Raw genomic sequence first — 576,716 nt, 5'->3', positions numbered from 1 at the left:
ATATGTATTTTGGTCCTTTGGATGAATCTGGGAGGGTCACGTACAATCCTGCGTGCAATTTAAAAGAATTAATTCAAAATTGGCGGCCGAACTAGTAGCTACATTTATAGCCTTGATAAAAATTTCACAGAAGATATTCATTCATCAGTTGGCCACACCGCGTATTTAGTTTCAGCCACCATCATTACCAAGGTTAAACAAAATGCATGGTACAGATCTGATACGTAGCTGATATTAACTATATACAAGTAATGCTAGTGATTGATGAAATCAATACATTAAAACTGGTTATTATTACTCAAACAATATTATATGGCCAAGTAGTTAAGACGATCAACTGTAATCCGAGGGTTGCGGGATCGAAACCCCTCACACCAGACATGCTTGTCCTTTTAGCCGCGTGTTCTTTCTAGACACACATATTATGAGTTCAGTTTGTATCATATATGTTAAATAGATGTTTTTTACTTACTAGTCGTCTTATATACTTAGCATTGCTAGATCAAATTTAGATATTTAAAGTTCTCCCCAAAAATGGTATTGTTCTAGAGCAGGGGTGTGCAACATTTTTCGTCGGTGGGCCATATAACCAACTTCATCAATCAAGCGGGGCCACTTAAAAAACAAGCTTATTCGTGTACATGCACAATAAATTAAAAAAAAATCTCAAAATGCAAGCAATAATATTTTATATTTTTGCATGAGTGATCATTTTAGTGCGACACTTGAAATTTAGAGTCCTTGCAGAGCTTGTCAATATCAGCTTTGACAGAAGTGGTTGCCACTCTTAACTGACTGGTCAAATGTTCATCAGTCAGCTGACTTCTACATTTGGTTTTGATGAGCTTCATTTTGGAGAAAAATTGCTCACAGCAGTAGGTGCTACTAAAAAAGGGAGGCAATTCTTTGTGCATGACGGGACAAATTGGGAAACTTTTCACGTACACAGAGTTTGTAAAAGTCTAGCAAACTGTTTTCAGAGAATTTCCTTTTAGTGTCCATGTCAGCCTGCAGTTCAATGAGTTCCATTTGGCAATCATCAGGACTGTCTTCCACTGCCAAATCAAAAGGTTGAGCGAACAATTTCAATCTAATTTCAGTTTGTCTGAAATCTGGAAATCTGTGTGCAAACTCATCACGCAGCTTTTGTACACTGGTTCCATATTTGGTGCAATCCAGATTAGGAAATTCCAGTTTCCTGGTTGCAAGACATGTAAAATGGGTCAATATGGCTCTTCTCAACTGAACCTGGAAAAGTTCCAATTTCTTCTCAAAAGCACAAATATGCTCAAACAACTTATTCACAAGTTGACTTTTCCCTTGTAGTTTTAAGTTTAAATCAGACAGATGCTGTGTAATGTCTGTGAGGAATGCTAAGTCATTCAGCCAGTTCTCATTGCTCAAGAAGTCCACATTCTGACGTTTGCTCTCCATGAAGAACTTAATCTCCTCTCGCAGATTCCAGAATCTCTTCAAAGTAGCAGCTCTACTAAGCCAACGTACAGCAGAGAAGTACAAAACATCTGAATACTCACTGTCCAGCTCATCTAAAAAGTTTTAAATTGTCGATGATTTAATCCTCGTGTTCGAATATAATTTACGCATTGGACGACATTTTCATGACTTCTGCAAAATCCAGAACTTTGGTGCACAAGCTCTCTTGGTGAATAATGCAATGGCTTACAACTACGTCTTGTGCTCCAATTGCAGTTAGAAATTTCTTGGTGAATCCATTTGTCCTACCTGTCATGGAAGGAGCACCATCTGTTGTAACACCACATAATTTATAAGGATTCAGTTCAAACTTTTCTACAACCTTAAGCACTTGTTCACAAATATCCTGTCCTGTGGTTGTGGAGGAAAGGCTTGCCATATCTAAAAACTCTTCGAAAACATCAAAGCCTGCAGTAACAGCTCTGATGAAAATGACAAGTTGGGATGTGTCATTGATATCAGTGCTTTCATCCAAAGCCAGACTGAAAGCTTCACACGAATTCAATCTCTCTTTCAAAGTTTCTTTGATGTCCTCTGAAAGATCTTTTGTCCTGCGTGAGACAGTAAAGCGGGAAAGGCTAGTTTGCTCCAACAAATATTTTTTCTCTAGACATGCATATTCTGTGAATATTGTTAAACAAATTTTAATAAATTCTCCATCACTGAAAGGCTTTCCCTTTTCTGCCATACATTCACAAAGCTTAAAACTCAGTTTTGTCACCAGTTCTGAATTTTTCTTGAAAGTGGTAAAACACCTTGTTGCTTTTCAATGGATGTTTTTAAATGTTCAATTTTGTCCTTTCGTGCCTGACCAACAATTTCATCAAACTGGGAGGAATGCTTAGTTGCGTAATGTCGCTTAATATTGTACTCTTTCATGACTGCAATTGTAGTTTGACAGACGAGGCAGACAACACCTTGATTATGTGGGACAACAAGATATTTTGTGCACCATTCACTGTTGAATAACCTTCCCTCATCATCAATTTTTCGTTTCTTAACTGCTGACATTTTACTAGCCCTGAAATCAAAACAAAAATTATTCTCACGAAAATAGCAAAGTAGAAAAAACATAGAATTTATTTACACATGGAACCTCTTATGGACAGAAACACATGTTTCTAAATTGGCATCCCGATCATAGCCTTCCGGTACTTAAATTAATTGAGAATAGCAAAATACAGTGTGACCTACATTCGCGACCTCGCATATTCGCGGGTTATGCGCGAACTGCGTTTTGTAGGTCACAGAGACTGAAAGGGCTTTTCGAGGAGATTTCTGTTGTATTTACTCAATCAAGCCGTTTTATCAATTGTCGTCTTCACCAAACAAGATTGGACTGCTATTGGCTGACTGCCTCAGCTTCCCCAACAACGCAAACGGCAAAGCACAGCCCGGTAACGCACGGTACAATTTAGTGAAATACATAACAGTATGCAATATTGCTACATTATTACTGCATCAATGAGTATAAGTATTATTAGTGTTTGGGAAGCATTTCATATAGTATATAATCGCATACATATACGTTTTAAAACTGCGTCCAATATTCGCGGTTTTTTGCTATTCGCGGGAGGGTAAAGAACGTAACCCCGCGAATAACGAGGTCACACTGCACATAGAATCAGATGCATCTGAAAGCAAAAATTTTAATAAATTCAGTAAAGTCACAACAATATGCTAAATAATAATCAATTTACCTTCAATCTCTTGTAGTAACTGTAAAAGGTAATAAAATTTTCACCAATAATGAATGACGGACAGCAGAGGTTAGGGAAAATTGTCGCCAGCGGGCGAAGGCGAGGTTCAGGACATGACGTTGAGTCGTAGACAACAGTGCTAGTGCACGTCACCTATTCATGCCCTAAGGAGGCCGACCAATCGAATTCGGCCTGCTCCTCTCTAGCAAAGATAATTTTAGAAGTTTGTCGAGTCGAAGCCTGGGAATCCCGTAGGATCGATGCTTTTAAAAATATTCCATTTGCGTTGGATTACAGATCAGGCCACATGGTTAGATTACAACAACTAGGGCCACACTAAATGGCTTGGCGGGCCGGCTGTTGCACACCCCTGTTCTAGAGGAACATAATTTTACCAGAACCACATTGAGAAATTATTCAAGAAAAATGTACACGCTTAGTTAAATAACTCCTCTAGGAAATGGATATTCCTTTTCTTTTTTAAAGTTAGTGTCATGAATTTACTTGTAAATAACAGAAAGTATACTGTCAATGTTTTTAAAGTAATAGAACTTGGAATTTTCAATAAGAGTTTCTCCTAGATAAAGTAATTTTTAATTCTAATCATTTTCAATATCAGTTTCTTTCTTATTATCCTGTCCATAAAACATTTATTGAATGATATTCTAAAGTTATATATCTCTCTCTAAGAAGGCCTGGCATGGCCAAGCGCGTAAGGCGTGCGACTCGTAATCTGCGGGTTCGCGCCCGCGTCGCGCTAAATAAGCTCGCCCTCCCAGCCGTGAGGGTGTATAATATGACGGTCAATCCCACTATTCGTTGGTAAAAGAGTTGGCGTTGGTGGTGATGACTAGCTGCCTTCCCTCTAGTCTTACACTGCAAAATTAGGGACGGCTAGCACAGATAGCCCTCCAGTAGCTTTGTGCGAAATTCCAAAACAACAACTCTCTAAGAAAAGATATAAATTTGTTTAATACTAATATTTTATCATGCTGAGTATTAAGGTGTTAATTTTGGCTTTAGATAAACGTGAGTTATTTACCTTCTCTTTAAATGTTTATTTGTGGGTCGTTATTGTTTTTCAATTTTGCGCAAAAATACACGAATTATAATAAAGTCTGTTCACATTAAAATATACAGTAAAATGTTTGATTGATTTGTTTTGAATTTCACGCAAAGCTACACGAAGGCTACTTATGATAGCCGTCATTAATTTAGCAGTGTAAGACTAGAGGGAAGGCAGCTAGTCATCATCACCCACCGCCATCTTGTGGGCTATTCTGTTACCAACCAATAGTGGGATTGGCCGTAACATTATAACACCCTCCAGAGCTGAAAGGGCGAACATGTGTAGTGTGACGTAGATTCGAATCCACAACCTTCAGATTACGAGTCGAGTGCTCTAACCATCTGGCCATACCAGAGTTTGACCAAGTATATGTAAAACCACCGATATAACGAATATTGTGCTTATTTGCAGGGTGGTGTACAGAGGATGCGTAGTTAAATAAGTGAATAAAAAATAAACAAACAACGAAAAAAATAAAAATATTTCAGAGGATTTATTTTGTTCAGTGAAATAAACTCTAAAAGTATTAATTGAAAATTTTAAGTGCGTATTTGTGTATATATGTATTTTTTTTACACAAGTAAGCATTAAGATTTATCTATCTTAAAAGATAGTAAAAAAGTATCTAAAGAAGTGGATATAATCTTAAAATAGGCAAGGTTCTATCTACTATATGTTCAGACGTTTTCGCCCGGCATGGCTCGATGGATAAGGCACTCCACTCGCAATCCAAGAGTTGCGGGTTTGAATCCCCGTCGCACCAATCGTGCTAGCCCTTTGAGCCCTGGGTGTTATAATGTTCGGTCAATCCCACTATTCGTTTTTTAAAAGAGTAGCCCACGAGCTGGCGGTGGGTGATGATGACTAGCTGCCTGTTTATTCCAACTCAATAGGTTCAATCAATTCAATGTTCAAATTCCTCTACCTTAGCTTCGACAACAAATTGACTTCTTGAAGGTTCTTCAGTTATTTTAACTAGTCTTACAGGTACTCTTTCTTTCAAACACTCCTGTTGGGATGGTCTGTTGATTATGCTAGGCATAAGCGTAGAGTCGTCTAAGGGGTTTGAATTATTATCTCCATGTTTACTGGGTTTATTCTCTTCCTTATCACTAACTTTACTCTTAAACTTTTCATTGTTCTTATTACTGTCGTTACTACTAGGCTTAGTATTTGTAAACCATCTTTATTTTCTGGATTTCTGTGAATACTTTTTGTTCTTACTTCTCCGACTTTGTCGTGTATCGTTACGCTTCTGGGAATCAGTGCTTTTGTGTAGACGGTTGATCCTTAGCCAGGCTAACATTAGCGCTAGGCGTCTGACTCTTTGCTTTAGTCAGCGGAAAGGTATCGTGCAAACAGATCTATTTGCTTACAGATGTAAAACGAGTGTTGTAACTCTAAATCTCCTATTCTTATTTGAACACTACCAAGTGCTTTAAGAAGATGTCCTGTTATGAACGTCAAAATGTTTTTAGAAACTTCCTTCCAAGCGTTATTCAATATTGTCGGATATTCTTGCACAAACTGTGCGTTTAGTAAAGGAAGGTCGAGCGCCTGTGCCAACCAATAACCGACATGCTATACCTTCTATTTCTACTTCAACTACTGGTGACCTTTCCTTAACATTATGGACACTAAGTCTTTCATTTTATATTGTCAGAACAACTACTTTCACTCCGTAATCCCCATAGGGATCACGTTTTTTTATCCCACTGTCAAAATCTTATCCTTTTTAGGGAACTTTTAAATTTCCCAGCCTTTGGGGCTTCTCTGTATTCCGCTTGTTTGGGACATCGACAGTTTCAAGTTAAGTGGCTTTTAATACCACAGTTTAAACAAGCTACAGGCTCCATTTTAACTTGTTTCGTGAAACAGTTTTTCGTTAAATGGCCAACCTTACCACATTTGAAACATTGCGATCCAACACGCTTATCTTGTCCATTTCTCCAGTTTATTTTGCCATATTCACTCTTATTTATTACTCCTGTTACCGCCTAGTGATGCCTGTATAACTATTGTTTTCTTATCTCCTCTCTAGTTGCTACCTCAATTAAATCCAATGATGTAGCTTGAGGGCTGTTAGCTTCACTATCTTTACTGTGAGCTTTATCACTGATCAAACCTCGTTCATTCTCAGATTTTAGGGTATCATGAATCATCATTTCACTTGGGTGTGCATAAGCTCCGTGTAATCTATTACCTCGCTCTTGTAACTTATGCCTGAACACTCAAACAGATTCGCCTTCTTGTTGATTCATATTTCTTAATTGTGCCATATCTTGGCTCGGCATTTCTCGTTTACTATATTCCTCTGTTAACCTACGTGTTAAAAACTGGAAGTCTACGGTTTCTCGCAATACATCATACGCCCTAATGAAAAGTTTTTATTCTCCAGCTGTTCTTAGTCTCAGAATATCTGACTTTTGTGTATCAGTCTACCCTGATATCCTAGCAGCTTCATTTAATGCGTCCATAAAATTATCGACATCTTCCTCGAGTTTACCGTGAAACAGTGGTATCGCACCTATTAAACGTATCGCGTCTCGTGGGCGTATTTGAGTAGCTGTGGCTTCAGCATTATCCTCAACCCTTCTAGTAGTAGTGTCTACACCAGCAGTAGCTATAGTTACTTATTTAATCTTATTTTTTTTTTACTTACACTACTTATAGTTCCTAAAACTAACTTATCTACTTTAACTTCTTCTTTTGTTTTGACCAACCTGTTGTTAGTTACTCCAAACATCCTGTCAACTGTGCCATTGTTTACGTGACGGGGTCATGAGATGACCTGCAGGCAAACCGAGTGAGTTGAATCGGTTTAGCCTTTGAAGCTTCGATCAATACTGCCCGTTGTTACGTGCAAAATTTATTTTTAAGTGTGGATGTCGTAGTGAATGGAGCTCATAGGCACCAATTCAAGGCTTTACAGTTCAAACAAAAGAGATTCGAACCCGAGACGTCCAATAAAAAACTTTATTTATATTTTCAAACATTTAACACTACAAACATATATACAGCCTAACTTGCTAAGGTTTGTTTTAGATATTTAGTTACTTCTATTACCATGGTGACTGATGTTAAGAAGTAATGGCATCAATAATACTTACAAAGAGCTCAGGTATAAAGACATCTTCCTGTTCTTCCGTTGAGATTCTGAGTGTGATACTGAGCCGTCTGAATTACTTAGCTGGATAACTAACTGGGCTTATTTTCCAAGCTCTTTTATATTAGTAGAAGAGTGATTATCGGCCTACTCAGAGAAACGGCTGTTTTCCTGTTTACTATTGCTCTGAGTTTGTTTCGTGAAGAAACTCTTACCGACACACCATTAAACTGTCAAACTTTGTTTATGAACTCCTACATTCTCCAGTTAATTACTAATGCTCTTTTCAACGCAGGCTTGGTTTATTTAACTAACTGTATGACCTATAACATACAGTGTATTTTGGTGTATTTTTCTGAAGTAATGTCCTAAGTGATGCTTCTGTATTTATTTGATCTTTGGTAGCATCAGTTATTCATCAACAGGTTAATTGTGGTGTGACACGTTTCTCAGCGTTCGTTTAAAATATCGATATTCTGTCTTTAAACATTATTGCTTTAAAAAAATAAGTTCACTTAGACTGCACTTTCAGGTTACTCACAGGGCAATATGTTTTTCGATATGTTTCCTACAAATGTTGTTATTTTCTAAACATCGTTACTTTGTTTACTTCTACGGCATCTTTCTCTGTTTATTGCTACAATTGATCATGCATAGCATCTACAAACTTAGCGATGCCTCGATACCCATTGAGGTTACTTCCCATTCTATTTTGAATTTGTCACAAGGAGTAATTGTTGAGATGGATTTGAAGAACATCCCCCAGTCAGAAATTCTCGCTGGTTTCTCCACCCAAGGAGTTTCTGCAGTGAGGCATAATTCCACTCACAATGGTGAAATTATGATGCCAACCAATGTCCTAATTTTGACATTTACATCACAACATCCACCTGCTACCATCAAGGCAGGTTATTTTAATTACAAGGTACGGCCATATATTCCAAACCCTTTCAGATGTTTCCAATGTCAGCAGTTTGGTCACTGTGAAACATCATGTTGTGGTTTCTTGACGTGTTCTCGCTGTGGTGGCAAGAACCACGATGCCTATTAGTGTCAAATAGACCTTCATTGTGTTAATTGTAGTGATTCTCATCCATCTTACTCTCGTTCATACTCTAGGTGGGTGAAAGACAAAGAGGTATAGTATTTGAAAACGATTCACAATATTTTTTTACCTCGAGTTTCAAAAGTTACTGTTCACTAATCCATCTCGGACGTATGTGGCTGCACTTTATTCCCATGCTACAGTGAGAGAGCAGATGGATCTCTCCACGCCTTCGAAAGAATCGTTCTCAAACCATATGAAAAGTCTTTTGACCTCCATGGTTAAGAAAGTTGATGAACCAATGTCAACACTCATCTCTGTCCTTACCACTCTTTCCAGCAGATCCATGGTTCCACTTCCTTTGGTTCTGGGTACGGGTGCTTGCTGGGGTCCATCTTTTCCAGCCTTGAGTTGCAGAACAACCATTCGTTCACACCCTCCATCGCTGAAATCATCTTCTAACGACAGAGACCAGCCTAATCGACCCAGCCCAGGATCCATGGAGGTGAATAGACCGCCCTCGAATAAAGGAAATAAATAAGAAAGACGTGGTCAAAAACAGAAAGGCTCTCCACTCAATTCGCCTACACATAAGTAAAAATGGCCAATTTAATACAGCGGAACTGTCGAGGTTTACTTTCTACTCTGGACGACATCAAAGCACTGATTGATTCTTGCCATCCTGTATGTCTTTCCTAGTCTTTCAAGCACCTAGTCAGTCTTTTACTGCTATTGACCTCTCATTCTGCTCCCTTTTACTGTTCTCCCACTTTTCATAGAGGGTTGACAGTAACCGATAGGGCAGCGATCATTTTCTTATCATTTTGAGAGAGAGACTGGTCGTTGGCGATGCTACCCGACCCGCGTGCCCCGATAGAAACTGGAACTTGATCCTGCAATCGTCTGTAAGCCATTGATAGACAAATGCATGCGTGGTCTAATCCTGCCTACCACATCACATGAAAGGATCAATAATGAGCCTGGGATACTTTATGTATGTACCCGACACTTTCGAACTGCATCCCTTTTCAGTAGGCCTGAGCACATTCGTTGCAGGTAAGACCCCAAAGTCAAAAGGAATCTTGGATTAAATTCACAACCAGCACCTCTTCTACCACTAATTCCAAATCATATGGGATAATATTCGAAAGGTCAGTGGCCAGTATAATTCTCTACCACATTTGATCTTGCTTTCTGATGGCCAGGAAGTTGCTGATACCCAAAGCATCACCGATACTCTTGGAGAAAGCTTTTGCAGGGTATCCAGCACTTCTGCTTCACTCTCCACCTTCTTAGCCATCAAAACTCGGACAGAGCGTTAACCAAATCTGGCAGGAGAATGTTTTTCCTGATTGATGGTACCAGGTTATCATCCTACCTTTCTCTGAGCGTGATTCCTTTTAACTACATGCCCAGTTGCTTTGATGAGCTGTCTCTGTAAGACCTTAGGGAGGATGGTTAATGCTCGTCTTGTTTGGTTCCTCAACTCATACAACCTCCTCCCGCTCACCCAGTGTGGGTTCCGACGATAGTGCTTTACCATTGAATACCTCATATGACTTGAAACGTCGATCAGAGAAGCTTTTCTCAAGTTAAAATATCTTGTGTCAGTATTCTCTGACCTGGAGAAGGCTTGTGATACTACATGGAGGTATGACATTTTGCAAGACTTCCACTTATGTGGGTTACATGACCATTTGCCAATTTTTATCAAACATTTTTAATGGGCAGGCGATTTTAAGATCTCTTGGTTTGACACTTTCCCTTCTTTCCTACAGGAACTTTGAGTCCCTCAGGGCTATGTCTTAAGTATCACACTTTTCAGAAAAAAATTAATGCCATCACTGGACAACTCTCTCTTATAATTGCAAACAGGCTGTATGTCAACGACTTCCACATCTCGGGGCAGTCGTCGAGTGTGAGGTTTATTGAGTGGTAGCTACAGACTGCCCTCAATCGTTTACTGAAGTGGACCGCAACAAACAGTGTCACCATCGCCAATGACACTGTCCACCCTACAAATGTTTTTAGTTTTTTAAGGGCCATTGGCCTTTTTAACACTATTTAAGATTATAATTAAACAATTAGACTTTATTTTAACATGGTTCCTTTTTATAAATTTTAACAATTTTACTTTACTTTTTCTACTGGTTGTTTGGCTTTGCGCCATAAAATACCATCCAACCAACCAACTAATCTCATAAAGGGGCTTATAATGCTAGTAGTATAGGATACAAAAAATAAAGTTATTGGTCAGATAAAAAAACAGATAAGATGGAATACACTATAAAAACAACTTAAAATAGTACAGGAAATTTAGTGTTTAAAATATTAGTATTAAACGAAGTTCCTAAGAAATTTAAGAATGTCAGATTTATTGAATGATATGTTCTAGAAAACTATCACTTCGATTCACATTGTGTGTGGGTGAACCTAATATTATAATGTGTGCGTTTTATGATTACAAAGCCACACTGGGCTTTTTACTGAGTCCACGTAGGGGAATCGAACCATTGATTTCAGTGTTGTAAATCTATAAACTTACCGCTGTGCCAGTGGGGGACTGCTATGTGCGAATACAGTTAAATCTTAGATTTACTTTACTTAGATATAAATAGTGTGTCAGAAAACTTTTATCTTTCATTGCACAAACCAACTGGTATTGTATGACAGGCCTATTGGGAAGTGGCTTGTGGGAGAATAAAGACAGATCTGGGATACTGTTTTACGAAATATCTTCTCTTTGTATGATTTTAATCACAATTTTTAAACTAACCTGTATTCTTTTCTTGAGAAGAAGTTATATTAAAGGAAATGTTTTGAAAGTTCTAAGAACATTATTCTGAATACACATCATGTGCAATAAAGTTTTGTTGCTTTACAACATGTAAAACGTGAGTTAAAAAAATCTGCATATTTAATAACTTTTTGTTGTGATGTTCAGTATCACTGTGTTTTCGTGCTTTATTCTATGTCAGCTGTTTCCAAGTGATTTATTAACACTCCTACGAAAAGTGGGATCTAATAGGCCCCAGAGCAACTTGAAAGGTTATTAATATTAGGCTAATAAATTTGTATTTATTAGGCCTATTAGGCCCCACTTTTCGTAGGAGTGTTAACAGTTTGATTTAACACGCTGGTTATAGTTTGTTGTTATTTTGCTTCATTAATTAATCTTATGATAGTTTTCCTCTTCTAATAACTGCTACTTGCAATGTGCACACCACGAGTATCGAAATCACATTTTAGCATCATAAGTCCAAACACTTGTTATCCTTCGGGTGAACAGAAATGGGTCTGCTGACTTACAATGCTAAAATCCGAGGTTTGATCCCTTGTAGTGGACGCAGCAGATGGCCAAATGTCGTTTTATGCTTAAAACAAACTAATAAAAAAAATACCACCGAACCGGTGTGAGACGAACTATGTGAGTCACGTGCTTAAGAAATAATTAGGTGGAATTAAATGGCTCTCAGTTTATTATTTCCTTTAAATTTCGCGCAAAGCTACTCGAAGGCTATCTTTGTTACCTGTCCCTAATTTATCAGTGAAAGATTATATGAAAGGCAGCTGGTCATCACCATCCACCGCCAACTCTTGGGCTACTCTTTTAACAACGAATAGTGGGATTGACCGTCACGTTATAACGCCCCCACGGCTGAAAGGGCGAGCATTTTTTGAACGACCGGGATTCGAACCCGCGACCCTCAAATTACGAGTCGAACACCTTAACCCATCTGGCCATGCCGGGCCTCGACTGGCTCTAAGAAGGGCAATTTAAAATATATACAAATTATTTTATAGACCCCAATTTAGAGGCCAGGCGAGGTTTGGACAGTAAACAAGTTTTGGTTTCGTGATGATGAGAAATCCAATTCAAGTGAAAATTTATACCAAGACGGTTCGTAAGGGTATTAAACTCTTATTAAAATAAAATACAGAACATGACGGACAGTTGCAAACTATTTTTCTGAACCTAAAGACGACGAAGGAAGGTTGAAACGTTGTTCAATGTTAATACCCAAACCAGCCGTTCTGAGATATATTTTTATTTCAAGTGGGTTTCTCGTCATCAAGAAGATCTACTTTATTTTAATAAGAGTTGTCAGTTTTTATTCCCATGTGAGGGCAAACTGTAAATCAAACCAGTGTCAATGATCAAAGCATTTTCATTGATAGTATCCAGAAATCAAGGTAACGGTAACAGTCAAGTTGTGGTATGTGATTAAACAACGGATTTTTATCGTTTTGTGATGTTATAATACTTAACTACCACAACAGGTTTTGAATATATAGTGGTTTCATATAACACGTGGTTGAGCAAAATATTTGATCCCAATAGTAAGTAAGGTTTTAATTTATTTACACCTTCTCTAGAACTCCAAGTAAATTTTATTTATACTCGTAATTTCGAGGCAATCCGATTTGGCGGCGTGCAATTTTCTTGTACAAAAATGCGCGTTTGATATATACATAAATTATTTTATGGACTTCAGTTTACGAGTCTCAAAAAGGCTTAGAATAGAAGTCAACAACCACAGATTTAAATCGCACTTTTTATGACACACACGTCGTGGTGTAAGTTACATAAAATCTTTGTAATTTATGAATATCAGTATCGTAATATTTTTTTAACAATAATAACTCGAAGTTGAGCATTTATGACCGTTATGAGAAAAGCTTGCTTTCTGAAGAACTTAAGAATTTGGGAATATTCAGCTAATGACTAAGTGCATTGTAATCACCAATCTTATAACTGCCACTCGCTGTCACCAAAACTTAAGTTCTGTAGACATGTATGGAATGCAATTATATTACTATAGTAACTAAAGTAACTTGTTCAACTTTTGATTATACCACACACTCAAAATGTAGGATGGCTATGCCATTTACAACCAATAAAATTTGGCTATTTAATGCAACAAGTAAAAGTTTTAAGTAAAATTTCTTCAGATTTTAATTATATTTGGTATATACCATGTGGAAGCAAATGCATATCTGAATACTTCAGTTATCAGAAATTTAAATTGATTGTATTATTCTCTTTCTCTTTTTTTGTGTGTATAACCAATTATGTATCATACGGTGTAACTCAGTTTATACTTTATATAAAAATCCAGCATGTACTTGTTCACTGACCTGAGGAAAGTCTTTAAAAAATTACAGTTGGCAGTATATCAACGAGAAATCTCGAGGTCTCTGTTGGTTTTCTTCAAAGTAATGCAAGTGATATAAACTTGTTTTTTATATTCCTGTCATTTAATTATAAACTAAATATATGAAAGAATGTCCATTTCAATTTATTAAACAAATCATCTGTACAAAGCTTCAAACAATATGAAATCAATTTACACTAAAACATTTGAGACACTAATCAAACCCTTTGAATAAATACATGCTATACACATATCAATACATAATGTTTCAGATGTGAAAGAACTAATTTTAGAAAAGCATAAACAGTTTATTTTGATCTTCAAGTAGTAAGGAAATTAAATTATAATATTTTATCTATATTGATATTATTATTTGGGTGGAAAATATTAAACAACAAAATACTTATGATTCCATTTTATTTTACTCCTGATAATTTTGATTATTTTTCAAATAATATTTATTTTTGGTATTATGAATTTTAAAATTCTGGATAATTGACTAAAATATTAATATAGATTTGTGAAATACTTTCAGTTTTTCAGAGAATAGATATTGTTTTAATCTGTTAGTCACTTATTTTTACCTATTTGAATGTAAGTCAGCTTGTACCTTACATGATATAAAAATCCATCATGTACTTGTTCACTAACCTTAAGAGAGTCTTTAAAAAATTACAGATGGCAGCATATGAAGGAGAAATATTGAGGTCGCCGTTGATTTTCTTGAAAGTAACGTGAGTGTTATTAAATTTTTTATCCAAATATTCCTGTAGTTTGGTTATAAACTGAATATATGAATGATTGTCCATCTGCAAGTTGTGACACTCTTGTGCAGAATTTCTAATATTTGACAGATATATTTCTCTTGTATCTTGCATTATTGTTTTAGAATATTTTCACAAAAAAACCCAGTTATGTTATTAGTGTAAAATTAATGGTCATAATTTCAGACAGATGAAACTTTTATGCTCTAAGTTTGTTAACAGACATGTTAGTTCTGTATAACCTTTCACACATTTGAAAAACATTGTGTATTATCTGTGTTTCTGAGTCGTATATATCATTTCACAGTTTCATTTAATACGAAAATAAATTCAGTTTCTCTTTATAAAATTCTGTAGTCTGTGGCAGAGATTGTTTTCTGACATTGAAAGAAAGACCGAGATATTTTGGACAAATGGATATAAATGTAAATTGTTTGGTTTCAACTGATATTTAGAAGTTAACTGAAGATTTAATGAGAGAATTAGAAAAAGTACCTTTCTCTCAGAAACAAGCATGTAGGAGGCTGCGATAAATTTCACTCCAGTGTCTGTGAATGTTCTTAGCCTGCTTAACATCTAGAATTATTGATTCGTGTAACTACTAAAATGTGTTACGTCATATTGCTATACTACTTGTAAATGAATAAATTATTTAAAGTTTAACATATGAAAAAGCTCATGACTTGAACTACAGTTCTGTAGAATGCTTTGGTTATTTGAGAATTAAAGAGTGCTCAGCAAATGGACAAGCTGACACAAAGTTCAGACCTAAACTCCATAGAAGAACTCAACTGTAACAATTAATTGAGTACATTTTAAATGGCAAGTGTACCCCACTTATTAAATAAATCATCTGTACACAACTTCAAAAATATGAAATCAGATTACACTAAAACATTTGAGACACTAATCAAACCCTTTGAAGAAATACATGCAATACACATTTCAATACAGAAAGTTTGAGATGTGAAAGAACTAATCTTAGAAAAGCATGAATAGTTTATTTTCATCTTAAAGTAGTTATGGAATTAAGTTATAATATTTTATCTATATTAATATTATTATTTGGGTGGAAAATATTAAACAACAAAGTCCTTATGATTCCATTTTATTTTACTCGTAGCTGAACTTACCTTGGCTGTTTACAATGCATGCCACCGCCATGTGTTGTATGATTGATTACGGCTATGTTTTATAGCGGTATCAATCATCCATGTTAGTTGTAGAATTATACAGCCAAACATAAATGATCAGGTTCATAGTCTGGTTGGTGAAATAATTTAACTTTCCAGTCTCCAAACATTGAAACATTATTTCGAGACACTTTACAAACGGCTTTGTACTATCAACCAGGTTATTTATTTTTAGCTTGTATTACTCATAATCCCCATTGTTGTAGAGATGATGTTTTGAATATGTTTCTTTTCCAAACAAGTATATAAATTCACAAATGGAAAAGAGCAGTCATGAATTTCCTGCACTTCATACATGTTTGTTTCTCTTCGCGTTTCAATGTCGTGAGGTTTTAATTTTGTTTGAATATTATTTCCTTTTAAAACCATGTAATTTTATGCGTATGACATTACTAGTGAAGTAACATGATAATTTTGTTTATTGTTCAAATAATATTTATTTTTGGTATTATGAATTTTAAAATTCTGGATAATTGACTAAAATATTAATATAGATTTGTGAAATACTTTCAGTTTTTCAGAGAATAGATATTGTTTTAATCTGTTAGTCACTTATTTTTACCTATTTGAATGTAAGTCAGCTTGTACCTTACATGATATAAAAATCCATCATGTACTTGTTCACTAACCTTAAGAGAGTCTTTAAAAAATTACAGATGGCAGCATATGAAGGAGAAATATTGAGGTCGCCGTTGATTTTCTTGAAAGTAACGTGAGTGTTATTAAATTTTTTATCCAAATAATCCTGTAGTTTGGTTATAAACTGAATATATGAATGATTGTCCATCTGCAAGTTGTGACACTCTTGTGCAGAATTTCTAATATTTGACAGATATATTTCTCTTGTATCTTGCATTATTGTTTTAGAATATTTTCACAAAAAACCCAGTTATGTTATTAGTGTAAAATTAATGGTCATAATTTCAGACAGATGAAACTTTTATGCTCTAAGTTTGTTAACAGACATGTTAGTTCTGTATAACCTTTCACACATTTGAAAAACATTGTGTATTATCTGTGTTTCTGAGTCGTATATATCATTTCACAGTTTCATTTAATACTGAAAATAAATTCAGTTTCTCTTCTTAAAATTCTGTAGTCTGTGGCAGAGATTGTTTTCTGACATTGAAAGAAAGACCGAGATATTTTGGACAAATGGATATAAATGTAAATTGTTTGGTTTCAACTGATATTTAGAAGTTAACTGAAGATTTAATGAGAGAATTAGAAAAAGTACCTTTCTCTCAGAATGAAGCACGTAGGAGGCTCTGATAAATTTCTCTCCAGTGTCTCTGAATGTTCTAAGCCTGCTTAACATCTAGAATTATTGATTCGTGTAACTACTAAAATGTGTTACGTCATATTGCTATACTACTTGTAAATGAATAAATTATTTAAAGTTTAACATATGAAAAAGCTCATGACTTGAACTACAGTTCTGTAGAATGCTTTGGTTATTTGAGAATTAAAGAGTGCTCAGCAAATGGACAAGCTGACACAAAGTTCAGACCTAAACTCCATAGAAGAACTCAACTGTAACAATTAATTGAGTACATTTTAAATGGCAAGTGTACCCCACTTATTAAATAAATCATCTGTACACAACTTCAAAAATATGAAATCAGATTACACTAAAACATTTGAGACACTAATCAAACCCTTTGAAGAAATACATGCAATACACATTTCAATACAGAAAGTTTGAGATGTGAAAGAACTAATCTTAGAAAAGCATGAATAGTTTATTTTCATCTTAAAGTAGTTATGGAATTAAGTTATAATATTTTATCTATATTAATATTATTATTTGGGTGGAAAATATTAAACAACAAAGTCCTTATGATTCCATTTTATTTTACTCGTAGCTGAACTTACCTTGGCTGTTTACAATGCATGCCACCGCCACGGTGTGTTGTATGATTGATTACGGCTATGTTTTATAGCGGTATCAATCATCCATGTTAGTTGTAGAATTATACAGCCAAACATAAATGATCAGGTTCATAGTCTGGTTGGTGAAATAATTTAACTTTCCAGTCTCCAAACATTGAAACATTATTTCGAGACACTTTACAAACTGCTTTGTACTATCAACCAGGTTATTTATTTTTAGCTTGTATTACTCATAATCCCCATTGTTGTAGAGATGATCTTTTGAATATGTTTCTTTTCCAAACAAGTATATAAATTCACAAATGGAAAAGAGCAGTCATGAATTTCCTGCACTTCATACATGTTTGTTTCTCTTCGCGTTTCAATGTCGTGAGGTTTTAATTTTGTTTGAATATTATTTCCTTTTAAAACCATGTAATTTTATGCGTATGACATTACTAGTGAAGTAACATGATAATTTTGTTTATTGTTCAAATAATATTTATTTTTGGTATTATGAATTTTAAAATTCTGGATAATTGACTAAAATATTAATATAGATTTGTGAAATACTTTCAGTTTTTCAGAGAATAGATATTGTTTTAATCTGTTAGTCACTTATTTTACCTATTTGAATGTAAGTCAGCTTGTACCTTACATGATATAAAAATCCATCATGTACTTGTTCACTAACCTTAAGAGAGTCTTTAAAAAATTACAGATGGCAGCATATGAAGGAGAAATATTGAGGTCGCCGTTGATTTTCTTGAAAGTAACGTGAGTGTTATTAAATTTTTTATCCAAACATTCCTGTAATTTGGTTATAAACTGAATATATGAATGATTGTCCATCTGCAAGTTGTGACACTCTTGTGCAGAATTTCTAATATTTGACAGATATATTTCTCTTGTATCTTGCATTATTGTTTTAGAATATTTTCACAAAAAACCCAGTTATGTTATTAGTGTAAAATTAATGGTCAAAATTTCAGACAGATGAAACTTTTATGCTCTAAGTTTGTTAACAGACATGTTAGTTCTGTATAACCTTTCACACATTTGAAAAACATTGTGTATTATCTGTGTTTCTGAGTCGTATATATCATTTCACAGTTTCATTTAATACGAAAATAAATTCAGTTTCTCTTCTTAAAATTCTGTAATCTGTGGCAGAGATTGTTTTCTGACATTGAAAGAAAGACCGAGATATTTTGGACAAATGAATATAAATGTAAATTGTTTGGTTTCAACTGATATTTAGAAGTTAACTGAAGATTTAATGAGAGAATTAGAAAAAGTACCTTTCTCTCAGAATGAAGCACGTAGGAGGCTCTGATAAATTTCTCTCCAGTGTCTCTGAATGTTCTAAGCCTGCTTAACATCTAGAATTATTGATTCGTGTAACTACTAAAATGTGTTACGTCATATTGCTATACTACTTGTAAATGAATAAATTATTTAAAGTTTAACATATGAAAAAGCTCATGACTTGAACTACAGTTCTGTGGAATGCTTTGGTTATTTGAGAATTAAAGAGTGCTCAGCAAATGGACAAGCTGACACAAAGTTCAGACCTAAACTCCATAGAAGAACTCAACTGTAACAATTAATTGAGTACATTTTAAATGGCAAGTGTACCCCACTTATTAAATAAATCATCTGTACACAACTTCAAAAATATGAAATCAGATTACACTAAAACATTTGAGACACTAATCAAACCCTTTGAAGAAATACATGCAATACACATTTCAATACAGAAAGTTTGAGATGTGAAAGAACTAATCTTAGAAAAGCATGAATAGTTTATTTTGATCTTGAAGTAGTTATGGAATTAAGTTATAATATTTTATCTATATTGATATTATTATTTGGGTGGAAAATATTAAACAACAAAGTCCTTATGATTCCATTTTATTTTACTCGTAGCTGAACTTATCTTGGCTGTTTACAATGCATGCCACCACCACGGTGTGTTGTATGATTGATTACGGCTATGTTTTATAGAGGTATCAATCATCCATGTTAGTTGTAGAATTATACAGCCAAACATAAATGATCAAGTTCATAGTCTGGTTGGTGAAATAATTTAACTTTCCAGTCTCCAAACATTGAAACATTATTTCGAGTCACTTTACAAACTGCTTTGTACTATCAACCAGGTTATTTATTTTAGCTTGTATTACTCATAATCCCCATTGTTGTAGAGATGATGTTTTGAATATGTTTCTTTTCCAAACAAGTATATAAATTCACAAATGGAAAAGAGCAGTCATGAATTTCCTGCACTTCATACATGTTTGTTTCTGTTCGCGTTTCAATGTCGTGAGGTTTTAATTTTGTTTGAATATTATTTCCTTTTAAAACCATGTAATTTTATGCATATGACATTACTAGGGAAGTAACATGATAATTTTGTTTATTGTTCAAATAATATTTATTTTTGGTATTATGAATTTTAAAATTCTGGATAATTGACTAAAATATTAATATAGATTTGTGAAATACTTTCAGTTTTTCAGAGAATAGATATTGTTTTAATCTGTTAGTCACTTATTTTTACCTATTTGAATGTAAGTCAGCTTGTACCTTACATGATATAAAAATCCATCATGTACTTGTTCACTAACCTTAAGAGAGTCTTTAAAAAATTACAGATGGCAGCATATGAAGGAGAAATATTGAGGTCGCCGTTGATTTTCTTGAAAGTAACGTGAGTGTTATTAAATTTTTTATCCAAATATTCCTGTAATTTGGTTATAAACTGAATATATCAATGATTGTCCATCTGCAAGTTGTGACACTCCTGTGCAGAATTTCTAATATTTGACAGATATATTTCTCTTGTATCTTGCATTATTGTTTTAGAATATTTTCACAAAAAACCCAGTTATGTTATTAGTGTAAAATTAATGGTCAAAATTTCAGACAGATGAAACTTTTATGCTCTAAGTTTGTTAACAGACATGTTAGTTCTGTATAACCTTTCACACATTTGAAAAACATTGTGTATTATCTGTGTTTCTGAGTCGTATATATCATTTCACAGTTTCATTTAATACGAAAATAAATTCAGTTTCTCTTCATCAAATTCTGTAGTCTGTGGCAGAGATTGTTTTCTGACATTGAAAGAAAGACCGAGATATTTTGGACAAATGGATATAAATGTAAATTGTTTGGTTTCAACTGATATTTAGAAGTTAACTGAAGATTTAATGAGAGAATTAGAAAAAGTACCTTTCTCTCAGAAACAAGCATGTAGGAGGCTGTGATAAATTTCTCTCCACTGTCTGTGAATGTTCTAAGCCTGCTTAACATCTAGAATTATTGATTCGTGTAACTACTAAAATGTGTTACGTCATATTGCTATACTACTTGTAAATGAATAAATTATTTAAAGTTTAACATATGAAAAAGCTCATGACTTGAACTACAGTTCTGTAGAATGCTTTGGTTATTTGAGAATTAAAGAGTGCTCAGCAAATGGACAAGCTGACACAAAGTTCAGACCTAAACTCCATAGAAGAACTCAACTGTAACAATTAATTGAGTACATTTTAAATGGCAAGTGTACCCCACTTATTAAATAAATCATCTGTACACAACTTCAAAAATATGAAATCAGATTACACTAAAACATTTGAGACACTAATCAAACCCTTTGAAGAAATACATGCAATACACATTTCAATACAGAAAGTTTGAGATGTCAAAGAACTAATCTTAGAAAAGCATGAATAGTTTATTTTGATCTTGAAGTAGTTATGGAATTAAGTTATAATATTTTATCTATATTGATATTATTATTTGGGTGGAAAATATTAAACAACAAAGTCCTTATGATTCCATTTTATTTTACTCGTAGCTGAACTTATCTTGGCTGTTTACAATGCATGCCACCGCCACGGTGTGTTGTATGATTGATTACGGCTATGTTTTATAGCGGTATCAATCATCCATGTTAGTTGTAGAATTATACAGCCAAACATAAATGATCAATTTCATAGTCTGGTTGGTGAAATAATTTAACTTTCCAGTCTCCAAACATTGAAACATTATTTCGAGTCACTTTACAAACTGCTTTGTACTATCAACCAGGTTATTTAATTTTAGCTTGTATTACTCATAATCCCCATTGTTGTAGAGATGATGTTTTGAATATGTTTCTTTTCCAAACAAGTATATAAATTCACAAATGGAAAAGAGCAGTCATTAATTTCCTGCACTTCATACATGTTTGTTTCTGTTCGCGTTTCAATGTCGTGAGGTTTTAATTTTGTTTGAATATTATTTCCTTTTAAAACCATGTAATTTTATGCATATGACATTACTAGGGAAGTAACATGATAATTTTGTTTATTGTTCAAATAATATTTATTTTTGGTATTATGAATTTTAAAATTCTGGATAATTGACTAAAATATTAATATAGATTTGTGAAATACTTTCAGTTTTTCAGAGAATAGATATTGTTTTAATCTGTTAGTCACTTATTTTTACCTATTTGAATGTAAGTCAGCTTGTACCTTACATGATATAAAAATCCATCATGTACTTGTTCACTAACCTTAAGAGAGTCTTTAAAAAATTACAGATGGCAGCATATGAAGGAGAAATATTGAGGTCGCCGTTGATTTTCTTGAAAGTAACGTGAGTGTTATTAAATTTTTTATCCAAATATTCCTGTAATTTGGTTATAAACTGAATATATCAATGATTGTCCATCTGCAAGTTGTGACACTCCTGTGCAGAATTTCTAATATTTGACAGATATATTTCTCTTGTATCTTGCATTATTGTTTTAGAATATTTTCACAAAAAACCCAGTTATGTTATTAGTGTAAAATTAATGGTCATAATTTCAGACAGATGAAACTTTTATGCTCTAAGTTTGTTAACAGACATGTTAGTTCTGTATAACCTTTCACACATTTGAAAAACATTGTGTATTATCTGTGTTTCTGAGTCGTATATATCATTTCACAGTTTCATTTAATACGAAAATAAATTCAGTTTCTCTTCTTAAAATTCTGTAGTCTGTGGCAGAGATTGTTTTCTGACATTGAAAGAAAGACCGAGATATTTTGGACAAATGGATATAAATGTAAATTGTTTGGTTTCAACTGATATTTAGAAGTTAACTGAAGATTTAATGAGAGAATTAGAAAAGTACCTTTCTCTCAGAAACAAGCATGTAGGAGGCTGTGATAAATTTCTCTCCACTGTCTGTGAATGTTCTAAGCCTGCTTAACATCTAGAATTATTGATTCGTGTAACTACTAAAATGTGTTACGTCATATTGCTATACTACTTGTAAATGAATAAATTGTTTAAAGTTTAACATATGAAAAAGCTCATGACTTGAACTACAGTTCTGTGGAATGCTTTGGTTATTTGAGAATTAAAGAGTGCTCAGCAAATGGACAAGCTGACACAAAGTTCAGACCTAAACTCCATAGAAGAACTCAACTGTAACAATTAATTGAGTACATTTTAAATGGCAAGTGTACCCCACTTATTAAATAAATCATCTGTACACAACTTCAAAAATATGAAACCAGATTACACTAAAACATTTGAGACACTAATCAAACCCTTTGAAGAAATACATGCAATACACATTTCAATACAGAAAGTTTGAGATGTGAAAGAACTAATCTTAGAAAAGCATGAATAGTTTATTTTGATCTTGAAGTAGTTATGGAATTAAGTTATAATATTTTATCTATATTGATATTATTATTTGGGTGGAAAATATTAAACAACAAAGTCCTTATGATTCCATTTTATTTTACTCGTAGCTGAACTTATCTTGGCTGTTTACAATGCATGCCACCGCCACGGTGTGTTGTATGATTGATTACGGCTATGTTTTATAGAGGTATCAATCATCCATGTTAGTTGTAGAATTATACAGCCAAACATAAATGATCAAGTTCATAGTCTGGTTGGTGAAATAATTTAACTTTCCAGTCTCCAAACATTGAAACATTATTTCGAGTCACTTTACAAACTGCTTTGTACTATCAACCAGGTTATTTCATTTTAGCTTGTATTACTCATAATCCCCATTGTTGTAGAGATGATGTTTTGAATATGTTTCTTTTCCAAACAAGTATATAAATTCACAAATGGAAAAGAGCAGTCATGAATTTCCTGCACTTCATACATGTTTGTTTCTGTTCGCGTTTCAATGTCGTGAGGTTTTAATTTTGTTTGAATATTATTTCCTTTTAAAACCATGTAATTTTATGCATATGACATTACTAGGAAGTAACATGATAATTTTGTTTATTGTTCAAATAATATTTATTTTTGGTATTATGAATTTTAAAATTCTGGATAATTGACTAAAATATTAATATAGATTTGTGAAATACTTTCAGTTTTTCAGAGAATAGATATTGTTTTAATCTGTTAGTCACTTATTTTTACCTATTTGAATGTAAGTCAGCTTGTACCTTACATGATATAAAATCCATCATGTACTTGTTCACTAACCTTAAGAGAGTCTTTAAAAAATTACAGATGACAGCATATGAAGGAGAAATATTGAGGTCGCCGTTGATTTTCTTGAAAGTAACGTGAGTGTTATTAAATTTTTTATCCAAATATTCCTGTAATTTGGTTATAAACTGAATATATCAATGATTGTCCACCTGCGAGTTGTGACACTCTTGTGCAGAATTTCTAATATTTGACAGATATATTTCTCTTGTATCTTGCATTATTGTTTTAGAATATTTTCACAAAAAACCCAGTTATGTTATTAGTGTAAAATTAATGGTCAAAATTTCAGACAGATGAAACTTTTATGCTCTAAGTTTGTTAACAGACATGTTAGTTCTGTATAACCTTTCACACATTTGAAAAACATTGTGTATTATCTGTGTTTCTGAGTCGTATATATCATTTCACAGTTTCATTTAATACGAAAATAAATTCAGTTTCTCTTCTTAAAATTCTGTCGTCTGTGGCACAGTTTGTTTTCTGACATTGAAAGAAAGACCGAGATATTTTGGACAAATGGATATAAATGTAAATTGTTTGGTTTCAACTGATATTTAGAAGTTAACTGAAGATTTAATGAGAGAATTAGAAAAAGTACCTTTCTCTCAGAAACAAGCATGTAGGAGGCTGTGATAAATTTCTCTCCACTGTCTGTGAATGTTCTAAGCCTGCTTAACATCTAGAATTATTGATTCGTGTAACTATTAAAATGTGTTACCTCATATTGCTATACTACTTGTAAATGAATAAATTATTTAAAGTTTAACACATGAAAAAGCTTATGACTTCAACTACAGTTCTGTAGAATGCTTTGGTTATTTCAGAATGCAAGAATGCTCAGCAAATGGACAGGCTGACACAAAGTTCAGACCTAAACTCCATAGAAGAACTCAACTGTAACAATTAATTGAGTACATTTTAAATGGCAAGTGTACCCCACTTATTAAATAAATCATCTGTACACAACTTCAAAAATATGAAACCAGATTACACTAAAACATTTGAGACACTAATCAAACCCTTTGAAGAAATACATGCAATACACATTTCAATACAGAAAGTTTGAGATGTGAAAGAACTAATCTTAGAAAAGCATGAATAGTTTATTTTGATCTTGAAGTAGTTATGGAATTAAGTTATAATATTTTATCTATATTGATATTATTATTTGGGTGGAAAATATTAAACAACAAAGTCCTTATGATTCCATTTTATTTTACTCGTAGCTGAACTTATCTTGGCTGTTTACAATGCATGCCACCGCCACGGTGTGTTGTATGATTGATTACGGCTATGTTTTATAGCGGTATCAATCATCCATGTTAGTTGTAGAATTATACAGCCAAACATAAATGATCAAGTTCATAGTCTGGTTGGTGAAATAATTTAACTTTCCAGTCTCCAAACATTGAAACATTATTTCGAGACACTTTACAAACTGCTTTGTACTATCAACCAGGTTATTTATTTTTAGCTTGTATTACTCATAATCCCCATTGTTGTAGAGATGATGTTTTGAATGTTTCTTTTCCAAACAAGTATATAAATTCACAAATGGAAAATAGCAGTCATGAATTTCCTGCACTTCATACATGTTTGTTTCTGTTCGCGTTTCAATGTCGTGAGGTTTTAATTTTGTTTGAATATTATTTCCTTTTAAAACCATGTAATTTTATGCATATGACATTACTAGGGAAGTAACATGATAATTTTGTTTATTGTTCAAATAATATTTATTTTTGGTATTATGAATTTTAAAATTCTGGATAATTGACTAAAATATTAATATAGATTTGTGAAATACTTTCAGTTTTTCAGAGAATAGATATTGTTTTAATCTGTTAGTCACTTATTTTTACCTATTTGAATGTAAGTCAGCTTGTACCTTACATGATATAAAATCCATCATGTACTTGTTCACTAACCTTAAGAGAGTCTTTAAAAAATTACAGATGGCAGCATATGAAGGAGAAATATTGAGGTTGCCGTTGATTTTCTTGAAAGTAACGTGAGTGTTATTAAATTTTTTATCCAAATATTCCTGTAATTTGGTTATAAACTGAATATATCAATGATTGTCCACCTGCAAGTTGTGACACTCTTGTGCAGAATTTCTAATATTTGACAGATATATTTCTCTTGTATCTTGCATTATTGTTTTAGAATATTTTCACAAAAAACCCAGTTATGTTATTAGTGTAAAATTAATGGTCATAATTTCAGACAGATGAAACTTTTATGCTCTAAGTTTGTTAACAGACATGTTAGTTCTGTATAACCTTTCACACATTTGAAAAACATTGTGTATTATCTGTGTTTCTGAGTCGTATATATCATTTCACAGTTTCATTTAATACGAAAATAAATTCAGTTTCTCTTCTTAAAATTCTGTCGTCTGTGGCACAGTTTGTTTTCTGACATTGAAAGAAAGACCGAGATATTTTGGACAAATGGATATAAATGTAAATTGTTTGGTTTCAACTGATATTTAGAAGTTAACTGAAGATTTAATGAGAGAATTAGAAAAAGTACCTTTCTCTCAGAAACAAGCATGTAGGAGGCTGTGATAAATTTCTCTCCACTGTCTGTGAATGTTCTAAGCCTGCTTAACATCTAGAATTATTGATTCGTGTAACTATTAAAATGTGTTACCTCATATTGCTATACTACTTGTAAATGAATAAATTATTTAAAGTTTAACACATGAAAAAGCTTATGACTTCAACTACAGTTCTGTAGAATGCTTTGGTTATTTCAGAATGCAAGAATGCTCAGCAAATGGACAGGCTGACACAAAGTTCAGACCTAAACTCCATAGAAGAACTCAACTGTAACAATTAATTGAGTACATTTTAAATGGCAAGTGTACCCCACTTATTAAATAAATCATCTGTACACAACTTCAAAAATATGAAACCAGATTACACTAAAACATTTGAGACACTAATCAAACCCTTTGAAGAAATACATGCAATACACATTTCAATACAGAAAGTTTGAGATGTGAAAGAACTAATCTTAGAAAAGCATGAATAGTTTATTTTGATCTTGAAGTAGTTATGGAATTAAGTTATAATATTTTATCTATATTGATATTATTATTTGGGTGGAAAATATTAAACAACAAAGTCCTTATGATTCCATTTTATTTTACTCGTAGCTGAACTTATCTTGGCTGTTTACAATGCATGCCACCGCCACGGTGTGTTGTATGATTGATTACGGCTATGTTTTATAGCGGTATCAATCATCCATGTTAGTTGTAGAATTATACAGCCAAACATAAATGATCAAGTTCATAGTCTGGTTGGTGAAATAATTTAACTTTCCAGTCTCCAAACATTGAAACATTATTTCGAGACACTTTACAAACTGCTTTGTACTATCAACCAGGTTATTTATTTTTAGCTTGTATTACTCATAATCCCCATTGTTGTAGAGATGATGTTTTGAATGTTTCTTTTCCAAACAAGTATATAAATTCACAAATGGAAAAGAGCAGTCATGAATTTCCTGCACTTCATACATGTTTGTTTCTGTTCGCGTTTCAATGTCGTGAGGTTTTAATTTTGTTTGAATATTATTTCCTTTTAAAACCATGTAATTTTATGCATATGACATTACTAGGGAAGTAACATGATAATTTTGTTTATTGTTCAAATAATATTTATTTTTGGTATTATGAATTTTAAAATTCTGGATAATTGACTAAAATATTAATATAGATTTGTGAAATACTTTCAGTTTTTCAGAGAATAGATATTGTTTTAATCTGTTAGTCACTTATTTTTACCTATTTGAATGTAAGTCAGCTTGTACCTTACATGATATAAAAAATCCATCATGTACTTGTTCACTAACCTTAAGAGAGTCTTTAAAAAATTACAGATGGCAGCATATGAAGGAGAAATATTGAGGTTGCCGTTGATTTTCTTGAAAGTAACGTGAGTGTTATTAAATTTTTTATCCAAATATTCCTGTAATTTGGTTATAAACTGAATATATCAATGATTGTCCACCTGCGAGTTGTGACACTCTTGTGCAGAATTTCTAATATTTGACAGATATATTTCTCTTGTATCTTGCATTATTGTTTTAGAATATTTTCACAAAAAACCCAGTTATGTTATTAGTGTAAAATTAATGGTCATAATTTCAGACAGATGAAACTTTTATGCTCTAAGTTTGTTAACAGACATGTTAGTTCTGTATAACCTTTCACACATTTGAAAAACATTGTGTATTATCTGTGTTTCTGAGTCGTATATATCATTTCACAGTTTCATTTAATACGAAAATAAATTCAGTTTCTCTTCTTAAAATTCTGTCGTCTGTGGCAGAGTTTGTTTTCTGACATTGAAAGAAAGACCGAGATATTTTGGACAAATGGATATAAATGTAAATTGTTTGGTTTCAACTGATATTTAGAAGTTAACTGAAGATTTAATGAGAGAATTAGAAAAAGTACCTTTCTCTCAGAAACAAGCATGTAGGAGGCTGTGATAAATTTCTCTCCACTGTCTGTGAATGTTCTAAGCCTGCTTAACATCTAGAATTATTGATTCGTGTAACTATTAAAATGTGTTACCTCATATTGCTATACTACTTGTAAATGAATAAATTATTTAAAGTTTAACACATGAAAAAGCTTATGACTTCAACTACAGTTCTGTAGAATGCTTTGGTTATTTCAGAATGCAAGAATGCTCAGCAAATGGACAGGCTGACACAAAGTTCAGACCTAAACTCCATAGAAGAACTCAACTGTAACAATTAATTGAGTACATTTTAAATGGCAAGTGTACCCCACTTATTAAATAAATCATCTGTACACAACTTCAAAAATATGAAACCAGATTACACTAAAACATTTGAGACACTAATCAAACCCTTTGAAGAAATACATGCAATACACATTTCAATACAGAAAGTTTGAGATGTAAAAGAACTAATCTTAGAAAAGCATGAATAGTTTATTTTGATCTTGAAGTAGTTATGGAATTAAGTTATAATATTTTATCTATATTGATATTATTATTTGGGTGGAAAATATTAAACAACAAAGTCCTTATGATTCCATTTTATTTTACTCAGTAGCTGAACTTATCTTGGCTGTTTACAATGCATGCCACCGCCACGGTGTGTTGTATGATTGATTACGGCTATGTTTTATAGCGGTATCAATCATCCATGTTAGTTGTAGAATTATACAGCCAAACATAAATGATCAAGTTCATAGTCTGGTTGGTGAAATAATTTAACTTTCCAGTCTCCAAACATTGAAACATTATTTCGAGACACTTTACAAACTGCTTTGTACTATCAACCAGGTTATTTATTTTTAGCTTGTATTACTCATAATCCCCATTGTTGTAGAGATGATGTTTTGAATGTTTCTTTTCCAAACAAGTATATAAATTCACAAATGGAAAAGAGCAGTCATGAATTTCCTGCACTTCATACATGTTTGTTTCTGTTCGCGTTTCAATGTCGTGAGGTTTTAATTTTGTTTGAATATTATTTCCTTTTAAAACCATGTAATTTTATGCATATGACATTACTAGGGAAGTAACATGATAATTTTGTTTATTGTTCAAATAATATTTATTTTTGGTATTATGAATTTTAAAATTCTGGATAATTGACTAAAATATTAATATAGATTTGTGAAATACTTTCAGTTTTTCAGAGAATAGATATTGTTTTAATCTGTTAGTCACTTATTTTTACCTATTTGAATGTAAGTCAGCTTGTACCTTACATGATATAAAAATCCATCATGTACTTGTTCACTAACCTTAAGAGAGTCTTTAAAAAATTACAGATGGCAGCATATGAAGGAGAAATATTGAGGTTGCCGTTGATTTTCTTGAAAGTAACGTGAGTGTTATTAAATTTTTTATCCAAATATTCCTGTAGTTTGGTTATAAACTGAATATATCAATGATTGTCCACCTGCGAGTTGTGACACTCTTGTGCAGAATTTCTAATATTTGACAGATATATTTCTCTTGTATCTTGCATTATTGTTTTAGAATATTTTCACAAAAAACCCAGTTATGTTATTAGTGTAAAATTAATGGTCATAATTTCAGACAGATGAAACTTTTATGCTCTAAGTTTGTTAACAGACATGTTAGTTCTGTATAACCTTTCACACATTTGAAAAACATTGTGTATTATCTGTGTTTCTGAGTCGTATATATCATTTCACAGTTTCATTTAATACGAAAATAAATTCAGTTTCTCTTCTTAAAATTCTGTCGTCTGTGGCACAGTTTGTTTTCTGACATTGAAAGAAAAACCGAGATATTTTGGACAAATGGATATAAATGTAAATTGTTTGGTTTCAACTGATATTTAGAAGTTAACTGAAGATTTAATGAGAGAATTAGAAAATGTACCTTTCTCTCAGAAACAAGCATGTAGGAGGCTGTGATAAATTTCTCTCCACTGTCTGTGAATGTTCTAAGCCTGCTTAACATCTAGAATTATTGATTCGTGTAACTATTAAAATGTGTTACCTCATATTGCTATACTACTTGTAAATGAATAAATTATTTAAAGTTTAACACATGAAAAAGCTTATGACTTCAACTACAGTTCTGTAGAATGCTTTGGTTATTTCAGAATGCAAGAATGCTCAGCAAATGGACAGGCTGACACAAAGTTCAGACCTAAACTCCATAGAAGAACTCAACTGTAACAATTAATTGAGTACATTTTAAATGGCAAGTGTACCCCACTTATTAAATAAATCATCTGTACACAACTTCAAAAATATGAAACCAGATTACACTAAAACATTTGAGACACTAATCAAACCCTTTGAAGAAATACATGCAATACACATTTCAATACAGAAAGTTTGAGATGTGAAAGAACTAATCTTAGAAAAGCATGAATAGTTTATTTTGATCTTGAAGTAGTTATGGAATTAAGTTATAATATTTTATCTATATTGATATTATTATTTGGGTGGAAAATATTAAACAACAAAGTCCTTATGATTCCATTTTATTTTACTCAGTAGCTGAACTTATCTTGGCTGTTTACAATGCATGCCACCGCCACGGTGTGTTGTATGATTGATTACGGCTATGTTTTATAGCGGTATCAATCATCCATGTTAGTTGTAGAATTATACAGCCAAACATAAATGATCAATTTCATAGTCTGGTTGGTGAAATAATTTAACTTTCCAGTCTCCAAACATTGAAACATTATTTCGAGACACTTTACCAACGGCTTTGTACTATCAACCAGGTTATTTATTTTTAGCTTGTATTACTCATAATCCCCATTGTTGTAGAGATGATGTTTTGAATGTTTCTTTTCCAAACAAGTATATAAATTCACAAATGGAAAAGAGCAGTCATGAATTTCCTGCACTTCATACATGTTTGTTTCTGTTCGCGTTTCAATGTCGTGAGGTTTTAATTTTGTTTGAATATTATTTCCTTTTAAAACCATGTAATTTTATGCATATGACATTACTAGGGAAGTAACATGATAATTTTGTTTATTGTTCAAATAATATTTATTTTTGGTATTATGAATTTTAAAATTCTGATTAATTGACTAAAATATTAATATAGATTTGTGAAATACTTTCAGTTTTTCAGAGAATAGATATTGTTTTAATCTGTTAGTCACTTATTTTTACCTATTTGAATGTAAGTCAGCTTGTACCTTACATGATATAAAAATCCATCATGTACTTGTTCACTAACCTTAAGAGAGTCTTTAAAAAATTACAGATGGCAGCATATGAAGGAGAAATATTGAGGTTGCCGTTGATTTTCTTGAAAGTAACGTGAGTGTTATTAAATTTTTTATCCAAATATTCCTGTAGTTTGGTTATAAACTGAATATATCAATGATTGTCCACCTGCGAGTTGTGACACTCTTGTGCAGAATTTCTAATATTTGACAGATATATTTCTCTTCTATCTTGCATTATTGTTTTAGAATATTTTCACAAAAAACCCAGTTATGTTATTAGTGTAAAATTAATGGTCATAATTTCAGACAGATGAAACTTTTATGCTCTAAGTTTGTTAACAGACATGTTAGTTCTGTATAACCTTTCACACATTTGAAAAACATTGTGTATTATCTGTGTTTCTGAGTCGTATATATCATTTCACAGTTTCATTTAATACGAAAATAAATTCAGTTTCTCTTCTTAAAATTCTGTCGTCTGTGGCACAGTTTGTTTTCTGACATTGAAAGAAAGACCGAGATATTTTGGACAAATGGATATAAATGTAAATTGTTTGGTTTCAACTGATATTTAGAAGTTAACTGAAGATTTAATGAGAGAATTAGAAAAGTACCTTTCTCTCAGAAACAAGCATGTAGGAGGCTGTGATAAATTTCTCTCCACTGTCTGTGAATGTTCTAAGCCTGCTTAACATCTAGAATTATTGATTCGTGTAACTATTAAAATGTGTTACCTCATATTGCTATACTACTTGTAAATGAATAAATTATTTAAAGTTTAACACATGAAAAAGCTTATGACTTCAACTACAGTTCTGTAGAATGCTTTGGTTATTTCAGAATGCAAGAATGCTCAGCAAATGGACAGGCTGACACAAAGTTCAGACCTAAACTCCATAGAAGAACTCAACTGTAACAATTAATTGAGTACATTTTAAATGGCAAGTGTACCCCACTTATTAAATAAATCATCTGTACACAACTTCAAAAATATGAAACCAGATTACACTAAAACATTTGAGACACTAATCAAACCCTTTGAAGAAATACATGCAATACACATTTCAATACAGAAAGTTTGAGATGTAAAAGAACTAATCTTAGAAAAGCATGAATAGTTTATTTTGATCTTGAAGTAGTTATGGAATTAAGTTATAATATTTTATCTATATTGATATTATTATTTGGGTGGAAAATATTAAACAACAAAGTCCTTATGATTCCATTTTATTTTACTCGTAGCTGAACTTATCTTGGCTGTTTACAATGCATGCCACCACCACGGTGTGTTGTATGATTGATTACGGCTATGTTTTATAGAGGTATCAATCATCCATGTTAGTTGTAGAATTATACAGCCAAACATAAATGATCAATTTCATAGTCTGGTTGGTGAAATAATTTAACTTTCCAGTCTCCAAACATTGAAACATTATTTCGAGACACTTTACAAACTGCTTTGTACTATCAACCAGGTTATTTATTTTTAGCTTGTATTACTCATAATCCCCATTGTTGTAGAGATGATGTTTTGAATGTTTCTTTTCCAAACAAGTATATAAATTCACAAATGGAAAATAGCAGTCATGAATTTCCTGCACTTCATACATGTTTGTTTCTGTTCGCGTTTCAATGTCGTGAGGTTTTAATTTTGTTTGAATATTATTTCCTTTTAAAACCATGTAATTTTATGCATATGACATTACTAGGGAAGTAACATGATAATTTTGTTTATTGTTCAAATAATATTTATTTTTGGTATTATGAATTTTAAAATTCTGATTAATTGACTAAAATATTAATATAGATTTGTGAAATACTTTCAGTTTTTCAGAGAATAGATATTGTTTTAATCTGTTAGTCACTTATTTTTACCTATTTGAATGTAAGTCAGCTTGTACCTTACATGATATAAAAATCCATCATGTACTTGTTCACTAACCTTAAGAGAGTCTTTAAAAAATTACAGATGGCAGCATATGAAGGAGAAATATTGAGGTTGCCGTTGATTTTCTTGAAAGTAACGTGAGTGTTATTAAATTTTTATCCAAATATTCCTGTAGTTTGGTTATAAACTGAATATATCAATGATTGTCCACCTGCGAGTTGTGACACTCTTGTGCAGAATTTCTAATATTTGACAGATATATTTCTCTTGTATCTTGCATTATTGTTTTAGAATATTTTCACAAAAAACCCAGTTATGTTATTAGTGTAAAATTAATGGTCATAATTTCAGACAGATGAAACTTTTATGCTCTAAGTTTGTTAACAGACATGTTAGTTCTGTATAACCTTTCACACATTTGAAAAACATTGTGTATTATCTGTGTTTCTGAGTCGTATATATCATTTCACAGTTTCATTTAATACGAAAATAAATTCAGTTTCTCTTCTTAAAATTCTGTCGTCTGTGGCACAGTTTGTTTTCTGACATTGAAAGAAAGACCGAGATATTTTGGACAAATGGATATAAATGTAAATTGTTTGGTTTCAACTGATATTTAGAAGTTAACTGAAGATTTAATGAGAGAATTAGAAAATGTACCTTTCTCTCAGAAACAAGCATGTAGGAGGCTGTGATAAATTTCTCTCCACTGTCTGTGAATGTTCTAAGCCTGCTTAACATCTAGAATTATTGATTCGTGTAACTATTAAAATGTGTTACCTCATATTGCTATACTACTTGTAAATGAATAAATTATTTAAAGTTTAACACATGAAAAAGCTTATGACTTCAACTACAGTTCTGTAGAATGCTTTGGTTATTTCAGAATGCAAGAATGCTCAGCAAATGGACAGGCTGACACAAAGTTCAGACCTAAACTCCATAGAAGAACTCAACTGTAACAATTAATTGAGTACATTTTAAATGGCAAGTGTACCCCACTTATTAAATAAATCATCTGTACACAACTTCAAAAATATGAAACCAGATTACACTAAAACATTTGAGACACTAATCAAACCCTTTGAAGAAATACATGCAATACACATTTCAATACAGAAAGTTTGAGATGTGAAAGAACTAATCTTAGAAAAGCATGAATAGTTTATTTTGATCTTGAAGTAGTTATGGAATTAAGTTATAATATTTTATCTATATTGATATTATTATTTGGGTGGAAAATATTAAACAACAAAGTCCTTATGATTCCATTTTATTTTACTCGTAGCCGAACTTACCTTGGCTGTTTACAATGCATGCCACCGCCACGGTGTGTTGTATGATTGATTACGGCTATGTTTTGTAGCGGTATCAATCATCCATGTTAGTTGTAGAATTATACAGCCAAACATAAATGATCAAGTTCATAGTCTGGTTGGTGAAATAATTTAACTTTCCAGTCTCCAAACATTGAAACATTATTTCGAGACACTTTACAAACTGCTTTGTACTATCAACCAGGTTATTTATTTTTAGCTTGTATTACTCATAATCCCCATTGTTGTAGAGATGATGTTTTGAATGTTTCTTTTCCAAACAAGTATATAAATTCACAAATGGAAAAGAGCAGTCATGAATTTCCTGCACTTCATACATGTTTGTTTCTGTTCGCTTTCAATGTCGTGAGGTTTTAATTTTGTTTGAATATTATTTCCTTTTAAAACCATGTAATTTTATGCATATGACATTACTAGGGAAGTAACATGATAATTTTGTTTATTGTTCAAATAATATTTATTTTTGGTATTATGAATTTTAAAATTCTGATTAATTGACTAAAATATTAATATAGATTTGTGAAATACTTTCAGTTTTTCAGAGAATAGATATTGTTTTAATCTGTTAGTCACTTATTTTTACCTATTTGAATGTAAGTCAGCTTGTACCTTACATGATATAAAAATCCATCATGTACTTGTTCACTAACCTTAAGAGAGTCTTTAAAAAATTACAGATGGCAGCATATGAAGGAGAAATATTGAGGTTGCCGTTGATTTTCTTGAAAGTAACGTGAGTGTTATTAAATTTTTATCCAAATATTCCTGTAGTTTGGTTATAAACTGAATATATCAATGATTGTCCACCTGCGAGTTGTGACACTCTTGTGCAGAATTTCTAATATTTGACAGATATATTTCTCTTGTATCTTGCATTATTGTTTTAGAATATTTTCACAAAAAACCCAGTTATGTTATTAGTGTAAAATTAATGGTCATAATTTCAGACAGATGAAACTTTTATGCTCTAAGTTTGTTAACAGACATGTTAGTTCTGTATAACCTTTCACACATTTGAAAAACATTGTGTATTATCTGTGTTTCTGAGTCGTATATATCATTTCACAGTTTCATTTAATACGAAAATAAATTCAGTTTCTCTTCTTAAAATTCTGTCGTCTGTGGCACAGTTTGTTTTCTGACATTGAAAAAAAACCGAGATATTTTGGACAAATGGATATAAATGTAAATTGTTTGGTTTCAACTGATATTTAGAAGTTAACTGAAGATTTAATGAGAGAATTAGAAAATGTACCTTTCTCTCAGAAACAAGCATGTAGGAGGCTGTGATAAATTTCTCTCCACTGTCTGTGAATGTTCTAAGCCTGCTTAACATCTAGAATTATTGATTCGTGTAACTATTAAAATGTGTTACCTCATATTGCTATACTACTTGTAAATGAATAAATTATTTAAAGTTTAACACATGAAAAAGCTTATGACTTCAACTACAGTTCTGTAGAATGCTTTGGTTATTTCAGAATGCAAGAATGCTCAGCAAATGGACAGGCTGACACAAAGTTCAGACCTAAACTCCATAGAAGAACTCAACTGTAACAATTAATTGAGTACATTTTAAATGGCAAGTGTACCCCACTTATTAAATAAATCATCTGTACACAACTTCAAAAATATGAAACCAGATTACACTAAAACATTTGAGACACTAATCAAACCCTTTGAAGAAATACATGCAATACACATTTCAATACAGAAAGTTTGAGATGTGAAAGAACTAATCTTAGAAAAGCATGAATAGTTTATTTTGATCTTGAAGTAGTTATGGAATTAAGTTATAATATTTTATCTATATTGATATTATTATTTGGGTGGAAAATATTAAACAACAAAGTCCTTATGATTCCATTTTATTTTACTCGTAGCCGAACTTACCTTGGCTGTTTACAATGCATGCCACCGCCACGGTGTGTTGTATGATTGATTACGGCTATGTTTTGTAGCGGTATCAATCATCCATGTTAGTTGTAGAATTATACAGCCAAACATAAATGATCAAGTTCATAGTCTGGTTGGTGAAATAATTTAACTTTCCAGTCTCCAAACATTGAAACATTATTTCGAGACACTTTACCAACGGCTTTGTACTATCAACCAGGTTATTTATTTTTAGCTTGTATTACTCATAATCCCCATTGTTGTAGAGATGATGTTTTGAATGTTTCTTTTCCAAACAAGTATATAAATTCACAAATGGAAAATAGCAGTCATGAATTTCCTGCACTTCATACATGTTTGTTTCTGTTCGCGTTTCAATGTCGTGAGGTTTTAATTTTGTTTGAATATTATTTCCTTTTAAAACCATGTAATTTTATGCATATGACATTACTAGGGAAGTAACATGATAATTTTGTTTATTGTTCAATTAATAGTTATTTTTGGTATTATGAATTTTAAAATTCTGGATAATTGACTAAAATATTAATATAGATTTGTGAAATACTTTCAGTTTTTCAGAGAATAGATATTGTTTTAATCTGTTAGTCACTTATTTTTACCTATTTGAATGTAAGTCAGCTTGTACCTTACATGATATAAAAATCCATCATGTACTTGTTCACTAACCTTAAGAGAGTCTTTAAAAAATTACAGATGGCAGCATATGAAGGAGAAATATTGAGGTTGCCGTTGATTTTCTTGAAAGTAACGTGAGTGTTATTAAATTTTTTATCCAAATATTCCTGTAGTTTGGTTATAAACTGAATATATCAATGATTGTCCATCTGCAAGTTGTGACACTCTTGTGCAGAATTTCTAATATTTGACAGATATATTTCTCTTGTATCTTGCATTATTGTTTTAGAATATTTTCACAAAAAACCCAGTTATGTTATTAGTGTAAAATTAATGGTCATAATTTCAGACAGATGAAACTTTTATGCTCTAAGTTTGTTAACAGACATGTTAGTTCTGTATAACCTTTCACACATTTGAAAAACATTGTGTATTATCTGTGTTTCTGAGTCGTATATATCATTTCACAGTTTCATTTAATACGAAAATAAATTCAGTTTCTCTTCATAAAATTCTGTAGTCTGTGGCAGAGATTGTTCTCTGACATTGAAAGAAAGACCGAGATATTTTGGACAAATGGATATAAATGTAAATTGTTTGGTTTCAACTGATATTTAGAAGTTAACTGAAGATTTAATGAGAGAATTAGAAAAAGTACCTTTCTCTCAGAATCAAGCATGTAGGAGGCTGTGATAAATTTCTCTCCACTGTCTGTGAATGTTCTAAGCCTGCTTAACATCTAGAATTATTGATTCGTGTAACTACTAAAATGTGTTACGTCATATTGCTATACTACTTGTAAATGAATAAATTATTTAAAGTTTAACACATGAAAAAGCTCATGACTTGAACTACAGTTCTGTAGAATGCTTTGGTTATTTCAGAATGCAAGAATGATCAGCAAATGGACAGGCTGACACAAAGTTCAGACCTAAACTCCATAGAAGAACTCAACTGTAACAATTAATTGAGTATGTTTTAAATGGCAAGTGTACCCCACTTATTAAATAAATCATCTGTACACAACTTCAAAAATATGAAATCAGATTACACTAAAACATTTGAGACACTAATCAAACCCTTTGAAGAAATACATGCAATACACATTTCAATACAGAAAGTTTGAGATGTGAAAGAACTAATATTAGAAAAGCATGAATAGTTTATTTTGATCTTGAAGTAGTTATGGAATTAAGTTATAATATTTTATCTATATTGATATTATTATTTGGGTGGAAAATATTAAACAACAAAGTCCTTATGATTCCATTTTATTTTACTCGTAGCTGAACTTATCTTGGCTGTTTACAATGCATGCCACCGCCACGGTGTGTTGTATGATTGATTACGGCTATGTTTTATAGCGGTATCAATCATCCATGTTAGTTGTAGAATTATACAGCCAAACATAAATGATCAAGTTCATAGTCTGGTTGGTGAAATAATTTAACTTTCCAGTCTCCAAACATTGAAACATTATTTCGAGACACTTTACAAACTGCTTTGTACTATCAACCAGGTTATTTATTTTTAGCTTGTATTACTCATAATCCCCATTGTTGTAGAGATGATGTTTTGAATGTTTCTTTTCCAAACAAGTATATAAATTCACAAATGGAAAAGAGCAGTCATGAATTTCCTGCACTTCATACATGTTTGTTTCTGTTCGCGTTTCAATGTCGTGAGGTTTTAATTTTGTTTGAATATTATTTCCTTTTAAAACCATGTAATTTTATGCATATGACATTACTAGGGAAGTAACATGATAATTTTGTTTATTGTTCAAATAATATTTATTTTTGGTATTATGAATTTTAAAATTCTGATTAATTGACTAAAATATTAATATAGATTTGTGAAATACTTTCAGTTTTTCAGAGAATAGATATTGTTTTAATCTGTTAGTCACTTATTTTTACCTATTTGAATGTAAGTCAGCTTGTACCTTACATGATATAAAATCCATCATGTACTTGTTCACTAACCTTAAGAGAGTCTTTAAAAAATTACAGATGGCAGCATATGAAGGAGAAATATTGAGGTTGCCATTGATTTTCTTGAAAGTAACGTGAGTGTTATTAAATTTTTTATCCAAATATTCCTGTAGTTTGGTTATAAACTGAATATATCAATGATTGTCCACCTGCGAGTTGTGACACTCTTGTGCAGAATTTCTAATATTTGACAGATATATTTCTCTTGTATCTTGCATTATTGTTTTAGAATATTTTCACAAAAAACCCAGTTATGTTATTAGTGTAAAATTAATGGTCATAATTTCAGACAGATGAAACTTTTATGCTCTAAGTTTGTTAACAGACATGTTAGTTCTGTATAACCTTTCACACATTTGAAAAACATTGTGTATTATCTGTGTTTCTGAGTCGTATATATCATTTCACAGTTTCATTTAATACGAAAATAAATTCAGTTTCTCTTCATAAAATTCTGTAGTCTGTGGCAAAGATTGTTTTCTGACATTGAAAGAAAGACCGAGATATTTTGGACAAATGGATCTGAATGTAAACTGTTTGGTATCGCCATCACATCCTACACTATCATCTGTTGAGGATAAAACATGAAGCCCTTAAAAGTTTGTGACTTAAAACTTATTTGACTCATTGTGATTTTTTTAAGTAAAGCGAAATGAATCACAACTGTTCAAAAGCCACAGCTAAGTGTATGGGGTGTTTGGAATGTGTTCAACAGACTGAGGAAGACGTTCAAATCTGTATGGTTAAGAATCTTTGTCAGCCAAAAACATTTCAAGTGAAAGATGCCTGTTACGACTCTTCTTCACTGGTCATTTTTATAGAAGAAAAAAAGCTATTTTTTGCTGGTTTATTGTATGAACACTTGCATGAAACTGAACATTAATTGAAAGTTATGTTTAAGGCATAAAACTGAACATTAGATGAAAGTTGTGTTTAAGGTATAGAAATTAACATTAGGTGAAAGCTGTGATTAAGATATAATCAGAACTAAACAACGTACTCCGATGTTACATTTTGTTTCATTCTTTATTGCTAAAAACATCTCTTTCTTTGTTAGATTCCTACTTGAATAATACAGATCTGAACACTTTTTGGTTGATAAATGTAGCAACATAGGATATCTTTGATTTCATTCAGTAAAAAGCTATTACTGGGCTGGTTTTAATAACATTGTCATTTAATGGTATAATTATATGTTTTCATCACATCAGCTTCTTTTGTATATATATATCATCTCAATATATTATTCCATCTAAAGCTCCTTCAGTTTATCATAGATTACTTGAGGCTACGTTTTTAGATCACTTTTGTTTGATTGTAATTAAGCACAAGCCTACACAACAGACTGTCTGCGCTCTACATACCACGGTTATTAAAACTTTTTGGAGCTCTAACGTGAAGGAATTTACCATACAATTTTATTTCACTTAGTAACTTGCTTTGATAAACTCTTCTTAATACATAAACTAGTACATAAATTATACATTGAGTTTCAAAAAAAAAGTTAGAAACTGGATTCTAACATTTTGCTAACTATTATTTCAAACTATATATTCAACAAATATGATTTTATTTTGTTAAGTCCAATGAAAAAATAAATGATTTATACCGATTTTTTTTTAGAGTCGAGAAAATATATTTCAATGTTGTATAATGGATGCTTTTTTCCTTTGTGTATTTCTAGCTGTGCAGAAATATATGCAATGTGTTATACAGATATTTGAGATGTTCCAACACACAAGGTACCTGTATTATTTTTTACTTTATCATATATATGTAATCCACTTCAGAAGCGTCGCTAGGCACTGATAAACAAGGTCCGTGCCCCAATTCTATTAGACTGCTGCAAATACAAGTTCCAACACAGATTATGCAAACACGTTACTAACAAATGAAATATCCTTTCAAGAACTACTCGAAGCAATAAAAAACACAAAAAAACAAAGCTCCAGGTGAAGATGAAATACAAGCTATTCTTCTAAAAAAGGGCACTCCGAAATTGTTTGACCACCTAAATTCACTTTTTAACCTATCTCTATCCTCAGGACATATCCCAGTTTCTTGAAAGCTTACAAATATATTAATCCGTAAGGAAGGAAAGCCAGCAAATAAACCTAATAGCTTCTGACCAATCAGCCTGACCAGCTGTGTAAGCAAAATTCTTGAAAGAATAATCAGTAATAGACTCTCCACATTCTTGGAGATAACATCAAAATTACCAAAAGAACAAAATGGATTCAGGAAATTTAGACAAACGACAGACCACCTAATCAGATTAACCGAAACCATAATAGATAGCTTCAATAAAAACGAATGTACTGTCGCTTGCTTCCTTGATTTCGAGAAAGCATTCAACACTGTATGGCACGATGGTCTAAAGTTCCAAATGAATGAAATGGAACTACCGCGAGGAATTATTCGCTGGTTATCTAACTTTTTCGAAAACAGAAAATGTAGAGTAAATGTTGAAGGAACATTTTCTGAATACTTTACTCCACAAGCTGGTGTCTCTCAGGGAGGGGTGGTTAGCCCTATACTCTTCATCATGTATGTAAACAGCATGCCACTGAGGGATCCAAATCATGGATTCTCTTCACAGTTCGCAGATGATGTGGCAATCTGGAAAAGTGCTGCAACACTCACGATAGCAGCCACTAACATACAACCGCAATTAAATAAAGTGAATACTGTCAAAAATATAGAATAAAAATAAACACAGCAAAAACACAACTCATTGTCTTTACGAAATTGACAAAACACAAAAAACAACAGCCAGAATTATATATGAATGGCACACTACTCCAGATTGCCCCATCGGCAAAATTTTTATGTCTGACCTATGATTCAAAACTAACGTGGATCAATCATGTGAACGAAATTAAAAATAAAGTCTGGCGAAGAACTAACTATGCTTGGAGTCTAACTGGTAAAAACAGTGGAGCATCTACAGTTAACATACTAAAAATCTATAAAACATATATTGGACCTGTAATAGATTATGCAGCTCCAGCATGGATAACTGTAAGCAATAGAATAATTAAAACTAAACTACAAACAATCCAAAACACACTCCTTACAACTGCATACAGAGTTCCAAGAATTATATCATCTCAGTTCATTCACAAATACTCAAACATACCAACCATACCAGATAGACTCCTACATAGTAGAATCATGTACTTAAATAACAATTAGATGAAAAACGAATTACTATGCAAACTAGACAGGTACCTCATACATGATGAAGCTAGTCCTAGTTAATTTATATTTTAAATATAAAAATAAATAAATAAAAATATATATTAAATAATAATAAAAAAATGACACCACAAACTTGACATTCTGCTGATAGAATAAAATAATCATTATATATGAGCCACAATACATGGACATTGCCCTGAAAAGGATCAAAATAATATTCAGTTCTACAGTTACAAATAACTGTACCAATCCGTCAAGAACATAAGTATGGGGAGGAAGAGGTCATAGAGAACCTGACCCTCCAGGGTATGAACTTTTCTGACCCAAACACCGACAGACATTCAAACATTTAAAAAAGTACAACTACTCAATCCTAATTCTAACATAACTCTTTCGTTATTATATATATAAACAAAATTATAAATCTTTCTGTATTAACTTGTTAATAAAGCAAGTTTTATTCATTATTAGTTTTAAGTTGCAATGTATCGGGACTTAGTTTGCAACGTCATCTACTTTGAAGAAATTAAATTTGAAATGTATTACATACCAAGGAATTACTAAACTTTATTGTGAAAATAACTGTCTTGATTTCAAAATATGCATTTTATTTTACATGAATTTGTAACCTTCTTGTACTTGTATTAAAAGCACATATCTTTGTGAAATTCCATGTTGAACAGCTTGTTTAAGTTTAAGGATTGAGCTATACCTTATAATTAGGTTTGTAGCCGAATTTCTAGCATCATGTCTTCATGGGCCATATTGGGAAAACTTTTTACTACCAGTTATAGAATTTTGTACCTTTATATTTATCCTGAAGTATAATTGGAAGTTAACAAGAGTAACACAGCTCCATCAGTATACCTAAAAGTAATTTAGTACAAACTTTCAGAAGAACTGTGGGTAATAACTCAAATGAATCATTTTGAAATATACTTGTGATTATATTATCCTCATGACTTAATTATGTATCTATTGTGTTCTTTCAAATTTTTTGTTGTTGTTTCTTGTTAACTTTGGTATGGTGGAATTTATCTCTGTATTAAATCATTTAGTAGAAAAACGTTTTAGGCAAAAAATAAAAACAAATACAGCAATTTTGCAGACATTTTTTTCAGAGCTACATCTGTACACTGTACATTTTTTTACATGAAACATTTCACTTTTAACACTTATTTGTTATATCATTTCTTCATATTGTTATGGCTGATTTCATCTAGAATCAAACGAAACTTATGAACAGAGACTGTATGAACAAAAGTAAAATACATATTTATGTTTAAAAAATTATAGCTTTCTAAAGAGTTGGGACAATTGCAGTGATTGTTTTTTGCTATTAAGCTCTTTATTATTTGACTTAAATTGTAGTGACAGATATTTTATTTGTATGTATGTGTTAAACATTTCTTTTTTTTCACCAGAAGTGAAATTGAAAAAAACAGTTGTGATATACAGGTCAGTGCATTCTTTAATAGGCCATATCCTCTACTGTAATAGAGCAGTTTTGCTTGTTCCACAAAATAGATATTTTATTGGTTGATTCAAAAGGTTCTTAAAGTCACTGTATACAGTATATAACTTGCTACCATATAATATTCATATATATCTTTATTTTAAATATTAACAGTTTCCTCCTTACTTTTTTCTTCCAAGTTTTTCATTTATATAGTGATAACAACATCAAAATAAAATGCAAAACCAATGAAGTTTGAAATGAATACGAGATAAAGCAGTGTTTCTAAACTGAAAATAATGTTAAAGATAAATTTATGGTAATCTTATCACTGTATTTTTTATATAAATAATAAGGGGTTACTTTTTTATGATAATTTTGTCAGTTAATACTTTTTAACATTAAGGAATATCTTCTTTTACATTTTATTTTGATATTCTGTGTTTTTTTCTTAGTTTTACTTTTGGACACTTATGACAGTAAAGTCTAGGATAATTCAGATGGTCAAACAAAGGTAATAACACAAATTAAATAGTCAGTCCACGTTTTTCTGGATTAAGTTTAATATTAAGGTGCTACATTTTATCATTGTATTTGTAAGTATAACAATTAATTTTTTATTAAGTATCAAGAGTTTAATTCTTTATAACTTTAATATCTCAAATTTCATTTGGACACAGAATGGCAGCAAATTTTACCTAAAGTCTAATAAAAAACCAACAAATGCAATAAATACAAAGTAAATAAAGTTAAAAAAAAAGCCATTTCTGAAGATTGGAAAAAAGTTAAATCATCTTATGCTTGTCCAAACTTGTTTCGTTTATTTAACTTACCTTTGCTTTTACACATTAAATTATAATTAGGATAAGTAAGAGAATGGTAGAAAAAAATGCATACAATGTTAAGATTTTAATTTTATGAATATCTTTTGATAGTTTTGCTATTCGTGAATTTCAACTTAAAACCCCTCGGTCTTGATTCCTGTACGTGATGAGTGGACCTCCCAGGGAAGGTTCTGTTCTTATAGTTTACCTCCTCTGAGATCTGAACATTCATCCATGTGTTTGCTGTCCATGGCAACCCGTGAAGGGGAGGAGAGGATCCTGGTGGTTGAGGGGTCCAACCCTAACGCACCATTTTTGGCATTGAATTCCTGTAGACGGGCGGCCTTGAGGTGGCCCCCCTTCCTTTGGTCCTTTGGCTGGTCCACTCAGGCTAGGGCCAGCCAAGTTCCAGTTTTGAATGTTCTCAACAGGTGTTGTGGACATTTTATCTCAAGCTGATGTTTGTGTATAGTGCTCACAAAACACTGGCATTGTTGCAGTGTCCTTGTTTGACATTGTAGTGCATCCCCTTGTAGGGCTCCATGGTGGGTGGGGTCAGTGGGCACAGAAATTTCCCTATCTTTATTATGGATACTCCAATTAAATATTATAATGAAAACAGTCTATAAGTAAATGAACCATGTTTTGAATATTCTGAGCAGCAATCTTCAACATCTGTAGCACCTGTTGTACCTCATTTTCTTATACTGCATTCTTTTTTCAAACAAACCTTTAAGGGAGATGTTTCCCTTTTTAGTTCAGAAGAGACTAGAGGGACTTGCTGTCTCTCAAAAGTCAGTAAAGAAGCTTCGATCTGGTGACATATTGATGGAAACATTCACATATCATCAACACAGTGAACTCCTTTGGTGATTGGGGATATACCTATTTAGGTAACATGTTATACTACTTTGAATTTATCACAAGGAGTTATTGTTGAGAGGGATTTGAATAACATTCCCCCATCAGAGATTCTCATTGGTTTCTCCACTCAAGGAGCTACTGCAGTGAGACGTATCTCCACTCACAAACATGGAATTACAATGCCGACTAATATCCTCATTCTGACATTTACATCACCACATCCACCTGCCACCAACAAGGCAGGTTATCTTAATTGCAGGGTATGGCCATAAATTCCAAACTCTCTCCAATGTTTCCAGTGTCAGCGACTCAGTCACTCAAAGACATCATGTCATGGTTCCTTGACGTGTGCTCGTTGCAGTATCAAGGACCATGATGCTTACGAGTGTGAAACGGATCCTCATTGTGACAGTTGCAATGGATCTCACCCATTCTACTTTTGTTTTTACCCTAAATGGTTGGAAGAAAAAGAGGTGAATGGTTTCAAACCATTTATAACATTACTTATCCTGAGGCTCAAAGGTTGCTGTCCACCACCTCATCTCAGACATGTGCTGCTGCACTTTTTCTCGCTACTACTGTGGGAGTGCAGATGGATCTCTCTGTGCTTTAAAAAGAATCATTCTCAAAACAAGTGAAGTCTTTTGACTTCCATGGATAAAATAGTTGGTGAATCAACTTCGACACCCATCTCTGTCCCTTGCATACATTCCAACAAATCCCAAGATCCACTTTCTTTGGTTCCAGGTACAGGTATTTCCTGGGATACATATTCTTCTCCCACCCCAAGATGCAAAACGATCATTTGTTCACATCCTCAATCACTGGAATCCTCTTCCAACAGCAAAGACCTGCCCATTCGATCCAGAGCAGGATCCATGGAGGTCGATAGATCTCCCGTGAATAAAGACAGTAAAGAAAAAAGACATGGTCATAAGCATAAGGGCTCTCCACCCAATTCACCTACGAGTAAATAAAAATGGCCACCTTGATACCATGGAACTTTGAGGTTTATGTTCTAATTTGGATGGCATCAAAACACTGATTGCTTCCTACCATCCTGTATGTCTTTCTTTACAGGAAACATTTCTGAAATCTGCTGATACAGTCATCTTTTGGCAGTTTTCTTTGTACAGAAATGACAGGCTGTGTGATGGATGAGAGCATGGAGGGGTGGCACTGTTGGTTGATCAGCATGTGCTCACCCTATCTTTGCCACTCGACACATCCTTGGAGGCCGTAGCCATCCATGTTTCCTTGGGTCATACAATCACTGTTTGTTTTCTTTACTTGTTGCCTGGAGAGACATATGATCAATCAGACCTTGATGCTCCCATTGAACAGTTGCTGTCTCCATTTCTAATCCTGGGGGACTTTAATTGACATTATCCCCTCTGGGGAAGTGCTGTTATTGATAGGAGGGGTCACTTTGTAGAGCGTATGCTCTTTGATCACAACCTTTCTCTTTTCAATGCTAGTTCTTCTACTTATTTTCATGCACCTAGTCAGTCCTTTACTGCTATTGATCTCTTGGTTTGCTCCCCTTCATTATTTTCCCATTTTACATGGATGGTTGACAATAATCCAGAAAGCAGTGATCATTTTTCTATAATTTTGAGAGAAAATGGCCATGATCGATACCATACAACCCACATGCCACGGTGGAATCTGGATTCCACAAACTGGCCTTCTTTCACTGCTTTCGCAGATCTTGATCCTGTCATCATCTGTAAGCCATCAAAAGATAACTGTGTAGCAACAGTAACTGACTGTATTATACAGGCAAATGCCTAATGAATTCCTAAAACCTTGACACATCCACCACGATATTCTCGTCCGTGGTGGAATCCTTCCTGCCACATAGCACAGAAAGCTCAAAATCAGGTTTGAGATACTTTCTGTAGATATCTCACATCCTTCAACTGCATCGCTTTCCAGTAGGCCTGTGCATATGATCGGTGGGTAAGATGTCAAAGCCAGAAAGAATCTTGGATTAAGTTCACAACCAGCAAATCGTTTACTACCAGTTCCAAAGTCATATGGGACAAGATTCAAAAGGTCAGGGACAATATAATTCTGTCTCCCTCTTGATCATGCTCTCTAATTCCCAGGAAGTAGTTGATACCCATAGCATTGCCAGTACTCTAGATGAAAGCTTTTGCCTGGTATCTAGCACTTCTACTTCTTTCTCCACCTTCTTAGCCATCAAGACTCGGGTAGAGCAATCACCTCTTTCCTTCCGAGCTGATTGTCTCTATGACTATAATCTTCCCTTTACACTGGTGGAACTCAAACTGTCCCTTCATCAGTCTGGCAGTGTACTGGTCAGACCAGATGATGTACACTATGAAATTTCTTGCCAACTATCTCTTGCTTCTCCTGCTATTATTCTGATTGCTTTTAACTGAATATGGCAGGATAATATTTTTCCTAATGCCTGGCACCAGGCATTATGTGTATATATTGCAGAGCCTAAAGCTGATATAACAGCCGTTTGGATATTATTTTACTTCCATAAAAGATAAGGTAATTAATTCGCCTTTCTCTAAGTAATAAAGTGCCCCACAGTAGTTCAGGTGACGATGTGTGGAACTGGTGTTTTGTGGTATTCATTCTATTATCGCTCAAACTAGTTGTACTTAATACATTGTAGACGTGTTTAGCAAGAGATGGAATAGGGTGACGATGTGTGGAATTGGTGTTTTGTGGTATTCATTCTGTTATAGCTCAAACTAGTTGCACTATATACGTTGGAGACGTGTTTGGCAAGAGATGGAATAGGGTGGGCGATGTGGGCTATCTTCCTCCACTCTAGTCTGTCTCTTCAGATGTGGCGCAGATAGCACTGACGTGGCTTTTTGAGAAATCCAACGAGTAAACGACAAGCAAGGTGGCATATTTTAAATGTGTTAATTACTTGAGTTTAGGTGAACAGAGTGTACCTCAACCACTTCTGACAACTTTCTTTTCATATATTTTGTTACATTTGATTGTTTTTGACTATCAGAATTAGGTTCAGAAAGGCTAGAAAAGGACCGTGTTAGTTTTTTGTGTGTTTTAGGGGAATTATACATTTTTGCTCCATATAATAAAAAAAAAGTTCTAGGTTTTGTTTATTTGTAGTTAAGCACAAAGCTTAATAGGCTAATAATATAATAGTATAATAGGCTATCCGTGCTCTGCCCAACACTTGTATCTATACCCGGTTTCTGGCGTTGAAAATTCGCAGCCATATCTTTGTGCCACGAGGAGGCAAGAGAACTTTCAAGAGACACTATGGTTTTAATAGAAAATCCATACCTCGCACCAGAAACACATAACTGCTTGACTTTTTTTCTCTAAATATTATTTTGTTTCTTTGTTTGGAAATTCTCATAAAGTTACAAAAGGGATATCGGTACATAGTTGCCATTAATGTCGAACCTATAGACTCTAGGCTTACTTGTTTCTTTTGTTACTCTTTTAATACATCGATGACCCCCGAAGCATTTTTGTAACAATCTTATTTAGCAAATGCACATTTTCGTTCTAAGTACCCTGAAGATATTTTTTCTTAAACCATAGCACAAATAAAACATTTTTATGTTAAAGTTAAACATAAATGCACGTTTCTTACAGATTAAACCCATTAATAAACCAATGTGTGATTTACTTATGATTTACAGGAATAACAGATAAAGTATTGTTATAAGTGTAAAATTTAGAATTTTGGCTTATTGTTGGACTTCTTGGTGCTAAACAATAGTCTGCCTGTGCTCTGTTACTTTATAAAAGTGACAATTAATTCCATTATTCGGATAAAGGCTCAAACAAATATTTGGTAACAACGGAAAATTCTGGCTAGCTGCTCTCTCTCTGGTCAATAGTCTAAAATTAGAAGCAAACCTTAGTTAAGTCTTGGATGGCCATTGACGAGAATATTTAACTATATGTAAAGAAGTGTCCTTTTTATTTTAAGGGGAATTTCTTTCTCAGATATATTTTCTCAATATCCATCACATATTTTTAAACTTAACTAATCCATTATTTATTGAAATTTCAATCTTAAATATATTAAAATACTTTTTATTTTTGCTATATACTTTCATCCAAACTGCTACGTTAGCGCCAACTCTTGCACCAAAGTTAATATAAGCATATCTTAATCTTGAAAAAAATTTCCTTTTCATTAAAATCTGAAGTTAAAACCAACAATATTTGGTTGAAGAAGGCACGCGTGAACAGTGTCAAAATTTCTACAAACGCGTGTGCTTCTTATAAAAAGCCGAGAGACGAAAAACAGAAGATTGTCGGTGAGATACAATCAATATTCTATAGGCCTAAGAAGCTATAACGTCTTTCTTGATGACGAGAAACCCACTTGAAATAAAAATGTATCTCAAAACAGCTGGTATTAGTATTAACACTTTTATTGATAAGCAGAGAATAATTTCTATTAATCGGTTTGTTTTGTTTGTTTGTTTTTGGAATTTCGCACAAAGCTACTCGAGGGCTATCTGTACCAGCCGTCCCTAATTTTGCAGTGTAAGACTAGAGGGTAGGCAGCTAGTCATCACCACCCACCGCCAACTCTTGGGCTACTCTTTTACCAACGAATAGTGGGATTGACCGTTCATATTATACGCCCCCACGGCTGGGAGGGCGAGCATGTTTAGCGCGACGCGGGCGCGAACCCGCGACCCTCGGATTACGAGTCGCACGCCTTACGCGCTTGGCCATGCCAGGCCGTTATTAATCGGAAAACTACAGAATAGGATTAGGAACCTTAATTGCTTTCGAGCGTACCAACCGTTCAACTTCAGACGTCATTATTTCTACAGGGATATTAAATATCTTCGCCGAAAGTAATTATTAAGGGTATGAGACCAGTTAAAAAAGACGGCGTAAGATTAATCGAGGTTAAACAGTATCAACCCAGAATAAACGTTTTCGGCGTGGACTTGGATCGTCGATAAAATATTCTATTTTAAACTAGATATACGACTCAGTATTGTCTGTAAGTTTGTAATACTGTCGTATATATATCATCATTTGTAATAACTGTTAGTAATAACCGTAATTATAAATTGTATAATTTTGGTGTTTGTATATAAAAATATATTTACATAAAGAAAAGAAAAATGAAAATTGTGTGTATTAATCTTGTTGGCAAATAACAAAGTTAATACATATTAACTACTAATTCCAAATCGAACTTCCTGTTATTTGAGATAGTAATATGAAACGTACATAATATAATAAATCGGAGAGGTAGGCTGATTGATTTGGCGTTTTAAGGCGCAAAGCAGCTAGGCTATCTGCGACAAACAACCTGTAAAAAAACTGAAAATAAAATTGTTAAAATTCGTAAAACGGAATCATATTAAACAAAACAAAGTCTAATTTTTGAATTAAAAACTTAAATCGTATTAAATCCAATTTTTAAATCTAGTTTACAGCAGTAAGAACTTGGAGAGAACATCGCATTACAGATACGCCAGAAAGCTAGAAGCTTCCTATGGTATTCTCTGGCACTGGATGAGTCTACTGATCTCTCGAGTATGTCACAACTTCTCATGTTCATTCGTGGAGTTAATTTGGATTTTCAGATCACGAAAGAGTTGGTATCAGTTTGCAGCATGCACGGAAGAACAACTGGAGAAGACATTTTCATGGAAGCATAAAACTTTGTAAGTCTATAACCTTTAGTGGAATCAGTTTAGAGGTGTAACAGTTGATGGAGGAAAAAACATGGCTGGAGTAAAGAAGGGTCTGGTGGACTGATCAGGAAACAGATGGAAGATCTTAAACTCCCAAGAGCTCTGTTCATACACTGCATTATACATCAGCAAGCACTCTGTGGAAAAGACCGAGATATTTCTTGCGAACTGAAACCAGTCATTTCTGCAGTGAACTTCATTCGGGGTCATACATTTAATTATTGCCGGTTCAAGGCGTTTCTTGAAGAATTGATTCAGATTTCTGTGACTTGCGGTGAGGTGGCTCAGCTGCGGTAAAGTCTTGTCTCAGTTTTATCAGCTGAGAAGAGAAATAGATATATTTCTTATCGAGAAATATAGAGCCGATCCACTTCTGTCGGATCCAACCTGGTTGTCAAAGTTGTCATTTTTGGTTGATATCACATCCCACATGAATAAATTGAACTTGAAACTTCAGGGGAAGAATAACCTTGTCTGTGATCTCTATAGAATCATTAAAGGATTTCGGCGAAAGCTGTCATTGTTTGAAGCAGATTTGGAAGGAGGAAACCTCTCTCATTTTCAGTGTTTCAATAAGTTTCATGCTGGAATCACAGAAGATGTCAACTTGGAGTTTCAGAAAAAAGATTATTGGTGATTTAAATAAGAAATTTTAGGGAGATTTTCGGATCTCGACAGAATCGAAAGTGACATTCTCCTTTTCAGAATCCTTTTGATTGTGTCATTGATGACGTGCCAGTGGAACTTCAGCTGGAGATCATCGATTTGTTGAAAGCAAAACTCAGAGAGAGACAACTTATTGAATTTTTGCAGCTGCATACCTGAAGATGATTTTCCAAAGCTGAAGAATTTCGCATCTGGTATGGCATCAGTGTTCGGAACAACTTACGTCTGTGAACAAGCATTTTCAACAATGAAGTCTATGAAGTCGGTACATCGATCAAGGTTGACTGATGAACATTTGAAAGCAATTTTGATGATTGGATGCAGCAATTCAAAACCGAACATTGAAGATATTTTAAATGCCAATTTCATACATTTCACTAACTTTTTTGTGGCTTTGTGAAATTCAGATATGTACTCACTATGTGCGATGTGACAATTTTTTTTGCTAATGTCACCTTCTTTGATAACCTTTTGGTAAATATAAATGTTGGTTGTATTTCTGCTTGTTTTTTTACTATATGTGTGTATTGCATGCTACTCCCACATGGCTAATGACTTAGTATTAAGTCTTTTACAGAGAGCTTTCGTTCTAGCTTCTGAGTATTGAACATAATGATCATGCGGCCCGCGCTTTTCAATCCCCAAGCAATGTGGCCCCCTGTGAAAAAAGTTTGGTGACCCTGCTCCAAGTAATAGGCGTACTTAGGATCACGCTGAGCGTATTTCGACAAGTAATTGTTCTCTCTACGTAACCTTGAATTTGGTCGTACAAGCTTGTACTTGCGGTTTTGAACTTCTTGTTTTGCATATTTACTGGTAACAAGATAAATATCTCTAAATAACTGATCGTACCAAGCGGTTAAATCATTTTTATAAGTTTTTTCTGCGTTCACTTCTTCCAATCAGTAATTCAATATTTCTAGTATAGTTCACATTCTCTAGTAATTTATTATTAAACAACCACACACCAGGCCCTCGCGGAGTACAAGAAAAATTAACTGTACATTCAACAATATAATGATCCCTGTAAGGAAATGAAACATGGCCTATTTTCGTAAAACGGGATAGACTTTGTTGACACACCAGTATTTTATCTATACGAGACCGACACAAATTACCACAGATTATTCTAGACCAAGTGATTTCGCGGTTAGTTGAAAAACTATAACGGTAAAGATAAATTATATCAAATGAATTTAAAACTTCATGTAATACTGTTCGGGATCTGTCATTAATGTGATGAAATGAGTTTTTATCTAACCTTTCGTTTAAAAACACAATTAAAATCACCCATTATAATGAAAAAATCAGAAGGTATATCAAATTTTAAGTTATTGAAAAATGAACAGCGTTCTGCAGAAGAATTTGGTGCATAAATATTAACAACTGTAAAATGTTTAGCACTATAAGTAAATGATAAAACTATCTTACGACCTACTTCACTAATATGATAATTAATATCACTAATATCTAAACCTCTGCGAATAAAAATCGCAACACCTTTTCTATGTTATTCAATATGGTCAAAGATAATATCCCCTCCCCATTGTAACTTAACTTTATCAACAAAAGTATCATACCAAAATGTTTCCTGTAAACAAATAATATCATATCTTCTCTTTTTAAGTAAGGTTAAAACTTTTTCTAGCTCAAAATTATCAGATAATCCGTTAACATTAACAGTGCACAATTTTAACTGGAAAATTACATTGTGTTAGTTATATCTTTCTGATTATGTTTCCTGCTATTCTTCTTGAGGCGAAGCTGTTTTACTTTTGTATTTCTTTGTGGTTTATTTTCATCAATCGATAGTCTTTTTCTACTTACATTCGCGGTCCGGCATGGCCAAGCGTGTTAATGCGTGCGACTCGTAATCTGAGGGTCGCGGGTTTGCATCCCCATCGCGCCAAACATGCTCGCCCTTTCAGTGGGGGCGTTATAATGTGACTCTCAAATCCCACCATTCGTTGGTAAAAGAGTAGCCCAAGAGTTGGCGGTGGGTGGTGATGACTAGCTGCCTTTCCTCTAGTCTTACACTGCTAAATTAGGAACGGCTAGCACAGATAGCCCTCGAGTAGCTTTGTGCAAAATTCAAATCAATTAATTGTTGTATTCGCATAGTCCATAACATTATCTTCTTTCCCACTTTCGGTAGAAATTACAACTTCTGATTCTGTAACAGTGGCGGGAACACTCTCCAACGGTTTTTCTTGTCTCGCGTTCTCAACAAACTAGTGTACGTTAGTAACTTGAGTGATTAAAACAGGTGATTCCACTTCTACTTCGGACGCGATGGGGTGTCGGTGAATTCAGGAGGCTTTTCTTTTTCGATATTAGTAAGTTGATTATTATCGTTATTGCAATCTCGCGCAAAATGTCTGATCTCTCTACGTTCCTGATATTTACGTTTAGGACAGCTGCTGTACAAATGATCATCGACCATACATCTATTACACACTTTTACCTGATCATTGTGTTTTATCTGATAGAATGCAGCCTTTCCAACTGGATCTATAAGGCGTATAGCATACGATAGGGATGACACACGTGTTGGTAAATGAACACGTACATACCTGTATAGATACCATTAATACGTTTCCACACAATCGGGCCTTTTAGTGTGCAACCTAGTTCGATTAATTTGTCCTTAATATGATTGTCCGTTATGTATTCTTGTACTTGAAAGAATGAAACAGTTACTATGTTAGCGACACCAAGTACTTCTCAAACCTGACCGTTAATAACAACACCATCATCATCAGTGCAAACTCTGGCATTGGTTAATTCTTGTTGCTCTGTCTACGTTACATTATGTTTTGGTATATATATTATTGTTTCGTTTCAAAACGTTCCTCAGAGGTTTCTCGCTAACTAATAAGGCTTGTTTCTGTCTTGAAAAAGAAAGGTTACTCGGACCGTCGCCATGACTGAAAAAATAATAAAAAAATGTAATTGTATATAAGAGGATTCACATATCAATGAAAAAGTAATTAAAAAATTAAGGTTATTTTAAAATTAACACAAAATCTGAACTATTGGTTAATAAATAACTAGTTCAACAACCACCGCACGTGCAATAACTGATAGTCCAAGAACAATTGTTAAGCGTTACTGTATCATAGCAACATAACGGAAATTCGAAAAAGAACACAATTATTCGAATAGTGAGAAATGTTTAAACCTCAAAACTGTAAGCACAAGAAGTTATCGATATTAAATTAAGTGGAAGTAAACACAAAACAAACAAATCTTATTAATACTTCTTAATAAAGAAGGTAAAAACAAAATGATTTGTATTTTACAAAATTCTCTAAATTAATTAATTCTCAAAATTCTCGTTTACAGTTTTTTCCATTAAATAGAAATTAATTATTATTTAAAGAATGCACACGTGTATATATATAAAAGACCATGCAACGTTTCGACTTTATACTTAGGTCGTCATGATCCTTTCAGTCTTATCTTTGGTGAAATTGGAAGAAAAATCTTTAACATTTTTGAACGTTGTTCTTTTGACATCATGATATTATTATTATTACGTTTGCTCAAAGTCTTAATTACTTTGAGGCGAAAGGTACTGGCAGTTTAAGCAACAATGTAAGTATAGTTATTGACATATGCGTATCACACCTGTTTCTGTAAAATTTTTCGTGTACACTTATACGTACCTCTACATTCCTTTATCAATAATATTAGCATGATATCCACAGAAGCAGTTAAACTTCAAAACTATTACAAACACGAATCATGAAATTATCAAGTTACCAGAGAAATCAACATTTATTAATTTAATTATTGTGGTGATATCTCATAATTCATGTATATATATATAAATGTAAATCTCACAAATGTTTCCCTAACTTACATAGGATTATAGAACAACAAAAACACTGGGCATGAGAAGTCCCACTTCTTAATATTATGGACAAAAAACATTAGATGTATAAAAACTGTTTATGTATATCTAAAGAGACGAAGAGGAGTCACTAAGCGTTAATTTCTCCCCTATCGTTAAAGTTGTAAATAATCTTTGGATTGTGATAAGGAGAATTTACTACTTAAATTATTTAAATATTTCTACAAGACCCTGGTGTGTCTATTAGACATACTTGTGTGGTTTATTGAATTCTATAAAAACTATTAAATAAAATAATTATGTTGTAAATAATTACTTTCTGCAAGATATTTGACTTAAGCAAACCTTCTATCTTAATTTTATACCAACACATATATATGATATTAACATGAATTCTCAGCTATGAAATTTTCAAAACATTTCACTGTAATGATTTTAAGACACAGTTAAATATGCTTGTCTTTGTTGTAGATTTAAAATTCTGATTTTATTTATTCCTAAATCGTTTTAAAACGTTCCGATTATTGTATATTTTTAAAACTGCAAATTTTGTCATTGTTTTGATTCGAGAAACGAAGTGCACAGTTTGCCTCTGCACTGTGCCATTTGGGACATACAGGGTTTTAAGAAAGGAAAGGCCTTGATGGCATAATGAAACTTCGTTTCTTCGAAAGTGAAATGACTTATCTAACCATACATTATCTTGTTCCATAAAATAATATGTATTCTCTTATCATAATTCAGCCTCGTAATTCAAATAACATACAAAATGATAAATCATTATTTTCAACCTATAGTTCTATAGTTGCTGCAGAAATTATTCACAAATATCTTTTCTTGTAATATCGTATCATCAGTTGAGCTTGTACTTCTCAGTTTGGTGCATGTACCTAAAATCATATCCTTACTGAAATAAATCCCTCTATGATTTAAACAGTTAGAAAGAATGGAAAACTTACATGACGCGTTTTCATCAGTAAACTGTGGCATTTGGAAGGTAAGTAGTGGGAAAGGTATACATCACGGTAACCGAGATTGGGAAACAGCGATCAGCTAAAATCAATAAAAACTCTTTTTTTACTCAAGTTAAAAGAGCAAATTCTTTCCATTTTATTTTAAACTATTGTGCTTTTCCAGCTTTGTGGCTAAGGGTGCCATATAACACTCATATAAATAAATGAATTCACAACCATTACTAGTTGCATTGGAACTGTAACTTAAAACTAAAATAAAAATTCGTGACTTTCATTTAGATGTACAAAATGGAATAAATTGAAAAGATGTTGATAGATATTAATATGAAGTTTTTAATGTTTGGAAATACAAATGAAAGTTTATTTTCTACGTTATTTTAATTCAGTGGTACAATTTTTCCCTCGAGGCTGTTTTTAGTTGTTAGGGCGTGAAATAAATATATATTCATTTCTTATATGAGCATAAACATAATACACAATCTATGGTAACTACACAAGGATGAATGTCTAGATACTGATTCTTCTTTAACTACTGGTGGTGTCATTCATAAGTCGCTGTTTCTATGCAGCGCACTTTCTAATACACAAAGTTATGCCTTTTCCACTGTATCTTTCTTTCAATGTTTATCAAACATCTACAGATAACGACTTTCGAGAGTTCATTTTAACAGTTCATTAATACAGAAGTTCAGGGGGAGATGTCTGCAAATTAATTTATGTTTGTGAATACATGTTATAAAGGACCTGTCGTGTTCATTTAAATGTGGGTTGAATGTTTTATCTTGGTGAAATACATACGCACGTATGTAACAAAATGAGCACCTACGCACATATATAACAAAATCAGCATCTGCGCGTGCATTTACTAATTTATGGACATGCGCGCGCATCTATCAAAATGTTAATGCATTGCCGATGATAATTATGAGTGCTGGAAAGCTACACAAGACAAAGAAAAATATAAAACCTTTGCCTCATAAATGGGGTATGTAGATAGTGGCCAACAAATTAAAACGTGTAATTTAAGTCATTTAATACGTGTGGCCTTTATGCACCGTGACGTAGAATCTACCATTATTTGAAATTATTCATTGGGAATGTGGCACTATGCTTTCAAGATTGTTTGTTTGTTTTTCGAATTCGCACAAAGCTACTCGAGGGCTATCTGTGCTAGCCGTCTCTAATTTAGCAGTGCAAGATTAGAGGGAAGGCAGCAAGTCATCACCGCCAACTCTTGGGCTACTCTTTTACCAACGAATAGTGGGATTGACTATCATATTATAACGCCCCCATGGCTGAAAGGGCGAGCATGTTTGGCGCGATGGGGATACGAACTCGCGACCCTCAGATTACAAGTCGCACGCCTTAACACGCTTGGCCATGCCAGGCCTATATTTCATAATATTTGTAAAACTCGTCGATTAAATTTCCCCACTCTTTCAAATGCCTTTTCAATTCAAAATACAAAAATTTATTACTTTGGAACGAGAACGTTATTGGTTTGTTTCGAATTTTGTGCCAAGATACTCGATGGCTATATGCGCTACGTTACACTTTTGATATAATTACATTTCAATTTTAGCCATTTCCGATGCATGTTGTTACACATCAGTGTTTTTCCTTTTTTTCACTATTAACTGTTTCTGTTGTATTAGAAATGAATTTGAGAGAAATTAAATATGAAAGGAAATAAAACTCAAAAAATATTTTGTTAATAGTTACCTTCAAAAGACAACTGGTAAAATTCTCCGGTAGGACAACTGTAATGCTTTGGACGTACAATGCGAAAATCAGAGTTCGGCTGCCGTCGGTAAACAGAGTACTTAACCTGATGTGGCTTTACTATAGGAAAACATATATGTGGTAAAGGCACTAATAATGTGTGTTTATGTGTGAAGTTATTTTCCTGACGAAAACATACATTTCATTATCAGTAAAGAAAATATATAACCAAGCAATATGTGTTACTACTCATAGAAATATACTCTTCAAAAAAAGAAACGCAAAGGGGAAAATTTGAGACAAATTGTTAACAAGTTTATTCCGGGTAGTTCTGTATGACATGTGTGAAACTTTGCACAATCACTGCTGAGCATCCAAAGTCTGCAAAGGCGAAGTCCACGCTAACTATAGTTGAAGTTTAACGTTACTCAACGTCAATAACGAGTATGCTCTCCGTGAGCATCTATAACTGCTTGGCATCTCCTGCCCATGGAAGCGATGAGATGACAAATCACATCCTGTGGAATGGCTGTCCATTCAGCCTGCAAAGCTGCTGCAAGCTGAGGTAGAGTCTGCGGTTGAGGTTGTCGCCGTCGCAGACGTTGGTCCAACTCGTCCCAAAGATGTTCGATGGGGTTTAAATCTGGTGATCTGGAGGACCATGGAAGAACATTGATGTTGTGGTGTCTCAAGAATACAGTGGTGAGTCGGGCTGTGTGAGGACAGGCGATGTCATGTTGAAAAACGTCGTTGACGTTCACCATGATGGGTTGCACATGGGGCCTAAGAATCTCGTCGACGGTTGCTTACGGTCTGATCGGAAATCCTACACAGCCCTGGTATGGTTGAGGCAGTAGACGTCGCAGTGGTGGTCCTGTCCCGAAGGTGACGTAACCGGATGTAGCGATCTTGTGCGGGCGTGGTCACACGAGGTCTGCCAGATCGTGGACGGTCACAAGTTGATCCCTGTTGTTGGTGACGATTCCATAGCCTTGTGATGGTGCTTGGGTGGACATTCACAGCTCTGGCAACATCTGATCGAGATTCGCCTGCTTCCAAGCAACCAATGGAGTTGTTGCATTGTGCTTCAGTCAGTCTTGGCGTAACTGTATTGCGTGTCGGTGGCTTAACACTGAGCTATGGAAACCGAGAACCCGTCACTTTTATAGGGATTTTGCACATGTTGCACTTGCAGAACATGCAGATCTCTCAAACAAATTTATTGGACACGAATGCGTTTTGGCGAAAAATCCGATGTTTTCCTCCGTTTTCAAAGTGCACAACTTTTATTGTCATTTTGGTCTGACAATCAGTGCCTTAACACGTGTAACATCACATCATCTGAGCTTGTAACGTTATTACATGTATTTCTCTTTAAAATAAAAAAAAATATTCCTTTTGCGTTTCTTTTTTTGAAGAGTATATTTAGTTGTGTTTTGTTATACCAAAGACACATCGGCTTATCTGCTGTATCCACCAAGGTGAATAGAACCCCTTGACAATAACGTTGTAAATCAGAAGACTTTCTGGTATCCCACCAGGGAACACTCAAATACGTCTTTGGTAAGTGATGAATCTACGTAGGCCCGGCATAGCCAAGCGCGTTGCGTGCGACTCGTAATCCGAGGGTCGCGGGTTCGAGCCCGCGTCGCGCCAAACATGCTCGCTCTCCCAGCCGTGGGGGCGTTATAATGTGACGGTCAATCCCACTATTCGTTGGTGAAAGAGTAGACCAAGAGTTAGCGGTGACTAGCTGACTTCCTGCTAGTCTTACACTGCTAAATTAGGGACGGCTAGCGCAGATAACCCTCGACTAGCTCTGCGCGAAATTAAAAAAAACAAAAATATTATTTTGATAACACACGTTTTTTTGTTGGCGAGAGTGAGAAAGATACAGACGTGTTCTCTCAACGCAAAAAAGGAAAGTTTGAATAGATAGGCTTCCCCAACTAATACAGCTGAAAAAATATATAACACATTACCAGTGCGATTGACTACAAAGACTACTACTACAGCGGCGGCCACCTGAAGAAATCACTGACAGCAGAGCGGGAAACCACGTTCAAGATCTCACCTGGAGACAAAAATCAGACCAGGACAAACTGTGGCAGACGAAAGAAGTACCGATGCCGATCAGGATATACAGAAAACAAGTAATTCAAGTCTTGTTGGTGGCAAATCGAAAAGTAATTTAACTAATTCACCATTATTACAGCTAAAATGGAAGTTAGTACAGCAGAAAAAACAAACGAAAATAACGTAAGAAAAAGAAGAAAAGTCAAAAGAAAAATCATTAAACTAACTAATTCTACGGAAAATTCCGAAAATGAAGAAGAAGCAGTTGTTGTTACTAATACCGAGGTAGAGGTAGCTTCCCCTGCAAATAAAATAACTAACAATGTAAAAGAAATAGAAGTAAAAACAAACGCCGTGGATGTTGATAGATCTACCGAAAACACTCAAAATTATATTGTGAAAAATACCACAGACAGTGAGCCAGACACCGAAGATCAAGAAGGCTTTATTACAGTCACATCAAAAGGAAAAAAAACATTACAGAAAGAACAAAAAATAAGGAACAATATGGCACAAAAAACAAAACCACCACAATTCTCAATCATTATAGAAGGTATTCCAGGCCAGTACAACCAATCTCGACTTGCGACAGAGGTTAAACGTTGCAAGCCGCTCGTAATTATTGTTAATATCAAGCGTCTGCCCAGAGGCGGTGTCCTTGTTCAAGGACAAGATGCTGCTGAACTAGACAGATTAGTAAAGGAGTGGCCAGCAGATGCTTTCAAACCAGGAAAATTAAAATCCACCTGCCAGGAAGTAAGCCGCAGCCTAAAGCCATTGTAGTAAGAGGGGTTCACCAGACCATTAACCTTGAATCAATTACACAAGCTTTAGACGAACAAGGCATTCCACATACTAATATACAGCGAAGAAAACACAGGCACCCACTAATCTTATACGTATAGACATAGACGATAGTTACAACATACTAAAACTATTAAATAATGGAATAACGGTTTGGTATCAAAAATACCAAGTAGAACAGCTAAAAACTCCGGCAATTGTAGTAACACAATGTTACAATTGCCAAAGATATGGACATGTTTCTGCAGCCTGCTAAGCAACACCGAGATGCTGCGACTGTGGAGAGGAACACCATATCAAGCAGTGTAAAAAAGATAAAGAAACACCCAAATGTTGTAACTGTGGTCAAACTCACACAGCCAATTATAAAGGATGTGATAAATACAAACAAATAAAACAACGTATTTATCAGATAAGAACACCATCATCAGAACAGAATCAACCAAATACAAACAGACAACCAAAAACAGACATGTCAACAGAATTTAATAAAACAACTAAAACCACATGTGCAGAAATATTAAAAGGAAAAGAACCCCACAAACAGCAAGAACAGAACATTATTACTGAGGATGAAAGCACCTCAACATAAACACAAAAGCCACAAGAAAACAGCACCACCATCCAAGAAAGAATACTAGCACACCAGATAAAACAAGCCTTTTCACAACCATAATCAAAAATATATTTACAGAATTTGTAACAGAATACACAAAACTAAACCAAACGACTAACTGCTTCGAATTATTGATTAATATCTCCAAAATACACATCACTCCACACATACCCTACATAATATCAACACTTACTGGATACATGCTCACAGCTTAATGTTCACAGTAGTATATATCAACATCCAAGGTGCAATAGCTTCCAAGAAACATGAGATCGAAGACCTAATACAAGAAACTAACCCCCATATTATAATAGTAAGCGAAACTCTGATATACAATAACAATAGATTTAAAATACCAAATTATTCAACAATAAGGAAAGACAGAATAAATAAGAATGATGAAAACAGAGGCATTATGCTACTCTACAAAATGGAGCTTTCAGTAATAGAAATTAAATTGAGCAGTAACAATGAACATGTTACTGTCGATATCCTGCAAAGGAATAAAACAAAAGTAACCGTAGCAGGAATTTATTGACCTCATAAATAACTAGATATAGCATTACTCAATAACATCTTTTCCCACAATCATAACTCCATAGTTATGGGTGACTTAAATAGTAAAATTGTTACCTTTGGATGCCGGAACTCAAACTACAATGGTAGAAGTCTATTACAATTCATAGATGATAACAATATTGTTTTATTAATTGATACCACCCCGTATGCCACTAACTGCAGTGACATACTAGACCTGTGTATGTGTACACATAATCTGAGCCAGAAACTAATACAATTTCAAGTGGGAAAAGATGTTGACAGTGATCACCTTCAAATATATTGTGTCTTCGATCTCGCCCCCCATAAAAATATAACATTTAGGAAAGAAAAATTTAATTATAGAAAAGCAGATTGGCAAAATTACAAACAGGAATTAGACAACCTATTACCTAATAAAGTTATAAAAGAAGTTAAAACCCATATTGAAATGGATAACTACTGTCAAACAATTACGAAGTGCCTTCAGAAAGCAGCCAAGTTAACAACACCATAAAACAACAAACAGCACATGGAAACGCACCACAGAAATAATCAATCTAATCAAAAAACGAAGACAATTAAGAAGACAGTACATGATAACAAGAGACAGAGAAACCAAAACGCAAATAAACAACATTAGATATCACATTAGAACACAAATAAAACAACAAAAACAATATAAATGGGACAATTACTGCTCAAAACTAAATGATAAAACTGACCAGAAAAAATTCTGGTCACATCTTAAAAGGCTCACCAATGAAAATACAAACACAAAGAAATATCCTCCACTTGAACATAATAAAACTATAGCACACACAAATAAAGAAATAGCCGAAGCTTTCAAAGATCAACTTCAAAATACTTTTAAAACTCACACTGACCCAGATATGGATACATATTTCTACAACAAAGTCACTAATCACATATTAAACAATAAACATCAATTTGAACCAATTTTTCCAATAAACATAACTGATACAAATACAAGTTCCGACACAGATTATGCAAGCACGTTACTCACAAATGAAATATCCCTTCAAGAACTACTCGAAGCAATAAAAAAAAAAAAAAAAAAATCACCAGGTGAAGATGAAATACAAGCTATCCTTCTAAAAAAGGGCACTCCGAAATTGTTTGACCACCTAAATTCACTTTTTAACCTATCACTATCCTCAGGATACATCCCAGTTTCTTGAAAGCTTGCAAATTTATTAATGTTCCATAAGGAAGGAAAGCCAGCAAATAAACCTAATAGCTACCGACCAATCAGCCTGACCAGCTGTGTAGGCAAAATTCATGAAAGAATAATCAGTAATAGACTCTCCACATTCTTGGAGATAACATCAGAATTACCAAAAGAACAAAATGGATTTAGGAAATTTAGACAAACGACAGACCACCTAATCAGATTAACCGAAACCATAATAGATAGCTTCAATAAAAAAGAATGTACTGTCGCTTGCTTCCTTGATATTGAGAAAGCATTCGACACTGTATGGCACGATGGTCTAAGGTTCCGAATGAATGAAATGGAACTACCGCGAGGAATTATTCGCTGGTTATCTAACTTTTTGGAAAATAGAAAATGTAGAGTAAATGTTGAAGGAACATTTTCTGAATACTTTACTCCACAAGCTGGTGTCTCTCAGGGAGGGGTGGTTAGCCCTATACTCTTCATCATGTATTTAAACAATATGCCACTGAGGGATCCAAATCATGGATTTTCTTCACAGTTCGCAGATGATGTGGGAGTCTGGAAAAGTGTCGCAACACCCACGATAGCAGCCACTAACATACAACCGCAATTAAATAGAATAAGTGAATACTGTTAAAAATATAGAATAAAAATAAACACAGTAAAAACACAACTCGTAGTCTTTACGAAATTGACAAAATACAAAAAACAACAGCCAGAATTATATATGAATGGCACACTACTCTGGATTGCCCCATCGGCAAAATTTTAAGTCTGACCTATAATTCAAAACTAACTTGGATCAATCATGTGAACGAAATCAAAAATAAAGTCTGGCGAAGAACTAACTATGCTAGGAGTCTAACTGGTAAAAACAGTGGAGCATCTACAGATAACATACTAAAAATCTATAAAACATATATTAGACCTGCAATAGATTATGCAGCTCCAGCATGGATAACTGTAAGCAATAGAATAATTAAAACCAAACTACAAACAATCCAAAACACACTCCTCACAACTGCATACAGAGTTCCAAGAACAATACCATCTCAATTCATTCACAAATACTCAAACATACCAACCATACCAGATAAACTCCTACATATTACAATAATGTACTTTAATAAGAATTGGATGAAAAACGAATTACTATGCGAACTAGACAGGCACCTCATACATGATGAAGCTAATTCTAAATATCTCTCCCCAGTTAACTTATATTTTAAATATAAGAATAAATAATAATAATAATAAAAAATAATAAAAATTAAAAAATTAATAATAATAATAAATGTATATATATATATGTGTGTATATATATATATTTATGTATTAAACAATTAAAAAAAATGCCATTACATGGACATTGCCCTGAAAAGGATCAAAATAATATTCAGTTCTACAATTATGAATACCAATCCGTCAGGGATATAGATACGGGGAGGAGGAAGAGGTCATAGAGAACCTGACCCTCCAGTGTATGAACTTTTCTTACCCAAACACCGACAGAGATTCGAGGTTTGATAACACAATATTTGTCATATCCACTGTCGACGAAGTGTTCAGGCTATAAAAACTGTTGTTGTAAAAGTAGCTTATATAAATACTTTACCGATCATCACTGTGTCTTGTAGTTGTAGCACAAATTTTCAACTTTCTAATTCTTGAAAATTCCTAAGGTACTTCATAAAAAATGCAGCATTATAACTAATATCAGAAGTGAGATTATTTTGATTAAGATAAATATACCTTTGACTAATTTCAAGATGACAACTACATCGCGAAGCAACATCCAACCTTTACTAGAAATGATTAAACAATGAAAAGAAAGCCAAGAAGAACGAGACAGAAAATTAAAAGAAGACTGAAAAGAACATGTTGGAAATTGAAAGAAAAAAAGTTAAAGAACGGAATTTAAGAGTCTAAAATGAGACATAATATTTAAAATAATAATAAAAATAAAACTTATTGAATACAAGTTCGATAAATTAATTGATGGTCAATGGAGGATTTAAAAAATAAGATTGAAAAAGTATAGAAAGACAGCAAATTATGACAAAGCTGTAATGACAAAATCAAACATGTGGAAGAAACATCAAGTTCAGAGTAAGTGACTTAAAATATGAATAAGTATTGACAAAGATCAAATCAGCCACACCTCTTTCTATATCTAACCAATAATTCCTATCTGTAATTGTCACTTACTATAAAATAAGGAACTGGAGAAATTATTTGGTCCAAATTTCTTACCACTACTAATTTACTATTTGTGACTGCAGGTATTCTTGGACTACTTCAGCTATGTCACCACCAAATCCAGTTACAAAATTTAGCTGACCAATTCAAAAACATTGCTCATTTGAAAAACCAACAGACTATGATGGAAAGGTACAATGGGACACACATAAGGCTCAATTTGAAATAATTTCTTGGCTTAACAGGCGGAATAGTAAACAACAAGATATTCCTTATGTTGCTTATCTCGTCCAGTTTGAAAAATTCCAGAATGCTCAGAGCATTGCCAATACTTTCGGTCAATGTTTCTCTCATGTATTTAGTTCTTCAAACTCATCCCCTTCCTTCTTAGTTATTAAAACACAAGTTGAACATCTGCCTCTTGCCTATCCGACTGATCATTCCTGTGACTACAATCGCCCTCTTACACTTGTGGAACTCAAACTTGCACTTCATCGGTCTGGCAATACATCAGTTGGACTTCATGATATACATTATGAGATGCTACGCCACCTTTCTCCTGCCTCTCTTACTATTCTCCTGGCTGTCTTTAACCAGGACAGGAGAATGTCTTTCCTGATGCTTGGCACCAAGCTATTGTACTCCCTATTCTTAAACCTGGGAAGGATCCAAAGATTCCTTAGAATTACCGTCCAATTGCTTTGACGAGTTGTCTCAGTAAGACCTTAGAGAGGATGATTAAGGCTCGTCTTCTTTGATTCCTTGAATCAAACAACCTTCTCTCACCCACTCAGTGTGGGTTCCAAAGACAACGCTCCACGATAGACTACTTAATTCGCCTTGAAACATCAGTCAGAGAAACCTTTTTGAAGCTACAACATCTTGTTTCTATTTCTTTTGCTTAGAGAAAGTTTATGATATAACATTGAAATATGGCATTTTGCGAGGCCTTCACTCACACGGATTGCGTGGCAATTTGCCACTTTTTATTAGGCATTTTTTAATAAGCCGCCCATTCCAGGACCGTGTGGGCTCAACACCTTCCCGTTTTTTTTTCCCAAAAGAACTTGAAGTCTCTTATGGCTGTGTTCTGAGTGTCACACTTTTCATTATAAAGATTAATGCCATCAGTGAACAGCTACCCCCTACAGTTGCAAATGGTCATTGTTTTGATGACTTCTCCATCTCATGTCAGTCATCAAACATGAGGTTTATTGAGCGGCAGCTACAACCTGCAACTATTATCTACTTAAGTGAACCACAGCAAGTGGATTTCAACTTTCACTCCCTAAAACTGTTTGTGTACATTTCTGCCACCAACTTGGTATTCATCCAGATACAGAACTTCCTATTGATGATGTTGTACTTCCTGTCGTCCCTGAGGCAAAGTTCTTAGGTCCTATATTTGACTATAAATTAAACTTTATTTCCCATATGAAGCAACTTCGTGTCAAATGTGTACGAGCACTGAACATCCTCCATATCCTCTCTTTCACCTCTTGGGAATGAGCTAGCTGACAGAGCGGCAAAGTCCATCTGCTCTGGCTCTATCACCACTGTACCTGTTCCATACATGGACTGTGGTCCAGTTATCAAAACCCGACTGTACACCAGTTGGCAGTTGACCTGGAGTGAATAACGAAATAATAAGCTTTTTCAAAGCAAGCCTTTTTTGGCTCTTTGGCCATCTTATTTCTGTAAAGATCAAAGGGAGGAAGTTGTTTTGGCTTGGCTACGTATTGGTCACAGTTTTTTAACTCAACACTTTCTTTTATCTGCTACTGATGCACCAATGTGTGGTCTGTGTGGCACTCAAATCACAGTTATACATATTTTATTATCATGTCGTCGTTACAACTAAGCACGACGACGCCATTTTAAACATTTTTAAGGTGGGTTTGCCCTTGACATTAGACAATGTCATAGGTGATACTAAAATCAAAAAGTGTGCTTATTTAAAAAAATAAGTACACCAATTCTTGTTTAACAAACTTTAGACATACAGTTAGTACCACCTCTAAACAACAATTACTGTTGAACAAAAATGACACATATTAAACTGCTGTTGGCAAGGCTAATGAGTAGGCTAATTGGAATAAAAAGATCTAAGAAACTACAGCAGGTGCTAGAAAAGGAATTTAAATGTGAAAATAGGGATATTTTCAGGTTATTTAAGATTAAATTAGGTAAAATAAATAGTAATAATAATATAATAAAAATGTTTCACAATGTAAGAATGCGAATACTTTGTAGTAGCTCAATAGCATGATGTAAGCTGCAAGTGCAATGAGTGATACAACTTATAATAGCACAAATGGAAGTTAGATACAGGTCCTAGAGTCATTAAAAGGGCAGAAGTTTAAAATTTAATTGTAAGTAAATGTATACTATAATGAGCTTAAAGCTACCTATGATATACAAGTTTAATTTCATGTTACAATTTGAAATAATTATAGAAAGAAAAAGTAATTTAGATTTATTTTTAATTTTTGGTATTTATAAGATTGGTGAAATTGATCATTTTGAAGTAGGGTAGGAAAAATTATAGATAAAATAGATAGCAGATAGCCAGATGTGGCTTTGCTATGAGAAAAACACACACACACACATAACATGAAAATTACTTTACACACAGACTATTTAAAACAAATATTCAATATATTCAAAGACAGATCTTTATTTTAGTTTATTAAAAATACTTCACAAAAAACACAACTTTTTGAATGTGAAAGATTTATGTTTTCTAAAAGTCTACCATGCTCTTTTGCATGTCTTTTTCACTCAATGTGTATTTGGACTTATCATTACATGACCAGCTGGCTGATGCTCACCTCTTTCTGTGCCAAGTCAGTTACTCACATTCACTTACTTCTCAAATAAACTGCTTGATTGGGTTTTGTTCATACACTTAGACAAGTTCTTTCCTACTTCTATGCAGTTTGTTTTTCACCTGGGGATTCTCTTTAATTCCCATCTCGGTCAGGTCCAGTCTTTTCCACTTGGGCTCCATGATGTGAAGTGGGGAGTCAATAAAGCTCTACATTCTTCTGTCTCTGCATGAGAGGTTCTATGTAGGGAAGTAGTAAAGTATTTTTCGTCACAACTGATGGTGTACCTAGCATGATTGGTAAATAAGCAAGTTTTGTAAAATCTACATGCAAAATATGTTGGACATCCACTAGTAGGCTTTCATTGTATTATACATGAGTAGACGTTATGTGCAAAAGCTGGCTTTAAGGATCTTGAAAAAGTGATGGAAATTGTAACCAATGAAGTTAATTTTATTTCTGCACATGCTTTGAAAAGAAGACAATTTCAGAATTTCCTTAGAGAGGTAAATTCGGTGTACACAGAACTACTTATGTACAACAATGTTTGTTGACTAAGCAGAGGGCCTGTCCTTAAAAGATTTATTAAGTATTTGGATGAAATTCTTCTGTTTTTGAAAAATGAAAAATTTTCCTGTATAGAATTTTCTGATCTTGTGTGGATTTGTAGATTGATGTTTTTTTACAGATTTCTTCTTACATGACTTCAACACCAAATTAAACATTTGATGTTTAATAACAAAAAAGCTTTTGAAATGAAACTAAAAAAATTTAAATGTGATGTGTACAATAGCACTTTTAAATACTTTCCAAATTTAAAAAACGCATGACAGATCTTGAAATTCATGAGAAAATACACATTTGGAGCTTGCAAATGCAGTTTTCAAGCATCATTAGTTCAACTTTTGTACAATTTTCTTTAACAGTTAATAAGTTCAGGTTATTTGAAAAAACTGAAAAATTCATAAAGTATGCAGAAAGTGTAACGTTAAAAAACTGAAATTGGAAATGCTGGACTGACTTGGATAATCTTGAGATGCAATTGACTGATTTATGAAGCAGCTCAATTTTGAAGCAAAAATTTGTCAACTAAAGAGCTGAACTAGAAAATATTGAAAGAAATTAGTTAGTGACTGGAATAATGCATAAAATTGCAAAAAATGATGTTCTGAAACTCTGAAGTTTTTTTTAGAAGATTGTCCCCAATTTGGGCACACACTCTCAAAAAGTTTCATCATTCCTGATGTAGGTAATTGTACCTTTGGCTAATTTTGTGAGTGTGTTGATTCATTATTTTTGTTTCTTTTCTCATTCTTAGTCTTATATGTTCACAGGTGCTTCCATGGTAGATTGAGAGGTTTTTTTCAATTTCCAAGAAATTTTGGAGTTATTGGTCAGTTAAGGAGGCTACTTTTCATATCAACATCCTGGAATCTTAGGCTGTTCATCAGGCTTTGTATCATTTCCTTGCTCCTCACACTTTGGGGTTGAATGCCTTCAGCTGAGATTGGAGGGGTCTTTACTTATATGCCTACTCTCCAATCAGACTCTCCTACAGAGTCATTAACTTTATCCACATAAATTCTTTTCATGATCTGCTGGTTGCTCCATATTGGATGGCTCAGATATGATTCCCTTTGCTTTGGCCCTTATTGGAACAACAACCCCTGCTATTCCCTTTTCATGACTGTTCCTCCAACAACCTTGATAGAATGTATTCCATTGAGTCCCTTATCTAAGCTCAGGGACCCATCTCTCATGTAGCATCTTTTGTTGTCTATACCACTTTTCTTCCCTTTTGTCTAAGTACCAGAAACATTGGTTTTAGTTCAGACTTTGGTCTATTCACTATGGTTTTTTTACCATCCCATTCTAGTTTTATAACTGATTTGATCATGTTTTGTCTATTTCAAATGTTGCTCATTATAGGGCTGCCCTGTTGAAAACCTTCCACTTTTCCATTTTCAGAAAGCCTTCTCTTTCCCATATTTCCCACCTTTTACATTCCTTTTATGTGGTCCATCCACCATGTCCTTTTGGTCTGTTGGATTGGAATCTCAATGTTGTTTTTTATGCTGTACCCACTTCTTCTGTTGAACCCATTCCAGTGTGTTCCTTGTGCTGTCTTTACCTTAAGATCTATATCTTCCCCCTTCTAGCATGTGGTCATTGTCATTCCGTACTAATATCATTAATGTTTCCCACATCTTGTACCATTTGTCATATGTTATCCTATATCTAGATCAAGTCTTCTTTTGTTGGACATAGGCCAACTCCCATACAGGTCTGTTTAAAAAATTTTGTTTGATTTGTTTCCTTCTATGTTGTATGACTCGTACTGCCTCTTTTCATTGTTATCATTCCTGTTTATTCCATGGAATTTCTCTGATTCTCATAATCTTTCACCTATTACACTAACTGGTTGAGCTTGTAAACTCATACAACTGGCATAATGTTATGTGAGCATGGACAGTGTCTCTCTACGTAAGGTTTCTTTGTATCACCTTTGTCATTTGGAAGAGATCACTTAGGCTGGTTTGTGGACAAATTCCAATAAATTTGTCACACGTTATCTGCACAACCTAGCTGTGTTTTTTTTGTGTGGTCATCGTCTTCCTGCTGTGATGTTTCAACACACACCTGTTCACTATTATGCTTTTCAAAATAGAGAATTGCAGACACCCATAACACTGTTTCCAATATTTCATTTGACCAGGCTGCCTAGTGTATCCCTCTTTTCTTCTCATGGGAGATGGTAATCTTTGCCACTCTTAGTTTGCCATTATTTGGATTTAAGAGAAACAGTAAATATGTAAAAACTGCAAAAGGATATGACCAATAGAAGGCAATATTCAATAACGCTGTAAGTTGGGAAATAACATTTTAAACAAATACTTTAGTAAGGAAGCATATATGTTAATATAACAACTAGTAGGCAAACTGTTATTTCAAACAAATGTTATAGAAGTGAGAAAGTTTGTTATGAAGTGTGTGAATATTGGAAGTGCATATTTTATACTCTGGAAAAATGCTAACTACAGATTTGTGAGTACATCATAGACATTCTCTTTTTACTTTATAAATGAAACTAGTAATAAACTGTCAGTGGAATATACAAGTTTTTATTTTTCTTATACAAACTGACAAGGAATCATTTAGTGGTACAAGTGAGACAGTGGAAAATTTACTCAGTAAGATGCAACCAATTGGCAAGGCATTTTTGTTTTTGTCCTTGGAAAGTTTAGTGACTTGCAGAATTAAAACAATGAAGTATCATACTACTTGGAAGCTCATGTTTAGAGCAAAATATTAGTTCTTTTTGGGCTTTCTAAGCTGAAAGTAGAGGCTGTCTCAATGTTTGAAGTTCTCTCAACAGAATTTTCTCCAAGTTAAAGATGCTGAAGTTATCTAAAATAAGTTAAATTGCTATATCTGTCAATCAACTAATGTAGTTAAGGAATTAAAGTATGTTGCATAAAAGAAACTATTAACTGTAATATGGCCTGAAATGTCATATTTATCATTTCAGATGACATAATTGTACGTGGTAAAACAACTGATTGTTTACAAAGGGTTATGGAAATTTCTGGTTGAATTGAGAAAAGAGAACTTTAAACTGGATCCCAAGAGGTGAAAATTGTAAACAGTATAAAGGTGGATTTCCTTGGATTCACATTACCAACAGTTAGAATTCACTGACCCATCTAAGAATGACTCTGTTCATTATTGGTCAACCAAACAAAGAATAACAACAACCACATAGTTGTTTTTATATATGAAGTTTACAAATAAAAGTGACCTCTCCAATAAATGTAAGACTGTAAAAGAATATGTAAACATCACATGGGCACTCAAATGTATATTATCATGATTAGATAAAAATTAACATTGAAATATCTTTTTGTCATTGATTTACCAACTCAGTTTTTCCTGTCATTGTAAAAATAAACAGTTACTGGAACATTTCATTGAAAAAAATGTAAATTAATGAACTAAAAAGTCCTGTTAAAACTAAGAATCAAATGTATTAATTGTCATTACTATAAAACCTTTATGCATGATTAATCAATCACTTTTTTTCCATTGGTAAAAAATGAATTTTTATTGATGGCTACATCATACAAAACTATATTTGCAGAAAAATATTTAAATGTCTAAATTTAAGGAACTTATTAAAATATTTAAAATACTCGAAAAATAAATGTTTTTTTTTTTTTGTAATTAAACACAAAGTTACACATTGGGTTATTTGTGCTCTGTTTATCATGGGTATTGAAACCTAGTTTACAGTGTTATAAGTCTATGGACAAACTACTGTGCCAATGGGGGGGCTGGTAAATGTTATTTAATACACAGTTAAAATCATCATTAGAAACTATTTTATAATGTGCAACCATATAAATATAAAAAGCCAGTGGGCATGTAACTATTTAGTTTCCATAATAAAAAAAGACAATGTCATGTATATACCATATTATTTTCCAACCCTTCCTCTTTACTTAAGATATAAATATTTTAACGTGTTTCATATTGAGCGAAGAATGGAAATAGGGCTGAATGACTGGAAAATAATGCACCTGATGACAAGGGTGGACTTGGATTTAGGTTAAGTAACCACTTCCAAGCACTTGGCAGTGATTAGGGGGAAGCACAAAGAATGATAGTGTAAAAAATGGAGAAGTTATATATGTAAGTGACTGTAGTTAGGCATGCAGACACAGTGGTATGTGGAGAAATAGGAATAAAATAATAGGTGAGTTGAGGTATAGGATAAAACTGATATAACCAGAGAGATAGTTGAAGATACTAGTATCAATGCACATTTTGTGGTACATGTCGAGGCTAATTGTGTAGGTAAAGATGGATATGAAGAGCTTACTGATAAGTATAAAATATTAACAAAGACACATATTAAGGAACGTGGCCATAGCTTGATTTTGTCAGGGATACTGCCAAGAATATATTGTGGGGTAGAGATACCAAGTTGGTCACTAGGATTGAATGCCAATTTTAAATCAGTATCTAGGGACGAGCAAATAGGTTGGTTGAATTTGTAGGATAATTTTAATGGGAAGGTTATACATTTTGGAGTGGATGTCTTGTAGTTAATGCAGGGCTAGCATGTTAAGCAATGACAGTTAATTCGATAATATTCACGGATTTAAACTAGGACTAAACAGAGGTGAGGGCTATGAAGTTAGTAAAATTGGAAATTGATAGGAAAACATGTACAACAGGCATAAAATATGAATTTGTTTTGAAATATATGACTGATTGTTACTGTCATTATGCTAGAAGTATTAGAAGTAAAACTGATGAGTTCAGAGCAGTTCTGGAAACTGTGGATTTTGATATCAGGTGTATCACTGAGACTTGGTTGGATATTAACAGTTGTGGTGAGAAGAATCTTTTTTGATCTACCAAGCTACAGATTATTTACTACAGGTAGAGTACTGAAATCAAAATGGGAAGGAGTAGCTTTATATGCATCAGCCCTTTTATTGATAACGAGAGAACATCGTTTCGACCTTAATAGGTCATCTTCATGTTAAGAAAGAGAGAGTTTGAAAGTGACCGTTGTTGCACACGTCTTTGGGACGAGAGTATAAACGAAAAATATATATGTAAAAACGGCTCGTTTGGGTTGAGAAATTTTTTTACGCAGTGGAGCGAACAACGTTTCTACCTTCTTCGGTCATCGTCAGATTCACAAAGAAAGAGGTAACTGACCGGAAGCTGACCATATGTTTGAAAGGGGTTGTGTACAAACGACAATGGGATCGTAGGGGATTTGCAGGTGGATGTTAGGTTATTAATTGGTATAGGTATAAATGTATTTCATTATGGTTTTAGTTGCTGTATAAGTAAACTTCTTTGATTTTGCGATTTCTATATTTGTTTCCCTACTTAATATCTGGGTGTTTTTTATGGTTATGTTGTGTTTATTTGATTTGCAGTGTTCAAAAACGTGTGAAGGTGTTTTTTCTTTGTGTTCTAAAGAGTTGACGATGGGCACTAATGACTAGCTGGCTTACCTCTACTCTGCTGAATCAGGGATCGCTCGCGCAGATAGCCCTCGTGTAGCTTTGCGAGAAATTTAAACATAAAGAAGAGAAAGAGTATTTTTCAGTATTTTACAATCAGTTAATCATATCTAAAATCTCTATCTTATATAGGGGTGGAGAGGAGATAGTCACTTGTTTTAAGCTTCGTATTTATCCTTGCTTACTTGATTCAGAATATGTTGGTAGATGCGCACCCAGGTACTCATTTTGTTATACGCGTTGGCAGGTGCAAAATTTTGTACACGCGCATGTGGATAAATTGTTAGATGCACGCGAAGATGCTTATTTTAGTACATGCATGCGCAATTGCTCATTTTGTTACATGCGCGAGCAGGTGTTATTTTCGTACATGTGCGCGCAGATAATATTTTGGTTGATACGCTCGCAGGTGTTGAATTTCTTAGATGCGTGCAAAAGTGCGCAAGTTCCAAAGACATAGTGCTGTACTAGCGGGGATATTATTATTAATATTATTAACAATAACACTGATAATACTTATGACTATAATACTCTATTGCTCACAAAAAAAATCACACTAACTGAACTCAAACAAGCAATCAAGAATTCCAAAAACAAATCACCAGGAAATTATAGCATACAAACAACTGTCCTCAAAAATGGCACTCCAAAATTATTTGAACATCTATTAGCTATCTTTAATTTATCTTTCTTCCCTGGATACGTCCCAGTTTCTTGGAAGCAAGCTAATATACTAATGTTCCACAAAGAAAGAAAACCAGCTAATAAGCCAAATAGTTATCGACTAATCAATCAGCCAGACCAGCTGTGTAGGCAAAATTCTTGAACGAATAATAAGTAATAGACTCTCCACATTTTTTGGAGATTACTTCAAAATTACCTGAGGAACAAAATAGATTTAGAAAATTTAGACGAACGACAGTTCATTTAATTAGGTTAACTGAAACTATAATAAATAGCTTCAATAAAAAGAATGCGCTGTCGCTTGCTTCCTTGATATCGAGAAAGCATTCGACGCTGTATGGCACAATGGTCTTCGGTCCCGTATGAATGAAATGGGACTACCGCGTGGAATTATTCACTGGTTATCTAACTTTTTGGAAAACAGAAAATGCAGAGTGAGCGTAGAGGGAACTTTCTCGGAGTTCTTCACTCCAGAAGCTGGCGTCCCTCAAGGAGGGGTGGTTAGTCCTATTCTTTTCATTATGTATGTGAATAATATTCCAATAAAAGACCCAAATCATGGATACTCGTCACAGTTAGCTGATGATGTAGCAATATGGAAAAGTGCCCCTACACCAGAAATAGCAGCCATTAACCTACAACCACAATCAAACAGATTAAGTGAATACTGCCAAAAATATAGAATCAAAATAAACACAGCAAAGACACAATTAGTGATATTTTCAAAATCAACGAAACATCAAAAAGTACAACCACAGATTTACATGAACGGAAAGCTTCTCCAGACTGCTACATCTGCAAAATTTTAGGACTAACATATTATTCTAAACTTACCTGGACAAAACATGTAAATAACATAAAAACCAAAATTCGGCAAAGAATAAACTATGCTAGAAGTCTAACTGGTAAAAAATTATGGAACAACACCTGAAAACATTCTTAAAATATACGAAACTTATATAAGACCGGTAGTACAATATGCAGCTCCTGCGTGGATTAACGTATGTAAAAAATAACTGCAAACCAAACTACATTAATTACAACAGCATATAGAGTACCCATAACCACTTCCTCAAAGGTCATGCACAAATATCCTACTACAAACAATACCAGATAGACTTCTACATAGTACAATAAAATATTTCGATAAAAATTGGAAAAAAAATGAACTGTTATGCGAACTAGACAGGTACTGCATTTCTGATGAAGAGAGTCCTAAACACCTCTCACCGATAAATTTATACATTAGATCATTAAACTAAAATTAAATATTAAATAAAAACAATAGAAAAACAATAAAAATAATAAATAATATTAAGAAAGCAATAAAATAGATAAAAATAAATAAATAAATATATATATATACTACTGCTAAAATAAAACAGGGCACCTATGTTATCATCATCATCTGCCACTCAATTCCTTAAGGAACACAGGGCCGCAATCACTGCGGTTTCAGTAACAGGTTTTTTAAGTGAGTAGGTTGGTAGCCCGCTGCACCGAGCCGTCCCTAATTTAGTAGTGTACGACTAGAGGGAAGGCAGCTAGTCATCACCACCCGCCGCCAACTCTTGGGCTACTATTTTATCAACAAATAGTGGGATTGACTGTCACATTATAACGCCCCCACGGCTGGGAGGGCGAGCATGTTTGGCGCGACGCGGATGCGAACCCGCGACCCTCAGATTACGAGTCGCATGCCTTAACGCGCTCGGCCATGCCGGGCCCCACCTACGTTATAGACTTAGAAAATCTGAAAGTACAATATACATGGACTTTGCCCTGAAAAGGGCCTGAGTTATGTTCATCACCATGGCCCTCATGTATTTACTTTAAATATACTAAAAAAGTCCACTCTAACAATGAAAAGGAAGGAAGAAAAGGTCTAGTGTACCTGACCCTCCCGGGTGTACGAATTTATGTACCCAAACACCTACAGAGAGAGAGAGTGCCTAACTTCATACAATGGTGTTTACTTACTTCAGCAAATAACATGGATTCATAGTTTTAGCTTTCATCAAAATTACTATAAACTTCTAATTATTTCTTCATAAGTACTGGCTGGCGAATATCTTAATCCAACAACAGATTTCGTCATCTTTTTCCCAAATAACAACCATGTTATGCGCAGAATCCAAAAGGATTGAGATAACAGAAATTGGTGGCTAAGGAGATGTCAAAAGTTTCTTCAAATCTTGGTCCAGTATGGCCAAGCGTGTTAAGACGTGCGACTCGTAATCTGAGGGTCGCGGTTCACATCCCCGTCGCGCCAAACATGCTCGCCTATTCAGCCGTGGGGGCGTTATACTGTGATGGTCAATCCCACTATTCGTTGGTAAAAGAGTAGCCCAAGAGTTGGCGGTGGGTGGTGATAACTAGCTGCCTTCCCTCTAGTCTTACATTGCTAAATTAGGAACGGCTAGCACAGATAGCCCTCGAGTAGCTTTGTGCAAAATTCCAAAAACAAACAAACAATCTTCAAATCTCAGGCATGACGTATGGAAGTACTGTCTTGGAAGTAGCTGTCCTCACCCCTAGTTACAGTTAATCACAAATCATGTTGAGATATTCATTCTGAAGGGACAAAATGTCCAGCATATATCAGGAAAAGATGTCTCAAATCATGAATGTACATAGGCTTGAATACTTAGGACAACATAAGAGAGGCGAGTTATTCTTGTGGATCTTTCTTAATCTGTCTTCTTCTACTCGTGTTATACGAGTAAGGTCAAATTTCATTCTTTAGTCAAACAATAGTAAACCATAATTGGCAGTGGATGCTGTTGAGTGACTGCTGTCATTTTAGTTTATCCGTTTACAATTAAGGAATTCATAGAGCAAATAGCTCTTGAATCGTTTTGTGGGACTATTCATAAAAAAGGAAATCAACAATAAATCAAATTACGTCAACATGTTTCCTTGGGTATTTGGATGGCTTACTTTTCACTTGATCTCATGAAAACATTACAAAGATATTAAATGAAGTATTAAGAATTTGGTTCAGCTGTCCGAATGTTTTTTAGAACAATACTATTGTAGCCGTATTCCTGACAAGAGTTATATTTCGTGTAATTTCCTGAGAATTTGTATGCCAGAAGATTCGTATACACATGCACTATGAAAGAATATTATTTGTAGTTTGTTTATAGTTAGAAAACAACAAACCAAATTATGGTATCAGAGGACGGGCAATATTATAATGATGTTGAAATATGTGATGAAAAATCATGCTTTTACATTACAGCAACAAGATAATTTTATTATATCAATCACATTCTAAATACTATTATTTCGAAAATTTTGTCTATAAAGTAAAATGATGTTAACCCAAGTTACAACATAACTCACGTGTTCCTTTTTTTTCATATTGTATCAGAACCTTTATATAAAACAATACATCGGAAACAGAAATAATCCGACGCTCTAGAGAATTACATACCACACCAACAAAAGCGGATTGAAAAATAAAGTTCATATTAACCTGTTACTTTGTTATATAAAAAGTGAACAGAATCATATGTATAAAACTATTTCACATTGTTTGTTGATATACTGGAGACAATACATTATTATTTGTTTTCTTAAATTCGGATATACATTAATGTATGTTAAGTAGCAGGAGAAAAACTCCATGTACAAACAAACAAAGAGTCAAAATATCTTGTTGCAAAATCAGCAGTTACTAAAACACACGTCAAATTAATCCTGGTATATCTATATGTGTTGACTGAAAGAAGAAATCACTGTCTGTACTCCAACCATCGATTAGTTAGTTGGTTGATTTAGTTTTTTATGGCGAAAAGTTAAAATTAAAGTAAATTTAGTAAAATTCATAAAAGAAAAAAGGTAAAACAAAACAAAGTTTAAAAAAACACATAAATAGCATAAAACCAATGTTCACATCTAGTCTATAACGTTAAGAGAAAACTACAGTAATTCAAGTTGTAAAGGTCTTTCTGTAGCATATCTGTAATTATCATAACTCACCAGAAAGACTCATAAGTAAGTTCAAAAACCACCGTCAGTCTACTGAAGTTGGCCTTTCCAGTCTTGGTTTCGAGTTATTTTATGTTATGGCCAGTTTCTAATTTCAAATCGAACTAGATGGACTGTGATTCTTAAAAGGGAACCACATTAAAAAAGGTTTAATGTACAAATTATAAAACTTATACAGCATTAAAAAGATGAATGGTCTTTAAAAAACTAAAAACATTATCAAGGTGGACAGTGTCACCATCACCAATAACACTGTCTAACGTTATGGACAAACCTTGGGACAGAACATGTTTAAAATGGTGCCGTCGTTGTGAATCGTATCGATGACAAAAAAGTAAAATGCTGCTTATTGTGATCTGAATGTCACACAAACTACACACTGGTGCATCAGTCCCAGATAAAAGAAAACGATGAGTTAAAAAACTGTGACTAATGTGTAGTCTAGTTAGAACAACTTTTTCTTTCTGATCCTTACGGATGCAAGACGACCAAAATCCAATATAGGGTTTTATTTGGAAAAGCTTGATTTCTTGTTGCTCACTCCATGCCGAGCCCTTGGAAAGTGTTTTCATTGTTAAACGGTTCGGCGTTGCCAGGTGGTTAAGGCACTCGACTCGTAATTTGAGGGTCGCGGGTTCGAGTCCCTATCGCACTAAACATGCTCAACCTTTCAGCCGTGGGGGCGTTATAATTTTGCAGTCAATCCTGCTATTCTTTGGTAAAAGAGTAGCCTAAGAATTGGTGGTGGGTGGTCATGAGTAACTGCCTTCCCTCTGGTCTTACACTGCTAAATTAGGGATGGCTAACGCCCACAAAAGGGCGAACATATATATCGACATTGAATATAAAAGTCCCCAATGTTTATAGATATATTACCGATACTGGTCATGAAGTATACAGCAACTGTTTAATGGTATGAATATTACTAAGGTAGAGTAGTGTCTAATAATTTTTGATAATGATAATTTATCGAGCTTTTAGTATAAATGTAAATAGTTTCAGTCAGCAAGAAACAAGATCAAGTCAAAGATTTCTGAAAATATCTGCAGAAAGACAAGGATATTCTTTTTGTTTTATTTTATACAATATTAATGATTAAACATAACTATTTCTTTAGATAGTTTCTTTAAACTTTAGTGTAACAAATCAACTTATAAAGCTAAACATAAGATTTAAAAATCGTTACCGATTAATATATTATTTGTTTTTGGTATGGTCTTAAACTTTTGACCAGCTAGTATTTAGGTTAATTTCATACTGTCACATTTTCCCTGTTAAATGCTAAAAACGTTTTTAATTTTTATTTTCCCTTTTCTTATGTTCATCTTTCGAACCTCTACTCAAATAACTGGTTGAGTCTAGCAAAGTAAAATGCATATTTTTTCTTTATGTTTATTGGCCTTAAGATTTTGGCCAGCAGTGTGTGTATATATATATAATCTTATAATGGTTAATGCATCATACTATGCTTATCATGAGCTAGTTAATAGTTTTTTATATCCACTATTAGTTCTATCATGTATTTCTTTCAAACTATAATAATTATTAATGCACGTTCTTTTTGGTTGTCGTCGTTCTTTCATGATATTTATTATTTATACATTCTTTTGCATATATTGCAAATTATATATTGATTATGCTTTTGTGTAGGCTGGTCTGCAGCTTTAGTGAAACAGAAGTTATTTGAAAATATTCATATATAACTGATGGCCTTTCTGTGTTCTATTTCTTACTGATTCCGAATATTTGCACTTTGTTTCCAATCATCTTTTTAAAAAATAAATTTTACTTTTACTTTGTGTATATTCTAATGGAGGTTCGTGATCGAAGACACACCAGATAGGTAGATAATCACTGTCTAAACCGAAGCCTGCATTAAAATGTAAGCGTTTAGTACTAATTTCAGATTAACATATACATAAATGTGTAATATCACCAGCACCGTGCTGAGAACATATTTGTGTCAATTTTAAATCATTTAACACCACACAGTTACAATGTTCTACAAATTCGTATGGTTTTCTTATCTTAGTCGTTGTGCTATTATATCCAAATTTCTTACTTTTAGTATTTAGATCTCCTAGTATAATCAGTCTTTGGTCATGTTATTTTAATTTATTTAATAGCTTTACATCTCTAGTCTTAGAGGACGAGCAGTGAATTCTTGCTTCTGTGATACATTCATTATTTGTTGGGTTTATATCTATTGCAGTACATTCACGTGTTGTTTCAGTCACTATTTGTGACCGTAAATATTGATTTATATGATAATACTATTCTTATGTTGAGGTCTTTTTCGTTTAATCGGTCTTTTATTATCGATATTAATATATTGAGCTGTGTGTTTTAAGTTATGAGTTATTGGATTATATATGGAACGATTGATGCAAAACGTTTACTTGTGATGGTAACGAATAATGTTATACAATCTTGCTGGTTGTATGGGTTTAAGTTTTTTGAACACCCCCAAAAAGTTTTATTTTTACTGCTTCAATTTCTTGGTTATTTTCAGTGCTAATATTAGTATTGTTTGATGTTTTCAATATCTCAGGTTGTGGTATATTTTGTGGTTGTTTATGTGCTTGTTCTGTGTTTTTATTTGGTTTTGCTTCTATGTTTGTCTTTACTAGAGGTTGACATTGTTTGTTACCTGCTGTGGACATCAGTTGTGTTTTAATTGATCTTTGTCTTTTGTTTCTGTCTCTAATTTCTGCTGTCGTTTGTGTAATGTTGTAATTTACTGTATACTTTGTAGCTTACCGTATGTATTTACTTAAAATTACAACAGTACATATCTTCATGTTCCCTTGGATATTATGTATTATGATGGTTTTTACCACAACCTACACAGCGTGGGAGAGATTTACAGGTTGCGGTGATGTGTCCGTAGTGCTGTCAATTAAGTTACAATCTGGAAGTGGTACAATTTGGACGTTTTCCTCTTTCCTATACTGTATTTTAAACTGAAAAACGCTAGAGAAAAATAGTGTTATCTGGCTTGAAGGCATCACAGCCTTTAGCAAGACGTTTGATTCCCGCAATTTTTCACTTGATTTACGTCTACGGATTTCTATTGCTAATTGCGATTCTCCGTATATTTCTGTTATACCTTCAATAATGTTTGTGTGCTTTGATGATTGTGTTTGTATTGTTTTACTTTTTAATGTTGTATTTCTATTTTATTTCTCTGTGTTCTGTGACGCTAACAGTCATTACTGTAAAGCCATCTATTGTTGTAAGTGTTTCCTATGTTTTGAATGTGTGTTTTAGTATCTATACTTTTCCGATGTATTTGTGTGTTTTTAGTGGCTGTATTTCCACAATTTCAATTTATTTCTCAGTATTCATATTGAACTAGTACCTTCTTCACATTTTTCTTGTTTGGGGAATTTTATTTTTATCTATTTATTTTTAGTTTCCAAAAACGTGTATAACCTTTGTTGGTAAGTAAAACTAAAGAGTTTTGTTGTGGACATATCCTTAGCCGATCTTTGAATTCAGCAATACTATACTTACCTGGGTGTTTTAAGGAAGCGATCTTGGGTGTATACTTAAAGCTCTTCTGCATGTCGGCCCGGCATGGCCAGATGGTTAGGACGCTCGGCTCATAATTATAATCTGAGGGTCGAGTCAGACTAAACATGCAGATTGCAAGTCGAGCGCTCTGAACACCAAGAATGTCTTTCAAAATCGTTACAAGTACTTTTACTATTAAATTCTATATAACAATGATTATTAGTATATGTAAATAAATCCATATGACTAAAATGAGTATACAACATGCTCTCCTTTCAAATAATACTCACAACTTATAGGCAGGATTGTATCTGAAACCTGAAAAATAACAATAAGTAGGTATAATTGTATCTCGAGACTAATTTTGATTAAACCTATTTGGCCGTAATTCTATTTCCATCATTCTTTATTATATCATAATGACATATTAATTGTTTATTAATTGAAAATTGACTGTTATTTTAGAACTATGGACATTAGTATGAAAATTCTTCAAACAAATGATATAATAAAACAAAGGTGCGCTGACGTTCACTAAATCTATATCATAAAATTTATTGTATATAAAAATGTATGTCATAACGAAAGATGTAATTCACAATAAATATTTCACATAGCAAAGTTTACTAACTTTATTCACATTTGTGTAGGGACGGGGGGATCTGTCTCTCAAAATCCAGGTCGTTTGGGCAAATGGTTTCCTCAATTCGGGCAAAGTAGAAAAAAAAAAAGAGTAATTTCATTTTCAGAGGTTAAGAATACTGCATCCCACCGAAATTAATGCTTCAAATTCCATGATGTACAAAATCTATTTTAGTGACCATATTAGATATTAGTAACTAATTTTATGCTTTATGTTTCCATGATCCTAATTAATTAAACATCAACCATGTTCATTTTTCAACACAAAACTGATGTGCTGTACTCAGAGATGCACCGATTTTTACATTATTGTAAGCTTTGATAGTGGTACTATCAACAAATTTTGGTGCAAGTGATTCCAATTATCACACATATATTAGTATTAAAATTAAACACTATTTTTCAAAAAAATATATATATTTTTTACAGTGCTTGTGGTGTATGAATTTATGTCACATAAAATGAACTAATTCGGGTACATCACTTACCTTCTTACACAAGTAAGCTATTCTCATTCAGTGCTGGCCTGTAAGTGTGTACATTTTTCTTTAGGCATTCCATAAACCATAATTTCTTCCCTATTGGAATTGGAAGATTTCAATATCCATCTCTCATGCACATCATCTATTAATCAATAGTGACAGAGTATGAACACGTGATTCATATGGCTTCCTATACACTCCTCTATTAAACTATCACTTCTCAATTGACAGCATTTGTTTTAATAAACTCTTTTGTGTGTCTAGTGCTTCTAGTGTTACAATATTTTTTCATGAAGTGGTTACTTTATGACATTAGTTCATTCATTCCAATAATTCATACGTCGATATTTATCAGTTCATTCTCGTCGCTATAATTCTGCATTTTAATTTCATGAACCTTGTTTTGTGCATTGAATTCCTAATTCACATTACCATTTCATAGATCATACCACTGACATGCATTTTTCCCTCAGGCCTCAAGAGCAAGCAACCAAACAATGGCTCTATCGACTTTAGTGCTTTAAGTGATTGGTTTGGTTTGTTTTGAATTTCGCGCAAAGCAACACGAGGGCTATTTGCGCTAGCCCTTTCTAATTTAACAATGTAAGACTAGAGGGAAGGCAGCTAGTCATCACTACCCACCGCCAACTTTGGGCTACTCTTTTACCAACGAATAGTGGGATTGGCCGTAACATTATAAAGACCCCACGGCTCAAAGGGCGAGCATGTCTGTTGCGACGGTGATTCGAACCCGTGACCCTCAGATTACGAGTCGAATGTCTTAACCACCTTTGAGTGATTGATTGTTACGTGAGTAAAACCTAATCCAGAAAAATTGCCCAGGCAACTCGAGAGTGAATCTGTTGGCTTTATCTGTTGGGAGATTGAAAGTTACGAGTCATCCTTTGTCCCCAGACATTTCTAACGCTCCTCCTGAGTTCGTTGAATCTGTGCTGCATGACAATGACTTTGTCCGTCTTTTCTCTCACCTCCAGAGTTTTCCATTCCCTGCCATTCACAGTCTGGGGAATAACCTAAGACTAATTTAGGCTGTATGTATCTTGTGATGTTTTATGCTTTTCCACTACCTCTTATTCACATTCACCAAATATTCGGATACATTTTGATCAATTTGTCTCATAGTTAAATGAGATCAGTATGCCATATCTCTGAGGACTTCTGATTAATTTGCCCTTTCTGAATATCAGGTATACTATTCCTTTTTAGATCAATAGTTGTTAGGTTTCTTGTTACTTATTTGGAGGGCACTTTGTATCAAATGTTCATCTTACTCATGCTCTGCATTTTCGCTTAGGTCTTACCCTAACAACCCTTTTACAGTTACTTTTTCATACATCCTGAAGAGGTTTCTGCAGATATTTATCCTCCTTTCTTCCACTTTAGCCTGCATTTAATCTTTGGCTCTGGTATTATATACGTAGTTTCTTTGTTATTAGGACCTCTCAGATAAAGATGTAGTTCTGCCTCGGGTTAATTTCCTTTCAACGTTTCTTGGAGATATACGTGTGGCCAGTGGTGGGATTCAAAAACTTTAAGAAGGGGTTCTCTCAAGGAGATGTTTCCACGACATCAACAATTCGACGGTATAATTGAAGCCATCAACGGGTTCGCTAAGCTCAAAAATTTTTAAGAACGGGTTCGCGCGAACCCCTGCGAACCCCCTGAATCCCACCACTGCGTGTGGCGCCTTTTCTGATATATTAAATATTTGGCACAGTCTCTGAAACTATGGAGTCTTAACTATTTGTAATGATCGTAATTATATATTGTACTTTTTGTATATTAAATAAGAAAAAAGTTGGATGTATCAATGTTTTGACTAATATCATAAGTTAATACTTATTAGTATTTGATTAATTTCTCAACTAAAATTAAAATTTCCGGCTATTTTAAATCCTAATACGTAACATATAGTTACGACAGAAAGTGTTCGTACCCCTGCATCCCGAGTGGTTTTCTTGCTCATAACTTAAAAGGTATCACGATTAGGCTAATAGAAGTAAAATATGTTATAAATATTATACTAACAAACATCTACATAGATTTTTATGTAAATTAAACGACAAATAAACAGTTTATAAACAAATAACCAAAAATAGGAGAAGCAGAAAGTGTTCGTGATTTCAGAACGTGTGAAAAACTGATATTCCCGAAAAATTTTGTTTAGTTTGGCGAATAAACTACATTATACCATTCCAGAACTAGACACTGGGTTGATAATTATTGGAATTTAGTCAGTAAAAAAATGTACTTCAGGCAATTTAGCGCCATCTCCAATATTATCTGCTTAAAAAAAACCGAATTATTGTAAAATGCAAGTTTTCGTGTGTCTCTTTCCGGTATTGGTACACAACTTAATGTGCCAAAATCTACTGTTCAAAGCATAATTGTCAAGTTTAAGCTTACAGGGTCAACTGCTAACCTCCCTCGTTCCGGACGCCCCACGAAACATCGAGAGAGACCCAAGAGGAAAGTAACTGGAAAGGGAAACTGGGGTTAAAGTAAGCAAAGCACCGTTACAGTTACGAAGCATGCTGTTCTCGAAGAACTCCATATTTAAAGCCTATTCATTTAGAAGCACCATTCAGGTATGCAAGAAAGCATATAAACCCTTTACCTATTGGAAGAGTATTTATTCTTTGGTCAGACGAGACTAAAATCGAGCTTTTTGGCCACAATGATGTTCGCTATATTTTCCGTAAGGGGGAACGAAATCTTCCAAAGAACACCGTCCCTACAGTTAAACACAGTTGACTCGATCATGCTATGGGGTTCCTTCAGCTCTTCTGGTGTAGGCAGCCTTCACCGCGTCAACGGAATCATGAAAAAAGAAGAGTACGTTGATATATTAGGCACTTATATCAAGAGTGATGCTCGGAACTTGCGGCTTGGGCGTCGTTGGATCTTCCAGCATGACAATGTCCCTAAGCACACATCGAAATATGTGCAATCCTGGTTGCAGAGGAACCACATAAGCGTTCTGGAGTGGCCATCACAGTCACCCGATCTCAACCCAATTGAAAACGTTTGGCATGAGTTGAAGACCAGGGTTCATCAGCGTCATCCGAAAAACTTGCAAGAGTTGGAGGCCTTCTGTAAAAAAGAATGGAAGAAAATACCAGTCGAGCACTGACAAACGATCATGGAGGGCTATGAGGAAAGATTGCACTAAGTTATTCACCTGAAAGGCTACACAACTAACCATTAAAGTAGACGCACGAACACTTTATACTCCTCCTATGTTTGGTTATTTGTTTATAAACAGATTATTTGTCGTTCAATTTACATAAAAGTGTATGTAGATGTGTATTAGTATAGTATTTACAATATGCTACACTTTCATTACCCTAATCATGATACTTTTTTAAGTTACGAGGAAAACACTACTCACGATGCAGAGGTACGAACACTTTCTGTCGTAACTATAATACTTTAGGGCTTGGCTGCGATAAATTGTAATATGTAATAATTCTAAAACCCTGCCCCCTTTAAAATTGACAAAAACTGTTTATTGCGGTATTGATTTGGGCACCTTCTGCAGAGCAAACATCGCCCACCTAAAGCAATTCAGACTAATGCTGTTTAACGTGTCAGCTGACTTTTTGTTTCTTTTTCTAGTTTTCTATTACACATTTATTTTATTCATTTTAAAAATTGCATAATGAATTAGTTAAAAACCATATTAAATATCTGAAAACATTTTATTCATAGATAATATGTGATTCTTTTCGTTTCTGTTTTTGTCTGTTAATGAGAGTAGTTGCTTCTTTTGCATAAAACATTGTAAAATTACTCTGTTCCTTAGTAGATCCTTATAATATCAGTACAATCTAGTAATGTTTATCCAAATCGCTTATTATTAAACATTTCTAAGTACTGTTTGTAGGAATATTTTCGAAACACCTTTGTAATTTATATGCCGTAGTAAGAAGTATTAAATTGATATTTCTAAGGTTTATACGCCATAGTGATATATGTTAAGTTGGTGTATATTGTATACTTCATGGTAACACCTATTCAATTGGTATTTTTATGACATCTATATTGTACTAATGTTTTTTTATTGGTGTCTTTATAGTTTATATGCCGATTTAATAGAGACACGCAAAATGTGTCGTAGAGAAAGGCTCCAGATAATTTGGAGAGGGGAGCTTATATGAAGCCAGCCTACCAACCTTTATACACACAATATTTCTTGAAATGATGCTCTTGTTTGTTAGAAGTTTTTCTGATTCAGTTTAGATGTCCTGGTATATAATGGACTCAAAGTAACATTAAGAGATCCCAAACTGTTAACAAAAGACATGAAGTTTGTAGCTTACTCTACTGAGATATTAATATACGTGTTTATGTTGACTGGATAAAGTCCAAAAAGAAGGTCAAAGGATATCACCGGAAATTTCGGCTTACGAAAGACAAAAATTCTTAAACTATGCTTGAACTTCAAACATTCCATTAAAGCTTTAACCAATGATTGTATCATATAGACTTTCACGTGTTGTCTTCGTTCCGTTATTCACTGTGCAGCTATAAAATGTGAAAATGATCACCTAAATGGTATATCCCTACACCTTGTGTTTCAGAGGATAAGTAACTCGTCTCTATCCGACATGTGTTTAATAAGCATGCAATATATCAACATTATGAGTGAATGAAGTCACTTCATGTCTGACATATAGTATACCTACTTCTGTATTGTGATAAAATACACATTAATACCTTTATTAAATCTTTTGTTTTTAAGCGCGATGTATCATCTAAGAACATATGTATATAATCCAAAGAAATTTGTCATCTGTGATAATAATTTGATTACATATTAAACTTGCCCTAACAGTAAATTCATATAACAGTTTCCCGATCATTATTTACTTGATTCGCTTTACGTTTTCTTTCTTGCTTCGTATTGCTTTTTTTCCATATGCTTTGTCACTTTATTTGTTGACGTCTTCAAGAAAAGTTTCTTTAAGAGAAATATTTTCTGTGTTGCTGCAGTCGGAACTCAATCTCGAGTCTTCTGGTAAAATAGTTTTATGTTTTATCCGGTATTCCAGTGCTTTACCCATTATGGCTTAAAGCAACAAAGTGTATGCATGTTTTAAAGAAGGGTGTCTAGACTCCGGTGATTTTTATGCTAGGTTGAATGAGTGGTAGGCTTCTGTTTCTTTTTTTAGTTATTTCTCACATCCTATTGTTTTAATATTTTTACAGTTTTCTGCTAATGCAATATTTGTATCAGCATGTTTTTCTTTCTCTTTTAATATCTAATGTTTTACAAATCTTATTCATTCTAGAGATTAGGTAGTCTATAATGTTGATGTTTACACATTTAAGTTGATCTGCCATATCTATGGGTATAACTTTCAGACTACATTTAACAACATTTTGACAGGATCTCAAGTTGTTTTCATGTAAAACAGGTTTAAGTATTCACACATCACCTTCTATATTGTATTGTATAACTTGTGTAATATTCTTTTTTATTATACGGGTAAAATACATATAATCTTTACGAGATATATCATTATAAGACAAATTCAGATACCTATTCATGTATAATGACTGAATGTTGGAAGTACATTATGCTTACTCACAGAGTTATTATTGAACTTTTTTTAAATCAGGGCCTCAAGTTAATGTTGTACTAAAAATAAAGAGTAAATATTGGTTATTAAAGTCAATAATAAAGCAGATAGAGTTTTACTTGTAACGTTTAAAATATTTAATGTACTTACAATATTTAATTTTAATTGAAAGTGTTGGTTTACTTATGGTTCAGTGAGAGAAAGTTAAATGTTTGGATAAATACTTGTTTAGTGACTGAAGATAAAGAACTGTGCCCAGTGTTTATGTCTTCTTGTTCTTAATTTATAAGTAGGCTGCTTGAAGGTTTGGATTTATGTTTGTTATTTTTTAATTACTTGCTTTTTTAAATATTATATTTCTTATTGTTAAGAAGTACAAACAGCTAAGTAATGAACGTTAATGCGAGTTCAATATCAAATGTTCTTTCTTTTGTTAATACCAAACGTAGCTACCGTTATTTTATTGCAATAGCATTGTGACTGTAAAAACAATAACAATCACCTGCCATTTTTAATTTTCAGGTAAGACTGAAACTAAAGTTTCAATTAACGTCTAAAATGTGTTTCGTACACGAGTTTCTGCTTTCTTTAACTGAAAAGTTAGTGTTACAATCCCTTATTATACCACAATAAAAACACAAAATGACAACTCTGAATTTCTTTCTCTGTTTGTTATTAAATACAAAATGTTATCTGTGTTCTGCCTACCATAGGTCTCTAAACAAGGTTTTTAGCGGTATTCATCCCCAGACATACCAAAATATTGCAGCACTTCAGGTGCTAATTCATCATCGGCGATTTTCATGCAGATGTACATGGTGGTGCTCATATCTTTTCCAAGTAACCGTCCTTAATTTAACAATGAAAGTCCAGGAGGAAGACAACTAGTCAAAAGCATACATCACCAAGTCCTAGAATACTCTTTTACTAAGAAACAATGGGGTTGGCTATCACATTAAAAATCCCACACAGCTGTTTGTAAGTCAGTCACCCTAACACCTGGTTATGCTAAACCTGTATAAGTATATATTCTAAGTGTGAGTTCACCAAGAGAAAGCAAACCGTTTTAAAAGTGACTTTTACAAATATTACAGAGCATTTAAATACAGAATTGTTTTCTTTCTTTATGATTTTGCTCCTCCATTACAGTCCAACAGTATGATTGACGGATTAGAACACTAAAACCTAGAGTTCAGTCTCTGTGGTGTAGGTGTGAGAACAGGACAGATAGGCTGTTGAAGCTTTGTATTTAACAGTTATATTATTTTGGGTTGTATTTTAAGGTTTTATTGTTTTTATTGCTGTTCGTGTGATATATAATGGTTTTATACATGCGTGTTCAAATATATTCATTGCTATAAATTACGTAATAAAGAGGGCTGAGTAAGTTATATTAAAACGATTTGAATATGCAAATCAGCAAGTCACTTGACAATCACAATTGATACAAGTGGAGCAGAGAGTATCCAAACTGCACTTTTAACGTTATTTGGCATGTTACGTAGTGTAATATCACCGAAAATTAATCGCGTTTGTGAATATTATTTAAAGAAAACCTCTTTTAAATGCAAACTATCAATACATTCAGATCATAAAGATAGTTGTTACACTTAAGGGCATTGGAAAATAAAGGAAATAATATTAATCAATTTGAGGTACTAAGACCATCCAGAAAGAGGCATGTAGAAAGTCGTATACCCCACCTATTGTTAGCAAAGTATGGAGTATTGCCACAGGTGAAACTTACGAACAAAATTCCTGTTAACATGTCCCAAGTGAAACTTTTCTCTAATCTGTAACAACTTGGTAAATAATTTTTGTCTCTCAGCAAATTTTATTAATATGTGTTATATTCTGTAAAGTAGTGCCCATACAGATGTGTAAAGTGGAAGACTTGTAGTTAGCTCTTTGCACAGGCCAAATTTGTTGTAGATTAAATTTGTTTGACACCTGACATAACATCTGATTGAACACAAGATGGCAGTTCTGAATAGTAGCATCCAAATCAAATGTGCTACTCTGACAATGATGAAATACGGCTCAGCTGTTGAAAGGAACTAACCTTTCAACATACAGTAGCTCAAAATACAAAACGTAGTTGGTGACAGATGGTGTTATTTTAATTAATTAACAGATTTTAATCAGTTTTATTTCAGCTTATTATACACTCATTCTTACATTTCTCTGAATTACGTTTGAATGTGTGTTGCGTTTGAAAATAATGAATTATGGACGAAGGAATTCGAAGCACTACTGTTACCAGGGTATAAAGATTTCTTCATCTGACGGTCAGTATCGAATATCTGATAATACTTAGATTCTTTAAACACTGGTGCAGTGTGCATAATTTGATATTTGAGAACGACCCGGGTTGTATAAATATTGAAAGATATATTCAGTCAACTTGTTATGTGAAAGCGTCGTTTCTTCTTGTTCTTCTTCTGAGACCACAAAAATCAATCGAAAATACACTTTGGTCATATAGAGCACCCAGCCAGAATCTCTGTTTATCTTGCAACTCGGGATTATCACTTTATTGACAGGTTGACAAGATGAACTTAAGTCTAAAATTTCATTATTATTTTGATCGAGATAAAGGGAAGTATGCAAAGAAGAAATCCTCACGGTACGTAAATTGGTTTCACTTTTTAAAGTTGTACAACTTTGCTTTTAAATAAAAAGGCCATGGAAAGCCCTTGAACTTTTTCAGGTGTATACATGTTTATACATTTTAATTGTAACTAGACTCCGAAACTCTTATGTGTGCTACTGTTAGACGGTTCGTGAAGATTCTATCATTTCCGACCAATAATCTATTATTTATTGCAGTCCTACCTGGATATCTTTTCTTGAACAAATTTGAATCGACAGTATCAGGCATTCCGCTAGACGTATAAAGGAATATCCAGATCCAGAACTTAAGACTACAGTTTACTGAGCGTATATGAAAGCGAAGAGCTTTCAGCGATGAAAGTGAATATTGTGTTGAGTAAGGTGAAGATGTTTTATCAAATCTGACAAAAGGTAAAGGTAAGTCATTATGCGTTGAATAATGTTCAACCAAAGGCATGGATCTGTAACGAAAAAAAATTCCCAAGAGATTTTGTGAATAAAAAATAAACTTTTATTCGAATTTAGAAAGACTATATAATTTACTTTATAACATCAAATTTATTCAAAAACCAGGTACAAAACTAAACTCCATACTATGTAAAAACTACACTGACAAACACAACACAAACATAATATATAAAATACAATACAACAACTGCCACGACTTCTATATTGGAGAAACAAGCAGAAAAAATAGAAACTAGATCCAAAGAACGTAAAAACATCACACGTTTTTGAACACTGCAAATCAAATAAACACAACATAACCATAGAAAACACCCAGATATAAAGTAGGGAAATAAACATAAACAAACGCAAAATCAAAGAAGCCTTACTTATACAGCAACTAACCAAAATTAAACCATTATAAAGGAACACCTTTATACCTATACTGATAAATAACCTAACAGTCACCTACCTGCAACGACTCCTACAGTCCCGTACCCATTTATACTCTCGTCCCTAAGATATGTGTCCAGCAAGGGTCACATTCAAACTCTCTCCTTCTTAATCTGAAGATGACCTAGGAAGATCGAAACGTTGTTTTCGCTTTATCAATAAATGTGTTAATACCCATACCAACCGTTCTGAGATACATTTTTATTTCATGTGAGTTTCTCGTCATCAAGAAACCATGTATCTGTCAAAATGGTTCAGTCGAAAATCTGAAGGCTTATAACACTAATAGCCTGTTTATTAAACAGGTGGTGAGCAAAACACAGACAGCCCATTCTATAGTTTTGTGCTCATAAAAACAAGACTAATCACGTGACCTTTGAGTTTACCGTTAGAGGCGCATAAAAGCACAAACGTATTGATATCAGTGAGCGTGTTACTAGATACCCCTTCATCAGATACACCGTACAGAAAGTTCGTGTATGCTGCACATATTTCAACATACGAGTTAAAAATGAATTATACGTGTGATCCTTGTCATTTATTTAGTGTCATAGCTGTACTACGTTTACGTATATAGTGTGTATTTCTAAGCCTGTAGCGACTAAGTTACAACATTCAGTTTCCTGAATTCTGTTTCTTACACAAACTTTCAAAAATATTTTCCGATGTATTCCAGGCCACTACAATCAAAGTATCTGAGCCTTTTCAAATTGATTATAATTTCTCCTGAACTCGTAAGAACAACACTGTACATTTTAAGCATACAACAGTTCTGCTCAATAAGAGAACCATCGGCACATAATAACAAGAACAGCGTGGACTGGCTGGTAAACCAAATTCCTTTTTCCTTTCTTTCTTTGTTTTATGGTTGTACATAAACTCATATTATTAGACTACAGAACATTGACGAAAAAGGACTTGAGGTATTATGTGTGTGTAGGTGGCAAGGTGTTATAACGTGGATTTTCTCAGAATGTTGACTTTAATATAGTCTGCTTAATTAGAAAGCACATCCCTTTTCTCCTGCTGACAGTCGCAATTCGGTAATCACCATCGCTACCTAATAAATATACTCCCGTTATGTTTCCAAAATATTAAATCCATCATACAAGTTCGAATGAATAACTTTGAATTGTTTCTATCAAATTTTAACAAAAAGCTTAACTTGGTATAAAAGATAATCAGACTCGGCATGGCCAGGTGGGTTAAGGCCATAATCTGAAGGTCGCGGGTTCGCATCCAAATATGCTCGCTTTTTCAGCCGTGGGGGCGTTATAATGTGACGGTCAATCCCACTATTCGTTGGTAAAAGAGTAGCCCAAGAGTTGGGAGTGGGTGGTGATGACTAGTTGCCTTCCCTCTAGTCTTACTTTGCTAAATTAGGGACGGCTAGCGCAGATAGCCCTCGAGTCGCTTTGCGCAAAATTCATAAACAAACAATAAAAGTTAATCCACAGTGAAATTTACAATAAAAATATAACAAAGTTAAAATTGTATTAATCTGAATGTGAATGGTGGTTTTACGTGTGATGACAGTTCATCTTTTTGTTGATTATAAACATCAAACGCAAATCACGAATGAATTAATTTATGGATCAAACTTGCGAAACGTGATTATAATTAATGTACTTACCGTCAGATATAAATGATGGACCTATTACATTTACAATACTATATTCTATATCTAGAACAATGTATAATAATAGTATTGAAATCACATTAATTTCGACAAATCTATTGTATAAGACGCGTTTCACTCATCAATAAAGTGCATTATTAAAAGATATATCAGGTCATCCCTTATGTATTGTCTGATTTTAGGTTCAGAAAAAGAGAAAAGATTTAAAACACCTTTAACGTCATTTAATCAATAATGTATGTTCCATTATTATTATTAATTACTTCCTGCCAACGATTCATAAGCTTCTGAATGCTACTTCTATAAAATTCCTGTGGTTTGGAGGAAGAGAATATAGAGATGTTAGTTTTGACATCTTCATGTGTTCCAAGATCTTTTCCATCAAGATAGTTCTACACATTTCGGAATAGATGATAATCATATGGGACAAGGTCTGGATAATAAGAAGGATGCGGAAGTTTTCCCCAGTCTAATTCTTCAGTCTTTGCAGATGTGATCTTTGCTGTATGGAGCTACGTATGCATTATTCTGGTGTAACACAACACCTTTACGAATGATCAAAGCAGGCCTCTTTTCCTTCAGTGCAACATTCAAACGCTCTAAATGTTGACAATAGAAGTCTGATGTAATTGTTACATTGAGTGGCAGCAACTCAAAGCGGATTACACCAACAATATCCCACCAAACGCTTAACAAGACTTACCTAGAGGGGAGGTCCATTTTGTACTGTTTACTTGCACTGAGCCATCGACTGCGGAGCTTAATATTTTTGTTAGAAGATGTTTGATATAGACGAGTTACACGGATTGTATACAAAGTTATAACTGCCAAAGAAAATACACCTACTTTACCTTATTTAGTGTACCATAGTGTACAGTTAACGACCGCTTCGGGCCGCTCGGATCCAGACGAGCCCTACATCACCCCCCTCTGTTCTCTTTAGTCTGAACCTCGATTTTACAATAGGGTTCATTAGACCTGTGTTTGTGGCCTTCATTAATCTTTGAAATTTCAGATTATCACCGCCCTCTAATAAAGTGCTGGTGCTTTATGGTAAAAGAACAACATGTTCTTTTATTATCGATTGTAAAGATATTGTATTTTCTTGTATTGTTAGAACACAAAAGGAGTGATTTCAACGGCTTGAAGTCTCTACTCGAATTGTATTGCTAGTTTCTGTTTAGGTGTTTTTATTTAATCGACGTGCTTATAGACATTATATCACAACGTGTTTGCCTTTTGATGAGCTGTAACAGGAATATAATACATATGTGATTGTTTAAGTATTTTTCGAGAAACTTGCAATTACTTGTGTTGTAACTTGCACACATTATTGTCCCAACGATGCCCAGGAGGTCAGTCGGCTCGGTTAGTCATTGTGAGGTTTGTGCGTTCGACTTAAATACATTGTACAGTTCAGCCTCACTTCCATTTTGTTCTATCTTCGTTCGTTGTACGTTAGAGTTTTTCAATAAAGACTGTATTTTAGCCTGTTGAGTCATCTGGGAAACAGATTCTAATTATGACAAGCAAGCGTCTGAAACTTTCCGATATTAGACAGTTCTGCAAGCCAGTTACTAGTACTACAAGTGACAATGCAGATGCAGGTAATCCAACAACCTCAAGGAAATGAATAGAAACTTGCAATACAGAGGAAATTCCATGTTCATCAGAGGACGAGTCTGAAAATGTTTGTGCAACTATTGCACATCATGAACCACCGAATAGTTGTGAAACAAGTTTGTACAGTCCACAAAAATCTGACACTCCACAGATACAATGTGGAAAGCCATATCATCCATACGCACAACTAATACCACGACAGAAAGCAAAATCGCAAAATATCAATTTCCAGAGCAAGTGGTTTGATGAGTTCCCATGGCTGCACTTCGACAATCAGACTCAAAAAGTCATATGCTTTATTTTGCCAAGGCGGAAAATAGAGGCCTTTGTACAGGGAAATTGGAGAGGCCAGTGGAGCATACCTTTATTTCCACCGGTTTTTGCAACTGGAAAAAGACAAAACAGAAATTCAACGAACACCAATCCTCCTCTCAGTACAGATTCGCTATATCTCCAGAAGGTTCACTTAATGTAACTCTAGTGACTGTCCAGCGACATGATGGAAAAAGGAAGCAGCAGGAAAAATGCAAAAGAAGTCTAGCATTACGTGGACAAATTGATATGGAGGGGAACTTCCTGCAGTTAATGAAGATCCTGAGTTGACAGCCTACTTGTTAAAGAAAACCACATTCACATCACCCCAGGCTCAAAATGAAATAATGGAGATGTTCAGCCATCAAATACTGAGAAACATAGCACACGAAGTGCAGCAAAGTATAATCTTTGCATTAATGGTTGATGGCACTCAATATGTTACAGGTGCCGAACAGGAAGCAATATGTGTACGATACGTAGATGAGAACCTTGACATCCATGAGACATTTCTTGGTTTGTACAGTGTTTCCAATACAACTGGTGAAACAATCTCCTCGACAATACTTGATGTACTGACTAGACTCAATTTATCACTGTCAGGATTAAGAGCACACACTTATGATGGAGTCGTTAACATGAATGGTGCGTACAGTGGATGCCAGGCAAAAATAAAAGAGAAGCAACCGTCAGCTTTGTTTTTTCACTGCGGAGCACACAAGGCTAATTTAATAATGCAACATGCAGTTGAAGCTTGTGAATGTGTTCGATATTCTATCCAGTGGGTACATGAACTTGGTGTCTTGCTTCACAGGTCAGGCAAATACAAGACAATCTTTGAAAATATTGTATCGTCACACAGCCATAACGGTCCAGTTAAATACAACCGCTCACTATGCCCAATACGCTGGTTGTGCCGCCTATCTACAATTACATGTGCTAATTATCACTACAGTGACATTGTTGATTCTTTGTCTGAATTAGCAAATGAAAAATCAGATGTAGCAGTGAAAGCACGAGGTATGCTGGACAGATTTGACAAAGGAAAGACAGTTTTAGGATTGTTGATGGCTCAGCATCCATTAGCTGCATTAGAGGAATTAAACAGTGCATTCCAAGCAAAATCAGCGACAGTATCTGGCATGATTGAAGCATCTGCAATGACAGTTGAGGAATTGCGGGTATTGCAAAAGAGAAAAATTACAACAAGATATTTGATGAAGCTGAGAAAAAGATAACTTTTCTAGATCTGGTGACTATTGAACTACCACGCATTCGCATACTCCCCCTCCCAGAAGGATCACAGGTGATGGCTCAGCTCACCATTCTGCAACAGCTAGAGATTACTACAGTAGTCAATATTTTGAATTTGTGGACACAGTCACAGAACATCTGACCACTAGATTCAATGCAGACAACAATGACTTGAGGCAATATCTGGCACTTGAGAACATGATCACATCTGGCAAGATTTACAACTCGGTTATAAACTTCTATCCAGAAATCTCTGCACAACGGCTCGGGTTTCAGTTGCCCATGTTCAAAGGAACAACAAAAGCAGTATCTCTAAAAGGTGCGAAGGATGCTTACTGTAAAATGCATGAAACAAGCCAACAGATGTTTAGTGAAGTGTTTCTTCTCATGAAAATTTTGCTTGTATGTCCAGTATCCAGCTGCGAATGTGTACACAGCTTGTCCGCATTAAGAGGGTTGAAGACCTGGTTAAGGTTAACTATGTCTTAGTGCCGCCTCAACCATGTGGTAGTTTGTTACACTCACAAAGATGAGGTCGACAAGATAAATATAGAAGAGCTTATGAAATAAGTCATAAACAGATCATAACAAAGAAGGTTTACGTGTGAAAACATGTAGACTAGAGGACTAAATGAATCTTACTTCAATGAAAAGTATGAACAATTATGTGCTACATTGTATTGATGTGTAATTTTCAAGAGTTCGCAAAGACATTTTAATTATTTTTATCAAACAACATGAACAGCTTTTCAGTAGATATAAACTTATCAAGGGTAATTACTAATTTCATTAATATTTGAAAACGTAATTGATACAACGAAAGTTATTGGTAACCTTGTCAAGTATAATGGCCATCTTTTATACTGTGTAGTGTGCAGGAATAAATTCATGTGGCAGTTAATTTGTGACACATTTGTCTTTATTTTATTAATATTTTGAAAACTGTTCACAACACCTCACTTATACAAACCTAGATGGAAACCTTGAAGTATCGTGGCAACAAGATTACTCTGTGACTGCATGTTTACAGCTTTCAGGTTCACGTAATCAGAGATTACCAATTTGCAAATTGAACAGTCCACATAAGTGGTTGCAAAAATCATCCCCCCATCGGGTGTAAAAAATCTACGCCCCTGATCTAAAAAGACTAAAAAATGCAGATACAACATCAAGAAAATACCCGCCTTTAGTGCACAATAACACCACAGCATATACAAATAAAGAAAAAGGCGAAATGTTCAAACAATAACTTGAAAATACGTTCAAAACAAGTAACGACCCAGACATGAACACATACTATAATAATAAAGTAAATAACTTTATAACAAACAACAGTGAACTATTCAACCCACTCTTTCCAGTAGACTTAAACAATTATCAAACCAACAACACAAACACAATGCTTACAAACACAATTTCAGCACAAAAACTAATAGAAGCAATTACAAACACTAAAAATAAATCACCAGGAGAAGATGGTATAAAAGCATTCTTCTAAAGAAAGGCACTCCGAAATTATTTGAACACCTTACAGCAATTTTTAATCTATCAATATATTATGGTTATATTTCTGTTTCTTGGAAGCATGCAAATGTATTAATGTTTATAAGGGGTAAAGCACTTATAGAGCAGAGTATTAGAAGGAATTGCTGTCTAAACTGAAGTTCTTCTTTCTCCATAGATAATCGAGACTTTGATTTAACCTCTTTCTCAAACTCTTACTTCAGGTGTAGATTTTCACATTTTAACTGTCTGCAAGTTGAAATATTAAAGTCAAACTTGTCAGACCACAGTTACTATCTAACGATTTTCTTGAACAAAACGAAACAGATCTAGTTTGTTCTTTGTACAAGTTAATCTTATTTTATTCTTATTTTCATGACATATATTGTCAGAAACAACATCTGACAACTGATGGATTATAAACCAGGTACAAATTATTTTAGTATAGAACTACTTGTGGTATGTTAGACAGCTTAAAATACCCAGTTTTGAGCCAATGCTTAAACTAAGGGATTTTCAGTGATGAAAAAATATCGTATCTTAATGTATAATATACAGTTTCAGAGCAAAACTTGTTTTATATTGGTGACTGTGTTAAAATCGTTTCATGTTTCTGTAGATATAGTTTTATTAAAAACAAGTAACCTCCACATGCATGCATTACATTATTTTATCCTTAAAGATGTGATGTTTACATAGTCTGTAAAACAAACAGTCTAGGTAGTTGTTTGATTCTAATAATGAGCTGTCATGTTTACATAGTTCATAGTAACAAGTTCATAATCAAAGTCATTGGTGGAATAAGTGTCCTATTTCTATACACACTTTTACAAAACACGTTTTGAACTGTGTTATGCTCGATTAAATTATGATTAGTTCTTTTATCAGATTAGACAGTCGTTGACTAGATTAGATGAAATATAGTAATTTGAGTTTATACTATTAACAACTAATCAAGTTTACACATGAACAACTCAAGTGATTAAATCATAAATATCGTTAACAGTAATTTTAGAGAAGTCACGAGAGTAATCATTGAAATGGGACTGTCTGTTGTATCATTAAAATGTTACTGTCTGTTGTAATCATTAAAATGTCTCTAACTGCTGAGCTGTCGTAATAATTGATCTTCGAACCTGTCTACAGTAAAAGTTGCTGTTGTTTTATTTTAGAATTAATTTGTGATTCTATGTTTAATAAATATTATAGTTTTAAGGTTTCTATAATTCACTCTCAGTATTGTCAAATTATAGAAGACTGAATTGAGTCGGAACATGGTTAAACTGTGGTCTAAGAGAGATACTGAAAAAAGTAAATTAAAATTATCGAATTATTTGATTGAAACTAAAAGTAATTCATATATTACTAAAGACAATTAGCTGACTAGAAACACTTATTGTTATAAAAAACAAAAGTTAAACCCATAATGGACTGAATCACTTCTAATGACACTCTGATGAGATATGTTAAGCCTCATTATGACATTATGTTGGATAAAATAAATCATATTAAAGTTAACACCACTGTTTCCCCTGATTATATTAAACAATTACATAGAAAAAAGTAACTTAATCTACACTGGATATATTTTTAATGGATTATAACTGAAACAAATACACATAGTTATGGTTTGTAAAGTAATTCACTTGGTCAAGGAAAATGTAATTCACTACACAGTTACACTAAATGAATAACAACAGTTGGCACCAGCTTTTTGTGTCAAGAAGAAAGCAATAAAACATAATATCAAATTAAAATCTTAAAAGGTTCTTATAAATCATCGTTGTTTTAATTTAATCTTTAACAATAACTGTACAAGCAATAACGATATCAATGCAAATAAACTTGGAATTAAATCAGGAGAATGAGAAGACACTCCTTAATTATTATTGTGTTGTTTGCTGTTTGGTCATACTTTTACTGTTAAACTGTAAACTGGTAATCGTATTTGATCACAACTTCAAATGATTTAGTTCACTTTGGACTTAGCAGTCATCTATTTGCTGGAACTCCAATTACCTCTCAATTTGAACTTTCTCATCCACCATAGCTTGTAAATCTTCATTTCTTGCCTTCAGCTTCTGAATCTCTTGTCTTGCAGATGGTAACTTCTCCAACTAGTGATTTAATAAAATAAAATAAACTTTAATTTGAAATATAAACAAATAAATTTGTTTACATATTCTATAATAATGTAACAATTCTAAAAGATGGCTCTTTGATCCAGCAATGTGATAGTGTGTTTAACAACATGTATATAGTCTTGAATAATGTAATAAGCCTATACGGCTCACTGATCCTAACAGTATGTTGTTTCTATTTGATTATACTTACATAGGTAATAAATCTACATAGCCATTTGATTGTAATGAATAACTATGTTGTTTAACTATGTTTACAAAGTTTATAACATTATAATAATAAGTCTAGATCACTATTTGATCTTAACAATGTGAAACTGTGTTACTTAACACAATGCAATAGTGTAGCATAGCTGTCTATATTTGTTTTGAGATACTTGAACCCTAAATAAATATTGCAACAAAAAACAATAAAAAAGTAAAAATAACCTCTTTCTGCATTTCCAGGTTTTCTTTATGAAGACGACGTATGTCTGCAACCTTGAACTCGAGCAGTTTTAAGGCTTTCTACTTCTTTCTCAAGATAACATTTCTGATCAAGAACCCTCTACAAAGAAAATGTATTGCTTTTATTTCAACAGGAAAAACCAATAGTATAGTTGATGATGTAGTTTTTCTCTCACATATGTGTTTTTATTTTGGACGAGTTAGTAGTGAGTGGCTAAATGGTTCATTATTGTGAATTCAAAAGTCTATAGTTTGCAGCCAGTTGCTGCAAGATCTCGTTTTTTGTGCCATTGGTGCATTATAAGTTTGATAATTATATGCTTATATTATATTAGAGTAGCCAAGTAGTTGACTATAGATTGTTGTTGACTGTCTTTTATACTTCTAGTTTATCAGTTCAAAGTTAGGGACCACTAGAGCAATTAGCCCTTTTGTAGCTTAGTGCAAATATTTATAAAAAAACAGACAAACAAACATTGTAACCTTTTTTTTTTTTATACCTTTGTATGTAAGTAATAATATGATCATCCATGATTTAGTATGTTATTTATGTTACCATTCATTATAGTGTTTTTATTTTTTGTTTAAAACACAATAAAACTCACTAATGATATTAACATATCACACCATATTTAAGTGTTTTCTGTAGATAAATCCACTTACTTTCTTTGAGTGTGTGTTGTTTGTTTGTTTGTTGTTGTTTTGTTGTTGTTTTTTTTGGGGGGTTATAAAATCATTAATATACACGGGTATTAAAAATATTTCATTATTTAGTGTAGAAAAAAAATGAATATTTTAGCAAACATTAGCTTGTCACATCAGCAAATTTCTGGAAATGTATCTCTTTCATAAAATTACTCCACTAGAGGGCATTAAAATGATGAAATAAAAAAATAATATCATTACTGGGTTGGTGCTTGACCAAGTTAAGCGACAATGAGTCTCATCTAACAGGCTCTGTTGTTAAGACTCAATAGCGATGAAGTTTACCTATTTCTAAAGTCCTGGTTTTGGGTATAAACAATTTCAGTTTATAGAGACAAATACTACATACTGGAGAATGAAATGGAAGTCATTCTTAAAAACAAAACAAAAAACACCAGTAATATACAAGTTGATTTTTGAAAATTATATATTTTATTTATGGCATGTTGCTCATAAGACTTTTTTAAGAAAACAAGTCTAAAATAGAAAAGTTAATAATATGGAATATCTTTTATTTTAAGAAAATAGAAAATTAAACCATAGAAATGTTTTTGACATACTTATTTCAAAGTAAGAAAGTTGAAATAATTTTAATATTGTTTCCACAAAATTGGTAATCAGTTGAAAAAAACAAATCCAGACAAAATATTGTAAATGATTTTTCTAATTTTATGAAATAAAGTTGTATATTATCATTATGATTACTGGTTTAAAACTGTAGTTATTTAAAGATGTTCTTCTAAGTGCCTATCTCATTTCTCAACCTATATTTGTTATTCTACACAATGAGCTTGTTGCGAGCTGCCCACCCCAGGTGATGACTCCCAATTTTTAGTGTTATAAGCCTGCAAAATTATCATTGAACCACTGATGGCCCTATTCTAGTAGTCGGATACCAGTAACAGATCATATCTGTTGTTTGGTGTTGGTGTCTCCCTGCAGATTGCTTTCCATCTGCTTCTGTAGGTCTTGTAGCTGCTGCTTTAAGATCTCTAGAGCTTTCTCATGGCTCTCTGAAGCCTGTTGCATCTGCTTTGCAAAGCCTTTCTCTAATTCTATTAAAAAGAAACACAAAGATATTGCAGAACCACTCAACAAACACAGCCATGACAAAAGCCATCTCGATATCAATTTTTGTCTTTTTGCATTGGCCTTTAAACCTCGTACCTAAGCATTAACATTATTTGATGATTGCTAATTTTTAGTTGATGTTTCATAAATCTAACCATGCTGTAACAGACAAACAAAATCTTTTCCTTTCCAGTGATATAATGAGGATTCTATGCTATACAAATGTAAAACTCAGTGCTACTAAGACTTTCATACAAAAGTATGTATTTTAGCTGACACATCTAACAGAAATTAATCATTATTCAGGCCTAACTTCAGATTTTCTGTGGATCTGGAAAGAATGAGTTATGATGTGACTGGTGCTGACTAAACGAACAGTTACTGACAACACATGTGACTGACATTCACTGAAGGAATGGTTACTGACAACAAGCATAACTGATTTCAACTGAAGGAATGGTTACTGACAACAAATATGACCAATGTTAACTGAAAAAAAGGTTACTGACAACAAATATGACTGATGTTAACTGAGAGAATGGCTACTTACAACAAATATGACTGTTTTCAACTGAAGGAATGGTTACTGACAACATATATCACTGATATTCGTTGAAAGAATGGTTACTGACAACATATATCACTGATATTCGTTGAAAGAATGGTTACTGACAACAAGCATAACTGATTTCAATTGAAGGAATGGTTTCTGACAACAAAAATATGTCTGATTTCAACTGAAAGAATGGCTTCTGACAGCACATATGACTGATGTTAACTGAAGGAACATTTACTGACAACAAATATGATTGATATCAGCTGAAGGAATGGTTACTAACAACTAGTAGCTCATCCTTTTAAAATACTCCTCATAATTTTGAAATTTAAGAATAGACTTTCAACATTTTTACCAACAGTCAAACGTGTCATTAACAATACAAATAATTAATCCCAATATCCAACTTGCCATTATGAGTCATAAATAAAAATTTCTGTGAGTTGTAACTGAAAGATTAGGAAGAGAAAGCAAGAAGAAAATGAAAGCCCTAAGAAGTCCACTGAGAAAAACTTGTAATTATATCTGTGTTAATGAGGAACAATTAATGTACAAATGAAGACAAAAAATACAAAACTTTTAAACAGATGCTAAAGTAAATAATGATAAGTTATGTAAATAATATAAATAATAATAAATAATGATAAATAACGTAAATAATGATCCTTTGAAAAACCATTAGAAAAATTTGCACACACCACGAAAATTAACCAAGAAAAACAAGAAATAAAAACTAAAACTGAATCAGCCTAAGTGGATATTTGAAAACAAAGGACAATTATTTAGTTTTGGATATAAATGTTATATTTCATAGTGTAAAAAATTTTTGTACATATGTTTGTCTTATTTTGAAGAGATTATTATTTTCAAAAAAGCTGGTAGTTGTTTAGAAACAGGAGTCTGTCAAAGGTTACAATGAGAAAGTTTCCCTTAAGAAAATAAAGTTAAATGCACTATATTATGGGGGAAACCTAGAGACAACAAGTGTAAAACACCTATATTTGACCAAATTATTTGAAACATACCAGCTAGTAGAAACTCAGATACCAGACCGAAAGAAGATTGATGAACCATTGGTGGTCACCACTAGTGGTTAAGAAAAGAAAAGCAAGAAAGAGATCAAGACCTTACAAATGTCAAAAAGGGACATTCCAAATGTAGGTTTGTAGGAACTGAAGGAATCATAAAAGAATGTCCCTCCACTGCAGAAACTTTGGGACAATGCCTGGGAGAAAATTTAACAGAAGACAAAGGAGATCTATGTCAGACGTATCAAAGACTATATGTATGAAAAAAAATATATATATACAAACGAAGAAGCGTTGGCAGTCACCAACAGAACTCAAGAAAAGAAGAGCAAACATATCACGAAGCTCTTACAAAGGTCAAAAGGTGATATCACGAATGTAGGTTTGCAGGAATTGAAGGAAGCGTAAAAGAAATACTCTTCACTGCAGAATCTTTGTGACAATATATGGGAGAAAATCGAGCAGCAGACAAAGGGGTAAAGCACTTATAGAGCAGAGTATTAGAAGGAATTGCTGTCCCAAATCAAACAGAGAAATTATACTGGGGAAGTGTAGCAAATCATAACAACAGAATACAGGACTCAACTGATGAAACTAATTCACGAGTTGACTCTGCAAGGACACCTAAGAACAAAGAAGATAGCAGATAGATCCACCAGTAATCTCCATTGGTCAGAAATCATTAGAGATGTGGGCAGATTTTGCTGGCCATGTACAATCTGTCAAAGAACAATACCAGGAGAAAGGGTGTTTGAGGTGTTACTGGGGAAGATTTATTAATTAAAGATTAATTAATAATGTGATTAATATATGGTGAAGTGCAAATTCTTAATCAATATCTAAGTAATACTTTATTTAATTAAATATTAATAAATTAATTAGGTGATGAACATATACGTGATATGCAAAATTAAATTAATTAATATATAAGTTTGAATAATAACCAAATTTAATATGAAATTTTTCTAAAATACTTAATATGAAAGCCCATGTTTTTCCAAAAACGAGGATGTTATCAGACAGCATAATATGATCATGTCACTAATGCCAGAGTGCGTGCTGCTAGAAGTAATGCCATCACCACAAGACGAAGTGTTGACATTGCTCTTTTCATATTATAACACTAGATTTATATTTTTCGCTTTTTGAGAGCCTCCCCAGCTAGTACAGCGGTATGTCTACAGATTTACAACGCTACACTTAGAGGTTCGATTCCTCTCGGTGAGCTCAGCAGATAGACCGAAGTGGCTTTGCTAGAAGAAAACACACACTTGCTTTCGAGTCATTTTAAAGGGCTCTTCTAACTGAAAATAACAACACATTATGATTTTAGTAAGTGTAGTTTTACTGTATTGTAAAATAAGAGTTTAGATATATGGCATATTTTACATTTTTAAATAGATTATTTTTTTACTTATATAAAACTTCACTATGTTTCATGCAGGTATATATTAATATATGTTACTTACACAATGACTCAATGAGACTGAAACAATTAGTAACAACTTACGTCTTACAAAGTTGGATGGTGTTTCTAAAGGACAACAGCGTTGTTATATACTTCCATACGGTTACATAGAGATGTTAACCTTTTTTAATTTCGACTGATAAATTTAATTACATTATATTTGTTTTATAAAGAGGGATAGGTGTACCTATATGCAGATTGCGTTACTAATTTAATATGTAATATGATATGATTATGGCTTTCACTTCTATATTTCTGTTGACTTATAATGCTAGAAAATAAGTTTAGATAGGCGTGATGGGCAGCCACAGATAGCCCATTGTGTATTTGTGTAGTTAACTTTAAACAAAAATAAACAAACAGTTCTATATTTAATTTACATGGCATAGTTTTGCATTTATAACGTTTTATAGGTATAGCACTTATTGATAACACACTAGTTTACATTTCTATAATTAATATACTGTATAACATATGTTTGTAATAAACACAAAAATAAATCTGAACAAAAATCAAAGACCCTGCACCAATTCAAGGTATCCCCAGGATATAGGCTATAATGTGGTATATAAAGTGTACTCTAGATTTTGAAGGTGGAAACACTGACTGTCAGTCCTAACCTCCACTCGCCAGTCTCACATGAAGAAAATTAAGAACAATAAAATAATCAAAATTAATTGAAATTAGGAAAGCGAGATGAGGGTGTTCGAGCCCATGACGTCCCACATCTATATCACTCTTTACTACCAGCAAAGAATTGTGGGAAAGTGACTGCTCTCCAAAGTAAATAAAAAGAAATCAAAATAATAACGTATCACCACATATCACAATATATTTTTATTCATAACTACTTTGAGTTAGTAATTGACTATTGTTGAGAAACTTTGTTTGTAGTTAAGCACAAAACTACACAACGTGCTATGACCATTACATGTATCGAAACCTGCTTTATAGCGTTGTAAATTCTGCAGACATACCACTATGCTACTAGGGAATATGTGTCGAAAAACATGTAATTTTTTTCTAGATGCATACAGTAAAAATATTAATCATTTTCCCCATATTTGTTGATATTTAAAGTATATGATAACTTTTCGATGTTCAATGTAAAAAATTATTACGGATTCAATGTTGATGATACAATAGAACTACAGTTCTTTTCAAATCAGACCGTTGATTCCTTGCGCCATTCGTTACATTAATTAAACGAGTTAAACTGTATTAAGTTTGGGAACTCGCAACAATCAAATCAATTAATGAATCGGCGCGTTGACGTAGCAAGGTAGCTATAGAAATAATTAAGATAAAGGAGACACTTGACTGGTGCGTTAAGGTCTTTGTGAATCATGACAGGATCTTAGAGTTCCATGGCGAGAGTGAATATTTTATACTAGTTATAAAAACACACAAAAATGAAATATTTATTTTTGCTAGTAAAGGTCTTCGTATTATTTGCACCAATAGCAACACATTAATGACATTTAGTTAAAGGTTTAAATTGCTCATACTCGGTGATGAAGTGAGTAATTATCTAGTCTCGTGGAATCCAGTCTCTCATGTGAGGTTCTAAAAGTAGTAAATGCTTAGAACTAAATAATGTAATAATGCCAACTGGTTTTGTTGCTCTTGGTTAAACAAGGTACAAGAATGACCTTTTAGAATAACGTGGCTGCTGCACGTAACACAATCATATTCCTGTTTCACCCTTGTGCAAATTAATTGAAACAAATGGTCATTTTACAATAATTTCAGCATGGCGGCCGGTGTAGGCTCACTGGACCCGCTGATTTCCTTTAATAGTCATTTTTTTTTCACACAGACGGCGTAATTAGCCGTGTTTTGAAGTACGGTCGATCTATTTTTGAGATATATGACGAAATTTTGAAGAATATTACGTCATTCAAAAATGAGGCTATTTGTTTTACTGCTAATCAGTCGTCTTTCAACCGTCATACACAATGGACGTGACTCCTAGAAAGCGTACAAAGATTGTGACACTGCACGAGCACACCGACATGACTTATAGGGAAATCGCGGACGTTGTTGGTGTTAGCCTATCGATCGTCAGCGGTGTAATTAAGGCCAAGGTGAGTACCGGATCTATCAGTCCGAAACGTAAAGGAAGATGTGGCCGAAAAAGGAAAACAATGCCAAGAGACGACGCGTACGTGGTTAGGGAGAGTTTGAAAGATCCACGGAAAAGAAGTGACACCATAAAAAAGAGATTTGGAGGTCAAAGGAATAAAAGTCAGCTCTTCAACGGTTCGTCGTAAGCTTCTTGATGTCGGTCGAAGGGCAAGGAGACCAGTCAAAAAACAACTTCTTATCAATTAAATGAAGAAAAAACGGTATCAATAGGGTCTGAAATACAAGAACTGGACGCAAGAACAGTGGAGGAAAGTGTTATTCAGTGACGAGACTCATTTCTTCGTACATGGTCAAAGAAGTCTGCATGTTCGCAAATCTCTAGGTGAGAAACTTCGAGAATCTCACATCAATCACTTCATAAAACATCCCTTGAAGAAGATGTTTTGGGACGTTTTCAGCTACTATGGCGTCGGAGGTTTACATATCGTAGAAGGTTTTATGCGAGGGCCACAGTACATCGACGTTTTACAGAGAAGAGTCGTTCCAGAATTGAAAAAGAAATTTCCAGATGGATCTGGCATTTTTCAGCAAGATCTGGCTCCGTGCCACACATCGAAACTTATGAAGAATTTTATGATTACAACGCGAATAAAGGTGCTGGACTGGCCTGAAAACTCTCCGGACTTAAATCCTATTGAAAATCTTTGGGTGATTTGTAAAGAAAGACTTCGCGGAAAAGACTGTACTACGAAAGACAAGCTAATTGAAGCCATAATTGAGGTGTGGTACCGCGATCCAAAAATTAGTAAAAATTGTAGTCGACTCGTGGACTCGATACCAAAGTGGATTAATGATCTTCTGAAAAATAAAGGCGGTCATATCATGTATTAATTTGTAATAATTTTTGGATTCTCATAAATAAAACGCAAAAAAATTGAAAAAATCGTAATTTTCCGTCTTGTTTCAATTAATTTGCACAAGGGTGTACATATGTGCAATGTGCAGTCAAGTCCTGGCCTTCTAGTTGACCGAAAACCCATACAAAAGGCTGTCGGACGGTCATTGTAACTGACATAGTTACAAACATACACGAATGTAATACAAGTATTTTCTTTCGGAGAATGAAATTGTCATGAATTTTTGGTTATCTAATATCTCTACTGAGAGGAATTTATCCCCTTATTTTAGGAATTTAAACCTAAAGATATACTGCTGTGTCATCGGAGGACATCATGAATGTTAATACTAGAACCACAAGAGATTCGAGAACAGGAATAATTTTTGATACAGATCAACCAATCCTACGTAAAACAATAGCCCACAGTTATTTTTACATATATTTAGGCTAGTACTGAAATATAGCATTAATATATAAACTTTTGTTAATTTGTGAACTTGAAATTTAATAACCGTGTTTGTCCTTATGTTTTACCATTTTACTGTAAATCAAGATCAGTAGTTAACTGACATGAAAATAAGCTTTTGTTGTAAACTGTGAGTGTTGCCTCATTTTAACACATTAATTACATATTTATCATCAACACATTATATTTCCGAAACTGTAAGTATATGTAGCAGCCTGTAGGTGGTGCTTGTTTTATGAAAAATGTGATTATTTGGCCAGAATCATGCATTAAAATATATTTACTGGTATATGATCTATAAAATATAAATGTAAATGTATCGTAAGGTTACAATTCAAGCGTTGCCCCGTTAAACAATTAGATCTAGATTCTAGGCCTAATGGCCCGACATAACATGATAGTTAGAGCGTTCAATTCGTAATATGAGAGAAATGGATTCGAATCCCCATCACATCAAACATGTTCGTCCTTTCAACTGTGGTGACGTTATAATGTGACGATTAATCCCAATATTCTTTGGTAAAAGACTAGCCCAAGAGTTGGCGATGGGTGGTGAAACCCAGCTGTCTTCTCTCTAGTCTTAAACTATTAAATTAGAGACGGCTAGCGTGGATAGCTCTCGTGTAGCTTTGGACGAAATTTCCCCAAACAAACAATAACACTAATATATCTGGTAAACGTTACTAAACAATTTAACAAATAAATAGTTTCTCTTTAAGTATAGAACAATATCTACCCACATTAAATGTTTCTAACCAGGTAAAGATGGTTATATAGAACTCATGTGTGTCCAGTTTAACAGTTTTTGTACCAGTTCTTTAACTTCGACTGGATTATGAAAACTAATGCGTCTGACTACGTGCACCCAGCCTATTACAAGGCATCTAAACTTTGTGTGCTTTCAAAATTAAACACTGAAAATTAGGTAACTGAAAATATCTGGGTGTTATGTGTCGGGTATATTCATAACTGTTTCTATGTAAAAAAGACTCATGAAACAGCAGCTAAATCTGTGGACAGAGCTGACATTTATCCTGAGTTTATTTAAATCCTCAGTGAAGGCAGTGAACAAAATGTTTTCCTGCACACAAGAAACGTTACAGAATTCCATTTGCTCAAAAAAATAGAAAGTAACTTTCTGGGGTTTAAACCAATCATTACATCTGCCATTGAAGATGATGAAGGTTATGTTTTTATCCCAGTGTGTTTATTTATGTGTGTATGTGTGTTTGTCAGCAGGATTTGTCATGATCGGCTGAATGGATATGGACGAAAATTGGTATACTTTTGGAATATGATTTAACTTCGAAGTGATTGGATTTTGGAGGGTGAAGGTTACAGCCATATCCGTTAACATGGGGATAAATTTTTTGTACTATTTTTGCTTTATAACTCAGTACAAGGTGATCAAATTCTGACGAAACATGGAGGACATATGTAGAATATTATTCCTCATTGTTTTGCAACACTGATTTGAGTCTATTGATAACCACGGACACACGAAGATATTTTCGTATTTTATGAGGGTCGAATTTGATCAATGTGGCAAACTATCTTTCCTAAACTCTCTACAGCTGTCGCCACCTGTAACTGTCAAAATTCAAGAGCTATGAAGCTTTTAAAATACGAAAATCTGCTAAATCGACTGCTGTTGGCTGGTAGGTTTGAAAGGTGTACCTTAGTCATCGAAAACTATCTGAAAATCCAAAAGAGTTGATTACAAGTCAAATTACAAAGTTTGGATAACGAAGTGAAGAGGTTGGTGAGTAAGCACCTTACAACTGATCACACACCTCCTGAAAAACATTCAAACACAATGACATTTAGAAAACCCTTAAAAAACACGGTTATTCATTAAAACTTCGTAACATTATCAAACCACATGTAAGATAGAGTCATGATTATATAATTTTATATCGCTATCAATTTACCTGTGTAACATTTGAGTTAGTTTAGCTACTTTAAAAGTAATTATTTAAGGCTGGTAATTTTAGCATGAGTAAACCATTTTTAGTACGTATGCGTAAGCTATTATGCATTTAACCACTTCTAAACAATATGGCGCTTTACGTATTTACTTTATAATTGGCTCACATAACTCTTCTTAGCCTCCGTCATACACCAGTATTGTTCATAATAATATGGAATGTTTACTTTCCAGTAGTCTTTCTTCAAATTTACAAAGAATGGCTAACTAACTTCATTCTAACTTTGTGTGTATTAGAAAATCCTATATGTTATGTAAAAATGCAAAATTTTTTACGATATGGGGCTTACACTGGCCTACTGTTTGTTCGGAATCGAATTGTAAAAATGCAGCAAAGAACACACGACAACCTAGTTACAGAAAGACAAAAAAGAAGTCACAACGGCAACTTCGTATTTACAAAATGATTCAATTGGCTGATCGGTCGGTTGTTTAGCGTGCAACTGATAATCGATATTGAAATTCGATTTTTAGCATTGTTAGTCTGCTAACTTCTTGTTGAGCCACTGGGGTAGAGGTGATGGCAAAACAAAAGGATTCGAACACCACTTGTAATGATGGCCCGTTTGATGTTTATTTTAGATATTTTGTTGCAACAAACACGCTAAGTTAGCATTGGATCAAAGAACTCTATCCTATTAAAGGTCTAAATCCACAATTAATCATCAATCAAATAGTTATACAGTCCGCTTTCTCTACGAATCCAAGTTATAGGCGTAGGAATATGTTTATAAATTGAAAACTTAGTAATAGTATATTTATACTGGTTGTTGTTTGTTGTTGTTTTGAATTAAGCACAAAGCTACACCACAGGTATCGAAACCCGGTTTCTAGCGTTGTAAGTCCGCAGACATACCGCTTAGCCACTGGGGGGCATTTAGATTGGAAGAAGATAATAATGTTTGTTCTGTAAAACAAAATAAAATTCCTACTGAGGCTGGAAAAAAAATAATATTGTTAGAACTGTGATATAGAACTGAGAGAAAATATTGCCACTGAGGTCGTAAAGGGATAATGTTGGAATTGTAATGTAGAACTGCTACACAGAAAATTTTTACTGAAAATGGAAAAATACAATATTGTTAAAACTGTAATGTGGAACTGTTTGGTTCGTTGTGAAATTCGTGCAAAGTAACAAGTGGGCTATCTTTGCTAGCTGTCCCTAATGTAGCAGTGGAAGACTAGAGAGAAGGAAGCTAGTTATCACCCTCCACCGTCAACTCTTGGGCTACTCTTTTAACAGTGAATAGTGGAATTGACCATCACATTATATCACCTCAACGACTGAAAGGGTGAGCATGTTCGGTAAACGGGGATTTGAACCCGCAACCTTCAAATTGCAAGTCAAACGCCATAACATGCCGAGCCATGTGTTGAACCAAAATACAAGAATGGTACTGAGATTGGAAGCATTGTGGTGAAGCACATGAGATGAAAAATAACACACACACATATATATATATATATATATATTGTTTGTAATATGAGAATTCTTACGTACAACCAAAGTAAAAAGACACTTCATAAATAGATCTTAAAGTGACAACAGCTTAGGGATGGAATCAAAAAACATCTCATTACCCAGCCTGCAGAGGAGCCATTAAATCAGACAAGTAAATGTTCAACAATTATTTTTAGGATATGCAGGAAGGACTTGAGGGTGTATGAAGAAACTAACAATAGTTGCTTGACAGAAATAGATAATATAATTAAAGCAAAAATCTTTGGGTTCATTGAGTTCAACTGCTTTCTATAAGTAACCAGACCTGCTGATGCAGTGCTGGAAAACAATATTGTTATTGTGACTAAATGAGGTTAATTATGTGAGGACTGGACTACTGGAGGGTCACGAATTGTTGCAAAAGCCGTGCAAGATCGTTATGTTTGTTAACTCGTGCCGCTAGAGCTGTTAGAGATGTGCACCGTTGAAATCAATCAATTTTTGGCCCATGTTGCGTTGTTACGGTTGCGCAGCCTTTTATAATTAAATGTTTTAAATATTTCAGATTATGAAAGAACTACGTGCTTGATGAAGAAAACTTCTTGTGTTGTAACAGAATTCTTCTGCGGCGTTTACGATCTGCCATAGAACCAGTTTCAAACGAAAAACAAATCTTAGCAATCAAAGGCCTTATAGCATACCCACATCACGCTATATGCTGTGTCCGCTGATTTTAGCATTATCAATATGAAGACTTATTCTGTTTCACTGGGAGGCAGTCAATCCGAGAAAAATATATCTTATTAAAAATGTTTCGTTTTTGTTATGTATGAGCATCGGTTATGTATGAATATTTTCAAATAACTTCTGTCTTACTAGATCTGCAGACTAAAGTAAAACACAAGCAATATATAACTCGCAATATATGGCAAAACAATGGATAAATAATAAATATTATGAAAGAACGACGAGAACCGAAAGGAATGTACGTGATTAACTGTTATAGTTTAAAAGAGATACATGATAGACCTAATAGTGGATAGAAAATACTATTAACTAGCTCATGATAAGTATAGCATGATGTATTTGCTATAATAAGGTATATATATATATTGTGACACAAAACCTACACAATATATCTAGTTAAATGACGTAAAACAAATATTCTTTGAACAATATACATAACTATTTTATTGCATTTTACACAATTTAACCACCCCTTTCATAAGCTAAAACATTAAAAATGTTGAGTTTATTTCACTAAAGACAAAGCAACAATTCATTTCATAGATTTTCAATACACACTTTATGTAACTTGATCTTTGTATCTCAGAACGGCTGGTATAGGTATTAACACTATTTGATAAGCAGAGAGAAACGTTTCGACCTTCCTAGGACATCTTCAGGTTAACAAAGAGAGTTTGCAACTGATTGTTGCTGGACACAGTCTCAGGGACGAGAGTATAAACGGGTACAGGATTGTAGGAGGCGTTGCAGTTGGATGTTAGATTATCAATTAGTATAGGTATAAAGGTGTTCCCATATATTGGTTTAATTTTGGTTTTAGTTGCTGTATAAGTAGGACTTCTTTGATTTTGCATTTGTTTACTTTTGTTTCCTTACTTATTATCTGGGAGTTTTTTGTGGTTATGATGTGTTTATTTGATTTTCATTGTTCAAAGACATGTGAAGGTGTTTTCCTGTGTTTTTTGAATCTAGTTTCCTTTTCTTTTCTTTGTTTGTTTCTCCAGTATAGAAGTCATGGCAGTTGTTGCACTGTATTTTATAAATTATGTTGGTTTTGTGTTTGTCATAGTAGTTTTTACATAATACAGACTTTAATTTTGTACTTGGTTTTTGAATAAATTTGGTGTTCACTGAAATGTTGTGTTTTATTATACGTTTTTTCCAAATGTTGGTTACTCTTTCGCTGGTGTCAGGAACATATGGTACGCAGCAGTCTAAGGTTTTGTAGTTTGTTGCATCTTGGGGCTTAATATTGTTTATTTGTTGTTGATCTAGGTATGTGCGTATAAGTTTTTCTACGGATTTTTGAGGAAATTTGTTGATGTTAGTGAAATGCTGTTTTATTTGATTTGATTTCAACGTCAGTTTTATCTGGTGGGCATAAATTTGTGGCTGTGTTTATTTGGTTTCTTAATATGTTGAGTTTTTTTTGTTTCATGTGCTGAGTCTCAGGGAAAGTATAATCCAGTATGGGTGATGTTTCTCGTCATCAAGAACACGTTGACCTTTGCATATTGTTAGCATATGTGCAACCACATGTCCCTCCTCTGGCCCTACCTATCAGGCATATGTTTTATTCAACTTAAACACATTCTTACATTTGCGAAGTATTCCTCAGCTGTTGATATGGTACCAGCAAATCTAATATATTTCCATAATGCTAAACTAAAGGGCATCAAATGGCTTTGAATTGTAGGTACTTGAATTTCATCTTAACATAACCATTTTCCAGTTTGCTGAAATGCACCGATTTTATATTTGTGACAATACTCACTTTTAGGCTCGGCATGGCCAGGTGGATTAAGGCGTTCGACTCGTAATCTTTAAACAAATGATGTAACAAAAGAATAGTGCGTTGAGGTTCACTAAATCCATGTTATGAAACTTATTGTATGTAATTGACAATAACTATTTGATATAGTAAAATTCACTAACTTTATTCACATGTATGTAGGGGCAGGGGAGTCATTTGGGCAAATTGTTTCCTCGATTCGGGCAAAATAGGAGATAGAGTAATTTTATTTTCAGAGGTTAAGAAGACTGCATGCCACCGAAATTAATGCTTCACATTCCATCTACAAATTCTATTTTAGTGTGGCCCACTATGGCCAAGTGTTAAGGCACTCAACTCGTAATCTGAAGGTCTCGGGTTCGAACCCCCATCAAACCAAACATGCTCATCCTTTCAGAAGTGAGGGCGTTTTAAGGTGACAGTCTATTCGTTTGTAAAAGAGTATCCCAAGAGTTGGTGGTAGCTGGTGATGACTAGCTGCCTTCCCTCTAGTTATACACTGGAAAATTAGGGAAGGCTTGCGCAGATAGCCCTCGTGCCGCTTTGAGGGAATTTAAAACACAAACAAACAATTATAAATGTAATAGTTTTAGAATTTATATCTGACAGCAAGTACATTAATTATGTTCCCGTTTCGTTAGCTTTATCCGTAAATTAATTGATTTTATGATTGACGTTTATAGTCAACAAGAATATAATTAAACTGTCATCACACCTAAAACCATCACTTACACTTTTTATTATTTTCTGTAAATTTTTACTGCAGATTATCTTTTATACCAAGCAATGCTTTCTGTTAAAATTTTATAGAGGACAACACAAAAGTGCTCATTTGATCTTGTATGATGGATTTAATATTTTGTAAACATTACAAGATGATGATTCCATAATTGTGGCTGTTAGCGGGAGAAAAGGTATTTGTGTTATAATTATCTGACTATATTAAAGACAATATCCGGAAAAAATCAACGTTATACCACCTTCACACACTCACACATTATACCTCAAGTCCTTCTTAGTCAATTTTCTGTGGTCTATAATTTGAGTTTATGTAAACATACAGATTAAAGAAAGAAAGAAACAAAAAGTAATGTAGAGATACTAATCAACCAGTACTTGCTATTCCTGTTATTATGTGCTCATGTTTCTCTTATTGGGCAGAAGTGTACAGCTTAAATGTACGGTTTTGATGTTAAGAGTTAAGGAGAAACTGTAATCAGTTCGTTATAACGAGAAACCCACTTGAAGTAAAAATGTATCTCAGGACGGCTGGTATTAATTAGTATTAACACTTTCACTGAGGTCATCTACAGGTTAACAAAACCTAAAAAGGTCGAAACGTAGTTCTCTGCTTTATTAGTAAAAGTGTTAATACCCATATCAACTGTCCTGAGATACACTTTTGTAATCAATTCGAAAAAGGCTCAGGTATTTTGATTCTATTGGCCTGGAATACACCAGAAAGTCGCGAAAGTTTGTGTTAAAAACAGAATTCAGGAAACTGAATGTTGTGTCTTAGTCGCCACACGATTAGAGACACATTTTATAATTGTAAACGCAGTATAGCTATAACATTAAATAAATGACAAAAATCACACGTATAATTTATTTTTAATTCGTACGTTGCAATGTATGCTTTCTATACGATGTACCTGATGGATGGATATCCACTGACACACTTTTCGGTATCAGTACGTCTGTGCATTTATACGCTTCTAACGGTAAACTAGCAGGTCACATGATTAGTCTTGTGTTTTTTATAAAGACAAAACTTTTGAATAGTCTGTCTATGCTTTGCCCACCATCTGCTTTGAAACAGGCTTTTAGTGTTATCAGCCTTCAGATTTTCGACTTAACCATTTCGACTGATACATGGTTTGTCAATTTTTTGCACACAAATAATGAAGTACTCTACAAATGTGTATGAATAAATAAACACTGTAACACTTACACTCGTGTTTATATATATATATATATGAAAATCATTATTTTGGGGTTTACATACTAAGTTTGAAATTATGCCTATTTTATTTCGAGACAGTTTTGTTTGAAATTGAAATTTATTTTTTTTAGGGTTACATGTCTATTTATTCTTGAAATTCAAACAAACATAAAGTTGCTGTTTGTGTAAATAATAAAAAAATGTAGAATAGCTCTTTTTGTGTATATATTCCATTTGTGTATTTTATACATTATTATTCATTATTTTCAAATTTAATTTCAGGATGAGAATACTAAGCGGAGATCTTTAACAGTGTTTGCTTTTTGATGTTCCTCTTTACTTGCTTTTCTTCATATCTAGTGAACGTTCATGAGGATGTTTTTTGTTATGACGTTCTGTCGAAAGTCGTGTTACTTTTCAATTGAAGTCATAAGTAAATTATATTTTTTTTTCTAAATTCGAATAAAAACTTATTTCTCTTTAGAATAAGATACTTTTTTCTTTACAGACCCATGCCTTTAGATGAACATTATTCAACGTATAATGATTTACCTTAACCTTTGTCCGATTTGATAAAAACCTTCAGCTTACTTAACACAATATTCACCTATACTGCCGAAAGCTCGGAAAACTTGATCTGGATATTTCCTTTATACATATAGCAGAATGCCTGATGTTGTTGATTCAAATTTGTTCGAGAAAATGTATCTATCATTTGTTGCAGTCCTGAAATTTTTGCTTTTAGTAATGTATCAGAGCAGTTCTTTAAAATATTTGTAGTCGTAATAACAAAATGACAAATCTGGTATATTCTTATTATCTAGTATTCACACTCGACTTTTTTTTACTTTCTAACCCCGAAACTGAAGAAAGTCTTAATTTTTCCTCCTTTAATATTACAATTCAAGATCAAGGATAAACCCTCTAATTGTATAACATGGCTTTCCATTGTCACGCAGGTACCCGTAGATGTTTCGGACCACCATTTATCAACGATACAGTGTTTGTTTAATGCCTTGGCGGACGAATTAGGAGCAAGCGGTTTTACCGACTTATTATCTATCAACACGTAATGTAATAACAAGACATTGTGAGAAGTATTATCTAAGTCTGACTAGCAGTACATAAAAATTGAATAATAGATATAGCTTCCAACAAAAATTATAATAAGGGTCAACAATGACAGTTATTTTTCTAATCTTTACGTTTCTTCCTCTCGTTTCAATTTGTGTCACTCCAGAAACTTTTATTCCACAAGAGTTGTCTTATTGTCAGGATAACAAAATCTGGGATCCGTTGTATGTCCTCGATACTATAGAATGGATTTTTTGTTGAAATGATGTGGGAAATAATATTTTTGTGGTTCCTCTAAACCAAACGATTTTGGAAACTAACAGGAGTGTGACATCCTCCTAGCACAGTTGACTCCCTTTGAATTCAACCATCATTTTGAGATGAGGCAGAAAAAGATGCAATAAAGGAAGGGTGAAAAACGTGACAGGTGAGTATCTATCAGAAATACATTTTCAGTCTAAAATACACAAATCACGTTTCTTTGCGCGAAATTTACAACAAACAAACGAGCCTTATAAAGGTGAAAGAAAACTTTAAGTAACAAAATACTACAGGGAGAACATCTAGAGTACACTTTGGACTCTGACTGGTGTGAAAAGACTGACAATAACAGAATATTGCAGATACTTGTAATACGTAAATAGAAAACTAAAGTAATGAAAATGGATCATGACATATCATTTTCAGCACACTTAGCTTTAAAATAAGTAAAAGATTATTTCGGTTGAATACCAGAAGAAATATTTAAGATTATTATGAACCATGCATAGAATGTAAGAAGAGAAAACTAGGCTCTACTTTAGAATAATTGCCCGGCATGGCCAGATGGCTAAGACGCTCTCTCCTAATCCGAGGTTCGTGGATTCGAATACCTATCACACCAAACATGCTCGCCCTTTCAGCCGTGGGGGCGTTATGACTGACGGTAAATCCAACTCTTCGTTGATAAAAGAGTATTCCAAGAGTTGGTAGTGGGTGGTGATAACTGATTGCCTTCCCTCTAGTCTTACACTGTTAAAGTATGGACGCCTAGAGTAAGTAACCCTCGTGTAGCTTTGCGCGAAATTCAAAAACAAAGAAGGAAAACATAATTACAATAACTTAAGGAGAATGTCAAGTTTAGCTCTGCCTTTTTAATTAATGCATGTTATGCATTCCCAAAGTTAAAACAGGAAAACTATAAAGCTGACGAAATTGTGGAAAGAACCATATAGAATCATAAAACAAACAAGCCCAGTTAGGTTAAAGATGATAAAATGTTATCAACTGCATCAGTATGAATGTTTAACTGATGAAGGATAAACTGACAAACAGGAGGAGGATATACAAAATGAACTTTTACACTCTCCAGTGGCACAGCAGGATATCTACTGATGTACAACGCTATTCGAGTGTATTGGATTTAGTAATATATTAAGTGATATATCTTGTGATATACGATTATGATAAAGAAGTAACTGTTTGATGACAGTATTATTGCTTTGAGAAACATTCATCATGTTCGAATTATGTAGTATATTATATTGACGGCATCTAATTTTAAATACGGTTAGTAATGTAAATGAATATTATTATCTGACTGATTTAATGAGTTGTGGTAATGAATAAAATATAATATAATATTACGGTGAAATAACTAATCGTGAAACTATTATTCGGTCAATATTAAGGTTGGGCTATAGTATGAATCAAATCACTAAATATTTTAGATGGATTAATACAACCGTTGTTCAGTGCAACAAGAAAAGTAAGACACATGGAAGTTTAGAGGTAAATTTTCTATCGATGATAAACATTTCTTTAAGAAAGAAGAACTGATGCATTTTACACTATTTTCAAATTTCTCAAGAGAAGAAAATCAAAATTTTATAAACTTTCATCTAGGACTTACACACAAGTAATATGACTGTTTTTTTTGGTTTATGAATTTCGCCCAAAGCTACTCGAGGGCTATCTGTGCTAGCCGTCCCTAATTTAGCAGTGTAAGACTATAGGAAAGGCAGCTAGTCATCACCACCCACCGCCAACTCTTGAGCTACTCTTTTACCAATGAATAATGGGATTGACCTTCACATTATAACACCACCATGACTGAAAGGGGATGCATGTTTGGTGTGACGGGGATTCGAACATGAGACTCTCAAATAACAAGTCGAATGCCTTAAACACCTGGCTATGCCGGGCCACACACCTCAATAAAACTCACTACATCTGTATTGGCACCTGCAACAGAAGTCTTAGAACTTTTTGATCACATCTCGTATTTATTACCTACGTAAAGGTTCTACATTCGTCAATATTTGTTACTTATGTTTTGAGCCCTTATGTGTGCTTCCGGAAGAGTCAGTGGCAAGTTTAGGGGCTTTCAACACAAAATCAAGGATTTTATTTCCCTCACGTAGAAGATAGCCTATTTTTTGTTTGCTTTTTATTAAGAACAACAACACTAATTACTATTCTACAAAAGTTTCAACTTATTAATTACTTTAACCCTAAGTGAACTGTTTATTATAAACTATCAAAAGTAATTTTAACTTATATCTTCCTTTATTCAAGTATATTAAATATTGATTTCTGAATTTTGTTAACAGGAATGTAATTTAATATAATAGTTTATTTAACTCAACTATAAAGATATAAAATATATGAAACAAATATTCCTATCTTTTAACAAGAGTTATTGTCCCCGGTAGGTCAGCTAAAATCAGTGGTTCGATTTCTTATGGTGTTCAGAAAGCAGACAGTCAACTCGTCAGCTCTGTTCCAAGAATTATAAATTGTATATATTTATAGCTTCATATAATTATGAAATAGTGGTGTAATTATGGTGAAAGTGGATCTTTTGAAGTCGATATATGTTTCAAAATATCTGTCCAGGAAAGTTAGCATCTTCTGTTTGTGTCTGTTGTATCTAATTAGACAAGCTCTACATACTCAAAATTTAAAATTTGTTTTGAATTGTTAAATATCGTGTCAAAAACTTTATTGAAAAATAGTAGAAAGTGCGACATTTGGAAGGTTTTCCGAATTACTAAAACCTATCAGTTTGGTGTGTATTCCTATGACTACATCTTTGTGTTTTTACTAAATATAACGGAAAAAACCTGAATTATGTTTCGATTGACTGTTAGACTTTATAATTTTGATTATGAAAATAAAAAGTAATTGACGTGAACATAATAACTGATGCTTATATTCTTTGGTAAACACTTCTCGACTTTTTTTTTCTCTTTATTTTAGTTTATAGGAATGAGAGATCTGAGAAATATACACTGACAGTAAGAAAAAATAGCTTGGTATCGTAGTCTGTAGGCTTAAAGCGTTCCTTAGATAGTAGCACGTCACCATAACAAGTCTGGGGACAACACTATAGCAAACGAAAAGGAAAAGGATATTGCTTCTCGTTCATAAAGCTAGTTGCTGTAATGTGCCTTTTCTAACACTATAATCCAATGTTATGCTGTCAGGAAAGATTCAGTATTGTTGTTCTGGCACTGTTTTATGGAAGAGAAAACTGGTCCAGTGATAAAAACACTTCTTTGCAGTTGGTTGCCACATTACTGACCTTCGTTGTAACATATATTTTAGTGTTGTTAGGATATTATTGTTGTTGTTGTTACGAAAATCTTGTATGATCGTGGTGAAAGTTAATACTATGAGGGAATACTATCTTATTAGTCATTACTATTACTAATATATTTTGGGGCTCTTAGGGTTTTTATTCTTTCCTTTTGTTTATAACACATGAATAGTGAAAATACTTTTTTATGTGTCTAAAGACTTAATACCTAAATTTACTTCAGTTTAATATGAGAAATATTCATAAATAATAGATGATTTCGATAACTAGCCCTTTAGTTCTTTATCTGTTTGTCGCATTTTCTTTTATTTACAAATTTAAAGCTTCTCGTTGTATTTGTACTTGGCAGTACTTTTCTAATTGATTTTGTTTGTTTGGGAATTTCGCACAAAGCTACACGAGGGCTATCTGCGCTAGCCGTCCCTAATTTAGCAGTGTAAGACCAGAGGGAAGGCAGCTAGTCATCACCACCCACCGCCAACTCTTGGGCTACTCTTTTACCAACGAATAGTGGGATTGATCGTAACATTATACACCCCCACGGCTAGGAGGGCGAGCATGTTTAGCGCGACGCGGGCGCGAACCCCGACCCTCGGATTACGAGTCGCACGCCTTACGCGCTTGGCCATGCCAGGCCCATTCTAATTGATAAAGACAATAAGTAGCTCCAGCAAAGGAAACCTAAAATGTAAGAATTATATCAATAGGTAAATTACATAACTTTATACTGGAGAAATAAATTTGGTAAAAAAGGCTTATATACAGAAGATATTTGAAGGACGTCAACTTATTACAAGCTTAAACAATCAACTGCTTAATAAACCAAGTCGAATCTTTACTGCTACTTAATAAACTACCTCAATGCTGGTCCACTTAAGAGAACGGTTATAATATTCTTCAAACAATCTTGAGAAGAAAATGTTCTTAAGAAAAAACACAAATACGTTCTTATCTTACGAGGAAGAATACAATTTAACACTTGAAAAACTGGCTGTAATAACAATGTTTGCAGTACCCCTGATTACCCTTACTCGTATCTACTGTTTTGCTCTCATGCTGGGTTGACGAGAGTTATTATTATTTTATAGGAAACTTGGAATTTGACTGATAAGATACAGTAGATATTAAAGTATCAACTTAAAACTACCATGTCTCTCAAGTTAAAGCTAGAAATTGTATTAATAATTAAAAAATCTTTAGTTTGAAATATCTTATATATTAACAAATATTTAAATTTGTGGAAGAAAAACGTTCATATATGTATGTGTGTGTGAAAGATCCATAAATGTTTGACCAAATAAGGAAAATGGCCTCCATCTTCTTGTGCGTGTGTCCACATTCACAAGTATATCACGTTACAACTTCCCTACTTTAACGAACAAGTTCAAGTAGACAGAATCTTTCTAGAACCTCAGGGGAGCTTGGTAATGTTTAGAGAACTTAGATACCATAAAAGCTTCAGGCATTTCAGCGCTTATGGGTAGTTTACTGAGATATTTCATTACGTCACAAGTCATATTTTGTAGGAAATGTGTTTGCCAATAAATATTATTATTATTGACCGTAACGATTTTCAGCTATACTTGTTTTCTTTAACTTGACCGCTCGAACTTATAATGATGATCTATTAGTATGACTATCATGAACAGGGTAGGTTCCCACACTGTGTCTTCCGTTGTGGTTATTGTATGATAAGCATTAACATTGTAGTTAATAGTATAATTGTGAACATAGGTCTGTGATTGTTATTAATGATATAATAGTGAAAAATAATATGTCTGTTTGTTGGAAACTTCATCCAAAACTATCCAATGGCACAAAATAGGATTCACAATCTGAACACACTAACCATGGAGATACGACTAATTAATAATATAATAATTATGAATAACGGTCTTCAACTGTGATTTATGCTATAATAATCCTGGACAGGAATTCTCTGATGTCATTAATCGTATAATAATCGTAAACAGAAGTATTTTACTTTAACTAATGGTATAATAATAATGAACTGGAATCGTCAGCTATGGTTAATAGTGTAATAATGGTGAAAGGGAGTATCCCATGTTATGGTTAAAAAGTATAATGATCATAAATAGCGGTCATTTAATATGATGAATATTATAATAATCGTGAATTTGAGTACTCTGCTGTGATTAATAGTCTAATAAATGTGAATAGGAGTTGTCAACTGTAACTAATAGTATAATAATCGTGAATAGAAATCCTTTACTATGATTAATAGTATAATAATTGCGAATATGAACCTTCCATTACGGTCAAGAGTACAAGATATTGGTTAATTATTACAGCTGTTTTTAGAAAGAATAAGAACTATGATATAAGGGTTAACTCTTGCACCATTATATATTTAAAGATATACTTTTACAGAGTACAGTATAAGTTATCAGTATATTTGTTCTACTAATGAGATATCTTTTAGGATTACTTACAAAAGTAAATATGAAAGAACAAACTTATTACATTTTTCACGTTTTTCGTTAGCTGCAATGAAAATAACTAAAACAATTAAAATACATTATAAACTTGTTTTACAATTATAGAGAAGTAAATACTATTTTAAACATATAACGTTCCGAGAAATTATGTAGTTTAATCGCTGTATTCTAAAAGTAACAATTTGGAGATTCACTTCTGAGCTGAATTCAACAGATTAAGTGTTTCTTGTAACAACTGCCCCAGTGAATCAGTTTACTCACTCGCTAAGCTAAAATTCGGGTTCCTTTCTCTACGATGTACAGTTTTACCTTAAACAACGTTATCACAATATTATACATATCATTTTTCAATAATTCGGTATTCAAACTATAACTCAGAGATTCTTATATTCGTATATAACTACAGAAACGTCTGTCTCATTGTTAGCTCAACTGGAGAGTTCTCTTATTGACCAAAACGTTTCTGGAAAGTGTTCTGTAACAGACAATAGACGGATCTCAAATGATACTTGTATACACCTTTAGTTTGAAATCGGAAATAAACAAATTAAACTAAATTATTTTATAGTTGAATAACTATTTTATTAGCAGTTTATGTTCTTCACATTTGGCTTAGCGAAACTTTAATAGCACAGAACACATGTTTACTGGTGTTGATGTCTTGTAATATATAGCACTGATGATTAAGAACAACATATTAACGATAATTCATTACCTAAAGAGAATATTGCATTCAGAATTATTCTTCAGTAAATACTGAAATATTTCAGATTGGTGGTTTCCAAAATGTTATGTCGAGGGAAGTTTCTAGGGTTGTCCTGCAAATCAAGATGGGTATGTTAGGGTGTTGTCAGTGAAAAGATATTGGTTTGTTTTTAATTTTTCTAAAAAGCTACACGTGGACTATGTGTAACAGCCGTACTTAATTTAGCAGTGATACACTAGATGGAAGATAGCCAGTCAACACCACCCACCGCCAACTCTTGAGACACTCTCTCTCTCTTACCAACAAAATGTGTGATTAAGATTCATATTAGAACTCTCCCGTAACTGAAAAGGCGTGACGATGATTCAAACCTGCGAATCGCATGCTGCGAGTTAAGCGTCCTAACCATCAGGCCATACCAGGTCTCGAAAAAGAAAAGTTTGAAAACCACAAGTTTAGAAACTGGAATGTTTGTGTTTCTTTTTTTTACTAGCGTAAAAGCCCGTCACAAGTGACAGGAAACCACTAAAAACCAAACTGTGCCTTATAAAACTGAAAAGACGTAAAAGAAATATAAGACTTTGTTTTCCAGTTCGGTTCCACTCGGTGGGCTGAGCAGATAGCCCGATGTGGTTTTGCTATAAGAAAACACACAAACACACTCGTTTTCCAGGAACATCCTACATATTGCCTCTGAATTCATTATATATAACTAAGCAAACATGTCATATATTGGTCTCTTTGGATAAAATATTAATACATCCAATGACCAAGTGATTGCATGCACACCTGAATGTCCTTTTCTCTACAGATAATTGCTACCTTCAGTCTGTTTTAACAAAGGGTTTTCACAAGATTTCTTAAGCATAAACTTGCACTAATTTTTTACTTCTTTTTCACAAGAGATTTTCCCGCCTTCTTATTCGGATCCTACCTTGTTGAACTCACACACGTAACGCCCTGCTTGATCTGGTCCTGGATAATCCCTACTTGATAATCTTTTATATAACAGAAAAAGTGCTGAAATTTAGAGACTATTTATGTCTACGTTACTGATTAGATTTAATTAAAATGGAACGGACAATCAAAGGAGAAAGTAATACAGGAGAAAAGGTGGAATTGGACTAATGTAGCTCACGAAATTTGGTAAAATCAAGCATAACTAACCGAGTCGTGACTTTTATAAATATTAATTTTTTATAGATTATTTTATTTTTAAATTTGTGTTTGCATTTATAATTCTGAGTTCTACTCTCATGAATTCTCTTAGAGTTTTTTTTTTTTTGCTTTCTTCAGAAGTATAATGTTCTAAGTTAGGTGATTTTATGTATTATTTTCTTACAGGTTAAACAGACATAGGTAGAACGCATTTCTTTCAAACACACTCATATTAAATGATTTGGAGTCTCACCAAGTAGTTATAGTCCATATCACAAAAGCCACTGTTGATAAACTGCCATGTCCAGAGTACACCAATCCTTCATTGTTCTTGCAAATTTTATTTACTATATGAAAACGACAGCTTTCATTTCAACAGTCTGATAGCCCAGAAATCAAAATAAGTTACCCCAGAAGACTTTGCTTATATGTTTTTGTATGTTATAGCATAAACAATCGTTTTGTTTTCCAGCTGCTCGAAATATATAATGGTTGAATGAATATTCGTAGAAGAAATTTATGCACATGTGACTCGTGTCCCTTTTCAGACAGAGATTCTTCTTGATTTTGTTGCATACTGTAACCTAGGGGCTGCAAAGGGATTTTGTCACGGACTTTTATGTTCAAAGATTTCCTCTTTTGCAGAATACCGCACTTTGCTTTCTGCAACTGGATTAAGACTTGTTGCAGGTCTCTTTATTAATGGTTCTATAACCTTAAGATATTCCATTTTCCTTTGTTTATACCATTAAGTTCAGGGGATATTCCCGTCTTGAAAATTCTAAGTCCCCGATCTGAACACAGTGTTATGTTTTCAGTGTATAACTATTTTGCGTTGCAAAATACTGTTATATATTATTTCCAAAATCGAAGAGTTTTCGGTAACATTACACTACCTACATAAACCAAACTGTATATTTCTGGCACACACAATACCACTACGACTTAATAGCAGCTGTTGTTGTCACGTTACGTCATTATTATACATATATAATAGTTTTAATGTAATTCTCAATCATTACGACGCAAAACTTTCGACATAGCTAAATACACTCTGTATTTTATGGTGGTGTATATATACTTTCAAATGAGACTTTGTTCATGATTTTCTTTCTGGATTATTTCATTTTATTAATGTAATATTATTGTAATACGTGATGACGAGAAAACCCACTTGTATAGAAAAACATATATGTAAAATGGCTGGTATGTGTAGAGAAAACTCTTTGTATAGGAGCGAACAATGTTTCGACCTTCTTAGGTCATCTTCAGATTAACAAAGAGAGAGTTTGCAACTGGCCGTTGCTGGGCACGTCTTAGGGACGAGAGTGTAAACCGATACCGTTCTTTTAATGACCAACACAATCAGCGGGTCTTGACCTAACTATGTTTGTTTGGGATTACCTTGAATATTGTATTTACTACCACAGTTTTCTGTCTACATATCTGAATCAACTACAGAAAGTACGAACGACGAATTGGTTACTATCAAACAAAACACCACCCAACATATTGTAAACATTTTGCTGTGCTTTATCCATAAAAGTATCTTAACTGTCCAGTTTGGTGTTAGGTGGACATCTATGTAAATTAGCCAGTCACTGTAGAAGTTGTTAATTTGTACTTCCACACTTCAAGATTGCAAAACTTGGATGTATTGAATCACTGTATGTATGGATTCTGAAGTGACAAGATACTTCGACCATCTTTCATAAAATAACTCATACATGTATCTTTATGAACAAAATCGCCACCATAGTAATGCTCTCGCTAATAATATATAATTACCTACATGTAGTATCATTATTCTGAATGAAGTGAGAAATAAGAACAGTTACAAAGTAAAAAGATGGTCATCAGCTTATCTTTGTATCGTTTATGTTAACTGTTGCTTCACACAGTTAACGAAGTTACAGTTCTCAGCTTATCTTGATTATTAAGGGTTTTTTTATGATTATGTTGTTAATTTTATTGCCTGACTTAAGATAATTTGTTTGTTTGGAGCTAAGCACAAAATTATACAATGAGCTGTCTGTGTTGTGCCCACCATGGGTATTGAAACAGTCGTACTGTTGTGCCACTGAAGGGCAACACTTAAATAGGAACATCTACGCGTTGGACCAACACATTATGGCCGTCTAGATCAGTAACTAACAGAGTCAACCAAATGACCTCATCTGAGTAAGATGAAACTTTTTGACAGACACTTTCGTTCTCCTACATCTTAACTGTTAAAACAGTTTTACAGTTAGAGTTTAAACAGTTAGTGAACCGTTGAATAGTTTCACACGTTATGAAGGATTAATGTTTATAAATGTCTACATATTTTACTGCCATTTATGTAAAGAATCAATTCCACTTTCAGTTATTTTTTAGAGAATTTTAATCCTTATCAAAGTGTTTCACATTCTCGACATGCACAAAAAATATAAAACGAAGCTCTATATGACCATGCATGGTCTTTGTGAATTCTTTACAGATTGGGGAAAATGCAGGAGACGAAATCTAAGCCTAAAAAAACGTTGTTGTTACTAAATGTAAAGCAGTTTGCAGAAGATAAGGAATGCATAAATAAGAGATAATTCATATCCTGGTCTTGAGACTTTTTTCGAAATTGTATGTGTTTGTACTGATAACGTCCAATTTTACTTTCAAGAACTCACAAAATTCTTCTCAAATCCAAAATTATCACTAATCTGGATCTTTTTGTGTGTTGATGAGGAATCTTGACCTTAATGTGCTCATGAAATTTGGTACAAATCGGATCACACTCTGCAGAATTATTAAACCAAAACCATGGAAATGTCTTACTTCCTCATTATAACAAAAACAAAAGTTTCAAAGTGATTCATGATCAAGACCCGGCTTTGATTTCAAACCAAATTTAGGGAAGGCAGCAGCCCCGTACCAGCTTATCATCATGTGTAAAACATTTATGTACATCGGTGTGTTAGTTTTTGAGATGCACACGGAAACACAAACAGACACATACATGGACTCCATTGGAATACCCTCGTTCCACCTCTTCCAGAAGGATGGCAAAGTTATTAAGGTACAATGAATAAAGATTCAACGCAGTGGTGTAATACATAAAAATGTAAGTTTACCTTTTGTAACGTGGACTCAACTCCTTTCGCTATCAGGTGTGAATTATTTTCTACTACAGTGGAAACAACGAAGTGAAAGTCACAGTAATTTTGATAAATGAAAAAATTACATTTCAATAACAACATTTACTTTAAAAAATCGAAATTATAGTGAAAACTCAATATTGAATGAAACATTATGTTACAAGTAAGAATAAAAAAACGAACTCAGTGTCCTCTACGTCCTTTCATATTTTTCAAACGCCATGGTTAAGTCAGTATTTGGATTAAACACATAAATTTAACTTACTGAAAGATGATTTCTGTCCGAACAAGCTTTTTCCTTCTTTAGCTGTAAATTATAAGTGTAATGATATTTTCACTAATAATTTATTGTAAATACGTGCTGTTTCTTACAAATAGTGTTGATTTCAAGAAATAATGGTCCATTGCGGAAGTTTTCAATTGAACGACAACTTAGGTCGTCGGTTGATCGAAAGAAATATTTTGAGGATAAAACTATGATACGGAAAAAATGCATAAAGATAGGATCTATTTAAATATGTAGTTGTTGTTGTTCGGTTGATCGAAAGAAATATTTTGAGGATAAAACTATGATACGGAAAAAATGCATAAAGATAGGATCGTATATAAATATATAGTTGTTGTTGTTCGGTTTATACATGTTTTTTGTCGTTATTATACACGTGAATGATGCTGTTACTTCATGTCGAATAAACTGATTTGAATTTAATTGAATGTATCCTCTGTGACACTTCGTATAAAAATCACAATTATGAAAAAGTGCTCACTTCGCTAGCGGTTTATTATTGCACTTAGTAAAATGATAAGGAACAATAGTATCCAGCAGGAAATATCCCTGTGGCTACTTAGCAAACCTGATCGCTTTGTTCTATCGGATACACCCATTTCATCAAAACCCAAACATTTTTGCCAACAATGCATTGTAATCAGTCTTTCGCTGTCTATCTACATATACTATGTAAAAATGTCAAGTTGATAAGAATAATGCCCTGTAAGGGCCATTTTAATTCAAAATACTTTTTTTTTGTCATTGGCTAATTAAAGAGGTTGGCCCTCAGGCGGTAAAATATGAACTATCTCTCTTCACCCATCTAAGATATAGCTTTCTCTTAAGCCTCTTATACGTGCTGTTTATGATTTTATTTAAAGGTTGTTTCATGCTTAAAGTAACTCGAGTGAATTTTTAGTTAAAAAAAAAACACTTCATCGTTCAATATCGCTTGATAAAAAGTCCAAAGCTACTGATTTACAAAACAGGAACAGAGCAGACGTTTGAATAAAATGTAATAAAAATAAATGAACACGTCTGAATAAAAATGTGTTTAGTTTTATTTTGTCAATGTTTTTGGCAGACGCCCGTCGTCAGGTAGTAAAATCCGTGTTAAAATTGTGAAATAATTTAAGGAAGATTCGTTGAATGATTAATTTCTAATATCACACTTTCTATTATGAACACGTTAACTAAAATGTTGTTTGAGGGAAAAAACTTTATTTTTTCTTAAATGGTACTGAAATTGAACGGAAAATAACTACACAAGGCATAGGAAATTGAATTTCGGAAAAATAAAAATATAAAGACACAAACCAGGTTTCGATACACTACTAGTGGGCAAAGCACAGATAGCCTATTGTGCAGCTTTACGCTTAACTACAAACAAACAGTATTTGCAGTAAGGATCAAATAAAATCCACTTTACAGAAGGAGTGAATGTTGTTCTTTACCATTTTGTGGTTACAGTGAAATTTTCATAAATAGATTTTACTGCTATATAGATCTTAGAAAGTAAGATCAATTCAAAGAAAAAAAAATATAATTTGATATGTGTCTGAGAACTGTTTCTTTAAATAATGATATCAATGATATTCAAAGCAGTTGTTATAAAATAAATCTTATCAAAGATTTTTTGTAAAATATGTTTCGGTTGTTAATTAATGAAAGTGTTTTCTCTTCCTACATCTAGCAGTTTATTTTATTGTTTTCATGTGTTTTAAATTCATAAACAATTGTAATTTTTAATTTGTTGCAATAAACATGTAACATTTGTATAAGAATGGAAAACTATCTTCCATTTTTCTTCTGTTTTTCCAGCCAACGTGAGCTAACAATTTAGTCTGCCCGATCGTATATGTAATTATATTGTGAACACTACTAACAAAACTTTGAATTTAATCACCATCTCCTGTAATATGTTAATTTTAAACCCTTATAGTTTTTATTTAACATAAGCTGCTGTCTATAAACTATTGTATTCAAAAGAATTAAGCCAGATAATGAATAATAATAATAGTAGAAGAGTGTAAAGTTTCCATTTTTACATATTAATATTCAAATTATCAGAGTACGTTTTAATTCTGTGATGTTATTTTTAGAATATTAAATAATAAAATATTTTTTCTCTGCAGTATTAATAGCTGAAACTAAGGTTAAACAGAATGAACAGCTTCATAATAAAATTGATGATTATCTTTGTTTAACTGTCTCTGGAAGAATGGTTAAGAAAGTAGTAAATGTAAACACCTACACATCACTTATAAAAATACTTCAAAATAAGATTTATCTTATTGTTATCGATAGATGGATGATACAGTCGCAGAATTGTTATTCATCGAAATAATTCATTATGTAGAATTATACATCGTAAAAGTAAGCTATCATCCTCCAAGTGAAAAAGTACTGTTATTTTTGGAAATTTATGAAAAATGTTCAAATAATTTGAACAAAAAACCATCAAAATTATCTCTTTATACGTATGTGTGATTTTGAATTTATGACAGACGTTAATGATAAAATTACTTCATGATTCTCAGCTATTCTTCTAGAATGATGTCATTAATTATAAGCCAACAAAAATTATTGAAAAAAATACAACCTTACAGATTTGTTCTAAGAAAATTGTTTCTATAAGCTTATTTAAAATTGTCTTAAATCGTTCACCAATAATTTTATTACTGATAACGTCAGTAAACGGTAAATATTAACGGTAAATTTGAAAACTTATAACACTAAAAACTCGGTTTTGACACCTGTTGTGGGTACAGCACAGATAGACTATTGTGTAGCTTTGCGCTAAACAACAACAAACAAAATTACTGATAATATCTTAATAAAGTTCAACTCGGTTAATAAGCTTTACTTTAGAAGAAACTTTAATGATATTAAAATTTAACAATTTAAGAGCTAATTAGCATATTGGTAACTTGTTAACAGACGTGAAATAGTTAATTAATTATATTGTCAAAAAATCTGAGTATTATTATTTTTCCATTAGCTGAAAACAAAATAATTATAGCAATAAAAATGAAAGTAATCCTTCGTATATCAAGGGGAATCGAATTTGTTAGTTTTATTAACTTAGAAATGACACGTATAAATTTGTATGTGTGTTTCATGATAGACAGTTTGAAAGATGTAATATTTTAAACATTAGAAACCACTAACTTTTGTTATTGTTGACGATTGTTGGTTATGTATGATCTGTGAAACATTAATGTCCTACAGAATACTGAAAGAAGTTATGTATTCTATACTTTCACGAGTTCTGTGTGTATTGACCAGCGATAAATGGATGAACTAAGTCAACCATTTATTATTTTACTACAGTTAATGAATTTTAACATAACTAAACTTAGACACTGATGACTTGTAGTGTCACATTTATATTTGTTAAAATCCTATGGTAATAATAGTAAGTGAATATATGTGAAAGTCGACATTTGTAAAACAAGTATAAATTATTTTGTCACAAATTACTAAAAGTGTTATTGCATAATAAACGTTTTATTGGCAAAGTAAACTGCTCTGTAAAGTAAAAGTTTTAAGTATTTAATAGCATTGCTCTTTTTAGGGCGATTTATACCTATAGACATGTATTGTATGCATGGTAAAACGTATATAATTGTGATCATGTTACGTTTTGGATATTTTATTATATTACTGAAAATCTTTAAGCACTTCATTGACAGTTAAAGGAGTACGCTTCAATAAAGATATAGTTATTTTATAACATATGAAAGGTAAGGAAGTTCATTGCCCTTTTTCAGGACTCCACTTTTATAAAACATGAGATAAAGTAATATGTGTAAATTATTTTGTCATAAATTAGTAAAAGTGTTGTTGCATAATTAACGTTTTATTGACAATGTAAATTTTTCTGTAAAGTATAATTTTTAATTATAATTATTGCATAATAATGCCATTTTAGGGCGACTTAAACATATATTTATATATTGTATACATCATATTGAGTAAGATATACTTAATGACAAGAAATCCGCTTGCAATAAAAATGTATCTCAAAATGGCTGGTATGGGTATTAACACTTTTATTAATAAAGCAGAGAATAACGTTTCGACTTTTCTAGGTCATCTTTTCCATAGTAAGTATTTCAGCTACATCTATTTTATCTTCATCACTGTCGTCTTCATCACTGTCGTCTTCATCACTTTCATTGTTTTTATCAGGATCCAGAACAATGTCCATAATTTCAGAGTCAGTATAGAGATGAACAACAGGTGTTTCTTTGTCAACATTCATCCAGACTTTCTTTATTAAGCTTACTTGCTACACCCTTGATAGCACGTCCCGTAAAACTTTTTGGATACTCTAGCAACTTATGAACAACTTCTTTCTCCTTTGATACATTAAAACTTGTAAAGTCGATAAACAGTCTGTCCTAAAAGAGCGCGCGAGCCATATGCAAAGCCATCTTTGGCTGTCCAGTAAACTAGTTTTGCGGTCGCAGGGATTTCAAGTGCGCTGTCGTAATTTTGTCCAAATTAAAGAAGGTGCCAGACCATCAGTTGCCGGAAAATCGGTGGTGCACCTGTAAATAATCAAATTAATAAAAGTATAAATTTTGATTATTGTGTTATATTGTCCTTTTTTAAAAGATATTTAAACCTATAGTCTTTTTGTTTGTTTTGCGAATTTCGAGCAAAGTTACGTGAGGGCTATCTGCGCTAGCCATCCCTAATTTTGCAGTGTAAGATTAGAGGAAAGGCAGCTAGTCATCACCACCCACCGCCAACTCTTGAGCTACTCAACAAGGGCGAACAAGTTTGGTGTGACAGGGATCCGAACCCGCGACCCTCGGATTACGACTTGAGTGCCTTATCTGCTTGGCCATGCTGGTCTTGTATGCATCAAATTGAGTAAGATAGTACGTTTAGTATTTTTATGATAATTTAATTAAGAGACATGTATGATTCATGGCTGCCTAGAAACTTGTTCTCTGCTTCATGGTAAGATTATTTAATTGTTAATTAACTAATGAATCAGCGTTCACTGTCCTTTTTCAGGGTGACTGGTTATAAATGGTTTATTAAAATAGAGTTAAGCGCCCTTTTTATGACGATTTTATTAATATCGACATGATGAGACATGTGTTGTATGAGTCACGGTCGTCTCTCATGGCAACCTAAAAATAGTTCTCAACATTTTAACGTAATCATCCATCATGGTCGCTTGTTATGGCCGCCCACCATGACGCCCTTGACGACACTCTGATGACAACTTTTAGAAGTATGTCCTCGTCACCTTTGATGACACCACCCCTCTACACAATCCACTGAGGCAGCCAATCAGCTAAAGTTGGCATCATTTTACAGCGACACTCCCTCTCTTGCTACTAACCACATTAAAATGGTTATTTATATTACACAATCCACTGAGGCAGCCAATCAGCTAAAGTTGGCATCATTTTACCGCGGCACTCCCCTTCTTGCTACTAACCACATAAAAATGGTTATTTGTATTACAAATAGAAATCACAGACAAACGGACATATGCGCGAATCTTTTTATGGGAGCAAATTGGGGAGAAACCGTATAGAAAATGAGTGGTTCCTCATATAACAACTTTTATAGAGAAACGCTAGAGCGTTTTGGTAATAATGTGTTCCAACGATGGCTTTTATATAATGTTGTTTAGGAACAAAAGTATATAGATTGTACTTTTATGCTAAAACGAGTTAAAAATACACATATTGACATGGTCATCTGGAATATATCAACTCGATCGAGTGTGTGTTTACTTATAACAAAGCCACATCATGCTGTCTGCTAAGTATACTGAGGGGAATCGAATCCCTGATTTTAGCGTTGTATATCCATAGACTTACCGCTGTACCAGCGGGGCACAACTCGATCGAAGCTGGGTACTTTGGCTAATATAAAAATAATGATAATATATACTGTAACAATTTAGATCTTTTGAAATGTAATACACAAATATTTAGTTTACTTGAACTCTCTTTCCTCAACTTTACGGACATATGAGCGTAGACTGGTTGATCAGATTTTAGAATCCGTAAAGTCTCAAATAATACAAACATTTTCTTACAGAAGTAAGTAACACTTCACTGTAGATTAATGATTTTGTTCGTTATCTTTCAGATACATGTCAGTCAAGTATGATTTATTTATTACGGTTTTCGTTGTCAGTAAAATTATTTACATCATTTTCTGATAAATGTTTATTTTTTATGGTTTTATTTCATGATTATATTGAAAATATATACTTCTTTTTCTTTTACATTGAAATTTGTTGCTACAAAACTCGTAGTTGTTTTGTTGGTTTTTTTTAACAAATCCCCTGAGATGATAAGATAGTCATGACGTGCTTTTTACATTGAATTAGTATATTCAAGTACTGTAGTTTTAAGTGAACTAGGTTTATTAAAATGTAATCAATCAATTAGTTTTCCTTTTTTTAAAGTAAATTATTTAACTTGACCTCATGTAATATATTATTTGAATATTCAAGTTATAGATGTGTATAAAACTTCTATATAAGGTCTAAGTAGAATAATTTGTTTTTAAAAAGAAATATATATTCAATCATAATCCATTAAAGTTGAGTCACAATATTTTATTATTATTAAATATTATTATTAAATATCAGCTTTTATGTTTTAAAACATAGAATATAAGTATAGCTTTTCGTTGTTTTTGCTGTTGTCGTTCTTGATTACGAATATGATTGTCTTAAAGATTATAATTTTTGTGAGTAATATTTGAATTTAACATTTTTTCACTTTTCAGGAACGTAGTATATCAAAACGAAATAAATGTAAGATGCAATTTACAGAAAGAAAAAACAAAAATCAATGTTGTTGATTGTATCAGTAAATAAGTATTTTAAAGCAGAAGTGGGTAACATAAAAATAACAAACATTAATAATAGTGAAATAGATGATACAAAGCAGAAATGTGTGTCGATAGCAACAACATTAGTCAAACCAACAAAAATATCCCTTGTCACACCAAACATGCTCGCCCTTTCAACCGTGGGGACGTTATAATGTTCGGTCAATCTTACTATTCGTTGGTAAAAGAGTAGTCCAGGAATTGGTGATGACCAGCTGCCTTCCCTCTACTCTTACACTGCTAAATTTGGGACGGCTAGCGCAGATAGTCCTCGAGCAGTTTTGCACGAAATTCAAAACAAATCAGATATTACTCAATAATTCTTGACTGGATACTAGATGTTTGTCGATCTGAGCATTTATTCGTTTTGCTCGGGTATCAATTAAAGTGAAAGTTAACATTCAAAAATGAGTTCTTTGACTTCTTTCGATTTCCTCATCTAATCAGTAAAATGCCAAAAAAAATGTTAAATTCCGATTTATAATAGGAGGAAAAAAAGAGTACGATAGTGTGTCCAACATGAAAAGGATACATTTAGTCGTTCAGAAGAGAATTCTTGATTTGAATATCCAAAGACATTCTTCCTTTCATGCAGTTCTCATTTTTTAAATTTGGTAGGGAACTATACTGCTATTTCACACTTTCCCGACAGGTCACGTAGAGAAGTAGTGCAGCAGTGAGAACCAGTCTAACGTCTGATGACCATATGACAGGCAAGATACACCTGTGTGTGCTAATTGATGGAATAGTGAGAAAAATTCTCATAGCAAAAATAAAGGTAGATACTCCACATTATGTAAGAGACCTTGAAGCAATGTGTATCAAGGCACCAATACACGACTAGATGATTGGAAACGTACCAGGTAGTAAAAAATTGGAAGACCTAAACAGAAATAAGACTGATGTGGCATCTGCAATCACCACTAGATCTCAAGGGAAGAAAACAAAGAAAGAAATCCAGCTCTTGCAAGTATTAGAGAGTAACTTTCAGAATGTAGTCTATGGGAGTGAAATAAAGTGCAGAAAAAAGGCTCGTCACTGTAGAAACTTTGGACAGTGCCTGAGGGAAAGCGAGGCAAAAGACAAAATGGAGAGATACTTATAAAACAGAGGACCAGGAAGGAATATTCAACCAGATCTACCAAAGCATTTCTATTGGGGAAACCATGGCCGTTAAAGGCAGCAAGACGAACTTCTGTAACAAGAAAGCCAAGGATCAACAAATTTACCCGGCAATGGAAAGAGCCTTTTGCAGTACACGAAGTGGTTAACATAATGCACTATAAGGTAAAAGTTGAAGGAACAGTCAAAGCTACCACGCTAATTTGTTGAAAATTCTCGAGAGAGAAAATCTTATGGATGCAGCTACTGAGATACAGATGGGCATGGTAGGAGTGGCTGTTATAGAAGTAGAATCTGAAGACAGTGGCTTTGTTGCAGAAGATAAAAAGACCTACTAAACCTAACCTCACTGGGCAGAGATAAAACGTACAAGAACGTCAACAGAAGTAAAGAACTGATTGGCAAGAAGAAGAAAGAAGTACAATTACTATACATATATATTAGGAAAAACAAACCTAAAACAACACAAGATCAGATGAAGACAAGAGATCCTCTTAAGGTGAAGCCTACCGGAGCACCTAAGCGAGAAGAGACCAACAAAAAAACTGTAAATGTTAGTTATACTATAGAAGATTTAATGCACGAACCAAATAGTCTTTTTATGCAGTGTAAAAATATTTCTGTTGAAGAGGGGCTTATTGTTGGATATACAGAGCTGTGTAGTGCACGAGATATTATTTAGTTTATTTGGTGATTTAATATTTACTAATTATTTTGTTTTCATAACAAGAGTGTTACTAGTTAATAATTTTAAAAATAATTGCAATGGCGTGTGTGTGTATTTACTTATAGCAAAGCCACATGGGGCTATCTGCTAAGCCCATCGCAATCGCCCCCCTCCGCCGCTAGTACTGCGGTAAGTCTACGGATTTACAACGCTACAATAAGGGGTGCGATTCCCCTCCGTGGGGAATTTCACGTTTTCTTTAAAATTAGCCCCGGCGTGTGAATGATTAGCTTTAATAGTTGTTTTCTAGTGTGTTTCACAGCAGTATTATAACAACACAGATAGAATTTTTTTTTTTTTTTGGGTTCAAAAGTCACTGAAACAGCCTATGCAGACTTTTCACGAGGAAAAAGAAGCAATTATTTAAAGATCTGGATACAATTGTGGTAACCAACAAAAGAAGTTAGTTAAATTAGAAGTAAATTAAGTCAGAAAAAAATTAAGTTAGTTGAAGTGAAGTGAGAAGTATGACTGCGGGGTTGTCAGTTTATCTATTTTATTCATAACAGGCGATATTTTAAAGTGAGTTTGACAGTGCTACAAAGATAATGGAAATCATTTGTCATATCAAAGGGTGTATAAAGTCCGTGTCGACTTTAATGAAAAAGAGACTATTTTTTCTTATAGCAAAGCCACATCGGACTATCTGCTAAGCCCATCGAGGGGAATCAAACCGCTAATTTTAGCGTTGTAAATTCATAGACTTGCCGCTGTACTAGCGAGGGGCAAAGAAAAAAATAAATTTCGAGACACAACTTTGGTAACTTGCGTGGTAAACTTATGGTCTCTGTACATTTATTATTATTATTATTTATTCAATAGTTTGCAGCTTTTCTGTCACATTGGCATTCTATTATTTTTAATGTGCCTGCGATAATACATTACGTTATCATTGTTAAGGCAATTTTTAATTGTTGTTAGTGTTGTTTTTTCTATTATTAGTTTGTACTTATCTGTGACGTTGTAACCCTTGAGAAAGGCGTAAGTCACAACGTCGGATTTGAATAAAATCGTTTTTCTGAAGTGTAATCAGTCGTGTTCTGTTGTTGTTGATGATGGTTTTCTTATAAAAAAATTCTTTCTCGAAAAAGAATGTGATCTAGAATACTAATATTTCTTTGAAGATCAAAGTTCTAATTTTGCTCATGATTATTATAATATTTTTAGATATCAAGCAATATTTAACTCTTAAAATGTTGGATTTAAGCAAAATATCTTGCAGAGGGCATCTCAAACTAGTGAATGTAATATTCGAGGTAGGAATGAAGCTGATTTTAGAATAAGTTGTTTATTCTTAAGAGTTTAGTGAAGTATGATGACACTTGAAAGTCAAATTTTAAAATCTTGAGTTGATCTAGTATACAGTCATCATTAGTGAAGTAGTCTGGTTGTGAGTAGAAAAATTAAAATTATTTACAATTACATTCCAATTTGAGTGATTTTTCTTCATTTTTAACTTTTAGGGTTACTTTTAACTTAACTCGTTTATAGAAACAGCAGTGTTTATTTCCTGTATAGGAATTTTCGGGGAAGAGGTAATTTTTACATAGTTGTAGTTTTCGCTACGTAGTTATAAAAACTAAAAACAGTATAGTGACGGAGTATTTTCTTTTGTGACGATATATTCACCTTTTATCAAGTTTTAGTAACATTCAAAAATTGATTGCTTGATAGTTTTAGGCCCGGCATGGCCAAGCGTGTTAAGGCGTGCGACTCGTAATCTGAGGGTCGCGGGTTCGAATCCCCGTCGCACGAAACATGCTAGACCTTTCAGCCGTGGGGGCGTTATAAATATACAGTCAATTCCACTATTCGTTGGTAAAAGAGTAGCCAAAGAGTTGGCGGTGGGTGGTGATGACGAGTTGCCTTCCCTCTAGTCTTACACTGCAAATGGGATGGCTATTATAGACAGTGTAAGGCCTACTGGTACTGCTTTCAGTTATGTAATCTATTTATAATTGTTTTGATTATTATTTATTAAGCTCAAAACGTTTTATATGGTAAATCTTAGTGTTTGTCCAGCATTCATTCCTTTGTTTTTATGGGATGATTCACTAAGAGAGAAGAATTCCTTGTATTGTTGTAATTTGTAAGACTAAAAGTGAAAGCATAGATGATTTGTTGGGGGAGCATTTAAACAGCACAGTTGCTGAAGAAAACCAACATTAGGTAGCATACAGTGAAAAAGGTTATCAAATGAGTCTTTTTTTTTTTTTCTGTTCTTAAAATACAATAAAGCATTTACTCAATTTATTTTATAGGGTGTGCAAAATGTTTGGGCACCCCTCTCAAATAAAGAATGTGAATATGAAAGAAAGAAGATTTCCTACTAACATTTACATGTCTCATATGTTTGATTAATAATTGAAAATATGTCTGTTGGCCATTATTTTCATACATAGGATGATATATCTCCAAGTGTGATGTGACAGTAACATCCTCCTCAGTATATTATTGGTGACTTGAACACAACTTTCAACAATTTTTTTTTAAATTTTGGCTGTTTCATAGAATTTCTTTTCCACAATATTTACTAAAATGCAAAAAAAACACTACATTATTAACATGAGCGTTGAATAAGGCAGGTGCCTAGACGTTTTGCCCATCCTGTATAAAGATAAAAATTTGATATTTGGTAGACTCATCTATTACTTTGCTGCTATACCTTGATGAATAATCTTGTGAATAAAACTAAATTTAGATACTTATTTGACTCAATTTTCAAGTGTATTAAAAATTTGCCTTTTTGATCCTTCATCCTTACTTAAAATATTAAAATTATTTTTGTACATCCTTGGTTGAACAGCAGTAAACAGCTACAAAATGAAGACTGTAAATGCTTGGAAAAATCCCAGGATTTATCCCACACCTTTTAAAAAATAGCACATTATTCTCTTAAAATATGCTGTAGTCATGTGATGTAACTTACACATGTAACCACTAAAAATCTTGGGTATTTCTATGGGGCATTCCTATGACATCCATAACTGACAATAAAACATATGTATGGATAAATCAAAAGAAATATATGCCATAGTTTCTATAAGAGAATGCACACACAAAAACAGATACTGTGTCCTAGCCCTCACTGCATAATTTTACAAAATAGTTAATTTTGAGAATTTTAAGTCTGGTGTAAGTACAACTTATTTGAGAAACATACTACTACTAGTTCTCTGCCTATACCATAAGTGTTAATATTTAGTTTTAGAGAGTTATGGCTGTTAAAGTTTTAGTTCAACTTAACCATAAATGTTCATGTTAAACATATTAATTTTGAATTTTCTAAAATCTCATTAAATTTCAAATTTCTACCTCCAAGCTGCATAAGACTAAAATTCTGTTATACCAAGCAAGTCATGCATTTGTAGATTTAGAGTAGTGTAGGTGTTAAGGGCTCACAGTTGTGGGGTGCAATGAGTGAGTTCTGTATGAGAGTCTGGTACTGATATGCACTTTGTAGGATGCTAGTAATGAAGATGTGCAATTTGGTTAAAGAAGTTGGAGGTGAAGGAGAAATTGGAGGCTTTCCTGAAGAAAGTAACAATTAATAAATAGAAATGTAAACTGTGAGAGATGGCTGTAAATTTTGAAGAGTAACTGCAAGGGATATAGTAGATAATAATGACTTTCAAGAAGTTAGAAATGATACTATTGCAGTTATAATCTGTGGATTAAATTGTATTGAGCATGTTTTAGAAAGTAACATTTCAGTTTTTAGCTTGTACAGATGAACAGAAAACAAAAGGGATGCTTTTTGAAGTTAAGGAGGCTACAGTTAAAAATGGTACTCGGATATGGCTTATGCATACGAAAAACTGAATTGAGTAAAGAATTAGATTGTGTGATCCAGTGACAAGAGTGGAGAATATACATGATAGAATAACTGGTATAGTAAAGGATGCTAGTAATTATAGTCTTTGTTTCCCATAGAGAACAAATGATGTAAAGAATTGGAGGTTAGAGAAGCTAATTGATGAGTTAGAGATGTGATAAAGGCATTTAAAGGAAAAGACAATAACTGTGTCAGAGTTACTGCTAAGACTGAATTGTGGAGATGAAACTATGGTTAGAGTAATGTGTAAGGATGAAAAAATTGGCTGTCTGGACTTAGAAGATCAGTTTAATTGGAAAAGGGCAGTTATTTTCCATTTCCTCCCTATGAACAAGCTTTTGAGGAAGAATTTATTTATGAAAATTTGCTGTTTTCACTCAGTGATGTCAAGAAAACCCACTTGTAGAGAAAAATATGTAAAAACGGCTCATTTTGGTTGAGAAAATTTTTTTACGTAGAAGAGTGAAGGTAAGTTCTGTTTATGTAATGGTCCCTTCATCCTCGCATATATCAGTGGGTGTTTTCTTGCTAAGGAACACTGCATAAGGACGTATTTGCTACTCATTGGAATGCCAAACTATCTTCCTTTTGGTTTCCTCTTCAATATCCTTCAACTGTGAGGGCAAATACATTCCATAAGGATTGGAGGAGCCTTCATCTATATTCCTATCCTCCTCATAATCTAATCTCCAGGGTCATTTCCATTGTCCAGACTAGCCCTTGTCATGTTTTGCTAGTTATTCCATATTGATTGGCTCAGGTATGGTTTCCTCTCCTCTGGCCCTAACTGGAGAAACAGCCACTGCACTTATATCTGTCCAGATCACTCCTCCAAAAAGTGTGATCAGACATATCCAGATGTTACCAAATGCATGACTTTTGTCCAGTCCCTCATTTCAGCCTGGGTACTCACTCCTCATGTAGCATTCAACCTACCTTATTTTCCATGTACCAGAAATTTTGGGCTACATGTATATAGTGATGGTCATTTTGCTGTGGCTTTTAGCAATACCAATTCATTGTCTGGTTGTTTGATCAGGTCTACACTGTGTCAGAGGCTGCTAGCTATTGGGCTGCTCTATCAAACATATTCTATTTGTCCTGATTCTTTTAAGCTTTTGTCTCACCAGTTATTTTCCTCCTTTTCCATTCCTTTTGTCTTATTCAGCCTCCACATCCTTTTGTTCTTCAAGATTAGAATCTCGATGTAGTTCTTCATATCCTGGTTCTCCTTTTGAAACCATTGCAGTGTGTTCCTTGTACCATCTTTTCCGTATGACCTATTTGCTTTTCCTCCTGGCATATGATCATCATCTTTCTGATGTTTATGCATTTAATGTTTCTCATATCCTTCACCCAATTTTTTTCAGTCTGTGTCCTTCTGATTTATAAAATGTGAAAATCACAGACAGCCATTGCGTAGTCTGTAGTGTGAGCCCCTTTTTTTTTCTTCCAGTGGAGCAAGGGGAGTCTAAGTTCTCAGTTGCTGGAGTGGTGGGCCATGAATATTTCCTCCTGAATGAGGTTGTACAATAAGTCAGACTCATAACTTATAAAGTATCCATGCATTGTGAAGAGGGTTGTTGGCATTATGATTACAGAATAGACAATAAAACTTGTGCAAATACAAGGTTCTTTCCCTGGATGTTTTGCCCATGATGACCATGCTTGATTATACTGTACCTGCTTATGCAAGGCAGTTCACATCATAGTTATATGGCATTGCTCTAAAGCAAAATGTTGTACATCATTTTCTTGAATATATGGTATGTGCCACATGCATTTCTCCCTAAATATGTTACTGTTTTTACTGGGTGAAGAGCATACCTGTTCCAGAAGCAGTGCTATATCCCACAGGTATGTTTTTCTTCTGGCACACCTGTTTTTTTTTTCAGAAGGTTATTTACCTATTTGAATACTGATGTGTTCACTGGCTCCTCCACCTTTTCAGTGTGGCATTTCAAATCTGGGTGAGAGAAGGTAGTACTATTTCAAAAATTAACATTTTCATAGACTAGAAATGTATTGTGTTATGCTCTTACCTCAGCTCACCTGCTTCTCATCCTTCCTCACCATTCATATGTTGGTGTTATAGTTTGTAACTGCCAAATCTGAAAAGTAAGAATTGTGCTAGAATAATAGAATACTACCTGTCCTAGTATAGATAATGGAGAGAAGTCACATGCACCTGTTCTAAAGTGATACAAAGATAAAGGGATAAATAGACTGATGCACTATTAGTGAAATGATTTTTAGCAATGCTTTGAGGGCAAATTGAGGTTGAAATAGCTTTAGTCTAGAGGAGGTAAATACTTATCAGAAATACATTTTCAGTGAATGAAAATTTTAACCTAAGTTCCTCTGGGTTACTGAAATCCAAAATTTCTGGGTTTTTTTTCCACTTACATTTTTTAACTTAAGTTTTTTAGTTTTTACATTTTAGCAATTTTTGCTAAATATATGTGTGTGTGTATGTATCAATAAATTAAAAGTATAAAAAAAAGAAATTTAACATTTCAGGATTGAGGCATTCTGCTCTCAGAAGCTAACTCCCATTTTAAAACAAACTAACTTTTGATGTTGCATTCGTGTTCATAAATAGTTTTGCAAAAATTTGGCATTAGTGTGATGAAACATAAGATGCATACTTTGTGAAAAATTATAACTATAAGACTTGAATGGGGTAATCAGATGAAGTTGACCACCAAAATGTCTAATTTTTATACATATTGAAGAAGTTTTTTTTTTACCAACTTTTAATTGTGGGAAATTGTTGTAACTTTTTTACATGAATGAGTTGTTTTAATTTTCATTTTGTGTTCAGACCTTTTATATATATATATAAAGTATGTCTTATGTATTTTCCAGTAATTGTTTGAAAATGTTTAGTCTTATATTTGTATGAAAACTATATTTGACAATTACTTTTATTGTAATAGAACCATTTCTTTCTAATGAGATGCCAATTTTATGCAACAGTGTGCAATTTCCCATCTTGAAAAACACAAGCTATAATTACCAAAACAAACACTCTTTGAAGTAATTTTTTCTGACATAATTAAATTCTTATTTTAAAACATACAAACTTTCTAGGTGTCTTAAAAAAAGTAACAAGAAATAAATAAAAAAGGTAGACAATATAAAATTCGCTTGGGAAATAGTTTTTTATTGAAATAAATGACTGTATAGCCCATCAGAAATAATATGGCAAGTACTACCACCCTCATCCCATAGTATAATCTAACCTCATGTTTCATAACTAACAGAAAATAAATGTTGTAAAATTAAACTTGACCAACAATGTGGCAGAAGAGTGCAGTCAAGGGAGTCAAATATCAATAACTTCCTTTGTGAACCAATTAAAATTGTTCATGAAATGAATTTGTTGCATATTTGTGAATTAATTAATGGTAAAAATCAATAAGATTTTCAGCTTCTAATATATAAAAAAGCTAGTGCATTTTATTAACAGGACCCTTCAACAATGTCCTTTGTGTCATGTTACTTAGCAACAAAAATTTAGTCTAATATTGTTAGTCTATGTACTGAAAGTATAAAATGAAAGGTTTAACAAATTTATTAATGTTTCAGTAAAGAGAGAAAGTAAGAGGTTATTTTTGATTTTTTTGTGATTGGTGGACATTCTGAAACCCATATAAAGAAAGATAACCTAAAACACAGAATTCAGAGCAAAGTACAGAAAAGCAAAAAATAATAATTTATTTCTTTATTTTAATCCTAAATTTAAACCTTTATTAAAGTTTAAATTATAAACTGCATTTTGATGCTAAGTCTATTGACACATGTTGATTACAAAGTTATTTGAATGAATTTTGGATATAACTGTAAAAGATTTTGACATGCGTTTTTCTTTATACCTCTTCATACAGGGTTATCCATCCAAGAAGTGGGTTGTTTCTAATGATAAGGTATTAAGTTGAATATATAGGAATATTGAATACAAGCAAGTTATAATTTTACTGTACAGTTTAGGCTGCATTTGAAGCATTATGTTCAGTTTTAGACTTCTTACCTTAGAAATGACTGAATTGTAAGAAAAGGTTCAAAAAGGGGCTACCTGGAACAGAATGGTTGTAATATGAGACAGGTTAGTATCTTTGAAATTGTTTTCTATTGAAAAAGGAAGAGTTGGAAAGGAGTTGGATTAAGGTTCTTACATTTGTTAAGGGAATTGATACTGTCAGTGCATTATCTTTTCTCATACTTAATGAAGGGTGTGATGGGACTACGGGACACAAATTACATATTGGCAGGATAGGAATCATCTTCAACTGAAAGTTTCATTTGTTTAAGAGAATGATTGGCCTTTGAAATAGGTTTCCTTTAAATGTAATGGATGTAGCAGATTTCAAGGTGTTGAAAGGAAAGCTTGATAAATAATTGGTTGATAAGGGCTGGCTTTGAGTTTGTTGTTTAAATCATGGTAACTTTTTGTTGGGATAGCATAGACTTTTATGTTGAAACTATCTATGAAAGTTGAAACAGGAAGATGTTAAGATTACAAAAATAGTGTCCTGTGCTTGTTTGTTGGAAGAAAGGAAATATTTCTTTGTAGAGTAGCATAATACAAATGTTTGTCAGAAACCTACTTTTTAAGTAGTAGTGTATAGTAAGTTAAATATATATAGATATATGTTGGTCTAAGAATTTGTCTCCAGTGGATATCTATTATTTGTTGTTGATAAATTTGATGATAAATGAACAATATGCACTCCACATCTTTTAAAATAATATATTCAAAATGTACAAAAATTATTTACTTTGTGTATATCATAGTTGTGTCCTAAATGCTGCACAGTTCACTTGTCAAAAGTCAACCTAGGCCACTACATTTATTTTAGAATTCAGTTGACAAGCCAGACTGTTTTTCTCTGAAACACTATCAGTGTATAATATAATTTATTTTTTCTCTCTCATTTCCTTTTTTTTTCTTTATCAAAACAGTATCTGTGTATAATTTACTTATGCTGTTGTTTGTAACCACAGTTGTATCCTGAACTTCTTATATTAGTCTGCTTTTTCATATTTATGTCCACTTTCAAAAATGTCTACTTCCAAGTAATTGCTTTGTCAAAATCCATACAGGCAGGTTCAGTTGTCTTAGAACACTCCTTGATTGGATAGATTATTCTCTTGAAATGTCAGAAAACTGTTAATCTCATTTTAACATATCAGCTATTAGGCTATTCACTCTTAGGATAGTTAACTTACCTTTTCTAACCATTCTTTCACTCAGCATCACCTTTGGATCTCTTACCACTCTGGTTGCTAGTTTTTTTATATTTCTTACTGAGACATTCTAGAAATCTCCATAGCTTTGATGTCAGTAACTTACAAACACAACTTCCAAATATCATCATCTTTTAACTCTCTTATTATAAAAAATTAAATTATTAAATATTAACCAACAAAATAATTAATGCTACCGATACTAAACAGTCTTATGTCTGAAAATCTTGCTTATTAAGTTTTAACCTTTTTAGTTGAATATGGCATGAAACTAAATTGAACAATTTTTTTGTTAAAAATGTAGCTTAAAATACACCCTTTATTTATTGGTTATCATTTAAACCAATGGCAGAGTTACTTTAGAGAACAAAATCTGTCACAAGGGTGTATTTTTTACATTAAAAAAAAGAGAGTAGTTAATTAAGAAAAAAATTAGGAAAGTACATCAGTTGTGTTTTGTTCAAATTGTAACATTAGTTTATGTTCATTAAAATAAATTTTAGCAAATATAATGATTAGATAATTGATTTATAAAGAAACATTTTAGTAGAATTGTATTACAAAGTCATTTTACAGCATCAGTTAAAAATACTGTTGGGAACTTTTCTATATGAAAAAGGAAACTGAAACTAAACACTATTCAGACATGTGGACAACAACATGGATAAAAAGGGACCAGTTGGTCCTTTGAAGTTGTCCTCATTCTCTTACCCTTGCAAAAAGTGAAAATTTAGCCCATCCTTTATGTTTGAAGAAATGATCAGTTACTCTTTTTAACTCCTTTACATTGCCGTTCTACATTATTTCCCACAGAAACGTCTATAAATCAATCATCCTATTAGAAATATAATATTGTCTACACAAACTACCCTGCCTTCTGTCCTCTCATATTCATAATATAGCAAAGAGAAATCAGAAGTTTTTATTCTTTTGATTACCTCCTTTTATTAAATATTTATATAAATGTATCAGATTTTATCAACAGTGCAATTAGTTTTCTCTTTTTGCTTTTATGGCAAAAAAAAATGTTTGTTCATTACTATATTTTATTTTATACCTCTAAGCTAATTTTCTAACAACATTTTGCAAATTACATATGTATGCAACGTATCTCTTATTTAGCTCTTATCCAAAGATCTTCATAAATCAATATACAAACCATCACCAAATGTGTTCTCTTTCACAGAACTGTGAACCTTGGTTAAGATAATCATGTTAGTTGGACAAGAGAACTGTTTTTTAAAACCATATATAGAATCATTAAATTATATGCCAACATTTTAACTGCTTTTTTAAAAACTTAGAACAATAGGTTTCAGTATTTTGCCAATAAACAAAGTTAATATTCGTGGCTTGATAATCTGGATCTGCTTTAAATTCTTCAAAAAAGAAAATTGTAAAAGTTAGCAGTCTTCCAATCATAAACATTCAATATTCATTAATTTATTGTAAAACTACTTTGATGTCTTATGATAACTCTTATTAGATTAGTGTTTTCTGCTGTAAACATTTTCCAGAATTTTTTAGGGTTGTTTCTTTAATATAAATATAATTTTAAGAAAGTATTCTCACCTTTAGTAAAATTAACAGATTAGAAATCATCTATCATCTTATTCAGTAAAAAGGTTTGTTTTTTTTAACTTCAGCTATTTTCTTTTTTCCTCAAGATTTTAAGTAAAGTTTCTTAAAGGGTAAACTGTTTTTTTTATTCTTATTTTTACAGTTAATTTGAACATAAATACCCTTAATCTCAAATTTTATATTTTTAATTAAGGTACTTTTGTAAACCTCTTGGCCTAAACAACACTTTTTTTTGACAAACATCACTTTATTTTACCTATTTCTTATTCAGTTAATGTATTGAAACTTTAATTCCCAGTCTGTCTAAATTATGACACATTATTTTGAAACTGGAAAATTTCTAACTAACCTGAATTATTCATCTTTAAATCAACTTTGTACAAATGCTTAAAACTAACATGTTAAAAACTATCAAGTGTCATGTTTTTAGAAACATAAGTTTCAAGTTATTATAGATAAAAAATGTATTTTTACTAATTCTGAAATGTTTTTGCAAAAAAATATATGGAAATAATATACTGTTAATTTTTCAACATTACCTGAGAATCTCACAGTTTGATGAATATTTTTTGCATAGAGGACTACAAGACATAGAATATGCCATCTTGGTACTATGAGAAAGAAGATCTCCGTAAAACTCCCTCTGTTTTAGATGGAATTAATTTGGAAACAGAGCAACGATACAGGAGAGAAGGAGCTCGTTTTATCATCAATGTTGGAACTAAAATGGGACTGTATCTTTATTTTATTAGTGTATAGAAACAATCAAGTTTTAAATTTCTCTATTGTTAAGTGAGAGTTTGTAAAGTTAGATTAGTTACTGACATAACAATTACTAGCCTTATAGAAAGAGTTTTGTTAAAAGTTGTTTGTTTCCAGTAACTGTGAATAACATTAAATTCACATGACAAAAATTTATGGACAAAAATTTTCATCTTCTCTAATCGTTTTCTAAAAGTCACAAATTCTGTAATTTTGAAACATAATTAAGATTGATTCAGAATTGAGAAACACAATATTTGTACAGTTTTGTATTTTCTTTTTTGTTATAACTAATGACATAGCTTAGATTAATTTATTTGTGTTTTTCCTAAATAACTACTTAGACGATATGATACTATGGCAACTGGAGTGGTATATTTCCATCGTTTTTACATGTTTCACTCATTCAAGACTTTTCCAAGATATGTAAGTTAGGTTACTTTATTATTTAAAATGTGTTGCTTCTAATTATGTAGGTTTTAAAATTCATTTTTTGATTATTGAATTGTCAAAAATTGTTTTAGAAACCATCAAATTGAAATGCATGAAGTTAGAGATTAGGAATATTGATTTTTTCTTTATATGTATTTTCATATTAAGATTTTATATTCATGGAGTGTAGAGAGCTTGCATTAAAATCAATAGTTCCAAACCATACTTACCTCTGCTAACATTTTAGCTACTTCTTGATCTCCAGTGTTTTCACTCTTTGTACATCTAAGCATTGAGAATGCTTGCTTCAGTCTTTTATAACCCACTCAAATGCTGTAGGCAAATTTTAATTTACAAATTTCCCTATCAGTTTCAGTGTTCTGTCTATCTAGGTACTGTACATAAGTACCTCATTCCAGTAATGTAATCACTTTTCTTGACAAAGCATTCGGCACATGTTTCTATCAATAGGAGTGTTATGTTATTTAAGTTACAAATTTGAATACAGTTTTCATATCTACAGTTATCTTTTCATTTATATTTATAAAGTACTCAACCAAACAACAACAACAAAAAGAAAACTTACCAATGGTAATGAATTTCTGAGTTAATGTTTCTACTCTAGAGATCAAGCAGACTTTTCTTCCACCTCTGCTAGCTGGTATTTGTCAACATCCTTGGGAGTGGTCACACTCGCTCAAAGCTATCTTTGATATAATCTGTTGTGACAGGGAGGTGTGTATGTAGACAAAGGGTGTTTCTCTGATGGGTCCTGAGACTGGTTTTACAGATGACCCAGGAACATCTAATGGGAATTTACACTTGCTTTTTCCAACTCCTTCTTTTACTAGGCCAACCTCACCAGAGAATCATTTTGATCAGCAGCCTCCAGTCCCATTTCTTCAATTGGTTACTCAGGTTTGTGAGCTTTCAGGGATCCTCTCATATTGCATTTAACTCTACTACTTCCTTGTTAACATAAAGGATGGCAAGTGACTACTTGGTTTTTTCTTACTGTTCATGCTGCAAGGTTTGTGCTTAGTTACATGATGGAATGCCTATTCCTTGTCTTCTACATTTATAAGATTGGCATCACTTCAAACAAATCAATTTTACTAGATTTGTTTTACTCTCATGACTGCCCTAAGGTATTTATCTTTAATCCAACTTTTGTCTGAAATTTATCCATGTTTTCCTCAGCAATTTGAGGAAGAGTTGGATATTTTTCTGTTTCTACTTCAGTCACATTGTCTTCTTCCATGCTTTTTTGGTTTCCTGACTGGTCTTTTATTGGAATTTATCGGGTAGAGATTCTTTGTTAGAAAGGGTTTGTTTACCATTTTCTGCCTCAGAGAGTTATATGAAACTCTGTTTCTCCATCTCAAATTGATACTGCTCTTTTACATTATTCTTTATCTTCCTTGGCTTGTAGTCTTTCTGGCTCTAATTTAGGAACATCAGCCCACAGTGCTTCCTGACACCCTCCTTTTGTTCCCATATTAGGATCCATCTGTATTTTCAAGGATCTTCTTATTGGGTGTATTGATGATAACAGCATCAGTGACTATCACTGGAATAAAAGAGCAGTGGGAGGATGATTAAATTGCTTCCTGGACACCTGGAATTCACCAGGGATCCATGGGTACTACAGGCTCTGGATTGAGGATTGGTCATTCAATTTAAATGACCTCCACCATTACCTATTCAGCGTATTGTCTTTTCACATTCAAAAAATCCACAGTGAATGGAGCTTCATTCCCAGGCCATAAGATAGTTGTTAGTAAAAGAGACAGTATAGAGGATTGATCCCATTCTTCCAGGATTTTAGTCCATTTTTCATGGTATCAATCTATCTATCTTAACTCAACCACTCTTTACATCTTCCTAGCTTCACAATGAAATATTTCCTCAGTCTATGATGTCACTTTTCACCAGGGCTCTGGATGATCAAGTTAGATGTTATTAATGCTTTTCTTCATATTCATGGAGCAGAATCTTTGTGGAGGTTTCTCAAGTTTGTTCAGAAAGGTCAGGTGCTACAGTTCCAGGCTCTTCCTTTTGTTTTTCCATCAGCATTTCATGTAATCTGCAGAGTTGTTTAAGGTTTTCTTGGTACCTGCATTCCTTGCACTTGAGCACATGTTATTATATGGATGGCTAACTCCTTCTGGCTCTATCCCATCAATTAGCAGTACAACACTCTCAGATTATCCTTTCAGAATCCATAAAAGCAGGTTTCATTATCTGATTGGAGAAATATATTTTGTCACTGACATGTTATCTTGTCCATTTGGGTGTGTTTTTCAATATTCATTTAAGTTATACTCAACAAACCCTTCTCATGGTTCAGGCCATGGAGAAAGTTATCAGGCTTTTACTTCTGTTTCCTCATACTGTGTGGGTGATTTTCTCTCTCATTTGGAAATGTGAGTGGGCATCCATTATACCTCTCATCTCTTTGGGACAAGCATATAAGGTCTTTTCAGTCATCACACACAACCAATAAATCATGCATTCTGATATTTTGGATCATCCCATCTCATTATCCAAAGCAACATCATTGATTGGTAGTGGTGATTGGATCGGAGCAAAACTACTATTGGAGTACCTGTTGTACCATCTTGTCCCAAGATTCCTCTTTTCACAAATGCATGTCTTTAGGATTGCGAGGCTTATCTTTGAGGTAGTTTGGACAGAAAGCAAGTCTACTCTCTATATCAATGTTCTCAAACTTCTTGCAGTACATTGGGTGATGGTTCAATGTTTGTCTCTCTTGAATGGAAAAACTGTCATGATACATTCCCACAATTCTGTGGTTGTATCTCAGATTTCTTGTCAAAGAGGCACATATTCTTAATGTTTTTGTTTTCATACTTTGGATCTTCTATAATTGGCTCATTTTCATCATATTGGTCTTTTAGCACATCATATTCTAGGAATAATGAATTTAATTAGCAATCACTTTGGTCAACCCATTCAGATTCGTTCTGTGGAATGGATGCCTCATTGCATGGTTTTTCAGTGGATTTGTTCTCATTTTATATCTCCAACTATTGATGCTTTTGTAACTCACTGGAAGTGTCAGCTGAAGTTGTTTTGGTCCCCAATATCTCATTCACAAATGTTTGCAATAAATGTATTCTGTCAGAAGTGGATAAGTTTACATCTGTATTCCTGATTTGGCTATTGTCTTGGGATGTGATTATGATTCTTTCCACTACCTGTCAAGTTCTATTGGTTGTACCTTATTGGCCAGCTTAAGCATGTTTTCCACTTCTTCAGTATCTGCAGAAATATCCACCTCTCATTATCCCTCATGGAAATCTCTGTTGAGTGAACCTCGATCACACATTCTCCACTCACAAGATTGGAATCTCAGTATTCATGTTTGGAAGTTATGCAGTATTTTGCCTGACTTAAGGTATCTCTTTACTTGACTAAATCTCTGTCAGTCAACCACAATAATTTATCAGTGGAATTGGAATATTTAATGTCAATTGTGTATTAAAAGGAATTTAAACCTTCCTCATATAAAAGTATTTATCATATCCCTTTTTTTTAACTTTAGTATGTGACAAGGATCTTGCTTCTTGTTTTGTTTAAGGTAGCTTTATATAAGGCATCTTTATACACTACTCTCAGGTATTCTAAGTATTGGAAGGTTTTTGAATCCATAGTTCTATCAGGTCTACTAAAATCGTTTCATACTCTGACTGAAATGACCTTTTCAATTACTGAATTGGGATTTTACAGAAATTTTACATGCATTGTCATGTCCTTTCGCTTTGTGTTCTTTGTTTCACTTAAATTGTATTTTCTTTTGTTATTGTTGGCCTGTAGACATTGTCAGTCTAAGTTCTTTGCAATCCATGTTCATAGGACTCTTTATCATTCCACATTTGTCCTGCTTTACCCCAATAGTTTTTCTTCCTAAGACTGGCAGCTAAAGAAGGCAGAATGATCCTTCTTACCAACCTATCTTCCAGCCATTTCACACCTTTTAAGACCATTTCCATCCTTATTATTTGTTATTTACTGTCAGGGCTCTTAAGTGTTATATGGCTCATTTCAAATAGTAGGAACTGATTGTTCATTTGTTGGGATCTTTCTATTTCACATGACTCATTCCTATTACCCTTTCAAGGTGGCTTTTCAGGTTAATTCAGATGGCCTTATTGTTACAAGAGAGGAAGCTTTTACTTGTCACATCTTATCAGAATAATCATATCTCTATTAACCACCAAGTTGAATTGCCTTCTGGAAGACATTGTGCAGGCTGCTATGTGGACTACTTCTAATACTTTCCTATCTCTTCACTTGCATGATCTGGAAGTTTCATGCAAGTGAGGGTTTTAGACTACCCTTATAGCTATTTGACCATATCAGTCAGACTTGAACCAGAGGTGAGTATTTTCCTTAATCATATACTCTTTTATTTCCAGGGTCCCTTTATTTTCCACTGGGTCCAGCTCTGTAGTGAATGTTGTCCAGACAAGTATGCTTTCACTTTGCAATTGTGCACTAGCAACCACATTCTCTGTAATTACTACAGGTTACAACAGGCTCTGTTAAAATGAGGGGCTCCATAAACTATCTAAGTGTCTACTGGATGGTATTACCTTATTATAGATTGTCATTCATGTACTGTCATGTGTATAGTTAAATATGATCCTGCCTGTCCCTACCAATTTTCAGGTTGAATAGACTGGGATCGGTTTGTTTTGAAAAATGTTCACCTATTTCACCATTTCTCGAACACTGTTCCTCAGAACTCCCTAAATTGTTTTATCACCTCAGACTCTAGTAAGGAAACTCTGGAGTCCTTACCATCCTCAACTTCTAGTCATTGGGGTGGCAGACAGATGCTTTTCCTACAGAGTGTTCAAGTGTGTTCCTCTACTTTTGGAAAAGAAGATGAAGTTGGGTATTCTTCTCAGATGTCAGTAGGAGTGGCACCAGCCTCCATAGGAGCCTACTCACAGTTCTGGTTCAGATTTGACATGAAGCTATTCAGTTGTGGAGTGCATGGCCCTACTTTTTGATCAACATTGGTTTTTTTATATTACTTGTGAAACATGGTCCACTATTTCCTCATAATTTAGAATACAAAATGCTCCTATTCTAGGTTCTTTATTGAGGGCAGATTTTACTTCACCTTCATAATTCCAGGGACAAACAGAATACTCTTTGTCTACTTGGTTTGTGAGTGGAATGAATGTTCATAATTCCAGACTATATGAATTCTGTTTCTTTGGTTGAGTATGGCATAGGCAATCACATCATTCAAAACCTGAGGTGTTGCCTTTTTGGACTTTTCTTGGTGGAGGAGAAAGAATGTCCTCTTAGGTGTTGCTTACTTTCTTGTCGTGATAATGGTGGTGTGAAATGCATCAATCTGTGGCCACAGGTTGGGATCCAATCGAAGTGTGTGTGTCTAACATTGAAGTCCAATAGCCCTGGCCACCAACACAGGATATTATCACCTCTTGATTCCAACCCCATGTTGAAGAATCTTTGCTATCTGATTGGGGCTGGCCTGTACTGATAATTATTCACATTCTATTTCACCTTTGATGTAGGAATTATGAATAGCATACCTCTTCTGGATGTGGTGCAGTTCCCATACTTTTTTACTAGTTTTTCTTTTGGTACACACCTTGGATCATGCCTACATCTGTTCATTCACTTTCTGAATATGGGATTCTATTTGTAGTGTCAGTAGGTGATAAGTATGTTTTGGAATTTAACATTTTCCTAAACTGAAAATATATTTCCAATAAAACTTACCTCCATTGACACTGTACCTTCCCATTAAAAGCTGGGTTATGTATTGAATAAAGTGATTACATCATTGGGATGAGAGCTTATATACACTATCTAGATAGAAGGTGCTTTGAAAAGACATTTGAGTGGAATATAAAAGACTGGAGCAAGCATTCTCAATGCCAAGATAAGCAGAGAGTGGAAATCCTAGAGATTGAGGAATAAATGTAGTGTCAATGGAAGTGTTTATTATTCAGAATACATTTTCAGTTTAGAAAAATCTTAACTTGTCAAAATATACAAACAATGTTTCAATACTTAAGAATATAAATAAATGTTAACAGACACTGTATATAAAAAATATAATTTTCAGTGAGTGACAGAAAAATAATACTCATTGCTAAAAAAAACAAGTAGGTTTAGGTTTTGTACACTTTGATTGTAAGATGGTGACATGCTGTGAAGTATTCATCATATACTGAAGATTGCTAAGCTATTCAGTGAATGATTTACATGAGATGTATGCCAGAAATTTAAGATGCCAGTACCCATGAGAATATGCCAATATCTTGATGTTCCTGATGTTTTTGGAAGATATTTTCAATGATAGTGACTCAGAGACAGAAATTTTTAAAAACAGATGATAATTCTGATAGTGCTGAATCAAACTGAAATGAGAATGGAATGATTATCAATGATGAAAAAGAACAAGTTAGTGAAGAAGCCAGTAGAAATGATGCTGATCCCCCACCTGATGTACTGGCTTCTGATGGAGAACAGAACTGACCATGGTAGAGAATATGGCTGTGGAAGGGGTAAAAGTAGGAATTTTAATAGAGATTGAGGTGATCTTGAACAGGGCTGGAGTGAAAATATTGTACAGCCAAATATCCCTGCATTCACAGGCACCCCTGGCCTACTTGTCCAACTTCTTGATAATGCTGACCCTATTGACTATTTGTCTTATTCTAACAGATGATTTTATAGATCTGCATTTTCGAGAAACTGACTTCTGTGCTTCACAATTTCTTACACACATCACTGAAGGCGAAATCTCACGCTCATTTCTGAAAATATGTCATCTAAGAAATGTGGAAATTTCTTGGACTTGTTTTCCTTACTTTTGTAATAAAAATCCTTAGCTAAATATGTATTAAACTATAAATGCTGTGTTAGCCACACTATATTTCAATAGTGTCATATCATGAAACAGATTCCTTATGATTGCTAAGTTTCTACATTTTAACAATAATGATTCACAACCCAACTCGTGTAATGAAAGTCTGTACAAAGTGTTCTGTTTATAATCATATCATAGAGAAGTTCCACACACTATAAGTGACTAAAAAGCACTTGTTATTAGATGAGGGGATATTGAAATGGAGGGGGGGGCTCACATTTAGAGTCTTTTACCTTCAGAAACCAGACAAGTATAGTATGAAGTGTTACACACTTTATGAATCAGGTTCAGAGTACGTTTGTAACTGTAATCTTTACTGTGGTATGGAATGGTCCATCATTCAAATTTGTGATGATGACCTTAGACCTTTGTATGGTCAGAATTACAATGTATAAATGGAAAACTTTTACAATGGAGTACCAGTATCTAGTCATTTGTTTGCAAACCAGAAACAAACTTGTGGAACTGTGCAAGTCAACCATGTATTCCCACCATCTTTGAAACTGGAAGACATCGCTCCGATAAGGGTGGGGTTGTATGTTAACAGAAGGACAATATACTACTCCTTGCATGGATGAATAAAAGTTTAGTAAAGATATCTACAATGCATAATTTCTCACTTGCTGTTTGTAGAAAGAAAGATAGACCAAGATTGTAAATCACATAGGGGAGCACTGTATATCTGTACTGGATAATCTAGATACACAATTTTTAATTGACACAATACGTGTAGTTTATGTACAGTAGTTTCCCTGAAATTTTATAATAATTGCATTGTCAAAAGATGCAAATTTTATCAAGACAGCTCACAATCTTTTAAAAAAAAAACAGCAGTCCTACAATTTGGAGAGGGTTCTGGTCCTAACATTTAATATATCTGAAAACAAAAGAGTGTGTTATAATTTTGTTAGTTATAAATTCACTTGAATATTGACTTGATGTTAATTCTTTCTTAAGATTGGTGTACCTGTTACATTGTTCCATAAAGATCTTCATAATACAAGACACAAGAATAATTTAGATTGGGAAATGAAAGTTGAAACACCACATTTTGAAGATTTAAACTTAGATATCTTTAATATATATACTGATAGTAAATAAAATAAAATTGAGTGAGGCATTTACTTTGTAAATTCAAATACCTTAAAAGCTAGCATTAAAATTATTTTGTCATGGGTTTATGCCTGTATACAAGTCAGATTATCACTTGTTACCTTATACATAAAAGTGAAATATAAATACACATATAAGCAAAATGCATCACGTAATTGTGTAATTTATTTTTTGTGTTTTTGTATTATCAGGTTACTGCGTGCTGCTGCTTATTTCTTGCTGGTAAAGTCGAAGAAACTCCTAAGAAATGTAAGGACATTATCAAAACAGCTCGAAGCCTTTTAACAGAACAGCAATTCCTACAGTTTGGAGAAGACCCAAAGGTATTGTAACTAACAATATTACTTACATTGCTGATGAGTAATTATTTATTTTTGTTTAAATTAACAATGTGAAAAAATAGTTCACTTTCATAGGACATTATGAACTGATCACCTTATTTTAAAAGATAGAGATATATATGTAAAAAACCCTTTATAGTGTTTTTGACTTTCACGTAAAAATATAAAAAGATATTGACCTGCAGAGTTGATTTGTATATTACAACAATCAGAACAAAATTGAAGATGTCGGTATTATTTCAAAATCATATTGTTTTGGTTTCAAGGAAATAAGCACATTTAGCAAACCAGTAGACAAGTTAATTTGTTTTTCTCAAATAAATATCCAACAAAATTACTTGTTTGTAGGAAGAAGTAATGACATTGGAAAGGATTCTTCTTCAGACTATCAAGTTTGATCTACAAGTAGACCATCCTTATGGACATCTTTTGAAATATGCAAAATCATTAAAAGGTAAATTTTTTTATATTATAAGTTGTATCATGACACTTCAGTTTTCTCTACAAATTACCTCAATAATATGAAAATAAGTAATTCTTATTGTATAAGTAATGAAATTGAAATATGTTAAAACCCTTAATCATAACTCATAACACATTAAAATGTAAAGAATGTAACCAAAATATGTTACTATCTTATAGCTATATAGATTTATAGTTAATTTTGAATTACTTTTGTGAAACTAGCATATGTAACAATGTGAAGTTGATATTCTAGCCTTACCATGTTGTTTACAGTCACAAGTTTGTCAACTTTTAAAGCACACCACTCCTTCTTGCTAGTATTCCATAATACACCTAGTGTATAAGAATGATAGTTTTCCAGAACCTGTTGTGACAATCTTGTCACAGAAGTCTTTAGGCATTGCATCCAATAACTCAACCCTTGTATCTTAAATATGGAATAGCATACATATCCATTTCATTCTCCGGATGCTTAAGATATGTAATGGTTAAAACATTATTTCATGGAAAAAAATTTGTCTACACACGATGTATCTTGCTTTTTTAGACAGATCTTTTATGATCACTTTGCTTGCTGTAATTTAAGGCGTATAAATGGCTGTTGTCTTTGACGTTTTTGTTTGTGAAAGCTCGCCTGCTAAAAATGTCACACTTTGATTACCATAGCTGGATTACAGATTGTTGCGGGATTCTCTCTTAATGACCCTAGACTTCCAAGTTGATCTGTAATTCAACTGTTGTCCAAAACCATGAAGTACAAGGAATATACCCATCATGTAATCTCTAATCTCCATATCTAAACACATCTTTCATGGTCTAAGTGTATTAATATTTTGTGTCAGAAAGGGCTATAACATACCTTTCCTACAAAAGTACCAAGCTATCAGAATTTAGTTTTGATATATGCTGTCCTGACAGCTTTATATCAGCTGTGGCTGTCATGTGACTTACTGATTTGCATATTAAAAATCATTTTAATAATATAGTGTACTCAACCATGTGTGTGTTTAATTTTTTTAGTTTTAGGAATTATTTTATTTGTAGATGCATAAATTGTTGTATTTAAAAACCTGATGTATTTATATTAGTTTTTTTTTATCTGAAATATATACAAAAATAGTTTATATTAAACATTGTGTTCAAACAAACTTATATTTAAATTTAGTTAAGTGTATTTAGAAAACTTTGAAATATTAAGTTTTGGGAGAATTTGTTCCAGGTGATAAACAAAAACTACAGAAAATGGTTCAGATGGCTTGGACATTCATCAATGATAGGTATGTTTTAATGCATTCCTTTTAAATATCAAAAAAATATTTTACCCCTAAGGAAAGACTGGTATCACTGATAAATAATCTATTGAAAGGTAAAGAAGTTGACATTAATAAAAAATCATAAACTTTTTTTGATGATTTGAACTGTTCAACTTCATGTCATTCATGCTGAAACAATTGTCATTTAAGCGTTTGATTACACTATGTGACACATATTTTGTTCCTGGATAGTATGTGTTTTTTTTCTTAATTGCTTATGTTGTAAAAGTATAGAAAATGGCCATTATTCCCTTTAAACTTTGCTTTTGTGACCTGGATAACGAAATTTAGAAATTAATGTATTTTCTATGTAAAAATGGGCATATTTGCACGTTTTCATTTACATAAGATCTGAATAAAACAACATATGAATCGAGATTTACATGTATTTATACTAAAGTTATACAAAAATGTTTAGAAGTGAGTAGTTTTTTAAGATGTGTGACTGCAATGTAAATCACTTTCACGTATCAGCCCCCAAATATAGTCTCCCATCATGTTTTGCACAGGCTGGCACCATTGTGGCAGAAGCAGAGCTCATCTTGATGAGTGAAGAAGCTTGAAAAATGTTGGTGATGCTTCCTCTGATTTGTGACTTGTACACTTTCATCTAACAAATCCCACTCCTTGAGCCTAGATGTCAAAAGCTTGGCATTCGACTTTGTTAGACCAAGATCTCTGATCAAGTCATTGAGGTCTCTTTGGTTGGAGTAGTAATGGGTTTCTTTCACCAACTGCACCTCTGAAATTGTAATTTGGATCTTTAATGTCTACCTCCTCTTCTGATTTGCTGCTCTCTTCTGAGGATGGCTGCTTTCTCTCTAGCATAGTGGGTACAGGGAGCTCAGGGCAGTGTGTCACTGGGGTGATGGATGATGGTAGGTCCAGATACATGATAGCAGATGCATTCTTGCCAGCCGAACATTTGGAAGGGTCCACCATGCAGAAGTGGCAGTTGCTTTGAGTGGTCAGTGATTCATGCCAAATTCTTAGAATAGCAAACTTCATGACTCTTTTCCCCTCTGTACCATCCTGCAAAAGAGCAAAATAAAATTATGAAAAATAAATTTATTTCATCTGCAACTAATGTGTAAGAGGCTCATGCAAAATATTTTATATGTAATATTTTTCCTATACTATTGGAAATTTAAAAAAAAAGATATTTAAATTTTAAAAGGTCTAAACTTTGTATAATATAAAATCTTACTATTCAAGCAAGCAAATATTGTCCATCTTACCTTCTAGAGTTTTTTTTGCAGTGCTTGCAGGTAAAATGAGGTGCCCATGGTTTGCCTTGATTCCCGACAGGCATGCCGAAATTTGCCTTGTAGGCTTCACACATTTTAGTAGATGCTGTCACAAAGTACTTTTTTGCTCTTGTCTTGATAAATTAGCCACATACACAGCAGAATGCATCTGGAGAATGCTCGTAGCTTTTTGATGCCATCTCTGATAAAATCAGATAGGTCTATGTGCTTACTTAGGCAGCTAGAACTAAACTGAAGTGGTAAGTGGTGAGCTCCTGTATATATATTACCATGGAAAGCTCTTGAAAATTCTAAAAGGTTCTAGAAAATTCTCGTAAGTTCTACAACATTCTAGAAAGTTCTTGAAAATTCTTAAGTTTAAGAAAATTCTCTATCAGCTACTCAGCACTGAATCTACCTGGAATGTTCTGGAAAATGGGTAAATTTGAAAATTTCATTACCCAGGTCACAAAAGCAAAGTTGGGAGAGAAAAATAGCTCTTTTCCACTTATTTTGGACATAAGCAATTGGAAAATAACACTTTCTGCACAGGAGCAAGAAAAAACTATCATATTGAGCAACATTGCCATATCAGTACTGGATGTAGCAGATATGGTGTAACTGAAACATTACTACATTCATTTTTATATGTGCTCCTAAGTTCATAAAATCTCTTAGGCTGCTAAAAAAAAGGAGTTTAAAAAGACAGTTGTTTTACAAGCTTAATTACTTTGTTTTAGGATTATTTATAGAGAACTGATATTTTATGTAAAAATTGTATATTTAGTATGTGTTGTAGATAGATTTTTTTTTATATCTTTTATTTGGTAAGAAGTAACTTGAACTTGTAAACTACCCCATATTATGTAAACACTTTTTTTAATGCATCCGTCAATACTGATGCTTTGAGCTATATTGATATGTGTATCTCCAGGGCTTGAAATTGAGGTGTAGTAATCCAAAGTTACTTGTAGTTTTGAATCACACTCTTTATCTGGAATGTGCTGAAGCTACTTGTAATTACTTGGAAAACTAATGTATGAAACTATGATGTGAAATCTCAGTGAAGTAAATACAACTAAAATTGAGCAAGCTGTTGTGAAATGTTTTATGTAATAATAAACTCTGTAAATAGTAAAGATGTTTTTTAAAAAACGAACAAACCAAAATACAACATAAATTAACCAAAAAGTACAATATCGAATTCGGTCTTTTCTTTCCAGACAAGTGACAACTGCACTGTTTGTAATTCATCACAGTACTGAGACAGAATGCAATATTAAAATACTTGTGTATGAATGGCTTTGCAATCAGAATTCAAAATTATTTGTTCTTTCTGTTATCCTCTGATGATACAATGTCAATGTGTGTAAATGCATTTTTCATTGCGGTCTTTATTCAGACTCACTTTGAAGTTAAAGTAGCATCAGAAACCAGATTAAAACACCAACCATTTAACACAATTACTCATCTATTTCAGTTAAAAGTGCCAGAGCCTCAGTTATTGTCACTCAGACTATATATATTACTACTAATAAATGCAGCTGTATTGATACATTAGCTTTACTGACAAACATGTTTATGGAAAAAAATCTAGTTTAAGTTAATACATTTCGTAAGCATGATTTACATATAACTATACTGATAAATACATATTTGATATTGAAAATAGTGAGGAAAGGATACAAAAGATAATTACTACAGAAATCAACGATCTGTGGTGGGAACACTAATTACACTGGTTGTAATCCATCAAGTCAAGTATAAAGTTTATAAAACTAGAAAAGCCATACTATGCCCAGTAATAGTAATATAAATCTAGTCATTCTGCTCAGGACTGAAATATGTATCACAAGTTGGTCAAAATCAAATTTTGATTATTCGACGATATTCAAATGTTGTACTTACCTTCTGTAAGTTTGGTATAAATTGTAGATTATAATTCAAATGTTATTTATATATATGAGTTAAATTCTTAGTTTAAAACTAAATATTAAAATAATTACTAAGTCTTTTGTTTCATATGAATTACAAACTCAAGTTATCAATATTGACAAGCTGTAATATAAAAAAACACATCTTTTTATTTTGCTAAGATATGGCTTGTATACTGAATCAAACACAGTGGTTCCTCTTTCCATTTTCTAAATGGTCCCTTATGTACTATTACTTCAATATATAACATCAATAACTAGTTGACAGCTTAGAATGTCCCTGTCATGGTTTTATCAGAATAGTCCCTTCATTTTTTATTTTAACTGCATTCCATCTTTCTTTCTTATTCATTTTCATGCCTGTCTACTGTCCAGTCTCTGGTGGCATAGTCTGGTTCTCAGGTCAGGCATCACTTGCTTTTTCTCATTTCTTTAGTTATTTGTTATTAAAAACATCTTTCCTTTCCCTGTTGTTATCCTTTATTTCTTTTTTTTTTGTTGTTGTTGCACAGGCCACCTCCATATTTCAGTGCTTCAGGATTGGACGTTCATGTGTTGTACTCCATTCCATTACCTCTGGTTTGCTCATCTTGCCTAGTGTTCCTTATTTCCCCTTTCCCTCATAGAGCATTCTCCCCTTTACTTGCAAATGGTATTGATGTTACATATTTTCTATGCTGTCCCTTGCTCATTGTACCACAGTCCATGTCCTCTCCAGTCTCCAGTTCATTCCTTACTTTCTTGTCTTCATCTTCTTGTGATCTTAACTCATTTTCTCATAATTTTCTTTTTCCTTTTTTAACCTTATCAAATTCCATATGGACTTTTATTCTGGTACGTACAATTTGTTGTTGTCATTCCAGGCTATTTCTTCTGATTAACCCTCTTCCTCCCTGGATCTTTTTCCCTTTATCATTCTCAATTGGGCTTCATGGTTTATCCATGGCTTGTTCCTCATGTTGCCTTCTCGTTTGCCTAATCGCTTTTTTTCCTCTACATCAATCCTGAAGAATATTCTACCTTCAGGCATGTTGTTTACCACACAAGCATTCATCACTCATTATCTCTATCACGTCACAGTTTTTGTATTTTTGGAGTAATCCTTATTACCTGTGACTATACTTCACACTTCAGTGCAGCATGGACACTGGATAAGTCTTTCTTAATGCTTTCTTTTCTTACAAGAGGCCCTTGCTTTGCTCTTGGATCCTGTTCTGTAGCAAGTAGTGCCTAACAAAGTATTCTTTAACTATTAACCTGCAGTGTATGCCATGTTGACTGCCTGCTCTAATCCATGGCTTTGCACAGTCAGGGTAGAGAGGGGGTGTTCCACAAGATTTCCTGTAGATGAATAACCTTATGATACTTGCTTCACAAATATGTTTGTTCTGGACTGTACCACTCATGTTCAACATGGGTGAAGCAGATAAGGATACCTACTCTTCCCTATCAAGCATTAAATGAAGAATTCGGTATGATCTGCTTTTCAAAATAAGGTTTCATGATAACCCATTGCACTGTCTCTAGTGATGACTGCCCTTTAGACTGCACAACACCCAAGTTCTTTCCACTTTCAATTTGTTGGGGTGGTGAACCATGGAGGCCACCTCCTGGATAGATTCCATGTCAATGACTATAATTATTTGGGGGGGGAAGGTAGAGTGACAATGTGTTACTGGTATAAAACAATACAAGATGGTGGTTCCCTATCGAGATTTTTTATAAGAGTGAATTAATAAACCAAACAAAATTATACTCTCACTAACATGAAGTTGAGCCCTCACATGCAGTTCACTCCTTAGATTGGATGTCCTTCTCATACCCTTGTGAAATTTCAGTTCCCTACAGAGGAGGTTTTGGATTACAGTGCATCAATCCACCTAAGTCCTTACACGCATATGTATCTCAAAATGGATGCTGATTATAATCCTTAATTCTTTGGCAGGAGGGGAAGAAGGCATGATCTACATCCTATCCTCATGGGATGTCAATTCCCTGTAGAAGAGGTATTGGAAGCTGTGCACCTGCCACATATGGTCCACAGCACCCTAGCCACATTACACCTTGCATTTTCCATCCTTGTGTTTTTCACATTATACACAAAGGAGAAGAATATACCTGGTTTGTACATTTTGTGGTTCCATTTTTCTTTGATGTTCAGAGGTATCCATTTGATGCTTTTGGGGATATTTGTATCTCCTTCCCATTTCAATGAGAAATTCTTGCTAATCTTGTAAGAAAGGGTAGAACCATATCAGAACTTATAATTATTCTACCTTGAAAATGTATTTGTGGTAGGTACTTACATCTGCTCACACCTCCCATTCTTCCTCCCCACTACTGCTGGTGCTCACTCCTTCTGCCAAACTTTGAAGAGGGTTAGATAGGGCATCGTAGAGGAAGCTGCAAGTGTCACCTGAGCATGTCATACTTCTATTGGTTAACAAGTGAAACATGATGATTTACATGAGAGATGTATTTGAATCATCAAATTTCAGCATGGGGGAGGTCTATGGCATGAGTTAGTAAAAATGTTTGCAGTTAGGGGGCATCACTAAACAAGAATAGCTAAGCTTATGAGAGGGGGTATGTACCTCTTGGAAATACCTTTTTGGCTGAAGAAAAAATGTAATTTATTTGCAAATAATTACACAATCTTCATGCAAGTCTCCAAGAGGATAGGTACATGATACTCACTGTTGGTAATAGAAGTGTTGAAAGTAGAAAAGTAATGTAATCAAAATTTTTTTTAGATAATTAGTAATTGCTCCTGAACTGCTGTTAAGAAGGGATAGATAATCTAAAAGTTGAATAGGTATTAGACCATAAATAATGGATTAAATAAAACTGGAGACACTTTTTATAGATGAATCCAATTTTTAATTGTTTGGCAACAATTTAATATATTTTTATGGTACCTCTCAAACTTCAGGCTCCTCACTTTTGGCTGAAGAGGTCTTGGTTTTAGTACTTCATGAATTGGAGTCCATTATGTGGCTTATGCTGCCACCTGATCCCAGACCAAATATTTCCTTTTCATGCTAAAAAGAGTGTTGAATAGCCTCTATCCTTTGCTATGCCCACTGACCATTTTCAGCCTTCTTTTATATGGTGTCACAGATATATTACCTTTAGACTGTCTTATGACTCCTTTTCTTCCCTCTGCTATTCTGCTCCTTCCTCTGATTTTCTGTTTTTCCCTTCCTCTCCAAATATCAAGGTCCATGCTAACTAGTTTGTTGCACATTACATTCTGAGGTCAGCATGCCTTATCCCCCTCATATATCAGATAATTATGCTTTGACATACCATCATTTGGATTTTCTGTTTCTCAATTCTCAAACCTTAGCCTTTGACATAGGTGCAGTGTTGTAACTCTGTCACCTCTGTGAGATTTTCCCACCTCCATTTGTACCTCTCCATTCTCCTTCACTAGTTTTCCTCCAACCATCTTCTATGTGAAGGTATTCATCATTCCCTGTAAGGTTTCTAGAGGATACTTACTCACTTATGTAGTACACATTTGTGTGCTTGTCTTCTCAACTTTTTTCTCTAAACTTGGCTTGTGTGTTTCTGGAATATCCTGGGTAGGGATGCAGTGTTATTTAACATGCATCTACCCGTAGCTTAAATAATGGAATCTCTTTATGACTCCATATTTGAGTGTGTAAGATTCTCTTGCTTTTGGAGACTTTGACTTCCATGTGAACCCTCATTCTCTTCTGTTGAGCTCTCATACACACCTTGCATCAGGTGTTGCATGATCAGTGGAATCATGAATGGGATTCACTGGATGACTCTGTTTTCTTTCTCCCTCCACCACTACATATTGATTTTTGCCTGGTGGCTTAGCAGAGGCAACACCACAATAGGTGTTCCTCTCCTTTCTCTTTATCCACAGTTACATCTTTTTACAGGTGTTTTTCTTGTGGGTTGGGTAGCAATTATAAATATCTAGGAAGTTGTTGATCTTTGTTTGTTGGGCTCTGGATCATTTCCTGCCTTTAATGCAAGGCAAAATGGTTATGATATAATCCGACAAGGCAACTGTTGTCTCGTATATCAGTTGACAAGGAGACACCCAATTCCATTTCCTTTGTTTCTGAAACTTAGAACTTCTATTCTGAACCCACTCAAATTGCATACATTTACAGACATTGACTGTCCCATCCCAGCAAAATTCTTCTCATTAAGTGGTCTCTTGATCCTTGGGTATTTTAATTTGTGTGTAACCAGTGGGGTACTCCTCTTCTGGATGCATTTCCACCTATCTCACTTCCAAGCTACTCTTTTTTTTTAGTCCTTGATTCAACATCCTTTGGTTTTGGCAGTGGATGCTTTCAGTCAGGATTGGTCCAGTCTTTACCATTGTGCCTGTACTGTTTGTCTCCTTCCCACTGTTTTATCCATTATCAAATCCATTCTGTATTGAATCATTTTTATTGCACCTTTCTGGCTTGCTTATTCTTTGTTTTTAGTTCTTATCCTTTTTCAGTTCACAGCTGACTATTGCTTCCATTTCTCCTCCTTACTTTGACAACCTCAGTTACCAGTGTATCATTCCTCTGTCACCACAGTCTTGCTTCACACATAACACTTGTCCCAGTCTCTTGCAAGATGGTCTGTACTCTCCATGTTCATTGTTTCTCTTCTTTTCCATTCAGTCTGCTGTTCCTCTTTAATATCAGAGAAAATGGCATGGTTTTATCAGTGGTATTTGCACCTTGGATACCTCCCTTGTTCTAGTGTGATATTTGTCTCCTAATTTTCTTATTCAGCTGTTCCACATTGCTTCTTGTGTATCTATTGCTAGTTATAGGGCAGTCTTATCCATTACCTTCTGTTTCTCCTATTCCTATTGAGTGTGCTCTTCTCCCTTTTGTTTCATTTGTTTTGTTTCCTTTTTCTTTTTTATACTCTGCTCCTTCCAGATTGAAACCTCCATTTTGTTCTCCAAACCCCTCCCCAACTTCCTCTTGAAGCTTTTGCTACCTGTGCCCTATACTATTTGTCCCTGTAGCTCTATTTCTTGCTCCTTTTTGCCTTTGGTTGCTGTTGATTGGGTGTCACTCTAAATGTTATCTTGGATGGAGGCAAAGGCAGCAACTGAGAGAATGGCCAGGTCCCTTCACAAAAGGAAGAAGTCAAGCAAATATGAACATAAATTCAATTCAAATCAAACGACCCGACTCAGGGTCTGGCAATAAAGTTGCCTGGGATGGGATCTAAACATCCAATGCCTAAGTTTTTGCTGTGGGGGAAACGGAAGTGCCCCGAGAAAACCCACTTTCACAGGACAGGCGCCGAAAGTTTTGCCTATCGTGTGCCTGATATCTGAAAAAAAGGAATACATATTATTGACATGAATTTATTTCTTTAGATACTTTGTTGTGTAATTTGTGATTCTTGAAATATGTTGTAAGGTGAAATGTATTTTGTTGGTGCACTAGTTAATTTGTATAGTGATGCCGTTAGTTTGTTTCTATTTTCTGCTTTTAGATAATATTTGTGTGATATTTCCGTTAGTCTATCTCTTAGTGTTGGTAAATTGCTAATTTGATGTATATAATTTACTGGCGTGAATGATGGTAGACTGAATGCAGATCTTAGTATTCTGTTCTGTTGAACTTGAATTTTCTGGAGTGTGTTATTTGACATATTGTATGTTACTTGACATCCGTACTCTATTAGTGGACGGATGTAAGCTTTGTATGTTTGGATAATGGTGTTTGGTGAACATTTCGATTGTCTACTGGTTAGAGTCATTAGGTGTGAAATCCTTTTTCTAATTGATGAGTGTATATTGTTTACATGTTTTTTCCATGTTAGTTTTGTGTTGAAAGTGATGCCAAGGAATGTGATGTTTTTGCTCATGTTAATGGTTGTATTTCCGAGAGATAATTTTATTTTTTCTAGATTTTTTCTTTGCTTTTTTAATTTCCTGTAGAAGGTAATTGCTTGTGTTTTGGTTGGATTTAATACAACTCTCCACTTGTTGCTCCATGTTGAGACGTTGTTTAGTGATTCTTGTACGCGAGACGTGGCCATCACTGGGTTTCTGGAGGTGCTCCAGATAGCGATGTCGTCTGCGTATTGTGAATTATGGCGTGTATGTTAGATTTGGGAAAGGTATGTCACTGACGAAAATTATGTATAGAGGTGGAGAGAGGGCTGATCCTTGGGGCACTCCTGCGGTTATATTAAATGATTTGGATATAGTTTTATTGACTTTTACTTGTGCTGTTCTATCTGTTAAGAAATTTGAAATCCATTTAACTATCGTGGGATTTATTTGCAGGTGTTTTAGTTTGTATTTGATAGCATTGTGCGATACGCTGTCGAATGCTTTTTTGAAATCTAGGAATACCCCGATGGTTACCTGATTGTTGTTGAAAGCTTTATAGATTGATTCAGTGAGTCGTGTGAGGTGATCTGTTGTTTGCCTATTTTACCTGGAGGCATTTTGGGATTCTGGTAGGATGTTATTCGATTCGCAAAAATGGAGGAGACGGTTGGAGATAATTCTCTCCATCAGTTTGCTAAGGCAGCTTAGCAGACTGATGGGGCGGAAATTATCTGGATTAGTTCTGTTGGTTTGTTTCTTTGGGATCGTGGTTATGATGGCTTTTTTCCAAGTGTCAGGGTAATATCCAGTCGCTAGTGAAATGTTCATGATGTTTGTGAGGTGTTGTAACAGGAGAGTAGAGCTATTTTTCAGAATAATGTTTGGTATTTGGTCATGTCCGGGGGAAGTATTCTTCAAGTTCTTGATATTAATTTTTTAGTTCGGTTATGGTTATTTTTCTATTGATTGAACTTGAGTATGCTTCTAGTGTCTCGCCAGGGAATCGTGGTGAGAATGAAGCTTGGTTTGTATTTATGAACTTGTTGACATGATGTTGGTGTTGTGTGTCAAAGTCTTCTGAGTTTAGGTCGGCTTTCTCTACGTTCGTCCTTGCGATTTTATTGTTGTGTGTGATATGTTGTAGCATGTGATTTGTGTTTTTGTCTGAAGCAATACTCTTGAATTTTTTCCAAAATTCTTTTGGATTGTTCTTGGTTTTTTCTAAGTTTTTACAGAAGTTTTGCCAATTAGTTTCTTTTGCTTTTTTAATTTCTTGTTTAATTTTTGTATTTGTTCTATTTATTTCTGTTTTAATGTGTGGATCACGTGTAACATAGTGTGTTCATCTTAATTGTCTGCGTTTTATTATTAGTGCGTGAATTTCTGGTGTTAGAGTCCATTGAATAAGTTATTGCTTTCTTCTTGTTTTAGGAATTGTGTTTCTTATGGCTTCTGTAACATGATTTACATAATTGTCTAGTTCTGTTTTGTTGTTAGCATGTTCAATTGGGTGGGGTAGGTATGAATCCAGTGTAGCATTAAAAGTGAGCCAGTCTGTTTTGGTGTAGGTGTATGCGGAGGGAGTCACGTGCCACGGCAGGGTGGCGCGGGTGAATCATACATGACATGGGGAAGTGGTCACTAGTGATTTCATCATGTACTTTAAAGTTAGAGATTCTGTTTACCATGTCCTTGGGTACGATGATGAAATCGAGTACATCGTATGAGCCGTTGGCAGCTGAAAAGTGTGTAGGTGTATTGTAATTAATTAGGTGCATTGTATTACTAAAAAGAAAATTTTTTATGCACAATCCTCTGCATGTGTTTCTGTTTCCCCTTAGTTCTGTATGTGGAGAATTAAAATCCCCAATGATAATTGGTTTGGGTTTGCGATTAACACATTTTTGAAGGAAGTTAATGTCGATATCTTTAGTTGGTGAGCAATATATGGCTAGAATCGGAACAGTTAGCCGGTTGTTAAAGTGTATATTACAAAAAATGGTTTCATTGGTGTTAGATCTAAAGGAATCTTCTATTGAGATTAAATGCGATATTTCTGTACTAAAGTAGGCTATTATACCTCTGTTGTTTTCTGAGTGAGGTATGCTGTGTGTGATGAATCCGGGGATTGTGGTGTTTTGTTTCTCTGTGCAAAGTGTTTCTGATACGATGATCATGTTGGCATTTATATGTTTGTTTATGTTGTATATTTCTATCCTTTTGTCTTTGAGATTTCCTTGGCAGTTGATGTGTAAAATTTTAATGTGTTGTATCATTGTGTTGTTTTATTTCCCTTGCATGAATTTTGAGTGAAAGATGGTGTGGTTTGAGGTGGGGAAGGTGAAAGTAATAACTTGCAAGGCTACACACAGCCTTGAGTGACTCCTGCCTTGATTCAAATGTGGGGAGATCACTCAATTCTATTAGCATTGCTAATAAATTTGTGGTGAATTCTGTGGGGTTGAATGCTTGTGTTGTTTTTTAGCGTGTGACGTCTGCATAAGTACGTGTTGGTTGAGAGTTTTTTATTTGTGTGTCTGTTGGAGTTTGTAGTAATGGTTGTTTGGTGATAAGGGTGTCGTGGGTTTGATTGTTATTGTTCGTGGTTTTGAAAATAAATTTGTTTCGTATCTGAGTGTATTTGGGGCAGCCTTTGGAATATTCTGTAGGAATATTTTCTCTTACCCTTATATTTCCCCAACCACCCTTATGGGTTGGATTTGCCAGCTTATTAGATTGGCTTGCTCTTCCTTATCTTCTAATTCTCAACTTTTTTCTATGTCCTCTCATCATATTCAGCACCTTATTCTTTTCCTGGCTGCCCATTTTCATTATCCATTGGAGGAAATCATATAGGCTGGCATGTGGATCACATTGAACACCTTCATGATTTGGCAATCTTTTCTTTTTGATACCAAATACTGTTTCTTTCCGTATTCTACATCTCAGTTTAGCTGTTAGCAGATAAATTTTTATATTTCTTTACTTTCATTCCAGGGTCACTCTGTGATGTGTGGTGCCTTCCAGCTATGGTAATCCATAAATCTGCACTATACAACCTTTATGGTCTATAACAATTATTTATGAAATGGAATGTTCCACAAGACTACTTTTAGGTTGATCCCTACTGTGTTATATGTCATAACTGTATCCATCCAAGAGACAAACTCATGGAATATTACAAGTAAAGCAGTATGGGGATAACTGCCTATCCCTCCAATCCTGGTTGAATAAATTAGGACTAGCCTGCTTTTAAAAATGGGTTGATGGTCAGTAATTGCACTTTCTCTAATGTTACCTTTTTCTGGACTACCCCCTCCTTTGAATGTATTATAGGAGTCCTTGTCACTTACCACCTCCTAAGCACTATAATGGTGGACCGTGAACACATCCTCCTGAGTATGCTCAAACCCCCTAATTTCACTGTAGGGGTGGTAGTGTTCTGACGGTGTATATGGTGTAAACCCTCTTCCTGCTGCTTGTGTATGGACTGGAAGATATTCCACCAAAATGCAGTTGACCCCTTCCAGCTGGGACCCAGTTTAATATTTTAATTGCAAAAGGTAGTATTCATTTAGCAGGTTCTTGAGGTTATGCATATGAAATATAAAACTGTTAGATGAAAAATAAGTTTTATTCTTAACATGAAAACACCTTCTACTTTTACTGACTCACAAAGATGTAAATTCACAGACTAATCTTTAGTAGAAATACTTTATTACAAAGTTTTGATTACTTCTTCATACAAAGTACTTATACTGATGACTAACAATTTGCTATATTTTGTTAAGATACTTTTAGCAAATTCAGAGTTATAATGAATATAATTTAACACTTTAGAATTAGGTTGGTAGATATTTGTTTTTCATATTATGAGTAATATTTTTATACCTCAGCTTCAGAATGCTTCTTTAATATTTTAAGTAATATAATTAATTAACTTGAAATAATAATAGGTTAATTTTATGGCTCTCCAGTGGCTCAGAATGCGGACTTATAACTCTGAAAATCAGGTTTCAACACCCGTGGTGAGCAAAACTGATAGCCCATTGTGTAGCTTCATACTTAATTCAAAACAACAACATTGTTTATGAATTTCATTATTATTCTGTTTCTGATTAAAATAGCTTTAAACAAGTTTAATAATGTTTATTGATAATACTCTGAAAACTATATTTTTCTGAATCTTATAGAACATAGCTTTAGGCCTAATAGTTCATATAATAATCCTACTGAAGTTTCCCAGCCTTTTAATAAATGTACAAACTAAACCAAATACGTAAACAATTTTTTTGAAATAAATACCCTTTCACATACACAAAATACAGTAGCATGACAGTCAATAAAAATACACAAATTTGGGAACAAAATAGAGATGCAAGTCACTGTAATTACAAGTTAGTTTTTTTCCTACCTTTCCAGCATCACTAACAATTTTCATCCTTTTTAATACATTTTTGTATGAAATTTTAAAGCTTAAAGACATTTCATTGAGCCAGTAGGTTTTGTTGAAATTCACAGATGTTTTTTAAAACCCTTGTAAACCTGAAACAAAATTTCATAAGTTTCAAGGAAATGTAAAAAACCGGGGAAAGGTATTCATTTTCATGACTATATTGCCTGATGGCCCACAATATAAACTGATGCTGCATGTATTATTGTCTATATTTCAAAGTTCATTTTGTAAATTCTTTTCTAAAATACCATTCTGATTTTTGAAACTAGATCTCCTAAATATTCTTCTTCCAAATAGCAACAAGTTTTCACTCTTTCTACTAATTCTGTTGTGTTTAAAATAAACATAAGACATTTGCCTGCAGTATCATTCTATTTCAGACTCTTTTATGTCATAAATAGACTGGTCTGTAAACTTCATTCATAAACTCGTAAAAATATTAACATTTCTGAATTGTGAAAGTAATAGCATGGTTTAAAAAAAATATTTTCTTATTTTATTCAAAAACTTGGGTTGTGTATGAATTGAAAAATTTATTAACTGAAGGTAGATCGGATAACTGGAAACAAAAGTATTTTCCCCTGTCCTAAACACTGTTATTTCTTAAAGGTTTGTGATAATCAAGTTTGTTTTTGTGTAAGTGCAACCACACCAGTTGCTATTTGAAAATTACATTTCAGAAACATTTTCTATGTTTTGTACAGTTTATGTACAACTTTATGCTTACAATGGGAACCAGAAATAACAGCCATTGCTTTGATGTATTTGGCTGGAAAGCTCTCTAAATTTGAAATATGTGACTGGTCCGGAAGAACATCGAAACATCAACGATGGTGGGATGTTTTTGTAGAAGGAATGACAGTAGATTTGTTAGAAGGTAAGTTGTCATTTAAATTTTCACTAGTATTTATTATAAAATAAAATTCTGTTTTAACCTATTAGAAGTACATTTATTGTAGGTCTCGATGCTGCAAAAGACATAGATGTAAATATGAATTATAAATGTAATTCAGACCACAGTGTCATAAAGCCTACAGCCAGTACAATGTTATTTTTTTCTTTACTTAAATTCATAAGCAGGTTGCCTGTCACTGGTGAAATGTTTTAATATGTTAAGCAGCCAAAGTTGTTTTAAATCTTCCAACACATGCTGTTAACTTTATTAATATTTCAGTACAATTTCTTATCAAGTTCAATTAGTTCAGTGGTATATTACTTGGTTTACAAAAGAGGAGAGAATGTATAAATGTAAGTGCCCAACTAATGCAAGCTGAGTTACTTACATAAAATTATAAATTCCCATTATTGCAGTTATTAACTCTTCCCACCCCCTCCCATATATAAAAGAAACTGGGTTACCTACTGTTCTGCATGATGGAGTAGATATATATGAACATGTTCTGGATGTGTGGACTTCATTCACTCTAAACAATGAGCAAGAAGAAAGACTTGAGCTTCTTCACAACAAGCATGAAAATAGCTGCCCATTTAGTGGAGATTGTCTCTAAACACGTTGAAATGAATAATGGTGCCCGAGAAAATTATATTGTGAATATGAGGATTGACTCTGGATGAATAGAAGAGAATCACATGGTCCAAAAATCACATTTTACTCTGTTCAGGCCTCTCATTGGCGTAATGGTATGTCTGTAAACTTACAGCACGAGAGTCCAGGTTTTGATACTTGTGTTTGGCAGAGCACAGATAGTTCATTGTGTAGTTTTGGGCTCCATTACAAACAAAGTTATTTTGTTTAAAATGGAAAAATTCTGTTATAGTGGAATCCTGATGAAGCATTCTGCCAAATATGTAGATGGCTGAAAGTGGAAAATAATATGGAAAACATTAAACTCATTTAATTTAGAAGTTTAATCTGCAAAAAAAGTACTTATAGATTGTAGCTGACTAGGTGCACACTCTCAATTAGCTCCTCTCACATAAGCAACTATTCTCTTTCAATGCTGTGTTATATGTGCAAAACATTTTTTAACCTGCCACAAACTTTGAAGTTCCAACCCATCTTTGAATTGATTGATTCAAATACATCTCACAAGCAAATCATCATGTGATAACTCTTCACCAGTAAGAGTGTGGCACACTGGTTGGTTATTCATTTGAATTATGAATTCTACAGAGGTTATATATTCTATCAATACATTTACACAGGCTTCATGTGGCAGCACTCCATGAGGAATCCATCAACTTTGCCTTGTTTGGAGATTAATTGTCCAGTGAACTAACCTTTGTTGGTCCTCATCTCTAATTTGGGTGACACACATTTGGGAAAGATAAGATAATTTACTCTTATGAATTTTTAATAATTTTATTGTTAACATTATTATTTGTTGTTATTTGGGTTCCATTACATTAGTTTCATTAGGTTGGTCAATACTCATAGTCAAGTTCAGGTTAGGAATTATTTTAGTTATTTCTTCTCCTGTATCATTTGCTTAAGCTTACCCTAATTTTTGTTATTTTAGGATAACCTATAACTCATCTTACTGGTATGTCAATAATTAGTTTAACTGTATTGTTTTCCTTCCATAGATCAAACCTTTACATATGTTATTGTTACTACACATTTATTTAATGTTTTACAGTCACGTCTGTTTCATTTTCATTATTATTTATCCTCCTTCCTATTCACTTGGTTTGTGTGGAACCCTTGAGGCAGGGTACATACAAACTTTTCCCAATATCATGCACATGTATTATTAGGCTAATATTTTTAATTTAGTGCTTAGCACTGTCCCTTGTTCTTTGCTGTTTGCTTATACTTAACAAGTGTCTGTTATTGGTTTACCCATGGTTCTAATCATAGGTTAATTGATAATCAGGTTAATATCATTTCTTTAATGATAACATCACATCCATATGTTTATTTCATTACACAGTTTCTTAACACTTCCACTACATCACTTATTTTATTTTCATTTTCCTTTATAGTTTATACTTCTTACCATTGATTTCATACCTACTCCTAATATCTCCCATTCTTCTTGTAATGGTTGAATCTATTTTCAGATGGCCTAGATTTTGCTTCTTCCCCCCCTCCTTAGACATATTTCACAATATATTCCCTTTCTCATGACATTATTTAATGATGATTATTTTGTCTCTCTTTTGAGAGTGGGTACTCGCAGCCTCGCTCTTTACAGGCATTAATTCTTTTTGTTTCAGCTTACTACCAGGCAGATTTTCTTCCTGATTCTATGTCATCCACTTTTGTGCTAATCATGTCTGTTTATCCCCTATCTAGTGTTTTAGCTTTGTTTTACACTATAAGCTTTCCTACAGTTAACATTTATCTTAAATTTTCTTTCTTTAGTTTTCCACTTTTATTTAGGGATTTTTCATGGGATATCTTTCTTCCTTCCATATTGGGAAGTACATATAATGTACTTCCGTACATTTTGTGCTACCTGTGATGCTACATTCAGTTTTTTTAGTTCTTTTGTTTTATTCCAAGATATTATCATCTTTATTCCTTTTACGTGTTTGGCATCTTCCTGTCCTTTGCCTATCTTACCAAGAGTTTTTTCATCATTCATCATGGATTCCTGATGCTGATTGGGGTTCTGGTTTGATCAGTCCCACCTCAAATAACCTCTTGTTTTAATGTGGTATCTTTGATCACATTTGGGTAGGCTGTTCCTGCACAACTGAGAATGCCCACAGTAGATGTTCTTTGGTTATTTTTCACTATGTGATTGGGTATCTTTGAACTTGTTTCATTCCATACATTTTTTGTGGGGTTGGCTGCATTTTGGGGGATTTTACCTGCACCATTCATTGGATATCTAGCTTTGATTAGCTCCTTCCAAACTTTAGTAGTCTTAGCATACTCATCTACTCCTTCAACAGTCAGCTCAGGTAATTGGATTTTCCAGTTGGATAGGTTTTTCTTGTAACATACCTCAAATTTTAAGACTCATTGAGGTGTGTATTTTTAGCCACTTTCTCATCGGGACCATCCATTCTCTTCCTGGAATTCATTCTACTCTGCTGGTATAGATGGTGAGACATCCTCCACTATGTACCATTGGAATGAGCCATCAAATTGCAGTTTTCACCCCTTTGATTTGGATCTCTCATCTTACCCCCACATGTATGTCAGTTCCCAGTGGTTGGGTTTTGGATTTAGAGCTGAACCAATCAACATAAGTCTTCACACATGTATTAGAGATGTCTTTATCTCTCACTCTTATTACTCCATGCATTTTGTTGGTCACAGTGGATCTGCTTGAAGATTACTATGGTTCTTCATTCTTTTCCTTGGCCCTGAACACATCATGTTAAATAGCTTAAGTCTCATAATGTTATATAATTATTATTTTTATTATATTGGCCTTTTATTCGTGCCTGGCTAGCATTACTGAACTTGTACTGATGAGACAGAAGTATGTTTGTGTAAAAATGACCCTGTCTGGGCTTTGCTTGAGTAGATGAGTATTTATAATATAGTCACATTTCAAATAGTACATGTTATATATGTATATAAATTATTACTGTTTAGAAATAAGTTAATAAACTTGTTTTTATTACAGTATAGAACAATAATAAAGAAGTAAAGCAAAGAATTAACTTTTCTTGCTCTGAACTTTGTACTTAGTTACTACTTGACATAGGTTGCTAGGCCTTTTAAAAATTTCGTACATGCGGAATATGAAACAAAATATTTTCTTTTAGGTTTCATATATGCAGTTGAATAACCAAAAAATCATAAATTACTGTATCAATGCCATAGAATTTCACTATAACTTATCAAACTTAGTTACTAAGCTGTACTTAGATCTGAAAAAAATATGAAACTTCTAGCAGACTAAAGACATAGCCTAATTCCTTGAAATCTTGATTTGAAAGGACATGCTTTTTTAACATGTTAAAATGGCTGAGAAAACCACTTCAATGTATGATGTAAATAAACAACCAAGAGCACAGAAGGGCTGATTTCTAAAAATGGAAAGAGGTGGAAAGGCCACTGTGTTTGATTCAGTGCATAAGCCATATTTCAACAAAATAAAAAGATATGAGGCTCTTATTTTATATTCTAGCTTGTCAGTATTGGTGGTTTGAGTTCCTGATTAGTACAAAACAATAGACTTGATATTTTGACATCACAAACATTTAATTTGAACCAGTGCTGCTCTCAACATATGTGACTTACACAAATAGATATTTAGATGTATTTGTTTAATATCTACTTTTCAATTAAAAAATTAACTAAAGTATAATACTAGAATTTGATACCAGGCTTAATGAAATAAATTCATAAAATATTACTTCAGTAAAATTTTGAATGTAAGTCAACAGAAGCGAGGACATGGCCTTTGATTCATGACCCATTATGATAATGACAGAGTTAAAGAAATTAATTTTGTTCTTTTTTCTTCAGACTATGTTCTCACTACTTCATCTGATGTCTATTACTTATATAAGTAAATAATTTTCTCTCACAGATTATATATTAGTTATGACTGGAGGCAGATTGATTGAGAATAATGTGATGACCATTTTGCAGATGGTGGTAGGTTTTCTTACGCACCCAGAACATTCAGCTCTAGTCCCTTGTTTAGGCATTTCTTAACCTTGTTTTGAAGGTACAATGAAGAGAGTAAATTCAACTGTTTCCTACTCCTGATTATACTATGGGAAATTCTTTCTTTGTTGAAGAAAACCCTCAAACCTTCTCACAATATTATGACAGGTATATACCATTCTTTCTCTTTCTGCTATGTCATGTAGTTCTTCTCGTTTCCTACTTCTAAACCTAATTAATTTTCGTTCTACCTATCATTAATTAAATAACTACTTTCCTACAACTTCAGGCCTCATCCTTCTCATCTATCTGATTCTTTTATTCTCGATTATAGTCATTCTTAATTCCCTTTTTCGATTTCCAAATTTGTAATCTCTCTTGCATATTTTTGGGGATGAGGAGAACTATTTGGCTTTGATTTCACCTTCCAGTGCCCATTTCTGTCTTTGCCTGATCCTTATTATCATACTTTGTCATTTTCTCTACATCTAAATTCTGAAGCACTATACCATGCCCCAGAAAATTTTTGCACATTGTTCTCATTCATCCACTATAGCCCATTCCACTTCTACCATTTTTCTCCTTACCAGTCTCTTTGTTGCTGGGAATTGTTGAGTGGAGAGACACTCCCCTTTCGTAGGTTTATATTCTTTATTCTCATATATATATATATATATATGAGATATTTGTCTAGACCCCTTACCCTGCCCTGAAGATTTTTCTGGTGATCCTGATTTGACTGGATCACAGACTGAAGCTGCCCATCATCAGTACTCACTATTGTCCTTGTTTTCCACACTCCCAAACTCAACCTTCCACCACTGTACCTTTACTTAGTCCCAGTTTCCTCTCTTTCATTCATTTTTCCCAACTTTCCTTTTCTACCTGATATCACACTGTCTAGCTTGTTGTTGATTACTAAGTTAAGTCATGGCCTGTAGGTACCCATCTGTTGAGGTTTGAGCACTTGTCAACATATTTTTCCATCCATATAAGGCTTACTCTACCTTTTAACCACAAACTTTTCCTGCTTTCCTCTCAGCCCTTATCCCATTTTCTTTCCACTTTCATCAGATATCATCTTCTCATATTGTATTGAGGAGACAGTGTTTGTCAACTCTTTCATTATTTTTTACATTTCCACTCAATGCCTGATTCACCTTAGAGTATTTTTCAACTCCTTTCTTAATTGTGCTAAGACTCCTTCATCTGCCTGCAAGCTATGAAACTACTAGTTACTAGTTATTTATACTGTATGAGAAGTTTTTCAATTTTAGGGAACATGGATTCCTGGAACTGTTTATCCTTTTGGGTCCCACATATGTGTTTTCTCCATTGGTCCTTGTGCAATCAGTGGAACCATAGATGTAAACTTTTGACCTCAGTGGTTCACTTATTCGAGAATATGTAATGGTGGCTGAATTAAACCAGTATTACCACTGGTGTTCCATTACTTTCACCTATTCACCAATGCTTACCTCTCTGATTGGAAAGCATCTCGTAATGACAATATCACATCGGGAATGTGAATGAAAGTTGCACTTAGCGATTACTCCTATTCATCATTTAATGGCATACACATCTTTTTAAAAGATGTTTCCTTGTAATGTTATTACTGATGTTTTCACAATGAGTCAAAATAAGAATGGTTAGAACAATACTATAGAAAGATGTTATATGACAAGATTTCTATGTTATGATGAAACCAGTCTTTCAATTCCCTAAACAGTGTAATCTTGTTTCTTATTGGTCAGGTGAGAAAGTTCTTGAAAGTACTCGTGTTTGAGCATGCACTGGAGACAAATGTTGCTAATGCCCGTCTCATCATTGACACACATCAATAAACTAAATTCCAGATCCAATTTGGTAAATTACTTAATTTGGGATGGTCGTAATGTTTGTAAGACAATTTGAAGCACAGTAAATGAAGGAGTAAAATTTTCATGCTTACTAGGTTTAATGCCTAATTCATTCTGTACATCTCGTATACTGTTCACAATTCCTTTCAGATAGGTTTGAAAATGTATGATTCAATGGCTGAGGAACTTGCAGTTGTCTTATTCTGTATTTTCAGGATTTACAAAATGAACTTAGATTTGATGAACTGTTTTGTTAGAGGTGCAATGTAGGTGGTTGATGCTTTTCTACCACCACAATGCATTATTAAGAACTAGAACCAGTATAACAGTATTTCTTAATAGGTCTACCAAAGAGAACTGAAACAAACTACTGAAAAAGATGAAAGGTACTTTCATATCTGTGGATGTGACAACTCGATCAATATTGAAAGATAGTCACTTTTTTCTAAGTCTAAAAAGTATATATGATTGATTTCTGAAGTTCTTTCAGTTAAAAGGTCTGTTAGTCCATGTTATACCTTCAGAAACATCTATTTTTAAACAGCAGTGTTATCACAGAATGAAAGGAAACTTTACATATTGATGCTATTATTAAGATAATCAGTTAAAAAGCATACAAATTGATAAGTCAACCAGATTAATACTACAGAAGAAACCTCATGTGTGAAAGCTCTATCAAGAACATGAAAAAAATGCTTGCAAACTGTGATGAAATATCCAGAAATGACTTCCTTTAAACAGTGGCATGCTCAGAGATATGTATTTATCCAATGATGTTGATAAAAAAAAGAATGAAGCCAAAAAGTTCAGAAACATTGCACTGATATTGCATTGTTGACAGGTAGCTACAAGACGTATTGGCTAGAAAATGTTTCTAAATTTTGGAAGAAAGGTAAGAAAAGCAAAAACATTTGAGTTAATCATTGTTAGCAGAGTGTTGTGTAATGTAAATTGTCTAATGGAAGTTACAAATTCAACATTATGACCAAACTGGCCATATCAAGCTTTTGTCTTGCACAAGGGAATGCAGAGGTTGAAAGGAGCTTATCTGAAACCAAGAGAGTTGTGACATGAAAGGAGACTTCTGTCAATGAGCTCTTAACAAAGAAAACTATAGTTAAAGTTGGTGGTGGGAAAGTTCTAAAAATGTCTGAAACAAAGATATTTAGAAGCAAGTAAATATGCTTACAGTGTTCACAAGAAGAAAAAAATTGAAGATAAACAAAAAATAATAATTAAAAATGTAAAAGAAAAATCAAGTAAAGAAAATAAAATGTTAAAATAGATCATGAAGAAGATAGCATACAATTTGAAGAATAAAAAAAACTCGGTCGTAAATAAAACTCAGTGGCAGAAGAAAGAGAATTGAGAACTAAGTTAGCAGAAGAGTTATGAGACTTCTATAAGGCTTAAAAAGATAAGAATTTACATAAGACAGGCATATTCTAAGTACACTGAAATATCTGAAAAAAAATGAATGAAATAAGATATCAAACTGAAAAAAGTAGGAAAGAAAGGGCTAATCTTGATTCTCAAACCAGAAAAATGATAAGATAACCCCAGTCATTACCTTCAACAAATTACATTTAGTTTAATGTTTGTACTACTTACTTGATCACATATTTTAAGGTGGGTGTTTTTGTAGAAAGGGATGAAATTTTCTTTCCACTAATGTTGTTATTAAAAAAAATGTATTTATATTTAGATATAAACTAAACTTAGGAATTTTTTTGGTTTATAATTGATAATATATGAATTTTAATGAAAAATTATATTCATAACTATCATAAATAATAATTTAATTACGGTATAAGTTCTTATGTTTATAATATTTTGTTATTTGTTGAATGAAAGAATATAAGACATTTTGTAATAAGAAATATGTTATTCATGCACATCTTTCTTATTTAATATTACTAATAACTGAAGAAATATGAAATCTCTGAAAAGAGAGAAGTGGAAGCTGTAAACATGCTGGTGCTTCTTGAAAATCTTACATTATCATGATTTTAAAATGTGTTGTTGGTATACAATGCTTAGCAATTTTTAGTTTAATAATCTTGACTCATAACTAAACTGTTCATTTCATGTATTTGTGGAAGTAGTATGAACTAGTAAAAAATTAGGGTTGATTTCCAAATATTTCAGGATAAATTTTAAAATGTTAAGGAAACTCACTCAAAGTTTAGGGTATAATTACAAAGGAAACTTACATCTAAAAATGTAAAATAAGTCATGTTGCAAGTTAAAAAGTTATTTTCAATTTTTTTAGATGCAAGTTTCCTATGTAATTATTTGTAAATATGCCCTAAACTTTGAATAAATTTCCTTAAAACTTTTAAATTTATGCTGAAATATTTGGAAATCAACCCTAATTTTTTATTTATTTAATTTGATCCATAAAAATAGAGAGTCTCGGCTCAGAGTTTTTCTTTATTTCAGCAACTGACAACAGTAACTTTCAATGTTTTTGTTATTCTGAGTGTATTTGCAAACTGTTGTTACCTTTTTTTGATAAAAAAAAAAATGTATATAAAAGTTGTTTTGCTTTATTACAGCCTTAAGAGTTCCAAATACTGATGTTGGAAGAAGTAGTGATGACAAAAAGTGGACTGTAAATGATTCATCTTAATTTATAGGCCATTTTTCTTTTTCAGATTTTAACACAAGCTATATGTTAACATGTACTGGTTTTTAAATGTTTAACGATACCATGATACAAAGAATGTGTATCTGAATGATGTAAAATGTATATGATGGAGTTTATTAGTGAGCTGTGATTAATTTGTAAATTTTTTATACTTTTGATATTGTATAGTAACAGTGACAAGTTCACAAATAAATGTGTTAGTACTGGAATTTATGCTTTTGATCATGGAAAAAGTATGGAATTTAGTTTTGTCTGAGGGTTTGTTTTTTGCTTTTGAATGTTGCACAAAGCTACACGAGAACTATCTGAGCTAGCTATCCCTAATTTAGCAATGTAAAACAGCTAGTCATCATCACCCACTGCTAACTCTTGGGCTACTTTTTTACCAATGGAAAGTGGAATTGACTGTAACATTATAATGCCCCCACAGTTGAAAGGGTGAGCATGTTTGGTGTGGCAGGGATTCGAACCCACAACCCTCAAATTACGAGTTGAGTGCCTTAACCACCTGGCCATTTCAGGCCTTTGTCAGAAGGGTACAGACCCTGTAATATCATCTTGTGGAATTCATACCACATCATGTTACCACTTTTATGTGGTCTGTCACATTATCAAGATCAATTTGTAATTTTCTGAGCAGAATGTATTGAACAATAACCACTTTCTTGTGGTACAGTCTGTAATCACTTTGTGTTAAATATTTCAGTAACATAAGTTGAGTAGAAATGATGATCTGAGTTGTTGTTTTTATTTAATGAAATTAACAATATTGTGAATAGTTCTAATGCTCTCAGTTTAACTGATAAATGTATTAATTTAGCCAAAGGGAAATACTGTTATTTGAAATAAGTGAGTATATGCATTTAAAATTCTGACATTTAATTTAGATATTTGCCACCAAGTTTTGGATTTGTACTCTACTCCTGTCTCAACAACACCACAAGACTCGCCTCCTGCTACACCACCACCAAAATCTGCTAAACGATCTCATCCTGTAAGTTAATATTTTTTTCTCATAAGTCAAAATAGAGAAAAATTTATATTATACTTCATTGTATGACTTGTTGCAAGCTTCTTTCTAGATAGTCCTCTTCCTACAGATTTTCAATATCATGAAGTGCAAGAGATATCTCCATATTGGAAATTGGAAATTTTTGATCTGAGTGTACTGAAAAATATTTTAGTTCAGAAAGGACTGTTATATTCAATTTTTGGTGGTATCCATAGCATAAGTGGATCACTGGGGAAGGGGAACTCCTTCACTTTTTCTTATTGTTGTCCCATGGTGCTTAACTGCTAATAATTAGAATTACTGTTTTGTGTATATAAAATCGTTCCTAATTGCAATTTGTGTTAAAAACTATATAGTAATAATAATGGTAATTAATAGTGAACACATATTAATGATCACTAATGTAAAACTTAAAAATAAACTTCTTTCAAACAATATGTGCAAGGTTTAGTAGAAACATCTTCTTAAAATCCATACAAAACATTTTATTTAACCAGGAGAGCCCACTTTGTGTTCCATAGCAAGTATTCAAAGAAAGACTAAAATTTTAGTTAATTAGAATTGAAAAAAGAATCTGAATTCTTTATGGTTTTTATTACTGTTTTATCTTAACTAGTGGCAAAACTGTGGTATATGTGTTCCTTGAAAACCGGGATATGTAAATATTAAGTCATGGTGATGCTTCAACATGTACACTACTATAGAAATGAGCATAAACATACATCAGCCTTTGACTTGTTAAAATTGTCCTCATCTGTTCCAAACAGTGTTACCTAATAAATGTACAAAAACAAACATAACAAAAACTAACTGAAAAAATGCAAGCCAAATTAAATATTTGCAGACATCTGGAAAACTCAAACTGTCTGCAATTTGCAGGGTTATTCAGTCATTAACCTTCTCTTCATGGGCATCTTTTTCTATGCACATCAGAATGTTTTAATGAGTTATATTTAAAATTTAATTAAACTATTTTTTTTGCATGGTATACAATATGTACATCATAAAAATGTAGTTAGTAATTCATAGTTTAATGATATATAAGTTGTAAGTTCTTAATTTTATAAGGAGTATTAAAAAAGTCATGAATTTTCCCTAGTGTGAGAATTGTGACATTTTCTTTCTGGGTATCTCCTTTTTTTCTAATTTATTTAACATCTGTCCAAAAAGTATAAAATTTAACATAAATTACTCTATATAATATTGTTTTGCTCAGACAGTGTAATTTTTGTTATAACTTTCAATCTTATTTTGTTACAGGGCCATGAAATAAATGGTCAGACTTTTTTTTACCATACCCACCTTTCATCTTCTCTTTCAGAAATTGTCTGTAGTTCTCTCTGATATTCAATACTATGTTATTTATTTATTACCAATAGAAAGCAAAGGTTTAACTGTGTCAAGTGACATTATGTTAAATGGTTTCTTGACAGAGAAATGCTAACTTTTCTTTCAGCTTAAGCTTGATTCCAAGGAATCAAGAAACTTGAATGAATTTTTCATGGTTATTGTCAAATGGTTAAAAAGCCAGAACAATTGTCATAGTATGGAACCTAGTTTTTTAAAATGCTATTATTCCAGGGTTTTTTGGTGCATTACTTAATTAAATAGAAAAGATATTTATGCATTACTCTCATTAGCATAAAAAAGTAGGGTTATGTGTCCTTGACAGTCAACAACAAACAAAGACACAGCTAACTACTTTATTTCTTGTTTTTTATGTGTAATTTATTTATTATTTATAATAAAAGTTATTAAAATGTATGAATAGGGAACATTAGGGTAATTAAGGTTAGATTAGGTTAAATAAATAATGATAAAAAAATAAAATTTTCAAGAGGTACACTTACAAGTAGCTCACACATGAGGTAATTCTATAGCACAAAGTGAGTTGTACATCTACCAAGTGATTTACATATATAATGGCTGAATAATAGTTAAGTTCAAAGAACAATAAAATAAATGTAAACTGTTACAAATTTAAAGCTATAAAGGATAAAGTTGTTTTCAAATTAAAGATATATACAAGACATTTGGGGTTGAAAATAGACTGTTTTGTAAGGAATGCATTTAAATCTAATTTAATTTGATTGTATTCAACTTAAAGGAGACATACTTACATATTTTTTACTGGTATATGTAAATTCCTACTTTATGTGTAACAGGTTATTCATTAGATTATGTGTTTTTGTTTTCTTCAGTCAACACCATCACCACAAGCTTCCCTGACTCCTCCCCGACAATCTAAATCCAAGGAACCACCAGTAGGCCAACCAATCCCAAAAATTGAGAAGATTGAGGCCAAGGATGTCAGCACAACTACTGTTGCAACTCCAACTCCTACAACATCAGTAGCTGCTGCTGTCAAAACATCTACATCCCATGTTTCTCTTACCAAAATAGAACCTATTGTTTCAATTGTGACCACAGGTATTAGCGGAAATGTGCCGAGCCAACAACCTGAACCATCATCAGGAACTGAAACAGTAGGACCCAGATCTACTAACCAGTATCCTAGTAGTGGAAGTTCAACTGAGACTATTCCCTATAGTCAGCAACAGACATATCAGTCTGTTCCACCAACTCGTACACCTTACCCAAATTCCACATCTCACCTTGCCCCATACAACCCTTTGCCTCCACCCACACATCAATACTATCATCCTCCAGAACCACAACCTCATCCACCATCACAACATTTTCCTCACCCCACTCTCCCATCTAACCAAGCACCATACAAAATTTCACATCCTCCTCCTCCTACACACCCTGCTGTGCAGACTCAGCCCTTACTTCAAACCCATAACCCACCTCCACAATATACTGATCAATATTCTAACCATCCCCAACATGCCACTTCAGCACAGTACAGTGTTCCTCCACTTCCAGTGGTACCTCCTCAATACCCTCCACCTCCATCTAATCCACACCAAGCCTTGCTGCCTCACCCACCACCCCCTGCCTCAGGAGCAGCTCCGCCCCCACCTGCTCCTCCAGCAAATTTTGGAGCTTATCCACCACCTATTGTTACCAATCTTCAGCAGCCACCTCCACCACCACAGGCAACTTCAACAGGAATTCCTCAAGTGAGAATTACAGGAAGGTTTTAGATAGCCAACTTGGAACATTTTACATTGTAATTTTACAACATTTTAATTTGCAAGCTGTAGTTTTAACTTTTTTTAGAATTATGTTATCATTAAATGTAATTACTTTTTTACTCAAGATGTTGTCAGACACTTAAGCTAAGAAGTTCAGTATTCAAGATGCTGTTGTTGATTTTTGTGTTATTGTTGTATGCTAAGATGGTGTTGTATGCTAAGATGTTAGTGTTATTCCCATGTATGCTATCATTAGACTCAGCATTCCATATGATATCATGAAATTTATAAAAAAAGTTTACATTGTATCAGTTATAATTTTTATTAATAGTGTGTACATTATTAATGCTAATTATTTTAAACAATACAGAATAAATACTTTTAAAAAAGCAGAAAAGTTATTTGTAATTAAGTACAAATGACCAGTAATTTCAATTGAAGCTAGAATTAATGAGAACAATTTGAATTTTTAGTCGCTTTTATTATTATTGATTAACAGCATTGAATGTTATAAATTCAGTACATTTTATTTGATAGAATATTTATTAAGATTTAATGTGTTGTGAAAACTAAACCATTTATGATATACATAAAATTCACAGTAACTAAATTGCCTTGGTTTAATGCTTATGTATCTTGCTGCTAAACAGCACTTTTTTCACTGTAGTACAAGAAACATCTTATAGTGTTTGGCTGGTTTTGAAAAATAATGCTAAACTTGGATCTGCCTAGCAAGTCACCTTTGAAAATCATTTGTTGAGTATTTGTGGATCATCAGATTATTAGAAATGTTTAAATATACACAAATAATTAACTTTTAATAAATTAGCATAATTAATTTCAAAATTGATACTATTTGTATTGCAAACAATTTGAGTCATAACAGTTTCAGACTAAAATCTTCTGCCATGTATGTGAACATAATAGACTCAGTTGGTTTTGTGAAACAATTTTGAAATTTTTGCCATTTAATCAGTTAATAATTTATGTATTTTAGAATTTGTTTAGTGGTCTTAAATTTGAATAACTGAATTTGACCTATTATGAATAAGAAAATTAGTTTTTAACCCACCCATAATTAAAACTGGTTATTGTGTCACATGTTAGTCATCTACTGAACTGTTTTTTCATAACTATTCTATTTTTTATGTGAAACTGCCAATTGTTTAGGCCTAAAACCAAGCAGCCTTTAAAAAATTAAATATGAATAGGTCTTTGGATTCATCATAAATCATCCCAAAGATACACTATAAAAGGATTAGACAGTAGTAACAAAGAAAACAAATTACCCAATTTAAGCAACTGGTTGATCAATAACTTGCCAATTTTAATAATGGTACATTCAATGCATATTTTAAGATATTGTATTGTTTGTTAAATATAAGTTAATCTTTAACTGCTTTTCTCTCCCTCTTCATGTGTAATGCCAGAAAAATTATTCTGTTTGTAAATTACATGAATGGAAACAAACAAGCTAAAACTACAGCCTTGTACTACTGTGTTAACTAAGATTAATTATATGTTTTTGTTTGTAATTAGAAATTAAAAGTATGGGTTAGAAAAGAATTATACTAGTGGCTGATGTTTATCAAATTTTTCCATGGTGTATGCATTTGAACATTGTTTCGTTAAGGACACAGTTAAAAAATGTAGAACATCAAACTTTAAAAACTTTCTTCAGTAAATAATTGTTAGTGACATGCCAGTATGAATTGATCTAATAAGAGGTATAGAATTATATGACAAATTGTCATGAATAAATTATTGTATGGAAGTACCAATGATAAGCTGAATTATTTAGATTTTTTTCTCTTTCCCTGAACTTCAATAAAAATAGGAAGAAATGTAAATGTTTTTATTGAATATGTGTTCTAAGTTACATTAAAAATACAACTGTGCCAGCATCTTACATTTGAACTTACAGGTTCTCTTTTAGAATTGACATCATTGATTGTAAAGATGTGTGGTGGCTGTGATCACAGAGTATGAATTTCTGGGTTAACAGAGCTTTATAGAAATGCAATACGTCTCATTATTATAACATGCTGTTCTAGAAATAGTATTAATTATTTCTATATTATTCTGTGAACAGCAAGGTGTGAACTGCTATTTTCTAAGTTATAGCATTGAAATTGCCTATTTAGCAGCAAAGTTTTTGTTTTCACTCTTCCATGTATTGTTCTAATGTTAAATAAAAAAATGTAGAAATTCCCAAATTAAAATATAAAGTATTGAGTATCTGTTTTTTATACTAGTTCTTACATTGAACCATATTACTGTTAATTAAATCTGTATTCAACCTGTAAAATTATCTTGGAAGCTGTGTTTTCCTTATAGACAAAGGGTGTTTGTTTTTATTCTCAGAAATACTAGCCAATTACTCTTGGTGCTAATGTATTATATCTGTGTGTGACATATTAATGACATCATATCTGTATCCTATGTGTTTGTGAACAAATAACACTGCTTTGAAAACATTTTTGCAAATTTTTCTCACTTTCTGACCACAAATGACAGTTTTTCACTTGAAAAATTGACAATACAGAACTGTTTCTAATGCAAAATGTAAAAAAGGCTGGTATGGGTAGAGAAAACACTATATTACAGTAGCAAACAACATTTTGACCTTCTTCAGTCATCGTCAGGTTGTTCATTGCTTTGTAACTCTCTAAATGTCAAATCTGCATGAACTTTTTCACCTTCGTTTTGCTCCAATACACACAGCAAACTCAGCTGCCCAGTCTCTTTCCATGATGGGAAACAGAGGTGAAACATGAACATTGTGATCCCATTGCAAATCTATATGCACACAGAACAAAACTTTCGCAAAGTTGGGAGTTCACTTTATGTAATAAAAACTTATTTCCAGTATCATACATATAAGTAAGAGTTCTATTATTGTATGATGATGATGTCAGTTAAGTTACGAACACAAAAGATTAGACAAGGTTTAAATATTCTCTAGCAGTACCAAATCAGTTATCATATTCCCTTTGAAGTAGTTTCTGTTGATGTTAAAGGAATGCTGTAGTTGGTTTTAAAAAGAAAGGTACACTAACTTCTTTTAATGGTTGAGATCCAAGCTGGGCAGTGGCAACTGAAAAATAGATAAACACCTGAAAACCAGATGAGAATTGAGTAAATGTAGTTTTCTCTTGAATACATCACTAATCACAAAGACTTGTATATTCCTGCACTGAAACAAAGACTTAAAGTGTCAAAAAACAGTTGTTGTTTTTTTTGCAATATTAAGTTTACATATGTTTGTCAGATACTTTCAAGTAATGAGTATACAGTTCAAAAAGCTTTATGGTAGAAATGTATATGAACATGGTAAAAAGAATCTCAATTTTGTGTGGAACAGGAAGTTATTCATGCTAAAGAAGAACAGTAGGAAGAAGTAAACCAACACCATGAATTCCTTTTGGTTACAGGTAGCATTAGTTGAGTGAAAAAAAGATTTGCAAAATGCATATACAGTAAAGTATGATAGGAAGTATTTCATGCAAAAGAATATGTCATAATCCATTTATCTCAGAAGAGCAAGTATAATGGAACTTTATTTTCTTGGGCTGACTGTAGCCCAGTGATTAGTGTGCAATATGCAATATAGTTGTTCCAAAATAATCTTACATTCAGGGATATGGAACAGTCAGTCTCAATGACCCTACCTTCTTTTCTCACCACATAAGGGGTTCTCTTTCTTTTAGGGATTTGGCCTTTATTGGAAGCTCTCACTTGGGTTGAGACCCCATGCATTCCCTTCGGTGGACACTTCTCACCAATTGAACTTCTCTTGTGATTCCTTGGATCATATCATATTCTTCCATTTGAGATTTGGATTGACTTTGCTTAATGGCTTTAGAGGGAACTGGCCATGGAGGAGATTTCCATTTCTCCACCTTGTCAGTCTCATCTGTTTATAAATGCTTCCTTGGTGGGTTGAGGGGCTTTCCTTGATCCCCAAGAGATTTCTGATGAATGGTCCAAATGGAGAGTAGCCACCTTATTTAAAAACCCTGGAATTTTTTACAGTTTGTCGAGCCCTGTATTATTTACTCACACTCCTAAAGGGTCGGGTATGGTTCATTCAGACCATTCTACTTTTGTCAGCATTATCACCAAACAAAGAAGAACCAAATATAAATCTTTGTGTTTTTAGACTCTGAATCTTCTTTACTAGGCCCTCAACCACTACATGGTGATTTTGATGTGCTGTGTTTCCACCATGAAATATCTAATAGTCAATTGCTTATCTCGACCCAACCAGGTTTTCCCAGTGAAGTGGTTCCTTCTTCCAGAGGTATTGTGGTGAATGTGTTCTCAACTGAGAACACTACATAAAAATGTGTTTATCACACACTAAAATCCCAAAATTCCTTCCTTTTTGTCTCTTTGACTCTGGAAGTAAATGCATTCAGTCACGTTTGGGGAAGTCTTCATTTACGTGCCTATCCTCCAATCAGACTCCTGTCTTTTTCCTTATCCAGACTACTTTTCAGGTTCTGTGCATTGCTCCATATTAACTTGCTCAGACGTGGTTCCCTCTGCTCTGGCCTTTTCTGAAGTAATATTTCTTTGCCCTTACTCTGTACTAGTCTCTCTTCCAACAGCTATGATAAGGCATAATTAATTCAATGTCACCAAAACTATCTACATATTTGGCCTTTATCTGTTTTCTTGCCTCAGCCTTAAGGACTTGCACCTCATGTAGTGTATTTCCTTGCCCATACCATTACACCTTCCTCCTTGTCCCTCTTGGTGTGGATTCCTATACATGGTGAGGGGATCTCCCAGTGAAGGTTCTGTTCTTTCAGGTTACCTCCTCTGGGATCTAAACATCCACCCATGTGTTTGCTGTGCATGGCAACCCGTGAAGGAGAGGAGAGGATCATGGTGGTTGAGGGGTCCAACCTTAACACACCACTTTGGCCTTGAATTCCTGTAGATGGATGGCCTTTGGGTGGCCCACATCAGGTCAATTGGCTGGTTTACTTGAGCTAGGGTCAACCAAGTACCAGTGTTGGAAGTTTTCAACAGGTGTTGTGGACATTGTATCTGTGTTTGGGTATAGTACTTATGAAACCCCGCTGTTGCTGCAGTGCCCTTGCTTGGCACTGTAGTGCATCCCCTTATAGGGCTCCATGGTGAGTGGGACCATTGGGCACCAAAATTTTCTTTTTTTCCTATGGATCCTCCAAATACAAATTTAAACAAAATAGTGAAAAAACAGTCAATAGGTAAACAACCATGTCTTGAAGACTGATCAGCAATCTTCAACACCTGTTGTACCTCATTTTCTTCTTCTACATTCTCTTTCAGAGAAACCTTTAGGGCAAATATTCCCCTTTTTTATTCAGAAGGGACTGGAATAACTTGCTGGCTCTCCAAAGTCGGTAAAGAAGCTTCGTTCTGGAGACATATTGGTTGAAACATCCACATCCCAACACAGTGAACTCCTCTTGAATTCAAATGTAATTGGGGATGTACCTATTGAAGTTACCCCTCATGCTACCTTGAATTCATCATGAGGAGTTATTGTTGAGAGGGATTTGAAGAACATCCCCGAGTCAGAGATTCTCGCTGGTTTCTTCACTCAAGGAGTTTCTGCAGTGAGGTGCATCTCCACTTGCAAAGATGGAGTTACACTGCCGACAGATATTCTCATTTTGACATTTACATCATCACGTCCACCTGCCACCATCAAGGCAGGTTATCTAAATTGCAGGGTATCGCCGTACATTCCAAACCCTCTCCGATGTTTCCAATGTCAGAGGTTCGGCCACTCAAAGACGCCATGTCATGGTTCCTTGACATGTGCTTGTTGTAGTGGCAAGGACCACAATGCCTGTGAGTGTGAAATGGACCTACATTGTGTCAATTGCAATGGTTCTCACCCTACCTACTTTCGTTCTTGCCCTAAATGGCTGGAGGAAAAAGAGGTGCAGCATTTGAAAACAACTCATAACATTACTTATCCTTGGGCTCAAAAATTGCTTTCCACCACTTCATCTTAGACATGTGATGCTGCACTTCATTCCACAACTATAGTGGGAGTGCAGACAGATCTCTCTGTGCCTCCAAGAGAATTGTTCTCAAAACAAATGAAAAGTCTTTTGACTTCCATGGTTAAAAAAGTTGATGAATCAACTTCTACACCCATCTCTGTACCTCCCATACATTCCAACAAACCCCAAGATCTACATCCTTTGTTTCCAGGTACAGGCATTTCTTTGAATGCATCTCTTTCTCTCACCCTAAGATGCAAAACAGTCGTTCGTTCACATCCTCAGTCACTGCAATCCCCTTCCAACAACAAAGACCTGCCCAATCAAAGCTGATATTGAGAGGAGGGGTCACTCTGTAGAGTGTATGCTCTCTGATCACAACCTTTCTTTTTTCAATACTGGTTGTTCCACTTATTTTCATGCACCTAGTCAGTCCTTTACTGCTGTTGATCTCAATTTGCTCCCCTTATTCTTCTCCTGTTTTTCGTGGATGGGTGACAATAATCCACGAGGCAGTGACCATTTTCCTATACTTTTGAGAGACTCTGACCGTGGTCGATGCCGCTCAACCCACATGCCCCAGTGGAAGCTGGATCAGGCAGACTGGTCCACTTTCACTGCTCTCGCAGAACTTGATCCTGTCAGCCATCAGTAGATGACTGTGTGGCAGTAGTAACTGACTGTATTATACAAGGAGCTGCTCAGTGTATTTCTAAAACCTCAACATTTTTTCCACTATATCCTCGTTCGTAGTGGAATCCTGCCTGCCACATGGCACAGAAGGCTCAAAAACAGGCCTGGGATACTTTCCGTAGATATCTCACACTTTCAAACAGCATCACTTTCCAGTGGGCTTGTGCACATGCTAGTTGGGTAAGATGTCAAAGCCAGAAGGAATCTTGGATTACGTTCACAACTGGCATATCCTCTACCACTGGTTCCAAAGTCATATGAGACAGGGTTTGAAAGGTCAGTGGGCACTACAATTCTGTCTTCCTCTCCATCTTACTCTCTGATGGCCAAGAGGTAGCTGATGTCAGGAACATTGCCAATACTCTAGGTGAAAGCTTTTGCCGAGTATCTAGCACTTCTGCTTGTTCCTCCACCATCTTGGCCATCAAGACTCTGGCACAGCGATCACCTCTTTCCTTTCAAACTGATTGTCTTTATGACTATAATCATCCCTTTACCCTGGTGGAACTGAAACTGGCCCTTCATCGGTCTAGCAGAACATCTTTTGGACCAGATGATGTACACTATGACATGCTGCACCATCTATCTCCTGCTTCTCTTGATATTCCTCTAATTGTTTTTAATCAGATCTAGTAGGAGAATGTTTTTCCTAATGCCTGGTGCCAGGCTATTATCTTACCTTTCTCTAAGCCTGGGAAAGATTCCTTCCAGCTACTGCCCAATTTCTTTGACAAGCTGTCTCTGTAAGACCTTAGAGAGGAAGGTTAATGCTCATTTTGTTTGGTTCCTCGAATTAAACAACCTCCTCTCACCCACCCAATGTAGGTTCCGACTATAACACTCCACCATAGACCACCTTATTCAACTTGAAACATCAATCAGAGAAGCCTTTCTCAAACGACAACATATTGTATCCATATTCTTTGACATTGAGAAGGCTTATGACACAACATGGAGGTATGGCATTTTGCGAGACCTCCATATATATGGGTTACATGGCCATTTACCCATTTTTATTGAATTTTTTTAATGGACAGGAGATTCCAAGTTTGTGTGGGTTCAACACTTTCCCGTTCTTTTCTACAGGAACTTGGAATCCCTCAGGGCTGTGTTTCGAGTGTCACACTTTTCGGTATAAAGATTAATGTCATCACTGAACAACTCCCTCTCGCTGTTGCAAATGGGCTCTATGTTGACAACTTTCACACCTTGTATCAGTTGTCGAACATGAGATATATTGAGTGGCAACTAAAACTGCCCTCTATCGTGTACTGAAGTGGACCACGTCAAACGGCTTTAATTTCTCTCTTTCTAAAACCATTTGCATGAACTTTTGCTGCCAATGGTGTATTCACCGTGATCCTAAACTCCATATTGGTGAAGTTTTGCTGCCTGTGGTTCCCGAGACCAAGTTCTTGGGGCTTATCTTTGACTGTAAGTTGACCTTTATACCACACATTAAGCAGTTACAGGTCAAATGTATAAGAGCACTGAACATCCTCCGTGTCCTCTCTTATTCGATCGAAACTCGACTATGGATCATTGGTCTATAGCTCTGCCAGACCCTCAGCCTTTAGGATGCTGGACCCCATTCATCATCAAGGACTTTGGCTCTGCATTGGGGCTTTCTGCACTTCCCCAGTTCAGAGCTTATGCATAGTCTCATTAACCTTCTTTGCACCTTCTCCATTTGCAACTGTCTTTACTGTATTCTTCGAAACTTCGTTCCTTGCCAAAGCATCCCACCTGGGGTTGTGTTTTCCTTCCTCGGTGAGCCATACATTTTCAGAACAGATGATCTGCCATTGCTCCTTTTGGCCTTTGTATCCAGGAGCAGTTGGATGAATTGGGTCTATCCTTGGATAACAATTCAGTATCCACTGGTCAGCCCATACCACCATTGGCTTATTACAGTCTCCAAATGTGACCTTTCTGAGAATAGCACATACTCTCGATTGGAAGTACCCTCTTTTATTTACTGAACATTTTTTGAACAATCTTTCCATTCCAATTTATATGGATGGTTCCAAATCAGGTGATTCTGTGGGCTCTACCATGGTTTGTTGCAGTTTGGTGGTTGTGTGCAGAATCCCCTCTTCAGCTTCTGTGTTCACTGCTGAACTGTATGCCATTTCTCTTGCCCTGGATCATATTGAAGCTAAGCAGTACTCCAACTGCACTATTTACACTGACTCACTTAGTTCTCTTCTGGCTTTGGAATTGCTTCACATTGGTTCACAACCTGTTCTTGCTAATATTCGAAACTGACTGGCCCATTTCTCTTTAACATCTACTTCTATCCAGTTTTCCTGGATACCAGGCCATGTTGGTATTTGCGGAAATGAGCTTGCAGACACGGCAGCTAAATCTATCTCCTCTGGCACTATCACTGCAGTACCTATTCCATACATGGACTATGGTACTATATTGAAGGCTCAGCTCCGTTCCAGCTGGCAGTGAACTTGGAGTGGGCAACGCAAAAGCAAGCTTTTCCAAATAAAACTCTATGTTGGACTTTGGCCATCTTGCTTCCATAAGGATTGGAAGGAGTTGTTCTAACTAAATTACACATTGGTCACAGTTTTTTAACTCATCATTTTTTTTTTATCTGGAATTGATGCAGACAGTGTTATTTGTGACGGTGACACTGTCCACCTTAATAAAATTTTTAGTTTTTTAAAGGCCATTAATCTTTTTAATGTTATTTAAGTGTTTTATATTTATTCATTAAACCTTTTTTTATTGTGGTTCCCTTTTAAGAATCACACTCTCTCTAGTTCGATTTGAAATTAGAAAATGGCCGTAACATTAAATAACTCGACATCAGGACTGGAAAGGCCAACTTCAGGTGACTAATGCTGCTGTTTGAACTATCCATTTGAACTACCCATTAGTAATCCTGGTGAGTTATTATTGCAATTTTACTGCATGTCTTTTAAAACTTTTATTACTTTACTTTTTGATAATGGCCGTAATGATACATAATCTGGAACCAGGACTGGAAAGGCGAACTTCAGGTGACTGTCGGTGGTTCTTGTACTTACCTGTTAGTCTTCCTGTCAGGTTATGATAATTACCCTTATGCTACAGAAAGTCTTTTACAACTTCTCTTGCTGTGGTTTCTCTCTTGACATTGTAGACTAGATGTCAACATTGGTTTTATGCTATTTACGTTTTTAAATGCTGTTTTGTTTAACTTCATCTCCTTTTATAAATTTTATGGCATTTACTTCAGTTTTACCTTTTAACCGGACGTTTGGCGCAGATAACCTAGCTGCTTTGTGCCATAAAACACTAAATCAACCAACCAACAAAATTCTCCTTGTTTGTGTACCAGAGACATTGGTCTTCTTTCATACTTCTTTACATTTCCATGACTTCCATCCATTTATTACTCACCTGATCAGAGTTTGTCCATGTCAACTGCTGCAAGTTATAGGGCTGCTGTGTCCAAACATCTTTCATTTTTCCCACTTATAAAAACCTTGTTCTTCCTAGTTATTTCCCTACTTTGCTATTTGTTCATTTGTTCCTTTTACCATATCTCTTTTCTGCTTTATTGGGATCTTGTTGTCATTCATGCCTTGTCTGGTTCTCATTTTCAACCCACTACATTTTTCTTGTACAGTCATTCCCTTCAGACCTGCTCAGCAGTGGAACAGTGTATGTCTGCAGACTTGTACTGCTAAAAACTGGTTTTTGATACCTATGGTGAGCAGAGCACAGATAGCCCTTTGTATAGCTGTGTGCTTAATTCCAAACAAACAAACCCTTAAGACCTATTTCATCCTCCTCCTGTCATGCATTTATTGTCTTCCAATATTTATGTGATTAATACTTCCTGCATCCTTTACCATTTCTTGTTTGTCTTTCTTTATCCAGATTGGGTCTTTCTTTCTAAGATATCTTATATATTGGAAGATTATTAGCTCTTTTCCAATTTCCTTAATTTCTGCTTCTCATCTGTACACCCTTTTAGGTCTGGATCGTTTTCTTTAACCGCTTCATTCCTTGCAGTGTTAAGTGGCATATACTGCTTCCTATTATGATTTTCATTCCTATCTCTTTGTTCCATGGATTTCCTCTGTTTCCAATGAGCTGTCATCTGTTTCATTAACTGGTTTGATTTGTCAACTCATGTGACTGGCTTTTCTGACTTGTTCATAAAGGGTCACTTTTTGCACTCTTTCTTCACACCACATTCATCATCAAACTATGTCTTTAGCATTTTGAAATCATCAATCTTTGAAGATCATTCAGACTAGTATGTGGACAATTCCTAGTACATTTGTTGCACATTTTCTGCATGACCAAGATGTGTCTTCCTCATACAAATATCTTCCTGCTATGGCAATTCTAAACATGCCTATTTGCCTTTAACTGTGATAAGTTGACTCACAAACTTCATGAGTAAAGCAGACACATGATTTCTATAATCAGGGTCCTTCTACTTTTCAAAATAGGGAATTGCATATTCCCCACCACTTTTTCTTCTAGTGAATCACAGAAGTCTTTACCACTTCAAGTTCTAAGTGGCTGTAGTAGTGAATCAGAAAACTTCCTCGTAAGTAGGCCTTGTACAACAAACAAAATTGAACTTTACTGGTCATGTGTAACCACTTGGTGAGAAAAAAGAGAGCTGTCATCATTGTATTCATTGCAGTACTGAACAATGATTATACAATAACCAAGTATTCAAAATTCAAGACAATTCTCCCAGGTGTTCTTATCCAGACAGACCACACTTGGCATAATCCATCGTAGCCCGAGGTGCTTCCCTGGGTTCTTTTGCCTGGGCAAACTGCACTTGATCTAATTTGTGTATCCAAGGGGCTTTCACAAAATACTTTTTACCCAGATGGACTGCACTTGGCATAATCTGAATTATTCTAAGGTGCTTTATTGAATGTTTTTTTCCAATGAACTACACTTGGGATAATCTGACGTATCCCAAGACATTTTTCCTGGATATTTTTTTTGCCCAGGTGGACCACCCATAACTTATCCACATGCAGTTCATGTCTCTTTATTCCTAGCTACATTTAATTATTTTGTTTTTCTCTGGCACCAAACAATGGCTCACTATCACTATGTTCAGTACTAGAACTTGTTGCATATGTCGCCATGAATGTTGACAACATGCTGGTTATGAAAAACCTTACCATCACACTCCTGTCTGTAATTTTTTCATAATCCTATTCATCCAAAGGGCTTATCCTGGATTCTTTTATTTCTTAAGATAAGAAAGCTTTACCATATTTTAGGCAACATGAGATACAAGACATGAAGCTCAACAATAAACACTTTAAATCTGTTGATCACTGAGACTGATTTTACAATGTCACCAACTGATAATTCTAATCTGTGATTAGCACTGTTCCACACAATTACAGAAGGAAATTTCTCTTTCATCAGTTTCTTAACTCCAACATCATGGTTGCACCATCAGACACCACACGAAGTAAATAATCTTTTCAGGTAGTCTTCATTCATTCCAATGTGAATGTATTTCAGATTCAAAATTATTAAATGATTTGTTTTCTTTTGCTACCGTATACTAAGCAAATGATTCTTTCGGTAGTCTCTTTTTTCACAATGTAATGCTTTCAAATGCATTTTTAATTGTTTTTTTTTCCAAGCTTCAGCCAATAGTTTAACACAGCTTTATGTCCTGTGGTTTCAGTTGTAATCAAAAGGTTTTTTCTGCAAAGACAGATACTGCTGCTATCGACTTTTACCACAATAAGTTAATTCATTGTGGGTGAATCGTTTAGAAATGTTCATTCTTGCTTCTGTTTCCATCCTAAAATTTCCAATTTTATGGCAAGATGTACAGCCAAGTTTCTTATTTCTAAAAAGCAGTGTACTCTCCCAGTCACAATAAAATCAAACCACATAGGAGACAAACATGCACCCACCTAAATTGACATCACCACCTCAACTGAGCATGTCAGACCAAAAATTACTTATAGCTGAGACTCGCACTCATGCACATAATTTTATCTTGGCTGAGAACGTGCAGTGTGATGAATGACATCATTTTTTTTAGTCCACTTTGTGACTTATCTTATTTGAACAGATATACAGTTCAGGCTTGTGGTCAGCTGTTTTTCAGTCCCAAGTGGTCTCTTTGAACTCAGTATTGCATCCATCTAGGCCTGTTCTCTTCTGCTGCTGTTCAGTTGAAACTTTTCAGTCAAAGTGAGATCACTACAGTACATCAATTGATAACAGTCACGTCATGTGAGTGTTTAAACCAGATGATCATTTATGTTTGCTATTAACAGCACATTAATCCACAGGTAGATGCTTCACATTTCATGCTGCACTAATAACCTACATATATGCAAAGAAACAAACATTATGTTTTCATACTCCTTTAAACTTTGTCATTTGTACACTTTTAGTTCAGTGTCTCTTTGGTTTTCTTATGAACAAAAGATTTGTTCAAATGGGAAAATTCACAGGTTTACTTACATTACTCTTGTCAAGTTTTGTCACCTATCCCTCCATTTTGCAATATGAAATATTATGCTGGTATGCCATACCAATGTGTACCATCTTGATAAAAAAACTCTGCCTGGAAGTAAGAATATGTAACTACTGAATTAAGGTGTTGTTAATGTATTGAAAAACAAAGATATATTTCTTACATGTACATTACAGCATGCAACAGATGGCTAAAATGGAATTTCAGCATCCATTTAACTGCATGTACACAGGGTTGACCAAATGGATCAACCCTGAACTGGGGAAGGAGCATTAACTACAGTACTGTGATATGTGGAAAACTTTTAGTCAAATGTAAAAACCTGCTGTATGCAAAAAATTAGATGTGTTATAAATGTATTTGTAATCAAAGTATGTCTGTGAACTGTCAATGTCACTCAGACTCTAACAGGTCAAATTGCAAAATGATATTTGTATGAAGAAAAAAGTACTTTTGTTCATCCTACAGTTTCCCTGTTGAATTTCCATTATCACTAAAACTTCCAAACTGTGCATCTACAGTTTTCTCAATATCTCTGTTTACTGTGTTTGGTATTTCCCTACCTCAAATGTTGCTAAATCAGCAATGTAAGGTAAAATGAATGGTTAATAACTATTGCATCAAATACTTTCACCATGGTGAAAGACACTCTATAAAAGGTTACACATGCACACTTTGACATCCACTTTTGCATATAGGATTAAAATACATGGAAACATTGTATAACCAATCATATTCTGATGAGATGAATTATTGTACAAAAGCTATCAAAACCTTTATTAGTTTTATTATTTGTAATTATCTCTATATCTAATTGAGATATGATTGGCAATTATGTAAATTTACTAGTCTATCAGGTAGTAATAGATAGGCTGTATCAATCTGCTTATCTATCACTTAGTGAACTGTGTTATTCTCCTGATCTGTCAGAAATATGATTGGTAGGAAGTTATTCTGCATGTGTGTTGGATGTGATTGATAAAGTGTACTATTTTAACAGTCTGTAAGAGATATGATCAGTGAATTGTATTATCTTCCTGATCTGTCAAAGATATGATTAGTGAACTGTGTTATCTGCTGTTCTCTCATTGATGTGACTGATGTACTGTTCTTCATATAATGAGAAAGCTAGACGATCATTGGATTAACATAGGCTATTTATTTGTTGGAAACCAGGTACTAGTCAAGGAACATTTGATTACATAAAAATATTAATAACTGTTGAAGACTGTGTGTGTGTTTTCTTATATCAAAACCACATCAGACTATCTGCTGTGTCCACCAAAGGGAATCGAACACCTGATTTTAGCATTGTAAATCTGTAGACTTACCTCTATCCCAATGGGGGACTGAAGACAACAAAAGTGAAAAAAGTAGTTTATGAAAGAGAACATCAAATAATTTTTTTTGGCCAATCAGCAAACTGTGGACAATGTCTACCCAGGCATCATTTAGTAACATATCAATAGCCACAGATATATTTATACAAATTTCCATGCAGTTTTTGCATACAATTAGTGATTTACTTCTTAAATGGATAATGCAAAGTTGCAAATATGTACAAATCTTTTTGCTCAGGTAAATTTGTATAAGCCAAAATGTATTAATTCATATCACTTTGGGTCTGTTCATCAAATCCCTAGGGTGAACCTATCTCAAGGGATGTCCAATATTTGTACAAATTGATAAAATTGGAGAATTTCATTCCTGTAATGTTTGCAACAGATTGTGTTGCATACAGCATTGGATTTTGGTGTAGTGCACTTTTAATGTCTTATATAAATTTTAACACTGAACTAGAATTTACTTTCCCTTTGTCTGATGTGGAAGTTTTAAAGAAAGACGTTTTTCAACCCCAATATCAAGCTAAGATACAACTGTTTTTGAGATCAGCCAGTAGTTAAATACATTTTATGATAAAGTGTTTGCTGTGGCTAAAGATTTTGTTTATTTGCACACTGTTATTTCTTTCCATTGCTGTCATATGTTATTTATTCTCTGGTCAACTATTTTGAATCTGTGCTATGTAATTATAGAGGTGAGGTAAATCAGCCAATTTTTAACCCACATGAACATTTTCAAAAAACAATTTAAGCAAGTTCTTGTTTAAAAAAGTTGGACTGAAAGACAGAAGAGCTAGCACAAGGATGTCACAGTTGTGAGATAGTGTGTGCCTTTGGACTTTCAATCCTCTTTGCACCACCATATAATTATAAAGGCATGGTAAAATAAATACACCTGCCATTGTTTAAACAGATGATAAAATAGGATTGTCCCCTTTCATCAAATGTTTCAAGCACGTTGTTGCTTGGAGTGGATGGACATGGAAATAGGCAATGCAATATCTGACACTGAATCATAAAAGCCCTAGATTCAATGCTTAGAACATTTGGACAAGAATAGCTTGATGGTTGGGACACAGTTGCCAAAGATTTACACAACAAATTTGATTCTCTCTTAAATTAGACAATCTTTAAAGCTCAAAGACCAGGACTGAAATAAAATTTGGCTGTTTATAGGAATAATTTATAGAATGTGCATGGAAAAGCATTCCTCAGCATATTTCTAACAGATCATGATAAAATACTCATTGATAAGTGCATAAACGAGTGTTCAGTGAACCTGTGTTACATCACATCAGTATGAAAGGTATCTCATATTTCACAGAAGCTTGGATATGTGTGAAGTAGCCATATTGAACTATGCACTGGAGCAGAGAAAGCCACTTTGACACTCAGATCTGGAACAATTTCTACAGTCATAAAAGGCTCTAAAAGCACTGAAGACATTTCTACCTGACATTCTATCATCTCCACTGCAGAAACTGCCACCATTCAGCATGATGCAACAACAACAGATTGCAGGGTTCCCTGGTCCAGGTACACTCTACAATATCACAGTAATCAAAAGTATCACGAATATGAGAGAAGGAACGTATTATAACAGTGTCATGCCTAATTATTGACAGTACAAATAGTTGTAAATCTTATTACAATGGATGGATCATGTTTGTTGGATCTATGTACATAACCAAAACTCTTGCATCATCTATTGAAAGGATAAATCCATAAAACATTACACACTTTGGATATTCAAGATTCAGACAGTCAGAAAAATAACTACAGTATATTCAACAGCCAGTTCTTTATCTCAGAACATAATTTTATGTAAAAGTACTCTCTTCACAAGAAGAACACGATTTTTGTTAGAATTGTACACGATGGTTTGATTATATCTTTTGATGTACTGAAAAACTGGAGTTTTTAAAAACTTATTTTTTTCATAAAGGGTAGAACTTTTAATATACAAAAGCATTACAGTTTATATCAGTAAAATGTATGAACATTTTGTACACAGTAAATGGAATCATTTTGATGCAATGACTAACATGTGACCAAAGTGCATAACCTAAACACTTTTTCCATGCAGTACTTTCCAGAAAAGTATTCTGCTAGAAATTGTTCAGTTTTTCTAAATTTTTCAATGAGATGTGAATACTGTGAGTAGTAATTACTAGTATAAATAGATGCTCTTAAGGTGTCATTTCTGCTAGAAGGACCATTAGATGCAAATGACTTTCTTTCAGGCAAACATCACAATAGATTTAACAGGGACAGTGATGTTCAATGCTACTACAGTACCTACGTGTTCAAATAAACAGTGCCTAAGTTGTGACTGGCCACTAACTTGGTCATGTGCAATAGTCAGTTTACACCCAATATAATTGTAGCTGGTTCAAACAACTATAAACTGGCATCAATTTTTTTTTTTTTGCCAACGAAAAATGTGGGTATGGAGTTAAGGTTTTTGATGGGTAGTGGTGCTGCCAGAACCTTAGTCAATCTTGCTGTGAAATTTATATGCAAAAACGGCTCGTTTGGGTTGAGAAAATATTTTACATAGAAGAGCGAACAACGTTTCGACCTTCTTCGGTCATCGTCAGGTTCACAAAGAAAGAGATAACTGACCGGAAGCTGACCACATGTTTGAAAGGTCGAAACGTTGTTCGCTCTTCTATGTAAAATATTTTCTCAACCCAAACGAGCCGTTTTTGCATATAAATTTCTCAACAAGTGGGTTTCTCGACATCACTGATTATTATTTCAATCTTGCTGTATATCAGACAATCTATGGAAAATCATGTTTGGGCCAGCTAGCAGTAGAAACCAATAAAGAGGCACATCTCTAACTTTATCTTCATAATGTAGCACACTAAATGAAGTTAGTTGTCTCCAATCTTGGTTCAGACATGTTTTGTATGTGCAATAGATAGGCTCTAATTCTGCAATTAAATCAGACCGGAATAAGCAGATGACATTGTAGAAGCAATATGTTATGATGTACTGAGAAGCAGACTAGTGCACTGTCACCATCTACTATGATTATAGAGCCACCACATGAAACTATTTTCTGTCTGGAAAGCAAGCTGCATGTATTGTATAGTGACATATCCAAGAGCAGATGTGCTGATGCTCGTCTGTAACCAGAGAAATTTATCTAATTATCCTGATACTGAAAATATCATTGGTATGTAACAGAGGCAGAAGTGACACAAACCATCTGAGTAGTTAGTGTTGCAGCCACTATATTTCATTTGAGAATGAATGAGCAACTCCTAGACTATGTGGAGTAGTTTGAATTGTCCAAATGACATGAAATTGACACACAGATGTTAATGTAGTGTGTTTCTCAGGAAGTTTGTTGATGTCTTCAATGGGTCTGGTAATCTCTTAGACAACAGTCATACGTCATCTAATCCAAAGATGATGCTCCTCCAATAAAACCACTATGCACAATCCGTTGGAGTATCAGAAATATAACCATTGTTGGAATAAAGATAATGTTAAGAATGGAACGATACAGACTCAGGAGAGTATGTAGTTATTTCTGTTTGTGATTGTCAAATTGAAATAAGCAGTAGCAGTGTTCTATGCAAACTTCAGACTGGTGAACAAGGTAAAGGGTCATTGTTTTTCTCCTTTACCACACACAGAATGAATTGGAAAATGCCCATTAATTTAGTACATTATATCTGGTTTTGGAACATTGGCAAATTAAACTAAGCAATGAAAGCAGACCTAAAATTGTTTTTAACACTGAAGAAGAATTGTAAGAAATTTGCATCATGCCATTCACTGTGTATAAAACACTTACTACTTTTGAAAAGCTAAAAAAATTGTAATGGAATAGAGATGCCTAATCTATGTAGTTGATACACGTCTTTTGTCACATGTTTTAAGCTGCAGCTGAAGATCTGAGAGTGGTATTTCAGTGATATCAAAGATGAAGGTTTCAAACTAAAGTGTACACGTGTGCATGAAGTAGTGCAATTTCTCAGTCACAAAATTCATAGAGATGGAGTGTCTACTGATCCTGCAGATATTGCATCAGTTAAGGGCTAGGAACTGTCTTTTACAAGTAAAAATTTTGCAACTTTTTACATCATATTATTAATAGTTTGTGCCCATTGTTTCTAAATCAGCTCTAGTGCTGTATATTCTGACTAAATATGATGAGTGATTTGTATATATGGGAATTTGAAGATGCATTTCTCTCCTTACAGCATATCTTGGTAGAAGCGACAGTGTTAGCTTATCCTTGTCAAGACCATTCTTTCGTTTCAGACATAGATAGTAGTAGATCTGGTACAGTTCTGCCACAAGTACAGAATGATATGGAGTATGTGGTCACACGTGTGAATTGAGTGTCCTGAGCTCCAATACAATATGCCAAAGAAAGAACTGGTTGTGTTAAACATTATTACCTATACATATGTAGTACAGAATTGACCTTTCAAGGGTACCACATATCACTAAAGCAACCAATGAATTTTAAAATATCTGATGATATGACTGAATGTTGTATAATGACTCTGTGCGGGTACAACACTTACCAGGTCAGCAACATATAAACGCTGATGGATTATCTTGCCAACCTCTGAGAGATTGTACATTCATTGATTGTTCAGACCCCGAACACTATGCACTTGTATAGTCGTATATTTAAACCGGTCTGTGTTTGTTGAATCATGTACATAAACGTGGCATACACAAGAGTACAATTTGTCAGGCTAATGAAATATAATGGTTTCAAATATTGAGATGTCGTAGATTTAATGGAAAACTTCTGTAGTTAGTTTAGACTGCCCGGAGACAGTACCGCATATTGTGTGCTTTTTATTGCTGGTAAAGACTATTTACAGTTTGATCCCCAATTGGATTATTCGTAAACATATTATTTCTCAAAAAAAGACATGGAGTTCCTATACAAATACATCACAAGCACGAAAGTAATGAAGATGGTGGATCTATTGTTTTCACTGATCTTGGTGAATGAATATATTTCAGTTTTGGGGATATAAGCCCGATCAGTTTGGTAACAGAGATGTTCATAGATTACGTGATTCGCTTTTTATAAAATTAAATCAAGACGCGATATTTTTTAAATTCGAAATAAAAGGGAACGTAATGTAGCTATTATTTTCTAGTAGCTTTGGTTCAGAAATATATTTAATTCGTACAGCTGGGCAATTTTCGAACTTCAGTAGATGTTACTGAATGTTTTGGCCCGGCATGGCCAAGTGTGTTAAGGCGTTCAACTCGTAATCGGAGTGTTGTGAGTTCGAATCCCAGTCGCACCAAACATGCTCGCCCTTTCAGCCGTGGGGACATTATAATTTTGCGGTCAGTCCAACTGTTTATTGGTAAAAGAGTAGCCCAAGAGTTGGCGGTGGGTGGTGATGACTAGCTGCCTTCCCTCTAGTCTTACACTGCTAAATTAGGGACGGCTAGCGCAGATAGCCATCGAGTAGCTTTGCGCGAAATTCAAAACAAATAAACAAAAAAAAAATAAACTGAATGTTTCACTTCGATTTTATTTCTAAACGAGATCTCGTAATCGACTTAGTTTTAACTACATTCGGTTGTAATATTGCAGCATAAGTTTAGTGTGAACTGCTGAATATAATTCTGAATTTATTTTTAAATTCAAGAGTGATTTATTTGTCTCTTAATATTATGGATCAAAAAGGTCGGGGTTCTGATTGAAGAGACTATGAAACCTTCAAGTTTAAAAGCCTTGGTTACTGTTTGTTACCTATTTAGCTTAATTTTGGTTGCCAGTTTATGGTATCTTTTTAACGTTTTAACCATTTTTCCTGTCGCTTTCTCATTGAACCTAAGTGTCTGTTTCTAAGTTCGTTTGAAGTTAAGCGCAAAGCTATACAACGGGCTATCTGTGCTTTCCCCATCACGGGTATCGAAATCCGGATACTAGCACTGTAAGTCCCCAGACATACCGCTGTACCACTTAGGGGGAGAGGGGCCTACGACAACCAGACAATGTTCGAATAACTTTTGTGTATGTGAGATGATTGAAACTACTGGCCAGTGGCTATTGTCAAAAGCCGGTTAAGATAGCCGCGCGTGCATTGTTTCTTGCGAATACACGTAAATTTCACGTTCACTAATGCTTGAAATAAACACGAGACATGGTATGTGTGATACATCCGTATCTAGACGGTCTTCATCAAGAAAAACTCGGGTTGTTATGTGTATGGCTGTGTCGTTTAACCTTACATTAGCTAGATGAGCTTGTGGGGTTAACCAAAGAAGTGTTGTTATAGTGTCTGCTTCATCGACTTCTGACAAGAAGTGAAGCATAGAACATGGTCAGCACTGGTGACAACAAGCCAAAGTTTTACCCCGGGATAGTGCCGTAGTGAAAGTGTCTGGAGCCCCGTGGCAAAACATAATTTGGTGTCCCCCCAGTAGCTCCACCTGCCCTTCACACTTTTACTTTTTGGCTGATAACCTTACATGGTAGCCCCGTCTACCATGGTACTATATCTCACCATAATGTTCGTCCCCCTTCACTACACAACTGCCCTAGCAATTAGTGCCCTTAACGACAACCACCACGTCCTGTTGTATATATTCTGTAATTTGTTGTTAACTTTTTATATTTAAAAAATTTTGTATTTTAAGTTTATGTGTCTTTTCTTATGTTCATAATTTAGAGACCTCTCTGCTTATTTCTTAAGCTTTCGATCCACTCTTTTTATTCTGCCTCATTTTGAGTTGTATTACATTTTTAATTTTATATTTGAGTTATATCTTATTATGTATCATACTTTGTTTTTAACTGGTTGATGGAATTTGTGTGTTTAATCATGGTAGTTTTCGTACGGGTATCGTGCCATTTTGCGTGTAATGTGAGTGAAACGATTATATCTTTTTGCGACCGACATTTAATTCTTTGATTCGTCGTTAATGTTTAATTATAAAGTTTGAGGTGAAAAGCTCCTGAGGAATGAGATAAACGTGGCATGAAGTAGATAGAGACTTTTCCCTTCCATATTAAACGTAAAACATATCTTTATTCAAGGCATATTTTAAAAATTTCCCTACAGTTTCTCAAAGGGACTATCAGATACTTGTGCAAATTGATATAAAATAGACGTTTATAATACTCTATGGTGCACGCAACATTGGATTCTGGTATACAAAACCTTTAACGTTTGGTCTGAATTTCGACAGTAAACTATGATTTGTTTTGTCTTAGGCCGGTGCAGATGTTTTAAAGAAGACAGTTAAAGGACAGCAGAATTACAAGCAGGCAAGTAAATAGATTATGTATTACGACACTTCATTCACTTTGAATAAAGATTTTGTTTATTTATGTTTCTTTTCTTTGTTGTCAAAGTTTAATTTATTCTTTTATTAACTGTACAAAATGTGTTTCGCGTATACTTTGAGATATAGGCGGTTCGTACGTAGGAACCCGTCATCCATGGAAAATACACAAATACAGGCTTAATAAGCTTTTCACATGCTAGTTATCCCTCCTTCCTCCAGGGATAAGGAAACTCTACCTCTATGCATTGAAACTTTTCTATTGGACATCACTGGATTTGAATACCACACTTGTTCATTAACAGTAGCAGACAAAAGATATAATATTTTCCAAATTACAAAATGAAGCACATTAATTAAGTTAACTTATAAGTTCTATTAAGTGATTACTTCACTCGATAATTCAAGTTTTATACTGGAAAACTAAAGTAAATGAAATGTTCAGTTTATTTTTATAGTTGGAATAAAAATATATTGATAACCTTGGAGTGGTTATCAGTTATAAAAGAAATTTAAGCGAGAAATTTTTTCATGAATCCATGAAAAAGTAATATTTAATATGTATTTCCAGTGTGCTTTGGAACATGCCACTGCCGGACCTCTCAATAGACTCCAGGGCAGCTGCCCCTCCCCGCTCATCAGCCTTGATCCGAGAATATCAGCGATAATATTATATATCATCTTCTAACATTAAACTCATGGTTTGGTTCCCCCTTGTTGACAGACCTCAGAGCCTATTCTGTAACTCTACATTCAAACAAACAAAGAAGCAAACAAATTAGGAGGTTATCTAAGAATGTACTGAACACATTCACAAATATACTGCAAAAATACATGTTTTTAATTTTTTGGAAATTGGTTGTAGTGTTATCAATAGTTTTTAGAAAATATTAATACAGGAAAACTATCCAAGTTAATGGAAAAAGAGAAATGCACTTAATTTGGCCAATCTTAACAAATGTTAACATATTAATAACAATATTAACCCATAGATGACACTAGTATATGAGTGATACGTTAGCGCTCATCACGTGATTGCCACCTTCACTTTGATTGGTTTTACTTTTCGGCTCGTGGTATTGGAGATTGTTTAGAAAGACGGGGTATGCAAGTGTTGCAGCTTTGGATATTTAAAGGAGTGGATGGTTGATGAACGATCTTACCTTGTTTGTTATTATTTAAATATACTTTTATCAACTGCACTCGAAGGAAGTCGATATTTTGCTTTAATAGTGTTTCTTGTTGAAGTTACCGAAAAGAACTGTTACGGTATGAGTATCACTGCTAAAACAACGGTTAAGGTAAATTGAAAATAGGACACAGAAAAACATCTTTCAAAGCAGAGAATCTGATGTCTGGTAAACCGTGCGTACCCTTTCCATTTTCTGATCTGACTTTCCTCTCTTTCTCTATTTTTATATCTTTTTATTTTTTACTTAACTAAGCGATGATAAGCATGCGACTAAACCAACTTGTAAATTCTCTTGTTTATGATAAGAAAACAACTCCATGTGCGGCTGCTAATATTTGACAAAAGCAATGGCGGTCTGTTATTGTAGTTCATCACTTGGGTCATACTTAGTACCATAATCATTTGATCGTATAATGTGGAAAAGCAAGATTATGAATATGATATTTGATGTTGTGATTCTTTTTTTATTGTTTGAAGCAAAGAATGAATAAAGAGTGGCGTCATGAATAAAGAAGTTACTGTTTAATTATGATCAAATCAAGTGGGTTTTTTTAGAAAAATCAAACAGAAATAGCACAAGCTAATGAAACGCATTATTTTTTTCACTTTCAGTCCTTTTTTTTTAATCAAGTCAGTGAAAACCAGGTGTTTGGAAGAGTGAACAATAAATAAAAATATGTTCATTTTAACTATCATTTTTACTGGAAAGAGAAAGACAATGAAAGTGAGTGAAATATAACTTCCGTTTTTTTCCAATACGTTGTGGAGCACTCTGTTATCCACTACTCATCAAAACGTTTACTCAACTAAAACGTACAAAAGACCGGCACCGAAGATGGCCTACAGGCGGAAAACTGGTTGCCGTAACGGACGAGCAACGAGTACTGAAGATGGGCCTCATCTTATCGTCTACAAAAAGGTATATATAAATATATACACAAGAAAATTTAAGTTCTTTGTAACGTTGATCACTATATGTATAAGAAAAGTGTTAATTATTCAAGGAAAAACAGAATTGATGTTTTATACATGTTTGCTGTTAGTATAACAAATCTCATGTAATGTAGCTTATTAGAAAGTAGCGAAAACTTAAAGACGAGTTAGATGTAAGAATGAAGTATACAAATCCATTACCTGCACATACATTATGTAAGACCATGTTTGTCCTTAACACTAACAGTGAGTTTAGTTGACTTCCTGGCATGGTTTTAGGTCCTTTAGCGTTAACGTAAAAACGTACATCATCCAGCTAAAACTGAACATATCTTTAGTGACATGTTTAGATGTGTGCACTTAAGCGAGCTTGTTTAAATATAATCTAGAACAAGTTATATGATTCTAGAAACAACAAAAAACTGTCTTTAAGTTGCCATTCTCTTTTTTTTTTTTCTATCCTTTTCTTCTCATTCATCTGCTTATCTTACCTGTGTTTAAGAAAAATTTCTGATTTGCAGATCTTAAACGTACATTTTATTGATGTACGAGAAATGATTTTATTTAATTCTATTAATAATGTGATTTATGAAACAAGTATATAAATACAAGTTGATATGTACAAAGATTGCAGTCCCAAACCATTTAATTGGTTATATATCAGACACTCTTTATCAAAGATAGGTCTGATATGAGACAACACATATGCAAATGGCCGTTGTATTAGCATCTAATCTCATCCACACTGAGATGTCTTTTGAGCTTCCACAATCCTGGTGGACCATTAATAAACACCTCTGGGGATGATGCTCCTTGAGATCACCCACTCTTTGGCCTGGAAATAAAAATCTCCAGTTGGTATATAACAACACATTCACAGTGAGACAGTGGAGAGGTTACAGCTGGAAAGGAAAGGCTTGTATACACTGTTCCCTTCACTTTGCATCCACCACTTTATCAGTCTCCTGGCCATACATAGCCTTAGGTGGAGACTTTTACTCATTGGGGCTGCATTCTAGCAACCTTATTGTTAAGGTGATTTTTTTCAGTAGCTTTAGAAAGGAGATCCACTTGGGGAACTTGAACTATTTCTTAAATCCTACTGCTCTTATGTGACACAAATATTATGGACCGAGAAATTCTCTTCTCAGACAAACTAAAGTGGCAAAAAGGAACACGTTCAGGTACAAGCACAATGAATGGTAAGGCTTTGAGATCTTGAACCCTCTCCTTAGTAAAAAAAATGTTTAAATTCCAGAAAAAATATATAGATATTAGAAAGGTGTGTATAGATAGGTGAATACTTAAATCTAATGCAAACTACTTTAAAATAATAATAAATGCACTTTTTTATTCACTATCTAACTGTTATATTGTACAACAAAAATATTCACAAACCAGAATATATCATTAAAAAACTAGTGGATGGAAAGTAAATTCTCTCCATAAAATATCCTGGTTGCTCTCCTGAGTCATGAAATGCATCATTCAAGAAAAAAGATGTTCTTATCATGTTGAGACTAAGGAAGTGTGTGTGGAAAATTTCATGCAAAACCTCTCAAGGGTTATCAGCTCTAGCTGTCCGTAATTTGAAAGTGATATACTGGAGGGAAGGTAGCTAGTTAACACACTCACTTTGCTACTCTTTACAAACAAATTGTTGGACCAATTGTCACAATAATGCTCAGTGGCTGAAAGGATGAACATGTTCGGCAAAACAAAACCAGTAATCCACAACACAATAGAAACTGATATTAATTGCTGAGTAAGTTATCTTTGTAATCAAAGGACAACAAAGACTATCAATTGTGCAAGCAGTTGACATGAGTGTTCTCACCCCTCCAAACTCAGGAGAGGTGCCTCTAATAGCAGTTTCTGTAAAATATTTTCAGTCAAGATGAATTAATACATATATACAAATTAGAATATAGCATAGAGCACTCAGATTAACTGAGGCCTGCACAACCCCCGTTCCAGCATTTTGTGAAGTGACAGTTCAGCAGACTGCTATTATTATGATAATATATGCTTAGTGAATGTTTCATCAGAACCTTTATTTTCAGCATGTCTCAGAATATATTGAACAAAATGATAAAGTCGGCAAACTGTTTCTAAACTTTTTTTTCAAATGTTATCTTTGTTTGCATAAACATTTAATACTGTGAATTACAAAGTGTTTGAAACATTAAACATTTTAAATGCAAAAATTGAAAGAAAAACCTACAAAATAATTTTAAGAATTTTTAAATTATCAGATGATACTATTCATAAGAACCAGTTTAATCAATTAATCTAGTTGTACATTCAATAATGGTTTTTTTCTGGTGTTATTTGATAAGAACAATTTACTAAAAATATTTTATATCAGTAAAAGTTGTTTATGATAATTGGCAAAATTATTGGGATTGTGATAAATTACTTTAAAGTCTTTGTTATTAGAGTGTGAACATAACAAATAGTTACTTTTACTGGCTTATACTGATTAATTGATCTGTTTTAGCTCTTTAATGAAAATGTTATGGTCTTTAATAATTTCTGATTATGGTTCTCATAATGTTGATATTGGTAGTAAAATGGATACAGAAAAATATAAATATTGCTGAAAGGTCTTTCTTATTAAACCTTATTTTACTCTTGAATACTTTTATTACTGTATTTAATGTTTTAAATGAAAATCATATTTGAGACACTGCTGTTTAATTAACTAATGGTCGAATGTGTAAAATATTGCAATTTGTGAAGTATTAGTTAATTGTTTGGGATTTTACTTAATGGTACACAGCAGCTCTGCAGTGAAAATATTTATACAGGGATGTATGTATTTCTTCAGTTTTCTTTCATTTTGTTTTCACAGCTTGCTTCTAAGATTTGATAGATGATACTTTCTTTTTTGTCAATTTTTATATTTTGCAAAAAGTCATTTTTAAAAAATTAGTAATGGTCATATGCATGCAAATCATTTTTGCCAAAATTGCACGGCATACAACTACAAAGGAGTATGTTTCCCCACTCATTTTTGTCGTGAAAAGGTAGAGGTTTGTGCAGCTTTCAACTTATATTCTTGTTTGTTCTCTTACTATTGATACTAGAAACTCTTTCCAACTTCATTCCAATGGCATTTCAGACTGGATAGTTTGCTTCAGTAATTTTTTACTCCATGGACTTTTTTTTTTTGTAAATTAAGGATCGTTGCTTTCCTAAATATGACACAAAAAAAGCTGTCTTGAACATTTTTACTTTGCCAGTTCTCATCTCCCCCACCACACTTCAACAAGAATATTGAAGGCTACCTACTTCATTATGTTGTATTATTTGACTCTTAAGTGTAATCTCACTCTGAACATTCTCTTTTAAAAATGTTTGTTAATGCTGCATCCAAAAAAATATGAAGGCCATATTGCAAAGTTGAACTGGTATAAATGTGTCATAAACCAAATATTTGCTAAATGTATTGTTAATGGTGCCACTTTTCACTGAATTACTTTTTAAAAATTGTTTAAATATAATGCCATTATTTAGGCATGCAGTGGCCCCCCATTGGAACAGCAGTATGTCTATAGACTTATACAGTGCAAGAAGCCAGGTTTCAATGACCATAGTGAGCAGAGCATAAATAGACCATTGTGTTGCTTTGTGCTTAAGGTAAAAAAAAAGAAAAGTAAGTGGTGACATCCTGATGACTTATTCTTGTTGTTCAAGTAGCTTGCAATTAACTTGTAAAACAAAAACTGTCTTTGCTACAGCAAGTACTCTTTGTAACAATTAAGAATATAAAACCATTTTGTTGGTGAATATACCTTTGTATATTGTCTGTTTTTCTGCAGGTAAATCAGTTATTAATAAAAACAGATCATAAACAATAGACAATAGCTTGTATTGTTGCACTATTAGGATACATTATATTTATTAACAAAATTGTTGACACCTTTGGCACATGTTAGGAACCTGAGAGGAAGATTTGTGTTCCTGTTATGGGTTATACTCAATGTCCTCCATTATTGTATTTTTAGTGGTATTTAAATCACTATATTTCTATCTACATTTTTTGTCAAATCTTTTAAAGGGAATGAGTGTACAAATTAGTGTTAAGAAAACTAGTATGAGCATATATATTTTAATCTTAGTGTAACTTAACTCTTAATTTGAAGTAATTTTGTTTAGCATTCAGTTTACCTGATATTTTTAAATCTTCAATTGTTCTTTGAATGCAATGAGCAGTTTTGTTATGTTTAAGATTTTTGTTAATACTAAAAGGCTGTAGTAAGTGACAAGAAAAAGATGGCTTAAGGCCAACAAATTTGTAACATTGCTGTATAACACAGCTTGTCACTCCTCAGTTGTGCTTAAGGAGCAGTGAGTTACTTTAATTTTTTGTAGCTTTAGATTAAAGTTATTGAAGTTTTAAATAAAAACTGATATCATGTAAGTGCAAAAAATATTTAAATAAAATTGAATTGTTAAAATTTAGAGCATGATTAAGACCCTTATCTTTAAAAGATAAGGAAGTACAGAAGCTGTAGCTATGGCAACTACATCATGTTGAAAACAGCTGTTGTCGTGGAACACGAAGAATGTACTTTGACTAATAGGGTTACAGTAACAGAGTATTGCACTGTGTAAACACTTTTCATTAGCATAATCATTAAAGATCAGTAAATGGTACATTGGTAGTTCTGAAAAGTTGCTCATGTGAAACAAGTAAAGTAATTCAGATATTTTATTTCTGTTATATAAAACTTAACTACAACTGCTCCCAAATTTAATTAAAAATTATGTCAATAATTTTTAGTTTAGCAAACACTTAAAAACAGTAACAACACATTCATATATTTATAATGAAATTGAGAGTTAAACCTGGCTAGCAGATGGTTAAATACTTAGATATATTTTGAAGTTAAATAAATAGTCATACACACACAAACAGATGAGTGAGTGTATAAATTAATAAATAAAAGTAAAACATTTTGAAAACAGAAATACACTTAGTAGATCTGTACAGTTGGAACCACCCTAGCCTGTAAATTTGAAACATTCTTACGAGATAACAAAAAAATCAATATGTGAGGAATAAAACAAATGGTACACACACACACATGTATATAGCTTGAAACAGGAGGATAGATATGGCCCAGTGATCAGGCTAGCATGTTGCACTGTGAATCTGAGTGTCATGGTTTACACCTAATTGTGATATGGTTGTTCCCTGCACCTTTGTTATGTGATAGGATAGGAGTAATAATTAAACCCAACTATAAGATCAGACAGAAGTTGCCAGAGATATGCATGTGCTGTTCACTATTGTCATACTCCTAATGTATCAGTTCAAATTTATGGAAAGATAGCCATTATATATCTTTGCATGAATATCCAAAACAACCAAATAGTAGGGGGGGACTCACCTACCAATCTTATTGAGTTGCCATTTCATAAATAATAAACATAGATTATACCAACAAATGTTTATTATTACTGTTTTAAATCTACACACCCTTGGTGGACAGTGTCCATTCGTCTAGGTGGTAGCATACTTGAATAGAATAATATTCAGGGTGGATGGTTAAGTTTATTGCTGTTTTGGTGTTTGGAGAGAAAATTCATTTGTATTTGATTAGTTGTAGTGTTGTTTGTAAGTAACTTCCTTTTCATTACATCGTTATATGTGCAGTGTACCAACACAGTGTTTGTTTTTTATTTTCCTTCTTATATTAATATATTATTATTTGAATTTTATCAGTTATTCCAGGGTATATGAAGTTTTGCATAACACGTACTTAAGGAAGTCGTTACATCCACATTATTCTAGCTGCCTTTATTCCTTTGGACATAATTCCTATTCTGTTTACAGGTAGCTGTTATAATACATGTTGGTGCAAGGATGTCAACATGAGTATTCTCCAGTAGTAGGTTAGATGACATATGGAAGCTGCTACCTCTCTTATGTTTTAAAGAGATTGACAAACAAAGACATAGGTGATGCACACATCCTGATAAGATAGTGTTATAGAATTTGGTGTATATAATATTATGCTCTCTTAGTTCGCTTTTTCTATCTGTAAAGCCCTCATTATATGTGAAATTAAGTCTTTTCTTTGTAATTAGTAATGTTCTTCTGAAAATTAACCTGTAATGTTACCTACTCCTCAGTGTTTTTATAGATTGTTAGGAGAGTTTATAGAAATAATTATATAGTAAAGCCATTGTCCTTTGTCTTAAATACAAACTATTTTATATGTAAATTTGAATAGACTGTTTCACTGTGTTTTTGTACAATTGTGTTAAATAGTCTTTCTTGCTCAAATCTCAGCTAAAGCTAAAGAACTCAGAATAGCTTGTTGAATCTCCTGCTGTTATTGGAACCAATCCCATTGTTATAAGCTTTAACCAGTTTTATTTGCAGATACCACACACAAGCATGCAACCATTATGAGAACCAGAATCTCAACCTTAGAATATAATTTTTATTTATGATCTTCAGTGGTTCTGTTGTAGCGATTTGTTTAATTTCATTTTAACACTTCTGTGTCATCGAATGCAAGTAACTTCCAACAATTTATTGCAGATGACAAATGGTAGTTTTAAATGTGGAACAGTATGAGCTTGAAAGCACCAGTATTAGTTTTTCTAATTTCATTTTTTCTCTGCACAAGTCTTGCAGTTAGAAGCTAAATCTTATAGACAGTTTATTCATACTGCTGTGTGGGTCCTACTCATGTCAAAATTTATCTTTATTAATATACATTTTACCTTTCCTTTATTGCAGTTTGTACCCTCTTTATTTACCTGGCTGTTGTGTATGATGTAGTTTTACTTTCTTTTCTGAAAAAAGGTTGTGTCTGAATATGTGTGTAATTAAACTAAAAAAAAAGCCTTTTGTGTATACTTTTAACACAGATCTGTGTACATTTGATACTACAACATTTTAACATTTAACCACACTTAATCCAATTTTGGGAATTTTGTTCTGTAGTGTCTGTAAAGTTCATGGTACATTTAACATCAGGAAAGGGACGATTAGCACAGATAGCCATGTTTAGCATTGCTCGAAATTCAAAACAAACAAACAAACTATTAACATAAACTATGCCTTAACTTCAAATATGATTCACTAAAAACTGTGAGTTGTATGTCTATATTAAGTAGGTTTGGTAAATATCCAAACAAGTATCTTAACAAGTAGCTGGAAAGCAGTCTGGATGCAAAAATTTTCTTTACTAACACTGAATCACCCACTAATTATTCAATGGATACTTCAGTGACTGGCAATGAACTAAAATTTATATTGTGTCTATGTTTTTATGTGTTTGCCCCTCCCTTAGTGACACAGCAGTATGTCTGTAAACTCACACTGCTAGAAACCAGGTTTCAGTACCTGTGGCAGGCAGAGCAGAGATAGCCCATTGTTTAGCTTTGTGCTTAATTCCAAACAAACAAACAGTCTATGTGTTACACAAACCTTCTTGAATCTAAATTTTCCAAATCCTAATATCATGATAATCATAAGCCCTCTCTAGAAAAACACTGATAATATAACTTAACAACAGTGGTCAGATTCAACTTCAAGAACATGCATTGTGTTAATAGGTTTGCTGTAGTTTTATCACCATGAATATGCTTGTCTTATTATTCTACAACAGGAGATGATTCAAAACTTGAACATTCAGTATTGTATAATGATTATTTGGAGAAAATTCAACATGAATAAATAGTACAAATACAACTTTGGTTTAGCAAACATGTTTATTTGAGTTCTGCCTGTTTTGCCTACATGATTGAACTTCACTGCTTGGCTAACTGTTGTATATGAGTAAGCAACATGTAACATATAATTTAATGTGCTTATTTTGTGTGTTACAAATTTTAAGAAATGAGCAGTATTATATGTCATGGAGAAGATTGAACTTTATGCCATTATCAACTATTTTGTTAAAAATAAAATAAAACTGCAAGAAATATGCCAGTATATGAAAGCAATATTAGGAGATACTTCTTTGGTATATTTGACAGTGCAAATGTGGTGTGCTAAATTTAGGCATGTGATGATGCTTCAAGGCCAGCTCAATCTTCCACATCAATCACAATAGACATAAAGTTCTTAATATTTGGCTATATATCATGAAATGATTACCATTAGGAAATTATCAGAGGAAGTGGGTAAGGGTAAAAATGCTATAGCAGGCATTTTGAGTGACAATTTTGGCATGAGTGCCAGATAGGTTGTCAGAAACAGATTCAAGTTGTTGAAAGCCAACACTTACTCCAAAAGTTTCCACAAATTTGTAACTACACAGAAAATGTGGGTTCATCACTTTGACTAAGTGACAAACTTGCAAAGTTTGCAATGTAAATACCCAAGTTTATCCACCCTAAAGAAGTTCAGGCTACACTCTTCTGCTGAGAAATTTGTGGCTTCAGTTTTTGGGGTGTCAAGGGCATTGTACTAGTTAATCATTTAAAATGGGTCAGATTGTCAAAGGAAATTACTATGTACCATTAATTAACAAGTTACATCAAGAAAACAAAGAAAAGAGAAGAGGATTGCTGAAAAAGGTGTGTTCTTCCATAATGGCAGTGTCCCCGCTCATGATGCTGGCTTCAACTTATTCAGTGCATTTAGTTCCAAATGATGTTTTTTGTGCCCCCTATCTTAAAATCTGTTCAAAACATTTCAGTGTGGTGATGATCTTATACATACCATTTAGCTGTGGATTAAGGAGAAAAATGAAAAGTTCTCCTAGAAGGGTATAAAGGCCTTATAGCACAACTGGTGCAAGTGTATAGACCCAGAAGGAGATTATGTTGAAAAATATATCATAGTTAAACTAGTGTATCTTTTTTTTTTATATAGAACTAGCAACCAATTTTTATGACACCCTTTGTAAATTGTCTAGTTTAATTTTTAAATTTTTTAAAGTACTTGCTCCAAGTGACTTTTAATAGTAGAAATAATAAAAAAGTCATCTTAAATTTAGCAACTTTTTGCTTACTATAAATTAATACCATTTTGAGCAATTAAAATAATTTTTATCATATCTTTGTATTGCTTCTCATTAGCACAGTGATGTTTGTGGACTTGCAATGCTAGAAATCAAGGTTTCAATACCACTGGCAGAGTGCAGATAGCCCTTTGTGTAGCTTTGTACTTAACTACAAACAAACAAGTCTCTGAGTAATATTATTGTTTGTTGAAATATTTTTTCTTATAGTTATCCATATTGTAAATGATTTTGATTAGAGGTTACTGTACTCACTCATTGTTTAGTACAAATATAAACTATGTGATAAAAAGAAATCTGATGTAAACTGTATGCTTTACCATTGGTTTGTGAAACATTAGGTATTTAGTTTTGAAATTAGTTTTCATTATGAACTAGATATATAGCACATGAAGTTTTTATGAGTTTTATGTTTCTTCAGTCAATTAATCAAGAATCTGATAAAACTTAATTAAAAAAGAACAACTTGATTGTGTAGCATAAAATCTTCATAATTTGGCCAAAGTCTGGTATTGCTTAGGAAAGTAAAATATTTTGTACAGATAACGAACAAACCAATAACGCAGATTAATACACAAGCTGTTTGTCATTAATTTAATTGGACCAGTGTGACAATTTATATCTTAAATGGGATTTCCCAAAGTCATTGTTTTCAGTTTTAAGAAAGGATAGACTATATGAATTATTTCAACAAGAGAAAGCACCAAACATGCAGGCTAGTAAAATGTAAACTGTGGGAGTTGAAAAGGAAGAGTGATGAAGGTTTTATGCATAACATCTAGTTTTGTACACATATCTGCCAGCATGGTTGAATCAGTTAATGCTTCAAGAGACTGTACTAACAAACCTACAAACGTAGCATGTCAGAGAAAAGCATGATAAAATATTATAGTGACAAATCAACAAATTTAGGGGTTGCCAATGCAACATCCAAATCAGTAAAGAAGTGAATTTAACTTAGAGCTAGAAGAGATGTTTGATCAACAGGTCCTAATTACAAACCAACAAATGCAACAGGCTAATGAGAAAATAGGCCAAAGGCAACTATAACAAATTAGCAAGTAAAAGAGTTTACTCAGCATGCACTTTATTTCTCTCTCTCTCTCTCACGATATCATACCTAAACAGGATGTTGGTGATTATGGTCTTCCATAGATTTCTTCCCCAAGAGGCATAAAACATTTTCAGTGTTGATAACACTCATCCATGTAAATAAATGTATATCAACCTTTGTATTCCTCATAGTTCCTTCTTTCAATTTCTCCATTCACAACCAGATTTTCAATTTCATTTTCCTCTTAATGTGTGTGAGAAACATTTTGTTACCCATTAGAGATTTTACTGTTTGTCAGTATAATTTTCAGAAATGAATTTGCCACCTCTATTCTTCACTTTATTTCATGATCACATTTACCATCTGATTTTATTCAGTTTCCCAAATAGTTGAATTTATTGACCTGCCTTATCTGTTCATTGTCTACTTTGAAACTGTATACAGGAATGATCTTCTTTGTAATTACCATACAATCCTTTTTCCCAACAGTTAATTCTTAAACCTTTTTTCTCATTTTGACTAACAGCTTCATCAGATTTTTTACAGCTTCTCTACTGAATCATCTATTTATTAAAATTGTGTCATTAGCATAACTCAGGTTGTTCAAATTCTTTCTGCCAGTGATCAATCCCAGAAAATTCCCAATCTTTATTAGGATTTTATCTCTGTATAAATAAAATAAGTAAGGTTGAAAGATGCAGTCTTATCTCACACCTCTTGGATGAAATCATTAATTTATTTTTGATCTTTATTACTTCAGTTTAGTCTGTCTAATAAAAGTTTTTGAAAATTAAGTCTTTACTGTTATTGTTCAGTTCTTCCAGCATTTTCATTAACTCTCATGTTTGGCTTTGTCAAAAGCTTTGGTATTATCAGTAAAACACAAGAAAAGGTCATTCTTCATTTCTATTACCCTTTTTAAAAGCATTTCTTGATCCGAGACTTTCAATAAAATGACACTGAACATTTCTAATCTCTGGTCTTATTTTACTTCTAGTTGTCATCATCATCACCTTCAATAGGATCTTTGTCACATGGCTCATTACACTGATGGTCTTCATGTTCAGTGGTTCCAGGTCTTTTGGGTGGCACAACAGAAATCAATTTACTGATATTCTCAGGTGTTTCACCTCTTTAATAAATCTAATTTATAATAGTTAATTTTTCTATACCATACTGTTCCATTGTAACTTCATCTGGATGTATAGTTTTATTGATTTTCATTCTGTTGATAACTATTTGTAGTTCTGACTTAAGAATTTTCAATCTATCCATGTTCTTTGTAATAAATAGCTTTTCATCACAACTGTCATAGAATAAAACTTCATTATACTCTGTGAGTCAATTCAACACTTGTTCTTGTTCCATTATTACATCACCATTCTTAGGTTTTGTATATCCACTAGCTTTGCATTTTCTTTTACCTGTGATGTATTTGATATTTTTATAAATTGATGTATCATTTTTATCCTTTTGTTTTTTATTTCTATAAATTTTTTATTGAGCTAGTTTTCCTTTCCTTCATTGTACATTGATTAAATTGTTGTTTCAAGTTCCTTTTGCTTATCCAGACAATTGGTTTTTAAATCTTTCATCTATCTTTCATGAGTTCAGCAATCTCTTTCACCATTCACTGCTGTTTTTTTTGCCTTAATCTTAATGCAATAACCTTTTTGGTTTTTTTCAACTTATGCTTCTTTAAAATTTGTCGTTTCAACATGCTTCCTCCATCTTGAAGTTCTTGAAAATGGTTATCTGCATCTGTGTACCTTCCTTTAATCAGATCCTTTTCCATTAGAATTGTATAACTGATCTTCTTTGTCACTTTTTGTTTCTTGAGTTTTCTCAGTCATATCTTGATGGTGCAAACTACAGGGACAAGATTGCTCCCACATAGATTCAACATAAGGTTGCAGTTTTTGTACTGTATTCTTGAATATTCTGTTTATGCTGATTTAATCAGTTTGGTCTCTAACATTATCTCTTGTGTACCTTTTTCCTGAGTGCTGCCCAAGTCATATGTTTGACTTGACTTGATAATTTCTAATATACCGAACTATCTATTTCACTTCTGTTTTATTTTCCTTTCCAAGTTCAATATTTTCTACTCATTTACAACCAATTTTTGCATCTAGATCTGTTACAACTATGATTACTTCTTGATGTTTGCATTATTTTTTGCTTTATCCTTACTTTCAATTGTCAGTGCATATACCTACAGTATTACTATGTTTAAAGGTTTATCTTTTATTTTCTCTGTATCAGATATTGTCTGAAATATGTGCTAACACTATGAAATTTCATCATCTAAAATCAAACCAACTCTTATATCTTGACCTGACCTCCTGAATAAATAATCTTTGTTCCTTTTGAAACAAGAGTTTCAGCATATTTTTGATGTTTCAGATAGACCTAGAATATTGTTCTTTAATATTTTGAGTTCGTGCTTGGCATGAAACATTTACAAAAATACTTTTTTTTTTCCAAAGTCTAGATCTATAACTGCTATCGAGTCATTGACTTCTAAAATATCATGCCCAGAAGCTACATTTGGAATGGAGCATAGCATTCCACCAGCATATGTGCTGACCACAGCTCATTGGGTTCATAGGAAAACATTGGTGTGAATAGCCATTTGTTTCATACTGGTTATAATTATGGTTAAAATTGACCATGATTGATTGAAACAATCTTGAAGTGCCTGAACATGGCCTATTTGATTCATGAGAAAAAAGCTGGTGTGAAATAACCATTGTTTTATGTTGTTTATGATAATGGTTAAAAGTTGACCATGATTGATTGAAACAATCTTGTTATCTATCAGCGTTATTAATGAAACTTTACTTCCATAATGGCATTCTCTGCTTCTAAGGCCTTTTTACCCTAGTGTTCCTTCAGTGCTTCTAATAACCATATGCTGCAATGAATTAACTTGTCTGCATAAACTATAGTAATACCTCTTTTTTTTCTGTAAGGCTTTTAAAGTGATTAACAAGGAGGAAAGCTAGAAAAATGGGCCACAATTATTTTGCTGGAAAATAAGCATTTCTTGTTTGTTGTGTAAGTATGGTTAAACATGACATTCATAAGCTCTTACACACTTTTATCACTAAATCCTCAGAGGTAACTAACTTTCAAATACCTAACATACATTGGATCAGACTTTGTATACAGCCATATCATAAATATTTTTCTAACTTTTATTTTTAACTGTGAGTTCAAAGCTAGGAAAAATCTGGTGTTAAAGGTGGTGATTTATTACTTTATTTTTGAAAGGTTTCTACTTCAGACACTAATAATAAAATAAGCATTGGAAATAGGTGTGAAAAGGTTGGAAGTAGAAATTCTCGAGATATTTACTTTGAAAGTTTGTGGTCCATACTGAAAAGTCTCAACAATACTATTCATTTTGTTTTGTCAAGTTTCCAAGTTGGTTGCCAACAACATAATAACTACAAAAAGTGAGTGTGAAGAGCAGAGAGTAAAGATCATAAGTTGTTTGGAACTTTGTGATCAGTACTGACAGAACTACACATTTTGTTAGATTAAACTGTGATATTCTATAGTATAAAGCATTTTTGTATATATGTTTGACTTGATTTGAATATATTATTTTGAAACAAGTGGATTGTATGCTGTCTGTCTGTTGTTCAAATGTATTGCCAACAAGCCAAAGATACCTACTGTAGAAGAATCCCAGCCCACTCATATTTAGAACCCTGATGCTTGTCCTAATTTATGCTGAATTTTTTCATAACTGTATAGTCATACAATTGGCTGTTACCTGACATGATGACAGCTGATTCAACTACATGTGTTCTTTGATGGGCAATATGTGGTAGTATCATAGAACTATTATAAAGTATACACTACTTGTTTGTCTAGTTATAACAATGATATTAAAACTTTGTTTCATTACATGGAGGTTAAAACTTGATAAGCATCAAAGTTTACCTGTGTTTGCCATCTGTGTGCTATCTTTGTTGAAAATACTGGATGATAAAAGACATGCTTATGTTTCTGGATACTTTTTTTATTATAAGTAAAATATATCTGCTACAAAAGTTAAAACATTTTATGTTTAAACCATAACTATCAACATAATGAAAAAGCTTTATGTATGACCAAAGAAAGGTATCATAGGCATCTGTCTGTCTTAAGGTAAACCAGGTTGTATATGATATTATAGATTCACTCTTGAGAAGGGTTGTGGATATATGATTGTGTAAAAACTGTAAAAACTATAATTTTTTATAATATCAACCCAATTCAAGTAGACATTTCTAAGATTCTAAAAATAACAAAATGATGTAAGACATTTATTTTTATTCACCAGATGGAAGACATAATTGAGAAGATGCAAGATGAACAGACTGGAGTTCCTGTTAGAACTGTGAAAAGCTTCATGACCAAGATCCCAAGTGTTTTTGCTGGTATGGATATTTTTTAAAGGATGTATAATCTCAATAATATTGAGGAAACAAACTGTGCTACGGAAAAATAAAGATATTAATACTGTAGGTGGATACACATAGTTTACCCCTTGGTGTGGATTCCTGTACATGGTGAGGGGACCTCCCAGGGAAAGTTCTGTTTTTTTCAGTTCACCTCCTCTGGAATCTAAACATCCACCCACATGTTTGCCATGCATGGTGATCTGTGAAGGAGAGGAGAGGATCCTGGTGGTTGAGGGATCCAACTCTAACACACCACTTTGGCCTTGAATTCCTGTAGACAGGCAGCCTTGGAGTGGCTCCCCTTGGGTCAGTCAGCTGGTCCACTTGGGCTAGGGTCAATCAAGTACCAGTGTTGGATTTTCTCAGTTGGTGTGGACATTGAATCTGATGCTGGTGTTTGGGTATAGTGTTATCATCATCAGCCACTGTAAAAAAAATTTGAGTAGTGGTAAATTTACTTTCAATGTTGTTTTTGTCCCAGTAGAACTGGCCGGATGACACTGTTTCGCAAACTTAGAGATCCATTTGAACTATCTGTTAGTCATCCTGGCAAGTTATAATTAAAAGTTTGCTACAATTCTTTTAAAACTTGTGTTACTTTACTTTCTGAAAATGGCCATAATGTCAAATAACTTGAAACCAGGACTGGAAAGGCCAACTTCAGGTGACTGATGGTGGCTTTTGAACTTACCTGTTAGTCTTCCTGGCGAGTTAAGATAATTACAATTATGCTACAGAAAGTCCTTTACAACTTGTATTACTGTAGTTTTTCTCTTACCACTGTAGTCTAGATGTAAACATTGCTTCTAATGCTATTGTTTGTTTTTTAAACTTTTTTGTTTTACCTTAATTTCCTTTTATGAAATTTACTAAATTTACTTTAATTTTAACTTTTTACTGGATGTTTGGTGCAGATAGCCTAGCTGCTTTGTGCCATAAAACATGAAACCAACCAACCACCCACATGGTTTAATCAGCAGTTTTATCACCACTGTCAACTCTCTTAGCTCATTTTATTTGTTTAACAATGTTTCAGGCACTGCAAGAGACCCATTGGTGATTCAAGGTTGTCCTATCCAATTTATAAAAAAACAGTCATTAAAATGTCAATTCCTGATCTTTTAAATACATATCAAGATTTAATTAAATCTGCTGCATCCACCATATATCAAGGCAATCCATTCCAAAGGCTAACCACCCTGTTATAAAAATGAAGCTAAAAGTACTCCAACCTTACCAACATTTATATTTGTGTACCTTGACCTGGCATTCTCACCTCTGAATAAAAAAAAAGATGACATATCAGTACTATCAATTACCTTAATATTATTAAACATATCTATTATACCTACCTGATATTTATTTCTTAAGAGAGGAAAATATTTATATACTAACCTCTCCTTCAGTGAAAACATTTTCATCTCATGTATCATTGTAGTAGTCTTTCTTTAAACCCTTTTCAGTGAGTCACTGCCATTCTTACTTCCAATAAGATCTAATCAGTAACCTGTATACAATAAAATGATAACCTATTCACACTTGTGTATAGTATTTTCAAAAATATACTTTAAAATTCTGTTTATCTTGCTGTTAGCAACTCCTCACTGTGTGGATGGCTTTTAGATTGATCAGCCAGAGAATCTTTTCTTCCATGGAACTTTTAGTGTTGAGGTGATTTTTAGTTTGTTAAAAGTTTGTTTTATCTTAACTTTTATAAAAAATGTGTAAATCCCTTCAGTATATGCTACAAATTTTGAAAGATGATTCCCATCAAAATTACACTTACAATTTAAATTATGACAACTACATGCGTATCTATGCATAACTGTTTACACTAGCCAATTAATATTTTAAAATGTTGTGAAGGGAAATTGAAATGTTTCAAATATATGTATTTTTTAAAATATACCTTAAGTTTGGTGATTTAGAGATATCAGAATTTCAAGTTATTTATTAAACAAGATTGATATAATATGTAGGAATTAAAAAAATAATTAAAAGTAATTGAAAAGATTAAAAAAATTATACTCTGAAATTTTCAAACAAGCCTTGTTCAATATGGATATTAACCATGATTTTCAAAATGTATACTACACAGATTCAATTTATAAACTTTGCATATATGTATAATTGTAGTTTTCTTCCTGTCTAAAAAGTTGTATACTTTTTGTTGTTTTAATTTAGGAAACATAATCATAATCAACAATGAATACTTAATTATTACAACAATTTAGGGAGAGGGGAATTACACAAGTGCCCTGAGGAAGTGTATTTTCTTCAATATTAATGTTGGTTTCACATCTGTGTTAAGGTTTCCTTTCCCTTCAACGTTAAATTTTCTTCTTTGTTCAGCTACAGTTCTAATTTCTGTTTTCTTTGATATGTTTTACTGAAACAAGCTAAAATTATTATCAGTTTGTTTTTTTGGTTTTTTTATCATCATTGTGAGTTCCTTTAGTTCATATTTTTTATCTTTTGTTTTTATCCTCAGGTTGTGTCCCCTTTTCTTCTAGTTGGGTATGGCTCAGTGGTTAGCATGATTCGACTGTGAATTAGAGGGTTAATGATTCATGGCCTGTTAACAAAAAAGTTTGCTCCACTCTTTTTGGTCATGGGTGTCTGGGTAAGCTATAAGAGGGATAGTCAAATTTCTCTATACACTGATAAAAAGAGTAGCCCAAGAGTTGGCATTTGGATTTTACCATCTGCCTTCTGTACAGTCTATCATTTAAAGGCTATAGTTAATTTACTATTTGTGGATAGATATTATGTAGCTTTATGTAAAAGTTTTAAACAAAACTACTGTCAATTGTTGTTTGTTTTTTATACTTGCATGAGGGTTTCATATTCTGAAGTTGTAGCTTTTTATCACAGTATTATCCATTTGGTTTACCTGCTTCTCCATTATCAAATGGGTTCCCAAAAGCTACATCTTTATATGTCTCTTTTCATTAAATTCAGATGAGATCCATTCTATTATCAGTATGTATCTTTATAAGTTTTATATTCATTTCATATTTTATTTTATATTTAAGATGTGTTCTTTTTCCTTCCATCCTTTCCTTGTTTTTATTCTCACATTAGGTTTCTTTATCTTCCGTCTCCCAGTTATATTTCCTTTTTCTTCTGTTTTCAAGTATGGGCTTAATTATTTTCTGTTTGCATACTGTGTTTCATTCTTCTTGATGATGAGAAACCCACTTGAACTAAAAATGTATCTCAGAATGGCAGGTATGGGTTTTAACACTTATTGATAAGGAGAGAATGTTTCGACCTTACTAGGTCATCTTCAGGTTAAGAAAGAGAGAATTTTAATGTAACTGTTAACGGACACATATCTTAGGGACGAGAGTATAAATGGGTACAGGATTGTTGGGGGCATTGCAAGTGGATGTTAGGTTATTAGTTAGTATAGATATAAAGGTGTTACTTTATATTGGTTTAATTTTGGTTTTAGTTGTTGTATAAGAAGCCCTACTAACTCTGAGTAGAGTTGAAACAGCAGACAATTGAGACACCTTGTAAGTGGCAAATGTTGGATTAAGGATAAGTTACTCAATATTCAGCTTCTAAATATCATCGTGAGAATTCCAACATTTATTTCCTGACAACCTAATAATAAATCTTCCTTCATGCATTCTTGTCCTTAAGAACTTGAACTAACATTGTAACTAGTATGAGGGCCAGGCTTTCATTAAGTATCCATTTTTAACTGGAAAATGTTGAAAAAATTTATTTCATAAGTATGATTTATACAGTTCATGAAAATATGACTACTGAAAAAAACCATATGTCAAACATCTAGCTCATGGGCTACATTCTGTGATATTTTTTTCACCTTGTTGAAGATGACTACTGATTTCTGCATATGTTATCCTTTACCAGATTATACTGTACCTAGGATAAAAAGGCAAAAACAAATTGTAAGAATTTTTTCCCCTTCTGCTGCCTTTTTTTGGGATAATATTTCAGCTGCCAATTTTGTTTACCATTCATTCTAATAATACAAATGTGAAACATCACTAAAATGCATACCACCTCTGTATATTAACAAAAACAGGTGTAGATAGTAATATGTTCTCCTTTACATTTCTTCATTAAATATAGCTGTAGCAGGCTAGTAAGAATAGTTATTTTGCATTAGACTACTTTTGCAGATCATAAGCTTTTATTATAATGTGGCATTATACTAAAAAGTGCAAAGCATAATATATAAAGAATTTTCATATCAAATGAATTTTAACTATACTATTAAAATGAAAATCATTCTTTTGTGTGTTTATTCAATAATCCCCCCCACACACATACATACGTACATACAGAAAGAGAGAGAAAAAAGCATTAATCACAAAATAACTCATTGAGCTATTGCTTGATAAATTAAAATGTTAACAAGGATTCTGAATAGATGCATATCATTAGCCCATATGGCTGCCTACACATTCTTAATAGGTAATCAGACATAAATAAATATTCCTTCTGCATATTGACCATGTAAAAGGAGACATAAGTATCACTGTTAAAATAATATGACTTTTTACTTCCTAGTTCCTCTGTTAATATTATTCTAGGTTGCTAGACTTAACTTACTATCATTTAAGGTTGTTGTTATATTACTAATGCTAGCTAGATTATAGATATTACAGTGATCAAATATTAGATTTGAACATATTTGCTCAAATATATTGCAGACTTTTTAATAGTTTGTTGAGGTGATAGATTACTCTCAGCCATTTTGAGTATTCATTCCCTAAAACTGAGTGATCAGTAAAAGTTGCTAATCAGTTAATCATTGAGGACATAACTGATTACATTCAATTACTCCATTATTATCACATGATACTTGAACAGTTGGAAAAGATGAAACATGAATTTTGATTAGTTCTGTGAGTTATGACACTCAATTTATTAAATTGAACAGTTGGATTCATTGTGAATAATAATGGGAAATCTTAACAATGGTATTTTGATTATTTGGTTAGTTTGAATGATAAGAAATACCGATTTCAGTTCAGTGAGTAATTTCATGGCATAAAGTGATTTAACTATACTTTCAGTTAATCAGTTATTTTACAAGGCACATTTCCAGGAATGGGCCAGCATAGTTTGTATGCAAACACTAACAGGGTTTGCTCAGCTACATCCAGGGATGTATAGGTGCTGGTATCTTTTGAACCTTTTGACATCCAAAACAATCTTTTTTCATTCTATGCCATGGTCAATCTTTGGCCTGCTATACATGGCTTATGGCTGAAGCTTAAACTTTAGCCACTTCCAATGTGTCCTTGTAGTAGTTACTGTAAGACTGGTGATTGTAATCTCTCTGAAATCATTACTTCTAAACTTTAAATTTGTTTATTGAAGTGCCAGTTCATTCCTACACATGCACTAAATGAGTCCTTCCATCTTTCCAAAAAGTATGACCTTTAGAGAGAAGTGGATCATTTAGTATTTTATTCTTCACTTGAGGTCAGGATGTAGGTAACATTTCCACTTGGTGTATGTAAAACGTTTTTGCAAAGTCAGTATTATATATGATTTGGATAATTCTAAGTGAGAGATGTGAAAACGATCTGCATTTGCACACTTCTCTTTATTTCTGCATTTCATTTGCTTGCTCAGTCCAGACAAAAATTGTGCATATTACTTTAATCTAGCTGCTGTCATTGTTGGTATTCCCTTAGACAGACAAAATATGAACAACAGTAGCTTGTCATCAGTGATCAAAGTGAAACGATGTCCATACAAATATGGATAGAAGTTCTTCAGGTCCTAGAGTGATACTAATACCTTTTTATCATTTTCAGCATAAATTAACTTTATCAATATTATCAAATATGGAAATTCTGTAGATCTGTTTGTTCCATTCTGCATAGTGTGTGTGACAGAATTGCTACAAGCTTGCATAAGGATGCATCACATTCTGGTTTAATTGGTAACCTTGGGTCAAAATTGGTCAACACTTGATCTGAGCTAATCAACTTATATCTTCCATAAATTCGTTGTCACATTGTTTGGTTCATTTCCATGTCTTATTCTCCTCCAACAGCTGTTTGAGGGACCACACACAAGTTGCCCAATTTGATAAGAAATGGCAATAGTAGTTTACAAGATCTAGAAATGGCCATGCGTGAGGCATGTTCTCAGGTACTGGCAACTTAACAACAATTTTCACTTTCTCAGTTGTCTTCTGAAAATATTTTTACCTATCACATGGCTTCAGTATATATGTGACATCTTAGAAAAATCTCTCATTAGGAAAGACTAATACACAGAAGACATTGCAAAACTCATCAGAAATTCTCTACATGTTCTTTATCATCCTTGCTAGTGATGATTATATCATACAATTAAACTCTTTCATTAAACTCCTTTTTTTTTTCCAGGTTTCAGAATTGAATCCTTTCTCACATACCAGGTGATTGTAAGGTACTTTCTGACATAGTTTCATCTCCAGGTTTTAGATAGTCTTGGTGCAGATTTAGCTTTGAGAACTTTTGCTTAATAGCTAGTATTGCAAAAATATTTTCAGTCCATATAATGGTAGTACTAGGGTGATGGTATCTTTATACTCTCTACAAGTACATAATTATTTAACTGATTTTACTTTTGGAATAATTGGTATAGCCATTCATTTCATTAGAACACCTTCTTTCTACAGTTTATGCAACTCAGCTAGAGCCTTAGTTTTTAAGGTATAGGGCTATTGCTTTCAAAACTTAATTGAATGTTTAGAACCTCTGTTATTTCTATTCTGTGCCAAAACACTTCAGAAAAGTCGAAACATAACTGGTTCAACTATTACTTTATATTTGTTGAAGAATGTGACACAGTCATTGATTTTAAGGACATCTTCCACAGCATTTGTGATTGAATAAATCTAGACTACCAATTGTTGATAACATATACTGATAACTGCTCTTTCTGTCCATTTTATTCTGCTTTTGCTTCCTAAAAATCTACTGGAGATATTTCATTTCCAGAATATGTTTTTAAAACAACCGTAGCCATCTCCAGGAGCATTCCTGAAAATACTTTATAAAATTCTTCTTTGGAAATGAGTAACAAAGCTAAACTGGTGTAGCTTTATCTTTAATAGTTTCCCATTAATGGTCATTATGTTATAAATACTTCTTGAGTTACTTGATTGTTGGTGTCATATCAATAACACACACAAAAAAAAATTTTTGTTGTATGATTCCCACCTTATTTTTAGATTAACATATTGATAGAATATGTCCCTTCTTTTTATTTTGGCAACACACCAGTCCTTTAAACTTGCATTCAACTGACCTGTGGTAAGGTTTTATAAAACTAAGTCTTGTTTTAAGGTTTGTTTAATTTGATTTCCACTATTTTTGAATCTTGTTTACCCTTGGATTTCACATGTTATTTCAGTATTATTTGTTTTCATATTCAACAGTGCCCTTAACTAATTTTCCATAAAAGTTTTAGTTTTGACAGCTTTTTCCTATAAGAGTCCTACCTGTTTATTTCAATCACACACAAGCCTTTCCCTCAATGAGTCATTCAGTGTCTTATCAACATCACAATATTCTGAAGCTGTGCTTTGTAATCATTGATACTTTCAACTTTTCTTTGATCTCTTTTTATGGAACCTAAATCATTATGCAATTACTAGTGCCTTGGGCAACAAATAATTTGTTAATATTGTATTATTAGCAGGCATACCTTGTGCTTCCTACTTTTTTTTTTATTAATATAGGAATTTTCAGAGTTTTTCATCTGGTCTGTTTCTCTTCAGTTTTTGCACAAGCAAATAGTCCTGAAAAGCATTTAATTGTATTCATTTTAATTACCTATGTTGTTTCCCAGGAGATAGTATCTACTTTATCCAAAATAAAATTGATGCAATTTTGTGTATTGTGTTAGAACAGATGTATGACAGCAAAGTATTTTTCACTGGCTGAGTAAGTGAAGTCTAGATGCTAGTGTTAACTTTGTTGTAAGGGAACGAGTCATGAGTACCTTGCATTATTCTGGATAAATCAGAAATTTTCTGTTAGTGTGAAACATTCACATCAGTTATACTTGGTCGTCAAGATAGTGAATAAATTAAAGATATCTTGAGAAAAGAAAGATTTCAGCTAATTTACCAATCCTGTAGAAAGTAACTAGATATTTTCATATAAAGCAGATTAATCAAAATGGACCACAGATCCATTCTGTGTGGATTCCTGCACATGGTGAGGGGACCTCCCAGGGAAAGTTCTGTTTTTTCAGTTTACCTCCCCTGGGATCTAAACATTCACCCACGTGTTTGTCGTGTATGGCAACCCGTGAAAGGGAAGAGAGGATCCTGGTGGTTGAGAGGTCCAACACTAACACACCACTTTGGCCCTTAATTAGGCAGCCTTGGGGTGACCCCCTTGGGTCAGTCAGCTGGTCCATTTGGACTAAGGTCAACCAAGTACTAGTGTTGGATGTTCTCAACAGGTGTTGTGGACATTGTATCTGATGCTGGTGTTTGGGTATAGTTCTCTTGAAACCCTGGCATTGCTGCAGTATCCTTGTTTGGCATTGTAGTGCATCCCCTCGTAGGGTTCCATAGTGGGCATGGTCAGTGGGCACTGAAATATTCCTTTTTTATTATGGATCCTTCAAATAAAAACTTAAATAAAATAGTGAAAAAAAACAGTCCATAGGTAAACGACCACATCTTGAATATTCTGAGCAGCAATCTTCAACATCAGTAACACCTGTTGTACCTCATTTTCTTATACTACATTCTCTTTCAGAAAACCTTTAGGGCAAGTGTTTCAATTTTTCATTCAGAAGGGATGAGAGGGATTTGCTGGCTCTTCAAAATCAGTAAATAAGCTTCGATCTGGTGATATATTGGTAGAAACATCCACATCTCAACACAGTGAACTCTTTTTGCATTCAAAGGCAATTGGGGATATACCTGTTGAGATTACACCTCATTCCAAAGTTGGAGATTCTTGCTGTTTTCTCCACCCAAGAAGTTTCTGTAGTGAGGCGTGTCTTCACTTGCAAAGATGGAATTACAATGTTGACCAATGTCCTCATTCTGACATTCACATCACCACATCCACCTGCTATCAAGGCAGGTTATCCTAATTGCATGGTACAGCCATACATTCCAAACCCTCTCAGATGTTTCCAGCATCAGTGGTTTGGTCACTCAAAGACATCATGTCATGGTTCCTTTATGTGTGCTCGTTGCAGTGGAAAGGACTACGATGCCTATGAGTGTGAAACAGACCCTCGTTGTGTCAGTTGCAATGGCTTTCACCCATCCTACTTTCGTTTTCACCCAAAATGGTTGGAAGAAAAAGAGGTGCATCATTTGAAAACAATTCATAACATTACTTATCTTGAGGCTCAAAAGTTGCTGTCCACCACTTCATCTTGGACGTATGCTGCTGCACTTCTTTCCACTACTACAGTGGTAGTGCAGACAGATCTCTCAGTGCTTTCAAAAGAATCATTCTAAACCAAAGGAATGGTCTTTTGATCTCCATGGTTAAAAAGTTGATGAATCAACTTCAACAACCAATTTCTGTCCCTAACATACATTCCAGCAAATCTCAAGATCCACTTCCTTTGGTTCCAGGTACAGGCATTTCCTCGGGAACATCATTTCCCACCCTAAGATGCAAAACGATCAATCGTTCATGTCCTCTTTTGCTGGAGTCCTCTTCTAACAGTAGAGACCTGCCCAATCAACCCAGGGCAGGATCCATGCAGGTTGATAGACCTCCCTCAAATAAAGACAGTAAAGAAAAAAAGACATGTTCAGAAACAGAAGGGTTCTCCACACAAACCGCCTACACATAAATAGAAATGGCCACCTTTATATAATGGAACTGTTGAGGTTTATGTTATAATCTGGATGACATCAAAACACTGATTGCTTTCTACCATCCTGTATGTTTTTTGTTTCAGGAAACATTTCTGAAACCTGCCAATATAGTCACCTTTCATCAGTTTTCTTTGTACAGAAATGACAGTCTGTGTGATGGAGAGTGCATGGAGGAGTAGCACTATTGGTTTGTGCCCACCCTGTCTTTGCCACTTGACACACCCTTGGAGGCCACAGCCATTCATGTTTCCTTGGGTTGTACCATCACTGTTTGTTCTCTCTACCTGTCACCTGGAGAGACATATGATCAATTAGACCTTGATGCTCTCATTGAACAGTTGCTATCTCCCTTTTTAATCCTGGGGGAGTTTAATGGACATCATCCCTTCTGGGGAAGTGCTGATATTGATAGGAGGGGGTGCTCTGTAGGGTGTATACTCTCTGTTCACAACCCTTTTCTTTTCAATACTGGTTCATCTACTTATTTTCATGCACCTAGTAAATCCTTTACTGCTATTCATCTCTCAGTTTGCTCCCCTTCACTATTCTCCCATTTTTCATGGAGGGTTGACAATAATCCACGAGGCAGTGATCATTTTTCTATAATTTTGAGAGAAACTGGCTGTGGTTGATGCCACCTAACCCTCATGCCCCTGTGGAAGCTGGATCAAGCAAATTGGCCCTCTTTCACTGCTCTCGATCCTGCCATCGTCTGTAAACCGTTAGTAGACGACTGTGTGGCAGCATAAACTGATTGTATTGTACAAGCAGCTTATCAATGTATTCCTAAAACCTCGACACATTTTCCGTAATATCCTCGATCGTAGTGAAATCCTGCATGCCACATGGCACAGAAGACTCAAAAAAGGGCTTAGGATACTTTTCGTAGGTATTCTACACTTTCGCACTGCTTCTTTTTCCAGTAGGCTTATGCACATATATGGTGGGTAAGACATTAAAGTCAGAAGGAATCTTGGATTAAGTTTACAACCAGAGTATCTTCTACCACCAGTTCCAAAGTCACGTGGGACAAGATTCAAAAGGTCAGTGGGCAATATAATTCTGTCCCCCTCTCGATCCTACTCTCTGATGGCCAGGAAGTAGCTGATACTCGGAGCATTGCTGATACTTTAGGTGAAGCTTTTGACAGATATCTAGCACTTCTGCTTGTTCCTTCACCTTCTCAGCCATCAAGACTCGGGCAGAGTGATCACCTCTTTCCTTTCGAGCTGATTGTCTCCATATCTATGATCATCCATTTACACTGGTGGAACTCAAGCTGGCCCTTCATTGGTCTGGCAGTACATTGGTTGGACCTGATGATATACACTATGAAATGCTGTGCCATCTATCTCCTGCTTCTCTTGGTATTCTTCTGATTGTTTTTAACCAGATCTGGCAGGAGAATGTTTATCCTGATGTCTGTGTGTCAGTCTATTCTCCTACCTCTTTAAGTCTGGGAAGAATCTGAAGATTCCTTCAAATTACTGTCCAATTTTTTTGACAAGCTATCTCTGTAAGAACTTATAGAGGATGGTTATTGCTCGTCTTATTTGGTTCTTTGAATCAAACAACCCAGTGTGGGTTATAAGGACAGCACTCCACTATGGACCACCTGATTCGACTTAAAACGTCAATAAGATGTCAAGCCTTTCTCAAATGGCATCTTGTATCAATATTCTTTGACACTGAAAAGGCTTATGTTATAACATGGAGGTATGGCATTTTGCGATACCTCCATGTATATGGGTTACATGGCTATTTGCCCATTTTTGTTAAAAGGTTTTTAATGGACAGGAGATTCCAAGTTAATGTGGGTTTGACATTTTCCCATTCTTTTCTACAGGAACTTGAAGTCCCTCATGGCTGTGTTTTGAGTGTCACAGTTTTCAGTATAAAGATTAATGCCATCACTGAACAACTCCCTCTTACTTTTGGAAACAGGCTCTATGTCGATGACTTTCACACCTTGTGTCAGTTGTCAAACGTGAGATACATTGAGTGGCAACTTCAGACTGCCCTCAATCATTTACTGAAGTGGACCACAGCAAAGAGCTTTAACTTCTCTCTCTCTCTAAAACCATTTGCATGCTCTTTTTTTGCCAATGGGGTATTCAGTCTGATCCTAAATGCTGTATCAGTGAAATTGTTCTGCCTGTGGTCCCTGAGACAAATTTATTGGTGTTTATCATTGTCCATAAGCTTACCTCTATACCACACATCAAGCAACTATGGGTCAAATGTACAAGAGCACTGAACATCCTCTGTGTCCTCTCTTCTACCACTTGGGAAGCTGATCAGTGTTCTATGCTAAAGATCTATCGAGCTCTTATTTGATCAAAACTCAACTATGGTTCACTGGTCTGTGGCTCTGCGAGGACCTTGGCCTTAAAGATGCTGGACCCCATTCTTCGTTGAGGACTTCAGCTCTGCATTGGGGCTTTTCGCACTTCCCCCATTCAGAGCTTATACATAGTCTTATAAACCTTTGCACCTCTGCCGTTTACAACTGTCTTTACTATATGCTTCAAAACTTTGTTCCTTACCAAAGCATCCCAGCTGGGGTTGTGTTTTTCTTCTTCTGTTGGCCATACTTTTTCAGAACAGATGATCTGCCATTGCTTCTTTTGGCCTTCATATCCAGGCACAGTTGGATGAATTGGATCTCTCCTTGGATAACATTGCTGTATCCACTGGTCAGCCCATCCCACCATGGCTTCTCACAGTCCCCAAATGTGACCTACCTTTAAGTCATTTGAGAAAAGCAGACACTCCCAATTGGAAATACTGTCTGTTATTTTCTGAACAATTTTCAAACCATCCTTCCATTCCTATTTGTACAGATGGTTTGAAATCAGGTGACTGTGTGGGCTCTGCCATGGTTTGTTGGGGTTTGGTGGTTGTGCCCAGAATCCCCTCTACAGCTTCTGTGTTCACTGCTGAACTGTATACCATTTTTCTTGCCCTGGATCATGTAGAAGCTAAGCAGTTCTCAAACTGCACAATTTATATTGACTCACTTAGTTCTCTACTGGCCCTGGAATGGCTTCACATTAGTTTACGCTCTGTTATTACCAAGATTCAAAACTGACTGGCCCATTTTTCTTTAATATCTACTTCTATTCAGTTTTCCTGGATACCAAGCCATGTTGGTATTTGCAGGAACAAGCTCACTGACACCACAGCCAAATCTATCTGCTCTGGCACTATCACTATGCCTGTTCCATACATGGACTATGGTTTTGTATTCAAGGCTCTCTGCCAGTTGGCAGTCGGCTAGGATTGAGCAACATGAAAACAAGCTTTTTCAAATAAAACCCTATATTGGACTTTGGCTGTCTTTCTTACATAAGGATAGGAAGAGAAAGTTGTTCTAACTAGTCTACGCATTGGTCACAGTTTTTTAACTCATTGTTTTCTTTTATCTGGGACTAGTGCACCAATGTGTTGTCTGTTTAACACCCAGATCACAATAAGCCACATTTTACTGTCTCGCCATCATTATGACTCTCAACAATGGCACCATTTTAAACATGTTCTTTCCCATGGTTTATCCATAATGTTAGACAGTGTTACTGGTGATAGTGACACTGTCCACCTTGGTAATGTTTTTAGCTTTTTATAGGCCATTAATCTTTTTAAGGCTATTTACATGTTTAAATTTATACATTATACCTTTTTTTAATATGATTCCCTTTTAAGAATCAAAGTCCATCTAGTTCAATTTGAAATTAGAAAATGGCCGTAACTTCAAATAATTTGAAACCAGGACTAGAAAGGCCAACTTCAGGTGACTGACAGTGGCTTTTGAACTTATCTGTTAGTCTTCCTGGTGAGTTATGATAACTACAATTATGCTACAAAAGTCCTTTACCACTTGTATTACTGTAGTTTTTCTCTTACTGCTGTAGACTAGATGTAAATGTTGGTTTTAATGCTATTTATGTTTTATTTAAATGTTTTGTTTTACCTTATGTTCATTTTATAAATTTTACTTATTTTACTTTAATTTTACCATTTTACCGGATGTTTGGCACAGATACCCAAGCTGCTTTGTGTCATAAAGCACCAAACCAACCAACCATAGACCACAGATCCCCTACTGTATTCTTCTTACATCAGATGATTGGCTTAATATGTATCTTGATTTTAAACCATCCATATTGTACTGTAGGTAATTGTGGAAAAATAAATACAAAATGTATGAAATGTTTCTAGCCAGATAGAATTACTTCAAGTTAATTCTGTTGCAGTCATGAGATCCTATGCCATTCCATCTTCATCAATAGTGCTGCTTATCTTGCTTTTCTTTTTTGTGATTACACATTAATCACAATGTACCAAGCAACACAGCTGACACCATAATATCTTTCATTACACCTGTTCTAGCATTCTTCTGCAAAATTCACACCCTTATCTTGTAAAGAATATTGTTTTATTGGAGAAGTTCAAAGAAGGATACAAGGCTGTTTATGGAGATGGAAAAGTTACCTCATTGGGATAAGATAAGACCTCTTATTTTCTCTTGAGAAAAGAAGGATAAGAACTAATCTTATGGAAAAATTACATAGTTCTCCAGAAGATTGATATGTAAAGGTCTCTGATTTCTTTGTGCTCTATTTTGAAGATAACAGAAGGTAACAACATAAGTTTGTAATTTGAGAAAGACAAGCAAAGCAAAAATGTGTGTTTCTAAGAAGGTGACACCTTTACCAGTTTAGGATGAGATTCAGTGATTTCCTGTAAAACAAAGGATGGATTTTAATTTTTACTTTTTTTCAAGGGTAGACATTCATAAATATCCTTGAAAGACCAAATGCTTTTTGTCTCTGTTATTTTTCTTTGTCATTTTCCTTGGATTGTGTCACTAATAACATCTTGGGTAGATAGATTAATTTAGTGATTGTGCAAATGTATCATCTCATTTAAAAATCATAAAATAAATTTCAGTTGTCAATAAATATGTTTTTATGTTACTGGGAAAAATGATTTTTGGAAATATTTTGCTGAAATAATATGGATATGTGTTTGTTGTATTTGTTCAATTAACTTATGACTGTGATCACATAGTTTGATAAAACTGTGTGATACATTCATGTTGCAGTAATAAAGAAAAATAGCAGTCACAAACAATATCATATATAGAAAATAATTATGTCCATAAACACGTGTAAAACAGTGTTTAATGAAACAATAATATATGATATTATATTCTTAGTTTTTGAATGATAATAACATCTCCTGTTTCAATGGTAATATTCTTTACAAATGTATTACTATTTGTACAAGAACAGTGGATCGGACCAGTTAGGCCTAAATCCTTTATCATAGTAATCTGACAGAATAGTGTTAATTTTCATCAAACTGCTATATCTCAAATATTTTGTCATAATTAATTTTTTTATGTTATGATAAATATAATTCCCTGTATGTCTATCATAAGCCACAATAATACAGATTAAAATTATCATTTTGTTTTTCAGGTGCTGACATGGTAACCTGGATGATGAAAAACTTGGATGTAGAAGACCAAGGTACAAGTAAACTGTGGTTTGTATTGTAATCAAACAGAAAAATATTTTTATTAAGAATCAATCAAAAGTAGTAGTTTTACATTCTGCTAGGTACTTTTATGTTACTAATTATTTGTGATAATTAACAAAGCAGTTCACTTTGTTGTGTTGAATATATTAAAACTCTGAATTTACTTAGTTTACCTTCATATCTAACAAGCTTGTACCAAACATTAAAAATCTGCTGTGCACAAAAGAAAAATCATTTTTAATAGTGTTTTTACTAAATATTCATCTGTGAATTTCTGTAGTCTTTAATGAGTTAGTCTGAGTGATAGACTACTTTCATGTTAAGTAAATTTATTTTCATCTTACATTTTAATCAATTATTACATACTTTTCACAAACCTCTGAATAAATATTAAATGCCTTATTGAAAATTTTATCTTATTTCTCATTCTCTTTATGCTAACACTAATTGTATAGAAACCATTAATTTATAGTTAAAAGTTAGAAATATGGAATGTTAGATATACATGACTGTTCATTTTAAATTTAACACTATAGTATTATTTAGTTTACATAGTTCCAACTTTAAAGTATGTTATTTTTAGAAATGATAGTTATATCTTTGTTTTACCCTGTCATTTTTGTTGTGGTACATATACTCGGTCCATTTCCTGTTGGGGTCTTTCACTGGATTCCTGAGGAGTTTTATATGAACATCCTCTCTTGCCTCACTTTCACATTGGGCCCTTCTGTTGTCTTTCTTTCTGGCTTTGCAAACATGTTTTATTTGTTGTCAGGCTCTTTTGGGTTATGATGCTTTAATTTCATGGACAAATCTTCTTGGCTCTTTATCTTCAGATCCTTCATACGGCCCTCCTTTTTGGGACTTTCATGTAACACAATTCTGGAGTATTTGGCCTCAAAGATTGTTTCCATCCCACAACACTGCTCCAACCTTTTTCTTCTGGTAGCTCATTTATCATTGTTAGAGCAGATTGGGACACTATTGCCTCTCTCCAAAACCTCCTCTACTCTGTCCTTGCCTGGTTCCAGTGACTACTTGGTGGGTTCAGGTCCAGTGGGAGCTCATTTGATGGACTCTGTTCATTGATGGAGCCCATTTATATTAGGTGTTTAGGTTCATGAGCTATTGTCTGTTGTCATCATCCTTTTTCTTCTTATTCGTTATTCAGCATGCATGCTTCCTTCGTTCTCCTTGGAATCCCTGGTCATGGATAGCATGGATGAAGTAGAAGGGGGTAGCTACCAGTCCCTACTATGCCTTGAGTGAGTAACTTGGTACAGTCTTCTTTTCAAAATAGAGCTTTGTAGTTACCTATCATACTGTCTCTTGTGACAATGGTCCTCCAGGGTTTCCAAAGTACAATTCATTCCTTCCTCAAGTGGAGTGTGGGAATCTTTGCCACCTTTCAATATCATGCCACTGGGGTTGAACTGTTGAGGGTTCTTATTGAATGATTGCCTATAACTGTTCAGTCGTGAGAAGAGCAGTGGTATTCTGATGGTGTAGAAGCTATTATTGATCCATCCTATCAAAGATGGATGTGGTCTCGTGATATCACCTGTACTTTCACTGAAGTTCATCTGTCTAGTAACTAAATGGTGTGACCTCTCTTTGCTTACACGTGTTATTACATTTCATAATGCCTGGAGTTTAGTTGTCATACATACAGTTTGTCTCTTTGATTGGGTGTCCTTATCCTAGCCTCACAGGATGTTAGTTTGTCATAGAGGAGATTTTGGATTAGAATGAACCATTTAGTTTAAGTCCTTACACAAGTTGAATCCATCCTTGCAATGCCAGATGTCAAATCTTGAATTGCTGTGGGGTGTCAGTCCTTGTGTGGTACTGAGGTGTTGGTGCAGATCTTATTTGGAAGTTATAATTTTTCTACAACGTAAATGTATTTCTGATAGGTACTGATGTCTTTTTACATTTCCCACCCTTCCTCCCCACTTCTTCTGGTGCTTGAGTTTTCTATCAAACTTCGAAGTGAAAGTTCAGTAGATGAGTGTAAAGGAAAACTCATACATAACTTAAGCATGCCATGTTCCTATTGGTTAATTATTGATGCATGATGATTTGCATGAGATACATGTTTCAATTCTAACATAAGGGGCATATGGAAGGTTTGTGGCATGCATAAAGAAAAGTTTTGCATATGCACCTGAACAAGAATAGTTAATATTGTTAAACAAATTCTTAACCATTCAGAGTATCAGTGTGACCATAGCAAGCCAAGAAATTCCTACTTACTGAATACTTTCCCTCACCAAAACTGATCCTATCATAGTAAGCATCTTGTAGAAAATAATCTTTTATTTCTGCTGATTATTAAAACTAGTAGAAATGCAGTCCAGAGGTGGTTATTTGTGCAAGTAATCTTTTCAATGTAACACTGTAAAGGGCATGACATGCAGGAAAGTTAATGATGATTTGTTTTATAATATTAGCTTTTCATTTAGTAGTAAATACTACTTAATGAGTAGTTATTATTCTTATTACTTCAAATAGATATGCAGTTCATTATATTGACAGTTCACACTTAATTTTAATAATGAAAGTACATACTGGACAAAATATTAAGACTAAACTTGAAAATAGTACTAATCTTAAATATTTACTTTTAATTGATTTTGTTGTGTGATGAGACTGTTGAACTGCCTGTTTGAACTATCAGTTATAATTGGTATCATCATTTAATGAATTTATAGTATGATAATTGCCAGTGATGTTTTGTGTTCTCCTGGATATTTTCAAGCAAATCAAGAATAGAAGTATGTTGCTTATGTATGAAGGATAAAGTTTTAAGCATTTAAGGTTTACTATAACCTGTTTATACAGTATCTTTGCGATTTCAAAGTTTCCACTCACAGTATGAGTTGAAAAAATATTTATACAATAAAATATAGAAACTGATGTAGGATAATATACAGTATTGTTTCTACTACATGATTTTATGATTATTCTTTATAATTTATTAAAAGTTTGACAAGTGTAATTTTTTGATTGAGATTAAATATTAAAGTATCCCATGCTCAATGAATTGTTTTGTAATCATAGTGCAAAAGTAACTTCAAATATTACTAGTCTTAAGCTATATAAATGAATTAATAACAGAGTTTGAATTCAAAGTAATTAATGATATATAGTAATGATCCAATAATTTGGTTGCTGTCTTATAAGTTTGTAGAATTATCATCTTGTGATTTTATATTGCTGTTAGTAAAATAATGTATTGGCTAAGACTTTCAAAGAGTAGTTAGATCTGTAGTCATTTTGAAATAACACTGATGTTAATACTCAGTCGCATAAGACTTTAACATACTGTTCTGCTAGAATTTGAAAATTTGATATTTCAACAACCAAAATTTTATATTTCCTGTAAATTTGTGAATTTATTATTTATTCAAAAAATATAAATCATATTTTGATTAGTATTGATAAAAGACGTTATTTCAATTTTTGTGTCTGATACAAAACTTAAAAAAAAGAATATTTGATTCTTAGTTCAAAATAAAAAAATTATTTAAATGCTTTTATAAGTTATAAAATGGATGTGTTCTTTTGTATCATTGATTATAGTTGATACTGTCCATATTAATTTAAATTTTACACTAATGATTAAATTTATAAAGGCTTTTAATGTTTTATTTTGCTGAATTATACTTCAAGCCAAATAGGACTACTCACCACAGTCTTACTTAACTTGAATGAGTAACTTTTAACTGTGATTGTGACAAATCTAGACCCCAGACTGTACATTACTTTAGTATTTGATAAAGTATAATATAAACAATACAGTGTGCATCAAAGTGTCTGACATTGTAGTCATCAATGGTAAGTCTACTTCACTGTAAACCTTTTAAACAGTTGAGGACATTTCTAGTCTTTTATACACATATAACTTCATTAAAAACTTTGTACCCTCAATCTATTCATATAACAGTACACTTTATTTTGCTATTCTACTAAATACTGTTTAAATACATTTTACAAAAGTTTAAAGTTTTTCTATTTATGTCTTAATACAAAGGTTAATTACACTTCATAGACATAGAAATTAAGTAGCTACTGAAAATCACTATTTTTAGTTACTAAAAGTTATTCATACAAAATCATTTTGTATGGATTGATATCTGAAATATATTTGTGTAAATAAGAAGAAAAAGAAAGTTGAAAATAAGGAAATCAATTAAAATCTGATTTGGAATCTTAACTGTCTTTAGAAAAACATTATTTAACAATAGTGTTTATTTTATTAGTAATGTTAAAAAGTTAATCATTCAAATATGGTGTATAGTTACTGTATTTAAACAGTAAACATTATTGATCATAATTATTGATTAGTATATTTAAAAATGAAGTAATATGTTTGAGTAGCATTTAAAAATTCGTTTTTGATGAAACTGTTGAATTAGTATGCTCAGAATTATCGACCAGTAGTGATGAATAATATTGAATCAATTTATTTAGAAAAACTGGTCATTATTGAATGGTGGTGTTTCCCTAAAAATGCATAAACAACTTATTATAGAACAGTATTATATACTTACTAATATAAAAGTATTCATTAGTGAATAGTAGTATTTTTTTAATGTTTAAAAATCAATTACTGAGCATTATTGTTGGTATACGTTGTAGAAGTATAAAATGTTTTAAAATTTATAGTTGAGGAAAAATAGAATTACTTTGTATGTATATTGAATATTTACTCTTGCTGCATAATTAATTTTCAGGCTAATTCCAAAAAGGCTTAATTATCAACCAAAAACATAAAAATGTGAATTTGACCTTTAGTGTTACTTTTTCAATATTTAAAATATCTGTATTTTCTGTATCTGAAAGTAATATTCCTAGAAAACTGTAATTGATAGTGAAAAAAAAAGCAAAATTAGAAGAAAAGTATTTTTCAGTAATTGGTATAAATATGAGCAAAACTAAGTCAATAAAGGCCAAAATCATTATAAGATATAAAACAAATTATGTAGATAATTTCAAAGATATAAGGAAGCTATTTTTATATAGATTCTATATGTGTCCCTGCAGAGTTGGCAGTTTTTTAGTAAGGAATATAAACATCCAGGTTTCACTGCACAGGATGCAGATAGCAGCATCTACACAGGTTTAGCAATTGTTTCTAGTACAGGGGTACTTTCCTGCATGTTGCAGAAGAGAGAAACTGACTTTGGTAGCTATAGGGTAAATCCAGATTTTGCTGTCAGTTGTTTTAAATGTTCAGATATATCAGAACTATGAAACAAAAGGGTTAATGACTGATTGTACTACATTATCTAGAACAATTACTCATTGATATTCAAGCATAGAACCTACTATAAATCTGTGAAATTAATTTAAAACATTTATTAAAAATTTATTCAATGATTTATTACTTTGTCCATTTAAAATATTACTATTGAGAAGTAGTATTACCTTATATATTGAAAAAATTAAGCATTATTGAACACTACTGTTCAAATTACTAATAAAAACTTTTACTACTAGTTATCTGCAGTATTGACACAGTATGTTTGGTATGAACACTGATTACTGACTTCTTGATAAATTCTACAGGCATTAATATTCAGCAATGTTGACTTAAGTTATTATTTATATGTAGCTTGTAGTTTTGATTAAAACTAGGTGATTAGTAGAATTTGCTAATCAATTAATATGCCACACCCTACAAGTTATGATCTGTTGCAAGCAAAACAAAAAAAAACAACAAAAAAAAACAGGTGCAAGTTTGCCATCTTAAATGTTTTAGATATTGCTTTGTTCTAACATGGTATTAATTTTCCTGTTTATCTTTGCATTAAATAATATTTTAATTATTCCTAATTTCATACGATTGACCGAAAGTGGCCAGTTGCATATTTGCAAAATAATAGTAATAATTATTTTTCACAAGTTTTATTGGCACTTTCCTCTTAGCAGATGAATTGCTAATATCGACTGAATACTACCATAGGCATAAATCATGCATTTGCCATTACAACTTCGGAGCAAGGCTTTCACTGCTATTAGCAGCACTAGTGCAAACAACATGACCCATTACTTGGTGCCAAATTGCAGCAGCAACTGCCATTATGTGTTGAATGATGCAAAACTTATTTTCTGAAACAGTCTTATAAAGTTATCTATATCCTTGTTGTCCTTGTAACCATTGATTTTTTTAACCATCAGGATGTCATTTTTTATACCACATCAGTTTTGTGCAATTTCCAAACATGTGCATATCATTTGACTACTCTCCACCAATAGTATTACACCATCTGTACTGATGAAGCTAGCCCTCTGCTGTTTCCTCTTAGTCATCATTTTTCTTGATTAGTGTGACTTAGTTTAGGTATGTGCTTAAACTTTCCAAGTGTGACTAAGATTTTTACATGGAATTTGTTGCTGCTTATTACAAAATTTATTAACTAGTGTACTAATTTTAGTGTATGAATTTCAGTTGTTTACATAATTTAGCATTCAAATTATTTCTTGTATCTGAATTCTATGCTTTGTTAGTATGAATTTGAGGTTTGATGTAGCAAACAATGAAATTCCTGTAACAGGAGATGGTATACACAGCATGACTTTCAGTGATGTGGAATCAAAATTATCTACTGAGAAAATACAAACCCTTGGTACACAGGAAGTTAGAGTCTTACATTCAACCAGTAGATTCTTCTTCTTTCCAACCTGAACCTGTTTTTAAGGAGGACTGTAACCCAGAGGAAAAAAATTTGGACAATATTTTTCCATCACCTGTCTTTTTTTGATCCACAACATTCTAAACTCAGGAGGTTTTGCATACATTCATTCCTTTCTTACAACTAGTTTATCAGGTATGTCGTATTTTGAGTATTTTCAAACTATCATATTTTCCTCTTTCACCTGATATAAGCACTTTTTCTCAGAGATTTTTCTGCCCAGCTACAGTCAAGTGTAGGCATATCCCATTCTCATTGTTTGTTGGGCCAAAATGCCTTGGCTTACCATGATCTGATGGGGGGCCAGATTGCTCCACTATTCGGCAGTGTGGTAGCACATTATGATACATTGCTGGATTCTGGTTACATTTTCATTCTCCACCCCTTTCCCTTTCACCAATTCTATTTTCTTCTCCTTGAAATCATGCCTCTCTCAATCCTCTTTCTGAAGCTGTGCAAGACCCCCTGCACTAAGAAGCTATTGAATGGATGTTGCACACTCAACCAGGGTTTTATTACTATCTCTTTGTTGTCATCTGCTATGGACAGAGTACAGATAGCCACTTGTGTAGCTTTATGCTTAACTTTAAACAAACTCTTTGTTGTCTCCAAGAAGATGAGCAGTTGGAGACCAATCATAGATCTGTCCTGGTTGAATTCTTGTCTGGACCTCTTTGTTTCACCATCGAGTCTTCTCACGTTGGTAGGTGTTTTCCCTGTGATTCTGGATGACCAGATTTAACATGACAAATGCCTATCTTCAAATTCTGATTACTCCAGATTCTCATCATTTTTTTCATTTCTTCCACAAGGGTCATATATTACAGTTCAGGCACTGCCCTTTGGTCTTTCTTCAGCTCCTTATGTGTTTTGTTGAGTAGTTTGCAGACTTGCTTGTCTCTTTTACGTGTTGATCTTTGAACTCGTGATTATATGGATGACTGACTCATGCTTGCCTTTTCCCATACTCAGACGATCACACACATTTACTTCTTTAGAAAACAGCACAGTATGGTCTTTTGATCAAATTAGAGAAGTATGTTCTTACCCCTACACAATACCTAGTTTATTTTGGGGTTTTCTTCAATTCATACCTCAGTTGGACCAAGCTTTCTCCTCCTTTTGTGTCAGGAATATGGAGTGAGTAGTTATGAAGGCCCTTACCTCTCATTCTTTCATGGAATGAGAGATTCTCTCTTGGGGGATGTGGGCTTCTATTGAGAAAGCTCACATTCATTTACTTCAGTGGACACTTCTTAATCAGTAACAATTCTCCCTCTATCTCTTGACCATCCTGTTACAATTCACTGTGTGATCAGGGCCTATCTTTCTTAACCAGACCAGACCACAGTGGGGGCTTCCATTCCTGTACCTTGCCTGGAGTTGCATCTGTTCTTTTGATGCATATTTTGTGGGGTGGGAGTTTTCCTTAGTAAGAAATTTCTGGTCTTTTATCAGTTAAAGATTTTATGCTCCATGTGAACATTCTCAAACTCGTAGCAGTTCATCAAGCTTAAACCCACAATCTTCCACTTCTGAGGGGGAGAGTGGCCATTTCAAGGAGTAAGGTGGAATCAAACCTTTGTCAAAGTCCTTATATGTCCTACTTTGGTTGCTGATTGTTTATTTCATACAAACCAAATTTTTTCCACAGATCTTTTGACAGATGTGTTCTCAACTGGGAACACCTCATATTAATGCCTTTGCCATTCACTGAACAACAAACTTCTTTCCTTTTGGTCTTTCTGCACCCATCAGCTCTGAAAGTAGATGTATTCAGTCAAGAATGGGGGATCTTCATATTTATTCTTATTATGCTTACCTTCCAATCCAACTTTTATCTTAGAGTTATATCCCTCATTCAGACCACTCCTCTTCTAGTACTGCTTGTTGCTTTGTATTTGCCTGCTCAGTTATGGTTTCCTCTGGTTTAGCCTTTACTTATGCAACATTTCCTGCCCTTACCTTTGTTTTGGTCATTTTTCTGTCACACTCATTTGGACATTGCTCATTCCAACATCACCAAACTCTATTTTCACTCTTGGATTTTGTCATGTTCATTTTTTCTTCTAGTACAGTAGGAAAGCCCTTACTACTCCCAGTTGCTGGGGTGGTACAAGTTGGATGCTTCTTTTTGAGTGGGTTTCAATATTTACCTTGCAATACTCATGTTTATCCATTCAGTGTTAAGAGGGCTAAACTACTTCTAGACAAATTACTTTATTCATTTGATCTTGTATTTTCCCTAGATATCTTTACCAGGATGAACTGCATTAGACAAAATCACTTAATCAGTCATACAAGGCACTTCCTCTGAATGTTTTTGCCTGGGCAGATTGCACTTTACACAATAACGTAATCAGTTTATGATGCATTTCACTTGAATGTATCTGCCTGAGTCTGCACTAGACAGAATACCTTAATAAAATTTAAGACATTTTCCTTGGATGTTTTTGCCCAGGCTTACCACACTAAATGATAAAACTTCATCAGTGTGTCTCAACATCTAAACTGAGTTTGAGTTTCCCTGAATGTTTTGCCCACATGACCTCACTCAACAAAATAACTTCATCAGTTGACAAAACAAATAAATCTTCTGGAATTTCTCTTGGATCTTTTTGTCCATGTAGACATCAATAGACCAATTATATTATTTGGTTGATATCATCAAAAAATCTACTTGCATTCTCCTGGATATTGTTGACTTGACGGGCCATTCTGGCCAATTTCCTTAATCAATTTATGTTATTCCTGTACACCTCCTCATGCCCTTGTCACGTGTTGTTGTTCCATTTTCACATTAGTAAAATATCAGGAACAATTCTGTGAAAAGTAGTAAATATTTTTTTCAGTATATCCAGCACTACCTTAACTTATCCAGTGCTATAATTATTATTACTGTATTCAGTTATGCTTGTTTTTTGCATTATACTCATTTTGTGTTACTTTTCTGTTTCCTGGGGGAAGAGCATGCATATTCCAGAAATAGTGTGGCACCCCTTTGGCTTACCTTATTTTCACCTCTATCACACCTGTTCATTCTCAGGAGTTGTTGTTCACTTGCTTTGATATCTGTTTGTCTAAACTGGTCCCTCCATCTTGGCAGTATGGGATTCCAGCTTTATGTGAAAGGAGGTAAGACTGTTTCAGAAGTTAACATTTTATGCACTGAAAATGTATTTCCTGAAGGTAATTATCTCCTGTCACAGACTTCCCACTCTTCCTACCCACTGCTGATTTTTAGTTTGTATTTAGGTTTGGTTGAAAATATTCATTAAGGTGCATGCATAATGGACTTTTATTACTGCCAACTTAGGCTTATCTCAGTAGTGTTAATGTCAGTTGACTAGATCCAGCTATATATAAACCTCAAAATCTCTGTTTGTTTGCTTGTCCTCTGTGTTTGCTGTACAGGTTGCACTTCCCTCACATAAATGTGCACAAAACAACAAATTTTTGTTGGTATATGCATGTATCATAGCCAGTTAAACAGTAACTTACGTACATCGTTTGAACAAGATAAATATAAAAACAATACTCAATAGACTTCAGTCATCATAATATTTTGCTGTTGCCTGCCACACTCAATAAACAGTAAACTTATCTTATTTCATGAGAATTTTTTTTTAATTTAAAAATGTGCTTACAAATACTGCAACTATACAAACGTAATGTACTTATTAAAATATCATAATTTTACATATATGATACAGAATTAAACATCCATAAGAGACCTTTTTTAAGCCTGAAGCAAATCCCCATTCATGGGATTTTTTTTATTTGTTCTAAACATAAATTCCTGTATCTTGGTATATTACTTTAATGTGATGATGACAAAACCATCTCCAAACATTATACATTTGTTACTGTATTAAAAATTTTCATTACCATTCATCCAACCCCTCTCTAAACTGTACGAGGGCTGTTCAAAAAATACGCGAACTGACATCATAAAACAAAATGTACTTTATTTAGAAGTTACAGGCCTGGGACCCCTTCAAAGTACTCTCCTCCCCAATGCACACACTTATCCCAACGGTGTTTCCACTTGTTGAAACAGTCCTGGTACGCTTCTTTTGTAATGGTCTCCAGCTCCTTCGTCGCATTTGCCTTAATCTCGGGAGTCGTATCAAATCTTCTTCCTTTCAAGGGTCTTTTGAGTTTGGGGAACAAGAAAAAATCACAAGGAGCAAAGTCAGGTGAGTAGGGGGGATGGGGAAGAACAGTGATCGAGTGTTTGGCCTAAAACGCACGAGTTCTGAGGCACAAATTTTGCAGCAACGCGGTGCATCTTCAATTTTTCGGTCAAAATCTCGTAACAAGATCCAACTGATATCCCACAGTCTTCCGCAAGCTCTCTGACAGTCAGACGTTGATTTGCCCGCACCAGGGTGTTGATTTTGTCGACGTCCAGGACGCTCATCATCTTCAATGGACTGTCGACCATCCTTAAAACGTTCATGCCACTTGAAACATGCCGTACGCTTCATAGCAACATCACCGTAAGCCGTGTTAAGCATAGCAAAAGTTTCAGTCGCAGATTTTCCAAGTTTAACACAAAATTTCACAGCAAGTCGTTGCTCCTTCAGGTCATTCATTCTGAAATCCGCCAAACGAAAAAATCGCACTTCACTTAAAACCGCATAGCTAATACACAAATAAAGATATCTGCAATTGGGAAATGGCGTCGTAATCAGCTGATCTGTGCGAACCTAGCGACACCAGGATTCCCCTGGAACCAACTGGAGCCGCGCAATTCAAACAGTCCGCGTATTTTTTTAACAGACCTCGTATATGCTAACATATCTTATCTCAAGTTAACCTGGTTTCTCTCACTAAAAACAAATTTTATAGCTTTTAAACAGATATAATTTAACACAAATACTTTCAGAAAAATCACAACTTGCAAGCTCTTTGCAACTGTGCAAAAATTTCAATATTAACTTTTGACTTAATTAATTTCACTAATAAGTGTTATGTTGTGATAAAATATTGATTATAAAATATTTTTGAGTTAAAATTGCTTAAATACTTAGGGTTCACATATAAAATTGCCTTCAAAATTTGAAGCAAAAATATATAAAAAGCTAGAAGAAAACCTTTCTTCAAGTACAAAAATGTAGGAGTTATTTTGTTCCTAAACCATTGTACATGAAAATATACCAGGCATGGAAAGTAGTATACACTAAACCTGTCATTTTCATTTTATGTTCCTGTAGTATCTTGAAGCATTGAGAGGAGACATAGTGAATGATTTCTTTTCTCCTTTACTTGCCTTCTGTATTGTTATGTTCCATGAGGCTTAAGGACATCTTCAGTCCACTGTCTGTGTGGTAGTCCTTTTGCTTTTTATCCATTTATCTTTGTATTGAATCCTATGTGTGGCAGAGAACTTGGATGTTGTCTGAGTATCTAAACCACTTGTTATTTCTTGATGTATGAAAAAGCTGGGTCAGTTTTCAGCTTCCTTGTTATGTCATCTTTATGAATTTTGTTTCTGATGATAATACCAATAAGTAGTAGAGTTAGTTTCATATGATCAGTAGTGTTGACTCAATATATTTAGAGTCAATAAATCATTTTGAATGAGTGATTTAGTGTGTAGGCAATCAGTAATCACTGATTTTCAATTTAATTTTTTTATTTAACGTAAGTCCTCATTAATCTGAATCATTGACTCAAAGTGTAGTGAGAAGTCATTGTTATTGAATACTATGACTAAACAAAAGCATTTTATTTTAGTGGAAGCCCTCCATCTGGGTCACTTAATGGCAGCTCATGGTTATTTCTTCTCTATTGATGATCATATTTTGACTCTCAAAGCTGATGGAACCTACTACAGGTTTCAGGTAGTATGTTAATTTTTCATTATTTTTATTTTTTTCAATTGAGAACCAATCAAAATGATTCAAAGTCGAACATATCAGCCAATTAAAGCCTATATGTATACATCTTATCACAAAGTGCTTTCAAAATTTCTCATCATATAATCTCAATTATACAAATATTTATCTGCTCTTATGATTAATTTAGTAATATCCAAGCTTCCAAGATGATGTCTCACCTTTTAGCACAGAAGAGCTTGATTCCTTACTCATCTGCATATGAGATTTGCATGCCACTAACTTTGAGTAAACATCATTGATTCCCAGTAATTGGAATCCCTTTTACTTACTTGAGAGGGGTGGGGTAGACCTCTAAACTTCTGTTTCACTTTCTAGAACCAAATGTTTGTGCATTCATCTTTTTTTCCCAGTGGCACAATGGTGTATTTGCTTACCTATACTGCTAAAAACCTGGTTTTAATACCTGAGGGAGGCAGAGCACAGATGACCCTTTGTGTAACTTTGTGCTTAAATAAAAACAAAAAAAAACAAGCCTTCATCTCTTTCATACCACCCTCTTATCTTACTTCATGTCACTTCACCTTATTTCTGAGGCACCTTATTATGCTTTTGAAGAGTTTTCTGGAGAGGGTCATTCCTTTCTTTTCATCACTTTGGCCCAAACTACTACTTCTGCTCTATTCCTCCTTCCCTGGTCCATCTATTGTTGGTATTTTTTTTATCAGAATGCTCTCTTAACTAATATTGCTATCTTCATTACTTATCCCTGTGATCATCATTAAGCTGATGAAGCAGTCTGGCATCAGTCCTTGTTTTCTTTTTTGGTTTCTCATCTTTCACTATTCCACCTTTCTTCTCCTGTTTTTAGGCCCGTGACTATTTTGTTGGATCTGGACCAATGAGTACTTGTCTTTCTTACTTTTCCAGTTTTGGTTCTCCATTTTCAGCTGATAAATGGCCATGACTGCAGTAGTGCAGTAGGCATCTCCTTGGTGCCCCATACCAGCTTTCAGTCTCTTCACAGATACTTCTCTGTTAGGCTGGGGTGAGTCCATGGACAACAACATGACTTTAGGTGTGTGAGCTTTTAAGGAGCATTCAGTCAACAGTGACATACTCAAAACTTCTTGCATTTCACTTCTTGTTACCATTTCTCTTTCTTTTTTTGGAATTATTGATCATGATTCATTATGACAATTTCATAGTCATTTTTTATATTAACCTTCAGGAGGCATTCATCAATGACTTTGTTTCTGCACATTGGACCTGATATTTTGGGCTCATCATATTTTGGGATGTCAAACATGGTTGAGGATCACCTCTCTTGGCAAGACTGATTTATTTTCATCCTTAAGTTTTTCATTAGGTTTGCCTTTAATTGGACAAGCTTTGATCACTCTTCTCAGTATCAAACTTTCACTTTTCTGGTATATGGTTCTTCATTCTTTAACTTCCACATGTGAGTATCATTCCATTTTCTTCAAATATGGGAATTGTCTGGTCCAATGGCCATAGAACTGGCCTCTCTGATTTTATAGCCTTTTTATTATCCTATATTTGTTGTTCTACTACTTTGTCTTTCAATCAGTAAAAAAAAGGTGGGTTTTTCAGTGCTTTCAGCCAATACTGATCTGACCTATTTCTGTATACCTATCCTCCTTTTCCTTTGATATATATGACACTCCTTGTTGGGTTCTTTTGAAAGTGTCTCTCTGACCTGCACAACTCTGGTTTTTCCTGCATCATCAATTGTTGTTCAGGCTCTCTTCCTCTATCCCATGCTTTTTCTCTCTCACTCCAATCTCACATGTCTTTTATTTTTTACCTGGGAAGTCCCTTCATCATCACATGTAGAATTTGACTGGTCCACCACCCACTGTCTGATTGTGTAACTTCCTTCTTATCCCATTTCTGTCTTCCTTGACTTTGTTTGTCTACCATTGGAAGTGGCAAGTTTTCAACATTGGTCCATTCACCACCATCCTCCAGGCCATTCTGTTGTTGTTTACCTTTAAGCTCTTTTCTTTTTCATATGGTTGTTCAATCATGAATTGTCAGTTTTCACTATAGCTGGTTTGTGTTGGCTTTTTCAACTACTTTTTGCCATTATCATAATGATTCTTTCTTTGACTGCCCTCTCCACTTTGTTCCACTCCTTTCTTCTTTGCCAACCCCTTATACAACTTTCATACCTGGCCTTAAACGTGGTTTTACGTGCTCTCACAATTGCTCAATTCAAGCTGTTAGCTTTATGTTCTTGATACTGTCTTTCTCTGAATAACATACTTCTTTCTCCTTCTTGCTTGTAGTCACCATTATTTAAATGTATATTTCATCAATGATTCCCAATTCTTTCATCATTCTTATTCATTTTGTATCTCAAGTTTGCTGACTCTTCGATGAGACACTTCAGTCTGGCACTTGGATAAATTCACACACATTCATATCTCACTATCTTCATCATCTTGCTGTTTAAACTCCATCCAGTCACCATATTTTAATCTACACATCATTTTGAGAAAGATTATTAAATTTTCTTTTTCATTGCCCATATTCCTCTTATAGGATCCTGCCAGGTGGCTGCTATTATCTCTCAGGGTATGCTTATTTCTCAAAACCTGCTTCAGGCCATAGGTAATCAAAAGTGCTCAACCCACCTCTCTTGGTTCTAGCAGTGCTACTACTGTTTTGTTACGATGTTTCACAGAAACACTGGAGATGTCCTTGTGGTACTGAAATTACTCATTTGCCCAATCCAGACTGTATTATTCCATGGAATATTATGGAAAATGCTGGCACCAAAGAAGTGACTGTCCACTTCTTTGGCTATATATTTGCCAGGTTTTGAATGTAGGGTTTCTCAGTCATTCAGTATACTCTTTCCAATAAAAAAACCTTTTGAGTAGGTTTCCATTGAGGATTTAAGCACGTTTCTGAGTTTTTCCCTTTCTTTAAGTGGAGCACAAGAGACCTATATCTGTTTCTAGCTGTTGATTACTTTACTTCAGGGAATAGAGCAATAGTTGCACTGTCTGTGTGGTGCATATCCCCCTTAAACAGTTAGTGTGCCCTCCTTTTGCAGCAAAATGGGTTTTTCAACTCTGTGTTCAATTAAGTCAAAGATAAATGTATATTGCATGGTTTGATTAAGCCCTAACCATACTGGACTTCTTAGCTCACAGACCATTTGTGTGCAAGTACTTGATTGGTTATGCAAAGATTCTACCCATCTTTGTGACACTTGGTATTTTTGCCTTTTCCTGCCTTTCTTTCTGGGCAAATATTATACCATGATAAAGAGGAGATGCAGTGTGACCCTGTGGAGTCCCCTATTTGGTGTCACATGTCATGAGCATTCACTTAGGTGGTCTGTGAATTAAACTCATATGGGTTTAATGTTTTTACTGGCCCCTCCACAATTTCAATGCAAAATTTTAACTGTTCTGTGTAAGAAGGTGATGCATCATTTCAGAAGTTAATGTTTTCCTTACCTGAAACTATATTTTCTTTAAATACTCACCTTTCCACCTTCTTACTTTGTCTAAGAATAAAGTTACTACAAACACAAGTGCTTAGGAATAGTTGCTTTGTAAGGAGGTTGTGTTTTCCCTCTTTAATGGAGATATGTTTTTGCAAGTTGTCATCATACATTAGCACAATTTGCATTAAACCCATGGTTTTAGGTGGGAGTTAGCTCAAGGATAGTGGCATGCAAATCTCATAGACAGATGTGAGAGGAATCAATTACTTCTTATGAAGAGATGAGTGTCTATCAAAAATATTATTTCCAGGTAAGCAAAATGCTAATTTTCATAGAGTTCAGTTGAATATGAAACCAGATATATCTATAAAATCTAATAAATTGTTTTTAAATTACATTTACCCATTAGTTACTTTTAATCAACTCCATAAAACTTTGTAACTGAAATAGTCATATTTCCAAGATTTTAAATTCACCTATTGTAGATTATTATCAGAATATGTTTACAAAGTTTGATAGATTAAGAGTATTTTCCTGTTTTTTATAGTTAAAACACAAACTTTTTTTAAAATTGTCAAGTTACTGGAGCTTTATTTTTCTTTTACTTTTTCAATTTAACACTTGTTTTTCATTTCATTTTTTTTATATCTAATCAGTGTTATTATAAATATGTATTTCCTTAATGTTTATGTTTCAACAGACCCCTTATTTTTGGCCCTCAAACTGTTGGGAACCTGAGAACACAGATTACGGTAAGAATCTTTCATTCTTGGAAGCCATTCATTGCAATTCCCTGAAGAGAACAACCTTATGTATAGAAATAGCATTCCCAGTAATAGTAATATAAACCATTTTCAAAAACGTTATAACTTGATTTCAGAAGTTAATGTTTTCCTTACCTGAAACTATATTTCCTTTAAATACTCACCTTCTTACTTTGTCTAGAATGGTATAGAAATAGCATTCCCAGTAATATAAACCATTTCCAAAAACGTTATAACATGATTTGAAATAATAATGCATTTTTTGTCTTTTTAATTAGTTTTTCAGAAATCATAGACAAATTATTTTTTATGATATGTGGATGGATAACACTATACACCGACATGTGTTTCAATACAGTTTTTATCCTCTAAATTCTTTCTTTTGAAGCCTCCTGCCAGTGAAATTAACTGACTTAAGTTTGCAACATGGTCAGTTTTGTTCTTAAGGAGAAAATAGTTCTCAATATGCTTTGTTTCAAACACTCAATTAAGTTGTATCTGTGAGTGATTTCTTAAGGAGAAAACTGCCTTAATGTATACCATCTGGGGTAATCCTAGCTAAAGTTATTAAGAGTAAGTTTTAAGTGGCAAAATTATTACTAAAAGTACATTCACAGGAATCAAAGTTTTAATGTAAAAGAGTTTTATGTTTATGTTTGAAAGGGGTTTGTTTTACATCACATATTATGTTTTGACTTAGCTGTCTACTTGTGTAAGAGAACCATGCAAAATAAGACAAGACTGGAGCTGGCAGACTATGAGGCTGAAAATTTAGCACGTCTCCAGAAAATGTTCTCCAGAAAGTGGGAATTTATTTTTATGCAAGCTGAAGCACAAGCTAAGTAAGTGGTTATTAATCAGCATGATGGAAGTATACACTCTACCGAGTGTCCCTCTAGTTGTCTGTATTTTTATTATATATAGGCATTATGTTTGTTTGAGGATGTGTGATATGTAGATGAAAGTCAATCAGAGAATAATTTTCAACATGTAACTTTATTTTGGTGTACTTTATTTTCCTATGGCCAAAGGGGAGCAAACTCACATTGCATTTAATTCATTGCTTCCAGTACTGTAGCTTAATAGTAACATGCATAACAGTGTTGACTTTAGATAATGAGATAACAAAAGGCAGCTGAAAATTGTGAAATTTACTACAGATTTTATTACTAAGTTAAAATCTAATATTTGTATACTATATATTATACAATATGGTATATTATGTATTGTATACATGAACTCCATCTAGTAAATTACACAAATGTGTAAGTTAAATATTTCCATATGCAGATCTCAGCCTGTCCTTATTAAATTATAAACTTGTGTCCTCTCATCCTATTGTCTTCAGAATACAGTACAGAAAATGAAAATGAGAGGCTTTTAATCCTACACATCCCTACACATAACTTTGTAAATATTAGTTTAATATTGTGAGTAATCCTTAAAATAGTCCAATGAAGAAGCTGAGTTCCACCATTTAAGTCATAGTGTGAAAGTTTTGATATTGGTAATAGTAATTTACTTACTGGGCTATGACAGTTACGATAAAGAAAGTGTAAAATCAGAGTAATTTTATAGAAAACTGTTGCTTATTATTAAAGTGGGTAACAAGTTTAGACTGGGAGATGTAAACTTATGGTGCAAACACTCAATAACATTACACTATACATTTAAACAAAAATTACTGACTTTAAAATACAAGATATTTCTTATCATGCTACATTAATAATAAATAATAAAACACACACACACACAATTTCAAGTGTCATAAAGTATGTATTACTTGTCAACGTTTTTATTTCTTATTTGATAATTTCATTTGATGGAAATTCGTGTTATGGAAACATGCAGAGTATTCTACTTAGGAACAGCACTAAGATTAATTTTTATTTAATTTTAGCAAAAACTACAAATAAAAAGAGCCCATCTTATAAATCTACATTAAATATAAAACCAGGATTAAAAATTTTAGTAAATGTTTGATAGCAGATTTCATTATTGGATGTATTTGTTTCTATTAATGTGTGTGTAAACAATTATTTATTTGAAATTGATCAGCAGAAGTGAAGTAGTATTTTATACTTAGAGTGGATAAGAAGCGAGACAAGCTTGAAAGAAAGGTGCTGGATAGTCAAGAAAGAGCTTTCTGGGATGTTCATCGGCCAGTGGTACGTGTAGTTGGTAAAGAAAGTAAAATATTAAAAAAGTTGACTGTGATGGTCAGTAGTCAGTTGTATGTGCAGTCTAGTGATAAAGAAGGTAAAGTTTATTAAGCACTTAACAGTTTCAGATTGGAAAAAAAATATAATCATTTGATAAATTCAACTGGACTGAGCTGAAAATAAATAGTAAAGAGTATGACAAAAGAAAATTTTTTTCTTGTTTTTATTAATTACTGATAAATGTTTCTACAATTTTTGTGTACCAGATTTTACCATATCAGCCTTGATTTTAATATCAAGCATGTTATACTGTATATGTTATATATAATTACTACCTTATTCACATCTTGTTAAATATATAGTGCAGCTCATTGTACCTTTCATAGTTTGTTTTTAAAGTAAAAATTAAATATTTTCATACTTCACAAACAACAGAATTTTTAGTGAACTTTTTAAGATGCATATCAATATTCTGAAGTAATTTAAATGTCTTTTAGTCTCAGTTGTTGTCACCCCCTGCTAGTACAGCAGTATGTCTCCAGATTTACAACACTAAAATCAGGGGTTTGATTCCCCTCGGTGGGCTGAGCAGATAGCCCGATATGGCTTTGCTATAAGAAAAACACACACACACAAATACTCAGTTGTTGTCTAATACTTTTGACAAGAGCAATAATTTGTCATACTAGGTAGAGCTCACTGACCAAAAGGAAATTAAAACATTAAAATCAAAGTAGATATTCTGAATCTTTGGAACAACTATTTAAGTAATTATCATAATACAATACAAATGTAGCTATTTTATGATTTAAAAATAGAAAAATTGACTAAACTACTATAAATGTTCTTACTTCAGCCAGGGTGTGTCAATACCACAGAACTCGATATCAAAAAGGCTTGCCGTATGAACAAGCCAATGAGAGGTGCCAAAGTAAGTATTTAGAAACTGTAATTATATGCTCAGTTTTTTTCCTCTTTAATGCATTCTCATAATATTTGGAATCTTAATTGTCTTGAAGTATGATGATTTTTATCTTCATTATAAATATTTAATGATTGAAAATCAATTCTTTTGTTTTATTAACATGCCTGCATCTTTAATACCTTGAAACAACAACAAATTACTGGCTTGATCATTTTTTTTTCTGTTCAAATGGAATATTACTTATGTTATTAAATGGCTGTTAATGATAAATTTCTACATAAAATTTTAGCAATTTGTTAATTATTAAATCCAATACCCTATAGGTACATAGGCAGAGAATAGAAAATCTTTCCAATATATAATAATTGAAGATAGTACTGTAAATTTTGTCTGATTTATTCTTAAACATCATGGTTAAAGATTGAAGTAAAAAGTGATATATATTTTTCTGTTTACTAATACAGTGATATTGTATATCTTAGTGTCTGTTTGTACTTTTTCTTATGTATACATAAAAGAAATCAGTAGTAAATAATGTAATCCACTTTGACTTTGTTTTCACACACGTAGACTTCTGGAGGCAAAGTCAGCCCCATGACAGAAGCTGACATAGCCCAGTCTACAGAAGCCTTACAGAAAGAGGTTTGAAAATTCTATTATTGCAAATTAAATAAATTTAGTTAAGTATTAAGTGGTTGCTGTTGGAATATTTTGAGATGGCTTCAATAAGAAAACTTTAATTTCTTGTAAATGTAAAGTTTGTTTGTGATTTGTTTTAATACTGGTTTTTATTAAATCTCATAAATTGTATTGCTTTCTTATGTATTCTGTTTTATATATTTTCTTTTTAACATGTTGCAAAAAAAAATTTATGAACAATAATTGTAAATTAGATTCTATCATTTTCCAGATCACAACCCTAAAAAGTAGGTTAGACCGAAGGAATGTCAAAATATCAAAAGTGGCTGAATCGTAAGTAGTATTTGCTTGTAGGTTTGATACTTTTTTGTAGAAAATAGGCCAGATATTCATTTGATATTTGATAGTACTTTCATAAAACCATGTTTATTAATTTTATTTACAACATTTTCAGAAGCTAAAAGTTAGCTGGCAGTGATACCTAGATGGGTTAATGACAACTGAAATAAGAACTCTAAACTACATCAGTTATTTTCTTTTCATGAAAGTAGTTTTATATTTAGTGTGAGCTTAGGATGTTTCTTGTTTAGTTTATCAAACTGAAAGATTAAAAAGTGACTGCTGGAGCTAGTTAAAAAGCTGGACAGTCTCCATTATACGTTTGCAGTAATAGGCAAGTTGATCGATGCATAAATCTTGTTCATGCTTTCTCTTATCCTGTATATCTTAATATAAAAAACATTTTTTTTTTAGAAACATTTAAACATATATCAACTACAACAAATCTTTATTTGTTTTTAAATGAAATTAGCAATTTCACTCATTTGAAAAGAAATACTAAGAAAAACAATGTTTTATTCTTCATCTCATTTTACTGATTTATTTATCTCTATGGGTATGATAGATAGATATAAAACTTGCATTAAATGATTTCCCATGGTAAGAATTTCATAGTAAGCTCTCCTTTGTTCTCTTATGAAATACTCATGATTTTGAACAGTAATATGTATTTGTGTTGTTTTTTTTTCTTAAGGTATGTTAGTTATTTTGAACAGTACCAAGAATATGATCCTTTTCTAATGCCTCCTGAGCCATCAAATCCATGGGTATCTGACAGTCCAGATTTCTGGGAGCTAGAGAAACAAGCGTAAGTATTAGTTTGTCACACAGTAACAGTTCTTTGCCATATAGTGAATGGTTTCTTGTGAAACATTTTACAACAATGTATTTTTTTATAACATAATTATATGTGGTAAATTTTATACCTATATCTGGTTGATGCAAGTAACATTCATTTATGGAAAGCTCAAGTCTTCATTTATAATTAGCTTTTAAAATTAGCATTCCTCAGATTTTTTCCTAGGCATCCACATAAGGGATAAAAATCAAAGATATACTCTTTTTTTTTTTTTTGACATAACTTTTGAGTTAATACCATTAAGCCTCCTACTGGCACAGTGGTATGTCTATGAACTCACACTACTGGGTTTCAATATTCGTGGTGGACAGGACAGAGATAACCATTGTGTAGCTTTGTGCTTAATTTCAAATAATCAGTCAGTCAGCCAAAATACCATTAAATAAGTCACAACTGCAATAACAAAATCCTCATGTAATTTTTGCTTTAGATATACAAAATAATATGTGCATGTAATTGTAACAACAATATTTGTGTATTATGTTAAGTAAAAACTAAAGTAGGTGGTTAAAATATTACTGAATGTGCTGCTTACTGCATGTGATGTCTCATTACAACCTACGACATAAGTTAGGCTGTATGAATATACATGAATATAGCTTTTATATTGAAATATGTGAAGATGAATGACCAGAAGGACATGACTGTAGAAAGAGGTGTAATGCTGAGTGTTTCAAGTAACTTATTGTCATGATTGTTGGCTTTGTGAGAGAGATAAGAAAGAGAAATAAGTATAGTGTGGTTGGAATACTTTTATTATAAATTCTTGAAAATCTGGTAGGGACTAAAGACTGTAATATTTAGAAGACTTAATAATGATGTATTATGACAAGTATCCTTAATTATAATCATGGTTTTCTGGTTTGTATAAGCTGTTTACACTCCAACAGGTAAGAGAATTGCTATAGAAAAGAATGTGACAGGCAAGCTAACATATGGGAAAAGAAAGACATTAGAAGGAAGCTAAAGGTTAAGGTAATGAAAACATTAACACTATGGATATGGCAGGATCAAAGTGCACATTATGACATATTTACACAGAAACATTAAATATTTAATTAGATTACTTTACTATCTGTGCATCTCAATATGCTTGGCATCAAAATTTAGTTTACAATTCAAATTTTTAAGTTATACAAGTTTTAATTTCTTAAAAATGTAAAACTGAAATAAATTCTCATTCCTTGCTTCTCTGATGTCATGTGATAAATTTGTTATGAATTATCCATTTTAGTTTTTCTTACTACCCAATATGGGTCTCAAAATATCTGAAATGCATATTATAAATACTTACTAGCCAGAATATAAAATATAAACATTCAATCTTTTTGCTTTATTGAAATATCAAGACATTTGTCATGCCTACATGACACATCCTTCCATTTTCCTGTCTTTCAGGACATGTCTATGACAATTTTCACTGAATATTGGATATGTTTATAACAATGGAAAAAGTAGATATATTTTACATTATTATTTCCTTTCAGACAGCAAAGTAGACAGTTTCCTGTGATAGTTGTTGTATTCAGCTATGAGCAGCTAAAATAATTTTATTAACCTATTTATAATTCTGCTAGAAAACCAGATAATAGTAACTTGGGTATGTTATTTTCTAGTGTCTGATGTTGTATGTTTTTTTGTAAAATGCATATTTGAAAGCAGCATGATATATTGTGTGGGCAACCAACATAATGTAAAAAAGTAATCTTATAAAAACATGATCTTAAGTACAAGTAGGCCCTACATCTGAGATAAGTGATAAATTTCTTATTTTTACAGATATTTCTTGTTTATTATTACATTTTTTACCAAAATTAACTGTTAAAATTAGAAACTTATTAGGTTACATAGCAACATTTAAATGAAAAATAAGTTAGATAAAATAAATTCTTATGATATTTTACGCTAACTGTGTGTACATTAAGTGGCCTAATTTTGACTTGATCATTTTTCTACATTAATCTGTCCTGCTGTGAAAATTGAATTTCACCTAGTGTGAGTCATCATAGTCATACTGTAAAGTAACAAAATTAAAATAAAGCAGATGTAAAAAAGTTAGAAGTCCAGACTGTTGAGATACATAATTGAAATTATCTGTTAAATTTATTTCATATTTTCACCTTTTCATTTCATGACACATTGATTTCACAAAATTTAGTGTTAGGGTACAGGAAATAACAAAATATAAAGTTTTAACAAACACAAACTTTTGATATTTATTTAAGAGGTTCTGAAAGTTATTCAAATAAAATATGAAAACGTAAAGACAAAAATAATTATTTTTATTCTCAGCATGAAAATTGCCTTTTCTGAGACTGACAAATAAAAGCTTTATAAATACAGACAGATTTATGGGAAATACACTTAATTAATAGTCTGATTTTTTTGTGCATAACAGACTTACAAATTTGACTAAAAGCTTGCAAAGTTTCATAAAGGTTTACTTAGTACATTCGGCTTTATAACGTATAGTTTCATGGTTACATGGTGGTTACAAGGTCAGTCCAACTGGCTCAGTCTGTACATATAGTTAATTTGTAGTATAGTTTGTAATGTATGTGAAAACTGGACTCTGAAACAATAAAGTATAGTTTCATGGTTACATGGTGGTTACAAGGTCAGTCCAACTGGCTCAGTCTGTACATATAGTTAATTTGTAGTATAGTTTGTAATGTATGTGAAAACTGGACTCTGAAACAATAACAATATGTAAGATGTGATAATTTTAGTGGGATTTTCAAGTAATCTGGAGATATAAAAGGGTCAATGAATGAGTGAGAGAGATGGTGAAATTCCAGAAAGAGAAAGATTAGTAAGCTGAAGTGTAGAAAAAGAAAATGGCAAAATATGGTCATTCTAAGAGAAGAAGCATAAACTGTGTCCTAACCACATCTGAAGAGATTATGAGTGACAAAAACAAGGAAAGAGAAGAACAATATGAATTAATAACAGCAAGAAGTGGATTGGCAGGAATCTGGAAGAGATGGTACAAAGAGTTGTAGCAGGAGGAGGACTCCTGTAAAGAAACCATATGCTTTCTTAGGGCTATGATATAAGTGAATTCATTAGCATATAAATATGTTGCTTTCAGATATCTTAAAAATCATTAAATGATATACTTCGGTTTTCTTGTTTCTCAGCAAAGAAATACCCCCCAGAAGAGTTCGAAGGTGGGCATTTTCTCTCCAGGAGTTACTCAAGGATCCTGCTGGCAGAGAGCAATTCATAAAGTTTTTAGAAAAGGAGTTCAGTGCTGAAAATCTCATGTGAGTACAAAACAAATAACTTAATGTAATTATAAAGAATTTTGTTTTCATACACATTGAATTTTTATGTCATTTTTTCTAACTACCTCAGCTTTTTTGTTTCTAATTACATGTATTTTCATCAGAAAATAAATCCACTTTTACTTATTGAACAAATTTATATACCAGATTTTGACTGGGTTGTCTGTCCATCTTCCTCTATTCATCTACTTATATACACTGCTGGCCAAAATTTTAAGGCTAATTAACATAAAGAAGAAATATACATTTTGCATTGTTAGACTCAACCACTTATTTGAGCTTCAAAAGGTGAAAAATAAGAAAAGAGAAATTCAAAATAAAAAAGTTTTTTAGTATTTAATAGGGAAAATATGAACACTATGAAATTAGCCTAAATACTAGCTGGTCAAAAGTTTAAAACCATACCAAAAAGAAGTCCTAAACAGGATAGGAAATGTCCAACAAGAGGTCTTAGTAGTAAGTTGCATGGCCGTCACTGCGAATAACTGCAAACATTCACTTTGGCATGGTCGATATAAGCATTTGCAGAAGGCTGGCTGGAATGTTATTCCAAGTGGTGAAGATGGCTTCATGAAGATCATGCACTGATTGGAATTGACGTCCATTTTTATAGACTTGTTATCCACCCTCAAACATTTTCAATGGGGGTTCAGTTCAGGCGAACATGCTGGATGGTCCAAAAGAACCACGTTATTCGCCATGAAAAAGTCCTTTGTCCTGTGGGCATTGTGGATTGCAGCATTGTCCTGCTGAAAGATCCAGTCATTTCCACACAAGCGAGGGCCTTCAGTCAATAAGGATGCTCTCTCCAACATGCTAATATAGTCAGCTGCTGTTTGATGCCCATGTATAACCTGAAGCTCCATTGTTCCATGGAAGGAGAAAGCACCCCAGATAATGATGGAATTTCCTCCACTGTGTCGTGTAGAAAATGTCTCTGGTGGGATATCCTTATTGTGCCAGTAACGTTGGAAGCCATTTGGACCATCCAGGTTAAATTTTTTCTCATCAGAGAACAAAACGTTTGTCCACTTTTCTACGTCCCATGTTTGGTGCTTCTCAGCAAAGTTTAACTGAGCTGTTTTGTGGTGTGGATAGAGACGTGGCCTTTGAAGATGTTCATGGTTTTTAAAGCCTTTCTCTCGTAGATGCCATCTTATTGTTCTTGAGTTGCATTCTGCATCTGTAAGGGCCTTAATATGTTTCAACGATCAGCTGGTGTCTTGCTGAACAACCCATCAAATCCTCCTGCTCAACATGCTTGCCCTTTCAGCCATGGGTGCATTATAATGTAATGGTCAATCCCACTGCTTATTGGTAAAAGAGTTCCCCAAGAGTTGGTGGTGGATGGTGATGACTAGCTGCCTTCTCTCTAGTCTTACACTGCAAAATTAGGGATGACTAGCCCAGATAGCCCTTGTGTAGCTTTGCACAAAATTTAAAACTAACATACAAACCATTATATGCATTATATCTGTTATAGTTTTAATTTTATGTACTAAAAGTTATCCACAACTATCTCATATAGCTAATATTTGTGATAAAACCACTTACACTACAAATGTTTTTTTCAACATACTCCATAATTTTGCATGTTGTACTGAAACTAGATTCCAGTTTTCAGAGCTTAAACCATAACCTTGAAATTCTTTTCCTGTACATACGTAGTATTTTAGGCATACTTCTGCTTTCGTCATCCATCCTAGCTGATTTGTCCTGATACTGAATGAAATGCTTTTTCAGCAGTAATTTGTAGCAGACTAAAGTTACTTCAAGTTGAAATGTAATTTTTGCATACTTGTGGCTTGAATTCTGTAAATTTTATCACAATTATTAGATCCAGTGTAACTTTCTGCTTCACCAGCTTTTGTTATTTAAACTGTATCTTATACAACTATTTTTAATTTCTTTGCAAATTTCTATTCCTAATTTATCTTGTGTATCTGGTTTTAAATTTTATTCCTTAAATAATAATAATGATACTATAAAGTCTAAATACTGATTTCAGTTATTATTATTTTATAGTTCTGTCAACTGAATATAATTTTGACAAGATATTTGTCTTTGACTTCTGAAATATATATTTTTCTTTTTTTTAAGGTTCTGGGATGCTGTGCAAGATTTGAAACAAGTACATTCCAAAGATGTTCCTGTTAAAGTTCAGGAAATATGGAAGTAATTAATAATTCATACTATTTTTAGCACTATTGCATATTAACAGGCAGGTCTAAAATGTTTTATAATATATTAGTGTTTGCACAACTAACATTACATCAGAATATTTTTAAAAGCATTGTGTTTCAAATTGCTTTTGTTTTACTTTTAGGTCTTAGAAAACAGGTAATGGCACTGCTTAAAACATAACTTAAAACAACAGTTAAAACTGCAGAAACTGTTCATTTTAATAATAAATGTATTATTGATAATGCATAAAATACACAGTCACTGAATTTTGTTATAAAGAATACTTTTGGTATTATAGATAAAAAATTTAAAATACAATATCTATTGGTTTTGAAGACAGAGAAAAGTGTGATATGTTTCTTTAAAAAAATTTTAATATTTAAATTATTAACTGATGATTTTCTGTTTAGGGTATTATATGGTTCTCAAAAATTCCATGCAAATTTAAAGCAGCTGTTATTAAACATGTTTCTCAGTATTTACAAACTTCTATAATGAAAGAGGTTAGTCAGTGCTTTTATACCAAAGTTATAGCTCCTATATATTTTACTCATTCAACAAAACTAATGTAATGAAAATAAATAAGCAGAACAACATGATATTCAATTATACATTTATAAAATTAAGAAATTAGCTTAGATGATGAAAGCAGTTTTTCATAAAAATGATGAAATACTGAACAGTTTCACTTTTAAAAAATTTGAATTTATTAGTTGTAAGAAATATTTTTATCTTTCAATTATTTAAACTGAGAAGTCAACCATCTTTGATTATAAACACAAATACTATAGAGTATTAGTAATTTAGAAACAAACAAATGTAATAATGCTATATTATTGGATGAGTATTTTTTTAATTACTAAAATAATACAAGTTTCAGTCCACTTAATAAAAAAAATGAAGTTGATTTATTCAATGGAAAGTTCTACAGCTTTCTTGTCCTCTAATATAACTAGGCCTGGTGTGGCAAGGTGATTCAAGTGCTTGACTCATAATCTGAGGGTTGTAGGTTCAAATCTCCACGCACCAAACATGCTTGTCCTTTCAACCGTGGGGTGTTATAATGTGACGGTCAATTCCACTATTCATTGGTAAAAGAGTAGCCCAAGGGTTGGAAGTAGATGGTGATGACTAGCTACCTTCCCTCTAGTCTTAAACTGCTAAAGTAGGGATGGCTAGTGCAGATAACCCTCGTGTATCTTTGCGCAGAATTCAAAATATCAATATAATGTAACTACTAATCACCAAATGATAAGCCTAACTTTATAAATATATAATACTAATTAAAATTTATAGCATGAAACTAACTAACTCAGACTCAACAATCGGCCAACAACTTAACACTGTGTTACTTTAGCTACCATTTTTATACAGTTCCTTTGATTTCTCATATCCTTAAGATACTTATCGGCATCATAGTAAATTACACAAATGTCTAAATTAAATGAGTATACAATAATATTAAATAGAAAACAAATTTTGAGTTACATGAAATTTCAAAAGAGAATACCAGAACCCATGTTTATGATACACATTTCAATATATTCAGGTTTTACTGAATAAAGATTAGATGTCAATGCATGTTCTGGGATAATTGATTTAAGTAAGATGAAGAAAATGATAGGTATGAGAACAATAAAGATGTTAAGTTTTTCATCAAGTGATATTGTTTTATTTAAGCTCAAAATTTTAAAGAGAATGAGCTTCAATATGATATGAAATGTTTGCTTCATCCATCAGTGAATATCTGGGCCCTGATGCTAACTCTCCAATTAACATTGATTCCAAAAGCTACGAACTTACTAAAAAGAACATTGAAAAACCAAGCAGGTGGACATTTGATGAAGCAGCTGTAAGTCAAATAATAAAGATCTTTTTACTTTGTAATAAATTAAATTAATTTAGTGAATATCTAATAGATAATATTAAATCATGGGGAATATTACATTGCCTTTTGAGTATGTAAGAAAGTTTGCCACTTTGAGTTGTCTGGACCATTTTTTTCTGTTAGGCTTTTAAATTGTATGTAATCTCCATTATTTCTTTTATGCAAGCTTCATTTTCATTGTTGTTGTTTTTACTTCTTGTAGTCACATCTCTATCACCTTATGAAGAATGATAGCTATCAAAGATACTTAAGATCTGAGATGTACAAGGAATACCTCAGTGGAACAAAAAAAAAAGTAAGTTAACCCTTATATTACAGATTTATTTTTATACTATTTATTACAAATGAGTCCCATATATTGCAATATATTGATCAGTTTTATATTTTTGCCTGGTATAACATTCATTTAAAAGACCAACCAAAAATTGGATTAATAAAATGCATTGGCATACCCCAGAAATAATTTGTAAGAATAATTGTAATACATTTTTTGTGTGACTGTTATATCTTTACAGGGGCCCTATAACCAATGAAGTTATAGATCCATAAACAATTTGGTTTGTGAATAGTTGAGAAAAGATGCTATAGGTATTATTAATAACTCTAGATTTTGTCAGCATCTTAATTACTTTAAAAGTATTTTTCTAGTGTACTCTTACAATTGTTATATTGTAACCTTACTTTTTAATCATTAAATTATTGTTATTCTGAATAGGGATGGTAAGAATTTTTTTCTCTTTTATTCTTAATTTTTAAATTTATTTTTTTAAATAAGACATGAGAGCTTGAGGAAGTGCAATGGTGTAACAGTCTTCTTTTATTATGCTTAATTCGATAAACTATTTAACACAGTATGTTTAAACATAGATTTATAGTATCAGCTTTATTCATATTAAATTTTATACTAGATAGTTGTTCAGCTAGAACTCAAACAACAAGCTAGAATATAAAATAAGATCCTCACATCTTTTTTATTTTGTTGATATATAGCTTATGTACTGAATCAAACACAGTGACCCTGTTCACCTCTTTTCATTTTTGGGAACAGTCATGTGTATACACTTACTTCAATATGTGACATGTTAGTAACCAGTTGATACATAACAAATGTTTCATTAGTGGATTTTCAGCCATTTTATTATGCAAAAAGGTTACCACATTCTTTTCAACCAAGATTTCAAGGAGGTAGATTCTGTCTTTAAACTGCTCAAAGTTTCATATATTTTATAAACCTAAGTACAGCTTAGTTATTAAGCTTGATAAATTATAGTGGAATTCTCTAAATTGTAAAAGGCTTATCAACTGAGTTCAGAGGTGATAACTAAAAGATATAATTATTTGCTTTGCTTCTTTATTTACTGTTCTATAATTTAAAAAAAAAGTTTAATAAATTATTTCTGAATACTAATAATTTATATATGTATATAATCTTTATAAAATGAAATGTGATTGTATATTACAAAATATTACTCGTCCACTAAAACGGACAAGACAAGGTCACTTTGTAAAGTCTTAAGGTCAGTTTTATGCTATTGCATATAGTAACACAAGTGCATGTGCACCGTGTCAATGCAAATTATGTAATGTCAGCAAGACACGACTGGAAAGTCATTATATAAATATACAGTGTTATGAGACGTAAGCTTCTTAGAATAAGCCTTTGTATTTTCATGTTATAATATGGTGTTATTCTGGTATGAAATAAAACACAACTTTATTTATTTTCTAAATTGTTATAATGGTTACGAGATTTGTTAATTGACAGACCTCACTTAGAGTATAGAAAATAACATAAAATATAAAGTCATGATGTAAACGAACATTTGAATTGTATTTAGGAGGTTTTAGAGATTACACAAATAATATTTGAGAACTTTTGGGATGAAGAATAACATGAAATCACTTTGCACTGACATTAATAATGAAACAGGCTATTTTTTTCAAAAACAAATCTGTAGTAAAAATATTTAATTGAAGAATTTGATTTTTCATATACAAAAAATGTGTAATTTTTATTAAATGTTTACCAAATTTTGTGAAGATGCATATACTTTATCAAAAGTTATAGTGCAAATACTTAGCATGTGCAAATGTGTACATGAACTCATATTATACCAAGCCCATTGCAAAAGGGTTAATTTTATAATTAAATGCTCTCTGTATATAGAATAGGTAACTCAACTGGATTTTTATAAAATTTTGTTTTGATTTAATTACACATAATACAATGCCAGAACATTATACATTTCTTTGGCCATAAGTTTAGGCAGATTCTGCATACATACATACAGGGACCAGAACCAAATACTGTCGCTGAAAAGTATGTCCTAATGATATCTAGACAACTTGAAGGACTTGTTTGCATCACTGAAAGTGCCTTAGACATGTTTTCATTATATACTTAATGGAACAATGAATGGCAAGAATATTTATTACAAAATAATATTTCATTTTAAATTTTAATATGTGTTGTGTTTTTTTTTTGCCCCTGCAGACTTCTATAAAGGGTATACGTTCAGTTATCTTCCCAGGTAGGAAGGACCAGAACTCGACATAAAATGTTTTCACACAAGCATGTGCACAGGTAGGATAAACAAAGAAAAGTTTTGCATAAGACATAAGGACTAGGACGTATTTGGAAAGTTAGATATTTTCATTTTGTACTGCATCAGTTTGTTTTTTAATGATTAATGTTGAATCAAATCTTTCAGTTATCTTTCTGTCTTCAAGTATTCTAATTTGCAGAATTGAAAGAAATGGAAATTATAAATATTTAATTTAAAAATATCTAGATTTGATAAATATTCTATGGTGATAAACTTCTGCATATCATGTGTGTGAAAGAATTGATGTTCATTAATTATATAGTATAGTAAATTGTGAATGTAGATTTGAATATGTTCTAATTAATTATATGTGTCATTTTCTCTAGATATGTTTCAATTCAGATTATTTATTTTTTGGATTACAGAAAACTCATACATTTCATTCTATTTGTTTATGTATTTCACACATCATTCTCAAATTATTTTTTTATTTCAGAGAATATCTAAAAATTCTTCTGTTTTTTTGTTAGAACATGATACAAAAATCTTCCATGCTTACTCTTCATTCCCAATCACTGTTGAAATCCAAATGTTAATGAGGAAAATTAAAGTTAAACTCGTGTTTTATATTTTCAAAAGTATTTCCAGCAGTGAGAAGTTTAAGTTTTAACTTCTTAACATACAAAGTTTCCTTAATTCTAAGTTCTCATTTTTTGATGAACATGCTATACTAAATTTTTATTCACTGTCTAGGTGCATGAAGAACTATGTAGACATGTACACTTTTTTTCCACTTGTACATCAAAGGTGTTTCTACTTTAGCTGTTAAGAAAAATAATGAATGCTTAATCTTTTTTAGTAAAGATGTTTTACTGAAGGCACATGATTTAATACTTGTTCTGCAAATCACTATGAAATAAACTATTGAAAATGCATATTTAGAATGAGCACTAATAGAAACTTCATTTTATTCTACTAGTTCTTAATGAGAGACAGTTGTTTTAATCGTCTCTACTTTCTTAACCTAACATCCTTTAGAACTTGAAGTTATATTGCCTGTATCTTCTACAAAGGAAAAAAACTTACCAAATTTTGCAAAGCTGGAAATTTTGACTCCAGTTTTTGACTCAGAAGAGGAATTGTCAGTGAATCAAGGTATTTTCATCGACTGAAACACGCTCTTCATCTTACTATGTGAGAGAAGGAGCTTAAAACTAAAGCATTCGTATAGCAGTAGGACAAGATTTACATCATCTGTTTTGTTAGATGTCTCTTGCTTGTCAGTGGATCACCTTAGCTAATACTTTGTCTTGGTGTTATTTTAGTCTTTATTACTTTGTCCTACATTCACAAGATTGGATATTTATTTTAACATTGTTGAGTATTAGACTGTGGGTTTTAAAATCTAAGATTTTGTAAACCATGCAAGAACTAAAATGGACATTTTTTTTATAATTTCACACTAGATTGTGTGCCTCCTGTAAGAGGATATTTTTATGTTAGAAATACATATATAACAATTTTTACTTAGTCTTATTTCCACTTAGCATTGCTATTTAATGCTAAATATTATACATAGAAGTGAATAAAAGAACAAAAATAATCTTAAGAATTTTATGCTAGAGAATTTTAACTTTAAAATATCAGTCTTTAGTTTGAACTATTAAAGACTTGAGTAAAATATAAAGCCCAAGTTGAACAGCAGGAAAGGATAATAACTAAATGAAATTTTAAATAAGAAATTGACAAGAACTTTAAAAAAATAAATATCCTCCTGTGATTTAATATATTCTTTAAATTATACAAAGTGAGGTTAAGATAATATAAAGTGAAATTACCTCTAGTGTCAGTACGTATATGTTTCTTCCTGTCTTCTAATGGTTAGAATAAGGAGAGATGTACCACTTTTTTCCTCCAGTTTTATTGCCAGTATAAAAATGTTTTCTTAATGTCAGATTGATGTAAAAATCTACAGTCATAATTAATGTATGCATGTAACTGGAATAAAATCTGAAAAAATGTTAAGAATTTCAAGGAGAATCAATAGAAGTTACTCAAATTTTGCATCCGTATATCAAACTTTGCAAATGAGTGTTAAATAATACTTAAAATCATCAGTACTTGTCAAAACTCCATAATTACATCAGTGATAAAAAACAAGAAATTGTGCATTTCACAAATACGTTATTATCTCATGGCCATGGTTTTGCCAGAAAAGGCATCATCACATTGTTTTGTTTTCCCTAATTCTGTAGTTTGTTCAGTATATAACTTGTATCTGTATTTAATATCAGTGATCCAGAAATGTTGAAATAATCCATAATAGGTATAAAAGAGGTTTTGTATAACCATTAATGTCAAAATATTACCATGCACAAAATGTCATATATTGATTATCATCTGAAGGTAAGTAAATAGTAGGTAATCAGTTGGAAAGAATCTTAATACAGTCCAGTGAATAAGTTTGAAATTCTTCAACTTGTAAAGAAAGCATGAAACTGGCATACATAAGATTTTCATATGGAGCTGCATATAAAAATAAAACCTGTTGCAAATCTTACCCCAGTCAGTATTCATCTGTGAATGTAATATGGTCACCATATAAAACCAACATTACTCAACTATATGTAGATAAGTGTTATCTAAGTATATAAAACTTAGCATACTTATGGAAGTTCTTGTATAAGCAAGGTCCAAACAGCTGACATATTGAATTCCAATAAGACCATGGAAATGTTACTTTAATATCCACAACCATATTTTCCTTGTTAGAGTTTAATTATAGCATTTAATTTAGTGTATTAAATTATCAAGTTTCAATATGGTTAGCTAATGTCTGAAATTTTACTCTTTATAGTAGAAACAATATAATGAGTCCAACTAACAGATTGTATCACATGGCAGTAAAATCATTGCTACCTTTTTTATTTATATTAAAGCATATTTTAGTAGCCATATACAAAAGTCTTGAAACAAACAGTTATATCAGTTGTATAGCATATGAATTAAAATGCACTCCTGTCAAATGTGTACCACAATGTGAAACATCATACATCATTAGTGTAAACTGTACTTAAACACAAAAATAGCAATCACACTTAAAGTGCTAAGTGTTTAAATTTTATTGTAATTTATGCTATAACAGTTATGTGATTCATCCAAATATGTGTATAATTTACACCAAAATAAACAAAAGCAATGTAAAGTATATCCTAACTGTCATAGACTTTCAAAACATTAATCTTCGTGGGAATTTTCAACACAGAAACATAGTGCAGTCAAGAGCAAGCTAGCCTTGCAGTATTTAAAGAAACCCCTGCATGAGTTCTTGCAGGGGCATGGATGAGCTCATAACAGAATTTAGCAGCCTCTGGTAGGGTTTTTCACAGGAATGTCTGTCCTTGATCCCAACCCTTTTTGCCTAGAGTCAGTACTTCCTGTTCAGGCACTAGTGATTGCCACATATGTGACCGGCACAGTAAGTAATACGTGCTGCTCAAGAACATCCTGCATTTGAAAGATGTTTTCCTTGGGCATTTACACAGTGAATTATTTTATCTGTTCATGATCTTCCTGCATAATTTCTTGTGACGTTTTTGAAAGGTTTGTGAAGGGATATGCCTTTCATGTCTCAAATGTGCTTTTTTTTCCTTATCCAGAGAAGGCTGACACAATACTGCAGCCTGTAAATGCATGACAAAAAAAGGCTTTGCATGTACATGGAATAAGATTATTGACACAATGCTGTGTACAGGGATGCATGAAAAATTCAACTTCAAAGGCAATCCATAATTCCTGTATGTGCAACTAGTGCACATAGGTTGTTGTTAGAATTACATCATCATTGTCCATTGCTCTAATCATTTAGTGTATCATTTAGTTTGCTGCATACAAGATGTAACTGGTATCTGCCTCCTCTTGACTACACTAATTATCAAAATAATTGAACTGTCAATTTCATCACTATAGGTTCTGACCAATTCAACCCCCTATAGTTTAATAAGAGCTAAATGCTATGGTTACAGTTTTGTAGTTGTGTACTTCTTTTTTGAATACAGTAGCAAATTGGCAATGGTTAGCAGTTTGTTTTAATACTATAATGACTTGTATATTTATTTAAGTGTTAAAACCAAAATCACTGTCCAAGCCAAAATGTGTTTAGACATTTAGATGACACTTTTATGGAAATTAGAAGCATTTAGTTATGCTTGTTTTTGTGTAGTGGCTATGTTGATATTCTATACAGCAGTTGTTTGGGACAAAATCTAGAGTGGATCTTACTTTGATGTGAACTTCAATATGAAAATGTATATGTAAGCTAAATTTTAGCCATATTAGAATCCAAAACTGTAGCTGATTAAAGCAAGATCTGTAATGGGTTATGTTTTTATATGAATCCTCATATAATAATCTAGGTATTATAAATTGTCATGCTTTTCTCACAATCTGAACAGTTTCTGATGCTTATTTGTTGGACATGTATAATAAAATACAGTGGAACCCTTCTAAAGCGGCCACCTTCGAGACTGAGACAAACTGGCCTTATTAGAGGGGTTCCACTGTAAAAGGTTTGTTTTTTTTTTCATTTCAAATTACAAAGAAAATTATGATGAATAAATTCTTTTAAAAGAAGAAACATTTGACTGCTTGTTCTTGTTTGAAAATGTTTACATTAATTATTTTTCTGTACTCCTAACTAGTTTCAATGAAATATCAAACTGTAAGCCATGAATGCAATTAATATTTAATATAATACTGAAATTATTCCCTGTAATGCTTTAACATTTACCCATCCGCAAATAAGAACATAAATAAAGATATAAAACAATTTCATAGCTCTTTTTCTTTTTTTTCTGCTTACTAATATATGATATCAAAAATTATAAATTATTCTGGCAAACCCTTTTGTTTTCCATTTATGAACTTAAAATAACTTATTCTTGAATATTTACTCACAAATGAAAAATAATCTTTTATGCCTCCTGTGGATAACTCCATTTTTTACCATTATTTTGATATTTGAAAATTATATATTTTTCCTTCATATATGTGACATAGGTAGCATACAATTTTAAAACAAATTTTAATTTCATTCTCCAAAAGCCAAAAGTAAACATCCTGATGTTTAACAATGTCTGAATGTCTCAGGCAAATCTGAAATATCCTGATGATTAGTGTTTCTTGAAGTAAACAAGATATTTTACTAAAAGAATAAAATGGTTTGTACACCTAAAACTAATCTATCTTTTCTTTGAAGTTAAGTGTTCTCATGCAATATTTTTGTGCAAAGAAACTTTAAGTTTTTATCCAAAGACTGTCTCTATATTTTCTTTAACTTTATTAAAATCTTCACATTCAAAACAACAAACAATTTTTAGACAATTAGCTTAAAAAAATACCATTTTATCCAAACATTTTAGAACATACTAAATGAGGCCATGGATATTCTATTGTTTTATTTTGATCTTTGTTGTCAACATTGTTTGTATCTCTATTTTGTAATTAAATTGATATTTCTTCTTATTTTTTAAATGCTATACACACTTAACATTTCTTGTAAATCATCTTTACTGTTTTGTTAAACTGCAAAAAAAATATAAGACAAACTAGATTAATAAAGTAATAATAACAGTTACATGTCATGGATTATGTTGTATTTAGTGTGAGGTGGATACCCACTGAACTGATTGAACAATGTAAGAGGTTCTTCAACACCACATGTTCTTTGGTACTAGATGTTTAACAAATGTGATGGTCAATAATACCATAAAGATACATAAAACAGCAAAAGATCTTGGAACATTTCCCATAATGATCAAATGAACACTATTTTTTCTCACTTTTGCACCATTCCCTTTAAACCCTGTAAGTTATCTCTTACATCATCTGATACTTTAAATAAGAACTGACTGTCAAACAACATAATGCAATAATCAGTAGTTTCATAAATTAGGGCACATTATGTGTAACAGGTAAGAGTTTCTAACTCAAATTAAAAAAGTTTTCAATATTAAAAGGTTATTCAATAACCTATACAATTTTGTAATGTTGTATTTTATCATTTTAATTCCTCAGGATATAATATTTGTCATTAGTAGCCATACACTTTGTAATACAGAGATGGTGTTTAGGTGGTATAGTCCCAGGTTGAAAGAGGTTAAGAAAAACATAATACTCAAAACCAGTTCAGTAAGATTTTTCATTACTTTTCTTTCCATTTATCAGTGATGCATGAATGTACTTTTATTCCAACTAGAAGTACCATATTATGAGGACCAAAATAATAAGTAGAACAGAATCATATCCTACTACTTTATTTTATAAAATAATTTCCCATAATTTGATTTTCATCAGATTTCTTAATATTGTCCCATTTTTCTGATTTAAAAGAAGTCTAGAAAATAAACTATTTCTCCAACCATAATAAATTTTTCTATTAGTTTGCTATGTTGTTTTATATATAGGTAAAAATATAAACAGCAGCTGTAATTTTATTATGGTGATTGTGGTAAATGCCAACAGTTCTAGAAAAATTAAGAGAATAAAAGTTATTCTGTTGTTTCTCTAGTGTGTTTTATTGGTCTAAAACAGTTCTTTAATTATGTTTCAGTATATTAGATTGTTTGTTATCTGAATTATAAGATAATTATTTGTCAATGGTATCTACATCTTTCATATAGGAGAGGTGTAAATTTTGTGATATTGCATTTATGTTTGTTAAGTTAGTAGAGGTAATATCAGCCATTGCATACAAAGCAATGAAGAGAAATAAGCACTCTTAATCTGTGTATCAGTTTATAGATGATCAGCTTAAGAATTTAGGTTTTGGTGTACACAGATATGAAATAGTCAAAGCATATACATATTGTTATCACAACCAAGCAGTGGTGTCAAGACATTATTAAATACAATACAATACTGAAAGATTCAAAATTAGGCATTTCTGAATGCTGGATCAGAAAATTTTACACAAGTGAAACAAAATATACAAAAGATCCCCTTTAACTGTTGATAAACTTGAGATGCATATCATGCATTAGTGATTATAAAGTAAGTCCAACTTCTAGATAACAAATACATAAGTTGTCATAAAATTAAGTTTAGCAGAAGAATTCTAACAAAATTGCAAAATAATTTTCAGCTGAACTTAACTAAGTTTTTTTCATAAGTGTTTTAATAAACACAAAATGATATCCATTAAAAACCTTATTACACATAGCTTTTAGAATTGAAATGTCACATCTGTAAAGAAAAAATCTAATTCTAAATATAGATGTTGTTAGGAGAAACAGTGTGTTAAACTTGAAATTGAGTTTTTTGCCTATGAATTATGTTTCCATAAAGATGCATCTCCAGAATTCTATACATTTACTTAAATGTAAGATGTGTCCAACATTTAGCATTGAGTCCCATAAATTCTATAAATTCAGTTCTCCATCTAGACTTTGTTTAGTATCAGATTTACCACCCACACCATGAAGAAGAGTCCCATTAACTAGCTGAATATCAATTCCATTACGATAGAAGTCACTCTAATTGAAGAAGACAACAAGTGACAAACATGATGTAGTTTTCCAGTTCATCTGAAAGGGACACTATCTTCAAGACTGACTACCTATTGACATTATATTTATCCAAGTATTTTATAATCTTAATGATTCCTTAGGTTATAAAATAGGAAAATATATGAAGTCTTCTGTTCATGTGATGAATTTTGAACAAATAAGGCATGGTAAACTCTGAGAGAATAGATTTCCAACATACTCAGTCATGGTAAAGGATATGTTTGCAAAAGGAATTAAGTTTATAAGCTAAAATAACTGGAATTTTTATCGTGATTTAAAATTATGAATAGAAACCTATTTTTATGTGTTTGTGCTCTGAAGATATTTGAAATAACAGGCTTTTCAAACAATTAAAAACATTATCTACACTTTGTTTTTAATGTGGACAGTTTCTGAATATGATGAAATAAAAAAAAATCTGTGTTATTTACATTTTTTATTATTGATTTAAAAGATAATCTCATGGATAACATTTTATATCACAAGAGTAAAGGCAAAAATTAATGACAACAAAACAGCTTAGATTGATCTTAGAAATGAGTAAAAGTTCTGCTTAAAGCACAGATCAACATTTCTAAATAAACAGCATCTACACTTGTATTAAATACAATAAATAACTACATTTACTATTTCTATAGAGCAGGTCCTACAGCCTGTGGCATTTGTTTCATAATATTAGCAAAACCTATTTTGAAAGAACTTGTGTAGTCTATATATTTTTGTACCACAGGCTGTAGGTCTAAATTATGAAGGTTTCCACATGATAAGGTTATTTAAACCCATCATTAATTCATACACACTAATATATCCCCCCCCTTTTTTTACACTAATTCAAGCTTCAGTTAAGTAGTTAATTGAATAAATATCTGTCACACATGGAACTATCTAGAGTAAAATAATATTTTAATAATAAAAATAAATGACCTTATAACACCAAATTGTTGTTTTTCTTTAAACCTTTTGCAGCAGGTCATGGGTCAAAGGCCATTTTTATCACATTTGTTGAGTTGCATTCAAAAGTTAATTGAAGTACTATTTTATGAATTTATTCAATATGTTTAGAATCAAATTGTAGATTATAATTCAAACTTTAATATTATGTACCAGTTAATGTCTTAATTTAAAACTAAATATTAAAAGAACAAATCTAAATATATACTTAGTGGGGTTCGAATCCCTGTTGCACCAAACATGCATGCCCTTTCAGCTGTGAGAATGTTATAATGTGACAGCCAATCCCACTATTCGTTGGTAAACAGTAACCCAAGAGTTGGCAGTGGGTGGTGATGACTAGCTGCCTTCCCTCTAGTCTTACACTGCTAAATTAGGGACGGTTAGTGCAGATAGCCCTCGAGTAGCTTTGCGTGAAATTAAAAAAAAAAAAAACAATTTTTCTAAGTGAGTTGTGTGGTATGTTGAATTTAGCACTGTTTAAAATAAGATGTTTGATGTCAAAATACTAAGTCTACAGTTTTGTACAAATTAGGAATTTGAATTACTTATATTGACAAGCTAAAATATAAAATAACCTTGTACATTTTTATATGGCTTATGTAGTGAATCAAACACAGTGGACTCATTTAACACTTTCCATTTTTTGAATCAGTTCCTTATATACTCTTACTACAGTATATGACATGTTAATAACCAATCAACAACTTAGATTGTCCCCAGAATGATTTTCTCAGCCAATTTAATCTGTCAAAAGGTTACCAAGTTTTCAAGGAGGTAGGTTGTGTCTTTAGTCTGCTCAGAGTCTCGTATTTTTTGAAATCGAAATAAATAAATAAATCTTAGTTACAAAGCTTAATAAATTATAATGGAATTCTATAGTATCATTGTAGTTATTTATGATTTTTGGTTATTTAACAGTGTGTGTATATGTGTACAAAATTGTTTGATATTCTCAAAATCCAAAATTTTAAAAAGCTTAGCAACCAAGTTCAAAGGTCAAAGCGAGAAGAAATAATTGCTTGCTTTACTTCTAGATTTGTTGTTCTGTATTTTAAGAAAAATAAGTTTAATTATTTCTAAATGGTAATAATATATATATATAATGTATAATAATTGAAGTGTGACTGTATATTACAAAATACTAGTCCATTAAAATAAAGGGAAGACTAAAGGTCAGTTTTATATTACTGGATACATGTACTGCATCAATGTAAGTTATGTAATTATAAATAAGTTTAATAATTTATTTCTAAATAGTAATAATAGGTATATATAATATATAATAAATGAAGTGTGACTGTATATTACAAAATACTAGTCCACTAAAATACAGCCAAGACAGGGAAGACTAAAGGTCAGTTTTATATTACTGGATACATGTACTGCATTAATCCAAGTTGTGTAATGTTAGCTAGACATGACTGGAAGGTCATTACAATAAAAAGTAATAGGTATGTATGTTTATGTATAACATTACGACACTTAAGCTGCTTAACTAAACATTTGTATTTTCATGTTATAATATATAGTCATTCTAGCAAGAAAAAAGCATAATTTATATTTATTTCCTATTTTTATGATGATTACCAGGTTGGTTAAGACCACACACAGAGTACAGAAAATAAAATATGAAGGCTTACTGAAAACAAATGTTTTAAATGTATTTAGAATGCTTTAGAGATTACATTATCAAATAATATTTGAGATTTTTGGAACAAAGAGTAGTATCATAACATGAAACCCCTTTGCCCTCAAACTAAAAATGAAACAGACACTATTTTCTGAAATAAATATTTAGTAAAAATATTTTATTAAAAAATGTGATTTTTTGTATACAAAATACATGTAATCTTTATTAAAAGTCTATCAGATTTTGTGAAAGTACACATGATGTATCAAAAGTTATAGGGTAAATACTTAATGTGTAGACAAACTCATATATTATACCTGTAGTATACAAAGGTTCTATCTAAGTTATAAATTGAAAAACAAAAAGATAGGATAGTAAAAATAATCATAAAAATTATCCTTTGTCTCTATTCCTCTGTGGTTATAGTTGTTCAATGAGAATGCTACTTTGAAATTTTTGTCAGTTTACATGGTGGTATTGATGAAAATTTATACAGAGGATGTTGGTTTCTGATAAAGTGTTATTTTTTAATGACTAGTTAAAACATTATCTGCAACTCTGCTTCTTTCATGTTGTTTGTGAAGAGAGTCAACAAGTAACTGTATCAGTGTTGTATTATTTACTCTCCAAGCAACTTCTTCATTAGTAATACCTATCTTTATCCAAATTGCTGTTACTGTAAGTACCATTTGTATGTAAAATTTTTGTCTTGACTATTGGGGCTATTTTTATGTTGATTATCATGCTTAATGAATGTTCATCTTGCTTTTCGTTTCATGTATAACTTTTTGCGATGTTTATGATTAATGGAATTCATACTTTCTGTATAATTAGGAAAGTTTGCAATGTGCAACATCAGTTGACTAAATAGAAAAAACAGAAGCCACCTTGATATTCATAGAATTGATAAGCCTAAGTACTGATTAATGGCTCATGTATTTGACTAAGCACGTATTAGTGATTTGCAAGTAACCCAAGTCCGGATATCAGTAACTTACAAGTAATACGGAATACATATTAGTGGTTCAAAGTACATACTGATAACTCAGAACAAACATGCTAATGCCTTAAGAGCATTATTAGTTATTTATAAGGTACTCTAAAGCATGTTAATTTACTTAGCTAATTATAAATAGCAGAAATTTTGCTGACAAATCTCATAGGCAGTATGACTTACTAATAACCTTTTTCACATATTTAATGTATAATTAATCAGTATCAAGTTTTGTTAATATAACTTTTCAACTGTATTTGTGCATGACAAGTCCTAATAAACTGTTGTAATTAAAAAAGAGTGATAAATTCACTCATTGCATTTTAATTTTATATTTGAAAACTCGTGTTATGACTAAGCCAAGGAACCCAAATATTAATTTTTTATTTCATCTTAATTGTACAACATCCTATCAAAAGCATATATTAGACATGCCCTTAATGCTTAACATTATATTAATTTACATTATGTGCCAACAGATTTGTCTTCCAGTGTGTCAGCAATAAATTTATGGACTTTATTTGCTATTAACCAGAGTTCAGTTCCTCATGCTGGACAGGCTGCAGACAGCTTATTGTGTAATATAACACCAAAACAAAAAGACAAGCCAACAGATTTAATTATAAAGGATGTGTGATATACATATTTTATATCTGTAACTCTTTTATAACATAGAAAATTAATATATATTTAGATTTTGTTATTAACTAGATGATCATATTACATGAGCTTCAATCCACCTATTTGTAAAGAATGCTTAAACTCATTATTGCATTGTTGTACAGGGTATCAATATGGCATATACACAGCCAAAGGACGATTCTCTGCTATCTTAACTGTTATCAACTCGTTCTCACAGATACTGGAGTCTGCAAACGTATATTTCTAGGTAGGTATTTGGGTTAACTTATTGTTTCGTTCTCCTTCGGGGAAGGAAAAATAACCCTGGGCGGTCAGAAACATCTTGTTTCTCTTCACCCCACTCGCGACAGGAGATAGTTAAGTACGTGAGTTGGAACTTACTGAACAAAGTAATGCTTTCTAACCTAGTGTGGTGGAAGTGAATGACCTTGATATTGCTAACAGAATTGTTGCGTCTTGAAGGAGCGTCGGTCAAAGCTGCGAAAAAGGGTCGGAGAGCCGTAAGCTAATAATGAGTTAGGCGAGAAGTTCGGTCCACTCTGGGTCAGAGGTAACTTGGCGGTGATTGAGTCAGGGCGGGAGAGCTGAGAAATTCAAAGTCAGTACGTCGACATTGTTTGGACACGTGACGTCAGTTAATTAAAATTTTGATACTGAATTTTTTGATACTTAAGAACGAGCCTATTCTCAGGGCTGGGATACTGAGAAACTGAACATTTTGCTGTGGGGGGAAACGGGAATACCCCGAGAAAACCCACTTTCACTGGTGGGTCGCCGAATAAACTACCCCACCAGTGCCCAACTCTGAAAGAATAGAGGTATATATGATTAGATATTAGAGTTTACATTCAGGGCGTGAATGAAGTTATAGGGAGAGAGGTATTGCTGCCATGTTCTTAGGGTGGCTGCTAGTTGTGGAAATTGTCTTGTTAATTGTGTATGATTGCTTTCTTTTCTGTAGTATTGAGATGCTAAATAGATAAGTCTGTTCTTAAGGGTCGGGATGTTGCTTGCTTTCTCAAGGTAGGCAGTCGGTGTGTAAGCGGGGAGACGATATGCCAGTTGAATGGCAAGATTCTGGGCTTGTTGAAGCTTTTTTAAGATGATTAAGAGGTGCGTTTGCAGTAATCATGTTGCCGTATTCAATGATCGGGCGAATGTAAATCTTGTAAATGGTGATAAGTTATCCAAGATAACTTATCTTGGCTGATAAGTTGAATGTTGACTAATATGTTTAACTTTGCAGATTAGTGGACAACTTGTGTACATTCTAACTGGGATCAGTTTTTCAGGGAAGATCTTTATTGATTATGTTGCATACTGCATCTTGGGAGACATAAACATCTTGTACAGTTGAGCTTTGTGTTTATGGGATCCCACCTGTTGTAAAATATCCCAGACTATGTGGTCAATAGTGTATTGATCAGTAAGTGAGTGACAGGTGAAGAGGTTTAGAAAAACAAATGAAATATTTTATGTTGGTGTTACTTGTTCTACATCAAGGTGAAGCACAACGTTCAAAGCACAAATATACAAAACACATAGTATAAAGTTACAAGCATAAAATGAACTAAAACACTTTTATTAATGTACTACATTATATGTAATAAGCTAAAGACAGGAGATACTTCAGACTTTGCATGATTTAAAAACTAGAGGATAACAGCATGTTTCTTTACTATTAACTACGTGTAAAAGTGGCTTTCTGGTTGCATTAACGTTGAGACATTTAAAAGCAATGGAAGCACTATGATAGTAGGACATTATTGCTAAGAATTCTTATTACAAAAAGGCTAAAAGGACTTTATTAGTTTACAACTAGTAAACAATTTCTGCAGTGGACATCTTTTCTTTAGAAGCTACCTGAAACTTCTTGTACAGTACTGTGCAAAAAGTGTTAGTACAAGAGAATATTTTGTCATTTTTCCATTGTATGGATCTAATTCTTATATTCCATTACAAAATGTAAATTTCAATACTATGGTAATGTTTCATTGATCCATGTTGACAATTTAATGAGTCAGGGTGAGAATACTTATCATTCTTTAGAATTCCAAATACTTGTCCTAATGGCACGTTACAAGGATTCCCCAAATTTAGGGTCTGAAATAACTGTTATGCTCCCTTTTGCAATACTTTAACTATATATATATATGTATATATAACAGTAGATGCTAAACGAAATCAATTTAATAGCACACTGCAAATAAACCTTAATAAAAAAAACAGTGTTTAATACTATGTATTAAGGTTTGTTGTTATGCCATGGTCCAAAAACCAGAGAATTGTCAGAAGAGCAGTGTTTGTATAAAAGCTTTATGTGATCATGGTTGGACTCTCCTACAAATTGCTGCAGACTTGAAATGCTCCCCAAATGCTGTTAAATACATTTTAGATCAAAAGAATGAAACAAGTAAATATGAAAATAGGAAAGAAGAGGCAGAACACCTAAATTTAATTATACTGATGTTAAGAATCTTCTTTTATGCGTCTTTGGAACAGAAGGAAGACTGCTAGTGATTTCAAACATAGACGTGGAGAAGGGACCTCTCACAGAAGGTTCTGTGCTTTCAATTTACCTCCTCTGGGATCTAAACATTTACCCATATGTTTGCCGTGTGTGGTAACCCATGAAAGAGAGGATAGGATCCTGGTTGTTGAGGGTCCAACAATAACATACCACTCTGGCCTTAAATTCCTGTAGACAGGTGGCTCTCCCAGAGTCAATCAGTTGGTCCACTTGGGCTAGGGTCAACCGAGTACCAGTGTTGGATGTTCTTAACAGGTGTTGTGTACAATTGTATTTAATGCTGGTGTTTGGGTATAGTGCTCACAAAACCCTGGCACTGCAGTGTGTCCCCTCGTAGGAGTCCATGGTGTGTGTGTGGGGGAGCCAGTGGGCACTGAAATTTCTCTCTTAATTTGGATTCCCTAAATAAAAATAACAGCAAAAAATTTAGATCATAGGTAAATGACCACATCTTCAAGGTTTTGAACAACAATCTTTGACTTCTTCAATACCTAAACTCATTTCTGATATTACATTCTTTATCAGACAAATCTTTGGGGCAAATGTCTCCCATTTTTATTCAGAAGGGGCATGCTGACTCCTCCTAAGTCAGTCAAGAAGTTATGTTCTGGGGGCATCCTCGTGGATACATCCACTCCAAAATACAGTGAACTCCTCTTACATTCAAAGGCTATTGGGGATATAACTATTGACGTTACTCCCCATGCTACTTTGAATTCGTTATGAGGAGTTATTGTTGAAAGAGATTTGGAAAACATCCCCTAGTCGAAGATCCACGCTGGTTTCTCCACCCAAGGAGTTTCTGCAGTGAGGCATATCTTCACTTTCTTGACATTTACCTCACCAAGACCACCTACAACCATCAAGGTGGGTTATCTAGATTGAAAGGTATGTCCATATATCCCAAACTCTCAAATGTTTCCAATGTCAGCAGTTCAATCACTCAAAGGCATCATGTTGTGGTTCTTTGATGTGCTTGTTGCAGTGGCAAGGACCATAATGCCAGCCCTCATTGCATTAATTGTAGTGGCTTGTACCTCTCTTACTTTTGTCTTTGCCCTTGCCGATTGGAGGAAAAAGAGGTACAGCATTTGAGAATGGTTCACATTTCTTACCCTGAGGCTAGAAAGTTTCTGTCCACCACTCCATCTTAGACTTATGCTGCTGCACTCTGTTCCAATTCTTGAGTAGGAGTGCAGACAGATCTTTCCATGCCTATATTAGAGTCGTTTTTCAACTATGTAAAGATTCTTTTGCCCTTCATGATTAAGAAAGCAAATGAGTCATCGTTAACTCCAATCTCTGTATCTACCAATCCTTCCAGTGATTGCTTGTGTCTGCTTTTACTGGATCCAGCTTCTGGCGTATTCTAGGACTCATATTCTTCGGCCTCAAGATGTTACAGAATTATTCATTCTTGCCCTCAGTCACTGGACTCTACGTTTTGTGACAGAGACCTGCCCACTCGATCCAGGGCAGAATTCATGGAGGTTGAAAGACCTCCTTCTAATAAATAAAAATGACGTGGTCATAAACCAAAAAGTTCTATATCAAAATACAAATGACAACATTGATACAATGGAACTGTTGAGGCTTCTGTTCTAATATAGATGACATTAAGGTTTTAATTTTTTCTTATCATCCTGTGTTTTTCTCCCTAAAGGAAACGTTTCTGAAACCTGCCAATGCAGTCACCTTTCAGCATTTGTCTTTGTACAGAAATGTCAGATTGTGTGGTGGACGAGTGTATAGAGGGGTGGGAGCACTGCTGGTCAGTCAGAATGTACCCACTCTGTCTTTGCTACTCAATACACCCTTGGAGATCATAGCCATTTGTGTTTCCTTGGGTTGCACCATCGCTGTTTGTTCTCTCTACCTATCTCGTGGAGAGATTTATGATCAGCCATACCTTGATGCTCTCATTGAAAACTGCCTTTCCCTTTTTAATCCTTTTTAATCTCCTCTGGGATGGTGTTGATGGGAGGGGTGGTTCCATAGAGCATATACTCTCGAATCGCAAACCTTCTCTCTTCAATATTTGTTTTTGTGCTTATTTTCATACACCTAGTCAGTCTTTTACTGATGTTGATCTCTGTTTGCATCCCTTCACTCTTTTCTCATTTCTCTTGTGGGGTTGACACGGAGCCATAGGGCAATGATCATTTTCCCATCATTTTGTGGAAGACTGGCCATGGCCAATGCTACCTGACCCACATAGCTCATTGGATGCTGATCCAGGCCAACTGGCTCACATTCACTGCTCTCTCAGAACTCGATTCTGTCGTCGTCTGTAAGCCATCGATAGACGACTGTGAGGCAGCAGTGACTGACTGTATTATCCAAGCTGCTGCCCAATTTATTCCTAAAACCTCAACATGGTATCCTCGTCCATGGTGGAATCTTGCCTACCACGTGTCACAGAAGGCATACCTTTTGTAGGAATCCCATACTTTCAAACCTTGTCACTTTTCAGTGGGTTTGTGCACATGCTTGGCAGGTAAGACTTCACAGCCAAAAGGAATTTTGGATGAAGTTCACAACTCATAACTCTTCTACCACCAGTTTCCAAAGTCATATGGGACAAGATTCGGAAGGCCAGTGGGCAGTATACGTCTGCCCCTTTTGATTTTGCTCTCCAGTGACCAGGAAGTAGCTGATGCCCATGGCAAAAGCTTTTCTTGTGCATCTAGCACTTCTGCTTCATCCACCATCATTTTACTCATCAAGACTTGTGCAGAGCAATCACCTCTCTCCTTTCTGACTGATTATCCCTATGACTATAATCGCCCTTTTACAGCCACAGACTGTCCTCAATCATTTACTGAAGTGGATCACAGCAAATTGTTTTACTATCTCTCTTTATAAAATCATTTCTGCCACCAATGGAGTATTCACCCTGAATCCAAGCTCCATCTCAGAGAAGTTGTGCTTCCTATGGTCCCTAAGGCAAAGTTATTGGAGTATATATTTGACTATAACCTGACTTTCATTCCACACATCAAGAAGCTATGTGTCAAGTGTACAATACCACCGAACATCTTTCATGCCCTCTCTATCACCTCTTAGAGAGTAGATTGATATTCTATGCTATTGATCTATTGTGACTTCAGTTGACTGAAACTGGACTATCAGTCTCTGGACTATGGCGCTGCCAGAACCTTGGTCTTGAAGATGTTAAACTCTATTCATACCAGGGGCTTCAGCTCTGCACGGGAGTATTCTGCTTTTCTCTAGTCCAGTGTTTGTACACTGAGTCTCATGAACCTTCTCTGCACCTCCACTCTTTGCAATTGTCTCTACTGTATGCTTCAAAACTACGATCCTCACAACAGCATCTCACCTGGAGTTGTGTTGTTCTTCCTCAGTGGGTCATGCTTTTCAAAATAAATTGTCCCACCATGGCTTATTACCATCCACAAATTGATACTCCCATTTGGATTTACCGTCTCCTATTTGCCAAACATCGTTTGAACCATCCTTCCATTCCCATTTGTACAGATGGTTCAAAATCATGTGACTCTGTAGGCTCTACCATGGTTTGTTGCGAGTCAATGTTTGAACACAGCATCCCTTCACAATTTATGTGTTCACTGCCGAATTGTATACCATTTCTCTTGCCCTGGATCACGTGAAAGCTGTACAATACACGAATTGTACTATTTATACTGATTCACTTAGCTATCTAGTGGCTCTGGATTCACTTCACATTAGTTCTCACCCTTTTCATGTCGATATTCAAAACTGACTGACCCATTTCTCTTTACCATCTACTTCTATCCAGTTTTTCTGGATACCAGGACACGTCGGTATTTGTGGAAACGAGGTCTATGACCCCGCAGATAACGCTGTCACTGCCGTGCCTGTTTCATACATGGACTGCGACCTTGTATTCAAGACTCGGCTCTGCACCAGTTGGCAATCGGCTTGGAGTGAGCAACGTCATAACAAGCTTTTCCATATCAAACCTTCTATTGCTCTTTGGCTGTCTTGCTTCTGTAAGGTTGGAAGGAGAAAGTTTTCCTGGTTAGGTTATGTATTGGTCACAGTTTTTAACTCATCATTTCCTTCTATCCGGGACTGATGTACCAATGTGTGTTCTGTATGACACCAAAGTCATACAATAGCCCACATTTTACTGTGTCGTCGTCGTTGGGCCCCACAATCGTAATCCGAGGGTCGCGGGTTCGAATCCCGGTCGCACCAAACATGTTCGCCCTTTCAGCCGTGGGGGCGTTATAATGTTACGGTCAATTCCACTATTCGTTGGTAAAAGAGTAGCCCAAGAGTTGGCAGTGGGTGGTGATGACTAGCTGCCTTCCCTCTAGTCTTACACTACTAAATTAGGGACGGCTAGCGCAGATAGCCCTCGAGTAACTTTGCGCGAAATTCTAAAAACAAAGTTTTTAATTCAAAAATTAGACTTTTTTGCTTTAACATGATTTATTTTAACATATTTTAATAATTTTACTTTTCTACCAGTTGTTTGGTGCAAATAGCCTAGTTGCTTTACGCCAATCCAACCAAATGACAGAAAAATGTCCAGATATACAGTATCAAAAAGACTCAGTGAGATTGAAATATTTGATCTTGTAGAAATTAAAGATACTTATCTCAGTGCATAACATCTACCGTGAAGCATGGGGGAGACAGTGTGATGGTTTGAGGATTTTTTTTCCGCTAAAGTGACAGGATATATTTGCAGAATAAACGGAGTAATTGACTGGCGCAAGTACAATCAGATACTGATTCATCATGGCGTACCTTGTGGTTTGCATATTATTGGTAAAGGATTTTACTACCAAGAAAATAACGTTTTCAAACAGTCATCCATCCTATGCAGAAATTATTTAGCTAAGAAAGAAGCTTCTGGAGTCATTCAAATGATGCAATGGACCCATAAGGCCCGATCTCAACCCAGTTAAGAATTTAAAATTTGATAGATCTAAAACTTAACAAATAAAAAATAACTTCTAAAGATAATTTATGGGAATGTGTTAGAAACATTTGGAGTAAAATCCCACAGAACACTTTGATTAAATATGTTGCAAAAATGCCTGAAAGAGTGTCAGCAGTTATTAAAGGAAAAGGGTAACATAAAATATTGGCTATTTATTAAACTCAAGCGCATCCACTGAGTTTCTCTTGCATTAAATATGAAGATTACGATCATGTTGATATTTCACCTGCGATTGTTCTTTTAAAGCAGCCTAAAATATAATTTTTATCGTAACACTTGTGCACAATACTGTAAAAACTAATAGATAAGATAAATTTGTGTATAATTCATACTGACTTAGAAATAGTCAATGTGTTTCAACAAGAACAAGGTTTATGTTCGAATATAGCATATCAATCTCATACAAATAAACTTTTATTATTCAAGTTTTCAATAAGTTCATTATAGTATGGATACATTTTGCATTGCTACATTATAATATTGCAAATAATAAAATTGGATTTAAATCCTATTTTGTTTTTTAATTTGTGTTTATTAGTTGTTTCTTATGAGCGATCTCATCCTAAACTATACCCTTATATACACTGCTGGCCAAAATCTTAAGCCCAATGAACATAAAGAAAAAATATGCATTTTACGTTGTTAGACTTAACCACTTATTTGAGTAGAGCTTCGAAAAATGCAAATAAGAAAAGGGAAAATAAAAATAAAAAACTTTTTTATTATTTAATAGGGAAAATGTTAACACTATGAAATTAGCCTAAATACTAGCTGGCCAAAAGTTTAAGACCATACTGAAACGAAGCGTTGATCGGTAAACACGTTACAAAATTTAGTCATTTGTGATCAAGCATTAGCGTTGTCAACATCTCCCACTGACATCTCCTGTGTTACATTGGGTAAAAACATGGCAAAGGCTAAAAAATTGACAGAGTTTGAACGTGGTAGAATTGTCGAACTGCAAAAGCAAGGTCTCTTTCAACGTGCCATCGCTGGTGAGATTGGGCGTAGTAAAATTGCTGTTGGAAATTTCTTAAAAGACCCTGAGAGGTACAGAACGAGAATTTCAAGCGGTCGGCACAATAAAATTTCGCTGCGTTGAGCAGGAGGATTCGACGGGTTGTCTGGCAAGACACCAGCTGATCGTCGAAACAGATTAAGGCCCTTACAGACGCAGAATGCAGCTCAAAAACAATAAGACGGCATCTACGAGAGAAAGGCTTTAAAAACTGTAAACGTCTTCAAAGGCCACCCCTCCTTCCACACCACGAAACAGCTAAGCTTAACTTTGCTGAGAAGCACCAAACATGGGACGTAAAAAAGTGGAAAAAGGTTTTGTTCTTGGATGAGAAACAATTTAACTTAGATGGTCCAGATGGCTTTCAACGTTACTGGCACGAGAAGGATATTCCACCGGAGACAATTTCTACACGACACAGTGGAGGAGGTTTCATCATGATCTGGGGTGCTTTCTCCTTCCATGGAACAATGGAGCTTCTGGTTATACAGGGGCATCAAACAGCAGCTGGCTACATTAGCATGTTGGAGAGAGCATTCGTATTGACTGAAGGCCCTCGCTTGCGTGGAAATGACTGGATCTTTTAGCAAGACAATGCTGCAATCCACAATGCCCGCAGAACAAATGACGTTTTCATGGCGAATAACGGGATTCTTTTGGATCATCCATCGTGTTCGCCCGTACTGAACTCCATTGAAAATGTTTGGGAGTTGATGGCAAGGGAAGTCTATAGAAACGGACGTCAATTCCAAACAGTGCATGATCTTCGTGAAGCCATCTTTACCACTTTGAATAACATTCCAGCCAGCCTTCTGCAAATGCTTATATCGACCATATCAAAGTGAATGTTTGCAGTTATTCGCAATGACTGCCGTGCAACTCACTACTGAGACCTCTTGTTGGGCATTTCCTACCTTGTTTAGGACTTCTTTTTGGTATGGTCTTAAACTTTTGACCTGTTTGTATTTTGACTAATTTTATAGTGTTCACATTTTCCCTATCAAATGCTAAAAAAGTTTTTTATTTTTATTTTCACTTGTCTTATTTTCGTATTTCGAAGCTCTACTCAAATAAGTGGTTGAGTCTAACAACACAAAATGAATATTTTTTCTTTATCTTCATTGGCCTTAAAATTTTGGCCAGCATTGTATATATTTGTTTCAGAGCAAAGCTGCATCAAGAGGGCATCGCAAAATTGCTGACCTTATATTCACTCACACTAAACAACTGTGCCGCTACTAGCAGGGGGTAGAATAATCGAGGCCCATTGTTTACAGATCCAGACTCTTGATAATAGTCCTGTGACTGGCGTCCCCTTACCACAATAATCAAATTGCGCTTCGCACTTTGGAACTGTAGTTCGTATATAGTACAACCAGAGGTCCATGTGAATGGAACACTCCGTCAGACTGCTACATCTGCAAAATTCTTAGGACTATCATTTGACTCTAAATTTACATGGATAAACCACCTTAATAATATTAAAACAAAAATTTGGCGAAGAACAAGCTGTGCTAGGAGTCTAACTTGTGAAAACAATGGAACAACAACAAACAATATTTTTAAAATATATAAAATATACATTACACCTGTCATTGACTATGCAGCCCTTGCATGGATAAATTTAAGTAAAAGCTACTACAAGCCAAACTGCAAACAATACAAAATACATTACTTACAACAGCTTATAAAGTACCCAGAATTACCTCATCAGAATTCATGCATAGATACGAAAAAAGCAACATTGTAACAATAGCAGATAGACTCCTACATAGTATGTTAAATTATTTTGACCAAAATTCGAGAAAAAACGAACTAGACTTATGCCGCTTACACGACAAGGATAGTCCTAAGCACCTTTCTCTAGTAAATATATAGATTCAAATAAAACAAAAAAGGCCACCTTTAAACTAGACTTAACATCAGTTTACGAATTAACTAATAAACATTGAAAGGGTATTTATGTAAATATTTTCTGGTTAATGTTATGGAACTTTTGTGAGAAATAATATATTGCACCAAGTGTATATGTAAGTAGTGCATGGGCATTGCCCTGATAGGGGCCAGAGTAAGTGCGGGTTACTCTGGCTCTCATGAAACATTTATAAATACACTTGACAGCTGCTGATACCAATGCAAAGAAAGGAGGAAGAGGTCGACGCGAATCTGACCCTCCCGGGTATACAAACACCTAAACAACGATAACAGAGAGCGAACTGTAGTTCGTTATATGAGTAATGGTCTGACAAGATTGTTTCAATATTTAATGGTGTTTTCTAGCTGCCTTTAATCTAATATATCACTTGAAAATTAAAGTGGCTAATTCAACAGATGCGATAACACTATCTTGTCAGTTGGGCTTGGGGTTAGCGAGGTTTCGAAACTTTTCAGCTTTGTTTTTATTATAAATCTAATGTTATGTTTATTCTCTACAAATAATGTTGAAATTCCAGTCTAGCTTTTTAATATTTAGTTTTTTTATTTTGTTAATGTGGTGTTTATTTAGTTTGTTTGCTATTTTCTTTAGTTTTGTGTTGTTTTCTAGACAAACTTTGTAATATCTTGCAGCCAGTTGTATTACTTCCACTTCGTTCACCAACTTGTTAAAAATTAAGTGACCCATTTCCAGAGAAATTCTTTGGTATTTAGATGATATTTGTTAGTTATCACATTTCCACTGTGGTGTTCAGACATTTCAACTATTTCAACTACGACAACTCATCAATTAGAACATCCACTGTAGAAATATAAATAAGCATTGTTCTTTTCTGTTATCCCGGATGACAATTAAAAACTACAAACATTAAAAGTCATGACAATAAAGATGTAGATTCGTTTGTTACATTTACTGTCTGGTATTTAAACATGCACTCAACTGTTAAAAGCCCGGCATGACCAGGTGGTTAAGGCGTTCGACTCGTAATCTGAGAGTCGCGGGTTCAAATCCCCGTCACACCAACATATTCGCCCCTTCAACCGTAGATGCGTTATAAAGTGACGGTCAATTTCACTCTTCGTTGGTAAAAGAGTAGCCCAAAAGTTCCCCTTGTTTTACACTGTTAAATTAGAGATGGCTAGCGCAGATAGCCCTCGTGTTTTATAAACAAAACAAATAATTGTTAAAAGATTAACTTACATAATGTTACCCTTTATATTACAAATACACCTAAATTTAAAAAATAGCACAGTTATACAGATTTGAAGCTCTTAGCAAAACAGTTTCACTTTGAAGGGCAAAGTTATAACCAACTTACGTTATTACTGTTGTTTCAAGAGACTATCCATAATCTCGGAGTTCTCAATTTATACTTGTGAGCACGTCTAGATTGTATGTACTTGAAATGATAGAATCTTAACTTTTTAAGGTATTTTAAGGACAATCAGATTGAAAGGAGGTTAGTAAGTCTTCTGAAGATTTAAAAAAATGTCACCCGCTAAAATCAGGGGCTCAATTCCCCTCCGTGGAATCAGCAGATAGCCCATTGTAGATTTGCTATGAGAAAACACACACATTAAGAAAGTAAAGATAAGTAGGCTTAATAAATATATTACGTGGAAGATACTATAATAGTTGAAAATATATCTATATATGTTATAAATGAAATAAAACCAAATGATTATTAATGAAATTACTAAACTCAGTGGCGTATTTAGGCAGGGGCCTCAGCTCCAGAGCCCGTTTAATATTTTCTTCTATGTAAAGTTACATGGGATGTGGGGCCCATGCAACCTTAAATCCTCCACAGAAGTCTAAGCTACCATGTTATCGATTAGATTAATTAAACTTAATATGTTAAACAACTCTAATAAAATATTCATAATTATCACAGTTCAATGACGGTATCTTACAATAATGTTTATCGTCGCGCCAAACATGCTCGCCCTCCCTGTCGTGGAGGCGTTATAATGTGTCGGTCAATCCCACTATTCATTGGTAAAAGAGTAGCCTAAGAGTTGGCGGTGATGGCAAGCTGCCTTTCCTCTAGTCTTACACTGCTAAATTATGGACGGCTAGCACAGATAGCCCTCGTGTAGCTTTGTGCGAAATTTAAAAACAAACAAACAATCTTTAGGAAGCGCCCCCTACTATTACAGCGGTATGTCTAGGGATTTACAACACTAAAATCAGCAGTTCAATTCCCCTCGATGAGCTCAAAAGATAGCCTAATGTCACTTTTGTATAAGAGAACACAAGCTTTAATATACTTCTACATTACTATAAGTTTTATTTTAACAGAAACATTATCCGAGTACGGCGTGTGTGTTTTTCGTATAGCAAAGCCACAAAGGGCAATCTGCTCAGCCCACACGAGGAGAATCGAACGCCTGATTTTAGCGTTGTAAATCCGGAGACATACCGCTGTACTAGCGAGGGGCCCAAATACGGCATTTGTGAAAATTTATACTTTAATAACTATTTTTTTTTTTTGCTGAACAAAATCAGTTAATAATGTTTGCACGGTTACTTAGAGATCTTCAAAGATATATAGGGTGACTTAAAATTATCTTTCCTATTTTGAAATTCAATAATTAAACAATTAAGGAAATAGAACCATTCAGTTTTCAATATCCTATATCCTGCTCAAAGAGTCTTTATTGCCATTTTGTTGGTTTTTCCACACTTATACCAGATCAATTATGATATTTATTGTTATTTCTGTATGTTTTGTTTTTGCTCATATTTCGATTACATTTTGAGACTTGACATTTTTCGTTTTAATGTTTTGTAGTTGCTGATAACTTTCGTCAAATTACACATGATGTTATGTCTATATATTTCTAAGTTTAGTATAACTATAGATCTAAACAACTATTCTAAATTTAACATTATATCAAGCATGGCACATGGTGTTGTTCTGAATATTGATCTGATTCTCGGAGATGAGAGATCCTGGCTTCCTGTTGTGTTCCTAAGAGAAGTAAGAGCGTCCGGTCACGAAACCGATATTTATAGGTACCCAGACATTCACAGCATTCTGGTGTTATAACCTGGGAAGACATTGGAAAGAAGTTGTGTACGTTCGACTGATAGAAAGAGTTTGAAATTTTCTAGAACAATGATATCAGAACACTTATCATTTTATAAAGTCGCTATTATCTTCACCCTAGTTTGGCTTCCGTCCACTTCTTTGAAGGAAGGGGAAATTTCGAGCTGCGTTGTGTTTCCTTCTTCTACAACAACGTCCTTTCCAAGACTAGTAATGGCTGGGACATTACCCACTCTTCAAGAGTTAACCTTATGTTATTGGTTTAAAATTCACCGTTTAGATAAAAGACTTCACATATTTTCCTATGCTCATGACGCACAAAGTAACGAGATTCTAACGTACGTGGATGTAGATAATACAATTGGTTTCTTTATCAGTGGCACTCCAGAATTACAAATTCAGTGTCCTCACTATCTTATGATTGGAAAATGGCACCATGTTTGTTACGTATGGTCTTCTTGGGAAGGTGAAGCAACACTTGTCGTGGATAGTTTTGGCTGCCATGGTAACAAGACTGGGATGCACAAAGGAGGTAAGGTTCGACCTGGGGGTGCACTTGTCCTAGGACAAGATCAGGACAAAGTTGGTGGTGGATTTGATCCTAAACAAAATATGAAAGGAGAACTAAGTGAAGTACATTTGTGGGACTCGACACTAAACAGTGAACAAATTTCGCGCTTGAGTAAGTGTACTGACATTTCACAGAGAAGTCTTTATGGAAATTTAATTCGTTGGGAGAAAACGCCATTTCGGTTTTATGATGGGGTTCTTCTTTCTCTTAACAACATTTGTGCCTAGTTAATAGAAAAGCATCGTAATACATTTTATGTATTAAGTGGCACCAGACGAGAAATATCGTTTTAGTATTAGCACTGATTTTTACCAATTTCTGTATTTTGATTTTTTAAAAAGACGTATTGTTTTATTGATATGTTCTTAAATATTTATCTACTTTAATGAGGCTCAAACATTTTATGTAGTATGTTTTTTTTTCATAGAAATAAATTGATACAGTGCACATACATACAAGACAAATGTGTTTTAAACAGAAGTATTTATTATTTACTTATATCACATACGTGGCTTAAACATATTAGTTTTGTATTTATACATTCTTTCATATGAAGTATTTATCAGATTTTAATGTTTCTATTTTTTTATATTAACGATAATGCTTATTTCATTTAGAGTGATCAACGTCCTCAGGAATATAAAGCCATTCTAAAGATTTTTAGTGGTTCACCATTTTCTAGACGAAGTTTAACCTGCATGAATACATGAAAGATAAAATTCTATTATATAGAGTAATTATCTTTTCGTGAATAGTGATATTCACATTGTAAATCAATATAAGGAGTAATTATCACTTCATAAGTAGTGACAGTCACGTTGTAAATCGATGTATAGAGCAGTTATTCTTTAAAGAGGGACAGTCACGTTGTAAATCAATGTATAGAGTAATAATTTTGTTCTGAGTTTACTGAGTAAGCCCCCCGCTAGTACAGCGGTATGTCTTCGGATTTACAACGCTAAAATAATGGGTTCGATTCACCTCGGTGGGCTCAGCAGATAGCCTAATGTGGCTTTGCTATAAAAAAACACAAACGCACATACTGAGTAAGAGTTGTTTTTAGAACAGGTATACTTTTCGATCGCTGGTGGGAGCCATTTCTCATGTTGTGTCTTACTAGATCCACATGTATACAAATGACGAGCTATTTCACATCTTCATAAACTTTTGTTTGAAGCGAGTAGTATATATAAGAACTTAGAACGTATATACAGAAGATAAAATTTGGCTCACCAAACCTTAATATTTTATAACTCTTCGAGAAAGCATCAAATAATAAAAATTATATTCTGTATACTGTCACAACAAAGTACAACATAATAGCATTTACACGTATTTACTTTCAGCTATCACAGAGAGAAAAACAACGAGAGTAAAGCTCTGTAGACATTCAAAGAGAGGAACAGTTATACAAAATTTATATTATTTTTACTAAGCACACAAATACTAAGCTCGCACAACCTAATATAAACAAAGATTATAGCTATTTGGACTTAATTACGTTTCAGTCATATCTAAAACAACATGAAGTTCTTCTGATGTAGTTTTTATTGTAACGATTGGTTTTGTTTCTTTTGAATTTCACGCAAAGCTACTCGAGGGTTATCTGCGCTAGCCGTTCCTAATTTAGTAGTGTAAGACCAAGAGGGAAAGCAGCTAGTCATCACCACCCACCACCAACTCTTGGGCCACTCTTTTACCAATGAATAGTGGGATTGATTTTCATATTATAACGCTCCCACGACTGAAAGGTGTAAGGGGGATTCGAACCCGCGACCCTTGGATTACGAGTATATTCATAAATATATTTACAACTATGTTTTTAGTATGAGTTTGTACGGATATCTAATTGCACAACTTTTTGTCAGCTGGTATGTGATGATATAATGCATAACCTCAAGCACCAAATACAGCATTTTTAGTCTAGTAGTTATTTTATAGTAACCACAGTTTATTTGTTTAGACTTCAAATTTTTCTCGTTTGACTAATTAACAGTTTATTTGACCGAATTATTTGTTACTGTTCAAATATAATCAATTTTTAAAATTCAATATAAATTGTTTTTAATATTTGGTTTACAGAAGATAAATCATGAATGTGTTTAGCTTAGCTACCTGTAAACACTTAGATCGTAATGCTATATATTAGGCATATCATTATTGAGGTCACCAGACATTGATTTGTCATATCTATATTTCCAGTTTGGTCTGTCGTGGCCAAGTGGTTAGTGTGACAGGCTGCGGTTAGGATGGTCCAAGGCTCAAACTCGCTGAATATGCTTTGCACTTTCAGCTGTAGGCGTGTTGTGAGTGCGAGAGTCAGTTGCCCTATTCAGCATAGAGTAATAGTAAGGGGTGTTGCTGACTGGGTTTCCTCCTTCTGGTTAACAGTTCAAAATAAAAGATAGCTATAACTGAACATTTTGATCTTTTAATTCAGCCTTTGGGCCTGCGTGTTGTAAAAGGTGAAATTCAGGTGGAAAATACCAAATACCCCTATCCTGATCATCTCAGGGTATCACTATCACCGAGTTAACTTCTCTTTAACAACATTTATAGGCACAACAATTTTAACATCAGTACAATGTTCAATAATAAGATTTTTATAAGTTCGTTATTACACAGAAAATATTGTAAGTATCAAAAACCAATAATTTTATCAGCATGCCCAATACTTATGCCACTTTTGAGTGTTATCATGGACTATTTGTTGCAAGTACCCCGCAAAACTGTTAGGTGTGAATATAAGGAGCAGTGAGCAAAATGTAATTTGCTGAACATTTTTAATGAAATCACATCTTCTATATATCTACAAACCACCTATGACAACAATAATATTCTGCCTTCTTTACCCAACCACTCTTACTGATTAAAATTGACATCTTGACCTCTGAAGAGGCTACTTACAGCATAGTACGTGATATGTTCTTTAAAGAAGGTACTTTTAAGTTGCTCTTATTGAATCAGACACATGTATTAGAAAAATATTGATGAATCTGATGAAGGGAAAGGCTCGGATTAGAAGAGTAAAAGCACATAATTTTCCAAGCAAAGCATCGCAGAAACTGTGTTGGGTGGTATTATGTAAATAGATCACACCAGAGATTTCGAGTAAAGTAGAAGTTGCCATCACAAAGCTAATTAAAAATTGTCGAAAGGCGGAGGCTCAGAAAAATTAATATAGTTAATTTAATAGATACGTACGTGAAGTAATACTACAAGACCCTATCATTTTTCTGGGTGCGTCATGATCAAGTGGTTAGGACGTTGAACTAACAATATGAGGGTCACGGGTTTGAATCCCCGTCCCACCAAACATGCTTGCCCTTTTAGCCGTGGGAGCGTTATAATGTAACGGGCAATCTCAGTATTCGTTGGTAAAAGAGTAACTCAAGAGTTGGCGGCAGGTGGTGATAGCTAATTGGCTTTCTTCTAGTGTTTCACTGCTAAATTGGGGATGACTAGTGCAGATAGCCCTTGTGTAGCTTTGCACGAAATCCAAAACAAACAAACCTTTTTCAGGAATAACAATACTTTTATAATAGAAATGTTGCTGAAACTCTTTTGAGGTAAGATAAAATATCAAATTTGCACCTAGTAGAAAAACATTTTATGTGAAGATTACAACAGATTAGCTTCAGTTCAGTTTGAGCAGAAATCGCTCTAGAACAGAGTCACGGAAAAACAAGCGTCATTGTTTTATGTTTCAAGCACATAACATTCTAAAGTTGGTTCTTGACTGTACACGAGTACATTCCATTTACCCAGTCAATGAAGAAAATGTGAAATTTGGAAGAAACATACAAGTCACTAAGTGTAAACAAGCAGGGAATTGGAGAAGAGTCAAAAGAAATGTAAGTGACATAAATAATTCAAAATGTGTGAAATGCATTCAATAACACACTTAATTAGCAGAATGGACATTTTTTTATGGCAAAGTTATTTCGTCCATAATATCCTCCTTAAGAATATGGCTCGGGTGTTATTTGCTGCACTGAATGCTGGCTTTAAGACATTTATAGCACTTGCTGATGAACGTCTCAATGCCAAGTAAGATGAAAATTATAAACTGATATTTGTGGTGTTTGTTTCTGAAACTAAGTACTTTTTTACCACTTCAGCAAATGTGATGGTATGGCATTTATCAAATTGAGCATGTATGTCTAACACAATTTGGGCCCGGCATGGCCAAGCGTGTTAAGGCGTGCGATTCGTAATCCGAGGATCGCGGGTTCGCATCCCCGTCGCGCCAAACATGATCGCCCTTTCAGCCGTGGGGGTGTTATAATGTGACGGTCAGTCCCACTATTCGTTGGTAAAAGAGTAGCCCAAGAGTTGGCGGTGGGTGGTGATGACTAGCTGCCTTCCCTCTAGTCTTACACTGCTAAATTAGGGACGGCTAGCACAGATAGCTCTCAAGTAGCTTTGTGCGAAATTCAAAAAACAAATAAACTAACACAATTTATTTCTCTGTCTTTTATTTTTATTTAGTAAAATGTAAGAAAGGATACGGATAATAAAATGTCCCTATCATGAGATAGTAGTAATATTTAGATTTAAAATGAAAGGCCGTAAGATACTTCTTTCATATGAATATTCCAAATCTTTATTGTGGGATGCAAAATTGTACTAACGGCTCCCAAACCAAAAGTCGCAACTCAAGTCGTTTGCGAAAATATTTATTTCTTCAATGTTATCCAATAACAGCTTATTCTTCTATTGTTAATTTTGACTGGCCCTTTATCTTTTTTAAATATTGATATAAAAACTAACTGATTTGACCATAAACCTTCCAAATCCTCTGATGCAAATTAAATGGACGTTTGTGCCTTTGGTATGCTTAATCATAGCTTTGGATGTAAACTTTCTCGTTTATTAGAGGATCTTTAAAAAATTTGACCACACGTGTCGTCTAAGATATCTCACATTTTTTTTCCTTTGGGTTCGAATCCCCGTCACACCAAACATGCTCGCCCTTTCAGCCGAGGGGGTGTTATAACGTTACAATCAATCCCACTATTCGTTGGTAAAAGAGTAGCCAAAGAGTTAACGGTTGGTAGTGATGACTAGCTGCTTTCCCTCTGGTGTTACAATGTTAAATTAGGGACGGCTAGCCAATATAGCCTTCGAGTAACTTTGCGCGAAATTCAAATAAAACAAAAGCTTTTTACCTTTCATAATATAAACTGTAGTGACGAACACCAGAGGATAAAAATGGCTATTAGAATAAATATGATCAGTAATAAATAAAATAGTTCCAAGAACAACTTTAGATAAGGAACATTGTTCTTATAATGTAACACCAAGTTATTTGATGAATCCAGCTTACAGTTTCGATCCTGTAGTAGGCACAATGCATATAACTCATGGCATAACTTTACGCTAAAACTAAACAAAGAAATTTAATGAACTTGTTCTAAGTGTTTCATTGCCTATGCCGAAGGTATTAAATATTACATTGTGAAATAAGTAAAAAGACCGTTATGGTGCACAACAGTACAGGTTGTTCGTTTGTTTGTTTTGAGTTAAGTAATTTGTCATTCAGTATTGGATGTTGCTTTTAACACCAACCAAAGTGTTGCGGTATTTGCATTCTGCCCACCATGGGTATCGAAATTCGGTTTCTAGTGATGTACGTCAGCGGACATACCGCAACACTTTGGTTGGTGTTAAAAGCAACATCCAATACTGGATGACAATTTTGCCATTAATATATACATGACATTATAGATGTATGTGTGTGTGTGTGATTTAAAATATTTATTTAAAGTTGTAAAAGACCTATCTGCCAAAACTGTTGTTAATTTTGATGTGATAGGTTACAGAAAAACCAGCTAGAGAGCAACATCTATTCTGCTGGTAAAGATCTGGCATGGCTGGGTGGGTAAGGCGCACTAATCGTAATCTGAGAGTCGCGGGTTCGAATCCCCGTCGCACCAAACATACTCGTCATTTCAGACGTGGGAACGTTATCATGTTACGGTAATCCCAGTATTCGTTGGTAAAAGAGTAGCTCAAGAGTTCGCCGTGGGTGGTAATGACTAGCTGCTTTCCCTCTAGTCTTACACTGCAATATTAGGGACGGTTATCGCAGATAGCGCTCATGTAGCTTTGCGCGAAATTCAAAAACAAAGATAAAAAATCTCCACTAGTAAACAGACCTCCTCCGATTCCACGTTACTTTGAAAATTGTAAATGAATTTAGAAATTCTTTTTTTTTTCTGAAAATAATGCTTTCTTCTTTTATGATAACAAACATACAATCAAAACTATTCTCGAGTGGTACGCATCTAATTATAATTAAGTTACCAATGGCAACTTTTTATAGAACTTTACAAACATTGGACTTTATAATTAATAGGAACATAGACCTACATGCTATGATTCTTAATATGGAAGTATTTAATCATAAGAACAAATATTGAAAAAATATCTTCTCTGCAAAAGAAGATTTTCCAGATTGTGAAGAGTGTTTGTGAACGAAGCACAATAAAGAGCTTACTCCTAAAAGTGCTATATGTTTCAGTATTAAGCTCAGTACCACCCACAGTTGTTTTTATTACGTTTTAGAAAAACATAGTAAATTTGAACAATAACTTGGCATGTAGGACTAATTGAATAACAGGTGAAGATTAATATCGAACCAATAAACTATGCAGTTTCAAAAGTTTTATACGTATGCACTACTATGTTTCTTGTTTTGTGATGAATAAGCTTATCAACTTTTGCTATCCCTCAGTTAAAAGGCCCGGCATGGCCAAGCGTGTTAAGGCGTGCGACTCGTAATCTGAAGGTCGCGGGTTCGCATCCCGGTTGCGCCAAACATGCTTGCCCTTTCAGCTGTAAGGGCGTTATAATGTGACGGTCACCCCACTATTCGTTGGTAAAATAGTAGCCCAAGAGTCGGCGGTGGGTGGTGATGACTAGCTGCCTTCCCTCTAGTCTTACACTGCTAAATTAGGTACGGCTAGCACAGATAGCTCTCGAGTAGCTTTGTGCGAAATTTCAAAACAAATAAACAAACCCTCAGTTAAAATACGATTTTTCAAGCCTTTGTATTTTCAATATTTCGTGAAAACAAATCAAGTCGTTAAAAAGATATAATAATAACCTCTTGCCCTATTTACTCACGAAACCAGGTCACTCACTAAGAGTATCAGACATCACATGTGCTCTCCATTAGTAAGGATTGCTGTAATATGACATATGCTATAGATAGCGACAATATCTTTTTATACTTACAAGTTAGACAGTGCCCAAAGATCCCACATCTCTTGATATTGATTGATGGCATCTGTATCATGGAATAATCTAACATTTTTGTTCATTCTGTATATGATACCATGTTATTTCAGTTTGGGTAGGATAATAAGGAAAAAAATATAAACACCATTAAAGATGCTGTGTTGAAGTACTTAAATAAAGATTATTATTTTGTTTAAGTTTGTGTAGAATGTCTTTAATTGCTTAAGCCTCAATCAACATTACAAGAAACAGTATTTTGTTTTCCAGCATAGTATTTGCCGATCTTCCTGTTGTTCCGTGTCTCCTACTCGAATACTCGAGGGGAAATCAGCAAAATGAGAAAATCAAAGTTATAGATATGTGATGGCATTATTATATTGCAGTAGTCGTCCATCTCATAACTTTAGTAAAGACGTTGTTCCTAAGGTATTAGATTTGCAAGATATTTTGCAGTGCGAATTCATATGTCAACATACTATATTAGTGTTACAATTAATTATATGCAAAACTATTTAACTTTACCATGATACCTGTAATGTAATAGACTTATATTATTAAGTACCATTTTGAATAAAATGTTTATAATATATACTAACATAAAAATATAAGCTCCTTGTCTTCTCTCTACGGATTTCAAACGATAAAAGCAGGGGCTCGATTCTCCTCGGTGGACTCAGCCGATAGTCCGATGTGGCTTTGCTATAAGAAATCACACACATGAAAGTTATTATTTTTAAAGACTTTTTTAAACATAAACACTCAACGATGACACCACCAAGTATACTTATTATATAAAACTCAGTGGAAAAAGGCCTGATTAAAATCTTAAACTGAAATTTCTGTGTGGAGTAGGGAGCAAACTTAAGATTTTCTTCTATCTAAATGATTTTTTGTGGTGCATATAGTCACACAATGAAATTCAGGCAATAATAGTCACAAAGGTGCCCCATTTTATATGTTTAATGTGCTATAGTGATTGGATATAAAAAGTGGTTAAAATATACATTATTAAAGTTAAAAGGAACAATAAAGGTTTGTTCACACTAAATCTAAAGTCAAGTGTATTTTGTCTAACAATTTTTGACAAATATTTTTAAATAATTCATTTATTAACAAAAACAGATCTTATACTTCATCACAATGTGGGAGAATTCTCTTTGGATAAGCTTTAGAATCGTAAGGAATGTAAAATATTGGTTGTTTTTTAAAGTACGATTGTTTCATATTTTTCATGCATCGAGTCCAGTCTCTTTCAGTCCCCAACAGGATTATTGCCAAATAATTTAGAATTACCTCGTGGAACATTTTCTTCTGAACATACTCTTATTCTCCTGATAATTAATGTAGATTACTTAAGATAATACATTGGACACTTGCGAATAATACGTTGCAGTATGGATTGCATGTAAAACAGATTCGATAGTGGCAAAACTTTTAGAAATACTGTGATACGAAAATTATTTTAACACAAAATGACGTTGGTAAGCTTAGTGATTGATTGTTTTCTTAAACAATATTTTGAGCCTTTAAATTTACAAGTCATGCACAGACTCTCAGTTAAGGCTTACAGTGGTGTATAAGAAGAATTCTGGTGCTAAGAAGGAAAAAAAAATCAGTTGTAATTATCAATAAAAAAGCTGAGCATTAAGCTATATTAACTGGAGCAAACCAGGTACTAGGATGGTTTTAGTCTCAGAATATGGAGGTTATTGTTCATTTATGCGTATAAAAGCCGCTGATTAGACATCACTTTTATTGTTGTGTTCAACTTAAATCCTCTTTATTGTAAGAAAGATTTTGAACTAGTTAATAAAGAAAAAGAGTTATGAAGACAGAATTTGGTGGGTTATAAACTGAACGGCATTTCATACAATATATGAATTAAGAACCCAAGACTCAGATGTAGCCATCCATAATTTTGAAGTTCTGGCCAGAGGGCAACAAGTCAACAGTGCCAGTCGACTAAACGACTACTCAAATCCAAATATTGAGTTTGATTCTTACATTCACAACATCTCAACAACTGTTTTGTTTTGAATTTCACGCAAAGCTACTCGAGGGCTATCTGCGCTAGCCATCCATAATTTAGCAGTGTAAGATTAGAGGGAAGGCAGCTAGTCATCACCACGCACCGCCAACTCTTGGGCTACTCTTTTACCAACGAATAGTGGGATTGGCCGTAACATTTTAACGCCCTACGGCTGAAAGAGCGAGCATGTTTGGTGTGACGGGGATTCGAACCTGCGGCCCTCAGATTACGAGTTGAAATGCCTTAGCCACCTGGCTATGCCAGGCCTCTCAACAACTGAAATGTTAGAAAGTGTTCAGCGGCATCTCGCACTTAGAAACTTGAATTTTGCGATATGTATTTGGCAAACTTTTCACAAGGCAACTCTCAGGCAACTTAAAAAAGAAAGACGTGGAATTGTGCTTGTTCATTTTGGAACCTAGTGGATTTAAAGACATTATACTTTACATTTTAAAGTATGCTAAACTTTTGGTTAGGCTACTTTCGGAAGTTTCTGTGTTTTTGAAGTGATGAAATTATCAATGATTTCTTCAAATTTAGAGAAAAAAAATAGGTGTACATATAGAAAACCTAATCCAAGACTAGTTCTGAAATACAGTTTTTGTTTTCAGTTGCACATGTGTATTGATGTTTCAAATTTGGTTTTTTTATTTTTATTTTAGGACATAATTTGACTTTTTAGGCCAATGCGTCTTTTGTTCCTTACCAATTGCACCCCGCTAGTACAGCGGTATGTCTCTGGATTTACAACGCTAAAATCAGGGGTTCGATTTTCTTCGGTGGGCTCAGCAGATAACCCAATGTGGCTTTGCTATAAGAAAACACCCATCCTTACCAATTTTTATGTGTCATAATCATCAAAACAAAGAAGAAACAAATGAGCGAAAACGTATGTATTACTTAACGTAGGCTGATAGTGTGCTCTACAAATTTAAGCATTATTTTATTTCTTCCTATAGAAAGAGTTATTTATATAAGTGGTTGTTGCTCTCTAAGTATTAAACTTACTGATGTCTAATACCATACAAATAATTAGTTTGAATAAACTGTAATAAAAATAGTAAAAAATGAAAATGTATATTCTTATTTCATTGTAAGCGAAATACAAAATTAGAAGTGTTATTTATTTCTATCAGTTGCTTTTAGAGTCCAATACAGGCACTAGGGGAATACGACACCACCTTTTTAAAGTATATGATACAAATGAAACTAAGTATGAAATGACAGGATAGTGACAAACATATATGTTTCAGTAATAGTTGTTAATTCAAGTAAAACATAAATGTAGACTAAAAATGCGTAGCATGTAAATTCACAAATTACGTTAGTAAATACATAAATTAGGTTGAAAATTGCTTTATGCTGAATTATAAATAAGCTTTTTAGTTTTAAATTTCACATTTTCTCTAATGCAATGTTTGATTAGCGATTTGGTGATAATGTGAGCCTTGGGGGATTAGCGAAATGCGTGGAACTTTAACTACGAGTTCGTAATAACTAATAAGTGTCACTTTTTAAACCTATATACTAAGTTGCAGTGGTTTTATAGAATAGGATAAATTATTATGGCGGAGCACTTGCATGTCAGAAATAAAGTGAACACTAGTAGTAGTAGGATAGATTCTCAGTTTCATACCTTAGAAGTGGAGTTTTCAAATCACGTGCGTCTTGGGCAATGGGAATTAGCACGTTCATGTGCCACTACACTTGCCTCGACAAGCGATGAAAAAGCAAAAGAAAACCTAATAAAACTTCTAAAAAATATTGCTTTTTATCCCGAGAAAGCTAGGTGAGGGTGTTTTTCCATATTTTTTTTAATTGATGTAATTTACAAGGAAAAGTTTTACTTTGAACCCTCAATAAGTAAGACTAAGAGTAAAACTTCAACGATTGGTGCTGTCTATTAACACTCAGAAGTTTTATCATTAAATTTCCATGATCCTGATGTATATACGTTCAACTTGCATACAAATTCACTCAGTAATTTATTTCCATTTTCAGTATTTTCCAGTCTCCTTTGAAATCTCCAAACCATTTAAGTTGGCTTTGTTGTCAACTGCTGAAGGAGCTTGTTAGTGCTCAGGTAAGATAGAAATGTTTAATAGTTGATTAATCTTGAAGTTTATTAGGTAATTTCGTATTTCAGTATTATTTTTTATATTGTAATGATTGAAGCCTTAGTTAAAATAATGACACAATTAAAAATCTCATAATTTGAATTTTACAAAATTTAGGCGTATCGAATAAATGGAGAATATTAATGTAGGGTGTTACATCAGTATTGTTCACCTCCCATGTAATGATCATGTTTGAGGTTTATTCATGTTCAAATTATTATGACTGAATTTTATCATATTGATATATGAAATCTTAATAATTAAATATACATGGTTACAATGTGTAACCGTAGTCATTTTGTAAGTAACATATCACTAGACATAAGATACAGACTGATACTTTCACAATAGAATATAATAACAAAAAATAATGTTATCTTAAAATTAATTGCAGATTTTGTTTAGTAACTGAATAATTTTTGTTAAAGTATTAGTAACATAGTCAGTATGTCTGTCACCGAAGGTGGACAGGTGCTATGTTTTCACCTCTGTCTGTGTTTTTCTGTTTGTATGTGTGTTTGTCAGCAAGATTTCTCAAACAGCCAATGGATTTGGATGAAAGTTGGCATAAATTTAAACTATCACCTAGCATAGAATTGGTTAGGTTTTAGAGGGTAAATGTTAGAGAAATAAAAATAAATCCTGTCTGTTGACACAGGAACCAATTATTCACACTATTTTGCTTTCTAACTCATGAATGATTGAATTTTGATGTATGGTGGGGAATATATGTAGAATATTATTACTTATTGCCCTACCAGAAATGGTCCATGTTCATTGATTACGTTTTCATATTTTTGAGAGTTGGAATATGATCAACCTGCATGGAGGTTTGTATTCTGTTGAGTGACCCACTGGGTAATATTTGTATTTCTGTATGTGTAAGTGTTATGACTATCTTGCATTTTTTATCTCAGTTAGAACTTGACAAGATATAAAATAACTTTTTGATTTCCTTTTTGCATTTTTTATGTTGTATCATACATATACTTATTACAAAAATTACATCAATAAATAAATGATTAATATTATATATTTAAAAATGGCTGGTATGGGTAGAGAAAGCACTGTTAGAGGACCAAACGATGTTTCGACCTTCTTCGGTCATCCTCAGGTTCACAAAGAAAGAAAGGGTTACCGACTGGTAGCTGACCACATGTTTGAAGGTGGTTGTGTAATTGAGTGTAGAAATGTAGAGGGCGTGCTTAGATGTTGGATATATTTATTAATATAGGTATAAAGGTGTTCCTTGTATTGGTTTATTTCGGGCTTGAGTTGTTGCATAAGTAAAGTTTTTTTAATTTTGTGTTTGTTTATGTTTGTTTCTTTATTTAGTATTTGGGTGTTTTCTGTGGTTATGTTGTGTTTATTTGATTTGCAATGTTTGAAAAAGGTCCAAAGAAGGTTGAAATGTTGTTCCCTTTTCTATTAGTGCTTTCTCTAGCCATACCAGCTGTTTTTAAATATATAATTTTCTCTACAAGTGGATTTTCTCATCATCACAAATGATTAAGATAAAAAATGCATGAATTGTATAATGTTTTTCCAAGTAAGCTTGTTTTCAGGCTAGTGATTTACAGCTTTCAGTTGCCAGTTGTACATTGTGTGTGTGTGTGTGTACTACATCTTTATGCATATCATTTATGTGTAGAAAGTGTAGATATTCACACACACATAAATGGAAAAAGTTAAATTGATTAAATCCAATTACCTGCTAAGGAAACTTTTCCTAAATTTTTAACACTTATTGGGACCTTTTCTTTATTTTATTTTTTTGTTCTTGTGAGACATATCTGTTGTATGTAACTGAACCTTTGAATAGTAACTCTTAAATAGAAGAATGTTTTAGATTGTATTTAAAGTAAATCTAGAGAAACTTCTTATGCAACTCTTTAGTCTGTAATGTAGCATTTCACATGGATGGGATTTATGATTTGTCACCTGCATTTAAAATATTTCTATTCGGCTCTTCAAATATGTAGTAACTGTTCAAAAAATATATGATACAAATAATTTAAATTACAAAGTTAAACTGACATTGAATTAATTACAAATATTAATTTGTAAATGAAAATCTCATTCATTAACATTCCTAAACTTGGTTTTATAAAACAATTATTGATAACCATTGCTGGTTATACCAATGCAGGATAGAGATGTTGAACTGTTGGCAAAAGATGCAGAATTTCGTGTTTTATTACGAGATGCTTTGCCAGGTGCTTCTTCAAATGTATTAAAGGTATGTAGTGCTTTATGACATTTTGTAAATGTTATAAGTACAACGCTGTTTCAATTTTCTCTACAACCTAACTGTAATATGAAGTAAAATATATTAATATTAATATACAATTTTATTTCCTTCATTTTGCTAACTTTATGGTGCCATCATTGGGTGTATTTCTTAACAAAACACAGGAAAGGCATTTTGTATTAATAGTAATAGCTAAATATAAGAAGTAATATGATTTCTTCTGTATAAATACCATAACTAAATAGTTATTTTTGTATTGTTTTTGGAATTGGAGTCACTCTACACTGTTCTGTGAACATTCAATAATCTTGTGATCCTTTCCTTGCACATCTGAAGAGCAGTCCTTATTTGTTTTCTTTTTCACACTGTTTCATTTTTTTTGATACTGTACATTGGTAACAAACATTCAGTGCATGTACTTGTTTTTTTCTCCATGCATTTTACAATGTCATGATTTCAGTTTTTATTTAAAAAATTAACTTTTGCTATTAATTGAACAACACCTCATGATTTTATTCTCAATGAACTATTTTACAATGTTCATGTTAGTGTATAAGTTTACCACATGTGATGGGTTCTCTTGTTTGTTTGTTCTTTTTATTTTTTGTAGGAATCATACTTATCATTTTTACCTCAAAATTAAGTACATTCTTCAACCATGGACGTATAAAATACTGTTATTAAATTATTTATAAATCTACATAACTATATAGTTGTGTGTGTGTTTTGAATTCAGTGTAGAATTTACAAGGTATAAACTTGTTAGTGTAGGCATAGAAACTGAGAAAGCTTATAAGGCTATAAAGCCCAAGTGGGCTTTAATGAATAATTTGTTTTTCATTTTTCATGCCAGAGGAACTAGTAATCTATATAAAGAGCTGCCCCATTATTATCAGAATGAATGAAATACTTGGAATTCACATGTATGGCTAATATATTTAGTGTAAAATATTCTAATATTTTGAAAATAATTTAATTTTATTTAATTAATAATTTATTTTCTTAGATGTTTTCTTACCATATACACACACATTTATACATATATGCATATATATACATATATATATGTTTTTTTTCACACTTTAGGAACTACATGTATTATACTGTAGTATGCTTGATGGTGAAAATGTAGATGGAGTTCAGTTGTCTTCTGACTGTTATGCAGTACTTAAGGAAGGTTTACTTGAAAATCCTTCACTGGTAAGCTGCTTGTTGAACCAGCTTCTGCTTTCCAGTGAAGAAACAGATTTAATTTACAGCAAATTTCAAGTGTGTATGATCTATTTAGAGTGCTTATCATACTGTATTAAGCAAATTAAAAACAGAATCAATTCCATTGTGCCTAAACCTGATGAAGTTGTTACTAAGATCCTTCTCATCCTCAGTTTGTTACCTGAAGGTATCATTCAGTGTTTCACCCAAAATCCTGACATATCTGAAATGCTCGATTTGATCTTTGAAGACCTTGTACTTTTATGTGCAAATAATACACTTGAGTATAATAGGGTTTATGGAGCTTGTTTGGGAAGGAGGAGACCTTGCTTTCTTCAGCATCTCTGTGATAAAGAAGATCAGTTGTTTTGTCGTAGAGGTGGACAACAGTCACTTGAGACTACAAGAGATGTTTTATCCCTGCCATCTAGTTTGATAAAGTGTGCTATTAACCTTGATGGAACACTTAATCATCGAGAAGCCTTGTTACAGTCTGTAAAACGCAACTCACATTTTTTAGAAACACTTTTGGTAAGTTGAAAAGTAGTATTACCTCCTTTATTCATTTTTTAACTTGAATTTTATCAGGGTTAAGTACTTTGTTTTTTAATCCTCTAAGAGTAAAATAACTTATTCTTTTGATAATTTTAAGTCTGCAAAATGTCCATGTATTCATGTATCTGTGAGTATGCTATTATTGTGGTGTGAATGTAGAACCAAAAATTACCATCATAATGGCATTCTTAATTGTACTCCTGTTATTGAAGCTTTATTTCAGCAGTCTTAAGGAATTGAAATCACTTTGTTGTGTTATGAGAATATACTTGGTGAATATTAATGTTTATTAGATACCGAAATGATGGGTGAGAGCCCTCTTTCTTTTATTCATGAACAAACGAGTTCTGTTGCTGAGGTGTTTTCACCTTTATTTGAAGAGCAGGATTTACCAGCTAGCCCTATTTCTTGTGAATCTTTTGACCATTCAGTCATGCCTTGTTAAGTACATAACTTGCATTGATAGTGTATGTGCAATCAAGTTATGTATCCAGTAATATAAAACTGACCTTTAATCTTCCTTATCTTGGCTGTGTTTTAGTTGACTATTATTTTGTAATATACAGTCACATTTCAATTATTATACATTATAAGATATATAGATTATTAATATCTTGAAATAAATTATTAAACTTGTTTATCGTAAAAGATAGCTCATTCAATCAAGAAGTAAAACAAACAGTTCTCTTCTTGCAATAATCTTTGAACTTGGTTGCTGCTGGACATTGGTTGCTAAGCCTTTTAAAATTTTGCACATGGAGGATATCAGTTTTTTTAGGTTTTATGACTAAAAAATCATAAGTAACAATACTGACACCATAGAATTCCGTTATAATTTATTAAGCTTAGTAACTAAGCTGTACTTGTGTATTATCAAGACAGCTTGAAAATACACTTTTACTTCAAGTGAGTTTCTCATCATCATGAAACCTATACATATGTTTATAAAATATATGAAACTTCAAACAGACAAAAGACAACTTGTAATCTTGTTTTGAAACAATGTGGTAGACTTTTCACAGATTAAATTGGCTGAGAGAACCACTAGGGGTGATTCTAAGCTGTTGATTGGTTATTCAGATGTCATATATTGTAGTAAGAGTATATAAAGAACTGATTCAAAAAATGGAGAGGTTAACAAGGCCAGAATGTCTGATTCAGTATAAAATTCATATCTCAGCAAAATAAAAAGATATGAGGTTTTTATTTTATATTCTAGCTTGTCAATATTAATAATTTGAGTTCCTAATTTGTACAGAAGTATAGACTTAGTATTTTGACATCATGAATATTTAACTTTAAAGGGTGATGCATTTGTTATACCATGACTCACTGAAATCTATGTTTGTGTTCTTTTAATCTTTACTTTTAAATTAAAATTTTAACTTGTATATAATATTAATGTTTGAATTTTATAATCTACAATTTGATTCCAAACTTATTGACGTAATTCATGAAACAGTAGTTCAATAACATTTTGAATGCAAGTCAACAAATACAATGGCATGGCTTTTGACCTGTGGCCCATTGCAAAAGGAGAAAATGGTTGTTATTAGTTCACCATAATGACAGTTCAGCATACACATTAAATTTTGTTGGATATCCTACAGAAATTTGCATAGTTGCAAATACATTAATAAAGTCATTATATGTCATATTTACTGTAGAATTTAGTCATAATTCATTTGTGATAGTCTTTTTTTATGTAGCTATGTACTGCTATCGACTATACTTCTAAGTGGACCCGTAGGTAACTTTGTGGGTAACAAAATTGTGTAATTCCTTTTTCTCGTGTTTTAAATCAGTGATAACACTAATGCAAAAAAAGGTGCTGAAAATATCCCATTTTATTACACCACACCTAACATTTTTATCATTTTGCATTTCAGATAAACTGTAAAACAAAAAGAAATGATCCTTCAAAAAGTAACTTTTTCTTAACATTTCTAAACTTAAATGATAAATAATGATTCATTGACATTAATTTGAACTATAAATTATTGTTTTTTAGTGAATTAATCTTATGATCAGATTGTTTTGGTATTTTTGTAAACTTTTATAGTTAAACATGTGTAATTAATGGTTTTTATAATAAAATATATTTATTTATTTATTTATTCATATGTAAAGTTCAATTATACAGCTAAAAGCTACTTCATCATTGTCTGCTTTACAATATGAATTACTTTATTTAATTTACATTTTCTTGGGGAATTGATGATACTATATTAAATACAGCAAAGTGTTCTGTAATTTGTGAAATATTATGTATCAAACGAGCTTTTGTAGATGTACATTATGCTTTTTCCTGTGTGTTTCTCTTCTTAGAATACAGCAGTGCAATATATTTTGATGGGACAACCAGAAGAAGCAATAGCTTTATTAAAAGAACCCATGTTTTCTGACCTTAAGCCAATTGTTTTGGTATTAGCTTGGAACCAGTGTGTTTCTGATATGTCAGCTGGATATGTGTTAGACACTGTAAAGGAAATAATTCCAGTAAGTACAAGACTGTACTAAAGTTTTTTGTCCAGTTAATTTATTAATATAAGAAAAAATATTTATATGCAAAAACAGCTCGTTTGGGTTGAGAAAATATTTTACATAGAAGAGCGAACAACGTTTCGACCTTCTTCGGTCATCGTCAGGTTCACAAAGAAAGAGGTAACTGACCGGAAGCTGACCACATGTTTGAAAGGAGTTGTGTAAGTGAGTGTTGGAATGTAGAGGGCGGAATCAGATGTTTGAATATATAATTTTATTTATTTTATTATATTAATATAGGTATAAAGGCATTCTTTTATATTGGTTTATTTTGGGTTTAAGTTGTTGTATAAGTAAGGCTTCTTTAATTTTGCATTTGTTTATGTTTATTTCTTTATTTAGTATTTGAGTGTTTTCTATGGTTATGTTGTGTTTATTTGACTTGCAGTGTTTGAAAACGTGTGAAGGTGACTTTTTATGTTTTTTTATGAATCTAATTCCATTTTTCTACTAGTTTCTCCAATATAGAAGTCGTGGCAGTTATCACATTGTATTTTGTAAATAATGTTGGTGTGGTGTTTGTCAGTGTAGTTTTTACATAGTATAGACCTCAGTTTTGTGCCTGGTTTTTGAATAAATTTGGTATTAACTGGAATGTCATATTTTGTTACTAGTTTTTGCCAAATGTTGGTTATTTGTTTGCTGATGTCAGGAATATATAATATACAGCAGTATATGGTTTTGTGATTTTTTGATTCGTGAGATATATTTACTTTAGTTGGTTGATTTTGCTTTCTGTCTAGGTGTGTGCGTATAATGTTTTCTACAGTTTGTGGATGTTGATGTTGATGAAGTATTGTTTTATTTTGTCTAATTCATCGTTAATTTTATCTGGTGAGCATAGTTTTATGGCTGTGTTTATTTGATTTCTTAGTATGTTGAGTTTTTGTTTTGTTTCATGTGCTGAGTCCTAAGGAATGTATAGTCCAGTATGGGTGATTTTTCGGTGGATTTCTGTTTTGAATTGTGTGTCAGTTCTTGTAATTTTGAGGTTAAGAAATGCTATTTGATTGCTTTCTTCCTGTTCACATGTGAAGTTAATGTTGGGATGTATAGAGTTAATGTGATTGAAAAAATTAAGTATGTGTTCTGTAGATTTGAATCCTGCAACCGTGTCATCTACATATCTGTACCAGTATAGTGGTGGATGTAATGCTGTGTTAATTGCTTGTGTTTCAACTTGTGTCATAAAAATATTGGCTAGAACTGGTGATACTGGGTTGCCCATACTTAGGCCATTTGTTTGTATGTAGTTGTGGTTGTTGAACATGAAGTTTGTCTTTATCATGGTGAATTCTATGAGGGTTGCTAACTGGTTACTGGGAATGTCTATAGTTGGGTTACGGTCTTGGATATAGAGTTCTAAGGCTATCTTGCAGGCTTCAGTGGTTGGAACTTCTGTGAAGAGGGATATAACATCGAAACTGGCCATTAAGGCTTTATGATTAAGTTGATTTAGATTAGACTTGAAATTAAAAGAGTCTTTGATGAATGAGCTGGCTGATGTTACATATTTGGAGAATGCCCATGCTATGTATTTACCAAGATTGTAATTAAACGATTCATATGTGGACTATTGGTCGTAATGGACAATCTGGTTTATGAGGTATCCCCATAACGTACACCACTATTAACAGTACACGCTCACACGATCGTTAAGAAACTAAGACATTTAAACCAAAGAATTATCAATAGAAGAAATGACATCTCTTTCATTCAACAATGTAGAAAGGAACAACTAACCCCTAATTTTGTAAAGGTAAAACTATCAAAAATTTTAATAAATACACAAACATTATCCAAAACTTACAGAAAAAACTATTAAAGCCATGTTGAACACAAAATACAAAGAACTACATGACTTACAAAAACAAAAAATGAACCTAGACCATCAACTGGCATGCTACATTAAACCAGAGATTTACGGACTTATACAACGAAACATAAACCAAATCAATACTAAAAACGACAGTGACAAAAAGATCTGCCACAACAAAAAACTAGAAAAACTAAGATGCAAACAAGAGAAAAGACACCAACACGACAAACCGTTGACTAACCTCATAATTAACAGATCCGACCAACAATTAAACGCAGATGAGATACATCTACTTAACAAAGGACTCAACTTCGCAATAGTACATTCCAACCATAGAAATCAAAACATGTTTAAAAGATCTAGCCAGGAGACTTGTGATACTTTCTACAGAAAACAAAAACAAGAAAACAACCGAAAACAACCAACAGAAAGAAGACAACTTAGACAATTTTATTGACATCCAACAACCAAACTTTCCAGGTAAAATTAAAAATTTATGTTTTCCAGAAACACCTAAAAACAACATCTTAAACAATTTTTTCAAAGAATTTTCTCACAAAACCATCAACATAATTCCACAAAACAGAAAACTAAAAAACAATGTTACTAAAAGAGACATTAATTCCATTAAAAACCTAAAACAAGACAAAAACATAAAAATTCTAAAAGCAGATAAAGGTAACGCTATAGTCATAATGAACACAAATTAATGCATCCAAAAAATGAAGAGCATCTTATCAGAAACGAACAAATTTAAACCAATACACACAAATCCAATAAAGACACACGAGACACAACTGAACAAATTACTACTAAAAATGAAAAAAGCCAACACAATTTCACAAATACTTTATTCCTACCTACGTAAAACCGACTCATGCACACCACAAATATACGGCATCCCCAAACCTCATAAACCAAATTGTCCATTACGACCAATAATGTCCACATATGAATCGTTTAATTACAATCTTGGTAAATACATAGCATGGGCATTCTCCAAATATGTAACATCAGCCAGCTCATTCATCAAAGACTCTTTTAATTTCAAGTCTAATCTAAATCAACTTAATCATAAAGCCTTAATGGCCAGTTTCGATGTTATATCCCTCTTTACAGAAGTTCCAACCACTGAAGCCTGCAAGATAGCCTTAGAACTCTATATCCGAGACCCTAACCCAACTATAGACATTCCTAGCAACCAATTAGTAACCCTCATATAATTCACCGGGCCTGGCATGTCATAGCTCGTAAGGCGTGCAACTCATATACCAAGGTTCGCGCACGCGTCACGCCAAACATGCTCGCCCTCCCACCCGGGGGGGAGTTATAATGTTATGGTCAATCCCACTATTCGTTGGTACAAGAGTAGCCCAAGAGTTGGCAGTGGGTGGTGATGACTAGCTGCCTTCCCTCTAGTCTTACACTGCTAAAGTAGGGACGGCTCAGTGCAGTGGGCTAACAACCTACTCACTTAAATACTTGTTGAAGAATCCATAGCGTTTATGCGCCCTATGTTCCTAGATGGAATCTAATGGTGATAACTAACTAACTGACTATAGAATTCACCACGATAAAGATAAACTTCATGTTCAACAACCACAACTATACACAAACAAATGGCCTAAGCATGGGCAACCCAGTATCACCAGTTCTAGCCAATATTTTTATGACACAAGTTGAAACACAAGCAATTAACAACAGCATTACATCCACCACTATACTGGTACAGGGAAGAAAGCAATCAAATATCATTTCTTAACCTTAAAATTACAAAAACCGACACACAATTCAAAACAGAAATCCACCGAAATATCACCCATACTGGACTATACATTCCTTGGGATTCAGCACATGAAACAAAACAAAAACTCAACATGCTAAGAAACCAAATAAATACAGCCATAAAACTATGCTCACCAGATAAAATTAACGATGAATTAGACAAAATAAAACAATACTTCATCAACATCAATAAGTTTCCTCCACAAACCGTAGAAAACATTATATGCACACACTTGGACAAAAAGCAAAATCAACCAACAAAAGTAAATATATCTCACGAATCAAAAAATCACGGAACCATATACTGCTGCATACCATATATTCCCGACATCAGCAGACAAATAACCAACATTTGGCAAAAACTAGTAACAAAATATGACATTCCAGTTAATACCAAATTTATTCAAAAACCAGGCACAAAACTGAGGTCTATACTATGTAAAAACTACACTGACAAACACCATACCAACATTATTTATAAAATACAATGTGATAACTGCCACGACGTCTATATTGGAGAAACAAGTAGAAAAATGGAAACCAGGTTCAAAGAACATAAAAAGTCACCTTCACACGTTTTCGAACACTGCAAGTCAAATAAGCACAACATAACCATAGAAAACACTCAAATACTAAATAAAGAAACAAACATAAACAAATGCAAAATTAAAGAAGCCTAACTTATACAACAACTTAAACCCAAAATAAACCAATATAAAGGAATGCCTTTATACCTATATTAATATAATAAAATAAATAAAATTATATATTCAAACATCTAACACCACCCTCTACATTCCGACACTCAGTTACACAACCCCTTCCAAACATGTGGTCATCGTCAGGATCACAAAGAAAGAGGTAACTGACCGGAAGCTGTTTTTGCATATAAATTTTTCAACAAGTGGGTTTCTCGACATCACTGATTAAGAAAAATATTGTCTTAGCTGATGGTTTATATGCACAAAACACATTTTTTGTAGGGCATGTAATAAACTACTGCAAAGACAGTGCAGTTTTTTTAATTTCAAGAATTGTGCATGGAAGTGTTAGTTTGTAAAATTCTATAGATTTTGAAAATTATTTGTTCAGAACCTATTGTTACATGGGTGCAGGTTTATTATTTTTGAAGTGTTAGTCAAAGTAATCACTTAAAGTTGCATCCATGATTATTCTTAAGAATTTTTGTGCATTTTCAGTTTGATGTTAGTTTTAATATACTTGGAAATCCATTTCTTTCTCTCTTGAGGAATTTGAAAGCTTATTTGCTTGTCTTCTCATTTATCTTAATCAGTAATTTGAGTAAAGAAAAGTGTTCATCAGGAAGTTTTAAAAAGAAAAATATGACAAGGTGTTACATTTTGCACATGTAGTTGTTGGTATTATTAAACTTGTATTTGAAAAAAATCTTGCAGTGATGAAAAAGAAGCTAAGTTGTTATGTGTCACTTTGCTTTATGAGCAAATGCTACTCAAACTTCTTACAAGTTAATTCATACACCTAAATGTTATGAATATTCAAATTTGCAATTTTATTTTAATTAAATAGGTTTAAAATAGGTATATAGTAAATATCTGAATGTGAAATATGTAATGTACTGTTACTACATCACATATGTGAGGTACAGTGAATAATTATAACATTTTTTATAAATAGTGATACAAAATATGTGCTAAGTAAAATTAAAATATTTTTCACTTGTTATTTTGATTTATATGACAAAACCATGAAATGTGTAAAATTGTATGAAATTTTTCTTTTGGAATCAACATCAGTCTTTTCTCAATTTCAGAAAATGTCTTTATCAGACCCATTGCTGAAAGAACTTTGCCAAAAGCTACATTATTTTTCTCGTGTAACTGATTGGTGTGTTGAAAAAGTGATGTGAGTGTAATTTATCTTGTCCTTTTAACCCTTTCTGTACTGACCTTTCTCTAGAACATGAGTCTAATTATTTTATGACAAATGTATAAAACTTGGTTTTTAAAAATTTCACAAAATTGAACAGAACTGAAGATGGTATTAATATTCTGAACATAATAGGAAGGTCAAAGCTAGATTCAAAATTCTGAGATGATACCTTAGCACTGCTCAATTTTTTCATGCATCTGCCTATGAGATTCGTGTGCCACTAACTTTGAGCTACCTCACATATAAAAGCAGGTGTTTAACTCTCTTGCTAAAGCCTTGCTTGAATTGGCTGAGTTCTTGACCTATGTAGTTTTCATATTATCACTTCTTATAGGTTCTATGTATCTTCACAAAATTTTGCTAGGTTTCAGTAATTAGTAAGAGTTATTTATAGACAAATTTTAATTTTTAAGAAGTATTTTTTATAAAAATATCTCTCAATATATGGATTCAAATGTTGACTATTCCGAGTGCAAAGTGGTTTTCTTGTTAAGATAAAAAAAATATATTTGCATAATTGCTAAAACAACTTAATCAAATTTTAAACTTTTTCAGTGAAACTTTATATTTTGTCTGATATTTTCTCAAAACAAATTTGAAAAATTAACATTAACCTATTTTTCATTCGAATATGACTTCAGGTTGTAATATGAAACTACATTTGTTTATCCTAAATAGTTTTAAACTTGTAACATATGTGTTTATATTTAAATTTTATTGCCTTTGAATTATAACTACCTGATATTCCTACCATTTGTTTGTAAACCAGTTGGTGAATGTGGAACTCATGTCATTATATTAAATTGCATAATGCATGAGCTACTGCACTCTCGAGTATACCATGTGAAGAATTTTTTATCATTGTTGTTGTTATTCTAAATTTTACTTAATCTAATGTAAAAAGTTTCTAATTTTAACATTATTTAATTTTTTTAATAATAATTAAAGATTACAAGCAAAAAACAAGAAATGAAGTACTTACTTGGGTCTTCTTTTTTTTTCTGATATTATGATGCTGTATTTTTTGTAAAAACTTGCTTGTTATTTGCTGCAGGTGTATCTCCTGATCACTGATGTAACTAACTGGTTTTTCTAGAATGTGTGAAGTTTGGAGTTCTAGTTTAGTATTGAATGTCGGAGAACTATTGGCAATTTTTGAATGAAATGTTACAAGTGTAGGAAGAGGGATTTTATTTTCTAGTTTATGGTTCTGTAACTAAATATGATTGGGAGACTATAGAAAATTATACTTTTCCTGAGTATAATGAATAATGTATGTCATATTTCATACTTATTGGAGAATTTGTAAACAAGTTAGAGAAGATGTTTATCAAGAAATAAAATGTCACAATTCAACATTCATGGAAAATTTGGGATTTTTTAAATATTGTCTTAAAAACTAAGAAATTGAAACTTGGATTACTAGTTACATTTTCATGCCAGATTTATATATGATAACATAGTAGTTTAATTAAATTTTGAATGTAACTCTCTAAAACCTCACGGTGTGCTCAGATAAAGATGCCGAGAGGAAAAGGGTTAAAAAGAATTGCAGTAGTGCATGATGTCATCATAATGTGACAATATGTTAGTAAAGTTGACATTAAAACATAGTATATAATTTTAAATTTCTGAAAGGAACCACTTACCTCCCTGCACACAGGAGCTGTTTCTCACACATCTGCAAACAAGATTTTGTCACTAGCTTTGAACTGTTTCCCATATTTAATTATCTGTTTTGATATGAACTGTACTAGTACCTGATGGAATTATTATGCAGCAATAGTACTTTACCAGTTAAAAAGGACAGCATATTCTATGTGCAAAGTAGATCTCCATAAACACTTGCTTTGAAAATTAACTTCGTTCTTAAACTTGGTACTGCTACTCTGTTTTTCGAAGCCACCAAGACAATATAACCAAATTCTTTGGACAAGTTGACAGTCTCTGTTTCTGTGTTGACATCAAAGGATTGTTCTCTGCTTTAGGCTGTGACCATGACCTGCAAGAGTGGCATTTCTTTATTGATTCATCAATGTTAAGCCTTAAAACTGTTCTGTTACACAATGACAATGTTCACCCTTCAATACCTGTTGGCTATACAGCACACATGAAAGAAACCTATGAGAACATGGAAATGTTGCTGAAGCATATCCAGTACAGAAAGTACAACTGGAATATCTGTGGAGATCTGAAAGTCATTGCTCTGTTACTGGGACTGCAGCTTGGCTATACAAAGTACTGTTGTTTCATCTGTGAATGGGGCAGTCATGCTAAAGAGTAACATTATTCTAGACAGAGCTGGCCACTCCATAAAAAGTTAGTTCCAGGACAGAAAAATGTGTCACATGAACCTGACAAAGATTGTTTTTGCCTCCTCTTCACATAAAATTGGAACTTATGAAGAATTTTGTGAAAGCAGTGAACAAAGAAGGTGAAGGTTTTTGTTATTTAAGACAGATGTTCCCAAGAATAACTAAGGCCAAGATCAAAGAGGGAAATTTTTGTTGGCCCTCAGATCAGACATGTTATGAGTGAAAAGCAGTTTGAAGATCTATTAGTTGGGCCAGAAAAGATTGCTTGGAAAGCCTTCAAAAACGTTGACAATTTTCTTGGCAATTACAGAACCCCACATTACAATCAACTGGTAGACAAACTTCTCAAAGCATACAAAACAATGAAGTGCAACATGTCACTCAAGATTCATTTCCTCCACTCACACTTGGACTTCTTCCCTGCAAGTCTCAGTGCTGTCAGTGACGAATACAGTGAAAGGTTTCACCAGGACATTGCTACAATGGAAAAACGATATCAGGACAACTGGAATTCATCAATGCTTACTGTCTACTGTTGGACATTGCAACGTGGTGCACCGGACATTGAATACAAACAAAAGTCAGGAGCAACACACTTTTAATTATGTTGAACTTAATAGCATATTAGAAACATAAACGTAATTAAATACGTTATTGCCGGTAAACAGTTAACTGTCTATTTCTCAGAGTTCCTACGTGATGAAGCAAAACCAAAACCATATTTGTACATACCCACCCAGGTACCTGTCACAAGCAGCAAAAACTTTTCAAAAAAATTGTTGTGCAGTGTATTTGTGTCATATATGTGTCTCCTGACTTCTCTTTCCTTCCTAACATATGGATGGTTTGAGAGGAAGATAAGTCATTTTTCTGTTCCATTTCTGTTTGATTTCTGAAGTAGGATTTCTTCATTACTTCTACACTGAAATATGAGGCTCATGTTACCACTTTGGGTATTATACCTCCTTGAAGTATTTGTCTTTTTCTGCTATTATCCTCTGTGAAATAGATTGTTATATGGGCTATCCTTCTTTTCCTGAACTTTCCCCACTAATCCTCCTGAACAAGCTATATCTCTTTAGGCCAGTGAAGATTTGATAGTCTTTTTTTACACCAACAGATTTTGTCATATCTTTCACTATCTGTTTTGCAAAATCAGCTGGGCTTAATACAACATTTTTCAAGTATGTGATGTTTTATCCATTTCCCCACTTTCTGTAATGTATTTATTACTTCCACATTGGCTCATTTGTCATATTTTGCATCATAATGCAACCTTTTACTGGATCCACTTGGTCTTTATTTACCCATTCCTATTCTTCCTTCCAAGGGTTTCTTATCTAGTCATTTTATTTAATATAGATTGGCATGTTGCCATCAGTACCGGAGGCTATCCAGCTCCTTGTTCAGCTTTTCTGATAACTCCTGTCTCGCTGTAGTTTCTGCAACTTCTCCATTTCCAACTTTCTTCTTCATTTATATCTTCCTCTGATTCCATACTTTCTTTGTTACCCTCAGTCACCAGTGTTTCATATAGACCTTTCTGTCCCCCATATTTACATCTGGTTTTCTTCTGGTTATTGAGAAGATCTGGTTTCTCTAACAGCTAGATCCTTTTCTAGCTCTTTTCTTTCACCCTTCCTTCATGGAAGTTTCTCAGTGCAAATGGAATGTTTTCTGGGGCTAAATTTCCCCTGATCAATCCACTGTTCCTCGTCATACAAGTTTTGTCACTTCTGGATTGGGGGGAGGGTCTTCTATCTCCTCAATCCCAGATTTTGGGCAGCTTTATCCCTCATCTTTCATTTTTTCTGATACCACATGTTCTTACCCTCCCTACACTTTACCAGTTGATGTTTTTCTTCAGGATTCATCATCCATCATAGCAGTCTGCCTGCCTTACTTTGTCTACATTCAAACCATTCTCCCTGTGCTCCTTATTTCACCTTTCCCTTACATTTTCCTTTCTTCTCCTATTTGCCTGTGGATATTGATGGTCTGTTTATTTTCATTTTATGTTTCACATACTCTTTACATATTTTTACAGATCGTTAATTCCTCCATAACTCTTCAGTGGCTAGTGTGGATAACTACTGTGTTTAGCTACTTCTCCTTTTCCCATCTTTATTTTTGGCCTGTTACACATAGACTTCTATATCCTTACAGCTCCATTTTGTGGCACCCATTTTTGCTTGTTTCTTCTTTGGTAGCTGTCCTCTATTCATGATCTTTCTGCTTCTACCTTTGCCAATTTAGTTTGACTTATAATTTGATTGGCTTGTTCATTTTTATTTTCTTCCTGCAATAAATTATTCCAGATGTCTTTTCATTCAATTTAACACCTTATCTTTTCATTGGCACTTCAATATCCCTTGGAAGGACTTCTTCAGCTGACATGTTGACATCCCATAATATGTTTGTCTCTCGCTATTTGCATCGGACTGCTGTTTCTTCCTCTACAAGCTCTTGTCTTTCCCTTGTTGCCACTCTTCAGAATTCGATAAGACTTTGAGTGGGTGAGTTATTTTTTCTTTTTTCGATAAGACTTTGAGTTATTTTTTTCTTTTTCAAGGCCTTTTTTTCCTTTTTATTATTGCTCATTGTTTGGATTCTGCTCTGTGGTGAGTGGTGCCTAATCAGGTATTTTGTAGCAGATTAAACATGCACTGTACAGCTATGTTGATTTACATATTATATTTTCATGATAACACAATGTACACTGCAGACATGGGGTGTTTCTCAATGTTTGTAGGTTTATCCTTGTGATGGAATTTTTAACAAAATGTTTTCCAGTCTCCAACTATATACTACATGGGTAAAGCTGAAGGGGATAGCTGTCCATTCCTGCTATGCCTTATATTGAATAAATTGGTATGGTTTGCTTTTAAAAATACGGTTTCATTGTTATCCATTGAACTGTCTCAAGTAGTGTCATTCCTTCAAACTCTTCATCGTGTTCCCCCTCCACCAAATTCTTCTAATGTATTTTGTGAATTCTTACCATTTTCCAGTTCCAAGCTACTATGGTGATGGATTATGGAGGCACTCTCCTGAATGGTTTAATGAAATACAAAATGCAAATAAAATATTCAATTGAGATTAAGGCAGTGGTGTTCTGTTGGTGTAGATAATGTGTTATTCCCCATTATGAAACAAATATAAATGAGAGTGAGCAGTCAAAATTACAGTTCACCCCTTTGATTGGGGTCCCTTGTTTTATCTCCTTGTGGGTGTCAGTTTTCAGTGGTTGGTTCTTGGATTTAGAGTTGAACCAATTAACACAAGTCCTCACGTATTACAGATGTCTATTCCTTCCTCAACTATACTCTTATTATTCCATCCATATTGTGGGTCATAGTGGAGGTACTTGTAGATTACTGTGATTCTTCCCCTTGCACTATCCCTTGATGATTATTAATTTGAAGATGTTACTCTGCATGGGGTATTTCTGGTCAGTATCACTTTTGAGGGAGATGGTGTACATAACTCATAAATCTTGTTGATGTTGGATCTTGGGTTCCCAGATTGATCTGTTAATTTCTTATATTAACATCTGTTCTGTTCATATATATGGAGGTTCTTGATTCCCTTCAGCCTCGTGAACTTGAGGTGAAAAAGGTATGATCCTCTTTTATACCTCCACCAGGTGGCTGAGTTTTAGAATGGAGTTGACTTACCACCTGTATGATCATCTTTCCTACCCTCCCACCTGAATGTTGGTGTTCAATGATTGAGTTTTGGACTGTAGTTGACTTGTTAGTGGTATAATGTTGGCACCTAATGACCATGTTTTTGATTGAAGTTGAATTGCCACCAGTATAATCTTCTTTCCTAACCTCACATGGATTTGGTTCCCATTGACCTGAATTTTGCATTATAGTCAACTTTCAGGCAGTATGATTGTCTTCCTTACCTCTACATGGATGTCAGTACCTATTAGACAGGTTTGAAATGTTGTTAACTTATCAGTGGTATTATTCTCATCCTACCTTCACATGGATGTTGGTTGTCAGCAGCATGGGCTTTGGATGTAGTTGACTTTCTGTGTATTGTCTGTTGTACCCTAGCCACTTTACACCTAAGACGCATCCTTTTAATTTTATTCTTATATATTTTCTTGGATACAGCTGCATAAATTTTATATGGCTTGGATCACTATCTTACCTAGATTTCTTGCATTTGAAGGGGCTCCTCTGTTTTCTGCCCATGTGTGCAACATCTTTCTATGATGGGAGAAGAGTGTACCTATTCCAGAAGGGGTATAGGTCCTTACATCTGATCTTAGTATCTGACTGTCTGTTATTAGGGAATGTTCTTCAGAAACTTTTAAAGGATACGTCTTCCTTTTTTTTCCACCTGTGGGATTCTAACTGGTTATGTGGGTAGAGGTAATGTATCATATTGGAAGTTATAATTTTTCCTATACTGAAAAATGTATTTCCAATAGACACTTACATCCTCTCACACTTACCATCCTTCCTACTTACTGAAAACTGGTGCTTCTATCTTCTGCTAATACTCAAAGTGATAGTTTTATAGAATTGAGTAGAGGGAGTCGTGTGTCATGAGAATATGTTGAGCTATTATTGGTGGAAGGTTGACATATAATGATTTGCATGAGAGATGCATTGTAATCATTCGGTTCCAATGGGAAGGATATGCAAGGCTTATGGCATGTGTAAAACTGTTTTTACATATAGAAGGCAGCATTGAAAGAATAACTGATAAGATAGTGGAAGTAAGTACCTATTGGAAATACAATATCAATATAGGAAAATTTTAACTTTACAGCCTTAAGTTTTCTTGCTTTACTAAGATATATTAAAAGCAGAAAGTCAAACCCCCATACCACACCATCCTCTTCACATCTTATCGTTTGAAAATTTTCTCTGATTTTCTTTCACATTTGCTGTTGGATTAATTATAATCAACAGAAAGAGAATATTTTAATTTATTGAATTTCTTATTAGTCTATCTTGTTTCCATGAATTATGAATTATTTGGCCTGCAGTTTAATTCTTTGCTCTTGCTGAGTTACCTTGACCATCCAGTAAGAATGATTTAAACTACTTATAGTTTAATTAGAAAGTCATTTAAATTATAATACTTAGAACATTTTGATCTTTTGTGCTTTAAATACGTATCTGAAATAAATACTGAATAATATACTAAAAACAACCCATCAACAAATAGTTGACCTGTGTTATGTATTATGTTTTTATTTGTTTTCATAGAAGTAGCTAAAGTGTGAAAATTAGAAACTTATTGGATTTTATAATAAAACATAAATGAGAAAAAATTAAATAAGAAAAGTTGTTTGATAGCTTGAGCACATCTCATGACCACAACAGCTGTAATTTGTCTTGGTGAACTGATAACTCAGTAGTTTGTTTCTATAAATTTCTTTGACTGAACTCCAGTTGCAAGTGTAAAGCAACATATCTAATGACCAGGAGATTTGGAAAATATTATCTTGGCTATAAAGTTAAAGTGTAGTCATTCTAGAAAGAAAAAGTATAATTTATATTTTTTTTGTATTTTTTGTCATTTGGTGGTTACAAGAATGCTCAAATTTATCAAGCCTATATCAGTCAGTTCTGTTGTAAAAAAATATTTAGGAGGCTCTAGAGGTTATTCAAATGGAATTTGAAAACTAAGATGAAAAGGTATTTTTATTCTTAACAAGACTCACCTTGCACTTGGACTGAGTGAAGCACTTGTAAATTCAGAGATAAATCCTTAGTAAAATGCTTTATTAAAAAATATGATTTTTTTGTCTACAAAGGATTTGTTTACTAAAAGCTTGTCAGATTTTATGAAGGTAGTGTTACTGCATTCAGAGGTAAAGTATTTATAGTTTTGAGGTGATATGGTGATTTTGAGGTCAGTAAAAATGACTGAGCTCCTGTATAGAGAGCAATACATTTACCATGATTTTATGAACTATGATGATTTATTTAATATGTCTGTGACGTTGTGCTTCATATATGCTGCCATGAAATATGCAGATATTTTCTGTTTGAAACTGTAGTACATATTCTTGTGATGTAAGAGTTAATTCTAAGTTTTTGTGCAACTTGCTTAAGAATGGTCAGTTTGTCAGTTTTAGAAGTGTGTTATGAAATTTTTACTCTTGTTACTTTTGTTTAACCAAAATTAAAGTGGTCATTTTATTGAATACTAGAAAACTGCACCCTAATCTAGAAACCGTGGAAATTTTGAGCAAAGCCAGGATGATTTTTGATCAACTTCAGCATCAGTCAGTGTTGAGAGTGATTCACAACATAATTGGTCTGAAACATGTGAAACCTGCTGAAATAATAAATCTGTTGAAAGATGGATTACCTGATTCAGGTATTGAACATGATATTTAATATGCAGTTATGTATTTGATGTTAAATTCACCATATTGAGGCATTTCACAGCTCAAGCAACAATAATAGCTGGATATTGTAAACCAAACAATTTGCTCAGGGCTATTTTGTATAGAGTGTATGCTTGGTTTTTCATAATGACTGCTCTAGTAGCCAAATGTGTATGAACAAATCTTGGTTATGACTTTAATAACAAAAATTTCTAGCATGAGAAAATTTGATTATAGATATAGAGGCTGTCTATAAATTTATTAAATTGTACTTTCTCTATATAACATAAGTATTAAGCTTGTGGTCATATTGTTTTAAGACTTGGTAGAATGACTATACAATAAGACAATCTATGTTACCAGTCAGTGAAATTTCTTTTCAAATGGAAAGTGCAAATGGTGGTTTCTAATTGTTTTTGTATTGGTTTTCATGAATTTTTTTATTATTTATGCTCAAAATGACTTCTGATTTTAATTGAAGTTCTTTTTTTTCAAAACAGTGTTAGATATTTCTGTAAGAATAGTTGGGCATTGAGTATAATCATGTGCTAGTAAGAGGAATTGAGCAAAAATGTAAATATACTACATCATCTATTTATATTGCTGATGTTTTAAGTAGTTATTACATCAAAAATTACACCTGAAAAATTAGTGATACAAATTCTGATTTCAAGAAATTTATAAGGTACATTATGTCTAATATCTAAGGTTAATGAAATTTTATTGTACAGCATAATATGTTTTATTTCTGCTTTGTTTAGAGATTAAAATCAGTGCTATTTATTGTGTGAAAAGTAACAAATAATACATGTAAATAAAGGTAATTTTCAAATAAATGGCTTATTTATAGTGCAAGTAATAAATTCAGGTTTATTTTTCTTAGTGAGTGCAGTTTTAAATGAGAAAATATGGAAATGTGATCTTACGAAGTGGAACCTACTTCAGCTGCGAGATGTGATGATTTATAAAGGATATATTGCCATTCAGTGTGTGATGGATGCTATTCATAATAGTAGAGATATAATGTCATTTGAAAAAACTACCTCAAGAACAACAAAGTTGAAAATTGTTTCAGAAATTGATGAACCTAAAGCTGTGTTAGAACAATTAGACCTTAGTGTGGAAGAAAGGAAAAACATCAATAAGAAGTCTTTGCAAGAAACTTACTATGCTAATGTCATCAGGTTGCTTGAAAAAGCTCAATCACAGCTTCAAGAAATTTATCCTGTATCATTTCGTGTTGAGATTTTGGAAAATATGTTTTCTTTATTGTTTGTTATGAACAGTGATATTCAAGATTTAGAGTTTGGATCTGATTCAGAACATGATAATGATATGGAAGAGAGATACTTGAATCCAGCTACTCCTAACCTTGGTTCTCAGCAAAACACCACAACTGAACAGACAGATATCTCTTTTCATGGGTCTCACTTTGGAAAAGATGAAATTTCTGCTGATCATATGTTTGAAACTGAACAAAGAAAACAAAATCAGGCAGAAGATCAAGATTTTGATTCAGATCTCATTGGGCCTGCACCTGTTCCATTTACATTCTACATTACAACAGATAAACTGAAAGACTCTCCAGCAGAAAAATCAAGACTCTGTGTGAGTTATTCAGCTGGCAGCTCGCATAGCACCTCAAGCAGTTCTCTTGGCTACTCTAAAATAGGATTTCTTTGTGATGAGGTAATAGTTCGAGACCTTTTAGCTTATCTCAGAGATTCTATTCTGGATGCTAAGACTGCTGTATTTGAAGTTCTAGGAAGCAAGAGTCTTGGTCAAAAGGTGAATTGGGGATTGTTTGTGAGTTTTCATATAAAAATCAACTACAATAAAAGTTCACATATGTTAAGCTCAAAGAATAATCTCAGATCTGAATACAAAGTGTATTTTTGCATAAGAACATGTTTTTTTTTACAATGGCTTTAACTATAAAATAGTTTTTTTTTTCTAAAAAATTCATGCTTTAATAAAGGTGAACCACTACTTTATAATTTTTATTTTTTTTAAATACATGGAATACTCATTAAAAGTTGTTATATAATGAGAAATAGAAAATAGAAGACATGAAGTTTATTCATTATTTTATTGAATGGTAAAAACAGGAATTAAAAACAAAGTATCCATAAGGCACTTAAAATGTTTCTATAATCTTTAAGTGCTTTAAAATTTCTTTTAAGAAAATGCAATAAGCAATTATGAATTATAATGTTCCCTTTTTTATTTTTAGGGCCAGGAGGAAATAAAGCAACAGCATTTTCATATTAACATGCTTGTGGGTAGTGTGTTACAGTCATCAGTATCAGAAGCAGATCTGCAAAAAAGACTGTCACTAATGTCACAGTACGTAAGTGAAGCTCAGTGGCGGTTTCAGTTGGTTTCTAAGAAAAGTAATCCAAATAGAATAGGAGTCTATGATATTGATGAATCACAAGTTGTACCTATGAAAAAAAAGAGAAGTTATGTCACCCAGAACCATGTAACATCTGAATCATGGAAAAAAAATGGAACACCTTTTTCTAGTGGTGGGTAGTTGTGTTATTTGTTTTTTGATATATATAAGAATTGATTAAAGATGGGAATAATTTATACATATTACTGAACTTATTTCTTTTAAAAACTTACTCCAAGATTTCTTTTATTAAAGAAAAAGATAAGTGATCTCAGTATGTAAGCATATTGATGATCCAAATGTATGTGTGTTGATGATCTAAAATTAGTAACTCCAAAATCTATCTGCAGTAATTATTCAATATAAACTATTTCAGCATGCAGTAAATGTAGTTTCATTAACGTTTTTTTAAAGAAGATGATTCAGTCGTACTTCATTCATTTATTGAGATAAATTTAAATCTGTTTCTCCGCTTTTCTTCTTCATTTTATTTCTAATAGCTTGTGATGTGTTTTTTTTTTATTTTATGTATACAAACTTGTGTTACTTATACCTGGCTCCTATATGACTGTGCAGTAAGTCTCATGACTTATAATGCTGAAAATTGGGTTTTGACATCTGTGGGTGGTAGAACACAAAAAACCCATTGTTTCGCATTGTGCATGGTGACAAGCATTATACTTTCATCCAGTTTTTTTTTCTACTAAGACCAGTAAGAGTATTGAAACTGTAGTATTTCATTTATCCCTATAGTGATGGGTCACAGGTCAAAGATCATATTTTATTTGTCAACTACTATTTTATGAATTTATCCCACTAAAGTTTGGTATCAAATTTTACATTATGCATAAGCCTTTTGCAATGAGTAATGGGTGAAAGGCCATGTCATATCCTTTTTTGACTTACACTCAAAATTTTATTCAGCTGCTATTTTATGAATTTGTGTCAATACATTTGGAATCAAATTATCTTTCATAATTCAGACTAATATTATATATGAGTATTTTTTTTAATTTAAAAGTGATTATTAAAAGAACACACCTAAATAGATTTTACTACTAAGAGTCACATGGTATGTTGAATGCAGCACTGTTTAAAATTAGATGTTTGTGGTGTCAAAATACTAAGTCTATAATTTTGTACAAATTAGGAACTAAAATTACTAATATTGAAATGCCAGAATATAAAATTACCTTATAAGTGTTTATTTTGCTGAGATGTGGTTTATGTACAGAATCAAACATAGTGGTCCCATTAAACTCTTTGCATTTTCTGAAATGGTCCCTTATATACTCTTACTGCAGTAAATGACATGTGGATATCCAATCAACAGCTTAGAATGTCCCCTTTGCAGTTTTCTCAGCCCTTTTTAATCTATGAAAAGGCTACCATATTCTTTTGAGCCAATATTTCATGAAGGTAGGTTGAGTCTTTAATCTGTTCGAGGTTAGGTTTCATTTTGTTTAAAATCTAAATACATCTTAATTACTAAGCTTGATAAATTATGGTAGAATTCTATAAATTTTAAAATGCTTAGCAAATGAGTTCAAAGGTTCTAACTAGTGAGAATAATTTAAATGTAAACATCTTGGAGTATTATTGTGCTTTGAAGGTTTTTCCTTTTATGTTGTTACTATTATGTATGATGCTGTTTTTTCTGTAGATCAGACAGGAAGTAGCAGCAGTAAAGAAGAGGCAGTTAAACATCAACAGAAGTTAAAGCAAAAAAGAAGCACAACTCCAAAGCGTGGTGCTTACTATAATGGTTTCCAGGAATTAGGAATTATTCACAGAATGCTTGCTTCACCTGATGATCTTCTCAGGTATTCATTGTTGGAAGGAAATCAAGAACAAGCAAAACAAGTAATTCAGGTACTAAAGATTTGTACCTTTTCATGTACAGACTGAAATATATTATAGTTCACTTCTTATGTGTTACCTTTTTTAGAAATTAAATACTTAATGTTTTGAATCTTTATATCTAGTTTTAGTATTTATGTAATAAAATTCACAATTACTGTGTGTGTGTCAATCATCCTAGAGTTTAAAAAAAAAACAGGATATTTTTTGGAAATACTTTACTTTATGTATTAAATTTCAAGAACTCATCTTACCTTAATTTTTATGCATAAAAAATGGAATATATAATTTGATATATATTACTTCTCTGCACCTTGCCTACAACTGTTGTGAAATGTCCTGTACATATTAAGTCTTAAACAAATTTTTCCTTCCACATGTATCTATTTGTATTGTATCAGCCTATGATCTAGTCATCATAGTTCTATTGCCCTCAATCAGTAGAAACATCACACAAACTCCATATGTGGTAATCTTTATGAAGGCTAGCATATGATCACATCTTTCTTTTTTACAAGGCATTGCTTGTATTTTTCTTAGGCTTTTAGTGATTATTTTTGTTTTGATTGACAGCCTTTCGTTAATTAATACTACATTATTTTTGTCCTCTTAGCACTTCTGTTCCATCCACCTTGTTTTTCTTCTTATTCTTTCACTTACCCTCTTATCTTCAGTCTTCTACATCATATTTCTGGGAGCATGTTTAACCAATTTTATTATGTCTTCATACATGGAGATCTTGGAATTGAAGGCTTTTAACTTTCCTTCTTTCTCTACATGAGAAATTCTCTCACGTTTAGAAATTATGCTTCTTTCTGTACATACCTTTCATTCGTATGGGATTTGTGGTACATGTCTTGTGATCACTTCAATATGTATCTTTCCTTGGATTCATCCCTTTTTTAGATGGGGGGAGGATGACTCTTCACACATTCTCTCCCACTCTAGATTTTGGTCTTGAGAGGAACAGTCATGCAAATATAATTCTCAGTATTTCCCTCTCTTCTCTACCTGACCTGCATCTTCCCAAACTGTGGAGGGGGGCTGTTTATACATCTACTTTCTCTAGATTCTGATCTTCAGAGGAGTAGTGTTTTCTTCACAACATTTGATGATGTCTGCATCTTTTGGGTTTGCTACAATTGTTAATTCCAGTTGTTAGGTCATCTTGTAATAATCCATTCTGACACTTCTGTTGTTGTTTCTTACATTAAACTGCCAGGGAGGCATCCATTTCAGAGACCAATGTTTTACTTGTTGTTTTTTTTATGAATACCCATCTGTTTTGATGATTGTCTGTTTCCAAGTGATTTTATCCACACCATTCACATCTTGCTCTTGCACTGTTTGCTTTCATTTACTTGCTTTTTTCTTCTACTTGCTTAGTCATCATTATTTGGTCATTTAATACCTTTTCAGTGTCATGTATCCTATATCATGAGGATCAGTTAATTTATTCCTTGACTGATCCTTTTTCTGAAGACTTAGACTATGCAATAGTGTTATCAGAAATTATTCTTCCATCTCTTTCCCTTTTCTTTCATCATAATATGATCATGCCATTTTTGTTAATTTTTTTGTTTTCAGATAAGGCTGTCCACTAACATCCCACTGGGACTGCACTCTTTTTGTAGTCACCTCCATCATCTGTTTTTTTCCCATGTCTTACTTTTTCTTCTAGAGGTTGATTTCTTTTCAGTTTTACTCATTGGATTTGTCTGCTGTCTATTGGAGGAGTTCTTGCAGACTGGTGTGAGGATTACACCTCACAAATTCATCTTTCATGATTTCTGTCACAAAGTAGTTTTTGTACCCATGGTGTTTCTTTAACAGAGAGCACCAGATGTAGTCCTGTTCTTATGTGTTACACTGACTTTTGGTGGGAACCAAATACATATACATATGTTTTGTCAAGAATGAACCTGTGATTCATTTTTGTATGTTAGTGGTCACTGAGATTACTGGTCATGGAATTGTGTTGTCTTGTTATTGGTGGAAGGGTAAAGCATAATGATTATTTCATAGACTGTTGCAATACATGTAGAAGTAAGAGTTTGTGTAAGGCTTGTGGCATCCACAATAAATTCCACAGTAGTTGTACACAAGGTAATTGTGTTGTTCAGAAGTAAGTATATATCAAAGATACATTTTTTGGTAAGAAAAAAATATAATGTTATTGTGCCACTTTAAAAGAGTTTTAATTTCTTCTGTATAGCTTTTCAGATTGCAGGATAGCTGTGATGGAAAGGAAGTTTTTTTCAGTGAAAATTTTGCACATGCATTAAAGAAATTAAACACAATGAACAATCTTGGAAATAGACAGATGGTTCGAAAAGTAAAATTGTCCAGTGGTCAGCTTTCAGCAGTTGCAGAAGCTGCTGCTTTAGGTGTGACAGCTACAACTGTAATGTCACTGATTGAAGAACTGTTAACATTAACTCCAGCCCCATCAGTTCCAGAGATCAAGTTTCTTCTTGAAGACACCAATTCCTCATTAAATGCAGATGAAAAGTCATTTCTGGCTGGATGTAGTCAGATTCATAGTATAGTTTGTTCTGATCTAGCTTTTACTGCTTCTGCAAGTCAAGAAATAGCTTCAATTCTTTTGGATCAAGCCAGCAAAAGAATGTATTCACTGATGGCTTCTGAATCTGCTTCCCGAAGAAGAGGAGGTCTGGTACAAGTGAAAGGTGCTCGCATGATGACACAACAAATGAGATCTTTGTTAACTGAAATATCTTGCTTAAGTGAGACTTCATTTGGGAAAGACATTTTAGTTCCATTTTCAGATTTGTCAGTTAAAGATATTCTTTCTTGTCCTTATTTTTCATTGGAGCCAAAAACATTTCACGAACAAATGAGTGCTTGGATCAAACTCTCCAAACAATTAAGTAAGGTGCAAATGTTATTAAAAGAAGAAGAAAGCCACGGTATAGTAGTAAACTCCAATCAAACCAGAAAAATTTCTTTGAAGGAGATAGAAAATAAGCTTCATTCAGCTTTTTGTAAATTGGATGATGTCTGCTCTCGAGACCTGTTGTTCAGTTCCATGAATTACTTGCGTAAAACACCAAGAGAACATTTTTGTTATTTGAGAGCATTTTACAGTCATGTCCGCCAAGTTTACAAAGTTTTATGGAAATGTCGGAATCATGGAAGGAGTGCAGGTCAGTAATTTAATGGTCTGTAAGCATGGTGTGGGAAAAACGTAATTTTATAGTTAGAAATTCTCCTTCTCACTTTTTTTAAGGATTCTGTTTCATTATAAATGAGAATTTTAACTTGCAATGTAGTTACAGAAAAGTTTATTAACAATTATCCTTTAGTTAAATGTTACTATTTTGTTTTAAAATCTCAATTGTGTATGTAAAGACAGATTTAAGTTTAAAAAAACAAACAAAAAACTTTGCATATCAAACAAATTAAGACATATCAGCTAGAAACATTTAAAAATATATTTTATTATGTTTATCATAAAGTTTAGAAATCTACCCTAGAAAAACAAACTGTGGATAATAATAATTACATTTACTGTAAAAAAAATTAAGATATTTTTATAAATCTGGATTTTTGTAAGAGGTGTTTTGCAGTTAGTAACATATTAACTCGATTGAGAGGTGTTAGAATTGACAGTATTTGCATCATTTAAGGGGATTTCACTATTTTCAACTATCATTGTGGTTATTTGCTTTTGCTTTGATATCAGTCTCTTTTTTTTTTTCATTTTGAGTAACAACCACCTTAATTTTCACAAAGATCTGTATTATTTCTCTTGTACAGTAAGGTAAATAAAGGTACACATATCAGACTTTAAACAGTAACATTCAGAATTTAACTGAACCATTTGATGTGTACGAAGAAACTTAGTTAATAAATCAACTTTTAATATTACATACATTTTAATATGAATGAAATATTTAAATAAATTTTTAGTTTCTGCATGCTTCTATAACATGAAATTTATTTGCACCGATTTGCCCATTTGTATTTTTGTCATCACCCTTCTATACTTTTCTGAGTTTAACATAAATTACTCTTTACACTGTGGATATTACTAAGGCACAGTCTAATTTTTATAATCTTCAATCTTCACTGTTTAAAGAGTTATAAACCAAAAAGTCAAATCCACTTGCCATGCCCTTCTGCTGCATTTTGTCTTTGACAAATCATCAATAATTCTCTTTGATATTTGCTGTTATATTACATATAACCAATTTATTGAATGACATACAATTCTACCTTGTTATAAGTAGTGAGTTTTAGTTATTTTGCTTACAGATTCAAAGTTGTTATCACCAAGCACAGATCAAACACTAAAAGAATTATATTAAGGCACTTGTGCCTTAGTTAGAAAGTTGGTTAGATTATAATAGTTATAGGAAATTATCTCATTGTGTGTAATTATTTTGTGTCCTTAAGTGCATATTTGAAATAAATAAAAATTGTTTTAGATACTAGTGGTATCATGAGAAACTAGATTCTTGATGTTTTTTGGAGAGTTAGCAGTAAAAAAATTAGACAATGTATCTACTAAATGTCTTTTAAGTCTATTTTTTATTTATTGTTATAAAATAAAAGTCACTAAAAGTAAATATTAGAAATGTTAGAAAGGGTTAAATAATGAAAACACAATAAAGTAATTCCTCAACAAGTTATGTACAAGAGTAGCTGTGTATTACTTCTCTCTGTACCATAATGAGCTTGTGGTTTGCCATGTGATTTCTAGTGTGCATAATGGAATTATTAGTTAGCCATGGTTCAAAGAGCAATATAACACTTAAAAGTGGATAAAATAACATGGAAATGTTAACACTCTTTAGAATCTGCAATCATTATAGAAAGGTAAAAGGTTAATTCAGGTATTTATTTTGCATTTTTTGTGGTGCTTACAGGTTAATCAAATGACAGAACCCATTAGTATCAGGGTAGAAAAAGCAATAAAATATAAAGTTTTACTCAAAAACTTTGTTATTCATTTCATAGGTCATGCAAAATGAAGTTTAAAAACTATGAGTGGAACAAAATATTTTAAATGTTAACATAAAAATCACTGCACTCATACTAGTTAAAGCCTGAATCCCACATTGATTTTGTAAATTCACAGATAAATCTTTAATAAAAGTACTTAAAAAAAAAATCTGATTTTTTGTTTACAAAATACCTTTTAATATTTTCTCAATGTTTGCCAAATTTCATGAAGATACATTTAGTACAATCATGGTGTTTGCAAGGTTGGTCAAAGTGACCAAGCCCATATAGATAGGGTAAAAAAAAATTGTATTTGTTGTACTATAAATAGAAAACTCTTCAGAATGCATCTTATGGCTGCAAAAGATTTGGGGTTTGAACATGTTTTTAGTTTGGTGATTCTTTAATGACATACCTTAATATTTTGTCTCAGCTAATTTGGATTTCATTAATATCTTTGCTCAATAAATTAAACTGAAGGGTAGGTTTATTAGAATAAACATAAATAGCTGTTTTCACACTCTTGATAGAATCTTGTTTAGATCTAGTGAGATCATACACTGCTATTAGCATTTAACTCTGATGTTTATTTATTTTAACAACTGTACCAAATAACAAAATATAATTATCAAACTACTGTTATTTTCACAACAGGTAAGTAATAATTTTATGTAACTTAAGAAAATGTTCTTAGTACTTGTTTTTCTTATTTATCCAGGTGATATTACCTATGGAAGTTATTTTTCAGTGCTGAAAGAGGATCCTAGTGTAATTTTGAGAAGAATGGTGTTAGAAGATGATGTTCCACCTGAAAGGTAGACGATTGAATTTTCCAGCTTGATTTGGTAGATTTTAATAGCTGATTATAAAATACCTATTACATCATGTTTTAACCCTTACCAAGACTACAGAGCACCTTTCAAGTGTTGATTACACACTTTTGTATCAAATTTCAAAGTAGAAGTAATAATTCAAACCTTCTCTCAATTTTTAATTTAAAGATGATTGAAAATTGACATTTTTGTTATTTGTTAGTTATTTGGTGCAATTTTCAAAAAAATGTAAAAAGGGTAAACTGTCATTTCTGCACTGCTTCAAGGTGTCATTATTACTTGTTCATTCCCACCCTTTTATGATATCACAGCATGAAATCTGAACAATTATTAATGAAACGTAGCTTTGAAAATAGCTACAGACAAAGTTTAAGTACCATTGAATAATACAAATTTTTAGCTGTTTACATCAGTGTGGAAATTGACTAGATAGAACTCCTGCAAGGAGGGGCAAAGGAGTCTAATGGAATGTTTAGTAAATGTGGGAATAAACCTCAGATCTTAAACTTTTTATAGTTTCTTAAGATATTCTTTTCATTTATGAAGATTTCTTGTAAGCTATATTTATATAAAATCAAGTTCCTGATTTTACAAAATGTATTGTAAATAAAAATTTGACTAACTTAGCTTGGTAAAGATAATGGTGACATTGTGAAAGATTAGGTCCTGGGTTATCTTCAAATATTTGTTAGTTTTTGCTCAATTTACTATGACTTACTGTCAGAAATGATGAGTGCTGTGATTGGTAAAGTAACGTATCTAAAGAAATATGTTAATAAATATATTCAGGTTGAAATGTACTAGATAGACAAAACAGGACTTTCTGTTTAAAATAAAATAATTGAAATGCTAAGGTGAAAGGATGTATTTTTAATGTTTTTTGAAATAGTGGCTTGCAACAAAAGGTTGGAGATTTTACACTATAAACAAACTAAAAACTGAATAAAATTATGATTTTTTTTTCAGGTTGAAACTAGGTACAGTTTAATAAGTTGAACAAAATTTAATGAATTTGGTGAAGTATTCTACTGTGAGAAGGAAAAAAAATCAAGAAATATCAATGATACCCTTTCGTACAGAAATAGTAAAAGCTTTCCAAACTTTAGTTAGCAAAATGTTAGAATTTGTAATGGAGCTGTTGAAAAACTGTATAATAGACTGTGGAAGAAAATATTCTAATATATTTAATATTTTAAATGGTTTTCTGTCTATAAAGATTGAAAAATATAAAATGAGTGTACATTTTAATATAAGTATGGTCATAAACTAGTGATGTGTACACACACACACACACACACACACACCTTGTGAGTTATGGGATAAGGAAGAAGAATGATAGCTCACTGGAAGAGCAGATATTTATTTGAATACATGGTCTATTGTGAATAAGGCTATTCTGTGGGGATAATGATGTTGGTAGTATGTGTAAAGTATTTAAAAAGCAGTAACGACAACCGTTGGTAGACAAATCATCTGTATAACACCATCTGTGAATTTCTGTACACTGTATTTTTTAGAATGTGGTTACTTGAATATATAAATGATACATCTTCCCTAGAATTCTTAGTGTAAAGCTTATCAACACATAACATTTAACGATTAGTTGATAATTTTGTCGAGTAATGGTGACTTTAATATCCATCTTCAGAGTGATGGCTGAAATTAATCTAAAAGCAGGCAGGTAATTTACCATGATTGTGTTGTGCCAGTTGTAAAAGATTTGGTTAGGGTGTTGTGGTTTGAACTATGTACTGAATGGTTTATGAAAAAAAAATCTTTGAAAATCTTGTTCATATACAGTCATGTCCAAAAATTAGGACACCCTATGAAATCCTGTGTATTTTTGTAACATTTTTGGATATATAGATATTTAATCTCAATTTTATCAATACTGAGAGATTATAGGAATATAACTAAACAATTAAAACTGAAGAAAAGACTTTTCAAGATCTTCTGTAAATGTAATTCTACAAAAATGCATATTCTAACTGAGGAAAAAGTTAGGACACCCTACCTCCTTAGTGTTACCCCCTTTGGCTGAAATAACTGCAGTGAAACATTTCTTGCAGCCATCTACCAGTCTCTGACATCAGTTTGAAGAATGTTTACTCCACTCCTCAATGCAGAATTCTTTCAGTTGTAAGGTGTTTGAGGGGTTTCTTGCATGTACAGCCCATTTCAAGTCACCCCACAGCATCTCAATGGGATTAAGATCTGGACTTTGACTTGGTCATTCCAGGACTCTCTATTTCTTAGTATTCAGCCAATCCTTGGTGGATTTACTGGTATGTTTTGGGTCATTGTCGTGTTGCAGGGTCCAGTTCCTCTTCAGCTTTAATTTTCGTACAAATGGTCTCACATGATCCTCAAGCACCCTCTGATACACAGAATAATTCATGATGGATTTTATGATTGTGAGCCATCCAGGTCCTGCTGCAGCAAAGCAGCCCCAAACCATGACACTTCCACCTCCATGCTTCACAGTTGGTATGAGGTTCTTTTCCTGGAATGCTGTATTTGGTTTATGCCAAACATGTCCTCTGTTCTGGTGTCCAAATAATTCAATTTTGGATTCATCTGTCCAAAGAACATTATTCCAGAAGTCCTGGTCTTTGTCTACATTCTCTCTGGCAAACTTCAGTCTGGCCTTGACGTTTCTCTTAGAGAGCAAAGGTTTCCTCCTTGCACACTTTTCATGCAAGTTAAACTTGTGCAGTTTCTTTCTGATTGTAGGGGCATGCACTTTCACATCAACAGTAGCCAGAGCCTGCTGTAGGTCCCGTGATGACATGTTAGGGTATTTGGAGACCTCTTTTAGCATCTTGCGGTCTGCTTTCGGGGTGAACTTGCTTGGTCGACCAGACCTGGGCATGTTGGCAGTTGTTTTGAAAGCCCTCCATTTGTTGACTATTTTTCAGACAGTGGAATGGCTGATTTCAAAATCTATTGAGATCTTTTTAAATCCCTTACCAGACTCATAAGCTGCTACAATTTTCTTTCTGTAGGCCTCAGACAGCTCTTTCGCTCTCACCATGGTGCTCACTCTCACTTCAACAGTCAGGAGCACACCAAACTAAATGTCTGAGTTTAAATAGGGCAAGCCTCATTCACAATGCTGAGTAATGATCTTCTAATTATGTGCACCTGGTGTTAATACACCTTTGTGTGAGTTGAGTCATTTTGAGTGGGAATAAATGTGGGGGTGTCCTAACTTTTTCCTCAGGATATGCATATTTGTAGAATTACATTTTACAGAAGGTCTTGAAAAGTCTTTTCTTCAGTTTTAATTGTTTTGTTGTATTACTTTAATATCTCAGTATTGTTATAATTGAGATTAAATATCCATTTATCCAAAATTGTTACAAAAATACACAGGCTATCATAGGGTGTCATAGTTTTTTAACATGACTGTAAGTATGCATGAACATCAAAAAATCTTTAACTGTAATAAAAAGGTCATAATACAATTTTTTCTTGTTTCTGAATTAAAATAAACTGCATATTACACTGGTTTACAAAAAAATATTTTTTGTCTGAGGCAAGAATGTGAATAGGTGTTTTTTACTAATTTGGGTGTGCTGAATTCAAATTTATAAACAGTTTTGCTCTATCACCTCTAGTTTTCTGGCTTTTAAATAGTCTCATTTTAGTATATACAGAGTATATACGTGCTTATTTCAACAGTTGCAGCAGCTTATTACAGATAAAACAGGATAGATAAAGAACATTGACGGAATAAATATACTTGGATGACACAATGTACACAATTCATAGTACCGCAGACAGTTAGAAGTGTGTTTTCTTAGATGATCTGGTGTATTTTGCCTCCGGGATGTCACGCAAGAGCATCCAGCAGAAGTCTCCCATCATGCTGGGGTTCCACTTGCCTTGGTAGTTGCTCTCCATCTTCGTAATGTCGTGGTGGAATCTTTCTCCATGCTCATCACTCACTGCTCCAAGGTTTGGAGGGAAGAAGTTGAGGTGGGAATGGAGAAAATGAATTTTGAGTGACCTTCGGCATCCCATATCCTCATAAGTCTTTAGCAACTTCTCAATACAGGCTTGGTAATTTGGTGCGCGTGTGTTACCAAGGAAGCCACTACAGACTGACTTAAATGCTTCCCATGCTCTCAGTTCCTTTAAGGTAAGAAGCTCCTCAAAATCAGTATCCTTCAGCACTTCGGATTTGAGGTCCGACAAAGATGCCCTCTTTGAGCTTAGCAGCACTGAGACCTGGGAACACAGTAGACAAGTGTTGGAAGGCAGCACTATTTTTGTCCATGGCCTTCACGAAATTCTTCATCAAACCAAGCTTGATGTGAAGAGGAGGAAGAAGCACCTTCTTCATGTCAACCAGAGGATTCTCCTTGACGCTGTCTTCGCCAGGAACGAAAGTGCTTCTAGACCCCAGTCTTTCTGCTTGTAATGCTTGGATACAGCTCGACTATCCCAGAGACAGAGAAAGCAACAGTACTTTGTGAAGCCCGCTTGCATACCCATAAGTAGACCAATGACCTTGAGGTCCCCACACAGACTCCACTGGTACTGGTTGTACTTAACAGCTTCTAAAAGAAGCTCCATATTGTCATAGGACTCCTTTAGATGGACAGAGTGTGCAGTGGGAATGCTGGGATATTTATTCCCATTGTGCAGAAGCACAGCCTTGAGACTTCGCTTGGAAGAGTCTATGAAAAGACGCCAGTCTGAAGGATTATGTGGCAAACCAAGGAAAGTGAACAAGCCAGGTACATTTGTGCAGTAGCACAACTTGTTTACCATGTCGAAAAATGAAGCAAGGTCTTTGTTCCGATTCCTGAAACTGGTGATCCTTACATCTTCCTGGACTAGGTTCCACTGTTTAAGCCGAGAAGCCAAGAGCTCTGACTGCTGTTTTGACAGATACAAATCACGAGCAAGGTCATTCAGGTCTTCTTGCGTGATCCAGTGTGGCTCGTTGCCACTTGTTTCTGAATAAGAAGAGTCAGTATCTTCGGAAGAGATTGACTTGGCAGAATCTTCCCTTGGAGGCATTTCTTCATCTGATGAGGAAAGAAGATCCTTATTTACTGGAGGTGTTGGGACAGGAAGATCATCTGAATGGGGAACGGGTCTCATAGCAGATGGAAGGTTGGGATATTTGATCTTTTTCTAGAAGATGCATTGAAACCAGTTATATTTGTTAGACAAAATAACAATCATCTGTATGGCTTCGTGGCTCTCTCCAAACCATCGGGACTGCAAAGTTGAAAGCCGCTTTCTTGCCATTAAACCAAGCAGTTAGTCCATTGTAGCAGGGTTTACAACAAATGTGTGGAGCCCAAGATTTGTCCTGATCACCAATTTTACAGTCAAAATAATGAAAGTAGGCAGTTCTGAGGAGGGAAGTGATGGTTCGACGCTGTGCAACTGTCGTGAAGTCCCTACACACGTAGCAGAAAGAATTGGCCTTGTTGAGGGATCCTCGGTGTTTTGACGAGCTTGAAGCCATTGGAGAATCTGAAAAAAAACAAAGTAAAATTAAATCATATGTAAGGCAATAATAATTATGTGCGTCGTTGGAAATTGTAATACAAATATATACCCAAAAGATTGTGTAACACAATTGTCGAGGGACACCAACCTCCTGCGCTGACTGCCAGTGCACTACTGGCTGTTGATTGAGACGTGTTGGCTACGCTTAACTGCCAAAATCCGTCTTGATATATAGCTATATATATATATATATAATGTAATGCTATCACTTACATTTATTGCATAATAACTAAAAAAGAAGACATAAGTCACACAATATTAGAAATTAACCCTGAATGCATATACGCCTTTATGTACAGTATGTGTACAAAATGTACAGTATGCATATCTAAAAAACTAGAGGTGATGAGTAAAAACGGATTTCAAATCTGAATTCAGCACCCCCAAATTAGGTTAAAACAACTATTTTTGTGCTTGCCTCAATTTCTTTGTAAACCAGTGTTATTTAGGCCTGGTTTCATTCAATGGTATTAGTTATAGGGTAACTGCTCATCCCTCAGATACTGATCCTATAGTTTTCACTTGTGACAACAATGTTACACTTTATTAAAGCATGTCCTATAGTATTTGGTAGATTCTCAACTTTCTTAGAAATATATCATTTCAAAATGAGATCCTAACTATTCTGAGGTTCCTGAAATGTCTTGGGATATTATATTTTTTAATTTCTAGCCCTTGTGGTTATTTCTAGTAATATTATCACCACAAGGAGGCTTATTTAGATTCTCAGTGGTGGACTTGTCTAGATAGGAAACTGTGATCACTTTAAAGAGATCATAGTTTTCTGGTATTCATTTTATACTCACAATTATCCTGAGGTATCTGTCTTCAATTCAACTTTTGTCTGAAGCTTATTAACATTACTCTCAGCAATTTGAGGATGAGTTGGGGATTTTGCTGATTTCTACCATAGTTTGATTATCTTCTTTTGCTCTTTTTTGTTTTCCTGGCTGGTCAGACCATTGTTGGGATTTATTAGGTAAAGATGCTTTGTTAGAAAGGGTTTGTTTACCATATTCTGCCCCTAGGGAGTTATGGAAGACTTCTTTTTTCCATTCCATGTTATTTGTTGAGTTCCAGAGGTGTTAAAATCCTAAATTGATACTGCTAATTTACATTCTTCTTTATCTTCCTTGGGTTCTCGTCTTTTTGGCTCTAATTTAGGAATATTGGGCTGCAGTGTTTCCTGACATCCTATTTTGGTTCCTATAATAAGATCCATCTGTATTCCCTAGGATATTCTTATCAGGTGGATTGATGATAACAGCATTGGTGACTGGTCCTGGGGTGAAGGAGCAATGAAAGCATGATTACATCACTTCCTGGACATTTGTAGTTCATGAGGAATTCAGGAGTACTACAGGTTCTGGCTTCAAGGTTGACAATTCAGTTCACATCACCTCCACCATTGTCTGCCCAAGCTGTTGCCTTTTCACTTTCAAACAAATCCATGGTGAGCAGAGCTTCGTTCCCTCGTCATCAGGGAGTTGCAAGTCAAAAAGGCAGTAGAGGTGGTTGAACTCATTCTTCCAAGATTTTATTCCTGTTTATTCATTTGCATTCAACCAACTCAGGCTTCAATCCATGGAAAGATCTGTTAGGCTTTTACTTCTGTCCTGTTCTCCTACTGACTGCATGGTTCTCTCTTTTCTTGAAAATGTGGGTATTCCTTGAACCTTTTATTCTTTTGAGATGAACACAAGGTCCTTTCATTTGTCATTGAGTAACTAATGGATTGTATATTCCCATCCTTTGGATCATCCTGTCTTGTTATGCAGGAGCAACATCAATGACTGGTAGTAGTGCTTGGATCAGAACATTGGGGAGTACCCATTCTACCACCTCATCCCAAGATCCATCTGCTCAGGAATGGTGAACTTATCTTCAACGTGGAGTGTTCCGAGGTACTTGGACAGAAGATGAGTCTACTGTCAATAAAAACATTCTCAAACTTCTTGCAATATATTGAACAATGGTTCAAGGTCTGTCTCTTGAAGGGAAAAACTGCCATTATATGTTCCATCAATTTCACAGTATTATCTCAGATATCTTGTCAAAAAGGCACACATTCTTGAGACCTTTGTTCTCTTACTTTGATCTTCTCTACTGGGCTTATTCTCATCAAATCAATTTTTTAGCATGTCATGTTCCAGGAGTGATGAATTCAGTTGTAGATCATTTGTCTCAACCCACTTAGATATTTCCAACAGAATGGATACTACATCACAAGGTTTTTCTTTGGATTTGCTCTCAGTTCATATATCAAATAATTGATACTTTTGCAACTCTTTGGAACTATCAAATACAGTTGTTTCTCAGTATTCTATGCTCAAGCATTGGCAATAGGTGTGTTCAGTCAGGATTAGACAGGTTTACATATGTATGCCTTTCCCCCAATTCTGCTATGTCCATTTCCACCACTTTCTCAGTGGTTGTTTTTGTTGAGACAACCTCAGTCAGAAATTCTTCACCCAAATGTTCAGAAACTCATTCTTTATGTTTGTGGTTTATGGTGTTCTTTGTCTAACATAACAGTTGAACTTCTAAGGTTTCTCTGTACTTAACTAAATATCTCTTTAGGCTGACCATGACCATTTACCAACAGAAATAGAATATTTATCATCTACGATGTATTCAAAGGAAGTTAAACCCTCTTCATCCAAAAGTATATGTCATATCCAATTTTCTCTCTTGGGTATTTGAGTGGGAACTTTTTTTTGTCTCTAATGGCTTTATTATAAGGCATCCATATCCACTGTTTTTGGGTATTCTAAATATCAGAAGGTTTGTGAATCTCTAGTTCTATCAGGTCTACTAAAATTCTTTCATTCTCGTTAACTGAAATGGGATTGTACAGTTGTCTTGTACTTCTTCTGAGCCCTTAACTGTGTGTTACTTATTTGTTGTTGGCTCATGGTTGTTATTTGTTGGAGTTATTTGCAATCCATGTGTATAGGACTCTTTATGATTCCACATTTGTCCTGCTTTACCCTGATAATTCTTTTCTTTTCAAGACTGGCAGCTTGGGAAGGGGAAAGATCTTCCTTTTCTCACCAATCCATTTGCCAGCTATTTCTCACCTTTATGATTGTTCTGATCCTTATCATTTGCTATGTCTTGTCATCTTGAGTACTAGAAACCAGTTGTTCATTTATTTTGATCCTTCTATTTCCTGTGACTCATCTCTCATTAGCCTCATAGATGGCTTTATACCTTGATTCACATGACCTATAATTAATTATTATTAGGAGAGAAATCTCTTGCATGTCACATCTCACCCCATTTCTTCTCCTTGCATATGATTACTGTTGTTTGGACATTTACCCCTTATATGATAGCCATATGCTCTGTCATAGAGATTATCTGATGTTATTTCCAGACCAGTCCTTTTATCTGGAAACCTGGACCTTCCTGGATGGTGATTGGATGATTTCTCTCATCTTGATTGGATGATTTCTCTCATCTTTCTTGTATTTTATGTCCTGTATGGGCTGTTCAATGCTATCTTGCTTGGACTGCCTCTTTTCACAGAAATTGCCTTTACCTGTTTTTACTGTGGCAGATTTCATTCTCTTGGAACATTTCCAGTTTAAATGGTTGAGCTGGCCAGCTCGTCTGTTTTGCATATTATTTCTTGTGTGAGTCTGACCATACACTTTTTTTGTTCTTTTCACCAGATTTGTTGTATCAAAGCCTCTTGTATTTTTTTACCATAAGGCTTTGAAGGAGATATTATAAACTGAAGTATGGACTACATATAACAAATGTATCTTGCATTTTCTGTGAGGTTTCATGTGCTTTTGATTTTGGTTCTCACTTTCCTCCTGTTCCCATTCTATACTCTACCTAGAAGCTCTAATGTTATGAGGTTTTACCTGTTGTGTATTTTTCAGTCATCTATAAATTATTAATTCATTTCGTATACTAATAACTTATAGACGACTGAAAATTATTTATACATTTTATGTCTGTAACATCATCTCTGTATACATTTTAACATATTACTGATTCCTCAAAATAATAAAAAAAGAGAACTAGAGGATACAAGATGCCAGATTAATTGTTATGTAAGAGATTTTACCCTAATATTTATGTTAAGTGGTTTTGGAACCCATTGAATACCTGACATTGTCTCACAGCACTACTTACCCAAAATTTGCATCCTATTTGTGCAGAGAAATATGAATAGCACAAGATCTTTTGTTTTTATGTCTCACATTCTTAAAATAAAAAATGTATTATTCTTGTAGTAGACTTATATATGTTGTTTGTTTTGTGCATCAAACTTCAAAACTTTAGAGATGGCCTGTAGTGAAGTTGTCATTTCAATATTTTTTCACTCTTACATTTCAGAAATTCTTTTGTGTAAGCTATTTCATCATTTAACACAGATGAATTGTTTAAACTCTCATAAACCTGATTAATATGCAGTATTATCAAATTAAATGTTTTCAAAATAATTCTGTAATGGTTTAAGTATCAGTGATTGTTTGATAGTGACATTTAAATTACCAGTTTTTGCATCAGGTAAGCTAAAATAAAATGTGTAATTTGCTGAAATTAAATATTTACTGTTCTCTAATAACAGCTCCATCATGAATACATATTTTGTTACAGGTTAGAAGAATTTGCAAAACAGATGAGTTTGGATCTTGTTTACATTCTTGCACAATCTTGTGTACCATCTCTTCCACTTTGTCGACCAAACTCTATTAAGAAACTTTCTCGTCAGGAATCACTGAATTATTCTGTGAGTGACCCAGGTATGAGTGGATGATTTTCTTGTTGTTTTTTTTCTTTTTTTATATGTGTATGGAACTATAAAGACATTTTGAGATAAAAATTGCCTTTTTAATGAGCTGACAGAAGACTCCTATTAGTACAGGTGGCCTTTTTGTTTTTGCTAGAATTGTGTATGTATGTATTATATTTATTTACATTCTGCTGTTTGACTTACTCCTTAATAGGTAATGCTTTGGTCCTGAACAACTCTTCTAGAAAACAACAGGATGTGTCTCTACATCCAGTTGATATAGCTCATTCACTTATTACCCAGATTATTAATATCATAGATGGTAAGTATTTTTCAACTTTAATTATGAAAATACTTTAGTGGTTTTTCTAGATCTTGAAAGTGAAAACTTGTGGAAACTGTACAAAATATTGATAAATAATTGCATGAAAAAAATATTTATTCATATATATTGTTCATTGTAGTATTGTACAACTCAGTTTTATTTCTTAGCATTGTTGAATTACTTTTATGACAAAGTAGTTTTATTGTTTTACATTATTATACCATCAAACTTAATAATTCTGCATTGTTGCAGAGTCTATTACTGTTTAATTTGAAAATGCAAATATAAGGGTGAGAAAAATGAGTTTAAATCTTCACAACCATTGCTATGTACATTTACTTGTGAGTGCTGATTTTAAATAAAATTTAACTTGGAGATAAAATTTATATATAATGTAATATCTTAGTTGTCAGAAAATGATGTAGAAATTGTATTAAAATGTTGTAGACTGGTTATCCAATTAGATTATGAAATATCTAAACATTAGTGTTATTGTGTCTTTAGGCAATTGACATAAATATTATCTATTTTCTGTCTCTCTCTTTTATATTCTCTTTTGCTACCATGTTTACCTATAAACTACCAAGGAAGAACTAACTATTTTTCTTCTAAAATCCTTTTAAAAGTGGTATAAGTTTTAGCCACAACTTTCTTATTTGAAACCACCTGTATATTTGCTAGAAAGTATTGACAAATAGGTGTTTAAAATGGCTAGTGCTATGTTTCAAAATGAAATAAATATCTTGCTAATACATGTGGCTAAAGGGTTTTGCAATGCTGGTTGGTAAGTCATTATTGGTTATGGGGGAATATATTACTTTTATTGGGTTACAAACAGTGGGGCGCCTTTAAGCCGCGGTAATTGGGGGGGTCAACAGCGGCTTAAGTAGTCCGCGGCTTAAACATTTGTGACTGAAAAGCCGAAGTTGCCAACAGCTCTGCCGAGGAGCCTCATTCTGGCCATTGCGTGATTGTTATATCGGATTATCGAAATAAAAATAATACATTAATTATTGATCACTTTTTTCACGGAATTAACTCGGATTAACTTTAACGTTAGGGGAATGTTTGATTCGGTAACAATGGCGGCCTCCATAAAGCTGACATAGAGAGCGGATAAGGTAGATTAATGGTCGATTTTTATTGTAATATATTTTATTTATTTCCCAAATTAAAGCAAATCCTTTTTAAATATCCCCTTGAAGTTATAAAGCCAGGATTAAATTCGTAAGCCGCGTTTTTACACGTTCTTAAATTAGAGGTGAGCCGCGATAATCCTCGCTCACATCGCTCACAAGACTTGCTACAGTGGCTTAAGCGATTTCTCGGTTTACTGGTCCGCTGCTTAATGGTGCTCCACTGTAATTGTTCAAGGGTCCAAAATATATAACAAAGGAAAAAACAAAAGAACAGTATGAAACAGAACTAACAGAATGAATGTATACAATGGAGCATTATAATCAGTATTAAAAATTTCTAGTTTCATAAATTTCTGTAATATTTGTTTGCATTTTTTACTGTGTTTTTCAGTAATTGTATGTGAATTTCCATAAATATTGCATTATGTAATTAGAATAAAAACAGACAAAACAGTTATAGATATATTGAAGAACATTTTATGGACACATTTATAATGTTTAGGCTAATAACATTAAAAGTATGAATTCTAAGGAAATAAAGTACTTTGTTATAAAAGTAGTTTTTACAATAAGCTTTAGTTTTGTGCAGAAATTAAATGTGGATAGAAATACTAAACCATATTTTTTGTTAGCACAAATATGTTGCAGTATTTGGAAATTTTGTCCTAAGTTTTATGCAATTCGATTCAAAATTTTTATTTTCCAAATAATAGGTGCATTATTTTGATAGTTAATACAAAGGCTGCAAAATTATTCTAAAAATTAAGCATCTTTATCAACACCCCTCTTTGTGGATTCCTGTACATGGTGAGGGGACCTCCCAGGGAAGGTCTGTTCTTTCTGGTTACCTCCTCTGGGACTTAAACATCCACCCACGTCTTTGCCATGCGTGGCGACCCGTGAAGGGGAGGAGAGGATCCTGGTGGTTGAGGGGTCCAACCCTAAGACACCACTTTGGCCTTGAATTCCTGTAGACGTGCGGCCTTTGAGTGGCCCCCCTTGGGTCAATTGGCTGGTCCACTTGGGCTAGAGTCAACCAAGTGCCTGTGTTGAAAGTTCTCAATGGGTGTTGTGGACATTGTGTCTGATACTGGTGTTTGGGTATAGTGCTCATGAAACCCTGGCATTGCTGCAGTGTCCTTGCATGACATTGTAGTGAGTTCCCTCTTAGGGCTCCATGGTGGGTGGGGTCAGTGGGTACCGAAATTTTCCTTTTTTCCTATGGATTCTCCTACGAAAAATTTAAATAAAATAGTGAAAAAACAGTCAGTAGGTAAATGACCACATCTTGAAGACTCTGAGCAGCAATCTTCAACATCTGTAACACATGCAACTCATTTTCTTATACTACATTCTCTTTCAGAAAAACCTTTAGGGCAAATATCCCCCTTTTTTATTCAGAAGGAACTAGAGGGACTTGCTGGCTCTCCAATGTCAGTAAAGAAGCTTCGATCTGGAGACATATTGGTTGAAACATCCACATCCCAACACAGTGAACTCCTTGAATTCAAAGGCAATTGGGGATGTACCTATTGAGATTACCCCTCATGCTACCTTTAATTCATTATGAGGAGTTATTGTTGAGAGGGATTTGAAGAACGTCCTTGAGTCAGAGATTCTCACTGGTTTCTCCACTCAAGGAGTTTCTGCAGTGAGGCGCATCTCCACTCGCAAAGATGGAGTTGCATTGCCAACAAAAATCCTCATTTTGACATTTACATCACGACATGCACCTGCAACCATCTAGGCAGGTTATCTAAATTGCAGGGTAAGGCCGTACACTCCAAACCCTCTCCGTTGTTTCCAGTGTCATAGGTTTGGTCACTCAAAGACATCATGTTGTGTGGTTCCCTGACATGTGCTTGTTGTGGTGGCAAGAACTACAATGCCTATGAATGTGATATGGACCCACATTGTGTCAACTACAATGGTTCTCACCCCTCTTACTTTCGTTCTTGCCCTAAATGGTTGGAAGAAAAAGAGGTGCAGCATTTGAAAACGACTCATAACATTAGTCATCCTGAGGTTCAGAAATTGCTGTCCGCCACTTCAACTCAGACATATGCTGCTGCACTTAGTTCACAACTACAGTGGGAGTGCTGACAGATCTCTCTGTGCCTCCAAGAGAATCGTTTTCAAAACAAATGAAAACTTTATGACCTCCATGGTCAACTTCTACACCCATCTCTGTTACTCCCATATATTCCAACAAACCCCAAGATTCACATCCTTTGGTTTCAAATACAGGCATTTCTTCAGATACATCTCTGATTACAACCTTTCTCTTTTCAATACTGGTTCCTCCACTTATTTTCACGCACCTAGTCAGTCCCTTACCGCTATTGATCTCTTGGTTTGCTCCCCTTCATTATTCTCTCATTTTTCATAGAGGGTTGACAATAATCCAATAGGCAATGATCATTTTCCTATATTTTTGAGAGAGACTTGTCGTGGTCGATGCCACCCTACCCATGTGCCCTGGTGAAAGCTGGATCAGGCAGACTGGTCCACTTTCACTGCTCTCACAGAACTTGATTCTGCTATCGTCAGTCAGCCATCAGTAGATAACTGTGTGACAGTGGTAGCTGACTGTATAAAACAAGCAGCTGCCCAGTGTATTCCTTAAGCCTCGACACATTTTCCATGATATCCTCGTCCATGGTGGAATCCTGCCTGCCACATGGTATGGAAGGCTCAAAAACGGGCCTGGGATACTTTCCATAGATATCCCACACTTTCCAACCACATCGCTTTCCAACGAGCCAGTGCACATGCTAGGTGGGTAAGACGTCAAAGCCAGAAGGAATCTTGGATTAAGTTCACAACTCGCATATCTTCTACCACCAGTTCCAAGGTCATATGGGACAGGGTTTGAAAGGTCAATGAGCACTACAATTCTGTCTTCCTCTCCATCTTACTCTCTGATGGCCAAGAGGTAGCTGATGTCAGGAACATTGCCGATACTCTAGGTGAAAGCTTTTGTTGGGTATCTAGCACTTCTGCTTGTTCCTCCACCTTCTTGGCCATCAAGATTTGGGCAGAGCATTCACCTCTTTCCTTTCGAACCGACTGTCTCTTTGACTTTTATCATCCCTTTACACTGGTGGAACTGAAAATGGCCCTTCCTTAGTCTGGCAGTACATCTGTTGGACCTGATGATGTACACTATGACATGCTGTGTTAACTCTCTCCTGCTTCTCTTGATATTCTTCTAATTGTCTTTAACTGGATCTGGCAGGAGAATGTTTTTCCTAATGTGTGGCACTAGGCTATTATCTTACCTTTCTCTAAGCCTGGGAAAAATCCCAAGGTTCCTTCAAACTACCATCCGATTGCTTTGACAAGCTGTCTCTGTAAGACCTGAGAGAGGATGATTAATGCTTGTCTTGTTTGGTTCCTCGAACCAAACAACCTCCTCTTGCCCACCCAGTGTGGGTTCCAACAACAGCACTCCACCAGCCTTTCTCAAACGACAACATCTTGTATCAATATTCTTTGACATTGAGAAGGCATATGACACAACATGGAGGTATGGCATTTTGCAAGACCTCCATATATATGGGTTATGTGGCCATTTACTCATGCTTATTAAAATTTTTTTAATGGACAGGAGATTCCAAGTTCATGTGGTTTCAACATTTTCCCTTCTTTTCTAAAGGAACTTGGTTTCCTCAGGGCTGTGTTTTGAGTGTCACACTTTTCAGTATAAAGATTAATGCCATCACTGAACAACTTCCTCTCACTATTGCAAACAGACTCTATGTCTACAACTTACACATCTTGTGTCAGTCGTCGAACATGAGATATATTGAGCGACAACTACAAACTGCCCTCAATAGTGTACTAAAGTGGACTACAGCGAGCTGCTTTAATTTTTCTCTCTCTAAAACCGTTTGCATGCACTTTTGCTGCCAACAGGGTATTCACCCTGATCCTAAACTCCTATTAGTGTATTAGAGTTCTTGGGGCTTGTCTTTGACCGTAAGTTGACCTTTATACCACACTTAAAGCAGCTACGGGTCAAATGCATGAGAGCACTGAACATCCTCTGAACATGTTGGGGAGCAGATCGTGCTCTTATTCGATCGAAACTCTAGTATGGATCAATGTTCTATGGCTCTGCCAGGCTCTTGGCCTTAAAGATGCTGGATTCCATTCATCATCAAAGACTTCGACTCTGCACTGGGGCTTTCTGCACCTTCACCGTTTGCAACTGTCTTTATTATATTCTTCGAAACTTCGTTCCTTACCAAAGCATCCTATATGGGGATGTGTTTTCCTTCCTCAGTGGGCCATAATTTTTCAGAACAGACGATCTGCCATTGCTCCTTTTGGCTTTTTCATCTAGGCACAATTGGATGAATTGGATCTGTCCTTGGATAAAATTGCAGAATCCACTGGTCAGCCCATCCCACCATGGCTTATTACAGTCCCCAAATGTGACCTTTCATTTAGTCATCTGAGAAAGGCAGGTACTCCCAATTGGATGCTCTGTCTGTTATTTACTGAACATCTTTTGAACAATCTTTCTATTACAATTTATACGGATGGTTCCAAATCAGGTAACTTGTGCTCTGCCATGGTTTGTTGCGGTTTGGTGGTTGTGCACAGAATTTCCTCTACAGCTTCTGTGTTCACTGCTGAACTGTACACCATTTATCTTGCCCTGGATCATATTGAAGCTAAGCAGTACTCTAACTATACTATTTATATTGACTCGCTTAGTTCTCTACTGGCCCTGGAATCGCTTCACGTTGGTTAACACCGTGTTCTCACTGATATTCAAAACCGACTGGCCCATTTCTCATTAACATCTAATTCTATCCAGTTTTTCTGGATATTGGGCCACATTGGTGATTCGCGGAAACAAGCTTGCACACACGGCAGCTAAATCTATCTGCTCTGGCACTATCACCACTGTGCCTGTCCCATACATGGACTATGGTCCTGTATTCAAGGCTTGGCTCCATGTCAGCTGGCAGTCGACTTGGAGTGAGCAACGCGAAAACAAGCTTTTCCAAATAAAACCCTACATTGGACTTTGGCCATTTTGCTTACATAAGGATTGGAAGGAGGAACTTGTTCTGACAAAACTACGCATTGGTCACAGTTTTTTAACTCATCATTTTCTTTTATCTGGAACTGATACACCAATGTATAGTTTGTGTAACACTCAGATCACTGTAAGCCACATTTTACTTTCTTGCCATCGTTACGACTCTCAACGATGGCACTATTTTAAACATATAAACATGTTCTGTCCCAAGGTTTATCCATAACATTAGACAGTGTTATTGGTGACAGTGACACTGTCCACCTTGATAAAGTTTTTAGTTTTTTAATGGCCATTAATCTTTTTAATGTCATTTAAGTGTTTATTAGTTATTCATTATTCCTTTTTAAATGTGGTTCCCTTTTAAGAGTCTCAATCTCTCTAGTTCGATTGGAAAATGGCCATGACATTAAATAACTTGACACCAGGACTGGAAAGGCCAACTTCAGGTGACTAACGCTGCTGTATGAACTATCCATTTGAACTACCTATTAGTCATCCTGGCGAGTTATTATTACAATTTTGCTGCATGTCTTTTAACACTTTTATTACTTTACTTTTTGATAATGGCTGTAATGACACTTAACCCGGAACCAGGACTGGAAAGGCCAACTTCAGGTGACTGACGGTGGTTTTTCTACTTAACTGTTAGTCTTCCTGGCAGGTTATGATAATTACCATTATGCTACAGAGTGTCCTTTACAACTTCTATTACTGTGGTTTCTCTCTTAACATTGTAGACTGGATGTCAACATTTGTTTTATGCCATTTATGTTTTTTAATTGCTGTTTTGTTTTTACCTTCATTTCCTTTTATGAATTTTACTACATTTACTTTATTTTTACCTTTTTACTGGACAGTTGGCACAGATAGCCTTGCTGCTTTGTGCCATAAAACACTAAATCAACCAACCAACCAGCTGTCAGTGGTTTATCATGAAGGTTATGTGACTAGAGATGAATTCCAGATGTCTTTTTCAACATGTCATCTAGTTGAACATGGTCACAAAATACTTTGCAACTAAACTTTTATCCTATGCTATCCTGAAACTAAAATAGAAAAGATATTGTTTAGAAACAATAGAGATCACCAAAGTGAACTTTCTTTCTTTGAACTGTGATAATGTCTTTTGCAACATCAACCATAGACTTGACCAGCCTTGACCTTTATCTTTAACCCTGTCATCTGGTGATGGTAGCATTGCTTTTACTATAAATTATTGTGTCTTTTGTTTTTGTATTTATATATAAACCATGTGCATGCTCTGCATTGTTATGTTGCCTACACTGCTTCTTTCTGTGGATTCCATTTCTGTCTTTTTACACCATGCAATACATCCTCTTCCTGTGGTCTTTCTCCTACCACCCTTACTAAATGAATTTGCTAGATTATTTTCCTTATGAGTCATTATCCAAAGATTTCTGTCACATTTTCTAAGCTTCCTTCCACTAGATACATTGTTTCACCTTTCCCTGGCTATCCACTTCTATCATTTGTTAAAAGAAATTGTGCAGGCTGGCATGTGGACCACTCCTTACACATTTATATATAGCCCACTACCTGCATCATTTGGTTATTTCTTCTTCATCCAGGTATTGTTTGTTGCTTGTCAACATTCTTCATAAATGATTGTGACTCTGAAAGGATAAGTTCTTGCTTTTATTTTTTCCCTTTTCAGTGCACTTTCTCTTTGGTAAGTGGTGCTTGTCCAGTTACATTTAAATGTAAATTCACACCATGTAGCTGTACAGGTTTGTAACACTCATTGAAAAAATGGGGTGTTTCACAAGACCACTGGATGTTGCCTTGTAGTATCTCCTTTTATAAATAAAGCCTGCTTTAAACCATACCAATTCATGGAGTATCAGGAGTAAAGCAGTGTCAGAATTACCATCCATTCCTCTTGATCCTAGTTGAATACAAGGGACAAGCCTGCTTTTCAAAAGGTTTTATAGTTGCACGTTGCACTGTCTTATAGTGTTGCATTCCTCTATATTCCCTACCATGCTGATTTTCCTCTTCTTCCGATAGAGTATTGGAGTTCATGCCACTTACCAGTTCTTAGTTGCTGGGGTGATGGACTATGGAGGCTTCTTCTCAAGTGTGACTGGTTCTACTCAGTTGAGAGTAGGATGGTAGTATTTTGTTGCTGTAGATGATAAGTACTCTCTTTCTACCACAGACAGGAAGAAATATTCTCGATGCCACCTGGTATTAGACTGGATGAATCCACCATATGCAGTTCACCCCTCTTGCTCCACATCACTGAAAGATGTCAGCTTCTAAGCAGTCTGGTGTTCAATTGGTGTAGGACCAGCCAACAGAAGTCTGTGCACATGGTTGTTAGGGGCCTTACTTCTACCACGAACCAGACAAGACATTTCTGCTGTTGCCTGGTTTTGAACTAGAGTTGGCCTAACACATTTGCATGCTCACTTCCTACCATCAACCAAATTTTGGGTTCCTGAGAGGCCAGATGTTCTTTGTGTACCAGGTATGCAGTCATGTTTTTTACCTGGGTTGTAAGGTCAGAAGTTATTTTTCCATTCTGCTTCCTGGTATTGAGATGAAGATGTTTGGAACATATGTCTCACTATGGATTAGAAGACAAATCCCTGTTGTCATCTGTTTTTGGACTGTAGTTGACCAAATGAAAATAGTCTAACACACCTAGCCATTTTCCACCATTTGATCCATCCATGTACAGATTGAACATGTATCTTTTCTGGCTAATTGATTCACATTTACCTTTATGAGTAAAGAGTATATATAGTACAGATGAGATGCAGTTTCCCCACAGGTGTGACTCTGTATGGTAGGATATCACACTTCATAGGTTCTTTTTCAGTGCCTTTCAAAGAATGCTGATTTTGGAAACTTTTGCACACATTCCTCCACCATAGTTGGGTTCTGGGTATTCAAATGTGCCTCTTACCTGTCTTTCCCAATTCTGGTGCATCTTTTGTGATAATAGTGCCCTACAGTATACATGGAGTGAGCTGCATTAGAAGAGTCTGTTGCACTCTTATTGATGAAGAGTTGTTTCATGCTTTTTTGTATGCTACATTGTATATATACCATGGGAAATTAGCTAATGGTAGATGAGAGCATCAAGGCTAGTATTGAGCACAAATTGTGCACATAGAATTTAGAAACTCTATTTAAATACATACTTACCATCCTCTGACTCTATGGCTATTTCTCTGTCTCCAGGATTTCTGCTCCTTGCCCATCTAAGCATTAAGAATCTTGCTCCCAGTCTTTTATACTCCACTTGAATGCCTTAGGCAAATTCTAATTTGCAAATTTCTCCAACAAATTCAATGCACACTCTCTAGGTAATGTATATAAGCACATCATTTCTATAATGTAATCACTTTCTTGAAAAAGCATTTAGTATGGGTTTATATGAACAGGAGTTTGTGCTTACTTACTATTTGTTATGAATTTGAGTGGGGTTAATTATATATGTAAAAAAACAGCTGGTATGTTCGCTCCTCTACATAGTGCTTTCTCTACCTACACCAGCATTTTTTTGCATATATAATTTTCTCTACAAGTGGGTTTTCTCGTCATCATGGATAAATGGGGTCAGTGTTTCTACAGTTATCACTTCATTTGTAATTAGAAATCATTTAACAAAAAGAAAAGCTTACTAATGTATATGAATTCCTGAGTTAATGTTTCTACTATAGAGGTCAGTCAAACTTCTCTTCCACCTCTACAACACCTCTGGGGCAGTAGTTCTTAACCTGGGTTCAATCGAACCCCAGGGGTTTGGTGAGTCAGTCTCAAGGGTTTGGCAGACGTCAAGACTGTGTGTGTGTGTGTGTCCCCTTTCCATTCACCTCACTCGTATGATTCCTGAAGTCATGCTCCACTTGGCCATTAATGACTGTGGCTGATCACGTCACATCACTTTTCCTTAATATCTGTGCTGCAGGGAACTTTGTGTGCTTAGCATTCGACTTGTGACTGTAGTATTTGTGTATTATTTGTGATTTTTTTCCTAATCTTTCAGTCCCTTCATACTAACTATGTTGAGCAAAAACAGAAAATGGTCAGACGAATACGTAGAATATTGATTCACATGTGTAATGGAACATGATGAGAGTCAGTGTCCTCAATGCATGATTTGCAATGCCAAGTTGAGCAATTGTTGTCTAGCACCAGCAAAACTAAGAGAACACTCTATAAAGCTGCATGGCGATGGGAAATACAAGAACACAATGCTTGCTGAATTCAAGGTAAAGAGAGCCAGGTTTGATGAAAAGGCTACTTTGCCTATTCTCGGCTTTGTACCCATCGACAAACAGATCCACACAGCATCGTATGAAGTTGCATACTTGATTGCAAAGCAGGACAAACCACACATCATTGGTAAAGCACTCATAAAACTAGCTGCGTTGAAGATGGTGAATATCATGCTGGGAAAAGCTGCTGAAAATAAGTTATTGCAAATTCCTCTTTTAAATGACACCATCAGCAGCAGAATAGATGACATGAGCGATGACATCTTGGCTCAAGTAGTTGCAGATCTGATTTGAAGCCCAGCAAAATTCAGCCTTCAACTCAACGAGACCACCGAAGGATCCTTTCAATTACCAGATTGGGATTTTACAGTTTTTTTATGTGCGTTATCTCATCCTGCTTTTGAGCCCTTAGCCTCATGTTCTTTCATTCATCTTCTCTTAAACTGTATTTTTTGTTAATATTGGCTTGTCATCAGTTGGAGTTGTTTGCAATGCATGTGCATAGGACTCTTTACTATTCCACGTTTGTCCTGCTTTAAGGTTTTTCTTCTCAAACTCTGGCAGTCAAAGAAGAGGAAAGATCTTTCTCATTAATTTATTTGTCAGTTATTTCTTACCTTTGTGATAACTTTGATCCTGATTGTTGGTATTGTCCTATCAGGGCTTTTACTAACTCATTTTGAGGTACTAGGAACTAGTTGTTCATTCATTGGAATCCTTTTAATTCGTCTGACTTATCTCCTATTACCCTAACAAAGGGGCTTTGCAAATTGATTCATGTGGCATGTAATGAATTATTGTTAGAAGAACCTTGGGCATGTCACATCTCACCAGATTCATCATATCTCTGCGTCATTAGCTGCCAAGTTGAAATGGCCTCTAGCGTTTAATACTTTATCATTACTTACATGATCTGGCAGTTTCATTTTCTGAAGGTTTTCATATACCCTTGTAATTATTTTGACTACATCTGTTAAATTTTAACGAGAGTTGAGTATTTTTCTCAATCATATACTACTTTATTTCTAGGAGCCCTTTATTTTTCACTGAATCCAACTCTGTGGTGATTGTTGCACAGACAGATATGTCTTCTCTTCTCAATTCCACACTAGCAATCACATTCACTATAATTATTACAGGGTGCAACAAGCTCTGCCAGAATGATGGGCTCTATAATCTATCTAGGTGCCTACTCAATTGAATTGCTTTATTATGGACCATCTTTAATGGACTACCATGAGTAAAACAAAAGAGGAACCTGTACATCCCTCTTGATTTTAAGGTTGTATAAATTGGGTTTGATTTGCTTTTAAAAAAACTTTGGAAAATTGGTCCACCTATTGTTTTTAAACCACTGTTACTTGGGGTTCCCTAGCATGTATTACCTCAGAAACTCTAACTAGTGGAGCTAGGGTGCCATAACCACTTCCAGTTATCAGTTGCTTTGGTGGCAAACAGAGAGTTTGACTGTGTTCCTTTGCTCTTAGAGAAGAGGGCAAAGTTGGAGGTCCATCTGCTTGGGTCCATGGATATTTTTTTCCCAGGTGTCAGTAGAAGTGGCATCAGTCTCTGTGGGAACCTATTTCTAATTTTGGTGTCAATTTTAAACAGAATTATCTGTTGGAGAGTGTATGGCATTTTCCTTTGACTGGACTCTCAGTGTGGATTCCTGTACGTGGTGAGGGGATCTCTCAGGAAAGGTTCTGTTCTTTCAATTTACCTCCTCTAAACACAACTACCATCCATGGCAACCCGTGAAGGGGAGTAGAGGATCCTGGTTGTTGAAGAGTCCAACCGTAACACACTGCTTTGGCCTTGAATTCCTGTAGACGGGCAACATTGGGGTGGCCCCCCTTGGGTCAATCGTCTGGTATACTCAGACTAAGGTCAACCAAGTACCAGTGTTAGATGTTCTTAACAGGTGTTGTGGACATCGTATCTGATGCTGGTGTTTGGGTATAGTGCTCACAAAACCCTGGCATTGCTGCAGAGTCCTTGTTTGACATTGTATTGCATCCCTTCGTATGGCTCCATGGTGGGTGGGGTCAGTGAGCACCAAAATTTTCCTTTCTTTATTATGGATACTCCAATTTAAAATGTTAATAAAATAGTGAAAAAAATCGTCTATTGGTAAACGACAATGTCTTGAAGATTCTGAGCAGCAATCCTCATCATCTGCACCACCTGTTGTACCTCATTTTCTTATACTGCATTCACTTTTAGACAAACCTTTAGGGCAAATGTCTCCCTTTTTCATTCAGAAGGGACTAGAGGGCCTTGCTGGCTCTCCAATGTCAGTAAAGAAGCTTCGATCTGGAGACATATTGGTTGAAACATCCACATCCCAACACAGTGAACTCCTTGAATTCAAAGGCAATTGGAGATGTACCTATTGAGATCACCCCTCATGCTACCTTTAATTCATCATGAGGAGTTATTGTTGAGAGGGATTTGATGAACGTTCCCGAGTCAGAGATTCTCACTGGTTTCTCCACTCAAGGAGTTTCTGCAGTGGGTGTATATCCACTTGCAAAGATGGAATTATTATGCTGATCAATGTCCTCATTCTCACATTTGTCACCACATCTGCCTGGCACCATCAAGGCAGGTTATCTTAATTGCAGAGTTCAGCCATATATTCCAAACCCTCTCTGATGTTTCCAGTGTCAGTGGTTCGGTCACTGAAGAGACGTCATGTCGAGGTTCCTTGATATGTGCTCATTGCGGTGGCAGGGACCATGATGCCTACAAATGTGTAATGGACCCTCATTGCATCAGTTGCAATAGCTCTCACCCATCCTACTTTTGTTCTTGCCCGAAATAGTTGGAAGAAAAAGAGGTGCAGCATTTGGAAACAATTCATAACATTACTTATCCTGAAGCTTGAAAATTGCTGTCCACCACTTCATCTCGGATATATGCTTCTGCACTTCATTCCACAACTACAATGTGAGTGCAGACAGATCTCTCTGTGCCTCCAAAGAATTGTTCTGCAAACAAATGAAAAGTCTTTTGACCTCCATGATTAAAAAAGTTAATGAATCAACGTCAACACCTATCTCTGTTCCTTGCATACATTCCAACAAACTACAAGATTCACATTCTTTGGTTTCAGGTACAGGCATTTCCTAAGATATGTCTTTTTCTCCCACCCCAAGATGCAAAACAATCATTCGTTTACGTCCTCACTCACTGGAATCCCCTTCCAACAGCAAAGACCTGCCTATTCAACCCAGGGCAGGATCCATAGAGATTGATAAACCTCTGTCAAATAAGGACAGTAAGGAAAAAAGACAGTCACAAACAGAAGGGTTCTTCACCCAATTTGCCTACACATAAATAAAAATAGCCACCCTGATACAACAGAACTGTCGAGGTTTATGTTCTAATCTGGATGACATCAAAACACTGATTGCTTCCTACCATCCTGTACGTCTTTCCTGAAACCTGCTGATACAGTCACCTTTCGGCAGTTTTCTTTCTACAGAAATGACAGGCTGTGTGATGGACGAGTGCATGGAAGGATGGCACTGTTAGTTGATCAGCATGTGCCCACCCTGTCTTTGCCACTCGACACACCCTTAGAGGCCGTAGCCATCTATGTTTCCTTGGGTCATACCATCACTGTTTGTTCTCTCTACCTGTTGCCTGGAGAGACATATGACCAATTAGACCTTGATGCTCTCATTGAACAGTCGCCGTCTCCCTTTTTCATCCTGGGGTACTTTAATTGACATCATCCCCTCTGGGGAAGTTCTGATACTGATAGGAGGGGCCACTCTGTAGAGCATATGCTCTCTGATCACAACCTTTCTCTTTTCAATACTGGTTCTTCTACATATTTCCATGCACCTAGTCAGTCCTTTACTGCTATTGATCTCTCAATTTGCTCCCACTCTTCTTACATTTTTCATGGAGGGTTGACAATAATCCATGAAGCAGTGATCATTTTCCTATATTTTTGAGAGAGACTGGCCGTGGTCGATGCCACCAGACCCATTCAGGTTACAAGGTTTTTCTTATTTTATATTAAGACTCATTGTACCTGTGTGTCTTTCTAACATATGTTGAATAGATAATTGTAATTTTCTCTTGAATTAAAATATGTAGTATTTCTAGGAATAAAGAAAGTAATTTGAGATTTACTTGTGGTTGTTACAAGGTTGGTCAAATCAACAAAGTTCATGTGGTGTTAGGGCATGGAAAGTTACAGTGTACCTATACTTCTTTATTAATTGTAGGATGTGCATAATAAAAACTTAACTAGTGTTAGACCTACAAGTAGACATTTAAGATTTGTCTGTAATAAAGATACTAACATGACCAAAATATTTTGTGGATCTCTGTTAGTTACAAATAATTGGAGTTTGTAATATTATAGCTATTGCTATGGTGAGGTAGAATCACTCTTAGAAAATGATGTCAACCAGCTCTTCAGTTAATTATTAAAAACATCAGACAGATGATGATCAGTCATATGAGATGAAGTGGAAATGATTGGCAATTCAATCTCTACTGTATAAAACTTAAAATGCTGTAACTTATTCGAGAATATATTTCAGTGTCAAAGAAGACCCTTGGAATTTATTCTCATATTAGAACCATTGGAAGCAAGTCAATCTCAACATGTTTCAGATTGGTTTCAAGTATTTCAAGTTATTATTAGTGGATTGTATAACTGTTTTGAATAACACAGTTGCTGTGATGCATCCACAGTACAGGTATATGACTGTTATCTCTTGATTTGGATTCATAAGAATTGTAAGGTATATGTTCTAAGACTGAATCAGATATTAATATTTGCAATTGAAAACCATCATGGTGCATGTGGTTGGCAAGATTTCACAAGACTACTAAATGCCCAGTAAGATGCACCCGTCAAAGAAAGACGCAAAATACCTCACCTGTAATGAATGCCAAAAACATATCCGTTAGATAATTACATTTGGTCTGTTGGTTTTAAAGATGAGTATTGCTTCATCACGCATGCTGATAACAGGCATATTTCTAGAAAACTTGAAATCACTACCAACATTATGCCATATGTAGGTGTTTAAAATATGATAGTGGGAATAATCATTGGTGGACAAACTAACATTTACATATTGTGGATAACACAATTAATATCATACATTATAGGGTCACATTTTTTAATTCCTTGCTACAACATACTAGTGCTGTTGGTTCTGAATTCTGCCTAACAGATAATACCTGCTAAACTAGTTTTCATGTTCCCTGAAAGAGAAAGTGACCAAATGAAGGAACATAGATGTTCTACATACTTCAGTACCATCAACTATGCAAAGGATGTTGTATCATAGTTGACATGTTGAAAGTTTCAATTATCTTTTATTTGTTTTGTGCAGTACACTCTGAATTATTTTGTGTAACTGAGAATTATTTCATGTAAATAAAACCAATTTTATAAATAGCAAGTAGAATTCTAATATCTTTTAATTAGTAGAGTAGCTGCATTTTTCTTTTACTATTGAATAAAAGTTCAAATAGTAAATTTCTTTTTCAGAATATTTTCTAAGTTTAGAGAGTGGTGGAATTCTGAATGTTCATGATGTGAAAGCTTTAAGGCAGGAAACAACATTATGTAACTGGATAGACAAATGCTGTGAGCTGAAGTTTGTTGACCTCGATCGCTTAGAAACAAGAGAACAAAAGTTGTGTTTCTTTACAAATGTGACAAACATAGCCTGGATGCTTGCAGTTTTTTCAGAAGTAGCTTCTCTTTCATGCCATGCAATGTCCACAAAGGTATTTTATTTCCATCAGTTCATTTAATAGTCAATTTGCTGAATAAACCTGACATTATTTGGTATGTATGCTTATGGTGTGTTTTCACATTTGTTTTTCAGCATCGTAGCATACTTATTCCAACCGAAGAAAATAGTTGACTTACTCCTACAAGAAGTGATGTGTTTCCAGACTTTTTTGTAATGAACAAAATAATTGAGTTATCACTACAAGTAGCAAACTGTCTCATGACTTCATTTTTATGAAGAAAATATGTCACTTTCACTTCAAGTAGTGATCTGTCTTCACACTTGTTCCTACTAATAACAATAGTTGACCAGTAAGTTCTGTCTATATAGATTAATCTTTCCAGAATCTCTCATGTTACGTGTGGAACAACAACAGTAGATTTTTATTCATTGTTATTCACTGTACAACTTATTTTCATGTCAAAGGAAATAGTTATAGTAATTTCTGCAGATCTAAAAGTCAAAGGTAAATTGTATGCTAGAGCACATTATGAATGAGTTGTGTTTGTTAAATAGTGAAAAGTTGCCCTTCCTATATATAAGTCATGTATCTTGAAAGAAATATCTGAACTAACATGTTTTTCAGTTTGTCATTTCTTTATATATTATTATAAACAGTTTTCTGATATCAATAAAGGACAAGTTAACTTTCCACACTTTTTTACATTATTTCACAGCTTTTAGTTCAAATTAGAAGTTTATGAATTTAATACATTTAGCCAAATTAGGTTTAGTTTTCTTATAAATTAGAAGAAAATTGCTTATATTTATGTGCACTTATTTTGATGCTATACATTTATAACATTTACTGTAGTTTCAGGATCATTTTAAATTTAATATTAAATCGATATACATTACTTACCTATAATATTTATATCTAATAAATATATTTTCCATTCTTTAGTATTCTCTTTTATCTTGCTGTGATGTAAATCATAAGGTGCAGTTCCAGATTGCCTCTGAGAATCGTTTGGAATCTTTGATGAAGCAGAAACTAGTTGGTATTGAAATTGGTCAACTGGGTTTTATCAGGTAAGTTAACAAGTAATGTGGAAACACATGTATTGAATTATTTATCAAACTTTATGTATTTCATATATGAAGTAACTAAAAATCTTGCTCTATTCAGTAAAATAATTTTTTTTTTCAAATGAACATTGTGTATTTTTAAACAACTCAAACATTGTATCATTTATGCATATTCTTTTCAGAGTAGCATACTTGATGTGTAGATGATAAAGTATTATAAAGCATAAAACATCTACTTTTTATATCATTAGAAAAACTGTAAGCTATGTGGTGATAACCAAAGAAGATGACATGGAATTAAATGAAGTATGTTTAGTAACTTACAAAAGTTTAAAGAAAAGCTAAGTACTCTGTGGTTTCATTCATCTTTTGCCTCACAGAGATATGTCTGCAAATTTACTATACTACATTTCAGTTGAACACATAACTGATTGTGTAGTGTTGTGCATAACTTCAATTGAACAGACATTTATCTCAGAAAATTGTAGAGTTCCATACTGCTGGAAAAGGAGTCCAATCATTTATGCATTATTATATTCAACTTTTAAATGTTACCAATACTATACATTTTAAAACGTTAGTTTTATTAGGTAAATAATTTCTAAAATAGAAGTTTTTCTTGACCAATTTTATGCAAAGTAGTACAAATACATCTTCAAAAAAGGCATTTACATTTTAGGTAACTTTGAAATTATGTTATTCATACTTTTTTTTTGTGAACCAAGTAAAGAACTAAAATATATACAAAGATAAAAGGAGCTTCTTATACACTTGTTAAAAATGTGTGCTATGCATTATTTTGAAATTGCTTTTGTTATCAAGTGTGGTTCCAGAATAAATTGCATCTGAAAATGGATAACTATTCAAAATGTCAGTGACCAACAGTATTAGTTATTTGTCAAAGAACAAATATCAGATTGGAAAGAAAAAGTGTTAAGATCCTGAACATGCAGGAAAAATGCCTCCTTTAATTATAAATTGATTCTATATAAATTGAACAGTGAAGCTTTGAATTTTTTTGTGTTTGCTGTCCTGTTGTGCAGAAAACTAAGTCTTGCAGAGTTTAGTATATCTGTATATAAAAATAGGCTGACACTGTTGCATTTGTCATATTTTGAATAATTTTATTTTTGCTAATTGTATATAAATCTGTTTGCAAATAAGTGAGCAAGTTGTTCTAATATGAATGGAAGCTAAATAATTATTCATTTATCATATTTTAAAACTTTACATTCTTAAGAAGAATACAGAATTTAGTTGATGATTAGAAAGGTTGAGTACCTCTCTACAGCTTATGTAATTGAAACATGCTCAGAGTCTCAGCTATGGGGGCATCATAATGTTATGGTTAATCCCACTATTCATTAGTAAAGTGGAGGTCAAAAATTAGTGATGTTGACTGGCTGCCTTACCTCTGGTCTGTTACTTGAAAATTGTGGATTGGTAGTGCAGATATCAAAAATACAACAAATAAACAAAGTGTAGTGAATACAACTCTGTGCAAAAAAATTAAAATATTATAAATACTGGACTTAAAATGCAGTAAAAACTTTCAGACTTCTACCCCTTGAAGAGAAAGAGTAGTGTAATAACAGCAAGATACATGCATTTTTACATTTAGTTTTTGTTGGTTACAATAACTGTAAATTATTTTATGGCCATTCTAGCTTATAAAAACAAAAATTATAAGATTTGTTTTATTATGGTGGTTTCATAAAAAACTTCTTTGTGTGAAAATATATATATGTTTATGAAAGTCATTTACCTTCACTGGATGTTACATAATTATGTTGCTGTTAATATTTCTTCAGTCTTTTTGACTTGCGTTACAAGATTCTTCGAAAAGGTCTTCCAACTCCAATTCTGCTTGCAAGTCCACCATTATGTTTCTTGTTTGGTAAGTTATGATAACTAAAGAAAAAATTAGTGTATTTTCATCATATCTATGTTAATTATTTATCACTGAAAGTAAATAAAGGTTTATCAAGCTGCTATGATAAATTCATTAGTCAGTAAGATGAAGGCATCTTTTGATTGTGTGTTTTGAGATTTTGCCATTCAATCAGCCAACTTGAAACATGCAAGTTCAAGGCAGATCTGAACCTTCTGATTGAGGTTTTGTCAATATAAATACTGAAATCCAAGTCACAGTATTAATCAAACAGCAAAAAGAAATTTTTAATTTATGGGCTATAAACTTTTATCACTTTTGGACTAATATTGTTCTTTTTGTATATATTTCTATATGAGATTGTTTGATAATAAAATATAGTTTGCTAACTGACATAACGTGCACCATATGATAAATGTCTCATTGATAGAGCAGCTGCAAGTTTTGGAAAGTAATTTTGTTGCATTTGGATGAGGATAATTGATTTACTCATCATATGCCAGTAAGTTTGTTATTAGTTGGCTAGAGTTCACAAATTTCAATAATATTTAATAACAATAATAAAAAAAAAAAATAAAGTTTAGCTATTAACATTTAATGTTATCCTCTATTTGCAGTATTTTTCTTTACACTTTGATATATTCCAACATGCTTCTTATGCAAATCACTATGCTCCATTTGTTAATCAATGGTAGCAAGCTATGCTCACATAAGATATATGACTCTCTCTACACTCCTCTGCCAAACTTTCACTTCTTGTATGGCAGATTTTAAACACAGGCATTTTTTTATGTTGTTCTTCTCAGCTTCCTGCATGGCACACTTTTGATTTGTGTGTGAATTTATTTTATTTTTTATACATAGATTGCTGCTTTTCTCCCAATTTGTTGTCACGGCTTTTCTGTACCAGTCTTTTTGTGCAGTCTAGTAAGTTAGGAATTTTAAAGTTAGCATTATGACTTCGGGGTCACACGAATAAAAAATCTTCTGTCTCAGTTTTCAGGTACAGATGACTTGATGGTGGATCTTTCTGATTTTGTCTGTCTGGAGATTGAACAGTATTTGGGTTATTCTTTGTTCCCTGAAGTCACTCTAGCTCCTTCTGATTTGGCTGATGTTCTTCAGCATGATGACAATTTTTATATTCTTTTTCTTTATCCAAAGTATGTTATTCCTTCCCAGTTCCAGTCTGAAGATTCCAGTAAGCCTTCTTCAGCTTACACAGATTTTGTATTTCAGGGTTTTTATGTTTTATCTCTTTCCTCTATTTCTTAGTTCCCCTGTCCTTCTCTGTTGTACGAGTATCCTTCTCAACCCCTTTTTGGATTTTTCTTCCTTTATGATATTTGTGTCTATGCTGATCACTTTCTACCCAATTTAGATGACTGGATCACTGTGCTGTTACTCCCAAGAGCTTAAAATCAGTACCTGGTAGATTGAGGGCTTGTGGACGCTTGACTGTTGGATTTTCTTCCTCACTGGCTACCCTTCCTCAAGCATAAGTGGGTGACAAAGGTTCTTTCAGGGGGACTCATTCATATTTTTGTATCTTCACCTCCAATTACTTCTCACACTGTTTCCTTTGCACCTCTTCCAGATCTTATAACTCACCAGCATCTGTCAGAAACCGTTCAGGATTTGTTTTTGCATTGAACTTTCCAACTGCTTCATCAACCCTTGGAAAGTTTTACTACTGTCTTTTTGTGGTCCTCATGAAAACCATGGATTGGTGACTGGTCATTGATTTGTTGGGCTCCAACCACTTCATTGGATTTCCCAAGTTCTCTATTGAGTCCTTTCTCACCCTGAGATGGGCATTTTCCTCAGATTATGGCTGACAAAATTTAATGTCTTCAATTCCCATCTACACATCCTAATAGCTCTTTGCTCATTACATGATCTTCAGTTTGTTAAGGGAAGTAAATGCCATATCAGAAGCTATAATTTTCCTATACTGAAAATGTATTTCTGATAGGTACTTACCTCCACTCACACTTCCCACCTTTCTTTCTCACTTTGAAGTGAAGATTCAACAGAGGAATGTAAAGGGAAATGCATGTGTCATGTCAGCATTCTATGCTACTATTAGTTAATAGATGTTGCATGATGCTTTGCATAAAAAACATGATGGAATGTACTAATTCCAAAAGGAAAGTGCACAAGACTTGTGTTGTGCAATGAGAAAACATTTACACATAGAGAGCAGCACTGCATGAGAATAGCTAATCTTGTAAGTGGAAGTAAGTACCTATTGTAAATGCATTTTCAGTGTAGGAAAATTATAACATTTGTCAGAAGAAAGTAAGAAGTAAATAAATAAGATGTCTAGTCTTTTGTATTTGTCACATATATTTCATATGTTCACTACTCAGGAAGAAGTAACTAAGGTGTTTATCCTCTCCTCTGTTATATATGTTTCATACATTTATTATAGTTTTGATCAGGTATGTTTATGTAACTGTGTATTTTATTTTGTCTCCACTTGGAGCCAGAACTCTTCAACTGTTTTTGTGTGGGTTTATTTTAATTGTTATGCTGTTTCTTTTTCAGTATTTATTAACCCTTTTGTAACAGGTCAGTGGGTCAGAGACCATGTCATTGCATTTGTTGACTTACAGTCAAAATTTTATTGAACTTCTATTTTATGAATTTATGTCAGTAAGTTTGGAATCAAATTGTAGATCATAATACAAACCTTAATATTATATATGAGTTGCTTTCTTAATTTAAAAGTAAATATTAAAAGAACCCACCTAAATATAGATTTTAGTGAGTAATGTGATATGTTGAATGCAGCACTGGTTAAAATTGGATGTTTCTGATGTCAAAAAACTAAGTCTATAGACCTAAATACAGCTTAGGCACTAAGCTTAGTAAATGACAGTAGAATCTTACATATTAGTATAGTTATTTATGATTTTTTGGTTGTGTGTATAAAACCTGAAAAATAATTTTGTTTGATATCCTTCACATACAATACAAAATCTTAAATGGCTTACCAACCTATATCCAGCATCAACTAAATTCAGAGGTTATAACTAGAAGAGATAATTATTTGCTTTACTTCTTTATTTATTTATTTGTTCTATATTTTAAGAAAAATAAATTTCATAACTTATTTCTAAATATCAATAATCTGTATACATACATAATGTATAATGATTAAAACTGGACTATATATTACAAAATACTAGTTCACTAAAACACAGCTAAAGCAGGGTCACTTTGTGAATAGTAAAGATCAGCTTTATACTATTGGACGTAAATGCATGTGCACCTCCTCAAATTATGTAATGTTAGTTAGGCATGACTGGAAGGTCAACATAATAAAAAACGGTAAATATGTAACATTATAAGACGTAAAGCACTTAGTTTAAAGATTCATGTCATAATATATAGTCATTTCTAGCATGAAAAAAAGCATAATTTATATTTATTTCCTTTTTTTTTTTTTATAATGGTTACAAGGTTGGTCAGTTGATATACCCCACAAACTTAAGAGTATAGAAAATAAAAAATATAAAGTGTTACTGAAAACAAACATTTTGAATACATGTAGGAGGTTTTAGTGATTATACAAATAATATTTGAGATTTTTGGGATGAATAATGTTTTTTTTCTAATCATGACATGAACTCACTTTACACTTTGGTTTTTGGTTTACAATAAAATTGTAATCTTTGCTGAAAGTCTACCAGATTTTGTGGAGATACACATGCTATATTAAAAGTTATAGTGTAATTACTAAACTTGTGCAAATGTGTATACAAATTTATATATTATACTGAGCTCATTATGAAAGGGTTAATAAGTATTATTAAAAGTTTTTAATTTTGTTTTAAACTAGAACATTTAAATTATTTTATGATATTATAAAGCCTATGAATTTCGCATACAGTGAAAACAAGATGTTTGTAGTAAGTATAGAAATATATCATGATGAATTTTTGTATGTAGAATGTAATTTTATTAAATGACTTCAAAGCTTCCTTAGCCTACTCCAAAAATGTCCAATGAGTGTTAAACCTGGACAAACAATACAGATTTATTTTTGAATAGTTCAACTTTAAAAGTTAATATCAAATTATTGTTATTAAACATTTGAAACTCTAGATGGCTTTTGTTTTGCTTGATTTTATTGAAGTTTTTCTAAGTTTTGATAGTTTTGTTTGTTCTTATATAAAAACACATATAATTGTATATTTGTATGTACAGATATATTGTATTAATGGTTAGAATCTTCAATTACAATGTTTATAAACTCATGTAATAAAATAAATGCATTGTTGGAATTATGATGTCTGTTTGTCTGATTTATTTCACTAGAATTACAAGATCTTGAAAAATGGAAGAAGTACATCACAGATGCTGACCCACGACTTCTTTTTGTGTTGAATGAAGGCACCATATCCTCACCAAAACTTCAGGTTGAAACATATCCTTTTTATTTTGTATGTTTGAATTTATTAAGCTTATTGGACTGGTGAACAGTATCATAATTAATCTCTTGTGTATTAGCCTGCAAAGAAATTGTTGTGTTAACTGGGCTTCTGTGTTTCTAGTTTTAGTTATGAAAATGGAATTACAGATTGTAAAGAAATGATTTTAACTGTATTTTCTGGGTCAGCTGGTATACAATAGTAGAAACACATTGTTAGCTGCATTTTCTTGGTTTGAGAAACAACTTTGAAAGTGGGGCCAAATAGATTGTAAAAGATATGCTTTATTTACTGAATTTTCTGGTTCAAGTCATGATTAGGAAAATGGGTCCACACACATTCTTCAAGAATGATTCTGGCTCCATAATTCTAAGTTCATTCTCTTGTATTCTGTGCTTTTTCAAGTTTGGAAGAATGTATGTCCACTTGGCTCTTAATTTCTTTTTCTTTGTAATTCTTGTGGCAGGATAATTCTAACAGCAGGATATAGATCCTCTTGTCTGCATGTTTGGAGCCTAGATAACTCTTGTGAGCACATAAAATATTTCCAGGTTAGATGCATCTGATATTTCAGGAGGAATAATTCTGAAATAGATGTTTCTCCTTTTATGTGTCTTTTTCATAATGATACGATTGTGATGCTGGTCAGTTGGCCTTCACCATCCATGTTTTATATTTCACATTAACAAGTCAAAGAGCATATGTGTTCCAGAAGTAGTGTGGTCCCAACTTTTTTCACTTTTGGTGCAGGGATGTTTTCTGTGTGGATCTTTCCCACACAAACCCCTCCACCTTATCAGTGTGGGGTTCTAACTGAAGTTTGAGAAGAAGCAAGTTTGTTTCAAAAGTTTGCATTTTCCTACACTGAAAATATAATTCTGACAATACTAACCTTCACTCTTACTGTCCTGCCTTTCCCCCCCACTTTGGCAGGTGTTCAGATCTGATAATTTTGCCAATCTAGGAAAAGAGAGTAAAAATGTATTAATAGGGATTTTATATACAAATATGTATAGAGGCTATATTAACATAAATGAAGAGAATCACAAGATTATAATCTATAATCACTATGAGTGATATAGTGAGGTATAAAAGATTGGAGCCAAGTGAGACATAATTCATATCAATGCTTAGATGGGCAGAAAAGAGAAGCTTTCTTTGGGATAAAGCTCAAGTGTGATATCGGGTAAATATGATTAGAAATACATTTTTGGTATAGAAATTATAATCTTCCACTACTTAACTGGAAGTGGCAAAGTTTTCTCTGACTTCAAATCCAATAAAAATTTAGTTTTATCTCCCCATGGTACCCAAGTTACATTTTTCACAGAAATATCCATGTTGTTTTTGGTGAAATTTGTTTGAATTTGGTGAATTCTAGAGTAGATTATTACAAGTTTAATTATTACTAGACATTCTGAGATTATCCTTATAGTCACAAATAATAAATTATTGGTAATGTCTTTTGATATTAAATTATTTTATATGTTGTATCTTTCTTAAGTACTCCCATCACACACACACACACACTTATTATATTTTACATACAATTTAATACATTTAATTCTATAAAAGCAATTTTTTTTTTCCCACTGTACACCAACTATCCTTCTGTTCTAGTGAATCTGTATATTATTGTATATGTGATGTATGGTAAATGTAAAATTGGAAAAGTCATACTATCAAAGAAATATTTTAGAAATTAAGATTCCCATCAACATTACTATCCTATTACTAAAGGTAGGAAACTAATTTTGAATGTGGTTGGTTTCAGGCTCTTTCTCCAGAAAATTTGAATGATCGTTTGGAAAGAGCAATGGCTGATTATCTTTCACACTATGTCCAGGTAGATCTAGAAAATCAAATGGTAAGCACAGATGTGATTTTTTTGTGATTATTAGAGAATTACGTTTGAATGTTCATTTGATTATGTGGTGAGCACATGTAAGAAGTGTTTAGCACAGTTTTATTGTTAGTGTCACTTATTCAGAAATATGGTAGAGCTAGCTATTTTTATATTGTTTTTTGTTATTTGTATAACAGTAGTATATAACATAGGAGTACATGAAATTTGGTAAATAACAATTGGCTTTTGTTTTTTAACCATAAAATGTTTATAAAGCATAAGAACCACCAAAATTTAGAAAGTAATCTCAAGATGATCTTAATAAAAGTAATTATTTGTTACAAGTTCAAAATTTGACATTGCTTGAAAGACATGACTGAGGCATGTTAAAAGTTTAAGCAGTTACATAAAAAATATCCTACATAACATGTTGGGAATTTTAAAAAATTGATAAGCCCTGAAAAATGAAAGCAGGTAGTTTATTGATTATTAGAGTATTAATTATTTATTTCATATTTTGCTATAATTTTAATTTTTATAAAGTTTCCTTTTCAGGATACATCATGTACAATACCATTTAAAATTCCATCTGCTGGTGCTAGTACAAATTTAGTTAAATGAAACTAAATGTAATTAATCATCAGCACTATTTGAAACTAAATGAATATAAATAAAATCTTAAACATTTTTTATCATTCAGTAGATTTATTCAAAAAATCAAAAAGGAATTTTTATATACTTAAATAAAAAAAAAGTGTTACATGCTCAACCATTCATTTAAGTATTTTGAGAATTGTTTGCTTCCTGTTTTATTTGTGATGAATTGAAGGAAATATCTTGATTTAAATTGACATTTTTTAACATCCTGGTTAAGTTGAAGATTAAAATTATGTTGTTGTGTTTTTTATTTTATCCTTAACTATGAAAAAGAAAAACGGATTATGGTTTTCAGCATTAAGCTTGAATGTATAATGTATGAAACAATGTAAAATTCTAAGACAAGAAACAGTTATGTATTATTTTCTACACAATGTGTAAAATATTGTCAAATTTTATAGCAAGAAATATAATTATGATATTAGGTTGAACTCCCAGGTGTCTTACATCTGTTTTCTGAAGATTTCTCTCGGAGTGACAACAGTGATTTTACCAAAGCTCATTTTGAAGATTTAATCAGACTCGTGTCTGATTATCTGACTGTTGAAAAAAGAGAAACTATAAATACATTTTTGCAAGGGGATCTCATTCATGGATTCACTGAAAATATTGGTAATAAAAATCAAAGTTTATTGAAAAGGCTTAGATCTGTTCACTGAAATAAACTGTTTCATATGCTTTATCTGAATATTTTATTAAATAATCATGATTGTGACTTTAGAAATTTGATTGTTTATTTTGTGTTTTCAGTTTGTTTTTTAAAATTGTAGTAGGTGCATTGAAACTGTTGTTTTTAGAAAGTTTTCAAACTGTTTATGTTTTACACATTATTACATTTTTTCATCTGAATATACCTTAAAGGTTACTTCTGTGATGTTGATATATTTCATTTAACCCTTAAAAGACTTAGAGTCAAAGCTTAGAAAATAACAGTTGAATTTATGAAAACCACTTTTTAAGGGGTAAAAAATTGAGATAAGTATCTTTAATTCTGTGTTCATGAAAATATTTTTAAAGCTTTTGGTTGTACTGTTATTATATGCATTTGATATCTTTTCCAGCAATACTCAACCATTTTATGAAAGTTTGAAAGTAAAACATGATTTTAAATACAAATATTTTTAAGTACTGAGTCAGTATGGAAATCTGTATTAAGTAATGAGCAAAGATTTTTATGGCATGAAAGAACTGATGCAGATAAGTAAATCATGTAGGAACATTATTTGTGAAATAGTACATGATGAATGAACTTTCACAGAATATGAAATTATTTTTTTCTGTTTCTTTTAAAAAAGAGAATCAGTTTCTGTATGATACAAGCTCATGTAGTAGATAAAAGATCTTTCAAATGTAATTAATATTTATGGTAATATATTAAATTTAGAATATATAAACACTAAGAGGTAGTTATTGTCCTAATTGTGTTTTATGTATATGTATATAATAAATTTATTTTCTTGACTAAATTAAAATATTAAAGTACTTGTTTCAGATGAAACTGGACGGAGGGTTCTACCATTCACGTTATGCTTCAAACACCCTTCAGTGGAAGTGGGGTTTAGTTTACAGTATATAAATAAATCCAAATTAGGACAAACCACAAAATCAACAACCAAATCAGTGCTTACTTCATGGGATTTAACTCATACTTCTGCAGTGTTTACATATCTGAAGGAAAGATGTCAACCTTTAGCAGAATTTGTGCAAATTATAAAAAGTTGTTCTTCATGTTTGAAAGAAAAGGTAGATAATGTTTCAACAACTCCTCTTGCTTGCCTTCTTGGTTACACAAGTGGTTTCTGTCCTAAGTCATGTAGTTCATTTTCTGACATGAATGATGGATATAAAAGAATTGTTGAAACAACACTAAAAAAAGAAATTGATCGAGAATTCATATGGAATCTTCTTCAGAGTTTAATTAGTTGCCAAGATTTTAAATCAGTAATTGAACTAATAGAATTTCTTGATATTAAAGGTAATTTGAAACCAGTTTCGGAATTGACGCTTTTTCAAGATCTAGTTTTGTGGCAGATGGCTCATTGTCCTCCAACTGAAAACTTTTACCCATGGAGCTTTGCCTTGCAAATTCAAAATATTGTATATAGAGTGCAGTGTATTCTGTCATGTTTAAATTTCTGGCCATCAGAAGCCTGCCAAAAAACATTACAGACTGCTTTATCAGATGAAGAAGTAAGGAAAGAATCTCAGTATAAAGAACAACTGGATAGTTCTCTGAAGAAAATTCTTCTTTATCAGAAAGTGAGTATGTGCATGATTCTTTCAACTCTTTAAAGAATTATGATAGATTTAGCAGGGTATCTGTAGTTGCTTTACCATACGTGATATTATAGCATTAAAATGAAAGCTAATCCTCACACTTCAGACAAGAACGAGTAACGAAAAACATTTCATGAATGTAAAATGATACAGGGATGATGATGCTGAAAGGAATGCAAAAAAAATAATATGAGGATGATACAGCTATACATAGATCATCCCTACATAATTTTTAATTTTAAAATTTTATTTTGCACCATAAAATGCATGCTTGACTTTAATATTCTAGTTGCAAGTTGTATATTCCTGACTGTTATGCAGTTTGTTTATCATGATTAAAAGTGGATGGTATGATTTCCAAGTTCTTGTTGCAGTTTTTATATTTAAAGAAGGATGATGTTTTGGCTAGTGCTTTCATGAGCTGTGAATTGTACAATCTGACAGAATACTAGCTCAAAACATCATATTTATATGAAAAATATATATATAACAATGACTTGGTGATTTTTTAGCCTATTCTTTAATTTGGATACCTTTTTTTACCTGTGTAGTTTGAATTATATGTTTTATTATAATATCATAGTCATATCCGAATAGGCATTAATGTAGTGTAACTAAGACTTGTGTACAAGGAAAACTAAATTGAGTCGAAACGTGCTTTGATTATTACAGGTTTTTTTACAAGGTTGCTCAAATTGATTGACCTCATAACTGTTTTATGCTAATACATTTTACAGTATAACATTAAATTTTAATATTGAAAGTCATTTAGGTATTATCTGTGTATACCTGTGCTATCCTTTTGTTCTTGTTTGTATTTTTTCTTTGGTACTATCATCCCTATATCATTTTACATTTACAAAATATTAACTCCCCCTTTGTTTTTTTATTATTTCTCACAAAGTTTCAAATCACTGTTTTTTAGAATATGACCTACTAAATGTTTCATATTTATTTTCCGTAATTGTTTCAATGTCAGTAACTGAAACAGAAATCTGCTGATAATAAAGCAACAAATTACCACTTGTTTCATTAGACTGTTTACTTGACACCATGATATGATACTGTTGAAAGCAACAAAGCATGCACACAGAAATAAGCAAACTTGACTCCTGCTTCGAGAATACTATGTAGAATGTGTCAGCTTGTGTATCCTCCAGTGTTTACAGCAACAATTTCCTAGTGTAGTAAGATTACAATCAGAATCTGTGGAAATGTTTATTACAGTATATGGTTTGGAGCCGATCCAATAAACCTTGCAAATGTTTGAATACTTATCATCCTTGTGGGAAGTTTGGAATTCACAGGCATACAAAGATAACTGCCAACTTTATTGAGTGCTTGTGTAGAAAATGGGACTTAAGACATTTCTCTTAATCCAGTATATCAAAGTGTTTGTTATTGCAAGATTTATTTTGGTTACAGATAATAGTAAAGAGACTGAAAAGGTCTGAACTTAATGGTGTGTAGTCATTAATCAAGGTTCTACCATATTGTATGTATTGTCTTTTTTTTTTTTTACTTTTTCACATAATACAAAATTTAAGTGTACAAAGTATTGAGTATTCTACACATTACAGTAATTTAATCTTAATCTGTTGGCTGGTAATTCCTGTTTAACCCTGTATAAAAGCTAAACTTAATATAATTTATATTAGAATTATTATTTTTATATATACACACATATATATATATATATATATAATAGTTATTAAGACTAAGCAATGACAGTGGGTGCTATCCAGAAACACACAGAGTGTATTTAGATTCAAACTGAAATTAGTATTGAAATTGTTATGGAATTATCTTTACTGAAATAAGAAGAAAGATAAACAATTTGGTGGATCAGTAACTTTATGGTTTGTATTTTAAGATATGGTTTCCTGTCTTACTTTTAAGTTTGTTGTGTAGAGAAACAAATGAAATTGAGTATTAATCCATTTTTAAAGTACAATTCTCTCTCATTGTTGATTTTTTAATAAGAATTCTTGTATTATGCTTAATTTGAGTACCTTTACTATCCTTACATATACAGTATACCATCTCATTGATAAGCATTTGAATATAGTGTCATAACTTGGAAGAATTGCATTGTTTTTTATAATTGAACAAGATGAAATATTATGGATTGTATTTTACTGGCAGTTTACATAATGTGTTTAGAACTTAGTTAGGGGAATAGTATTGCATTAAGTTGCTAAAAATTACTTTTCTAAAATTTGAAAAGTCTGTTTTCATACATCAGTATTTTGTTTTCAAGAATTTATCTAAATACTACTTATTATACAGTGACATTGTTAGATTGTATGTAAAATAATATGGTGGTCTATTAATACTATTATTTTTATGGAATAATTTGGCAAAAATTTGGTTTATCAGTTTATAAATGAATATATAAGCCCTATTTCTTTTCTGAACTTTTCATTAAATTAATTGATTATGCTGCCTAACATGTTCTCTCACTTTTCTTCCAGTGGTTTGAAAATTGTGTGTGTGTGTATATATATATATTAGTATACACTTTGTGTATTTCTCTCCTTCATTTTTTTTATTTTTTAGGATAGTCTTGTTAAAAAATGATATGATATCATATCTGAAATGTTTCTGTGTACTTGCAACTAATAGTTCTGTAATATTCATGTATTTATTACATCCTTTGGTTTTCACATGGCAAGATTCAAACAGCCAGTAAACAAATTTCAAATCAAGAGGGTGTTGTTACATTCAAGAGTTGGCAGGAAGTGTCTGAGTGTTCAAATGGAAATGTTTTTGCATTATTGAACTCTCTTCAGTCTACAAGAGAGTACAAGTTGGCATTAGAGTGGGCTGAAATTCACCCTATTCCAGATGAATGCAAGATGGTAAGTTAAATGAGTATTTGGAATATTGTATTAGGAGAACTTATTTTCATTTTATGCTATTATAACTTGGTGAATGGGTTTTTTCATATAAAAGATTTTTGTGATAGCCACTGAGGAAATGGAGGCAATGAAAATTTACACTAAAATCCAATTACTTTGTTTTTTCTATCTGTTAGGTTAGAAATGCTACAAAAGAAAATTTTCAGATTTTAATGTAAATAGAGCTTTTCAAAAAAATTTTCCTCAGGTAGTGTGGACTAGTAATGGTGTCTGCTTGTGGTAACAATTACTGGTTTTGCTTCACTGACACTCATTATTTTCTCAGGAATATCTTTATATGCCTATGTTATTTCATTGGTGATTTTAACATTATACCCTGAGTAAAAACAATAAGGTATCATGATATTATTACATAAGCAGATAGTTCTGCTTAGATAGATAATAGATTGTTCTGTTTAATGATATATTATCTATATTTAAATCTGTTGATTAAGTATTATTTGTTAGATGTAATTTGATATAATAATAAACAGTTTGTATTATATTTCAACACAATTCTAATTAATTAAACAAAAATTGTCTTACATAAATTTGAGTATCATTTTTAAAACAATCTGTTGACTGGTGTTATAGATCACAGTTAAACTCATTTCAAAAACTTTGTGTTGTGTTTTTTTTTTAACTTTTTCAAGTGATGCCTTTTCATATTAAAGGTCCAGATGTTCCCAAAATACATGTGATGTTGGTGCAGTTAATAGTGTTTGGGTGCTTTGGTGTAGCTTCATGCATATAAAATATTATTTAGTATTATATTATGACTACATGCTATTCATACAATGGAGATATTTTCTAATGGCTAAATGTTAATTTTTAGAAGGTTTTGAGCACTGAAGTGCTGTTATTACATTGGAAAATATCTTTTAATAGTTAAGTGTTATTCATGTATTGTAAGACATTGTGCAGTGACTAAGTGCTATTAGTATTTTATAAAACTGTGATTGGGTCTTTGGATTACTCTTCTATTGTAAAAAGAATATTTACTATAATTTTAAATTTGATGTACGTAAAATATGGTGCTCTTTTAGTAAAGTGTATAAATCTGTTGTATACAAAAAAAGAGGTAAGTTGTTATTTATCTGTTATTTTGTATATAATGGATTTGTACATTCTACTAAAAGATCACTATAATTCATGTACATACAGCCACTCTTCACACAAGTGAAAGTCAGCAATTTCATATGAAAAGACCTAATGATTTTGTAGGAAAATGATTAGATGTAGATTGTGCAGAGATCAACAGAATTTAATGTGAAGTTCAGCAGATTTGTGGACAAACCACAGTTAAGGAAGCATCTTTATAGTTTCTTTGAATTTGTTTTTGTTGTTGTTCTTAAAAATATCTTCAAATTAAATTATATTTGTTTGAAAACTGTAGAAAGTTTCTGGTGTGACAAAACATTAGGTAAACCCAGTTAAGCTTAGGGACTACAGTAGGCAATAGCAAAATGTTCTAACAATTCAAATGCTAATTTTATTCTTATTTATTAAATGTTTTTGTATTACTGTTAAGATTATTGAATTGAATCAATATAGGTAAGTAAAATAATTTATTTGCTTTGAATAAAACAGTTTATTAAAAAATATAAATTGATCTTGCCCATGAATATTATAAGCAAAAATATTGCTACTCATGCCATTGTGTCAGGCCAGGTCATTGAATGCTTACAGCTCTATCAATTTTCACTATGTTTTATTTACAATTTATAGCCATGATGAACCACTGCTATGGCAAAATAAAATACAAAACAAGATTGATGTATGTCAATAAAGTTGGAACTAATGAAATACATATAAAATATAATTTTCTAATCATGATTATTAAAATGGAATTTCACAGACTCAAGGAGGAGTTTTTAATGATTTTTATAACTGTATCTTTTTATAATTTCACAGTTTAAAGAATGACACATAAATTGTATGAAGTAGCTGGGATCATACCCTCAAGAAATTGTATCCAGATGTAATACTGTGTTACACTATCTTTACTTTTTTTTTGGACTTTATATGTATGGCTAAATGTTTTGGCTCACTAAGCATATCTAATTTTTTTTGTAAAGTTGAATGAAACCTACATGTTACATTTAAAACCTGTATGGACGAATCTAAAGAATAAATTTGACTCTTCAGTGCTTTGTAGAGTCTATACCTGAAAGTAGTAAGTACTGCTATTATGGTTTTCAGTAGACCTTTGAAGTCAGTGTATACTTTGTATGATTAAATAATGTTAAATAAAATTCTAAATTATGTGATTTTTTTATATGATTTTTTTTTAAATTTTGTATCATTAAACTCCAGGGTGATACAAAACTTTTGGCCATAGTTATACAACTGTATGCTTAGTCATGGCTGAAAAGTGAATAAATGTATAAATAATTTGAAATTTTACAGATAATGTCAGAACTTAAAGTCTGTTACTATCTGGAATGTGACCCACCTGAGTTAGAGGCAGCTGAATTGGTAAAAAACCTTTTTTTCATGTACATTTTTATTCAAAGGAAATTACATATTTTTATGATATCTGATATTTTTTATAAAAGTAGAATAAACTGTTATATAAAACAAGTTTTAATTTAATCATAGAATTTTTTATATGTCTATCAAAAGTTGTAAGCTGCCTTATATTGAAAGTTAGTAGGACAGATCACCAGCTGTTATGGGTAATTCTATATCTAGAATGAGCAGTTAATTATAACCATCATTTTTCTTTAAGAATTTCATTGTGCATATTACCATAGAAAAATTATATAATTAAGTTTATATATTATCTGTTAAGTTAATGGATGTAAGAAATTTTAAAGAAAATTCAAAGATTTAATGCAACATTTAAAGATTGTTAACTTTAATCTTTCCTTTAGAATTATATTATTTTTACAATATGAACATATCTGTTCAAAGACTTGTTTTCCTGAAACCATGTTTTTCTCTTTTGTTGAAATTTCAAACCTTTTTAAATTTTTATATATTAACCAAAAATAAAACTACTATTGTAATTATTGTAAAAGTAAATTTTTTTCTGAAGCAAATATTCTACTCAGGAATGTACAAATATAGGCTTGTTCATTAAATGAAAAAAATCTAAAAAACGTTTTCAGTCTTCATTTTGTTTTAACAAGATTCTGAAAGAAATGTTTGAAAAGGAAAATGGGCTGAACGTGTGTGAAAGACTCCTTACTTGTGTCTTCACAAACATGGGAAAAGTGGCAATAGTTGAGTTTTTAATGGCTCACCCTCCTTCAGGCATGTCTCCAGAGATGATCCAGAAATATTCTGGAATAGCTTCTGGTTTGAAGGTAATTTCTTCTGTATATTGTGCAGGAATATTTATGTTTAATCCATCTTAAAAAAAATTAGCATAATAGATCACAAAAAAGATTCAAGTATATTTCAAAAGATACAGAAGCTTTCAAGTAATTTGCTTCTTTAGGAGTAAAAATAATAAACGTTAAAGAGTTTGGTGTAATAAGTACCAAAAAGAAGTGATCTCCATGCTAGTGTAAAATCTTCGTCATGGTGTGTGTAAAAGTTAAATCATATTGATTGAAGAAGAGTGTTGAATGAAGCAACAGAAATATCAAGAGCTTCTATTTATTTTAATGTTACAAAAAAGTATGAAAAAGGTGAAATGAATAATAAGATCTCAAAGCTGAGGTGAAAATGTAAAACATTCTTTAATATAATACACACACACACACACACATAAAACTAGCATATATAAAATAATGGAAGCATTTAATTCTAGAGACCCAAAAAAAGATGGGAATCCAAATAAAAAGTTTCTTTTAAAACTTAAAAAGAAATACAAAGAGACAATAAAATAGATTAAAAGTGTTGATTAATCCTTGTGAAATGTATAGATTAACTGTAGATTAGATTGTTTTCCCTAAAAGTTTAGTGGTCAACAATACTGTGATGTGATTAATGCCATTAGGCATCACAGTTTTTGAAGTTATTGTCCAGCAAGTATACATAATTTCACTGTCTCATTTTGATGTGAATCCAATATTTATATTTATGAGTTTAATGTCTCAAAGAAAGTTGTCAGACATGTTAAAACATTTAGCTACAAGAAGTTCTATTTCTAATGATGGAATATTTATGATTGTTAGAATGTTCTTGTATGGTTATGCTAGTTTGTCAAACATATTGTAAGTTGCATTTTTGACACTAGATTTAGATAAACAGTAGTGTAAATTGTGGGTTTTATGATTTTGTATAATTTAGCTAATATTTATCAATGAGCTGGTCAGTTGTATAAACTTGCATATTTGACAGTGTTTGCTAGTACAGGGATAGTATCCACTCAGTGGAGAGTTAAAGCTGACCACTGCATGAACTGAGATGGATTTCAACATTTTATGTTGCTGAAAAGAAACAACAAAGCAAAAATCACTTAGTTGAAGGAACTAAAATTGTTTTTTCAGGATCTGGGATAGATTTTTTTCAATTTTGAGTGATAGGTGATAACCAGCAGAACATGGGAGGAATTTTTCAATCGGTAATTATTTCAAGGTGTCACTGCATGAGATATTAAATCTATTGCTGGGGGTATCCTTCACTATGCAAGATACAAGGTTTAAGTGTCTTACATTCAAAATATTATTAAACAACCTTTTGCTTATGTTATACCTATTAGAATAGCATAAAATATTCACTAATAATCCATATTTTAAAAGTATATAAGTTTTAAGTTTATAATTCTACAAGGTAATATTTAAAAAATCCTGAATTTCCCGTAGTGTGGTTCACATGACACATTTTCTCATTTTTTCCTATTTTATCTGCTACCCTTTGAAAAGATACAAAATTAAAATAAATTATCTTTATAAAATTGTCATTGCTCAGACAAACCAAATTTTTTATAGTCTTCAATTTTGTTTAGTTGCAAAGCTATCACATAGAAAATCAGACCCTTCCTGTGACACTTATCTGTAACATCCTCTCTTTCAGAATTTAAGTATTCTCTTATGTTTAATTATATCTTACCTATAACCAATAGAAAGCCAAGGTTTTCATTTATCAGATGATGTTTTCTGTTACTTTATTTTCTGTAAAATGTTAGTTTCACTCAAAGTACAAAGAGCATTCCTGTGAGAAATTTAATGGCTAGCTTGGATGAATTTGTAATGACTGTTGTACCAGAGTTAGGAAGCTGGAACGTCTTTGAGGTATAGGAGAATTTATCTACTTTTTGATTTTATTAGTATACAGTGGTACATCAGTTCTCGAACTTAATTCGTTCCAGAACACTGTTCGAAAACCAATTTGTTAGAAAACTTAATCAATTTTTCCCATAAGAAATACTGTAAATTAAATTAATCCATTACAGACCTCCAAAAATTACGCATTATGAAGCATTTTAAATAAAAATATTGCTTATTTATACCTGTATAATAATACTTACATGCATAAAGTCAAACACAAAAACTATAAACACAATAAAAAAACAATAAATGAAAATTTAACTGCACTTTACCTGTGCTGAGGAGAGCTGATGGCGTAAATGAAAGGTGGTGAGGAACATGGATAGTAGGAGGGGTATCACCTTCCATAAAACGTCAGGTAACTCTCCTTCTGGAGTTCTTTCTCTTTTCTGTCTCTTTGCACCGCTACAACCTGCTTGAGACTCACTGGACCTATTTCTCACTAAAAACTTGTCTAATGAGGTTTGTTTCTGCCTGGCACCCTCCCCATGTCTCATCACACTATGTATGCCACTCCTCTTCCTAAATTTTTCAAACCACCTCCTACTAGCCTTGAAGGCATCACTTGTATCAGCACTCATTCCAGGGGTGTTTTTCAGGAGGTCAGCATGCAACTGCTTTGCTTTCTCACAAATGATGGTCTCAGAAATGCTATCACCAGCTAACTGTTTGTTGTTTACTCAAATCAGCAACTGTTTTTCTACCTCTTCCATTGTTTGTGATCTTCGTTTCGTAAGCACTGTCACTCCTTTTGCAACATCAGTTCCTTTGATGACCTCTTTATTTTTCAGTATGGTGCAGACTATAAACTTTGCCATACCAAACTGTGTAGCAAGGTCAGACACATGAACACCACTCAGATACTTCGTTATGAGATCTTTTTTCACCTATATTATGACTCTAACAACTTTTCTTATTGGTTTGCTCCTTTCATTATCCTTCTTTGACCCTGTGGTGGCTTATTTAATCAGAATATTTAGAAAAACAACAACAAAAAAAAGAAAAATGAAAACTTTCACAGCAGATTTTAGTGGGGGTGTGGACTGAGTGACAGGTGCGGGTAAAATGTTTTGGGCAATTTTGGCATGGGCCAAAAATCGCCGAAGAGTTGTTCAGGTCATCAGTCAGGTTATTTCAGGGGTTCAGGCCACAACAGCTTGGTTTGGGAACCGAGTTTATGTTCGACAACCGAGACATGTTTTTCTCAACAATATGTTCGAAAACCGAATTGTTCGAGAAGGGAGTCATTCAAGAACCAAGATACCACTGTATATTGTTTGGTGCTTATTTAGTTAAATGGAAATTAAGTGGGTTACTGTCATTAGTAATTAGGTTTAACTCTTTTTAACAATTAAGATGAAGAAAAAAGAAGATTGGTTAAGTATTTTATTTCTTGCTTTCCATGTTTATTCTGTATGTATAATTATAAAAGTAACTAAATATAAAAATATGGTTCATTTTAGGTTAGTTAAGCTTAGGTAAAGTAAATATTAATAATACTATAATAAAAATGTTTCATAAGGCACACATGGAAGCAGTTTGTAGTAGCTTGTGCATAATGTAATTTATTAGCATAACATGAGCTGCACATTTCCTGAGTGAGTTACTACATATGAAGCTGTGGATAATAGTTACACAGTTCAAAGGACAATAAAATATTAAAATTTAATTATAAATAGATGTGTACTGTTACCAACTTGGAGCTGTTAGGATAAAAATATGGTATGTTATAATTTAAAGTCATTCTAGGAAGGAAAAAAGGTAATTTAGATTTATTTCAATTTTTGTTTTTGGTGGTTATGGGGTCTGTCTAATTGACCAACCCTGTTTGGAGATAGGCTAGAGAAATAACAGATAAACTATAATGTTTTACTGGAAAAAAGGTTTGAAATACATTTAGGAAGTTTTAGGGACTACACAAGGGAAATTTGAGGTTTTATGAAATGAGGAAAAGTATTTTTAATTTTAACATAAATTATTTTTCATGTGAACTATTTAAAACAAATAATATATTCATGAACAAATTTATATTATTTTATTAAAAGTATTTCAGTTAAATATGACTTTTGTATGTGTGAAAGACTCAAATATTGTGAAGATGTACACACTATTCAAAGTTATAAGTGTTAAATCTATAAAAATTTTGAATGAGTACAAAGAGGTCATGCAGTTGGTCAGATTGATTGAATCTGTATTGAGAGAATTAGTACCTTTGACAGTTTCTATGGTCACAGTATTCTGAGTATAACATCTTTTTTGTTAAAAATTCAATGTGAATGTCATAGTTCTTTATCTCAGAACAGATTATCTTAAATCTAGAGCTTACTAAATGTGGAGGGTTTGGCATGTGAAGAGTGACAATTTTTATAATGCAGGTATTGTAGTTTATTGGTTGTCTTTTTATACAAGACAGTGTGCAAAACCTTCAATATTATTGTTTGAATTACATATCAAAATTTATGCGAGTAGCACTTTGACCCTGCATGATGTGTTTTTATTTTTTCACACTTTTTACACCAAACTCTTTTAACATGTACTCATGTTGCTTGTGAAGAAGAATAGCCAATTTTTAAAAAATGCTCATGGATTTTTAAAATGTATTTGTTTATATTTAATGGTATTCTTCATTGCACTTTATTAATTCATTTGCTTTTTATATATTTATTTGTTTAATTAATTTTACAGTTGTCCTAATTCCTTTTTTTTATACTTCCATTAATTATTTATTTTATCCTTCATATATCCATAATTTATTTCACTTGTTCTATCCATTATTAATATCAGTTTATTTTAATTGCCCTATTCTTTATTCATTTGAGAGTTGATCTTAGCTTTATGGTTATCATTCTGTACTATGAATTTGAGGGTATAATGTTTTGCATTCCATTCATTAAAAATCCTACTATAACACTTTGGAACCTTGAGACATTATTAAGTTAGAATAACCCAAGAACTAATGTAATGGTAGGTGCTGTTAACAAGCTGCATTTCCTATGGTCTTATCAGTTGAAAATTAGATCAAGTAGTCTCTGTGTAGCTTTGCATGAATATCCAAAACAAACCTTGATTTTAATGTCCTTTTCTTAATTCACTCTTCTTTTTTTTTTCTGTTTTTCATTCATATTTAACTTATTTCTTCAGAAATACTACTACTCTCTGTACCACTAAGAGCTATTACTTTGTACTTCATTACTGTGGAATTTCCTGCACATGTCATAAACCTTGATCAACCTTTCACCCTTACACATGCCCAGTTAATGTATCAACATGTGACAACAGTCATAATGCTGTAACCTTCCACTAACAGGAAGATGACACAATCTCCATCTGCAATAATTCTTGTGAACACAGGGACATGATCACAGACTGTTTTCTTCCCCAGCATGCCTATGGTCAGAATGTTTTTTTTTGTGCTTTTTGGGTTTCTGGTCACTTTAATCAAATGCATTCCTTTTTTCAGTGCTGCATTGCTTTTGACCCATGACTGCAACTTTGTTTTTTTTTAGCCACCATGTTTATATTTTAGGCTACTTCCAATAATGGGTGCTAAATAAAACATATTTATATATATAAAGTTTCAAAGCCTGGCATTCCTTTTCAGGCATTGTTTCTAGTTAATTCAGTAGTAACTGAAAGAACTTTATCTGTTCATGGACCTGATAACAAGTTGTTATTCCTTTAGTTTTTCTTAGAATAGTATGCATCTGTAAGTGACGGATCTCAAATGTTATTCTGTCGAGGGGTACTTTTACATTGGGCATAACAAACCATCCACAATCTTATTGAGCTAAAATGAACCATTGTGTGTACCAACAGGCTAACTGATCATATTTCCATATTTATGCATCAGATGGTTGGTTTCTTTCTGCCTATTCTTTTTAAATTCAAATACATAATCTTTTTTCCTTTGCCTCCTATGGAGCCTACCATTACTGTAAACAATTTTGATCAGTTGTTCTGTCTTTAGCCCTTTTAAAATGTTAGCTTTGCTTTTAAATCAGGTATATGATATTCTGTACAGAATTCCCATGATCTTGGAAATCATTGAAAAGTTTTGATATATTACAAAAAATTTAGAAAGGTTCTGGAAAAGTTTTGAAATTTAGACAGTGAACTGACCCAAAAGATTTATTGAAGTTCAAAGATAAATAAAGTTTGAAAACACTAATTATCAGTGAAATGGACTGATTTGTTATGTATACTCAGGCCTAAGAATGTGATTACCATATTTTAACTCATGTGTTGATATCATAATAATTTTTATTTTGTGCTTTTTAATGTTTTATTAAACATTGCATGTTTGGGTATAAGATAATAAAAATCATAATATTTGTATTAAGAGATTACATTTTTGCATAATATACTTTATAGTATAGGTCCTTTAAGAATGAGGGTAGGCAAGATCTCAAATCATTCTCATGATTCAGTATTAATTGAGACACTAACATTAGAATGTAACATATCTAATGTTCATACCTAAGCTTAATATGGTAACTAGATCTAGTCTTTAGATGTGGATCTACATTACAACATAGAAAAATTGTTACAGATACTCAGTGATGTCTGCATGGATCAATATAAGTACAATATTTAGCACTAAAGGCCATCTGACTAATATTAGAACTAGGCATAAGTGGCTAATTTCAAGTCTAGACTTAATTGTTCATTCATTTGATGCAAGAAGAAAACTGAGTTGTGTATAACAGGTAGCTCAACTAGATCTAATGTTAAAGTTAGTTTTCCAAAGATTCAAAAGAAAATGTATTCAATATTATATCTAGAGGTTTATTAGTACCACCCATTTTAAGTGAAATGAACCACTGTTCTCATAGGCTATCTGATGTGTAAAGGCATATCTCTAAATAACATGTTATTTTACTCAAACATAAAATCTTCATTGAATTGCTTTTGCAGGATTCAGATGTGTATCTAATATTATATTGTACTTTTTTTTTTTTTAAATAAAGCCTTCATCTATTACTACTCCCATGTGTATATCAGTGTTTGTTGACCTTAGACCTAGTCTAGGTCTAATTTTTGCTAATGTTATAGCTTTTTATACTTCTATGTGCTTATGCCAGTAACAGAAAGAAAGCATTAAAACTGCATCCATTGTTTGTTAAAGTAACAATTTGTTACAAGTCACACCAATAAATTTAATATTTTACTTTATTAGGCCTGCAACATACCTAAGATTCTACATAAATTGATGAGAAGTCAAACATGTACTGGTCTCTATCACAGAATGTGGATTTCATGCACAAGAGCATATGCAGCTCACACATCACAATATATAGGTAGCTTTTGGATAAAATCTATTTTCTTATGTTTCAATTGTTTCATTAAGGCCCACAGTTAATGAAAATATTTATTCTATTCTTTTTTCTTTTTTTTTTTTACCTTCATTTTCTCATAAGACTCTTAATTACAAACCCAGTAGTTTTTGTGGAGACACCCACTATTATTTGTTTGCTGCTTTTATTTCTATTTCTTCCCTTCCTGTATATTTGGGTGTAGTTTCTCTATTTTAGGGATCTATCCAGTTGAGCATCCTCATTTCTTTTTCCTGTATTTATCTACCTTCATCTTGCCCAGTTGCTTACACCTAGTTTTTGGAATCCCAGTATGTTACTGTTACCCTCATAATTGTCTTTTGTTTCCTTAATTTATTGACACACTAGTCACTGCTACCCATCCTTGTGTTTCATGCTGGGTTACCACTCTTTTGTACTTTCTTGTCTCACTTCTGTTTGTTTTTCCTCCCCAACTACACAGTTAGTTGTTGCAGCTCTCATTTCTGACTCTTCTTTAACACTGATCCTGGGTTCTGGTCCTATCAGTACTCACTTCTTCCACTTTAACTTCCTCTGTTTTTTCTTATTCAGTAGCCCAAGGGATCTGCATATTCTTTCTCATTGTTTGTCTCTCGTCTTTTCAGACACTTTACCTCTTCTTTCTCATTATCCTCTTCCCACAGGTATTCTGTTCATTCATCTTCAGAATACAGTGTTCTTTTTGTTAGCAGTGGGAGCTGTAGAATCTGTCTTCCACCTCATTCAGGGTTTGTAATCTTGTCTTTTTATTTTCCCCATGGAGTTGAGTGTTTGGGTCCCTGTTATCAACTTGTAATCTCTGAATCACTTTATTTTCCCTTGTTTCTGGACAAATTACTTTTTCAGTCTGTGTTGAACCCTTTTTCCTTGGTTGTACTTAACCAAGGTAGATGTTTCAAATGTCTTCTTTTTTTTTCACATTACAAATTTGGTCTGTATATCATCATTTGTCTTGTTTGTTCTTGGTTATGTTTTTCAGTTCTGTACCCTTCCTTTCAGCCTCTCAAAGGCTACTTATGTTTTCAACTGGGTTACGTGTTTCTTTGTAGGGGCATGCATTTTCTGTGCTTTCATTTTCATTATTATATGGTAGTCTGGCTTTTGGTTTAAACTCAAAAGGAATTGATGATTGCTACCTTTACTCTTTGAATAGCTTCTCCCCTTAGCTGACTGGTCCAACTGTTTTAAAACATCCTCATTCAATTTCTCATTCACCAGAGAAGTGTTTTTTCATGTCAACTTTATGGAAATAACTACAGCTTATTGGGCATGACCTCTTCATTAGTTGTGGTTGTCTAGTCATCTCATGGTAATCCACTCCAACAGCTCCATAGTCATTACTTCAATTAATGAGTAGCAGCATCAATTGTTAATGACTGAGATTGATTTAGTCTTGAAAAATTGATAATATTATCTGAATGAGGTGCTTTATATGTAGTACTAGGATATAAGGCACATTGAAATAGGTGGAGATTGTCACAAAACAAATATTGCCAAGGGTAACTGAGTAGGGTATAAAAGGCTGAAGTAAGCAAGAAAAAAAAATCAGACCAGTGTTTAGATGGGCAAAGGAAGAAACCCTAGCAGTCAAGTAATAGTTATTTTTGTGAGAGGATTTATGTATTATTGGAAATACACTTTCAAATTAGGAAAATACTGAGATAGGATACAATGTATGGACCTCATTAGTGGAAAATGGTATACAAACAATGAGGTAGTTTCATTCAGTATTTTTATCAGTTCCTTACGCTTCATGTTGTAACAAGCAAAAACAAAATAACTTGGTATGATACATTTTATAGTGCTCACAAGTGGTATGTGGTATAAAAACAAGTAATTTGTAGGTTAACCTGTTCTATTACCTGGAGTTTAGGCTTTGTTCAGTGCATGTAGATTAAAACATGAGAATGTATAAAGAACAATGTTTTTAAAAATAAATAACTTTTACTAATCACTGCAGATGTTTCATCCCAAGGATTGTAATTATAAAAGTTATATTATGGAAGGTAATGATTGAGTTTAAAATAATGACTTTGACTCCCTTACAGATGCTCAACTGTGTATCTCCAACAGACGTTGCATTATATGAAAATCTTGTGGAATGCCCTCAGCTTTTACTTGAACAGCTTCTTATGAACATGGAAGTACGTTTCATTTATATTTCTTCTAGTCAAGTTCAGATGGGCTAGAAATTGTCACGAGATTATACGAGGTCTGTTAAAAAAATACGCGGACTGACGTCATAAAACAAAATGTACTTTATTTAGAAGTTACAGGTCTGGGACCCCTTCAAAGTACTCTCCTACCCAATGCACACACTTATCCCAAACGGTGTTTCCACTTGTTGAAACAGTCCTGGTACGCTTCTTTTGTAATGTTCTCCAGCTCCTTCGTCGAATTTGCCTTAATCTCAGGAATTGTCTCAAATCTTCTTTCTTTCAAGGGTCTTTTGAGTTTGGGGAAGAAGAAACAATCGCAAGGAGCAAGGTCAGGTGAGTAGGGGGGGTGGGGAAGAACAGTGATCGAGTGTTTGGCCAAAAATGCACGAGTTCTGAGGGCTGAATTTCGCAGCAACACGGTGCATCTTCAATTTTTCGGTCAAAATCTCGTAACAAGATCCAACTGATATCTCACACTCTTCAGCAAGCTCCCTGACAGTCAGATGTCGATTTGCTCGCACCAGGGTGTTGATTTTGTCGATGTGTGGGTCGTCAGTTGACGTGGATGGACGCTCATCATCTTCAATGGACTGTCGACCATCCTTAAAACGTTCATGCCACTTGAAACATGCCGTACGCTTCATAGCAACATCACCGAAAGCCGTGTTAAGCATAGTAAAAGTTTCAGTTGCAGATTTTCCACGTTTAACACAAAATTTCACAGCAAGTCGTTGCTCCTTCAGGTCATTCATTCTGAAATCCGCCAAACGAAAAAATCGCACTTCACTTAAAACCGAGTAGCTAATACACAAATGAAGATATCTGCAATCGGGAAATGGCGTCGTAATCAACTGATCTGTGCAAACCTAGCGACATCAAGCAGATTCCCTGGAACCAACTGGAGCCGCGCAATTCAAACAGTCCGCGTATTTTTTGAACAACCCTCAGAATGTAGTTTTCATATTGTTTAATTTTACACACTGTGTCACCTAGTTTTATTACTATTTTACACAAGACTGCCTGAATAATATTGGTTGACTTCATTACTTGAGCTATTTTGAAATATTTTTAATAAATATTATTAAGCCTTACTTAAAACAGCAGATTTATTTAGTTTTATTGGTGTTTTGTATCTTTCTTATGTTTTTCTGATCGTTAGGTACTGTATTTTTCTGTAAAGGTTTAGTGATGAAGCAACAACATTGTTACCAAATAACATCTTGATCTTACCATTTGCAAAATCTTATCTTTTTTCATTGTTTATATCCACTTACACTGACAATTTATAGTTGCTGGACCTGTGAACATGTTCAGTTTACTGGGATGCCATGTATAAAAAAGGGAATATCAAATGTAATTATTCTGAAAAGTGAATGCAGCCTTGACTCTCTTATAAATTTTAGTTTTTTTATATGTTTGCTGATTAGTACCTAAATATTTTTAAAGGAACAAGAGAAGGGTTTTTGTAACCAATGTTTTCTAAGTGTTTGTTGCATGAGGGCTGTTCAAAAAATACGCGGACTGTTTGAATTGCGCGGCTCCAGTTGGTTCCAGGGAATCTGCTTGATGTCGCTAGGTTTGCACAGATCAGTTGATTACGACGCCATTTCCCGATTGCAGATATCTTCATTTGTGTATTAGCTACTCGGTTTTAAGTGAAGTGCGATTTTTTCGTTTGGCGGATTTCAGAATGAATGACCTGAAGGAGCAACGACTTGCTGTGAAATTTTGTGTTAAACGTGGAAAATCTGCGACTGAAACTTTTACTATGCTTAACACGGCTTACGGTGATGTTGCTATGAAGCGTACGGCATGTTTCAAGTGGCATGAACGTTTTAAGGATGGTCGACAGTCCATTGAAGATGATGAGCGTCCTTCCACGTCAACTGACGACCCACACATCGACAAAATCAACACCCTGGTGCGGGCAAATCGGCATCTGACTGTCAGGGGAGCTTGCTGAAAAGTGTGGGATATCAGTTGGATCTTGTTACGAGATTTTGACCGAAAAATTGAAGATGCACCATGTTGCTGCGAAATTCAGCCCTCAGAACTTGTGAGTTTTTGGCCAAACACTCGATCACTGTTCTTCCCCACCTCACCTACTCACCTGACCTTGCTCCTTGCGATTGTTTTTTGCTCCCCAAACTCAAAAGACCCTTGAAAGAAAGAAGATTTGAGACGATTCCTGAGATTAAGGCAAATGCGACGAAGGAGCTGGAGGACATTACAAAAGAAGCGTACCAGGACTGTTTCAACAAGTGGAAACACCGTTGAGATAAGTGTGTGCATTGGGGAGGAGAGTACTTTGAAGGGGTCCCAGACCTGTAACTTCTAAATAAAGTACAATTTGTTTGATGACGTCAGTCCGCGTATTTTTTGAACAGACCTCGTTCATTATCATTTCTTATGATATTCAACTACTTTCTCTGTTATTTTGAATCACAAATTAGTTCCAGTTTTTGGACTCCTGTGTTTGTATTTTCTTTGACTTTATGTTACTTAATGATAGGTAGAAGTGGCTTCTAGAGCATTAGAAACTGTTCTTCACAACCTTTTGTCTGATGATGATCCATCCAGTACGTTTTCAAGTACAACAGTAAATCGACTGATAGAAGACTATGCCTCTAAAGCTTTGGATTTTCCTGTTCTTGAAGATGTTCCAGGTATTATGGTTTAGAACATATAACTGCAATTTTCTCATTTTTATTTATTTCAGTTAGATTTATTCAAACTGTCTTTTAGATTTCTCAAATTGAAATAACTACTTTAGTTGATTTCTAACCACTTAAACTAAATCGAAAATCTGTTAAGATCACAAAGTTAATCAGAAATTAGTTTATTGTTGTAAGTTACTCCTTTTTTAGACTACTCTGCACCAAACTGTTTGTATTTTGTTGATGGGAAATCCTGTGGTCATGAGGACTTTATCATGCCTCAGATAGTGCCTACAAGAGAAGAGTGGGTTCCTGATAATCAAGTGACTGTTTGTATGGCCTGTAGTGCTGTCAGATTTAGTACTGTAAGTACACTGTAATTTCTACTTACCTTTTATAAGGTGAAATAGTGGTAAGTCTTTGGATTTACAACACTGAAATCAGGGGTTTGATTACCTTTGGTGGAAACAACAGATAGCTTGATGTGACCTTACAATATAAAAACACACACACACACCTTTTATAAGTATGCTCTGCAGAATCAGACATATTCTAGAACTTTGTTTGTAGTCTGTAACACTTTAAGCATGTTGAATGAAAATAATGCTTTACTGATGTTATTTTTCTCTAAGGATTGAGTCTGTGCCTTTTAGTCTATTTAATATGATGAAATATTACAATGAAATCATATATACTTTACTGTTTATGTTGGACAATGATATCTGAGTGTTGACACTAAAAATTTTAAATTTAAATTAAACAGAAATAAATTTAATTTAAAGTAAACAGAAATTATATTCTAAAATTGTAAGTGAAGTATGGATCTTCTGTTTCAAGCCAGTCTTGTCTGTCATTTCTGGTAGTTTGAGAAAGATTTATATTGGAAATAGTGTTTGGAATTAAACAGCTTTGATTAGGTGATTCCCAAGCTTTCTAATCTCAGTTTTGTTGTCATACATATAAGTTTGTCTTCCTTGTAAAATCTAAAACTCATGCAAGTCAAAATTTAGAAAATTATTTTATTATAATTTCCATTTTGAATTTTGTTTTCTAGAGTTTTGTATTAAAATAATTTAATTTAATCACTTGTTTTATTGAAACCTGAATATTCTGTACATTTGGTGTATTTATTAGAATATTGATGCTTCATTTTATGAGTAATTTTGTAAATTTGTATTTGAGGTATATATTGTATATTTTAACTGTCAGCCTTATTTTATCATTCTATTGATGTATTTTTGTAGATAAATCGACGTCATCACTGTCGACGCTGTGGACGAGTTGTTTGTGCAGACTGCTCCAAATATAAGTTACAAGTAGAAGGGTATGGAGGAAATCCAGTTAAAGTCTGTGAAGATTGTTATCAACAAACTCTCAGTCCAGGGTTAGTATATATCTTTTGTTTACAGTAAAAAGTATTATATTGACTTTTGCACATAATAGATAATTTTGCAGACATTTCTTTTATATATCCATTTTGTCATATTTTTAAATTGCATTGTAAAGGTTTTGTTGAGATATCTTCTTAAATATTGTAACATTCACATTTTTATATGAAATTGAAGCATTTGTGATTTGTTTATAAAATTCAAAAGAAATATATTTGTGACTGTTTCTTTTTTGTGAAAAATATCAGTCTGGATCTCTTTTACATAGTTTTGGTTGATTCTACAAATCTAAGCTTTTTCTGAAAGAAAACTAGTCTGTAAAATCATTCCAATCTATCTTATTACAAAGGATGAATGTAGACCCCATTTCTTTTCTTAGTGGAATGCATGTGTCTAGAATATATAGTATGACATTGCCATCTTAAGATAATTGGTAAAAAAAAGCTAGATGGCACCTTACCAATTTTATTTAAATTTGTGGAAAGTAATTAAAATGCATGCAATCTTATAAAATTGGATTGATCCTAGTATGATATTATTGTCCAAATATAAATTGTGTCTTTTATGAGTTGTTTTTCTGGAAGACTTTGTAGTATTAGTTTAAAATGTTTGTACTGTTGTGTTGCCTGTGGCACAGTTTTTATTACAGTTTTGAGCTAAAACATTATCACAACCTGAAATACTAGGTTTATTGTCCCTCCCTTACTGTTAACTTTTTATGAGTACTACAAGATTGCTATACAACTACTGGTTGGGATGCAGTTAACTTTAACTAATATGCTTTTAAACAACATTCAGATTAACATCAAATGCTGGTCCTTCTTCACTTGAAAAGCAGTGGTGTTTTCAGTCGTCTGGTAAGCATACTACTTAATTATTTTAAAGGCTGTATAAAATTTGTGACTTTTTATATGTGCTACTTAACTAGAGAAGTACTTAGCATATAGCTTTTATTTATTAAAATTGTAATTTAAAAAAAACTATTTTGAGAAGGAAAAGTATTTTAATGAAACTTTGCCTCATAAACTCAGTAACAAATAACAACAAATTGATACCAAAATGATTAGTTTCATATCCAGTTTGTTCAAGTAAAATAATTCCAGTATGTGATAAATAAACTTACCATGATTAGTAACAACATTTATTTTAATCCTTGCTTGGTTAAAGTGTGCATGTTACAGCCTTTTACAGAGCTTCATTGAAAACTTATTTAAACTTCTACAATATCAATGTATATGACTAAACTTGGAATCAAATTTTAATATTACATAAATTTTAAGTTCTTAATTTTATAAAGAAATATTTTAAAAATACTCAATCTCCCTTAATTTGAGAATTGTGACATTTGTTCTCCAGTTCTTTTTCCTTTTTAATTTATTTACCACCCCTATTAGAAGTAAGGAGGTTAATGTAAATCACTTATTACAATACAGACATCACTCAGGTAAAGCATATTTTTGGTAGGTTTTGATATATGTGTATGCATATATAACATCTGTATCTTATTTGTTATGGAGCCATAATCTTAAAAAACCCAGATGCCATACTCGCCTGTCACATCCTCTCTTTTACAAATTGCCAGTAATTTTCTCTGATGCTTTGTACTATATTACTATATTGAAACTAGTAATGAAGATGTGCAATTTTTATGTAGAGTTTTTAGGTTGGAGAAGAAGTTGGAGGCAATAGGTAAAGAGAAGTGTAGACTGTTTTAAATGGCAGCAGGATTTCAGAAGTAGCTTAAAGTTTTACATGCAAGGGATACATCAGCTAACAATAACTTTTCTGAAAAAAGAAAGAGTACTATTAGAATAAAAGTAGTGAATTTATTTATAATGAGCCTATTATGTTGAGCAACAAATTTCAATGTTTGGCTTCTGTAGATGAGGAACTGTTAGAGGGAAGGAAAACTAAAGGGTCAGAGAAAGATATGGATGATGAGGAGGTTATACTTACAGGTAATTTCTTGACAAGGTATGTGGATAGGATTGTCTGTGGGGTAAATAGGGAGAAAAGGATTGGATTATACTACCCAAGGGCACAGATGGGAGGATATAACTGACAGAGCAGGAAATTTAATAAAGTGGACCAGCAAAAATGCAATTCTTGTAGTGCATGTAGAGGCTAATGATATGGGGTAAAGTAGGTCAGGAGAGCCAATTAATAAGTAGAAGTGGTTGATAAAGGCATTTAGAGTAAAAAGCTTTAACTGTGAGGATGAAATTATAAGTAGATCACTAGCTCTAAATGCTAGGCTTGGGTTAATGTGTAAGAATGAGCATATATTAGTTGGATGAACTTGTGGGATTAGCTCAGTTGAAGAAAGGAAGTTTTTGGAATGTATTATTTACATTTAAATAAGGTAGGGGTGGCTTATTTGCTGAGGCTATTAACTGAAGAAAGTTTCAAATTCACTTAAACAGTGTTGAGGATGAGGAAAAACTAAATGCAAAAAGAACAAGAGACAGAGAAAAGTTTAGCATAGGAAATAAGTATAGAATAATTATAAGGATATACGTAACTGTTACTACTGAAATACTAGGAGTAAAATTTTACTAATGAAATATTTAAGCAGTATTCCTCATCTTAAACAGTTGATAAATGGAAATGAGATCAAACAAGATGACTGCATTAATTCTGAGCTGGTTGAGAGAAATTGGGTAGTTTAAAAAAGTGATAAGGCTCCTGGGTCATATAGTATTTCTTCAACAGTTTTGAAAGAGGTTAAAGATCAGATGTGTGAACCACTTACTGCTTCTTTTTTATCAGTCCTTGATTAGTTGACAGGTACCAGAAGTTTGGAAGTTAACTAATGTAACTCTTCTTTTCAAGGGAGGTGATAAAATTGTCCCAGAATTTTTAGACACATTAGTCTTACATCATTTGTGGGAAAAGTATTGGAAAGTCTGTTAGATAATGCTGTGCAAAGTCATTTAACAGAGTTTAGAATTTTATTGGATATTCAACATGGTTTTACCAAGTGAAAATCTTGCCTTACAAATCTTTTGACATTCTTTCAAAAGGTCACAACTTATGGAGATGAGGGTGAAGCTATAGATTTCATATATCTGAATTTTCATAAACATTTGACAAAGTGCCATGTAAAAAGATTATCTTTGTAGGTGTGGAAGATAATTTAGCAAATTGGATAAAAGAGTGGCTGGATGAAAGAAAGTACAGTTGTTACAAATGGAATTCAGTTAAACTGGATTAATATCACAAGTGAGGTACTTTAAAGCTGAATTTTAAGACTTTTGCTCTTTTTAATTGACATTAATGTTATAGATGAAGAAATAGTTAATAAAGTACTTAAATTTGCAGATGATATTAATATTTTAGGTGTCGCTAGCTGTGAAGAGGATGTTACTGATTTACAAAAGTACTTAGATGATTTAGTAAGTTGGACAAATAAATAGCAAATTGGTTTTAATTAGAATAACTGCAAGATAGTTTGGATGGGAATAAACTTAACCCCTTTGCTGTGGAACATGCCACATGGTGAGACTGTAAACTAATAAGCAATTGTGAAATGTGCCACATGGTGAGATTGTTAACTGACATGCAGTTGTGGAACACACATATAGTGCGATTGTTAACTGACATGCAGTTGTGGAACACACATATAGTGCGATTGTTAACTGACATGCAGTTGTGGAACACACATATAGTGCGATTGTTCACTGACATGCAGTTGTGGAACACGCCATATAGTGTGATTGTAAACTTACATGCAATTGCAGAACACGCCATATAGTGCGATTGTAAACTGACATGCAATTGTGGAACGTACCATGTGGTTAGTTTGTAAACTGACAAGCAATTGTGGAATGCAACATGTGGTGAGATTTGTAAACTGGCAAGCAATTGTGGAACACATCATATGGTGTGCTTTAACTTCTGTCGAGCAACAGCCTGTGGAATTCACCCAATTGATTACTAAATTTTGATTGTTTGATAATCTATTTCCACAGATATGTTTGGCTCACTCATTGACTCAAAGCGTATATATATATTTGTACATAATGCAAATTAAATGTATAAAAAAATTGTAAAATTCTGGGAAAAACATTCTGCACTGCATTGTTGTTATCAACAAAAAAAATTCCACGGCTAAGGGGTTAATAATATTACGAAGGAAAGGGATCTTGGTGTAATAGCTGATCAACCTGAAGCCATCCAAACAATGTGCTATTGCTTGTGGTAGGGCAAATAGGATTTTAGGTTGTACCTATAGAAATATTGAATACAAGTCTAAACAGGTTATAATTTCATTGAATCGGTCACTGGTTAGGCCGCATTTGGAATATTGCATTCAGTTCTGGGCTCCATACCTTGGGAAAGGCATTTAATTGTTGAAAGGGCTTAGAGAATGGTTACTAGAATAGTGTTCAGGATGGAGTTGTGTTATGAGAAGAAGCTGATATCTCTCAGATTGTTTTCTTTTTAAAAAAAGAAGTCAAAGCAAGATGTGATTGAGGTGTTTATGATTGTAAAGGAAATTGACAGTGTTGATGCATCATCTTTTTTTCATATTATATAACAAGAATAGTAAGATTAGGGGACACAAGTATAAATTTTGGCAGGGTAGGAGCCTTCTTCAGCTAAGACAGTTTCATTTTCTTAACAGGATGGTTGGCTTTTGGAATGGGTTGCATTCAAATATTTTAGAGGCAGTAAATTTACGTGAGTTTAAGAAAAAGCTTTATAAGTATGTGAATGATAAGGGTGTGGCTGGCTTTAATATTTTTTTTTATTATTTTCATTTAGTTTGTAGGATAGAACTATTAAGATGGATTAATAGGTCCAATGTTGTTCCAAAATGTTATTTTATGTTATTTTTTATAACTAGCAGAAAGCTAAAGTTTTTAATATTTCAAATGATATATCACATTTATTGTAAAGAGCATTGTTTATTTCATCATCAAGAGAGACATTTTTTCTCAGAGAAATCGTTTTGCCAAGTTTAACTAAATTTATATAAAGGCTATTATCTCATAATTAGAAAATCAGAAAAATTAAGATAGTTATAGGATGTTACATATTTTTACATATTATTTTATGTTCTTAGGTGCATTTGTAATTAATATGAAAAAAGTTGGCTCAAATTTCATTCATAGTCACCAGCAAAAAAGAAATAGGATGCAGCTAAGTACTATGTTTATTGTCTTCCATGTACATTTATTTGTTGTTATAAAAGGAACTAAAAATTAGGATCTTATCAGGTAGATGATACAAAATAAAGCAATAAAAATTCTTCATGAAGTGTGTTTATGAATACATTGGCAATATTGCTTGGACTGCCTGTTTGTTTGTCAAGTGATTTACAAATTGTATGGTGGTACTGTTGATTAGACGCAGTTTAAAAGTCAATAGATCAGTAAAAAAATAAGTATAAATAGGTATAATACTGTTACAAACTCTAATGTATTTAGGATAAACATCTGTGGTTTCCTGTTAAAAATGTGGTCATTTTAGAAAGTAAAAAGGGGTAATTTAGATTTATTTCTTAACAGAGTCACCCATCCTATATTCAGGGGCATAAGGACTGAATGTAGAGCTTAAACTAACAAATTATATCAATAATTTCATTTACAAGCATAAAGTATTTCACACGTAATTTATTTCCCAATTACAATTATTTTACTTTATTACTTTTACTAATCCACCTCTACAGCTTCAGTGTATGTTGATATTCTAAGTGCTTCATGATAGACTACATTAAAAGTTTTTACTCCTTCCTAGACCACAATATAGATTTCTTGGTGATTCTATATAGAATTAATTAACCATTCACGTGAAAAGCAGATGGTTTTCTTTTGTAGCCATACCACTTTAAAGGTTTGACCTTGTCCTTTTGTTGCCATTTTTATTTGTGAAAATGTGATTGTTTCAAATTTTCATTGAAAGAATTCAAAATTTTCTCAGAAAAACTTGAGACAAATTTTTAAGAAAATAAAAACTCAATTTTAGGAATGAGAATTCCCCCAAGACTGTTGAGCTGTTAACTGAACAATTATATTTTTGCTATGGGGCTGGACAGTAACCTTCCTATGACATTCCTATTTGACAAGTGTTTCTACCATGTTTGGTTGAGACTGGTTCAAAGATAATAGAGTAGTTTATGGACAAATTGTTTATACTTATAAATAAAGATATTTTATGGTGGTTACAGGGTTGGTCAAATTGACTGAACCTGTATAGAGTTGTGGTAGGGAAAATAACATAAAATATGAAGTTTTTCTGAAAAACGAAACATTTGACATTTATTTAGGTTTTAATTAGAGATTACACAAATTAAATTTGTCAATAGAAGTATTTTAACCTTAACATGAAAATCACTTTGCACTAGTAGAAGTCAACACTTTGACTTCATATACTTAAAGAAAATTTTTAGTAAAGATATTTGATACAAATTTCTGACTTTTTGTTTGTGTGTAAAAAGAATTGTAATGTTTGTTGAAAATTTGTCAAATTTTGTGAAAATACATTAAGTATTTTCAGAGTTGTAGTACATATATCTTCCCCATTACATGATGGTTACAATGTGATGTAAAATGTTTTATAGCACTTATTTTGTTTGGTAAAAATATAATCATTTCTGTCTGTAAGAATTATGTACCATCTAGCTCCAAAGTGTTTGCTGACATTGTTAAAAATTAAAATATTTATACAGTGATATTCTGCTATGTAAAATAGTAGTTTTGTAGTAAATAATAATCAAGAAAATATTTCACTAAATTATCTTTAAAGTTCCTTTTTTCATCTCAGAATTTTAAGAAATATGCTTCTTTGCTGTTATTAGCTTTAATATAATATTCAATTAGTATTGTTGAAGAAAACTTTTTGAAGTATAAATCTGCTGAATACAGTGGAACTTCTTTTTTTTTTAATGAGATGTAAAGAATAGTGGGTATGATAAGTTACAGTTAAGAGCAAGGAGAAAATTATTGTCAAAACATTTGATCTGTTGGTAGTCTAGTTAATATTATGTTTCAGTCACTACCTTTTTTTTTTTTTGCTTCTAGTTATAATAAACTGCATGATATCTAAATTTACTTGAAGTGATCATTATGAAATGTTTTCTTAATCATGCAGTTGCATCGTCCAGTCCAAGATTTACATCAAGTGTTTCTGGAAGGGTAGGGCTAAATGGCAGATCAAGATCTGGGACTGTAAGAAGCTTGCGTCTTGCTCCTTGGATTTTAGATAAAGATGAGTCTCAGAATTCCACCACAAGAAGGGAGTTCTTTTTTGAACAGGTATTTTGTTGTTAATAACTCAGGAGTTTTTTATTTTCTTGAAGTATTAAATCTTTATCTTATGTTATTTTCTGTTGTTAACCAGTTGTATTCCTTCAAGTTAGTTTCAACTACTATGTAATTTTAAACTTTGAAATTTTCAGTAACATTTCTATTCAAATGTACAGGATAAAGTTTTAAAAGCTTTTTTCAGTCTCTGTTTTTAGTGTTTTTTTTTCATATTTTTAGCAACAGATTATATAATTTTTTGTTTCTAAAATTATTTTCGACATAGGCTCCCAACCTTCCACTTTGTCTCTCAGTATTAAAACTACACCTCAACCCTGACAGATGTGCTGATTACATGTTGGATCTCTGTGATGATCTGTTTGGAAAATTAAAACCAAAACCATCTGGACAGGCAAACCCTGAAGTGGATTATGGTTTAGTTATAAGGTACCTTTTTTTCAAAATTTCTAACAGTAGTACAATCATGCGAGAGGAGTAGAGATTTGTTATTCATGTGAAACGAGTGTACAACATAGCTTTAATGTTAGTACTCTAATATATAAATCTTCTGTAAGAAAAAAAGTGCACAAATTGTGAGAGACCAGCTTAATAAACAATCATTTCATTAATGGTATAAATGTTGTAAAGTTAGCCTATTTTTCTGTCATATTTGTAATATGCAAACTTTGTCTGGCATTCAATGATATTACTGAAACTTGTTATTCTTGGCAATCTTTGAAAATATTTGATTTTTAATTGAAACACTTCTCAAAAATAGTGTATTTAAAATTTATGGAAGACATAAATAATGTGAGAACTTTTTTATTTAGTACATATATTTAACCAAAAGTCATGAAAAAAACAATTTTTTGTGAGCATTTCAAAATCAGTAAATGTTTTGTAAGATTAGTCAAATAATTATATTGAAATACACTTTGGCTCATTGTACATTTAGTCACATATAGTTCTAATGTCTTACTAATTTTTAGTGACCATTTTCCAAGTAAAATCTATCATAGAAATGTTATAAACTTAATTTAACTTGTACATTATTCTGATTCTCATATTCCTGTGATCAAGCATACCATTTACCTGTCTAGTTTCTATTCACAAAGACAGGTTATTTATATCTCTTTTGCATGCATGCTATCAAAATTCTATGCTCTTATGATAATATAATGACTTTTACACATTATCAAGAAAGTAGTGTGCTTATGTTAAGAAGAAAGACTTTAATTGACTATTTTATTTTGTCACCCATACTCTTGTATTAGAGGCAGTTTGATACTTAACAAGAGTATTTGTTTTAAGTCTTTAATCTGATGAAGATTGTCAGCATGTGTAACTATTTTTTTGTCTTAGATACAACTGTGATTTCCTGTTGTGTAAAGAGTTTAATTTATTTTTAATATATTTTAAAACAAGTGGATTGTGTGCCATCCATTTATCATTCACATTATCACCAACAAATCATAGACACCTACTATAAAGATTCTGGTTCCTATAAATTGACGATATGTACTGGACAGGTGTCAATAGCAGATATATTTAAAATTTTCTTTCTTATGCTTCATCTCAAAGTTTCAATCCATAGATTTCTTGTGAACAAGAAATATAGGATTTTTATTATTATTCAAGATGATCTTGAAAGTAATTGTTTATGGAATTATTTTGCAATAATGCCCAGTTTCATTCAGTATTTCTGTCAGCCCAGTTGGTCAAAGAATTGCAAGAACTGAACCTTTCAAGGTACTTCTTTGGATGATTCAGTTTTCCACTGATGGCTTCTTTGCTGAGTGAGCTATAAATGGCTCTTGTTGAGCTGGTGTCTTCACCTAAATAGTCAGAGCCAAGTTTTGTAAGTCCTCAACAATGTTATGTAGAACTATCGTGCAGTTTTGTTGCTTCCGACAATCCTCACTATTTTTCACAGTTGTTTTAAGAGGGCATTTTTAAGGGGTTTATGTACTCTACTCCTTGATTGTAGCTTTCCCCTTTATGTATATTTGTAATATATATATATATAAACTTTGTTAATATTCTCTAAAGCCTAAAACCTTCCATTATCATGCTAATGACATCTTGAACTTTTGTACAATGTGAAAGAAACATATTTTATTAAGCCATTAATATTTTCTTTCACAAACAACTGTCTTTCACAGTATTGCAAATGAGCTACAGCTACGACAGAAAGTATTAGTACCCCTGCGTTCAGAGTAGTTTTTTGCTCGTAACTTAAAAAGTATCACGTTTAGGCTAATAGACATACAATATATTATAAATATTATACTAACACACATCTACATAAACAAATAACCAAACATAGGAGGGGCAGAAAGTGTTTGTACATCTACTTTAATGGTTAGTTGTGTAGTCTTTCAGGTAAATTACTTGGCCCAATCTCTTCTCATAGCCATTTATGATCATTTGACAGTACTCGAGTGGTATTTTCTTCCGTTCTTCTTTACAGAGGGTCTCCAACTCTTGCAATATTTTTGGATGACACTGATGAACCCTGGTCTTCAACTCATGCGAAAAGTTTTTAAATGGGTTGAGATCAAGTGACTGGGATGGCCACTCCAGAACTTTTATATGGTTCCTCTGCAACCAGGATTGCACATATTTTGATGTGTGCTTAGGGTCATTGTTGTGCTGGAAGATCCAATGACATCCAAGCCGCAAGTTCAGAGCATCATTCTTGATATAAATGCCTAATATATCAACGTACTCTTCTTTTTCATGATTCCGATGACGCGGTGAAAGCTGCCTACACCAGAAGAGCTGAAGGAACCCCATGGCATGATCGAACCACTTCCATGTTTAACTGTAGGGACGGTTTTCTTTGGAAGATTTCCTTCCCCCTTCTTAAAAAACTTATGGAAAATACAGAGAACATCATTGTGGCCAAAAAGCTTGATTTTAGTCTCGTCTGACCAAAGAATACTCTTGCAATAGGTAAAGGGTTTATCTACATGCTTTCTTGCATACCTCAATCCTGCTTCTAAATGAACAGGCTTTAAATATGGGGTTCTATGAGGATGGCATGCTTTGAACCCAGAAGAGCGTAACATGTTCATAACTGTAGAGGTACTTACTTCAACCCCAGTTTCCCTTACAAGTTCCTGTTTGTCATTACTTATTAAACGAGGGTTCCTACTAACTTCTCTGAGAACCTTCTTCTTGGTTCTCTCTGGAATTTTGGTGGGGCGTTCGGAACGAGGAAGGTTAGCAGTTGATCCTGTAAGCTTAGACTTGGCAATTATGCTTTGAACAGTAGATTTCGGCACATTAAGTTGTGTAACAATACCGGAAAGAGACACACGATACTTGTATTTTACAATAATTTGGTTTTTTAAATCATTGGACAGTTGTTTCCTGTTCGCTATGATGACCAAGCAGATAATAACGGAGACGGCGCTAAATTGCTGGAAGTACATTTTTTGCTGGCTAAATTCCAATAATTATGAACCCAGTGTCTAGTTCTTGAATGGTATAATGTAGTTTATTTGCCAAACTAAACAAAATTTTTACGAGAATATCAGTTTTTTTACATGTTTTAAAATGAACGAACACTTTCTGCTCCTCATATTTTTGGTTATTTGTTTATAAACAGTTTATTTTTCCTTCAATTTCATAAAAATTTATGTAGTTATGTGTTAGTATAATATTTATATTATACCATACGTCTGTTAGCCTAATCATGATACTTTTTAAGTTATGAGCAAAAAACTACTCAGGACACAAGAGTACGAACACTTTCTGTCATAACAGTAGATGTAAACATGCACATCAGAGTTCTAAGTTACTAACATTGTATTGACATTTTGAAAGTTACAAATATTGTATATACTGACCATAGTAGAAAGTTTCAGATATCCAATGATTATTGCATGGAAGATCTTTTGTGCCTATTACCGTGTTAAAAGATTTCCCTGTCAGTTTTTATATTAGTCTCTGGTCAGTTTGTGGGAAAAAGACTTGACTGCTTCCATAAACTTGTCAACATGCTGCAAATGTTCTCTAGTAGAGACCTAAACAAAGCCAGGCATGTGTCTGCTTTTTATGTAATACTGCAATATATCTTGTGATGGGGCATTTGATAGCACATGCTTTAACATTCTTCTGTGTATTATGCCCTGCCTTGATATGTATGCTAGTATTTCTGTCAACCCAGTTGGTCAAAGAGTTGCAGGAACTGAACCTTTCAAAGTGTCTTTTTGGATGATTCAGTTTCCATTGATGGCTTCTCTACTGAGTGGGCTATGAATGGCTCTTATTATGGTGTCTTTATGCCAAAACCCATTGGCTCAGATTGCATAAATGCACACAGAACTTGACAACTTAGATTTTTCTGGAGATACAGCATATGGCTTTATAACAATGGACAGTGAGCTGCATCTCTAGGAAAATCTATCTTGTCAATTTCTGCATGCATCAATGCAGTTTGAGCCAGTGGTTTTTGGCAAAAAGACACCATTAACTGTCTTCTTTCTCGTGCCTATCCTTTGCATGCTTCTGTAGAGCATATTAGGTTTGATCTTTCCTGTTGCCAGAAAACAAAGCTTTATTTTAATATTCTTTAAAGGTTACCATTTTACAGTTACACACATTGTCACTTACACAGTAAAGCTGTGTTTTTCTCTTATCCAAGATACCTGTTTTTGAACACACAATTATCTATAGGATCTTCATCTTTGCTTCCTTTTCTGCTTCAAGCAAATTTCTGTTGGCTTTCTAAGTATCATATAGATTTTGAAGTGGTGAACATTGTTAGCTATCATATTTGTTGAGCAGTTTCTGTGTTCAACTTTCAAAACCTTTCCTCATTGTTACTGTGAGGCTAATAGCTTTGTATTTATCAGGTACAATTTTTGAAATTGAAAAGTGGAATAATATTAACCAACTTCCTCTAGCAACTGCCCACTCTTAAAGGACATGTAAAGAATAGTAACAAATGTCTCGCATGTTCAATTCTTAACCTCCTTCAAAACCGTTTGGTAAATATTATCTGACCCTGGAGTTTTATCATTCTATTGATTTCCCAGTTTTGTTCCAAACAACTTGAGAAATAACATGAAAATCTTGTTTTTGTTTCCATCTAACAGATGTTCAGGATGAGGAATATTAGCAAAAACTGAAGGAACAGTAGAACTGAAGAACCCAGTTATCCAATAATTATCAGATATGAGCTTTTCTTTATTATTCCTCCAAGGCTTTTCTCCCATTCTCATATATTCCTACATTCAGTTTGTGTAGAAAAATCTAAACTGTTGATTTTTATGTATTCAACCTTCATTTATTTATATATCCTTTTTGATTTATGAATTCCTGTTTAACCAACTTCCTTAATATGCTATAATCCTCTCAGTATCTCCTCATAGCAGTCAATTTAAACAAATTAATGATGTCTTTTTTTAATTTTAGCCCTCACCCATTGTCAGCCTTTTTTTTTTTTTTTTTTTTACAAGCAGTCATCCTTTTGTTTACAGTATATAAGAAATGTATCTATCTTGAACAACGTATCTAACTGACAACAAATAGGTCTTGCATTTCTTCAGAATTGCCTTTTTTGAAACTTGGAACCAAAATCTCATTAATTCTGATCTTCAAGTGTGGTAAAACATCAAACTTAATAGAGCAATGATCATTTGCATGCAGATATTCCCCAATCTTCACCCCTCTCATCCATTTCTATAATAAAGGTTAAAAATAATGCTAAAACAGCATTGTACTTAGCAGGTTCCCTGTCCATTTGGATACAAATACCACTGTGAATGGTTTTTAAAAACTTGTTTTTCTTATGGTCTGATCCTAAGGTTTCCCAAAGTTCCCAAATCTATGTACCTGAAATTAAAATTTCTCATAATTATGACTTCACTGACATCCTAACTTCATCTTACTGTTAAGTTTGTCATTAATTTCATCAGTTTCATTTGGTGGTCTTTAACAAATTTCAGCTAAAAGCTTTCTCTTCTTATAGTCATGAACAGAAATTCAAATGTTACTTGTAAAACCAAATCTCCCCTTCTTTTACGTACTCTACCCCAATTTTAAAATGTAAGCTTAATTTATATTCACATAAATATCATATTCATTCTTTTCTGCCATTCAATCATTTCAAACTATGAAACAAAATTACTTGTAGAAACTTGCTCTGCTGCTGACCAAAGATATGTTTCTGTATCAGAATTCTATAACCAGTTAGGAACTACAACCTCTGAGTAAATCAAAGTACAGATTTTTTTTAAATGCAATTGCTTAATGCAAACATTTAGAACTATTATGAAGTAAAATACCAAAATAATTATGTCATTACATTATTTGTTTTTTAACTATTTTGACCATGTTTCTTTTTAATGGAGCACACATTTTGTGTGTTAGACTTCAGATTATTTATTCAGAATCTCTTTTTATATACGAAACATAACAATTACCAGTATCTTTTTCTCTTTAAAGAGAGTTGTATTTTAAATTACTCACACATTATTAATTCATTAATTTATATTCTGTCACTTACACTGACAACATCTTGGAGTAGTTGTTTAGGGACAGCTTTACCTGCAAACACTTGACATAGAGTTTGTTTTGTATATTTATCAGTAATAGATCTGTGCAAAGCTTCAACTACTTACCTCTATTTTTATAAGAATTTACAGAAACAGTATTAAAACACTGGGTAGTTACAAAGTTATGCTTGTTTGTTTGTTCCTAGTATGATGAAGTCACTACTATTGTGTGCTAAAGTCAAGTCTTTGGAAGTTTCTGGTACTGATGAGCCAGCAGAAGTTTCAAATACTGAAAGAACACAGGTTTCTAGTGAGGAAACAAAAGATGTTTTAAATATTGAACTAGTTGCAGAAGATTTCAGTTGCAAAGAGATAGCAAGCAAAAAACGGATAGATAAAATAGACACATATATCAGGAGACTGAATTTGCTGAAATTACTGGTGACTGCCAACTGTAAACACCTGATTCCTTCAGGAAACTTAACAAATAATGATACAGTGAGGTAAAATATATGTTTAAATATGTTATATAGTTGAATCTATGTTACTAACTTATGAAGAATCTACAATTATTACCTTTGCTTAAAGAAAGATAGTTTTTGAAGTGGGCATTTGTACTCGTACACTTCAGAAACACGTAATATAACATGAAGAATTTGATTTACCATGTAGTTCTTTAGTCAGTACTTTATTTTGATATGCAATGAGTTTACTATGTTGCTAAAATGTACTTGCATGCTCCTCTCTACCAGTCAGTCCCCCACTGGTGCAGTGGTAAGTCTGCAGATTTACAATGCTAAAGTCAGTGATTCTATTCCCCTTGGTGGACTCAACAGATAGTCCAATGTTGCTTTGCTATAAGAAAACATACACTCAACCAGTCAAGTAAAATATTGTTATGAAAAGTAATTATAAAGAACCAATGGCACTATTAAGCTGAACACTACACATTTTGTAATAAGTCTTTGTGTAAAAACAATCAAAACTTTTTTATACATTTAAATTCCTTAGTTTTAAATTTATAATTTGATAATTAATAAGCTTGATTATCCCTTCAAAACAAGCATTATTTTTATTTTTCTCCATGCAATATGTAAGATAAACAACGAGGTAAGATGTAGTTGTCTCTTGTTTTAAACTACTTACCAAAGGGAAGGCAGACTGTTAGTAACTCTAGATGTCACAAGGACTTTGATCTGAATAAAGAGCCTGACTAACACTTGTATAATGCACATTTGCTTGGCATTAAACTGAAATGAGTGAGGTTGTGTGAAACTATTGCAAATATGTTAATAAGCTCACATCACAAACTATATGTGAACTGTTAATCTTATAAAATTAATAATAAAAAGGTAGCAATGAAATAAAATTAAATATGAAAACAAACTTGTTAAATTCATGACAAGAAACTCACTTGAAGTAAAAATGTATTCTGAAGACAGCTGGTACGGGTATTAAAACTTTTAATTAAAATAAAGTACAAAACAATGTTTCTGCCTTCTTAATAACTTTGTTAACCTGATGATGACCTAAGAATGTCAATGCTGCTCTGTACTTTATTTTAATTAAAGTTTTAATAACCATACCAGCCATCTTTAGAATAAACTTGTTACAAACTCAACATGAAGAACTGGATTTTGTGGAATTTTAAAGTATTCCACTTTCTTTATTTTTGTATAATTTTTATTAGTGCATATATTCTTCTTTGATAAGTTACCTGAATTTAGACATTTTATGTTTTATGTGTTCACTGTATATCTCTTAGGTAAAGCTTAGCATAAAATTTAGTGTAGTATAATAATGATAATAATAAAGATATTTCTTATCAGTTTGTTACTATTATTAACATAAAGCTTTATTTAAATTGCTAATAGCTATCATCATTAAAAAATGAAATTACAGGTAAACAATACCAACTACGAGTTACACTGTTTGTTAAACATAATGGCAACTCGTAATTGAAATTGTTTACCAAACCTGAGTTACAGATGCTGTTTTTATCTGAATGATTATTTTCATAATAAAGTCTTGAATGCTTGAAAAGTAAGCATACACTTGTGTATAAAAGTATGTATGTACGTGTGTTGTAGCCCCCACTACTAGTGGTACAGCGGTAAGTCTATGGATTTACAATGCTAAAGTCAAGGGTTCAATTGTTATACCAGTATTTATGCATGTAACCAAAACTCCTGCAGCATTAATTAATGACACCACCAACACAATTCCAGAAAATTTTCACACTTTGTGTATTCAATTTTTAGACAGTTAGAAGAATAACTATGGTATGTGCAACAGTCATTTCTGTTTAATAGAACACAATTTTAAGTAAAGGTTCTTTCCTTGCAACAAGAACACAACTTTCACTATGACTGTACATGAGGGTTTGAACACATCTTTATTGATGTAGTTTTTAAATGTAGTACTGAGAAAGTACAGTTCTTAAAAAAATATTTTTTTCAATAAGTGGTATCACTTTTAATGTATAAAATATTACAATTTATGAATAAAATGTGAAAATCTTGAGCTTTTACAATTAATGATTTTGATGCAATGAGCGACCACAGAGCACAATCCAGACACTTTCCATGCAGTACTTTCCAGAGAAAAAATCCTTTTTTGTTTTTAATAAAATATTCTATCTGTATTTTCATTTTTTTTTCAGTGAGATACAAATACCATAATTAGTATTTACTAGTACAGACGACCACTCATAGAGTAGCACATCTGTTAGCCTCTGTTATTACTAGTGTAAGAACAGTTAGGCTAATGCAGTTATGTTCAATAAATCATTAAGAAAGATTATGAAGATGTTTGTACTCTAAATGTTATAATGGTTAAGGAGAGAACTAAGGATGTATATTTGGATATTTTATTACTGCTAGACGTGCATTGTTTAAAAAACATTCAGAACTTGTAAACTAAACTTTCAGAATGCATTTATCTATGATGGTAGGTGCACAGAACTTTGTAGAAAAGCATGAATTTTATTTTCAAGATTTTAATTCATGAACTTTTGTAAGTTAAGCATAAGTACTTGGCTCAGTGCTTTAATACATTTACTAATAGTCAGTAAGTACTACAAACTTCTTTTTTCGTTTTATTTGGTGTACATTATTCATCAGTTGCTATAAAATTAATGAAATTTTCTCTCTACATTTGTTTTTATCCAATATAACTTTAGAATTATATGACCATCAGTTTATTTTTTTATTTGACAGACGACTGAGAGACTGTTTAGTGAAAGAAGAACGTTTAACTTTGGCACTAGAGGTCTCTACCAAATATGGCTTAGACTGTATTGGGATTTGGGCAACATGGGGGATGATCTGTTTACGAGGAGGTGATTGGCTTGCTGCCCGTGAAAAGTTTGCACATTGTTTAAAAGTATTAGCATTTTACACAAACCTATTTTACTTTAGTATTGTTCTTAAATTTTCTACTTGTTTAATTATTATAATAAATATACATTATGTTAGAATCTGAAGAAAATTTAAATGATTATAGAATATATATGTAAATCTAATACAAAGCTTAATAGGAAGAAAGACAAAATGAGTGTCCATCTGCATGTTGTATAAAATTTATAAAAAGATGAATAGTAATATAAATCTTGGATTCTGCAAGTTCAAAAACCTAGGCTATATTTATCTGGTTATTACCTGTCAATTTCTCTCTTGCATTTGAGAGCTGGGATATTCCCTTTTTTCTTTTTTTTTCTGTGCTATTACTACAGATAACACTGTTCTCCAGTGAGTGTGGTTTATGTACTTGTGTGTAAAGCATGATTTAAATTTTATTTTTGTCTCTGGTTCATGGTGCTGAATTTTTAAGTTACAGACAATTTATGATTATTTATTAATCTTGTAGTTTTGTATTTGTGTAAACATAGATACATACATACATATATATATGGATATAGGTATGACATTACTTTTTAACCACAAATTGTTATTCTGATGTCTTAATTGAGAAATAGTATTGTTATATACTCCTTTTTGTTTCCTTGCTTCTCTTCATTGTATGCTAAGTGATTCACTTGTTTCTGTGTTATGAAAAGCCTTGATTTTCTTTTTGTACAAAAGCTACATCACAATAGATGTTTATTACTTTATTTTTATAAATCTGAACAGGACAAAAATCAGCATCATCAGGAAAACCCACTCTTGCAAGACATTATTAATGTTTTAGAGAACTTTAAGTACCCTTCTTCTCTTAAGGTTAGTACACCAAAATTTAATTTTTGTTGTTACTACATTGTTTTTAGTACTATGATCTGTATTCTCAGTATTTTCACAATGAAATTTTGAATATTTGTAAAGTTTATATACAAGAATTTCAAAAATTACTGTTTTGTATGCAGTATTGTTAACTTTTGTTTGTAATACAGCTCAAAAATTAACCACATAAGACAAGGTTTGAACTATAATGAATTGTTGTAAAGCAAATATTTTGTCAACCAGTTTTTTAAATTTATATACTATGTTGTTACTGCTCTAATAATTAAAAAGTAGAAATGTTGTTACAGTTATTATAACATATATTGAATTCTGTTTCTAACAGCATATAATTAAATTCATTTTTATGAGAAGAATGAATAGAATTTGTACCATTTTTGTCATAAGTTGTCATGGAATTGTGACTTAAAGAAAAAGCTACATGTCAAACTTTTGTCAAAGAGATTTATTAGTGCAAAACTTGAACTAGGTGGAATATAGTATTAAAAAAGTATATTCTGGATTGTTGCTATTCATGCATAATTACTCTTGTAAAATTGTTAAGTTGTATTTATTTTTAGACATACAGTGTAAGATTAATTGTATGCTCTGATTTCATCTTGTAAATTTCTCAAGAAGAAACTCAGAAATACTGTGATGCTTTAAATTCATATTCAACACAGCTAAACACTATTCTTAGGCATCTATTTGTTGCGTGTTTGGCATTTTGTGAAAGTTGTAGGAATCAATCTTGAATGTTAAATATAACCACGGCATTCTTTGTAGTCAGTTTCCCTATATTTGCTCTCATTGCTATTTCACAGAGAAATTCATGTCCTATTGATAGCTGTGCAACATTAAAGTCCAAATTAAGACCATGCAGTCTTGTTAGTATAAATCCAAACAAAATGTTTGAATGGTTTGCTTCTTATTGGCTAACATTATTTTTTTCTTTGATATTGATTGAATAGTTGCATTGGTAGAAGTAGATACAGGGTTGCAGTAAATCTAGATATAATTCTCAATTAAAGGTTATCACATTTTTGAAATTCACTAATTTGCTTGTATTAGTTTCATAGTTTTATATTCTGCAGGACTAGAACATTTTTGGAAAGGTCAATCTTTTTATGGTACATTGAATAAAATGTTTTACTCATTGTGCACAAATTTATTTGTCCTACAAGATATTTCCAACAAAGTAAATTTCAAAGTGATAATGAACACAATAAAACTTTAGAACATAACATTCTCAGCAGCAATTTCTGAACATTTTTGACACATTGCAAATAATAATTATTTACTAGAGGGATCTAAGTTACTGCTGAATAAGTGAATAGCCTATTTATAATATTAATATTGGTCCTTTGACCTGTGTACTGACCAATAATTAGTGCATAATGTATATGTAAATATTATATGCATCAATAATTATTTACCTCCAGTAAAGTAAAATAAATAAATAATCTGGGAAAAAAATGAGAGGACAACATATGCAATGGTGTACAGAGTTGTTTAGAAATAAGTACACGTCTTTGGCTGTAAAAAATTGTGATGCAATGGTAAATATAATACTTTAGAGATATGTTATAATTTATTGATAAACTAAAAAGTAGTTGTACAAAATGTCTGTTACTCTGTTCTTTACCATAAGATTATTTCAGAATCTTGATTGTAATTACTGGACCATTCTTGTATATGGTAACAGCATCATTGGCTGTGATGCTGAAATACAAATTCTGCTATATAGAGAACAGTAAAAGTTGTATGCTAAATGACAGAAAATAAGTTATTTGTTGAAGTTTACCTGTTTTCTTTTGTGGTTGTTTTTTTTAAGTGCTGCAATTATTCTAGAAGCAAATTTTTTTAGCCAACTAAAATGATGCTCTAAAACTGTCGTATATAGCAGTGGAATTGTCAAGGCCCGAGAAATCTTATATAAACAACTTGATTGCTTATATCAGTTGCCTTTAGGGTTAGGTGTCAGCCTTTGATAACTGTATATGACTGTGCATGTTTAAAATTTGAAGTCTGTTATACAAATACTTTTGCAAATGATTTATTTTAACATCCTGTTATACCTCTCAAAATTCATGAAAGTAAATCAGTTCAACATATCCAAAGTTGTTAAAAGGATCTTGTCATTTTTGTACTACTTACAAAATAGGTATGAATATTTACTTTGTTTCATCTTAGGAAATAAAAACGTTTAACTCTATGCTTATAAATACAACAACTACTACTGCAATTTCCAAGATGAGCTATGACAATTATGGTTGCAGTGTGTTTCTGTACAGTGTATTTATCTTATAAATCAAATAAAAATATAACCTACTTTTTTGACTCTTCATAGATTTAATTTAGAATATTTATAAGATTTGTGATGATGAGAAAACCCACTTAAAGAGAAAAAAAATATGTAAAAATGGCTGGTATGGATAGAGAAAGCACCATGTAGTCAGCTATCGGTCTGTTACCTCTATCTTTCTTTGTGAACCTGATGATGACCAAAGAAGGTCAAAACTTTGTTTGCTCCTCTACATCGTGCTTTCTCTACTCATACATGCTGTTTGTACATATATTTTTATAAGATTCCTTTGTATTCTAGATGATTTCTCCCTGAAAGCATTTAATTAGTTGTTTGACATGTTTGTCACACTGATTACTTGACAGATTTTTCCTTTTAAAACTGTTATCTATAGGGCTGTGGAATAACTCATTCACTGGCCAGGCTAAAAGGTATTCAAGTTGGAAACATTCAAGTAAGTTGGAAAATATTGGTACACACCAAACTAAATTGAATGTATAGTTCCCTGGAAAAGACACCCATTTTTATGATTATCATGTACATTAATTTTTTTGTTAGATTTATTGAGATATTTAATTGAATTTATAATGTTTTATATCAACTGTTTTGGAATTATCATTCTCTAAACATGGGATTTCTGCTAAAGCAATATCCAGTACCAGAAAGTAATTCACAGAAACATATATTAGAGAATACTTGAATCTAGTAAGTTATGTTGTCTTAAGTTTTAAATATGCACCACATTTATGCCAATATTAGAAAAAAAATTTTTTCTTTTTAATATCAAATTATTTCTGGGCTTTATTAGCTACTGAGGTCCAATAATGTAATGTAGCTGTACTGATTAAACAAAATTAACACATACACACTACTGCAGTAGGAAATTTGTCACTTCTTTTATTTACACTATGAAGTAATGAGATGTAGAGTCCAATTTGTTTTCTTTTGGGAATGATTCATTAGTGTTATGTGGATGTATTTTCAACCAAATGACTGTTTCTGAAATGCCAGTTTCCCTAAATCGTATGGAATGGTCAAGTAGAGCATCCTTTTATACCTAGGCTACACTTGCTGTTAACAGATCAGCAGTATTATTACCATAATGCAAACTTCATGGGGTTATATGATGTGCTTGGTGCAAATTTTTAAGTTTTATTGCAATACTAATCCTAGTTTCAATTTGTGCAACATCATTTCCAAAAATTTCTCTATTTCACTTTATATTGTTTTTAACATTTTCCCATTGTTGTGCAGTGCTGTGTTGATGATTTATTAAAAATGTTTTATGCTTAGCATAAAGCTGGGGCACGAAACTAGTATTTTAGAAACTAATTGAAGTTTGTTGTGGAAGAACATCTGAACAACTAGAAAGTGCACTTATCAAACATGTCACCATCAAAAAGTGTTTTTATCTCCCCCTATCTTTTTTTAATAATAAGGGCAATTATTTTTTGCACCATGTTTTAGACACCTAGCCTATCTAAATGCAAAGCTTCATTGCATTTGTAAAGCAGAGGCTGGGTGTAGAGGGGTCCATGGATTTGATTTATCTTGTTTTCTCTACCATAATACTATAAGAACTCAATTAATTTTATTGACCCTTTAATCACTACAGAAAATACAAAATAAATCTGAGTTAACCCTCTTTTTTTTTTTGAATGATTGCTGATCATAACATAAAATTACGATAATTTATCCTAAACTATGTTTATAACAGTTTACATATATTTTCATTTAGTTTTATTGCTTATTAAACTATGTGTAAGTAACTTTTTCATTGTGGGCTTGGTCCTTAGAACTGACCTCATAACCATTTTGTGCTGGTTATAGTTTTCCTGGTACAACTTTTAAATTAGTAAGTGTATGTTCACAAAATTTGGAAGATTATCAGTAAATGTTACAGGGCTTTTATGCATAAAATATCAATTTTTATTTATTAAATTTGGAGATTTTTTAAATAATATTTTTCTTATGTATATTTGTTTTTCACATGTTTACTATCCAACAAGCAAAGTAATTTTGATTTTAAGATTAAAAATACTTTTATGCATCAGAAAGTTTTCAAATTTCACAAGTGAAATAGTTTATATCCTTCAGATAATTATCAGATGTTTTATTTAGAGAAAGCTTTATTTTATCTGCTATTTTCACTATTGCAACTCCATATGGGTTTGGTTGATTTGATTGATCTCATAATCACTATAAAAAAAAATAGGAAATAGATGTAACTTATGCTTTTTTCATTCTAGAATGATTTTAGATTATAACAGGAAAACAAATATTCTAAATAGCTTAAATCTTGTAACATTATGGATTTATATATATTTACTATGTTGATCTTTCAGCCATACATAACTAACAATAAGCAAGTTACATAGATGCAGTGTACGTACACGCAGGTTACTGTATACAATAATATGAAACTTACCTTTACAAAGTGATCTATCTTGGTTGTATTTTACTGGACTAGTATTTTGTAGAATGCAATCATCTTTCAGTTAAATACATTATTACTATTTACAAATTAGTTCTTAAATTTATTTTTCTTAAAACATAGAATAGTAAGAAATAAATACAGCAAACGATTACATCTTCTAGTTATAACCTATGTGCTTGCTTGCTGCTTGCCATGGGTTGCTATAAGCCTTACTAAAATTTATACATGGAGGACATGAAACAAAATAATTTTTTTTTAGTTTCATGTATAGCTTTTTAAAATAACCAAAAATCATATAGTTCCTAATTAATAAGAAACAACAGACTTTGTACGTGGATATCACAAATCAAGTGTAAATTAATGCTGCATTCAAAATACCATGTGACAAACAAAAATTGATATTCAGGTGAGTTTCTATAATAGAGAAATTAAATAATGTGTAATACTAAAATTTGAATCATATATACAATTTTATTACCAAACTTAGTTAAATTAATTCGTAAATAGTATTTCATTAAATTCTGAATGCAAGTCTGCAAGGAAATGGCCTTTGACCTGTGGCCCATGTTACATAAGAAAACTTGATTACACAACTCAAATTATAGTAAACAAAAACTGAATTATGTAGTGCATTTCTCAGCTCGCATGAATTCCTCACTTAAAAATGCTTTTATTTAATTTTCTTTTTAATTCTAGTTTTCTTACTTAACCAAAGAGTGTATAATCTTTACATTTTAGTTATTTTTACAACAATAATGCATAGACGGACTCTTATGTTATACTGAGTCCATAGTGAAAGGGTTAAAATAATTCTTTTACCATGTTTGAGGTTAACTAGATGGCAATTTTAAATCTGTTTGTGAAGAATTCAAAAGTTGCCATTAGAACAGACTAGCATTCTACATAATTGAATAAATAGAAATCTGTTTTTTCCATTGGTTATAAATAATTTAATAGCTGTAGCTGAAGGATTTATCAACATTTATTAAAACAAGTATGCAATAAGGTGAAATGTGGATGTAACTTTCTGGTTTATATTTGTAAATTAGATTATGTCTTGACAATACCTATGTTATAAGTTTGTATTATGACTCAGGAACTCCAATGGGAAAGAATATTGAAATAGGCAGTTTGAGCTAACAAGTGTCACTTGATGCATAGAAGTAAAGACTAGTGATTTATTTTTTTTATTGATATTTCATTTTGTAGTTAAAAGAAGACTTGAATTAAAACTTGATTTATTAACTTTGTTGTGCATGTCAAGTTTAATGACTAAGTTGATGATAAAAGTTGTTTAATTATGTTTTAAATGTAACTTTGTAAAACATTTATGCCCCCCCCCCACCTGCACACATTGGATTAAAAACTATAGTCAATCTGGATCACAACAACATAAAAGTTTGTTTTTTTTATGATACAAATTGTATCATGTTATTGTAGTATTAGATTGTCCAGAAATAAATGTTGTTTTTGAACTGTGAAGTGTGGAAAAGTATAAACCAGTATTGTAAAATAAGCTTTAATCAAAGTAAGCACCATTTGCTTCAACACACTTTTGCCAATGATGCAGTTTATGCCCCTGCTGTAGAAATCAAAGTTTCTATGGTCAATAAAAGCTTCTGCTGCTGCTGCCTGGTTTTGAAAGCATTTATTGTTCAAAAAGTTGTCAAAATGCTTGAAAAGAGTGAAAATCTGTAGGGGGACAGGTCTGGGAAATAAAGTGGATGAGACAAAACCTTGATTCCCAATTCATTCAATTTTTGGAGCTTCATCCTTGACAGGTCTCATAACACTGATTTTGTTGATCTTCAGTCAGCTCATGCGGAACCCACTTATCCAACATTTTTCTCTTTCCAATTGCGCTTTGTGCTTAGCTTTTCTGCAAGCTCAGGTACTGTTGTGCGAGGGTCTGTCTCAACTGTTTCTCTTAATATGTTTTCATCTAAGGATGTCTTCCTTCCATGACCTTCATGGTCTTCAAGACTTTCATTTCCATGTCAGAATCTTTGGAACCAATGCTGAACCGTATGTTCAGTAACAGATTCATGACTGAATGCCTGGTTGATATTCCATGTAGTTGTGGTAGCTTTTCGTCCAAGTTTGAAGCTGTAGAGGAAAATCAGACAAAAGTTCTTTTTGTCTACACTGCCTGGAGGATTGTAAAACTTACTCTGAGTGGAGTTGAAACAGCAGACAATTAAGACACCTTGTAAGTGACAAATATTGGATTAAACCAACTGACCAACATAAGTTACTCATTGTTCAGCTACTAAGTGTCATTGTGAGAATTTTAACATTTATTTTTGGACAACCTAGTATAAGTTCTATTTCTTTCAGTTGTTTAGAAGAAAAGCTTAAATTTAATGTTACCACATACATAATTTATTGGTTAAATCTTCATTCGTTTCCAGTAGCTGGACACTAACCATTACTCATTTAAGATATTTCAAACACAGAATATTCAATGCTACAAAAGACCTTGTTATATACATACATAGAATTGAATATATTTATGAAATTGAAGATTGACATGTAAGAGTGCTGATTTTTCATACATTTTAATTATTTCTGAGAGATATTCTATGTTTTGCTAATTTTGTTCATTTTAAATGTTTTTTTTACATTTTGTCATTATTTTTTCAACAGCCTCTGAGAGTTATTTTTTTACATTAGGTTAGTTTTGAAATATTACATGTAATGAATCATTTAGTGAAAAGTGTTGTTCCAGTGTTTATTTTGGAGTGAGTTGAGCTGTCTAAATCTAGTTTGCTCTCCATCGTATAGATCTACCAACAGATAGATCTCATTCAAGATATTTTAATGTAATATTTGGATACATTGTCAGTTGGAAAAAACTGTATACCATTTTGTTTTATATTTACACTTTTTTTTGTCATTTTAAGATTATGTTCTCTGAAAAATAAAGTAGCACAATTGATTGTAATAGTTTCCTCCATAATTTGGAGACACATGTTGCTGTCAAACAACTTAGATTTGTGCTGTACTGTTTTTTTTCAGAAGATTACAGAACCCCACAATAAAGCAGCTGTAAAAGAATGCCAGTATTACCTAAAAACGTATGGTACCTCATTGGCTCTTGTATTATTCTATGAGAGAAATGACATTTTGGACACAGCCTTGAATTATATTTTAGAAAAGGTTTGTAAAGAAATATTTACATGAATAAAACAAGGAAAAAATTTTGTTGTGCATTTAGGTTTGAAAATATTAAATCTTTATTGATATTTAAAGCTTTAGATTTGATAAAGTAACAATTTATTTCTGTGTACACATAATCTGCTTAAAATACAATTTTATAAAAGTATAAAACAAGTCATTGATTATTAAAAAACAAATGTTTATATTAAATCTATAACTTACAAACACTACTCCCAACAAACATCTGATTTTAACTCTTTTACTATTAAAGAAAAAAATCATGAAATATTAACTCACAAAATTAATTAATACTACCATCACTAAATAGTCTTTTATATTTGGTGATGATACAACAATATGATATAAGTATCGAATCATGAAGCTGTGATACAATTGTATTGATACATAGTCATATAAGAAATAATTTGCTTATCTTCACAAAAGTTGGCAGAGTTTCAGTCAACATTATAAATCATCTGAATAGAGAAATTCAGATATTCTAATAAAGTATTTTTGCTACAAATTAATGATTTCATAAATAAGATGAGTATTGAGAAGTACATGTTATCTTTATTTGTTTTATCAATAACATTATATGCAAAGTAACATAACTTCTCTTGCCAGCTGCCATTTAGTTGATCAAACCTGACAGTTTGAGAAAGCACTGTAAAGTGTGCTTACTTAAATAAGACAATGTTAATAGTATGGATAATACACTACAAGCAAGACTGTCACACTTTGTAACAACCCATTGATAAAACTTCTGTATCAAGATACATATTGTATTGTGGCATTAATATCTAGATTTGTATCATATCAACTACTATAATGAGATATGCACCACTAATATAAACAATAAACAATTTAGCCAAATTCTTAATAAAAATAAAATTGATTTAATGGAAAAATATACTATATATAAAATGTCAAGGGAATATGAAAGAGTTTGTATAGTAAAAACTAGAATAAATTAACACAAAAGAAATATTAAACACAGTAATATTACTATTCAGTATAACATACTAATAAAATTAAGTGCATAATTTAATAGAAAAAACTTGTTTTAGCACAGTCTAAAATTTGTTTCAGTGTAAATATAAGTGAATCTACTGAGATAATATAAGAAATAAAAGTAAATTTAAAATACTGAATAAGGATGATGGAAATGCTGTTAATAGATTGCATTAAATTCACTAAAATGTAAATTGGTAATTTTGTAACAGTATAAATAAGTGTTATTTTCACAAAACATTGCACTCCTGATAATGACTGTCAAAACATGTAGAGTATGAGATTTTTTCTGGCCTCATTTTTAAAATGTGTAAAGTAATCATTATTTGATAAAATGTAAGTTTTGTTAACATTAAGCATTACACAAATGCCAACGAATTTTAATAAGTCCTAGATTGTTTAAAGGTAGTTCATAATAAAAAAACAGTGAACTATAATTCTGATAAAAAATTAAAACCTGAAGACTTTAATAATTATTTCAAAATGTAATAATTCTTATTTAAATTAATTTAAATTCCTGGAAATATTTTTTGTGATTGTGTTCTCCAGATAATCACAGCTCTTGTACTAAATGGTATGAGCTGAAAGCTCTGAATGTAACTATTAGTTTTATTTGTGTAACAATATGAAATATTTCGTCAAAAAATAAATTTACTGAAACTCACATTATGCTGTTGAATTACATTACCCACAGGCTTTCATGTGTGCTTCTTGAAATATTTTTATTATATTATTATATTCAGTCTGCTTTTTCTTGTTGTCAGTTGTCAAGGGCCTTAAGCCTACTTTTTATATTATTGATATTTTTGCTCTAAATAATTTTATATAATGAAATAATGCACCAAAGGAAATCGACTAATAACATACATTAACTACTCAATTTCCTCTAATTCTCCATTTCCTGGCTTTTTAACTATGTGATACGAGTCTGTAAATTCGTTCATTCTAGTCACTAAATTTCATACTAGAATGTTGCTTGTACTCTGAGCAAAATTGTTATATGTTCAGAATACAGTTTTGTACAATATGTTGTTTGATAGATGGAAACACAAATCAAATTTAGCAATTTCAGATCAGTTAAAGTATTTTTAATCTAAACAAGAAAATCACTTTGTGCTAAAAGCAGTCAATACTTAAACCTCATATGTTTACAGAAAAATGCATAGTAAAAATACTTCATTAAAATTTCTGATTATTTTGTCTACAAAAGACTTACAATGTTAACTGAAAGCTTGCAAAATGTCATAAACACAAAACATGTTGGATGTGATAGTATGGAAACTTTAAAGGTCAGTTTGGGGTCATAAACTCAGTTGAACAGATTGATCCTCTAATGAGTTTTTAATTTTTACAATTAGGTACATTATTATTTAATACATTATTTAAATTGTGTAACCAATAATCACTGCATTGCTGCATTTGTAGTCAATGCATGTATTTGTTTAGTAGCTTTCAAAGTCATTTGAAAAGTTGTTTAAAAATTTTGGAAAATGGCAAGCAAGCTGAAAATGCCATAAATTACTGAATTTGCAATTTTTATTCTTTAGTTTTAAGATCTATCATATTTACTTAACATTATGTATTAGGTTGAGGAATAATTTGTGAGCATTTTTAAATAATTTCATTCAAGCATTACATGCAAGACTATACAATACTTCAATGCATGAACACATTACACCCAAAACATTTATTATGATACTTTATTTCATGTAATACCTAGGTATATAGTATGCATTGTTTTAAACGAAATTGCAAGAAATTAAATGCGAAAAGCAGATGGTGTCGAAAATGCTCAATTTTGTCCACTTGACATTCCATTTAATGAGCTGAAAATGAAAGCAAAAATTAAAGACATATGAAAATCAAACACTCCATCTATTAGAGCAAAAAATTATCTACCAAATGACATGAAATATTTTGCGAAAGCGTTTCATTTATGAATATATTTTTTTAACTTGGAAAAATGCTCACAAATTATTCCTCAACCCAATATTTCAAACTTAAATCATTATTTGAAACACAACTATTATGAAAAAATATTTGTTTTTTAGATTATCTGTAAGCAGTATGTGTCTGAAATAGTTTGTTATGTTCTGTAAAAAGAATAATTATATATTTCAGTCTTGTGATCCAGATGTTTTCATTCATGGTCTTCTTATGCCGTCTTTAAAAAGAAGAAAAATTTTGATTTTGTTACAAAAGATGTCCTCATTTGATTCTACTCTGTCAAAGTGGTGGCATCTTCTTATGGCTGCTTGTCGCTATTTGAAGAAAAAAAACTTCTTTCATGTCTTGTATAAAATTCAGTGTTTTATGAAGGTGAGGACTGTAGATATTTAATATCAAAAATGCATATTTGAAAGACTAAGATTTTTGAAGAGTAAATTATAAACTTATTTAGTTTTATTTGCCTGTTTGATTTCCTTGGCATTGTCTTCTTTTACTCTTTTATTTAATAGTTTCACATGAAATTTCATCCTATAGCCTTCTTAACGTAATTTATGATATATAGAAAGAATAAAAATAACTTCAAGTTAATATTTTGTTGACAAAGATATACATCATTTATATTTAAAACTTTTCATTCAGCATGAAGCATTTTTAAACTGTAATAACACTGCACAACAATTTTTTTGAAATGTTATGCTTCCTGAAAAGTTTTTGCTGATTGTGACTGGTACCTGGTAGGTATGCACAAATATAGTTTTGGTTTTGTGTCATCACGGAAGAACTCTGAGAAATACAGTTAACTGTTTACCGGCAATAGCGTATTTAATTGCATTTATGTTTCTAATACACTATTAAGTTCAACATAATTAAAAGTGTTCTGCTCCTGATTTTCATTTGTATTCAATGTCTGGTGCATCACGTTGCAGTGTCCAATAGTAGTCAGCAAGCATTGACAGATTCCAGTTGCCTTGATGTCATTTTTCCATTGTAGCAATGCCCTGGTGAAACTGAAGATTTCGGTGAAACGGTATGTGATGGGCAAATTTGGATGTGTTTTTCATGATCAGCAGCCAAAAATCTATAAGGAACACCCAACAGTGTTTAAGAAGCAAAAACTTTGTTGTGCAGTGTAATTTCAATAAAGCTTTTTGATCATAGACATTAAATAGAGAACAAAGTATGTTCTATTTCAGTAGCTTTTGTAGTCTTATCTAATACCTTTATGACAGAATGTCAATTAGCTTTCCCATTATGCAGGTAATGTGTATTTTCTTATAAATTTTATAGCTTCAACAAATCTGTAATGTTAGTTGTGTTGTTGGAAATACATGGAAATTAAAAAGTATGTTGATTAACAGTTAGTGTGGTATCATATCACAATAAGACTAAGGATAATCTCCATCACGTTTATTCAAATTACTTGAGTGTTTTAGTGAGAAAAGAGTATAACAACATTTTGACCACACATCCAGTTTACATATTGCACTCCACTGCTTATTCCATTTGCTCAGTACCATGTATTTTTCTTCAGATCTTAATAGAAGTAAATAGTGTATTTACGTGCTTTGTGAGACATAATCTGTTCCATTTTTTATTATATGCAGTTTCATTAAAGCTTATTTTATGTAATTTGTTAATTATTTTCAATTATAACTCAAAGTTTATTGTGCATCATTAGCTTAATATAAGGACTGAGAAATAACTCATATTTTCTAACTTGTTTGAACCTTGGTATTATATCCAAAAATAATTTTAACAACCAAAGTCCTTACCTGATTATTCAATGTATTCTGATTGTTATTGGTTTAAGCTTTTTGATATGTTTCTAATCATTTTGAACTATGAAACTGTGTTCATTAATTTATTTTGATTCTGATTTATATAGTTAGATAACTGGTATTAACAAGATTTATTTTATACAAGTGTGTCTTTTATAGTTAATATAACATAACTGTTTTCTTGTAACTAGGATTATATCCGTGCAGCAATGACAAGTATTCAGTTGTTTAAAGCCCCAGCTGAATGTTACTCAATACTCTTTGAACGTATGAAACACCTAACCAATGCTTGTGATAATTTTGAAGCTTACCTTAGAGGGCATCATCTTGGTGCAGAAGAAATCTTGCATCCTTCTAGAAATCAGATCTTAATGTGGTCACCAAAAGAAGTCAACAGGTATTAGAAAAAACAAGTTACTTTAATAGATTGACTTTTTTTTCTCTAATTACTTTAAATAAAAAAAAACTTGAAGAAAAATATATATAAAGACATTTTTAATACTTCCTTAATAAACTTTATAGTTTTTTTTAAATATATTATTAAGTTATTGATTATAATTGCTAAAACGTTTTGACACAGTATCTTCATAAAATTCAATGTGATAGCCAGATATTAGAACTATTTTACCATCTTGTCTTATATTTAATACTATAAAGTGGTTAATTTAATGTTAGCTAAAAATGAAAATATAAATACTACCAAGTAAAAACAAAATGTAATTAGAAATCAACTTGACAATGTGCCAAACATTCAGTTGTGGGAAAGTCTTCCCACCACCTCCTTTCTTTTTTCTCTTTAGTAAACATTGAACTGACAAAAACCTGGACATTAGTCATAAATCATCTAGACATCAACTCAAAAATTTTTTAGTGTAATTGAAATTGTACATTACTAGGAAAGTTATGAAATAAATCTCATATTTTTATTTTATTTTTTGAAACTAAGGAATAATATTTTAATATTATGTGAAAGTTAAAAGTGTATATTTTGGAACCAACATTTATGAAAAATATGATAATTCTGCCTTTAAATCCTAGAGTTTTAAACCATTTTGTGTGCTAAATTGTGATTTTCAAAAACAATGTAAGCCATACTTAAGTACCACTTATACCAATTAAGCTTGAGGTGAGTTGTGGATCTATGTACCATCATAGAATTGGTGGGATATGACCCTGACACTTAAGTTCTGTAGACATTTAGTGTTTTGTTCACAGAGAATTATTCTTTTTAGTGTCTTTTTTTGTGATATTTTTATATCTTGTCAACTACAAACAAATTGAAATACTTTTCCAAACATTTCCATTTGAAGTGTGTACAATCTCAGCATGGGAAAAAAAAAAAAACTACCTTTAAAATCAGTACAACTTTATAAAACTTGTATGAGCTGTATCAAACAATTTTGACTTTACCCTGCTTCTTTCTTGTAGGCACATCAGCACCATCTCTCTACAAATTGATATTACCAAGTTTTTGCATACTTGTTCAACCTCTGGACCACTGGTGATGCCAGACAACTTTCCTACAAGTCACGACTGTAATCGACCTGACGTAACTCCTCCCACACTATTTGATAACTGTGCAAGAAAAGCTATACTGGCTGCCATAGTGCGTTTTAGAATATAACAATTTCTGATCTTGTTTTTTTGTGTTTGTGCATGCTCATTTGTTTATATTCAGTTAAGTAAGATATCCTGACTTTACACAACATTGACAAGTATATAAGTTTTGGTTAGAGTTTAATTCACTTTCTCATATTAGAAATGTTTTGGTTATTTTTATTAAGACTAAAATATTTTTAAAAAAGTAATTGATTTTTTTAATGTTTTCTATTCTGGTACTGTGCAACTCATCAACACTATAATATTTCCTGAAAGGAAATTTTAATTCCAGTTTTTTCTCTTTCAATGCATTAATGTCAGTGGTAGAAAAAACAATAAGTAAATTATATGAGCTTTCAATACTGTAAGAAATATGAACAGGAGATTGTACATCCATATTGCATATCAACTAAGAAACTATGTATTGTATATTAGCATGATTCAGAAGTTGCAATGCTAAAAGAATTATTTTCAATAAGAATTAAACATTATTGATATGTTTTGTTTATAATATTGAATAAAATACTTTCCCAGTATTATATGACTTTAAAAAGGGTCAATTTTCGTTAGATTTCAGTATGTTAAAGAAGAGATGCATACGTACGAATGTGTGGCAATGTTTAACATGAAATTCATTCATTCTAGTGCTTAATAAATGCTTTACTCTGCTATTATGTTACTAAGAAAGAAATAAAAAACTTAATTCTTTTATCCATAGTTATGTTGTTTGGAATCAGTAAGGTGTAAAGATACTTTATTACATAAATTACAAATGCAGAGATATCTGTAACTTTTTTTTTTAATAATTCACAGATAACAGTCAATGGAAGAAATATTGAAGAAGGATTTGGTTTAGCATACCGTGTCATCCAGGTTAGTTCTGTTTTGTCTTTTGTTTGTCTGATATAACTGTATGTAATTGCCAGTACAGCAGATAAAATGACAAATTTCATAACCACCTTTTTAGTCAGTATTATTGTTTAAGCTCTTCATATAATACACTTAGATACTCCTAGAAACATTTTAATTTCACAGAAAGACCAAATTACACCAAACAGTTTAAATCAGATTTCCTTTTCTGAATCAAACATGAATTATATGGTTGCTACACATCTGAGCAATAGTATGTTTTATTTCTTTTAGTACAGTATAAATTGGAATGCATTTTTTCCTGTACAGTGTGCCTTGTGTGTGAAAGGATCAAATTAACCCTGTTGTGATAGGTATCCTTTACTGTGTATGTCACAAGATTTTAGTGACTTGCATTCAAAATTTTATTAATTTACTTTTGTTTATGTTATACCAGCTAGTATAGCATAAAATCTTAGTTAATTATCTATTTTAACAGCATGTAAGTTTGACGTTCGTAAATTCAAATGGCAGTGTTTTCAAACAATCTAGAATTTCCCCTAGTGTGACATACTTGACACATTTTCCCTATCCATCTTCTCTATTTGAACTGCCACCTCGTATGGCCAGGTGGGTTGAGGTGTTCGACTCATAATCTGATGGTTGTGAGTTCAAATCCCTATCACACCAAACATGCTCACCCTTTTAGCCATGGAGCATTATAATGTGACTGTCAATACCACTGTTTGTTGGTGAAAGAGTAGCAGAAGAGTTGGCAGTAGGTGGTAATGACTATTTGCCTTCCCTCTAGTCATACACTGCAAAATTAGGGATGGGTAATGCAGATAGACCTCATGCAGCTTTGCGTGAAATTCAAAACAAATCTGCCACCCCTCTATTACATACAAAATTAAATTTAAATTATTTGCTATGAAATTGACATTACTCAGACAAACCTTAATTTTTATGGCCTGAAATTTTATCTTGTTACAGAACTATTGAATAAAAAATCAGACCCCTCTTGCTACACTCACCTGTTACATCCTCTCTTTCAGGATTTGTTCCCTGCTGGGACAGTGGTAAGTTTACAGATTTAGAATGCTAAAATCAGGGGTCAGATTCTCCTCAGTGGACACAAAAGATAGCCCAATGTGACTTTGTTGTAAGAAAACACACACACACTTTCAGGATTTCTTAATAATTCTCTCTTATCTTTAGTTATATATTACCTATAACCAAAAGGAAGTTAAGGTTTTCATCTAGCAAATGACCTTTTGTATAATGTTGTATTCTGAATAGTGCAAGCTTTATTTCCACAGGAACTATAACAGCTAGCTTGAATGAATTTGTGATGGTCCTTGTTGCATAGTTAGAAAACCAGAAAAATTTTGAAAATTAGAAGAAGAGGAACTATCTATGTTTTGGTTGTTTTTAGTCTATGTCCTTTGGTGCATTGTTTAATTAAATAAAAATTTAGTGCATTATTACCATTGGTATAAAACAAAGTAGGCCTAAGTGTCATCAACAATCAACACCAGTAGAAATGGAGATTTGGGTAAGAACTTTATTTCTTGTTTTTTTATGTTTATTCATTATTTATTAATATAAAAATAAATAAAATATAATAATAGGGATCTCTTTAGGTTAGTGAATGTTAGGTTAGATAAAATAAAAAAATGATGTTTCACGAAGCATACATGTGAACAGTTTGTGGGGAACATGGAAGTCATATTATGCTATAAATTTGTTACAACTTGTAGTGGCACATGTGGTTGGTAGATGAAAGGAAGTTGGTAATTCAAAGGGCAATAACTCTCCCAATACAGACTTGGTCTATACCAGGGGTTCCCAACCAGTGGGTCGCGACCTCCTGGGGGTCGCAAAGCCTTGTTAGAAGTAGCTTGGGATAACATTAATTTTATTTCATCAATTACATTTTCATGCTCTTACATTTTTTTTGTTTCGATGCAAAGCAAAACGTTTCAACTTTTTTTCAAGACGAAGATCTACAATGGAAAAACGTGTGTGGGGTTTGTATGGATGGGGAACCGGCTATGCTGGGATCAAAATCAGGATTCCAGTCGAGAGTGAAGAAGCTAGCACCTCAAGCAAAGGGCATCTACTGCATGATTCACCGATATGCTCTCACCAGTAAGACTCTCCCTGCCTCTCTGCAGGAAGTGCTTGAATCTGTAATCAAAATTGTAAATTATGTGAAGACTCAAGCACTCAACACTTGCCTATTCAAAGAACTATGCAAAGACATGAATGCTGACCACGAAGTCTTTCTCTTCTACACAGCAGTACGTTGGTTGTCCAAGGAAACGTTATTAATCGTGTCTTTGAAATGAAAGATGAAATAAAACTATTCCTGGAGACTCAAGAAAGAAAAGATCTTGTAGCTCACTTCGAAGGTGAAGCATGGAATAAAAGGGTTGCGTACCTAGCCGACATTTTCGACCAGCTGAACAATCTCAATTTGAAGCTTCAAGGAAGGGAAACACATGTTCTCCTTTTTCAAGATAGTCTTCAGGCCTTTGTTTCCAAACTGCAGAACTGGTGTCGGAAAACCAATCTTGGAAGCATCACTATGTTTGAAAAACTTTGTGGAGTGACGGATAAGTCTCAGATCCAACTGGATCAGTTTTTCAAGGATGAGATTACCGAACATCTTCAGTCTCTAGAAAAGGAAGTCTAGCGTTACTTCCTTGAGCTATCACAGGAACAGGAGGCCCTGGTAAGGAACCCATTTTGTACTGAACTTGATGTATCCAGTATCCCAGATGATATCCAAGATGAATTTCTGGATCTAAGGAACGATCCAGAGCTTTTCAGCTCGTGATCTCTTCAAGGTGAAATCCGTGACTCAGTTCTGGTGCGCTATGTATCAGTCATACTCCAAAGTCAGCATGATAGCTTTACGTGTCCTTGTTCCATTTGCTTCTACCTACTTGTGTGAGGCAGGATTTTCCACTCTTGTCAATATAAAAACAAAGAATAGGAACAGATTGGATGTTAGAGATGACATGAGACTGGCTCTAACAAACGTTCAGTCACGAATTTCAAAGCTTGCTGCTGAAATGCAACATCAGTCATCTCAATAGCTGGGTTGGATAGCTGTTCAAACCTATGTTAATATTATTTTAAGAAATATATGTTCTTTTTGTGAATTCAGGTTGGACCAATGTGATTTAATTTGCTAATAAATAATTACAGAATTTTTAAATATTTTTTTAGATGTTTTTTCCCTCTCCTTCACAGAAAATAAAATAAAAATTAAGCTGCTGATAGTAAGCCCTATCATGTAGGGGGTCACATGGGTTTCAAACTTTTAGGTAAGGGTCGCGAGTGCCAAAAGGTTGGGAACCCCTGGTCTATACAATCAATCACATGACCTTTTTGTACTTTTTAAAGCCTTTTTTTTAAGATGTAATAACTTTCAATATAATGTACATCTTCACAAAATTTGGCAGTCTTTTAGTTAATGTTATAAATCTTTAACATATAAAATATATTTTTAGTGAAGTATTTTTAATAAAATAAAGATTTGTTCATGAATGTATTAAGTATTTGTTTTGAATAGTCCATATGCAAAGTAATTTTCATGTTAAAATTAAAGATTTATTTTGTGTAATCCCTAAGACCTCCTAAATGCATTTTAATTTTTTTTACAGTAAAACTTTATATTTTATCTAATATTTTTCTCTACTCTATCTCAAATCAGAATTGTTCAACTTGAACAACCTTGTGACCACAAAAAAAAATTGAAATAAATTTAAATTACCCTGTTTTTCTTTTTCTAGAAGGACTTCAAATTCTAACATGTAACTTCATCTGTTTATCCTATGTAGCTCTAAGTTTATAATAGTATACATCTATTTGTAATTAAATTTTATTGTTTTAATGCCATTTGAACTCTGTCTAATTATTGTCTGCACATTATAAGTAGTAAATCACTTGGGGCACATGCAGCTCTGTCAAGCTATCAAGTTACGTTACTCACGAGCTACTTACAACTAGGAAAAGCAGTGTATATCTCGTGAAACATTTTTTTATTATTATTATTTATTTTTCTTAATCTAATCTTAATTAACCTAATCAGATCCAAACTTTTACAGTTTAGTTACTTTTATAATCATGAAAAATAAACATGAAAAACCAAAAAATAAAGTACATACCCTATATTCTTTTTTCACACCCTCGATTGTCAGAGAGTTAACTTTAATTTTACTTACCAATTATAGTATTGTACTTAATAATTTTTATTTAATTAAATAATGCACCAAAGAACATAGGCATGCAAAAAGTAGACAAATTCCCTTGCCTCTCAAAATTTTTCTGGCTTTCTGACTTTGCAAGAAAAGTTGTTACAAGCTCTTCTGAACTTGTAATTAACTTTCCCTCAAGAACAATGTTGGTACTCCGAACGAAATTGACATTTAATCATTCAGAACATAATGTTAGATGATATGTCATTTTTTTTAGATGAAAACCTTGAGTTTCTATTAGTTATGGGTAATATACAGGATGTCCATAAATTATTCACCCCATTATAAGCCTTTATGTATTCTCTATTATATGAGCTATCTCAAAATAGTTTGCATCAATTAATAACATCACTCAAATTTTTGTTTTACTTAAGTAAACTACCACATTTATGTCAATAATTCAGTAAACTTCTATGTGAGCCCTGTTGGTAGCATGCAAAACATCAAGGCAATAGATGATTTTGTTCCAGATATTAAAAAGCATGTCTTACGTGATGGAAGCTAATGTCTCATTAATTCGGTGTCTTAATTCTGTGGTTATTAGCCTTATTTGTATACACTCTGTCTTTTATATAGTCCTATAAAAAAAATCCAGAGGTGTGATATTTGGGGAATGAGGCAGTCCATCTCGCCCAGTGCAACGAGAAGGGAACTTTTCATTGAGGAACCTGTGCACATCTAATCCCCAGTGTGGTGGTGCCCCATCTTACTGAAAGAACACATGGGGCTGTGTATCCTCAAACTGAGGTGAAGCATATGATTCAAGCATATTTAGGTAATTTTTAGCCCCCACAATATTCTCGTGGAAGAAAAATGGCCCAGTCACACAATTATGGAAGAGAGCACACCAAATGTTTATCTTGGGACTGTTGTTAAATAATGAAAAAAAATTTCTTGTTGTGTTATTAATTACTGCAAACTATTTCATATAGTTTGTCTGAGCAATGACGATTTTATAAAGAGTAATTTGCATTTAATTTCATACTTTTTTGAGGGGTAGTTGATAAAATATGGATGTTGACATGCTTCATGTATGTCACAGTAGAGGAAATTCAAGATTTTTTCAAATATTGCCTTGTAGAATTAATAACTTAAACTTACCTACTATTAAAACATGGATTATTAGCTAAAATGTTACACTATACTAATTGGTAAACATAAACAAAAGTAGCTTAATCAAATTTTGAATGTAAGAGACTAAAACTTGGTATTGTGCAATAAAGGATACCCAGGAAATAGGAAATAAAACAATAAATTTAATTATAAATAGATATATACTGTTATGCGTTTAAAGCTATTTTGGATAAATAAGTGTAATTTCATGTTACCATTTTGAAGTCATTCTCAAAAGAAAAGAGGGGGGAATTTATTTTATTTTTAGGTGGTTATGAGATTGGTCAAATGGACTACTTCCATTTTGAGATAGGGTAGAGAAAATAACAAATAAAATATAAAGTTTTAGTGAAAACAAACATTTGAGATGTGTTTAGGAGGTTCTCAAGAATACAAATCAAATTTGAGTGGTTTAAAATAAAGAAAAGTATTTTTAATCTTCACATGAAAGTCATATTACACACAATTATTTAAAACAAATATTTGATATATTCACAGTCAAATCTATAGTAAAAATATTTCATTAAATAAAAAACAACAAATTTTTTTGTTTACAAAATATACTCTTCAAAAAAAGAAACGCAAAAGGCAAAATATGAGACAAGTTGTTAACAAGTTTATTCCCGGGTAGTTCTGAATGACATGTGTGAAACTTTGCACATTCACTGCTGAACATCCAAAGTCTGCAAAGGCGAAGTCCACGCTCACTATGTGAATTTTAATGTCACTCAACGTCAATAACGAGTATGCCCTCCGTGAGCATCAATAACTGCTTGGCATCTCCTGCCCATGGAAGCGATGAGATGACGAATCACATCCTGTGGAATGGCTGTCCACTCAGCCTGCAAAGCTGCTGCAAGCTGAGGTAGAGTCTGCGGTTGAGGTTGCTGCCGTCACAGACGTTGGTCCAACTTGTCCCAAAGATGTTCAATGGGGTTTAAATCTGGTGATCTGGAGGGCCAGGGAAGAACGTTGATGTTGTGGTGTCTCAAGAAGACAGTGGTGAGTCGGGCTGTTTGAGGACGGGCATTATCATGTTGAAAAACGTCGTTGACGTTCACCATGATAGGTTGCACATGGGGCCTAAGAATCTCGTCGATGTATCGTTGAGCCGTAAGATTCCCTCGAATGTGCAAAAGGTCTGTTCTGGCATTGTAGGCATTGGCAGCCCACATCATGATGCTGCCACCACCAAATCTGTCAACATCCTGCACACAATTTGCTGCAAAACATTCACCTCGGCGATGGTAAACACGGGTCATTCCATTCTGCCTGCGAAGCATAAAACGTGATTCATCGCTGAACCAAACATGCCTCCATCGTCGATGAGGCCATACCCGATGTGCCCAAGTCCACTGCAGCCGTGCTTGACGATGTTGCTGGGTGAGGATGATGCCTCTGACTGGACGTCGAGGTCAGATTCCTACATCTCTTAGATGGTTGTGTACGGTCTGATCGGAAATCCTACGCAGCCCTGGTATGGTTGAGGCAGTAGACGTCGCAGTGGTGGTTCTATCCCGAAGGTGAAGTAACAGGATGTTGCGATCTTGTGCGGGCGTGGTCACACGAGGTCTGCCAGATCGTGGACGGTCATGAGTTGATCCATGTTGTTGGTGACAATTCCATAGCCTTGTGATGGTGCTTGGGTGGACATTCACAGCTCTGGCAACATCTGCTTCACCTGCTTCCAAGCGACCAATGGTGTTGTTGCGTTGTGCTTCAGTCAGTCTTGGCATAACTGTATTGCGTGTCAGTGGCTTAACACTGAGCTATAGAAACTGAGTACTCGTCACTTTTATAGGGATTTTGCACATGTTGCACTTGCAGAACATGCAGATCTCTCAAACAAATTTATTGGACACGCATGCGTTTTGGCGAAAAATCCGATGTTTTCCTCCGTTTTCAAAGTGCACAACTTTTATTGTCATTTTAATTAGGCTCTGACAATCAGTGCCTTAACACGTGTAACATCACATACTCTGAGCTTGTAACGTTATTACATATATTTCTCTTTAAAATAACAAAAATATCCCTTTTGCGTTTTTTATTTTGAAGAATATACTTGTTGTATATCAATATTCTGCCAACTTTTGCGAATTACATACACACTGTGTTCAAAGTTATAGTATTAAAACTATATACAAGTAAAACTGGTCCTAAGGTTGGTCTAAGGGACCCACCTTATATTGAGTGATTAAGGCTTTACATTACTTTGTATTACAAAGTAATTTTTTGTGTAATTAAATGTACCACAGATAAATATTCCTGTAATAAAAGGTTATCATCGTTTATTAGGTAATGTAATTTTGGTTGGGATAGTAAAAACACGCAAGACTTTTGCTGTAGCTTGTTCCTGTGGCTTTTTATAAAATATATGTTGTAATTGTATCATCTGTTCCATTTCATACTACTTTAAGTTGTTGTATCAGTATTTCACAGAAATTTGTATATATATATATATATATATATATATACATGAAGTCTCGTTTCTCCTTTTATTACTATTCGTCACATTTTTCTTCCTCACAGGATCATCATCTTGCTGGAACTCAAGTTTTCAGTTTAGTTGGCCAGATGCTTGTTGGAGCAGGACGAGTATCTCAAATATCAAGGCTGACAGAATGTCTCATGACTTGTGGAACACCAGAAAAGTATGACACAGACAAAATAGTTGGAGCTTGTATACAAGAATTGATAAAGAATTCTAAAGAGGTAATAATTCTTGAAAAACTTTGTTTTTATAAATGGTTAAATGCTTTACATGCACAAAAGAATAGTAAGTAGTCTTCATGTTAAACAGTTTAATAACATGTGGTGATATTAAATTTATATTATGAAAAAAGTAATATTTCATATCTATAAATATTTAGATATCAGTATTTCACTGAGTTGTTGATATTATACAAATCTTGTGATAACAAACTGATTTTAAAATTTTACTTTTCTCTTTTTACAAAATGACTAGCATGGGTGTACATGGCAGGTGAGTGACTTAATAAATCAGTAACATTATTTATTTATAAGTGTGATGAAAGATTTTACATGTTTTTTTCATAAAGCAAAGGTGTTTTGAGGATATCTAACTTTCTAATTAAGGGTAGTTTTCATTGTTCATTTCATTTTCTGATTTTATAAACTAAATGTAGCTATTATTTGATAACAATTATCTTCGTCATGATTTAGATACCTGCTGTTGCAAGTCTGAACATACTTCTAAATTAATATTTCATAACCTTGGTGGCATTTAACCCTCTCACTATGGACAGGTCAAAGAGTGCGCATCATGATGTTTTAACATTTATTTGCAAAACTTAAATTGACATTAATGAATGGTAGTAAAATTGACAAAAAAACATAGTTTATGATTCAGCTTTTCATATTATGTATGTTTTAATTTCTTAATTTGAAAGAAAATATTAAAAAAAGTTAAATATCCTTTTTTTGTGTATCACATAACACATCCTCTGTCTTATTGCTTTGCTTGTATTTTATTACACCTTCAATATAATGTTAGTAGTTAAAGAATAAGACATCCCACATCTTTGATTTGTTGAAATTTCAATATGTTTAGTAAACTTACCAGAGTAGCCTCTCCCACTACTACATTATTTTGAAACCTCTTGTCTACTCATGCCTACTTATACTGAGTACAAGTTTATAACGAATAGAAAAAGCATGTTCCAAACTATGTAAATCTTACAGTTGTTTATTATTGGCTTGAAGGGGAAATCTGGTGTTTCATTGGAAATTTTGGAGTATGTTGACTAAATTGTTCTGAACACAAATTAGTTTTTTTTTTAACCCACACATAGCTGAGTTAGAAAGCTAGGTAAATTATAGTAATTTCATACATAGCAGTGTAACAGTTTGATAACTTTTATTTTACTAAACTACATTTGTGAAAGATACAAAAATTAATTTCTCTCTCCCTCCACTTGGGAGAATAAAGAAGAATAAACTGTGAGTAGAAATTAATTTTGTAACATTGTTAATACTAGAAATCAATGTTTTTCTTTCTTTTATTTGTTTTGTTTTAAGAAAAGTAACTACAAATTAATCATTTATCAGTAACTAGTAATAATATATATATATAAACACACTTTTATCACTTACTGTGTACACCTATGCCACTAAATATTGACCATCGTGGGAGAATAACTGGTATCCAAATATCTACCAAGTTAATTGATTGACCTGGACTTTGTACAGAGCCACATCATAAATATTTTATGGTACTTTCAATACTTCAGACTATTCTCATTGCAGCCACTGAACTATAAGCCAATAAATCCTCTCCCATCATCTTGTTGGAACCAGGATAAGATAAACTGTTTTACTGCATTATCTTGCCTGCAATCAAAAATATGGTATTATGGTGGTGTGTTTAATTTGTTTATACTTCAACCACTAACAGTAAACTTAATAAACAGATGTGAAAAGGTTAGAAGTAAAAACATTCAGAAGTATTTTGGAGCTTTGTGATCAATACTGAAAAGAAAGTATTGCTCTTTTTATTTTGCATTTTTCAAATTTTAAAGTTTTATAGTTGTTACAAGGTTGGTTGAATTGACCAAACCCGTCTGTAGTTACAGTACAGAAAGAAGCAAAATATAAAATTTTTTTAAAAACAAACACAAATGTTTAACATTTATTTAAAAGGTTTTAGAGATTACATGAATTAAACCTGAAAAACTTCAGATTGAGAAAATTAATTTTAATCTTAACATGAATACTACTTTGCAATCACAATAGTGAATACCTCAAAAGATTTAGTAAAACTACTTATTTAAAAATTCTGATTCTTTTGCCTACAAAAGAATTAAAATGTTTACTGAATGCTTTGAAGATTTTATAGATACTCACAACATGCAAAAATTTATAGTATGAAAATTCTGATGATCACTTTGGAGTCATGAGGTCAGTGTGACCCACCCAGTCCATAGTGAGAGTTAATTAAGAATGTTGGTTTCAAAGAAAGCACAAATATTCTGTGGAAATTGAAATACTTGGCTAATAAGATTATTTTATTCTTTGTTGATAAGCCACTTTTGAATACCGTATTTTCCGGTTAATAAGCCGAATCGCCGAATAAGCCGAGGCCAATTTTCAGCTCTGAAAATGAGGGTTTTTGCTTATTATCGCCCAATAAGCCAAAGCCATTTTTAAGAAGTGACAAGTTTCTTCAAAATGATTTCTTAGTCTCGTTTCAGCGTCAGCATGCATGTTGTGTGTGATCATTGGCGTTCTGTAGTAAAGCAGAACGTGTCGTATTCAGACAGAGATGGAATCAATATGTCATTCGTTATTGGCTCCACTCACTGTAATTAGGTAACCAATGAAATTCCAGAAACAACGTGTCATTGTAGTCTTAACGTGCTTTGCTGATGGGACAAAATTACCGCCTATGGTAATTTTCAAAAGAAAAACATTTCCTAAGAAGAAGAAATTTCCGAAAGGAGTGATCAGCCAATAAGCCGACCCCCAAAAATCAGGTCCAAAATTTAGGGCCAGAAATTCGGCTTATTAGGTGGAAAATATGGTATTAGATTTTAATTTTACAAAACGCTAAATAATTAATGATAGAGCAGGACACCAGCAGATTAAACCCACACTGACTGCAGTATTTAATTGAGTGCTCTCATTGCTAATCAGTATGACATAAAGCAGATATAATGATGCCATATCCATAACTATCTGGCTACACAATATATTTTTAAAGGTAAGGAACGTACATAATCAATTGCTTCTCATGTGTATCTAACCTTAATGTATGGTTAAGAAACAACATTATTCTCAAGAATTGCTAACACTATAGTTAACTTTGTATACCTTGAAGTTTGAAAAACATTTTTCACTTGGACAGTTAAATGTATTTTTAAATTTTTTATGAAAAAAAGTTTTAATGTTTTAGAAACTTTTCTATCATAGTTAAAAAGTGTAGTTTTAAAACTAGGTACACATGGCTCATTAATGAGAAGATTGTATCTGGTAATTATGTGTACAAAATTATTCATTTATATTTTGTATTAGAACTATGAATTGCTTTGTAACTGTGAGAGATGTATTTTATAAATTATACTAAAATATGTAAGATAAGAAATGAATGAGGTCACTGCTTATGAATGAACCTGACATGGTTATTGAACTTGTTTACATGAAACATCAGTAAATTCATGTAAACAGAATTGGAAATAAAAATGCACACACTTGTGGATCAGCATTTCAGTGTTCCACATATAATTTTTTAATGTCTAATGTCTCTACTGTTGGAAGACACAAGCCAATTTATGCAACATAAGCAAAGTTCTTTCATTTTCTTAGGATTTGTGTATGTTATGTTGAAGTTAGAAGTTATCTAATAAATATAATGTAAAATGTGTATTAAGTATAATCACTTCACCATTCCTCATAGTTCAGAATAAAAGTGAAATTATAAAGTTGTTATTAAAACACTGAAAAACACATTTTCTATTATAATACCAAAATTAATATGGAAAAAGTTCTGTTGCACTTTCTTACACGTTGTCAAACCTTTTCATTTTACCAACAGAATAAGGATTTGGAGAGTCTTATCAAGCTCTTAAAAAGAGACATTAATAAGGTAAGTATAAGTTAGCACTAATATTTATATCGTAAATGTTAGACACATTAGATTTCTCTCTGGATTTTTTTTTAACCATTTAAACATCTAATGGTGTTATAGAAAATATGTAGAAATGAAATTTAACTAAAAAAATGCATTTAACAAACTGGTTTTAAGTCAAATTTTAGTAAATTCATTATTAAGGAAAACATGAAAGAAATATTAGATATTTGTAAGTTTTACAAAATAATTTAATACAGAATCTGTACACGGCTGATGTTATTTTTGAATTACAGACATACTTCATTATTTCCATTTCACAGATCAATGCTTATCTTTTCTGCAATAAGCTGAAATCTGCTTATCTATTAGCTGTTCGTTGTGGGAGAATAGCAGAAGTTAAACAGATAATGATACAAGCAGAAAAAAGTGGCCAAGAGGCTGTGCGAAGCATCTGTGAAAAATGGTTACAAGCCCAAGCAAAGAGTACATAAGGAAAAGAAACTGGATGATAAAAGTGTTACTTCAGTTTCATCTAAATGAGATTGGTCATCACACAAGTTTTGTATGGTAGTTAACTAACAAATAATAACTACATGAACTTGAATTTAAGCGTATCACTTAAATCCTTATTAAAACTATCAGATAAGAATTATTTACACCCTAGTTATTGCCTAAGTTTGAAATGTACTCTTTTTATGTTCTTCACTAGGACATGTGAACTTATATTTGTAATAATCTAGTCCAGTACTAGGTTTTGAAAGTAAGAAAAAAAGGTTTTTTTAAATACAATCTTTGGAGTCATCAACATGTACACCTCTCTTTCTTTCCCTGGAAACAGACACTCAAGATAGATGGATGTGGAGCATGTCCTTGTGGGCTTATACTGTTTTTGGTATTTCACGTTGTTTCTGAAAAGGTGATGGCATAATGAAAAATAGCAGTAGTTTGCCCTCACAAAGTATTATCATGTTATTCTTAAATTTATAACTCATCAAGTTTTTGAAAATTTTATAAAAAATATAGTTTTTAATCTGCACTAAAATCCATTGAAGATAATAGTAAACTTTTTATTATAGTGTGTGCTCTAGTTATTAAATTTTAATGATTTAATTAATATTACAATTTTTGTATAGTGTTGCTGTAGTATGTGCTACATACTACGTAAAGAAAAACTAGGTTTTGTAAACAGTGATTCTTAAACAAGTTTACTGTTAATCAAATTTTTTATCAAGAACAGAACCTATCAACAATGTTTTATCTGATTTTCATCGCATTTGTTGTTCAGTTTTGGCTCCTCTATAATGGTGGAGTTGGTGGCAGGATAACTTATAAAACAGATTTAGGCCATGTCTTTCTTATTTCACAAGTTTTAATTCAGACTGTATTTGGAAGGCTGAAAATTAATTTGTAACACTTTGTCAACTATTCATATCTTACAAGTATTACTTAGAGGGATTGATTTTAGTTTGCAATAAATCAAACCAGTAATATTGTGTATAACCTCATGTATTTTTAAGCTTAGCTCATGGATAAATTAAACTAACTTATTTTTATACGTTCTTCAATAAACATTAGGTTTTAAAATAAAGTAGAGAATATGAATGGTATATAACCAAATAAGGAACTTAATTCATTGTTATACGTGAGAAAAACAACTTACGGGTTACAAATATTATTGTACACAAAGATTTATTATTAAGATAATGTTGTTCACTTTGTAGAAAATTTGTTAAAAACTATAGGAGTTTTATATAAGTAAATATTTTTGTTTACTTTATGAAAACATTTCAAGATTGTTCACTCATGATCTCAGAAATGATCAATGTAAGTTTTTTTTCCTATGTTGTAAGATTTCAAGAGTTATTATTTTTTGTAAACAAAGATACTGAATTAGTTTGTACCATCTTCTAAACAAAATCTGCACAGAATATCTTGAATCTTTTAAAAAACTTGTATTTTAGTATTTTCTCTTAGTAGCAACTCGTGTACAAAGTTTGAACTATTGGTTACTTTCATCCATTTGTATTGCAACTGATTTTTCTTATTCCAGTATCAACAATACTGGCTACTGTTGGCACTAGCAATGCCACTACATAAATTTCTTTTCATATAACCTCATTAGTTTTGTTTGTAAAATGTAATGTTCCAATCATTTCATTTAGAGATTATCATGTTTTATAATGAAGTAGATTTGTATAGATGAAAAAAAATCATAAGACTGGATTTCTTAAACATTATGTGTAAACATATTAACTAATAAAAAAATATTGCTACTTTGCTCTTTCCTTTTGTAAACATAAATTAAGTGCTCGGTGATGGTTTTATTTCTTGGTAGCACAGATAGTCCTTTGTGTAGTTTGTGCTTAATTACAAAAAAAAAAATTTTTTCATGGTATTTTACAGAATGTTTCTATACCAGGTCTACAAGCTTGCACACTTTTGCTACAAATACCCAAAATAAGACATTATTTGTGTGTAGCATAATGCAAAAGTTGATACAAATTGTTTTCATAGGGTCATTGTGCAACTAACAACAAATTATGTTTCTAATAGTGTAGAAGCTTGCATTTCATTTATCATCATGCAAGTGGATAGAAATAAGATACTGAGCTTTAATTTTTTTTTGTCAAAAATATCTGAATATAAAAATTCAACCCTTGGTAAAGTAGGTTTACACTATAATGCACACTAATTATAGCATATTCATAATAGGTATATCATTTTAAAATAATTCAATGACCTAGAGAAGGAACAAAGAGAGTCAGTGGGATGGGAAATGGTACTGACTAGCATTTTAGTTGCCATATTCATCTGTAAGTGATAAAATTAGAATACACAAAGCTTACAAATCACAAATTTTATGTAATGAGTGGATACAAACTGTTGTATTTTTGTGGAAATGTGTAAGTACAAATATTTTATTTGCACAGTATCAAAATATAAATGCAAACATGTTAAATTTAGTTATTGTTGTTACTATGGGTGCAAAGAAAAAATGGTGTAGCATTGAAAATTCAATTATACTTCAGAATTCAAAGATTAGTGAAAATAATTACATTTTAATGAAGTTAAATAAGGAAAGACTGCATTAAGAATAGCAAATGCATGCAAGGTTTAAGATGACAGAAGTAGAACCCACATAGCAGTGGGGATACACCATCTATCAGACTTAACCTCAATTCACCAGTCTCACATAAGAAATAAAGAATAGCAACAGGCATAGAATTATAAATAAGGAGATCAAGAGGTGGGTGCTCAAGCCTACATCTGTGTCACCAAGTGAAGAAATAAGGTATTACCCTTGATGTTCTCCTTCCAACCCCCAATGGGGTGTGTGAATAAAAATAATTACATTTTAATGTAGTTAAAGAGCAAGTAAAATCATAAAACACTTCCATTTAAAATAAGCTGTTTAATAATTTAATCAATAACAGAATACAAGAGACAATCTGGTATGTAACAAAAACTTACAACATTGTGTTTATTCACTAAAAGATAATGGTGATGAAAAAAACATTTATCATCAAAATGAACAATACAAAAACTTTCTTACAACCTGTTAAGTTTAGTGACAATAAGAATTCGTAAGGTTTGATCTAAGGAAGTACATGCACATAACCCTTCCTTATCTGGACTCCAGTCAAAACCTGATAGTGGCTGTTCAGAAACTGTGACATTTTGTAGCATCGTTACTGTTCCCATTACTCCTTCAGAATGACCATCCTCAACTTTTTCACTTCTTTTCCCTGGATAGTTACTGTAACCAACAATAATGATGAGTGTACAATATTATGATGTGCCTCAGAAATCTTTAATTGGATAACTAGCTCGTTTATACTCGAACTTGGCAATTTATGGGTGAATTTGAAAACAAAATTATAAAAAAACAGTTCCCCAATTTCTTTATGTTTCTATTCGACTTAGCTGTTTCTATATACTGTTTATTACTAAATGTTTTACTCTGCCAATTTTGGTTTCATCTATTAGAGATCCTATTTGAAAAGAGAATTAGTTGCTGGTAACTGTATAAAATATGTAAAAAAAATTATAGTTAACTTACTATTTCCACAGATTTAAGGATCCACTTCCACCAGTGGTCATAAAAACATCTCTATTTTGTGGAAGGTGTCGAGCAAGCCAAATAGTTGCTTTTTTATGAGCCTACAGACAATTGAAATCAGAACCTTTTATTACTATGTTATGAAAATTGTAAAATAAAACAAAGATTTATATGATGTTTACAATTTTGTAAGAATAGTTTAACAGACAAAATAAGTTCAGTGAAAACAGGTAGCCACAGCTGTTCGTGGAAAGCTATGATGTATAAAATTATACAGTACTAAATTTTTTGCTACAACACTAACAAACAGATTTTTAATTATAATTAGATTTGGTTACCCTGTATTTTAAGGATAGCATACAATAAACACATAAAAACAATTTTCCTTCTATGAAATTGCACACTGTGCTTTATCATGCTGTTAAATATGTTTTGAAAACAAAACAAATAATAAGTTGGTTTTAATTGATACTCAACCTTCTCAGTTAATGAAGCAAATCCTTTCTTTGGGTGTTGTGTTCTCATATCATACACCAGAAACTTTGACTCAAGTGAAGTTACAACAAGCTTGTTCATAAGGATGTCCTTCCTATCAAATTCTACACAACATACCTAGAAAATGATGAAGAAATGTGTGTCACACAGAAGATCTCATAAGTTAGTTTCTTCTACTAAATGTGAGAACATCATTTACAACAACAAAAAATCTAGTAGTTTATCTAAGTTACATACTATAATTACTTAGAGTAACATTAGAAATTACCATAGTGAACTCATTTTTAAGAAATTGTAAATATTAATACACTGAAGAAACAACCAGCTGTTTCAATCCAATACTTAGCTGGACCAGCACAGAAACCATTAACAACAATGGTTGAACAAGTTATAAAATGAACACTTTTGAATAATAAATGTTTTGTTTTTTTTACAAAAAATATTTAACTTCTTGAAACCTAAGTTTGTTTAAGTAATGCAAATAAATCAACTGAAACAAAACATAAGCCAGCTTCTTCAAACAAATAACCCTTACTATAACTAGCTAAGGAATTTCAACTCTTATCAGGTCTTATAAAGAACACTTAAATGAAAATTCATACATATGTTAATAGACACAAGTATAAAATAACATCAAAATAAACCTTTTACCATGAATGATGCAACATGGATAGTTGTATCTGTACTCCTTTATACAAAAGTAGCAGTTAACCTTACACGTTTACAATATGTAAATGATTTTGTAACTCACTCCATTTTTTATATTGGTTTCCCACTGTAGCGACATGGTTCTTAGGTTAAATAACTTAACGTCTCCATTATCATAACCAGCACATACACACCGTTCTTCAACATTGTAGGTATTCCCTATAATAAAAAATAATGATATTTATGTAAGGACTACAACCTCCATAAAACTTCTCTTATAATTATTTAAATGTAACCTTGAAACATCAGGTAGAGATTAATAACTAAATTTTGCATTCAACTATTAAACAATTCTTGTTTTGTTGAAATTTCACACACTGTAAGTGTTATAAATATATCAAACAAGTTCAATCTTAACCAAATCCTACAGATGGAAGAAATTTGATCTCTCCAAAAACTACATCACTGCATACTACATTTTAGAAACAACTGAATTCTTCAGGTGTTGCATGTATACTAAGTATTGCACTCATTAGAATGCAAGCTCAGTATTGAGTTAATGGCATTAACATGTAAGAAGCAGCCTGATGCAAAAGGCCTCAACTGAAAGTTCAAAATGTCATCCATTACAAACCAAAACAAATTCCTGAGAAATTAAAAATATCACATTTCTATTCATGATGTTTTTTACATCAAAATATGACAGTCTTTAATCCTTCAAAGCTGTATCTACCAATTATCTTGTTTGCAAAAGACCAAAGTTCTTTTTAAATGCTATTCAGCTATACAAAAACAAAATACTTGCTGAAAATGCCAAATACAAATTTTAAAATTTTATATTTAAATAATTAAAAACCAAAATTCATATAGACAAATAAACAAATAAATAATACTATTGACTATACAAGAGAGTTTAATGTTACTGAGAAGAAATGAGAACTGTATAAAGTGAAGATTAACCATTTTATGATAACTGTTTGTCTGAAATATTACATTACTGTTATTTACATGTTTTTTAGAATGTATTTAGAATTACTAAAGCAGATGTACCATACAGTTATACATTACTAAACAAAGAACAAAACTAGAATTTTTCAAGAATTGTCTAGGATGAAATGATTTGTTTTTCAGGACCCCAAAATATCAATTATGAATTCCATCTTATTGCTAGATGTACAAATAATCACTAAAACCTACTAAATTTGTTTAATTATAAAATGCAAGTACTTTCATAAGCTAAAGTTACTTTAATTTACCATTAAAAGTATTTCTACTAGTAAGTATATAAAGCCTTATATGAAAAACAACTAGGAATGAAACCTAAAAAAAAACAAAAAATTAGCAATGTTAATAGATAATATTAACAGCTGATGTGTTAAACTTGCTGAATTTTCTTTGTTCACTGCAAACTTAAAGTGACAAAACTTTTTTCACTCCTCATACCATCATCTAATATGAAGGTCTGTCATGCACAAGTTAATCAAGCTGTATTGCATACATATGAGATTGAAATGGAAGTTGCCATTGTACAGCTAGTTATACACATTCAAAATACATATATACTTTAGTCATACATACATACACATATAGTCAGTTTCATTCTGCAACAGTTCATCACGCTTTTAAAAAATAAAAGTAAAAATATTGAATGCTGTGTCTGATAAGTAAAACAAAAAGCACAGTGTAATTGTAATAAGTAGTTCACTGATTAACAAAGGTTAAAGTATATGATTTTTGTTATTTCAATTTGGACCATCTAGTAATTTATTTTCTTTACCTCATCAATAACTACAAATACTTTACCAACATAGAGAAAGACATAAATTCATGTTAACTGGTCTCAGCTTTGTTACTTTACATGAATAAGCAAGAATATTTTTTACTCATTACTAATGAGTATTTCAGTGAACTCAAGAGATAACTGAACTGTTAGTAGAATAGTAGAACTTAGTAACACAAGAATCATTTTCATTCAAACTAAAAAACAATATAATGGTAAACTTCAAACCACTCTACAAACTAATAATCCAGACAAAGTATATAATGGCATATTTCCTTCTCACACCCAACTGTGTAAATACCCAATTCATATAATGTACTTATTTGAAAATTCTAAATCTCCCACTTAATATAAAACACGTCTTTTGATCCATGAAATTTATGTTTCACAATCTATTAAGCTATGCTATGGCAAAGTTAATAAGTAAATGGTATAAGAGTCAGTAAACAATATCCTTACATGTGTGTTCCATTGGTAAAAATTCAAATGTAATATTATTACTGAGAATACCTTGTAAAATGTAAATATATTATAAAAATTAGTTTTATACTACAACATTTCATTAATCAAAGTAATATTACTGCAATATACATAGTTTATAAGTGATTATTTATATATTCAAAGCTGACAATTAGCCACAATCCTCATGTAACATCTAAATCTTTGTTAGGTTATTGAACATGAGGGGCAGGATTTAAAACCATGAGTCAAAACAAAAATGGTTTATTTGCTGATATTTTAAATTTCCAGTTAAAAATATTTTAGGAAAGGTTTTTTTGTGTTTTTTTCAAATGTTTCCATTTTTCCAGGATTTTTCACACTTAGAAACAGAGTTTACAAATTTCCAAGATCCATACAAATCATTTTATAGAAGATTAAGGTGAAATATTTTGAAACTAAGGATATCACAAGAACAAAACTTAAACAATCATTTATTCAGATGCTCCAACTCTAGCTGTACTTGTTTATTTTGAAGCAACTATGGGTGCTATTTGACATTCAATTTACTGAAGACAACACATTATCTATTGCACACATGAAATTGCAACTACAGCAACCACATTTATAATTATTGGGCTACCACGTTGTTGCTTTTTAGTAAATATCTCTTATAAGGAAATAAAATGCATACATGTATGTGTAGTTTACTGTACTTTTCAGAAAAGTACCATAAACCTGTTAAAAAAATGTGTTAAATCCAAAATACTGCATATCAACCAGGAAATATTTCAATACTTTACTTCTAAGATAAACATATGAAGGATAAGTTAATTTTCTAAAATTTATATATACAATCTGATATTAATTTTAATCATACAAGTTTAATATCTTTAAAAATGAAAGTAATGTTTCATTCAATAGCTATAATCACAGAATAAATTAAATTACACATTCCATTTGTAAAACATTGGATATAATTGATAGACTCATTTGTGCAGTTAAAATCACACAGTTCCACACTGTTAGGGTCCAATATGCTTGTCTGATGTTCTTCAGCTCAGAAAATGTTCTTGTGACAAAACTTTGTGATTACTCATTGCAAAGGTCCCCATTACATACAAGAGAACTACATTATAGAGTTTGCATTTTTTCTTTTTTTTTCCTACTTTTCTTTTTTGATAACTACCCTTATATTAGGATGAATGCTAAATTTTAAAATTTAAACATTTTTATACCCTCCCCTCTGCAATAGGTGTTATCAACATTCTTACCCATGGACCTATACCCACTTTTGAGGCATATGGCAAATTACTAGGGGTTACACAAAATTTGCCTATTTGGATTTTTTTTTTTTGGTGAATTAAAAGTTATTACCCTGAAGGTTACAACTAGAAATAAACAGAGTAGCTTTTGTGTGTATTTAATTATTTCATGATTTGCTTCACACTTATTTTGCAAATGGCTAATGCTAACACCATAACTGTATCAAAAACCAATAGAATGCCAACTGGAAACTACAAAATTATAAATTCATATATGCCAATCATAATTCTAAATTCACTGATCAGTGCTGGTATAGCATGTTTATACAACTTATTGCACAAAATGCACCTTACATTTCAATCAAGATGGAAAAAACATTGTAACAAATAAACAACAGGTACTCTAATGAGTCATAAATACACAAATAATGAGGGTTTCCTATATAGGTCTACAATTGGTCTTAAACTTTTAACTATCTACCACATTACTTAAAATAAAATCATGATCCTCAGGAATTTTAGACATTACATTTATGCAAAGTAATAAATATCTGCTTACCAAAGGCAACTGTCCAACAGTCTCTTTTTTGACCTTCTTCTGGTTCCATTGTAGCCACTGGAACATCTTTCTGTCTTGGATCCCACACTTTTACCAAACCTTGGATAAAGTATGACAATATCACTGAGAAAACTATAGATTCACTTATAGGAGTTGTGTATATATAAATATATAAATTCCTTAAAGCAAATACGTGAATGTATGTACACAGTCAAAAAAGGAAATCTCCACTTTCTAAAAGCTGACAAGTGAAGACTACAAACTTGTAAGTTGTCTGGAAGATCTATCTTACTGCATATACATTGTTTGTAAATGTATGCATCATAAGGTAAATACCTTTGAATCCAACTTTGCAGACTGATTAACCAAAAATAAAAAAAGAACCCACAGTACTACTGTTTTACCAATCATATCACAATTACAAATCACCAATTCCAGCTGTGTACAGTAAAGCTGATGATGTCATTATGTGGTATTGTTGACAGTTTAACCTTAAAGACTACAAAGAACATACTTTAAAGCTTCATTAAATTTGATATGGTTGAAGTTATCAATAAATGTGTCATGTAGATAATAAAATAATAATCACAATGTCTTTTGTTTTTTACTTGAAAATAAAAAGTGCAACTGACCTTATGGTTAGTACAAAATTGATACATATTATTATGTGACCTTTGTGTCAGTGTGCATACATGTTTTTCTTATATATAACAAAGCCACATCAGGCTATCTGCTGAATCCACCAAGGGTGATTAAACCCCTGATTTTAGCATTGTAAATCCACAGACTTACTGCTGTATCAACAAGTTAGCCTTTGTGTGAGACAAACAAATTGTGGAGGTTCATTACTTAAATTCATCATTCACTTCAACAATAAGTTCAAAGACTTTTGCTGGCACTCTACACATTTTGAACTAAACCACTACCTGAATGAAATGAAGTATTCCAACAAAAGGTCAAATAAAGTGACAGCATTGATTTTCATTCATAAAAGAATCTTTAATACAGTTGAGAGATTTTTAAAAATGTTCCTAATTTAATCATTATCATGTATGTAATAAGTTTTTCAACCTTGAAAAAATAACTTCAAGTACATTATGATAAAGATATACATTGTGCTGATTGAATTGTTTAAAATTTATCACCTCCAAGTTTGACATGCATGCTTTCATCAAATATATTTTAAATCTCAACACTTATACTGACACTTTTGACATCTGTCTAAAATCACAAAATATTTGCTTTTACTGTTGGTTCTTGTTCTTCAACCATTTGCTTCCAACTTGAAAAGCCCAAAATATCTGTTTTTTCTCATTCATAATCAATCCAACTAATGAATAATCACATTTGTCAATCCACAAGGGTAACTTCTTGAAACAATGTATATTTATAAATAATTGGTCAGTCAAGAGATGAAACAGAATGTTCCATAGCTATCCAAATAGGTTAGATATTTTGTAAATATTTGTACACAACTGTTTACCACATTCAACTTGTAATGACATGAATAATTCAAACAATTAATAAAATCTCCATATGGGAAAATAATGAGTCATTTCAAATTTCAAATCACTCTGTTGTCACATGTTCTTTGGCAACCTACCAAGACAATGAACTAATACACAGTAAGGTACTAAGGGGTAAGCAAAAAGGATATTATCCTGGTGCATCATTAAACACTGACACTAATGCATTTTATATTTCTTTTTATTATTTATTTTGATAAGGAAAGGACATTACTTTATATTTAACTCATTATTACCAAAGCCATCTTTGAGTTACATGCACGTTTTCGGTATGTTTCTAATTTGATTACTTTGCTTACTTACAAATTCAAATTCAAAGAACTTATAAAAACTAATTGCAAGTGATAATTCAAACTGTACAATTTTTCCATCAAAACATTTGACATTTTATTGACAAATTCATGTCAGCCAGATAGTCAGAAGTTGTGTGGGAACAAGAACAGGTTACTCTAGCAGTGATTCAAATATTTTCTTTCATTATTTATATTGATTATTAATGGTCACTGCTTTAAATGTAAACAAAAGAACAGAACATTGGTAGTGATGCACAGGCTTTTCTTTCATTATTTATTTTATAAAATGATATGAATAAAAAATAGCACAAAATTACTGTTATATCATGCTCTAGAGTGGATTTTTTTAAAAGATCATACATGAAATCATTTTGGTGGCATCAAAAAATTAAATGGTTTGAAATATGTTTTTGTTTTCCATGAAATACAAGTTCAAAACAAATTAAATTGAGATATGTTGATATCTTTAGTTTCCCTTCAATTTAAACATCTGCTATTTACATCAATGATTTTTCTAATAACTTCCACTGTAGAGTACATTTTACAATAAGCAATAGGAATAGTTCCTAAAACTTCAGGTTTGTGAAGTGAACTTGGTCTCCTTAAAAAAAAAAAAAAAAATTTTGAGCACTTGATATATACCATAATAAAGTGTGTATATATATATATATATATATATTTTATTATGATATTTTTCTCTATCACTTCTCTCGCCAAATGATGAAAACTGACACACATCAGAAACTCAACATGAAGCTGATATATTAACTATCATAATACAAGCAAACATTTTCTATTAGTCTATGACAAAGGTGGTCAGGATTAACAAATTTAAAAAACCTCATACAAAGTTACAAGAAATTCAAAAGGCCAAAAAACTGCAAGACCTAAGCAAGCATTGCTTTTAGAATGGAAGAATTGTAAAGACAATATATTGAAAAGAATAGTCAAATATAACAACTTTCTTGATTTTAACACCATAACTTCTTTAAAAATACACATTTGGGTTTTAAAATGAAAAGCAAAATAATCTCAGCCAGTTTCACCAGAAACTCCAAAAGCAGCAGTTTTGTTAAATTATAAAGCAGAACAAAAACTATACAGATATGTTTCAGAAGACATGTGATTCTAGAAGTCTGGTAAACAAAAGTTAAATGTATCATAAATTAGGTGACATGTATTAGAAACTTGTTACTGGTTTCAAGAACTGTATTAATCTATAGTAAATTTAAAAATGCAATTCATAAATTATATTGGGTCTAATCTATATTTCAGTTTATTCTAATTCTAAACAATCATTAAGTTCATAAAAGGCTGTTTAGTTCTTTGCATATCAAATCTCACAAAATATCTTATTATTATTCTCCATCTTACTTCAGGACAACATGATATAACCCTTGGTAGAATCTAAAACTTAGTTGTTCAACTGATATTGTACTATTATAAATGACAGCCAAACCCAATAAGCATTTGTTTGGGTTAAAGAAAAGTTTCACTTTCTCCAAAATATAGAAAACTTCATTGTGAATGTGTTTAAGTAAATTTAATGCCTGCCAAAGAAGCAAACCTGACACCTTGATGCAGATTTAAAAAAAAAAAGTGTTATTCCAAAAAGATTCAGGTCATTTTGATTAGACAAAATAAAGATGTTCAACACTACTTTCAAAGTAGAGTTTGTTGGACTGGGTTGGACATGTGACTATGAGAGACAACATGAAGAAACCAGTTTTGTTGGTTGTTGTTTTATGGTGCAAAGCAACTAGGCTATCTGTGCCAAACAAGGGATAAAAAAAAGTAAAGTAAAATTATTAAAATTCGTAAAAAGGAATCAATGTAAAACAAAACAAAATAATTTTTGATTTAAAAACTTAAATAGCGTTAAATCTAATTTTTAAATAGTAAGAGAGAAAGTAAAGTAATACAAGTTTTAAAGGACTTTCTGTAGCATAATTTTAATAATTATAACTCACCAGGATGCCTAACTGGTAAGTTCAAACACCAGAGCCAATCACCTGAAGTTGGCCTTTCTAGTCCCGGTTTTGAGTTATTTTATGTCACAACCATTTTCTAACTTCACAAGATTACAGCAGTAAGAGAGAAATTAATGTAATACAAGTTTTAAAAAGACTTTCTGCAGCATAATTTTAATTATTATAACTCACCAGGATGCCTAACAGGTAAGTTCAAACACCAGAGTCAATCACCTGAAGTTGGTCTTTCCAGTCCTGGTTTTGAGTTATTTCACATTGTGGCCATTTTCTAATTTCATATCAAACTAATTTTACTTTAATTCATAAAACTGAATCATGTTAAAAAACAAAGTCTAATTTATGAATTAAAAACTTAAATAGCATTAAAAAGGCCAATGGCCTTTAAAAAATGCAAAACATTTGTATGGTGAACAGTATCACCATTGCCAATGGCACTGTCTAATGTTACGGATAAACTTTTGGACAAAACGTGTTTAAAATGAGTCGTAATGACAGCTAGGCAGTAAAATGTGGCTTACTGTGACCTGAATGTCACACAGACTACACATTGATGCATCAGTCCCAGATAAAAGAAAGCAATACGTTAAAAATACTATGACCAATGAGTAGTCTAATTAGTTGACTGCATTGAATACAGGAGCACAGTCCATTTATGGAACAGGTAGAACAGTGATATTGCCAGAGCAAACAGACTTAGCTGCAGTGTCGGTAAGCTCATTCCTGCAAACACCAACATGGCCCATTATCCAGAAGAACTGTATAGAAGTAGATGTTAAAGAGATATGGGCCAGATGGTTTTGAATATCAGTGAGAACAGGGTGAGAACTAATGTGAAGCAATTCCAGAGCCAGTAGAGAACCAAGCGAGTTGGTATAAATATTACACTTCAAGTACTGCTTAACTCCTATGGGGTCCAGGACAAGAGAAATGACATTAAGTTTGGCTGTGAATACAAAACTGTAGAGGGGATTCTGTGTGCAACCACAGAACCAAAACAAACCATATCAGAGCTCACAAAATCATTTGATTTTGAACCATCCATATAAATGGGAATGGAGGGATGGTTTATAAGTTATTCAGTAAATAAAAGACCGTACTTCCAATCAGGATTATTCACATTTCTCAGATGACTTAAAGAAAGGTCACATTTGTAGATTGTAATTAGCCATGGTGGGATAAGCTGACCAGTGGATACAACAATATTATCCAATTTATCCAACTGCACCTGGATACGTAGGCCAGAATGAACAATGTTCTGAAAAAGCATGGCTCACTGAATTAAGAAAACATCCCCAGGTGGGATGCTGTGATAAGGATTCAAGTTTCAAAGCATACAGTAAAGATAGTTGAAAACAGCAGAGAAGTAGAGGAGATTCACAAGACTCTGTGTACGAGCTCTGGACTAGGAAGTGTGGAAAGCTCTAGTGAAGAACCAAAGTCCCTAATGATGAACATGGTCCAACATATTCAAGGCTGAGGTCCCATAGTCTAATTTCAATCAAATAAAAGCATGATATATCTTTAGCATAAAACATCGATCTGCTCCCCAAGTGGTAAAAGATAGAAAACAGAGGATGTTCAGCACTCTTGTACATTTAACTCATAGCTGCTTGATGTGTGGTATAAAGGTCAGCTTACAGTCATAGATAAGCCCCAAGAACTTTGTCTCAGGGACCATGGAAATCACAATTTCACTGACATGGAGTTCAGGATCAGGGTGAAAACCCCATTGGCAACAAAAGTGCATGCAAACAGTTTTAGAGAGAGAGAAGTTAAAACCATTTGAGTAAATGATTGAGGGCAGTCTAGAGTTACCACTCAATAAACCTCATGTTCGATGACTGACTTCACTGACTGTGGAAGTTGTTGACATAGAGCCTGCTTGAAACAGTAAGAGGGAGTTGTGGCATTAATCTTTATACTGAAATGTGTGACACTCATAACACAACCCTAAGGGACTCCAAGTTCATGTAGGAAAGAACAGGAAAGTGTTGAACCCACACAAACTTGGAATCATCTGCCATTAAAACGTTTTTAATAAATATGGCCAATGGCCATGTAACCCATGTAAGTGGAAGTCTCACAAAATGCCATATCTCCACATAGTATCATTAGCCTTCTCAAGGTCAAAGGATATTGATACAATATGTTCTCGTTTGAGAAATGATTGCCTGATTGACGTTTCAAGTCAAATCAGGTGTTCAGCTGTCGTCCAAACCAACAATGGGTGAGCGAATGGAAGTTACTGATTCGAGGAACCAAACAAAACGAGCATTAACAATCCTCTATAAGGTCTTACAGAGACAGCTCATCAAAGCAATTGGATGGTAGTTTGAAGGAATCTTGGGATCCTTCCCAGGCATAAAGAAAGGTAGGACAATAGCCTGGCATCAAGCATAATGAAAAACATTCTCCTGCCAGATCCAGTTAAAAATAATCAAAAAAAATAGCAAGAGAAGCAGGAGACAGATGGTGCAGCATCTTATAGTGTATATCATCAGGTCAAACTGATGTACTGCCAGACTGATGAAAGGCCAGTTTGAGTTCCACCAGTGTTAAGGGATGATTAGTCATAGAGACAATCAGCCCAAAAAGAAAGAGATGATCACTCTGCTCAAGTCTTGATGGCTAAGAATGTGAAGGATGAAGCAGAAATGCTAGATACCCAACAAAAGCTTTCACTGAAAGTACTGACAATGCTCTGGGTATCAGCTACTTCCTGAGCATTAGAGAGCAAGATCTAAAAGGGGACAGAATTATACTGCCCTCTGACCTTCAAAGCTTGTCCCACATAACTATGGAACTGGTGGTAGAAAAGATGCTGACTGTGAATTTAATCAAAGATTCCTTATGGTTTTGATGGCTTAACTGCCGAGTATGTGCATTGGCCCACTGGAAAGCATTGTGGTTCAAAAGTGTGGGATACTTAAGAAAGGTATTCCATGATCATTTTGAGCTTTCCTTACAGTGTGGCAGGCAGGATTCCACCACAGACGAGGACAATGTGGAAAACGTGATGAGATTTTAAGAATACATTGAGCAGCTGCATATATACAGTCAGTCACTGCTGCCACACAGTTGTCTATTGATGGCTTACAGACAATGGCAGGATCATGTTCTACAAAAGCAGTGAAAGAGGACCAGTTGGCTTGACCTAGTTTCCACTGTGGCACACTGGTCGGGTGGCATTGACTATGGTGAGTCTCTCTCAAAATAAGAAAATTATCACTGCCTCGTGGGTGACTGTCAACCCTCCATGAAAAGTGGAAGAATAGTGAAGGGGAGCAAACTCAGAAATCAGTAGCAGTAAAAGACTGACTAGGTGCATAAAAATAAGTACAAGAACCAGTACTGAAAAGAGAAAGGTTGTGATCTGAAAGCATATGCTCTACAGAGCAACCCTTTCCATCAATATCAGCACCTCCCCAGAGGGAATTACGTCCATTAAAGTCCCCAGGAATAAAAAGAGAGACAGCAACTGTTCAACAAGAGCATTAAGGTCTGATTGATCATAGGTCTCCTCAGGAGGCAGGTAGAGAGAACAAATAGTGATAATACAACCCAAGGAAACACAAATGGCAACAGCCTTCAAATGTGTGTCGAGTGGCAAAGAGAGGGTGGGCACATTGCTGATTGACCAAAACTGCCACCTCTCCACGTACTCATCCATCTCACAACCCGTCATTTTTGTACAAAGAAAATTGCCAAAAGGCAACTATATTGGCAAGTTTCTGAAATGTTTCCTGTAAGGAAAAACATACAGAATTGTTAGAAGCAATCAGTGCTTTAATGTTATCCAAATTAGAACATAAACATCGATAATTCTATTGTATCAAAGTGGTCATTTTTATTTATGTGTAGACAAACTGTGGAGAGTCCTTCTATTTTTAACAATGGAATATATGGCCATACCTTGCAATTGATTGATTGATTGATTGATTTAGTGTTTTATGGCACAAAGCAGCTAGGCTATCTGCACCAAACGTCCAGTAAAAAAAGTAAAATTAAATTAAATGTAGTAAAATACATAAAAGGAAATGAAGGTAACACAAAACATCATTGAAAAACAGAAAAAGCATAAAACCAATGTTGACACCTAGTCTACAATGTTAAGAGAGAAAGCAGAGTAAGAGAAGTTGTAAAGAACTTTCACTAGCAAAATGGTAATGATCATAACCCACCAGGAAGACTAACAGGTAAGTACAAGAACCACCATCAGTCACCCGAAGTTGGCCTTTCCAGTCCTGGTTCCGAGTTGTGTGTCATAACAGCCATTATCAAAAGGTAAAATAAGAAAAGTGTTAAAAGACAGAGCAAAATCGTAATAAAAATTAGCCAAATGTCCTGTAAAAAGGTAAAAGTAAAGTAAATGTAGTAAAATTCGTAAAAGGAAACAAAGGTAAAAACAAAACAGCAATTAAAAATAGAAAATGGCATAAAACCAATGCTGACATCCAGTCTACAAAGTTGTAAAGGACTTCCTGTAGCAGAATGGTAATGATCATAACCTGCCAGGAAAACTAACAGGTAAGTACAAGAACCAGCATCAGCCACCTGAAGTTGGTCTTTCCAGTCCTGGTTCCAGGTTATGTGTCATTATAGCCAGTACTAAAAGGTAAAGTAATAAAAGTGTTAAAAGACATGCAGCAAAATTATAATAACAACTCACCAGGACGACTAACAGGTAGTTCAAACAGCAGCGTTAGTCACCTGAAGTTGGCCTTTCCAGTCCTGGTGTCAAGTTATTTAATGTTCTGGCCATTTTCCAATGTCAAATTGAACTAGAGAGATTGAGATTCTGAAAAGGGAACCACAATTAAAAAGGTGTAATGAATAAATATCAAACACTTAAATGAGGTTAAAAAGATTAATGGCCATTAAAAAATTAAAAACTTTATCAAGGTGGACAGTGTCACCATCACCAATAACATGGTCCAATGTTACAGACAAACCCTGGGACAGAACATGTTTAAAATAGTGCCGTCGTTGAGAGTCGTAACGATAGCAAGAAAGTAAAATGTGGCTTACAGTGACTTGAGTGTTGCACAAACTACACACTGGTTCATCAGTTCCAGATAAAAGAAAACGATGAGTTAAAAAAACTGTTACCAATGCGTAGTCCAGTTAGAACAATTTCCTCCTTCCGAACCTTACGGAAGCTAGACGACCAAAGTCCAATAGAGGGTTTTATTTAAAAAAGCTTGTTGTCATGTTGCTCACTCCAAGTGGACTGCCAGCTGGCACGAAGCCGAGCCTTAAATACAGGACCACAGTCCATGTACGGAATAAGCACAGTGGTCATAGTGCCAGAGCAGACAGATTTAGCTGCCATGTTGGCAAGCACATTCCCGCAAATACCAACGTGGCCTGGTATCCAGAAAAACTGGTTAGAAGTAGATGTTAATGAGAAATAGGCCAGTCGGTTTTGAATATCAGTGAGAACAAGGTGTGAACCAATGTGAAGCAGTAGGGCCAGTAGAGAACTAAGCGAGTCAGTATAAATAGTGTAGTCGGAGTACTGCTCAGCTTCGATATGATCCAGGGCAAGAGATATGGCGTACAGTTCAGCAGTGAACACAGAAGCTGTAGAGGGAATTCTGCGGGCAACCACTGAACCGCAACAAACCATGGCAGAGCCCACAGAATTACCTGATTTGGAACCATCCGTATAAATTGGAATGGAAGATTGTTTGAAAGATGTTCAGTAAATAAAAGATGGTACTTCCAATTGGGAGTATCTGCCATTTTCAGATGATTTAAAGAAAGGTCACATTTGGAGGCTGTAATAAGCCATGGGGGGATGGTCTGACCAGTGGATTCTGCAATGTTATCCAAGGACAGACCCAATTCATCCAATTGCGTCTGGATGTGAAAGCCAAAAGGAGCAACGGCAATTTGTCTGTTTTCATAAAGTAAGTCCCACTGAGGAAGAAAAACACATCCCCAAGTGGGATGCTTTGGTAAGAAACGAAGTATCAAAGAATACAGTAAAGACAGTTGCAAACAGTGAAGGTGCAGAGATGGTTCGTGAGATTCCACGTATAAGCTCTGAACTGGGGAGGTGCAGAAAGACCTGTGCAGAGTCGAAGTCCTTGATGATAAATGGGGTCCAGCATCTTTAAGGCCAAGGGTCTGGCAGAGCCATAGGCCATTCATCCAGAGTCGAGTTTTGAACGAATAAGAGCACAATATATCTTTAACATAAAACATCGATCCGCTCCCCAACTGGCGGTAGAGAGGACACAGAGGATGTTCAGTGCTCTTGTGCATTTGACCCGTAGCTGCTTTATGTGTGGTATAAAGGTCAGCTTACGGTCAAAGATAAGCCCCAAGAACTTGGTCTCAGGGACCACTGGCAGTGAAACTTCACTGATACGGAGTTCAGGATCAGGGTGAATACCCCCGTTGGCAGCAAAAGTGCATGTAAACAGTTTTAGAAAGAGAAAAATTAAAGCCGTTCGCCGTAGTCCACTTCAGTACACGATTGAGGGCAGTTTGTAGTTGTCACTCAATATATCTCATGTTTGATGACTGACATGAGATGTGAAAGTCATCAACATAGAGCCCGTTTGCAACTGTGAGAGGGAGTTGTTCAGTGATGGCATTTATCTTTATACTGAAAAGTGTGACACTCAAAACACAGCCTTGAGGGGCCCCAAGTTCCTGTACAAAAGAACGGGAAAGTGTTAAACCCACACAATCTTGAAATCTCCTGTCCATTAAAAAATTTTTAATAAACATGGGTAAATGACCACGTAACTCATATATATAGAGGTCTCGCAAAATGCCATACCTCCATAAGCCTTCTCAATGTCAACGAATATTGAAACAAGATGTTGGCATTTGAGAAAGGCTTCTCTGATTGATGTTTCAAGCCGAATTAGGTGGTCCATGGTGGAGTGTTGTCATCGAAACACACACTGGGTGGGCTTGAGGAGGTTGTTTGATTCGAGGAACCAAACAAGATGAGCATTAACCATCCTCTCTAAAGTCTTACAGAGACAGCTCATCAAAGCAACTGGATGGTAGTTTGAAGGAATCTTGGGATCTTTCCCAAGTTTAGAGAAAGGTAAGATAATAGCCTGGTGCCAGGCATCAGGAAAAAACATTCTCCTGCCAGATCAGGTTACAAACAATTAGAAGAATATCAAGAGAAGCAGGAGAGAGATAGCTCAGCATGTCATGGTGTACATCATCAGGTCCAACAGATGAACTGCAAGACCGATGAAGGGCCATTTTCAGTTCCACCAGTGTAAAGGGACAATAAAAGTCAAAGAGACAGTCAGTTCGAAAGGAAAGAGGTGAATGCTCTGCCCAAGTCTTGAAGGCCAAGAACAAGCAGAAGTGCTAGATACCCGGCAAAAGCTTTCACCTAGAGTATTGGCAATGGTCCTGACATCAGCTACCTCTTTGCCATCAGAGAGTATGATGAAGAGGGGGACAGAATTGTAGTGCTCACTGAGAGATCAATAGAGGTAAAGAACTGACTAGGTGCATGAAAATAAGTGGAAGAACCAGTACTGAAAAGAGAAAGATTGTGATCAGAGAGCATACGCTCTACAAAGCAACCCCTCCTATCAATAACAGCACTTCCCCAGAAGGGATAATGTCAATTAAAGTCCCCCAGGATTAAAAATGGAGATGGCAACTGTTCAACTAGAGCATCAAGGTCTGATTGATCATATGTCTCTCCAGGTGTCAGCTAGAGAGAACAAACAGTGATGGTATGACCCAAGGAAACACAGATGGCTACTGCCTCCAAGGGTGTGTTGAGTGACAAAGACAGAGTGGGCACATGCTGATCAACCAATAGTGCCAACCCTCCATGTACTCGTTCATCACACAGTCTGTCATTTCTGTACAGAGAAAACTGCCGAATGGTGACTGTATCAGCAGGTTTTAGAAATGTTTCTTGTAAGGAAAGACATACAGGATGGTAAGAAGCAATCAATGTTTTGTTATCATCCAGATTAGAATGTAAACCTCAACAGTTCCATTGTATGAAGGTGGCCATTTTTAATGACGGGTAGGCGAAGTAGCTGGAGAACCCTTCTGTTTACGACCACGTCTTTTTTCTTTACTGTCCTTATTTGGAGAAGGTCTATCAACCTCCATGGATCTTGCCCTGGGTCGATTGGGCAGGTCTTTGTTGTTAGAATAGGGATTCCAGTGACTGAGGACGCTAACGAATGATTATTTGGCATCGTGGGGTGGGAAAAAAGATGTATCAGAAGAAATGCCTGTATGTAAAACTGAAGGATATGGATCTTGAGATTTGTTGGAATGTATGGGAGGATCAGAGATGGGTGTAGAAGTCGATTCATCAACCTTTTTAACCATGGAGGTCAAAAGGCTTTTCATTTGTTTTGAAAACAATTCTCTTGGAGGCACAGAAAGATCTGTCTGCACTCCCACTGTAGTTGTGGAACGAAGTGCAGCAGCATATGTCCAAGATGGAGTGGCATTTTGGGCAAGAACGAAAGTAGAAAGGGTGGGAACCATTGCAGTTAACACAATATGGGTCCATGTGACACTCATAAGCATCACGGTCCTTGCCACCACAACTAGCACATGTCAGGGAACCACGACAGGACGTCTTTAAGTGGCCAAACCTCTGACATTGGAAACATCGAAGAGTGTTTGGAATGTACGGCCGTACCCAGCAAATTAAATAACATACCTGGATGATGGCAGGTGCACGTGGTGATGTAAATGTCAAAACGAGGATATCTGTCGGCAGTGTAACTCTGTGAGTGGAAATGCGCCTCACTGCAGAAAATCCTTGAGTGGAGAGCCAGCAAGAATCTCTGACTTGGGGACATTCTTCAAATCCCTCTCAACAATAACTCCTCGTGATGAATTCAAGGTAGCATGAGGGGTAACCTCAATAGGTACATCCCCAATTGCATTGGAATACAAGAGGAGTTCACTGTGTTGGGATGTGGATGTTTCAACCAATACGTCTCCAGATCGGAGCTTCTTTACTGACTTTGGAGAGCCAACAAGTCCCTCTAGTCCCTTCTGAATAAAAAAGGGGGACATTTGCCCTAAAATGTTTTCTGAAAGAGAATGTAATATAAGAAAATGGGGTACAGGTGTTACAGATGTTGAAGATTGCTGCTCAGTCTTCAAGACGTGGTCGTTTACCTATTGACTGTTTTTTCAATATTTTATTTAAATTTTTTGTTGGAAGAACCATAGGAAAAAAGGAAAATTTCGGTACCCACTGACCCCACCCACCATGGAGCCCTACGAGGGGACGCACTACAATGTCATGCAAGGACATTGCAGCAATGTCAGGGTTTTGTGAACACTATACTCAAACACCAGCATCAGACACAACGTCCACAACACCCGTTAAGAACATCCAACACTGGTACTTGATTGATTCTAGCCCAAGTGGACCAGATGATTGACCCAAGGGAGCCACCTGTCTACAGGAATTCAAGGCCAAAGTGGTGTGTTAGGGTTGGACCCCTCAACTACAAGGATCCTCTCCTCCCCTTCACAGGTTGCCACACACGGCAAACATGTGGGTGGATGTTTAGATCCCAGAAGAGGTAAACTGAAAGATCAGAACCTTCCCTGGGAGGTCCCCTCACCACGTACAGAAATCCACACTGAGGGGACCTTGCAATTAAGATAACCTGCCTTGATGGTGACAGATGGACGTGGTGATGTAAATGTCAAAATGAGGACATTGGTCTGCATCATAATTCCATCTTTGCAAGTGGAGATATGCCTCGCTGCATAAACTCCTTGAGTGGAGAAACCAGTAAATATCTCTAACTCAAGGATGTTCTTCAAATCCTTCACAACAAAAACTCCTCATGACAAATTCAATGTAGCATGGGATGAAACTTCAATATCCACACTCGCCTTCGAATGCAAGATGAGTTCACTGTGTTTAAGAGTGGATGTTTCCATCAACATGTCACCAGAGAGAAGCTTTTTGACTGATTCAGAGGAGCCAGCAAGTCCTTCTGAATAAAAACAGGAGACATTTGCCCTAAAGATTTGTCTGAAAGAGAAGGTGGTAAAAGAAAATCAGGTACAGGTGTTTCAGAGGCCAAAGATTGCTGCACAGAATCTTCAAGACATAGTCATTTACCTATTGGGTTTTTTGGTTTTTTTTTACTATTTTATTTAAATGTTTATTTGGGTGATCCATAATAAAGAAAGAATATTTCGGAGCCCACTAACCCCACCCACCATGGAGCCCTAAAGGGGACACACTACCTTCCCAAATAAGGACACAGCAGCAATGCCAGTTTCGTGAGCACTATACCTAAATACCAAATACAATGTCCACAACACTGGAATTTGATTGACACTAGCTCATATGGACCAGCCGACTGACCATAGGGCGGCCACCCTAAGGCTGCCAGTCTACAGGAATTCAAGGCCATAATGGTGTGTTAAAGTTGAATCCCTTAACCACCAGAATCCTCTCCTTCCCTTCATGTATCACCACACATGGCAAACACGAGCGGATGTTTAGATCCCAGAGGAGGTAAGCTAAAAGAACAGAACCTTCTCTGGGAGGTCCTTTCACCATGTACAGGAATCCACACCAAAGAGATATTAATTTGTAAAGTTAAATTACAATGTGTGTTTTAGACATGTCTGTAATGTGATGGTTTTAAATGCAGCAATTAAGCTAACCCCTGGGTCCATATCAGATAAGGGAAGAATTTATTCAAAGATATTTCAATTGATTTTGCATACCAGCAAATGTGTCCATAATGTAATGGTTTTAAATGCAGCAATTAAGCTAACCCTTGGGTCCATATCAGATAAGGGAAGAATTTATTCAAAGATATTTCAATTGATTTTGCATACCAGCTGAATCAAATTAATTGATTGACAGTAAAACACAAAAAAGCTAACACAATAGTAGCATTAACTTAAAAATGGAGGAATGGAATAATATGTAAGAAATCATAAGTATCAGTATTGTATAAAACTAACAACATAATAAATCCCAAAGATGCAATGTTAAAGTTGAAGCAGTTGTACAATTCATTACAAGATTACCATAGCAATTCTCAAACTACAAAAACACATTTCTGCAATGATGTTATAATACCTAGTATGGTATAATTCCTACAGGTTTCATCATGTCATATTTTCATTGATAATATTTTGTTTTTCCTTATGCCTAGCTTCATTTGTGAAGTCAAAATAACCCTAAATCACCAATTTCCAAAATGACCCAGCCTACTGACCATCATAGATTCAATACTAAAAGATGCTGGGCTAGTTCATGTGGTAGATGTTAGTGTATTTTAAATTGAAAAGGAAAACCACTCTTGTAAATAGTAAATATTGTGGATTGTGAAATTTAAAGAATATTCTTCACTGATAACCAAAAATGAACATGTATTTTGATATATACATCTACATAGCTTAGAACCTCAAATATAGAAGATCTCACACTGAATAGTCCTTACCATCACGGCTACCAGTAACAATTTCTGGAGCACCCACCCCTATTCCCAATCCACCTACACCATCAATAGCATTGATGATTTGCTCATGTGCTTGTACTGAATATATTGGAACTTTTAGGTTCTCTGGATCCCTGTAAAAGATGATAGTTACATCAGAAGTATAAAATAAAAATTATCTTCCTAAAAATTCAGGCATAAGACTAAAGAAACTAGATGAAGTGTGAAGTTACTAAGTGGCAGTAAAATTGTTCTTTACCATTTTCAATGTATGAAAATATATTTTGTTAAACATAAATAAACTTCATAGAACTTTATGTTAAATAGTTTATTTACCAAGGAGTAGGTTAATTTCAGAAAATCATTTTTATCCCTGAAGCTTTGAAATTCTTAATGCTCAATATTAGAGTTTTGCAAACTAAAACTCATTTCAGTTCATTATTTATCATCAAACTTTAGTAACAGCTCAAACATAAGGTTCAGCAAACTGTAATAAGTATATGTACTGGCAAATATCTTTGAAACTATCATCATGGAACTATTATATGAATCATTAATGGGGGAAATTCAATTAAAATTAAGTTAAGCAGTCTGCTATGAAATGTTTTATTTACTTGGTATGATACTCTCTCAACAATAACCAACACAGATAATATTAAAAGAGAAAACCTAATAAGTTGTTAATGTGAGGAAAAGAACCACATTATCCTCAAAATTAGTCATTATTCAGACCTGCTCCAAGTTAAAAGTAGCCTCAAAAACCAGATCAGAATGGCAGTCTTCTAACACTTTTAACAGTGTGTTTGAGACAAAAATGTTAGTGTCAGCTATCATAAGAAATAATGTAATTTAAATCTCTTGGAAACATACTTACCTATAGGTGTTTTACACACATATATTAGGTCATCCCATAAGTAATGTCCAAAAATTTAATATATAAAGTTAATCATCATTTTTGTGTTTGTAGAAGGCTTTAATAACTAAAATATGTAGTAGGATGTTATAAAAATGTTCAGACGAATAAAAGAAATTAACCTAACTCTGTTTTTTCACCTCATTAATCAAATAAACCCTTATGAAGATGGACATGTCTGAGGAGCGCATTAGGCATATGATGTTTTACGAGTTTAAAAAAGGCAATAGTGCAGCAGAAACTACACGAAACATTCAAGGTGTTTATGGTGCCGAGTCTATCAATAAATGAAAATGTCGATGGTACTTTCAAAAGTTCATATCAGGTGACTACAGCTTGAGTGATGCACCATGTTCAGGTTGTCCTACTGAGTTTAATGATGACTTGCTACTGGCTACAGTTGATGGAAATTGTGCTGTAACAGTTGAAGTACAAGCATAGAAGCTTAATTCAACCCATTCAACAGTTCACAATCATCTACAACAGCTTGGAAAGGTGTCAAAACTTGAAAAACAGCACCCTCATGATTTGACAGAAGCCAACCTTAGAGCAAGAGTGAGCATTTGCACTACTCTGCACTGTCATAAATATAGCACACCTTTTTGTGAACAGGTTAGTGACTGGAGATGAAAAATGGAAAAATTAAAAAATGTTAAACACTACAGAGAATGGTTATGTACAGGTAAACATGCTAGAGCACAGCACAAAATGGACTTCCACCCCAGGAAAGTCTTGTTAAGCATTTGGTGGGACATTGTTGGTGCAATCCACTTTGAGTTACTGCCACTCAATGTAACTATTACATCAGACTTCTATTGTCAACAGTTAGAATGTTTGAATGTTGCATTGAAAGAAAAGATGCCTGCTTTGATCAATCATAAAGGTGTTGTGTTACATCAGAATAATGTACAGCCCCATACAGCAAGAATAATAGCTATAAAGACTTCCACATCCTCATTGTCCAGATTTTGTCCCATCTAATTATTACCTATTCCAAAGTTTGCAGAACTATCTTGATGGAAAAGAGCTTGTAACATATGAAGATGTCGAAACTACCCTCTGTACATTTTTTTATCCTCAAACTCCAAGAATTTTATAGAACTGGCATTCAAAAGCTTGTGAATCATTGGCAGAAAGTAATTAATAATAATGGAACATACATTATTGATTAAATAACATCTAAAGCATTTGGTATCCTTTCTCTTTTTTGAACCTAAAATCAGAAATTACTTCATGGATAACACAATATATGTATATATAACATTTTGCAAAGTAACTTCCATATAACAGCATAGATGTTAAGAAAAAGTTATTCCACAATTTATATTCTTTCAATCTTTTGAAAACTAGAAAATTACCATATTTGTAAATTCCCTTTGAAGTCTCCTGTTGCTAAATGACGTTGATAGATGCTTGATGCTCCAAAAGTACCACATCTCAAAGCTTGTGGTTTCTCTGACTATGTAAAAAAAAAGATAATACATGAAAATAATTTTAATGCACAGAATAAATCCTATTACAGTAATCTCACAAAAGTTTTACAATGTCATATGCAATTTATGCGAAAAATATAATGCAAAAAAACTTAAGATTTCATCTTGACTTGTTTGGTCTTAAACATGTATAAACTGACACCTATTTCTGGTTCTGATCACTGTAGTTTTAAATGGTCAACAATAACTGAAATCGTTTTTTAGTTGTTAAAGATAGATGTTTTTTATGTTCATTAAAGCCTGTGATAAAACCAAACAAAATAGTACAGGAAACAGAATGATAAGCTGGGTGTATAAAAATAATATTCAGTGGCTTAGTGTCAATAGTGCCAGGTTACATAAGTGCACTATTAACATTAAAAACACTTTGTGCTTTGCTCTAACATTAATTTTAAATTTCTTCCTGAAACTACCATTGTTTGAATACTGAAAAAACATTTATACCTCTGACCCATAGTTGACCCACTGCTCTTATAAAGGTTATTTTTGGTATTATTTATAAATTTATTATTATTTATTTGCTGTTATTTATAACCAACATTGGCCAAGATAGTAAGCAGTCTATCTATTTGTGACAATTATGGAAGATTGATATCAGTCACTTGTTTTTATACCTTAGACACTGATTCTGTAAACATGCATCAATTGCAAGGTAGGGAGAAATTTTTTGTTTTACTGTGTTTGATCTTTTATGCTGCATTCATGAATATACATTTGAATTATATGATGTTTGTATTTTATCTACTGTTGTCAATCAGTAATTAATATTTACAAAGCATAGAACTGATACAAGTATAAATTCATTGTAGACAATTTTTCAAGAGGTAAAAGGTTTTGTTTTAGTTTTTAGTATCTTTTTTCAAACAACTTAGAAATCCACTGGTACATAAATATCAGTTTCATTTGAACATATCTTAAGGTTTTAATTTTGGAGTACATTAAAATCTTCCAATTCTCAGTGACTTAGAGCATTCATATACTAATGTTTATTTCTTCCAATCATGGGTACAGCTAATTTTCTTATGCACCACCAACTTATCAAGTTACCAAATAAACCAAAGTTACATTTCTTACATTCTTTTCAAAATGACCAACACAAACCAAAAGTGTCTAAGAAGAAATATATCATGATATCACTAGCTACACATGATATAAGTAAAAAGAAATTGTTTTATTCTTCTGATGAAATATTCAACATTTTCACTTTTAATACATGTAGTTAATTTTTGTAGTATTTTACAATTTTTAAGTTTCTGTCTAAATAATAGTTGCATTAGTAATAAATTAATCAGCAAACAATAGCTGTGGTTTATCTTAGATTATTTTTAATATTCACAAGATTGTTAGTTCAAAACTTCATAGAAAATACCTGAAAGCCTGTCCACATTTTCATCTTATTCAATTAATTTGATTATTAAATAAATTTAGGATACCTATCTTTTAAGATACATTCAGAAAACAAAACTTTTACATGCTATTTTTCAAATGTTGAGACCCTTACTCATTCTTTCCAATCCCATGTGATTCCTCTTCTATACTTGACTTTTTCAGTACTATACTATAAAGTTCTTAGTTAATATTAATGTTAACACTATAAATACTTTGTCATTTCAAGAAAGTGAAATATAACAGAAAAATCATAATGTTTTGTGCCATCAACCTTAGATTTATAGACTAACCTAAAAAGTAATAATAATGAAAAAAAGAGAACAGTGGGTGTTATGAAGTTATTCAAGATGTTTATATTTTTATGCCCAGTGTCACTGCTTAACACACTGGAAGACTGTCACAACCCACAAGTCTTACAGTCTTCCAGTAAGACCCACACAACCCACTGGTGAGTCATGCTCTGGCTTCTTTTTAAAGGGCCACTTATTGGCTGGGACACAATGGCTACATATACATTCTTCCTAATAAAAGTAATTGCAAAATGACTAATTGGACCTTGAAAATTATCAGCAAAATGGGCTTGGGAGCCAATGTGTTAATTTGTATTTCCGTTTAAAAAAAAAAAAAAGTTAAATAAAAGTAGTATTAAAACAAATCACTAAACATAATGGTATTGAAGAATAATGTTGGTATTTAATTTCACCACATTTAGCATCATAAGAAATTTCTCACGAAGTGCAAACTTACAATATTATTAAATAACAATTCTATCAGTCAATATGAAGAGAAACACTAAAAAGTTTCAAATTTACCATAAACAATTTTACTAGCTATACACAACACAGGCCTACAATGTACAAATTATATTAAACTTACAAAAACCTTCATTCTAGTTCAAGTAATTGGTACAATAGTACAGCCAATAATTAGGTTGCAAAGTCTTGAATTATTTGGGGTTATACTCCTATGTCACAAGCACTTTTATGGTAAAGATAGCTGTCTAGAAGAGTCAAAAAATAAACTTTGTTTTTTGCAAATTGCAGTATAGTTGATGCCTAGAAAGTATAATCTCTCTGTTACTTTATGTTGCATGACTATTATCCAACAGTAACAAATGCTCTGGGAGTGATGACAATATTCTTTTTATAGAAAAGTGAATAGCTCTTACTTAGATTTTATGGGTAAACTAGTATTATGTTAATTACACTGTAGCCTTTATTTAAAGTTACTTTCATTAACAATATTTCTCATATGCATTTCATTATTTTTTTTATAATAAAGATTATTACCCATTGTTAATTTACTTTGTGGATTTAGAACTAAATTTATCAAGCTGGCTGGCCCAATGATCACTTTTATCATAATGTGGTAGTTCTTATGTGGCCACTAAACACACACACACACACACACACACACAATTTAAATTTAATATATCTACTTTTATTTATGTATTTTTATTACTCGTGATTCTAATTTTTGTAATTATTAATCTACACTGTTACCTTAGTATAAGGACCTGAGGCTATTGTAAGTCTCCTGGGTTGGCCAAACTTGCACCATTTAGTTTACAGACAAATACTATTAATAGAAAGGGGACCTAACTGATAATCATTCTAATCACTCTACAAAAGAAATTTTCATCAGTATAATTAATTGATTATAATTGTTATTTAGTATATTGTTAAGTCTGATCTATGTAGGTACATTATGCTCTGATCAGAAGTTAACATTAATGTGTCTTATGTAATGAATTACTAGGGAAACATTAGAAATTTCAATCTACCTGGTTAAGTATAAGCAATGACTAGATACCTGGCAATCAGCAACAATCTTTCAAATACAAAATACCCAGCAGTCTGAAAATATGAATATTGATGAGCCACAATCACCTCACATTTGACTCAGATAAATTACAAGACTGACTTTTCTTCAAACTCAATGTAATGATCTGAATAAAACTTTTGCACTGGAAAAATGAATACTGATAATCATTCTTGTTTAGTGCTGCATATATGCTAAAACGTGTCAGGAATAATCCTCAAACTATTAGGTACCTAGTAGTACACAATTTCATGGTCAAATTGAATCATAAATATTGTTAAGCTTCCAATATTATAATTTATATTACTTATATAATTGTTTTCAAATTATCATTATTAACATTATCATCATTAAGATTACTGTTGTGGTTTATCAATATCACCATTTTTGGACTGTCATGTATTTATTACTTAAATTTTGAACGATCGTTCCCGATTATTTAGCCACTGCATTAACTTGTTTAAATATAAAGTATGATAAGTTTATTTAAATTTACAACTAAATACTATTAACAGCAGAAATTATTTATTATAGCGATAGAGCACAAATAATTATTATTATTTATCATTCATTACTTTCTATGAACACTGAAAGCAATTACAAACCTCATTTATCAACTTCACGTCTCCCTGACAAAGCTCGTAGATTTGCAAAGAACCTGTCCCACGTGGATAGCTACCTAAAATCACGATCTTCGCACTTCGAGGAAGCCATTTAGTATCAAAGACACTATATTTCAGACTTTTGTGTGTGTGCACAATTATTTGAGGCTTATCCATACCGTTTCTTCTACCTAATTATGTTAATTGTCAAACAATATGATACAAACCGTACATTGAAATGAAATCACTTAGTAATCAGAGGTTACCCCTCTCGCTGTAGGTAAATGAAAATTGAAATTCCTCCCGAGATGTATGGTTACACTTTTCTTTTTCTCATTTCAGTTTACCTTTAAGGCTAAACAGTTTGCAACTACCCTAATTTATTTAAACTTTGTGTCATCATTGAATATCAATAGTAATAGGACGTTGTCCCAGTAGTAAACTTATTTAGTTATTATAATCAAGTTATGCTACATGTATTACTAATACTAGAATACAGATTTATAAATACGTAGTTACCAATACCACTACTTAACAATGTCCATAAATGCTTAATTTTAATTACCTTCAAATCGTAACGTTATAAATTAACAAATGTTAGGAATGTTTACGACTGGAGATCTAGAGCCTTCTAGTGGTATTTTTAAAAGTACGATTTAATATAACCACGACAAGGGTCCAAACACAGTTTGTTGTACATATTTTGGTAAAAATATATAAAAAAACTGCGATTGTAATAAATCGAGATAAAGTTTCTATCTTTTATGCAGTTGCTGGCTGAGAAGTGCGGTTGGCAAAATAACATAATCTGGAGGGTTTATACTATAAGGCATATTAAACGACAATTCACTTTTTCTCTTGTCCTAAAACGTAGTTATAACAAAATGTTTCAAAGCAAGAAGTCCGACAAATAAAACATTCTATCTTATTTCATTTGTTTACTTTCTAAACAACTTAACTGCATTGTTCGGCATATTAATAAACAATAATTTTTATCCATACATTAAATTTCAGTCTTGATATGTCAGTTTCGACATATGTGAATATTATATTGAGATATATATATATATATGTATAGTTATTATTATTTGGGAAAATATTCAGTCTATTTGCTGCAAATATTTTACATTAGTTTGTTTATTTGTTATAGCGTAAAGCTACTAGTTCTGGTATCGCACTGCCAAGAAAAGCTAGCACAGCTTTTTCAGATGCTGTGATGACTGTAAAAAGTCTGTGCTTATTAAAAAGTCGCTCCCCCCCGCCAGTACAGCGGTATGTTTACGGATTTACAACCCTAAAATTAGGGGTTCAGTTCCCCTCGACCTCACTGGACTCGCCAGATGGCCCAATGTGGCTTTTCTATAAAAAATAAAATAAAAAGTCGTTATTCACACCATTTTCTGGTCTGCGTAGGTACCTTGTTTTGATTATATGTTAATATTAAGATGTGTGGAAAAATAATTTGAAGATTTCACATAAATAAATATAGTAAACCTATCAATTTCTGCTTTGTATCTAGCAACTTACATGCGAAAAGAAAAACTAATAAAATTTTAAATATGTTAATATTTCCCTAAAGAGCACAAGAGCCTTTAACTAAAGTGTTTACTTTTCACTTTTAGAACTTTATTTGTTTGTTGCAGTTTTAATTTACTTTTCCGATTTGGATAAGTGTAATGCTTAATTGTTTTGTTTAGGATTTACCAACCAGCTTCTTTAGTTTTCTTTCTTTATTATTTTTTTACTTCTTTAGACGATTTGTTTTTGTTCAGGCTGATATTACAATCAACAACCTGTCATAACCAATGGTAGTTAAGTAGTAATCATTAATGTTTTAATTAAAACAACATTCTTTCAGTCGAATTTTAGAACTACAAGGTATCATTTCCAATTGTATACAAAATGTCAGTGCTGTAAGTTGTTTGTTATAAAGCACAAGGCTAAACAAAGAGCTGTTCATGCTCTGCTCAACGCGGGTATTGAAACCTGGTTTCTAGCATCATAATGCCGCAAACATACCACTGTGCCACTAGGGGGTTAACACCGTAAGTATTATATCTACTGATACCAGCTATCCTAGCTTCTTGAAGAAATAATAGAAAAAATTGCTAAAAGTAAGTAAAAATACACATATATGACAAAACTTTATATTAATTTGCAACGTTTCGGGCAAAAGTTTTAAAATGTGTTGCAAAGAAAAGAAGGTTTAGACAGATTAGTTGAGGGATCATGATATAGAGATTCTGAATAACGTATGTAGTGCGGGGAGCACGTTTGAGGAATATTTTTATAAGACACATTATTGAAGTAGTTATATAAACAATTTAAAACAGGAAAGAGTATTAACTAGGTCATTTTTTCTTTTTTATCCATGACCAAAGTTGAAGAAAAAAGATAGTTGCCTGTCAGTCTAGTGTTATTTATATCTATAGTTAGAACCATAAACTAGCCAGTAATTATTCTTCATATTTTAAGGGGCATGTACAGACGTGCCATTGTTATGTGTTAAACTCAAACCAGTAGACAATGAGAAACATTTGAGTGTGACAACCATCTCTTTAAGTCAAGACCGGAAAAAATGAAGGTAGCATAGTTCTATGCCATTAACTGTCATACATGCAAGATTCGAAGGAGGACAGTGTTACATTTCACAAGGAAATAGAACATCTTGTTTGTGGACGAGGTGACAACATCGAACTGGTGTTGATCTTTATATGTTGTTTCAAAGTATATAAGCCAGCGGCGGACCATACTTACTTGACAAATTGGTTAAAATAAAACAAAACAATCCCAACGCCTAGTTTAGATTGCAAATAGCTATAAGTTGTGAGGTGATATCCACTTGCCATTTGTCAGTTCGACTAATGGGCTTTGGAAGTTAAACACTTTGCAATAATAACGCAAGCCAAAAATCACGTGACTTTCAATCTAGTGTTATTTATATCTTTGGTTAGACCGATAGCTCACGTGATTTTATGCTGAGGCGTACGTAAAATTTTGGGGAAATGTTGTTATTGTTGTTTGGAATCAAGCTCAAAGCTACACAATGGGCTATCTGTGCTCTGCCCACCACGGATATCGAAACCCGGTTTTTAGCGTTGTAAGTCCGCACCAGGGGCGTAGATCCTGGGGGGATGGGGATACACCCCCTTCATTTAAGGTGAGGGGTATGATGCATACAATCATCCCCCCTACAGTTTGGTCTGTTGAATTGTTTAATTGCATCACAGGCCTACAAATTGTGTGTTTGTTCTTGTGATTCTCGTGTTCTTACCAATCGAATTATATAATTAGGCCTAGATGTAGGCTTTTTCAGTAGCCGAAATGTACATCTTTAATATAGGCGTGCTTCTAAGCTTTTCGATCAAAGCGATAGTTCGTAAGTATCAGTCAGTAGGTCTAAGTACACATGCAAGACTTGCAAGCACTATCACAGAATCTACCTACGTCTTGTATGTAGTGTAAGATTAAGTAAAACTTTCATCACAACAGATTGAACAGAGCATGAAATTCGAAAATATTACTCCCAAGCGTAAACTTCTATGATCCAGATCTGGCAGGCCATTTGCAGCTTTGTAGCTGCATCAATCTTATGTCTACATTGTGCGGTTTACCTACGCCATTTGTTCTTATGCATGTCTAGCCGGTTTTACTGTCGAACGCCTCATTCTCCTTAGCTGTCGAATCCGCTGACCATTAAGTGTATTGTTAACGGCAGAGGTTCGGGCCGCTCGCATCCAGACGCGCCCCCTACATCCCCCCCCCCCTCCGCTCCCTTTAGTCTGAACCTCGATTTTACAACAGGGCTCATTAGACCTGTGTTAGTAGCCCTCATTAATCCATGAAATTTCAGATTATTACCGCCCTCTAATAAAGTGCTGGTGCTTTATTGTAAAAGAACAATATATTCTCTTATCACAGATAGTAGAAATATTGTATTTTCTTGTATAATCAGTGATGTCGAGAAAACCACTTGTAGAGAAATATATATGCAGAAACGGCTCGTTTGGGTTGAGAAAACATTTTACATAGAAGAGCGAACAACGTTTCGACCTTCTTCGGTCAACGTCAGGTTCACAAAGAAAGAGGTAACTGACCGGAAGCTGACCACATGTTTGGAAGGGGTTGTGTAACTCAGTGTCGGAATGTAGAGGGCGGTGTTAGATGTTTGAATATATAATTTTATTATATTAATATAGGTATAAAGGCGTTCCTTTATATTGGTTTATTTTGGGTTTAAGTTGTTGTATAAGTAAGGCTTCTTTAATTTTGCGTTTGTTTATGTTTGTTTCTTTATTTAGTATTTGAGTGTTTTCTATGGTTATGTTGTGTTTATTTGACTTGCAGTATTCGAAAACGTGTGAAGGTGACTTTTTATGTTCTTTGAATCTGGTTTCCATTTTTCTATTTGTTTCTCCAATATAGACGTCGTGGCAGTTATCACATTGTATTTTATAAATAATGTTGGTGTGGTGTTTGTCAGTGTAGTTTTTACATAGTATAGACCTCAGTTTTGTGCCTGGTTTTTGAATAAATTTGGTATTAACTGGAATGTCATATTTTGTTACTAGTTTTTGCCAAATGTTGGTTATTTGTCTGCTGATGTCGGGAATATATGGTATGCAGCAGTATATGGTTCCGTGATTTTTTGATTCGTGAGATATATTTACTTTTGTTGGTTGATTTTGCTTTTTGTCTAAGTGTGTGCGTATAATATTTTCTACGGTTTGTGGAGGAAACTTATTGATGTTGATGAAGTATTGTTTTATTTTGTCTAATTCATCGTTAATTTTATCTGGTGAGCATAGTTTTATGGCTGTATTTATTTGGTTTCTTAGCATGTTGAGTTTTTGTTTTGTTTCATGTGCTGAGTCCCAAGGAATGTATAGTCCAGTATGGGTGATTTTTTGGTGGATTTCTGTTTTGAATTCTGTGTCGGTTCTTGTAATTTTAAGGTTAAGAAATGATATTTGATTGCTTTCTTCCTGTTCACATGTGAAGTTAATGTTGGGATGTATAGAGTTAATGTGATTGAAAAAATTAAGCATGTGTTCTGTAGATCTGAATCCCGCAACCGTGTCATCTACATATCTGTACCAGTATAGTGGTGGATGTAATGCTGTGTTAATTGCTTGTGTTTCAACTTGTGTCATAAAAATATTGGCTAGAACTGGTGATACTGGGTTGCCCATGCTTAGGCCATTTGTTTGTATATAGTTGTGGTTGTTGAACATGAAGTTTGTCTTTATCGTGGTGAATTCTATAGTCAGTTAGTTAGTTATCACCATTAGATTCCATCTAGGAACATAGGGCCGCAATCACTTGCGGATTCTTCAACAAGTATTTAAGTGAGTAGGTTGTTAGCCCACTGCACTGAGCCGTCCCTAATTTAGCAGTGTAAGACTAGAGGGAAGGCAGCTAGTCATCACCACCCACCGCCAACTCTTGGGCTACTCTTGTACCAACGAATAGTGGGATTGACCGTAACATTATAACGCCCCCACGGCTGGGAGGGCGAGCATGTTTGGCGCGACGCGGGCGCGAACCCGCGACCCTCGGTATACGAGTCGCACGCCTTATGCGCTATGCCATGCCAGGCCCGGTGAATTCTATGAGTGTTACTAATTGGTTGCTAGGAATGTCTATAGTTGGGTTAGGGTCTCGGATATAGAGTTCTAAGGCTATCTTGCAGGCTTCAGTGGTTGGAACTTCTGTAAAGAGGGATATAACCTCGAAACTGGCCATTAAGGCTTTATAATTAAGTTGATTTAGATTAGACTTGAAATTAAAAGAGTCTTTGATGAATGAGCTGGCTGATATTACATATGTGGAGAATGCCCATGCTATGTATTTACCAAGATTGTAATTAAACGATTCATATGTGGACATTATTGGTCGTAATGGACAATTTGGTTTATGAGGTTTGGGGATGCCGTATATTTGTGGTGTGCGTGAGTCGGTTTTACGTAGGTAGGACTAAAGTATTTGTGAAATTGTGTTAGCTTTTTTCATTTTTAGTAGTAATTTGTTCAGTTGCGTCTCGTGTGTCTTTATTGGATTTGTGTGTATTGGTTTAAATTTGTTCGTGTCTGATAGGATGCTCTTCATTTTTTGGATGCATTAATTTGTGTTCATTATGACTATAGCGTTACCTTTATCTGCTTTTAGAATTTTTATGTTTTTGTCTTGTTTTAGGTTTTTAATGGAATTAATATCTCTTTTAGTAAGATTGTTTTTTAGTTTTCTGTTTTGTGAAATTATGTTGATGGTTTTGTGAGAAAATTCTTTGAAAAAATCGTTTAAGATGTTGTTTTTAGGTGTTTCTGGAAAATATAAATTTTTAATTTTACCTGGGAAGTTTGGTTGTTGGATGTCAATAAAATTGTCTAAGTTGTCTTCTTTCTGTTGGTTGTTTTCGGTTGTTTTCTTGTTTTTGTTTTCTGTAGAAAGTATCACAAGTCTCCTGGCTAGATCTTCTAAACATGTTTTGATTTCTATGGTTGGAATGTACTTAGGTGCTATTGCGAAGTTGAGTCCTGTTAATTATGAGGTTAGTCAACGGTTTGTCGTGTTGGTGTCTTTTCTCTTGTTTGCATCTTAGTTTTTCTAGTTTTTTGTTGTGGCAGATCTTTTTGTCACTGTCGATTTTAGTATTGATTTGGTTTATGTTTCGTTGTATAAGTCCGTAAATCTCTGGTTTAATGTAGCATGCCAGTTGATGGTCTAGGTTCATTTTTTGTTTTTGTAAATCATGTAGTTCTTTGTATTTTGTGTTCAACATGGCTTTAAGTAGTTTTTTCTGTAAGTTTTGGATAATGTTTGTGTATTTATTAAAATTTTTGATAGTTTTACCTTTACAAAATTAGGGGTTAGTTGTTCCTTTCTACATTGTTGAATGAAAGAGATGTCATTTCTTCTATTGATAATTCTTTGGTTTAAATGTCTTAGTTTCTTAACGATCGTGTGAGCGTGTACTGTTAATAGTGGTGTACGTTATGGAAGTTCAGACATAATGGTAACAGGTAAGTACAAATACACTGAGAAAAACACAAAGACTTACACTTCTCGTACAATCGCCGTGATGAAATAATAATCAGTGATGTCGAGAAAACCCACTTGAAGAGAAATATATATTGTTTCAGAGGTCAGGCAAATACAAGACAATCTTTGAAAATATTGTATTGTCAAGCAGCCACAATGGTCCAGTTAAATACATGTGTCCACTGTGTCCAACACGCTAGTTGTGCCGCCTATCTGCAATTACATGTGCTAATGATCACGACAGTGACATTGTTGATTCTTTGTCTGAATTAGCAAGTGAAAAATCAGATGTAGCAGTGAAAGCACGAGGTCTACTGGACAGATTTGACAAAGAAAAGACAGTTTTAGGATTGCTGATGGCTCAGCATCCATTAGCTGCATTTGAGGAACTAAGCCATGCATTCCAAGCAAAATCAGTGACAGTATCTGGCATGATTGAAGCATCTGCAATGACAGTTGAGCAATTGCGGGTATTGCGAACAGAGGAAAATTAAAACAAGATATTTGATGAAGCTGAGAAAAAGGTAACTTCTCTAGATCTGGTGCCTATTGAACTACCACGCATTCACAGATCCCCAGAAGGGTCACAGGTGATGGCTCAGCACACCATTCTGCAACAGCTAGAGATTACTACAGAAGCCAATATTTTGAATTTGTGGGCACAGTCATAGAACATCTGGCCACTAAATTCAATGCAGACAACAATGACTTGAGGCAATATCTGGCACTTGAAAATATGATCACATCTGGCAAGATTGACAACTCGGTTGTAAACTTCTATCCAGAAATCTTTGCACAACGGCTCGAGTTTCAATTGCTCATGCTCAAAGAAACAACAAAAGCAGTATCTCTGAAAGGTGCGAAGGATGCTTACTGTAAAATGCGTGAAACAAGCTAGCAGATGTTTAGTGAAATGTTTTTTCTCATGAAAATTTTGCTTGTATGCTCAGTTTCCAGCTGCGAATGCGAACGCAGCTTTTCTGCATTAAGACGGTTGAAGACGTGGTTAAGGTCAACTATGTCTCAGTGCCGCCTCAACCATGTGGTAGTTTGTTACACTCACAAAGATGAGGTCGACAAGATAAATATAGAAGAGCTTATGAAAGAATTCATAAACAGATCATCACAAAGGAGGTCTACGTTTGGGAACATGTGGACTAGAGGACTAAATGAATCTTACTTCAATGAAAAGTATAAATAATTATGTGTTACATTGTATTGATGTGTAATTTTCAAGAGTTTGTAGAGACATTTTAATTATTTTTATCAAACAACATGAACAGTTTTTCAGTAGATATAAAGTTATCAAGGGTAATTACTAATTTTATTAATATTTGAAAACGTAATTCATGCAATGAAAGTTATTAGTAACCTTGTCAAGTATAATGGCCATCTTTTATACTGTGCAGTGTGCAGGAATAAATTCATGTGGCAATTAATTTGTGACACATTTGTCTTTATTCTATTAACATTTTGAAAACTGTTCACAACACCTCACTTGTACAAACTTACATGGAAACCTTGAAGTATCGTGGCAACAAGATTACTCTGTGACTGCATGTTTACAGCTTTCAGGTTCATGTAATCAGAGATTACCAATTTGCAAATTGAACAGTCCATTTAAGTGGTTGCAAAAATCATCCCCCCATCGGGTGTAAAAAGTCTACGCCCCTGGTCCGCAGACATGCCGCTGAGACACTGGGGGGGGGGGGGCTTGGGCAATGTGAGCGGTTTTTAATGAACAACTTTGGACTTGTGGTTTATGTTTTTCCTCAATGAGACTCCTGATTGTAGGTTGTGAAAATCTATCAGTGTACCAAATTTTTAGTTCGCACCAAAAAAGTAAGAAACTGAATCAAAATTGGAGATGTTATATCTTAGGTATTTTTAGTAGGTTGTTTTTAAATTTGCTATCGGAAGTAATAACCAAGTGGAGCACATTCACAGAAAATATTTGATTGAGTTTCTGTAGTCCGAATTACGGAAGATGGAAAAGAACTAAACTATCACTCCTGTTTTGATCTGATGTATAAAACCATTAAATGTCGTTTTTTCTTACCTTTTTATTAACGTGTGAAATTCCTCCACCATGCATTACAAAGTTTGAAAGATTATGGAGAAAATATCTTTTTTACTGAAAAGTTAATATGGAGATTCAAATTACACAAACGTTGGACACATATTTTTTTCGTTTAAATAAGTATTTACCCAGTTCTTTTTAACAGTTTATTGTTTACTGTGTATCTAAGTAAATGTCTCATTGAGTTGATTTTTCTAAGTTTTAAGGAGTAAATTAGGTTACAAATTGAATAGTTTGTGGAGTTTAATAGTTGTAGGTGATGCTTATACATGTAGTTTGTTATATTTAGATCAATTTAAAACAGAACATATTTCAAAGGTGTTGCTTGGTAGCAAATTTAGCGCGGTATCAATAATCACTACGAGAATGTTATACAGTAGATATGAATGAGTTGCACTTATATGTTACAGGTGTATACATATTCGTTAGTAAGGTTATTGGACAAATGTTTTATAACTTTGTGTTAATATTAGCATAGAGAGTAAGAAAACTTTTACTATTATTTTCATAGTACAATGAATTCATAATATATTGGTAGTGAGATCCTCAATAATAATTGATTTATTTACTCTTTGGAGTAGATGTGAAAGAAAGCATTCTGAATTTAACGTGATACTGGTATTGATATTACACGATTTTCTGACATTATAACAATAGTATTTCATATTCAATTCAGAAACAGATAAGCAGTTTACATATGTGCCGTAAAGGTATATAAACCATATGTTTTATTATTCATAAGATGAACTTATTTGCTACAGATTTAGCTATGAAATATTCTGGTTGTCAAACATTCTACTAGAGCTGGAAGCTTTCAGTCCACTAGAATTTCTAGTGTGAAATTGAAGGCTTAGACTTAGAATCAATTGTATGCTATAAAAGTATGATACTTTATTAGTAGTATAAACTAAAGGGACTAATAGCCAATGTGAATATGCAAGTAGTAACAAATTAACATTTTCTTGTGCTGTTTTGTTATTCTACATGGGACAAGTTATATATATTTTGTTGTAAATCATGATTTTTAATTACATTCAAATGCATTATAAGTATTATGAAACTTACATTCCGAAGTTTGATTAATTTTAAGCTGAGTGTATGGAGGTAATAGTTTGTATGTAGTAATTCCAATATAGAAAGGCAGAAACAAAGAATAGAATGCATTTTTATATGTATATTTTGCAAATTGTTTCTTGATGTGCATATTTCAAAGTAATAAATTCCTAGCTTTCTTGATTTAGAATAATTTAGTTCTTTTTAAAAATAAATTTAACTTGTTACATCACTTTCATTTTTTTTTAACCTTCACTATTGCCAGCTTGAATAAGTTGACCAGTAGCAAATGGAGTCTGTTCTATTGTCTTCTTGCCATATGTTATGGGGAAACCATCTTATTGCTGGCACAGTAATTGCAAGTAGTAGCTGTTATGTAGCGCTAACTGTCAATAATGGACAAGACATTGGTGTTTGGAATTTAAAGGTGGTAATTAAAAAGGTATGTATTTATCTAAATTATCAAATTAAAATTTTTGAATTTTTGCACACCATTTTTTAATTAAAAGTAACAGAACAATCTCGTGTATCAAAGTAAACTATTTGCAGCAAACCTGTCAAGTGTCATGCATTGAACGTGTGATTTGGACATTTACTTGCTGTTTCATGCTTGTGTTGTAATATATAAATTTTGTGTATTTGATTTGAAACATGCAAAAAATATTTTTTTGTAAATTAAAAACTTGTGATTTCTTTTATTTGCTACTCTTTGACTAAATTTGCTTATTTCTTTAAAGTCTAAGACCATGTGCACTTATCTGCCATGTTCACTGGTCAGTTATCAACACTGAATGAATCACAGCCTAAATTTTCTATGTTGAAATTTCATTATGTCTTACTTGAAGAGTGTAGCATAAACTTTGTCACTCCAGTCTTCCCCTTCATAGATAAATGTTTCACAGTCACAGTGCCTTGCATTGCTGTCAACACAGAATCTCATGCTTTCCAAAATCAATTATATGAGATCTTTGTTAAATCATTCACCAGGGGCATTTCTTTCAGAATCTACAGAAATTTAACCAGGCCCAAATCCATGCCAGTTTAGAAAGTGAAACATCTTCTCATTGTGAAGAAAAAATTTAATGAGAAATTTCAGAGAAATCATTTTTCATAAATGTTTTTTTGTGATGTCTTACATTAATGAATTATTTCAAAAACTGGACTTTTTTTTTAAGGAGTGTTTGTTGTTGAGTATCTGTACTTTCAGCAATTTTTATGTTTTATTTCTATATTTTAACAAATTACACAATCATAGCAGTATACCATAATTGATCCTAACTGGAAATGAAGCAGTCAGCTACTGCCTCAATGTTAAATCTGTGAACTTGTAACACTAAACATTGGGCTTCAGTACTTGCAGCTGAGACATCACATCAATGACAGCCCAATGTTTATGTTTTGTGCTAAATAATCACTAAAATTAAAAGTATTTTTCAAAGTTACTTGAGATATTTGTTAAACGTGGAACAAACCATTGTAGTTTCATAAGGAACTAGACTATTGTGGGTTGTATAAACTAAAAGCATAGCTTTTACATGATCTATTGAAGCTTTCTTCATTAAGAGGTAAATCTACGAAGCTACATATATTAAAACCTTCTTTGGATTTATTGCACTTGGATAAGAAAAAAATCATTTTATTAACATAAGTTACTGTATTAAATACATGTAAAGTTATGTAATTCACTTACACTGCATTGTAAGGTATTTGTATAACTTAATCCTTTTATAGCCACTGTTACTTGTGGGGCATCATACCACTATAACTGCAATGACTTTTATAACATCAAGGAGTGCTTCATCAGAGATCCTGTGCTCAGCTTCTTCTGATAATGTTATCCTCTGGTATATGGAAGAGTTGGAAGAGATGGAAAAAAAGGGTAAAACTGAAAAATGCTTTTGACATTAATTTTTGTGATTTAATCAGAAATAAATGTTTAGTTTTTACATTCTAATAAATAAACTGTGTGTGTGTTTTTAAATACTGTGTATGTGTGTAATGCATGTACAGCATTAGAAATAATTATAGAAATTAAATAAAGTAGGAATAAAATGCAAATATTATGGGTTTTCTTCCTATTTTGTTCTGTGAAAATAAACTGCAATAGAGTACAGTTATGTGTTGATGTCTTACATTAATTGGCTTTCATCCAATCAAAAGATACCACCAACATAAAGTATATAAAATTTCATTTACAGGGAAACAGTTGCTCCCAGGACAGAAAGTATACCTAAACACACACACACACACACACACACACACGTATATATAATTTGTTATTTTAGCTCAAAAACATGCCAAAACAGAAAAAATCAGGGTACAAGCTACAATGTGGGATTATAAAATGTACTGTAGGTTTTGGAGGTTACTGCAGAAGTAGAACCCACATAGTGGTGGGGGTATACCATCTATCAGCCTTAACCTCCATTCACCAGCTATTCTTTATTTTTTACTTCTGATGTGAGACTGCAAATGGAGGTTAATACAAATAGATGGTGTATCTCCACCACTATGTGGGTTCTACTTCTGCAGTAACCTCCAAAACCTACAGTACATTTTATAATCCCACATTGTAGCTTGTACCCTGGGATCTTTTCAGTTGGTGCAATATTTTTGTTTAATTTGTTTTTGTTTTGGCTTGTTTTTGAGTTAAAATAAATTATATAGTTAGTTAGAGGTTTGGATTTGATGTTTTTAATGCAGTCCTTCATTATGATTTTATTTATTTTACTGTTTAACTTCATTAAAATGTAATTATTTTCAATAACATATGTATGCAAACCTGGAAGGTCAATATAATAAAAATAATAAATATATATAAATGTATAATATTATGAAATTTCAGCTATTTGGACTAAACAATTTGTAGCCATTCTAAAATATAAAAAGCATAATTTGTATTTACCTTTTTTTTTTATGGTGGTTATGAGGTTGGTCACATTTATGGACACTTAATAGTTTGGGTAGGGAAAATAACATACAAAATAACGTTTTACTGAATACTAACATTTGAAATGTATTTAGGAGGTTTTGAAATAACCCAAATATCAGAGATTCTTTGGGTGAAGAATAGTTTTTTAATTATAACATGAAAATCACTTTACACTCAGACTAGTAATGAAACAGATTCTATTTTCACAAACAAATTTTTAGTAAAAAATACTTTGTTAAAAAAATCTGATTTTTTTTTTTGTACTAAGGACATGCAGTCTTTGCTAAAAGTCTACCAATTTTTGTGAAGGAACACTTACTGTATCAAAAGGTGTAATATAAATACTTAACTTGCATATATTATATCAAGACCATCATGAAAAGTATAAGTATACATGAGGTCGAAAACCAGACATGCATAATATAATGTGTTGTAAAGTTCTAGTAATTACTGACAAAAATACCAAAGAATTCAAATTGAGTAAATGGAGCTCTTAAAAGTGTGAAATATTTAAACTCTTTCAGGTCAACCTCTGAAAGGAAAAGTTTTAGTTTCAGGACTTGGACATGTGTCATACTGTTGCTTGAACAGGAATGGTTCATTAGTTGCATTATGTTGTACGAGAGTTGTTCTTGTGTGGAACACTGAGGTATGTATGATTCTACTAATTGTGTATTATGCTCAGAGCTTAGCAATGCAGTAAATTAACTGTATGTAGTGATTAGTTCAATAAGTGTCATATAGACTAAACAGTAAATTAAAATTATGATTAAACTGTTTAATTGAAAATAGTATTTCCAAGTATTAATGTTTTCAGATATTTCAACAATCAATGTATTGAAATTGTGACTGAATTAATTATCATGGAAAATAATCAACTTTTGGAAATTAGTGTTTCTGATTACTAATGTTTTAAGTTATAACAACAATCAATGTATCTCAAAGTTATATAATAGGCTATCTGTGCTATGCCAGTTATAGCTTTGTAAGGTATTGTGTTTGTTATGTATGCCAAAACTATTAAGACTATCTACCACTGTTACTCATTTTGAACTACTTACTAGAAGGAAAACAAATGACAGAAAACACTTGCTGCTTATTTTTATTTTATTTTTGACCTGCTTATCAGAGGAGAGGTGACTGATTGGCAGTTTATATATTTAAAAACGTTTTTAAATACATATTTTTCTCTACAAGTGGGTTTTCTTGTCATCATGGATGATTGGCAGCTTGTCTAACCCTCTTTTTTTTAAACACACAACAAGAGGGAAGGCAACTGACTGGCAGTATCAACTACCAGTCTTTTTTGTCTTATTTATGTTTATTTTTTGAAGATGTGATTTGAAGAATAGCAAATTAATTGATTAATCAAAAAATGTAGTCTGTCAGTGACGTTGTAAATAAATCAGTTGGCAAGTAACACTAATTGTCTAGCATTAATTATGGTATCAAAAATAATGTAAAAAATGAATAAATAATAGTGACTAAAAAGCGAGAGCAAGATTATCCATTGTAGTTAATCCTTTAAACTCGTCAAAATAATGAACAAATAAAATGAGATTCTTTACATTTTTGTATAGTACCTATATAGTAAAAATTTATTTCAAATAAACAACAAATGAATATTGTTAAGGAAACTATTCTAGTGTTCTGGAGCACAAAACAAAAAGTAGTTGCTAGAAACTAGTGTGCACTTAGGATTCCATAAGGTGAATATTGTTAAGGAAACTATTCTAGTGTTCTAGAGCACAAAACAAAAAGTAGTTGCTAGAAACTAGTGTGCACTTAGGATTCCAAAGCTTAAGCCCTATTACAACTAGTGTTTTCCAAAATATTTTATGAACCTTTGTATTCTATCAGTCAAGGAACCAAGACAGGAATATTGTCCAAACTTCTGTGTAGTTTGAACATCAGAATAAAGTCACTAGTAATTTGTTTTAACTCCGAATCGTGGCATAAATAATTTAAACTAGATTGTAGTATTTCATCTCATTACTGTTTGTAACACTGATATCCTACTTGTAGTTGAGGGCCAGAACTGTTTACAGCAGTCCAAGTGAAACCACACAAGGTGTTGTTTTTATGGAAAAAAAATGCTTGTTAATTTCTTGATGTAAACCATAGGCATTTGCATCCTGCACAGCTTAACTCCTGTTGAGGCTAAGGAGATGAGGTAACAGTGTCCTTTATTCCCATCCTCTTCATGTACAGAAACAAAAGTTATTGTTGTGTGTACATGTCATTCCACAGATTTTATATTGGTAATGACATATTTTCAGTGAAATCCTAATGCAAAAATGGCAAAATATTCTACTTCTGAAAAAAGAATATTATAGGTTCAGTTTTGCTGATTTATGTCCATGGTATCATTATGACATCTGTGTAAGGTGATCATATTTTTCTGCAACACTCAGTTGAGCAACTTAGCCAATAAAAAAAAAAAAAAAAAAAAGGGTGAGGGGGTCATAAGTGCTTGTGAATGTTTGCACTCAAAATTGTGCAGTTAGGTTTCCCCTGTATAATTACTTTGCTGTGTAGGAAAGGTTAATCACTAGAGTGCTTGGCAATGTGAATATAATTATAAGAACAAACCGTGTGCTATTCCAGATAACAGAAAGGAAATATACTAATATGGTATTGAGGATAAAAAGTGTATATGTAGAAAAAAATAAAAGGCCACAACTTATTGATCTCTAATTTAAATATATACATGTAAATATTATTAATTACATGTAGTTTTGGAGCATTATGAATTTGTAAGTTGTCCACCTCCATGCTTCACAGTTGGTATGAGGTTCTTTTCCTGGAATGCTGTATTTGGTTTATGCCAAACATGTCCTCTGTTCTGGTGACCATATAATTCAATTTTGGACTCATCTGTCCAAAGAACATTATTCCAGAAGTCCTGGTCTTTGTCTACATTCTCACTAGCAAACTTCAGTCTGGCCTTGATGTTTCTCTTAGAGAGCAAAGGTTTCCTTCTTGCACACCTCCCATACAAGTTAAACTTGTGCAGTCTCTTTCTGATTGTACAGGCATGCACTTTCACATGTAGGTCCCGTGATGATGTTAGGGTGTTTGGAGACCTCTTTTAGCATCTTGCGGTCTGCTCTCGGGGTGAACTTGCTTGGACAACTAGACCTGGGCATGTTGGCAGTTGTTTTGAAAGCCCTCCACTTGTTGACTATTTTCCAGACAGTGGAATGGCTGATTTCAAAATCTTTTAGAATTTTTTAAAATCCTGTACCAGACTCATAAGCTGCTACAGTTTTCTTTCTGAAGGCCTCAGACAGCTCTTTTTGCTCTTACCATGGTGCTCACTCTCACTTCAACAGTCAGGAGCTCACCAAACATACTGTTTGAGGTTTAAATAGGGCAAGCCTCATTCAAAATGTTGAGTAACGATCTTCTAAACATGTGCACCTGGTGTGATACACCCTGTGTGAGTTGAGCCATTTTAAATGGGAATAAATGTGGGGGTGTCCTAACTTTTTCACATGACTATATATATAAAACATTTAGAAGAAATATTTTAGAATTTATTTTCCTTAATATAAGCAAAAAAAATCCAAAATTTTTAGTTTCTTGGTTGGTTTTTATCACACAATGCAAAAGTTCAGAGATTTGTTTAGGGACCCATGCTCATGTCTGGTTAATTTGAAAACCAAAAACTTGTTAGATATAAAATATACCTTTTTCAAAGTTAACACTTAATAAACACTAATAAAGGCTCAGCTGAAGAGAGCATAAAAACATTGAAGATAATAATTACGTATTGTTATAGACTGTCAGGGCCATGTGATCCAAGTCTCTATATTACTTTCAGGACTACTTCCATTTTTGAAAGATACAGAAATGAAATGCATACAATGCCAGGTTAACATTTCCATTCTATTTGAAGTTAGTGTGTTGCAGTCCTCTCTTGCAATAACCACTTAAAACATAGGTGACATTCCAGTTAAAACACCAGCTAAATTCAAGTTAAAACTAGAACTCAATGATATTAAAAAACAAACAAAAAAAAAACAAGCAATCAGATACCTGAAAAACTGAATGTTCCAGTGTTAAGGAATTCTCATTGTTGACAGACTAAAACTAAAATTTTAAACTCTTACTTTAAGATAAGTTATATTAGGGTGGAAGCTTTATTTTAAAAAAGTTTCCCAAACTTTCCTCAAAATTGTTCTTTTAATGAAAACTAAACATTATGTATAAGAGATGCACAAAACCAAAAGTAAATTTTCCTCTTGAAAAGCTAATTCCAAAATAGTGCTACCTTCTCTCACCTAAAGCTATCTTGATCCTTGTTTGCTCTCTAAGCATTACTAGAAATGTTTCCTCTGTCTCTTGTGGTCTGTCACCTATTTTGCTCACTGGTTGGGTTTGTCATCAATTAATATGACTGGTGTGTTCTGACATTTCAAGAGAAGGTTGCAGTTTCTTCTCACTAAATTTGTCATTTAATTATGTCTTAAGCTGCTCAAAATTGCTGACCAATGGAGGAGATCATTCAGACTGTTAAATAGAAAACTCCCAATACATTTGTCACACATTATCTGCACAAACTATTTGTGTGTTCCTCAAGCAAGTATATTCTTCCTTTGGCATTTCTTCACACTTCCCTTTGTCTTTGACAGGGTTAGGTTGACATATTTATATTTTTTATCTTGTTTTATTAACATACATAAATTTCAGGATCCCATCTGGTGGCACATGTTGCTTGGTCAGGTATGCTTGTTACTATACTAGCACGAAATTTATATACTTCTGTAATGCTCATTGTTGAGATGGGGTGTTTCTGTAAGACTACCAGTCATGTATATTTGTTTTTATTATTATCACTGCCTTTTATATAAAAGACTTTCACTGATGCATTTCTTGAGTAAAACAGATAGAGATTTTTGCCCATTCCTGTTGACTCATGATTCTTACAATTGGGGTATTTAAGCTTTTCAAAATAGGAAATTGAAGATACCCATTGAACTGCCTCTAGTATGTCGTTCTTCCAGACTCCCAAATGTGTATCCCTCCACCCTTCTTCTAATGGAACTTGGGAGTCTTTCTCACTTTTGATTCCCTGTCACTGGATTGGTGCATTTGACATAATTCGATGTATCCCAAGGTGCTTTCTCTGGATGTTTTTGCCCAGGCAGACTGCACTTAGCCTATTCATATACAGTTTGTGGTCTTTTAGCCTCAGCCATGTATACTTGTTTCACATTATCAGGTACTTTCTTGTGACTAACTATTTCATTGTTCCATGTCAACACTTTTTATGTGTGGACAAAGTGGACAAATTATACATTGTCCATTGACAATGGGCTTGTCCTGAACTACCTGATGATTTTTTCTCAAACTTTCTATTTAGAGTGATTATCCTGGATTAGTATTAGTTTTGACAGGGAGGATTGCATTCGTTGCTCACATTGTTCTGGACAGGGTGTTTCCATAAGATGTTTTGCCCAGTTGTACAACAGTTGACATGCTTGGGTGTGCCTCAGGGCTCTCTTCTTTGCATGTATTTATTTGGGTCCATTGTCAGTTACACACTAGGTATTCCATTTTTAGTACATGATGTGCTGTTTCATGTCATACTTAGAGTACTTTTCCACAGAATGGTGCTGTACACATCTTTTGTGAAGTTGTTGTGCCCATCTTTTACCTTCTGCTTTTTATGTATTACTGTTACTGGGTAAAAAACATACTTGTACTACAAGGTATGCTATGCCTTTTTTTCTTATTACAACACACCTTTTCTTTCAGTGCAGTTGCTCCCTGCTTGACCGAATACTGTCATACCTTCACTGGCCCATTCACCTTTGCAATATGGAATTCTAGCTTTGGTTGAGAAGAAATAGTGCAGTTTTAAAAGTTAACATTTTCATACACATCAAATGAATTTTCAGTATGTATCTACATTCTCTCACTCATATTCTACCTTTCTTGTTTACTGATATGCCAGTGTTTTTAATATGTACCTGCCAATTCTCAAAAGTGAGGACAGTGGTAGAATAGTACAGAGAGCTGAAATGGCATGAAAATAGAGTTATAAGAGACAATACATTTTAGCTCTGCATAGAGGGCATATGAGGATCAAGATAACTTTGGGTAGTAGAAGGCTGGTATCTATCAGAAGTACCTTTTCAGTGTACGAAAATGTTAATGTATACAACTTAGTATGTGAACTTTATGAATATATCCAATACAAGACTCAAAATTTTTGAAAAGGTCTAATGCTAGGTCTTAGAATTGCGTGGGACTGAGTAAAATTTCTGGCTTAAGCAGGTTTTCTGGCTTAGATATAGTGAACATGCATTTTCTTAATTATACATAATTTTTTAGTGGAACGTTATACTTGCTTGACTCAAGGGAAGTAAGATGTTTGTTAATAAAGTTATTATACTGTTTATGCTATAGCTATTAGAATAAGAACAACAATAGACATTCAAAATATACATAAGTACACAAAATCTTTATCAAATTTATTTGAAGAAAGTGTCCAATTTCAACTCTTTTGTTTTTCTAATGGGCTTTATCATGCTGTTAAAAGAGAATGCCAAATCTACGGCCTTTTCATGAAGTTCATTTTCCCCCTTGATTTTTGCATACAATTTTATCATGTTAATATAACTTAACACTTGTGGTGAGATAGAAATTTCTATTTTCTCACTGTCTTTTACATTTTGTTCATCTTCTGAATCTCACACACTGTTACCATTTTAAGATTCTATTATGGACTTTAAACAAATTTCATCAGTTTCTGTGAAAATATTTTTTTCAAAGTTCACAAAACTTTCTGTAATTACAGAATCATCTGCATCAATCTTCTCAATCAGAGTTTGGATTTCACTAGAATCGATATAACAAACAACTTCTCCACAATCTTTGCCATTATCAAGAATAAATCCACAGTTTCGAAAGCACTTTATTGTGCATTTGATTGAATAACTTAAAAATGCAATTGTATCTAACACATCAATTTTCATGGTCATTTCAGTTGCTCTTTTACAGTCGTCCATGTTTGCAATAATATGCTGAAGCATCAGTTTTCTGTATTTCAATTTTATACACTGAATAATTCCATTATCTAGTGGCTGTAGAACTGATGTTGTACATGGAGGTAGAAAGACTAAACAAACATTTGAAAGTTGAACTTTTGTGTGACAAGTTACATTATCTAGGAAAAGTAGGATATTCCTATTTTCTTGTTCCATTCTTTTGTTTAATTTATTCAAAACTTCCTCGAATATAGCACTTGTCATCCACACTTTATTAATTGCTTTCCATTCCACAGGTAGTTGATTCTTCCTTAAAATTTTGAAACAGTGCAAATTTTCACTTTTACCTATTACCCATGGTAAAGTTTTCATAAATTTTAAAATTAGAGAAGATAGGAATTTATTTTTTTCGTGAGAATTATTTAAAGAGTAGAATTATTGCACTTAAAAGACAAATATATTTCTACAAATCATGAATCTAACTTAACTGCAAAAATAATGATGGCAGAAAAAAAAACAGAACATATTTAACTAAAACTTACTCTAGCAAAATGTCCAAGAACTTATTAATATTTAAAGAAATTATTAATTAAATAAGAAATTAATATTAGACCAAAAATATTTTTTCCATCCTATTCAGGTTCTAATCCTACTTGTTGATAGTTTTCCATCTGTATTACACAGGTTCTGCCATATAGAGGGCCTTTTATAAGAGAAATCTTAAGATAATGTTGCAAAATCTTGATACATCTGGCTTGTACAGGAGTCTGCTCTATATAGTTTCCAGCTTAGACAGGTTTTACTTTATTAAGTATTGTAAAGTTTAGTCCTAAATACATTAAAATAAAAAATGCACATGAATGTGATTTTATCTCCCTATCAACTATAAGCTGTTCATAATAAAGACTTAGCTAATGCTAGGCCCGAGACAAGTGGATTTTTAGATTTTGGTGTGTGGTTAGAATTCTTTTGTATTATTGTAGAAATTCTATATTTAAAGAAATGCTGTCAAGGTGTTTTTGTGGCTCTAAGGAGGGTTTTTCACAAAAAATCATTTCAAAGTGCTCTTATTAAAGTACTTGCATTTTTTGATATTTAATATAAATGTTAAAAGAGTTAATTTTATACAAAATGAGTAATATAGTAATATCTTAAATGCAATTTGCATTGAAATCTAATATGTTTTATATAATAACATTACACAATATAAATGAATTGAAATATGAAGTATTTTTAAAGCCATTTTATAGCTTTATTTAACTAGAAACTATTTTATAGTTTTCATACTTTTGATTTGGTAAGATGCTTTTGTCAAAAAAGAAGACATTGGTACTGTACTGGTATTTTATAGTTTGTATTTAGTGTTGTACATATAACTAGTACCAATCTGTCATACCTGCAATCTGTTTATTTGCAATTGGTGCCATTTTTTATGAATAACAATTTTAAAGTAAGAAAATACAAAATACCATTACATAATGTTTTGAGGACAAATATAGTCAAAGGAAATAAATCCCAACAATCATAACTAGCATAGTTGTAATCTAAATTTAAGGTACTCTTTTGGAATACACAGCATAATAAGTTATTATTGTTTACTGAGGAAAAATATGGAAACATATTAATTATTTGACAAGAAATTTTGTTTTAGTGAATCATCAAAACAAAGGTACTGATGATTACATTTATATATGTATAATAATATATACATATTATACATATGTATAATAATAATATCTTTGTAACCTACACACCATAGTAGCATCAGTAAGATTCAGGTTAATTTGGATTTTAAATATAATTTCATATTCTGAGAATACTAATCATACATTGGAGAATTCACATTAAGTGTGTAAGATATTAAGCGTAATCTCATGTAGCAGATTAGAGATTCAAAATTTATAGGTAACTGTAAACTTTAATTGAGATTAAATCAGCTGTTTTAATTATTAATTTTTTACTCCAAATAATGACAAAAATAAATAAACTTTGCAATTATTTTAATATAATAACCAAACAAGACTGGTGTCATTTGTGTTCATCACCAAACATTTCTCAGTTGTATGAAAACTTTTACCAGATACTAAGATAATTCACTTATTTACCAGGTTATTGAAGAAGTTTTTAAATATTGAATTTTTTTCTACCAATCATAAAATTGTACAATTGTACCTAAATTTCATAAACACTGCTGTAGATGAGGCTATAGGTTGTAATATCGACTCGTCTGTTTATTTCTACAAAATGCAAGTTGAGCAAGTTATGTAAATAAACTAATTTTGATTCATGTCATGATGAATGTGATAAAAATGTGAGGCTATAGGTTGTAATATCGACTCGTCTGTTTATTTCTACAAAATGCAAGTTGAGCAAGTTATGTAAATAAACTAATTTTGATTCATGTCATGATGAATGTGATAAAAAGTAATTTGAATCTACCCTTACTCAGAGACTTTCCATGTATAATGAAATATGCTACACGTAACAATAAAAATGAGAATAATGAAGAAAGTTATGTCAGCACCAGTTTATATTGTTGATTTTGATTAACAGAAAATAAATAGTTATTATTCTTTGAATAAAAATAGGATACTACTTGTTCATGAAAACAATTTAAACTCTTTATAAATTGTAGGTCAAGTAATGAACCAACATAACCAGAAACAGTTAATTCTCAAAAACCTTATGTTAAAGTTCAACAGTAATAAATTAACTGTTAAAGCTTATGATGACATTTAAAAGTAATGGTTAACTTTTTGAGGAGCTTATGTTAGAATTCAACAACACTGTAAAAGTTGTGGTCACATTTTCATATGGGAAAACATTTCAAAATATGAATATACCAACCAATACCATATCAAGTTTTCATGAAACATCTAAGATTGTATTTGCAGCCTATTCTTCATCTCTGAAAAGTTTCACAGCAGACATTAATAACTAAAAGTATTGGATAATGTGGGAGGACGTGTTTCTGGAAGTGATTTGTGGTCAAATAGTCCTCTTTATTCTGATAAATTTGGTTTTTATGTGGTGATGGATTTAAAAAGTAATAAAATCATTGACAACAAATTAATAGAAATTGGAAAACACATTGGAGAACGTGAAAGAAATATTATTAGTTTCATGTCTACAAAGACAAGGAAATACTTCAAAACTATCATCACAATTTGACCGCAGTGTTGCCAAAGAATGAGAAAAAATGTAAACACCTACCTTTATTAGTGTGCATTATTCACTCCAGATGTAAATGGAGATTGATAATGGCAGAGTGGGTCTCAATAATCAATCATATAGAAAATATTCATGATGGACATGGGGAGATCTTTATCAAATTTGAAAATCGTCTATTAAGTGGAGAAGTGTAGAAACATTTTTGGATGCAGCCATGTACAAAAGCTTCTGAAATTATTAGTAATCTATTAAGTCAGAAAAATTCAAAGGAAGCATTAAAGTGTTTAAGTTTTCATACTTTTGAACTTGAATCCTGCAATGATGTCATCAATCATTTTGCTTCATAACAAATTGTATTTTCTTAAGATGGCACTGACCATTAAAACTGAGCTAATTTGTATGTTAAGGAAACATTGTTAAACTTCTTATAATCTTCAAGTTGACCACAATACAAAAGTATGAAGTTGTATTCTCTGAAATTACACTTTCAGCCAGATATGTCATATGTATAATTAATGTGGTAGGGATAAAGAAACACATAACGTAAATTGTTTGAACACCATAACTTTACCTAGGAATGATAAAAATGGGAAATAATTTCTCTGAAATTACACTTTCAGCCAGATATGTCATGTGTATAATTAATGTGGTAGGGATAAAGAAACACATAACGTAAATTGTTTGAACACCATAACTTTACCTAGGAATGATAAAAATGGGAAAATTGATACACATGCTATTTGCAAGCATCCTCATAGCTTGAGTTAAAAACTTTGCAAATTTTCAGCAAAGACAAAAATGAGTTATTTATTTAGAAAAGGGGCTAAACTTTGGATTTGAGTTAAATCTGAAAAAATTGATATTTGAAATATTGGGTTGGATTTTAAGGGTTGGTGCTACTTTAAGTTCTTTCATGCAGGTTACTGTTGGCTGTATCATTTGTATTACAATGTGAATAGAAGCAGGTCCTAAGCAAAAACAATGTTTGACACCATACAACATTGTACTGCTTTCCAAAGTACAAGTAGGTTTTTTGTTTTTCAGTCTGAAAGTTATGTTAGAGTATATATGATAAATATATCTTCACATCAAATATTTCCAAGTTAATTATTACTTATATTGCTATCAGCTTAGATTCTATGAAGATGGATATAAGTTGTAAAATGCGTAACACAATATTTATATTCTTTGGATAACAATATTAAACCATAGGTCTCTATGTACATGTGAATTTTACAAACATTATCAAAAGCACTAAAGCAATGATTTCAATTCTTATCAGTCATAATTATTCAGTTGTTGATCTCGACTTTTAGCATCCCAAAACTTCAACCTGTGGTTAAATTAACCTCAGTGACAGTAGCATCAGTTTCAAATTCAACATGACTACTGTAATCCACCAAATTAAATTGTAAAGCTGAATTTTGGAACACTCAGTAGAATAAATACTTTTTATTTCTACCTTTATACCTTTAGCTATCTATTATACTCAATTCCACTCTAAATAATCACTGTTTAAACATTTGTTAGGATCCAAGACTATATAAGCAATTATTCACAGTGTGTCATCAATTCAACTTCTGGAATTCTGATAAATAAGAGTGATAAAGGTACAGAAAACAATATATATTGTCTTTATTTGAAATCAAATTAATACTTCATCATTAAGGTTTTCTGGTGATTGACTTGTATTTTTCACAGTACATTATATTTATAAGCTGTTGCATAAAGATGTTTATATTTGTTTCCTTTTTACTTATTGTGTATAGACTCGAATATACCTGGGAAAATTAGAAGATGGATTAGAAGGCAAATTATTTGCATGTGTATTTGGTTGCTGTGATACTGTAGTAATTGTGGTAACAGACAGAATCTGCAAGGTATAGCCACTATTCTGTTTTTTGTTTTACATTTAAAAATGTTGGATTAAAAATAAATTATAATTATTTATTTATAGTTAAGTATAGCATTTTTGTTTTAAGAACATAAAATATGTTAAGTAAACAAAATGGTAATACACGTTCACTTCAGTGTAAAATGTAATGGAAAGATAGAGAACATGTAGGTTTATTGAAATGTTAAGACTATTTTCAATACCTAGATTTTTTTTTTAATATACATACATGGTGTAAACTTTCTTAGATTAATAATTCACACTATGATAAATTGAGTTTAATTAAAGTAAAAAGGAGAAACAAGAATTAAGGGTAAGAATATTTGTTAACATGCTTACTTGACGTATGGAATTCCACAGCCACTGGCTGAAATCCATCGTCTCATAACTTACATTATATATCATATTTATTTCACAAACTGAATTCCAGGTTTTTTGTTTTTTAAGTTTAAAATACATTGAAATAAAAGATATTGTTTGCCCTGAAGATGTAAGTCAGTAAATAGTACCTTTGAAATTTTGTTCTAACACATTTAGGCTGATAAACAACTCCCAAAGTGAAGTTTTGTTAGCCCATATCTAATATTAACACTAAAGAGGAATTGAAATATCATAGTGATGATGGTTATCTCAAGTGTATTGCATAGTTAATGTAGTAAAGAAACCCATTTTTATAGCTTATCAAATTATAAAAATGTATTTTAATGAGCTAATTAACATTTTGTGCAACTGAAATAAAAATAACAGAGGTGTTGTATACAGTAAAGAATGACCATCAGGGTGGAATTCCAAACTTTTATTATTATACATGTGTAATCCCAAAAGAGAACCATTCCTGCTATGCAATCACTTCAAGCAATTGGATTATATATATAATACTTCTAATAAGTATGTATGTCAAGTTAAATACCTGGTTTTCTTTTACTTTGATGTATGTGGATTTCAATACTAATTAATGTCTTACCTCCTCCAGAAGATACAATTCTATATGCACTAAAATTGTACAGAGTAATAAATCGTTTAAGTAAGACTAGAATTTTGGTAGTGACGACTTTATTCATTTGAGTTGCTGTGATCAAATACATAACTTTTTTTTTTTTGGAATCTGTATGTATAGGTGTGGGACTGGAGGACAGGTTGTATTTTGAGTCAGATGGCTTTAGATGGAGGTGAGTTATTGAAAAGAATGAAAATATATTTAGATTTAGTGACCATAGAGTGTTATGTGACAATCATGCTTTTCTCATGTTTGTGGAAACATGATACATGTTTCTCAACATGTTATTTCATTTTCTCTTTGTCTGTATTTTAATAACAAAAATTAAATTTATCAAGCATATATCTATTACAATTTATTTCAGTGTCTTATTCCTGTATAGGTAGCCTCTCCTACGTAGTTGGAGATGAAGAAGGACAGCATTTCATTAGCGGCTCAACTAATGGAATTTTGAATGTGTATCAATATGATAAAGAATTTGCTTCTTTCAAGCATGGTCTAGTTTTAGATTTATGGAAATTGACACGGGAACATCAGAGAAAGAAACTGTCATTTATGTGTGGTGGAAAACCATTATGTGAGTGCATTAACTTTATTTTATATATATAAAAAAAGTCCTTTAAAGAATATAGTGACTGCTTTTTTAAACTTACTTAAAAATTATCTGTTCTTGAGGGTGTGAAATTTCAGGGTATTCACATTCCTATGGGAAACTAGTTTTTTCATAGGTATGTAAAATTTAAGCTTGGTGAGAAGCAGTCTTTAAAAGACATTATTGATACAGTACTGAAGAAGTAAAGCATTTTATTGACTTTTTATTTATTGATAGAAAACTTTAATAGTTTCAGTAATTTTCTGTTGATGCTTTTCATTAAATGGGTTCTTTCTGATAATATTAAATATATAGATAAGAGGTTGCTACTACAGCATGCAGTCTACAAAGATATCTGCATTATAGAATTCAGTCTACACAGATATTGTAATCAATCATCATTTTAACTTTCCTTTATTTGCAATTGGTGCCATTTTTTATGAATAACAATTTTAAATTAAGAAAATACAAAATACCATTACATAATGTTTTGAGGACAAATATAATCAAAGGAAATAAATCCCAACAATCATAACTAGCATAGTTGTAATCTAAATTTAAGGTACTCTTTTGGAATACACAGCATACTAAGTTATTATTATTTACTGAAGAAAAATATGAAAACATATTAATTATTTAGCAAGAAATTTTGTTTTAGTGAATCATCAAAACAGTGATGATGATAATAATATCTTTGTAACAGTGATGATGATAATAATATCTTTGTAACCTACACACCATAGTAGCATCAGTAAGATTCAGGTTAATTTGGATTTTAAATATAATTTCATATTCTGAGAATACTAATCATACATTAGAGAATTCACATTAAGTATGTAAGATATTAAGCGTAATCTCATGTAGCAGATTACAGATTCAAAATTTATAGGTAACTGTAAACTTTAATTGAGATTAAATCAGCTGTTTTAATTATTAATTTTTCTAATGCTTGCATAATCGGGTAGTGTATCATGTGTCCAATGTCTGAATTTAGCATGACATACATAACTGTAAATTTTAACTGAGACTGAATCATCTGGTTCAATTATTAATCTCTTTAATGCTTGCATAATCGAGTAGTGCATCCAATGTCTGAACTTAGCATGACATAATATAGCTAATACATATACTACAAGTATGTATCTTAATGAAGCATAACACTTTCATTGCTTATTTTTCCATGTTTTAGAATATCAGATAAAAATTAATGTACATATCTAGAGGCTAAACAATATTTATTATTGTGATGCAGAAACATTTGAGAATGAAATTCAAATGGTAGCTCTTAATACTTTATGATATTGATTTTTCTCACTCTGTTTTGTGGTCAGCTTATTCAAGCTACATTGTTATTAGTATGTATAAAAGTAGCTTATTGGTTCTGATCAAACCATTTTTATATGTACAGCAACACGTAAGGATGTGATATTAAAAAGATTCAAATTACATAAAAGAACAAAACTTGTAAAGATAAGACATAACAGTGGATAAGTTAAACAAGAGACAAATTGAGGAAAACTTGGTCATGTTTATTTCTTGCTTTTTGTTCCAGTTGGAATAAGTTGTTTGAAATAATGTAATTTTTATTTTTTGGCTGATGGTATAGGTAGTATTAAGCCACAGGAGAGAGGAGAAGTTATAGAAGGTCATGTTGAAGCTGGAGGTTGTGGAGGAGAATCCACAAATTGTGTTCTAGCTCTTCATTGGATAATCAAACAGCAAAGTGAGATGTTAAATGGCTGTCAATCTCAAATTAATTAGTAAGTAACAGTACTTCATAATATTAACACTTCTATAAAATGACTGAACACGTGTCCTCTGTATTCATTTAAAGTCTGTATAGATTTAATACATGTAAGTTTCAATATAGTGTGTATGTCTTCACAAAATTTGGCAATCTTTCAGTTAATAAGTCTTTCACATACAAAAATCATTTTTTAGTAAAGTATTTTTAATAAACTAAAATAAACATTTGTCCATGAATATATTTAGTATTTGCTTTCAATAGTCTGTATGTAAAGTAATTTTCATGTTGAGATTATATTTTGTCCTTGTTTTATAATTCTCGAATTTCTTTTGTGTAATCTCTAAAACCTCCTAAATACATTCCAAACAATTTTCTTTTCAAGTGAAACATTATATTTTATCTGTTATTTTATCTTATCTATTTCTATACAAGATCAGTCAATTTGACCGACCTTGTAACTAAAATATAGACTCCCAAACTCTCAAAGTTTTTAAAATTTCTTACTATACAAAAAAAAAACTTTGCAGTTCATCTGAATTTAGTTGTTAACATTCTTACCCCCTTGTTAATTTGTAGGTTTTCTTCAATTCCAATCATTTGGGCCCAGCCTTGTCATCTTTTTTTTCAGGATATGGAACAAATAGGGTGTTCTGTCTTTTGGTGATGTGGGCTTTCTTGAGAACTCTCATATGCATTGCTTTCAGTGGAACTTCTCAAGTCTCATGGAATACCTTTTTACCCTTTAATTTCTCAGAGCTGATCTGGCTTGGTGACTAGAAGGACTCAATACATTGTGGGGGGGTTCCACTATCTCTACATCATCTATTCACAGACACATCTTAAGAGGGTTGGGGTGCTTACCTCGATACTTGGAAGATTTCTGGTCTCTTGTCAATCAAGGAGTATTCTTTTTATATCAAAATTCTCAAACTTCAGTCAGTTCATTGAGCTTTGTCATACCTTTTTTCTCTCTTGCATAGGAGTGTGGTTATGATACACTTTGACAACTCCACAGTAATTACTTGTCACAAAGCAAGATGGTAACAAATCTAGGACTTTGTGCTTTAAGACCTTAGATCTCTTTTTTTTTTTTCTGGATCCACATTTCTCACATGGCGGTCTTAGCTTGCTATGTTCATGGTACCCTGAATCTGGTTGTAAATAATGCATCTCAAACCAACAAGATTCTCCCCATGGAGTGGTCCCTCAATCAACAGGTCTTTTGTTGGGTGTGTTCTTAGCTGGGAACACCTCATATTGATTCTTTCACCACCCACTGGAACATTAAACTTTTTTTCCTTTTGGTCTCCTTTTCCACAACTGCTAGTTCTTGGAGGGGACACATTCAGTCAAGATTGGAGAGGTTATCACATCTGTGCTTACCCTCCTATTTGGCTTCTCTACAGAGTTCTGTCCCAATTCCAAACTACTTAGGTTTGGTTTTAGTTGTGACTGTATTATTTGGCATAACTGTGGTTCTATCTGCTCAGACTTGTACAACTTCCCCTCCCCTTACTTCTCTATCTTGTTCTGTATTCCATTAGTCTTGGTTGGATATTGTTCATACAGACATGACACTCCAACTTCATGCATGGCTTTTATTAGGTCCATTGCCTAATAATCCCAGGAATTTACTTCCTGTGTTGTATCTTTTCATTCCTAATCTGTCATACTTTTTCCCATGTTCACTTACCAAGGATTAAGGTCTACCTTCTACTCTTTTATCTGTTTTGAAGTGGCTTCCATCATTCATTTTCTCACTTTTAAGTTCTTCACCTTGTTACTTGACAAAGGCTTGTCTGGTTTGACCATATCTATGTATTGGATGGTCTTGTGAAACACTTTCCAAGTTTCATGAGGTTTTCTCTTTCCTGTTATTTCTTTTCTCTTCTGCTCCTTTTGAGTCATGCTTCCTCCATGTTTCTTTAATTGACTGATGGGGATCTCAGTGTGGTCCTTTATTCTCTTTTCTGTCCTCCCTTTAAACTTTTACACATGTGTTCCATGTACCATCTCTCCTTCAAGACCTATTTCCCTCTCTTTGCTTGCAGACAGTGTCTGGCAAATACTTTACATGGCGTAAAGTATGTTGACACCCTTTCTAATGGGTTTGGCTATTTCAGCCACAATAATTGCTAACAGGTGCATAAAATCAAGCAAACAGCCATGAAATCTTCATAGACAAACACTGGAAGTAGAATTGGTTCTACTGAAGGCTAAGTGACTTTCAGTGTGGCACTTTGCAGTTGTCACTATGCATTCAGGCAGATAGCATTCTCCTGGCATGCACCAAATCCAGGTTTGTCAAATTTCTGCCCCTATCAACTGTAAGTGCTGTTACTGTGAAGTGGAAACGTCTAGTCTAGGAGCAACAACAGTTCAGCCATGAAGTGGTAGGCCACACAAGCTCACAGAACAGGACCTCTGATGGCTGAAGCGCATAACTCGTAAAAATCATCTATCCACAGATGCAACACTCACTACCAAGTTCCAAACTGCCTTTGGAAGCAACATCAGCACAAGAACTGTTTTTTGGGGAGCTTTATGAAATGGGTTTCCATGGCCAAGCAGCCACATGCAAGCCTAAGATCACCATGTATAACACTAAGCATTGGTTGGAGTGATGTAATTCACACTGCTACTGGACTCTGGAGCAGTGCAAATGCGTTTTCTTGAGTGATAAATCAAGCTTCATTACCTGGTAGTTTGGTGAATGAATCTGTGTTTGGCAGATGCTAGGAGAACGCTACTTGCCTGAATTCATAGTGCCAACTGTAAAGTTTTGTGGAGGAGGAATAATGGCGTGGAGCTGTTTTTTCATGGTTTTGGCTAGGCTCTTTAGTTCCACTGAAGGGAAATCTTAATGCTACAGCATTCAATGAAATTCTAGAGAACTGAGTACTTCTAATTTTGTAGCAACAGTTTGGGGAAGGCCCTTATTTGTTTCAGAATGACAATGTCCCCGTTCACAAAGTGGGGTCCATATAGACATGGTTTGCTGAAGTTTATGTGGAAGAACATGACTGGCCTACACAGATCCTTGATTTCAACCCCATCAAACATCATTCACATCCATTTTCGAACCTTTCCTCTCCCATCTGTGATCTTATTCCAGTCTTGATTGTCCACTTTACTACTTGGCGTTATATGGCATGTACTGCTTTCTTTTTGGCTTCACATTCCTGACTTTTTATTCTCTGAAAGTTTTATTTTTCTGTGATCTATCCCCTGCCATAATAAATGGTTGAGTTCATCAATTTGTTCAGTTGGTATATTTGGACTTATTGATGAAAGGTTGTGTTTTCCATGACATTTCTTCAAATAGTTCATTTCACCAGGTCTTTGGCTACACGATTTCACTATCTTTAGAGGAGGTGGTTCAGGCCAGAATGTGAAGTGACATTCATGAATTGTTAATGGTGTTAACAATTCAGGTTCATTAAGGAACCTGCATCTTTGTTCCTTAATATTTAGATCATCTAGCTGTGCCTTTCTGAGGTGGATATTGTCTCTTTCCCATGGCAGTTCTTCACATGCTCATTCACCATTGATTAGGGTAAGTCTTAAAGTATTATCACTTCCTTTTATTTTCAGCAACCCTTGTTTGTACCACTTATAATATGTCACTCTGTGGTGGGTATTGCCTGGTCATGTATGTTTTGCCTCAAACCCACGATAATTACTGATTGTATATGATGCTCATGTTAAAGGTAGGAAGGATGTTTCTACTGATGGCAAATGCAGTGATTCATATGTTTCTAGATATCAGTAACTTTTGTTTTCAGTGGTGGACCATCAGTCATGGATTTAATGGGCAAAGCATAAGAAGATTTCTGCCCATTGCTGTTAACCTTTCCATTGAATAAATCAGGTGTCTGCTTTTCAAAACAATAAATCTTGGACACCCATTGCACTTTCGACAGTGCTACATTCCTCCAGACTCCCCACTGCATTAGTTCCTTTTATTTTCCAGTGGAGCATGTGAGCCCTTACCGTTTTCCAGTCACAGGGATGGTGGACCATGGAGGTTTCCTCATGAGTGAGCTTAGAAGCTTATCATACATTCTTATAATTATACACTCAGTGATAACAGGGCAAAGGTGGTTTCCCTCCTTGTATTCCCACCAGAAGTGTTTTTCCAAGTGAATAGCTGTTAGAGCAGGTTCAGCCTGTGCAAGATCCTCTTTATAGTACTGGGTTTTTGATGACTCTGCCCTGTTTTTGTAGTTATATGCAGTAAAGACTCATTAATTCTGGTTGCAGGATCTTCTTTCTTTGCTACTGTGGTTGAGTTTGGGGGACTTTGTCTGCTTCATAATACTGGCAACAGGATGTATGCACACTGTTCATACAGTTAAGTGAATGCTCTTTGTCCTCCTCACAATTCCAGATTCAAGATGTCTCTTCCCTGAATTAATGGTTAAGCGATTGGGATTTCTGATCATAATACTGGCCACAGATATTACCCTGTCCATGTAGTTGAACTGAAGCAACACAAGGACTTGTAATGCTAGGTTAATTTTTTGTACTTCTTGCACCAACAATGATTTTGGAAGTTTGTCCAGTTTAAGCAGAAAGGTAACTTTCTCTTCATAGTTCTGGTTGTTTGGTGTGTGACAATCTGTTCATTTATGGTTGTGGTTGATGAGTATATGTAACATGCCCTAACAGCTATGTTTATGTTACAGTATATTTTTGAATCCTCAGCTTTCTAATGCTGAGAATGAATTATGGAATCTCATCTGTTTGGTTGAGGTAATGTAAGTACATAGCTAATTCAATTTATATTTTACTATGGGTTGCACCTCTCAGAACAAATTGCACTTGTGTACATACTTTTCTTTGCACATATCAGAATCATTTCATACCTCATAGAGTAATTACATGACATTTACATGTTCAAAAATGGTGTTAAATTAATGGAGTATATAGAGTAGTTCTGTGATTGCAAAAGTGTTTTAGCAATGCTTAGAGGACATAAAGAAGATTGAGATAAGTGTGTGAATGGAGATAAGTACCTATTGAAAATACATCTTCAGTGTAAGGAAATGTTAAATAGGCTGAAAATATGGTTTATTGATGGTTTTTGAACCCTGTAAAGATTACAATGCATCATATAGTTAGAATTCTCTGCTATTATTAGAAAGAAGTACTTGAAGTTACACTCATTCAGGAGAAAGTATATGCTTTAGTGATGTGTAAAGTGCAACTTATGGACAGTTAATGTTAAGAAATGTCTGACATTGATGACAGAAAAATATTACGTAGAGTACCTCATGAGACACTTAATCCTATATGGTTTTTCTGATTTGTTTGCCAGTGGTAGACTGAGAAATTACATGACAATCCTAATAATGTGGTTGTTTATTGTACATACGTACTCTAATTATGGTTAGTATTAAGACCAGTATAGTTTGTAATTAAATATAAACCCCTTTCTACTATAGTACTGTTCTTACTAATCTTTTAAATATTTGTACTCATTATTTTCAGCTTGGAAAGAGATGACTATCTTGTTGCTGTAGCAACCAATACAAGTCTACTTGTAGTGGATCTAAAAAGCCATGAACTACTTGGGTTTTTTGACTTAAGAGGTAAATATTAAGTTTCCTTTTTTTAATTTTCATTTGGAGAGTAGAAGTATTTCAGTTTTTCCCTTATGTAGATTAAACATATACATAGAAAATGAAGATGTGAATATTTTGGATTTGTGTAAGTTTGTTTCTTATTTTCAGCTCAGTTTATTTTCAAAATTGGTGTCAGAAACTCAATTTCTATTCACTTGATATTTTATTTTACAACTTCTGTACTTGTAATGACTGCTTCTTTAAGCTAAGATTGTTGAAGTATTTAATTTGGTAGTTCTTTTCCCATTACAAAAACTCCTACAGATAATTTGAAGCTATAGGTACCTTAGAGTGAACTTCACTTCAGCTGTACATAAGTTCTGAAAGGATTACAGAAAAAAAAATATAGATAAGATATAGTGATATAACTACTATCTAACTATATTGGTTTTAGTGATATATATGGTATTTTATTGTAAAATGTTTTTCAACAAATTGGACTAGTAGTAAATGATGTTGTTAGTTTTTACCAGGATTGAATTTTACTAATAAGCACGTGTGAAACCTGGCATTTATGTCAAGGTGTGATGAGTAATAGCATAGTATCAAATTATGTTACACAATGGATTTTATTTTGATATGAATTGAAAATTGGCCCCAAATATCTAATTGAGATTCAAAAATATTCAATAGTTGTCATGATATATGTTTGAAGTGTCAGTATTTTGGATATAGTTTTATTTCATAAATGTTACTTCTCTGCACCACAAAGAGTTATTATTTCATGCTTATTACCTACCTAGATGATTTTCTAAGTAATAACAAAAAAGTAACTGTTTTCTATGTATTTTACAAAAACAAATCACCACAACATTAGCTTTGTGTTTTAACCTTCTTGACCCACATGTCACAAGGTTTTAGTGTCTTACATTCAAATTTTATTAAACTACTTTTTGTTTTTATTATACCAATTAGAAAAGCATAAAATTCTAGTTAGTAATATGTATTTTAATAGCCTTTAAGTTTTAAGTTCCTAATTCTTCAAGACAATATTTAAAAAAATCCTGAATTACTTCTAATGTGACACATGTAACATAATTTGTCTGGGCATCTTGTTTTCTCTATGTTTTCCATCACCTTTTGAAAGAGTAAGAAAACTAAATGTAAATTACTTACTATATACTTTTACTGCACAAACAAACCACAGTTTTTATAACCTTTAATTTTAGTTGTTGGAGGTATATCAAATAGAAAATCATACCCCCTCCTACATTACATATAACCTATAGAAAGACAAGGTTTTCATCTATCAAACTGTATTGTTGTTGTTGTTTTGAATTAAGCACAAAGCTACACAATGGGCTATCTGTGCTTTGCCCACCATGGGTATCAAAACCCGGTTTTTAGCGTTGTAAGTCTTCAGACATACCGCTGAGCCACTGGAGGGCAATTGTATTGTATAATGTTGTATCAGAATGTCAATTTCACTGTTAGTACAAACATTGTTTCCATGGGAGAGATAACGATTAGTCTGAATGAATTTGTAATGGCTCTTGTTGCCTATTTAGAAAGCCAGGAAAATTTTGAGAGTCAGGGAAAATTATCTACTTTTTGTGTGGTATTAGTCTATGTTTTTTGGTGCATAATTTAATTAAATAAAAGTTATTTAGTGTAATACTGCCATTACTACAAAAAAGGTAGGTTTAAATATCTTTGATAATTGATAGCAAGAAAAAAGGAGATTGGGAATGTACTTTATTTCTTGGTTTTCATGTTTATTCTTTATTATTATAAAAGTAACAAAATGTAAAATTAGAGATCTTTTTTAGGTTTTTTAAGATTAGATTACATAAAATAAATAATAATATAATAAAAGCATTTCTTGAAATGTGCATATAAAAAACACCAGTTTGCCCCTGAAGAAGAAAGGTCCCAGTTTATAGGATTTCTATTTCATTTCTGTCATTACTTCTTGAACCTACATGTTTTTCTAACACCATGAATGTGAGCTGCACATGTCCTGAGTGGTTTACAGTTTACGATGGGGCAGACAGTAGTTAGAAACAGTTTAATAAAAAATGAGGAAGGTAATAAGACAAAATTTTGTAAATACATGTATATTGTTATGGGCTTAAAGCTACTTAGGATAAATAAATGTTTCATGGTGCAATTTAAAGTCATTCTAGAAAAAAAAAGGGTAACTTAGATTTATTTTGATTGCTTTATTTTTCTTGGTGGTTAAAAGGTTGATCAATTTGACTGACTGATCTGCAGCAATTTCTCAAATTCCAATCAACATCACAAAAGGTTTTTACATGAACTCTCTAGTCTTCTGATAATTCCCTATAATTTTTGGGCCATGCCATATCAACAAAACTTTATATATAGTGTTAACTGTTGTTTTTATCAAGTTTTATTTGAGCACTATTAAATTTATTTCTTTTAGCATATACTGGTATTAGGTGTTAGCTCCTTAGTAGCTTCTTTCTCTACAGATAAGATACTGCATGGGGAACTATGACAGTTATTTTAGACCATAAATTTGATCAGTATGTTCATTCAAGCAGATCCCTTATGACATGTTCTTGGTAAATTTATATGGGAATTCTGTAGAAAAGGTATTTTCACCCTGGCTCATTCAGTTGTCAACAGGGATCAGTGAAGTATTACCATAGTTCTGAAATTTACATTATGTAATGATATATAAGAATAAGCTCCATAGGATGACAAAATATTCTATTGCCATAACACTTTTGCACAATATTTGTAGGTTCAGTGCTAGGAATCTTCTATGGTAGGAAAACAGCCTGGTGTGTTTTCTTTCAATGATGTATGATTCTTTATTCTGAAAGCCTAGGCATATAGATCAAAATGCTACCAATAGGAAACTCATCAGGTATTTTCTGTGCATGGAAGATGTCTCAAACATTACCTCAAACTACACAAAAAGAAATCTTATAACAAATAATATATGCTTAGTTTGTGAACGTTAAATTACACTTCTTATTAGTATATAAAAATAATAAAGGAAATAGTATCTAGTAGAGAATTAAATGGAATATAAAGCATTCTAAATTCATCAATTTAGAAAAAACTGGCATAACATGCATTTGGGAGGATTATTGAAAGAAAGTGGCCTCCCCAAGTTTTAAGAACATTGTAAAAAGCAGCTTTTAACCTTTTAGTTGAATGTTTTTTATCATCTTGTATTTTGATTAATATTAATATATTTATTTAAGGAACTTTGCTTTTTTATGAAATTAATTTGTGTACTGGTATAGAGCAGCTACCTGTTTCTGATCCTTCATGTGCTTCATGGACTGTTGGTTTAATAAAGACTGCTGCTCTGTCTGTAGAAAGGAAAGAAAACATTACGGTATGGTTACTTTAAAATGTTAGATATCTTCATTTGATTATTACATTAACAACGCAAAATGCATTTCTGTTTAATTAGATTAGTATAATAATATCTGTGTACCACATGGAAATTAAGAGCTTGAACAAGCATGAGTGCCAAGAGACCATGTTGTATATATGTTTCTCAGTTTTTTATGATACCTTTAAATAGTTGCCACTTTTAATATATCTAGTTGAAATTCACTTATTTTACTAACCCTCTGGATAGGGGTAGGTGAAAATGCAAATGTCATGACTTTTTGACAGAAATATATGTACAGTATAACTATTTTATTACCATATAACTAGAGTACATGTCAGATGGATGGAAGCTGTATAAATTTTTCATTAATGAAAGGTTATCTTATGACATAAAAAGTTGCTTTCTTTGTATGTAATTGTAAAAATTGCTCATAAAAACAACAAAATACCACAAATTTGCACTTATCTGTGCATAGACCCAACAAATTTTCTTGCGAAATTTGGTGATGATCTATCAACAAGGGACAAAGTATCAGTAAAAAAAAAAAAACTCATAAAAACCACAGTAGCAAAACTAAAAGTTAATATGTATCTGTCTCCCCATGGACCTGGTGAAGATCCTTCCACAGGGATTGAGGTAGTGGTAAGAAATGCCCATAAAAATTGCAACAGTGAAAATTTGTGTGTACCACCCCATAGATCCAATGAACTTCTTCACCAAGTTTGTTGAATATCCATTTACTAGAAGTAAAGTTAGTAGTAAAATATGCAGCATATAAAACAATATGACAAAGTTGTTATTGCTAAGTTTAGCTCAGCCAGCATTTTTAGCCTAGTTAGAGAGACTGTTAAATTATAATGATTAGACATTGTATGCTTTATGTATGTTATTGTTTTGTGAATACTTGAAGTAAATAAAAATACAGTAAAAATAACAGAGAAAATATAAAATGTTATGGAATGAAGACTCAATATACATTTAGAAAGTTCTAGTCATTATGCAAATAAAATTTTAAAATTATAAAATTAAAGAAATAATTTTTAATCACATTGCACCTTGGCTAGTTGGAGCTTGTGTAAGATTCTGACTCCATAACGCAAACAAATGTTTAGTAAAAATACTTAATTGATATCTGATTTTTTTGTGTATAAAAGAATTTCATTGTTTACTGAAAGCTTATCAAGATATTCATTACTTATTTTGGAAAAATATTTATCTTATGGAAAGAATTTGAACTTAGAACTACTTTGTATGGACTTGTGATTTAAAACTCAGTAATATAAAGTTACAATGATTTTATTCAGCTTTACACAAACAGTGCATCTTTTGTAATAAGCCAAAAGTTGTGTTTTTTAAGGCATATATTAGGAGGCTCAGTCACGCTTTGTTAGAAATCAGCTTCAGTTCAACAATCAACCAATGAGATTAATTAAGATATCCTAGTTTTCCCATAGATATAATTGTGTATGTACATATCTGTGTGTGTGTGATTGTGGCATCAAATTTGTTTGTTCAATCACATACATGATATTAGTGTAATACTTCATTATATATTGTATATTAATAGTGATTATTTATAATAGCATCTGTTACATAATTCAGTACCTGTAATATGGAGTTGTGTTTTAAGGGTTTTAATGTTGCTATTCATCACAATATTTTTTTATTTAATGTTTTAATGCCTTTCTAAATCGTCTGCCAACACTGTTAAAACAGGTGATGATTATTTCATATTTTCTGTGCAACAGCAAAGATTTCAATTAATAGATGCTGCAATGTAAAAATGAGAAGAAAACACTGCTTACAAATGTATAAAATTAGTAATAAATGATCATGACACTTGGAAAACATGTCTATAAAAGTAAATAAATATACCTTATATACCAGTGCACTTTTATTTATTTTATATCATTTTTTCATTAACTCTATTGTTGTTGGAAATGCTAAGCACCAATTTTCAATTTATATTTTTGTAGAACATTTTATCAGATAATAAATTATTTCCAGGCTTGCATGATATTTTGCTGTTTGAAAGTATTCAAATTTGTTAAATGTGGTATGCTTTTAATGCATGATTTTAATGGTTTAACTGCATTTTCAGAGAAGTACTTTCATATATTTTCATTTAAACTGGATGGTAGTTTCATTATATACAGCTTTTTTTTTAGTGTATCTTTTGTAGTCTTTCTGGAAGTGAACCTTGTTACACTATTCAAATTAAGTTTACATTTTTTTATGTTCTAGGTCTGTGCTATCTTGGTTCCTTTATTAGGAGAAGAACTTTGGGTAGTTAAAATGGATTTACAGCTTGGTCATCAAGAGTATTTGAACAACATGTTTAGTTCATTAGAGTTGAAAGATTCTGAGGCTGTAAATGAAGAAGAGTTATCATTTCTTTCATGGTAAATGTGTTTATTCAAAATAAAATTGGTACATGTTTTCAATGAGTTATTAGTACACAGTAGGCTTGGTGCTGTTATAGAATCTGAAGCTTTGTTAATGATTTTAATGAATAAGTTTAACTGTCTGTATCAATATTTTTCCAGCCATGATTCTAGTACCTTGCACATGAAATGTCTGTTTAATGTATGATGCTATTTGATTGTTGAACTTTTCCAACATTTGCAGTAAACCACCAGGTTCAAGTTCTCTTCTAAGATTAGAACTAAAGATAAAATGTTCGAGGAAGTCACAGAAACGTAGTAAGTCTTATTTGCTTTTTTACAAACTTCTTTTAAATCATGATATAATATTTTGTGATATTACAGTGATTATGTTATTGACCAATTTTATCATATTTTAACTAGCAACTCGTGTAATAGACTCCATATTATATACTAACTTTTATTTCATGTTATATTAACACATTGTATGGTTTAACTTAAACATTATCATTAACCCTCAAACAGTAGGAATGTTGTAGGTAACAGCATCATTTGATATTTTTGTAATGCTAGGTCTATCTCTAGATAGAGTACAAGGCAAAAGTGTTAGGACAAAGTAAAAAAATTAAATTTCTGGCTATTTTCAAAGAAAGACAGAAGGTAAATCCAAATTGAAACATCAAAATTTTATTAATCTTCATAAATAGTATGACAGAAATTTAGTGAAAATGAATGAATTCAGCATACAGTTAATATTTTCTGTGCTCACATTAAGTTTAGGTAACTGCTGACAGTCTTTCAGGCATTATTAAAACATATTTAATCAAAGTGTTCTTTGGGATTTTACTCCAAATATCTCTAATATGTTTCCATAAACTTGTCAAGTTTTTGATCTATCAAATCTCAAATGTGATAAATTGAGTTGAGGTTGGGGCTCTGTGTTTGACACTGTGTCATTTAAATTACTTCAACAGTTTCTTTCTCAGCTGAGTAATTTTAGCATACACTGAATGAGTGTTTATGGCAATTATCTTCTTGGTTGTAGAATTCTTTACCAATAATATGCAAACCACTGAGTATACCATGATGAATCAGTATCTGATGATGCTTGTGCAAGTCCGAATCCCTGTCATACCAAACATGCTTACCTTTTCAGCTGTGGGGGGCATTGTAATGTGATGATCAATCCCACTATTCATTGATAAAAGAGTAGCCCAAGAGTTGGCAGTGGGTGGTGATGATTAGCTGCCTTCTCTCTAGTTTTACACTGCAAAATTAGGGACAGCTTGTGCAGATAGCCCTTGTGTAACTTTGTGAGAAATTCAAAAACAAACAAACTTGTGCTAGTCCATTATTCCATTTATTTTTTAAATATCTCCTGTCACTTCAGCAGATAAACATCCCCAAACCATCACACTATCTCCTCCGTGCTTCATGGTAGGCGTGCTTTGAATAAGATATTTTAAACTTGGACTCATCTATCTATAACACCCTTTATCAATAATTAACAATCTCGTTTTTGTACCTTTTTAGCAAATTATAGTCTGTAGACAATATTTGAAGATTGAAATAAACGTTTTTTGACTACTACACAAACAAATACACCACTCCAATTGAGGTTTCTTAATACTGTAGATCTGGACACTTTTATCATTTGATACATGATCATTTATCTCATATTTGAAATCAGTGGCAGTCTTCCTTCCGTCCTGAAAGCTGCATAAACGAAGATACTTAACATTTGTATCATTAAGTTTAGGTGTTTTGCCTCCACTTTTACTATTTTCAAATTTACTGGTCCTGGTCTCACAACCTATAGTGTACTTGACAGTGTTTGGGGAACATTTCAAGTCTGCAGCAATTTGTCTGATCTTTTAACAGTTTCCTACACCTTTTGGGCCATGGCATGACAACAAAATGTAATATATAGTTTTAAACACTGTTTTTATGAAGGTATATTTGTAGAGTCCTATTAAATTAATTTCTTCTAGCATATACTGCTGTGATATGCTATCTCCTTGCTAGCTTTGTTCTATACTGTTAAAAATCTGCAAGGAGTACCATGATAGTTTTCAAACCATAAATTTAATTGTTACATTCATTCAAGCAGAACCCTTATGACATGCCCCTTGTAGAAATATCTGGGTATTGTGATACAGCACTTCCCTCTGCTGACAAGATTAGTTTTTCCCTTTTTATGCTGTCCTTTATATACGTATGTTTTTTGTAATGCATCCCACAGGCCTTCCACACACACACATCCTTCTTATTGGAATAAGAAATTTCAACATGCCTGTGATGCAAATCAACATATCATCTTTCCACCAGAAGCAGAGCACCACCATCATGTGACATATGTGACTTTCTTTATGCACCACTGTCAAAACATCACTTCTTATTTGGCAGTGTTTGAGTTAAGATGAATTTCTGCCACAGAGTGGCCTTACCTTAATTTAATCTTCATTTGAAAGCACTTATATACCAATGTTTTGCTACCAAATCTTTATCTTGTTTGTTCAATGTTAAGCATTAATTCTGAAGTTTATGCTGCCACTTTGGATCCATCTTATTTGTCTGATGCCAAATTCCAGGCTGTAGATGTATGCAACTCACCAGGGGGATTTATTGGCATTTATTTATGAGGAGATTGAGTGCTATGTGGGACAATCTTTGTCTCCTCTTGTTACCCCTTTTCCTCCTGAGTCTTTTAATACTGGTTATACTGATGAAGATCTTGGTCTTTTGTCCCTCCTGCCTTGCATAGTTTACTGTATTTTCCTGTACCCTGCCTAAGTATTCTGTTCAGCTCTTGTTGTCTTTTCAGATTTTATTTATCAGGTATACGATGTTTTCCTGTTGCTTCTATTTTTTCTGATTCAAGTCCTCCCCTTTAACATAATTCTACCTCCAAACCTTACTCAGTTTTCCCCTGTCCCCTGATATTAGGGTTCATGCTGAGCACTTTGCTTCTCATTAGCACACCTCATTCTCCATGGGTTTTGGTTCAGTCTGCCCTCTCTTATCATAGAGTAGACTGTCCTTATATGGAATAACAGGTGTTTGGTTTGGATCTGCCTCTTTGGAGGTTAGGTCCTGAATCTTCTAGTTATCTAACAGGTGCCCTGTATTTCCATCTTCATTTTACCATAATGACTATTGTGATGCTTTTTCTTTATTTACTGTCTGAGGCTCTTCATCGGAACATTGAGGAGTTTTTTGGAGGCATCCTCTTCCTCCTAACTTCCACGTTGGCTTGTTTATCCAAACTTGAACTCAACATACCACCAACTCCTGTCTCTCTTGCTTGTTTCTTGTTTCCATGATGCCACCTAACTATTAACTATCTAGGGAATTTAGGTCTGGTGAAAGCTTGTCTGATTGCCTTTATTCATTGGTGGAGCTCTTTCATATCTGATATTTGGGTTCACAGAGTATTTTCAGGTTTCATCATGCATGTTTTTTACTCCTCCCTTATCCAACATGCCTGTTTCCTTTACTCCTCTTTAGGATCACTTATTGTGCCAGTGTCTTTTCAAGTTGGTAGACCTCAACAACAGGCTATTCAACCTACCCTAGGTAGTTCAGGAATGGGTGGGTGCTACTCCCATCTGTTTGTGATTCCTAAAAAGATCAGGGACTGTAGACCAGTCATTGATCTGTTCCATCTCAATCATTTCTCTCACTTCTTACGATTCATCATAAAATCCTACCTTGCTCTTTGGTGGGTTTTTCTCTTAGTCTTTGGATGACCAAGATGGATGTCTTCTATGCTTATCTGCCTATTCCCATCTCAGAGCATTCTTGTCCATATTTTGGATTTGTTCATTATGGGGTGGTGTACCAATATTGAGCCCTACCATTCAAGATGGCTTTGGCACCCTCTGTCTTTTGTCGGGTGGTGCAAACCATCACATAACATCTTCATGCTTTGGGGTCATGCTTTCATGGCTTCTTCTCACTCATTCTGAACAGGATTCAGTCTTTCATACTTGTAAGCTCCTTCTCAGAGCTGCTTGGGTAAGTTGGGTGATAAATTGGGTAAGCCCTTCTTTCATCCTTCCCAGTACCTTGTTGATATAGGTGTTATCTTCAACACTCCTCATAGTTAGACCCAACCTTCTTCTCTTTGGCTTTGTTCTTTGAATTGGCCATTCAGATGCCTTGTCTGTTCCATCACTTTCTGCTCATTAGGCTCTACTGCCTTTTGGGATGTGGTCTTTGATGACTCTTTTCATACCCTTCAGTCAGGTTCATATGTGGTCCCTTCAGTGGGTCCTTCACAATGAATGGAACCTTGTTCAGATTTTTCTCCTCACCCTTCCTTCCTATATTATGGATGATCTCTGATGGTAGTTGGAAAATGCTAATACCTCAGCAAGTATCCCACTTTTTCCTCTGCAGCCAGATTTACATCTGTTCATGATTGCATCCCTACAAGGCTGGGGTGCATGGGTTCATCACCTAGTGGCTTCAGGTCAATGGTCTGTGGAGGGAAGTTCTCTTTACATCAATGCCCTTGAACTCCTTGCTGTTTATCAGGCTTTGGATAATTTTTTTCCTTTCTCCAGGTTTTGGTTATTCATGATCCACTTTAACAGTTCAACAGTGGTAGCTCATATCAGTCACCATTGGGAGACCTGATAATGATCCCTGTGTTTTCTCATCTTGGATCTTCTCTTCTGGGCTCACAACCATCGCAATTATTTGATAGCATGTTAAATACTGCGTGCTTTCAACTTTGTGATGGATTATCTTCTTGACCACACCAGGTTTACCTGATGGGTCCCTTCATCACGTGTTTTTTGATGGCTTTGCAACCAGTGTGGTATCACTTATATTGATGCATTTGCTACATCCCTCAATAACCAGTTACCATTTGTGTTTGTTCCCTGTTTTCAATCCTTAAGCTTTAGCTATGGATGCCTTCAGCTAGGATTAGTCGAACAAGTTCCTTTACATTTATCCTCCTATCCAGTTACTTCATTGGTAGTCTCTCATTCACATCATTCCATGCAATGTTCTTTAGATTACTCCTTACTAAATCATGGTTTTCTCACTTACTCCAGTTACAGTCTCTTTCACCTTATCCTCATACCTTCTTTATCAACCTCAGTTGCTGGTTCTGCATTCCGCATTTCACTTCTTCCATCTTTAAGCCTAGCTTTTGCCCAGTCCCTTGGAAGGAGATAAAGTTTCTCACCTTTTGCTTAGCTCATTCTCTTTGTCCTTCATCTGTGGTTGTATATCAGTGGAAATGTAATGCTCTTTGCATTAGTCTTTTCAATATCAGGCAGTTGTGTCCCATACTTTTAATTTTTCTTGTTACTGCATGGACTTCCTTTCAGTTGTCCTCTGCTTTTGAACCATATTTTATGAATATGTTCCCCAAGGTGAAACCTTTAGAGCAGATGTCTTCCATTTTTATTCAAAAGGGTTTAGAGGGGTTTGCTGGCTCCCTAAAGTCAGTAAGGAATTATGCTATGGAGACATTTTGGTGGAAACATCTTCACTACAACATACCAAACTCCTCTTGAAATCAAAGGCCATTGGGGATATACTCACTGAGGTTACTCCCCATGCAACTTTGAATTCTTCAAGCGGAGTTATAGTTAAGAGGGATTTAAAGAACATTTCCGAATTGAAGATTCTTGCCAGCCAAGGTGTTTTTGTGGTGCACTGAATCTCCACTCGCAAAGACAGAGTTATGATCCCAACTAACATTCTGATATTAATGTTTACATCACCATGTTTTCCTGCCACAGTAAAAACAGTTTATCTGAACTGTAAGGTATGGCCATACATTCCCAACCCTCTCAAATGTTTCCTGTGTCAGTGGTTTGGTCGCTTGAAGAGATCATATTGTAGTTCTTTAACATGCTATTGTGATGGTAAAGGTAACAACATCTATGAGTGTGAACTGGAACCACACTGTGTTAACTGTAGTGGTTCACACCCCTCTTACTCTATTTTTTGCCCTAAGTGGTTGGAGGAAAAAAAGGTGCAATGTTTGAAGACTATAAACAATATCTCCTACCCAGAGGATTGAAAGCTACTGTTCACTACTTCACCTTGGATGTATGCTGCTGCACTTCATTCCACTACTAGAATGGGAGTGCAGATGGATCTCTACGTTCTCTGAAAGAATTGTTCTCCTACCATATGAAAAGTCTTTTGACCTCCATGGTTAAGAAAGTTGATGAATCAACATTAACACCCATCTCTGTCCCTACCATTCATTCCAGCAAACCCCAAGATCCACTTCCTTTGGTTCTGGGTTCTGCCATTTCCTTGGGTGCATATTCTTTTCTGCACCAAGATGCAAAATGATCATTTGTTCACATCCTCAGTTGCTGGAATCTTCTAATGACAGAGACCTGCTCAATTGCCCCAAGGCAGGATCCATGGAGGTCAACAGATCTTTCTTAAATAAAGAAAAAAAGACATGATTAGAAACAGAAGGGCTTTCCCCACAATTAGCCTACACATAAATAAAAATGGCCACTTTGATACAATGGAATTATCGAGGTTTACGTTCTAATCTGGATGGCATCAAAGCACTGATTGCTTCTTACCATTCTATATGTCTTTTCTTACAGGAAACATTTCAGCAGTTTTGTTTGTACAGAAATGACAGGTTTTGTGATGGATGAGTCCATGGAGGGGTGGCACTGCTGGTTAATCAGCATGTGGCCACCCTGTCTTTGCCACATGATACACCCTTGTAAGCTGTAGCCACCTGTGTTTTCTTGGGTCGTGCCATCACTATTTGTTTTCTCTACCTGGCTCCTGAAAAGATCTGTGTTCAATTGGACCTTAATGCTCTCTTTGAGCAGTTACTGGCTCCCTTTTTAATCCTGGGGGATTTTAATGGACATATCTCTTCTTGAGTGGTGCAGATATTGGTGAGAGGGGTTGTTCCATAAAGTGTATGCTCTTGAATCACAACCTTTTTCTCTTCATTACTTGTTCTTATACTTATTTCCATGCATCTAGTCAATGTTTTACAGTTGTTGATTTCTGTCTGCTCTCCTTCACTTTTCTCTTATTTTTCTTGGAAGGTTGACATTAACCCATGGAGAAGTGATAATTTTCCTGTCATTCTGAGAGAAACTGGCTGTGGTCAATGCCACCTGACCCATGTGCCTCAATGGAAGTTGGATCAGGCCAACTCTCTCTCTGTCATCTGTAAGCCATCTATAGATGACTGTAGCAGCAGTGACTGACTTATTGTATTCTTAAAACCTCAATACATTTTAACTGTATCCTCCTCAATGGTGGAATCATGCCTGCTACATGGCACAGAAGGCTCAAAAACGGGCCTGGGATATCTTTTATAGGTATTCTACAATTTTAAACCACATTGCTTTTTAGTGGGCCTATGCACATGCTTAGCAGGTCATATGTCAAAGCCAGAGGGAATTTTGGATTAAATACACCTTTGATACAATGGAATTATCAAGTTTTACATTCTAATCTGGATGACATCAAAGCACTGATTGCTTTTTACCATTCTATGTGTCTTTCCTTACAGGAAACATTTCTGAAACCTGACAGCACGGTCACAATGATAATTGTCTGAGCATTGGTCACTGTTTTCTAACTCATCATTTTCTTTTATGTGGGACTGATGCACCAACGTATGATCTGTGTGACACTCAACTCACAATAGTCCACATTTTACTATTGTGTCATTGTTACAACTGTGAGGGATGGGACTGTTTCAGACATATTTTTACCATGGGTTCACCCTTGATGTTTAACAGTATCATTAGTGATGGTGACACTATCCACCTCAGTTGTGTTTTTAAATTTTTAAGGGACATTGGCTTTTTTAAGTCTTTTCAAGATTTTAATTTGAAAATTGGACATTGTTTTGTTTTAGCATGATTCCTTTTTACATATTTTAATAATTTTACATTTACTTTTACTTTTTACCAGTCTTTGGTGCAGACAGCCTTGTTGGTTTGCGCCAATAAGCATCAAGCAACCAACAAAATATGTCAGATGTTTAGGCATCCAGTATTTTGGAATTGGGACATTAATGTCATATTCTATTCCCTTACATTATTTCCATGTGAGTCTATTGCCTTGTGTTCTTTGTTTCACTTATCCCTTAAGGTGTATTTCATTTTCCCATTGGCCTGTGGGCAACATCAGTTGGATATAGTTGCTATTGACATCACTAGCACGCTGTACAACGTAACGTATCTTCTCATTTATCAAGATCATTCCTTTCTTCCAAACACCTAGATGGCTCATTGGTGTAACTCCTTTTTTCCCCATTTTCCTTCCTTCTATTTCTAATCCTCACCCTTATCTGGATGGAGTTCTATGCTCCTTTTTTTTTTTTTTTTTCCTCATTGTTGTTGTATTACTTCAGACTTTGGTGCAGCTATGCCACTAGATAAGCCTTTATTAATGCTTTTTTTTTACCTTTTGGGAGCCCTTGTTTTGAACCTCATCTTTTGGATCCCATTTTATGGCAGGTGTTGCCTGACAAAGTATTCTTTCTACACAAATCCACACTGTACTCCAAGTTGATTCACAGGCTTTTTCTGTGGCTCATTGTTTCATAAGATCACTGGAGGGTCAAAGATCTTGTGACAAATGCTTTATAAATAAGCCCATCCTAGACTGTACCACACATGAACAGCATGGATGAAGAAGAAGAGAATAGCTTTCCATCCCTGTCATGCCTTTATTGAATACATAACTATGGTCATCACAGGTGTGGTATTCCTTATGGATTCTCTAATCCTTTTTTTTTTCCCTTTCTTCCACTGGAGTATAGGAGTCCTAATTACTTACCAGTTCCAAGCTTGTGGGGTGGTTGACCATGGAGTTATCATGTTGGATGGTTATAACCATTCAGTTCAGGATAGGGCAGTGATGTTCTTGTGGTATAGAAATGGTACTATCTTCTAGATTTAATGGCAGCTATGACATAGTGAGATGTCTCAGTGCAGTTCAGCCTTTTAGTTTGGTGCCCTTGTTCTACCTCATTGCAAATATAAGTTTGCAATGAGCTTTTTTGGGATATTGAGTGATTCAGTTAACATAATATCTGATGAAGGTTTGGGGTTATTCATCTTCCTCCATGATTCCCTCCCTATGTGTCATGGAGGGTATATGTGGGTTGAGTCTATCTCCGTCTTTTGTTTTTGCTTCATATGGTGACATTATTGCATTTGGACATTTTGAAGAAGAAATGAAACTTCCAGCAGACTAAAGACACAACCTACCTCATTGAAATCTTGGATCAGAAGAACATGCTAGCCTTTACAAAGATTAAAATGGCTGAGAAAACCACTCTGGGGACATTCTAAGCTGTTGATTGGTTATTCACATGCCATGTTAGTCTGCTATTTCTTGGTAGGTATTTGGGTTAAATTATTATTTTGTTCCCCTAAAGGGGGGGGGGGAAATAACCCGGGGTGGTCAGAAACTCTTTTCACATGTCATATACTGTAGTAAGAGTATATAAGGAACCATTTCAGAAAAATGGAAAGAGATGAACAAGGTCACTGTGTTTGATTTGGCACACAAGCCATATCTCAGCAAAATAAAAAAGATATGAAGTTCTTATTTTATGTTCTAGCATGTCAATCATACTATAATGGAACTCTTGCTTATATGATACCAGGGAAACATTTTCATTACATGATGTGCAACTGCCAACTTTGGGAAATTTTGTCCTTTATGCATGTAGATTTGCAATATGGGTCACAATTTTCCTGTTTTGCTATTGTTTCCTGTCATGGAGAACTTTTATTTTTCTCCTTTTTTCAGGGTGCAAATATGACATCATGAATGTGCTACATGTGAATCCAATGCACTTGTGTCATCTATATAAATATAAATTTAACACTTACCGAAGCTATAGGCTGCATTGCTCTTTTCTGTCTGGGGAAATATAAATTTTGCATTTTGCAGTTGTTATGAGTGTTTTTGCAGGTTTTTTTAAAACCACTACTTTGCTTTGCAATGGATCTTCACTAAATTTGGCATGAAGTTTTGCTATGTCCATGAGGAGATATATGCAAATTTATGGTTTCACATTTTGTGTTTTGCTGTTTTTAGTCATTTTGGTTGTTGTTTTTTTTAATTATATATAAAGGAAACAACTTTTTATGCCCTAAGATAACCTTTCATTAATCATGAATTTACACAACTTGACATCCAGTTGACAGTGCAAACATCTAATTTTAAACAGTGCTGTATTCAACATAGCAAATGCCTCACTGAATTCTATATTTGGATGTGTTCTTTTAATATTTACTTCTAAATTAAGAAATTAAATCACATATAATATTACAATTTGAATTATAATCTACAATTTGATTCTAAACTTGCTGATATAAATTCATAAAATAGTAGTTCAATATAATTTTGAATACAAGTCAATAAATGTGATGTCATGCATGGCCTTGAACTCGTGACTCATAGCAAAAAGGTTTAAAAATTGTCAGTGAATTGCATAACCTACATTTTAATGCATAGATTATTAGCATACATTGCTAATAAAGTAGCTTAATTGAAGTTTGAATGTAGCTCTGTAAAAAAACAAAAGTTCTGACATGTATACTTTGACTCAATTTTGCATTCAACAATGTTAAGTTTGATATGTGACATGTTGTTATTAGTGCTGTCTTTGTAATAAATTGATGCCAGCCATTTTTCCTAAAGAAAGTAGAATTATGTGGTGACATTCACCAATGTGATGAAACCATCAAGAACATATCACTCAGTATCAGACTATGATTAATAGTTTGGAGGTAGAAAGTAATCTAAAGAAATACTTAAAGGTGGGTTATACACACACACACACACACTTTTATGTCTTGGAAGATTAAACAGATTTTGAAATTAAAGCCATTAAAAGTTACATAGCAAAATAGTACAAATGTTTTCTTGAATTTCAAAAAATTCTTATGTAATGCATATCATATGACTATTTGTGTAATATTGTATTTGCAAAGCACAGTAATTATAAATGTGGATTAGACAAATTACAATACACAAACTGGATTTCCTACATCTGTTTGAGCCTCTGTACTTACTGTAAAAGTTTCTAGTTTGTGAATTCATAATAGGAGTATATTTAATTAGTTGAACATAAAAGTTAAAAGTTGCGTTTTAATAGTTTTAGGTTATTTTGTGGTTAATATTGTAATATCAATATCATTTATGTACATTGAAGATGTTTTTACTTGTTATTTTTATTTACTTTCTCATCTTACAAATATAAAAATAATGATGTAATTGTTTATTAAGTATTTAAGAAGCACATTAAGACTATTTTTTTTTTTTTTTTACAATTCATTATTTAAAGAAATACTAATATTATTAGAACTTTCATTGATAGGCTTACGCCATACTAAAATTTTATATTTCCATTTCCAGTTTTTTAAACCATTGTTTGGCTGACTGTACAAAGGACAACATTTATTTATAGTAACAATGGTGAAACTTTTATACATACTCCAGTTTTGAAAGCATCAAAAACACACCTGTAAACTGTGACATTTTTTCTAACAAATGTCATGATGGAAATTACCTAGGATATTTTGCACCAGTTAATTCTGTGTGATAATTTTTCAGAGTTAGTAGAAGTAAAAATAATAATTGAATCACGTATTATGATTGTAATTTATTGGGGAATTTTTTTTCTTTGCCACAGGATTTGTATCGTGTAAGAATTCAGTATTATCTCATCCTGTAACATTTCACTCCAAAGTCAAATCTTCAGGTTATACTTCAACTCCAAGGTAAGGCTGCAGTTAGTGTTATCCTATTGAGTGGATCTTTTTCTACAGCTATTTACTACTCTTAATGCTCTTGTAAGAGGAATTACTTTTATAAAAATTCTATGTGTACATATATATATACAGTAATGCCCTGGTTAGGTGCTGTTTTGTTATATCACACATACACCAGCACAAGCACCATGCTCAGTAATTCCCAAGAGCACCTATTACTGCATCATTGCCAACAATCGTTTAGTCATTCACTGTGCCTCATACAGAATATATGTACTCAGCTGCTGTGTATGTACATAGTTTGGCAAGTATTTTCTAGTGCTTTTCAGCAATCATGTCTTGAGAAAGCCTGCAAGTGATGTGAGTGCACATAAGATGAAAAGGAAAAGCATTTGCTTGGATGTGAAACTGCAAGTGTTAAGGCAATTGGAAGCTAGTGTACATCAAGCTGATATGGGTGCTTCTTTAAACTTGGCAAAATCCATGATAAGAACAATTATAAAAAATGCAGACAAGATAAAATCTTCTGGAACTACAACCTCAATTGTCAGCAACAAAGGTAATTTGTTCAAGAAGCCATTTGCTTGAAGAAATGGAGAGAAGGCTTGGTATTTCGATGGATGATTAAACACACCAGAACATGCCCTAAAGCCAACTGATAACAACGGAAAAAGAAAAAACATCTTCAAACATATTCAGGAAGAAAATGAGATATATAAGAAACATTTACAGCTAGCAGAGGTTGGTTTGATAGATTCAAAAAGCACGCTGACCTCCATAGCATTTGTATCACATATGTATGTGAGGCAGATAGTGCAGATACAAAGACCACCCAGGAATTTTCTACAACTCTGAAAGCCATCATCAAGTGAGGCAAGTACTCTCTTGAACTTGTTTTTAATGTGGATGAAATGGGTATTTTTTGGAAAAGGATGCCTTCTTGTACTTTTATCTCCCGTGAAGAAAAATGTGCAGCTTGGAATGAAGTGAAGCCGAACTGCATGAACATAGTGTGGAAAAGCTATAGCCAAAAGTATGCAGCAACTTGGAAGAAGTTGAAAAGGAATCAGCCATCCAAACACTGTCGACCTAGCTAGTGAAGTGGAACTGGAGGGTATTAATGAGAACGATGTTAAGAAATTGCTGCAGACCCATGGTGAGAGTCTAAGCAATGACAAACTTTGAGAATTAGCAGAGCAATGCATTCGGAGTGAATCTACAGCTTCTGATGCAGAAGAGGAAACAGTGAGAGAACTTGCTATGAAATTTCTCAGCAACAGCATCACAGTGATCATGCAAATCATGGATCAGTTCATAGATAACAATCCTGACTATGAGCAGAGCTCTAAGGCAAAGTGAGGTGTTCTTGAAATGATATCCTGTTACCAAGAATTGTTTCATGAGAGAAAACTTAGTAAAGACAATCAATTCTTAATCCTTACATCATCAAGAAGCTTAGGTTTGCGAAAAATCCACAGCCCAGTCCCTCATCTAAAATATAATTAGTGACTTTCATAAAAATTTGCTCAATAAAAGTTTATTATTTTTCCATTTGTATTTGTATTTTCACCTATCTAAAGTATACATAATGTTATAATGACCTACGTTAGTGTTGTTTTGATTAGCACTCCATGTTCTAAGCTGTTATTACTGTACATATATAATCAGTGTATGTGGTTTTCTCTGTTGTTGAATAACAGCAACAGTGTTTAAAGTATAATGATAAAGATTGTCTTTCTAAAGACACAAATTGAATTATAACCAATGTACAAGTCCTTTCTTTTACATGTTTTTAAGACTCATTCTTTAAAACAAGATAAACATTTACCTTTTGTGTCAGATATGGAATTAGACTACAATATTAAATAACATTAACAAAATGTCATTCTTCTGTGTTTTATTTAGGACAACAATGTTTAAACCAAAGACAAACACAAAAGAAATATATGTACAGGATAAACATAACATTTCTAATAAGGAAAAATGGAAGAGGTAGGATTTGCAGAACATTATGTGACAATATTTAGAAAATAATAAATTTTTAGTATTGATGTTTCATGCATCATAATCTTATTGCTTCTTGTAAATGTACGTAAGATATGTGAAACAAAATTTAAAAAGAAAAATATAATAGCTTTTCATTGAATAATAAAAGTACAACCTAATATTAAGTTCCAGAAGCCTAAAAAACATGAAATGTGAATAACCAGGTAACAGTAATATGCAGTTATTTGTAGATTTTATATAATTGTTAGTAATTCATATTATTCAGATTATGATGAATTAATTTGAACTCTTAATCCTCTGTTTTAAATTTCCTTTAGAAGTTGTGTCTTCATCTGTCTAGAGACATGATTTTACTGGTTATACATTTGGTTCAACGTAAAAGATATTTTAATGTTTTACAAATGCACACTGAAAATTCAAGCAATACAAGGTTTTCTTGGACACAGTATATAATTTTAATTTTGTTTATTATGTATGAAGTTAGTTTAAAAACTTACAACTAGAGAGTTAAACACTGTGTATACATTAAGCATTTTTCATAATGAAGCAAAATTTTGTTAATTTTTTTTCATTCAAGACACCTGAATCAAGAAATTGATAGTGGTTGGTGGGTTGGGCTAAAGTCACTTGAGCTGTGGAGAACCAAGGCACTTCCCCATCCTTCTGCTGTTAGTGCTTTGTCCATCACTGGTAAGCTTATTCTTATTAAGATTAAAACAATTTTTATTTTTTTATATCTTTAACATTTTAATGTATTGGTTGATTAGTTACTGTACCATTCTCTGTTATATTCGTTCCCTATCCTTATAGTGTGTTTTCTGGTTCTAGAACTTAAATGTCTGATTTATACTTGATAACCAGTTAATCAGTTTAGGGCATGAGTTTGTTATCAGTGTGTAGGCATTTTAGTAAAATGTTGTGTATTATTAGGACATACGTTTGTTATTAGTTTATGGGCAACTTAGTAAAACATTGTCCTATTGATATTTTTAGGAAAATGATTGAGTAGATGGTTTTTGAAGAAATTCTTAATAACCTCAAAAAAAAAAAGAGTAAAAAACAAACAAAGTGGATTATCCACAGAATGTTAGTAATTTAAACCACAGTTTTAAAATTGATAAGTATTTTCAGCTATAGCTATTGTCAAAGTTACTTTTAGGCCACAATATGAAGCTTGCAAGGTATTGTAGACTGCAGTTGCAGGTACTTAGTGGTGTTACTATAGGGTGGTAATTATTTTTGGTTTATGAAATTATATATGGATTCTAAAAACAGAGAAGTAATGTCAAAAGCATCCTGAAAAAAAATTATGTGGAAACATTTTAAACTTATACTAAGAAAAACTTTTTATAATACACTTAAACTAAAAAATAAAATGTTTTGATGTTACACATTTCTAGGAGATGGCCGGTACATTGCTTGTGGACTAGCAGATTCATCTGTAGAAATTTTGAACTCTGACCAGCTTAAACATGTGCGGACTTTAACAGGTTAGAATAAATAATAAAGAAACAGATCATAATATATTGATATAGGACAACTGATAGATAAAATACATAATTTTATGTTAATAGGTCATAATGGTGCCTTAAGCAGTGTCCATTTCAGCCATTCAGGTGAATGGTTAATCATAGGAAGTGTTGACAAATCTTGTAGTGTATGGGCCTGGAACCATTCTGAGCATCTTCTGTCATTGGGACCATCCAAAATTCATCAACAAGGGCTAGGAACAGGAAATAATAAAATATGTGTATGTGTTGTTTCAATACTTTTGTATTTTGTATAAAATAATAAAAGGTTTAAAACTTGATAGATTATTCTTTCAAATTCCTTTAAATTTGTAGGAGACAAAAGAGATACATGAAATGCTGTTTTTTACACTCGCTTCTAGTTTTATATCTTCATAGCACATGTGAAGGGCAGTGCAGGAAAAACATGGTTTATGAATACAGAGTCATATTATATTGAAAGAATTTTTGAAAGTACAAATTAGTAAGTTATATGACAACCATATCTGATATAAAATCAGAACTATGTTTCATAGGTAGTTTGATGCTGTGAAAATTAATTGCTTTTAAGAAAGTTGTGTAACAGTTCTTACTGATACAAAATATTCATAAAATTGTTCAGATTGAGAATTTACATTTTACTTTGTACTTAATGACATTGAGAAACAAAGGAATATGAATTAACTTGAGGTACTAGTTCCATATTCAATCATTACATACCTCAAGCAGCTGTAGATTGATATTCTTGTTATTTTGATAGAAGACATATTACTTAAACAACTGGATACTGGATATGGCCACTTGGAAATAATCATCCTTGTACACTAGATAGAGTGTAGAAAACTTTAAGGGAGGAATGGTATGCTTTAGACGTGCCAGTCTTACGATAGAACTTTAGCAAAGGAAATAATTCTGCAGTTCCATTATTATTATTGTCAAGATACATGATCATCAGATAGATAATGGTGGGATATGGTGAAATGAACTGTGACAACTTGGTGATTCTCCAAAATTGTGTCATTGTAACATATTCCTTCTTCTCTATTAGGCCTATTGAATTCCAGTACTTTTACAGATTTCAAAACGTATGTCATAATTGAAATGCATCATACATATACAAAAATAGTGTTTTAGAAAAACTTTTTTTCTGTCATTGTGCACCCCATCCTACAATTTTTGATATTAAACAAAAGATCTAACCCTTTGGCTGTGAATAGGCTTTGAGAGACAAATGATAAATCTGGAATGCTGTTTGTACACACCTCCTGTTTGAAATATCTGATGGACAACATAAAAAGAACATGTAAACCATCTGAAATTTATAATTTTTATAATAAATATTAGATGTATTAAAACCATACTGGAAGAAAGCTGTGTCTGTTAGAAATCATGTACCTAACATTCAGATCTTGAGAAAATTTAGAATAGTATTTTTTTTACTGGAAATGTATTGTAATTTCAAGAGAATCTTGGCTATACTAAACAAGATCAAAATTATTATTGGTAGAGTTAAATTATAAAGTAGTTATAAAAACAACTGCAGCTGTTTTCAAAACAGTTTTTTGGCATGTTGATTTTCCAATATTTCATGTTGAAACTGTAACTTTTAAAATATTATACTTCTTATGTAAGTATTGTTTTTACAAAATATTTTGTTTCTCATTGTCCAGTCTCATTGACAGGTTCTGGGTTTGAATAAATATCTTTATTGAGCAGTGATTTGTGGAAGATGAGAGAGATCTGAAATACTATCTTTATACACCTGATTTTCTAGCTGCAGTGACCAACTTAAGGGGAGTGTTGAAAAACATTTGGAATTAACATATTTTTATAACAACTTTCAGATGTATTTTTCCAGTATTTCACTGGTTTTTGACATTAAAATAGTAGATTTATAAAATTATAAAACTGTCTTATCTCCATGAAAATAAGTTTAAACATTTGTATGATAGGACATTTCAAGTAGGAAGATAAGACTAATAATTAACCTTAATGATAGAAAGATGAGTTAGAACTGTTAGTAGCAATTTTTATTAGTAAAATAGAAACAGATTAGTAAATATAATATTTCCCGAGAACCAAACATTTACTTCTTTTTTTAGAAGGAGTTTATCAGTATTTTTTTATGTCAAGAAATTATTATTATTATATTTGTATTAGTATTGGAGTTGTTGTCTGTAACAAAACTGTTGTTGATGTATTAATAAATTAGTTTTGCAAGATCTTTTGTAACAACTACATGTTAACAGTCTCAAATCCAGGATTTATCCAGGTCACAAAATTTTTGGAAGATCATGAAAGTTTGTGAACAAATATTTTGCTACTGTTATTTGTCAAGAGGTTCTGGAAAAGTCTGATCCAATCACTCCAACATCTCTAGTTTTTACTGATGACAGTTGTTGTGTTTACCTTAGAGAAATATGAATTGTAAAATAAAAAACGTGCAGACTGGGCAACATTGACAAGTAACAAACTTTGAAATATTTACTTTTATCTGCACATGAATAAATGCTGCATCAACTATTATTGAAATGATGTTTTAACAAAATCACTCACCAGACTTGTTTGGTGGAAATCTAAAATCATAAACAAATTGTTTATAGTTTAATAGAACATGTAGGTATAAGTAGGTTGCTAGGTTATAAACTAGACTAAACACATTGTATTATTCCATAACTGTCAACTAAAGTAAAATCTAGTTATTTGTCACTTCTGTATAATTAAAAATAAACCTAATTAGTTTCATCTGAAGATAAAGTAGTGATAAAATACTGTAATATATTTGATTCTCAAATGTTAGGCTTAATAGTGTTGGCAATAGACTACTGGTATTTAGTGTTATGTATTATTCTCAGGCTACAAATACAGTGGTTAAGGCTAGTGTAGGAGTTAAGTATTCACAGCTTGTTAGATGTAACATGTGCAGTAAGTGGGTTTTATTTGAAACAGGGCTGTTGAGTAACTTTATGGAAGCTAGCAGCAAAGATGTGGAATTTTTCTGTACAGTTTGCAGTTTGAAAGACAGGTTAGAGGTTATTTTAATCAAAGTATAGGTATTAGGTGAATAGATGTAGGCTGTTGTAAGTGATAAGAGGACTTAAAGAGGAACTTAAGCTTTTATGTGTAAGGGATATATCAACTAATATTGACTTTCAGGAAATTAGAAACAGTACTATTAGGATAAAAGTAGTAAATTTAATTGTGATGAGCTTCTTTTATTGTTCAAATGTATTTCAACCATTGGCTTATGGAGGTGAGGGACAACTGGAGAGAATGGAAAATAAAAGGGACGAAAGGCTATGAATGTTAAAGAAAAGCCATAAATTATATCAGGAGTACTTTTAAGAATTAGAGATGAAATTGTAAGGAGGTCACTAGGGCTGAATGCTGGGCTTAGGTTAATAAGTAAGAATGACCATATTGGTTGGTTGGACTTGAGGATCTGTTTAACTGAAGAAGGAAGTTTCTGGAATGGATGGTTCATATTAAATAGGGTAGGAACTGACTTGTTTACAGTGGTGATTAATCCAGCTGTAAGGGAGGTTTTAAACTTAGATTAGAGAGTTGTTAGTGAGGGCCAGGATAAATGCAAAAAAGAATAAGATGTAGAGAAAAATTAGCATAGGAAATGAGTGTAGAAGTATTTTGAAGACTAGGCTTAATTGTTACCATTGTAATGCTGGAGTATTAGAAATAAAACTGATAACTTAAGAACACTAGTAGGAATGGGGGATTTTGATATAATGGGATTAACTGAAACATGGTTAAATATAGGTGATTTTAGTGACAGACGTGTTTTTTTTTAAACATTGTTATAAGTTATATAATAGGGATAGAGTACTAAAAAGAGAGATGGAGGAATGCCCTTGCATGTAAAATATTAGTTACTTTCTGTTAAAGTTGATGATATCAAAGATAATAGCCAGGAGATTGAATCCATTTGGGTTTCTTTTAGGGAAAAAACTTTCAGTGAAAAATATTTATAGAGCATCAGTGAAATTAGGATTTCAGATATTAATGAAGTAATATTTATGGGCATTTTTAATTTCAGGCACATAGATGGGAAAATCTAGAGTCAAACCATAAGAGAGAGTGAGAGTTGTTGGAAACTTCTCAAGATGATTTTCTTCAAAAATTGATCAAGATACTACTAGAAACAATGCTATTTTAGGTTTATTGTTAGCTTTTAATATAGAAATGGTTGAGAGGGTGGGAAATGGGTAACACCTGGGTGCAAATGATCATTTCTTCATTACGTTAATGTTTTGTTGCATACAGAGATCAGAGATAATGATATTTTAGTTTTAAGTTTGAAAGAAAGCTAAGGCTGAAGAGAGAGTAGAAGAAATACCTGTTGTGAAGGGAGCATCTGAATTACTTGGAGAATCTGTTCACATATGGAAAATTTTTAAATGTTCAAAGTAAACAATTTCTTCACAGAAAGAAAGGAGTGGCTGCAAATGAAAAAAAACAAACTAGGTTGACTTACAAAAGTTTAAGAGATAAAATTAAAAAAGTCAGCATAAATTTAAGAAACTAATACTGATTGGTTTGATTGAAGATCAAGAAAGTTGGTGAAATGGGAAATGGTTGGCAGAAAAGGTAAAAATTAACAGTAAGGATTTCTTTAAATACATTAATAACAAAATGTTAGGATGGGGTGTAGTAGCTTTGACAGGTGAAAATGGAAGGTTTGTATTTGATAATTATGAGAAGGCTGAATTTCACTTTCTCTTCATTTTTTACCAATGAAGATTTAAGCAACATTTATCCTGGACAGTTGATAGATGGAAGCAAGATTAAACAAAATTATTACACTAATTCAAAGCTTTTCAAGAAAAAATTGGAAGTTTAAAAAATCATAAGAAGGCTTGTGAGGCAGATTATATATTCCCAAGGGATTTGAAGGAGGTCAAGGATTGGATATGTGGTTCCACTTGTTACTGTTTTGTTTGTAAGTCCTTAAATGGTGGGCAAGTGCCAGAAGATTGGAAGTTGGCTAATATCACTCCTCTTTTTTAATTGAAGTGATAAAAATTGTCCCCGTAATTATAGGCTTATTAGACTTGCATCAGTCATTGGAAAAGTTTTGAATAGTATGATAAAAGATGTTTTGCAAAATCATTTAACAATGTTTAGAATTTTATTGAATATTTAGCATGGTTTCACTAAGGAAAAAATCTTGTTTTTGACATATTTGAAGGTCATGGGTTTGAATCCCTATTGCACCAAACATGTTTGCCCTTTCAGCCATGGTGGCATTATAATGTGACAACCAATTTCACTATTTGTTGGTAAAAGAGAAGCCCAAGATTAGGCAGTGGGTCATGATGACTAGCTGCCTTCCATTTAGTCTTGTATTGTGTGAAATTCACAAAAAACAATAAAAAATAAAGACATTTTTGAAAAGATTACTGCATATGTAGGTGAAGGTAAGGGTGTTTATTTGGTGTATCTGGATTTTTAAGAAGCATTTAACAATGTGCTACATAAAAGGCTTGTATGGCAGTTATTTCTTTAGTTAGCTAATTGGATAGAAGAGTAGCTCATGGAACAAAATAGAGGGTTATAAATGGAGTTTAGTCTAATTTGATTAATGCCACAATTAGGATTCAGTCTAAGGACCTTTGCTCTTTTTACTTTCCATCATTGACATTGGTGAAGAAATGGTCAATAAATTACTTAAAAAATTTGCTCAAGCTATTAAGGTCTTGGGTGTTGCTAGCTGTGAAGAGGATGCTGTTTTACCAAAGGATTTAAGTCATTTATCGAGTTGAGTGAATAAATAACAAATGAGTTTTAAGTATAACAAATGCAATATAATGCATGTGGTTTATTGTAATTTAAATTGTAGGTATAATTTGGATGGAAATAACCTTAACAGTGTTATGAAAGAAACAGATATTGGTGTAGTGGTCAATCAATCTCTCAAGCCCTCCAAGCAGTATGCCACAGCTGGAGTACTGTGTTTAGTCTTGTGCTCCTACCCTTAAAGAACATTGAATTGTTGAAAGAATTAAGAGGAGGGCTACTAGTATTTTTGTAGGAGGAGAGGTTAAGATATCTGAAATTGTTTTTTCTTGAGAAAAGAAGAGTTAGAAGGAATATGATTGAGGTGTTTAGGATTGTTAATGGATTTGATAATGTTGATGCATCATCTCTTTTCATTCTTAATGCAAGAATGGAAGGACTAAAAGTTGCAAGTATAGGAGTCATCTTTAACTAAGATAGTTTTATTTTTCTAACAGGTTGGTTGGCCTTTGGAAGGGGTTGCCTTCTGATATGGTAGATGCAGTAAATTTAAGTGGGTTTAAGAGGAAACTTGATAGTTGTATAAGTGATAAGGGCTGGTATTGAGGCTTGTTTTTAATTAAATCGTTTTAATTTAGTTTAGAGGATGGGACAGCCTAGATGGACTAATAAGTCCCTTGTTGTCCCTGAAGATTGTTATATTAATGTGTTGATAAACATGCTCAGCATTTTGAGCTATGAAGATGCTGTTAACTCAGGCAGTTAGTCGCACTGTTTTATGAGGAGTAGTAGCCTCATGTTATAAAGCAGTTTCTGTTAAGTGGTAATTTTCACTTTGTCAGCAATTCTAAACTTGGGAAGACTATACCTGAAAGCTAGAGACCTCTGTTGACTAGCCAGACCATGTATACAATAAAACACCATTGTGTTTAAAATAATAATAACCAAAGTCTTAAGTAGTTTTATGAAATTAAACATGATTTGGTTAAGTATTCCAGTGTTCTATGGTAATTGTTTCAATCTTGTTTCTCTTTGGCTACATCTATTTCATATGTCTGGTTAATTTCCAACTCTTCAATATCCATCTTGTACATTTACAGCAATCCCTTTTTCCTGATGAAGTTCATCATGCTCAGTTCTATTATCTGGACCAATTTCTTTTGGTTGGATGTAGAAATGTTCTGTACATGTACAACTATTACCTAGACAGACAAAAAGATGATGTATTTAGGTAAGTGTAAGTAAAATGTGAAATGTATTTAAGTCAAGCTGTATTTATCTACTATACATATTATTTTACTGGTTCTCTGAAGAAAAATAAAGATAGAATGTGAAAGTAGTGTTGACTACTTAGAATAATAAAAATAAATGTAGGTATTAAGAAAATATTGTAAACATCCCTTTAATTAAATTAACTTAGGCCTTTCTCTGATATTTTCATGAGGTATTTTTGGATTTTGAAATATATAGTTTGTCTGTTATGTCCAGATTTTATCAGTTTGTTTGTTACTTTATGAGTAATTTTGTATCGAGTTTTTTATTATTTACTTGATTTTTTTTGTTAAATTTATATTTGTTATTCATCAATATCTATTCATATTTCAATGTGTTTTAAAATGTTAAATTTCCTTCTGTAAAGGGTTGGGTTGAGTATGTTATATTAAAAAAGGTTTTGAATGTGCAGTTAGTCACAGGACAAACACAGCTGATACACAGTCTTGGTGCTTTGGTTTGATCAGAACTACATTTTCATTTTATTTAGCATTGTGCAGATAATGTGATTCCACTAGAAATTAATTGCTTTCAGTAAGGGCAAGTAATAACCTTTTTAAATACAAAATATTCATATACTCAGATAATAAAGATGTATGAAAGTTGGAGATTTAGAATTTCTAAGATGATGATATTCATTGCACTTAAAGACATTGCCAAAATTATCCAACATCAGCAGGTCATGTTTTGAAAAAGCAGCATGTTGGTTCAAGAACATATCCATTAAACAAGTGTTGCAAACTTCAAGCAGTGAGAGAATGAAATGTGTATTCATGATACTCCATATGAAAACATTACAGTGAAGTTGGTGAGGTAGCATATACAAATTTTTGTGTGATCGGACTGTTTATTTAAATGGATGCTTGGAAATTATAGTCCTTGTGTAGCATATAGATTATGGAGGAATGTGCTTTCAATGTGACAGTCTTATATTGGAGCCTTTTGCAATGGAAACAAAAGTACAGGGCTGTAAATGTACTCCCTGTGAAGTATGGTCGTACATGGTGACAAGACTGTAATGACACGATGAGACTCCACATTCATTTGAAGAAATGCACTCTATCTCTGTATAGTATTTTTTCATACTGTTGCAAAATTGTATAATATTCACTCTAGCATATTTTAATAGACCTCTCCTGATCAGATTAATTCAGTGGAACATTATTTGAATAGAGAAGTTGTAATAAATCTGACAATTAAAACTTTTTACAAGAAGAGAAAAATCTAATAAAATTAAAAACTTCCTTTCATTGATATATAAAATAAAATTTCAATTTTTTGTAGTGAAGAACTGAATAAAATTGAAACATTTTGTTTGTGTTATGCTGTAGGCAGAATTTTAACACTTAATTGCAATTGTCCAATATTCATTTTTATTGTTATTTATTTTTAAGAAGTAGTTGTTTTTGTCATTTTATTCTTATTTCCTTAACTCAGTTTGTACTTCTTATTTACTTATGTAAAATATAATGCATTAAATCAAGTTTTGTTTTTGCAGGTATATCCATCCTAGTCATTCTCAGCTCATAGCCTCTATCTGTGTTCCTGGTGTAAAACTGTGACAGCTGTTGGAGCCATTAATGATTTTCATTCTCGTATCCTATTACGAAAGTTACATTACATTTTTTCTGAAATTTTATCCTTGTTGCATTGTCTTACCATGTTACAGAGAAACTGTTGAATGATTAATGTAATTAGAAGAAAATTTTGATGCAAAAGCATTAAAATATAGAGGTCTATTTAAGTGACATTTCAAGAAAAGCAATTGTTCTTCAATGCTTAGTAGTAACCTTCCAACAATAAAAACTTAAAAATTTTACTATTTAAAAATGTACATTGTGAAGTACATACAGCTTAAATGGTAAGATATAAGAATACTTAATAAATGGATATGAAAGTGAAGGGGAAAATACATAAATTGAAAGAATATGCAGATTACAGAAAGAAAGAAATTCTGAATATTTTTAAAAGTTACTTTATGCCAGCTCTTTCCATTTTATAGAGCTGTATAGACTTTATTATAAAAACTGACTCATTTAATCAGTGTCCTTTAGTGCTATGATGTCTATACAGAAAAGTCAAGCTACTACTCCTTTGTTTCACATGTTAATATTTCACTGTTGTCAAGATAATTCATGCTGCTATGTGAATGATTGATGTTTTTTAAGTTATTCCATGAATAAAGTTGGAAGTAGCACATTTTGATCTTGATGCTTTCTGCCTGTAGGATGTCTTGTATTGATTTGTTCATCAGAATCCAAACAGGAATGGAGTATCATGAAATTTTACATTTCTTCAGATTTTCAGCAGATCAGATGCAAAATAAAGATAATTTATCATTTAGTAAGGTTGTTAAGAGGAGTGAAAAGGCTTATAATTCATGTAATGTGTTAAAAGCTAAGGTAATGAATGACAGTTCTTAACTGCTGCTCTCAGAGAAGACATGTCATCTGCTATATTTTTAAAGGTAATATAATTAAACTGTGTTTTGAGAATTCATTTTGTTTTGTTAAATGCAATGTGAAAGAAGCATTAATTTGAAAATTAATGATTGTAATTTGTACTAAAATGGAAGAAAGTGTCATGTGAAACAATTTTAGTTGTTTTGGTGATTTTGAAGAATTAAACGTAACTGTTGGAGGGATTACATGTACAGTTTAATCTAGAATGTGAGTTCTTTGTGTAATGTTGGACAAAATTTGTATAGGTTTAACATCACCTGATGCAGTGCTTTGGATATCATTAACACATTTTACTTCAATTGAGGGTTGGATTTCTGTGAGAACTTTGAATATGTGCCTTCCCACACAATGAATTTGAAATTAGCATGCCACATACAGGAACAAAACTACAGGTGATTGAAAAGACCTGCTATGATAATGACAACCCTAATGTATAATGATTAACTAAGGAAATGAAGGTAGTATTATTGTTTCTGAAAATAACAGTGTTTTAAAGAATGATTGAGAGTTTTGCACCCAACTCAATGAAGATCTAACTTCATTTCAAGAGACTTCTAAGCAGACAATTAAAAATTTGTTGGTTATAATAAAAGGCCCGGCATGGCCGAGCGTGTTAAGGCATGCGACTCGTAATCTGAGGGTCGTGGGTTCGCGTCCGCGTCGCACCAAACGTGCTCGCCCTCCCAGCCGTGGGAGCGTTATAATGTTACGGTCAATCCCACTATTCGTTGGTAAAAGAGTAGCCCAAGAGTTAGCGGTGGGTAGTGATGACTAGCTGCCTTCCCTCTAGTCTTACAATACTAAATTAGGGATGGCTCGGTGCAGTGGACTAACAGCCTACTCACTTAAACACATGTTACTGAAACCGCAAGTGATTGCGGCCCTATGTTCCTTAAATGGAATTAAGTGGCAGATGATGATGATGGTTATAATAAGCTTGCCTTAACTCTTGTTGACTTAATCTTTTTAACATTCTAGAAATTTTCCTTTATATCTTGCCAAATCAAATAATTTAGACTGGTCTAACCTGTATGATTTGTATGATTAATAGCATACTCCTGTATATATTTTTGATTTTCTAGACTACCATCCCTTTATGACATACACTTCAACCTCTTTACATATTCTTCTCTCATTAAATAATGTGAATTACATGCTCCTCGTATTTTTTACTTTTGAAATTGGCTAACCTTGTTTTCAGATTAAGCACTTGAATCTAATTTTCATTACAATTTACAGTCTAAAGGCATTATTATGAGAATTAAAATCAGTTCTATGGCCAGTTGATAGAAATAAAAGATGGGTGTTTTGAATTTCTTAGCTAGTTAAACTTTGTACTAAGTTGCACTCCTTAGATTTGACACTAATGGAAATTGCTTATCTTTAACACTAATAAGAACTGTTTATTTTTATCACTAGTGGATACTGCTTAGCATTAGAACTACTGTAAACTACTTGTCTTAAGTACTAGAGGAAACTACTTATCTTTTAACTGGTTTGTTTTAACACTTATGGACATTGCTTGGCTTTAGTACTAATGAATATCTTTGAGCTTTAACACTAATAGACACTGTTTAGCTTTGTCACTAATGGATTCTGCTTAGCTGACTTGTAAATAGGCACAGTAGCATATACCACTTGAAAGAATGGAAAAAGCTGAAGAGCTAATTCTAAATCTTTGAAATTAATAAAGTACTTTTGTGTTTGTAATACAGCATTTTCTCTTGGATTAGGTATTTTCCTATTACACTTTCAAACTGCAAGCAAATGATTTCATTTAATTTTTCATTGTTGCAATTTTAATTTGATTATATATCATAATTAATTTAGTAAGTATATTTTCATGATGAAACCATGGAAAGCAGCTGCCTGTTGTGGAGACACAATGTAGAGGAAGACTTTGAAACATTGTCTTCTATGCTTGTGTCTCCACAGTAAAAAGTTTCCATCTATTCTGCAAAGTTTCATCATGAATACTCTGCCTAAACAATCTACCAAATAGTAAGTATATTTTCAGTTTCTTAATACTTCAACTCTGATTTTCCCAACTTGTTTGATGAAGTAACAAAAGTGCACTTCAGTGTTTCCTGGTTATTGAACTATATTTGCTTGAGCTTTATACAATAACTCCTTTATATTGTTGAATGCCATCACTGTTGAAAGTAATGTTACATCTTGTGTTGCATGTACTTTTTGGGATATACAATCCAGGTTGTCAGAACCTGTAAATACATGTGAAGAGCAGCTGCTCAAAGTGATGCTTTCTGGTGAATGCATTGCAGCTTAGTGTTTATATATATTCTTAGCTTTGCTATTCTAAACACTTCCCTGAAAATGCTTTGTGATCTATTCTTAATCTATTTGGTTCCTTTAACATTCTTTGTTAAACTTTTTCATTACTCTAAAATTTTCCCTAGAAGTGCCCTGTAATCATCCCTTTTAATACAGTTGATCAGGGTAGGTAAGTCTTTATTACTGCAAAGTCATAGGTAGCATGTGAATCTTTTGTTTCAATGGGCAGTTTTATGAGATATGTTGTATAGTATTTTTGAGTTGGTGAAAATATTCTGTGTAGGGTTATCTTTTATTTGGAGAGACTATTTCTTCATGGCAGGTATTAAAGGGAGTTGCACCTTAGTAGTCAGAAATATTTAGGAAGGTTAAGCCTTCTTAAGCCTCTCATACATGTGTAGTTTTCTCTAAAAGTGACCTACTTAAGCTTTTTCATTACTCTAAAGTATTTTCTAAAAATTAGTGTACATGAATACCAGATTATGTAAATTTTAGCTGTGACATAGTGGCTTATAGAATAGTTCTGAGTTGTTTTTTGTTTTGTTTTTGTCAAGTACAAACTTTTTGCTCATAACTCTGTTTTTTCTTGACCAGCATGAGAGGTAATTACAGTTTTGGATTTAAGAGGTCAAACCCTTTTAACTATTGTATTTTACCATGCTCAAGGTCTCATAAAGTAAGTTATTCTAATCCTGCCAATAATAATTTCAGTTTAAGGATAGGCTGGTAGAGATCTGATGAGTGATTAATCAAATCAGGTATATGTGAGTCTCATGCTTGGTGTTGATAGTGCACAGAAATGTAGGTAGTAAAAAGGTTTACATAGATTAATTTACTCTAATTCTGCCTGAAATAATTTTTAAGTGCCTCTTGTTCTTTGTGAAAATATTGTCAGCCTGAACAATTTTAACAATTTGTTAATAGTGGATTATTTTCATCAGGTGAAATAATTAAAAAAATAAAACTAAGCATAATAATTACACACAATAAATTTATAATAAATCATTTGAAACTTTATTTATTAAAATAGACATCTTTTTTATAACTTCATCTAAAGCAATTCATCTATAAATTGTGTATTTAAAATATGTGCTAGACCATGTATTTTCATGATTTTAAGAATATATTTTACATACTGGTTTAACTATAAGTATTCCATTACTCAGTACAAAACAGAATTGGTAGTTTGTGCCACCTCCATAAGAGGGCTGTCTTTTATTGATATGAATACAGGGCAAGTAGTCCGAGAAGAAAGCGAAATCCATTCTCGACCAGCTCACTGCATCTCACTGAACATGGTGAGATAACATTTACAAGTATTTTATGTGTCTTTTATCTCTTTCTAGCTATGCATATGTATGTTTTAATTTGAAGTATTTGTTTTAAGTTATATGTACATTTTCTCAATTTTCCTGGGGCGTGATACGACCACAAGTATCCTAGTTTATGTTCTTCATAGTTACCAATTTTTTAAAGTTAAAGTAAATATTAAACCCAAACTTTCATTCAGTTTATTGCTCATTACTGATTTTAGGTAATTTTCTCCTTATCAGTAACTTGAACAGGTTAAACTAAAAAAAAAAATTTTCTTATAGAGTGTAGATCTTACATGTATGATGTTTTTAATTATTTTTTTATTCACTGCACTGAAATTATTTTTATACATGATTTGAAGAGTATTGAGTATTCATGGTACTAATTTATTCTTTTAAACTGTTCATCAGACAAACTGTTTAAAGTACTAAAAATAAATGTGAAACATAATTTGTTCTTTGATTCATTATTTTTACTGATGTATGCTGGCAGAAAGCTTCAGATACTTTCATATGGATAAAAAAGTGTATTGCTGTTGTTACTTAAGAGTAAACAAACATGAATGACAGTAAAGTTCATTTAAGTGAAAATAAATAATGGTGTTAAAAATTAGTAAATAAACAATGCTGCTTTATTAATCTCTCATAATTCTGATTTGTAGATAACATAAGGTAAATTGTCTAGTTCACACCATAACTGTTGTTTATGCAGTTGACCATATAAATAGTATTCCATTCATCCTAAAGACAAAAGGCCTTTATTGGCACTGGATGTGATGGATTTGGCATAATTGACATATTATTACACATGGCTTTCACTTAGAAGTTCTTAAATTATAAACATTCAAATGATCCTAAATATTGCTTGTATTATAAAATAAATGTACTGTGATGAGCATGTATGTTTTAATAATTGTGATAATTGCTTTTTGATATATATATATATATGTGCTAAATCCACATTTAATGTATTGTTTTACTATAACTTGTACATTAAACAGGGATCACCTTCAGCTAACCAGCCTACTTCAGCCTACAATCTGTTTCTTACTTGTGCCATAACAGATGGGATAAAGGTTTGGGATGTACGAAACAGGAGGTTGGTTTTATGTTCCGTGTATTAAAAAAATGAGTGGGGGAGGTTCTAATTTAAACAGTGTTTTGATACTAATTAAAACATAAACATGGTGCCTTGAATAAGCTTTCAGTTGTAATAATAGAGACGCAGCACATCAGAGTGTAACTTTTAAATGAAAAAAGCATAAACTTGTATTTCTTTTGCAATTTAAAGATATTATTAATGCCTGACATGATAATATTTTTTTTTATCTAAAGCAGACAAAATGATTGAGGGAATTAATTAAATTGTTGTTTATTGGAATGCAATTATTATTTATTTAACTGATTTATTATTAGTTCTACATTTTTCCACTAAACAAAATATGTGTGGATCAAAATGAGAACCTAGATGTGTATTAAACGTAGTATACTTTGGTGTGGTTTATCTAGGTACAAGTGAATTAAATGTAGAGCAGTGGGATAAATCCACTTAATAACAGGAAAATTGGTCAATTTACAGATCACAAAGTAATGCTATATCTCTGAGTACCTGACTTATGAGAATAGATTAAATAATGAAACTGGACACAAAGCAAAACATGAAATGAACAGTTTTTATTTGTCATGTAAAACACAAACACAGTGGGTATACTTGCAATTTATATGGGACAGTTGCTTATATTGAATCTTCTGTCTTTACCTGCTCCAATTGAGTCCATGCACCATACTGACTAAATCCAGTGATCCTTATTCTGCAAGAAATGTTGCATTTACCCAGAGAAACTTGCATTACCCATATAACTGGTTGTTCTTTTTCAAATATGGGTGAGGCCTTAACCTAAAAATATCACCTAAACTACCATTGAAGGACAATGCCTACCTTCTTGCACAATACACAGAGAAAAGTTAATATTCACTTGAGAATAACAATGGAAGCTTGAGTGATATTAACCTAACACATTTACTCCTAAGGTCATATTTGTGGAATTTTGCTTTGACCCAGCTTCATTCTTTACACCATATGATAATTTTTTGCCAGATTTAGGATTATTAGATATAAATATAGTTTTTGTTAATTTCAAAAAAATGAGTAGCATGGGTCTCTGTGAAAGTCTGTTTACTTTAAGAACCTTATCACTCATATAATTTTTGTTTTAACAACAGGTATATTTTATTTTTGTTATAAATAACCCATTTAAAAATAAAGAAATAAATTATTGTCAACAAAGATTTACAATTCGAATATCTGTTTTATGATAAATATTTAATATTTATTAAATATTAAACCCAAGCTGTCATTCAATTTACTGCTCATTACTGGTTTTAGGTAATTTCCCCTTATCAGTAACTTAGACAGGGTAAACATATTGCCCTGAACAATTAGACACCAAATATCACTTTTTTTGTATTGGGATACAACACATGTATACAAGTAAGTGTGTTTCTGCCTAAACATTATTTTAACATCATAAGGAAAGCTTAAGAATAAGCCTTATGAACTAGACTCCAACAGCCCCTTAAAAATTTAAAGTACAGTGAATCATATCTGTGCAACATAGATTTAACAACATAATGTGTATCATTTATGTGGGTGATGCAGGAGTGAAAGTGTTAAAAGCTTTCTTGACCATCATGTATTACATTAAACCTGCACATATACAGAATAAATGATACATTTGGAATAACCACTATATTATTAATGTGCATTTTTCTCCCCTTGTATATTAATATGCCCACTTGTATGCTGAATGATATTATTTAAATATTTATAGTGTGCTTTCACACTATCCTAGTTATGTACTTGTATAATAGTCTATGTATTCTATTTTAGACAGTGTATATTATGCTGACACAGATAGTGTACTTTGATGCTTCTTTTCTAATATAACATGCTTCTGTGTTAATGTATACATTGTACCTCCATACTAACATAAACATTGTGCTATTATACTAATTTTGTAATGTGTTTGTACACTAATAAAGAAATGCATATAAATTATCATACATTTTTATATACTTAAAATATAGAGATGAGTAGGAAAAGTTTCTGGCAGTGTGTTGACATGTTAAATAGTTTCCTGTTGACTGCTTCTCATTCAGTCTAATTTGGATATAATGTTTTAGGCTCTGTGCTGAATCTTTCATCAGATCTATGTTTCTGTTACCCTTGTGAGACTGTGGTTATTTGTAGCACTGTTTTATTGTAATAGTACAGGTTTTATCTTAATACATTATCCTTCAGAGAGAGTTAACTGGCTTGTTAACTGATTCACTGTTGATTTGCCATATTGGGTATATTACTTCTCTGGTAGTTAAATGTATATGTACAGTATATGGCTTGCCAAAATTCTGCAGACATTTAAAGCAGCTGCATTCAAAGAGTTAATATTGATTATGTTATGTGCATAAAACTTCATGAAGCATTAGAAAAATGTGAAATCATGATGAGAAAGCCAATCACAGCTGTGCCAACATCACTTCCTGAGGTAGTAGAAAAAGGTGAAATCATGGCGAAATAGCCAAAAACATGTGTAAATTGTTCCAGTATGTACTGCATGTTGTGAAGAAAACCAAACATGGATCTGTCCACAGAAATTTTTGAGGTATTAGAAAAAGGTGTAACTATCTTGTGAAAACAACCTAGGATTTGTCTTATTATGGTTTTTGAGCAAATGAAAAAAATGTGGAACTATATTAAGTCAGTTAATCAGGAATGTATAACAATATAGAATTCTTGGGTAATGGAGAATGGTGAAGTGGTACCAAACATGTAATCCTGAAATAATTTATTGTTATTTATTTTCCTATAAATCTTCCTAAATATTGAGAATTATAAAAAGCTAATATTCTTTTTAAATTTATCTTAATTTTAAAACATTGTTACCTGTTTGATGTATTTAACTTTAGTCAGTAGTTTTTGCTTTATCTACCCAGTGATATTAACACATTCTCTGTAGCTGGGAACATATATTTCCAAGTAGTCTCACTCTCTCACTCTTTTACTTGGATTAAATCAAAGTTCATCATCAGTTTTAAGGTCAAATAACTTAAAATTTATTATGAACTTTGACTTGTCTTGATCCCAGTCACAGTGTGAGAGAGTGAAAATACTGGGAAATATATGTTCCAGCCACAGTGAAAAGATTAAAAACCAAAACATTCTAACAGTTTTGTGTTGCTATTGGACATGGAAATTTTGAATTTTTTAGAGTTTACTTATAGGTTTGCCCCTGAAGAAGAAAGATCCACCTTTAAAAAGTGCCTGAGTTATAGGAGTTTTACCATTTTGTAATCATGATCTCTGCAATTTCTCTGGCTAACAACAATCACTTTTGTCTATAAAAATCCTTTAAAATTTCAATAATTATTTCAATAATCTTCTCACAATTTATTCCCTTGTAGTAGAAGTATGTTTTAAACTAATTGAATCAATACAAAAAATGAGTGATATTTTATGTCAAAATTTTACTAGCTGAAATGCTTTCAATGGCAATTGGATAATACTTTTGACTAACTTGCATTTGTTAACTTTAAGGCTTGAAAACTTAAAATTAGTAATTCTTGTTTCTTGAAGAATCCTTAAGCATACGTCTTTTCTTGTAAATCAGTATTATTTTTTGTTGCAAAGAAATTTTTTTAGATGCTTTAAATGCACAGTGCTTTAAGATTACTTGGCTGTCTAGGCAGTTATTTTAAAGATTTAAAATATGACTTTGATGTTAGCATTTTAATGCTGCTAGATGTGTAAAACGACTGAAAGACCATCCCAACACCAGACTTCCCTGTTCTGCATCTTTCAGTCCATGTGGAACATACATTGCCACGGGTGCAGAGAACCGAGCAGTGAGTTTTAGACATAAAGTGGTGGTGATTATTTGTGTTGTAATACCAAGGTCTAAACTGTATATCTTTTGTTCTAATTTACAACTTGCTTTTGTCAGAGCTACTCTTTATTTACTTAGTCTGCACTTTCATTTAGAAAGATTTAGATAGAAAATATATAAAAATTATGCAAAGTTTTACAGTTTTAATTAAATGGCTTCATCAATCAACACTCAACAAAATATTGTAAATAGAATTTTAATTTCTCTAATGTATAAATTATTTTTATTTTCAGTGTTCAGATATGGTTATAATGTTATTTGTTATATTAAGATTAATTAATTAATGAGTAGAGGACATCACTTTTTCTATCCCAGATAGACTTACAGTGCTGGAAAAAATTAAACAGTTTGTTTTTAGAATATAAATATAATATTTTCTATACACTTTACACATTTTCTCATTTCTTGTTGGTGATGGCCAAAGAATGGTGTACTACAGTAAACGTTTTTGTTCCTTTGGTGCAGATTTACTTGTATGATATCCGTGGTGGCTGTCTAAACAAACTTGGAAACTACGGTGATGTTGTCCTGCAAGTGATATATTCCCCAACTAATCCACAGGTTAGTAAATGTCAGAATTTAAAATAAATAAATTTAACAGACTTTATTATAATAATAGAAATCATCCATCATGTTGTTAGAAATCAGCTGGTAATCCATCATACCTTCTTATTCTATGTCAAATTATTATTTTTGATATTCATTTAAAGTATTATTTTAACATTTGTCATAGGCTCCAAATTGTTTGTTAGAGTTTTTCTTTTTTGCCTAAAAATCTTACATTGTTAAATGACTTATGTTTAGAACTTATTTTGTCACCCAGTTTATTTTCCACAGGTAGTGACAGCAAATGGCTCAATTAAAATGTATTATATGTTTTGTTTTATAATTGTAAGTTATGAGTCAGTATAAGGAATATGTTTAATTAACAAGTATATAAGCAGAGGTTTTAATTAGCTTCAGCTTAAATGTTAAATTTTAGTTGTTTTTTTGCATGAATATAATCAGTGGATACTGTATTATCATCTTGCAGTAATTTGCAGAATTTGAAGTTTTCACAAAACTGAGCTTGTCTCTGCAGTTTTGTTGGTATATGTTTAACTTTTATTAAAACCTGAATGTATACTAAGTCTGGCCTAGACTTCATCTTCAAAGGTTTAAAGTTTGACCCTGCAATATGTTGCTAATTGCATTTCAGAGTTTTAGTTGTGGGCATTACAGAAATGATATCCATTCTTACTACTTAGTCAAGGATGACAGTGTAGGCAGTGCATGATGGTAGTCATTCTGACATCTGGTCAGAATTTCAAAATTAGATATAGTTGTGCTTCAGTTTTGGAGCCATTGGATTCATCTTTTAGCTCTTTCTTTGCATAGGGTGCTATTCAGAATGAAAATATCAAGCATTATAATTTTTATTCTAAATTAATAATAAAATCAACTGCTTATAGTAACTTATATTACGATGATGTTACATTACACCAGGTTTTATGGTTAGTTAACAGCTGATAATTATTTGCATACAATCTATAAGCAAGAGACAGTTGGCAATAGTATTGTGTTAGTTATACACTGTAATAATAGATGAAAAGATATTAAAACAACCTCTGCATAAAAAAAACTAATACATCTTTTGTAGAGTTAAAATCAGTGGTCTTGTAACACATACAAACAGCCTCTTAACTAAAGATTATTGTACTAAGGTATAGATTACAGTTTTTGTGTTGTTGAAAGGGTGAGCACGTTTGGTGTGACAGGGATCTGAACCTGCAACCCTCAGATTACAAGTTGAACGCCCTAACAACCTGGCATTGATTACATATGTCGTGTATTTTAAGAAGAAAATCTATTTATTTTTCATATATGTTTTTGTTTTCTTGTTTAATACATATTCTTGATATTTATTTGTCACAAACATCTTTACATTTCTGATCATTTTCCTTATTTCAGTAACAGGATGTTAAATGTCAAATTGAATTTTAATAGTTAGTTGCAGCCACCTTGGATGGAACTATCTATACCCACAAACCAAAAGAGAAGACTGGATAATGTTGACCCCATAAGTAAAGATATATCTGTCTGTAATCCTTTTTCAATGTAACAATGAAAATTCATTGGAATGTAGTTAATGGGAAACTGGAAAAAATTTATTTAGTAAATAAAATTTAAAAATGCACCATTTAATGTTTCATACATGTTTTTTGTGTTTTTTTTCAAATATTCACACTGGATACACATAGATACTAACTAAAGGTTTTGAAATTCAAAATACATGCAGCTTATGCTAAAATGTATACAAGTGCATTAACTTTGTTCCTGTCCCTCTCTGAATTAAGTTAAAATAATATTCTTAAAAGCATTGCTCTGGCATAAAACATTTGTATAACAGAGGCAGTAACAAAAAGTAAATGTTTTACACAATCTTTAACATAATTTCATGAATGTATGTATATAATGAATAACAATGTGAAATACACTTTCTAGAGCAAGACAGTAGAGATTATTAATATATCTATTTAGTATGTGTAATGAAAAATAAATTACCTGTACATTTGCCACTGGTGTTTGATACAGTTTTGAAGTTATTGATAATTTTGTTTTGGATGGTTTAAAGTAAATATTTCATATTATTCAGTAATAAATATGAAACACCTAAAGATGTTCAACATTGTATTTTCTTTTGGGCAGAGTGTGAGGAAGCTTAAAATTGGCCGTGTTCTTGAAAGGGTTTTTAAAACTCAATGTAATAACTGAGGATCTTTTGGAGCACTGATTCATAAAGACATTTGAAGAGTAGGAGAATATAATACCCCTAATGCAGTAATGAAGTGGTCAGTATCACCAGTGTTAATAAATTCAAGAAGAGGATATAGAACCTAACTTTAATAAATAGACAGTTTCTGTAAAAACTGCATATTGGCCTAATAAATAGATTGACTGGATGAATTATATGATAGAAACTAGTAGAGTATAGTTGGAATACAACAGCAACTTTAGAGTTATTAGAAATTAATAACTTCAAATCTTGAAAATGTAGAATATGTTTCTCCTGATTTATTTGTGGATCAAACTGTGGAAATTTGCTTTATAGTTATAACATATTTTAATTAAAACAAGAAATAAAATTTCATGAAATGCACTTACCATGCTGAAGAGGTTACTCCATTCAAAAGTTTGATATATAGATATATGTTAGTTTGTTATAACCTAAAAATAACAACAAAAAAAGAATAAACACTAAATTGCTGCACTGATTAAAAATATCTAGATTTATATATGTTATAATGCTTCTTTCAATATCTGTGAACAAACCAAAGTAAGAAAATAAAATCCTTAAATGACTGACAATAATTATGTAAGTGTTCCCTTGTTGGAGGCCTGGCCTGGCCAGGTGGTCAAGACACTCAACTCTTAATCCGAGGGTTGCGGGTTTGAGTCCCTGTCACACAAAACATGCTCACCCTTTCAGCCACGGGTGCATTATGATGTGAAGGTCAATTCCCCTATTCGTTGGTAAAAGAGTAGCCCAAGAGTTAGTGATGGGTGGTGATGACTAGCTGCCTTCCTTCTAGTCTTACACTGCTAAATTAGGAACGGCTAGCACAGATAGCCCTCAAGTAGCATTGTGCAAAATTCAAAACTAACCAAACCAAACCCTTGTTGGATTAACAGTAGCTTTAAGGGCTTTTAATGCTTATTATTTATTGAAAATTATGAATAATTTAAAAGAGTATCAAAATGGCAGTTTGTTGTCATTCTTGTATTTATCATTTTCGTTGTTAGTTAAATGTATTTTAAGTGTCAGTTTATATTTGGGCAAAATATAACTCAAGATAGAAAAATATGGTATGTAAATAAATAAATATTTTCTCAACCATGAATTTCATTTTGATTCTTGAATTTTTTTAACACAGTTGAGTAATTGTACGTGAAGGTTCTCAGCTCTCATGACTAATCTTTTATTGTATTTATTTATAAAAAGGTTATCAATGATATAGAATATTCCCTGCTGGGATAGCAGTAAGTCTATGGATTTACAATACTAAAATCAGGGGTTTTGTTCCCCTCAGTGCACACAGCAGATAGCCCAACATGGCTTGACTATAAGAAAAACACACATACACAGTGTTGTAGAAGCCTACATAAAAAATGTTCAGTGGTAATCAGGAGAGAAAAGTGATGACGAGAAAACCCACTTGTAGAGAAAAATATATATGTAAAAACGACTGGTTTGAGTTAAGAAAATTTTTATGTAGAGGAGCAAATAATGTTTCGACCTTCTTTGGTCATCGTCAGGTTCAGGTTTGCGAACCTGATGATGACTGAAGAAGGTTGAAACTTTGTTAGTTCCTCTACATAACAACTTTCTCAACCCAAACCAGTAGACAAAAGTGTATCTGAATCATTAAGACACACATTTTCATGAATATCTGTCATTTGAGCTTTTTGAATATGTTTAATGTGTCAACATTCTTGATTTTACTGTAATGTGAAAGAAGCTGTTAATATCAGATGTTCAGAATACTAAATTTATTAAAAAGCTATGTGAGTGGTGAAATGAAAGAAATAAACTTGACAGCTCCTTTGTTGATAGGAAGGTTGGAAGACTGTTTCAAGTGAATATTAAATCACTAGTTACAGAAGTGGGAAAAAATATTAAATAAAACTAAAAACAAAATTGAGTATAGCCTTGAGAGTACTGTACCATTGAAAGATTAACTGCCAAAAGACATATATGAACTGGAGCATAAAAAAATAAGTGTGAATGTGAAAACAGAATAATAATCACAAGGTCATTGATGACTTAGTAACAGTATGGTTTCTCCAACTGATTAATTATATGTCACATAGCTGATTCTTCAAACCTTTTTCTTTCACAAACCATGAGAATTAAGAGTAATAGTGTTGGAGAAATATTTATGGACGTTGTATAGTGTACAAAAACTGACACTGTTTTTGTACACCCTCAACAAGCTGCAGTGTGAAGCCAAAGAGGATTAGTGTAACAGTAATAATCAGTAACAACCTCACAGTTGATTGTCATCTTTGTGGAAGTTGTGGTATCATGAGACCTTACTAAATTTATAGAGAAAAAATTAAAATTGAAGTAGATTACTGTAATTATTGGTTGCCTCAAGCCTTGCCAAAGATGCACCCAAGTTACTATCAGCATATACAAGTTTTGTATGTAATTTTTTACTAAAGTACTTGCGAGAGAATAAGAATGAAGTAAACAGAAGCATTGAATTTTTTTCATGTATAAAAACTTGACACTGTATAATTTTTTTGTATAAAATCTGACACATATCTATTTTACACATATGTTAAAAACTGAATATTTACTTTCCATAAGGTCATAATTTAACAATTTTAACTTCAAGATATTGTATATTTGGAACTGGCTTGGAATGCACTTGACTAGGTTCAACTGGATGTATTCACCCTTTCAACTATGGGGGCATTATTATGTGATGGTCAATCTCATTATCCTGAGAGCTGTAGTTGATGGTGTTGATTAATTTTCTTCCACCTAGTCTATCACTTCAAAATTAGGGACTGTTAGCTTAGATAGCCTTCAAATAACTTTTCACAAAATTCATAAACAAACAAATATATGCTTTTAGAGCCACGTGAGTAAAATTTGGCAAAAATTTCTTGAACAAGGTAGGGTTGTGTTAATTTATCACATGTAAAACGGTATTAATACTATTTGTGAAACTTCAGTGATCACAGTTGATTTTCATCACTACTAGTGGATTCTAGTGAGAAATAGAGAGATTGAGAAGAAGGATTTGTTACTTAAAACTCTTCCCATCTGAACAGTGTACGTGTGTTTTTTGGTAAAGATACAAATAAAGCAGCTGTATGAATTAGTATTTACTAATATCATTATATAACATATTATACTTTTCACTTTCTTAACTAAAGTATTATTTTAAATATTAAAGGGTTTTTCAAACATTTCTTGTTTTTCAGTATTTTTGCTAGCTTTTGATTCTTACCCAAGCCTTTATCAGGCTGTAAACCACTTTTTTAGAAACAGAACAACGAAGAGTCTAAAATTCTTTGTCATATTTATATTAACTGTACATAACAACCCTAAAATTATATTTAAAGTATCAAGCTGTTATATCATTAAGTGTAAGTTGCGTACTCTGTGCCATCATTAAAATTTAACATCTGGTAACCTCTACCTTAAATGATCTGGTGATAAATTTGAAACAGGTCATTTGTTAGTTTATATGTTTGTTTATAATTCATTCAGTAAAATGTGTAATTAATAAGAGAAAATAATTCTGAATATTCTAAATTTACTGAAGTTTTGTGAAGAACTTGATCTAGCTGGGTTGTAAGTTGATGAGGCTCTCTGGAAGTTCCAAACTAATTTTGGGATGCTAGTAAGTTTAGTATTCATGGCAGTTAGTTGTGTAGAGGTTTTGTAAAGTTGTATCTAAATTTATAAACTTATAATTTAACTACTAGACCCAATGGTGTTTTTTCAACTGAACAAAACAACAACTTCTATGTTTTAAGGTAGCTAATTAGTGTTACATCTAATGATTGTAATCAGGTACAAGTTTACTGAATATTAGTTACTTTTTCTTTAGAAAAACAGACATTTTATGTTATTTCAATAACTACAAAATTTTGCTTCTCTTTCAAAATTTTGAACTGAAGTAAGAAAGCACATTATGATAATATTTGGCAAATAACGATTTATGGGCATAGTAAAATGATTACTTTTGGTAAAGTCATACTACATGTGTAATATCTGAAGAAGACAGATCAATGTTGTATTGCAACATGTAGTATGTTACTCCCAAACAAAATCACTTTAAAATAATCAGTTTGTGTTAATCCTTTGGCTACCTTAAATGCATGCAGAGTTTTTGTGAGCCCTAACCATATACAACGAACTCTCATTCAACTGCCAGAGGCAAACCATACCATATAAAGCAAATTATCTGCTACTAAGTTAAAATAGTCAATCATTTTTTTGTATTTTATCTTAGACTTGAACACTTAAATTAATTCTTACTTGAGCATGTCATCAAATTATACGTAATTTTGTCTTAATCCAGCCTGTCATCAGATCGTACATAATCATGTCTTAATTTGGCTTCTCGTCAAATTATACATAATCCTGTCTTAATCCAGGCTGTTAAGCTTGACAAATCCTGAATTAATCCACCCTCTTATCTGGCAATACAACAATTTTTCTTTAATCCACATTATTATCAAGTTATTCTGCAACCATTCTTAATCCAGGTTCTTATAAAGTTGTATTACAATATTTCTTTAATCATTTTATACAGTAATCCTCTCTTAAATCTTTTCCTTCAGGTCTGTTCACTTGTAAAAAGCCTGTATTTGTTTCTGTTATAGTTATTCTTCAACTGATGATTTAAACCCAAGTCCTCAAAGAAAGTTTAGTATTGTGCAACACATATTTTATACTGGAATCACAATAAACCGTTTTATTGTTCAAACTTGTTGAAATGAAATGAAAGATAGTAATAAACTTTCCATAAGTATGCTGAACAAATGTTTTATAAGTTTAAATTCTTAAATCTTTGTACTCTTGTTATAACTAGCAATAGATGATGGTCATAATCTAGACCAAGATATGCTGTCAGGAATTTACAAAATAATGAAAGCAATTGAATCTAATACTGGATCTGACTACATGACCCAAGTAATTAAGGATCAGCAGATGGTTGTTATAAAAAATCCAGTAAGTAAATGAATTACTTGTTTCTTAGTGTTCACATGTGGATTGAGTTTCTTCTTCAATTCTGTTACTGTTTTCTTGACATTTAAGACTTCTTGCTGAATTCTTTGATTATAGAATCCAAAAATATCATCTTGAAAGTGAAACAAAATTGCAGAACAAGTCCTTAGAAACTTTGTCTGCTTGACTTTTTTATAATTATTATATTTGAATCCCAGACACCAGCTTGCAGTCATAAGAATGAAATTTCATTTTTTTTTGTATCTCAAAAAATGTCTAGTGACATACTCCTCAACTTACATGATTTTTAAGGTTTGACATTGTGTAAAAAAGAAAATACTCAAATTATAATACAGTAAAAACTATACTCTAATAAAAAAAGGTGCTTTCTTTAAATTAAAATTTTACTGCAATGATGACTTAAAGAATTTGATGTACAGTAAATAAAATTAATGAATAATATTATCCAAGTTCAATAATTGGTTGATTTAACTTTCTAGACCTCAGTCAAGCCTCACAGAAGGCTGGTTGTTCATGTCAACTGTATGAAGTTAATAATGTTAACAAGAAATTAGAAGCAGGAATCTATCAGAGACAAGTGTTCATCCTTAATGATATGTTTATAGTAAGAATAATGTCTTATATCAGATCATTGAATCTATGTATTTAATTGTGTAAATCTATTACTTTATTATTATCTGTTTTAAAGACAAGTTTAGTTTATTTTTCAACATTTTCATCAAACCTACTAATGATAAAAGTGTTATTTTGCACCAGTGATAAGAATTTTGTGTTTTACTTTACGATGTGATAATTTTCAAATGTCCTATTTTATTTCTTTACTTAATTACCAAAATGTTTTTTTTTTATGTTACCATTTCTTGTTTTGTTCGTATGCATTAAAAATTATAAACTGTTTTGTTTAAAGATGTTTAAGTTTACTTAACTTGTACAGAAAATTGTACCCACGAGACAAGAACATTTATATTGCAGTATGGCTGTGAGATAATTCAAAATGAAAATGAAAAGATTATAGTGAAAAGCTATCAACATTTCAATTACATAAGGTATGTGTATTTCCAGGTCTCTGAAATCTGCAGTCAAATGAATACCAGAATCACCTGCAAGACCAAGTAGTCCTTTCCACTTTGTGGGATCACTATTACCCTCTTTGAAGCTCCATGCAAGATATTAATTTTTGTTTATTTCAGGTTATTTCTGAGATTTATTTCTTGTGATTTAGGGGAAACTGCTATTTTTGTAGAAAGTTTTCCATTTTATGGGTTTACAGTATCTGCAAGTAAAGTCATTGAGAAGTTACAGGAGCAGGTAGATGAGTGGGATGTCAAAGAAGACATTTGCTCCCACCTCTGTCTTTCTTTTATGATCATCAAAGGCACTCAGAATCTGATCAGAATATTAATAAAAATGTATAAAATTAATCTAAAGTTAAGAAATGTTGTTTAATCACCTGATTTATTTCAGTAACTTGCAAGTAATGTTTAAAACATCACCACATTCAAGGGTCCACAACAAACTTACTCTCCATCACCTGGCTATGAGATTTTTTTAGTGTTTCATTTACTGGATAGAATAGCTTAGATACATCATACACTGAAAGGTCTCTGGTTGTTCTTTAGTTATTATTTAGTATTATACTTTACTTGTTTGTTAAGCAAAAGAATAATGAAGTATTTTGAATATGTTAAACAATGTGAAAGATGAACAACAGTAAACATTAAACTTAAGGTTAATGAAAGGCAGTCTTTATAAATCTCTAAATAACTTGCACAGCTTTTTTATGTCCAGATTATCCATATGGAATTAGGGTTACACAGGGAGTTGACAACAAAGTCCTGATAACATTCAGTGCTAGAAATGAAGTCGGTCATACAAAGTTTGTAGATAATCTGTGTGTGCTATTCAAGAGGTAAGAATTTTTCCTCTTAAAATTCTGCATGATGAATTCTGAAAGTTTGTAGGATCAAATCAATATAAATGTAATATGTTTGGAACAAGCCAGCCCTTAGGGTACTGTTTTCACCTTTTAGTATTCTTTATAATGTTGGTTTAAATATTTCCCTACTGTTAGATAAAGTAACATTTAATTTGGTGTGAATATTTCCTTACTTGCAACGTGATTTCCTAAATTGTTCTATTGACAATTCATTCACAGGTTAGGGTGTTTTACACTTTGAAGTTTTTCTGATGATAGGCTGATTTGTTTGAGACTACAGTTGCTTATCTGTAGTAATGGAGGGGAAAAGGGAGCCTGGATAATGCAGAAACACAAATAATACAAAAGAAACAAAAACTTGCATATATCTGTGTATTTCTGAGAAAGACAAAAAGATGAGAAACTGATTTTGACCTAATATTCAACATGAGAAGCTATACTATAATCATTTAAAGTTTACTTTTGTTTTTATTTTTTTAATTGTAGAACACAGATAGTGTAAAACTAGATCTGATGTTTTGTATAACAGCTTGTGCAATTTTTGGGGATTCTGTTAAAAGATAAATTGGATAGTCTGTCTGTGATGATCTGGTTAACTGTAACTTAACCATACTGACTTTTCAAATACATTTTAAAATATTTATACATCACATTAGTTATGACTCTAAGATTATGTTGTTTACAGAATCTATAATGATGTACGAGTTGTCATAAATTCATATGCAACAGTACTCTCAATATGTGAGGTCATTTGCAACTAACTGGAAAATTAGACTATTTTTTTTTATTTATTCATCATGTCTATATGACTTTTTATCCAATTCATAATCTTACACTACTTTTTTCCCCCTTGCTCTGGAAAAAAATTATCAGAATGTCCATGTCAATATTACAATTAATTCTACTAATTACTGCAGAGGTGCTTGTGTAATTTACAAATAAATTATACAGTTTCACCCAGTTCAGTAGGCTAGTTCTCCACATTGAATATTGTAACAAACAAAACTTGTAGCAGTATGTTGACTTTGTGGGCAAAGTTTTCAATTATTTTTGTCATAAGAACCTTTCAATAAGATAACATCAAGCTACTTATGATTCTATCTGAACAGGTGTTATTTCTCCAGAAATCTATGAACAGTAGGTACACACAAGAGAAAATGATAATTTTGTTTAATTTTATAGAATTATTGTTTCAAGTACATTTAGACTGAGAATCATAAGAAATGCAAGAAATATATTTATCATTTTATGACTTATCATAACAGTATAATTTAAACAAGTTTATTGTTATTATATAGTATGTTTTCTTAGTATAGATGGTTATTCTTTGTTTGAAATTAAACTTTTATACAACTGTGGGTATATTTGTGAAAATATATTTTCGTTAATCTTTTTTATGGATGAAGTGGAAAACCTTCGAATAGAAACAGAAAAGTAGAAATCTATGAGAAACGTTATTCCAGAAAACATACTCTGGTGTAGCAGTCAGAGATTTTCCCAACACCCAGTCAAGACAAAACCAGATTTTCTCCTGGTGGACAAGGTTTAAACATGAAACATCCTGCTTTGTTAAATTATATGTTTGATCTGTATGATAAACATAAGTATAATTTGTTTCATTAATTGTTCTTGAACTATAATTATCACTTTCATCGCAGGTTGGGTGGAACCTTGACTATGTTTCAGTGAACTTGTAGTTTGTATAATATGGTCACATTTCAGTTATAATACAGTATTACTATTTACAGATGATATTTTAAACTTATTTTTCTTAAAACACAGAAAAGTAAATGAAGTAAAGCAAACAATTATATCTTCTAGTTACAACTTGTGTACCAGTTTGCTGCTGTTGAAGGTTGCTGAGCTTCTTCAGAGTAAGTAAATACAACTAATTTGTGTTTTTTTGGGCTTAAATGTCATTTTTCTCTGTCCTTTTAATCAAGATGTGTATCTCCCTCTAGTGTACACTACACATATTAAAAGGTATTATGTTACAAATATGTTCAATATTTAGTTCCAAATAAAAGACAATAATGTGTGTGGCACCCTAGTGTAACTGATAGTTTTCAATTAAGTGACAAAAAGACATAACTAATACTGATCTTAATTTCTACATTCATAGTTATTTTATTGCAGATAAAAATTGTAGGCTAATTAACAAGTAATTTTGTCTAATCACCCATCCAGAAATTAATGCAGTTGTAGTTTATACAAAAAAAATGGTATGTTTGGAAAATATATGTAGATAGAACATAAATCCAACACAACATTATAAGTAAGAGTAAGCCTAAAACAAGTTATGTATGTACTTGTTCTTCCCTGATGTAGTCATACAATAACATTAAAGTAAGTTTACAACCTAATGTGCTTAACAATAAAAGTTATTAGATATAAAGAAAGATAAGCCTTTATGTATTGTATTTAAGTGATTGATTAAGCCTATAGCAAGCTAATACTATATTTTGTTTGCCAACAGGATCGTTCTTTAAGACTTAATCAAGCTTTACATAGAGGTTTGGGTTGTTTTGAATTTTGTGCAAAGCTACACGAGGGCTATCTGCACTAGCCGTCCCTAATATAGCAGTGTGAGACTTTAGGGAAGGCAGCTAGTCATCACCATGCACTGCCAATTCTTGGGCCACTCTTTTTTTACCAACGAATAGTGGGATTGACTGTCACATTATAATGATCCCACAGCTGAAAGGGTGAGCATGTTTGGTGTGACAGGGATTCGAACCCGTAACCCTCGGATTACGATCTAAGTGCCTTAACTAACTAGCCATACCAGGCCCTTATGTATAGGAGGTTGGCAATTAATAATGCTTTACATTTTGAATACCGAGGTGTATGTATGTCTGGGACAATAAGTTCCACCATTGTTGTTTGTTTGTAGATAAGCAGAAAGCTACACAATGGTCTATCAATGCTCTTCCCATCACTGGTATCAAAACCTGGTTTGTCTTGTACTTTGCCTGTTGAATAGATATTTTTTCACTTCATTTTGTAATACAAGTTTGAAATTACTATGCTATCCTCATCAGGAGACTTAGAAAATAGTGTTGCACTATAAATGTATAGTGCACAAACAGAACTGTATGAAATCAATAAAAATGTCTTATATCTGGTAAATTATGAACCTTACTCTGATATTATAGGTATTGCTGGCATTTAATAATGACTTTTTTTAAGTACTTGTTTTTCAAAAAAAAATTACATTTTATACCACAATGCCTGTTTTGTTTTTTATTCTAGTTGTTGAAATAGTTAATTTGTGATTTAACATTCATGGGATTACATATTTTAACCTGTAAATAATAAAGCATTATCTAAGTCAGTGCTTAAAACTCAAACACCATCCACATTCATATCAGTATACTGAAAATCTCACAGTTCTTAATTTGTTGAATTTCACATGCTTGTCTATAGTCTATAACTACTTTGTTATACTCAGACACTTTGTGACCAACCAAGGTGAATGAATAATTGTACTTCAGTTTAGTTATTAAAAAACATATACTTAACCTAAGTAAAAACTTAATATTTTTATGTTCATTAAAAAGCATAAATATAAAAGTCAAACAACATAAAATTTAAAATAATGTCAATTAATTTTCCAAAATTAAAACTTTTAATAGTCATGACTTTATCTTCAAGTGTTTGAAAACTGTTAGCAAATAAATATACATAAGATTAGTGGTTGAAATGAGCCAGTCAGTATTTGTCAGTATGCTGCTATATTGTGAACAGTTGCATACCAGCATTTGACCTACATTTAGAATGATGTATCTAAGAGTGTACTGATACTTCTGTACCATCTTTTATACATACCAGCACTTCATTTTGTCATTTCAAGGTGATATTAAAAAGCCTATTCAGATAGTATTATTGTATCAACAGAATTTTAACTTTACTAAACTAGCTACAGTAATGTTTTATTTTTACAATGATAGTGTAATACCTGTTAACTTTCTAAATGTTATGTGTGTAAAATTGTAACAATATTTTCAATATATGAAAGAAGAGAAATTTACACTATATAATAAAGTATCTCAGATTGGTCATTGTTGACCATGTGGTCAGGTCTCTCACCTGCACCCCCTGCTGGTACAGCAGTAAATCTAAGGATTTAGAATGCTAAAATCAGGGGTTCAATTCCCCTCAGTGGGCTCAGCAGATAGACCGATGTGGTTTTGCTATAAGAAAACACACACTGTCACCTGCCATTTTCAGGCACAGCAGAATGTTTGCAGACTTAGTTAGAAACCTTATTTTGATACCTGTGGTCAGCAGAGAACTGTCTAGCATTGTGCTAAATTACAAACAACTAAACAAATGTATAAACACAGAAACAAACCATTGTCAGATGGGAGAGGTAGAACTAAGGTGTGTCACAGAAGAGTGGGAGGCTTTTCCATCACGTTGTGTGGATGTGTTGAAGTGAGTATGAGGTTATTTTCATTTTTTACCATAAGCTCACATTTCTCTCTAATGTAGAATGGATGAGCGCAGTAGTTTCAACTATTATTTATTGTTTAACAAAAGCAAAGTCCTAAACTTGTATTTGAATTTGTTGGAGATTGAGGTGGAAAGTAGATGTTTTTAGCATTTGTCTCTTGGACAAGGTTTTGATTCCAAAGATTTTATGGCTCCTGTTGATTTAGACACACTTTTCATATAAAATAGGTATTACATTTATGTACTGATAAATATGAAAAAAATTATATTCAAATACTTAAGATATAGTAATCATATTAACACACACAAACCACACTTATACTTTAAATTTAGAAATCTTTGTTTAGTGTGACACAACACAAAATATAAAGTTTATTCAATACATTTCTAGTTATTTTCTAGTTTGTTAAATAAATATATTAGACGTATTTCTGCATTTCCAAACTTAGTAACTTCTAAAACCAGATGATTTTAGTATTTTGATGAGAATGTGTTTAAGTTTTATTCTCTACTTTGATCTTACTGTGGTGTATGTTTTTAGTTTTAATACTTTTCTATAATTCACTGATGTATATTCTGTTTAACTTTTTACATATATTCATTTTTTATGTCATAATTTTCTATTTCAGCAACTATGTTGATCTTTTAAATCTACCATAACACCAGTCAGTTTAAATTTCTTAAATTTATATTGTGTTTATTTTTCTAAATATTATTCCTTATATCCTTAGAGCAGTGGCTTCAAATAATTGATCTGTATATTTCTCATCAGATATTTCTTGTCAAATCCCTTTAAAATGTAATGTTTTGATATTCTAACCAAAATATTATTATTCCTTATCTTCTCACAGACCACAAAGTAAACTTAATAGAGCAATGATCACTTGCACTCAGATGTTACCTGATTTCCACCCTTTCAACCATTTATATATTAGAAATTAACAGTAAATCTAAAATAGCATTGTTCTAAGTAGTTTTCTCAATCAATTGATGAAGAAAAGCCATTTTGAACAGTTTATGGTTTGATTCTACTATTTCCTAAGTTATATAGATGAAATTAATTTTCCATAATTATAACCTCATTAACAGCTGAAATCTTAATTCCACTCTAGTTTCTCATAAATTTTGCCAGTATTATATGATAGTCTGCAACAAATTCCCAGTAAAAGCCTTTTCGCTTTATATTTGCTAACAGAAATGCAAATGAATTCTCTTTCCTCATCATTATCTTTGATATTCTTATCTTTAATAGTATGTAACACATTTTACATATACAGTCACTCCTTCCTCTTTCTTCAAAAATGTCTCCACATTAAATAACCTATAACTTATTAGACGTGTTATCAAAACTAGCTACATGTAATTTTCTTTCAGTTATTCCTATTATATTAAAATTCTACATTTATACCAGTGCTCCAAAGTCATCTAGTTTATTTCTTATACTTGTAGCATTACAATAGTGACAGTTAAGCCTACATTTAGAGCTATTACTGTACTTTGTTCCTATGCTTAACTTTCCTCTACATCTTACATTTAGTTTATCGTGGGCCACAGTACTGTCTAGTCCTAGTTTAAATCTTCCTTTTCAGCTGTGTTAATACCCCTTACAAACAAACCAGCTTTTGTGCTATTTAAATGTAAACTCTCCTTTTCAAAAAGCTCCTTTCTCCCATTAACCTGATCCTAGAAGTCAAATCAGTTAATCTGCTCATTTTTACATATTAACCTAGTATTCAGCCCTAGTGACCTACTCACATTTTCAGCCCCATCATTAGTTCTCAATGGTATTCCTGACACAATTGTTATCACCCTTTGATTTAAATACCTTTTTTAGCCCCTTTTTCTTATCAGCTAGTTCCACTGAATTGCCTTTCCTTACATTAGCTTCTATGTGCACATTAAAAATTGCATACAACTAACCTCTTTATTATATCTTCTGTCAGTTATATTTTCCACCCATTTCACTGAATGATGTAATCCAACCTTTTTCCCTATTTATCCCAAAAACTATCTTATCCACTGAACTTTATAAAGGTCATAATGTATATGCTCACTTCTTTCACAACCCCTCCAAGAACAAAATTGAATTTTGATCACTATCAAGTGAATAGTTAAACATTTTAAAGTGTAATTGAATATCTGAAATTTATTTCAATTATTTTGTAGTTAACAACAAATCTATACAATGGGCTATCTGTTCTATAATAACCAAATTTACCACTTTGTTGGAGGAGGGGCAGATGAATATACACAGATGACTATAATTGTCTATAAAACAATTCTTCTAAACAATTAAATTATAGTTAAGTGAAAAGCTATATCTACATGTTTGTGATCTGGAATGTTCAATATTTATTTTTATGAATATTAGATGAAAAGTTTTTGATTTTAAATATTTCAAATTAAACTTCGTTTTAAGTCTTATTCACAGAGTCGACTCAATTTGCTTGGATTACATCTCCGTTTATAGTGAAATAATCTTTCTTCAGAAGACCTTAACTAAAAATGGGTATCTTCATCATTAGGGAGCTAAGAAAGGAAACAGGGACAAAAACTTGGAAAATATTGCACTGAAGAGTAAAGATGGACTTGAATTTAAAAATAAACACTTGATTACAATCACTTACTAATGATGAGATGGAGCAGGTAGGGGAAACAGATGAGATAATAAGTGTAAAAGATAGGGAAATTATAGTTGTTGGTGAATCTAGTTAGTCACATAGATTGTAAAAGTATGTGGAGTAAACAGAGTGAAAGAATCTGTTTATATTACCTAGGAGCAGGGGTATAAGATATAAGTGACAGAACTAGAGATAGTTAAGGGTACTAGTAGCAATGCACATTATGTGGCACATGTTGGGGCTAATGATTTATGGAAAGATGAACCTGAGGAGCTTATTGGTAAGTATGGAACACTGATAAGATCACATTTAAGGAAAGGGTTCATAGTTTGATTTTGTCACATAAATTGTTGGGAAGAGAAACTAAGTAGGTCATTAGGGTTGAATGCCAGGCTTAGACCAATATGTAATGATAAGTTTGGCTGTGTGGGTATTTGGGTATTGATGTTGTTAAATACCCAGGAGGGTCAGGTACATTTGACCTCTTCCTCCCTCCCGAACGATTATAGCGTCTGTCTTTAGGGTTTGTTTTTTTTTGGGTTTTTTTTAAAGCTTTGGGCCAGAGTAAAAGTATAACATCATACTCAGGTCCATTTCAGGGCTCAGTCCATGCATGGACGAACAAGAAGTTTTTTTTTTTTTTGTATTTTCATATATATATTTTTTTTTGTATTTTTCTCCTTTTTCTCGATTGAGAGAATGCTACTACTACTTGTAGTAACACAAACACTCACACAGAAAAGAAAGTAATAATAATATTATTATTCAATACTTGAATAATAATTCAAAAGAGAGGAGAAAAAAATAATAATAAAAAAAATAATACTGATTAAAAAAGAAAATAATAATTATAAAAAAATAAAAAGAAACAAGGACTAAGTGTCTAGTGCATAGTGGCCAGCTTGTGTTACATTTCTTAAATATATGTTAAAAGGGGAGAGGTATTTAGGACCATTTACATCATGTACATGATATCTGTCGAGATCACACATTAAGTCATTTTTATGCCAATTCTTATTGAAATATTTTAGAGAATTATGCAAGAGTCTTTCAGCTATTGTATCTATGTTTGCATACTTGTGCATGAATGTGGTTGAGGTGCTACATGGTACTTTGTATGCTGAAGTTAGTACAGAATTTTGTATACGTTGAAGTTTCTGTACATGTGTGGGTGCTATGTTAATCCAGGCAGGTGATGCATATTCTATTGTTGGTCTAATGTACGTTTTGTAGATTTTAAGTATGTTGTCTGGTGATGTTCCTTGGATTTTACCTGAAAGACTTCTTGCATATTTTGCTCTTTTCCAAATTCGTATCAGTACATTTTAATATGTGGTAGCCACGTTAATTTTGAGTCATAGGTTAGACCTAGAAATTTAGCAGAAGTAGCAGTCAGTAAAAGTGATCCATTCATATAGAGTTTTGGTGGAAATTTTTTTCAGCTTATTCAGTCTGCTGAATACTATGACTTGGGTTTTTGGAATATTAATTTTGATTCTGTATTTCTGGCAGTATTCTTCGATGTTATTTAGGACTGGTTGTAGGTTCGTTGCTGCTATTGACGGAGTGAGGGCACTTTTCCAGACTGCTACATCGTCAGCGAACTGTGATGCATAACCTAAATTTAGGTCCGACAGAGGCATATTACTCACGTACATGATAAATAATATAGGGCTAACAACCCCTCCCTGCGGGACTCCTGCTTCGGGTGAAAAGGACCCTGAGTGGGCCCCATTTACATTTACTTTACACATTCTGTTATCCAGGAAGTTGGACAGCCAGCGAATAGTTTCCTGGGGTAATGCCATTTCAAGCAATCTATGTCGTAAGCCGTTATGCCACACTGTGTCAAATGCTTTCTCAATGTCGAGAAAGCAAGCTACAGTGCATTCTTTTTTTGTTGAAGCTGTCGGTAATTGATTCTGTAAGTCGAATCAGGTGGTCTGTAGTTTGGCGGTTTTTTCGAAATCCGTTTTGAATTTCTGGTAATTTTGAATTTTCTTCTAAGTAAACTGACAGACGATTACTATTTATCCTCTCTAATACTTTGCCAATACAACTGGTTAAACTAATCGGGCGGTAGTTGTTTGCTTTATTCGCTGGCTTATGTAATGATAAGCAAACAGGTTGATTAGATTTTTGAATAATTTAATGGAAAAGTTAATCTTGTTTTTCATTGACAACATACACTTAAAGTAAGGGCTATTAACTGAGGTTTAGTGGTAGATTTATTAAACTAGGTCATGACAGAGGTGAGGGCAAACATGTCAGTAAAATAGGAAATATAATTGACAGGAAAATATGAATACATTTTAAAATATATGATTAATTTTTCCTATTGTAATGCTAGGAGTATTAGAAATGAAATGGATGAGTTCAAAGCAGTTCTGAAAACTGAGAATTTTGATAGTATGGGTATTTCTGAGACTTAATTGGATATTAACAATTGTTATGAGAGAATGTTTTGAAATACCAGGCTACAAACTATTCACAAGAGATAGAGTACTGAAAAGAGAGGAAAGAATAGCTTTATATGTGAGGAATGAATTTCACCCTATTGAATTAGGGTATGTTAAAGAAAATAGCAATAAGCTTGAGTCAATCTGGGTTAGTGTTAGTGGACATAAAGGGAAAAGCCTTGTGACTGGGATTTCTTATAGACCACCAGGTCAAAATTTGAAAGTCAACAAAAAACTGTATAATGAAATTAGATTGGGAGCTGAAAAAATGTTTTATTATGGGAGATTTTAATTTCAGGGTATTGATTGTAAAAATTTTGACTCTGAGAAAGAGGAAGAGGTTTTCAAAAATTGTTCAAGATACTTTTATACACAAACTGGTGGCAGAATCTACAAGAGAGGAAGCTGTATTAGATTTCATATCAGCATCTGAAATGAAGGTAATACAGCATTGTGGTTAGAGAGCTTTTAAGTAGCTGTTTCATTGTTAGGTTTGGGATTTTACTATGTATATAACTTAACCTGGATGGTCCAGATGACTTCCAATGTTACTGGCACAATAAGGATATCCCACCGGAGACATTTTCTACATAACACAGTGGAGGAGGTTCCATCATGATCTGAGGTGCTTTCTCCTTCCATGGAACAATGGAGCTTCAGGTTATACAGGGGCATCAAACAGCAGCTGGCAACTTTGGCATGTTGGAGAGAGCATCCTTATTGACGGAAGGCCCTTGCTTGTGTGGAAATGACTGGATCTTTCAGTAGGACAATGCTGCAATCCACAATGCACGCAGGACAAAGGACCTTTTAGTGGCAAATAACGTGATTCTTTTGGACCATCCAGCGTGTTTGCCCAAACTGAACCCCATTGAAAATGTTTGGGGTTGGATGGCAAGGGAAGTCTATAGAAATGGACGTCAATTCCAAACAATGCATGATCTTCGTGAAGCCATCTTCACCACTTGGAATAACATTCCAGCCAGCATTCTGCAAACACTTATATCGACCATGCCAAAGTGAATGTTTGAAGTTATTTGTAATGACGGCCATTCAACTAACTACTGAGAACTCTTGTTGGGCATTTCCTACCCTGTTGAGGACGTCTGTTTGGTATGGTTTTAAACTTTTGACTAGCTAGTATTGAGGCTAATTTCATAGTGTTCACATTTTTCCTATTAAATGCTATAAAGTTTTTTTTCCCTTTTCTTATTTTTATCTTTCAAAGCTCTACTGAAATAAGTGGTTGAGTCAAACATTGCAAAATGCATATTTTTTTCTTTATGTTCATTGGCCTTAAAATTTTGGTCAGCAGTGTATATATACATCATCTGAATAAAGAATTAATGCATATAAATGCAACATATCGGTAACGATAGTAAATATATGGAACTGTAAGTATCTATTGTATCTGTTTAGTAAAATAAACATTATCTGAACAAAAAATACCACATCTAGATTCAGTAAACAAACAATAATACCAGTATGTAGAACTGTAAGAATTTATTGCTTCTTTATGAATTGTGTGTTTTATCATCTGCACAAAGCATCAACACAACTAGATTCAACAATCAGCCATTTGTGGGAGAAAACTTCGAAGAAGTATTACTACTACAGCTTCATTACACTTGCGTAATGTTATGTTACTCATTAGTTTATTTTGTTCATTCTGGTACAAAATTAATATTTTGTGTTTCATATGATTAACCTTGTTTTATGTTGTTTAAGATGCACTTATAAATTATCATCAAAATACTGAATGAACCTAACATAATATGTGAACCTGAATAAACAGTATGGCTGTGATATATTTGTCTCTGAGGTTGCCTCAGTGATTTATGATAGTTATTTTCTCATTTCATTGTAAGTACTTATACTATATATTGTTGAATTAATTAATAAAGTTATTTTTTTTGTATCTTCAATGATAAATTCAGTTTATTTTACACTAAAATTCTGGTAACAGACATGTAGGCATATTAAAACTGTAAAAATGGAATAAAACCTACTCATTTGAAAACCTTTGATTACAGTTCTCACAAAACTAAAATGTTAGTTAAACTTAAAATGGTAAACTAACTATAGTTCTTAGTCTAGTTCTTGAATTTTACTTCATTACTCAAATCGCATCAAAAGTAACAGTGAGCATAAATATCCACTATCAGGACTGTTTGGGAAAAGTTATGATTTGACAACCCTACAGATACACCTATAGTATAGAGATGTTTGGATGTTTCAATACTTGTTTTAAAAAAATTGTTAATGTTACATCATATAATAAATTACTTTTCATTTTGAAATGTTAATAAAGATTTTACACTTACATGGGCTCATTTCATAAAAATAAGGGTTACATAACAATCAGAATAAATAACTTGAAATATGAAGAAGACTACAAAATCACAAAGTAATTTAAATATAGATAAACTATAATCAGAGTATGCGATGACAACTGAAATTAACATTATCAGAAATTATGTCATATGAATTAATATGCGAGACCAGCTCCATCCAGAAAGAAATTTGTAGCAAATCATAACGTTTTCTAAGAAGCGAGAATAGACAAACAGTTTGTTTGTTTTTGAATTTGGCGCAAAGCTACTCGAGGGTTATCTGCGCTAGCCGTTCCTAATTTAGCACTGGGCTATTATTTTACCAACGAATAGTGGGATTGACTGAACATTATAACGTCCCCGCAGTTGAAAAGGCGAGCATATTTGGTGGGACGGGGATGCGAACCCGCAACCCTCAGATTACGAGTCGCACGACTTAACCCACCTGACCATGCCGGACCTGAACAGACAAATCCAGAATCAGTAGCAAATTCGTCTTCGTAAACCAGATAATAGTAAGCAACATAATAAAGTAGGATCTCTGTCTGTAAATGAGGTCAATAGTGTGTGAGCTTATCAAGATAGGGCTTCCAGGTATACCTCCTGTTCAACCTTGACATACTTCAAGCATCTGGAAAATACATGTAAACATGTTATTCCAAGCGAAAACGTTGGGCCATGTTGCTAGACACAAAGCATCTTTGAATTTCTATTTGATTCTATTGTTGAAAATGCTGCTTAAAAACCATTGTCATCCTAAGTAAGATGGATTATGGAACGTTATAGCTTCGAGTCCATGCTTTTTACAATGACAGTTACGCTTCAGGGCTGTTGTAAAGTTCACGATCATTAGGAAAAGCGTAATCTGACGTGGTGACAAACGCGGGGAAGTTCCAAAAGCATTTCGGTGTAATGTACAATACAAAATAGCTTTGAAAATGTTTATATTGCACTAAATACCGATAAACAAAATTCTGACAAATTTATATATATGATACTCACCTACATATAAACAAACTGCTCCCTAAAAAGACCTGCAAAGATGACAGATTTATTGATGCAACACATTCTTGGACGTAAATCGGGTCTACCAAACAAAACGTTAAAGTATAAACAAGAAACAAAAGAAAAACAGCTGTCTAACAAGTCCTTAAAAGATATAAAAGTTACTGGTATGAAACAATTATTATTTTAATTTCTTGAAATTAAATATACAAGCCAGGACTTTTTACAGAGCGCTAGTCAATACGGTATTACGTATTAGTGTAAGAATTGTAAACTATTAAATTTACTCCACTTTATGGTTCTAATTAGTTCAAGGTAGAGTAAATACCAGATGTCTTATACGAGGGTGGTGAAAGAAAACTGACTATAAGTATCTTCATATCTCATCTATTTTTTATTTTAATTTTTAAAACAAGCGTACACACTTCACTAAGTGCATGTCACATTTCCCATAGATGTACATAGTAAATTGATAATTGTGGTTAGTCTTCTTTCTCTTAAGAGGGTATCGACCCAATACACAGAACCAGTACAATAAAATTAATGGAGAATTCGAGACATTTTGAGATCAACACAAGGTTATTTAAAGTGCATAATCTTCGGAGCTTTTACAGTCGTAGGTAGACCTGAGAATGTTTAATTTTATTCAAAAAATCACAGACATACAATTTCAAGAAAATTATTTATACTGTTTTTTACACATACATATACCTTAAAACCATAAAACATGCGAATGACTTGCTCTACATTCAACATAAATTGAGCAGAATACAGTTAGTCCATTGTGTAGTTTTGTGCTTAAAAACGAACAAATAAGTTTTCATTTATTCTCCAATAAATATTTTAATGGGCACAATATTTTATTCTTGTAGGATTTTTATGATTTTTAACTTATAAATTTGATTGTTCTAAAACATCTGAATTAAAAAACAAATTATTATTTATTTGTCTGTTGTTGTTTTAGTTCAAAGATACATAATAGACTATCTGGGCTCTGTCCACCACAAGAGTGAAACCCTATATTTTAGCACTGTAGCTTTAATAAACTCAATACTGACTCAGGAGAGGACAAAAGAAAAATAAACTGAAACCATGTGTTTCACCTCAGAGACATCTTGAATGTGTGTTGCTGTTTTTCATATCACCTTCGTTAATAAAAGGAATTAATAAAGTACAATTATACACAAAACCAAAACTTTTTAAATGTGTATCTAATGTGTATGAGGACTGATTTCCATATATATAAAACCTACTGATATCATCAAAAACGGTCAATTTTTCCGTATTTTTGTTAAATACAACGGTTCCTACTAAAAGTACTTCACTACAAGAAGTCAAAAAAGTCACCAAGTGCTCTACATTGTCGTTGAACACGTACTAATTGTGATTTGTGGAAAAACAAGCATATACAATATTTTGAAGTTATTGTTTTACGAACTTGTTTAAATATTCTTTTAACCAGTGATTTTAAGTATTGGTAGCTGATGCATTAATGGGTTATTGTGGAGAAATGTTTGTTTGGTTGGTTCGCACCAATGAGATTAAATGAAATCATGAGTACACGTGCGGTTTGATTGGGATTTCTTCAAATAAACTGATGCCATTTTCGGAAGAAACAGTTCCTCGTAAAGTTCCGACGTTGTTTTCAAACTTCTTCAAAATATGAACAAGGGTCGCACGGAGATCAAATAATGTTGAAAGTCTTCGTAATTAACTAATGTTTTTTTTCGAACCATTCAGGAATAGTAAGAAAGACAAACAGCTTCCTTTCTTCAATCTTGCCGAGAAGAGTTTTTATTTTGATAAACCTTACACAATGGTCACTGAAGAATGTCATTATGGTTTTGTTAAGTGTGCCACTGCTGTGTAAAATCTGAAGAAGATTATGCGATGGACATTTGGCATATGCTTCATAATTCAGGACATTGTATGTGAGGCTATTAGTGAACAGGAATAGGAAATATTTTTTATCGTCCATGGTTGATGTACATTGTTTGACGTAATCGAATACAAATTACATTTCCAACTCTAAATGACTATATTTTTGTTTCTTTTTAACATGTCTGACTTCACAACAGTAAGGGAAAATGTTCAATAGCAATAACCTCTAGGTGAATGCAGAAGCCCCCTTCTGTTATAGTTAAATATAACGTACTTTTGCATATCTTCAGTAAACAGTGTACGATGACCTCTTACAGAATATTCCTTTGAGATAAATTTAAGTAGTCAAAAAACATATATTTTTTGTTTATTAGCCAACTGATCGCTTAAGAGAAACGTAGCATACACGTTTGTGATTTTTTATGAGAAATCGAAGAAAATAATGAAAAATTTAAAGTACATATAAAAAAATATAACCTACTTGTAAGATATGTAATCTATCTGATACCTTCATTAGCTTATATTTATTTTCTTGCATTATTTAATCAACCTATGTTAAATCAGATCTGAGTGTAGATCATTAAATATGTATATAATCTAAGTTTTTGATTAAATTTTGGAAAGTAATGCATCCAGTAATTTCACTATTTTCCCTATTTGCTTTATGTGAAGTGTCCATCTCACCAAATCAGCGTATTTACAGTTTAGGGACGATTCCTGACGCCCCCATCTTTGTACAGCGGTAAGTCTACAGATTTAGAATGCTGAAATCAGGGGTTCGATTCCCCACAGTAGGCTCAGCAGATAACCCGATGTGGCTTTGCTGTAAGAAAACCACACACACGCGATTCCTTATATGCATTATTAAATGATTCGAATATAAAAGTAACATTAATGGTTTGACGTGCTTCTACGCTATGTAACACAAATTTTGTTCCTGGATAGTATGTGTTATTTCTTAAATGCTTATGTTATAAAAGCCAGAAAATGGCCAATATTTCCTTCAAAATTTGCTTATATGACCTGGATAATGAAAGTTATAAATTAACCTTAAATAAATTAAAATTATAATTTTAAATGAGAATCGAAATATATAAGTATATAAATTAACTTAAGAAATGTTTGTCTCCTATTGGGTCAGCGATAAGTCTGCAAACTTACGACGCTGAATCATTTAAACACTTAAAAACATAGCTATTGGTTATACAAGGCTGTTTAGTATGAGTTATTATTCAGTGATTTAATTATTATATAGCTTTCATAACAAGAAACTTACCTGTGGCACAGAGTATGCCTGTGAACTACAATGCTAGAAACGAGTTTCGATACGCGTGGTGGGCAGAGAACAGATAGCCCATGGGCAGCTTTGTGCTCGACTTCAAATAAAAACAAACAATAGTGTTAAAATATAATTAGTTTAGAAGTCTTAGTTACGACAAATTTCGTTGCGTTAATCGGTATGAGTCGTATGTTGTGTGTGTAGTTTATGTTTTAAGATGACATCACATTACTCGAATTTTATGAATTTTTCTTATTTTCTTGAGTGAGTATTGTCACATCATATCGTCTGACGGTTGGTAGAAAGTTCTAGGCCTATGTTAGGTGTTTGATATATAGGCAACTAAGTGAGCGCAAGAAAAAATGTGAAATCAGAAAACGTTAAGTTAGTGAAGGTGAAGTTAGACTTCGTAGTTATTGGTCTAGTCAGTGAAACATTTCAGACAGTGCCTTCTGGGATCCTTAATGGAAGAGTAAATTCGTAAATGCAAAGCTCTAAAGAGAAAATTATGTGACAAAATAACAACTAAACGTGTATAAAGATTTTACAGACTCTGGAAGCCATATGTTAGAGAACTGCTGAGTTGTATATACACGAGTAACAAAATGTGAGAGTGATAAAATAAATGAATTACTTTTCGAGATGAACTACCTTAACAATAAATACTTGGTCCACTATATAA

General features: G+C 33.0%; 5 protein-coding genes, 2 long non-coding RNA genes and 1 pseudogene across 29 annotated transcripts; 7 read left to right on the top strand and 1 right to left on the bottom strand.

Moving 5' to 3' along the window:
- Nucleotides 1–12,289: 12,289 nt before the first annotated feature.
- On the top strand, nucleotides 12,290–25,920 carry LOC143222929 (uncharacterized). The gene is made up of 7 exons (XR_013012589.1): nucleotides 12,290–12,608; nucleotides 14,249–14,304; nucleotides 16,184–16,239; nucleotides 18,121–18,176; nucleotides 20,057–20,112; nucleotides 21,994–22,049; nucleotides 25,862–25,920. It is a non-coding gene; the product is annotated as an uncharacterized LOC143222929 (long non-coding RNA).
- Nucleotides 25,921–140,738: 114,818 nt separating this feature from the next.
- LOC143222928 (uncharacterized) lies at nucleotides 140,739–191,503 on the top strand. Of its 4 annotated transcripts, none has more exons than XM_076450147.1 (10): nucleotides 140,830–140,859; nucleotides 147,477–147,546; nucleotides 150,847–151,003; nucleotides 151,376–151,457; nucleotides 159,711–159,842; nucleotides 160,209–160,314; nucleotides 161,545–161,602; nucleotides 175,825–175,997; nucleotides 186,056–186,162; nucleotides 188,382–191,503. In XM_076450147.1, the coding sequence occupies exons 3-10, from the start codon at nucleotides 150,867–150,869 to the stop codon at nucleotides 189,288–189,290; spliced, it is 1,704 nt and encodes a 567-aa protein (XP_076306262.1). In that variant the 5' UTR covers nucleotides 140,830–140,859; nucleotides 147,477–147,546; nucleotides 150,847–150,866; the 3' UTR covers nucleotides 189,291–191,503. The 4 variants fall into 4 exon arrangements, with proteins under 4 accessions (XP_076306264.1, XP_076306262.1, XP_076306261.1 ...); XM_076450146.1 differs by having other exon boundaries at nucleotides 140,841–140,993; XM_076450149.1 differs by lacking the exon at nucleotides 147,477–147,546 and having other exon boundaries at nucleotides 140,739–140,859.
- Nucleotides 191,504–212,218: 20,715 nt separating this feature from the next.
- Nucleotides 212,219–276,770, top strand: LOC143222927 (regulator of G-protein signaling 7-like). 3 transcript variants are annotated; one of them, XM_076450143.1, is made up of 17 exons: nucleotides 212,219–213,216; nucleotides 227,614–227,710; nucleotides 243,065–243,115; nucleotides 255,569–255,675; nucleotides 259,854–259,905; nucleotides 260,618–260,759; nucleotides 262,004–262,085; nucleotides 262,936–263,010; nucleotides 263,575–263,646; nucleotides 263,915–263,976; nucleotides 264,677–264,790; nucleotides 267,982–268,107; nucleotides 270,229–270,303; nucleotides 272,053–272,164; nucleotides 272,403–272,495; nucleotides 274,695–274,784; nucleotides 275,785–276,770. In XM_076450143.1, exons 1-16 carry the CDS (start codon nucleotides 213,133–213,135, stop codon nucleotides 274,755–274,757), a joined length of 1,407 nt encoding a protein of 468 aa, XP_076306258.1. In that variant the 5' UTR covers nucleotides 212,219–213,132; the 3' UTR covers nucleotides 274,758–274,784; nucleotides 275,785–276,770. The 3 variants fall into 3 exon arrangements, with proteins under 3 accessions (XP_076306258.1, XP_076306260.1, XP_076306259.1); XM_076450145.1 differs by having other exon boundaries at nucleotides 243,065–243,131; XM_076450144.1 differs by lacking the exon at nucleotides 212,219–213,216 and adding an exon at nucleotides 224,273–224,398.
- A 23,219-nt stretch (nucleotides 276,771–299,989) lies between these two features.
- Nucleotides 299,990–301,064, top strand: LOC143224217 (C-reactive protein 1.1 pseudogene; annotated as a pseudogene).
- Nucleotides 301,065–311,302: 10,238 nt separating this feature from the next.
- On the top strand, nucleotides 311,303–448,720 carry Sptz (zinc finger FYVE-type containing 26 spastizin). 6 transcript variants are annotated; one of them, XM_076450137.1, is made up of 44 exons: nucleotides 311,303–311,658; nucleotides 311,871–311,952; nucleotides 314,136–314,225; nucleotides 315,324–315,980; nucleotides 318,333–318,503; nucleotides 323,945–324,036; nucleotides 332,563–332,732; nucleotides 333,626–334,530; nucleotides 334,976–335,270; nucleotides 336,801–337,009; nucleotides 339,213–340,164; nucleotides 342,714–342,780; nucleotides 352,948–353,093; nucleotides 353,298–353,405; nucleotides 369,378–369,619; nucleotides 370,532–370,659; nucleotides 372,468–372,553; nucleotides 376,874–376,974; nucleotides 378,761–378,853; nucleotides 379,915–380,101; nucleotides 380,982–381,748; nucleotides 384,442–384,627; nucleotides 387,076–387,144; nucleotides 387,780–387,977; nucleotides 397,270–397,365; nucleotides 399,893–400,046; nucleotides 400,248–400,402; nucleotides 401,282–401,421; nucleotides 402,224–402,282; nucleotides 408,521–408,684; nucleotides 408,959–409,119; nucleotides 415,385–415,681; nucleotides 418,397–418,562; nucleotides 419,309–419,395; nucleotides 422,092–422,151; nucleotides 427,153–427,293; nucleotides 430,426–430,623; nucleotides 432,224–432,429; nucleotides 433,461–433,638; nucleotides 434,445–434,504; nucleotides 442,391–442,573; nucleotides 442,827–442,844; nucleotides 446,412–446,462; nucleotides 446,768–448,720. In XM_076450137.1, the coding sequence occupies exons 1-44, from the start codon at nucleotides 311,435–311,437 to the stop codon at nucleotides 446,936–446,938; spliced, it is 8,970 nt and encodes a 2,989-aa protein (XP_076306252.1). In that variant the 5' UTR covers nucleotides 311,303–311,434; the 3' UTR covers nucleotides 446,939–448,720. The 6 variants fall into 6 exon arrangements, with proteins under 6 accessions (XP_076306252.1, XP_076306251.1, XP_076306249.1 ...); XM_076450136.1 differs by having other exon boundaries at nucleotides 342,684–342,780; nucleotides 387,801–387,977; XM_076450134.1 differs by having other exon boundaries at nucleotides 342,684–342,780.
- A 1,124-nt stretch (nucleotides 448,721–449,844) lies between these two features.
- Nucleotides 449,845–477,870, bottom strand: Wdr92 (dynein axonemal assembly factor 10). 2 transcript variants are annotated; one of them, XM_076450142.1, is made up of 9 exons: nucleotides 477,736–477,870; nucleotides 477,174–477,361; nucleotides 473,224–473,324; nucleotides 470,956–471,086; nucleotides 455,693–455,791; nucleotides 451,754–451,869; nucleotides 450,985–451,119; nucleotides 450,508–450,608; nucleotides 449,845–450,204 (listed from the first exon to the last, which is right to left on the bottom strand). In XM_076450142.1, the coding sequence occupies exons 2-9, from the start codon at nucleotides 477,345–477,347 to the stop codon at nucleotides 449,997–449,999; spliced, it is 1,065 nt and encodes a 354-aa protein (XP_076306257.1). In that variant the 5' UTR covers nucleotides 477,348–477,361; nucleotides 477,736–477,870; the 3' UTR covers nucleotides 449,845–449,996. The 2 variants fall into 2 exon arrangements, with proteins under 2 accessions (XP_076306257.1, XP_076306256.1); XM_076450141.1 differs by having other exon boundaries at nucleotides 477,174–477,802.
- Nucleotides 477,871–485,906: 8,036 nt separating this feature from the next.
- LOC143222923 (WD repeat-containing protein 27-like) lies at nucleotides 485,907–552,342 on the top strand. 12 transcript variants are annotated; one of them, XM_076450124.1, is made up of 23 exons: nucleotides 485,907–486,053; nucleotides 487,610–487,786; nucleotides 489,076–489,223; nucleotides 490,801–490,925; nucleotides 502,215–502,325; nucleotides 503,457–503,508; nucleotides 503,719–503,913; nucleotides 505,535–505,688; nucleotides 511,169–511,269; nucleotides 514,524–514,618; nucleotides 516,866–517,023; nucleotides 517,250–517,323; nucleotides 528,686–528,773; nucleotides 530,670–530,756; nucleotides 531,349–531,461; nucleotides 532,172–532,261; nucleotides 532,346–532,521; nucleotides 539,131–539,261; nucleotides 540,801–540,897; nucleotides 545,233–545,354; nucleotides 546,371–546,468; nucleotides 550,778–550,873; nucleotides 552,299–552,342. In XM_076450124.1, exons 2-19 carry the CDS (start codon nucleotides 487,634–487,636, stop codon nucleotides 540,862–540,864), a joined length of 2,115 nt encoding a protein of 704 aa, XP_076306239.1. In that variant the 5' UTR covers nucleotides 485,907–486,053; nucleotides 487,610–487,633; the 3' UTR covers nucleotides 540,865–540,897; nucleotides 545,233–545,354; nucleotides 546,371–546,468; nucleotides 550,778–550,873; nucleotides 552,299–552,342. The 12 variants fall into 12 exon arrangements, with proteins under 12 accessions (XP_076306239.1, XP_076306240.1, XP_076306236.1 ...); XM_076450125.1 differs by lacking the exon at nucleotides 485,907–486,053 and adding an exon at nucleotides 486,162–486,381; XM_076450121.1 differs by lacking the exon at nucleotides 485,907–486,053 and adding an exon at nucleotides 486,419–486,543.
- Nucleotides 552,343–559,844: 7,502 nt separating this feature from the next.
- LOC143222922 (uncharacterized) lies at nucleotides 559,845–571,461 on the top strand. The gene is made up of 2 exons (XR_013012588.1): nucleotides 559,845–564,438; nucleotides 569,428–571,461. It is a non-coding gene; the product is annotated as an uncharacterized LOC143222922 (long non-coding RNA).
- Nucleotides 571,462–576,716: the final 5,255 nt, after the last annotated feature.

This window comes from Tachypleus tridentatus, chromosome 8 (genome assembly GCF_004210375.1).
Source record: "Tachypleus tridentatus isolate NWPU-2018 chromosome 8, ASM421037v1, whole genome shotgun sequence".
In the NCBI taxonomy this organism is placed as follows: domain Eukaryota; kingdom Metazoa; phylum Arthropoda; class Merostomata; order Xiphosura; family Limulidae; genus Tachypleus; species Tachypleus tridentatus.
This window is presented reverse-complemented; position numbering and strand designations above follow the sequence as displayed.

What these genes read in the sequence shown, in the direction of transcription:
- LOC143222923 (XM_076450124.1), top strand. Translation starts at nt 487,634, where the DNA reads ATGGAGTCTGTTCTATTGTCTTCTTGCCATATGTTATGGGGAAACCAT. An exon ending in TGGGTTTTTTGACTTAAGAG is followed by an intron (nt 511,270 to 514,523) that starts GTAAATATTAAG and finishes GTACTGGTATAG; the next exon opens with AGCAGCTACCTGTTTCTGAT. An exon ending in CAAAAAGATGATGTATTTAG is followed by an intron (nt 539,262 to 540,800) that starts GTAAGTGTAAGT and finishes TTGTTTTTGCAG; the next exon opens with GTATATCCATCCTAGTCATT.
- LOC143222928 (XM_076450149.1), top strand. Translation starts at nt 150,867, where the DNA reads ATGCCATCTTGGTACTATGAGAAAGAAGATCTCCGTAAAACTCCCTCT. An exon ending in ATATGCAAAATCATTAAAAG is followed by an intron (nt 160,315 to 161,544) that starts GTAAATTTTTTT and finishes AATTTGTTCCAG; the next exon opens with GTGATAAACAAAAACTACAG. An exon ending in TGGACATTCATCAATGATAG is followed by an intron (nt 161,603 to 175,824) that starts GTATGTTTTAAT and finishes TGTTTTGTACAG; the next exon opens with TTTATGTACAACTTTATGCT.
- Sptz (XM_076450134.1), top strand. Translation starts at nt 311,435, where the DNA reads ATGGCGGAGCACTTGCATGTCAGAAATAAAGTGAACACTAGTAGTAGT. An exon ending in TATCCTCACCAAAACTTCAG is followed by an intron (nt 376,975 to 378,760) that starts GTTGAAACATAT and finishes GGTTGGTTTCAG; the next exon opens with GCTCTTTCTCCAGAAAATTT. An exon ending in GTGCTGTCAGATTTAGTACT is followed by an intron (nt 400,403 to 401,281) that starts GTAAGTACACTG and finishes GTATTTTTGTAG; the next exon opens with ATAAATCGACGTCATCACTG.
- LOC143222927 (XM_076450143.1), top strand. Translation starts at nt 213,133, where the DNA reads ATGGCCTACAGGCGGAAAACTGGTTGCCGTAACGGACGAGCAACGAGT. An exon ending in GAACCTACTACAGGTTTCAG is followed by an intron (nt 255,676 to 259,853) that starts GTAGTATGTTAA and finishes ATGTTTCAACAG; the next exon opens with ACCCCTTATTTTTGGCCCTC. An exon ending in GGACATTTGATGAAGCAGCT is followed by an intron (nt 272,165 to 272,402) that starts GTAAGTCAAATA and finishes TACTTCTTGTAG; the next exon opens with TCACATCTCTATCACCTTAT.
- Wdr92 (XM_076450142.1), bottom strand. Translation starts at nt 477,347, where the DNA reads ATGGATAAGCCTCAAATAATTGTGCACACACACAAAAGTCTGAAATAT. An exon ending in CTGTTGGACAGTTGCCTTTG is followed by an intron (nt 451,870 to 455,692) that starts GTAAGCAGATAT and finishes TTTTTATTATAG; the next exon opens with GGAATACCTACAATGTTGAA. An exon ending in AAACCAATATAAAAAATGGA is followed by an intron (nt 451,120 to 451,753) that starts GTGAGTTACAAA and finishes ATCATTTTCTAG; the next exon opens with GTATGTTGTGTAGAATTTGA.